Consider the following 576,716-nt stretch of genomic DNA (forward strand, 5'->3'; position numbering starts at 1 on the left):
AGCTGCCTAGCGCCAACACAGACACCCTTGTGCCATAGTGCAATGGTGCCTGCATTGCAGGAATGATTGTTTATTTGCAGAACGGTGTTCCTTCCTGCACATAAACAATCAATATTAGCAATTAGAGAGAGGCAGAAAACAGAAAAGTGGGTAAAAAAGAAAGATAGGCAAACTGAGACAAAGGCAGAAATCAGGGAAGACAGAAAACACGCAAGAATGAATTAAGAGACACAGAAAGTGTAGAATTCTGTAGACATTTGGGATTTTTAAGTTTGACGTCAATGAAGCCCCATCACATTGGAATAAAACTGGATCAAACTGGAGCAGACATGTCTGTAAAGAGTGCTGACATTTTGGTGACTATTGAGAGGATAAGCTATAACTTTTGCTTTATCTATTGCTTCAAAAATTCTGGGAGAAAGTATTCCTCTTCATAAACAAAGCTTTGTGATGCACACTAAAACCAAATTTCTCTACACTCACCACAGCGTTCATAACAACACAACTAGACTCACAACAGGACAGAGACCTAGTGAATCTCCTACTGACAGCCGCAGTAAAAATAGTTCTTACCAAATGGAAGGACACTGCCAAGGCAACTTTCAAGGGATGGCTCAACTGGGTGACGTTGCTCAGAGGTGCGGATAGCCCTACCCTACGGGACTCACCATGGAGACAATCTTCCAGGGGAATGTGGGCATCGTTGTACAAATTCCTGGACCCCTCCGAACCCCCGTGAACAGAGCCTTAAAAAGGAACCAAGGGCACACGCACATCACCCCCACAAGACTGTAACATAAACTTGAAGGATACAAACTTCTGGCACACTAAGCTTTCTTCTCTCTCTCTCTCATTTTCTATCCTTTCCTATTTCTCTCAATTCTATTCTCTCAATGGGGCAGTGGATGGGTGGGGCAGACAATTACACATACTATGCAACTATATTCCTAGGAAAACACAGCCAGTGTGGGCTGCCACCCTGTAACGACGTAACAAGTGATATTATAATATGTATGTAAACAATCAATAAAAATACTTTGAAGTAAAAAAAGTGTTTTCAACATTTTGTATTTGTGATAACGAGCTTGAACTCCATCTTTGACATATAATGAATTTTATTTCGGCCATTTTAAATTGTATTTTAGAGTTTAAGAATAACTGCCTAGTTTTTGGCTCTCATTTTTTTTCTGGCTTTGAGATCAAGCTCAGGTTTTTGCTCTCATTTTATTCTGGCCTTGAGAAAGAAGCTCAGGTTGTTATGCCTTACATTGATATGGTGATTGCGCGACCATGTTCTGCTGAATTCAATGGATATCATGTTGTTATTTTAACATTTATATCACAGGAAAGTGCCTGAACTCCTTTATTAGAAAATGCAGAGTGTTAACTAACGGTCCGATTCACAGAACTAACTTAAGACAATATCCTAAACTTACTACCATTTACTCATTTTGGTATTCACAGAAGGCACTTACTCATCAATAAGTGAGTGCCTTCTGTCAATACCAAAATGAGTAAGGGTTTTCTGTGAATACCAAAATGAGTAAGTGCCTTCTGTGAATACCAAAATGGTAGTAATTTTAGGATTTTGTCTTAAGTTAGTTCTGTGAATCGGGCCCTAAGTTTTTAAAAGTGTATCATGTATCAAACAATTGCAACCAGATTCATAATTCAGAACTACTATAATCCTAATTTGGAGATAAACCCTGTCGTAAGAAATTGAATATTTTTTTAAATAATGTTTTTCACCAAAATATCAGATTTTTCTTTTTAGTTAATTCACTACTTTTGCCCAAAAATATTTGCTTGCTATTTTCAGTACACACATGTTCATCTGCCTTACAAATTCTTACTCACATGCTCATGAATTACAAAGACATGATATGGATTGTGGGAAAAGGCCTTCTCTGAAGTGTCACCCCAAACTTTTCTCCTCTTTTTCGGACCTTCTTTTAGTTGGCTTTAGGACTCTGGGCTCTTTACCACTGCGAACCAGTGCTAAAGTGCATGTGCTCTCTTCTCTAAACATGGTACAATTGAGTTTACACCAGTTTGGCATATTTGATTTAGTTATATGTCCCTTGTAAAGTGGTATGCCATATACCCAGGGCCTGTAAATTAAATGATACTAATGGGCCTGCAGCACTGATTGTACAACTGGTTCACCACCGACCTCCAGGAATCCAAGCGGACTTGCCGAAGACTCGAGAAAAAGTGGTACCAAGAACAGACACTGGACAACCCGCAGCCTACAATAGCGCCAGCCGCAAGCACCACCAACTCATTACAGCCACCAAAAAGACCTCCTTCAAGAAACGCATCAATGGCAACGCACACAACAGCAAAGAGCTATTCAACATTGTGAAGGAACGCTCCAACCCCAGCTCCAACGACATCCCGCCGTCACAAGAACTATGCAACTCCCTAGCCACCTTCTTTCACTGCAAGATCGCAGACATCCATGACAGCTTCAACGCCGAGACCCTCCGACAGCCACCGACACCACAGACTCACCGCCCCCCAGCAACACCATCTTCCTGCTCTCATGGACCCACGTCAACAACGACAATACCATCAAATTCATGAACACTATCCACTCCGGCTCACCATCCCCCTTGCCCTCATCACATCTTCAACAAAGCGAGCTCCATCATTGTACCCCAACTCCCGAAGACCATCAACAGCTCCTTTGAGATCGCCACCTTCCTGGAAATCTGGAAGCACGCAGAGATTAACTCCCTTCTCAAGGAACCCAAGGCGGACCCACAGGACCTCAAGAACGTCCGGCCCATCTCCTGTTCCTGGCTAAAGTCATTGAGAAGATCATCAGCAAGCAAGTGACCCACTTCCTCGAAGAGAACAACACCCTGACCCATCCCAATTCGGGTTCCGCAGCAACCACAGCACTGAAATCGCCCTCATCGCTGCTACCGACACCATCATGACCATGCTGGAAAACGGCAAAACTGCTGCCCTCATCCTGCTGGACCTCTCGGCCGCCTTTGACACCACCACACCCTACGTACATGCCTCCACAATGCAGGAATCAATGACAAAGCCCTGGAATGGACAATCTCTTTCCTCACCATCAGAACCCAGAGGGTCCTCCTTTCTCCATTCCGATCTGAAGCCACAGAGATCATCTGCGGCGTACCGCAAGGATCTTCACTCGTCTCTTACGCCAACGACACACAGCTGATCCTCTCAATTTCAATTCAATTTCAAATGTCTTTATTTCGATTATTTCATCATAAAATACAATGCCATGCTAAAATACATCATTAAAACATATATCAATATATAAAATGGCATTTAAAAACATTTTATGTACAATTTAAAACATACAAACAATCTAAAATAAAGTTTCAAAACCATTATAGTGCAATCAAGTCAAATCACTATAGGGTCACTCCACTGTATCCTGTTTGGCCCTCAAAATCCACACCGATCCCAAAAATGTAGCGACGGCTATGACAATGGATTCGCTCGTGTCCGACCTAAGGATCCTTAAGGCCAGAGACCCTACTCTTATGGACATATTACGGCAGATTGGTTTAAGCCATTTAGCCCGTGGGGCTGCATAGGCTGGGCACTCAAAGAATATATGGGCAATGGACTCTTTGCGGTCTGGGCACCAATGACAGGAATCGGACTCCTGACCCTTCAGCTGATCCTCTCCCTCACCAAGGACCCCGCCACTGCCAAAACTAACCTCCATGAAGAAATGAAGGCCGTCGCCGAATGGATGATGAACAGCCACCTGAAACTGAACTCGGACAAGACAGAGGTCCACCCCCTCAGCCTGGGACGACTCTTGGTGGCTGACCGCACTGAGGGGCGCACCGACACCCACCGACCACGCACGTAACCTGGGGTTCATCCTGGACTCATCACTCTCAATGACCCAGCAAGTCACCGCCGTCTCCTCCTCCTTCTTCAACACCCCCCGCATGTTTTGCAAAATCTACAGATCAATCCGCAATGAAATCAGAAGGACAGTCACCCAGGCCCTCTTCAGCAGCAGACTGGACTTCGGCAACACCCTCTATGCAGGAACCACGGCCTAACTCCAGAAAAGACTACAACGCATACAGAATAACTCCGCACGACTCGTCCTCGTCATCCCCCGCCGCATCCACATCACAGCTCACATGAGAGACCTGCACTGCCTCACAGTCAACAAGAGGATAGCCTTCAAGCTCCTCATCCACGCTCATAAAGCACTCCACGACACCGGACCAGTATACCTCAACAAACAACTCACATCCACAGGACAACCATTAGCAGCAGATCATTCTCATACCTCGCCACCAAGACATGGAACGTGCCCCCACACAGACGTGCGACAGACTCAGGACTTGCTGGCCTTCAGGAGACGACTCAAGACCTGGCTGTTCGCTGTTCGAGTAGTAGCGCCCCCCCCCCCTTCTACCCTCAGCACCTTGATACCCTCACGGGTCATTAGTGCACTCAACAAATGCTTGATTAATTGATTTATTGATTGTTCCACCAGCAGAAGTAACCTTTCAAACCTGTCTCAAGCCTGCCACTGCAGGACCTGTGTGTACAGTTTACTAGCAATTCAACTTGTTAAGCTTGAAACCCCCATTTTGCTACACATAAGTCACCCTAAATGTAGACCCTAGGTAGCTCTAAGTGCAGGGTGCTGTGTAAATAAAAGATAGGACATGTACTGGTATGGTTTGCATGTTCTGATAATGACAAACAGCCTATTTCATTTTAACTACTGTAAGGTCTACTCCTCTCATAGGTTAGCATTGAGAATTTCTTAATGTGCTCATCTGTAAATCCTGATCAGAGAAGAGTAGCTTTTCATGTTTCATATGTTTGGAATGGTGATGACAAATCCCCCTTACTAATAAAGTTGGATTTGGCATTACTATTTTAGAAATGTCACTTTTAGAAAGTAGGCATTTCTCTGTGCTTATAACTCTGTGTGCTTTGCAGCCTGTCTCCTACACATGTCTGGGCTGGGTTACAGCTACACATCATTCATTCCCTCTAGAGAGCCACACACAGGAAGGATAGGTGCGTTTGAGTACCCATCGACACACATCTGCATTCTGATGACCTTGCCTGGGCAGGGAGAGTCTCACACTTCATTTGGACAGGTCGTGTCCTGTCCCCACACAAAGGACTGATTGCACCCCACAGATAGTCTTGCAGACAGACTGGGTTGAAAGGAATACTTTCAATATCAAAGGCACGTTTGAGTATATGTACTGGGTCTCTGAACCCATCAAAACAGACACTTCTGGATCTTGAACTGAGCTTCTGTCAGAAGGACTGCTGTGCAGCTTATAGGACTCATCTTTGGACAGCAGACTTGGTAGGCCCACTTTTTTCTTGTGTTGCCCTGTTGCCTGCTGCTCTCTGACTCTGCTGAAGGAGAACTGGACTCTGCCTTCACACCAAGTGATCTACCCCTGTTCCTGTGCCTGGCTCATTGGAAGTGACACAGATACTTGCAACATCTATTTCAATGTCTATCATGTCTGCCTGTAGTAGAACGGGCACATCGACCCGGTTGCGGGAGTAAAATTGGCACATCGCATTGGAAGCAGTGCTTTACCTCCAGAGATTGACACATGGTACTGCGTGTTGCCTCCGCTGCAGCTTGGTAAGATTGACGCATCGCCTCGACTCCGTAGCAGAATCCAGCACATCACTCAACGCCTCTCGACTTTAGCACCTGCCTTCTGAACTAACGTATCGCATTCACTGCGTTGAGAAAATTGACGCCTCTCGTTTGTGACCAGGAAAGGCACTTTGTTTGCTGGGTGTTGCGTTGGTCCGTGAGTTGACAATGACTGTCTAAATCTGTTGCTCATCCTATCACATGTGAATCTGGGAATATGAAACAGTAAAGAGGAACAGGAATGAAGAAGTTGGGTAGAATATTAATGAATTAAATGCTTTTGAATGAAGATGGATCCTATTGGATGAAAAACACAAGTAGCAGAGGCAAAAAGAATTTTAAAAAAACACTTTCAATGATAGGTCAATTAAGGGAGAACAAATAAGGAGAGATGTAAGAACGTTTCTCCAAGCCTAGTTTATAATGGCCAGCCATACATTTTGAATAATCTGCAAATTATTCAATATGTATTTTTGACAAACCCAGAAAAAGTCATTCAGTGAATGAAGTGAGGCAAAATAAGCAGCTGAACCACGGTTTTCTGGTAAGTGTGTGGTAGACAATGAAGTATTAGTGTAAGAAATTGGGGTATTGGTTGAGGAGTGTAGAAACTCCAAGTAGCCACCACAATCCTTGTCAGTATGAATGTCAGGAACACAAGATATCGAAGAACAAACAGACAATCTGCCAATGTGCTTACAACTGGCATGCACAGAAAATGTAGGAAAACATTTTGGGCTGTTAAGAAGTGTTCTCGATCGACAATCAAAATGGCCGCCAAAAGTTATGCATTGGATAGGAAGGTTGGCAGTCTAGTCTCCAATCCCAATTATCAAGAAGCAGGTGAAGCGCGTGAAGAGTGGCGCACTTCACCTGAGTAACAACAGAAGGAAGACGTATCAAAAGAAGCGCCGCGTAGATGTAGGGAAAATAAAATACGTTGCGCTAACTGATCCAGTGAGGTTATTTTCGAGCTTCGTTTTGAGAGAGAAGATTCAACAGCACCAAGTAAGGCTGTTCCGTTTTATTTGGCCTGCGCACTTAATCCTGAGGAGCAGTTGTTAGATGTGCGCAGGAGTGGTGCGTTAGTGTTTTTCAAGCTGTGCATGCGCAATAGAGCACAGTGCGCCTGGAATGATTTTCTGCGACAGAACTAGTTGAAAAGTAATTGTCGAGTGAATTGTTTACACGAAAGGAGGCATTAAATGAAAATTTGAGTTCCTTTCAAAAAGGCCATAGTTTGAGAGAGAGTTAATCTTACTTTAATTGTTAGTAGTGAAGAAGAGAAAACTCTATGTTTAGTTATTTGAGAGAAGATTAGTATATCATATAAAATAAAGACAAGGAGATTCTTGGCAAACTACAGGTGAAATACAATAAACATACTTACCAAGAGATAGAATCCATTTGAAGCGTGAGCAGAAATATACTAGGTGAGAATCCCTGTAAGAGAATAAAAAGAAGGCAAGGTTAGAGGGAGAGTAGAAAATACAGGAATAATGAATTCAATACATTACAGTTTACGGCACACAGAAAAGAAGAATAAGAATCAAGAACATCATAAGAAGAGAAGCAAAGGTCACACAAAGGGCAGGTAAGTTAGAACACCTGAGTCTAAGAATAAGGATTTATAGGAGGTTCAAAAGAGAAGTAATAATATTTCTTTTTGCAGCAATATTACAAGCAGCTTGAGAAGAAGAGCATTTTTGAAGACAGAAGTCTGAAGAAGGAGAACACTCAGACGTGTGTGTGGCAGTCTCTTCTCTGTCCCATCCACTTTTCCCCGTGGAACTCAATCGGCTTACATGCTACATATCGTATGTGGCTGAGGGAGCTTCAGGGGAGAATTGGGAACTTGCGACGTACTGCTTCTGCGTACAGTGGTTGTAGCACTTAAGAGAATTGAACTCTGACAATGAACAACAAAAAGTTACTAAATTATCCTGTGTTTAAACTGCTGGTAGCTTGGTACAAAGCAGTCAGGATTAACTTAAAGGCAATGCGTAATATATTTATACAGGACACACATAGTAGGAAAGTGAAAACACATCACAAGAAAAATCTAAACCTGATTGCGAAAGGTAGAATACATTTTTATGAATAAAATGTTACCAAAATGACAAAAATCCATTCAGTAGAACCATAGATATTCAGTTGAGTGACAATAGTGCCTATAGCACAAACCACCACTAGCGCCCATCTGGTCACAGTAGACTGGGTGTAAGTCACAGGTTCAGGCTGACCTCATGAAGCACGAGTCGGGAAGAGGGACCAGGGTGCATATTACCAAGCAATAGCGATAATTATCGCTATTGCTTGGTTAGCGAGAAAAAATTATCGCCGAGCTGCGGCGATTTTTATCGCAGATAAACCTTGGTATTACCAAGGTTTATCGCAAATGCGATAAAAATCGGAAATAATGCATGAATATCGCTGAAAAGTCAGAGATATTCAGGCATTACCGAGCTAATGCTCCTAGCCATGTTATCCACCTACCATTGGATAACATGGTTAAGAACTGCTCAGGGGCAGGTGTTAGCTTTTGGAGATATTCGCGCTTAGCGCGAATATCTCCAAAAGTTGGTAATAGGAGATAGCGATGTTAGCGACTGTTTCCAGTTGCTAAGATCTTGGCACGCCCACTTTTCATGTCATTAGTGATAACTATCACTGACATGCAAAGCGGGGCCCAAGATGGTCGCTATCTCCTACTAGCTGTCACTAACTGGTGTTAGCGACAGCTAAGTAATAGGGAGATAATTTTATCTCCGATTTCTTGGCTTTTAAAGCCAAAAAAGCGGAGATAAACCCCCTTGATAATATGCCCCCAGGTTTTTCCTGCTGAAGAGTTGTGTTTTCAAGTCCGACATGAAACTTTCCCTTTCTGTTGGAAGAGGCCGCACAGAAGAGGCTTTTGGCATGAAGAGCAGGTTGAGATTTGTGGATAGCCGTTGCTGTAGCTCGAAGATCCAACCATCAATGGTATTTTGGCGTTGGTGGTCATAGCTGGCTGTCACGTGTTGTAAAGGAAGGTCGCGCAAAGAACAGGTCTCACTGAGCTTCACATTGGTGATTGTCACAGCCAGGGGAGATTCTTCACAAATGGGCCCATTTCTGATCACAAGGAGCCCAGAATTCATGATTATTCCAAGTTGGAGCTTCTACTGATGCCAGACAGGGGTCAAGGACCAGGGACTCTTTGGAATCAGGCCCACTCTAGCAGATACCAGTAGCAAATCTCAGGCAGGTCCAGCTGCACCTTCCTTTGCGTTTCTTCAGGTCCTTTGTTTTTGTGCTCTAAGCAAAGCCCTTTGAGGTGTAAGTGGGACCGGTCACATCACTTCCCAGTCATCCTGTTAGGATTGCCCAAACTTTCTACATGTCCCCCTTTTTCTAACGGTCTAGAAGCAATACACAAACCCCAACAGTAGAAGCATTCACACTCGTGTGACCCTGGACACTGACAGAAAGGCGCAGTTGTTTGCGACAAGAGCATGCCAACTCTCTAAAGTGGCATTTTCTGAATTGTCACTTAAAATCTAACTTTACATTAAAGAGGATTGACAATAACAATTTGTTTGAGCGTAATCTGCATGTCTCTATCTGCTCCCTACCTGAAGCTAGCCCTTATTAAATTTAATGAGATACCATTCTTAGTCAATGGGAGCAATAGGCCATGCAAGAGTTAAAAAGGACTTTAGGAGCTTTTCAGTCAGGACATGTAAATCTTAAACACACATGTCCTGCTTTTTAAATACACTGAACACTGTCTTAGGAGCCTTTAGGGCATACACTATGAGTGACTTATAGGTATTAAAAAGGAAGGTTTAGGGCTAACAAAAGGTTTTTTTTGCCAGGTTGAAATTGCAGTTTAAAACTGCACTAAAGTCTGAAGTGCTAGACTTGAGATGTATTGTACAGTGCTACTTCAATGTGTGCTGCAGCCCACTGGTAGCATTTAATTTACAGTCAAGGGGCACATGTAGTAAAACTTAGGGGGGACTTCTAAGTAAATTAAATATGTCAATAAGATCTAGGCCAATTTTACCATGCTTAGGGAAAGAGCACTAGCACCTTACCATTGGTTAGCAGGGAGAATGTGCACAGAGTAAAAACAAGTTCAGCAACGCACAGTAGTGAAGGCAACACGTTTGGGGGAATACCACGCCTAGTATGTAAAGTCTAACAAATATGTTTAAGATTGTTTAAAGGAAGAAAAAGGGAAAGACCAGTTTAGAACTATGGTTTGGAAAGGAATCAGTCATAGTTTGTGGGGGGGGTAGGATCTGGCGGGAGAAGTGGGGTGAGAACTCTAACATCCATCATTTGAAAATCCACACTTCGTTAGCAAAAAATGCGAATCTCAGTCTTAAAATAGTTAAGGCACAGAGAGTTGATGTTCATCCAACATGCAGTATCCAAAATGCAGGTGTTAATTTGAGATTGAAGAGACAGAATATACCAGTCAAGTCTTATAATAAGTTGAGTATCATCTGCATAATTAAAAAAGCTATCATGAAAAAGGATCAATCAAGGCTAAAGCAACTCTGTATAGATTGTATTATGAGGGGGTTAACGATGAGCCCTGAGAAGTGCTAGTGATAATCTTCAACTTGTTTGAAAAAGAGGTAGTGCGGTGGCCTGAGTATGATCAGGAAGAAATGAGGTAACCATTCTAAGACACAACCACCCAGTCACACCCCCACCAAATGAGCAAGCAAGGTGGGTTGGGAGCCTCTGTCAAAATTAGCAGAGAAAACAACACAATTAAGGCTGCTTCACTGTATGTGAATAATGCTGAGTACAGAGACCAGGGCTGATTCGATGCAATGAGAGGAAAATCAGCATGATGGTAGTCAAGAAGCTGATATGTTCTAGATAGTTAGAGAGTTGGAAATTAACAGAGAACTCGTTGATCTCAGTGGGAGCAGGGACAGAAAGATGGTATTGGTATCCAAGTAAGGTTTCTATAAAAGAGTAACAACTAAAGGCATGTTTCCAGGATTTGGAGACAGAGCCCAAGGCAAGACAATGGTTCCCAACAGTGGTGAGATAAGGAGCTAAAAGAGGGGTTCCGCTGAAGGGTATATTCATACATGAAGGTATAGGAGCATATATAGCATCAAACTCCAAAACTGCAGTAGAAAGTCAATTGTCTTTGGCAGCCAAAGACATGACACCATTCAGTAAATCATATTCCACTGAAGCCTATTTCAGGGTTAAAATATATTCGCAAATCCAACTATACAGGGACCATCTGATGTTTAAAAGCAACCACCGACATACAGTAACAGGTAGGGCAAAGAAAGCCATTATTGCACACCTTTTGAATCAACCATACACCAGTACTCTCACGGCATGAACCAAAGAAAGATACATATTCGCATAGTATGAGCAACTTTATCACACATTGTGCCGAAAGTTAATTATTTTTAAAAGACATTGAAAATATTTCTGTCTTACTAACCAACCCTTCTACTATTGTGTTCCTTTGTGTGATTATGTATAATGTGGTTATGTTTTTTAATGTAACTACAGATAATAGTTGTGCATTGTAAGATAATATTTATGGTAATTCAAGATTGAATGTGTTAGGGAACAGAGTTAAGCTCAGCATGGTGAAAGCCTTAGATTTTTAGAGGCATATTAATTCAAAAGTAGTGCAATGGAATGCACCAAGCAAAGTTTTTGCACGGTATTGTGCTAGGGGGATTGGGCGTCTCAGAGCTATATCTTCCAAGGTTCTGCTGCTCTTTTCGCTAACACTGTTGGGCAAACAGGCTGTCTACCACCAGGCACACACCTTTTCACTATAGTGCAAAGATGTGTATTTGTAATAGCTACATAGGTATTGTACTTGAAGGGTACTCCTCCACTAGAAAATAATATACTCAACCAACTCAAAAAATGCAGCAATTGAATGTAGGCTGTACAGTGCAGCACAAATGTAATTTGTGAAAAGTTAGTAGAAGTCAAAACATTTCTCCTTGGTCTTTGGAAGAAGGCCATGTCTTCCATTTGTAGGAAATACAGCTTTACATATAACAAACTATGGGTGGTAGCATGGGAACACCAATGTACCACCGATGGGATGCCCCCTGTCATAAAGCAAATGCAAACCATAATAAAGTACCTTTGCGTTATTTCTGGGCAATATTCCAGTACAAAAAAGTTTTATACTAGTTGTAATCACTCCATGAATTAGAAAAACTATCCGTACTATTTTCTCTTTACTAAGTAGGAGAAGTGATGGGAAGAGTGTGATCACAGATGTAGAGGGGATCCATCTCAATGTCTATGTCCTTTAATGGGCAAGTAAACAAATCTGCAACAGCCTCAGCCCGAACTTAAAAAGCATGACTATATTTCATATCCACACTTCCCTAGTGGTACTCATGTGACTATCCCACCTACTTTTATTGATTAAGGTCTGTCATCTATGCCTCTTTCAGAGCTACCAATTCTGAAGCTTTTTGATTGTAATCTAGAACATGCTATTTCTATGCAGATAGATATGTACATCTGGTGTGTTCCAGCAGCCCTTGGTTGTATGAGATACTATTGATTACATATCAGTTAAGGAGTGGTAGAAAGCTTTTGTCATTTAACGCTCAGTATGGATGGCACTGTGCTAATCCTATACTTAAAGGGTTTGCAGTAGAAATGGCAAAAGATTTTGGGCCACATGTCCTACCATTCCATTTTGCAGATAGCAAATTGTGATGTTTTGCTACTCTCAATTTGTGACTTGCAAAACGGAATGTACTAATGTGTTGTAAACACATTTAGCAATTCCCATTGGGGTCGCAGATGACCTGCCTTATCAATTTTCATGAGGTAAGTCGCAATTTGTGACCTATTGGTAATGGGAAAGAACACAGGGATGGTGGCTTGCTGAGGACAGCAGACCACCATATCTGTGTTTGCTTTTTAAATAAAGCAACTTTTTTTTAAAATGAAGAACGTTTTCCTTAAAGGAAAATGGGATGCGTTTAAAAGAAAAAAAATTAAGCTTATTTTTTTAAATTTTTAAGCGTAGGCAGTAGTCTGTGGGACCACTGCCTGCTCTTAAAAAATATTTTCACCTACATTTACAAAGGGGAAGGGGTCCCTTGGGGACCCCTTCTGTTTGCGACTGGCTTCCTACCTACTTGAAGTAGGTGGTAACTGTGATTATTTGCGACCGCATTTGTGGGCTCAGGGGCTCATCTGAATGCCGGAGGTCCAGGGGTAACAGATTTAAGTGGGATGCCACACAACAGGTAAAATATCGGTCTCCGGCTCTAACTTTTTTTATCTGTATGGAGCCCGGAATATGGTCCTGCAACATTTTACTGGGATCCAGTAGAAAACTTTTTAAGAAGTTTGAGCAGGCCATAACATTTGCCACGTGTGTTAATGACTTGCTCCTGCATGGTCAAGGACTCATCCATACAAATACCCAGATATGTAGCCACTTTTGTTGGCTTAGGTGCATGTCCCAAAGATGCTGGCCACCAAGATGAGTTCCAAATCATGTGGGCACCTCCAAATAAAAGTTTAGCTTTCCTCGCATTTAGTTTAAACAGTGCACCCCAATCCAGCTGGTAACCTCAGCGAGGCATCTGGAAAGATTCTGTGGAGTGTCATCCTGTTTTACCCCTATAGAGATAACTAATTGCATGTCATCAGCATGTGAGCATATCTGGCATCCCCACGTGCAGACCAGCTCAGCAAGGGGTGTGACACACATGTTAAATAGAGTGGGGCTCAAAGAAGAGCGGTACCCCACATTCGGGCTGTGGGGAAAGGATCTGACTGTGTTCAGATGAATAGACTTGGTTCTTTTATTCAGGAATGACCCATAAAAGCATACAGCAAAGGAGTGAAGCCCTGCCTTGTGGAGTTTATGTATCGATTGACAATGCCAGGCAGTGTCAAATGCCGCAGAAAGATCAAGTGAAATCAGGGCAACGGCTTTGCCCTGATCTACTTCTAATCTTATGTTGGCCAGGAGTAGATTCTGAGCTGTTTGAAGCTCAGAATCCTGTCTGAGAAGGGTCCAAAGATTATTGTTTTCTAGGAAGGCTGTCAACTGACCTCCCCACACACCCCCCACACCGCCCCGAGGACCACTTGCTCCATGGGCTATGCTAAAAAAATGTGTGGGGAACACCACCTCCCAGGGGCTTTAGTATTGTTATGGGGGGGACTTGCAGTCCCCTCCTGGAGCAGTACATGGCCAAGGAAACCGCCACTGCCAGGGCCTGTGCCAGCAATTTCCCAGGGTGCCTACCCCCCGGGACATTGCAGTTTGCTATGGCGCTCCTGCCATGCCATAGCAAACTCTTCCATGAAGCAAAGCAGAATTGATTTTGGGTGGAGGGATGTAACAGCCCAAAAGCAATACCAGCTCCCACAGGAAGCAGGGAGTCTGCAGGGACAGAGGGGGCATTGACGCTCCCCCGCTGTCCCCAACGAGATGCCAAGGCCCAGAGGATGTGGTCCCTGGGGTCAAAAATGGCCCAAGAGGGGGCTACTCGGTACCCTCCCTTCTTTTATTTTTTAAAAAAATGACCAGACCGGGGATGGGGTCCCTGGGGCTGAAATCGGCTAAAGTGGACTTCATCCCGCAAGCAGCAGTGCATCAGGAGGCACGTTTGCCGAGTGGTGGAGAAAGGTGGCATGGCCTTGGACCACCTCCAGGCAAGCCAGCTGTGTGTGACTTACCGGAGGTAACAGGAGGGCTAGTTTGCACCCAGGGACCCTCAAGAGGCAAAGGGGACTTAATTCCCCAGACAGAGTGGTGAAGAAAGGGGGCATGGTCTGCGACCACCTCTCAGTAATCCCACTATGTGGGGCTTATTTTCTAGCCAATCCAACTGTGTGTGTGTGTGTGTATGTGTATTGGCATTTATACAGCGCACTACTTACCCGTAGGGTCCCAAGGCGCTTCGACCGCTGCGAAACCCTTCCTGGCTTCCCTGAGAGATGGTCCCTTAATGGGTATCTCCAGGGTGAGACCAGGCATCCCCGGCAGTCTGGTGGGGCCGTTAGTGAAGATGAGGCAAGCTAATGCCCAGAGTTGCCGAGTGTGATCGCTGATCAGAGTGGGCACCGAGGCGAGAGAATTATCGAGTCCGCTGACCCTGGTCCAGAAACCTGCCGCGCCGGGAATCGAACCCTGGTCCCGGGCCGTCCTCTGCTCTCGGGTCTGCCGCCTCTAACCAGTGAGCCACACTACTTCACTGGAAGGCTTACTGGAGGTAACAGGAGGGCTAGTTGGCACCCAGGGACCCTCAAGAGGCAAGGGGACTTCATTCCCCAGCCAGGAGCATGCCAGGGGCACATTTGCAGGGTGGTGGAGAAAGGAGGCATGGCCTGCCACCACCCTTCAGCAATCCCACTGTGTGGGGCTTATTGGAGGCAACACGTAGGCTAGTTGGCCCCTAAAAACACTTAGCAGTGAAGGGGACTTCATTCCCCAACCAAGAGCATGCCAGGAAGTGCATTTGCAGAGTGATTGATGAAGGGGGTGTGGCCTGCTATCAGAACTCAGTAATCCTGCTGTGTGGGACTTATTGGAGCTAATAGAAGGAGTAGTGGGATCCACTACTCCCACCACCAACTGCTTCACCAGTTACCTCCAGTAAGTCCAAAACAGTGGGAATTCTAAGAGGCCACGCCCCCTTTGTCCTCCACTCCGCAAATGCACCTCCTAAGAAACTACTGGTTAGGGGATGAAGTCCACTTTACTCCAGAGGGACTTTGGGGGCCAAGAAGCCCTTCTGGTACCTCCTGTAAGTGCTATGCAACAGAATATCTGTGAGCTGGTCTGATGTCCAGAACCCTTTCTCCACCACTCTGCAAACATGACAGGTACTTAAAAAACCTTAGAAATTCACTGAAAAAAACACAGGCTTCAGGGAAGTTATAGTTAGAAATTAGCATTTTAAAAACCTTAGAAATTCACTGAAAAGCCCACAGGTTTCAGGGAAGTTATAGTTAGAAATTAGCATTTAAAATTCTTTAGAAATTCACTGAAAAAACTACAGGTTTCATGGATGTTATAATTAGAAATTAACATTTAAAAAACCTTAGCTATTCACAGAAAAAAACACAGGTTACAGGTGTAGTGTAGTTCCTATTTTCCCAATAACATAAACCGCAGTGTAGACATAGGACTGAGGTCATCTAGGTCTCTACTGACTATGTTAAACTTAATTTAGGTTTGCGCCAGCTAGCTCAGTGGTCACTAGAAACTTTCTTGAATGAATAGGGAGGGTTGAACTTCCCTGATTCAGACAAGAAAGGATTCAGTTTCTGACAACCGCATAAAGATGACAACTTTTCTCCCTCAGAATAAGAGTGTATCTCTAGAGTCGTGTGAAAACAATTGGCAGCTATTTCACTCAGTCAACCGTGCATACATAGTTTCACCAGTGCAGAGAAATAGAGAGACGGGCGTTTTCAATAAAAGGTGTTATTTATTGAGCAGTCTTCTTTCTCATGCAAGAGAAATGAATTGCCACAATTGCAATACTTATCATAAAGTAAAGTGCATACAGTAAAAGTAGTATTATGTAATAATGCTGTAAAAGCATTGATATGGTTTCTTAGCCATATGGTACTTTAAAATGGATAAAATATATACATACATAAAAACATTTGACTAACATACTCAACTGGTGATTCTAACTATGCCTACCCCGATGTACCTGACCTAAGCCTAATATTTGGGAACGAGTGAGTAAGTAGCAGTTTAAGTTAAGTTGGTTAAGATTGTTTTGCCAAGGATCTGCATCAAGAATTCTCTTAAGGGTTTAGTCCGCTCCGTACCTTGGTAATAGAATGTTGGAGGTCTGGTATCTCTTTCCTCAAGACTCGATCCCCCAGCAACCCGCAGGGGTAGGCTGGAAACACCGGAGATGGATTTTCTCAGCTGGAGAAAAAGACCGCGTCTCTCTCAGTGCGTCAAACGGGAGGGGCGGCTTCGGTGGGCTCTCGCATCAGCTGGGCTCACGGGCAAGTAGATGGCCGCTCTGCTCCAAACCACAGTGTGTTTGCTTAAGGCAACTGTTGGTATATTCATACCTGAAAGGTGCCGAGTTTGACGTAAGGTTGGACATAAGACATCACTAAGAACTAACAGTTCTTTCTGGACTCCAGGAGTTCTTGTTCAAATCAAAACAAAAGCAGGGGGGATTTCCCGGGCTGCTGGAGACTTGTTTTTTTTAAAGAACGCATGTGCTTTCTAGGAGTCGATGGGAGTAGCCGTGCTGTGCTTTGGACTGCATGGGCTATTACTGAATGTGGATCTGATTCTTATGCCTTTATCAGGATATTATTGATTATAACCACATAAGGGCATGAATCGGGAATATCAAATTAGGGTCCTAGATAGAAACACAACACAGGAACATTATAGTTGGGCTGACATTTCCCTTATACAAAACTGGAGACATTCAGCCGTTATAGTTAGCTGAGCTAACTATAACTCACACCCCTGCAATGAATGAATGAATGAATGTTGGACTTGGGCCTTTTTGGCTAAAGTTCCCTGAACCTTTTGCCTTCTCCCTAGGCCTATTTTTCTGAAATGGTTTTGCCAACTTAGATGCTTTGGGCACTTTGCCACTGCTGATCAGTGTCAAAGTACAAGTCCTCCCTGTGTAAAGTTTATTTGTAATTGGCTGTCCATAATTGGTATGGTACCCCTAGTAAAGTGCACTATGTGTGCCAGGCCTGCTAAAGCAAATGCTATTAGTGGGCCAGCAGCACTAATTGTGCCACCCATATCAGTAGCCTTAAAGAGAGAACTCAGGCCTGCCACTGCGGTGCCTGCACACAGTTTGTTAAACTGCGTTGTTGGCTTGACAAGTGCACCCACTTGCCAGGCCTTGCCTGTCCCTTTTTATGAACATCAGATACCCCTATGGTAGGCCCAGGTTACCCCCTTGGGCAGGGTGCTGTGTGTGTGAAAGGGATGACATGTACTGAGGTGTGTACCATGTCCTGACAGTGAAATACTCTCCATTTTGTTTTTCACTGTTGAAAGGCCATCTTGCCCATAGGACAGAATGGGGAGGCTGTGTAATATGTTTCCAGCCTATCTTCCCATAGGCTTAAGATGGAGAAGTAAAGTTTAGCATGCCTGAACTCACACTTTAATAACACATCTTTCTGTAAAGGTGGTTTTTGCAATGTGTGTTTAGAAACCACACTTTTAGACGTGGCTGTTTTTCTGTGTTCTAACATTTCTGTGTGTCTCTGCCTGGTTGTGGATTGACTGTCTGGATTTAAATGTGAAATGATCTGGGGAATGTCTTGACCCAGGGGAGGATGTGAGACAGCAACAGGTTGACCTGCATCTGGAGTCTTGGGAGGAGGAGTAGCCCTTTGAGGTGAAGAGGCCTGGGCTGCGGCAATAAAACAATGGCTCCATCTCTTGCTGGGTGACTAAGGATCAAGACCCCCCACTATCAAAGGAAGAAGGTGTCACTGGCAGGGATACACCCAGAACTGGTTTGGACAGGGGTCAGTGCCCCCCTGAAAACAAAGACTTCAAAGACATTTAGGGGGATAATTATGAGAGCTGAAGCCCCTGAACATTGAATTGATTACGACTGAAAAGAATTGAAACCTCTTCGTGGTCAAGAGAAATCTCTGCCAAGGAATAAACAGCTGAAGAGACTGAAGAAAAGGACATAAAAGTTTCCAGAGGTGTCTCAGCGATGCTGTGTGTGCTTTTTGTAGCCTGAGACCTTTGTAAGATCTGCCCCATGATCGTGTGCACCCGGAATCCAAGTGAGTCTCAGTAATGCTGTGTGTGTGTGTGCTTCGTGGAGCCTGAGACCTTCGGGAGGATTGCCTTATGATCGTTTGCACCTGGAGTCCAAGAGGTGTCTCAGCGACGCTGTGTGCATGCGCTTTTTGCAGCCTGCGACCTTCACAAGACCTGCCCATGTTCGCGTGTACCTGGAATCGAAGTGAGTCTCAGCGACGCTGTGTGCATGTGCTTCATGCAGCCTGAGACCTTCATGGGGATTGCCCTGTGATTGTGTGCACCCAGAATCCAAGTGAGTCTCAGCGACGCTGTGTGTGTGTGCTTCATGCAGCCTGAGACCTTCATGAGTATTGCTCCGTCACCGTGTGCACCTGGAGTCCAAGTGAATCTCAGTGACGGTGTGTGCATGTGCTCCGTGTAGACTGAGACCTTTGTGTAGATTGTCCTGTGATCTTGTACACCCAAAGGTCAAGTGAGTCTCAGCGCCGCTGTGTGTGTGTGCTTTGTGCAGCCTGCGACCTTCGTGAGATTGCCCTGTGATCTTGTACACCTAAAGTTCAAGTGAGTGTCAGCGACGCTGTGTGCATGTGCTTTGTGCAGTCTGAGACCATCGTGAGGATTGCCCTATGATCGTGGGCACCCCGAGCTTAAGTGATTCTCAGCGACGCTGTGTGCGTGTGCCCTGTTGCAGCCTGAGACCTGCGTCATTGCCATCGGCCTGGACCGGCATCCCCAGAGAAGCGGTGCCGCGGGTTCGAGCCTGTCTTTGCCAAGGAGGGACCTCGTACCAACCCCATCGGGGGGACCCCTGTTCCACTGCCCAAGATCAACGAAATCCCATTGGAGGCTCAAATCGCGAGGAGAGAAGTGTGAGATCGCACCCCCCAGGTAATGCTCAGCGACCGTGGTGCGTGTGTCGCATATGGGAAGGGATGCGGGCTATGAGAGAAACGCTCTTGGCCTTTCCTCCCTTTGCAGCGCATGCCTCCGCTGAAGTCTGTATTGAGCCCGTACTTGCCGAATAGTGACAGTACGGGGGCAGGAGTGTGGAGCTACACTTTGTTTTACACCATACTAATGTTGAGGGGCATATTTTGGCATTCGCTGACCGCGAGTTAGCGGCAGTGGTATAAAGACCACCCAAAGCACCGTGACCGGTGCTGGAGTACATTATTTTGTTATTAAGAACTGCTTGATTGTTGCATTACGCATTATATCATTTTGGTATTACGAACTGCCTGATTGTGCATTACCCATTGCATTATTCCTGCAAAATGAACTACCTGATTTTTGTATTACTCATTGCATTATTTTGCACAACGAACTGCCTGATTGTTGCATTACGCATTGCATTATTTTTGCGTAACGACCTGCCTGATTGTTGCATAACAATCTGCATTATTTTTACATTGCGAAGTGCCTGATATTTTGCTTTATGAACTGCATAGCTTGCATTAGGACTGCAATGGATCATCTAGAATTGCTCATTAATACTGCAAGAACCTACAAGGGCTTGCTGGCCTAATTACCGGCCAGGTGAAATATTATAAATACGCATATGTTGGATTTTTATCATGTTGTATCATCGTATATCTTTTTATATAAACATATACTTGTGTGGAATCCATTTGTGGTGTCATCATTGGGTTACTGAGAGCGGGATTGCAAATACTTTACACATGTGCCTTGGAGATAAGCCTGGCTGCTCATGCCAAGCAACCGTGGGGGTGAGCAGGGGCTATCTGAGAAGGTGTCCTTCCTTTCCCTGACTTAGAAGCAAGGGTCCCCAATGGGCCTAAGGTACCTACCTTAGCCAACTAGAGACCCCCAGTTCTAACAATGAACACTTTATATAGCACGATCATATGCCCTAAGGCGTCAAGGTGCTAAAGCAGTTACAGCTAACTGCCTGGAGCAGAGCATGAAAGATCAAATTTCCAAGGCAACGAGCCAGGTCTTCAAGGCCTTGCAAAAAGGAAGATGTGACTCTAAGCCGGATATAGATAAAGGAAGAGTGTTCCAAAGCTTGGCAGCTGCGGCCGAGAAAGCTCTTTCTCCCCATCATGACTTTCTGTATCTTGGAACAACTAGCTGATTTTTATTGGCTGATCGCAATTGTCTGATGGGGACATACAGGTGGAAGATGTGCCTAATTCATTCTGGTCCTAAATTGTGTAGTGCCTTATGCACAATACACAAGGCTTTAAATAAAATTATTTTTCCTGCTGAGTGCCAATGCAAATGCTTGATGGCAGGCGAGATTGAATGGTATTTTGGAAAGTCTAATACCAGTCTTGCTGTCGCATTCCATGTCTGCTGTCGTTTATTGATGGAAGACTTGTTGGATTCTAAATGAAGGGCATTACAATAATCCATCTTTGATAGAATTAGTGATACAGCAGCCTGCTTCCGTGCGCCAAGGGAAATAAACGGGAATATCTTTCTGAGGATCCTTATGATCCATAAGCAAGAGGACACAGCCCCATTAACCTGGAGGTTGAAAGATAGACTGGTGTCAACTATGACACCAAGATTTCTTGCAGAATTAACCGGAGTGGGACATGATCCCAATGTTTCAGGCCATCATGAGTGGGTCCATTCGGGTGGAAGATTATCAAACATCAAAACCTCAGTTTTGTCACCGATTAACTGAAGGTAGTTGTCTCTCATCCAGAGTGCCACTGATTTCATACAATTATTAAAATTGGCGGCTGAGGCTTTAATGTCTTGTGTGATGGACACAATTAGCTGTGTGTCATCTGCATAGGATATTACCTCCAGCCCGAATGATCTATCCAATTTTGCCAGTGGGGAAACATATATCTTAAACAGTGTGGGGCTCAAGGAGGATCCCTGAGTGGCTCCACTGCAATTTAGAATCTGGTCTGAATAGATTTGATGCATCTTAACTTTTTGTGATCTATCACTCAAGAAGGAAACCAGCAGCTTCCATGCATATCCTGAGACCCCTATTTCTTGCAGCCGGTTGATCAACTTACTGGGGGAGATGGTATCAAATGCAGAGGACAAATCCAATAAGATCAACAACACGGTTTGCCCCGCATCGACCAGAATGCATATATTATTTACTACAGTTATTAAAGCAGTTTCCGCCCCATGGCAGCTTTTGAATCCATACTGGGAAGGATCCAGTCGATGATGTGGCTCCAAATATACATTCAGTTGTGAGTTAAGATGTTTCTCCACAATTTTAGCCGGTAGAAGGAGTAAAGAAATTGGTCTATATTTTCTAAACGTCTGTAGGATCAAGAATGTCTTTTTTTTAATAGAGGCTAAATGACCGCTGTTTCCAAATAACTGGATAACTTCCCAAATTGATGGCTAAGTTCAGAGTCTCTGTTAGATGGGGTAAAACAATCTCCCCGCCTAACCTCATCAACTTTGGGGAATACGCCTCTAGAGGGGAGCCAGATTTAATCTTTCTATAAAATGGTTGGTCTGTTCATTCCAGAGGTGAAGAAAGCCTGTAAGGCAGTGGTCGCCTCCCAAAAACTGGCGGATGCTTATAGTAGAAGGATTAGTATTTTGGTCCTTGTTTGGGCCATGGCATTACTCTTCTCCAGAGAGGAGTACATTTTAACAATTTTAGAGTTAAAATAATCAGCCATATCATAACAAGAAGGCTGTGTGCTCTCATGATGCCATGAGGTGGAGGGTATTGATAAATTATCAATCAGTCTGATGAGATCTCTGGAAGACTTGAGAGATGATGTCATCTGAGTTTAGAAGGTTGTTTTGTCTTCTCTAATGACTAATTTATATTCTGCCAGTTTAACTTTATACTTTCCTTTTTCCGATATGTCATACTGTTTATGCCAGATGCGTTCTTGGCGACGAAAGGATTGCTTAAGTAGCTTGAGTTTTTCTGAGAACCAGGAGGAAGTTGTTTTTTCTACCCACATAACTTTCTTTAACAGGGGCCAGAAATTCAACTGCTGCACCTAACCAGTTGGAATGTCATCAGTGATGTCACTGACCATGTCATGAATGATCTAATATGTGACATAATCAGCAGTGCATTGCGGGTGCGCGAAATATAGTTAGTCCAACTAACTATATAGGAGCAATTTCAATGGTTTTGTATGAGTGAAATGTCCAGCAAACTATAACAACCCTAAAACTTTTTTGAGTGAATTTCAAAGGTTTTTTTTAAAGCTAATTCCTAACTATATAAGGCCTGAAACCTATGGTTTTTTAAGTGAATATATATATATATAGAACATTCATAAACATTTTAGAAACACTCATAGTCATTGGATGATGTCATTTGAGATGTCATCAGTGATGTCACCGACCATGTCATTAGCGATCTAATATGTGACGTCATCAGTAGTGCATTGCAGGGCGCGGGTTATAGTTTGCTCAGCTAACTCTAACAGCAGAATTTCTTTGGTTATGTACAAGTGAAATGTCAGGTTAACTATAACGTTCCTTAACCTGTTTTTTTTCTGTAAAATCCAAAGTTTTTTAAATGCCAATTTCAGTTTTTTCAGTAAAATATATATATATATATATATATATATATATATATATATATATATATATATATATATATAGATAGATATATATATATATATATATATATATATATATATATATATATAATATATATATTCACTGAAAAAACAAAGGTTTTAGGGGTGTTATAGTTAGCTGGCCATTTCACTCGTGCAAAACCATTGAAATTGCTCGTTATAATTAGTTGTACTAACTATAACTCGCGCACCCGCAATCCACTGCTGATGATGTCACATATTACATCATTCATAACATGGTCAGTGACATCACTGATGACATCTCAAATGACATCACTGTTGACATCGCTGATGACATCATCTATGTGAGAATTAGATAGACCTCATCATACACTAGTATAACCTTTCATCACTCACTATAAAATATAAACTGCTATTTTTGAATCCATTGACACACCAACACAAGTTTTTAAAAACCCACTCAGTGATTTGTAAATCTACACACACAGCTAAACACTTACCTATATATTCCTCCTCAATCCTGTGTGTCCCTGGGGGCCAACTATGCCACCAGGCACCTCCAGTATGCACCAGGAGGCTGCGTTGCAGAGAGGTGTTCAGAGGCCATACCCCTTTTCACAACACTCTCAACGCAGCTCCGTCGCTCTTACTGGAGGTACCTGGTGGGCTAGTTAGCCCCCAGGGACCCTTAGTATTCAAGGGGAGTTAATCCCCCAACTTAAAATTCGCCAAACAGGGTGTGTTTGCTCACATATCACCTCAGACCCCACCCCCTCCCTTCGCCACTGTGCAAACGCGTCTGTGGCATGTTTTAAATTGGGGGATTAACTCCCCTTGAATACTGAGGGTCCCTGGGGTGCAACTAGCCTACCAGCTACCTCAAGTAAGCGCCACAGAGCTGCGTTGCAGAGAGGTGTAAAAAGGGGCATGGCCTCAGAATACCTCTCTGCAAGGCAGCCCCCTGGTGCATACTCGAGGGTCCTGGTGGGCTAGTTGGCCCCCAGGGACTCCCAGTATTCAAGGGATGCTGGTAGGGGACGTGGCCTCCGGCGCGATGCCGGTCTTTTTTCTTTTTTGGGTTTAAGAAGGGGGGCTGTGTGGCCCCCTTTCTTTTCAATTATTTTGGCCCTGGGAACCCCATCCCCAGGGCCTGCACCCTAATTTTATTTTTTTAGTTAAAAATTCTGGAAGGGGGACCCCTCCAGAGGCCTTACTCGGCCCTAGGGACCTCATCCCTGGGGCATGGTCATTTAAAAAAAAAAATCATCTAGGAGCGGGCCTGCGTTGCCCTCCACCTTAGGACATTTTTGGCCCTGGGGACCCCATCCCCCAGGGCTGGCCTTTTTTCCATTTTTTAAATTTTTTAAAAATATATTTTGGGGAGGGGAGCGTGTGGCCCCCTTCCCGGGCCACTTGTAGCCCCGGGGACCCCATCCCCCGGGGCTGGCCCGTTTCGTTGGGGACCGTGGGGGGTCCCCAATCCCCCCACGGTCTCAGCCAGCTCACCGCATCCTATGGGAGCCGGCATTGCTTTTCCACACGGGGAGCAGCTAACATGCTGCTCCCCCTGTGGAAAAACTATCTGCTTTGATATTTGGAAGAGAGAGCAGGTTTCCTGCTCTCTCTTCCAAATAGCAAAGCACTTTGCTATGGCGGCTCCTGCCCTGCCATAGCAAACTACAGTGTCCCGGGGTGCAGCCGGCCCTGCGGGATGGCAGTCCCCAAGGCCATCCTTGGCTTCAGGAGGAGGGCCGCACGGCCCCCCACCCACCTTCTTTAAAGCCCCGGGGGTGGTGGTCTGCGGGGCTGGGGGGGTCGTCACGGACCCTCCAATTTAAATATTTATTGCCACGGGGAGGTAGCAGTCCCCGGGGTGTGTGGGGCGGCTTGAGCCCCCCCTTACAGGGTACAAATAATTCAAAAATAAAGCCCCAGGGGTGGCGGTCCACTGGGCTGCGGGGTGGCAGTGTGCCTCCGCACTCAAAATGTAAGCCGAGCCCCGAGGGTGGTGGTCCCCAGTGCTGCGGGGGGGCTGTGTGCCCCCGCAATTATTCAAACGTTGTCCCGGGGTTGGCGGTCCACTGGGAAGTGTGAGGGGGATTTGGCCCGCCCACACTCATTTTTGACAATGCCTCCGGGATTTGGTCCCCCAGGTGCTAATTAGCATTGAAGCGTGGGAGCCTGCGCTTCGTTTTTTTTAATCCGATTTTGCAGATTAAATAAAAATAGAAAATCGCCTCCTCTGAAATGTGTGTATCTAAACACCCCTCATCTCATGTAGGGTGCATATCAGGAGCATATTACAGGTAATTGTGCAAATCTTCGACTATGTTAAGACCCTGGGGGGACTTAGTATCGAGTACGACAATGTATCTCAATTCTAATTGTCTTGGCTTTTTCTCATGATTGCCCTCTCTTTTGTTAACTGGATTGCTATTGATGACAATGTATTGAAGACAATTGAGATTATTGTCATGTTCCAATTTAAAGTGTCAGGCCACTGGGTCAGAATGTACAATGGCATGTAAATGTTGTAGTATATGTACATACACCTGTAGTTTTTTCCTGTCTTTGTAACGCAACTCGATCTAAATGTGTATTTGTTTAAGAGTGTCATCTGTGAGAACAATATGCCATTGTTTGCTGATAATATATTTAATTTCATTGGCCTGCTTACTGACCTTACTGTAGATGGTAATAAGTCTACACTGTGTTGTTTCCAATGTGTTAGACGTAATGTTCGCAGATGATGCGGCTCTTTTCCTACTACCACTAAATAATAACTGTCGGTTTTTGCTAATGGTCTTTCTTATCGCTATATCCAATTTTCTAGGAATATATCCTCTTTCTCTGAACTTTGTTTGGCTGCATTTTGGTGATACTCTAAATCGTCTCCAGAACTATAGGCCCTGTGAATACGTAGAAATTCACTGTATGGAATGCTTGTGATGGTATGTTGTAGGTGAAAACTAGTGGAGTATAAAAGTGTATTGCCTGCGGTTGGTTTCCTGTAAAGACTAGTAATTACTTTGCCTTGGTTGATGCATACCTTAATGTCAAGAAAGTTGGTGGTGGACTTTTCAATGTGTGCTGTAAACTTTAAATTCATATTATTGTTTTTTTTTTAAATTTGTTTAAACAAAAAAAATTGTAAAGAATTTTGGATATAATTATTTTTCTCCGTGTTACAGCACACCATACAGCAGAGTACTTTACAGTGTATACATGGTATCACCTTCTTTTCGCATAATTTACACAAGATTTAAACAAAACATTACAACTTCCTGCCAAGTAAAAACAGAAGAAAATAAAAAGGCCCCAAGGATAGGACGGGAACGTCAAAACAGAAAGAGGAAAGAGCAAAAGCAAACAAAATAGACCATACAGAATATCCACCTGGTAGAGGGGGGGGGGGTAGATAGAAATCCCTACTCCGATATACTGTTCAGGCCCCTTTTCCATTGCTCAATGGGGTTCCAGATTTTTTCCCCAAGTATTCTACCCCTTCGACCTCTCCTTGCATAAATTGCATTTTCTAAATTATAAGCAGCAAGTAACCTTGCTAGCCAGAGATGAAGGGTAGGGGGCGCCTTATCTAGCCAAGACGTGGCTATGCATATGCGCAGGACCGCAATAGCCATGAACAGGAATTCTGCGTGCTGGCCCCCCGCTTCTGAATTAACCCCCAAAAAGATTAAATCAGCTGAAAGGGTAATCTTAATCCCCAATGAGGTATCAATAAATTTCTCAATCGCCCGTAGAAGCGTGTGCAACTGCGGACAGGTAGCGAAGATATGGATTATGTCTGCCTCAGTGGAGTCACAGCATGGGCAGGTAATGCCTGACGTGCCCCCCCACTGGGCTATCCTTGCAGGTGTATAATACAGAGAATACACTGTCTTATAGTGTTGTGCTTGTAGGGAGGCGAAACAAAGTATGGTCCATCCCAAACCCAGGGAAACCTGAAACCTCTCCTGAGTGGTGCATAATTTCTCTGCCCATTTTGCAGCATATTTCTCACGGTCATCCAGTTTAACTGCAATAAGTTCTGCATAGATCCTACGTATCGTGCTGTCTCCACTACCTTCAATGGCGTCTCATATACCATTGTGGCTGAACCCTAGAGGTCCACCGTGCTTACTAGAAATAAAACTCCGAACCTGCAGGTATTTAAAAAAACTCCTACTATCTATACCATACTTAGATTGTAGTTCCGAGAACTGGAACACTCCGCTAGGTCCCAAAAGATCACCCATTTTCTGAATAACGTGCTCCCCCCAGTCCAACATCACTGAGTCCCTAAATATTTCTCCTGGCAGGGAGTATATCTGTTGAACCTTCCAAGGCCAAACTTCTTAAAGAAAGCTACCCAGATCCTATACGCCGCTTGTAATGTCTTACATTTTGTGCGTTTATAATAGCTAAAGTATATGCTGTTTAGAAAGCGATTCCCTGCTTCACTCCCCAGCAGGATATGATATAGATTGGTGTACCTGGGCCTGCCTCCCGCGCTCCCTACTCCTTCCCCTGCTCCTCCTATTAACCCCTGCATGTATTGGAGTGCTGCGACCCAATAGTACATTCTGAAGTCAGGAACCCCTAGCCCCCTCTCTCCTTGGGCAGGGTAATATAACGCTAAGCTCTCCTTGTCTTGCCATGGGCCCAGATAAACCTTGTAAGTATATGTTCTAGTGTAATAAACCATTTGGGCTCAAAGATAAGTGGAATTGCTCTAAACAAATAAAGGAACTTAGGCAGTATGATCATTTTTATGACGTTTGTACGGCCCACTATTGTTAGGTGTAGATTATGTACCCTTTCAAGATCCCCTTTAACTTTATTTATCAGTGGCTCCATATTCTGCTCTACCAAGCTGCTTGGATCCGATGAAATCTTAATCCCTAAATATATAGCTGATGAAACCACTTTGTCATCATCGCAATATGCGAAAGCGTTCTTAATTATCTGTGTTTTAGCCCTGTTGATCGCGTACCCTGAAACTATCCCGAAGCCCCTGGCCTCTATCTCAACCTCCTTAATAGCGTTGGTTGCAGCTGAATGATGATGGCAACGTCGTCTGTATATACAAATGTTTTATACTCCTCTCCCTGCATAACGACTGGCGAGATCTTATTGTTATATTCTAGCCTTCGTAGAAGTGGATCCATATATAGAGCGAATAATAATGCCTAGTCCCACACTTTATCTGCAGAAGGTTGGTGAAACCTCTGTTGATTTTCACTCTAGCCGATGGGTCCTTGTAGAGAGCCTGCACAGCCCCTACATATCCTTCGCCTATTCCACACCACCTCATAACTATCCACAGCTAGTCCCAGGAGACCCTGTCGAAAGCCTTCTCTGCGTCTAATAGCAAGGCCGCTGCAGGGACCTCTGCTGCATCAAACAATGTTGTCATCTGCCTTATGTGCTGTGGAGTTCCCTTTCCCGGGATGAAACCGTGCTGCGTGGAGCTGACCAGGCTCTCAATCACCCTACCTAACCCCATAGCCAGTATTTTAGAAAATATTTTCGCGTCAGCGTTCATGAGTGTAATAGGCCTGTAAGAGTCAGCATCCAGAGGAGGTTTACCCTTTTTCAATATAACTATTATATCGCCACCCACCCCAGGAGTTTAGTATCGATATCCCTTATTGTGCTTAAACCATAATGGTCAGTATATCCTTACTTAGCAACCCACTAAAGACTTTATAAATTCAGCCGGTATCTGATCAGGGCCTGCCGCTTTACCCTAGGGGAGCTTTTCCAATGCAGTGGCTGTCTCCTGTAATGTTATAGAAAGGTCCAGCATTGCTTTTTCCTCTTCAGAGAGAACCGGATGCGGAATACCCTCTAGATATTCCTGAATGCAAGCTGTTTCAGTTGTCTGGTTTTGATCATAGAGAGTCGCATAAAAAAGTCTAAAATCCTCCCTTATTTCTTCTGAATCTATAGCTACACCTCCTTTGCAATCCGAGATCTCCTTAATTTCCCCAGCCGCCAATTTCTGCCTCGTGCGGATCGCAAGGATATTCCATACTCTCTAGCTCAGTTCATAACAACTCTCTCTTTTACTCAAGTAGCTAGCAGACGCCTTAATAGAAATACACTCTGCTTTACTTAGTGTGATCCTAAGGAGGATGTCCTCTAGCGGCACCTTCCTTTCCATAGCTACATTCAGCTCCTCCTATATCTCTGATAACTTCCTTGTAATTCTTTCTATTCTATCCTTATCCTGCTTTTTTTAATGTAATGTGTAACTTAATGTCTCGCCTCTAACGCCGGCTTTAAAGGCGTCTCAGACAACCCCCGGGGGGGGGGCACTACCTCTGTTTATCTCCCAGAACATGCTAATCCATTTGTGCATATGTTTAACGTATTCATCGTCTTTCAACAGAGTCCTCCCAAAGGTCCAGTTATTTTCTTTAATCACAGCTTTCCCCAGTTTAATCGTGAGTACTAAAGGATTATGGTCGAATATAATTTTAGGTTGTTTATCTATACGTGCTCTTGTGACTAATGAATTTGAAATCAAAAAGTAGTCCAATCTAACAGAGATCTTATGGGGTGCTGAGTAAAACCTACTGCCGGAGCCTATAGGGTTAAACCGAGCCCATAAGTCTGCTAATGAGTTATGATATGCCAGATTGACTATTGCTTGGCAAGCCTCTTCTTGCGTCTGTGTAGACCTGCCCGACCTCTGTGTCCAAGCCTGACAGCCCGTTGATATTAAAGTCACCAAAGCAAACAATAGGTTCTGGCCAAAGGGGAAGTTCGGAATCCAAAAACTGATACTAACGTAAATGTCTCGCCCTTAATACTACACTCAAGGAGTGTCCACCTCCCCCACAGATCCTCCTTCTTCCTCTTAACTAAAGTGGCCCCCCTTTTGGCGAGTACGGCCACCCCCGCGTTTTAGTCCCCTGCTTTGTGCATGCCAGTACTGAAAAACCCAATTGTTCCAGGAGATAGCTTTTAGTCCCCTCAATGTGGGTCTCTTGCAGACAAACTATATCTAAACACATTGTTCTTAGGAGCGCTGCCACTCGCTGCCTTTTATTGCCCTCGTTGAGTCCGCAAACATTTATCGAAGCAATTCTAATACACATTAAAGTATGTCGTATTTCTTTCCTGCCGTTCTCATCCCGGTTTTAGCAAAAATATATATACGAGCTCTATAATGCTGTGCTGCAGTGTGCTGTGAGAACCACCAGTGTAAATACCTTACACCACCCCTTAGACCCTCCCCCTTGCCTTCTCCCACCCCACCTGTCCCGCCCAGTGTCTACCCCCCCGTACCATCCCACCCCCTTACAAGCAAATAGGTCACACATGACCTATGTGTGGCCGCTTTTGAATTGCAGCTATCGCATCCCTCTCCCCCCTATTACAATTGAACCCTACTTTGCTTACCCCCTTACACCTCGTCTCCTCTCACCACCACTAGCATAAATGCAAGAGCTGTGTTCTTACAGGGCCCCCGAAGTGGTAAGCTGTATTGCCGTTCGAGCAAAACTAGCCTGCCTAACCAGCCTTCTGTCCCTTTTGCTCCTCCATATATTGCTGTGCTTTGATTACCTTAAGCCTAGCAGGAAACAAAAGGTAGGTCTCTGAGCCTAGGGCCTGGAAGGGCGTAATTTACTGCCTTAACTTCCATCTTCTTTCCACCGTGACGTGACAGAAATCGGGCCTAGCAAAGAAGGTGGTGCCATTAAACGACCGCTTAGAGTCTGGTCTTGCCTTATCAACACTTTCTTGTCTTAGCAGGTAATTGCCTACATAAACCAATATTGCCCTAGGCAAACCCTCCTGTCCACCCCTCCGCTCTTTCTTCATCGTAAAAGGGAACCTGTGCGCACTTTGCACCTCATTCTCCCATTGCCAAGGTGAATCAGGAAAGGCTCCCTTCAATAGATTGATAACAAAGAGCCTGGCATCCTGCACCTCTGCCCCCTCCGCCATACGTAATAACCTGACATTGTTCCGTCTCTGGCGGTTTTCAAAATCCTCTAGCTTCCATTGCATGTCCTCTGTCAACTTTTCCTATGCCGTTTTGAAAGTCTGCCAGCTACCAACATCGTCTTCTAGCCTTCCTGTTCTTTCCTCGACTTGCGTGACTCTGTCCGCTACTTCTTCATAAAGTTAATTCACTTTCTTCAGCGTGTTGCCTGCCTAGCCCTGCGACTCTCTGCTCTTGCTTCCCCCTGCATTTGTTTAAGGGTATTAAACAATACGTTTAATGAGGCAGGCTGGGCTGGGAGGGGGATATTGATGGTAACCTCTCCTTGTGTGGATGGCGAAGTATTACCATCCTGATATACTTGAGAGGAGGCCGAGTAGTCCAAGAGAAGCTTTATATTCACGCCCTCGGGGGACTCAGGGCCATTCATCCTTATTTTGGATCTTCGTTTATTCCACGTGCTCTTCTTTCCAGACGTGCTGGATCCTGTGTCTGAACATTCCCCTGAGATCTCTTCACTGGAGATCAGAGATTCTGAGTCTTCGTTCAGGGAGTAAAAGCAGTCCACTTCTGGCGAGCCCCGCCCCCTCTCTCTGACCCCTCATGTTGCAGTCTGTCACTTGCCTTGACCTTATGCCTTGCCAAACTGGTATCACTCCCCCGGGTACTCACTGTTTGGCTTGGGGGTTTCAGTCTGGCCTCGACCAGCAGCAGGGCGCTCAACATCTCCTTATTACCCACATTTGCCAGATCCAGCACTGCAGCAGTACCCAGGGGCTCTCCCTGATTCGCACCGCAGCCTGCCTCACCACTTGGCTGCCCGACTGCAGGATCTCCCACTGCTGAGACCGAGTGTTGCCTGGCAACCCCTCTCACAGCGTCCTCGAGGACGGCACCGTCCTCGTTCTCTCCCACGTCGGCGTCCGGCTTTTCTATAGGCTTCGCATTGAAAGCTTCAACCATGGTAGGCTGCCTCATTGTTGTATCCTTCTGTTTGATGCTTTCTTTCCCGGGCTTCGACTCGGCATGCTCCGCGCCTCTTCTGTGCTGACTGGATCGCCTGCCTTTCCCCGTTGTTCCGTCTTTTTCTTTGGTGCGAGATTAATCGCCTTCCGAACAGCGCCCGTGGAACGTTGGATCATGCCTGAAGCCAGGGGATCCTTCTTTGTCACTATGTCTGCTCCAGTCCTTGCTACGGTTGCAGATTCCGGCTGTTCCTTCTCTTGCTTGGGGGGGGCATGGGGGCATCGTGATTACCGCTCTTGTGCGGGAGAAGAGGGCAAACAAGTTGTCTAGGCTGATTTTAAAGGGGGCGAGTAAGAAGCTGAGTGGGGTTGCCGGCCGTTTACCAATCCTGTATTCGCGTTGTCTTGCTTGCGCTCAGTTTTCCAAACCTCCGGGGGTGCACAGCTTCCTATTCAATGCTCCAGCCACATTTAGGAAGGAGAGGAATTAGATGCGACTGTGCGCTATGATCCAGCTACGGCCATCTGGCCCCCCATTCCTCACATTATTGTTGTTGATGTTGTTAACAAAATCTTCAGTATGGGATTGTGTTCCATGCCAAATTACAAAAACATCGTCAATGTAGCGCCACCATTGCACTACATGATTTGACCATGTATCACACTGTTCCACCTGTAGGACATGCTCCTCCCACCAGCTGGCTGGCGTAGCTGGGGAGATGCATGCCCCCATACCTACAACTTGCATTTGTTGGAAAATGGTACCGTCAAAAGTAAATATATTACTATATAAGCACCATCTAATCATGTTTAGCATCATTTTGCTATGACTATACATTGAAATAGGTCTATTTTCAAGTAAAACTCTACTGCTTTCATACCATCGTAATGCCTAATGCTGGTGAACAGGGCAGTAATGTCCAAGGTAAGAAACATATAATCATTCGTCCATGATTGTGAGCTTCATTAGTTGAGAAAATCATTAGTATCATGTATGGATAGTGGAAGATTAGTAACATGTTCTTGTAAATAATGGTCAACATATCTTGAAATGCACTAAAATAAACTTATTTTGGCGGAGATGATTGGTCTCCCAGGTACCGGACTGACACTTTTATGCACTTTGGGGATGAAATATATTGTAGGCATAATAGAGAAATCGTTGTTCAGAAAAATGTATTCATTCTTTGAAATCATGCCTTCTCTTTTCCATGATAGTAGTTAATCTTCGTAGTTTTTACTGATCTATTTAACCTCCATTGCATTTATTTTTTATAGCATTCCCGGATGTTAAGGTGCCTGTATGCCTCCGTTTTGTATTCCTCCTTCCCCCATAACACAATATTCCCCCTTTGTCTGATTTGTTGATGACCACAGTGGAATTGTTTTTGTGTTTCACCATGAGCTGAAAATATTGTGTAGTCCGATGACTGGGGGTTTTTGTGAACTTTTTGGAGGTTCTGTAGAGTTTTTTTAGTTAACCCCTTTGCTGCGGCGGCTATTCCGCCGCAGCGCTAAGGGGGCGGGGGGACGCGCGGCGCGCCCATGCTGGTGAAGGAACCGCTCCGTCACCAGCCGCGGTTGCGCTGTGCTCATGACGGAGCGGTTCCGTCACGGCCCGCCCGCTCAATGGAACGCTCAGCGCAGGCGCGGAATCCGCGCCGTGCAGGCGTGCCGAGCGGGTCGTGACGGAACCGCTCCGTCATCAGCACAGTGCAACCGCAGCTGATGACGGAGTGGTTCCATCACCAGCAGGGGAGGGGTTAATCTGTCACTCTATCATGAAAGATATCTACCGCGTCGTGGGCCTTAGTGAGCACGAATGTTGATGGGGTCTTAAAAGGGCTGTGACCTCGGAATTAAATGTGGACTCCTTCAATAAGTACTATGCGGGGGGTGCTGGTGCTTACTTGGTTGTTCTCATTTGGCTCATTACGTAATGTGTGCAATGTTCTCATTAGCAGAATGTCACCAGCTTTTAACCCAATGTTCTTGTTTAGCACACCACATTGCGGTTCTTTGTCCTTTGCTGTTTGCTTTTTGATCGTGAAGTACTTTGTTAGCTTGAGCTTTCTAATGAATTTGAAAACATCAACGTGTGTTTCACAATACTTGAAATTGCTTTCCTGGGCAATAGCTTAAACCAAGTGCGAGCAACAGTTTTCCAGCCTGGTTTAGATCTATGTCTGTCATGTTTATTTTTGTTTTATCCAGTGAGGCTAGCGTTGTTTCCAACGTTTGTTCTGCTGCCCCCTTCCTCTTGTGCTTGAGGCATTTGCGCCTTTTGCACCTTTGGATATTTCTTTTTTGTTTTGCGTAGCGTTTGTATTCCGCGGTTGTAAGGTCTGTTTTCGCTGTTCCCTTATAAAAGCCATCTCCTCAGCCAGAGTTAAATGTCCCATATCTACTCTTGAATTGGACACATTATCTGCACTGCGCTCAGATTCTGTATCACATGGGATTGTACTGACATCAGATGTAGATGCATAGGTGTCATTGTTAGCTATGGGAGTTGTTCTTTGTTGGCTTTGCTCTCTGTTGATAGACAATTGTTTTTTGAGCGAGTCATATTTGCGTGTGAAAGTGAATCACTTGTCCTTGTTCATAATCATTTTTATCGCACGCAAATTTGTACGCTTTTCTATTTTTAATTATGTCCTCTTGTTTTTTAGACGATCCTTCATTTCTTTAACCCCTTCGCCACGGGGTGAATTTCGGCGGGGCAGGCAGCTAGGGGGTGTGCACAGTGCTCATGACGGAACCACGCCGTCATGAGTCACGGACGGCGGGTGCTCATGACGGCGTGGCTCCGTCACGGCCCCACCCACCCATTAATTTGCTCGCCCAGGCAGGGAATAAATGCCGCGTTGGCGGAGCAGCAGTCGCAGGATGGAACCACGCCGTCATGAGCACACGCCGCCTGTGACTCATGATGGCGTGGTTACATCATAAGCACGCAACGGGTTAATGCCTTTTTCAAAAGAATCCTTAATGCTTGGATATTCTATTTTCCTGAGCTCGCTATGAATACGTGTAATCTCTTTCATATTGGTGTCACAATCAATTTTGGAATATTTTATGAGCAGGCAAACTAGGAGCCTTGAGGCATCCCCAGGTTGCTTTCCATCCATTCTTTCAATAAGAGCGGATTCGGGCACTCGAAACTTGGGGCTAACATAATGCAAAGTTCTCTTGGTATTCTACCTGCGTCATGATATTTCTCTAGCGACTTGACTTCCCACCATTTGGTGAGTTCGCTCCCGCTGTTCCTTTCTAGGACTAACAGTAAACTTTTAACATCAGTGTTGTTATCAGTGTCATTTTTACTATTATATGTATATATATATATATATATATATATATATATATATATATATATATATATATATATATATATATATATATATATATATATATATATATATATATATATATATATATATATATAAACCCAATCCTGTGTTCAAAGACTTCCGAAAAATAGGCACCGACTCCGTGGGATTCTGAATCAAGGGCCTTTATTCACAAGACAGACGACCAGACGCGTTTCTGCGGACAAGTCCGCCCTGCTCACTACATACTACATACATACTATATATATATATATATATATATATAGATATATATATATATATATATATAGTGGCTCCCCCAAAGAGCTTATAAATGTATATATTACCAATGGGTGGTCACCAGTACGTAGTTATAGTTAGGATGTAGTTTCCATAGGAAGAGCATTTTTTTATTTGCCAATAACTTTAGCATTGTTTGATGAATCCTCGTGAAAATTCAAAAACTAGATTGACAGTCATTTCAGCTGCTGTCTTGAAAATTTCAGGGTGATCAGTCAAGCAGGGGTTGTGAAAAAGGGGGTCCTAAAATGCTTTTTCCCCATTTTAGTTCATTTAGACACACCTACAGCCCGACTTACTGAACAGAACATATTTGGCAGAAAGGTAGTTGTTTTTCCAGAAAGTGCCCATTTTGTTAAATGGTGTAAATCTGTTCTGTAGTTTTCGAGAAATCTTAAGCTTTTTAAGATATACAACTGCGCACGCGGAGGATCCGCAACCCCACCAGAGATCTCGTACTGACCTCTGATTGACTACCAACACTTCAAACCAAGAATTGTTGGCAGCCATCGTATGACTCAGTTGAACAAGTCCGTGAAAAAGTTTTAAAAAATATCAAAGGAGGCAGGGTAGACAAATCCTGACCCCCTCCGCCTCTTGGGGTGGGGGGTACGACAGGGACCCCACATGGCTGAAATAAACATTTTGAAAAACGAAAAAGTCGGGAGTCACGCCGGATCCATGACTCCCACCACCAACTGCCCCACCTGCTACCTCCAGTAAGCCCCACACAGCAGGATTGCTAAAAGGTCTTCGGAGGCCACAAACGCTTTCGCCACCACTCTGCAAACGTGCCTCCTGAAGCACTGCTGGTGGGGGGATTAAGTACACTTTACTCCTGAGGTACCTTATGGGCCAAGAAGCCCTCCTGGTACCTCCTGTAAGTCCTAACCAGTGGAATTCCTGAGAAATGGTCAGAGGCACACCCCCCTTGCTCCACCACTCTGCAAACACCATTACTACTTTAAAAAAAATAGAAATTCACTGAAAAAAACAAAGATTACAGAGACATTACAGTTAGGAATTAGCATTTTAAAAACCTTAGAAATTCACTGAAATATACAATGGTTACAGGGACTTTATAGTTCGGCTCAGATTTCACTCATACAAAACCATTGAAATTCAACAGTTATAGTTAGCTGAGCTAACCATGCCTCAATCCCCCGCAATGCACTACTTATGACCTCGCATATTACATTACTCATGACATGGTCAGTGACATCATTGATGACATCACTGATGCCATCTCAAATGATATCACTGATTACATCATCTTCTTAGAAGAGTGGTAAGCCACTCACAAATGGGAAGGGGTCCAAAGAGGACCCCTTCCCCTTTGTGAATGGTTGCGCAAATATTTTTTAAGAGAGTGAAGTGGTCCCAGGGACCACTGCCTGCCCTTAAAACATTCAACTGAAAAGTTTCATTTTTCAGTTTTAAATGCATCCCGCTTTCCTTTACAGAAAACTGGCTGAATTTTTTTTTTAAACTGCTTTATGGACAAAGCAGTCCCAGACTGCTTTGTCCATAAAGCAGTTCCCAGCAGGCCACCATCCCTGGGAGAGCTAGCATTCCCAATGGCGTTGCAAATTGCGACAACCTCATTAATATTCATGAGGCGTGCAATTTGCAACTTCATTGGGAATCGCAAACAGTGTCTGAGACACTGTTGTACATTGAATTTTGCAACCCGCAATTTGTTGCAATTTGCGAGTTTCAAAATTGAATGGTTGTACATCTGGCCCAAAGAATCATAAAATGCTGCTAAGAATTGAGCTCTGTACATGAAATTTGTTATCAGGATCGAGCACTTGCACTTTTATCATCTTCTTGCTGCTACACATCATTTCGTAAAATAAGTCCTGTGGTGCTAATTTCATTCTACAAATACTTCTTAAAGATCGTTTTTATTACATCGATTAAGTTGTTAAAGAACTCAATGGTATAACCCGATCTGCACTGACTTAGCTAGCCCTGTACTTTAAAGGACCTATGAATTCGGTTTGACATCCGTAATCTTGCTTATTTTACTTTCTGAATGCAACTATGAATCTTGTATTGTTTTATGAAATCTGCACTCTAGGAGGACTTTTAGGGCCATATGTATGAACACATTTTCCCATAGGCACAGAATGGGTAAAACCCTTTGATACATCTGGCCTAAGCTTCTTATTCAGTTTTGGATGAATTGCCATTATTATTATTATTAAATTTTATAAAGCGCGTAGTCACCCGTGAGTATCCCAGCGCTAAGATCCATACAACTGCAGGTCAGTGGGGGCAAGGGGGAGAGGTCAGAAATTAAGGAAAGAGATGAGTTTTCAGCCGCTTCCTGAATCGGAGATAGTCTGGTTCTGTTCTCATGTCGCGGGGTAACGCGTTCCAAAGGCGTGCAGTGTGGACCGAGAAGCGCCTTCCACCCGTGCGTGCCTTCTTGACTCTAGGGATGATGATGGGATATTCCAGATCGGATCGGAGGGATCTTGGGGCTTTGTATGGTCTGATAAATCTTCTTAAAATAGGGGGGCCTTTGTTTTGAAGCAGTATGTGAGCCAGACAAAGGGCTTTGAACTTCACTCGCTCTCTCATTGGGAGCCAGTGGAGAAGCTTCAAGGCTGGTTTGGCCGAAGCTCTGGCAGGGGTATTGGTAAGGATCCGGGCAGCGGAATTCTGGATCCTTTGTAGCTTGTTCAAGGTTGCCTCATGGGCGCCTAAGTAGATGGTGTTACTGTAATCCAGCCTTGATATTTTCAGGCCTTGGATTAACAGTTTTTGGGAGGTGGGAGGAAGTAGAGGCAGGATCTTTCTGATCGACTTGAGGAGCCCAAAGCACGTGCCGGCTACTTTTTTGGCTTGTGTCGTGAACGACAGATCTTTTTCGAGCCACATACCCAGGCTTTTAATCTCGGGTTTTGGGTCTGGAGGCGCACCCAGACAGGGGGGCCAGATGTTCTGTGAAAGGGACATCCCCTTCTGACCAAGGAGGAGAATGTCAGTCTTTGAACCATTAAGTTTCAAAGATGAGCTGTTCATCCATCCTTGTATCTGCGTCAGACAGTTGTATAAGTCCGCTGGTTCTTGACTTGGGTGAGATAAGGACACCACTAATTGTGTGTCATCAGCATAGCTGACGATACTCACTCCGAACGGGTTGACAACCTCCTCCAATGGGGACATGTAGATATTGAATAATGTAGGGCTCAGGGAAGAAGCCTCTGGCACGCCACATTGGAGGGGTGTTTCGGAGGACCGGGTGTCATTCTCCCAGATCTGAAAAGAGCGATGGCCCAGAAAGGACGAGAGCCAGGTCAGTGCGGTTCCTTCCACACCGACATTCCTGAGTCGGCGAATAAGGAGCTGGTGGTTAACGGTGTTGAAGGCCGCACTGAGGTCCAGGAGGATCACTGCCACTGATCCTCCCGCGTCCAAAAGTGCTCTGGCCTCCTCCACCGCTGCGAGAAGGGCGATGTCGGTACCCTGCCCAGAGAGTTTTTTATTCACAAGCTTTTCGGCAATCTTACTGGTTCCAGGGAGAAGGGAGATTGGCCTATAGTTGGCCAGGTCCGAAGGGTCAAGGGATGTTTTTTTTAATAGAGCCTTGATTACTGCAGCCTTCCAGCTAGAGGGGACGACTCCCTGTTGCAATGAGGCGTTGATAAGAAGGGTAAGGGGGGAATGATGGTAGGTGCTACTTTCTTAAGGATACGTATCGGAGCAGGGTCCCTGGGAGATCCGCTTTTGATGGTATTTAGCGTGCTTTCGACCTCTTCGACAGTCACTGGTCCCCAAGAGGTTAGACGGGGAGAAGTAGGAATATTATTGGTCTCTTTTTCCTCGCTCGAGTTGGTGGATGGAATAGAGTCAAGGATTTTCTGGATCTTCTCCTTGAAGAAGTTAGCTAATTTATGGCATTTTTCCTCATCTGCCTTGGGGTCTGGTGGGGTTCTAGGTCCAGGGTCTGGGACCTTAAGGAGTTCTTTTAAAATAATAAAAGATTCCTTGCTGGAGCAAGAGGAATTTTCTATTCTTTCTTGAAAGAATATACTTTTTGTCTTGCGAAGGGCGGTCTTATAAATTTGTAATGAGGTGTGGTAGGCGTCCTTTACATTAGACTTATCCTTCCTCCAGGAGCGTTCCGTTCTTTTACATTCCTTTCGTAAAAGATTGAGCTCCGGAGTGTACCAAGGGGCAGGGCTCACTCGTTTGGTATGTTTGAAAGTGGTAGTTTTGGGGAGGAGTTTGTCCAATGAGGATGTGACCCAAGAATTGAACTGTTCATCGGCGTTGACTGGATCAGTGGAGAGGGCAGGGATAGAATCCATGAGAATGGTGGTCCATTCGTCTGGTACAAGTTTGTGCCATCGTCGGTCAGAAACCCGAGTTTTGGAGTGTTGATAGGGTGGGTGATACAAAGAAATGCCAGGAGATAGGGATTAAGAAGTGATCTGTCCAGGGGAGAGGAAGGGGGGGGCCAGTGGTGATGTCCGTGATGTTAGTAAGGACAGGATCCAAAAGGTGTCCCTTGTCGTGGGTAGGTCCGTTATTGACTAGCCCAATGTTAAATGACATAAGGTCCAGAAGGAGATCAGACGCTGTTAGGTCTGTGGGGTCTGTAAGGTGGAGATTGAGGTCACCCACAAGGAGGAAGTTAGGGGAGGAGGAAGCTAACTGTGACACGGTGTCAATGAGAGCATTAAGGAATTTCCCTGGTGTTCCCGGAGGACGGTAAATCAACAGTCCTGAGAGGGAGTGTGCCGGGGAAATTTGAAGAGCGAAATGGCAGCTTTCGCAATCTTCAATGTTGGCATTGCTGGTTCTACAGACAAGGTGTTCTTCATGGATTATTGCAAGCCCCCCTCCTCTACCTCGAGGTCTATGAAGAGTTTGAATAAGATAGCCTGGGGGTAGGGCGTTGACAATATCAGAATCTGAGCATACAGAGAGCCAGGTTTCTGTGAGAAACTGTACGTCCAGACCTTGGTCCAGTATCAGCTAGTTGGTTTCATGAGCATGCTTAGGGAGGGATCGGCAGTTAAGGAGGCCCATCTGTAGTCCAGGCTTGCCCGAGATCTGAGCGACTGGGTTACAGCGTTCACAGTTGATATAGGGTTTACCTTCTACGTGGATGTAGCGACACTCCTGATTTTTTTCCGGGTGGAGAGCCCGGAGCATGTCACTTGTGTATACCAAGCGGTCGTGAGGTGAAACCGGCAGAGTCCCTGGGCCTGGGTCCGGCTGGTCCCGGACGGGCCCAGACGGGCTTGCCTTCGGCGCGCCCGCTGCGCCCGTCCGCTGCGCGTACGTGGAGTGCACATGTTTTTGTAGGCGGAGGGGGTGTGGCCTCGAGCGAGTGGGCGTGGCCACAGGACCGGCTCACTCGCTGCTGGCGGTGAAGAACTGGGCGATCCCGCTGCAGCGTTTAGCTCTGCTGCGTGGCGCTGAAAAGGTAGGAGTTAAGCCCCAGTTGTGGTGCAGTCGAGGTAGGAAGGTGGAATTTTAAGTGACAAATTCAAAAACACACAAATTGTAAAATCAAGCGCAACTTTTTGTTAAAAATGCTCCCGGCTGTGCCTCAGGAGTAGAATCTGACCAGAGCTCGCATTCAGCTCGGTTTTTGTAGGCGGAGGGGGCGTGGCCTCGAGCGAGTGGGAGTGGCCACAGGACCGGCTCACTCGCTGCTGGCGGCAAAGAACTGGGCGATCCCGCTGCAGCGTTTAGCTCTGCTGCGTGGCGGTGAAAAGGTAGGAGTTAAGCCCCAGTTGTTGTGCAGTCGAGGTAGGAAGGTGGAATTTTAAGTGACAAATTCAAAAACACACAAATGGTAAAATCAAGCGCAACTTTTTGTTAAAAATGCTCCCGGCTGTGCCTCAGGAGTAGAATCTGACCAGAGCTCGCATTCAGCTCGGTTTTTGTAGGCGGAGGGGGCGTGGCCTCGAGCGAGTGGGCGTGGCTATGAACCTTTTTAAGTGGAACTCTTTTGAGCTCCAAATCATAATAAATAAATATATATATATATTTTTTATAAAGTGAACACTTGTTGGTTTGTGCCATGGAAAAATCCCACACATCAAAGGGGAGACCAGATGACCAGTTTTACGCGCAAAAGGAGAGTCTGTTCATCCGAAGTCATTGAAAAAATTACCAAATAAAATGACAAATGCAAATGGTGAACAGTACACATGTGAACATGCAAAAATAAATCACAAGCATTAGGCCACCATTTTGATATTTGAATTTCAGTAAGTTTAAAGCGTTTCAGGTACATCAGAAATTATTCATATACGGAGCCACTGATGCAGGAGTGATGTCCTCTGCCAATCAACTGTTGAGCATGGCCTAATACCTTGTGCAGAGGGCTTAGATGCCCACATGGGGTTAGGCACAGGTCCTGGCCAAAGATTCTGTGCAGCGGGGGCTGGGAATAGTGTGTATCCTTAAACAAAACAGAAGTTTACTGGATACAACACAGTTAGAAACTGAGTTATGGTGCTGGCTCAAACGTGCAAAAGCCGTAAAATTCACCAGGTTGGGGTTTCAGTGAAGAAAGAGAAAACGAGAAAGAAGGTGAGAGAGGGAAAGTGGGGGAGAAGTGAGAGTGGGAGACTGAGACAAGATTGAGAAATAGAAGAGCTTGATGACAAAGGGGAATATCGAACGATGGGAGTGGTAACATGAAAGGACTAGAAAAGGGGTCTCCATCCTTTTTTGCAATAAGAGCTACTTAAGTTGAATGAATATAGTTCTGAATTATCAGTGGTGTAATAGTGAACACATCAGACAAGGTTATATTAGTGGCTACCCAAGGCAAGATTATCAGCAATGATATTACTAGTGCTTTAATCAGGGATTCCAGCAGTAATGTAAGAAAGGCGTTATCAGTTTGGAATGCATTTGCATGGGTAATACATATTAGCCAGAGCTACAGTACACAAAGAGAATAATACGTTTCCACAATACTACATAACATATCACTCATACATCAGTCTTAAATATAACATAATGTGTATTTGTAAAGTGCTCATTCACCCTGAAGGGTATATGAAATAATGTATGTTTATTGTTACCCAACTAAATGGCTGGAATTGTTAAATTGGAAATTAAACTGAATATTCATACATTTTTGTTCAAAATTCAGTTTATGAGTTTAGAAAATACACACATTTTCATTTCCAATAGCCACTTTTCAATTGTGTAGCTAGGATGAACAAAGGAGAGCAACTTACACCAAGGTGGAGAGCTGTCACTAGCTCACACATTTCTCAGTTGCAGAAGCCTGGAATATAAGGTCTATATAGAGAAGATGGGTTTGAGTCTGGATTAGAGTTTAGTGGACAGATTACTCTATCACAAACATGACAGCTATGGGAGCCCCTATGGGAGGAGACCTTCGTGGGACGTATTTGTTTGCCAGAATTCCGCCACAACTTGCCGCACCCGCTTCGCGGGTGCCGCTGCGAGGACAGGGTGGGTGCCTGGAGCCACTGCCGTGGGACCTGCTGAGCATGTGGGCGGAGAGGCTTGTCATCCAGCACAGGTGTGTAGCGCCGCAGGGACTCGCTCTCCCAAGAGTCCCTGCCTGACCTTTGACAGCTGGTCTGCGCGCACCCTGTCAGCCCCGCCCACTGACCGGCACACTGTTTAAAATCGGCTTCTTCCCCTACAGCAAGTGGGAGCCCTTGGGAGGAGACCTTCGTGGGACGTATTTGTTTGCCAGAATTCCGCCACAACTTGCCGCACCCGCTTCGCGGGTGCCGCTGCGAGGACAGGGTGGGTGCCTGGAGCCACTGTCGTGGGACCTGCTGAGCGTGTGGGCGGAGAGGCTTGTCATCCAGCACAGGTGTGTAGCGCCGCAGGGACTCGCTCTCCCAGGAGTCCCTGCCTGACCTTTGATAGCTGGTCTGCGCGCACCCTGTCAGCCCCGCCCACTGACCGGCACACTGTTTCAAATCGGCTTCTTCCCCTACAGCAAGTGGGAGCCCTTGGGAGGAGACCTTCGTGGGACGTATTTGTTTGCCAGAATTCCGCCACAACTTGCCGCACCCGCTTCGCGGGTGCCACTGCGAGGACAGGGTGGGTGCCTGGAGCCACTGCCGTGGGACCTGCTGAGCGTGTGGGCAGAGAGGCTTTTCATCCAGCACAGGTGTCAGCGCCGCAGGGACTCGCTCTCCCAGGAGTCCCTGCCTGACCTTTGACAGCTGGTCTGCGTGCACCCTGTCAGCCCCGCCCACTGCCCGCCTTTAGATGATACTATAAGTGCGACAGCCACTAGTGCGCGGGAGCACGCGGGAGCGCCCGGGGCGAAGCCCGGGCAAAGGGCGGGCCCTCTGTGGCCATCAGAGGCACGAAGAGGTCGGGTCGGGCCACCCCATTTGGCTGCTACGAACTTGGAGGTACTGTATCTATTCATATCGATCCTGACATTTCACTGTTTTTTAACATCATGTTGTCCATCTGGGAGGAGCTGAATGCCCTGTGTGGGACGAACTACGCCCTGAATGTATCTACCCCCCCTATAGTGGGTAGAGATGCCGATGAGGTAAATGACTTTGACATTGAAATTGAGAATACCTATAAAATCGCACTAGTCCCTCACCACAACCCTCCAATCCACCAATAATATTGCCAACTGAGGCGGTGAACAAAACACCTGACCCAGTTTCAACACCTGACCCAGTTTCAACACCTGACCCAGTTTCAACACCTGACCCAGTTTCACCACTTCAATTGACCCTACTGGCACAAATCGAACAATTGTTAACAACCGCACTATCACCCCTGATTACTAAAATCAATGAGCTGGGAGACAGGTTGACCAGTATTGAAAATAAATTATCAAGGAACCCTATCTCAACTGAGACAACTGCCGCACCCATTCACCCTATTCTCCCCTGCATCAAAGAAAACTTCAAATCCACAACACCTATGAAAGCTCTAATTTCTGAACCCCTCATCTCTCCACCCAATCCAAGAGGCCGGAACATTGTTTCTAACTCCGTACCTGCACCCCATAGACTACCCAGGCTTGCACATGAAAGCAGGAATTGGATCAACCTACCTCCAGAAGCGGCCCCCTTCGTGACTGTTCTTTCTGGGGTCCCTGCACCTATTCAGGGCAAATTTGAATCTCATCAGGACTTTTTAAATAAAACCATCTCCTGGCTAAAACAACACAGACCATTGCCACCTGCTTTAGATGGCGGCATATTGAGGGTCAGGAGGGTGGGGTGGCTTGGTACGTCGCCCAAAGACATCCCGGGCGACCTTATTTTAATTAAATTCAAAACTACGAACATTGTCCCCTATTTGCGATCCTCCCACCCCAAAGAGGGAGATGGTCCCATTCGCATTTGGGACTTGTACGATTTTTATCCCGGCCCCGACCCTACCCGTCCCTAAGGCAAGCTAGAAATAGATACTGAGTCTTGATGGAAATTAGCTTTAAAAAAAAAAAACCCTGTACTGTGATTTTATTTTTAAACATTGTGTAAACATGTATTGTGATTTTATGGTGGATTAATTGCAATGTCTTTTTAAACATTTCTATGTATACTTTTATGATTTCTATATGGAATCGAAATAAAGTTATTTGACTGACTGACTGACTGACTGACAGCTATGCTGTCCACCTTTTTACAAAAATATTATAGACGGTAGTATTTATAGTAAGCCAGGCAGGATTTCTGTCATGTTTGCGATGCAGCCACCCTTGCCAAATTCTAATTCAGCCCCAAAGTATGTTAATAGGTGGGAGGGGAAGAAAGAGGTGAGGGTGAAGAAAGAAGAGATGTGTGAGAAAGACAGAAATAATATTAAAGAGAAAGACAAAAAGTGGAGAAATGGCTGAGTGAGAATAGTGCAAGATGAGCAGGAAAATGGAGTAGCATTGAAACAATGAGAATGGTCAGTGCGTTAGCAGAAGAGTAGAACAACAAAAGAGAGCTAGTTACCATGTTAATCAGGGGTTCATAGTGGCAAAAGAAGAGAGGGGCAGAAGAGTGGTCTGTGTGTGTTTGAGTGTTTATGTGGTAGAGAGAGAGGGACTGGGAGATAAAGGCAATGACAGAGGAAAAAGAAAGGCAAGAAAAGGGGGGTAGGGTGTTGTTAAATGGGCGAGGTAGCATAACAGTTTGTGATTGGTGTTATGGGCGTATCATACTTTTAAATGAAATTACTTGCATTCATTTTAGAACTTTCCCTGTGAGAGTATTCCCAAGTCCCCCAACCTTTTAGTGAAAGGAACTTTAAAATGCACCTTTCTTTTTTAACAACATGCACAAAACATTGAGCATATAGCACACAAAATATAATTGAAACAACTGGGCCTTAACAGCTAATGTCTCTCACTTAAAATTAGAATTAGTTGTCTATATAAAGTATATCTAGTCTGTGCTGATGGGCTTTTTCCATTGTGTTTTTTATTGATGGCTACAACAGTTAATGTTATCTTCATAGCCTGTGAGTACAGTGATATCAATAATCAAAAAGCAACAAAACACAAATGAATGCTTAAAAACCATAGGTATTTTATCGAATAGTCACACATCCTGTAAATGTAAATGTATTTGAGCTTATATAGCGCACAGCTACCCACAAAGGGTTTCCCGGCACTTGCTTAGGGAACCCGTCCTGGGATTCCCCTGTGAGATAACCCCGGCAGGGTATCCACAAGGTGAAAGCCAGGCATCCCGCCGCAAGGGGCCATTGTGGAGATTAAGCAAGCTATTGCCCAGAGTCGCAGAGTGTGAACCCGTGAGTTGAGAAGGCACCGGAGCGAGAATTATCAAGTCTGTGGAATTTTTGAGCCCATGACCCGCCGAGGCGGGGAATTGAACCCTGGTCCAGGGCCGATCTCAGCTTCCGGGTCTGTCGCCTCTAACCCCTGCCCTGAGCCACACTTCTCCACAAGAGAACCCCATCTCTGCAACCCTGTCCTTGTTGATACCATCCTTGGGGGTCAAGTTCCACAAAACATCCACTTGTGGCTGCAGCCCGGGGCAAATATGTTCAAATGTGTTTCAGCTATGCAGACATACGAAGCGGAAATGGCTGTAAAATTATAAATACATTTTGTATGGAGAATTAAAGGGGGTTCAGGAAGCGTTAAGGGGGGCTTTAAGGAAGGGCATTCACCAATCCACAAACGAGTAAGCTCAGTCATATTAATAAACTGCCATTGTAAAGTTACTTTAACCATAAAGGACTCAGAACCAGGAAGGTACATGTTAGAGAATATCCTGACTACTATCTTGTGAGGTACAGTATTTGCCATAACTTTCACATGCAGTTAGTTATGTTGGTAAATTATGTAATGTAACACATGTTTGTGGTGTTGGTGTCTCCTGAGAGTCATTTTCTGATCTGGGTGTCATCAATGTGTGAGATGAAGTTGAGTCCCTGGTTCAGAATGATGACTGACAGACGAGTCATCTAGAAGCACACCTGAGTAGAATTGAGTGAAGAGATTTGCACAACTCTGCATATAAGCATCTTGGGTTCTGAGGAAAAGGACTGTGCATGAACTGTTGCATATTTGAAAGTGTGACGTGGCTTTCCCCTTCAGAGATGATTTTCAGTTTATGCTGTTCAGGACTCTGGAGATGTGCGTGCTAGGAAAATACTGGTTTGATTCCACACATATAAGTAATGTATGCTAAAGACATACCCTTACCCATTCCTGCAGTATAGCAAGTTTTCTTGCTGTGTAGAATTGTGTGGCTGTGTGTCAAATAAGACACCTAGCCCACAGTATTGCACAAATTGCATGCAAAACACCACAGCAAGCCAAATTAGAGTGTTGTACTGTGTGAAATGCACAGTGCATGATTATGTAATAGATGTAATAGATGACAAATTACAATACTTGGTCAATGATGTGGGCCAAATGATGGCAAGAGGGAATGTAGGCACCCTGGTGACATGGTGCAATGTTCTCAGCACTGGTGTCAATAAGTAAATGTAACATCACTGAGGCCACACAAAAAAGAAGCTAATAAATAAGTGAAATTGGGCCCTCACCTGCACTCAGCTTTAAAGGAAGGGCCCGTCAGCAAGTTGGCTAGCTGCATTGTATTGTGTATCATTACACAAATAGGTACCCTTGTTTAACAGTGATTGTGTGAACAATGTGAATGTAGTGCCATGTGAAAGGCAAACAATTGTGAAACATGGCCTCATTTCTTCAAAGTAGCATATGTTCAGCATATCTCTGTTAACTTAAATGTGAATCAAAACAACCGTCAGATTCTCACCTAAATCACTTATGCCTACATCTATCATGGATCATTATTGATAAATTTCAATATCATTGCAGAGGGACAAACAACACCTCCTGTGCAGCAGCTTGTCCTTGATGACCAAACTGTTGGCGATGCTATCCTGCCCCCCTCCCGGAGGGTGATATCTTCCAACAACTCCTGGACTCCATTGAATCTCCCCCAGCCTTGACAAGGGAAGATGGCTTTGCGGGGTCTCTAGAGGAACCATCAACCACAGGGCATGCCCCATCAATCAGTCCAATCCCATCTGTGGGCTCCGAGGTCCCCAAAGATGTATTCTAATGGAGAGTGGTAGGAGTCTTGAAGTGAATGGTTGAAGAGGTGCGGGCAGGGATGGCAATTTGTACCTCCTCACTGAAATACTCCCACTTATCAATGTGTAGGATCTACACTGTTGAGTAAAAGTAACTCTTAAACACTAATTTGTCCAAAACCACAAAGTATATGGAACTGGGTTCAGGGTATTCATTATATGAATCTTTTTCTCTGATATCACTTTTCAACTCAGTTCATCGCCTTTTCAATTTAGCAGATTTCAAGGTTTGCTGAGATGGGTCATCTCTTTGTAACTATAGACTGTTGGAAAGTGGGTTATTAGTAGTGCTAAATATGCATCTACCACCAGCAATAAGGTCACCAGCAAAGTCCAGGGTTAAGTATAGGCCTCAATAAATTATTCCCATGCTCAACCCTTGGAAGGTTGGCTGCAAGCAGGCAGGCTTAACTTAAGAGATAGGTTTGTAAAGCATTTAAAAACACCAATTCAGTGAATAATTAAGACACATTCCACAATAAAAATCCAACACCACTTTATAAACATAGTAAATATTGTTATCTTTAACATGACACCAAAATTACAGAAATCCAATGTAGGGAACCGAAAATGTGAATTATGAAAGATTTAGCACTATGTAGTTCTTAGAAACCTATAGCACCACCTTGGGACATCTGGTCGCGCTTGAGCAGGACAAAATCAAAGTTTCAGGCCAACCGTGATGGAGTCCTGTTCGGATACCCCTCGTGGAAGGCCTCGTCGAGATTTCACCTTCAGACTTTGAAACTTTTCTGGGGCTTTTTCTGTCGGAGTCCCTCATTGCTTACCAGGGAGCTCTCGGTCAAACTCTGGAAGTCGGACCTGTGGAGCTTTTCAGCTGGAAGAACCAGCAAGTCAGGCTGGCTCGCAGTTGAAGGAGGCCGGTGGCTCTTGCGGTTGAGGGGTCCCCTTATTGAGCTTTTTTCCACAGTTGCTCCAAATGTCTCCAACCTTCAGGAACTTCTTACTGAATTTCCTTGTGAGGGTCCAAAGTGCCCAAAACACAATCCAAGGGTCTGTAATCTCCAAGACGTTCCTTGAAAGTTTGAGAACACCAATCACATTGACAAACCCTTACAAATCCACTGGACTCACTTCAGGCAGGGGATTCTATAACTTGCAGGGAGTCCACTCTTCATTCCTTTTGAAGCAAGGACCAAAAGGGTGAAGTTCCAGATAATGCAGCAGGCGCAGTCATTCTGAATGCAGGGTCTGGTGGTGCAAATCAAGTTTCCAGCTTGGCAAGCCTTCTTCTTATCTTAGTTTCAAGCAGCAGATCCGAGAGGCTCTGCTCCTCTCTCATATTCATTCAGTGGTCTCTGGGGTCAATCAGGAGAGCACTCCTGTTGAATGAGGTGAAAGGCAACACCCAAGAGCATAATCACACATGTACGTTCAGAAACGGCTGCTGGCCTTTAAACTGCCATGACCTATTATATGCTAGGGCTTGAAATTTAGTTTTAATCCCCTGCTCGATTATGTACTAAGGACCTATGGGGTAGGTCATACAAATTATAAGTGTACCCTAATATATAGTGTACCCTCATGTTTGTGTCTGTTTTCACTGTGTTATCAACATAGCATTGTCCCTGGGCCTGGTTAGGCAGAACCCAGGGATAGTCAGAGGCAGTTACCCCTTACTTCCCTGAGAGCTGGAAGCACACCAAACTCAGCGCTCTACTCAAGAAACCCACAGCGGACCCCACCGAACTCAAGAATTACCGCCCCATCTCGCTCCTCCCGTTTCCAGCCAAAGTCATCGAGAAGACCGTCAACAAGCAGCTGGCCGCCTTCCTCGAGACGAATGGATCCCTCGACCCCTCACAGTCTGGCTTCCGAGCCAACCACAGCACCGAGACCGCCCTCATCGCCGCCACCGACGACATCCGAGCCCTGATGGACAACAGGGAAACAGCGGCCCTCATCCTCCTAGACCTCTCCGCTGCATTCGACACTGTCTGCCACCGCACCCTAGCACAGCGCCTCAGCAACGTTGGAATCCAGGACAAGGCTCTGGAATGGATCATCTCCTTCCTCGACGGAAGAACACAGAGAGTCCGCCTACCACCGTACAAGTCAGAGGCCACCGAAGTCATCTGCGGCGTCCCTCAAGGATCCTCGCTGAGCCCCACCCTGTTCAACATCTACATGAGCCCCCTCGCGGCCATCGCACGCCAACACAACCTCAGCATAATCTCCTATGCCGACGACACCCAGCTGATCCTCTCCCTGACCAACGACCCCGCCGCCGCCAGAGCCAACCTGCACGAAGGGATGAAAGAGGTAGCCGAGTGGATGACGACCAGCCGCCTGAAACTGAACTCAGACAAGACGGAGGTCCTCATCCTGGGCTCTTCACCCTCCGCCTGGGACGACTCCTGGTGGCCTCCCGCCCTGGGCACCGCACCCAAACCGACAGACCATGCACGCAACCTGGGCTTCATCCTGGACTCCTCCCTCTCCATGACCAGGCAAGTCAACAACGTCTCCTCGGCGTGCTTCAACATCCTACGAATGCTACGGAAGATCTTCTGGTGGATCCCCACCGAGACCAGGAAGACCGTCACCCAGGCCCTCGTCACTAGCCGACTGGACTACGGCAACGCCCTCTACGCCGGTACCACTGCCAAGCTCCAGAAGAGACTCCAGCGGATCCAGAACGCCTCAGCCAGGCTCATCCTCGACATCCCACGAACCAGCCACATCTCCGGACATCTGAGAGACCTACACTGGCTCCCCGTCAACAAAAGAATCACCTTCCACCTCCTCACCCACGCACACAAAGCCCTACACGACCAAGGCCCGAGCTACCTCAACAGCCGAATCAACTTCTACGCTCCCAAACGCCACCTCCAATCAGCCAACCACGCCCTCGCCGCCGTCCCCCGCATCCGAAGAGCGACTACAGGAGGAAGATCCTTCTCCTACCTGGCCGCCAAGACCTGGAACTCCCTCCCGACCGACCTGCGCCTGACCCAAGACCACCTCTCCTTCAGGAAGAAGCTGAAGACCTGGCTGTTCGAGCAGTAGCGGCACCCCCCTACCCCCAGCGCCTTGAGACCCTACGGGTAGGTAGTGCGCTCTATAAATGTCTTTGATTGATTGATTGATTGAGTTACCACCGGTACCAGTCAGCAAAGAAATGGGGGTGCACATGGCACACAGGGTGACCTTGCAACATAAACACATTCAGGTTGCTTGGTTTCCCTCCTTTGAAGACTAGCTATGATTTTTTTTAGAAAACAAAATGGGCTACATTGCAAAAGTCTAGGTGCGTCATCGCTAGCGGTCACATTATCTCTTTCTTATTCATTTTCTACAGGTGGTGACGGATTTTCAATAAGAGAGCTACTCGAAAGCTTGTACTCCTGATGACTAGATTGATGTCAGGGAAGAAGTCAAAGTCAGAATCGAAAATATCCACAGATTTCTGATCTTTTGCTTAAGAGCCAATTACAAAGTGCGTGCCTACTCCGATGATTAAGACTTTAGTCATTGAGTGTAGCATAGATTCTTTCTGTTGTGTGCCTAGGTGGAAATTGGTTTGTATTGTATTTCTTTTCTTCTGTTGGCTGGGAATGGAGTGTCGATGTGAGTACTCATTATTATATTGGGTGCTCATGATGATAGGAAAGACTGAAGCATTGTATACTGATGTTCCATTCCAAGCAACTGTGTCACAATTACACTTTAATTAAAGTCTTAAATACATAATGGTTAACAGTGCAAACATGGTACTCCACGCTTAGAAAATAGCGATCTGCAGTTTTAAAGCAAAGGGGTAAAATCAAGAGAAAAATTATCGTATGATATTGGACATCCTGAATATTTTGATTCAAATAGCTGCTTAGAAAGGCTATCGAGAAAAAACCTGAAAGTAACTTGTTTGAATTATTTAGAGAACAAGCGTTGGCTTTCTGAAAAAGAAAAGAAATCAGTTATGGAAAATCATTTGATGTTGCAATGTCAGGGTATTCAACCCTATTTGTCACAGGTTCAGAGTTGCTACTCCCGCATGCTCCTAACACATTTTCGTGGTGGGTCCATTTTTAGAATGGTCACCTTCCCAGAAGTAAATTCATGGTCTAGAAATTTGTTACCTTGCCCATGTGATGATATTTCCATCCATTCCACGTTACACTGCATGTTTTTCTGTAAATTCAATGATTTACCTAGGAGAAGGTTTTAAATACCTATTTTAAAGAAGTGGGGACTTATACAATGCAGAATAGCATTTTTGAGGCTTAAAATGTTAGAGAATGAATTGATAATGATGGCCACGTCGTCCTTTTTAAAAGCTATATTTAGACATAGGAACACTATGCAGGGCCGTACTGACTACCGGGCAGTTTGGAATGCTGCCGAGCTGGGGGTTGATTTTACTGTGATGGGGGCTGATTTCGTTCATGGAGGCCTGCGTGGACTTCAAAATAATTAAAGCAAAACGAATTTCGTTTAGCACACGCAGGTCTACATGAACGAAATCAGCTCCCAGCTCTGCAGCATTCCAAACTGCCCGGTAGCCAGTCCGGCCCTGACACTATGTATTAATTTGTCTTTTTGTATCTACTGACCGTGTCAAAGAATGTTGTATAAATAATATGAGTTGTTTTTATTAAATTAACATATTTGGTACAACATGTATTATTATTATTATTATTATTATTGCATTTATTGAGCGCACAGCTACCCGGAGGTTTCCCGGCGCTTGCCTTGGGAACCCGTCCTGGCTTTTCCCTGTGAGATAGCCCCTACAGGGCATCCCCAAGGTGAAAGCCAGGCATCCCGCCGCAGGGGGGCCGTTGTGGAGATTAAGCAAGCTTAATGCCCAGAGTTGCAGAGTGAGAACCCATGATTAGAGCAGGCACCGAAGCGAGAATTATCGAGTCCGTGGACATTTGAGCTCAAGACCCTGCCGCGTCGGGAATTGAACCCTGGTCCCGGGTCTGACCTCAGCTTCCGGGTCTGCCTGCTCTACACCGTGAGCCACACTTCTCCACATGTATAATGACGTGCAATATAAATGTAAATGTGCTTGTTATTCTGTACTGTGCTTTTATTGTTTTTAAGATACAAAATCGAATAAAGCAGTATTTGATCTGATTTGATTTGATTTGAAGAGAATTAGTGTTGCACCCAAAGATGAAAGCATCATGGCCAGATCCTGAAAAATTGCCACTGTAGTGATCTATGATGGCATTTGTATACATTTCAAAGTTCAACGTGTTAAACTGTTGACAATTACATAATATTTGCTCACGTTCTTAAGAGATTGACTCAGTTGTGGGTGCAGTTTGTGTCATCAGTAATATTTGGAAAAGAAGGAAAAGCAAAAAAACAGATTGTGATGTTCTCAACTCCCCCACGGTTTCCATAAAGTTAAGAAAACTTTTACAGATGGGATAACAAAATGTTCTAAAAATATTCTAGTGATTTTCAAAATGGAGGTGGTGAAAGTACAGCTGGAAAATCTGTTGTTTCTAGAAATAGCTGCATAAAAAGTGTAAAGCAAACAGTAATCATTTAGTCGCATTATACTGTAGCTCAGATGGTGTAATGTGACCTTCGAAGTTTTCAGCAATGCTAGTTATCTTTCCCTATTCAGCTGATGCAACCTCAGCACCTTTTGATGTGGTGTAAAAACAAGCAGATTGTCTCCCTAAAAATCAGAGGCATATCTTGTTTTATGAGTGATGTTTTTGATACTTTTACCTTCTGGGATATGATTTTCTTTTGACACATTTATAGTACTAGTACTAGTAACAGTTTTGCCACCTTACCTTCTTTCATTACTGCAGCAGCAACAACAATGGAACACCTAAAAAAAAGCTGATTAATTTCTATGGGGTTGATTCAAAGAACTAATTTGAGACAAAATCCTAAACTTACTACTTTTGATATTCACAAAAGGCATTTAGTAGTAGTAAAGTTAGGATTTTGTCTTAAATTAGGATGTGGTCTTAAATTAGGATTTTGTTTAAGATCAAAATTTAAGACAAATTTAAGTTTAACTTAAGAAAAAATCCTAACTTAAGACAAAATACTAACTTAAGACAAAATACAAACTTTACTACTACTAAATGCCTTCTGTGAATACCAAAAGTAGTAAGTTTAGAATTTTGTCTCTGATTAGATCTGTGAATCGTCCCCTTTATGTTTTCAATATACAGAAAAAAGAAATAGAAATGACGAAGTACATCAAAGACTTCTATGACTATTGTTGGGGTTCAATCCTGACTTGAAGCTTTGAACCTTTGAAGGTATTCTTCAATGACTTGACCTCTGTTTTCCTTCTGACCTTGCTCTGCAGAGCAAGGTCATTATCCGTCCTGCCTTTCACTTTGTTCTTTTCTTTCTGTGAAAACATAAGGCAGGAGGGTTTTGCCTGCATTAAGACTTGCATTATGTACATCGCATTACTCAACGACTTACATTACAAAAAATGAAAAGCAAGGTGGTATTCTAACCATATTTATTTTTAAGATTCATGACGAAGTACTATTCAGTAGTAGTAGTATTCAGCATCATATTACAATAATTGAATAACAAAAACTTTTAATGCATGTAATTGAAAATGAACACTGTAAACCGTTTTTATAACAAAACCTTCGCTACTGCTAAATAACATCTGTACTAAATTGTAACTTTTGGGCAGACGTACAAATAAATACTCATACAATGTGAAAACATTTACCTAAAGAAAAAAAGCACAAAAACAGCTGGTGAAGCAGGGCCAGTCATGTTTCCCAGTAGAGCCCACATGCCTGTGAAGGATGATGGGAACTATCCTATCTCGTGGCTACTTTCCCTCACCCACGGTTCAAGGGCGATGCTGGGAATGGCGCTAGGGCGGCGGAATCAGGAATAAATGCATGACATGTGTTGAGGTAAGGGTGGGCGACATATTCAGTTAAGGAGGAGCAAGATCACCGTCAAGCCATGCCGTCCATTGTGGATGAAACGTGGCAGCTCCATGCCATATTATTTCACCATAGGCACACAAGATAAATGTACACGTAATACATTTAATTGATATTTTTTTACATTGTGATTGGTCTTTCTAAAAAAATGGCAGGGATCTGACTCTTCTGGGCCTACATTGAACACCTCCATTTTAGGTGTTCGAATTCACAATCTGGACATGTAGTGTAAAAACCTGGAAATAAGCAATCGGTGGCGGTTTTGGTGCTGGTGCAGCGGATGTAATATTGGGAATATTCACCCAGAAGACAGTGTGATTGTGCATCTCGAACATTCTGCAATGATCTGATCAGTGAACACCTGCCTCAGTGCCACTTTTACCAAGGTTCCAGTCTGAGCCTGTTTACAGCACCTACTTTCATGAAATTGACATAAATAACTCACCTCCAGCTCAGAGAAATTTCTCTTTTGCTTCAGCTGCTTCTTGGTGCTATATATTGTTGCCTGGATTCACTAACCTTTCATGAAACACAACGCAGCAAGACAACTAGCATCTCAGTTGATTAAAAGGGAGAGAAACCAAATGCGCCACATCTACTAAGAAGTGGTGCACCACTTCTCTCTCTAGCGCTGGTGCACTTCAGGTAGCCCAGCACCGATGCAAGCAATGGGGACATGGTGCAAGGGTGTCGGCATTACGGGTGGGATTGTAAATGTGCACCAAGGGATCATTTCTTTCACAAAAAACAATCCTTGGAGCAGTATTCCTCATCCACATGTAATGCAGAACATATGGAAAGAGGAAGTAACGAGGTGAAATGAAGATATTTTTCCTCGTTCCGCCTCTCCTGGGTAGGTGCATTATTTTGGATCAAACCCAGGTTTACTCTCTTTAGTAAATCTGGGTTTGCATAAAATACATTGGTGGGCGCATGGAAACTCCCACGCTGCATCAATGTAACTCGGACCCAATGCAGTGTAACACAATGCAGCGCAAAACATTGCATTGCGTTACTTAAAAAAAAATAAAAAAACGCACAAGGTGACGCAAAGTGGCCCTTGCATGGCTTTCTAGATCGTGATTAGCATTTTGTGTCGTAGCTGGACCACAAAAGTGGTGCCACCACAACCCAAAGTATTGGAAAATCTTGCACCCTTATGCCGTATCCTCTAAGAGAGGCAGACTCTCCAGAACCACTTTTAAATATAAAGAAACGCATCATGCAGACCTGGATTTGCCTTTCTGCCACTTTGGCTTTTTCCTGCTGATTATCTGGCCAGTGGGATGCTTTCTGAGCAGGATGGACTCCCATGACCCACATATATTCTCACGACCCATTCTATTTGCATCCTCCTGCAATGTGGAGTTGATTTCCACTCCTGTCCTGATTTCATCATGCCGTTCAGAGCAGACATAGCTGGGCAGCCGCGGCCCGTGAGGGAGTTCCATGGGGCAGACAGGTGGGGCGGGGGAGGGGCACCGGAATATGGATGATTGCAGGTAAGTAAACAATTAAATTAAATAAACGAATTTCGTTGTGCGCCCTGCATTGCAAAATGAGATACAGGGCACGCTACGAAATTCGTTTTTATTAATTGCAATCATCCATATTCCGGTGTTTACCACCCACACCCTGCCCCTCCCGCGCCCCGCCTGTCTGCCCCACGGAACTCCCTCCACGGGTGGCGGCTGCAGCTGGGGTCTCTCTGAAACGGCCTGTCTACAGAGCATTCACTCCCCAATACAATTGCTGAGTTAGTGCATGAGCTAAAGACACCACAACTTAGAAACGCTTAGAGGCAATTACTAATCTATACTTCTGAGCTGTTTCATCTAAACTCTATTCATTAACTCATAGTTTTTTCAGATAAATGTATGTAATATAGACAAGGCCATTTTGGGAAAAACCATAGCACATATATCATCTGCATCTCTGCTCCTCGCTGAACAGCATCATAATACAGCTCTATCTCTTTTCTGCTATCTTTGCCATTCAGGCATATACATTCACTAAGCAAGATGTGCAAGTGCTTCTAAGGATGCGCAAAAATCCCAATAATGATCCTGGCAGCTAGATAACAAACGCATCACTAGTAATCAACACTTAGCATACCTTCTAATGTGTTCACAGTAAAATGTCAGTTCAATTGCAAATTATGGGCCTAATTCACAAAGGTAAATTTAAATTTTTGTGCAAATGGACTATTTTTTTGCTATTCACAAACTCCGATTTAATAGTGGGTTTATGACTGCGGAGACTGTATTCAGAGTGGAGAACTTTGCACTTAAAAAGATAGACCTGTCCTATCTTTCAAAAGAAAATATGGTCACCAAAGCATGCTTTTCCTACAGAAGACTGCTGACCTAAAAAATGAACTAACTCTAAAACAGACCTCTTCCCTGTGAAGTAATTGCAGATGCTGGCGGGCTGCTCTGCATTGCAAAAACAAAAAATTAGATAAGGAAATAAAAACATTTCAGCAAAAACAATATAAATTAAAAAACAAAAAAAAGTAGAAGGTATTGAGTGGACTCCCCAACACACAGACAAGTCTGTGATGGCAAGACATGTTGAAACCAGAAAGAAAAACAAAGGAGGTAGAAATTCATCCCAGCCCAAAACCTGAATAGAAGTGACCTCTCCCATCTGCCTAATGCCATGCCAAACTCTGATACAATGCATGCCTCTATATGTTCTTATAGTAAGAAACTCCTTCACAACAGAATACTTCAGTTCTGATTTTCCCTGATATGGTGGGCATTCTCCGAAAGTTGGGCCTTCACAAGTTTCTTATTGTAGGTGCAGATTAGAAAAGGGTTATCAAAGAGGAAGGGATGGTCTAAGCGTTTAGGGTTCCCGTGACAAAGGCCTACCAGGGGATATTAAAAGCCTTGTCAAGACTCAAACAGTCCTTGATGATTTTATGATTGAGAGTAGCCTCCGGGTTGGTCCAAGTTGCATCCTCCGGCCCTCTGGGTTGGTCCATATTGAGAGTCACAGTGCTAAGGGAGCCGATTTAATCCAATCTTCTAAATACCAAAAGCCCAGTTCCTCATGTGTTATATAAAAAGAGGAAGTCGACAGGATGGATAAGATTTTCTTTGGAAACAGTTTTCCTTTATTTGTAAGTTACCACATCTGGAAAAACCCTGGAATGCTCCATATTCTTAATAGTGAGTCTAAAGATCTAGAAAACTTAAGCAAAGTGTTAAATATATGGGAGGACCATCGACCGGAGAAATCGAAGCAAGTGACTAAATAGGACAATTGCTTAACAGCTGTAAAACATCTAGATTAATGCGCCATTGAAGGAACTCTCTGACCTTTGGGGCAACAGACCATGATGTGGGACTTGATAGATGTAGTTGTCACATCTAAACTGGACATGAGTTCCACAAAGCATTAACTAGTGAGCCAAAAGCATTAGGTGTATGAGCAAAATAGCACAGTATGGCCTGCGTACAAGAATGCCAGCAATGGCGTTTTATTGATCATATTATTATTGCTCATAGGGACAACAAATAAAGCTCTAACCAAAGATGGAGTTAGGTTTTTAACATATTAGATAAATAAAAGTGGGGCCAGCATATAGCCCTGACACAGGTAAATATGTAGCTAACACTCAGGGACAGATATACTAATTTTACATGCAACATACTAACCAAATTTGCTTTGCTGTTTGGTGCAATGGGGAAAGAATAGCGCAGAGCCAGTGCAAAGCCATATGCACTATGATAGGCCTGCTTCTACTGACATCCCCTGTACTGCTGCTCTAATTAGGTGCTTTGTGCGATGCACATCCACACTTCATGGTGCAGAGGTGAGTGTGCTCTCTAGCATTGAATTTGTACTGGAAGCATACCCATCCTGAACAAATTCCTATGATTCAACACATTTAAGAAAGATCACACTCACTGAATGAGTGCTGTGCACTTCAGCACACATGCAATATGTGTGTGATTGTTTTGGAGAAATTAAAATTTTTCCTTTTGCTAACTCCTGCTTCAAGAAACAGTAGTTTTTTACATAAAGCCCGGTCTGGCTATTTTAGTAGATGGACTTTGCATTAAAACCTATTGCTGTTTCCACTGATCCACACAGATAATTCTCCTGTAATGCCTCTATTTTTTTTTTAGGGTTTAGACCCAAAGATATCAGAGCACTTTACATGAGCACCAGTTGCGTTACAGACGGACACTTTTTATTTTTGTTGGGCACAGTGAGACTAAGGGGCCCATTAGCATGGCGGGCGAATCGCCAAAGCCTGACTGGCGCTGGCGATCCCCCCACCAAAACACCCCGCCGGACAGCCTTTTACCCCCGCCACATTAGCATGGCGGGTCCCTCATTGGACCGGAAGAGGGATTAAGCCCAAGCACGAGGTTAAAAAGTCTCTTACAAACGTAGAGGACTAAAATCCAATCCTGTTGGGCATTTATATCTCTTGGCAGGTACTTCACTTTTGAGGACAAAATCTTGGGCGAAAAATCACTTTGTGTCTCCCTTCAAAGGACGCTCAAGCATCCAATGAGGAAACCTGTAGACCCGGAATATGACCAATAAAAACATCCTTGGTGTTTGGCATGTTGGTTCCCTTACCCTTGTCCTGAGGAGGCCCAGAATAAATTGAGGGCCGAAACACGTCTGAGTCAACAGTTTTGGGGAGAGGAGTGTGTCCAAATATGAAAATTGTGTTTCTAGTTACTAAGCGCAATAGATAGATGCGTTGGAGAGATATTAATCCTCATGTGCATAGAAGACTACCTCATAGTGTATCACTCAGATTAATATTTTGAACACTAATTACGATAGAAATATTTGGGTAGTGGCAACTTAGATTCGTTGCATTTAGGTGTTGGTCTACAAATGTTTGTGATGTATTTATTTGTATATATGTATATTTGTATGTTGTTTTCTTGGTGTTAAAACCTCTATATTGATTGCTATTTTCAAAGACTGTTTTGCATGGTACATGGGCTTTGTGAATTTTTTTTTGATGTATTGCTAACAGAACATTGGACGATTGATTAAATGTTCCCTATGGCTTAATTAAAAAATATATATTATTTCCCTGTGCCATTTTCTTTTGCATATCATGACACTTAAAAAAACAGCAGGACATCTGCTTAATAAAGCCAGTGATTGGCTGACAACTATACATAACATGTCTGCTTACACATCATAGGATGTTTTCACTGACACTAGCATAGCAAGTGTGCCCTGGGACCTAGTGCAAGCAAATACTTTGGGACCCTTCCTTGTGTATTATATTAAAAAACAGCTACCAATGTACTATGGGGCCCTAACTCCCATTGACCCCCATACCACTGCACCTGCTATTTATAGCCACACCCCCGTTCACAGTGGTTGACCTTATTTCTGGTGACTACATTTAGCAAAAAGTCTTCATTATTGCTGAAAACCTTCTGACCTCAAATTGCATTTTGGTGTGGCTTTTCACCTTTCACATAAGCAGTTTTGAAAAAGTGACTGCATACATCTGGAAAGCTCGCACACATTCTGCTGCCAAACTGGCAAACCTTACTCTCTTAGCACAAAGCCTATTTCCGATAAGATAGTGTGAGTGGGCTGAGAGCCAGCTGCAAAGGACTTCTAGCCACAAGTTTAAATACTTGAAGAGCTGAGTCAGCCTCCAATCCTTCAGAGGTTAATGGCAAAAGCTCACATTCCATCATATCTGCTAACAGGAAAAGTTAGCCATTAAGGGGCCTAATCACAAAAACCTTTATGAGTATGGGAAGTAGTACTACAGGAATACATTTTTAAGTTCTCTGAAATGTTGTACTCTCAATTCTTCAATTCATACATGTTCCAAGAGAGCAACTTTTTTTTTCTATTTACACAAACTGTCTATGAATATTCCCTGAATAATCCCTCATTTCCCATTTTAGACGTTTTCGGGCCAATTCACAAATCCACCTAAGCGTATGTAAAAGAATACTACACAGGTTTTGTTTTAAGTACTCGAAAATGCAGTTTTGAATGGGCCTCTAAGCACATATTTGCAACTCAATTCTATTAGTTCCATTTTTATTTATATTAGAGAAGTGATGGGTTCTAGTGGTTGATCTGCCTTTTTCCAACGTGGGTACCTTGGCTCTAATCTTTGCTTCAACACTTGTGTGATTTTTTCCATATCTCTTAATCCCCCTACATCTAAAACTTGGAAATCTGTGAAATATTACATGAATACAATTATATGTGTGAAGTGTGATAAAATGTAAAGCCATCACCAGACATTAATGCACAGCGCTCGGTCACCCCGGCTAAATTTGCGGCATATAAATATTGACACATACATTTTTAATTCAAAATCGTACTGAAAACATTTTTTTGTCTTCTAGACTTAGAATTTTCGATAGGCAAATGAAACAAACAATTAAAATGAATCTCCCATGAGGCATGACCTAAAATGAAAAAGCTATGTGGGTTGCATGCCAGAAAAAGGAGCTAATAAAAATTGATCTTTAAAAATATCGACTGAAGAATATCAACTATCATTATTACAAATATGTAAATATTTCAATATTATATGTTTGTATTCTTATACATTCAAATTAATACAATGAAGTATCGGTATCTGTTCAACTAATATGCATTAATAAAAGAAGGCAATATAGAAATCGATACATTGTAAGGGTTTTGCTAGCAATTGAGATACACATCCACTTTAGGCATCCTGGTAGACAGAAAGAGGAAGGACTGCCGCACATGTTATTTTATTTTCTGTGAATTTGTGCAGAGAGGCTAATCTCCAGTGAGGGTATCCAGGTGCTCAGTATGGCAGGCTTGAGGGGGGAAGAGGAGATCATGAAAGTTTTGTCTGGAAGACCCATGTCTTGGTTCCTTCGGAAGTCCATGAGGTGTTTTGGGAGCTCGTTCCAGATCTTAGCTGCAAGGAGAGAGAGGTAGCGTCCACGGCATCTGGTCTTCTTGATGTGAGTGGGATGTGATCTTGCAAGCGACACAGATCGAAGGGATCTGGTGCCTTGCTAGAAATTGAGGGGGTGGTTGAGTTAAGCGGGACTAGTGTTGTGGTGAGCTTTGCAGGCGAGGGTGAGTAGCTGGAACTTACATCTTTCCTAGACTGACAGCCAGTGAAGATTTTTGAGGTGTGGAGAGATGTGGTTTTTTCATAGGATGTTCAGCATGAGTTTGGGGGCTGTTATTCTCGGTGGTTTAGAGTTGGTGTAGGACATGGGCTGGGATTCTAATGTTGAAGGCATTTCCATAATCAATTCTACTTGTGAGGTTCGTCCGGTGTTCACTGGGATCCACTTGAAAATCTTGTGTAGCATTCCCAGGATTGGGAAGGATGACGAAGAGACAGTGTTGATCTGTCTGCTCATGGAGAAATTGGTGTCCAGGATGCAGGGGTGGGTGAGGGGGCATGTTAAGACGGCCGCCAAGGGGTGTCACAGAGGGTGTGTTTGTTGCTGAAGATAAAGACTTCGGTTTTGTCTGTGGAGAGCAGGAGGAAGTTGTTTGTTATCCAGTCAGTGACATTGCTCATGCAGGTGGCGTAGTTTGCTTTGGCAGTGCTGGCTGAGTCAGTAAGGGAGATAATAAGCTGGGTGTCATTGGTGTATGATTCTATGTTGATGCCGTGGGCTCTGACGATGTCCGCGAGAGGTGTCATATAGATGTTGACAGGTGTTGGGCTAAGCAAAGATCCTTTAGGAACTCAGCAGATTAGTTTCTTGGGTTCTGAGGTGTAAGGGGGAAGTTTAACTCATTGAATTCTGTACATGAGTATGGAGGACATTCACTTATGGGCTGGTAAACAAATACCCACATGCTGAAGCTTTCTAATGAGTGACTGGTGGGAGACCATATTAAAAGATACGGAGAGGTTGAGGAGCATGAGTGCGGCCGTTTCTCCTTGGACGAAGGTGTTTCTAATGTCATCGGTGGTTGCAAAGAGGGCTGTCTCTGCACTATGATTGCTGCAAAAGCCTGATTGAGAGCTGTCTAGGAGCTGATGAGGTTCTAGGTGGGATGCCAGTTGGGCATTGATGGCTTTCTTACAAAATTTAGGTGGAAAAGGTAGGAGCAAGATGGGTCTGTAGCTGCTGAGGGTATTTTGGTCTACTGTTGGTTCTTTCAATAAGGCTTTGAGTTCTGCATTTTTCCAGCAAGACAAGAAGATGGCGGTGGTTACGGAGGTTTTGATGATAGTGGTGGGTATGGGGAAGATGATAGTTCTTCCGAGGTTGTACATGAAGTGGGGGGTATAGATCTGAAGGGGCTCCAGAGTAGATGGTTTTTATCAGGGTAGTGGTTTCTTCATTCAAGAGGGAGTTCCAGTTGCTTAGCTGCTGTTTGGCGATGAAGGTTGTGTCCGGCTGGTCAGGGGAGTTCGTATCGGTATGCTATGTGTCAAATGTTTTGTAGGTCTTGGCAATCTTTTGTTTATGAAGTTGTTGCAGAGTTCTTGGGATGGAATGATGTAGTTGTTGGCAGCTGCGGGATTGGAGAACTCCTTGAGGATGGCGAAGAGTTCTTTGCCGTTGTTGGAGCTGACATCGAGACTGAGAGTTACAGCCTTTTTCTTTGTGTTTCATAATTGTTGATGACAGAGGTTGGGGGCTGCTTTGTATGTGGATGTTTCGGTGGTGATTTTGTCGAGGCACTTGGACCCTCTGAGGTCGTTCATGTACAAGCTGGGTCATTTGCTTCTCTGCACCACCTCCACCATGCAGTCTGCCCCTAGCAATGATACTCCAGCTGGCTATCCAGTCACTCATCAGCCTCCAGAAAAAAAGCCTTCTAGTAAAACTAAAACAAAAACCTACTCATTTTTTAATTGCAATCCAGTACAAAAGATAGATCACAAAGAGGGCAGTGTCATGGCGGGAAGCATCAAACTTTGATGCATCTGAATTATCCACTGGGAAGCAACATACATCCTGCGAACTCTGCCACTGCTACTGCCTGACCTATTATGCCTGTCACATGGAGTGACAACTCCATGCCTCCTCCGCCTTGTTTAACTGCGGAACTGGTAACTGACCCATCAGCTTCGCTTGAACCCCCTCATCAGCCTGTCCTCCCCGATTCTGCCTCTGAGCTTTATCATCTTTACACAGAATATCCTTGCGCAGACCATCAAATGTCCATTGTCGCCCCGCCCATGCTCTTTCTTCCATAAGGATCTCAGTAACTCAGCAGATCAATCGGCCAAGCAACATAGAGACACTAGAAGTGGCAACTCAGAAGATGCCATGTACTCCCAACATTCCAACAAACAAGCTAGAGTTAATCTTGCACTACCTTTCCAGAGGTAAACATGACATTCTGAACAGCAGCACAATTCTGAAACTGCGGGAGGCAGCTGCAAGCACCAGATATATCAACTCTAAACACCTGGAGTCTATTGAGTTCAGCGAAAATCCAGCCCAAAGTGGGAGAGACATTACCTTCAGTAAGTGGCCCTCCTCAAACCTTGTTTGGCAGCTTAAGGACACATTTTCCATGTGGGCGATCAAGCTTTCACCTGTCCTACCACCTCACTACCCCAGCCCACTATCACCAAAACCTAGTACCTGGCAGCGAAATTTTGAAAGGCGCTATCGGCTCTGATTTCTGCAAGTAGTTACTGACTTCTTTGACACTATCATTGTGAATGCAATGATTCAATTTTGATTAATTCCAACAGGCCGTAAGTAACTCTACAAGAATGCACAGCCCAGTTGCCACCTTTTCTATTCTCCCACTTTAACAACCATTTAGAGGGGGAGCTAGTTTTAAGGTGTGGGGATATGCCCCAGACTGGAAAGTGCCCAATAATAGCTCTATTGAAGGCGGATGATGCTGTCATCATGGGCTGTATACCTGTAGCATTGCAGCATCTGTTGGATGGCTTGACATTGTTTATGGAGGGGCTTGACTTGAAGATCATCACCATTGAATACTTTGTACTGTCCTGTGGTTACCAGATTTGCCAGCGATCTGTTTTCAAGCTCATTGCCATCCCTGTTAAACATTTGACTAACTTTACCTATTTAGGGGTAATCTGTACAGGGTCCTGGCAATCTCAGACAGAAAATACAAATAATAATTTGGCAGGAGTATCAATGCCAGTTGGAAAATGGCCCTCTCTAAAGGGTCACCCCAAACCTTTTGCCTTTCTCCTCCACCTATTTGTCTGACCTTGTTTTTTTTTACTTTAGAACTGTGAGCATGCTACCACTGCTAACCAGTGCTGAAATGTATGTGCTCTCTCCTCTAAACATAATATAATTAAGTTACACCTGTTTGGCATATTTAATTTATTTGTAAGTACCTTGTAAAGTGGTATACCACATACCCAGGGTCTGTAGATCAAATGCTACTAGTGGACCTGCAGTACTGATTGTCCCACACACACAAATAGCCTTTTAAACCTGTCTCAGGCTTGCCACTGCAGGGCCTGTGTGTGCAGTTCAGTGCCACTTCAATGTGCTATTTAAAACCCTTTGCCGAACCTTTAACTCCCCTTTTATTACACATCAGTCACCACTAAGGTAGGCCCTAGCTAACCAATAGGGCAGGGTGTTGTGTACTTAAAAGACAGTACATGTAGTTTCAAGTTTTGCATGTCCTGGGAGTGAAAATCACCTAGATTCATTTTTCACTACTATGAGGTCTACTCCTCTCATAGGTTAACATTGGAAATTCCTTAATACACTTTTGAGATTTAATTATTGATTAGAAAGGAGCAGCTGTGGCATGTTGTTGTTGTATTACTTTATGTCAGCAACCAGTGTCATAAAAGTGTACAAGAATATAAAAGACCATAAATTGATAAAAATAATAAAACAATGTAAAAAAACATGTGATCAAATACATTCATATATATTCTTTTTTTAGGCTCAAGATCATAATTGCAATGCCAGTTTTAAAGATGCTTAGGAACAGCACGAATCCCTTAATCACAGGGGTGCAAAGAGAGATTTTAAAATGCAGTATGGACAAGATGCTAACATAATCGTCCTTTTCTATTGTTAGAACCCAGTATGTACAATAGTCCCATGTAGCATCACTCATGGCATTCTCTAATTCACTCAGAATATAGTGATACTAAATATAGGATAGTAGGATCTGCTTTTGTGGTTACCCTCACTTTTTGCCTGGTGCTAAGCTATTTTTGACTAGTCTAACTGGGATCCTGATAATATGGACCTCCGTCTCTCTGCTTTCTCCCCTAAATTGTTATGTACAGTACTTAGGTACATCCCTAATTGGATTCTGAGGTACACTTAGTAGACCCTTGTACATGGTACAAAGGTACTCAGGGCATAGGTACCCCAGCGGTACCCCAGAGTCTGATGAAGCATGTATTATGCCACCCATGGGAGACCATTCAAACTAACTACAGGCCTACCATTGCAGCCTGTGCAAGCTGGTGCTAGCACCACTTACGAAAGATGTAGGTTTCCTAAATCTAGGGTCACTGCACTTAAAACCAATGAGTCACTCCAATAACAGGCCTTTGCAATCCTGAAAGCAGGGTTCTTGGTTCTAAGTGTGAGGGTGCCCCTGCATGAGCAGGACACCCCTACAGCCCATGGAGTCCATTCTCCCAGGTTGTAAGTGAAGCAGCCATATACCATATAGAGGGGCACCAAGTAATTATGCCATGATCATCTCAAAATCCGTTGCGACAAATCCTATCATGTTTGGTATTAAACATGTTGGAATTATACCCCTACACCGTAAACAGTGTGGGAGGTATCATTCCAAGCACCGGAAGAGCCTTCCATTAAAGTCTCAGTGCTCCAGGTCTTCTTGACCTGGTGGACAGCACAACAAGGCTGCTGCCTACCAGAGACACAATTCAGCCCTTCTGCTGTTGAGCCAAGCTCGAGCAGGGGAAGGAGGAACAATAGGTATCCTGTCTCAGGAAGGTGTGACCACCTCCCAGACAGTATTTAGTGTAATGGGGCCGGGTGGGTGCACTTGTCAGTGCCATTCAGTCTGCATGAGGGGCACATTTGGTGCCTCCTTGCATATTCCAGTTCATACCAGGGCTGGGATCCGTTGACACGCACTCTGGTGCAAAACTGGACAAAGGAAATGGCAGTATCCTCCCCCCTGTCCAAACACTCCCCTGGGAGGGTCCCCTGAATCCTCCCAACCCTTTCCTCAAGGTACTTATGGGCTTACCTGGGTGTTGGTCCCTAGATTCATCGTGGGACACGATTCAATTCACCACTTCAACTTCTACTGTCTGGGCACTCTGGACTTCACTGGAGTTTGTTTGGGCTCGACTTCATCTCCCTTCCAGTCTGCTGCATCGTCTGTGCCTGTGCACCATGCAGGAACCTTTCAAGGCTTGTGGGCATCCAAGACACCTGAAGGAATCTCCCTTGGAGTGAAGGAGTCACTTCCCTGCATCTGCAGGAATTGCAACTAAGCTGACTGGTGTGCTGATCCTGATCTCAGCGACACAGGTGGTGAGTTCCCCCATCTCTCGAGGCCTTCCCTGACCTGTCATCAAGTTTGAGGCCAGTATCCCTCTTAGTAGCCGCAAGGACCGAACCCCTCTGCATCATGTGAACTTGCCATTGAAAAGGATTGTTGGCTTCCTTCCACCAAGATCTTCGAGCTCCAAGTAGCCACAACCTTAAGCATCTACAATGACTAGAATTTTCATCCACACCAAATCGCTTGCACTGTGGCCTGCATCTTTTGGTGAGCTGCTCGATTTCCTCTTGTGACTCCAGTGCCTCTGGCCTGTGGGTCCTGTTGAGGGTCACCTTTGTTTCTTTCAGGCTGCCCTGATTTCTTGGGCCTTCCCTGACTCCCTTGCTTGTGGTGAGTCCTCTGGACCTTGCTGAACCCGGCATTGCACCTTCATCCACTTCTACGTTTTTTGAAGTTGCCAAGGCTCGTTGATGCACCCGATGGACACTGACTCCTCATGTCTCGACATTTGACGTGGGACAGCTCATGAATGGCTTCTGGTCTACTTCAGCCTTGCCTGGTCCTCATAGCTGCAGAGTCAAGTTCACTGTTAACTCTTCTGCAACTCTCGACATCAATGGGCATTCGTTTACCAGGTCTCCGGGTCACTCTTGAGTGACATATACTCTGTCCCCTCTGCTTGCAGGAACTCTTCAACTTGAATCCACCTTTGGATTCCACCGGACACTTTCTCCTTCTCCAGGAGCAGCATTTTCCTGAAGTCCTCCATTGGGTTCGACTGTGGTTTCCGAAACCACTTCACACCTATGCACCCGGCTTCCCTGGTGTAGGTAATGTGGGTACTAGGGTATCCATGGGTGGGGTGGCTCTCCAACCTTCTGTCTTCCACTGGGTTTCTTCAGGGTCCACTGGGAAAAGTCCTTAAACTTTCATTCATTCAAATACTTTATTTGGTCGTTGCGACCATAAAAGTGCAAATGCAAAAATAAAAAAACTCACTAGTATCAGTGCAGGAATAGTACAATGTTTAAGCAAGTTTAACTGCCATGTTAAAAGCATCATCTTGGTATAAATAATTAAAACTGTAGTTTACAGAATAAAAGAGAGGAACAATTAAAACAGTCTGGATAATATTGAAATAAGACCCACATGGGGTTACAGAAAAAAAGTGCAAATTAAAATTGTGCAAAAGTACAATACAGCAGACATGGCAATAGTTTATTCACAGCTTAGCGGATAATTTGACAGCAAATTGCTCCGTCTAGCTAAAGAAACTAAGGACATATTGAAAGGGAGATAGAAAGGGTAATAAGGTGTTAATTACAAGATAAAAAAATGACCACTTAGGAATTCTGAGGAGTGTGCTTTATCTCTTCTCTAGGAAATGCCGTCTAATGATCAACATTTTCCCTAGAAATGTCGCCACTGCACGGACCATTAATTGCCTGGAGTCTGTTTTTAAAATTCGAAGCGCTTCTTGGTGGCACAAGGTTCCCATCAATATACAGACAGGGGCTAGACATTTTTTTTTATAATTCTTTTTCTCAAACAATAAAAAATCAACATTACAAGGTGCATTTTCATGTTGTACTAAGTTTCCTTGGCGCAATATCACTGGTTCCAAATACATATGAGTTGTTACATCTTGTTAGTTACTTGTTTTCATGACAATTCTGGATCATCTTGAGCTGGTGGTGTCGGTGGGGTACAGATTTCACCTCTATATACATTTCAAGCATTCCATATGCGAGACCATTATTTTGGGCTTCCCCTTGCTCCATATACAGTTTTTCCCTGAACATGCACCAGCCCATATCCCTCTTCCAGGCTGACACAGTCGAGGCTTGAGTTGCTCCCCACATTTGGGCAATATTGCGTTTCGCCAACATTAGTGTCAGTGTGACCCACGTTATTCTTTTGTTGTTTAAATATGTAAGTTCCCATACCTTAAGGAGACATCGTTTGACCTCCAAGGCGATGGTCTGTTCAAGGAAAAACAACCTTTACAACAAAACTTTTACAACGCACTACCAATACGACGCAACTTTTACAACGCAAACCATTACAACGCATTGAGCTGGGGGGTGCTCTAGGATAGGGAATAGGTTTAATTTACTATCCAACACCTTCCCTACTATCCACGGGGACTGGAGTTGGAATAGTAAATTAAACTATTCACTATCCAGCGCCCCAAAGCACTATGCGTTGTAAAGGCATGCGTTGTAAAAACCGCGTTGTAAAGGCTTGTGTGGTAAAAGCATGCGTTGTAACGTCATACATCCCTGTTCAAGTATCTGACCCACTACCTCGTGTAAATTTCTCAGTATCTCTGTATGTGTGGACACTCCCAAAGTATATGCAGGAATGTTCCCTCCCTTCCACAGTTCCTCCTGCATGTGCCGTCCACCGCCCTCCCCATTCGTACTAGGCATGGCCCTGTTATGTAGATGCGGTGCAGTATTTTGAGTTGTACCAGTCTCAGCCTAGCCGATATCGCTACTTCTCATGGGGAGATAACGGCTATTGCCAAATCTTCGTCATCAATAATAACACCGTCCCTTTCCCATTTTTCTTTTAACTGTTGGAGAGGTTCACCGGAATTGATTACTAGCTTTTTATTTGTGAGGGAGATAGCTTTTGTTGGTACCCATCCAAATGTCTGTCCCCGAGAGGCGAGGATTCCCGAGGGGCATCACCCTTCTGGAGGCATGTCTGTAGTGCATGTCGCACCTGCATGTATCTGAAGTGTTCAGTGTTGGTCAATTTGTGGTCCTGTTGTTAGGAGTAAAATGATCTAACTTCCCCCTTAACCCAAAGGTCACCCATCTTGGATATCCCAATGAGCTCCCATTTGTCAAACCCTCTCGATTTCCACAGGTTGCCCAGCAAGTCGGAGTCCCACAGTGGGGTGGCTAGTGTTATCCTACGTTCCCATCCCAAGCTTCTGGTGGCTGCTTGCCATACCTGAACCGAGTGTTTAGCTGGTCCTGTCAGATATCGTTTCCCTGCTTTTGTGTAGAGTGTCCTGTTATAGTTCCCTCCTGGGAGTAGCCATCTGTCCATTGCATTGCCCGGGTCGTCAGCTCGCCTGTATGTGCCATGGTTAATGGCAGCTGGATATGCAGCTCAGTAAGAAGGCTCCTTTGCAAACTTTCAATCTCCTTAACCCCTTTACTGCTAAGGCAATATTTTTGGGCTCATTTAGTTTCCATTGAAATCAATGAAAAGTCCATGACGAGTTACCCTTGTCATTAGCAGCCAAGAGGTTAAAATAACTTTCTGGGACTAAATCCGAGGAGTTCTGTAACACATAAAGAAACCGGGGCAAGGACATCATTTTAAATAAGGGCACTCTACCCAGCAATGAGAGCGGAAGAGTCCTCCATTGCTCCGTGTCCCTCTTTAGTCTCTGTAGAGGTGGGAGGAGATTAAGGTTGAATTTTCTTGTGGTGTCTGTGGTGACATAAATACAGAGGTATTTGAAGCCCTCTGTGATGATTTGCACTGGACAGCCCCAGGGAAGGTCCGGAGAGGGTCCCTTGAGGACGTACAATATGGATTTTTTCCAGTTGATCGAATAACTGGAATATCTGCCAAATATTGCAAAAATGTCCAGTAGAGCAAGTTGGATTTCTTTGGGGAGACTAAATAGAGGAGGACATTGTCAGCATGTAAGGAGATACGGTCTTCCCATGTGTCTGCTCACTTTAATCCTCGTATTACCGGGCCCTTCCTTATCCAGGATGCCAGGGGCTCTAGGGCTAGAGCAAATAGAAGAGGGGAAAGAGGGCATCTCTGACCAGTGCCCTTACTCAGGATGCAGATTCCTGATTTCTTGTTGTTCTCTACCACTTGGGCTAGGGGTTTCGAATAGAGGCGTTGTACCCATTGGATAAATCAGACCCAAATCTCATTTTGTCAAGGACCGTTAAGAGGTAAGGCCATTCAAGCATGTCAAATCCCATTGTGGCATCTCATGACACAAGTATCGCAGCTTCTTGAATGGTGGCTGCTCTCCACAGTCAGTCACTCAATCTACTTTATTCGATTAATTAAAATCATAAAAGTAAAACCACAAACATAAACAATATTACAGATAATTGTAGCATGATGATTAAAATACACAGACAATATTTCAATTCATTTAAATAAAAACACTATTGCCATATCGTACCCCTTGTCCTAATAAAAATGCAACACACCTTACAATCTTACTTAGGAAGAAAACATCTTCAAGTTTCTCTTATTCTTTAACCTCACCGCCGCTACCAGGAAAGATGCAATGTTAAAAATATACCCAGGGTTACACAAAGGCTGTAGAAAGACTAACGCCGGTCTGACCTAAGTAAAACCCCTTCCTCTCGAAATAGGAACCAGAAATCTCATGCGAATATTGGAATAATGTCACAGAACATCATAAAATGCAAAGTGTCCTGTGTTGAGAAATTATCACATTGGCAGGGTTCAACATCAACAGGATTACACCATTTCTGATAATTCCCCAATGTGAAATGAATCAGATTAAAACGGAGCCTAGTTAGGAGCCAACGATGGTTAGGCTTGTTAACAATTGCTTAATAAGGTTCCAAGTTAATTGATGTTTTTAACAAGTAATGGGCCCTGACTAGAGGTTTCCATAGTTCCTGTTCTTCTAGCCCCATCATCAGAATTTTGTTAAAATTCGATTTTAGCCACAACACATCCTCCTTCCTTATCAGGTTCCTCATAAAGTTCTGGCCGTCCTATGTAGAAAACATACTTTTAACATACGACAGCCATTTGATTTTTGAGGACTTATCTAATTTAGCACAGTCCCGTAAAATCACATGGTTCAAAGTTAAATCAGGGTTCAGCCAAGTTTTGAGCCAGCAAAGCAACAGAGCTGTATTCAAAATATCAGTAACATAGCCTAGCCCTAACTCCTGGTGTATAGCATACGATGGGGTAGATTGTGGTACAGACAAAAGACTCAGTAGGAATTTATTTTCAGCTATCTGTATCCCTGTCTGTTCTTTATAGCCCCAGATAGAGGATCCATAGGCCGCAATGGCCAAACACTTGGCTTTATAAACCTTTAGAATAGCCTCTATCGGTCTAGCCCCCAAACGCTGTGCAAACCCTAAAAGAGATGAGGAAGCAAGTATGACTGCCTTCTTTTTAGCTTTTTGTTGCAGGACCCAGGATGACCTATCATCCAATAGGACTCCCCAATACCCTGTGTACTCTGGGCAAGTTCAGAGCTGTGTTGCGCTGGGGCATAAAGCCTGACTGGTCCGGATGTACCAAATTGCTGATTTCTTTGACCAAACGTGTGGCTTATAACTTAGCCAAAATTTTTGGTTCTGCGTTCAGCAGAGAGATTGGTCTATATGATGTACACCCTATCCGGGTCTTACCCTCCGTATGGATCATCACTAAAGTCGCCATTCTTTGGTCCCGTGGCAATTCCTTTTCTTTGCTCTCTTCGAACATGGCTCGCAAGTGTGGAGCAAGTATATCGGGCCTAGGTTTGTAGAGTTCGATTGGCAAGCCATTGGACCCGAAGCTTTCCCAGAGTTTAGGCCTTTAATTGCCTGTGCTATCTCATCTGTTGTAAGAGCGCCCTCCAGATATTCAAGCTCCACGGCGGAGTGTTTCGTAACATAATGTCTTGTAAGAGACTGTGGGAGTCTTGTCTCGTATATGGTGTATGCGATGAGTATATCTCCGCGAAGTGGGTTACGAATGTGTTGGCAATCTCTTGGGGCCTGTGATTGTGCGTCCCTCCCTGTCAGTCAACTCAGGCACCAGTCTGATAGCTAGTTCTTTTTTGTCTAACCATGCGATTAGTTTCCCTGATTTGTACCCTTGGTCAAAGATTCTACCCTGAGTTGCTCTCCCCATTTCCTTGGCTTTATTTGTCACTAAGGCCTTGTAGTTATCTCGTTTCAGTTGCAGGATATGGGTCCAGTCTGAGGTGGGATTCCCTGCTATTTCTTCCTCCAGGCGGAGGATCTCCTCCTCCAGTGCTACCTCCTCTTTTGCTTTTTCTTTCTTAGCCCCTGCTATGTGAGAAAGTGCCTGTCCTCTTACCACTATTTTAAACGCTTCCCACAATGTTTGGTTGGAACGCACCGATCCTTCATTGTCTTGGAAATATTTCTCTATTGAGGCAAGTAATGCTTTACCTATTCCTGGGTTTCAGAAATACCAGAAGTTGATTGGTGCGACCCTTCCTACCCTGTGTTCACAGATAACGAATTGGGCCCATAACAGGGAGTGGTCAGATATCCACCTTGCCATGTGTCTGACATCCCGAATGTGTGCAAGCTGGTCTGGTGGGGGTCAACAAATAGTCGATTCTCGACTGGATGTTATGAGCGCCCGAGTTCAAAGTGTGTTGTATGGTATCAAGGTGATACGCTCTCCATGTGTCTAGCAATCCCAGTGCTTCCAAAACATCCGGGAGTCCTACACCCATCGGCCCGATGGGCGTAGGACTTGCCATCAGGTCCTCCCATTGATTTGTCTCTGTCTGGGTGTGTGTTGTTTGGCCAAAGACCCCTTCAGGCAAGTGTACTTGTCCAATTTGTTGGTTTGAGTGGACTTGGGGACCCTGGCGTTCAACATAGTGGCCGATCTGGTTCTACCTTAGTTATCTCTCCGGGCGCCACTGGAGGATAGTGGAGCCAAAATGGCATCCACTCCCACCTTTTGAACTGTGCCAATGGGGCCTCATATCTTATCTTATCTTATCTTAAGGGGCTCTTATATAGCGCACTTACACCAAAAGGTTTCCTGGCGCTGGCTGAGTGCTGTGAGATGGGGAGACGGGGGTCTAGCCAGTCTGTGTGAAGATGTGCTTCTCTACCCTTACTGGACCCTTGTTCCTGACCTTTTCCCGCTCTGGGCTCGTCTGCACTCGTAGGGTGCTTTCCAGCTGTTGCACCCCTTGGGCTGGGATCTGCGCACCTCCGAGTTGGGTTCAGCCTGCCGGCTATGTCGCAGTAGGGTTTTTGTTCTTTCCTCAATGTGTTGCTCTGACTGAAGCTGTGGAGATTCCGAGTGTTATTCCTTGGACCTGTTTTGGCCGTTGGATTGGACTTTGGATAATTATTGAGCGTCATACGCCGGCCGCTGTGCCTCCTTGGGCCTCCTCGTCACTCGAGGTCCGGGCTTCTTTAGACTTGTAGGCCTTCACTCGCCGCAGCCGTATCTTTGGATCCCTGGGTTCTAGCGACTCAAGTTTGGGCTCAATCTGCTCCGTTCTGTGTCTGCAAACAGAATCCCAACTTGGGCACGGATTAGTAGGACGGATTTTGCGGGATGGAAGAGTCAGCTGTGGGGCGACTCTAACCTGCAGCCATCTTGGTTCACTGCTTGGCCACGCCCCGCTAGCCATTTTGACCTCTGGAGAATGTATAGCGGACACGCGAAGAGGATGTGTTTAATTGTCTCAACTGTCCCGGGACAGCCTGGGCAATGCTGTGTGACCTTGGAGGATCGTTGCCATGCCGCTGTGAAAGAATTCGCAGGTAAGCAGCCGAATCTGAATTGAATAGAGCTTTGTATCTTGCGGTGTCGAGATTACCTCCTTATACTGCTCTTATACAGCTAGCAACTTAAATTCCATGAACTCAGAAGTTAGATGTCCACCAGGTGATCGAGAAATAGTTGTCTGTGCCACCCAATTCCGATAATGGGTCTTAACTACTTCTCTGCTAGGCAGAAGGATGGGATCTGAAACATCCCACATGGTTCCCAGGCCTAAAACAGAAAGCAGTGTCTGGGCTTTGGTGAACCACCCGATTTCTTTTAAGCGGTCAAGTTTTAAATGTCAGCCAAGGCCACAGCATAGTGATTGAGCTCTGGTGTTCTTTTGAGCTGCAACCAAAAAAGAAGGGTCTGAAGACTTGCTTTCTCCGCTATAGTAGTTCTACTTTAATCTACTTTAATACTTTATTCCTACTTTAATCCTACTTTAAAATTTTAACTGCAACTTACACGTTGATTTGTACAGAGAATGCTGTCGTATTCCCACACTGCACCCAATCTCCGTGGGGTTCCTGGTCACTCACATTGGGTGGTTCCTTGGGTCCCCAACACATCTACGTCCAATGGACATTGTCTTGACACGAGTTGTGATTCTTATGCCATTTTCTTAGTATCTGCATTCTGATGGCTCTTCTTGGACAGGAGGGGAGGGGGGGAAGCTTACACCTACATCTGAATAGGCAGTGTCCTGCTCCCACACAAAGGTCTGATTGCCCCCTACAGATTGTCTGAAGTCTGCCTGGGAAGAAAGGACCTCTGTGCATGTCAAAGACCCTTCTTCGAAGTCACCCTCACTTCAAAGGCACAACTGGGTATACGTACTGGGTCTTCAACCCTACCAAGGCACACACTTCTGGACCTACAACTAGACTCTAACAGAAGAACTGCTGTGCTGCTTGAAAGGACTGACACTCCGCTTGACTGCTGTCCTAGAAAGACTGTTTTACTCTTGTGCTACCATGCTGCTCCCTGACCCTACTGAGGGAGAGCTGGACTCTGCCTTGCAACCCAAAGTGTTCTCCAAGGCTTTGTTGACTTGCCTCCTGTTGCGGAAACTCACGGAAATCAAAGTTTCTACCCCTGCCCTTCTGCCTGGTTCACTGGAAGTGGACTCAGATTCTTACTTCAGGAGAACAGACACATCCACTGACTGCCTGAAGCAGAATCCGCGCTTTGTCCTTGTGGCAGCAGCAGAACCCGGCACATCGGAACTAACAAATCGCCTGCAGAACCTGATGCACTCAACCGCATATAGCCTCCATAGAAGTGTGTAATAGATCAACAAATCTTTCTGCTACATGGAGAAAACCAGTGCATCATACTCAGAACCAATGACACTCGGCTGCAGCGCTTCGCCTGCCGAACCGATGCATCACCCTACTGCATGGAGAAAATCAACGCATCTCGCTGTTGCTACCAGGTAATGTTCTTTGTTCAACGGAACCTGTGTGGTTCCTGTAGCCGGCTGGCACTCCATTGTAGTCTGCCTAAACTTTTAATTTTGCCCCAGTCCAGTGCCAGTCCCATGCCCTAGACCAGATAACCCCCTTCGGCACCTATTGCTTCTAAGCACTACACTTCTTTTTAATCTTTAAACATTCATAACTTCGTTCTACTTATTGGAGTTTTGTTGTTTTGCTCTAGATTTACTCATAAAAGTATTGTCTATTTTTCTGACCCTATCTGGAGCCTTTTTGTGGTGCTTTTATTGTGTTAATGTGTGAGTATGTTTCACAAATACTTTACACATTGCCACTTTAGATACGCCTGCCTGTTCTGTGCCAAGCTACCAGAGGGTGAGCACAGGTTATCTTTTTGTGTGTCTCTAACTTACCCTGACTAGATTGGTGGTTCCTGCTTGGACAGGGTGCATACCTTCGCTAATCAGATACCTAATTTCTAACAATGCAGTATTTTCCTTTGCCATTAATTTGGGCAAAAGGTCGCTCGCCCACATGTTGGCTATCTATTGTGAAAAATGTGTTGATTTGGCTACTTAAGGAACGGGGTCTGGGGATCACAGGCAGTATAGCCCCTACAGATCACTGAAAACAACTTCTCATGTTGGCTACTGGCCCTAACAACGTCCAGCACCTCTTTCCTCAGCCATGGGGAGCTAGGGCTTACCCATCTTGAGGGCGTTTTAAGGACACACCTATGGTGGACATAGTTTTCAAGCAGCTGGGTTCAGGTATTTATTGAGAAGAAGTAATTTTTATTTTTTTCTGAAGTGAAGGTATGATTGATTGTCTCGTAGGGCCAATGGCAGAGCGTTCTAAGTTCTAGGTGTATTCCCGGACTAGGAGCAGGTGAATGATTTTTCCTTCTTGAATTTTGGGGGGTCAGTAGTAGTGTATTTGAACTTTGCAGAGGCGTCTTCCGGTTAGATTTTGAGAGTTTGTTTGCTAGGTAGGTAGGTTGCTCTGTGTAGAAAGCTTTTTGGATTATGCAGGCTGTTTTGAATATGCTTCTTGTTTGATTGAGTTCGATTGAGTTCGGTTGAGTCTCTTGAGTGTGGGAGGGATGTTTATCATATCGAATTCCCCAGCGCTGAGTGTTGATTTCATGGGGGTAAGGTGGCTTTTTAGGGGACCAATGATTATTGCATTCCCGTAGTCCAGTTTCAGGAGGGCTAAGGATTGTTCTACAGCTTTTCGATCTTCAAGAGGGATGAAGGGTTTGCTCTTTTTAGGTGTTTCAACGTGTAGAAGGCACTTTTTGCTGAGGCATTAATATGGTCTTTCATGTTCAAGTTTTGTCAAGTATAATCCCTAATGACTTAACAGAGTTGGAGATAGATAGTTTGTGGTTTAATGCAGTTAGGTTGTCAACCCAGTTGTGAAAAGGATAGGACTTTCATTTTGGTTGGAGGAGGAGGATTTCAGTTTTGTTGGGGTTAAGCTTTAGGAAGTTGTTGGTCAGCGAGGATTGGATCCTGGAGAGAGTGTTGTTTTAGGGGCTGGATGCCTTTAGTTGATGAGATTTTAATATAGAGTTGGGTGTCATCTGCATAGCGATGATAGGCGATTCTGGCTTATTTCAGAATCACTGAAAGGAGCTCCATGTAGAGGTTGATCAAAGCAGGGGATATGATTGACCCTTGAGGTACATCTTGCGAGACTGGTGAGGTGGAGTTGTTTAGTCTGATTAGGTGAGATTGTTGGTTCAGGTATGAGGGAAATCACTTAAGGACATTACTGTTGATGCCTACATGCTGTGAGAGGGTGTTTAGGAGAGTGCTGTGGTTGACTGCACCAAAGGCTGCAGAGAAGTCCAGAAGGGTTAAGAGGTAGGCCTGACCATCGTCTAGAGATCTGTGTAACTCATCAATGATGTTTAGGATTGCAGTATCCATGCTGCAGCCTTTCATAACCCAGATTGGAAGGTATCATGTAAGTGGAATTTTCGATGTGGTTGTTTAGTTGTGAGAGCACGCATTGTTCAATAGTCTTGGCAAGAAGAGGGAGGTCAGTTATAGGTCTGTAAGTGTTAAGGTTGTTCGGGCAAGAGTCTGTTTTTTTATCAAGGGGGGTGACTTGGCCGAGTTTGAGGGTGGACGCCATAGATCTTCTGGATAAGGAGGAGTTAATAATTTTAGTCCATGTTGGGGTGATGGAATGTCTGAGACTTTTGACAAGAGAGGAGGGGAGATAGTGAAAGAGCTGCGATGCTGGCTTCATGCATCCAAGTATTTCATGATTTCTTCTTCAGTGATATTTTCAAACTTGGTCCTGGTCGCATTGTTTTTCAGTTGCATGAGATTGAAGTTGGTGTTATGATTCTCTGAGGGGTCTGTTTGCATGGATCACCATTGGTGTTAAGACAAAATATTGAGTCAGTAATATTGACTGACACAATTATCGAGTTGAAAATATAGTGGCACAGAAAAATCGTGAGCAAGAATATCTTGAGCAACAATATTGTGGACAAGAATATTGATTTTAAGGTAAGTAATATAAATTTGTAAAACAGAGAAGTCGTTAATATCATTTGCAAAATATAGTTGTTTAAAATATCGATGTTTTAATTAGTGTTATGTATTTTAGTATATATTTTAAATATGTGTTTAGGTTTTTTATTATATGTGTTCAATATTTTGTAGTTATTACATTTAATTTAATTTAATTTTGCATTGTTTAATTCCGTTAAGGGTTGTGGGTTTATAGGGGTTTAGAGGGGTAAATAATTTATTCGCAATAAATAATGGTTACTTTGCATGTAATTATATTTATTTAATTGATATTTAATAGTGTTAATTGTGCTTTTAATCCTTTTTTTGGTAAATGTTATGTGTGGGTTTTGGGGTTTAAAGGGGTAAAAGGTGGGAAGCTATTTATTTTTAATTAATTAATAATTAGTTGTTATAGCAATAATAATGAATTAATAGATAATTAATCATGGTAATTATGCAATTATTTTAGGTGCGGGTTGTGGTGCTTAGAGGGGTAAAGGGTGGGAAGTGATTTAATTTGAATTAATTAATTAATAATTAGTTGATAATTATTATTAAATAATTGATAATTAATTATGTTAATTGTTTTGCTACTTTTTTTGGATGTGGGTTTTGGGTTTACAGGGGTAAAGGGTCGAGAGTAAAATAATGTAATTTAATTTATAATTAGTTCATAAATACTATTAGTTAGTTAATTGAAAATTAATTTTTATTGTGTAATTAATGTTTTTAAAGTTCAATTTTAGGTGGGGGTTGTGGGGATTAAATCGGTAAAGAGTGGGAAGTTGATTAATTTTAATGAATTATAATTTGTTTTATAATTAATAATATTTGTTTAACTGATAATTATTATGTTAATTGTGCAATTTTTTCACATTTTTGATGTGGGTTTGGGTTTTGTAGAGGTATGGGGTGGGAAGTAAATCAATTGTAAGAAATACATATATTTTTTTAATTAATAACAATTATTAATAATTGTGTTTTGTGGGGGTATATCGTGGGAAGTACATTCATTATAATTAATTAATAATGAATCTTTAGACGGGGCGAGGCTTGCAGCCGAACGGAACGGTCGCGCTCTGAAGCTTCTCCTCGGCCCTCTCTGCTATTTCCAGCGTTCATCCTGTGCCTGTGCCCCTGTTTTGCCCTGGACTCGAGGGTATTGCTCCGCTGACCACCTAGACTCCCCTGGCCCGTACCCACTGGCCTCCGGACCCTTGAATGCTGGGGTTTGCAACTGAGGCCCGGCTCTCCTTTGGCCCAAAATGGCAGCCGCGGCCGGGGGACGTTTTGCGGTAGACTCCGGAGTCACTAAGAGAGTCTAAATGCCCCTGATCCATCTGTACGGCCCAGTTGGGGCGCTGGGGGGACGATTGTCCATCGCTCCGGCCTGGTCACGGCCTCCTTGGCCACACGAGGGGCGAATAATCTGACCGGAATCGGGCCCTCCCTGGCGCCCGCTGCCATATCTACGCGAGTCCCCGGCTTTGGGCCTACCGCCGGGGACCGCCTACAAGCTGCCCGGGACACCTGATCCTCCCTACACGGATAGCAGCCTACAGACCTGGCAAGCCGCCTGACTCCTTTACCTCTCCCCGCCTGGCCGTGCTACTGGAACCGAGGGGGAAGTTTGCGTGCCTAACTGGGGCAGCACTACGAGCATGGACCCGATGCGAGCTGGGCCCTGGTTCGGAGATGCGAAGGGTAGCGTTCACCCTTCCTCCTCCACAGTGTGGAGTGCATTACCTGTGACCGCCCCAGCTTCTGAAGCCTGCTGGAGCTCGAGTGGCTCTCACTGTGAGGTATCCTGCCCTCCCTGAGTCGGGGGTTCTGTGCCCCGGTGCCGGCTGATTGCTGCCTTGGGCCTGGCTTTGGAAGCAATAGGGGGCTCACCTGACCTCCACTCTGATCGACGTCTCGGCTATTTGACCCCTGCTGCAGATCCTGGCGCTCTATAGAGAGGGCTGGCCCCGGGGTGCCCCCCCTCATTCCTCCTGGTCAGATGAGCTGAGCCCCCCCCTCGGTGGACTGAGAGCCGGGGAGTTTGATCTCCACACTACACAATCGTGAGTAGAGCACCTGCCCCCCCACCACGAGACAGTCGCTTGGCCTCACCTCCCCCAGCCCACAGGACCCTTTATAGAGTTACTATCCCAACGGGTGTGGGGACTGCGTACCTTTCCAAGGCTGCCGGGGGCCCTTCCCTGATTGCGCACTCTTCAACCCTACGCCAGTGGGACATATCGTGTGGACTGGACTTCATGATGGCCTCTAGTAAAGGAAGTAAGCCCTCCAGCCAGAGACAGATAAACAAACTATCGTGGGGTTCTAAAGGAGAGCCTAAAGATGCTAGCCCCGATACCGTATCTAAAACTGCGACTCCTCCTCCTGCAACACGGCCCCCCACTCTGAAGGACGTGATGGAGGCGATCGCTGGGGTCCGGTCCTCGTTGGAGACCCGTATAGACTCTGTGAACATTGAAATGACGCTGCTGCATGCGGACCTTCGCAAAATGGACACTAAAGTGAAAGACATAGAAATCAAAACCACGGTGCTTATTGATGATACGTCCACCCTCCAGCAACAAGTGGCTCAACTCCAAAAACAGCAGTTGCAAATGGGGGTACTCCTTGATGACTATGAAGGGCGCGCGTGGCACAACAACCTCCGCATCCTAGGTGTCCCGGAGCGACTGGAGGAGCCGGCTGCTGATCTATTTGTGGAAAACTTAATATTGCAACATCTCCAACCAAAGCAGCTGTCCAACTATTTCTCCATTGAGCGGGCACATAGAGTCCCCTGGGGCAGGCCGAAGCCGGGCCCCCTCCCCCGCCCTATCATTGCCCGTGTGTTTAACTTCCGTGACCGGGATGTCATCCTTCAGACGGCGTGCGCGGGACCGCCAGTGCGACTAGACAATGCCCAGATCACAATCTTCCCTGACTATACGATGAAGGTTCAGGCTCGTCGGCGCAGGTTTCTTGAAGTAAAAAAGTCACTCCGAGCTCAATCCATCAAATATTCTATGCTTTTTCCCGCTAAACTGGGCGTTGAATCGGATGGCAAGACTTGGTTCTTTGAGTCCCCTGCTGAGGTGTGGAATTGGCTTGAGGGGTGGCGTCAACCTGCGGCCACTCAAAATCGTTGCAGAAGATCGGCGGACCACTCCGGCCCAGAAACGCTACCAGAAAGCCCGGATTTATTCACGGGTACTACTCACGGTGACCAATGAGGTTTTCGTTCGTCTGGACTCACTCCAAGGGTCAACCCTAGAGAAATATCTTTTGCTCCATGACCCGCCACATCATTTAAAGCGCTTTTACCTGAGACCATCTATATATTGACTGCTTGGTACTTACTCCCGCTTTTCATGCACTTTGCCCAATGGTTTTGGTGTTAGGTTCCGTTCACTCTTTGTTTAATGTGACATTGTACTACTGTTGTGGCTGTCCACATCGACTTCAGCTGCACTGGACTACTCCCTCTTGTCCTCTCCAGGCGAGACCGTTTCAGCTGCTCGCTCCTTTGAGCTGTCGCTCCGGGTTGCTGTCCAGGAACCAGCTTTAGGATATTAAGACCTTCCTCTTCTGATTAGACTAAGTTTATTGGCTGATGCCCACCCTGGTCTACCCATATCCTTTTTCCTGGTCCGAATAATATGGAGCGTCCTGCTCATTTCAATGTTTCCTGTATGATGTGAAGGTTATTGTTGATGTAATTTGTTCTAAGATGCACTAGGCTAGACAATCCTGTTCACCTGCAGCGAGGGCAACTTTTGGCTCTCCACACACCCCATCAATGTTCGGGAGGGCGACAGGCACTCTGCCTAGTTGGGGAGTGGATAGTTTTGAGTCCGCGGGCAGGGGGGCAGGGAGGGGGGTCGGGTTGGGTGGGAAGGGGGTTATTGAGGGTTTGGTTCTGATTTCTTCATATTTCCTTTGGTCGTTTGTATTTTTTTTTGTTGTGTGCAGACTTTGCAGAGTCCTCCTTACATATAGGCATAACAGACACAGCCGTCCAGCCTCGTTGGCCATCCTATCCGCTTCAGATCTCTGTCCTTATTCCCGACTAACACAGCTTGGGGCTATAATCCTGCCCCCACATCCGGCACTTTACAACCCACCATGACGCACTCTCCTACTAGTACCCTCACTCTCATGACATGGAATGTTAATGGACTTGGTAATAGAATAAAGAGGGGGGTTACGGTGCAATACCTTAAATGCCACGCTCCCGATGTGGTATTACTCCAAGAGACACACCTGATGGGCAATACCTGTTGAGCACTTCACCAAAGGGGGTTACAGACTACTGATTCATGCTGGTTTTACCTCTGGCTCCCGGGGCACCGGTATACTTGTCAAAAAAAGCCTTCCCCTTACATGTACTAAAACGTGGGCTGACCCCTTGGACCGCTTTGTGGTGGCCGAGACCACATGGGAGGGACGACATCTCAACATTACCTCAGCCTACGTTCCACCAGCGCTGAGCAAAGACCCTAGAACACCTGTTGTTAGACCTCCCTCATGGTACACTGGTGGTGGGTGGGGACTTTAATTTGACAATGGACGACGCTATTGACAGGCACCCCAAGAGAAGCTCCCATAAACAGTGTTCAGACCTTTTGGACTTCACACACGCCATGGACTTAGAAGACCTCTGGCGCACTTCTCACCCCGATACCCCTTATTACACACATTATTCCAACGCCTACAATAGTATGTCCCGCATCGACTATATAATTTGCCACACGGCAGATATCGGCCTCTTTTGCAATCCAAGGGGGCCCCCCCGAGGTATCGCAGATCACTCTCCCCTCACTGTCGAACTCACCTACCACCGACAGGTGACCAGAGGTCCCATAATTATCAACCCTTGGCTCCTAAAAATTCCAGACATCAGAGACAGCCTGCTCCAGCATACTGAATATTATTTTGCCAAAAACCTTGGTTCAGTCCAATCGGCCATTACAATCTGGGAAGCATATAAAGCAGTCCTTAAAGGGAGGGCGATTGCCCTTAAATCTGGTTACCAACTTAAACAGGCCAAACTATTGCTTCAAACCGAGTCGGAGCTGCTTAACTTAGAATCCGACCTTAGCACTACCCCATCTGATGACACAGCAGCCAGTCTCCAACTGAAACAATTAGAATACAGAATGCTGGCTTTTGAAAAAGCTCATGCGAAACTGTTCCAAACCCGCCATCGAATCTATGAGCTGGGAGACAGGGCAGGTAAAATGCTCGCTTGGCTAGAACGCCGCGAATATGGATCTAGATGGGTTCCGCTACTGATTCGTCCTGATACTTCGCGCATCACAGACCCACTGGACATAGCTAAGGCAATTGCAGACAACCTAGAAAAGGTCTATTCCCCGAAAGCATACTACTCAGCGGACGAATCTCGCCTCCTTTTGGAGGAAATGCGCCTACCCACTAGCTCCGACTCGGATAGGGAGGAATTGGACGCTGCTCTCATGACTGAGGAGCTTACAAGCGCCCTCTTTGCCATCAACTCGGGCAAGGCCATGGGGCCTAATGGGGTCCCCGGTGAATTTCTCAAGGGGATGGCTCAAGAAGTAATTCCTCACCTGAAAGCTATGTTCGAGGAAAATCTAGAACGTGGCATACTACCTCTGGACCAATGCCTGGCCTCCATAGCGGTTATCCAAAAGCCCAATAAGCCACCCAATGACTGTGGCTCTTATAGGCCGATATCTTTAATTAACGCTGAGGTTACGTTTCTGGCCAAACTTCTGGCCACCAGACTCCTTACAGTCCTCCCCTCCCTTGTACATGATGATCAATCAGGGTTCCTTCCATGCCGAAACACGGTTTTAAACCTCCGCAAGTTCCATGATGTACTGGGCAGACAACCCTTCATACAGGAGGACGCAGTAATTCTGTCCCTAGATGCCACTCTAGCGTTCGACTCCATAGAATGGTCCTACCTGTTTGAGGTCTCGAAACGTTTTGGCTTTGGCCCGGTTTTTATCCAGTGGGTCCGGCTGCTCTACACCGACTTGCTGGGCCAGGTACGTGTCAACGCCCATACATCCAGACAATTCCAATTACATAGAGGAACCAGACAGGGATGTCCCCTCTCCCCTCTTCTATTTGCACTCACTCTGGAACCTCTGGCTCATTGGATCCGTACGGATGCCTCAATTAAAGGGCTGAAATGGAACGATGATACGATCGACAAAGTATCCTTATATGCTGATGACATCCTTGTATATGTCTCCTCTCCTAAATCCTCTATTAATAGTCTGTTTCATGTCATTGAGAATTTTGGGAAATACTCTGGTTTCTCCATCAACTGGTCCAAATCGGCCCTGTTTTGTCTACACGGCTCTCCACTCATGATTCCAAGAGGGTTCTCCATTGCAGTGGCCAAAGGCGGCTTCAAGTACCTGGGTATTTTCGTTTCTCCTGCCCCCAAGCTCTTCTACAAGCACAACCTAAAGGGCCCACTCCAAAGGCTCCACAATTACATTTCTTATTGGCGTACACTGCCCCTGTCCCTCCTGGGTAGAGCAGCTCTCTTTAAAATGTTGGCACTCCCACGTTTTTTGTATGTCCTTCAAAATTGTCCCAACCCAATTGCTGACTCCTTTTTCCGTACATTGGAGGGTAAGTTGCGACTCCTCCTATGGGATGGTAGGTCACCTCAAATTGCTCTAAATAAAATGACTTAGGGATGGTAGAACGGGGTATCACCTTGCCAAACATGCGCCTTTATTATTGGGCCTCCCAACTGGTAGCCGCCAACTCCTGGATCCACGGGTCACCTTCCAATCCGGCTTTCCATCTGGAGCACTAGACGGGATGGGGGGTTATCTAGGTGCCCTATACCGTAAATTTCCCCGAAATCGAATTGTGGGACCCATGACACAAACTATCGCTATCTGGCACCGTGCCACAAAAAGTATGGGTTGGTCTGACATATTTACCCGAGCCACTCCGCTTTGGGTTTCTCAAAAGCAAGGTTCCCTTTGTCACTTTAAGGGCTATGACAATTGGGACACGATAGGCATCTCCACTCTAGGTGACTTGATTCATAGGGGTCAATTATTGACTTTTGCCAAACTTCAACAGAAGCACGATCTTGCCCAATCTGAGGCATTCCGGTACCTCCAGATCACACATGCTATCACAACCTCTGTACCAAACCTCTCCTCCCTTCCGGAGGCCTCACCCCTAGAAGATAGGCTACTTTCAGAACCGCTTCAGACCAAGGCAATATCGTTTACTTACCGTAAACTGTGCAACAATATGCCCGACTCCTTCCAGGCCCTGCATGATAAGTGGCAAGAACATTTGGGAGACCTGAACAATGAAGATTGGAGATCGGCACTCATGTCCCTAGGGAAACAGTGATAAATCACCGTTTCAGATTGATCCAATTGAAAATTCTACACAGAACTTATATGTCTGCCCCTCTCCTGGCCAAACTGGGGAGACACCCTGATGAGAGGTGTCTCCGCGGCTGTGGCCGACCTCGCACCTTCTACCACGTCTTCTGGGAATGTCCAATTATTCCACAATTTTAGGACAGGGGCGGCTCGTAAAATGGCAGAGGCGGTGGGAAAACCCATTCCTCTTTCCCCTAAGGAAGGACTTCTTCACGTATGGGGTGCAACAGACCTCGCTGAGATGGAGCTTCAGTGGGTGGCCCTGGGTTTTTTGTTTGTGAAGCGAGCAGTGGCGATGCACTGGGGCGCCCCCCCCAGAGGCCCCTCCAGGTGGATTGGGTGGCAGAAATGGATAAATGCATGCTGGCTGAAAAATCTGTATTCAAGGTCAGAGGATGCCCTAAGAAATGGGATAAAAAATGGGGACACTGGAATGTCTATCGAGGTGAGCTCTGTACCTCCCCATCGGTGGAAATGGCAATGGATAAGGCTGGATCGAGATGATTTAATGATCCTTAAAGTGATTTCTCTCTGTATGTGCCCAATGTATTTGATCCTGTATTGCAATGCTTAATTATCGGATACTGACTCTGCTTTTGTTGGCTTTTTATTTTCAATAAAAAAAATGTAAACAAAAAATTATGAATCTTTATTTAATGAAAATGAATTTGTTGATGAATATTTATATTAATAGTGTTAATAGTTTTTTAGGTGAGTTTTGTTGTGTTATAGGGTGGGAAGTAACTAATTTCTAAATAAAAATATTTTTTTGTATAAAAATAATTTTGTATTTTATTTATAATAATATTTGTCAGTATTTGTGAGATGCATTGAACATTATAATATATTTTTATTTGATTTTTTAAAATATTTAATTCATATATATTTATTTTTTAACATATTTATATATTTTGTATTTACTTTGTTTTTAAAATATTTTTCTTTTGTTGAAGATATTTTATTTGTTTTTAATGTTGAACTGACTGGAGTGGGAATAGTGACTTTTACCCCTCCGCTATCCAACACTTTTCCAACTGTTGCATTTAATGGAGTGAGAATAGTAAATGTTATCCCTCCTCAATATATCACTTTCCCAACTGTTGTATTGACTGGAGTGGGAATAGTAATTTTTACCCTTCCACAATCCAACATTGTCCTTACTGTTCTACCAGCTGGGTTGGGAATAGTAAATTGTATCCCTCCGCTATCCAACACTTTCCTCACTGTTGCATTTACTGGAGTGGGAATAGTAATTTTTACCCCCCTGTAATCCAACACTTTCCATACTGTTCTACTTACTGGAGTGGGAATAGTAAATTGTACCCCTCCGTATCCAACTCTTTCCCTACTGTAGCACTGGCTGGAGTGGGAATAGTCAATTTTACCCCTCTGCAATCCAGCGCTTTCCCTACTGCTGCATTGACTGGAGTGGGAATAGTGAATTATACCACTCTGCAATCCAACACTTTCCCTACTATTGCACCGAATGGAGTAGGAATAGTAAATGTTACCCCTCCGCAATGCAACGCTGTCCCAACTGTTGCACTGACTGGAGTGGGAATAGTAAGTTTTACCCCTTCGCAACCCAGCATTTTCCTTCTGTTGCACTGACTGGATGGGAACTGCTTTTATTTTTTGTTAATTATAAATGTGGGAATAGTGTAGTGGGAATAGTAAATTGTAGTATTTTGTAATGTTACATTTTGGGGTCGATTCCGATCCTGGAAAAAAAACGTCCGTACGATTTTCATCCGGAGCCATCGCCGTACGATTCGTACCCGTCCGTCCGATTCGCGAAGTACGATCTGTATTCCGTCAATCCGTCCGAATCGTCGCGATCCGTACATATTGCAAGGCTGAAACAGTGAACCGTACGACTCGTAAACATGCCGTACGACCCGACGAGTATGATCCGGACTGGGGTATGAAGACGCAATGTGTACGGTCCACGTCAGGTAAGGGCGATTCGTACGGAAAAGCACACAATCACTTACACACCGTACGGTGTGTACACCCCATGATCGCAGGGGTACAGTGCGTACACCTGCGATCTTGAGTTGTAAGCACCATACACCGCGATTGCTGGGTGTACGCACCGTACACCCAGCGAACATGGGGTACGGTGCGTACACCCCAAGATTGCGGGGTATGGTGCGTACACCCCAAGATCACAGGGGCACGTACCGTACCCCTGCGATCATGGGATGTACACACCGTACCCGGGGGGGTGTTCCGTACCTGTTTCGGGGCAAACTCTGCATTTACGTCTGTTTTCAGCTCTCGTAGAAAAAGGGTCGTACGGTGCGTACCCGACACAAATCGTACTTGCCGGGTCAGAAAAAGCAGCTGCGAACCGTACAGATATCGCGTACAGCGGGTTCCGAGGGAGATTCGTATGGAGATTTGAGTCGTACGGTCTTTGTATGATTCGTACGGAGTCCTGCTCCTGGTACGAATCGTACTTCGTTGTACGTACGGGGGATGTTGCAGGGTACAATTCGTATGGGAAAAAAGCTCCGAAAGGCTATTCGGAGCGCTTTTTCCCGAATCGGAATCAACCCCCTTTATATAATTTTGTATTTATTGTAGTTAGGGTAGTAAATCTTATTTTTGTGTGGTGCAAAATATTTTGTTACAGTTGTGTTTTGTTATTATAAAAAATATCATTTTAATGTGGTGGGAATTGTATGTGTATTTATGTTATTTGCAATCATTTATTTTATGTTGTAATTTATATAACTATGTTTGATTTATTAACAATAATCCTATTATAGTTTGCAATATGTTTTGTTTGTAACTTATTTTTAATTAAATTGTAAAATATGTCTTTTGTATAATTTTTGTTTTAAATTAAATTGATTACTTTTGTAATATTTCATGTTTTTGGAATATTTCGATATGTTTTTGATAATATTACACTATTTAAGATTTTTTTACTTATATTATGAATTAAAATATTAATTTATATTTTATATATGTGTGTGTGTATATATATATATATATATATATATATATATATATATATATATATATATATATATATATATATATATATATATATATATATATATATATATATATATATATATAAAATCCAAACCTTCACTCGTCCAGATCAGAAAAAAGGTACTGACTCCGTGGGCTTCACGAAAAGGGATTTATTCACCCTGCATGAATGGCTTAATGCGTTTCGACGGACACAAGCCGCCTTGGTCATATATACATATTTGAGCAGATTTAGAGATTGGCTGGTGTTGAGAGTGCTCTATACAGGAGCTGCTTTCCACCTAAACTTGAGAACTACACTGGGTGCACCCTTGCGTGTGGACAAAGCTATACCTCTTTGGAGAGCTCTAATGAGAGCAAAACACATGTCAGGTGTTGCTTTTACTCATTTCAGGTTGGCTTGGATGGTATGTTACCAATCCAAAGATGAAATACTGTGTCTGGAGAGGTCAAAGGCATTGGTCATTTTACAGTTCGGCATGGATAACACTGTGCTAATCCTATGCTTAAAGACTTTGCTGTAGAAATGGTAAAATACTTTGTCCCTTTCTATCTCAGCATGGATCGCACTGTGCTAATCCTACCCTTAAAGGCATTGATAGAAAAGCAGGCATTTGAGGTGAGCAAATTTTGAGTGTCGCATTTGTTGAGAGTGCTCTATACTGGAGCTGATTTCCACCAAAACTTGAGAACTACCCATTGTTTTCTGCTTCTTCTTTTTTTTTGCATGTATATATATTATCTACTGGTGGTCGCCAGTAGGTAGTTATAGTTAAGACATAGTACCCATCGGAAATCCGCAACATTCTATTTGGAATAACTTTGGCGCCCATTGACGAATCTGCACGTAATTTTCCAAACTTTTGGCCAGCTCTGGTCTGCTCCTATCCAGAAAGTTTTACGGTGATTCACCAAGCGGGGGTCGAGAAAAAAGGGGAGTCCCAAAACACGTTACCCGCATGCAATTTCCCATAGGACCTTTAGATGCAGCTGCAGCCCGAACTGCTGAACGGAATTACACCAAATTTGGCAAAGAGGTAGTCCTTTGTTCAGACTCGTGCCTTTTGCTTATTTGGTGTAAATCCGTTCAGTAGTTCCTGAGAAAATGACAGTTAAATTCATTTATATATCCATGGGCTCAGAGGGTCCGCGTACCCTAAGCGCAGCCTGCACGCACCCTGCCGTGCACGAGCTGCTTTTTAATTGCCTGTCAGCACTCTAAATCAGGAAGTGTTGGCAGCCATCTTGTGCCTTGGTAGAACCGAGGCACAAGAAACCAAAGTAAAAACATTGCAAAACGCAAAAAGGGGGGAGCGTAGACACACCCTGACCCCCTAGGCCTGCTCAGGGGGTCCCACAAATACCCCCAGGGCCCCAAAAATGATTATTATTATTTTAAATCATGTGATGCGCGTAGGATCTGCGCATCCTAGCGATAAAAAAAAAGAAACTCGGTCTCCCGCGCAAAATATTTTAATTTGCCCCCGAGGGGGCCAAATCCCAGGGGCATTATTAAAAAAACATGTGGGGGGTCCCATGCCCCCCACACTACCCCAGGGACCACCCCCCAGGGTTCTAAGTTAATATATTCGGGGGTCTCACTGGGCCCCTTGCAGTCCCTGGGGCTTTTTCAAAATGGGTGGGGGGCTCTCAGGCCCCACCAACACCCAGGGCTTTAAAATGTTAGCTGGGGAGCTTTGAGGCCTCCCAGCCCTGGGGATCACCACCCCCTGGGGCTCAATTTTAATGTATGTGGGGGGCTCCTGGGGCCCCCCGCAGCCCCGGGGACCGCCACCCCAGGGCTATTTTGAAATGGGTGGGGGGATTCTCCAGCCCCCCCAGCTCCCCCCAGCCCGAGGACCGCCACCCCCGGGGCTCAAATTTATTGTATGAGGGGGGCTCTGAAGCCCCCCAAACCCGGGGACCGCTGAGAAATGTGGAAGGGGGACACGCGCCCCCCTCCTGGAGCCCTCAATGACCCTGGGGACCGCCACCCCCCAGGGCCAGCTCCTGCAGTGTCCCGGGGTGCCCAGCCCGGGACACTGCCGGGACCTTGTGGCACCCACCATGCCATTGCAAACTGCTTTCCTATTTGGAAGAGAGAGCAAATAGGAAAGCAGATTGCTTTTCCATATTGGGAGCAGCGTGTTAGCTGCTCCCCAGATGGAAAAGCATTGCCGGCTGGGACAGTGGGGGGATGGGGACCCCCCCCTACGGTCCCCAACTGAGTGTGCCAGCCCCGGGGGATGGGGTCCCCAGGGCTATTAGTGGCCCAGGAGGGGGGGCAAGGCAGCCCCCCTCCAAATAAAAAAAAAGTAAAAAAGGCCCATGCCCTGGGGGATGGGGTCCCCGGGGCAGATTATTGCCTTAGGAGGGAGGCCACATGGCCCCCTTCCTAATTTTTAAATAGCTTAAAAAATAATTTGGGGCAGGCCCTGGAGGATGGGGTCGCTAGCACCACTCTGCAAATGTGCCCCCTGGCACGTTTGCAGAGGGGGAACAAATTTCCCTTCAATACTGGGGGTCCCTGGGGGTCAACTAGCCCACCAGGTACCTCCAGTATCTGCAAGGGAGCTGCGTTGAGAGAGAGTTGTTCTGAGGCCACGCCCCTTTTTACACATCTCTGCAACACAGCTCTGTGACGCTTACTGGAGGTAGCTGGTAGGCTAGTTGCACCCCAGGGACCCTCAGTATTAAAGGGGAGTTAATCCCCCAACTTAAAATGCACCACGGGGCGCGTTTGCACAATGGTGAAGGGAGTTGGCGGGGCCTAAGTTCAGATGTGTGCAAACACGCTCTGTGGCGCGGTTTAAGTTGGGGAAATAATTTCTTGTCTATACTGAGGGTCCCTGGGGGCCAACTAGACTACCAGGTACCTCTAATAAGCGCCATGGAGCTGCGTTGCAGAGTGTTGCAAAAAGGTGCGTGGCCTCTGAACACCTCTCTGCAATGCAGCCCCCTGGCACATACTAGAGGTACCTGGTGGGCTAGTTGGCCCCCAGGGGACCTCAGGATTCAAGGGAACTTAATCCTGCAACTTAAAAGACGCTACAGCGCGTATTTGCACACATGTCACCTCAGGCCCCGCCCCCTTCCTTCACCATTGTACAAATATTCCTCTAAAATCAGCCGAACTACGAATTCCTGTTCACTCACCTGTTATCAGGAGAGAACCCAGTGCGGCATCTTTTAGCCCAGCACTGACCCTGAAAATTAATTCTAAGGGTACTTACAGTAACTTGTATTTTCTTCCATCGGAATCCATTGTGTGGTTTTCAGCAGAAAAGTTTCTAAGTGTTGATTTTTGGAACGTAAACTATTCCTGTAAAATCAGCCAAACTTTGAATTCCGATTACCTCACCTGTCAGTAGGAGAGAACCCAGTGCTGCGTCTTTTAGCCAAGCACTGACCCTGAAGAGTAATTCTAAGCTTACTTACAGTAACTTGTATTTTCTTCCATAGGAATCCACTGTGTGGTTTTCAGCAGAAAAGTTTCTAAGGGCCCCATGAGGATGGCAGGCGGATCGCCCCCGCAAAGGCCGGTGGTAGCCACCGCCGGCCTTTCCAGGGCGATCCGCCCGCCATCCATGCCGGAATGACCCCCCCGCCATATTATCATGGCTGGGGGGTCCGCGGCGGAAGGAAAGACCGTCCACGGCATTTCCGCCCTGGTCGCCTTGCGACCGGGCGGAAAAGGGTTCTATAAGGTGGCGGTGCCCATCAGACCCCGCCAGCAATATTAGAATGGGCATTTTCCAATGCCTATGCCACCATGAAAGGCATGCAGAGTCTGCTTTGGGGGCCCGTTGCGGGCCCCCAGGGACTCCAGGGGGTGGGGGACACATGGGGGGTACCTATGGCACCCCCCAGCAGTTCCATGCACAACATGGCAGGCACCGCGCAGTGCCTGCCATGTTGTGCATGGAAGTGCACAGCATGCCTTCCTGGCATTGTGGTGGTCGGTTCTGAGTGCACAGCCCACCACAATGTTCGGAATGCTGGATGCTAAGCTCGTCATCAGCACACAAGGGATTAAATCAATATCCCATATATTTAGTAAGCCACATTAAATTCATCACTTAGACAGTCAATCACATTGTTGCTAAATCCTCCATTCAGACACTGATACATCCACTCCGTCTTCAAGGCAGATTGCTATATATATATAACACTTATTTAAATATCGAACCAAACCACATTCATTGGATGATGTCATCAGTGGTGTCATTTGAGATGTCATCAGTGATGTCAATGACCATGTCATGAATGATGTAATATGTGACAACATCAGCAGTGGATTGTGGGCGCGCAAGTTATAGTTAGTACAACTAACTATAACGGGCGGGTGAGAGGATGTATGGATGTGTTGGATGGATGTGTTGGTTAAAGGTTGGATGCCTCAGTGGTACATGCCCAAGTAACTACATATGTACAAGGCAGTGTATGTGAGAGTTGGAGTATATAAATGACTATATGTGAGAGTCAGTGATTGTGAGAGTGGCTGTATGGATCAGTGTATACTTGTATTAGTGATTATATAAGAGAGTAAGTGTGCGTTAGTATCTGTATGAATAAATGAGGTGGTGTGTGTGTATAACTGTGTAGGTGAGTTTCTTTCCATAACTGACTACGATGAGTGCATGAGTGAGTAGGATGAATGGTGGTGTGTCAGTGTCTGTATAGCTGCCTGAGTGTATATGATAGTGTTGTATTGATCAGTGACTACATGTATGAATGGTTGTATGGGTGAATGAGTGCATGTGTCTGTGAGTGTGGACCTAGGAATTAGTGAGTGTGTTTTGAGTGACTGGTTTTGAAAATGGAACTCTGTATTTTACAGGGGGTGTATCAAAGGTTATATTGGGCTGTTAGGAGCTGCAGTAAATTGTCACGTGGATGATGTCATCAGTGATGTCATCAGGGATGTCATTTGAGATGTCATCAGTGATGTCACTGACCATGTCTTGACCCGATTTTCTCTAATATTAATGATATGACCACCTCCCATGCTCTACCTATTGATTGGTCAGATCATTATCTCATTAAATTCTCATTTCAAATCACACTGCCTAGTAAGGAAAACATACCTGTGCATGATCAATTCATTAGAAATTGGAAGAAATTAGACATTGTCACCTTAAATACTTCCTTGATTCACGTATCCCTTGCACTAAGGCATCGGTTCAAAATCTGTCAGTGACAGTTCAAAAGTGGCTCATGACAGCTATTGACACATGCCTACCTAAAACTAAATTGAAATGCAAAAACCATCGATCTCCTGCTCCATGGTTTAATGAAACACTGAAGCTAGAAAAAACTAGGTGCAAAAACTCTGAACGCATGTGGAGAAAGACCTATTCTCCAGAAGCTAAAAAAGAATACAAAGTCAAATTAGCCAAATACCAAGTGCTTTGTAGCAAAGCTAGAGCGGAATTTGTATGTACTACTATTACAGAGGCCCTAAAGCAATCAAAAATACTCTTTAAAATGGTGAAAGAACTAGCTGGCTCAAAAACAGAACAAACCCCGCCAGATTTAAATAAGCAACAATTGCGATCTATTAGCCTCATTCTTTGTCAATAAAGTTGACAAAATTTATCAAGAAATTGAACTAGCTCAGAACATAGGCCACCCGGCCAACATGATCTCTCCTAATGTATTTTCTACTGTACTGAGCAATCAAACTGATAAGCAGCTCCGCTGTGCCCCGGCTAGTATAATGGAAACTTGGCCCGTGCTTTGCACTGACACTGTCATTGAGCTACTTAGTACCATCAAATCAGGATCAATAAATGACCCAGTACCATGCTCAGTACCAAAACAACTTAATAAAAAGTCTATGGACATAATCACAGACCTTTTAAATGGATCCTTAATGGAAGAATGTGTGCCAAAAGAATGAAAACACGCTATGATCCACCCATTGCTAAAGAAAGCTGGAGCTGACCCTAATCGGCCCTCAAATTTTCGACCAATCTCCTTATTACCCATATTTGCTAAAATACTTGAAAAGCATATTCATCGTTCCCTCACAGAATTTATCACAACCCAAGATTTGCTGCCTCCTCAACAGTCAGGCTTTCGATCTGGTTTCTCTACGGAGACAACCTTACTCGGTGTTACAGAAAACCTTCGCTCCATGTTGGACAGAGGTGAGACAGTGGCATTAGTATTATTAGATCTTAGTGCCGCATTCGATACGGTATCACATGCTGTGTTAATGAGGACACTATACTTAATGGGTATCAGAGGAGCTGCCATAAATTGGATTAAATCTTTTCTGGACAAACGCACTTTTCAAGTTTTAAACATGGAGTACCACAGGGCTCCATATTAACCCCTTTACTATTTAATCTATACATGGGTCCGCTTGCAAAGGTAGCGGAAGAGGCGGGATTACAAATGTTCTCCTACGCTGATGACTCACAACTGCTCTTCTCACTTTCGTCTGCGAAAAATGACAGTCCATCTATTTTAAAACAAGGACTTGTGAAAATTGCAAGTTGGATGCAAGAGAATTTTCTTAAATTAAACGGTGATAAGACCGAAGTAATGATCCTAGGTAAAGATAAAGAACTATGGGGCCCCCAACAATGGCCACAAGAAATGGGCCTTCTTCCGGTTCCGGTAATGCAGGCCCGTAACCTTGGTATCATTGTGGATGACTCCCTTAATATGCACCAACAAGCAGTGAAGACATCTGCTACCTGCTTTGCAATTTTAAAATGGCTTAAAAAGATCTGCTGGATGCTGCCAGAATCCACAAAGAAAACAGTAATCAATGCTGTGATCACATCTAGGCTTGATTACGGCAATGTATTATACTTAGGGGCAAAGAAGGAAACGGTCCGCAGACTGCAGACAGTCCAAAATGCGGCTGCTAGACTGTTATGCAAAATCCCTTATATGACATCTACCTCTAAGTACATTCGCGACCTACACTGGCTTAGAGTAGAAAATCAGATCAAATTTAAATCTCTCTGCTGTATGCATAAAATCTCCACTAAAACTGCCTCAAAATACTTGCAAAGTCTGGTGCATCCTTACCAGCCTTCCCGAGCCCTACGGTCTGCTTCAGCTAAGCATTTTGTAATACCCAGAACCAAACAGTCAAGAGTGGGTGGAAAATCGTTTGCATTTCTTGGACCGACACTGTGGAATACCATGCCAATTTCTGTACGAAATGAGGCTAACCACATGAAGTTCAGGAAAGCCTTAAAGACTTGGCTGTTTAACATCTGAAACATGCCCAGTTAGGAACAAACCATGAATCAGTAGCGCCGGGAAACCCTTTGTTGGGTAGCTGTTGCGCGATACAAATGAAATAAATAAATAAATAAATTAAATTAAATGTCATGAATGATGTAATATGTGACGTTATCAGCAGTGCATTGCGGGGGCGTGAGTTATAGTTAGCTCAACTAACTATAGCAGTAGAATTTCTATGGTTTTGTATGAGTGAAATGTCCAGCTAACAATAACGTCGCCGAAACCTATGTTTATTTCAGTGAATTTCGAAGGTTTTTAAATGCTAATTTGCAACTATAACGTCCCTGAAACCTATGTTGTTTTCAGTGAATTTCAAAGGATTTAAAATGCTTATTTGTAACTATAACGTCCATGAAACCTATGGTTTTTTCAGTGAATTGCGAAGGTTTTTTAAATGCTAATTTCGAATTATTTTCTTCTTTAAACCTATAGTTTTTCAGTGATTTTAAATTATCACTTTATTGTTAACCTAGTGAAAACAGCCAATATCTCCAGTTTTCTAGCAATAGCTTCCACAAAAAAGAATTTGTCACAAATGAGAACAACTGCTAACGGTGATAATATACAGAGTAGACGTCCCCGTACAGTTCTCAATATTTTCAATGAGCAACTATATCTGGGGTGCAATCCAACAACAAGGAACAAGCTACGTTTGCAGTAGTAATCTAACATCTGCATTTTACTGGTGTAAACCAGGGTGACTACCTACAGTGTGAAAGGGGTCGTAGCCCAGAATCGTATTTGAAGCGAAACATATGTCATAGAGTTACTGATCACGCAGCTCAAACACCCATGAAGACCACAACATGCACTGCCACCAGCCTCAGGACGTCCCACCTAGACCACCCCCTTCCCTACTATCACAGAGGCAGCGCAGAACAGGACAGTGGACCTTCCAAAAACTGCATGGTCCCTCAGCCACACAATACTTGAATGTTGCCAGATATGGCAACCAAGTATGTCTGAAGGACACAACCCACCCATCAATAATAATAATGCACACAATACCAAGTGTAGCCGTGATGTGCTGGACAGACCTCACTATACAGATCATAAACCTCTCCATCTATATATATACTGCTGGTGCTTTTAGTGTTGTGCACAATAGACACAACCATGTTACCTCAGGCAGTGGGGAAGGTCTCGGACATTTTGCTGTGTTATCCTCTCCTGGAAGCGGAAGCACAGTGGGCTCGTCCAACATACGCCAGCCCAGCCTAGGAGTATAAATAAATAAGCCGGGGCGCAGGGCGTGGTTCACTTATGAACTGTGAAGGCCAACGTGTCTGCCACAGGGCGGGCCTTACCCTGCAACGTGGCTGCCGCCATGACCTCGGGCCTCCTTGACACAGGCCTGTGTCAACTCAGCAGCACAGCACTGCAGACTTATGTCTGTACCGACTACTGCTTTTAATCTACACTGCGGATAGCAGGCCTCACAATTCAGATGGAGTAGCAATTGCAGATGACGCAGTGCAGTACGCAAGATACATTGCTACCAGTGCAGCCCTCTCGAACCACGCATCATCGCAGGGTGTGCACACGCTAAGTACTTCAGGTGCCACTAACTCACTGCTCCATAAGTCATCGCCACGTGGTCGTATTGAAGCAGAATTCAATAGACAAAACATAACTCTGAGTGCGGCCCGCCAGACCACGCATCATCACAGGATACGTACACACTCAGCGCCAAAGGTACTTCCAACTCAGTGCACCATAACTCATTGCCATGTGGCCTTATTAAGGCAGAGTTCAATAGACAAAAGACATTGGTCGGAGTGCGGCCCCCCCAGACCACGCATCATCGCAGGGTACGTACACGCTGAGCGCCAAAGGTACTACTAACTCAGTGCACCACAAGTCATTGCAAGAAAGAGTGAACAGTTATATGTCAGCAGTGAGGCATACTATCACTCGAAGATGACCCAAAAATACTTATAATATATAAAGAACAGAACAATCGTAGTACATTAATGATTACAATCCGGTGATTTTTATGATGTGGAATGCAAATATGGACATACAATATGTTGCCGATAACTGAATTGCTGTTTCTCACTATGTCACATCATATAATACCAAGTCTGAGGAGACAGAATTGAAAGAAATGTGGAAAGAAACTTCTCAGGAGAAGACACTTAGCAAAAAATTGTACAGCTTCAGCTTGAAGACGCTTTCACGTCGAGAAATTGGATCCTACGAATGTTTGGATCGATAGACATCTGCAAGTTTATATTCAAAGTCAAGAGGAATTATCTGGATAAGTCTAGGTCTTTCTGTGGCACGAAATCGGGTTTTAATATAAATGATATAAAACAAGTTTGTGATGAAATAGAGTTACGTTTCTTTGGTAGTCAAGAGAAGTGTAAAGAAAATAACAGTTTGATAGGTGTTCATGTTGAAGAAGAGATGGAAGATAATAGTGATGTGAAGTTTAAAAAATAAATAACAAAGTTTAAAGTAGTTTCTGGTGAAAATCGCAACTAAGTATAACATCCCTCAAATCTACACAATATCTTTTTAGTATCCTTACTTCAAGAACTTGTTTTATGTCAGTTATAGCTTTGCTATAATGACCAAATTCATCTTGCAAGTCCAAACGAATACTGAATGGCAGTCTACACTGCGGATAGCAGAGCTCAAAATTTGAACTATAACATCCCTGAAACCTACATATTTCGACAGTATGTTTCATAAATGTTACATCTTTTGTTCCATCCACCTAGACTGCGAACAGCAGGGCTCACAATTCACATCGAGTCGCAATAGCAGATGGCGCAGTCCAATAGGCAAGAGACATTGCTCCCAGTATGGCCACCCGGACCACGCATCATCGCTGACTGCGCACATGCTGAATGCTTCTGATGCCCCTACCGCAGTGCAGCAGAACTCATGCACCCTTTCTGATACAATATTTTGTGAATAATTTCACATCTGCTGGCCTACCTCAGTGTATCACAAGTCATAAACCCTTTACAATAGAATCTTTTCTGTATGATTTCATATCCGTTGCCTGTACCTTAGTGCAGCACAAATCATTGACCCTTTATGATTGAATCTCTGTGTCTGATCCAATGATTACTGTTGAACTTGTTGCCTCACCAACCATTCACGGAGGGTTGGCTTACAATCACCCCACATGCATTCACCACAGACGTCACTGGACATGTGACCCTGTTAATAAAAAGGAGTCGAATGCTGCCCCTAGGCCCTACCACATTACATAGTGCTCTGGACAGCGTATGCAACCATCTTACCTTTGACAGTAGGGGAAAACTTTAGTAATGTAACTTTGTCTCCGTCATTGTACAAGTACGTACGTAGAGACTGCATCATTAGAGTACTGCAAGGAGAGTGTATAGTGAATTTATAAGTGTTTGGGGATTGACAAAGTGATTGTATGAGTACATATGTTGGCGCAGCCTAACTCCAACAATGAGCTTGGCTCTAATTGGCTGCCCTCCATGTGCCAAAAACTGAAACTTCAACTTTCCATAGCCCTGCATTGCTAAAGCTACAACACTCCACTGAATGTGCCATAAACATTTGAATGTATGACGTTACAACGCATTTAATATTCTCAAAAACTACTGAACGGATTTACACCATTTGAACAAGACCTTTCTCCTTGCCAAAATTCGCATAATTCCGTTCAGCAGTTTCACCTGTGTCTTTTTTAAAGTTTCTTATGGAAAATCCTTTGAGAAAACATGTTTTCACTCTCCGCTTTTTTCTCAGCCCCCCCTGACCAATCACTCCTAAACTTTCAAGATAAGAGCTGATCAAAAAAGAGAATCTTTTGGGAAAATGTTGTAAAGAATCGTCAAACGGCGGCGAAGGTATCAGCAGATGGAGATCTCCAGGAGGGGGCCGCTCAACCCCCCTCCCAACATGAGTGAACCCCAGAGACTACAAGGACCCAGAGTGCAACCGCAGCCCCAGTGACCCCTGATATAATTTTTTAAGAAATACCCCCCTGGACCTAATCACCCAGGGGTCTCATTAAAATAAAACATGGGAACCAGCGACCCCAGAGCGAATTACGCCGATTTAAAAAAAAACTATTTTTGGGGGCCTGGGGGTCCTTCTAGGACCCCCTGACCAGGCCTAGGGGTCAAGGTGTGCCTACTCTGCTCCCTTCCCTTTTTTTCTACCTCGGTTTCTCTGTTTTCTAACAACTCGCTTCTACCGAGCCACAAGATGGCTGCCAACCCTTCCTGGTTTAGAGTGTTGGCAGCAATCACAGTGAAGCTCATGCACGGGACTTAGGCTCCACCTAGATATCAAAACTTTTATTTTTCTAATTTCTCAGCAACTACTGAACAGATTCACACCATTTGAAAGAAAGGTTGCTTTCTGACCCACGCACTACCTTTGTGCCAAATTTGGGGTAATTCCGTTCAGTAGTTTCGGCTGTAGCCTTGCACAAAGTTTCCTATGGGAAATTGATGTTTGACTCCTATTTTATGAATTTCGCAAAAACTACTGAACAGATTTACACCATTTTAACAAAAGGTCGCTTTCTGAACCAAGCTCTACCTTTCTGCCAAATTTGGGATAATTCTGTTCAGGAGTAAAATTTCCCAATGGAAATTGACATGGGGAAAACACGTTTTGGGACCACACTTTTTTCTCATCCCCCGCTTGACGAATCACACCCAAACTTTCAAGATAGGAGCTGATCTAAAAAGTGCAACTTGTTGGAAAAATTCATAAAGATTCGTTAAACAACGCCAAAGTTATAAGCAAATAAAAAAATGCTTTTCCTACGTAAACTAGGTTGTTAATATTACTACCTACTGGCGACTGCCAGTATATATATATATATATATATATATATATATATATATATATATATATACTGAAAAAACATAGGTTTCAGGCACGTTAAAATTAGAAATTAGCATTTAAAAAACATTTGAAATTCACTGAAAAAAACATAGGTTTCAGGCACGTTATAGTTAGAAATTAGCATTTAAAAAACCTTACAAATTCACTGAAAAAAACATAGGTTTTAGGGAAAGTTATAGTTAGTTGGACATTTCACTCATACAAAACCAGAGAAATTCCCCAGTTATAGTTAGTTCAGCTAACTATAACTCATGCCCTCACAATGCACTGCCGATGACGTCACATATTACATCACTTATGACATGGTCAGTGACACCCCTGATGACATCTGCACTGGGTACATTTGTAAAATAATTTGATTATTAGCACGCTATGCACTTTTATTCTCTTTGCACATTTCCTTCGAAACCAAAAAGTCGTAAGTCTGTTAAAGACTATATGCATTTATGCAGTCATAATGAATTTTTGCACTTTTTATATCGTGTACTTAAAATGGCGAAAAAACATTCACAGCCTTTATGTGAACAAGGGCGCCTAAGCCCGAAACGCGTCATCTGTTGGCTACTGCTGGGTTCTAAATAAACATCTTGCCTGGAAAAAAGAAGTGGTTTGTTCTCTTTCTTCGCTGCCGAGGCTTTGGTAGAAGTGGAAGGAGTGTTGTTTGCGATATATATATATATATATATATACTGAAAAAACATAGGTTTCAGGCACGTTAAAATTAGAAATGAGCATTTAAAAAACATTTGAAATTCACTGAAAAAAACATAGGTTTCAGGCACGTTATAGTTAGAAATTAGCATTTAAAAAACCTTACAAATTCACTGAAAAAAACATAGGTTTTAGGGAAAGTTATAGTTAGTTGGACATTTCACTCATACAAAACCAGAGAAATTCCCCAGTTATAGTTAGTTCAGCTAACTATAACTCATGCCCTCACAATGCACTGCCGATGACGTCACATATTACATCACTTATGACATGGTCAGTGACACCCCTGATGACATCACTGATGACATCTCTAATGACATCACTGATGACATCATCCAGTGACTGTGTGTTTCTGTAAAGTTGAAATATGTTTAATATATATAGGGAAAGGCGTATTCAAGAATGAGTGGGTGTATAAGTGTATGAATGGATGATTTAGTAGGTGCATGACTGACTCTATAATTGAGTAATTAAACGTATCTTACTGAATGCATGTGTTAGTGACTAAACTGTGTTAATGTCTGTATCCGTCTGTCTGTTGGTATGTAAGAGGCTACATGGGTTTGTGAATAGCTAAATGAGTGTCTATATGGGTTATTGATTGGTTGTCTGAGTATCTGTATGGGTGCCTCAGTTTTTTTGTGGGTGGGGTGTGTGTGACTCTGTGCATAGATGTTTGAGTGGGTGAATAACTGTGTGCATGGTTTCTAGAGTGCATCTGTGATGGACTGTATGGGTGGGTGAGTGTGTGTATAGGTGTGTCAGAGGTACATGTGTGAATAACTACATATGTGAAAGGCAGTATATATGTGTGTTGGAGTATATAAATGGCTATAAGTGAGAGTGTGTGATTGTGAGAGTGGCTGTATGGATGAGTGTGTGCTTGTATCAGTGATTGTATAAAAGAGTAAGAATGTGCTAATATTTGTATGAGTGATTGAGCTGGTGTGTGTATAACTGTATAGGTGAGTAAATGGCACTGTGATTCATTATTTGCATGACTGACTAGGTGTGTGAGTACCTCTATGGATGCGTGGTGGTGTGTGAGTATTTATATAGGTGTATGACTGCATATGATACTCCTGTACTGAGTGACCATAAGTATGAGTGACTGTACGGGTGAGTGAGTGAATGTGTGTGTAAACCTAAGAATCAGTGAGTGTGTATGTAGTTATTGCTGTTGTAGTGTCTATGGTTTTGAGAATGGCAGTCTGTAATTTACAGTGGGTGTATCAAAGGTTATATTAGGGTGTGAGAAGATGCATCAATTTATCACATGAATGATGTCATCAGTGATGTGATCAGTGATGTCAATTGAGATGTTATCAGTGATGTCATCAGTGATGTCATTTGAGATGTCATCAGTGATGTCATCAGTGATGTCACTGACCATGTAATGAATGATGTAATATGTGACATCATCAGCAGTGGATTGCGGGTGCGCGAAATATAGTTAGTACAATTGACTATATAGGAGCAATTTCAATGGTTTTTTAAATGCTAATTCCTAACTATATAAGGCCTGAAACCTATGGTTTTTTCTGTGAATTACAAAGGTTTTTCATATGCTAATTCCTAACTATATATGACCTGAATCCTATGGTTTTTTCAATGAATTTGCAAGGTTTTTTAAATGCTAATTCCTAACTATATATGACCTGAAACCTATGGGTTTTTCAGTCAATTTGCAAGGTTTTTTAAATGCTAATACCTAACTATATATGACCTGAAACCTATGGTTTTTTCAATGAATTTGCAAGGTTTTTTAAATGCTAATTCCTAACTATATATGACCTGAAACCTATGTTTTTTTTTGTGAATTTGCAAGGTTTTTTTTATGCTAATACCTAACTATGTAAGGCTTGAAACCTATGGTTTATTCAGTGAATATATATATTTTATATAATATATATATAATTTTTATTTTCAAGTTTTTTTTATATGATTACAGGGTCTGCACACCGTAAACGCTCTGAGCTCTTACCCCGATAAATTTTTTACGTTTCTAAAACATATCTATGTTTTTAATGTAGATTTTAAAGGTAGACAATATCTGTTTTAATGTTGAAAATGTTTTTTTTTACTTTTAACAACAGTATATTACTTTTTAAAGTAGTAACAAATCTCGCGAGGGTAGGTCACACGTGCACGCAACGTAAGAGCTCCGTCCGCGCACCGTGAAAGCTTCAAGCTCCTACCACCAAAAGTTTTATAAACTTTAAATCGTTATATTTACATATTTATTACACAATATAAAGGTACACATTATCTGGGATAATAAAGAACATGTTAGTTTAAAATTTTAAAGACCATATATAACTTTAGGCAATTATAAATCTCGCAAGGGTGCGTAATATGTAAACGCATCGTAAGATGACGTCAGCTCTCCGTAAATAGAGCGTAAACGCAACGTAAGCTTACGTAAGCGCTCCGTAAACGCAACGTAAGCGCTCTGTAAGCTTACGTCCAACCATGTGACCTCAAAAGAAAAGATTTAATTGGTTTATAATACTTCCAAATCCAAATGTTAAAGACCCCTCCCATGTTCATCATTCTTCTTTGGCTTTCAGAGAAGCAACACCTTTTTTCTATAGCTCCTAGCTACAGAATTTTTTTTCCAAATGGCTGAACACCCAGAGTCTGACCATTCTTCTAATGATGATTTTGTTAAAGAGGACCCTCACCCAAGTAAGAAGAAGGAGTCCATAGTCTGGAAATGTTTCAGCATACCAGAACATCAAAAGAAGGTAAATGCACCACTGGTCACCTGCAAGATCTGTGACACAGTGTTATCTAGACGAAATCCTAATAAGAAATATTCATTCAGAACCCTCGGCATGGGACACCATGTAAAAAATATACACCCCAACAATTGGAGTAGAGCTGTGGTGCAAAGATGTCAGGAGCAGGACTCTTCTACTAGTACATCTACAGCAAGAACCAGAGTAACACCAATGCCATCTTCAATGGTGGTGAACATTCAGCCAGAACTGAAAAATGTAATGATGCAATGCATACATTGCAATAAATTGGTAGTCTTCAGACAACAGTCCATTGTAATTTTGCAGAAGAACAGGAACCACAGATGCAACAATTATTTTGTGTAAAAAGTTCATTCTTCTACTTCATCTTCAGAAGAGTTTGTTCCTGAAACCCCTAGAACACAGAGAGAGTCCACAGTATGGAAATTTTAAATAAACCCAGAAAGAGAGAAAAAGGTAAATGCGCCTTTTGTCACATGTAAAATCTGTCAGACAGTTTTTTCAAGAGGGAATCCACAGAAACAGTACAGCTTTGGAACTTATAGCATGGAATGCCATGTCCAGAATATACACCCAAACAATTGGAGTAAAGCTGTAATAAAAATATCCTCAGAGGAGCACGGCTCTACTCCCAGCACTTCTTCTGAAGCAACAGCACCACCAATGCAAGCATCAATGGTTGCAAATATCCCACCTGAACTTAAAAATTTGATGATGTAATGCATTTGTTGCCAGAAACTCATAACCTTTGCACAAGAGTCCATTCAATTTATCCTGAAAAAAACAGGAAGCACAGGTGCATTACCAGGAGCATTTTTTCTTTTCTCTGAAGATTGTCTTCTGGATGAATCTTCTAATTGAGTCCTCTTGATTGATAAAACTTGATTATAAAGTCTTTGTTTGCGGTTCTTGGTAGGCATAATCTATTATGACTCTGTAGATATTTACAATCTGTTGAAAAGAAAACTATGACATATTATAGACCACTACCAACATACCACATAGCAATTACATTAACTATACAATATAAACACTAGTTCACATCTCTCTCTGTGTGTCTCATATCACTCTCGGCCTCCACCATCTCCGTCTTTCCATGCTTCATCTCACTCTCTCCTTCCACCATCTCTCTGTTTGTATGTGTGTGTTATCTCAATCTCTGCCTACATCATCTGTCTGTTTGTGTGTGTGTCTCATCTCACTTTCTGTGTCTAAAACGATTTACCATACTAAATGTTTTTTGTTGAAATGTCTGGCTTTAAGATTTATGACAAGGAACACACTGAGTGTGTATGTGAATTAAGGAATTATATTTTCATCTTTTTCCATGATGTTAGCTATGTGTGCTAACAATTTGTATCTTTTAGCTTACAGGGTAGACTACTTTTTAAAGTGTTTATCATACTTAAATTCAATGCTGGTACAGAGATAGTGCTAATAGTTTAATTTGGCTTGTAAATATGCTCCTTTTTTAAAAGTGCCTTGTGCAAATTTTACATGAGTGGAAGAGGTGAATGTATGGAGAGGGATAGGAATAGCAGATAGAAAACCATATGAAATGGCGTGAGAGATGTGTAAAAGATTTTACGAATGGCATCAATTGAGATACAATATACAAAAAAGAGAGGCATATTTTCAAGCCTCTTGCGCAATCTTTAACATGGATGCAAGCAGAAAATGCATGCAGAGTAATAAAACTGGCACACAGACAAGAATGCACATTATGCAAGGGGTTTGTAAATATGCCAATGAAACCATTACACTTTCTCTATACCAGCATTAATGTCAAACATTGTACAAGGGGCTTGCAAATATGCCAATGAAACCATTACACTATCTCTATACCAGCATTAATGTCAAACATTGCACAAGGGGCTTGTAAATATGCCAATGAAACCATTACACTATCTCTATACCAGCATTAATGCAAACATTGTGCAAGCGGCTTGTAAAGATGCCAATGAAACCATTACACTATCTCTATACCAGCATTAATGTCAAACATTGTGCAAGGGTATTGTAAATATGCCAATGAAACATTAGACTATCTGTATATCAGCATTTATGTCAAACATTGCGCAAGGGGTTTGTAAATATGCCAATGAAACCATTCCACTATATCTATACCAGCAATAATGTCAAACATTGCGCAAGGGGCTTGTAATTATGCCAATGAAACCATTACAGTATCTCTATACCAGCATTAATGTCAAACATTGTGCAAGGGGCTTGTAAATATGCCAATGAAACCATTACACTATCTGTATACCAGCATTAATGTCAAACATTGCGCAAGGGGCTTGTAAATATGCCAATGAAATCTTTACACTATCTCTATACCAGCATTAATGTCAAACATTGCGTAAGGGTATTGTAAATATGCCAATGAAACCATTACACTATCTTTATACCAGCATTAATGTCAAACATTGCGCAAGAGGCTTGTAAATATGCCAATGAAACATTTACACTATCTCTATACCAGCATTAATGTCAAACATTGCACAAGGGGTTTGAAAATATGCCAATGAAACCATTACACTATCTGTACACCAGCATTAATGGAAAACATTGCACAAGGGGCTTGTAAATATGCCAATGAAACCATTACACTATCTGTATACCAGCATTTATGTCAAACATTGCGCAAGGGGCTTGTAAATATGCCAATGAAACCTTTACACTATCCCTATACCAGAATTAATGTCGAACATTGCGCAAGGGGCTTGTAAATATGCCAATGAAACCATTACATTATCTGTATACCAGCATTAATGTCCAACATTGCGCAAGGGGCTTGTAAATATGCCAATGAAACCATTACACTATCTGTATACAAGCATTATTGTCAAACATTGCACAAGGGGCTTGTAAATATGCCAATGAAACCATTACACAATCTGTATACCAGCATTCATTTCAAACATTGCACAAGAGGCTTGTAAATATGCCAATAAAACCATTACACTATCTCTATACCAGCATTAATGTCAAACATTGCGCAAGGGCCTTGTAAATATGCCTCTCTTTTTTTGTATATTCTATCTCAATTCATGCCATTAAGCATCTCTCAAGACATGTCATATTCTTGTCTGTGTGGCAATGTTATTACTCTGCATGCATTTTCTGCTTGCACCCATGTCAAACATTGCGCATGGGGCTTTTAAATATGCCCCTCTTTATCTTATATTCCATCTCAAATGATGCCATTAATGAAATCCTTTATGCATCTCCCACACCATTTCATAAGGTTTTCTATCTGCTATTCCTATCCCTCTCCATACTAAAGGTTGCACAACGCGCTTGTAAAAAAAGAGCATATTTACAAGTCCAATGAAACCATTACACTGTCTCTATACCAGCATTGAATCCAAGCATGATAAACACTTAAAAAAGAAGTCTACCCTGTAAAACTAAAAGATACAAATTGTTAGCACACACAGCTAACATTATGGAAATAGATGAAAATATAATTCCTTCATTCACATACACACACAGTGTGACCCTTGCCAAAAATCTTTAAGCCACACATTTTATCAAAAAACATTTAGCATGGAAAATCATTTTACACACAGAGCACAACCCATTTAAATGAGCACTTCACTACAATGCAGAAACCTGACTCATTTTCAAAATACAATAGTAATGAAGGCCAATATGCTTGTTATGCTTCCAAATACTGCAAACAGCACTCTCTCTATATTACTCACTTTTAAAATCGCTTTTGAAAATGTAGAATAGTGTGAAACACACCAAATTTTCTTAAGCACAATCCCTGAACTGCAGCTCAGACACTGGAAACAGAAATGGCAGTTTCCCACTCATTCTTCTCACTTATTTCTGCTCATAACCAATGAAATGTCTTCCCACACTATTTCAAAACTAAACTAACATTTTATTGGTTCTAGATTTCCACACTTTCAAACTCACATAATATTCACCCATCCCCCTACTGCTCATTCAACCAGTTACCATGGTAACTCCCACCTACGGAAGAACAGAGTTTAAAAGTTCATCATACTATGTTGCAAATGAATCCATCAAGGTTGTTAGAGCTTTCAATATAACAGCTAATCATGTGCAATGTTCCTTTCAATGACCTTTTCTGAACCATTAGATTTGCTTCTTTTAAAAAACAAAACTATGCACCCTAATATGCTCTTTTGCATTTTCAGAAAGCACCAATCATTTCTTAAGCTTCAAGTGCAGTGAATATCCTCCTCTTTTTTTCTAAACTGCAAGCTTTCCAACTGCCACTTCATTTACAGCCGTCATCTGAGTACAACCAGACCTGCCTTGAACATGCTTTCAGTATGGTTTGTAGGACACAGCTTTGTATTCTGGTCTAAAAGGTATGCAATAAACAGAGGAATTTTAAACCTTGATTTACCAAATGTGGATATTTTATGGATTTGCCAGAGAGGATTGAGATGTCACCAATTGATACCATTGGTGAAATCCTTCATGCATCTCCCACATCCTGACCTCCTAATTGTGCACTGTGGTGAAAATGACTTATGCACTTTGACTGGGGTTGGTCTGGAAATGCTATTGAAGGACATCTTTGGACAATTGATGTCACTTTTTCCTCAAACTGCCTTTGTCTATTCCAATATATGCCAAAGGCAAAAATGGAATTGGTCCAATCAATTTTGTCCACAGATTGAGAAAGCAAGGAAACATGTAAATAAATCTGTTTCTGCATACATGAGAGACTATGGAATGGGTTGTATATACCACAACAACTTGCGTTACAACATGCAAGGCATCTATAGGACAGATGGTGTACATATCACCGATTAGGGAAACAAAGTCTTTCTCTGTAACATCAGACTCTGCATTGGTACTTACTTGTAGGTACCAAAAAAAGCACAATGAACACAACAGCTCTTTTTAGAGCCAACTAACATGTAAACACTCAAATATGATTTTTAACTTAATTGTTTTAATTAATTTTTACCGAGGTCCGCGCACCGAGCACTCACTGAGCACTCCCTGTGCGCGGACCTATCGTGTTTTCTGGTATTTTTTAAAAAATAAACAATATTTTTAACCTTAGGAGTCCTTGAAGAACCCCCTAAGGGGTCAGGGACAGTCTACCCTACCCCCTTCCCACGTTTTTAGGTTATATTTTTCACTCTCTTCTGAAACCACAAAATGGCGGCGAAAGGGTTCTCGGACTGTACATGCACCGAGCACTCACGGTGCGCGGACCTATTGGAATTTTTTTTTTTTTTAAATGGACATCGTCTCCTCTGTAGATACCTTGAAGGTTGTAATACAAGGTATTATGGTATATTGAATCTATACAGGAAAGCAGGAACAGATTTGTTCACATGATTCCTTCCTTTCTCAATGTGTGGTCAGAATTGGCGTAGGAGGTCGTGAGTTCCTACTCCGGTGAAATACACTTGCTATTCTATATACTTACTTATGCTGTAAACTTGTGAATCAGAGACAGTCAGTAAAAGAAAGGATGCAGGACATGAAGAACACAAAATTGTATCACTTTACTACGACCTCATAAATTACATTTAAATAAGTATAACAATTAAAACAAATGTTTCATTAATAAATTAAAATTTATTTTTCAGAATTTTCTAAATCTAAAAAACCTTGGAGCATTTCTTCATCAGAAATTTCATCCATCAAAGTGTCTTAAAATGATTCATCCAACTCAACAATGTCTACACACTCAATTAATTCCATGTCAAGTGTTTCATCCAAAAATTCTCCTTCATGTTCTTCATGATTTGGTTCATCTATACAATCAATAAACGTTGCTGTGATTTCGATGTCAAATGACACTTCATTTTCAGCCATTATTGAAGTTAGTGTACTATTAAAAGAATGAGAAAGACAGTGAGATGTTGCAGGGTAAGAGTGAGATAGGGCAGAGAAAAACTATTAAATTCTATAAGAAGAGTTACTACTGTGTAAAACACACACCAGAAATTGAACACCAAAATTTCCACACAAAAGTACCTCAGACACTATAGTCACAAAATGGCCATATTTCCCTGGACAGTGTATAGTATCAAGCAAGAATTAGAAATATAAAGCACTGCATCTGATGTTGCCCTACTCAATCCATACGTATAACAGAAAAAAAAATAACTAACAGAAAACATTTTTCCTATTAACTAAAAGTGAACAACAGAGTTCTCCTTACAAATTAACAACTCACCTTCTGGAAAACTGTTGTACAGTAAAATCTGCCTCAATCTCACACCTCAGAAGTATATCTCAAACACTAAAATCTCAAAATGGCTGTGTTTCCCTCTCATTTTTCATACATATTCAAATACCCAGCCAATCACATATCATCACACACAGAATCAAAACCAAAGTAAATTTTAATTGGTTCAAATTATCAACACATTCAAACTCACATAATCTTCAACCTACCCCCAATGCTCTCTACCAATTACCATACTTATTCTCCACAAAAAACCTACCAAAACCCAAAGGTGAAAGAGTCATCACTCAATGTTGCACTCAATCAACATCTAAACACTGAAACTTGTTATTTTAATGTATTTCTTTTTTGTCTTTTTGAGCCGTGGTCTGCGCACGGTGCGCGGACCCCGCAACTTTTTTAATTCTTTTTTTTTTCAACCTTCGGGGTCCTTTACAGACCCCATGACAAAACCTAGGGGGCTCAGGAATCTCTACCCTGCCTCCTTGTCAACTATTACACTTCTGTTTACAACCACTCTCATCTGCCACAAAAGCAAGATGGCGAACAACACTTCCTCATTTCGACTGACTGGAATGTTGACAGACGTCCAACAGCCAATCAGAATTCCGCGCGTGCACACAAAGGTCCGCGCACATGCAAGGACAGTGCAATTGCGGAGCATGCCCGTGCGCGCACCGTGTCCCGCCCATAGATATATAATTTGAAAAAAGTCGATTTTCTCAACAAATACTGGAGGGATTTTCACCAACTATACAAAAGGCACTTCTGCATACCAGGCTCTACAATTTTGCCAAATTTGCAGTAATTCCGTTCAGCCGTTCGAGCTGTAGCCTTGTCAGAATGTCCCTATGGAAATTAACATGGGGAAAACACGTTTTGGGACCCCCCTTTTTTCTCGGCCCCCGCTTGACGAATCCCCCCAAAACCTTCAGGGAAGGAGTGGAGCTCAGCGAGGCAAATTTGAGGAAAATTACAGGCAGATCCCTCAATCGGCGCCAAAGTTATTCCCAGTAGAATGTTCGGCATTTCCTATGGTAACTAGGTCCTAACTATATATACCTACTGGCTATCGCCAGTAGGATATATATATATATATATATATATATATATATATATATATATATATATATATATATATATATATATATATATATATATATATATATATATATATATATATATATATATATATATATATATATATATATATATATATATATATATATATATATATATATATATATATATATATATATATATATATATATATATATATATATATATATATATATATATATATATATATATATATATATATATATATATATATATATATATATATATATATATATATATATATCTGGAAACCCTCAGACCACTTCCTGAATTCTCCCAGCAGCAATCAGGCGAGGAAAGAGACGCAGACCTCCGAAGTATTTTCAAGTGGGCAGTATTTTATTCAGTAACCCAACACAACGCGTTTCAAGCCCGTAAGCCCTTGATCACGTGTCACGTATATATATATATATATAAAAATATATATATTACCTACTGGCGGTCGCCAGTAGGTAGTTATAGTTAGGGTTTTTTTTCAATGTTAAATCTATTTGGAATAACTTTGGCGCCGGTTGACAAATCTGACAGAAAATTTCCTCAAAATGGCCTCACGGCGTTCGGTCCTTCCCTGCAAGTTTGGGGGGGATTCGTCAAGCTGGGGCCGAGATAAAAGGGGGGTCCCAAAACGCGTTTTCCCCATATTAATTTCCATAGGGCGGTCGATTTCACTTTGGCACTTTGGATTTCAACCAAATTTGGCAAAATTGTAGGGACTGGTAGCCCGATGTGCCTTTGCTATGTCTCAAGATATATGCTCCAGTGGATTTTGAGTAATTTAGGATAAAAAAAATATATATCTGTAAGCGCGCCCCGGTACGCGCTCCGGGGAGCTTTCCGGGCGCGCTACGCAACTTGCGCACGGAAAGCTGATTGGCTGTCGGGTGTCTCTAAACATTCCAAACAGTCTGGAGCGGCGCCATCTTGTGTCTCGGTATGATCGTAACCAATAGTTAATAGTGGTTAGGATACCCTAATATGTATCCATTTAACCACGCCTTGCACTTTTTTTAACAATACCAGCCGGGGATTTAATTAAAATTTTTCTTTTCTCCCACGTGCCAGGTATTTTTTACTATTTCACCTTTTTTCACCTCACCTCACTCACACCTTGGTTAACACACACCCCTTCACATAGTTCACTTCCAAGTGCTCCTGCGTATTCGCGAGTCGTAGCACGCCGCATCCCGTAGAGGGGTGCGAAGGCCCCGATGATGAAGCATGACACCAAGGGGCCTGTTGGTGTGTGAGGGGCATTTAAACAACACTGTGTGTTCCCCATCACTTTAGGGATCACCACCACTTTGAGTGGATTCTACTTTGTTTATTCATCGGTCCAGAAGATCCAGCAGCTTCAGCTAATGTAGCCATTTTCGACAGATGTAAGTAAAGGTCTTCCTCTCTCAAAGAAAAAAGGTAGAATAAGTAAAAAAGGTGTGGGCTTTCATCATTTGGAAAAAAAAATATCCTGAACCAATGACTGTTATGAACCAACTTGCGCGTGCAATGCACTGCTGATGACGTCACATATTACATCACTCATGACATGGTCAGTGACATCACTCATGACATCACTGATGATACCATCCTTGTGACAGAGTGACAGACCCCCTTTCACTGTAATGTAACCCTTGAAACACATATTCAAAAATACAAACTAAAATTTTCAAAACAATGCAGATACCCATACCAGTTACAACAACCAAATCTATAATTCCAGCATTTATATACACATCCACTCATTCACCAACAGTTCTATATAGTCACTCATACATATACTCACTCATCATATGTAGTGATACACCTATACATCCTGTTACACACCAACAGTGATCCAAAAGTTACTTACACATACTAACACATGCAAATATACTATTGAACATCCATTTATTTGCATATACAACTATACACACACTACCACCTTACTTCTAAGGAAACTTACACATACTTACTCTCTTAAACAATCACTTATAGAAACACATACATATTTAAACAGGAACTCTTACAATCTCTCACTCTCACATATACTCATTTATATATCAATACTCACATATACTAGATTAAAACATATGTTGTTACTGATAAATACACTAGTGTCATTCACACCCTAACACACACATATACACACTCATCCACTCATACATTCCTGCACATATGCTGTCTTCAAAACACATACAAACAGAGAGTCAGTCATTGATGCATCTATGTGCTAAGTAATACCCCCACCAAACCATACAGACACTCATACTGTTACTAAAAAAACATCTAATAACCCATATACACACACATGTAGCTACTTACCAACCCATGCAGCCACTTATACACAAAGTGAAACACTGATACATATACTTAAATATTTAAACATTACTCGCTAATATATGTATTCACTAAGATACACTTAATAAGCCAGTTAACCAATACATTTTTATTTAAAAAAACATCCTTTTTGACACTTATTTAAACATTTATTCTTCCATCGACCTTTACATATACATATATAAAACATATTTATTTTTCAGAAAGACACACATTCACTGGATGGTGTCATCAGTGATGTCACTGACCATGTCATGAGTGATGTAATATGTGACGTCATCAGCAGTGCATTGCACGCGCAAGTTATAGTGAGTCCAACTAACTATAACGTGGGAATTTCAATGGTTTTATGTCAGTAACATTTTCAGGTAACTATAACTGGTGGGAAACATATGTTTTTTTCAGTGAATATATATAAATATAAATATATATATATATACATATATATATATATATAATGAAACCATTATTCACAAACATCATCCTTTCCAGAAGAATAACGCAAGTAAGCTCAAGTTTTGTGCAGATTCTTCAGTGGTTTATTGTGCAAGTATAACGCCAGCCATCCGCTATAACGCGTTTCACCTCCCAAACTAGGCTTGATCACATGACGTGTAATGAAACAAAAGAGGGTCTTAAATAATCCCAAATGGGGGCGCGGCATATCAAACTTATTTAAAGGGACCAGTGCATATGTATTTTCTTTCTCTCAAACTTTTTGTCAATTTGAAACAGAATTGAGGGCATAGTGCCCAATAACTTCGATCCCACATACATTGTAAAATCCATTACTTGGAATTTCAATTCATCCTCATTCCATGTACACAATAAATTACATTTGAATATAGATAACTACAAATGTCAAAGTTATCAAAAATATATCTATATACAATCTGTTATCAAAAACACATAAATATATATATATATAAATTTCATAAATATATTGATCTATATATAAAAACATCTTTTTACATTATATAAATATATATATATATATACACACATTAAAATTAGTCATGTGTACATATCCTGTGGGAGATAAATATAAAATCGTTCAAATTGCTAAGTCTGTACATGATAATCTAATGATTATGTAAAATAATTATTTGATAAGCACAAGTAAGCAACCTAACCAAGCTACAGATATGCCTCCATCGCCTGTTTTATCTTCTTTGATACAGAGACCATCAAAAGCAGCTGTGAAATATATCTAAAGTGTGTTAAAGTAAAGTGCCCATGCCACAAAATTGAAAAAAATTCCAATAATAAAGAAATTATTTTAAAAACCATTTCACAGAAAAGATGGAAGTTGGGGATACCGGAACCTTAAAGATTCATACAATTATTTGATGGCTGTGCTAAGATGATTTTAAAGCATCAGCCGGGGTATACTTGGCATCCCTAAACAGAACATGATCAAGGGCAACCACCTGCACCCAACAGGGGGAAAGAAACCAAATAAAGTAAAAAGTGTGTATTAGCTAATCCAATATCAATGAAGCTGGCAAGTAAGCACATTATACTGACAGAATTTCATAGTTCCTTTAGACAGGTGTGTAGGTTTTCCCGGTCATTGAGTCCAGCCGGGCTCTTGCTGTTCATTTCTAAGATGTATCTAGTCTCCAAGAGGCATAACCTGCCCTCTCTATCTCCTCCCCGTTTTAACGGTGGTACCGTATCAACTAGATAATATTGAAGACTACTGGGGTCACTGTTGAGCAATAATTCAAAGTGACGTGCCAACAGGTAGGACTGATCCTTGCCAGTTATCGCTCTGATGTGTTGGAGTATGCGTTTATGCGCTGAGGGCCGCGTGCTGCCTATATAATTTAGGCCGCAAGGACACTGTAAAACATAAATTACAAAGTGATGGGTATAGGTTTCTCCCTGAATGGACTCATATAATGAGTTTTGTTTACCCTATAGCGGCAAGCTTTACAGAAAGCACATTTTCTGAAGCCTTTGTTTAGGGACTCCCATGTGCCGGACAGGGTTGTCTCTAAGTTGTAACTAACCAGGGCGTCCGCCATGGTCGGAGACTTGCGGAAGGTGATTTCTGGTCTTATGGAGACATCACCCCCAATAATTGGATCCCCCTTTACCAGGTTCCAATTTCTGAGGAAAATCTTTTTGATCTCTGAGTGCTGTTGACAAAAGGGGACTATGACTCTAGAATTTATATGCGGGCTGCCAGGGTTAATTGCTAGTTCTTTCGTTTTAGGAATTAAAGCCTCCTCTCTTGTTTTAGCTCTAGTCCTTCTAATTGCTTTATCAAGAACATTTTCTTTATAACCCCTTTCTAGGAAGCGTTGTTTACTCTCCTGTTGTGCAGCTTCACAATCATTATCTGTGCTGCAAATTCTCCTCAATCTGAGCATCTCCCCATAGGGGATGCTATTGATGAGGTGGCGCGGGTGTTGACTTGTGGTGTGAAGTACTGTGTTTCCAGCAGTTATTTTTCTATGTAGTCTAGTCTCTAGTTTCTGGTTCTTGACGAATACCTCTACGTCAAAAAAGTTAACAGAGACATTGTCTATGTGAGAAGTAAATTGCAGATTTAAAGAATTCGTGTTCAACAATTTAACAAACTCCTCAGCCCTGGATTTTGAGCCCTTCCAAACTAAAAAGAGATCATCAATATATCTCAAGTATAGCATGACATTGGTTCTCATGATGTCACCCATGAGGACCCGCTCCTCCCACAGCCCCATGTGCAAGCACGCGAAGCTGGGGGAGAAGCAAGCCCCCATGGCCACACCTCTCAATTGCTGATATATCTGTCCATTAAAAATTAAGTAATTCTATTCCAAACAAAGTTTTAACATGCCTAAAATCATCCGATTATGGCTGGAACAATTCTCTGGACGTTTGGATAGATAGTGCTCAGCAGCTTTTATGCCATCACAATGCTTTATAGACGTATATAAGGAGGTAACGTCTAATGTCATTAAGATATAATTGTCATTCCATTCCAGATTGTTCAGCTTACAGATAAAGTCTGTTGTGTCTCTCACATAAGAAGGTAATATTTTCACCCATTCTTGTAAGAAAAAGTCGATGTATTTCGAAATGTTTTCCGTGGCGCTATTTATTGCCGAAAGAATCGGTCTTCCAGGTGGCATTAATGGATTCTTGTGAACTTTTGGCAATAAGTATAGGGTAGGTATCACCGGACAGTCTTTGTTTAGATACTTGAATTCATCATTAGAAATGAGTCCACCACTCCTCCATGCCATTATTTGGAATTTTGTTCCGACCACGCTGTTTTTATTGCAGTGAGATTGCTTTTTTTGTAACAATCCGGGTCACCCAGTTGTGATTCAGCTTCTTTCACATAATTATCCCGATGCCAAAGGACGATGTTTCCCCCTTTGTCCGCCTGCCTCACAATCAAAATTTTTATCAGCTTTGAGTTTCCCAATCAAATTGTTATAGCTTTGATTCTGTTGGCTTATAATTGTATGTTTTTTATTCGTGGTCACATATCGTTTTTTCAAGTCTTTTATGACAAAGTCCTGATACAAATCTAGACTGTCGTGTGTCATGATGGGCAAGAAGGTGGATTTCTTTTTAAAGGAAGTGAATCCTGGAACACTTTCAGCGCTATTATTTAGTAACAGGGGCTGCGCCACAGTCCGACCCTCCTGTTGCAAGTCCCAGATTTCATTCAGGGTTACGTCTGCTCCGGTTGCGAGCATCCAAATTTCTTTGTTTCCTGTATGGATGCAAACAATGGTATTTGCTTAATTTCAGTTTTCTGATAAACCTGAAAGTGTCCATTCTTAGATTCGCGTAATTCATATTGCACGGGGGACAGTAGGACAACCCCAGACCCAAAATCAGTTTCTCCTTTGTGGTTAGAATAACATCAGTCAGATTTATGATTGTTGTTGGGTTGAGGTTGAATCTTGAGCTTGTGTTGGATTTTGAAATCTGTTCCATTTGCCTCTGTTTCCTCGATTGCCCCTCTTCCCTCCAGCCATATTTCCTCTGGTGGCATTTGCGGCGCTGGAGGCGCTTGTTGCTGGCCCTTTGCCATTTTGTTTGGGGTCTACTTTCGACTTCGATCTCAATGTGTCTCGACGGCTTTCGCAGAGGCAGTTTACCTCTTGCGCCAGAGACAGTTTGGTATTCCCCTCCTGCAAGTTTTTTCCCCTTTGATCGTTATCTGAGTCGCTTTCCGCTGCTGAACTCAGATCAGTGGAAGAAGCGGATGCAGTAGCGCCTTGCCTGATTCTTTGACTGCCTTTGCCCACTTGCGCCTTGATGTTGTCATATCGGTGCGCAAAAGTAAATATTTGGCCATGAAGGTAATCGAGTCTGTCCCGCTCAAACTTAAAAGCTTTTCTCTTTTTGATTATGTCTTCCTCTTACGCAAGTCTTGCCATCATTTCATCTCTTATTTTAGTTGTTTGATCCGTGATGCCTATTGTGGTCAATTCAGCTTCCACAGCTTCAATTTCAATCTGCAATTTCAGCCTGTCACTGTCCACATATTTTGCTAGGATAGCCATTAAACGTGCATAGTACTCCAAATTCGTCTCAGCCCATTCAGCCAACATAGCTGGGTCCGGGTTTTCATAACTCGGAGCCAGGGTACTCCTGAGACCTCGTGGGACACGTTTGACCATTAAATACTGAGTTAGGGATTTATGTTCCCACCACTTCGACTGTTCACATTTCATCAGCTTTTCTAGCTTGCGAAATGTTTCCCTCACGTTGGGGCTGCCAGTGACTCCCGCATCAGTCTCTGAAACGTGTACATGATTCGCCCCCTCCGGATTTTCCACAAACATGTGGTCCGCAACTTCCTCTCTGCGCTTCAACACGTCGGCTGACATATTGGCTATTAATGGCAATAACTTTCAGCACACACCGAAGAAACAAGCAGTTTGCGCACTTTTAAATTGTACGTCACTCGCTGCTAGGCACTCCCTCCTCTGTGACTTGCATTGACTGTCCTACCTGGACTCGGCTGTCGGCAGCTTTCCCACAAATGTCGGGTCGGCTCGGACTCCTTTCGTCGCGAAAGGTACGTGTGTTCACCTCACAGGGGATCGGGCAGCTTCCTCCTACCGGAGTACAGTTTCCGATTCCGGTTACGGGATCCCAGCTTCCTGCTGCACCACGCCCAAGGGTTGGAGAGGGGCTGCTTACTCGTACCACGAACGCTCCTTGGTACATTTAGATAACGAAACCGTTATTCACAAACATCATCCTTTCCAGAAGAATAACGCGAGTAAGCCCAAGTTTTGTACAGATTCTTCAGTGGTTTACTGTGCAAGTATAACGCCAGCCACCCGCCATAACGCGTTTCACCTCCCAAAAGAGGCTTGATTACATGACGTGTAATGAAACAAAAGAGGATCTTAAATAATCCCAAATGGGGGCGCGGCATATCAAACTTATTTAAAGTGACCAGTGCATATGTAATTTTCTTTCTCCCAAACTTTTCGCCAATTTGAAACAGAATTAGAATTTAAAATACCTCAGAAATTCACAGGATGATGTCATCAGTGATGTCGTCAGTGATGTCATTTGAGATGTCATCAGTGATATCATCAGTGATGTCACTAACCATGTCATGAATTATGTAATATGTGACATCATCAGCAGTGGATTGCGTGTGCGTGAGTTACAGTTAGTACAACTAACTATAACGGAGGAATTTCAATGGTTTTGTATGAGTGAAATGTCCAACTAACTATAACACCTCTGAAAGCTATGGTTTTTTCAGTCAATTTGTGGGTTAAAGTTGACTTCGTAACCTTTGTTTCTGTGCGAATCACTTCATCCTGCTGTGTTTCTTTAATTTGCCAAGCGCCACGTGGCCGTTCCCGCAGCAGTGTGCCACCTGCTGTTTAAGTTAATGCGATGTACGTTTTGTCATGTGAGTAGTGTCTCACGTGCCCCATGCATTGCAAAAGTAATGTTTTCGGCAATGCTGTATTTTAGCACGATTTCCAGCTTTTGTGTGTTGAATAACTTGCCTTGGTAGCCTTTGTTTCTGAGCAAATCACTTAATCCTGCCGCCTTTCATTATTTAATAGTGCACCATGTGTTGCTTCTTCCCCATGCACTGCACATGTAATCGATTGGCCAATGTTGTATTTTACCACGCTCTCCATGTTTTTTAATAACGTTAAACTTAATTTGCTATCCTTTGTTTCTATGCAAATCACTTAATCCTGCTGCATTTGTTTAATTTGCCAAGCACCACGTGGCCGTTCCTGCAGCAGTGTGCTACGTGCTGTTCAAGTTAATGCAATGTATTTTTCTTGTCTAAGTAGTGAGTCACGTGCCCCATGCATTGTAAAAATAATGTGTTCGGCAATTGTGAATTTTTGCACGGTTTCAAGCTTTTGTATGTCGAATAACTTGCCTTGGTAGCCGCTGTTTCTTGGGCAAATCATTTAATCCTGCCGCCTTTCATTATTTAAGTAGTGCGCCACGTGCCCCTTCCTCCCCATGCATTGCAAATGTAATTGATTGACTAATGTTGTATTTTAGCACGCTCTCCATGTTTTTTAATAACGTTAAACTTTATTTGCAATCCTTTGTTCTGTGCAAATCACTTAATCCTGCCGCGTTTCTTTTATTTGCCAAGCGCTACGTGGCTGTTCCGGCAGCAGTGTGCCACGTGCTGTTCAAGTTAATGCGATGTAGTTTTTCTTGTGTAAGTAGTGCGTCACGTGCCCTATGCATTGCAAAAGTAATGTTTTCGGCAACAGTGTATTTTAGCACGGTTTCAAGCTTTTGTATGTCAAACAACTTGCCTTGGTAGCCTCTTGACGCCTTTCATCATTTAAGTAGTGTGCCACTTGTTGCTTCCTCCCCATGCACTGCACATGTAATCCCTTGGCCAATGTTGTATTTTAGCACGCTCTCCATGTTTTTTAATAACGTTAAACCTGATTTGCTATCCCTTGTTCTGTGCAAATCACTTAATCCTGCGGCGTTTCTTTAATTTGCCAAGCGTCCCTTCTTTAAACTTTGTGAGCAGAGTGAGGGGTCAGGGGTGGGGGGGCAATTGTTATATTATTGGTGTATTCACTCACATATTTAGTTATTTATGGTATTGTAATGGACTGTGAGCATGTGATGATATACTCTTAACCTTGTTTTTATGTTTGTCCTCATTTTAAATAGAAATGGATGCCACTAAGTACCAAGAGCTTTTTCATTATGTGAGACATAATGTATATCCTGAAGGTTTCACTATAGTCCAGAGGCATGGATTGCATAGACTGTCTAAAAAATTCACCATTTACGGTACTAACATTTTTTAATTCATGTTTTTTCATTGTAATGTTTTAAGGCTGGTTAAGTAAAGACATGGTCTCATTTCATGTAATTCTTTTTCACATGCATAGTTACTGTAACATTTTATTTTCCTTTTTTCAATATATGGTAGCTTGTTCTACACTTGTAAAGAAAAGAACACTAAAGTTGTCGTTGGTGCTGAAGCAGCCCAAAAAGTTTTTTCTCAATTCCATGCATCTCTTATTAGTAGGCATTTTGGTATCAACAAAACGTAAAAAAAAGAATGTCCTCCTGATTTTATTGCCCAAATATGTCAATTGAAATTAAAGAATGTGTGAGTTATATTTTTTCTTGCTTCTATAAATATTTTTTTAATGTAAATCTCAATTGTGAGTGCGTCTGACAAATTGCAAGTGAACATCAAGAAAAGGAGGCATTTTGGACTGTCCAGATATTTTGCTAGGATAGCCATTAAACGTGCAGAGTACTCCAAATTCGTCTCAGCCCATTCAGCCAACATAGCTGGGTCCGGGTTTTCATAACTCGAAGCCAGGGTACTCCTGAGACCTCGTGGGACACGTTTGACCATTAAATACTGAGTTAGGGATTTATGTTCCCACCACTTCGACTGTTCACATTTCATCAGCTTTTCTAGCTTGCGAAATGTTTCCCTCACGTTGGGGCTGCCAGTGACTCCCGCATCAGTCTCTGAAACGTGTACATGATTCGCCCCCTCCGGATTTTCCACAAACATGTGGTCCGCAACTTCCTCTCTGCGCTTCAACACGTCGGCTGACATATTGGCTATTAATGGCAATAACTTTCAGCACACACCGAAGAAACAAGCAGTTTGCGCACTTTTAAATTGTACGTCACTCGCTGCTAGGCACTCCCTCCTCTGTGACTTGCATTGACTGTCCTACCTGGACTCGGCTGTCGGCAGCTTTCCCACAAATGTCGGGTCGGCTCGGACTCCTTTCGTCGCGAAAGGTACGTGTGTTCACCTCACAGGGGATCGGGCAGCTTCCTCCTACCGGAGTACAGTTTCCGATTCCGGTTACGGGATCCCAGCTTCCTGCTGCACCACGCCCAAGGGTTGGAGAGGGGCTGCTTACTCGTACCACGAACGCTCCTTGGTACATTTAGATAACGAAACCGTTATTCACAAACATCATCCTTTCCAGAAGAATAACGCGAGTAAGCCCAAGTTTTGTACAGATTCTTCAGTGGTTTACTGTGCAAGTATAACGCCAGCCACCCGCCATAACGCGTTTCACCTCCCAAAAGAGGCTTGATTACATGACGTGTAATGAAACAAAAGAGGATCTTAAATAATCCCAAATGGGGGCGCGGCATATCAAACTTATTTAAAGTGACCAGTGCATATGTAATTTTCTTTCTCCCAAACTTTTCGCCAATTTGAAACAGAATTAGAATTTAAAAAACCTCAGAAATTCACAGGATGATGTCATCAGTGATGTCATCAGTGATGTCATTTGAGATGTCATCAGTGATATCATCAGTGATGTCACTAACCATGTCATGAATTATGTAATATGTGACATCATCAGCAGTGGATTGCGTGTGCGTGAGTTACAGTTAGTACAACTAACTATAACGGAGGAATTTCAATGGTTTTGTATGAGTGAAATGTCCAACTAACTATAACACCTCTGAAAGCTATGGTTTTTTCAGTCAATTTGTGGGTTAAAGTTGACTTCGTAACCTTTGTTTCTGTGCGAATCACTTAATCCTGCTGTGTTTCTTTAATTTGCCAAGCGCCACGTGGCCGTTCCCGCAGCAGTGTGCCACCTGCTGTTTAAGTTAATGCGATGTACGTTTTGTCATGTGAGTAGTGTCTCACGTGCCCCATGCATTGCAAAAGTAATGTTTTCGGCAATGCTGTATTTTAGCACGATTTCCAGCTTTTGTGTGTTGAATAACTTGCCTTGGTAGCCTTTGTTTCTGAGCAAATCCCTTAATCCTGCCGCCTTTCATTATTTAATAGTGCGCCATGTGTTGCTTCTTCCCCATGCACTGCACATGTAATCGATTGGCCAATGTTGTATTTTACCACGCTCTCCATGTTTTTTAATAACGTTAAACTTAATTTGCTATCCTTTGTTTCTATGCAAATCACTTAATCCTACTGCATTTGTTTAATTTGCCAAGCACCACGTGGCCGTTCCTGCAGCAGTGTGCTACGTGCTGTTCAAGTTAATGCAATGTATTTTTCTTGTCTAAGTAGTGAGTCACGTGCCCCATGCATTGCAAAAATAATGTGTTCGGCAATTGTGAATTTTAGCACGGTTTCAAGCTTTTGTATGTCGAATAACTTGCCTTGGTAGCCGCTGTTTCTTGGGCAAATCATTTAATCCTGCCGCCTTTCATTATTTAAGTAGTGCGCCACGTGCCCCTTCCTCCCCATGCATTGCAAATGTAATTGATTGACTAATGTTGTATTTTAGCACGCTCTCCATGTTTTTTAATAACGTTAAACTTTATTTGCTATCCTTTGTTCTGTGCAAATCACTTAATCCTGCTGCGTTTCTTTTATTTGCCAAGCGCTACGTGGCTGTTCCGGCAGCAGTGTGCCACGTGCTGTTCAAGTTAATGCGATGTAGTTTTTCTTGTGTAAGTAGTGCGTTACGTGCCCTATGCATTGCAAAAGTAATGTTTTCGGCAACAGTGTATTTTAGCACGGTTTCAAGCTTTTGTATGTCAAACAACTTGCCTTGGTAGCCTCTTGACGCCTTTCATCATTTAAGTAGTGTGCCACTTGTTGCTTCCTCCCCATGCACTGCACATGTAATCCATTGGCCAATGTTGTATTTTAGCACGCTCTCCATGTTTTTTAATAACGTTAAACCTGATTTGCTATCCCTTGTTCTGTGCAAATCACTTAATCCTGCGGCGTTTCTTTAATTTGCCAAGCGTCCCTTCTTTAAACTTTGTGAGCAGAGTGAGGGGTCAGGGGTGGGGGGGCAATTGTTATATTATTGGTGTATTCACTCACATATTTAGTTATTTATGGTATTGTAATGGACTGTGAGCATGTGATGATATACTCTTAACCTTGTTTTTATGTTTGTCCTCATTTTAAATAGAAATGGATGCCACTAAGTACCAAGAGCTTTTTCATTATGTGAGACATAATGTATATCCTGAAGGTTTCACTATAGTCCAGAGGCATGGATTGCATAGACTGTCTAAAAAATTCACCATTTACGGTACTAACATTTTTTAATTCATGTTTTTTCATTGTAATGTTTTAAGGCTGGTTAAGTAAAGACATGGTCTCATTTCATGTAATTCTTTTTCACATGCATAGTTACTGTAACATTTTATTTTCCTTTTTTCAATATATGGTAGCTTGTTCTACACTTGTAAAGAAAAGAACACTAAAGTTGTCGTTGGTGCTGAAGCAGCCCAAAAAGTTTTTTCTCAATTCCATGCATCTCTTATTAGTAGGCATTTTGGTATCAACAAAACGTTAAAAAAAGAATGTCCTCCTGATTTTATTGCCCAAATATGTCAATTGAAATTAAAGAATGTGTGAGTTATATTTTTTCTTGCTTCTATAAATATTTTTTTAATGTAAATCTCAATTGTGAGTGCGTCTGACAAATTGCAAGTGAACATCAAGAAAAGGAGGCATTTTGGACCGTACTGCATTGCGGATATGCAAGAAAAGCTTGTAAAATTAGTTAATAATGGTAGCAAGATGCCTTTACATACAACTTATAATCTCGACATGTTGAATCAAAGCAAAATATTTAACATAACTATTCGTATGTCTCTAAAAGATTTTCCTACTGATATTGAAGCGTCCCGAACATGACCAATGCCAGTTAGTGAGAGAATCTAACCAAAAATAACAGGACAGCTTCAATTGTGGTGTTTTTTGCATGCTGGTAATAATACTTCCATTATGGTGTTTTAAAACATTAATTTGTTGAAGATACATTACTTTATGTTTTATGTTAATAATTATTTTCGTTAGAATAGTTGTAAATAGGAAAGAGGGCTTTTAGGGATTACACTTGTGAACGCCTACCGAGCGCGTTCATAAAGCCCATCGGAATCATATTGATATTCGCATATGATTTTCTCTAATCACTAGTATGGTCTTAACGCGGTTGTTTTGAAACCTCTGATTGCTTTTCAACCCCAATCATACTGAGAACAATTGTTTTGATGTACAATAAAATTAAGCGTGGTCATTTGTTCAACATATACATTTTTAACTCTTTTTTCCTTTTGCAGAATGTTACATAAGTTAGCAGCCAATTGCTGAGATTGAGGAAAGTATATTCTTCTGTTTTAACTCATTATACAGATGTCTCAACCATGGGACTAACTGGGCGCCACAAGCTAAATGAATTTTGCAATGGACCTAATGGACTCATCAGGTTTGACTTTAACATTTCATGATAGAAAATGTATAATACCCTAGTGGTGTCATAAACTTCGGATGACTTGGTACTTTGTTTTGTCTTTTAATTTTTGTTTTATAAAAAGGGAAAGCTTAAATTTTAAATATAGTATAGTAAGATATTTCCATTATGTTTGTGAATTAAAAATTATGTTTCTTATCCTGCCATTACAAATTGTTTTGATCAGCTGTGACTGTCCTATGTACTTGATCAGTGAACCCCTGGAAACATGTAGAAAATATTGCAAATTAAGTACTACAATTTTTACCATTGCTGTTATGATGCGCTAATGTACATCTTTTTTACATTTAGAGTCTTTCTCTACTGTATGCAGCCAAAAAGATTCATAAATTTTTATGGATAACGTTTAGGTAAATACTCTCAATCTGACAAAGTTAAAAAGTAACGGATATAAGTACTTGAGGGGTTTTTGGTGGCAGATAATGTCCAATTACCACTTTTGCGGATGGGTCTGATACAGGGTGGATCTCAGTATAACTAATGGATTTGCAAGGGTCTTTTCTAAGTTGCATCTGCCATGTTAGTTCACAGGCTATACACCCTTTCTTGTATTGGACTCATTACCACTGTGCCACTGACTGAGGACAGTGCAATATGTTTAGCATGTAAATATATTTAAGTTAGCAAAACAAAAAACTATTGACCTGTATACAATCAGAACAGAATAACAAATCTATTAACACTTTCTTCCCAACAGGCACTATGTCAAGGTCAAGAATGCAGCTGATGGGTACACTTTAATGCATAGAAACAAATGCAACATCCTACTTACCTTATTTAGATTACAAATGTATGAAATGTATGTATTATTAAAAGTTTATTTACCTGATAAAGATGTGTTCGCATGCTAGTTGTAGACTTACATACTGTGCATACTCCTGCCATCTAGTGTTGTGTCCAGATTATCATAAGTAGTATTTCTTTGAAAAAGTCTTTCAAGTTGGGACTAAAGTCACTCCTCCTGTTTTAATTAGTCTGCTTGGGCATCGACTCCATTGTTACATTCTATTCACACATGAGGTTGATAATGGAGTAAGTAAGTGTAATATAGAGTTGTAAATGCATATGTAAAATAAATAATAACATGAAACAACCATGGTTGTTGGTGGGTAAGTAGAAGGGCACTTGTGAATCAATATTTAACATTCCAAGAATAGAAGCTGACACTGATAATACCCTAAATATTGACTCTGTTTGCAGATTCTTACACAAGTTAACAGCCAATGAGAAACAATGCTTGATTAGCCAATGCTATTAAAACCTTATTTAATATATATTTAATATAAATATGAAGACAATAGATTATCTGAATATTGTTTAACTTTATTTAAAAGTATATCACTTTTTAATGCAATTTCCCAAAATCGCGCTGGGTGCATCCTACGCGCACCCCATGTGACCTCAAAAAAATAGATTTAATTGGTTCATTACACTTCCTATAGATACTTTTGAAGGACCCTACCCATTTAAATCACTCTTCTTCGAACTTTTCTTAGGGAAAGACCTCCTGAGAAGATCTGCTGTTCTTTCTTTTTTGGACAACAGATTTACATTAAAGATACCATGGCTGCTAATCCACTATCATCCTCTGATTCAGAGAACTCATTAGAGCAAGAATTTGTTCCTGAACCTACACCTAAGGAAAAACATACCAGCATTGTCTGGAAATTTTTCACCTTTCCACCTGGCTTAAAAAAAAGGAATGAAACAAAAGTTACTTGCCGTATATGCAAGACTGTGCTTTCAAGAGGAGAGCTCAATAAAAAGTACTTGTGCGGACTGCAAGTATGCAGAAGCACTTGCAGACCAAGCATCAGGTCAACTTTGCAAGGGAGGAGTTAAGGAGATTGAGAGAGGCTCTTCCTGCTTTATCAGAAGGCCCAAGAACCAGTGGAGCAACACCGTTAACTTTTACCACACAGCCTAATATTCGTCCCCAATTTATAAAACTTAGAATGACCTTTATAAAATACGATCGACTGAACGACTGATAGCATATGGACAGCAGTCAGTGGATCTTTTCACCAGGCTTAGAAAAGGTGAATGTAACAAAAGTTATTTGCCGAATATGCAATGAAGTTTGGGAGAGTACTTACAACTACAAGTCCTGGCTTCTTTAAGTTACAAATGACATTTCAGGACGAGTAAATGCTAGAGACAAAGTTGTGTCTCATTACAGTCTCATACATAAATACATACATACATACAGGAGATTATACTTTAATAAAAAAGGGAGCACAGTTTACATTTCCTTTTTACCCTTTTTACCTCACAAGTACTGACCTGCCCATAACACACTGTCACATTCATTCAGTCATTACCAAGTCCTGGTTTGTTTAAGTTACAAATGACATTTCAGGACGAGTAAATGCCAGAGACAAAGTTATGTCCCATTACAGTCTCATACATCAATACATACATACATACATACATACATATATACATACAGGAGAGGGACCGCCACCCCCAGGGGCTTCTTTAAAATGGGTGGGGGACCGCCACCCCCGGGATTCTAAGTTAATATATGTGGGGGGCTCATAAGCCCCCCCCCTGCAGCCCCGGGGACCGCCACCCCCCAGGGCTACTAAAAAATGGGTGGGGGACCGCCACCCCCTGGGGCTCTAAGTTAATTTGTGCGGGGGGCTGACTGGCCCTCCCCATCCCCCGCAGTCCCGGGGACCACCACTCCCTGGGGCTTGTTAAAAAGGGTGAGGAGGCTCTCAGGTCCCCCCAGCCCCATGGACCGCCACCCCCTGGGGCTCTAAGTTAATATATGCGGGGGCTCACTGGCCCTCCCCACCCCCCACAGCCCTGGGGCCCACCACTCCCTGGGGCCTGTTAAAAAGGGTGAGGGGGCTCTCAGGTCCCCCCAGTCCCACGGACCGCCACCACCTGGGGCTTTAAAATGATAACGGGGGGGACTTTGAGGCCTCCCCAGCCCCGGGAACCACCATCTTGATTTTAATGTATGTGGAGGGGCTCACAAGCCCCCCCCCATAGCACCAGGGACCACCACCACCCGGGGCTTCAAACAAATGGGTGGAAGGGCTCTCAGGCCCCCCAGCCCCATGGACCTCCACCTCCCAGAGCTTTTCAAAAATGTGGGGGGGGGCCACGTGGCCCCCCTCCTGGAGCCCTCAATGGCCCTGGGGACCGTCACCCCCCAGGGCTGGTGTTCTATCCATCTGTGGACCCCTGTGTATCTGTATACCTCCCTATATCATGGGGGAGCTGATATAGACAGGTTCTGTCTGTCTGCTCCTGCTCCTAATACAAAGTCTTTAACGGAACCCCATGGAGAACAAGTGGGATGGATGAGATGCTGTTTGTATGACATTCAGTTAGGCAGCTCCCTGCTGCACCCCTCACAATATTGTGGCCCTTGGCTTGGCCCAACTCACCCATGCACAAGGCCCGCACTGTATAGTAAGCAAGTTTCCTTATCGAATTTACTAACATATATATGTACACACATAGGTACAACTATATTATACTCTTAATAACTCCATTCATCGCCATCTGCGTCCAAATATACTAACAATAGAGTCGATTCCCATGCACAATATCATCCAAAGGAAGAGACAGCCTAACCACGTGACTACATAGACTTCTTCAAAGAAAAATAACTTGCAAACATCACAACACAACACAAGATGACAGGACTATGGAAACCATTTGAATCTACAGCGCTACATGTCAAGAACAAATGATTACTGTGTAACTGACATTTATTTTCCATCTGTAAGATGTTTGATCTGTTAGAAGTAAAGAAACATGTTCTCTTTGAAGTGAAATCCGTTATTCTAATACATTGAAACTATTTTCACAACTTGTTTACTGTTCTATCAGTGTTTCTGGTCCTCACGTTTAATATTTTGAGATAAACTGAAACTTCTTTACTGTAATATCGACATTTGTGGTACTCACATAAAATATTTTGTGATACATTGAAACTATTTTAAAAACTTCTTTACTGTAATATCAGTGTTTGAGATGCTTAGGAAAAAAAATTAAGATACATTGAAAATATTTTTATAACCTCTTTACTATAATATCAGCATTTGTGGTGCTTAATATAAGATGTATTTAATATTTATTTTTTAAATCAAGGAACAAAGTTTGTACTTGTGGAAATTATTTTGAAAACATTCACTATTTTGTGATACATTGAAAGTATTTTAAAAACGTATTTACTGTAATATCAGTGTATAACGTGATCAGAAAAAAAAATAAGATACATTGAAAATATTTTTACAACTTACTTACTGTAGTTTCAGTGTGTGTGGTGCTTACTTCGAAATGTATTTTATATTTATTTTATGAATGAAGAAAGAAAGTTTGTACTTGTGGAAATTAATTTGAAAACATTCAATAAATATTTACAATAAATAAATATAGTGTCACTATGCATTGTGTCAAGTGCTTTATTAAAAATATGCAGAAAAATGGTCCCTTTAATTATCGTGATGCAAATAGCCAGACAAGAATGGACAGTGCAACTAAAGTACATTACAGAAAGGTAGTACGCATGTAATTTGATGATTGGGAATGAGGTTGGCATACAGAGCTCACATATAAAGTGGTTTCCCAGCCTTCTTACTTTTTCTCTTGAAGGGTTAATAAGGTGTTTCCAAGAAAATTTGAAAGGAGAAATTAGGAGATGAAGAACATATCTCAAAGTGCAAAAATGGATAAAAAGGGTGGACCAAAGTCTGCTTGTACAATGGCCAGTGGAAGCGTTTTGAGAGCGGGTATGCTCAAGGTGGTGCACAGCGACGGCTCGTGGAGGGAGTTACGGTGGGGCAGGAGGGTGGGGAGGGGGAGGGGCAGGGTGGAGGTTGCTAAAAACCGGCATATGGATAATTGCAGGTAAGTAAACAATTTAATTAATAAAACAAATTTCGTAGTGCGCCTTGCATCGCAAAATGCAATGCAGTGCGAGCTACGAAATTCGTTTTATTAATTAAATTGTTTACTTACCTTCAATTATCCATATGCCGGTTTTTAGCAACCTCCACCCTGCCCCTCCCCCGAAGCCACCCTCCTGCCCCACCGTAACTCCCTCCACGAGCCGTCGCTGGTGGTGCATAATGTGCAATATCTGGTGGCTGTACCACCATGCACCGAGTAGGCAAGGGCACATTATTTTGATGGATTGTATGGGCTTGGACTATGAGGAGAATACACTGGAGGAGGACCAGGTCAAGTGAAGAGATTTGATTGATAAGGCAAAGCAAAGGAGATGGCAACAACGGGGAGGAAGGTCCATGGGTGGTGGAGGCTGGTTTTCTAAATCTGTGACCTACCTACAGTGTTGCAAGCTTAAAATGCAGTAACAACTAGAGCTCCTTACTTTGTGTTGCCCCATTATTTTATCATATAGGGTGGAGGGAGGGAATGGAAAGGAGTAATCTACATGTCTACAAATGTACTGATATGTTCAGAACACTAGATTAAGCACTGAAGAACAAAGGTCACATATAAAAGAAGAAGTTACACAAAGGAAGGCTACACAAGAAGAAAGGCGGATCTTGTACACAAACAGGTAAGTCAGCATAAGAACAACAAGTGAACAAGACTAAGAACACTGGAAAGAATGGACGCTGTGAAACAGATTGCAATAAGACGTAGAAAGATACTGTAAAAAAAGCAGAGTTAAAATAATGAAAAGTTTTAAAAGATATCATACGCGATGACAAAGACACTGGGGTAACACTGTTGTCCAACACTTTTAATAATGCCCCCGGGATTTGGCCCCCCCCCTTGGTCAAAAATAAAACAAAAATACTTATAAAGGACACCTTTTAAGAATTGATGTCACTTTTCCCCCAAACTGCCTTTGTCTATTCTAATATATGCCGAAGGCAGAAATGGAACTGGTCCAATTAATTTTCTCCACAGATTGAGAAAGCTAGGAAACATGTGAATAAATCTGTTTCTGCTTTTTTTCTCCGAGACTATAGAATGGGAAACATTTACCACAACAATCCACGTTTCAATAAGCATGGCATCTATAGGAGAGATGGTATACATTTTACAGATGAGGGGAACAGAGTCTGTCTGCTCTCTCTTCCAAATAGGAAAGCAGTTTGCAATGACAAGGTGTGATCGGCGAGGCTCCCGCCCTGCCATTGCAAACGGCATTGTCCTGGGAGTGGGCACCCCGGGACACTGCAGAAGCCTGCCCTGGGGGGTGCCGGTCCCCAGGGTCATCTTAGGTTCAAGGAGGGGAGCCAGGCGGCCCCCCTCCCACACATTAAAGAAGCCCCGGAGGGTTGCGGTCCCCAGAGCTGGGGGGTCCTAAGACCCCCCCACCCTTTTTAACAAACCCCAGAGAGTGGTGGTCCCCGGGACTGCAGGTGGGGGGGCAGTAAGCCCCCCCACATATATTAACTTAGAGCCCCGGAGGGTGGCGGTCCTTGAGGCCCGTGTGTGGGAGAATGGGACCAACCGCACTATTTTTTTTTAAATGCCCCAGAAATTTGCCCCCCCGGGGGACTAATAACTTCTAAACCGCAGGAGCGCTTTGTTTTTTTTTTTCGACTGCAAAATCCGCGGATCCTACACGCATCCAGTGATTTTTTTAAAGGAAAAACTAATTATTTTTTTGCCCTAGATGTCCTTGTGCGACCCACTGAGCAGACATAGGGGTTCAGGGTTTGTGTACCCTGCCCTCTTTTCACGGTTTGCACACATATTTCACAAACATCTTCACCCTCGCTTCTTCCAAAAAACACAAAATGGCTGCCAACAGTCCTGGTTTCGAATGTTTACAACCGCTTGACAGCCAATTAGCATTGAGCGCATGACCGGACGGTGCGCTTATGGTACGATGCCAATCCTCGCACAATCCGCGGATCCACCGCGCCGATAGATATATTAATGACTTTAACCGTAATTTTCTCAGGAACTACTGAACAGATAAGCAAGAGGCACAAGTCGGAAACTGAGGACTACCTCTCTACAAATTTGGTGTAATTAAGTTCAGCCATTCAGGCTGTAGACGTGGCTAAAGGTCCTATAAGAAATTGCATGGGGAAAACACATTATGGGACCCCCCTTTTTCTCTCCCCCCACTTGACTAATCACCCCCAAACTTTCAGGGAAGGAGCGGAACTGAGCTGGCCAACAGTTTGGAAAATTTCAAGAAGATTCATCAAATCGACACCAAAGTTATTGCCAATAGAATGTTGCGGTTTTCCTATGGATAATAGGTCCTAACTATAACTACCTACTGGCGACCGCGTCTCTCGTGTCTCCGGTTGAGGGTGACCTGATCCATTAAAGAAGACATATTCTTACAGCCGTGTGTCCGTGCCTACTTCAGTGGTTGGATCCGTGGAAGCAGGATTGGTTGTTCATATATATATATATATATATATATATATATATATATATATATATATATATATATATATATATATATATATATATATATATATATATATATTACCTACTGGCGGTCGCCAGTAGGTATATATAGTTAGGATTTTTTCTCTATGGGATTTTTGAAAATTCTATGTCTAATAACTTTGGCGTTTGTGGACGGAATTGGCTGAAATTTTCAGGAAAATGGAACATTTTGTTTCTGAGCAGCCCCTGACAATTTGGGGGGGTTTCATCAAGGGGGGGCCGAGAAAAAAGGGGGGTCCCAAAATGCATTTTTCCCATGTTAATTTCCATAGGGCGGTTGGCCTCACTTTTAGCTCGAACGGCTGAATGGATTTGCACGAAACTTGGCAAAATTGTAGGGACTGTTAGCCCGATGTGCCTTTGCTAGGTCTCAATATATGTGCTCCAGTGGATTTTGAGTAATTTAGGTTCAAAAAAAGATATATATCTGGGCGGAGCCTAACCACACATCTGATCTGATTGGCTGTCAGCACTTCATCCAAGAAGTGTTGGCAGCCATCTTGGGACCAATATACATGATAGCACCTCATTAAAAAGCATTGTAGTTAATAGAGGGTTTTAGGACTTTAGTTACATTATAAATCATTTGTTGATGGTACCATACTCGTTTTAGGAATTGTGGTGGGTTCTAAGGTGATTTTACCATGTGAAAAAACCTTCTGCTGTGATATCATGAATATTGTTTGAAAGAAAACTAATACCTCATGATTTTCCCACAGTGGTTTGGAAGGGGATCTATAAGCTAAACTGAAAGCATATTTTCTGTAAATTCACATTATCTTTCTCAGTCATGTGAAAATGAAGTCTGACATTCTCAGTAAAACATGTACATCCAACAAGGACAGAGACTGTCAGTTGATTCCTTTGTGTTCTACTGCAGCCTCCTAGAGTGTTCTAAAAAACAACTAGAGCGCTAACAGTCCTACTTATTACAAAGGTATGGCACACCTGAAGCCATCTTGATTGGAATAAAGTGGTAACTCTTAAAACATTTAATTTAAAAAGAAACAACATGAGGGGGTATATTTTGCCATAGAAAGTATGATTAGTGCTGCAGAATGAAGAATTAGGGCACATTTTGAGTGACTTCTCAAATCCTTTTCTATTTCATTAAAACATTCTGACATGCAGTCTCCCAAAATGGCCACCAGAGACAAAAGAGCCCAAATGTAGCCCAAATATCACCCAGATGTAGCCCAAGTATAGCCCAATGACAGAATGTCCCAGAGTGTTCTAAAGAACAACTAGAGCGCTAACAGTCCTACTTATTACAAAGGTATGGCACACCTGAAGCCATCTTGATTGGAATAAAGTGGTAACTCTTAAAACATTTCATTTAAAAAGAAACAACATGAGGGGGTATATTTTGCCATAGAAAGTATGATTAGTGCTGCAGAATGAAAAATTAGGGCACATTTTGAGTGACTTCTCAAATCCTTTTCTCTTTCATTAAAACATTCTGACATGCAGTCTCCCAAAATGGCCACCAGAGACAAAAGAGCCCAAATGTAGCCCAAATATCACCCAGATGTAGCCCAAGTATAGCCCAATGACAGAATGTCCCAGAGTGTTCTAAAGAACAACTAGAGCGCTAACAGTCCTACTTATTACAAAGGTATAGCACACCTGGAGCCATCGTGATGGGAATAAAGTGGTAACTCTTAAAACATTTAATTTAAAAAGGAACAAAATGAGGGGGTATATTATGCAATAGAAGGTATTATTAGTGCTGCAGAAAGAAAAATTAGGGCACATTTTGAGTGACTTTTCAAATCCTCTTCTATTTCATTAAAAAATTCTGACATGCAGTCTCCCAAAATGGCCACCAGAGACAAAAGAGCCCAAATGTAGCCCAAATATCACCCAGATGTAGCCCAAGTATAGCCCAATGACAGAATGTCCCAGAGTGTTCTAAAGAACAACTAGAGCGCTAACAGTCCTACTTATTACAAAGGTATGGCACACCTGAAGCCATCTTGATTGGAATAAAGTGGTAACTCTTAAAACATTTAATTTAAAAAGGAACAAAATGAGGGGGTATATTTTGCCATATGAATAATGATTAGTGCTGCAGAAAGAAAAATTAGGGCACATTTTGAGTGACTTCTCAAACCCGCTTCAATTTCATTAATAAATTCTGACATACAGTCTCCCAAGATGGCCACCAGAGACAAAAGAGCCTAAATGTAGCCCAAATATCACCCAGATGTACCCCAAGTATAGCCCAATGACAGAATGTCCCAGAGTGTTCTAAAGAACAACTAGAGCGCTAACAGTCTTACTTATGACAAAAGTATGGCACACCAGAAGCCATCTTGATTGGAATGAAGTGGTACGTCTGAAAACACTCAATTTAAAAAGGAACAACATGAGGGGGTTAATTTTGCCATAGAAAGTATGATTAGTACTTCAGAAAGAAAAATTAGGGATCATTTTGAGTGACTTCTCAAATCCTCTTCTATTTCATTAAAAAAATTCTGACATGCAGACTGAAACATGCACTTTGAATACCAGCAGCAGACGTCCCTGGTGAGCAGTAGCTTTACTACAGTGATCTAATGTGCAACTAGAGTGCTAACATTCAGAATTTATGGCAAATGTGTGACACATCTGAATGCCTTCTTGATGGAACCAAAGTAAACAAGCATTGAAAATGCAATAGATCTCGCCCTCGTTTAAGTTAAAGCCATTCTGTTTGTAATGAGGTGGCTTTTTAGCTTTGCTTTTAATAGTGTTTTTTCAACTTTCATGTAAATAACATGCATCTGTATGCATATAAGTATATGTATGCATGCATTTATGTTTGTATTTATATAGATATACAGATGATATATGTTTATATATGTATGTATATATATATTCACTGAAAAAACCATAGGCTATAGACCATATATAGTTAGGAATTAGCATTTACAAAACCTTGAAAATTCACTGAAAAAACCATAGGTTATAGACCATATATAGTTAGGAATTAGCATTTACAAAACCTTGAAAATTCACTGAAAAAACCATAGGTTATAGACCATATATAGTTAGGAATTCGCATTTACAAAACCTTATTTTACTCACACAAAACCATTGAAATTCCATATATAGTTAGTTGCACTAACTATATATCGCGCACCCGCAATCCACTGCTGATGATGTCACATATTACATCATTCATGACATGGTCAGTGACATCACTGATGACATCACTGATGACATCTCAAATGACATCACTGATGACATCTCAAATGACATCACTGATGACATCTCATTTGACATTACTGATCACATCACTGATTATATCATTCATGTGATAATACGATGAAACTCTTCAGACTCTAATATAACCTTAGATACAATCAGTGTAAACAGACACTCACAGACTGTCACTCATCCATGGAGTTACTCACACACCTAGTCAGTCATGCAAAGAATCAATCACACCTCCATTTCCTCAACTATACAGTTATACAAACTTTACTTATTCAAACATATACTAACACATATTTACTCTCTTATACAATCCCTGATACAAGTTCACAATGATCCATACAGGCACTCACACATTCACTGGCTCTTATGCACAGTTATTTATATATGTCAACTCTCACATGTACTGTGTTTTACATATGTACTTACTTTGACATGTAGCACTGAGATATCCATTCACTCACCAATACACTCATGCACACAGTCAACCGCCCATACAGCTGTTTCCACATGCACTTTTGAAACCATACATCTAGTGAATCAACTGCTCACACATCTATGCACAGAGTCATACACCTCCCAGCCACCCACACACACACTCAGTCTCCCATACAAATACTTGGGCAACCAATCAATAACCCATATAGTTACTCATATAGCTACTTATCAACACATGCAACAGTTTACAGAACAACAGACATAATGATGCACAAATTAAGACAGTTTAGTCACTAACCCATGCACTCAGTGAGACACATTTAATCACTCACTCATACAGTCAGTCATGCACCTACTAAATCCTTCATCCAGACACTTATACATCCACTCATTCTTCAATATGTAAGACCTATTTTAACTTTACAGAAACATACAGTCACTGGATGTTGTCATCAGTGATGTCATCAGTGATGTCATTTGAGATGTCATCAGTGATGTCATCAGTGATGTCACTGACCATGTCATGAATGATGTAATATGTGACATCATCAGCAGTGGATTGCGGGTGCGCGATATATAGTTACTGCAACTAACTATATATGGAATTTCAATGGTTTTGTGTGAGTAAAATAAGGTTTTGTAAATGCGAATTCCTAACTATATATGGTCTATAACCTATGGTTTTTTCAGTGAATATATATATATATATATATATATATGTATATATATATATATATAAAAGTAAGTAAGTAGAAGGAGAGCCGTCTGTTGAGGTAGGCTGGGCCGGTTTTGTGGAGTGCTTTGTGTGCGCGGATGAGTAGGTTGCGAGAATATCCTCTTGGGGTGATGTGGCTGTGTCGTGGTACGTCGAGGATCAGTCGTGTCGAGGCGTTTTGGATGCGTTGTAGTCGTTTGATGATCTTGGTCAGAGCTCCTGCGTAGAGGGCGTTTCTGTAGTCGAGTCTGCTGCTGACAAGGGCCTGGGTGACTGTCTTTCTTGTATATGTCGGGATCCATCTGTAGATCTTGCGGAGCATGGGGAGGGTGTTGAAGCAGGAGGAGGAGATGGTTTTGACTTGCTTGGTCATTGAGAGCGTTGGGTCAAGGATGATTCCCAGGTTGCATGCGTGGTCAGTGGGTGTCAGTGCTGCCCGCAATGCCATCGGCCACCAGGAGTCATCGCAGGCTGAAGGGTTGGAGCCTAGGTTGAGGACCTCCGTCTTGTCCGAGTTCAGCTTCAGATGGCTGATCTTGATTCAGTCGGCGACGGCCTTCATTCCTTCGTGGAGTTTGACTTTGGCGGTGATGGGGTCCTTGGTGAGGGAGAGGATCAGTTGAGTGTCATCGGCGTATGAGATTATGTAGAGGTCCTGCTGTCGGGCGATTTGTGCGAGCGGGCCCATGTAAATGTTGAACAGTGTCGGGCTGAGGGAGGATCCCTGGGGTACGCCGCAGATGATCTCGGAGGCTTTGGAACAGAATGGGGGAGGCAGACGCTCTGGGTTCTGCCGGAGAGGAAGGAGGTGGTTTATTCCAGAGCCTTGTCTCGGATCCCTACGGTGTAGAGGCGTGCGCGTAGAGTTCGTGGCAGACGGTGTTGAAGGCGGCGGAGAGGTCTAGGAGGATGAGTGCTGCGGTCTCACCGTTGTCCAGCAGGGTCCTGATGTCGTTGGTGGCGGCAATGAGGGCAGTCTCAGTGCTGTGGTTGCTGCGGAACCCTATCTGGGAAGGGTCCAGGATTCTGTTTTCTTCGAGGTATCGGGTTAGCTGCCTGTTGACAATTTTCTCGATGACCTCGGCCAACAAGGGGAGCAGAGAGATGGGCGTTGATCTCAGCATGTTTCCAGCTCTCTGTGAAGGTCCCGGTCTTGAGGGAGAGATTGATGACGTTGTGCAGGTGGGGTGCGATGGAGTTGTGGACAATGCCGATTTCTTCTCCGACTCCGTTGGTGCGGTCTCTGCGGGTGATCTTGTAGCCGTCTAGGATGGCTATGGCAATGTCGGGTGCAGGGAAGTCGTTCAACCAGGTTTCTTTCAGGAAGGCCACGTCCGGGGATGTTTTGTCAAGCAGGTCCCAGAGCTTGACGGCGTGTTTGCTTGCGGAGAGGGTGTTCAGTAGTATGCATCGGAGGTGGTTGGGGTCTTTCTTGGTGGGTGGTTCGTCAGCTCTGAAGCTGGTGTAGCTGCAGTTCCGGCAGGTGAAGGGACGGTGTGTGCTTTTCGGGGCGGCCTTGAAACAGGTGTGGGTCCGTTTGAGTTGAGAGCATGCAGGGTGCTGGCGTTGTAGTGGCGGCAGTTGTCGTGGTAGGTGTGGGGAGCAGGGGTTCTGGTGCTGGGTGCAGTCCAACCGTGGTCCGGTGCAGACGGGCTTGCCTTAGGCGCTCCTTAGGGGTGCACCTAAGGCAAGAGAGGCGGGGGCAGCGAGTGGGCAGTCAGGGGGGGCTACAGGGGATGCAGCGGCGGGGGCGGTATGGGACGATGAAGGGAACAGAAGGAAAAAGGGCACAAAAACGAGAGAAAACGAGTGTCACAGAAGGCAAGAGGTCACAGAATTACTGGGAAAAAAACGAGTGGCACAGAAGGCAAAAACGGCACAGAGATACAGGAAAAACGAGTGTCACAGAAGGCAAGAGGGCACAGAAATACAGGGAAAAAACGAGTAGCACAGAAGGCAAAAAGGGCACAAGAATACAGGGGCTGCTGAGAAACAGAAGGCAAAAACGGGCAGAGAGGCACGAGGGCAGCGAGGGGAACAGAAGGGAGAGTGGATAATGGGAACAGAAGGGAAACCGGGCTGAGATACACGGGGGCAGCGAGGGGTACAGAAGGAAAAACCGGGCAGAGACACGGGGGCAGCGAGGGGTACAGAAGGAAAAATCAGGCTGAGAGACACGGGAACAGCGAGGGGAACAGAGGGAGGAAAACGGACCACAAACAGGCAGCGGGGGAATACAGAACAGCAGCAGTCACAGACACAACAATGAAATACAGGTAATACAATAAAACAATAAAGCGAAAGATGAACAAACCTGCAGCCTACCACTGGCCACCAGGGATGAGGCGCAGGTGGTAGCCTGCGGGTGGTGGAGGGCCTCCAACTTCCTCACTAGCGGCAGCTGGGACAGGGACACACAGGCGGTGCTGTGCAGAGGGGGAGCAACCTACCTGGCAGGCCTACATGGGGATGTGGGAGGTAGTAGCACCTGGAAGAAGGGAGGCGGGGTCAGCGAATGGGCAGTCAGGAAGTTGGAGCATGTCGTTATGTCGTTTCGTAGTGAAGTGATTTCTGAGGGGTCTGTTTGAATTTGCTCTTTTCTATCATTCTATGCTATTGTTATTTTTATTTTGCTATTGTGGTCTATATTAATCAGCCGCGGCCCGTGCTGGTAAGATTGGTGGGGCCGGCTGGGGGAGAGGGTTTTGACGGACGATGACAAGGGAAAATTAAATAAATAATTCATTTTCCCTCGTCATCTACCGTCAAAATCCCCCACATCAGGCCCCACCGCTCCTATCTGCATGGGCCGTGGCTGATATTTATATGACCCAAAAAAGTTGATTTGACTTTGACTTTGACTCTGCAGGATCCACAGCCCTGTTAGCATTTACTCAACTGTTATCCATACACTTAGAGAAACCATATCACTATATTTTCAGTTTCCATGTCTCAATTACATGTTCCTGTGAGAAAGTTGCAGCGTAACATTTTTAATTTTTATAACTGCTTCTTGGCTGCATTTCTATTGTGCAAGAGATTGCTTACTGATCCATGACGAAGGAGGAATATCTTTCAGTTCATTTCAAGAAACTTATTCAACCAATGTTCAGCAATGTGCATCACTCACTTCCTTTTTCAGGCCTCGAGAACTTATATACATGAACTAGGAAAGCCAATTGGTTTGGTGCTGGCTCCCAGCCTTTTGGCTTTGTCACTGATTGTTTTCTTCTGTCATGGTTTTTGTAAAACTTTATTTTTGTGGAGCTGCCCGGTCGTCACCAGTAAAAATACAAATAAACATTGGCTAAAAGAAAAAAGAAAAATGTTGCCTCACAAATCTGACTTTTCCACAGCAGTCCCTTCTGACGGGAACTGTAATGTGTGGATGTGCTTTTTGTGTAAGAGCAGAATGCCATTACTCACAGTGAAGTTAACCAATGACTAAAGTGACTTGTCCCTTTGCCACCTTCTGTATGCTTCAGAGGGTGGAACTAAAATGACATAATAGTAGACCAATGATGACAAGGGCTAGTTGAAAGGGCCTATAAGTACATAAGAAATGTTGGTAAACTCGAAAGGGCTTGTCTAAAACCATACCTAAAATGAAGTTGACACTGCATGCCCTGCTCTCTCCTCCCTGGCCTTAGAATTATTTCATATAGGGACACTGTGCTTTGTATTCTACCTCTACCACACACTACTCTGCTGTAGCAAATATACTTGGGTGATTTTGCTGAATTCTCTACCATCAAGGGTGAAGATTGAAACTTCATCAATCTCAGCTAACAAATATGCTAAAACAATACAAAATACGCAAAAACAAAAGTGCTCATACATGCACTTTCGCTCATTTAACACTTCACCAACCTTTTCAAAATGTCAGACCTTTTGACTTTGTTAACGTTGTGTGTTCACTCTTGACTCTGAGCCACTGCATGGAATTCCAGTTCTGTAAAAATCTCAAATCGAGGCTGCAAACAATGGCATATAGTGGCGTTCGCCATGGCAACTCTAGTAACATTGAAGCGTCAACTGCCCTGCAATCACCAGCTCGTTTCTCACACGGGCAATAATTCTCTGCGTGCATTCATATTCCATGTTCTTGTTTTCGTTAAAAAGCTAGGCGATTCTATGTGGAAACAAGAATGGACAATCTGCTCTCTGGAATCATATTTCATTCTTTCTGTACCTTGGCTCGAGTTATCCTTGGCTCTTGATTTATTATTTTTGTCATCTCTGTTGTGTCCTGCTCTACAAATATATGTTTAGCAAATTAAACAGTATTAAAATGTGTTATGTTGACGCTGAGGATTATACCACATAGAGCTTTCAATTGTCTTTCTTTCAGTTCTATTTGTCATGTCATTTTCTGTGGGCCTGAGAATCTCCAGTCAGCTAGCTGTTGTTGAGTGTCAGTGTGTGTCCTTGTGTGTGAGTGCATTCGTTTGTGTATGTGTGCGTGTGAGCATGTATAACCCATGCTGTGGGGACCAGCTTGGTCCTCACAGCGTGGGTTAACCTTGTCAGAACCAGACAAACACTGTGACCGGTTGTAGTGATGCTTATCTTCTTTAGAGCTGTGGGCATGTGCTGTGGAATGTGATATTAGAATGTTAGCATGCCTTGTAGTATGATTCTTAGAGTGTTTGCCGGACCTGTGTTCTACTTTGAGCTGGCAGCACCTTTAATACTTACTGCTTCACCTTTTCTACAATAAACCTTTAAATCAACTCACAGCTGTGTTGGAGTTACTACAGATTTGGCGACGAGGGAAACTCTATATACTATTTGAAAGTCCACGTTTACAACTTGACTGGACTCGACTCAACTCGACTTCTTTTGGACCGAACTATTTCAATTTGTGCTTGGAAATCAAGACTATCAACTTTAACTCCCAACGGAACTTTCTTTTCTCATTGAAAGTCATTTGCGGTGAGAACTTATTTTTTTAATTTTACTAACTTTGTTCGTATCCTGTGCTATCTGTACCTTTTGCATTCTTCAAATCTTGCCGTTTGCCCAACTGCTCCGGCGCTACCGCATCATCGCTGATTTCAAAAGACACGACATCTTCGTGAGGATTACTCTCTGTCATTCGAATCCTTCTTTGTTTGTCCGCGTCACGTCAGCTTTGGGATTTCGAAGTGCATCCTGGTTACGACCCGACGTAAGGTCACGTCGGCGGCCATTTTGGATAACGCTGTTAGTCCAATTTCATCGCGTTTACATCGCGAATCGATGTGGAGATTTGGGACAGTCTCTTACCGTATTTAACAAGACGATTATTTTTTTCTATTATTTACTTATTTGTTTATCCTAATTTTTAGTTATTCCTGGTGATCCTCCTGTGGCATGGCTAGATTGGAAGGAATATTTCCTGAATTACGTGGCCAATCTTGAGGATGTTAGTGGTTCATTTTCACCGGAAAGAAAGAAAATAATTTTATTATTGGGTCTTGGTCCTGAAGGATTAAGAATCTATAATCAACTGGACAAACTTGATAGATCTGCTGGAGATGTGGATGTTTTTAATGCAGCACTTTTGGATATGGATGATTATTTTTCTCCTTGTGTCTGTATTGCTGTCACCAGACATTCTTTCTTCCAGCGCAAGCAAGAAAAAAGTGAATCAGTTGAAGACTATGTTTCCGCATTGAGGAAATTAGCTGTGAAATGCAAATTCGCCCAACTTCATGACGATCTCATTCGTGATCAAATCGTAATGTACACTAAAACTAAAACCATACAAAACAAGTTGTGGGTTGAAGGTGATGGAACTTTAAAAGAGATCATTGCCATGGTTAAAAAGGCAGAACTTTCTGAAGGTTGTGCTAAGGCGTCTCTTTCTAATCACAAAATAGAAGTTGAAGTAGTCAATAAAATTTCTGAGGGTAAAAGTTTTGTTAAAAATAACAAAGACTTCAGGCCAGGAAATATGAAAAAAGAAACCTTTGATTCAAGGAAAACTTCTGATCTGGTTTGTTACAGATGTGGGAGTCAATCTCATGTGGCTCATTATTCTAAGTGCCCAGCTAAAAATACAAAGGGGCAGATTTATTTTAACTGGCGCATCCCCAGGGATGCGCCAGTTAACATGCACCACAGTGCGCCACAGCTCCGCCACACTTGGTGCGCCGCATTTATAATGCGGCGCACCATGGTGCAAAAACGGCACAGATGCGTGACGCATCTGTGCCGGAAATGTGGCGCATTGCTGGAGTTGCGTCGCAAGCGCGACGCAGCTCCAGCAAGGCTCGGGGGTGCCCCATGTGGACAATGCTGCGTCAAGAACTACGCCTGCTTCAAGCAGGCGCAGGGTTTTGACGCAGCATTGCCCTGAAAGGGACTGAGTGAAATCTCATAGATTTCACTCAGCAACTTTCAGGAGGCGTTCCTGCGCAGGAACGCCCCCCCTGCGCAGGAACGCCTCCTTATGACGCAGTGCTTTACAACGTGATGCATCTCCTAGATGCGTCACGTTGTAAATAGGGCACATTGTTTGCGCCGCAGTTGCGTCAAATAAAGTGACGCAATTGCGGCGCAAAGAGGCTCAACGGCCTCATAAATCTGCCCCTATATGTTTAGGTTGTGGTGTTATGGGGCATTTTGCGAAGGTTTGTAGAAAAAAAATGTATAAGAACTACAAAAGCAAAATTGCCTGTATTCAAGAAACAGAACATGATGTTAGTTCGTCATCTGGTGATGAGGTTTTACAAGTACAGAACATAGTTAAAAATAAAGTTTTTTGAATATTTCCGATATTGATTCAAGCAAACCTTTCTGTCAAGTCTCTTTAGGGGAAATTCTAACGCAGCTTGCTGCAGATTCTGGATCACCCTATACCATTGGCGACGTATCTGGGCTTCAGATAAAAACGACATAACAAAAACAATACTGACGGATGCAATGTCTCTGGACTACGTTTTAAAAATTAAATGGCTGGCCTATATCCGGACCTTCCTCTTTGACCTTGGAATAGAAAAATATTATTCAAACCCCGAAAATATTGGAGCACTCTCAAAAAATAACTTAAAAAGACGAGCTTTGGACCATCTGGGTAATCTGAGACTACAAATGGAAGCTGGGAAACAGTCGGTGCAGCACGCAATAATGGTTCAATCTTCTCTTTTAATGCAGCCCTATTTAAACCTCGAGATTGGCACCTTTGACCGATTTCTCCTGATAAGATTCAGACTGAACATATTTCACAAACTGGTAGCCTTTCCAACGCCAAATGTTTGGGACCCAAATCCACTTCCATGTCCATGCGATGGGAAATCAAGACAAACCACCCTTCATACTGTTCTGTTCTGCAAATTCTATCAGGAACACCGCAAACTTGGGTTACTAAGTCTTTTAAAATCTTGGGGTCTTAGACAATGCCGAGTAGCCATGTTGAGCTTGCAGCTTTTGGATACTGAAGCCACATGTTACCATGTTCTTAACTTTCTGAAATGTATATACGGACACAGGAAAAACCTTTAAATGTAATAGTACTGTATAAATTACCGAAACTCCTTTTTGCCGTTTTTAAGTAATCTGTAATCAAATCGCACTGCAGATTTATTTTTACCTGTACTGCTTTTATGGATCTTTGAAAAATCCGAATAAAGTTTATTAATAATATACCATTGTTAATAAGCATGTATGGGTAGAACAATTTATTAGCCAGATTGGAAATTGGTTAGAACCCTCTGATATTTCACCGGAGAGCTACACTGGTAACACAATTGATATTTTAGGTTTTAGAGTTTTAATTTTTAGATTCAAAGGAAGACATGCTACTTGCAAATTATATGTCTCTAAGGATGGACCATCTGTTCTTGGTTGGAGGGATCAGAGGAGTCTAGATATAATTCTTGATCCTAACAGTAAAGAACAGGTTTTGGTTTCCTGTACCAGTGAAGACACTAAGAAATGGGTAATGGATGAATTTCCATCTGTGTTTTAAGGAAGCATTGGTAAATTGAAAGGTTTTACACACCAAATCAGGTTAAAAGACAGTGCAGTCCCCAAAATTCATGAAGCTAGGAATATTTCTATTATCATTAAAGATGAAGTCAAATCAGAATTGGATTAAATTGCTCAACTCCAATATTATTGAAACGGTAGAAGCTGCAGAATGGGTTTCTCCGTTGGTCGTTGCACGAAAGGCCAACGGAAAGGCCCGTCTGTGTGTGGATTTGAGATATTTGAACAGCCAAATTTTGGTTGATCAATATCCACTTCCACGTATAGATGAAATGCTGTCACTCACCAAAGATGCCTAAGTGTTTTCCACCTTAGACCTATCTGCAGCCTATCATCAGGTGGTTCTTGACCCTGATAGTAGACATTTAACTTCATTTTGCACTCCGTTTGCCTGTTTTATGTTTAAACAAATGCCTTTCGGCTTAGCATCAGCCGCGGCAGTTTTTCCAAGGTTAATGTCTAATTTATTTGGACATATCAAAGGAGTGATTTTCTTCCAGGACGATATTTTGATCATGGGGAAGGATAAAGCTCACCATGACAGTCTCCTCAGAAAAGTGTTAAACATTCTAGCAGATAATGGGTTAGTAGGTGAACTTAGCAAGTGTAAATTCTCTGAAATGTCAGTTACGTACCTTGGACATGAAATCTGTGATGGTGGTATTAAAACAAAAGCAAAATTAGTGGTGGCTATTGTTAATTCTCCAGAACCTAAGTCTAAGGATGAGCTCAGATCATTTTTAGAGTTAGCTGAGTTTTACTCAAAATTTGTCAACCAATTTTCACAGAAAACATTTGATATGCGTGTGTTGATGAAGAACAAGTCACCTTTTCTGTGGAATGATAATTGCAAGAATGCATTTAAAGAAATTAAGTCTGCAATAGTCAATGCACCTATGTTACAAGGATTTGATCCCTCTGCAAAAACGTATCTTACCACCGATGCTAGCGGGAATGGTTTGAGTAGTGTGCTGTCACAAGTTTCTGAGCAAGGCAATGAAGTTGTCATAGCGTTCGCTTCTCGTTCTTTATCGACTTGTGAAGAAAAATATTCTGTTATCGAGCGTGAAACATTGGCTTGTGTGTGGTCAAGAAACATTTTCGCAAATTTATATGGGGTAAACAATTCATTTTACGCTCTGATCACAAACCCTTAACCAAACTTCTTACTACTGAAGGTTTGAGCAGAGCTTCAGCCAGGATTGCAAGGCTGTCAATGAGGCTTCAGGATTATATGTATACCATAGAATATGTGCCTGGAGCGAAGAATGTTGTGGCTAATTTTTTAAGTAGGCTGCCCTTACCCATGAAGGAAATTGATCAAAATTCCTGGAATGATTATTGTGTTGCAGGGGTGTTTTCTAGTTCTCAAGATTTATCGAAAGAAGAGTGGGAATGTGAATCTATTGAAGATATAATTCTTGAAGCAATTAAAACCAAAATTAACCAAGGTTGGGTTGCTCAGTCTAAGGCTGATGTCCAATATAAACCATTTTGGGAAGTCAAAGATGAGCTTAGTGTTGATGGTGTTTTTTGTGCTGTGGTGAGAAACTTGTTCCACCTTTAGGAGTGCGTCAGAAGATTATATCTCTAGGACATGAGGGACATCCTGGTATATCCAGAACTAAAAAGAATGTAAAAGCTTTGTATTGGTGGCCTGGGATTGATTTGGAGATTGAAAGGTCGGTCCTCACAATGCACTGGCCCTCACAAAGAGAGGGCCAGTGCGTTGGGAGGACCGGTCACAGTTGTCTGCTTAGGTACTTTCGAGTGAGTGCATCAAAAAACAAAGGGGCTTATTTACAAGCCCCTTGCGCCACTTTTACGTCACTTTTCCCATGGTAAAATGATGCAAAAGTGGCGCAAGGGGCTTGTAAATCTGCCCCTAAAAGCGCAGTTGGATTTCCGTTGGTCTGCTTTATAATCTACCCTGCTATCAAAGCTTGTGTGGAGTTAGAACAGTAATTACACACTTTGTTGTGGTCAGGGCCGTACTGGCCGTAGCGCGCACTGTGCGTTTCCCCAAAGGGCTGCCAGGGTGGGGGCCGGTTGTGGACCCCTGGGGGCCATTTTTTGGTTACCAGGGGCTGCAATATCGGCCCCCTGTTACAAAAACAGCTGTAGTGTTATAAACACGCAGCATCCCCCCCCCCCGCCCCCAAGCCCCAACCCTGCCTGACTTACTTACTAGGAACGGTTTGCGTTTCCAGTCCGGCCCTGATTGTGGTTTATGGCCGGTCCTCATATTAATACGTATGTTACTATTTGCTTGAATTAAAATACCCTGAACACATGCTTTAAAAATGCAAGATGGCTGAAGAGTTTAAAGTAAAAAGAAAACACTGGCAAAGTACTGGCCCATCAGACTGACGTTTTGGGTGAACACAGATGATTATGATGCATGCTGCCACTGACAGTGCAAAAGAGCCAATGACTGCATTTTTAAAGTGGGCTGATCCATTGCACTATGTAGCATGCAGTGGTAGGTGGCAGCAACATGTGAATGCCATCTGAACAGACCAATGGGTTTTATTGGGCTGAGCCATATCCCCTCTAAATATGAATATGTATGTGCGTGCGTGAGGTGTGTATGTGTGTGTGTGTGTGATAGAGAGAGAGAGAGAGAGAGAGAGAGAGAGAGAGAGAGAGAGAGAGAGAGAACGAGAGAGAGAGAGAGAGAGAGAGAGATTGGACCCACAGTAGGTTACCTGATACTTTCTCATAGAGGTAGACGTTTGACTGAATCAGGCAAACACCACCTGATTGAGGACTGAGTGTACTACTGAATGTGGGCTCATAACACTTTTTCATTTTTAAGTTTTTTAAAGCGTGTCTTTCTTTATCAAATGTTTCAATACAAAAACATGTAGTTTTGCCCTGCTCATAACATGCCTCAGTATCAAAGAGGACCATGAGTTGTAAAAGTAAATACACATTTCAGGGAAGGAAGGCAAGAGAATGACAGGGTGGATGATAAGAGACAGAGAATATTACGTTTGCTTTGTTTTTCTTTTATAAGCTCCGAGCTTCACATTGTATGTCCTATTCTCAAAAACAATGCACGAGTCAGAGCCTAAACTCCACTTATTTACCAATGCGCAGGGTTACGTTTTGTGAATTGCAAAAGGGTTCGTTTGTGTCACAAACCTGCTCTCAACATGAATTTGGTGGCCTTGGTCACTTGTTTGTTTTGTTAAAATTCTTTTGCATACCCACATTTTTGGGCGGTGCAGTTTGAGAAGAGCGTGGGTGTTCCAGTAAGTTGGAGTGAATATTATTTTTATGTCCACATATGGTCTACTTCATCTGTGAGTGATAAGTGGTCATCCTGCCTAATTATCATTGTCAAACTATATGAGAATACATTGTATTTAAAACATAAAACACATGCGTTTGCCTAGCGGGCATCGCACTCAGCAATAGTTTTTAAATGAATATAGATGCAAATAAAATAATAATGCCAGCAGCAGCATGAGTCGAATATACCTGAATGTGTTTATCTTTGTGTGACTTTTGTCATGGAAACTGTTAATCATATACCCTTGTACAGCATTATTAACACGTTATGTTACACGGTGCAGTGCAAGAAAGAGTCATTAAAATCCACTAGCATGGCTTTATGTACAAAGGTTATCACAAAAGAACGCAGTGTGTGAATCTTTAGCCCATATCCATAAAACGACTTGCCAATGTGAATTATGGAGTGACACGTGAAGGACGAGGACTGAACGCTCTGAGTGTAGTTTCAGTCCCTTTCTATGTCAGATGATACATGCTATGGGCTTCTCTGATGTTCATTGACTAAATTATAACACGCATTGGTAATGCATAGGTTTCGCTTATGTAATGAATAAAACGCTGTTTTCATCAATCATTGTCCGGGAGTGGGAAGAGCTCCCTGACAGATAACACAGGAGTGGAGAGGGTGGCGCGCAGGGGCCAGAGCTGCTGACCTAGAGCCGTGGATCCCATTTCCAGGCGCCGATCAGAATCCTGTGATTCTATGCAAATCACGTAATCTCCTGTGATTCTATGCAAATCACTTAGTTATGTATCAAGGCAAAATGGGTTCGCAAACGCCGAAATTCGCCGAATTCCAGCGTTTGCGAACCCATTTTCGCTAAATGGTATGTATGAAACATATTTGGTGCAAAATAAGGAATCGCTAAATTTGCCATTCCTTATTTTGCGATTGCATTTAAGGAATTGCAAATTTTGCGATTCCTTAAATGCAATGTATCAAGGAAAAAACATTCCAAAATGCCATTATGGAATCGCAAATTACCACCAACTTCTAGTTGGTGGTAAGTTGCGAATTCTTTCAAAAAAGCATTTTTTTTTAAAACAAGAGGTGCCATGTGACGCTCATACATGCCCTTAGGGCATGAATGTGCGCCACATGCGCACACATGTCATTTTCAGGGGTGCAGCAGGGTCTTCTTAAGACACCCCTGCACCCTTGAAAATATTCACAATTTGCGATTAGCAAATTGCGATTCGCAATTTCCCCTTCATTCCTAAGGGCCTCCTTGCCCATAGAAATGAATGGGAAATTATTCCATAATTGCGATTAGCAATTTGCTAATCGCAGTTGTGGAATTTTAAGGAATCGCTAAAAAGAAGCGATTTTCTACATACATACCATTTTGCGATATCTAAATAGCGATTCCTTAAAAATCTCTATTTAGGAATCGCAAAACGGATTGTTGATATATATGGCCCTTAATCTCTATAGGATATTAACAGCATTTCGGCAGAGAATTAACAAGCAATGTTAAATGCAGGAATATACGCTACAGCCAATAGAAATGGAGGAAAGGTAAGTGTCACGCACAGGAACCAATGAGAAGCCAGGAAAGAGAGGAGGTGGGACGTAAGTTAAAATCCATAGATTTCTCAAGCACAGTGCAAGTGCTGTGTAGGCGAAACCTAAAAAGGTTGTCTGAATGGGAGGTTGATGAATCCCCTATACATATGTTTGCATCCAAAAGTCCTTCTCCATCTAGGCCCTGAGCCAAACCTGACCAATTGCTAAATGTAGCTACCTCTCACTCACTGCTTGCCAATCCATTTATCAAATGAGAGCCCGGGCACAGATAATGAGCATCTACTTATATTTAGGAGTAAATGTACTAAGAAGGGTACTCATTAAACCATCTTCATGGGAGAAAGAGACGCCACCCACAACTCACTCAGCTAGTTCTCTTGGGTCACTTTGGCCATTTGCTTAGTCAGAGTCCATCTGCACAGTTGTGCATCAACCACCCCAAGAAAGGACAGGGAATGTGCCAGTTTTGGTAGCAGTCCTAAAGTTTCCTTTTCTGAAGTCCTCCAGCATTTCCTGATTGAACTTAGCCCCTCAGGTGCGTCCACCCTCTGCTGTAAGTACAAATTTACAAGAGAAGATGGGCACTCAACATTCTTAGCTGTAAAGCTCTTTAATGGGTTCACAACCCAGTTACAAGATAAAGGAGTGAAGGCTGGCTGAGCCATCCAGGGCATCATAACTAGTTTGGGTTAATTTTATTGCTTGTAGTACAGGTAGTTTCATCCATAGGGACTGGGAAAATAATCAGTGAGAATACAAATATTGAGAAGGGAGGCGGGTTTTAAGAAAAGAAGATTTATGGTTATGGTTAGGGGAAAACAAGAGAGAGGCGGAGGGTTAAGCTGAGGGTTGTGTTTAGGTTGAGAGTGAGGGGTAGGGTTAGGCCTATGATTAGGATCATGGATATGGTAGGGGAATAATATGAAAGTGCTAATGGTAGTGTTAAGGTGAGTGTAATGTCTAGGTTCTGGTGAGGGCTAGGATTAGGTTTATAGTTAAACTTTAAGAGAGGTTTCCAAGAGGTGCAATCCGAGTTAATGTATCGTTCAGCTTGTTGAGATGATGAACATGAGGTTAAGGGCTATGATTAAGTTAAGGTGAGCGTGAGGGATTAGGGATAGTGTTAGGTTATGGTGAGCGATATGTTTAAAGTTAGGTTTATGGTCAGGAATAATGCAATGGTAGGGGTAGAATAAGAGAGAGAGTTAAGGATAGAATTCAGGTAACATTAAGGTTGGGGTATGATGAGGGGTATAGTTAAGTGTTAGAATCTGGAGTCTCTAGTTGGCAATGGTTTGCACCTTTCTCTAAGTAGTGACCCTTGGTAGCTTGGCACGAGAAGACAGCCATATCTCAGAGGTAGCGTGTAAAGCTTTTTTGTGCACACATACAGTAATACAGTGAAAACACAACAAATGGACACCACACCAGTTTAGAAAAATACATTATCTTTATCTTATCCAAACAAGACCAAAATGACAAAAATCCAATATACATTTATCAAGATATGACTTTTAAAAGTAAAAACAGACCTGTCCAAAGCAAACTATAGAAGCCACACTTTCAACACAAAGTACCTTGGATGTGTCAAAATCATAAAGAGAAACAGCCGCAAGGAAGGTGGTGTGTCGGTTCATTACGCACAGGAAAGGTGATGCGTCGGTTCCTTGCTCCAAGGGTGGTGAAGCGTCGGTTCCTTACTGCAACGCAGCCAAGGTGATACGTCGGTTCCTTACTGAAGAGGAGGTAATGCGTCGGTTTCTTACTGTACGGGGAGGTGATGTGTCAGGTTCTTACTGAGACCCCGGCATTGCTGTAGACTAGGCGCCCAATTGCGATGCACGAGGGTTCGGGGATGCATCAATTCACGATGCCGCAACGGCACTGCTTTGATCTCTCCAGCCACGGGCCCTCGATGCGTCGGTTCTTGCATTCGCACAGCAGGGCCTGTGTCAGAGTCTGTGGGGTGATCTTGCACTTCGGAGATCAGTGCATGAGACTCGGCATGCAGTCATTTCTCCAGTCGCAGGCAAGTGCTGCGTCGACTTCTTCAGCGGCACACTGGCGATGCGTGGAAATTCTTCCTGCACTGGTGTTGTGTCAAAAACGGGTGCGGATGCGTCACGCTTCTTTAGTTGCTTCTCTTTTCTCAGCTCCCAGCAGCAGGAACAAACTCCAGAGGCCCAACTCAGGAAGAGGCACCTCTTGGTAGGTCAGAAATCCCAGCAAGGAAATTCAGGGGAGCTAGTGGCAAAGACTTTGTGTCCCTGAGACTTCAGAACAGGAGGAAAGCTCTACTTCAAGCCCTTGGAGCTCTTCTTCAAGCAGGAAACACAGCACACAGCAAAGTCGTTGTCCTCTCCTTGGCAGAAACAGTCACTGCAGACCAACCCCAGACAGCACACAGCAAATGGGCAGTACTTCCCCTTCAGCTTTTCCTGCTCTTCTCCTTGGCAGAGGTTCTTCTTGAGTCTAAAAGTATTCTAAAGTTCTGGGTCCCAAGATTTATACTCAATTTCGCTTTGTTTGCTTGCGGCAGAGAGGCTCTGTGCTCAGTCAAAACCAGTTCTGTCCTCCCTGGTCCAGCTTCCCGGCTGGAAGAGGAGACCACATTGAGTAAGGCAGACCAGGCTCATTCAAGTGCACAGAAATCTCCTCCCAATACTCTAAATGCAGTCCAGGTCTATTCAGCCCAGCCCTGACTCATCCAGGAAAGATAGGACACACCTCAACCCCCCCAGTGGCTGTCATCAGTGAATGTACAGCCCCATACCGTCACTCCAAAGTCAGACAGTCAATCCACAAAACAGCAGAGGCACACAGAATGGCTAAGCAAAAAAACATCCACTTTCTAAAAGTGGCATTATCAAACACACAATATAACAATCACCTTCACTAAGAGATGTATTTTTATGTTCTGAGCTCAAGCATACCAAACTCCATCTTTCTATCTTGTCCCAATAGGAAGTTATACTTATAAGATGTTATAAATACATTCTATCATATGGGAAAGATAGCCTTTCAATCTATACTACTACTACTACTATCGGGGCATGTCACACACACCAGGACATGACCTATCTTTCACATACACTGCACCCGGACCACAGGGTTACCTTGGGCCTACCTTAGGAGTGACTCACATGTAATAAAAATGAAAGTTAGGGCCTGGCAAGTGGGTGCTCTTGCCAGGTCGACATGACAGTAAAAACTGCAGTGGCAGGTCTGAGAACCCTTTGAAAGGCTGCATGTGTAGGTGGCAGAATCAGTGGTACGGGCCCACTAGCAGCATTTGATATACAGGCCCTGGGCACACACAGTGCCCTTTACTAGGGTATTTGTAGTAAACCAAATACACCAATCATTGAAACACCAATCCATATGTACAATTTACATAGGGAGCACTTGCACTTTGGCACTGATCAGCAGTGCCAAAGTGCCGAAAGCATTTAGACCAGCAAAAAAAAATTCCAGCACAGCGGAAAACCAATCAATCAATCAATCAAGAACTTTATTTTGATCACTTAAGATCATCAAAGTACATCGTTAAACAAGACAATTACAAGCAACACAATACAAATAAGACATGTCATTATAGATAAACATTCGGGGGCGTGGCCGAGAGCCAGCTATGGCGGACGTGTAGCTGAGGAGCTCCGTCCTGAGCCCTAAACACAAGCGGATTATCCTGTCATCCTGCACTGTTACCCACACCGTCTTCACGCCCGAAGTTTCAGGGAGTGAGCGGCATACACTTGCAGCGCACCACCCCTCTTGGACGCCGCCGAAACTTTGATGACCTGCGGCGATCCCGGGGGCCTGTTTCCTCGTGGTAAGCCGCGGACTCGATTTGCCTGGGGGCCGAGCTGCAACTAGGCTCCGACGGACTGCTGGCGTGCCCCGGAGGGGAGCGAGTCCACGGAGCTTGAGCGCGCTACCCAGACCGGCGGCGGACGCGGCCCCTTCTGCCGCCGCATTGTCTACCTCCCCACCAACGAGCCTGAGGGACCATTCCTGGCCGGTCTGCCCGGATCGCGGCACTAAGACACCGGAGCCGCCCCGGCGCCCGCCCGAGCACAGAGGAGACGCCCGCGCTCGCCTGGACACCGATGACACCGGTGAGGAGTAGGGGCCTGGGATTGACGCACAGAGGACACTATTGCCTAGTGGGGTAGGACGGCAGCTTGGTGCACACGGAGACCACTCGCGACGGCCTCCCGCCGCTGCGGGATCATAGCCGCTATTTTGCCTCCACCCTGAACCCCGGGCCATCCCAGCATCTGGCGCGGAGCCCTGCGTTGCCCAAGGCGCATTGCAACAGCGAGTTAGTCGCGGCCTGACAACTCCTCATACCACCGGCATGGCCCCCTGCACGCACAGTGAGGAGGGGGTACCTGAGCACTGCTGCGGGGCCCAGCTACCCGAGGCTTCCACGGAGGGCTCCTGGCTGCAAAACACCTTCGACTGGACTGCAATAACACGCTCTCTTCCCTTCTGACCTCCAACGGATCCCCCAATAGTGGCCCAGCACCCCTACACGTCGCCCCGTGGTGGCCGGAACCGCGGCTGGGAGGAGGACCATCCACTGAGCGCTACTACACTGACGAGGATTCTGTGCTGTGGGCTTGGCATCGCTCTAGGGTGTGACCCTTTATTCATATCCTCGTGGTATCGCCGGTGGCTGCACGGACACCTCTGCTCATTGCCCGGAGTGCCATCAGGCAGTGCAAGCCGGACACGGAGAGTGCGCCTACTACTCCGCCACCCTGCATACCAGATCGATGGGGAAACACAGGGGCAGGACCCAGGACCACGGCGCATCAGCGGACATGCAGTCCACCGGCTCGGAGGACCCTCTAGCTTCATCTACCGCGGACATTATCCCTCTGACTGGAAAAGGTTTGCAGGACGCCAAGCTGGATCTCATACTAAATGAAATACGGGCCACACGGAAAGCGCTAGAATCAAGCATTGACAGCATGGCGACCGGCCTCTTGTTACTCCGAGCAGACCATAACAAACTTGCGGAGAAAGTGTCGGAACAGAAACTTGCGCTGAATGATCTCATACCTCAGCAGACGGAACACTCAGCGAAGCTGGAAGGTATGGAGAAACAACTCAAGCAGCTATGGGACAAGGTGGATGATGCGGAAGGGAGGGCCCGCCGCAACAACATCCGCATCCTAGGCATTCCGGAGCGCAGCGAGGGGAGGAACCCCACCCAATTCGTGGAGGACTGGATCAGGAAGATGGTGGGCCCGGAAGATCTCACGGTGCTATACAGCATAGAGCGAGCGCGTAGACTGTCGTCAAGACCTCCGCAACCAGGGGCACCCCCACGCCCCTCGATCGCGCGACTCCTTCACTACAAGGACCGCGACACTGTGCTGAGAGTGGACCGGGAGAAAGCGCCGATCCGCTATGAAGACAAGAACATCTCCATATATCCTGACTTCACGCCCACAGTACAGCGAGCTAGGTCCACCTTCGTGGGGGTGAAGCGCAAACTGCGGGAAAGAGACTTGAAATATGCCCTCCTGTTCCCCGCTCGCCTCAAGATACTTTATGAGAACAAATCCCACTTCTTTGACTCGCCGGAGGAGGCGGAGGAGTGGATGGAGGTTACGCTGACGCCGCCGACCTCACAGGACCCATTTGCGGACTCTGGGAATGCAAGGCACCAGGATCCGTTGGGCCAGAGTCGCCCGGCTTCCGATAAGGGGCGAGCCCCCTCGCAAAAATCGTCCTCAAGGGGACGGTCCGCAGCGGACCGCCTGACAGGCAGATCATCGGTGGTGCAACTAACGGAGGAGGCCCTCGCCGCTCACGATGCGGACACTAACAGAGGTCAGGCCAGCGTCTCCGGCACACACACTGAAGTGTCAGGGTCGGCGGACAGCCTACAATTATTTCCCAAGATCACGGCGCAGACAGCGGAGGACTTCTAACGCCGGCAGCTTGCACCCTGAACGAAGTCCGGGTGGTAATGTATGAACAGTGTATCTCCTTACATGACGGGGGGTAACTAGCAGGTTTGTTTTCATGGAGTGCTGCCGCACCACTGCAGGCCAGTACACGTTAGGCACGAGAGGTCCACTCTCCCCCACCGTATGCACTTGGAACTGTTTACTTCCTGCCCATGTTGGGCACCCTGGTTTGGATCGCGCGCCCGTTGGCCCGGGCACCTTAATGTTGAGGGGCTAACTGTTTACACAACACTCTTATCATACGACATGAAGTACTTGGCATGGTCACCCACGGTCCCACCATGGCCGCATTGCAGGTTTCGTCATGGGACCGCTTAATGTTTATGACTTGTGCACCTGGAATGTGCGGGGCATGGGCTCGATCCACAAGAGACACAGGATACTGGCCCAGCTAAATCGCCGGGGAATCATGATAGCTTGCCTGCAGGAGACACACTTGAACTGCGCTGAAGGCTTGAAACTCAGAAAGAAGTGGAGGGGTCAACTCTTTGCCACATCCTACTCAGCGTTCTCTAGGGGGGCTGCTATTTGGCTCCGCAACTCTGTTCCTTTTAAGCCGATTGAACAGTGAATTGATAATGAGGGCAGATATGTGTTTGTAAAGGGCTTGTTGGATGGGGAAACAATTGTGTTTGGCTGTGTGTATTCGCCAAACTCTGGCCAATCAGATTTCTGGTAAATGTCAATAGGATCCTTGCGGATTGGGCAGATCACCAGTGGGTGATTGGAGGAGATTTTAATGCTGTCTTAGATGTTACACTAGATAGGTCTCACCCCCATTACACGCCACAGAAAGCAGGAGGCAGGCAGATGCGCTGGCACAATGGGCGGTGGGATGGGAATTGGCAGACGCATGGTGCAGTGCGCACCCCCTGGACAGGGAATACACCTTTTTCTCCCCCCCTCACCAGCTACATACCAGTATAGACCATATATTCTGTTCCCGCTCCCTACTGGGGTCGGTCGTCCAAGCCCAGCATATGGGGAAGACCCTCTCGGATCATAATCCTGTGGAGCTCACCTGGCAATGGGGCCAGATGCTGGCCCCTATCCCGACCTGGAGGTTACCCACAGAACTGCTTGAAGACTCGGTCTTCAGGTCATCCATGGCGGACGCTGTTGAGACCTACTTTGCCACCAACGCAAACACTGCCAGCTCCAGACAAGTAGAGTGGGACACTTTCAAGGTCTTCATCAGGGGAGAGGCGATGGCCTCCCGAGTGGGCAGGAGGAGGGAGGTGATAGGTGCCCTAAAAGAGGTGGAAGGTACACTGGCAATGCTGGAGAGCGAAGCTGCGGGCACAAACACACACTTCACTCCACTGCAAGAGGCGCACATTAAACACGCCGAACTACTGGAAGACTTGAGGCTCATAGATTACAAAGAATACACTATCAGACAACATACACAGGCGGATAGTTCAGGCCCACTACTGGCCCGTATTATAAGAGACTCTCCGGTGAACCATCCGATCTTGGAAATATTGGACCAGGACGGTTTACTGGCCTCGTCCCAAGTGGGCATCAATACCGCATTCCGGGACTATTATGCCACACTTTATGGTCCTCACCAATGCCTCTCCGAGGCTGCATTAGAGGACTTCGTGAGGGACCTTGAATTACCCCAACTCACAGCCAGGCAAGCCAAAGACCTGAAACGTGCTATTACTATTGCGGAAATTAGACAGGCAATACACGCTCTCCCGAAGAGCAAAACCCCTGGAACCGATGGCCTACCGACTGAGTTCTACGCTACGTACATAGACCTCCTAGCCCCGCGCCTCCACACTGTTTATCTGGAAGCGTTGCGCACTTCCTCATTGCCCCAGTCCTCCCTCCAAGCTTTAATAACCTCCCTCTTAAAGCCGGGTAAAGATGGCATGCACCTAGCTAATTACAGGCCCTTATCCCTCCTTAACACCGACTGCAAGATATTGAGCAAGATATTAGCGATGCGATTGGTGCAATACATCCCGCACCTGATACACCCCGACCAATGCGGGTTTGTGCCGGGAAGGAGCACAGCCATGAACCTTAGAAGGCTTGCTCAGCTGATGCTGCGGGACCCGGAGGAATTGGGTTCGGAAGGCTGCATCTCGTTGGACCTGAAACAGGCCTTTGAATCCCTTAGATGGGATTTCATGTTTACTGCGCTCGCGAAATTTGGGATTCCACCTGAGTATATTGCATGGGTCAAACTGCTCTATACCCGCCCTACGGCCCGAGTGCGCACGTCCAGATACATCTCTGGTCCCGTGGACATAGCAAGGGGCACCAGACAGGGCTGCCCGCTCTCCCCACTCCTGTTCATCCTGGCCCTTGAACCACTGCTCTGTAAACTCAGAACGGCAGCTCCCCACAATGGCATCCGGAGGGGCACGACCACCCACGTGGTCTCTGCATACGCAGATGACATTATCCTATACCTCCGTGATTTGAGGGGAGACCTTGCTTCTATGTCTAAAATATTCGAGGACTTCAGATTATTATCTGGCCTCTCCATAAGCGAGTCCAAGTCCTACGGGTTCATGTTTGCAGCCCCTGGCCAACCCACACCCTTACCCTTCGCGCCACACACATTTCAAATGGCGGACTCCACCTTCCGCTATCTCGGGGTACAAATCTACAGGGATGCAGATATGATGATCGATGGCAACCTCGGCCGGGCTATGAGAGCGCTCAAATCCCAAATACAATTTTGGTTGTCATTACCCTTATCGGTAGCCGGAAGGGTGGCCATCTCTAAGATGGTGATGCTTCCCCGCCTCATTTACTATTTTACCAACTTGCCATTTCTGATTCCCGCCTCGACATTTAAAACACTGGATACTCTCCTCACGGAACTCATATGGGGCCGAGGGCAGAGACGCATAGGCCTTCCCAAACTACAGCTCCCTACTGGAGCCGGGGGTATGGGAGTACCAGACTTCCGGGCCTCCAACTTTGCATGCCAGCTGCAATGGCTAGCCTACTGGCTAGCGGGTCGGAACCTGCATAAGGTTGATATAACAGAGGAGGACCACTCTAGGGGGAAGATCCATGTCTTGATATTGCCCCGCTCAGACCTACCAGGAAGCACCCCGCCACTGCTCCGGCTTGCTATCCAATACTGGCGGAAGGCCCTGAAATACACCACCCCGGCGACATCCTATGCCCCCACAATCCCACTACTGGGTATCCCGCTGGAGGCGGACCCACTTACAGCACGCATACTCACGCCTTGGCATGACACTGGAGTGGTGACTATAGGGGACCTCTTTGCTGAGAGGCGAATACTGTCCTTCGAAGACTTTAGGGCTGCACACGGTGTCCCCGGGGGATCGTTCCTCCTGCATGCTGGCCTTCGCCATTACGTGGCTAATAGGTGGGCGCACGAGGGAATAGAACCTCCCACAAACCCCTTACCAACGATGCTTTATCTTATGGGGACGGGAAGCCACCTAACTAAATGGTTAACCGCTAGCATCAGGACAGGGAGGGCAACCCCACTGTCGCTTCTCAGGGCGAAATGGGAGGGTGATGTGGGAAGACCGCTAAGGGACAAGGAATGGGAGCGTATCCTCCAGTTCCCAAAAAAGGTGGCCAGAAACCCCAAATTCAAGTTCATTCAGCTCATGCTCCTCCATAGGGCTTACTTAACACCTCACCGCATACAGGCCATGTTCCCTACTGCAGTTGACACATGCCCCTGATGCTCTGCGGATGACGCATCATTGGTACACATGCTGTGGGACTGCCCCAAGCTGGGCTACTACTGGTCCACGGTCGCCGGATCACTCACCTGTGCAGGCGCCCTGTCACACACACCCACACTGGAATACGCATTACTGGTGTTGGGTCCTGCAGCGCGCACTAGAAGTGTAGCAACACGCTTTGCTGACTTGGCCATACTCTTGGCGAAGCGGGCAATTACGATGAGGTGGAAGTCACCCAAACCACCTGATCCCGAGCTATGGAAAACGGAAGTGACAAGGTGGGGCAAGGCGGAAGGTGAAGCGCTGCAACGCGAAGAACGCAGGGGCCTTAGAAAAACGCCGATCTCACTGGATTGGTTTGCCATATTGGGGATGTTCGAAGCGGAGGGAGATGAGGAATCTGTTGATTCGATGCCTTAGCGCTGAACTGTGTCCTACGAACTTAGAAACCCATGTGACGCATCTGACTGTGGTGCACTAGACAATGGCACGGGATATCCCGTACTCTTCATGCTGTTGCTCATGACTATCTGTATTAATCAGTACTACTGGGTGAAATGGACTCACGGGTGCAACCAAGTACGATCTGGCTTACACATGCATGTACTACGAGTGTCGGGAGGGGGGGGGTTTCATGTGGGTGGAGGGTGGGTTTTTTCCGGTTTGTTCAGGGGAATGTTACCTTATTAAGTATGCCACAAAATACAAAATGTACGATGTAATTGCTGATATTATGCTTGCGAGAGCACGCCTTATCCTAGTGCAGACATTTAATGTTAACTCTGTAATGTTGCTCGAATCACTATGCTAATAAACAGATTTCCAAAAAAATTATAGATAAACATTCAAGTCAAGTCAAGTTATTTATATAGCGCACTACATACCCAGAGTGTCTCAAGGCGCTTGAGGAAGGGCGGAGAATTACCCATCGAATATCCAGGTTTTAAGCTGTTTTCTGAAGGCTAGGTGGTTATGAGTAAGGCGGAGGTGGATGGGAAGGGAGTTCCAGGTTTTTGCCGCTAAGTAGGAGAAGGATCTTCCCGCCATGGTGGTTTTGTGGATGCGCGGAACAGCTGCGAGGGCTTGGTTGGATGAACGCAGCTGGCGGGAGGGGGAGTAGAAGGAAAGTCGCGTGTTGAGGCATTCGGGACCAAGTTCGTAGAGGGCTTTGTGTGCGTGGGTGAGGCGGCGGAACGTTATCCTCTTATTGACGGGGAGCCTGTGGAGGTCTTTCAGGTGACCAGAAATGTGGTCTTTGCGAGGGATGTCTAGTATGAGTTTGGCTGAAGCGTTTTGGATGTGTTGGAGTTTTTTCTGAAGTTTTGCGGTGGTACCGGCGTACAGGGTGTTTCCGTAATCCATTCGGCTTGTGATCAGTGCATGGGTAACCGTTTTTCTAGTTTCGGTGGGGATTCAGCGAAATGTTTTTTTGAGCATGCGTAGGATGTTGAAGCATGATGATGAAACGGCGTTGACTTGTCTGGTCATCGAGAGTGAGGAGTCCAGGATGATGCCCAGGTTCCGCGCGTGGTCCGTCGGGATGGGTGCTTTTCCTAGGGCTGCTGGCCACCAAGAGTCGTCCCAGTCGCAGTGCAGAACGGTCAATGTGCATCAGTATTTTGGCGCAATGAAAAATCATTTCAACAGCAGCATAATTAAAGACTAGAAAATTGCATTAATTATTTGAGTTTAAAAACAACATCATAACATGTTTAAAAGGGGAATAAAATTAATTAATAAGTATGTTCATTTAAAATACGGCATGGCCCACAGTAGAACCTAGGGGGCGCCACAAAATGTGGTACACCCTGGAAACTACACCCTAAAAAATATCAAGAGAGTGCTTTGCGCACCTGATCCACATGGCTATTAAAAACCTAGCGGTACAAAATACAGAGAGACGCGTAATGTTTGACTGTAGTATTTTATAAGCCTCCTTATACCTCCTTACTCCCAGTTTTCTACAAAGGGGGGCAATCCATTTAATTTGAGATTGGTGGTACAAGAGACAAAAGAATAGGACACGTTCAGGTGACTCAGGTAACCCTTGACAACAGGGGCAGTGTTCTTCAGCACTCTCTCCTGCTTTGTACCAGTTTTTTTTTAAAACAATTTAGAGGTAGGCAACTATGCCTGAACTGTAGGCATAATTTCCTCGCTAACAGAGGTTCAGTTTTTTCCAGTGTGGGCTCTAATGACGCTGTCCGTTTAAAATTCTTAAAAGCAATCGAAAGTGATCCCTTGCAATTCGATATCAAGTCAGTTTCAACTAAACCCAAATATTCTGCTTTAAGATAGGCTTTGGTAATCTGGCCAAGGGTTTCCGGTTCATTCCAATACGTAACTAATCCTAGATTGAGTAGCAGATTCTTAACTGTGAGCAACCAGGGAATGTTGTCCACACAAGATGTTCTCATTAGTTCACGGACACCCACCCTATAGGAAGCAAGTGCTACAGTGGATCATAACCGGTGCCAAAACATGAGTATGTGCAGGGCGATCTTATGTACAATTCTCTTCTGGCCAAGATCTAAGTAGAGTGGAGTCAGCGGGGTAGACACTGGTAGATTCACTAGTGATCTAAAAAATGTTTGTTCAGGGGGCGTGGCCAAGATGGAGAGCGGGTAAGACGTGTTTCATATTGTCTACCAGCTTCCATTCGCCTCGCCCGATGTTTCCCTGCACATAGCGACACCCAACAGGTGCCAAAACGACAAAGAAAACTTCCAGCCCGATAGAGCACCTGAAATAGGGGTACATACGGGGTTGGAGGCTTACTTGCCGGTGATCCCTTCCTCGGCCCAGCAGTAGCCCGGAATGCGGAAAATGACAGCTGGCTTCCATTAACTGTGACGGGACCGGGGCAAACTTCAACGCCCGGCATGGCAGTACCCTTGGAACCTAGCAACGCAGTTGATGATCATCGCTGGTCCTACCTCGAGGTGTGGGGTTCGACGGCCTGCCCTGCGTGAATTTTGCCACTTGCTGACGGTGTCCTACGGTCCGATACAGAGGAGTTGAGGAGGGGCCTGGTGTACCTCGGTGACGCTCCGGGACTGTACGGCCTCGACTGAGCCGATTGTGCTAGAAAACACTCGAGCCTTTGCTGATGTGGAGAGCGGCCCATTCCCACCGGCATAAGATTGGATGGTCCACGATGACTACCACCTGACTGTGCACATTGCTGAAAGTGAACCCTGGTGGAAAAGGTGAGGAGGGGCCTAGATGGCTGAGTGGCATCCCTGGGCTCTTCATAGACTACCGGGCTGGGGAAGTGCAGGAGGCACCAAACTGACAGCATCATCCAGGGTGTCGACTGGCACCCTGGGTTTTACCCGCCCCCCAGTGTTAATTGGTGGCTCCCTTGTTTAATATTGATCTCGAAGGAACAGACCAACATCATACAACGAGGACAGTGATCCCGGGCAGACGGGGTGCAGAGAGGCCCAGTGGGCCGGGTGGTATCCTCAGGCCCCACGTTGACTGCCAGGCTGAGAGAGATGGATGAGTCAAGGCTAATTTCTTTGTGTGAGGGCATCGGCCGGGGTGTCGCTTGGTGCCTGGGGTATTGCTCAGTCATCAGTGGCAACTTGTAACTCCCTCGCTCTGTCTCAGTATTAGAGTGGGGACGCCAGTTCCTAGCGAGGTCTACAAAGACATTTGGAAAGGCAGGTGCGGGGGACGTGATAGCTTGGTACTGTAACTTTTGGCCATCAACATTAATTGAGGTGCCTGGGCCCCACTTAATACCACGAGCCACATTTCCATCATAGGGCATACATAGAGGCTGGGTCGTGCTGCTGCGGGGCAGCACTGCGGGCGGGAATATCATCCGGCGCCTGTGAAGTTGCACAATTCTAAGCGGCGGCCGTTAGCTTCTCCGCCCTGGCCTGCTATCGGGGGTGTCAGGCAGCCATATTCTGGTGAAGCCTAGTGGATAACTGATGACAAAATGCGCACATCGGGCACATAGCCAACTCTCACTTCGGCCACTAGAGCCCAATACGCACAAGGAGTAATAAGGGACACAGCAGATTGAGCCCATATAAGCAGTGGTGCCTGTGGGTGGTCTGATTATGCTCCTAAAGAGCTATACTGCATCATAAACCAACATAGAGGCCTGAGACTTGCGGGGATTACTTCGCTTCACTCGCCACTGGCATGGTAAGGGCCCCATCTGGCACTTGATTATATGATCACACCTTGACCCACCCTAGGAGATCGCCTCAAATCTATTCTGCACGAGAGCAGGGAAACACAGTTGAGAGCTCACTAAGGGGGGGTCTCCCCCTGGCTTACACACGACCACACACTGACTTGTATCAATAAATATTGGGCATGGTTATATGAGTGGCATATAGGATTCAGCGCGACCATCAATTTACTGCATAAAACAATAAGCTGCACAAAGTAGCCTGCACCCCCAGTGGACCGCGTGGCCCTACTAGTCTGAGAAACGGCTACAGACACGGACCTCACTGGGACCTCGGGTGGGGCCCGATGATAAAGCATGCCACCAATTAGGTTGGTGGGTGAAGGCCTTCATACTAAACCAAATGGTTTTCCATGAAGACACATAGCACACAGACATAGCTAGTTCTCTTTGATTAACCACTATATCCCAGGGGAAACAAACTAGCTACTGTAGTTCCTCTCTCTCTCCTTGATAAGAGAACCTCTTGCAGCATAACATGACGGCGAGCCGACACCAATTTGAAAGGAAATGGCTTTCATCGCATAGAGTCCTGCGTGAGTGGCCGGACATCACCAAATTCAAGACAGGTGAGGGATGCTCCCTCAACGAGACTAACAAGAGAGCTTATCTTTGGAAACTGGGCCCCCCGCCAGACCTGGCTAGATAGCTCTCTCACTTACGACACTGAGCCTCAACCATGTGCACTTGGCTGACATACTCTCATACTGGTTATGTCCTCTACGCGGGCGAAGAAGGAAAGAAACGTTAAAGAAAGAAACATTAAGGACTTGTTCTCTAAGATGCTCTAAGATGTTGGGGCGAGCGGAGGGGAAGACCATGCCCCACCTTTGGCTACAGGAGGTCAGCACCCAGGAAACCCAGAGGAAACCGTTACACATGCTTTCCTGGCGCAGCTCTTTTTGACCCTGCGAGAAGATATACAGACACTCAAAAAAGATATCTTTGATGAGATCAAAAGAATTGCGACGAGACCTGGACGCGGTAGGGTAGAGAGTGGCTACAGTGGAGGAGCATGAACTATCCCGGGATGAGGAAGTGGAGCACAAGAAGTAATCGCCCTCAAGCACAACAAATCGACCTCGAATCACACGCGGAAGATTCACGAGAAACAACATGCGCGTCAAGGATGTTCCCTCTAATGAGGAAGGTTCACACATCTCTCAATACCTTCAAAGCCTCTTTCGCAACATTTTGCATGAACCACCAGAATTCAATTTTAAAATAGATTAGGCCCACCGGGTGGGTCTTCAGAGAAGAGCGCCTGCACCCCCGCCTGATATCTTGGCGTTTCTACCAGACTTTCAACTTAACGAACTCATTCTGAAACGTGCAAGAGATACACAACCTCTGACATACAAAGGGCATAATATCACCTTATACCAGGACTTGGCACTGAAAATACTACAAAAGCGAAGAGACTTCAGTCCAGTTACAACGTACCTTCGTGGCCAGAATGTCTCCTACTCCTGGGGACATCCCTTTCTCATTATCTTTAAATGGAATGGTAAATTGTGTCAAATTCGGTCCCTACAAGAAGCTTGCAAAGTGCTTGGTCTCGACTATCCTCAACCAACAGAGCCTGATCGAGGGGGCAAGAGACCACAGAGAGAGAGAGAGAGAGAGATGGCACTTAGTCGGGGGTCGGACGAGACAAAAGATCACTCCTCAACCGCCCCCGGAAGTCATAGCGCACGAACGTCAAGCAGTGTTGAACTCTCTATCTGCTGCAACTGGAGCCAGAGAAGACGATTGACTTGGTCTGGGTCACAGATAAGCTTGTGCTGAGGAGGTAAGCGGGGGTTGGGGGGGACACTTTGGTGGCCACAACATACACCCAAGCAAAATACAAATAATAGTGGAGGGTCAAAGGTTTGAATTTTCTGAAAAAACGACTATGTGTGAGAGTCAGTGGCAATAGTCCACTAATCTGGGTACATCATTCGTGGTTATTGAAAAATACCCATCAGTAGCTCTTCCTTGGCGCCCTTTTCATCATATGGGTTCCTTCTAACCATGAAGGATAGTATTTTGATATGGTCAATTGGGACAGCATAAGGACCAGTGCTGATATAACCGGGTCACAGGGAGCTTCTGAAAAGCAGTGCGGGGGGGTGTGTGTGTTAGCGTGCAAATAGTGCAGGATAGTGACATTAAAATTAGATAACCATGAGGAAAAATTATTTATTAGAGACCTCAGTGTTTCTAAAATTTTAAAACGTGCGAAATTGGTAGTTTCACCTAATAGCTACCAACAGGTTGGTCGACATGACATGTTTCAGCAGATTTTTGGATCACAAAGGTATCCACTGCATTCATCAGGACCTGTATCGCTACTGCTAGTAGTGTATTATGAAATAATATATAAAAAAAGGAAATCTTTCACCTGGGTACTAATGAAGGATCATTCTCCCAGCATATTGTGCAGGAGAGTACTGCCTCACCTCACCTGGCTCACTGCTCAGGTAATTGAAGCACCGCTCTGACCGTCGGTACTTCCAGCGTTCCTCTGGCTGTAAGGGGAGGTCGCACCTCCCCTTCATTAGTACCCAGGTGAAAGATTTCCTTTTTTTATATATTATTTCATAATACACTACTAGCAGTAGCGATACAGGTCCTGATGAATGCAGTGGATACCTTTGTGATCCAAAAATCTGCTGAAACATGTCATGTCGACCAACCTGTTGGTAGCTATTAGGTGAAACTACCAATTTCGCACGTTTTAAAATTTTAGAAACACTGAGGTCTCTAATAAATAATTTTTCCTCATGGTTATCTAATTTTAATGTCACTATCCTGCACTATTTGCACGCTAACACACACACCCCCCCGCACTGCTTTTCAGAAGCTCCCTGTGACCCGGTTATATCAGCACTGGTCCTTATGCTGTCCCAATTGACCATATCAAAATACTATCCTTCATGGTTAGAAGGAACCCATATGATGAAAAGGGCGCCAAGGAAGAGCTACTGATGGGTATTTTTCAATAACCACGAATGATGTACCCAGATTAGTGGACTATTGCCACTGACTCTCACACATAGTCTTTTTTTCAGAAAATTCAAACCTTTGACCCTCCACTATTATTTGTATTTTGCTTAGTTACTTTCGGGGAATATAGTGTTGAGTGGTCATAAAAATTATCCCTGGGACCCAAACTACCTCTGTTCTATTAACACAACATACACCCTACAAACTGTTTCTCCAAGGAGACGCGGTGGAGCACTGCCTCTCCCGGACTATGTTCTGGGGTAATTTTTGTTCTGGTTGTTGGGGTTAGGGTGGGGGGGAAGGATCCAGACAGGTAAATGGATTTTTGTCACACAACTCTTGAGATATTTATAGTATGAACATGGAAATATACACTGAGACATGTACAGTCCCGACGATGAGATGAGAAGAAATACATGGTACCAGGATACAAAGAGGCCCTGGAGCGGGGACAGACTTGATATCACTTAACTGCTAGGGCTGACAGGGATGTGAAAGTCCTAACTCTTAACGTTAAGGGGCCCAACAATCCAGTAAAACGACGAGCTCTCCTCTTGTACCTGGAACATGCGGAGGTGGATATTTGTCTCCTACAGGAGACGCATCTTCTCACTATAGACAATCATTGCATGCGCTCAAGGGCATTTTCACATCAATACTTTTCATCCACGGGGGAGAAGAGGGCGGGGTGGCTATACTCCTCTTGGCCTGTTGCAGCGGGACAGTGAAAGAGAAAGTGGCAGAAATAAAAGGGAGATTATTGGCCTACACTATGCAATTTGGCTCTCGAAGCTTAGTAATCGGTTCTATCTACACTCCTAACTACGGACAGGAGCGATTGCTTAAAAATGCTCTAGCTGAAGTTATAGCCTCGCAACAACGACTGACCCTAATAGGGGGGAATTTAAATATGGTTATGGATTCTACCAGAGATAGGTCACAAACATCTTATGTTCACAAGGGTGAAATGTCACGGGAGGGGCAGCAATGGCTGAGGGAAATGGGACTGGTGGACATTTGGAGAGAAGCACACACCACATCGACACAATACACATTCTTCTCCCATGCTCATAGATCTTACGCCCGCTTTCATTATTTTTTAGGGAAGGGGAGATTAATCAAACGGTCCAATTAGCAAATATTGAACCTGCAGCACTGTCGGACCATGACGCTTTAATTGTGCATCTCCGCTTACCAGTAACATCTCGCCCGACTGGTTGCTGGAGACTTAAAGAACACATGCTCCATAAACAAAAGGTAGCACAGCAACTCACTAAAAGTATGCAGGATTACCTCCTTTTTAATGACAATACAGATACAGCAGGTACAACTGTAAAAGGGTGCAAAGACAACCAATGACCAAAGACCCTTTAGTGTTGCCCGGCGGTGTCGCCTCAATGACCCACCAATATTAATCAATGAAGAAGCAGGCGCTGGAGCCTGAAAGGCAGGAAACGAGGGTTTATTCTCTCCGGAGGAGAACACATCAATTCGGACAGCAAGTATCATCACGAGGTGCTCTAACCGCATCTCTGAGGCCTGGCCTCTTATACACAGGTTTATGATCTTTATTGCACGTAACACATTCTTGCAACACTTTGATATGTGAAAGAACATCCTCGGAATCTCCCCTTCAGGCCCGTTCCCACACACATTTACAGTTGAATTCCCCACCCCGGTCACAACAGGTGATGATTATCGCGCAGCTGGACATTCCGCCGATTCACGGAATGTGTGGAGTTTGATCGGATCTCATAGAGTGGGGGGCTTTTGATCGGCTCGTGGGTCTTTTGATGGGGAGGGGAGGTTTCCTACTGTACGGGGTAATAAACAGTATCCGCAGGGCCAGGTGGTGGCTTGGGAACAAGGAAGACAGACGGGCACACAGGAAAAGGGGGGTTTGCATCAAAGGGCCTGAGACTATGAAAGGAATGAAGGGAGGTGTCGCGCTGGGAACAGGATGGGATTCTGAGGCAGATCTGCGCTGAAGAGGGGTTTATGACCCAAGGCATGTGAGAGCGAGGGGGTTTGTCAGCGTGCGGGGGATGCCTGTGAGGTTAGGAGAGAGTGAGACGCGCTGGCTATCAGCGAGGGACAGGGAGGCCATGGTGCTTAAAATGGCTGCCGCTTATGCGCAAGGTATGTGAGGGCGGGGTGACTAGTACATGGGGGCGCTGGCGAGGGTGAAGAACCGGGTTGGGGGTCAGGGAAATGCAGAGAGCGGTTCTGATCAAAAACAGCTAAAATGGTGGGAACGTATGACAAAAATGGTGGCATCGGGAAAAAAGGCAAGATGGCGCAGGCGATGTTCACCAAACCGTAACGATTTTCCACAGTCCTCCCTTTAACATTTCCAAGACATCTTGCTGGCCTATTTCCTATCTATCTCTACTGCGGTGGTCATAAGTAAGGGGATGGAGACCTAGGCAAAGGAACTGTACATAAATATCACATTATAAACATCACATTTGAAAATCTTGTCATCTAGTAGGCGGGTTCATCGTTGAGCTTGTTGCAGAAAAAGTCATAGTAATGCAATATCAGACTAGAATTATGTAGCGAGGGCGTTGGGTACAGATCATAGATGCTTATAGTCATTCGGAATAGGAACTGGTAAGTTATCATATAAGTAAGCCCTTTTTGTACACGGTGGGAGCATAGTCAAATTCAATGGTGGTTGGGAGAGAAATGAGATATAATAAAAATAATAATCAGAGTTCTCAGTGTCTTATGGTCATGGACCAGCATTAGTGAGTTCTCAGCATTCTTTGTCGTCTTCTGTTGGCACTGTTAAGCACCTGTATTACAATTCGTTCTGTCAACAGGAATGTTCATGTGGATTGAGTCGTTGGAGGTCTGCGGGCGGGAGTACATTTTTGTTTCGCCAGACCTCATGGGAGAAATGCGTTATGGTTTTGGAGCACGTACATTTTCTTCCATAACTCAGAGCATAGTTATTAGGAGGCAGAAAAGGATTGCGATGGAAAGTGCAATTGTCTTTGAGTTGTGGAGTCTGTTTGTTTCTTGGGTCTCTGTGGTGGGTATTTCCTGTTGCTTCCATCATCGTCGAGGCGCTCAGCAGCGGGTAGAACCACATACTTCGTTCATCTTCTCTTTGGAGCGACCCTTGGTGGAGTTTAGGTCACCGTTCTGAGATTAACATAGTTCGTGGTCTACTTAGTCGGAGCTCCCTCCCTTTAGTCGCAGGAAATACCCTTCTCTGGATGGTTCAGTAGGATTTAGAGGATTTTGAAAGTTCAGGTGGAAGGGGGGGTGTGTGTGAGTAGTCCTTATGGTAGGTCGGAGGAGGCGGGGATGGAGCAGGGCCAAGTCGGGAACAGATCAGGGGGACGGAAAATTTTGACAGGCGGGTCCATAACCAGGTTCAGAGAGCGGGGACTTTTCGGCACACGTCGATCATAGAGCAGGGGCCTCAGGTCAGCCCTTTCCTTTAGTTTTGTCGGAAACAGTGCCTCGTCCTGCGACTCCTTACTGTTGTGGTCTCGCCTTGGCCTCCGTCGCTGAGGTTCCACGATCTGCAGTCAGGCCGCGTGCTCCCACATCCGGTCTCTTTCTCCTCCGACAGTGGTACCCTTAAATGAGTTTGAAAAGACAGTCTTTAGAGATTTTGCAGAGGAAGGTAATTACGTAAATCTATTTCTCTCCCAACACCAAGCAACTGGGGTAAACATCCGCTACATTGAGGTTTGCAGCCAACGTATAACCAATTGATGATGGGTTTGCTGGATTCCCAACAACTTCCCTTTGTGGCTATTTCTTTGGCGTTTTGTTGGTTATTACATTCATTTGTCGTGGTACGAGGTCTGATACCCATTCATTGCATTCGTTTATTACAGTCATGTCAGTTCTCCTGGTAGAGACCCATTTCCCTAGTACGAGTCTTTGCAAGGCTAGACCGGTCTTCAGGGCTTTGTATTTTAAGGAAAAGTGCAACGTGTTATTCACCATAGTCTGATAGGCATCCTTCTGAGGAATGAACATAGGCTAAACGATTCTCCATTACATCAATGCGTCCTATCTTTTAGCTAAACATCTTATTTTCAACAAGGTTTACTGCAACAAGTTCTTTCATTTTTTCGATCTAATTTTAACTTTGTAAACATCATTCTAATTTCTACATCGTTTCTTACAACCTGGCTACTTCATTAAAAACTCGGGGGGCTTGCGATAACCATTAAACTCATCTTTGGGGTGAGTGGGGTCTTATGGAAAACAACTAGGAACACAGTGAATTGGAGCAAGGGGAATTTTTCAAATTCTCGTCTGGGGCAGCCGATACAAAACTGATGGTGTCCTGGGAAGGCGGGTATGTCTCGATCGCTTTTACTGATTGGGGCATTGAGACAATTTGGGACGGGGAAGGTCGCGTTACCAGAGACATTTTATCATAGAAGCCACTGACAAGTAGTCCCTCGTTACGGGTCAGATTAGGGAACCGTAGTCGTCTTACCTATCCCTTTCTTTTCGGCCAATCTAGTTGTCATCAATATTTAGCAGAAAAGGAGAGGTATTAACATGGCATCAATGCAATTTTATTAAAAACGAATTTTGTGCAAATACTTGTGGTATTTGGAGCCAATTGGGTGGCACACCAGGTTCGCCAATTAGGTGCCAGTCGTTAGGGAGAGACAGAGAGAGAGTGAGAGAGAGAAAGATAGAGAGATAGAGAGAGAGAGAGAGAGAGAGAGAGAGAGAGAGAGAGAGAGAGAGAGAGATGTGCAACGATAGGCTAAATGATACACATGTGTCCTGGAGAGTGACTGTGTACTATTTAGGCTATTCAGTGCATTACCCAATATGAGACGTTTCGGGTCTGTGTTAGGATGTAGAAAGCATGCAGTTTTGGGACGGAAGAGCATTAGGTCAGGTACGAGAAGGACGTGCATTGAGTTGGGCGCCTTTTGGTGTCATCTTGCAGCGTTAGTCCGTTTCATGTATCGGACGTGACGTCGCTCCAGATCTGTTACGATACCCTAATCGTGATTCCATTGTAACCTGCAGAGGGAGAAAAAGAGGGAAAGGGAGGGGGTACAACATTCGAGCATATCAAATGTACGGGCACGAAAGTCCTTTACTTACCACATACTCGTCTTATCCCCTCAGGATATAATCCCTGGGGTCTCGGTTTCCGAAGTCAAAGGGGTGGGCAGTGTGGTAAGGGTGGCGAGCGATAGGTTGTTTATGGGGGAGACGGTCCGAGCGTGGTATTTTAGATCGTGTGTAGGGAAACGCTAAGAAGAAACCAGGGGCGCCTGGCGCAAGGTATTTGGTTTTTGGAGGTGTATCTAGCTATCGGGACCCTTAAATTATCCTCAATGCTGTGATGTTTTAAGGCATATTAGTTCTTCGGCCGACCCTGTTCCTTAGCACCTTCGAGTATCATACCTTTATAACATTCTGTCATTCGTACCGCTTCACTTTACCCGTTCTCAGAAGTCGTGGTCCCTCTTCCTGTGTTAGTTCCTGAGCCTAGTCGCACATTTGGAGGCAGCGTATCATACCTTAGATTCAATCATCCATCCGGGGCCGACCAACCATTTTCTAATAACCTTAAATAGAGAACAAAACGGTTGTGCACAGAAAAGTCCTCCCACCAATTCCCACATTTACAAAAGTATGTGATACCCATTCATTAGTTTGGAAAACCTTTATTTGCATAATCGTTCATTACGTAAAATGTGAGAGTGCAATCATATTTTGGCCGGACATGGCGACGGTGGAAGCACATACAGTAGGGGGGTTATTTTGCAGCATAAGAACATGTTAAAAAGGCCTAATTAATTATTTGCAAGTAACTAAAAACGTCTCATTAAGTGATGAGGGATCAGGGGCATTTTAGTTCATAAATGGAAACACAGTCAAGCTCATTGTAATCACATTTCCTAGATGTATACCGTGGGTGTGCATCATAAGCGACGTTATGTACCAGTTACAATAAATATCAAAATAAATCGTTCATTGAAATCAACATTTTGACGGGACCCCTTTCAAATGTTCGCCAAGGGTACCCTCCTCCCTTTTTCGTCAAGTGTGCAAAGGTTCACATATATATCTTAGTACATCAAGTCTCATTAGCTAAAGAACACCACGAGGTGTCCGTCAGTTCCTATTGATACCGGTGCCATTTTGGGCGAGGCCGGTTTAGTCCGGAAGTAGCATCAGGGGCAAAATGTCTCCGACGATTGGCGGTTGGACCAGAGTCCCTTTCGGCAGTTCAAAAACCTGTGCTAACAGAGGGGCTGGTGGTGTGGACCGTCAATCAAAAAGGGGGAGGGAGGTAGAATCTTTCTTACCGGGTCACGTTGATGTTCAGCCGGAACTTACTCGAGTTCGTTAGCCCATAATGTTCCTGGGTGGTTCAGACTGAAGCTGGCGCTGTCACGAGAGCACCACCATCTTGTGGCTGTGTAGTGGTTATTTCATTAGTGATTAATGCAGCTGCTCCCCTCCGGAAACCTGTAGGGGCCGAGGGCTCCCGGGACTTTGGTAGAATCTTCAAAGCTGTGGGGATGTTGTCGAAGGTGGGGGCTTGTGCCCAGGTGGGCAAGTGCCCGAGTTGCAATTCCGGACAAAGTTACTCCAGCGGCCTCGACCCGCCTTCCAGAGGGCCCAGACGCCATTTTGAGACCCTGCAGCCGCCGCCCTTCGTCGTGTCTTTCAGGAGTGGAAGAAACTTCTTGTGGCGACAAAGACAGAACACCATGCTGTTGGAGCAGGACATTTGGTTCGGGGCGCCAGGGTGCAGCTGTGGAGCCTCCACCTGGGGAGGTGAGGGAGGCTCGTTCGCGCCGCCTCCCTCTCCCAGCGCATCCCACGCCGTCCCTTCGAATCAGGGGTGCACATGATGACCACCCTACACCCCTGACTCCGCGAGTACTCTGGAGGACCATTGTATGTCCGGTGCTGCACAAGTATGCCCGTCGGACATTGTATGTTCTGTGCTGCGAAAATAGGTCCGTCGGACATTGTATGTTCTGTGCTACGCAAGTATATCCGTGGCCCGGCTGGAGGATTTCGGCGCCGGGCCAGGACTGGGAGACCTCCTACCTGTGGAGGTGGGAGAGGCTCGTCCGCGTCGCCTCTCCCTCCCAGCCCACCCTGCATCAGTTCGATGGAGGAATTCGTGATGGCCGGACCAGGAGATACGAGGGAGGGGGTCACCTGCATCCGCCCCCTCCCTACTCGTGGCCCGGGGGACGTCACCCTAGGAAGGAGAGTATGGGAAGACCATTTCGTGTTGGCCCATGGAGCCTCCTGTACCTTCTCGTCGGCGATTTCTTCTGGTCTATGGCCGATGGCTGGCCCCGCCCCACACGTGCTGTGTGTTTCACCTTCCGGATGGGCGGGACCGTTGACTTGTTACATTTTGAGAACTTCCGGAGTGAGCGTAATATGTTTTGTATTGTTCCTATTAGTACAGTTTACTTTAAAGAATGTTTTACTAGTTTTTCTATTTATCGTTGGTTGTGTGTTATCTTTATCGTAATTAAATCCTAAATTATATAACAGATGCTTGGCTTCCTTGAGTCCTTTTTCTAACGGGGGGTTGTCTACGCAGGCCTGTAATTGCTTTTGTTTTTCAGAGTGGGGGGGGAGGCAACAGGGAGCAATCAGTCCCAGAACTCAAACATGTCGTTGAAATTGGTCTGACGAAATCTGTGCCATCGAGCATAATCAAACGTGGTGGTTCTATCCGTCCTGTCCGTGTTAGCCTGATTTGTTTTTATCTCGCGCCTTTTCCCTTTCTGCCGGCCTGTTATTTCTGTCGACCCTCCGCTCTTACCTATGTTCTGTAGAGTTGGGCATTGGGCTTTCCAGTGCCCGAGACATTTACAAAAAGCACATTGGTTTTGCCTTAAATCTGTTCGTCCTGTGCATAGTGTCGGGGGATTACTTTTGGGTCGTTGTGTCTCGGGGTTGTCCTGTCGGCACATCCCTTTACACCGTTCTCCTTTTGTGTCTAATCCTCGGAACTGTGTCGTCGCTGGCCCTTCCTTTTGCCTACCAGGCGTTTGGAGGGTTGTCTGCCGCGTTTCTTTACCTACTCTGGCTTCGTCTCTTTCCTTTCGTTGCGTAGCTTCTTTGCGCCACATACCGAGACTATCGAGCATAATAGGCGTTGTCTTATTATTACGAAGGGCTATTTCCACCGTTTCTATTTTGTCTAAATCGAAGGATCCTATCAGTGGCCACTGTTTCTCTTGGTTTGCTTTGGTATACTTGTGCCATAGCTTACTATAGGCTATGGTAATTAATCCATACTTTGTGAACATGTCTTTATTAGGGGTGCCTTCCAGCGGGGCTAGATGGTCCACCGCTAATAAACGGTCCGGGCTGAACCAGCTATCCATCAGTGGGGAGAAGACAGGCATGACGGATCACAATGGGGATAATAGTCAGCACTACCTATCTTATCACTGCGTGCAAAGACTAGACAGAATATTTCTATTCTACATTGTTTGCAGGCAGTGAATACCTCAAGAACCAATATCGAGCAATAAGTGTTTGGTCAATAAATAAAAAATACAAAATGGTCAATGGGGAGAATAAGTAGGCCCGCAAAGGTCTGCGTCACCTACCCTTTCACTATCTGCAAAGAGGGGGACCTATTCTTTCCTTTTTGCAGACAGAGAATCTCCAGAAAAATGATCCGTAACAGTTAATCAATGGGGAGGGGCAATTGATCAGTGGGGGAGAAAGATAGGCACGACGGGTGCGTTACCTATCCTTCACTGCTTGCAAAGAGAGAGCCGGTTGTTTCTCCGTTTGCCGACAGCGAAACTCCAAATAAATTAACAAAGAATAATACTAGTATTTTTCCATCAATCATCAATCATTCCGCAATTCGTCGTGTTTACACGACCTTACCCGGACCGTATGGACAGTTTCCTGTCTTCCGAATCCAGCGCCCGATCGTCCTCTTCTCTTCGTACTCCTCGTGGCACTCCTGATGGTTCCCAGTCAGGCCCGTAGATCACTCGAGAGAGGTCCGTTCGGAACCAGTGAAGTTCGGATGATCGGCTGTCAGACGAGGGTCTATCGGACAGGGTACCTTCCGATCGTTGCAGTCGTTCACTCCGTCGTCAGGACCTCTCCCACTGGATCCACGAGTCGCTGATGGGCCCCACGCTTGGGACGCCAATTGTAAAAGGGTGCAAAGACAACCAGTGACCAAAGACCCTTTAGTGTTGCCCGGCGGTGTCGCCTCAATGACCCACCAATATTAATCAATGAAGAAGCAGGCGCTGGAGACTGAAAGGCAGGAAACGAGGGTTTATTCTCTCCGGAGGAGAACACATCAATTTGGACAGCAAGTATCGTCACGAGGTGCTCTAACCGCATCTCTGAGGCCTGGCCTCTTATACACAGGTTTATGATCTTTATTGCATGTAACACATTCTTGCAACACTTTGATATGTGAAAGAACATCCTCGGAATCTCCCCTTCAGGCCCGTTCCCACACACATTTACAGTTGAATTCCCCACCCCGGTCACAACAGGTGATGATTATCGCGCAGCTGGACATTCCGCCGATTCACGGAATGTGTGGAGTTTGATCGGATCTCATAGAGTGGGGGGCTTTTGATCGGCTCGTGGGTCTTTTGATGGGGAGGGGAGGTTTCCTACTGTACGGGGTAATAAACAGTATCCGCAGGGCCAGGTGGTGGCTTGGGAACAAGGAAGACAGACGGGCACACAGGAAAAGGGGGGTTTGCATCAAAGGGCCTGAGACTATGAAAGGAATGAAGGGAGGTGTCGCGCTGGGAACAGGATGGGATTCTGAGACAGATCTGCGCTGAAGAGGGGTTTATGACCCAAGGCATGTGAGAGCGAGGGGGTTTGTCAGCGTGCGGGGGATGCCTGTGAGGTTAGGAGAGAGTGAGACGCGCTGGCTATCAGCGAGGGACAGGGAGGCCATGGTGCTTAAAATGGCTGCCGCTTATGCGCAAGGTATGTGAGGGCGGGGGTGACTAGTACATGGGGCGCTGGCGAGGGTGAAGAACCGGGTTGGGGGTCAGGGACGTGCAGAGAGCGGTTCTGATCAAAAACAGCTAAAATGGTGGGAACATATGACAAAAAGTGTGGCATCGGGAAAAAAGGCAAGATGGCGCAGGCGATGTTCACCAAACCGTAACGATTTTCCACACAACACTCTGGGAAGCCATGACAGCTGTAGTGCGGGGGGAACTTATAATAATTTCAGCGGCAGAAAATAGAGAACGTAAGGAGCTTCGATTGACTCTTCCGGCTCAGGTACAGGAACTAGAACAAGTACACAGCCGAACAGGGGTGTTACGGGTGTGGAGGCAGTTGAAAGAAGCGAGGGCCCAGCTTGCTGGATTAGATCTAGATAGGGCAGAATAAGCGGCAGCCCAATTGAAACATTCCTATTATATTGGGGGTGACGGGACGGATGCTAGCAAACAGGCTTTGGGCTCAAAGACAACGGACAAGGGTTCTCTCGCTACTAGAAGGTGGTTTGGGAGAGATCACTGATGATCAGGAAATAGTGCACACCTTTAGAGAATATTATGAGAAACTATCCTCAGCAGACAATAAACCAACACAAGACATCACAAATGATCTTCAATCAGTCACCATGTCTACACTGACTATAGATCAAACTGATGCATTAGATGCCCCCATTTGCCTCGAGGAAGTAATCACAGCATTCCCACGCCTTAATATACTTAAGTCCCCCGGTCCAGACGGGTTCCCAGCTCTCTTTTATAAATCATTCCCACCTGTTTAATTCGTTTCGGAGCTCCTCACCTATCCCATCATCAATGTTGGCGGCGGCGATAGTAGTTTTGCCTAAACCAAGTAAGGATAAGCAACACTGTAGCTCATACCGCTCAATCTCACTACTCAACATTGACTTTAAAATATTTACCGGAATCCTAGCTACTCGTCTAGCGCCTTGCATGCTCCATTTGATAGAACTGGACCAGGTTGGGTTTATTCAAACATGCTAATGTGGTGAAAATACAAAAAGGATACTCCACCTTATCGATAAAGCACAACAAATGCCAATGGACACATTGCTGCTAATGGGCGACGCCGAAAAAGCATTCGACTGGGTGGACTGGGGCTTTCTCAGTCATGCAATGTCCAAATTTGGGTTAGGTGAGAGATTCGGAGAGTGGGTGGTCAGCTGCTATAGTCACCCTCAGGCCTCCATCAGAGTAAACAGCATTACTTTGAGACCGTTCCTCATCCAAAGGGGGAGTAGGCAGGGATGGCCACTGTCCCCATTGCTGTTCGCCATGTACATTGAGCCCTTTGCTCAAAGGGTCAGAGACAACCCTAATATAAATGAAATCCCTTTTGGGGGTGAAACACACCCGATAAGCTAAAATGCTGATGATGTCATAGCAGCATTGACAAATACGAGAACCTCACTCCCCGCTTTTTTATTGGGATTAGAGTCATTTGACTCTGTCTCTGGCTTCCGTGTTATTATAGGCAAATCTTTGATTTTAAATTTAAATCCATCACCCTGCACAACATCCTGGTTATAATTTCCTGTCTGGAATACGAATGGTAGAATCCGTTCCTTACTTTGGGCTGGAACTGGCGGCAACTCTCCGTCAAACAGTTCAGCTGAATTATTACAAATTGATCAGTCAAGCGAAAAAAGACCTAGGCGCCTGGAGCAAATACCATCTCTCGCTACTGGGGCGAATAGCTGTGGTTCAAATGTCCCTTTTGCCAAAGGCCCTGTTTCTGTTCCCAAACTCTCCCAGCATTGCCTCCCACCGGAGTAATTACCAACCTCCTGTGAGACATCTACCGCTTTATTTGGGCCGGGGCTCGGCCCCCGGATGAGTAAAACATTAGGCTATATGCACCCCGAACACAGAGGCTTGGGGATCCCAGATCTTTTGACCTACTACAAGGCAGCCCAGTTGAGATTTTTGGTGGAGTGGGCAAGGCCAGAGTCAGCGAAACAATGGCTTTTTCAAGATAGAGCTCTAGCAGGCGTCCCATTTACTAAATTGGTGCTGTCAATTTAGGAAAGTGTAGCAACCACTAAAGGCACTTACCACTTTTCCATCCCCTTTGACCCCCTTGTTTGGGAATAGTGATTTTACGCCTGGTATGTCAGACAAAGCATTTACGGCTTGGCTCGACACCTCCCTTAGTTCGGTGGGCCACCTGTTTGACCTTACTGGTATTATTCCATTTTCACAAATGAAGACCGACTATGGGCTACTGGAGTCCGAAAGGTTTAGATATTTACAATTGAGACATTGGGTGCTTCACGCAGACATGAGGGAACAGAGAGGCCGAAGCCTAACCAAATACGAAAAATGGGTACTCCTCCTGCACACCACGCCAGGTCAGAGAAGGTGGGGCAGAGAGCTAGGTGGTGACCTTACACAAAAGGACTGGGAGGGGATCTATTATAGGGCAAAGCATACGGCGTGCAACGCAGCCAGCATAGAAACAGCCACAAAGATAGCTACCTATTGGTATCTCACCCCAGCGCGATTGCATAGGGGTCCCCCAAATAGAAGCCCTACATGCTGGTGGGGTTGTGACCAGGAGGGAATGCTCCTACACGTACTATGGGAATGCCCTACATTGAAAATCTATTGCTCCACTCTCCTCAACGAAATAGACAAACTATTAGATACACAGATACCGAGACTCCCTGTTTACGTAATCCTGGGACTCCCCAACCTGATTACTTATCTGCATAAAAGTAAGAGGGGAAGACAGATGGGTTTGGCACTGGGAGCTGCACTCCAAAACATATTGACACATTGGGGGTCTTCCACCACTACCACATACACAGGATGGCTCCGTCGGATCTGGTATATATTAGGGATGGAGCGAATTTCGTCCACTTTGCTTAATACTACTGATTCCTTCCAGAAAATGTGGAGCCCATTCATACAGTTGCTCTCCACAGAATTTAACGGGCTCACGCAACCCAAATACCTCAGGGTGTTACGTTTATCGTAATTATGGATAGAGCCTCAAACATCTCCTACTGATTGACTATAACCATGATCTACACTACTGGATCTTGCTTTACAGATTCTAGAACCTGTCGGGTGGGGGCAGGGGGAAAAGATGAAGTTCTTGATATTTAGTATGGGCAGCATTTTCTCGATATACTCTCCACTTATGACCATGAAGATTATTTTCTTTGCATCAATAAGCAAAGAACAATTGTTTACTTCTGAAACAGACTTATGTATGGACTGTAATATTTTATACATTGTATAATTTGTGCCCTGGTATTGCTTCTTGTTATTCTACCAATAATAATAAAAACATATCTAAACTTAAAATTTTAAAAATGTTTGTTCAGTGACTGAAGGATTATTACAGTTTTAACAGCCCCAGAGCTCTGCACCATATAGAGTCGGACCTAGAGCTTTAACACTATAAATCTCTAGTGCTGGTGTCATTTTTCTAGATATAGTTTTCAGATAAGCAAGGTCCCATTGTTCTCCTATTTTCAGAGCATCACAGCCATCCCTGCTCAGAAAGCTAACAACATTGTTGATTAACAGAGTGAACTGAGTTGGTGCTAAAACACACCCCAGCCTTACTCCTTTATCAATATGGATCACCTTTGTTAGAGCCCCATTTTCACCCCACCTCACTTGTGCCAATTTATTAACATGTAGTCTTATTAGAATATTGAGAAGGGGGGCTGGCACTCCCATGTTTTCTAGGACTTCCCACAGTTTCACTCTCGGTACCATGTCAAAAGAGGCACGCAAATCCACAAAGGCAACATATAATTTGACCTTGCGGATTGTCACTTCCCTCCAAAACGTACACATAAAGAAGAAGATTTGATCTACGGAGCTCACTTGTGCCCTAAAACCAGCCTGGCACTCTGAGATAATATTACCCTCTCTAATCCAATCTTGGAGGTGGGCAAGGACCTGTTTGCAAAAGATTTTTTGTAGTGAACCAATAAGGCTAATAGGCCTATAGTTCCCGGGAAGTGCGCGGTCCCCCGTCTTATAGATAGTAACTATCTCTGCCAGCTTCCACGAGTGGGGTATTTCCATGCCTGAAAGGATACTGTTAGAGAGTAAGTTGATATACGGTCCCCACTTTTTAGATCTTCTTTGTATAGATCATTAGGTATCCTGTCAGGTCCCGCGGCCCAAAACACAGGAGCTAATTGCTATTTCTGTCTCGCTGAATGAAAATTGCAGATCATTAGGCACAAAATGATCCCTACTCACAACTAAGGTGTCTCTGTCATTTTCCAACCTATGATTGTCTGAGTACAGCTGGGTGAAGTGTGCAACCCACTCCTCTGGCTGAATAAAAAAGTCAAGTACAGATTTGACCCCCCTGGAGACAAGAGCTGCACTTTTCCAGAAGTCTCTGTTTCCCAAGGCATCGTGCAGATTCGACCATAATGAGTCTTCCCACGCCCTTTTTGAATTAATAATTGCAGCCCTATGATGTGCTTTATATTTGGAAATCTAGCCCTGTGATTTAGAGTTAATGGCCTCCAGAAGCTCACCTTCCACAGGCATTATTGTACCAGGACTCAATTCTAGGACAGGTTTTCTTCCTATTTCTTTGCTTACCCAGAACATCCCTTATTATCACTCCTAGTTTCTCATGTGTAAATAACATTTTTTAATTTCTCACTGAAGTGGGGAGTGTGACAAGTGATCAAAATCAGCCTTAGCAATTTCCTTGATAGTAGTTAACGCTGCAGTATTTTTAGCTACCCGTTCCCATTTGATGGATCTCTGGCTGTTCCTAGGCTGGAGTTCTCCAATATCACAGTGACACCTGCTACCAAGGTGTGGTATTTCCTTGATATTCAATGACAAGCTAAGGATGCTGTGATCACTATCTAGTTGGTCAATCACTTCCATGTCCATTAAGGCAGGCCATAACTCGACCTGGACTAGGAAGTAGTCAATTCTACTGCAATGACCCTGTCTGTTCAAGGTAGCTTTGCCCTGCCGGTCTGAGGTGCACCTGCCATTAGTGGCTCTAAGATCGTACTCAAGGGTTAATGCCATCAGCTGTCCAGCTTTTGGTGTCAATCTTAATTTGGGCAATTCTGAATGGGGTATTCCCCATTGATTGTCCAAGTCAGACAATAGATTGGGAGAGGCAGCCGCAATTGGCTCAAAAGTTGTAATAAAGTCTCGCGCTACCAGTATAGATTCTATTGCCCAGTACTAAATAGCTGTTGCTCGAGTTGGTAAATAGTGGTTGTTTCATTATTTTTACCCTCTGCTCAATTATAGATATTTATTAATTTTAAAGAGAAATGAGAGGGTAACAGAAGTCTAAGGGCCAGAATATCCTTGAGCTGCAGGGCAAAGTGCTAATGGTACATCTTAATGCAGTCTCGATCCAGCTACCCAACCCCCTGAGGGCCTACCCTTTGTGCTCTTAGTGGCTTCAATACAAAAGGATGTATATCAATTTCTACAAAAAGGTATGAGACACCAAGTTTCCTGGAAAAGACATATATCATAGGCATCTATTAATTCTCCCCACTCAAACATCTGGCAAGACTTTGGCCAATCCTGTCACATTTCATGAGGCTATCATGTGCTCCAATGTAAGTTCTGCCTCGTGTGAGATAGGGCTAACTTCCAGAGTACTGACATTTAACATATTATTAAATTCTGGCAATATTGTCCCTTCCTGGCTAAGCAGGCAGTTGCAAGGCTGCTCAGAACCATACTCCTAATTACTGGAAAGTTCCCCTTCCAGTGGAGTTGTCCACAGCCGATTTTCGACCCCCATATTTTCACATACATCCACAATATAAGGAGTCATGTGAATCAGTCACTGCAGCTTTCTACTAACTGCTCTAAATTCTACACCCAGTCCCCTGTCTGTCAGCACACACTGAGGTCTCAAAAAGTTGTCAGGAGTACAATATTTAAGCTAAACAACAGTGTGTGCATTTGAGATAGTGCATGCTTTTGCCTCCAAAAGCCCCTCCTCTATGTCATAGCTCACAAAAGAGACACAAATTAGATCTTGTGTTCCCTCTAAAGTTGAAAACCTTTCCATATTTGAGATGTCACTCCTAAATATTGAATAACAATGTCTAGTTTTGCGAAACTAGTAGATAACTCTCTTTAACAGAGACTCTTCCCTTGAACCAGCCGGTAGGTTTGGAACAAGGGTTAGGTATACAGCTCCCCCATCACAACCTTCGAGTTGCCCTCCATTGGTTAGCGGCCATTGCCAAGCCGAGGGGGGTGCGTGGGTCCCCTGACCCCCCCTCTTCTGCTCCTTCCAACCCTACATTCTCCAGGAAATTTCTCCCCATACAACTTACTCATGGGTAGCTGTTTATCAATCTTTTCCCTACCATGTGATCTCATGGGTGGGACTGAATGGTACAAGGCACCTGTGTCCAAAGGGGGACAATGCTTGCCTAGGGAGTCAAAAAAAGGATTAACCATAACACTTTTCACACCCACCCCATCACCCTACAATGTCACATATAATTGTTAGTATACCTCTCAACCCGGTTTCCAACAATGTCAGGAAGGATTTTAACTTGTTCTTTTAACTCTTTTATGGTTTCCACCGAACTCTGCATCATTGTCATGGTCTCAGTGTTAGTACAGTCTCACCCTGGCAGAGCACGATTCTCCGTACGGGTTCAATGTTTGCGAGGACAAAGAACCTGTTGCTACATTCTACCATTAAAGGCTCGTCCGATGTGGGTGAACTAGTGCAATTAGCATAGTTTGGCAAACCATCATTCCCCTCTTGCGCTGGCACATGAGATATCAGAAGTGGCTTTTCAAATATTTTGTGAATTTGCTTTGGTGGAGAGATAAATTGGGCCATTGTATTTGGTTTGGGTAGACCAGGGTTAGAGATAATATCAGTACATTCAGTCAAAAGGGATTCAATTTGGGAGCGAACATCGTCCTTGATCAATCCACTTGGCATTTTTTCCCCCTTTGGAGCCCTCGGAGCCCCGACCATGGCCTTATGCTTGCCCATGTTACAGATAAGGTTGTAGAGTAAGATGACAATATGTCACGGTTGCCAGGAGATATTCTTGGAAGGATACAAAACATGCATGCAAGAAACAACCTGGTCAAAGCCGAAGCGTTGTTAAAGGAGAGGTCTCTCATTGTCAGACCAAGAGAATAGGCCCAGCCCAGCCTCTTCCAGGCTCTGATGGGCGCAGAGGGGCCCTCTTGCACGCGCCCTGCACTGCGGGAGCCCGCAACTGTTTTTAAAGCGCCTCCTGGAGCGGTGAAGTTGCATGGGCAGCTGCTAGCCGCTAAGAAGACTGGGACTTGTAGTCCCCTAGTCACTGACCCAGCATGGACCTAGCAACAAAAAGGCAGGCAAGTTGAAGCTGGCGTCCCTTGGTGTGGGTGCCTGCGGCTGTTTTTAAAACACCTCTGGGCGCGTTGAAGTTGCGCAGGTGGCTGCTAGCCACTAAAAAGACTGGGACTCGTAGTCCCCCGGTCACGGACCCAGTAGCAAAAAGGCAGGCAAGTTGGAGCGGGCATCCCGCGCTGCGGGAGCCTGTTGCTGTTTTAAAAGTGCCACCTGACGCGGTGATCTTGTATGGGTGGCTGCTAGCCGCTAAGAAGATTGGGACTCGTAGTCCCCCGGTCACGGACCCAGCACCTACCCAGCAGCAAGAAGGCAGGCAAGTTGGAGCGGGCTTATCAAACATAAAGATCACCTTCACTAAGAGCTGTAGCCTTATATTCTGAGCTCAGGCATGCTAAACTCCAACTTTCTATCTTGTCCCAATGGGAAGTTATACTTATAAGATGTTACCTCTAAAATCCCATTCTATCCTATCTGAAAGATAGCCTCTCAATAGTGAAAAGGAAATACACTGTATTCCACTATCGGGGCATGCCACACACACCAGGACATTACCTACCTTTTATTTCAAAATGCAGAGGGGCGATCCGACAGAGAGGCTAGCAGTGTGCTCCCATCGTTGATTCCTGTTATAGGGCTCCCGTGAGCCCCCAAGCGGACGAGCTTTTGGAGACGCACCTGCGCACCTGAGAGGCAGCGAGGCCTGTGACGGTTGTTTGGCGTCCTTCTCTGCCACCCCAGAACTTTTCTCTACTGATGAGGGATACTATCCCGAAACACGAGCCATGTCTCGTGTCTAGAGAGACTGGAAATATCGAGTACTTACTTGAACCAACCTTGATGAAACACCCACAAACTTTTTCCCAGCTCTTCGAGTCACACGCACTGCATATACCAGAATGCAGAGGGGCAATCCGGCAGAGAGGCTAGCAGTGTGGTCCCATCGTTGATTCCTGTTATAGGGCTCTTGTGAGCCCTCAAGCTGACGAGCTTTTGGAGACGCACCTGCGCGCCTGAGAGGCAGTGAGGCCTGTGGCGGTTGTTTGGCGGCCTTCTCTGCCACCCCAGAACTTTTCTCTACTGATGAGGGACACTATCCCCAAACACGAGCCATGTCTCGTGTCTAGAGATACTGGAAATATCGTGTACTTACTTGCACCAAGCTTTGTGAAACACCCACAAACTTTTTTCCCAGCTCTTCGAGTCACACACACTGCATATACCAGAATGCAGAGGGGCGATCCGGCAGAGAGGCTAGCAGTGTGCTCCCATCGTTGATTCCTGTTATAGGGCTCCCGTGAGCCCCCAAGCTGACGAGCATTTGGAGACGCACCTGCACGCCTGAGAGGCAGCGAGGACGCCTGAGAGGCAGCGAGGCCTGTGACGGTTGTTTGGCAGTCTTCTCTGCCACCCCAGAACTTTTCTCTACTGATGAGGGATACTATCCCAAAACACGAGCCATGTCTCATGTCTAGAGATACTGGAAATATCGAGTACTTACTTGCACCAACCTTGGTGAAACACCCACAAACTTTTTCCCAGCTCTTCGAGTCACACGCACTGCATATGCCAGAATGCAGAGGGGCGATCCGGCAGAGAGGCTAGTAGTGTGCTCCCATCGTTGATTCCTGACCTACCTTTCACATGCACTGCACCCTGACCACAGGGGTACCTTGGGCCTACCTTAGGAGTGACTCACATCTAATAAAAGGAAAGGTTAGGGCTTGACAAGTGAGTGGACTTGCCAGGTCGACCTGGCAGTAAAAGCTGTGGTGGCAGGTTTGAGAACCCCTTGCAGGGGCGGCCTTAAGCATGTGCAAGCTGGGCACCTGCACAGGGCCACCAAACCCCAGGGGCCACCACGCCAATATATATATACTTAATATAATAATCCTATGAGGATGGACACATATTTGCGTGGCGGCCCCTGGCAGGGATTTGGCGGCCTCCAGCTCTGTTTCACTTCCAAACACCCTGACCCCCCTCTTCACTGACCTCCGCGCCTGCGTTCCTTTGGGGGCCCCCTACCTACGCTCCGGGGGCCCCCAAAGGCAGAGGCAAAAAGACAAGGAAAAACCACACCAAGGGTCCCAGGTCTAACATCAAGGTTAGGTTTATGGCTAGGATTATGGTTAGGAGAATATTAACAGATAGAGATAGGGTAAGGATGTGGGCTACAGTTAGGCTAGGGTGATGAGAAAGATTAATGTTAGGGTTTGGTTTATGGTTGGGATTAAGATTATGGGGAGAATGGTTAGGATTATATATATATATATATGTTAGGAGAGGAATAACAGAGCTGGTTAGGGGTGAGGTTTAGGGAAAGGTGAAGGTTAAGGTGAAGGTTAGGGTTAGGTTTTTGGTTAAGGTATAGGAGAGGTTTGGAAAAGATGCAGACAGAGCTAGGGTTATCGTACAGCTCATAAAGAGGATGACCGTGAGTATAAGGGTTACGGTTAGGTTAGGATGAGGGGGAGAGTTACAGTTATGCTAGGGTGACCAATATGGTTGAAACTAGGTTCATGGTTAGGATTATGTTTATGATTTGGGCAAGAATGAGAGAGAGGGTGAGGGGTACGGTGAAGGTGATGGTTATGGTTAGGTTTGGGTGCATGTTATAGTTAGGGTTATGGTTATGGTTACGATAATGGGTAGGGCAAGAGTAAGAGTTAGGATTAGAAATAAGGTTAAAGTGAGGGTTCTGGTTAGGTCAAGGTCAGAAGCAGTGTTAGGATTAGGATTATGGTTAGGGGTCGAAAGGAAAAAGTGTTAGGGTTAAGGTTACGGTTAGGTTCAGTAAGAGTTAGATGGAGTATTAGGGTGAGGGTTAGGTTTATGGTTAGGATTATGGCTATAGTTATGGTTAAATGAAGAATAAGAGGGGGGTTAGCATGAATGTTGAGATGAGGGTTACAGTTAAATTAGGTAAAGGATTTATGTAAGGACCAGGGTTTCTTTATGGTTAGGAACAGTGTTACAGAGAAAGACGGGGCAATCGGTGAAGACATTGTTAAGTTTACTGTTCAACTCCTAGCAAAGTTGAAGGTGAGGATAGAGTGCAAATTCTGGTTAGAGTAAGAGTAAGCCTAAAGGTTAGGGATGAGAAATGAAGAACCAAATGTAGAGAGAAGCCAAATGATTTGAATCATTGTCCATTTCAAGGTTAGTGGTTATTTTCAAACGATTTCCATTTATATCATGTGAATCAACCCAAGTATTCCTCAAATGGCATATTTTGATCTAATCACACAATATTATAAATTGCACATAAAAGAAAGTATATAGCATACCTGAATATGACTAGTGTACATACGTTACCTTATAGACTCAGGTCCTATTACTTATTATCACTACCAAGTGCCCAGATCTATCCAGTGCAATGTTCCCTATTTACATCTCCTCAGCATGCTGGCCACTACCTGGTTTCTCCCAACATAAGAGCTTGGTAAGGTAGAGACTGTAAGCACATGCATTTTTACAAGCTGTGAATAAAGCACTTCAGTGGAACCTCAGCGTTCAGGGATTTGCATTTCCAATTATGTCTACTGAATAGTTTAGGCTTGCACTGGGATCAAACGTAGTCCAATGGGCCTACTCTACTGCTCCATTTCCACCTCTCAAACAATGACCTGTTTCAGATTTTGTGAAATAAATTTGAGTTCCCAGGGGTGGTCTCTCATAACTTGAGGCTTGGACATAAAGACGTGTAAGAGGTTCCACTTTGCTCTTGGGAAAACTGCAATACTTCTATCGGGAATAGGAGAACTGGGCAGTCGGTCTCTCAAAGGGCCGACAATTGAGGGAGGAGTATTGCTTGCTAGGTGAGAATTTTTAGTGTCAGCTAGTTTTGCAGACAGGTGGAAGCCAGTCTGCTGTGTTGCATAACAACAGGACTGCCTTTTGATGCACAGGTGCAAAGCTTGTCAGTCGGGGTGAGACTGTTAACTGGGAACAATTAAGGCCAAGTAGGAGGCCATTATGATGAGGCGGGTACATTGTTTCCTATATTGTATGCAGTGGTATGGGAAATATGCGGCATTGGTGGGGGGAGGGGGTCAAATCATGCCATAAGTTTGACTAAATATGGTGACAAGGAAAGACAAGTTTCGCTGCTGGAAAATTGTAAATTATTCTATACACTCTGTGCATTAAAGACAAATCACGGAGCATACACTTTTTCCGTGCCATATAGTTTTTAATAACATGCTGTGATACAAAAAGGATCTCACTGTCAGACAAATAAATGTTTTTCTTGAAAATGAAAACATACACATTTAGCAGATCGTATTGAAAATGTCACCTAACTACAGGAAATGATTTTGTCCTAAATAGAAGCGTAGATATATGTTATTAAACCCCTTTTTATTACCGTCAAAGTAAAATAATTTGTGTAACACAAATTCAGTGTTGCACTCAGCAGTAGACAAGCCCATGTATAAACACTTATTGCAAAATAATGTGCCCCACCTATTCTGCAATTTTCAATTATAATTTTAAACTTGTCTTCTGTTCAGACTTTCCCTTTATTCGCCCTATAGGGTCTAAGAATCTCTTTCCAGTAAGAAATAGCCCTTAAGAACAGTGTAAAAGTTTTAAAATGTATTAATTACGCAGGTCTCTAGGATAAACTTTAGAATGCAAACCATAAGACAGAGAAGCAACACATTTGGGAGTCTGCAACGCCTTGAGCGTGCGCCATCTTGAAAGAACTAATGCTTTGAGAACAGTCTGTTATATAAACATGATTTGCATCAATAGAGAGAAGCAATCATGATAAAGAAGGGATTGTTCTTTCCACCCTTTTTCAATTACTTTAAAGTATGTAAAGTGTGTGTGCCCTACTGCAGGCAAATGGTCTTCCAACACTCTGTCAGCTTGGGATGTTTACACTATTTGGCAAAGGTGTCACCTCTGAAAGATGGCCAGATAATGTTTGAAAAGTTAGACATGGAATTACGCCCTGCGTGCGGGAATTTTGATCATCCTTGATCTGTTTGAGTTAGAAACCATTTTTGTTAAAACCTGCAAAGAATACCTCAGATGACGTTTGTGTAACAAGTACCAAAAATTAATATTTTCATGAAAAAAAAGCCATAGTTCAGATTCCCATAATTCTGGTGGGCCTAATTGTGTGCAAGAAGATGCTATCCAACTCTTGGTCAAATTTATCAAAGAGTTGTGTTGCCCTTGAACCACACAATGGGTGCAAAAGCAACATAATTCTTAAGTTAGATTTATGAAACAATGCAAAGCCACCTTCCATGGCACTAAGTCGCTTGCTAAATCTAGAGTAACGCAAATCACTTTGTTGTGTTACTCTGCCCCAAGGAGGCATTATATGGGTGGGCTGTGGGTATTCCCCCGGATACACACATGTATTTACCAGGTTCCCAGATTTACCATTACTGGTAGTCCTGAGAATGCATCAAGATGAGATGCTTCCCCAGGGGAGGTGAAACAAATTTAAATATGTTTATTTCTCCTTGCAGAATGCAGCACACATAGAAAGAGGAAAATGCCTCAGGGGATTGTTTTTGTGCAGGAAGATGTCCCTTCCTGTTTAGAAACAATCCTGTTTACATGGTGCAAGGGTGTCTAAACTGGTGCTAGGCAGCATATTGTGCACTAGTACAGGAAAAAAGACAGGATAGTGCTGTATAATGTTGAATAGGGTGCATTCCGTCCCTTCCCCTATCAAGCAGTGCAGAAAAGTGACTAGCTGCACTGTGTGATTTTTCTATAAATATGCCCCTAAATGTCTGCATTAAAGACAAATCACGGAGCATACACTTTTTCCGTGCCATATAGTTTTTATTAACATGCTGTGATACAAAAAGGATCTCACTGTCAGACAAATAAATACTTTTCTTGAAAATTAAAACATACACATTTAGCAGATCGTATTGAAAATCTTACCTAACTACAGGAAATGATTTTGTCCTAAATAGAAGCGTAGATATATAATGTTATTAAACCCCTTTTTATTACCGGCAAAGTAAAATAATTTGTGTAACACAAATTCAGGGTTGCACTCAGCAGTAGACAAGCCCATGTATAAACACTTATTGCAAACTAATGTGCCCCACTTATTCTGCAATTTTCAATTATAATTTTAAACTTGTCTTCTGTTCAGACTTTCCCTTTATGAAGGGTCTAAGAATCTCTTTCCATTAAGAAATAGCCCTTAAGAACAGTGTAAAGGTTTTAAAACGTATTAATTACGCAGGTCTCTAGGATAAACTTTAGAATGCAACCCATAAGACAGAGAAGCAACACATTTGGGAGTTTGCAACGCCCTGAGCGTGCGGCCTCTTGAAAGAACTGATGCTTTGAGAACAGTCTGTTATATAAACATGATTTGCATTAATAGAGAGAAGCAATCATGATAAAGAAGGGATTGTTCTTTCCACCCTTTTTCAATTACTTTAAAGTATGTAAAGTGTGTGTGCCCTTCTGCAGGCAAATGGTCTTCCAACACTCTGTCAGCTTGGGATGTTTACACTATTTGGCAAAGGTGTCACCTCTGAAAGATGGGCAGATAATGTTTGAAAAGTTAGACATGGAATTACGCCCTGAGTGCGGGAATTTTGATCATCCTTGATCTGTTTGAGTTAGAAACCATTTTTGTTAAAACCTGCAAAGAATACCTCAGATGACGTTTGTGTAACAAGTACCAAAAAATAATATTTTCATGAAAAAAAAGCCATAGTTCAGATTCCCATAGTTCTGGTGGGCCTAATTGTGTGCAAGAAGATGCTATCGAACTCTTGGTCAAATTTATCAAAGAGTTCCGTTGCCCTTGAACCACACAATGGGTGCAAAAGCAACATAACTCTTAAGTTAGATTTATGAAACAATGCAAGGCCACCTTCCATGGCACTAAGAGGCTTGCTAAATCTAGAGTAACACAAATCACTTTGTTGTGTTACTCTGCCCCAGGGAGGCATTATATGGGTGGGCTGTGGGTATTACCCCGGATACACACATGTATTTACCAGGTTCCCAGATTTACCATTACTGGTAGTCCTGAGAATGCATCAAGATGAGATGCTTCCCCAGGGGAGGTGAAACAAATTGAAATATGTTTATTTCTCCTTGCAGAATGCAGCACACATAGAAAGAGGAAAATGCCTCAGGGGATTGTTTTTCTGCAGGAAGATGTCCCTTCCTGTTTAGAAACAATCCTGTTTACATGGTGCAAGGGTGTCTAAACTGGTGCTAGGCAGCATATTGTGCACTAGTACAGGAAAAAAGACAGGATAGTGCTGTATAATGTTGAATAGGGTGCATTCCTGCCCTTCCCCTATCAACCAGTGCAGAAAAGTGACTAGCTGCACTGTGTGATTTTTCTATAAATATGCCCCTAAATGTCTGCCATGATTGTGTTGCAGTTGGATTTTATTGCAGATGTTTTTGAGACCTCCCAAAAGAAAACTACTTAACTGTAACATTACTGTATTTTATTTGCTTCGAAGGTATCTGCCCTGTCTCACCAAGCAGGCACCAACTGCCTGCCTACATGCATGAAGGAAGCCATGCTGATCGGTGTCAGTGGGGCTGTTGGTTTAGTTATGTTACCAGAAATGCTTTTGTTCCATGGATATTCACTTGATGCCACAAAGTGGTGAATACAGACTCTCCATATTTGAAGTATACTTCTCCCTCTGCCAATCTATTGGCTTGAGAGTGCAGACCAGATGTGTCAGACCTGGCTTTTCCACTGGTTTTATCTCCAGAGTCTTTGCTTTTTGGCCTCCTGTTGTTGACTCTTTTTTGTTGGTTGTAGGACTCCGGGAACTTTACTACTGCTGTTCAGTGCTAAAGTGCATATGGTCTCTATGTAAATTATTTTTATGGATTGGTTTTTCCCAGGTTTGGCTTATTTGATTTACTGCTAAGTTCCTAGTTTAGTGTGCTGTGGGTGCCCAGGGCCTGTAAATCAAATGCTGCTAGTGGGACTGCAACACTGATTGTGTCCCCACACAAGCAGCCTTTCAAAGGGTTCACAAATCTGCCACTTTAGTGTCTGCGCACAGATTTACTGCCTTGTCAATCCGGCAAGTACATCCACTTGCCAAGCTTCATCCTTCCTTTTTATTATATGTGAGTCACCCCTAAGGTAGGCCCAAAGTACTCCTGTGGGCAGGGTGCAGGGTATGTATAAGGTGGGACATGTCCTGTGACATATCCTGGTAGTGAAATACTCTGTAATTTATGTTTCACCATGGAAAGGCTATCTGTCCCTTAGGATAGAATGGGAGTTTATTTATAACATCTTATAAGTAACACTTCCCATTGGGACAATGAATGAAGATGGAGTTTAGTATGGCTGAACTTAGAAAATAAAAGTGCATCTTTGAGTAAAAATGGTTTTTATATTTTGTGTTTGAAAATACTACTTTTAGAAAGTGGGTTTGTTCTTGCTTAGCCATCTGCTGGTTTTTTGATTGTCTGTCTGGCTTAGAGTGACAAGGACTGGGGATGTGCATTCTCTTCAGACAGCCACTGGAGAAGTTGACTTGTGTCCTGCTTTCCTGGATGAGTCAGGGCTGGGCTGAACAGGCCTGGGCTGCATTGTGCTCTACTCCTCCCCCTGAGCCAGTTTGAGCCAGTTTCCCCAGACGCTTCTAGAAGCTTCTGGCACTGTCTGGTAGGTGGGGTGAAGGGCATATAAATAGTGGGGTAGTGCCACCCTGTGCTCAGTCAGAGCGTGGACGTGAATGTGAGGGGACCTGCTGCCAGGGGATACCGCCGCATAGGCCTGTGTGCTGGCCCCTGATCCCATCTGTACCCCTCCCCAGTCCACAGGGCCAGTGAGAGCCTACTGCTGGAGTACAGGCTGCTGTACCAGGAGGAGTGCCACGTTACAGGGGATGATGGTTCCTAGGAGCTGCTGTCCTGTACTGATGAGTACCCATTGACTGCAAACCTGGCCCAGTACTGCCTGCCTGCTCTCCTGTCCTAGCGCCTCATGAGTGCTACAACTGTGCTCTGCTCCCTAGCTCTTGGAAAGGAAGAGCACTGTATCTGTGCTGCCCAGGAGAAGAAAGGAGCACCAAACTGGACTGGTCAGCTCTTCCCTGTCTGCCATCTAGCGCTTGGTGTGGGTTGCCCCAAAGAAGAAGAAGGAGGTGAGGATGGTGAGCGCTGTACTTGGTAGGCGCTATACTTTAAGTGACTGACTCCTGCCTGCGCCCCTGCACAAGGAGGGCTCTTTAGGGGTATTGCCCATGAGAAGAGGGGAGCTGGTGGCTTCAGCGCTGGGCTGAGAAAGCGCTATATTTCTACTCCCTCATTGTGGGCAGTGGAAGCGGAGCGGGAGCCTACCCCGCGCGATTGCCGCGTCTGTGCTGTTATCGGAAACGCGGGTGCCCACCCCGCGTGGTGGTGGTGCTTTGCATGCCTTTAAAGTAAACGGATGCCCACCCTGGGTATTGCCGCCCTTTTGTGCCTATTTAAAACTGACAGGAGCCTACCCCGCGTATGTGCACTCTGCCGCGGGTGCCCACCCCATGTTTGCCTTCATCAGTGAGCGAGTGCCCACTTCGCGTGGTGTTTCCACATCGAAGGGAGCCTACCCCTCATTGCTGTGTAAAGGATCTCCGTTGACTGCCCAGGAGTCCTGGAGTGCCGTGCGGGCTTCCCTGCTGACATCAGGGGAGCCGCGCTGGTATTGGTGCTGGCTGGAGCACCTTGCGGAAGTCCCTCCCCGCAAGCAGGGAGGCGGGCCCTGACGGGGAGAAGATCGGGCATCCCAGACGCCATCCGGAGCATCGCGGGCTCACCCTCGAGGTCCCAGGTCCCAGGTCCCAGGACCCAGGACCCAGGACCCAGGTCCCAGGTCCCAGGAGTGGGGCCCGGGTGAAGTAGGCAGAGGCCGTGGGCTGCCGTGCCCCAGGAGAGAGCCTGAGACCTGCTGTGGGAGACAGGAGGCAGCCAAGGATACCGCCGGTAAGTGGGGGCTGGGGATTTTAGACCGTCAGGGGCCGGCCGAGGTACGTGGTGGCTACCTGAGGCCCCCGACGGGGTGCGAGTGCTGGTACCAGTCCCTGCCTTCCCAGCTGCCCCGTGACGGCGGGCAGCTGCAGCGGAGAGGGGCCCCTTTGCCCGTAGGAGTCCCAGAGTGGGGATCCACCCGGCAGAGTGCTGGTGCTACCGTTTTGGGGGTATTGCGGATTTGGGGGAGTCCCAGAAGAGGGGCTCCCACGTCCCCCATACTGTACTGGCTGTGCCTTGCGCAACCGCCCCACCGGACAGCGGGCAGTTGCGACGTGGGTGTTCTTGGGCTGATGAGTTGGCGCAGGACACGTCTCTAAGTTGGGGTACTTAGTTTGACAAATGTGTTTTAATCCCCAGATTGGCTACCTAGTGGGGTTCTGGCCATTTAGCCTCCTGACAGGCATATGTCAAGGCCCACTGAGAGCACACACTATGATTATGCCCAAGGTGCCTTCTGATAATATGATGTACTGCAAATGTGTTGCTTTCCCTACCGGGCTCATTGGTGAGTTCATGCCTATGGCCTTATTGCCTGATGAGATACCCCCGGTTCTTATGTTGAGGTTTCCATTTACACTTGGAATGGAATGCCCCTACACTTATGGGTTTATTGTGGATAATATGCTTTTGCGCCTAGGTTTAGGCCTAATGCTCTTATGGCCACAGGTTGATGCTTATGTTCCTGTTTCAGGCTAATGTGGTTTATCCCAATGCGTTATGCTAATATTGTTTAGGCCCTCAGGCTCATATCAGATATGTCTATGCCTAACGGACCTATGCTATCTGTATAATGCCCTAAGGTTCTTGCTGCTGTTCTTAGGCCTCAGGGGCTTACGCTGTTGGAGTTCTGCCTCATGTTGCATCAAGGCTGATGATTTATACCAATGCTAATGTGCTGATGTGCATTCTTAATGTGATGTCCACAGGCCTATGCCTAGTACCAATGTTCAGGCCTAAGGTCATACCAGGACGAACCCAATGTGGTTATGCCATTTTTTATGCCACTGTGTTTCCGGCCTCCTGAGCTCTGCCTAATGCATCTATGCTGATAAGGAGTGTGGAGTGCCTAATGTTATGCAGGATATGCTAAACCTGTTCCTGCCTGATGCTCAAGGTTTCTTTCCCCCTAAGGCTACAGCATTGGTCCACATGATTGATGCCAATACAGATATGCATAATGTGCTAGAGTGTTAATGCCTGCTGTTACATGCCTAATGTTTTCCTTCCAGGCTGGCGCATCGGGTGGTGATAGACAGTAACTTTGTCCTTCACCCTTTCCTTCATCCGAACTGTACCAGCGATGATTCTGGCAAATAGTCCCCCCTGTATCTGGCTACCTGGTGCCAGTTGGCACAGTGTTACAACTGTGAATCCCTTCTGACATGTTTATTTTAAAATACACATAGTGTTTTTCACCTAACCTGGTGTGGAGTCTCTTTTTGTAGTGTGCCTTGTTTGTCGCCGTGTGTGCTGCGTGGATGCTTTACACATTTCCTCTGGAGTTTGGCCCGCCCGCTCTGTACCATTCTACCAGTTTCTAATACTGTAGAGGAGAGGTGCAGGGAGAGGGTGACCCCATGGTAGAAGTCCTTGTATGCGAGTGTGGAGACCATGCAGAAGAGTGTTGGTTGAGTGACAGAGACAGTCAGACACTGTCTTACGAGCCCAGGAGAGTGATTTGGGTACTTTTGTGAGGCACTGAATGGTGAGGTAAAGAGTAGCCTGGTTGGCACCTGTGTGGGACTGTGTGATTCAATTGTTGGAGATCATATCCTATGTCCTTGTTTTCCAGAGCTATGCCAACACCTGGTGGAGTGTGAGTTATCTGACTCCAGGGAGCTCTCACCGGAGGCAGACCTTTTGGTGCATTCCAGAGAGTCTGACAAAATAGCTGAGGGGGATCCTTAAGGAGGTGACTCAGGTTTTCCCTAACCAAGTGAGGTATGGGAGTGTTGTTGGAACCCAGATAGTCCCAGACGATAAATAACTGTTACACCGCATGTGTTACACTGGATGCTTTCCCCCCGCATGCCATTGCAATGAAAATGGCTTGCTGTAGGGGGTAGAAGGTGCTGGATTTAACTCCAACACCATCCCTACTGTTGCACAGACTGGAGTTGGAATAGTAAATTATACTATCCCAACATCCAGCGCACCCCGACAGTCAGTCAGGGAAAAAAATTTGTTGCAACGGTATGCGAGGTAAAAGCATGCGTTGTAACATCATACAACTGTCCCAGAGTAGTGGGAGTAGGCTGTGTCCTGAGGTGCCCAACAACCCAGTCTCAAGGCCTGGTTGGTTCTGTGAGGGAACACCAGGAGAGGAGCCTGGTCTGTAATGGGAGGTCATCCCCTGAGCGGGATCCCGAGGTGTCAAGTGAGCTATGGGGCTGCTGTAACAGGTGTCCCACCAGTTCTGGTGTCTGGTAGCACCTCTCCATTTGCGAAGGTGCATGAGTCCAGAGAGAGGGATGAGGGGGATGCAGTCCCCAGTGGAAGGACCAGTATGTCAGGGGTTGCCAGCTCTGAGGTCAGAGCACCCCAGGACTGACCTGGTGAGGCGACTTCTGGCCTGGAGGGTCTTCATGCTCTGTCAGGTGGACAGGAGGCTGGCGACCTGTGCCAGGCAGACTCGTGCACAACTTCTGAGGAGTGTGTTTCCCTTGGGGAGGTTGGTATACTGCTCCGGAAGTCCTGGGTTGCCAGGCACAGGTCCAGTCTAAGGGTTCAGACCCTGGGATGGGGGGCCAGGTTCAGGGTGTCCCTCCTGACCTGGAGGAAGGGGAGACTGCTAACAGTGCCCCTGCTAGTTTGTCTTCTGGGGGCACCGCTTCAGGTGGGAGGGTGCAGAGCCCCAGGAGGGAGGACAGGGTGTGGGAGAGCCCACCCCAGTCCCTTGTCCAGCCTCAGGGTACTGTCCATCAAGAGATTGATTAGTCTACCCCGGCTTTAGGCTAGAAGAGGGTTGTGTTAGGCCTGGCTTTTCCAGCAGGTTTATCCCCAGACTTGCTTTTTAGCTTCCAGTTGTTGACCCTGTTTTTGTTGGTTTTAGGACTCCAGGCACTTACCATGACTGTTCAGTGCTAAAATACATATGCTCTCCATGTAAAATATGTTTATGGATTGGTGTTTTCATGTGTGGCTTATTTGATGTACTACTAAGTCCCTAGTATAGTGCACTGTGGGTGCCCAGGGCCTGTAAATCAAATGCTGCTAGTGGGCCTGCAGCACATATTGTGCCAACCACAGAAGTAGCCTTGTAAAGGTATCTCAGATCTGCCTCTGCAGTGTCTGCGCACAGTTTTTACTGCCATGTTGACTTGGTAAGTGCACCCACTTGCTGAGCCCTACCCTTCCCTTTTATTACATGTGAGTCACCCCTAAGGTAGGCCCAAGGTACCCCTGTGGGCAGGGTGTAGTGTATGTGAAAGGTAGGACATGTACTTGTGTGTATGACAGGTCCTGATAGTGAAATACAGTGTATTTCATTTTTCACTATGGAAAGGCTATCTGTCCCATAGGATAGAATGGGAGTTTATTTATAACATTATATAAGTATAACTTTCTTGGCACAAGGTGAGGAGATGGAGTTTAGTTTATATTGTTTTTTTGAAAAGACCACTTTTAGAAAGTGGGTATGTTCTTCCTTAGCCATCCTGTATGCCTCTGCTGCTTTGTGGATTGACTGTCTGGCTTTTGAGTGATAGTGGCTGAGGATGTGCATTCTCTTCAGACAGCCACTGGGGGGATTTAGGTGTGTCATGCCTTTCCTGGATGAGTCAGGGCTGGGCTGAATGGGCCTGGGCTGCATTTATAGTAGAGGGAGGTGATTTCCTTGTACCTGAATGGGCCTGGTTTTCCTTTCACAATGCTGTCTGCGCCTCCTGCCGGGAAGCTGGACCGGAGAGGACAGAAATGGTTTGGACTGAGCACAGAGTCTCTCTACCACAAGAGAACAAAGATAAATTGTGTATAAATATTGGGGCCAAGACCCCAAAACTTTAGAATACTTCTGAACTCAAGAGGAACCTCTGTCAAGGAGCAGAGTTGGGAAAGCTGAAGGAGGTGTACTGGCCCTTTTCTCTGTGCAGTCTGACGTTGGCCTGCAGTGGCTATTTCTGCCAAGGAGAGGATAAAAGCTTTGCTGTGTGCTGCGTATCCTTGCTTGAAGAAGTTCTCCAAGATCTTGAAGTAGAGCTTGGCTCCTGTTCTGAAGTCTCAGGCACACAAAGACTTCCCCTCCAGATCCCCGGAAGTTCCTTGCTGGGAGATCTGACCCACCAAGAGGTGACTGTTTCTGTGATGGGCCTCTGGAGGTTTTTCCTGCTGCTGGGAGCTGGAAAAAGAGAATCACCTACTAAGCGTAATGCATCCACACCCGTTTCCGAAGCAACACCACCATACCATTGAAGAAATCGATGCAGCTCCTGCACGCAACTGAAAAATTAGCTGCATGCCGAATCTCGTCCAAGATCACTGCACCGATTCCGATGCAGGGCCTGCTCTGCGACTGTAAGAACTGACGCATCGTGGGACTGTGGCTGGAGAGATCAACGCAGCTCCGATGCCACTGCATCAAGAACTGATGCATCCCAGAATCCCCACCAATCACACTGGGCTGCAAAGTCTACAGCAACGGCGGGCGGAGTAAGAAACTGATGCATCACCTCCCTGCACAGTAAGAAACCGATGCATCACCTCCTCTTTAGTAAGAAACCGATGCATCACCTCTCCTGTGTGGCAGTAAGGAACTGATGCATCACTTCTCCTCAAGCAAGGAGCGGAGGCATCCTCTTCCCTGTGTATAAGGAACCAATTCATCACCTTCCCTGCAGCTGTTTCTCATCCAAGGTAGTTTGTTTTGAAAGTTTCACATTTAATGTTTGCTATGCTCAAAACTGTTTTTACCTTTTAAAAGTCATATCTTGATAACTGTTTGTTAGATTTTTGTCATTTTGTTCTTGTTTAGTTTAGATAAAGATTACTTATTTTTCTAAACCGGTGTGGTGTCCATTTGTAGTGTTTTCACTGTGTTACTGTATGTGTAATCAAATGCTTTACACGCTGCCTCTGAGATAGCCGGTCTGCTTGTGCCAAGCTACTAAGGGGGTGAGCAGGGGTTATTTTAGAAGTGTATCCCCCTTGCCTTGACTATGAAGGAGGGTCCCTACTTGGACATATATGCAACCATTGCCAACGAGAGACCCCCATTTTTAACAGGAAGCATCCGTGTCAACCAGCAAGGTACAAATGAAGTGAATTAATGTCTAAATATGGTGAACTCATAGTTCAAACTGTTTTAGCTGTTTTGGGCCTTTATCCATTAGCTCCCTGCTATCACATGACAGAGCACCTACTGGACTACTGGACAAAAAAAGAGTGTGTGTGTGTGTGTGTGTGTGTGTGCTTTCATGTGTGTGTGTGTAAGAGAGATAGTGATAGAGAATGAGAGAGATAGAGAAAGAGAGAGCAGAGAGAATGACAACTGGAGAGAAAGATAATAAGAAAGAGACCTTGGAAATAAGATGATACGATGGAGAGAGAGACAGAACAAGAGAGAGCGAGAAAGAGAGAGAGAGATAGAGGGAGTAGGAGAGTAAGGAAGAGAGGAGAGGCAGAAAGAAAGAGGCAAAATAAAAGATGGTCTCTGGGTAGATGGTTTTATCACATTATCTATAAAGAGCACGCTGTGCCAGAAGTGGAATCAAGAACTTGTGTTCCTTTCACATGGCCATGTACAGACCTCACCATGAAACTCATAAAAGAAAATATTTCTGTAACACTTGGAATCAATGGAGGACAGGGCACCCCAGGCCCCTCCTTGTCAGCTCTAGCTCTCTGGTTCCATTGATATGATTGGGATGAATGTAATTGATGGGAAGCTATAGATCCTCCCTTGGTGTCTGCGCCCCCTAACCTCACCCGCCAATTAACTCTTACATCTTAGGGCTGTCCAGTCCTTATTCTACTCCCAACCTTCCTCGTCAACATTATCTGCTTCACTCTACCATTCAGGCATCTCTTTCTAGACCTGGGCCCTTATTTATGAGGCCTTGCGCCAGTTTTGCGCCGCCGGTGTGTCACTTTTTGTGACGCACCAGCGGCATACAAAATGCGCCTTGTTGCGCCATATTTATAAAGTGACGCATCTAGGTAGATGCGTCACTTTTTAAACCCCTGCGCCACATTATACCTTCGTCAGGTATAAAGTATGCAGAGGGGGCGTTCCCCAGCAAAAAGCCTCGTAATAGTGACGCAGTGAAATCTATGCGATTTCACTGCGTCACTTTTAGGATGCTGTTGCGTCAAAATCTTGCGCCTGCCTCACAGCAGGCGTAAGACTGACGCAAGCCCTTTCACATTTTTATTTATGCATTTTTATATAGCGCGGACTTTACCCGAAGGCGTCAGAGCGCTTCACATTAGGAACAGAAATGAAACATAATGAGAAACATTACAAAAGAGCAGATTACAAAAGCAAACGTTACTTACATAAGGTAATAGTGACAATTGTGAGCAAACAAAATAAATGAGGTAGTAAAAATTGTGAGCCACCAAAATTACATGAGGTAGTAAAGGTAAAAGTGACAATTGTGAGCAAACAAAATACTTGAGGTAGTAGTAAAAATTGTGAGCAACCAAAAATACATGAGGTAGTAAAGGTAATAGTGATAATTGTGAGCAAACAAAATACTTAAGGTAGTAAAAATTGTGAGCAACCAAAAATACATGAGGTAGTCAAAAGTGCACAAGAGGAAAGTGACAAGTGTGTAGTTATAAGAGAAAACAGAGTATAATTTGAGGTATAATACTGCAATAAATGCTAGGCACACGAACAAGCGTTACGTAGGCAAGGTGGCACTTGTGCAAGTATTCAAAGGTAAAAACATGTGAGAGGTAGCAGCCGTGTGTTACAAGGGCAAAGTGGTGTGTGCATGTTACAAAAGGGCACCGAACACAAGAACATGGAGAATACTGCGAAAAGGCAGACACTCCAACCACAGGACAAACACTGGGAAGACACTTCCATGGTCATGGAAAGTAGAAAATATCAGTAGTGGGAAGTCTTCCTCCAAGTAGCAAGAGGACGTGAATTACTTTTGGAGGTGTCTCTGGAGGAGGAGAGCTTTGAGGTCCCTTTTGAAGGCCTGGGAGGAGGCGGTGGTCCGGAGCTGAGGCGGAAACGAGTTCCAGATTCTCACTGCATTGCCTGAAAAGGATTGGGCCATTGTTCTTTCCTTCTTGAAAGTGGGAGGTTCAAGCAGTAGATTCTCCGCATTGCGTGAAGGTCTAGAGCCTCCAGAGAGTTTCAGTTTATTTGCCAGGTAGCGGGGAGAGGAGGAGTGCAAGGCTTTGTGGGTGATACAAGCGGTCTTGTAGATAGCTCTAGCTTCGAAGGGAAGCCAGCGGAGGGTGGATAACATCGGTGTGATGTGATCGCTTCTTTTGGCCCCATAAATGAAACGAGCTGCTGAATGGAAGACAGACTTAAGTGGGGACAGGTGAGATTTGGGGAGGCCAGTAAGAAGAGAATTGCAATAGTCTAGTCTGGAGAGGACCAGCGATTGCACCAGGGTTATAAGGTCATGCTCCGGGAAGAAGCGACGTATTCCCCAAAGAAGGCGCAGTTGGTAGCGAGCAGATTTTGCAATAGAATTGATGTGGGGAGTTAGATTGAGATTTTTGTCTAGAATGACACCAAGGGATTTTGCGCTGTCGACAATGATGGGTTTATTGTTAAGTAGATTCATCTGATCCATCCATGATTGAACCGGGGGAGGAGAGAGTGAGGAGGAGAAGAGGAGGAATTCAGTTTTGGAGGGATTCAGAATCAGTTGATGAGATGACATCCAATTTTGAATGGAGTCGAGAGTGGAGCTTAGGATGGAGAGGTCATGAGTGGAGGCAACCTTGAGGTAGAGTTGAGTGTCATCTGCATAGAGATGATAGTGAATCCCGGATTTGCTTAGGAGGTTTCCCAGTGGTTCTAAGTAGAGATTGAACAATGTGGGTGCAAGTATAGAGCCTTGGGGAACACCTTGACCCACCGCCACAGGAGAAGAAAGACTGTTCGCTATTTTGATCATTTGAGATCTGTCAGAGAGGAAGGATGCAAACCATTTAAGCACAGTGCCCTCCAAGCCCATTCTCTGTTGAAGAATATTGAGGAGGGTGTTGTGATTAACAGTGTCGAAGGCTGCGGAAAGGTCAAGGAGAATTAGCAGACAGGACCCCCCTGAGTCGAGTATCCTCAGCGCATCATCAACCACTTGCAGTAGGGCTGTTTCAGTGCTGCAGTTTTGGATGAAGCCGGACTGACAATTGTCAAGAAGATCATTGTCCTTGATATGACGAGAGAGTTGTTTGGCTACACATCTTTCCGTGATCTTCGCAAGAAAGGGAAGGTTGGTGATGGGGCGGAAGTTGTTGAGGTCACTCGCATCAGCAGTGGGCTTTTTCAGCAGAGGGGTGACCTGCCCAGTTTTGAAGGAGACAGGAAGGGATCCTTGCCAGAGGGAGATATTGATCAGAGTGGACCAATAGGAGAGGGAATGGGTATAGAAGTCAAAGGCAATGGCACTGGGAATAGGGTCAAGAGAATGGTTGGAGGGCTTTGTTTCGCGTATGCACTTAAGAAGGGCATCTTCAGATATGGGGTCAAAGCTCTGCCAAATGGTTAAGGGTTTGCGCTCCTCTGGAGGTGTAGGATGAGCAACCTGATCCACAAGTGATTTCACCTTTTCATCAAAGAAAACAGCGAACTCCGCTGCTCTCTTTGTAGAATCCTCCACCTTGGAGGTTGGGGGAGAGCAGCTTGGAGTCTTGATGAGATCGAATAGTTTTTTGGGTCTATTTTTGGCGGAATCAAGGAGGGTTTTGAAGTGCGTCGCTTTCTCAAGGAAGATGTGCTTGTGGTATTTGGATCTTGCTGTGCGAAGCAAGGCTAAATTGTCAGTGGAAGGCAATTGCCTCCATTGCTTCTCCAGGACTCTTAGCTGCTTCCTTTCCTCATAAAGGGATTTGTTGAACCAAGGTGCTGAGGGAGTGGGCCTTATCCTTTTGCTTTTAAGTGGAGCGACGTTATTAATTTCAGCTGCAAGAACTGTGAGGCATTGGGAGGTGAGATCGTCAACAGCTATGTTCGGGTCTAGCCTTGGAAGTGAAAGCAAAGCTGATTCACAGAGGGGACCGACATCAATGTTTTTGGCGTCACGGAACCAGGAGATGGCCCTTTTGGGTTGGCCAAGAGTTATAGAGTGTGAAAGTTGAAGAGAGAATGGGATGAGGTGGTGGTCAGACCAATCTACATGAATAGGGGTAGAAGTAGAAAGCATGCCTGCTTTAGAAATAACAAGGTCCAGGATTGCGCCCTTAGAGTGGGTTGGTTCAGTGCAGTGTTGGATAAGATCATTTGCCGAGAAGAAGGTGGCCAGTGAGTTTGCAGAGGAGTCTTGCGGTGCGCCCCAGTGGAGATTGAAGTCACCCACGATGGTCTGATTGTCACTTTGAGAGTATTGGTCGCTGATGAAGTCTTTGAGATCTTCTATAAACGAAGAGCTACTACTACGAGGCGGGCGGTAAATGATATGGAATCTGAGCGGTGAACGGTGTTGCAATTGAAGGTCAAGAGAAAGGCATTCAAAGGTGTGGGAGGAGCTGCTAGGAGACGCCTTAAGTTGGAGGGCGTTTCTGAAGATGACTGCAACACCTCCCCCGTGTTTTCAGTTCTGTCATTCCTAAATATGGAATAACCTGTGGGTACTAGGAGATCAAATATAGAGTGAGAGGTATCTTTGAACCAGGTCTCTGTGAGGAAGAGCATGTCAAGTTTGTGAAGGGAGATGGTGTCGGATATTTCAAGTTTGTGTTTAACTGCAGATCTGCAGTTGTGAAGCATACAGCGCAGCTCTGTCAAGACTGTTTTGGTGACGGGGGCACTTGGGCTCTGAAGGGTGATCGGGATATTATACATTTGCGGGGGTGCTCGGGAGGGTTTAGGTGGACGCTTTGTTCTGACAGAGGTGATGGTCGGAATAGTGTAGACAGTGGGGTTGTTAGGGTATGCCTGTTGAAGAAGGGTGGCGTTCAGGGGCTTGTGTAAGTTAACGACGTTTGCAGACGAAAGGTTGAGCTTGGCTGTATTGGGGTGAGGGGGCGAGGTGTATCTCTGTGGAAGTTGGAAGGGAGTAGAGGTGCATGGAGGGGTGGAGATCTTAGAGCATAAAAGTGAAATGGCAGCTGTAAGCTGAGAGATGGAGGTGATCAGAGAGCCAAGCGTATTTTCCAGTGAGAAAGAGGCAGAGCGCGGAAGGTTGGGTGGCTCGATTGAAATAAGGGGGGGTGGAATTGGTGGTGGACGGCAGGGAGAAGTGGGGGGACAGGAGGTGTGTTGGGGGTGAAAGGACGCATTGCTGAAGTTGCGTCACTTTTGTGACACACTCCAGCAATGCGTCACTTTTGCGCTTACAGATGCTTCAGAAATACTGACGTAAGTGTAAGTCCTTGCGACATGATGCGTCATACATTAAATATGACGCATCATTGGTGTCGCAAGGAGTGCGCAGTGAAAAGTGACGCATCGCTGTTTTCAAGCAGCGATGCGTCACTTTTCATAAATGAGGCCCCTGGTATTTCCCCTTCAATCATGGTTGGCCTACTCCAAATCCATTCTTTTGTACCTGATACACAGGGTTAATTTCACATTTAGTCACACTGGGCTCATTCCACCGACGGTTTGCGCGCCCTGATAACATTATTGATCCCACTATGGCATATGCTGATTCCCCTGACATACAGTCCAAGCTACTCCTTGTTTGACTTACCTGGCCCGTGACAGCCGACACTCATAGTCCACATAAGCCATGGCAAGAAAGCTCTTTGCATCACTACCCTGGCTTCAATGACCCACTTTTGACTCACTTTTGATACAAGAGCCACAAAGTAAAGGGGAGATCAAGAAGTGCAGTGACGTCAGTTGGTCTACCACTGCCGCAAAAATACATAGTGAAAGACAAGAATATCCTGCTTGGGAAAGTAAAAAAATTATATGTAACGAAAATGCACATATTGCACTACCTAACCTCTCCTGCAGACACTTTCTTTTTCAAGCATTAACGGCAGTTGACGAGATGCAATGAAGGCTCACTTGAGCATATGCTACCAAGAAAGTCAAAATAAGGGAAATGGAAGTAGATTTTTATTGATGAATCTTGAAGACGTTTAAATAGGAAATTATAAGTCAACATGTGATCAACATCTTCCCTTGTGAAGAATCACTTTCTATTAAAATGCCCTGGGTGTCACAATGCCTTCCCCAGTCTGGAAAGGAGGGTACTTCACATTTTTGCCCAAAATTTTTTTGTGAATGTCCGTAAACTTTTGAGGGTGCTCGCCTAATTTTGCACTGCAAGGCTACCCATTCAGACGCCCTTTCCAGCCACAACTCAACCCTAAATTTAAAACCAATTGATATCACCTTTATAGAGAGATTACAGAATCAAGGATTGGCATTTGCTATACAGAATAGTTTTTTATGCAGACTTGAGCCAAACGTTAGTGTGCAAACAAGTATTTTTTTATGCAGATGTGAGCCAAATGTTAGTGCAAACAATTTTGCAAATCAAACCCAGAAAGTGCAATGACGCATGTCAGGGCATATTAACAAGGGCTTTATCTCCGCTTTTTTGGCTTAAAAAGCCAAAAATGTGAAAATAAAACTATCGCCCTGTTTACAAGAGGGTGCTAACATGCATAATCGCATATTGGCACCCTTTTTCCCGATGCCTCCCTTTGCATCTCTAATGAGATGCAAAGTGGGTATCACTGGGCGTACCCCAATGGACTACCTTGTAAAATAACGCTGATGTTCACATTGCGATATTTACAAGGCAGCCCATAGGATTTCAGCAGATGTTAGATTTTGGCGAATACTGCGTTTTTCGCGTAAATCTAACGTCTGCTAAATTCCTGACTTAGCTATCCCTAACATAGGGGGTGAATTATGCTGATACGACTACAGGGTCGTATCAGCAAGGTTATTGCCGTTTTGCAGGGAGTATCGCTGGAAAACTAGCGATGTTCCCTGCAAAACGGCGATTTCTCCGCTATCGCAGGAATTTTTATCGCCTTGGAGATACGCGTTGCTAATAACGCAATATCTCCGCAATAAAAACCTACGATAGCCGGCGTTTAAAAAATTAGCGCTAAGCGCGCTTTGCGATAGTTATCGCAAAACGTTGCTAATATGCCCCTGGGGGTTTTTAAGCCCTTTAAGGCATGCTGGGTTGCCATCTCACAGCTTCTTTAGAATAGTGTCACTTGAAACCATATTACAGAATACTTTTTTTTCGTTTGAAATTTTCCCAATAGAAAACACCGAATCACACACTGGTTTTGCAAAAAAAGTATGATGAACATCTCATGCTCTAAGAGCATTGGAGCCATTTTAATCTGTGTGGCCAGTGCCAAATACACAGCGAGACACTTTACTGGTACTTCCTTTTCCTAAGCTTTTGATCATTTTATTTGAAAATAAGACCATCGTGTGCATAAACTGAGATATGTTTGACTAAAGCTCATAATCTCAGCGTCTTACATGGCATGAGGCAGGATATCCCATCAATTATAACTTGGCGCTGCTGAGTACCGAATACCAGAGCTGCTTAATGCATTGCAACCCTTGGTTTCTCTGTGTTCCGCTCATAAAATCATCCACATGCCGGACTGAGTTATGATGACAAGTGGGGAAGAGGAGATTTTTCGTCCCTCGAATTATATTTTTGAGTGCTTTCTGCACTGCTCTCCAGTTTTTATTCCAAAGATCTTTGGATGTTTTTCTCCTTGTTCCAAACTGAGGTTTGTATTGTGAATATGGCCATATTATCAAGGAACTGCAATAACATTATCGCCTCTTGAGCGGCAGGAAACTGCCACAAAAGCGGCGATAATGGGTTAGAAAATATGCCCTTGTGAATGCTTCTATTGAAATTCTCTATGGCATATTATCAAGCCAATTTTTCGACGCTTTAGCAGCAGTTTCCTAATCTTAACTCAGTTCTTGATAACATGCCCCAATATTCTTTAGACCAGGTTTTTTCCGAGTTGAACATTGACGTTCTTCTCTGGGCTCTTTCCCTTTTAAGTGACAGTCAAACATTAGTACGTTATAGAAATAGAGAAACATTGAGAGTTGAAAAGAACATGAGAGAGAGGGAGACAAAGAGAGAGAAGAAGAAGAGAGATACAGACTGAGATAAATATAGAGACAGGGACAACGAGACAGACTGAGTGGGAAGAAATAGAGAAGAGGAAAGGGAGAGGATCGACAGAGGCAGAGAGGGGAGAGGAGGGATTGAGAAAGATAGAGATAAAGAGTGAGGGACAGTGAGGGAAAGAGACAGGAAAGCAGAGAAAGGCAGATAAATAGTAGAAAAATATAAGTAAATATAGAAGGAATGGTAGTGGGGGATGGTAAACAAAAAGAGAAACAAATTGACAGAGTAGGAAGTAAGGCAGAGACAAGTGTAAGAGAGTAGCAAATCGAATGAAAAAGTCAGAAGAGAACAACCGAAATAGACAATAAAAGAGAAAGAGGATACAACTGTAAAGAGAGAAGCAAAAGAGACAGAGAGAGTGGGCGACAGAAAGAAAGAGAGGGGAATGAGTTTTTTTTACCTGTTTTATAAGGGGCTAATAGCAAGTCTATTTTGCCCAAATCCGTTAATTAACAAGAAATGGCAAAGCCAGTAGGTCTGTGAGAGTGCTGTCAGTAGTGTCAAAGTGCTGCTCTGATGGGTGCGGGAGAGCTCTTGTTAGTGCAAAGACTGCTCAAATGCGAGGAGGGTAAGAAATCTTCCTCTATTCTGTGTCTGGATGCGTCCCTTGAAGGAGTATTTTCCCTAAACAAGCTGACCAGAGATAGCGGGCATAACTAACCAAAGCAGTCCATATGGAAACTGTCAAGGATGTTTGCTCAGTGACTGTTGGTAGGCTGTCCCATCCACCAATGACTCACATGTTTCACTGCCCCCACGTTACTGACACCAAATAAGGATCTGTTATTTCAACGCCAAGAGGCCCACAAGTCTTATGTTATGTTATGCTGTGAGCAACAAGTCCACCTCTTTAGCACTTGACCCTCATGTTAGCACTGCAAGCAGTCCAATGCATACTCAGGGAGCTGATGTGGGTCAGAACTCCACAAAGCACACAGTAACTATCAACTAAACACTAACTATACATTTACTAGACCTCTCTAGCCCTTTCTGAACAGGAAATCTGTGCAGGGAGCTGTCTGAATTTTAAACAATGTTAATAGAATTCCTATTCCATCTACCACACAGTTCACGATGTAAAACCCCTTCCTACTGTGCTTGTCAGCGTTAACCATGAAGGAACCAGGCCTGTACATTCTAGAGGTGCTCTAGAACCTCAAGTCAATGGTACTTTTTCTCAGCATGAGAACGTGGAGGGAAGAGTAATCATTAAGAATGTCAAAAAAATCAATTTCAGTTCTCTAGAATCATAATAAACACACTCTACAAGATAAGGTTAGTTGATTTATTGCAAAGCCAAGAATAACTGGACTTAGAGACATCTCAAGATGAGGGTGTAGAAATACATTGGAACCAACATGAAGGCAAATCTGTGGATAAGGTTGAGGCTGTCAACATGCATAAGACAATTAATTCAAGAATTAGAATGGAAAAGATCAACAAACAGTCTAATTTCCCCTGCATTGAGGGTTTCTGAAAATAAAGCATTAATCTATCCCTGCACTAACACTAACATGGCATCCCTATTTAGGCATTCTTCAGGCTGGGATAAGTTAGGGTGTCAGCGTGTGGCGTCTTACTTATAAATCTCTCCACTTCAATGGGTCTAGTAGGATCAGTGGCGGCTGGTGACATTTGAAAGTGGGAGGGCGTAAACGGTCTGGTCTGGATCAATGCCCAGTGGCGGGCAAGCGTAGAGAGCAAGCCAGACCATCATAAGTGCGGTTCGTGGGTTCCCCCCTCGATAACATTTTGAAAAAAGAGGGAGCAAATGGAGCATTTTCAACTACATTTTAGAGATTAAGAATGTTAATAAACCGATTATGAAAGTGTAGTTATGTAGTGCTGTCAACTTATGAATGTGACATGAACTACTGCCCGATCCAGTCCACCCTTGCAAACTAATTATTTTATTCATGCAAATTTACTTTTTTCAGTACACACTTCCATCTGGACATTTCAGTACAGACTTCCATCGGTTGCCAATGTAATATAAAAAATCCTCTTACTGCCAGATTCATGAAGCTACCATTTTGTGATTAGCAAATAGCAAAAAATTGTGTATCGCTATTTGAGAATCGCAAAATGGCATTCATGATAGAAAGCGCGGAAAAATAGCGATTCGCATTCGATCGCAATTGGCGATTGCGATCTAGCCGCAATCGCTAAATAATCGCAGTTTCGGCAATTTCCCTTGCCGAAATAGCGATATGGCAAATAGCCATATCGCAATTAGCGATCTCGCTAACAGCAAGATCGCAAAAACGGGAAGGCGCATTTCGAGCCGACTGATGACATCACAACCAGGAAGTAGGCTCACCACACCCACAAACCGAACACAGAGCCAGGGAGTGGCAGCAGTAAAGTTTGGAGCTCCTAAAGCAAGACCCTGCAGCACCCCAGCCTGAAGGAAAGAGCAGAAAGATGTCCCAGGATGCAGCAGCAGGGAGCAGTGGGCAGGAGAGGAAAAGAAAAATGAAATTTTCCGAGGCTGAATTGGAGTATGTCATTGAGGGGGTGTGCAATGACTATGGGAAGCTGTTTGGCAAAGATTCTCGGAGGGTGCCAGAGCCCGAGAAGCGCAGGATTTGGCAGCGCATCCGCACCCAGGTAAATTCCGTCGGTGTCACCCAGCGCTCCATCGACAACATAAAGAAGCGCTGGTATGACCTGCGAGGACGTTCGAAGGAGCAGATTGCTTTGCGTCTTGGGGACCAACTGGGCACCGGTGGAGGGGATGAATTAGCCACACCTAACACCCCCTTGGAGAACATGATTGAGGAGACCATAGCGCCAGCAGCCTGCGTGGGGGTCATTCAGCTGGACTCCTCTCGACCCGGCCAACAACAAAGTCAAGGTAAGTGCCATGCGACTGCGACCCACTCCCCTAACAATGCCCATACATCCTGAACTAGCACCATGACATCCCCAAATATGCAGACCAAGCACACCAAAAAAGCCCCATTGCATTGTGGTACTTGTAGTGTAATCATGAGCCCGCAGTCAGCCCAACAGTGCCAGAGCACTCATTGCTAAGTCTAAAAAAAACCCAGTCAGGGAAAGCAAGGCTGCGTGCATGTGTCAAATTTTCCTGTGGAATAAACATAACATTAATCATCCACCCATTCACATTACAGGTGCAGGGGATCAAGCAAGCACCGATAGTGATGCGCTACACATTGCTGAGAGCCCGGAGGACACTGAGGGTGAGGGACAGTCCTCCCAACAACCTGGCACATCACATCAAGCAGCATTGCAGCCAGCACCACTCACAGCACCAACACCCCGTGCCGACAGGGCCACCCCTGCATCCACTGCAGTGCAGCCAGCACCAGCCACAGCACCAACTCCCCGTGCCGACAGGGCCACCCCTGCATCCACTGCAGTGCAGCCAGCACCAGCGACAGCACCAACACCCCGTGCCGCAACAGCAGTGGTACAGCCTCCACCACCAGCGCCTGGGAGGCAGACGAGGCACACAACAGCTGGCAGGGCACAGACCATCGCACAGAGGCGCCAGCAGCGCCAGGGCCCAGCAGGCACCGGCAGGGCACTAGCAACACCAGACCCAGGCCTGGTAATTGAACGCCGCATGCTGGCGGTGCATCGCACGCAGGCACGCCACATGGCAGCAATGCTTGCCCAGATGCAGGCAAATGGGCAACATATTGCCCAGATGACAGCAGCTGTGAGACAGAACAACCAGCTGCTTGTCTCACAGCAGGACATGACCCGTAGACGCCACCGACAACTACTGGCCCGCCTATCGGCCTACACTAGGTCTAACCATGTTGTTGGTTACGCCACATCTCAGCTGGCACGTCGGTCACTCGCTATGCAGGCACAAATGGTGCAGTGTTGCCAGGATGTGGCCAGGTCACTCGACCTACTCACTGCAGCTGTGCTTGGCAGACAGGCCACTGTCCGGGATGAAGCAGAGGGTGGTGACGACGCAAGTGAGGCTGTGTCGACCAATAGCAGTGCCTCCTTACCACCGTTGCCTCCACCTCGCCGCAGCAGCTGGCCAACATCAGGGAGTAGGGCCAACAACGTCCCTGACAATGCGGAGAGACGACTTGGGGCGTCTCATTGGCAACATCGTTGAAGACTGTAAAAACATGAGGGAGGCCATGCAGTCCAGTCCTGCAAACCCCCTACCCCAGCATGGGGAGGTATGGAGTAATACACTCCCCATCAGACAATTATTTCTTTTGAAGGCCAATTTATTGTGATGTAACAGTAAAGATGAAAGGTCATACTTCATACACACTCATGTCATTATTTCATCCGTCATGCATGGGTGTAGTGTTGTGATAGTGGTATGTGTGCACTAGAAACAGTTTGTAGTGATGTGGTTGCGGCGCCTGTGTCCTTCCGCAGGATCTTCTCCGCGGGCATGACGTACATGTGGAGGTGGACGGTCGTCCCCTTCTGATTCACTGCCAGAGATGTCGACAGGTATCCGGCGCTTGGTTGCCATGTTATGTAGTATTGCACAGACAGCCACAATGCGGCAGCACACTGCTGGACTGTAATACATGGCCCCACCTGTCTTGTGCAGTATGCGGAACCTGCTCTTGAGCAGGCCAAATGTCCTTTCTATGCAATTCCTTGTCCGTATGTGTGCAGCGTTGTAACGCCGTTGCTGGGGTGTGGCAGGGTTGAAGTAAGGGGTGAGGAGGTATTCACGGAGGGCGTAGCCACTGTCACCTGAATGAGAGAAGCAGATGGTGATTGCCTGTGCTGCGCAGTTACTTCATAGCAATGTGACATTGTTGACAAAGTGCACTTACCAAGTAGGTGTCCTTCACCGAACTCTCCCCTGACCAGTCGTGAGTGGAGGCCGCAGTGCCGGAATATGAAGGAGTCATGGGTACTCCCTGGGTACTGGGCCACAATGTCAGTGATGTATGACTTAGCATTGCACACCATCTGTATGTTCAGGGAGTGGTAAGACTTTCTATTGCGGAACATATACTCTGTGGCAGCTGGTGGGCAGATGGCGACGTGGGTACAATCTATACATCCAAGTACATGGGGAAAATGGGCAACATTGTAGAATTGTAGCTTGGTCAAGTCCAATTCCTGTTGGCTCGTGGTAAATTTGATGTGACACTGTAGCTGGGTGAGCATGGCGTCAACGAAAGTGTGGAGGCAGCGTGACATGGTGGGCTGAGATATCCTACCAGCAGCCGCTACTATCCCCTGGAAACTCCCGGAGGCCAGGAGGTGCAGGCTACACAATACCTGCACATGTGTAGGCACCGCATTGGTACGGCTTGTTGGGTGCTGCATCAGGGGGTCAAGGTCCTGTATTAGCTGCATTATCATTTCCCCATTCAGCCTATATTTTGCATATATCTGCTCTCTGGTTTGGCCCAGCAAGGTGACCCGCTGGAGGAAAATTCTGTCCTGGATCCTGCGTCTCCTCTGTGCTGCTCGCTGTAGCCTTCGACGCCTCACCACCATGTACATTCCTGGCATTGTGGCACTCCAAATGCTGTTGCTGAATGTCCTAATGTGTGATTGGTCAGGCCTGAACCTGTTGCTGATTGGCCAACGGTTTTTTCATGGCTTTTATGGTTACCACCTGGTTTGAATTCTCCTTAATTTGCGCCGCGCAAACAGCGATTTTTGGGTTTTTCGCTATTAGCGATTTTTATTGAATGCCGATAGCGATTATTTCGCGAATTCGCAATTTATTTCGCAGAATCCGTGGTTTGTCGCATTTTCCGATTCGCTAATGATCGGCTACCGGTATTCTGCGATTTTTATAGCGAATTCGCTATTATGTGTTAGCGAATTCGCAATTTTGATGTTGAATGCCGATTACGTCAATTGCGCCAGCAATTGCTTTCTCGCAGTGATTGCGGGCGCAATTTCACTTCATGAATATGGCTGTTAGTTTCCAAAAACAAATCTGTGGCTTCATCTTTAACCTGCACCACGGTTTACACGCCGCTAATTTCCCTTCATCCACACTACACAAGAAGTGATAAATAATTAATGTGCCCGGCTCTTTGTTGTGTGTTCCTGGACTGCTGAGAGCAGGGTGGCTGACAGCTGCGTCAGGACAAGCACCGAAGTGACTAACAAGTTTCTTTCAGCCTGCAGAGAAAGACGACAATGACACAGAGTGCAAAAAAGCGAAATCCAGAAAGAAACAAAATGAAACGGACTGTTTCTTTCTCTTTGCCTAAGTGTTGTCTATGAGCTTATTTCCGACCCGTGACCCCCTGTTCATTTCATAGGGCTGACCAGCCCCCATTATTCCTCACACTTGACTTGCCTGCCCATCTACGCCTGTCCGCGGATCAATAAGATGTCTCCATGGCAACCAAGCCATACATTCTCAGTGGAAGGCAGTGAGATCTGAAGCGAAACCAGAGGTTCTCAGACTTTAAGGCACGGGTTTTAAAACGCAGCTATGGGCATGCGGCACAAGCAGCGAAATTCATTGTTTACAGCAGAGGTATCGGTAACAGGCACAGGCATTGCTTTGAGCGGCAATTCCGGTAAAACACATTCACAGCGTTTTTTTACCAATGACTTCACTTAGGACATCATTTCTTGCACCCTACCTTCCCTAATAGAGCGATACTGTGGAAAACTGGAAATCCAAGCTTCTTTTCATCATGTGCTCGAGTGAAAACCATATTAATTTCGCTTCCAAACCCGCCGTCCTGGTTCAAGGCTGCAGCAACACGTCATCAGCGTTCTTGATTGGTGCGGCCGGCTGCCTCACATACGTCATTTTCTCTCGAACAGGGATAGTTACTCGAGGGCAGGGGGGAGTGGCTTGGGGGAGTGGCTTGCCCACAGTTGTTAATACTGTCTGTTTGGACGGCCTCAGGCTGCCCAAACAGTCAGTATTAACAACAGTGGGCAAGCCACTCCCCCAAGCCACTCCCCCCTGATCTCGCCCACTCTAAAGCCGGAAGTTCTGCTTTCTCGCCGTGCGAGAAGGTAGAAACAAATGGTAGTTATTACGGCAATAACTACCATTTATTTCTGCCTTCTCCCACGGCGAGAAAGCAGGGGGGCGGCGCCCAAACGCCCACATGGAGGAACCGCCTCTGGGTAGGATGAAGCTACTGAGACAAAGCTCGTTCTAAGATGCTCTCTCTCCAAAGGCAGAGACGAAGAGGGCAATTTCCCTACTTACAATACTCCAATATCACAGGTGTCTTCCCATGATTCCTTTTGGGCCACGCCAACCAATCAGACCAAATTCTCATGGGTATTTTTCCACAGGATGGCGAGGCTCCTGATCAGTAACAAGATGATCTTGATTCCCAGGCCTTCTCCGTTGAGAAAATACAACAGTTCTCCTTCACAACATTAACTTCCAATGTATCCTCTTCTCTCCTTACCTAACTCCTAGAACAAAGACATTATCTAACTAACAAGGTCACTTCTTTCACCTACAACACAAACGTGAGAAAGAGCAGAATCCAACATGCACATGAAGTTCAAACCACTAATTCTAATGCAAGAGCTTCCAGGGAAAATGCATTTGAGGCCTACAAATTTCAGCTAACATAAGAGAAATGGAACATGAGCTTTATGAAATCGTATAGAAGTTCAGGCATATTGGGTTAATATTTTCATCTACATATAAAACGACACAATGAATAAGCACATTCAATAATAAAATAAGCCGCGCAACAAAATAGTTTTTAGTTAATGTTCTTTGATTTTCCACATTAATTCTTTACGTATTCTACATCTTGGCCTAAACACATCACATTCTTGTTATTATGTTACAAAATCATAAAACTTAGGTCAACACAACAAATGATTATATGTGGATGCAGTCTACACATGTGATTATAATGCACCCCTTCAATGAAAATGGATTTTGCGCTACATCAACCATATAAGCACTTTCCTTAACCATTTGCCAGAGTTCCCAAAAGAAAATCAATCAGTACAGTGCTTGTAGCAGGGATACATCATGTAAAACTCCATGCTACTGTATTTCACCAGGAGTCTGTGTTAACAATGTTTCTATTGGTTATGTGTAATGCAACTACCTCATAGACTGCTAACAACTGCAGCTGAATCAAATGGTACAGAAAAAGAGCAGACTCAAAGCCCCTCTCACTGCACTGCCCTCCCTAACTCATTTTGTGGTGACTATGTGAGCTCTCGTACAGCTATTGTTATAAATCCTGTAGAGGCTAGTGATGAGGGATTACCTCGTATGGTACCAATAGAATGAACCAAGTCAATATGGGTGGTAGAACTGAACTATTCTGTTAATGTTCCGATTCTATGAACCATTCCAAGCTCAGGTGAAAATTCTCTAATACCTCCATTAATAGAAGCTTATTGCACAGTGTAGGTGCACAGGATGGTCACAGTGACGCATCGCTGTGTTGTGGCAGCGATGCATCAAAAATTGTTACGATGTGCAGAAATATGTTATGATGCCATGGATGTATCATATTTACAATACAGGGCACCATGGTGCAAGGACCCAAGGTGCGTCTGAAATTCTGACGCATCTGTGTGAACTTTGCCTTAACAAATCTTTCTCAAATGTGGCGCATCACTGCAGTTGGCCTTCCAACTGACGCAAATTCAGTGATGCATCTAAATCCAGAGACGTTGCGCCCAGAGGTGCTACGTCACATTAGGCTTTAGTTTTTACTGATGCAAATAGCCTAATGTGTTTCGACCAATGTTTGAGACTGGAAAATGGTGGAATAGCACCATTAACAATCTCACATTGGTACTGGATGTAGTGTATGCACTATGGCTATGTATCACTTTACTGGTTGCATAGTCTAAATGTGTATGTGGAGACCTGAGTATGTGTAACATAGTGAGTAACAGTGTAATGTGAGTGAATACAAGTATATGGTGTAATGTAATATGGAAATACATGCATTACCTGCCTAATGCGTGTACCTACCCATTGTCCTTTGGAGTACTTAGACCTGGACTTGGGGACCCCCTTCTTCCATGCAGAAGTGACAATCTTGGCCTATTCCTTATACACAACGTCACATAGCCTTGCTGCAGAGGATGATGACATCATTGGTGCCATGGTCCCAGGTTGGTCAAGGGGTCCTACAACATGATTGGCACATCTGTAGACCAACTACAACAAGCATTTACAATGCAATGGTCTCTGCATTATTAAAGGTAGAGCTATTGGCATTGCTCATGACATTTTTTTTCTTTTTTTTTAAAACCTAAATAAATGGTATTGTCATTTACAATGGCAATAGGTGAGCATTAGAGAGTAGTAGAGAGTATTCGCAGACACAGAGGAACACACCACACAGTGGATGCTTACATCAGTAAACCCACACTGTCCAACTCCATACTGCCAAGATGCTCTTAATTCGTATCTTTTTCCAGTCAGGAGACCCAAGGCCCAAACAATTCTGACTCATATCGACTTGTTGAGTGGGGATGAGCTAATGCTATATTATAAACATATAGACTTGGCATGCTGCGCGTGGGTGGCACACCTGGGGCCCCGTATGTATCACCAGGGAGTGCCAGGCACCCCTGTCGGAATCAGCTTGGGGCCGTGGCCTTAGGGACCTGGGCTCAGCTCCTGTGAAGCTCTTCATCTGCACTGAATGTGGTGGGCAGCGTCTGCCCGTCCTGTGCCACGTACTCAATGCCTTGCATGGACACTACTGCAAAAGGAGCCAGTACATCAGCAACCTGCCGCCACCAGTCTTTCCAAATTTGACATTCCTTCATGCTAAAGATGCCACGTGCACAAGGTCAAACCTGTTGTACCCGCTCACCACAGAGGTCAACGGCTCGGCATTCCGGTGGGAATTCACTTTACTGGAAATTGTTCATATTCATCCCTCTCTAGTGCAATTTATCTTTTGTCAAATAATTGCAATCCAACACTTTAGGCAAGTTGTGGAGAAGCAGGACTACATCTCCCAGAGTGTGTTGTGTTGTTAAATGAATGGTAAACTCTGGTAAACACACTTAAGGTTGCTCCCGCCTGGAGTTTTGCTCCAGGTAGCATTGTGGAAGTAAGCAGATCACTTGGGCTACTGAGGCATTCACTACTCAAAGCTATTTTCATAATGTCTCTCTGGTTTATTCACCCCCCCCCCTCCAATGCTTGGACCCTTTTGTTAAATGGTCCTTCCCCGGGTCAACTCTGTTGGCCTCAATCTCTGTGCCCCCATTGTGTCACATTGGATTGGCCCAGAGCAGCTTGACACCAATTGGTCAACAAAATCTTTCATGGATTTCGTGGTCGTTTGAGGAGGAGACTTTTCAAGTCTGAGCTCTGGGGAGGGCCAGCGCTTCTAACATGGCAGGTACGGAACCAGTCGTACCGCGCCACATAATGGGGGTGATCAATAATTACATGTGACTTATAAATGTGACTTTTTAGGTGTTTGAGGCGCGCTCTGGAGATAAAATAATCTTTTAGTTGGAGCACAGAAAGTCCCCACACCATTCCTGACTCAGGTTTTCACCCATCCAGTCCAAAGTCACCCCGGAGTTGCTGGTTTCTGCGACACTATCTCCTGCAGTGTCACTCGTGGAGGCTTCGCTTTTTGTTGCCTCAACAGGATTAGTTGCACCTCGAGGAAATGGAGGTGTGAGGACTGAGGAGGAGGGGCTGGGGATAGAGGGGGGACTAATGAAAAGAATTGAAGGGAGAAGAAGAGTGCAGATCAAACACGGAGCAGCAAGAGAGACGAGGTAAGGAGAGAAACAGGCATGAAAGGGGGAAATGGAGGAGTGAGGGGCACGGGATAGGGGAGGGCTGATTAAAATAAGTGGAGGGAGAAGAAGAGTGCAGATCACACCTGGAGATGCAAGAGAGACGACAATCGGATCTGGAGACTCAGCGGCTTTACCGCATCCATGTTGGTAAAAAGTCTGTTAGTATGTGTTCTTATATCATTTATAATGATTCCGGTGAGTGCCGCTTGCCCGGGTGGTGCAGGGGACGCCCCTATTCTTGCGCAAGCACGAGCTCTCGTGGAACACCCGGGCGTGTGCTCGTGCGTGCCTGACTGAACACGGCATGATTTAAAGCATCGACCCCGCAGGGGCAGCAGCCTCTGGCCGGTTTTGGTTTATTTATTTATTTTATTTATGCGTTTTTATATAGCGCGGACTTTACCCGAAGATGTCGGAGCGTGAAGCACGGTGCCACCAAGTGTCTGCTTCACGCGATGCCGTAGGGTGGATCAAAGGGTGTCTGGAGACCCTCTGCAGAGCGGGAGGCAGCTCTGCAGCCCGCGTCTATTAACTAGTGTGAATACAGCCCAGGGCGCCGGCGGCGGGCTCACAAGTGTGGGGGCGGACGTGGCCCCACCTCTCTCGCTACCAGCCTGGCACCTAGTATCCTTCAGCCACAGGCTCGGGTGCGTGGGCAGTGCACCCGTCCAGACGCAGTGGGATGGTGGAGGGGAGGGCGGGCCAGGACATCAGTCCTGAGTGAAAAGTTGGGGGGGGGGGACGGAGGTGGCGGGGTGCCAGAAGATGTGGCTGCTGAGATGGCAGGAAGGCCTAATGCCGGTTCTGCAGGGAGAGGGCACCTGGATAGGGCGGTGCCAGGAGGCGCCTGTTGTGGTGGACCGAGTCCATTTACTAGAAGGCAGAGAGAGAGAGGGCGGAGAGCTGGGAGCGAGTGGAGAGCTGCAGGTTGGACAGCAATGGGTAGATCTGAGAGAGACTGCTAGGGACGGGAGGGTAGAGGGAGGAGGGAGACTGGATGGAGGCGAGCTGGGAGTGAGAGTGCAGGGAGGTGGGAGGTTACAGGGCAGAGGAGCGTGCAGGACGAGAAGCGCCGAGAGGGAGCCTGCCTGTCACAAGAAAAACGTATATCTTTTATTCCAGCTTACGAAACGTGATTGAATGATTTCGCGTGAAGTAGCGATAGATGTTGGCCAGACGTGCCCCGTAAGTTTGCTTCCCATGTAAAGAGTGTGTAGTGTAAACCTAACACTCGTCTGTTTTGAAACCATCATTATGTTCCTTATCGATTGCTTTTCCACTTCTGTGCTGCCTTTTGTCAGACCACTGTCCCTTTAAATCATCATTTGTTGCAAAGAGGCAGACAAATTAAACATTCAGAAATCACGTTGGCACTTCCAGATGCCTACCTATTAGAACACAACGGTCAACGTGCGGATTTACGACAAAAATGTAGTTTGTTTTCGTCTTTATTCTGTTTCGAATTCCGACCATCGGCCATAAATTTCCAATTATTATTTCTGAGGTCTGTGTCTAAATGCGGGGCACTGAAGGGGGCTCCTGTCCGGGGTCTGTAGTGCAGTCCAGTGCTGGCTGTACAACGGCGGTACTCCTGTCCCAATCAAGTACTTGCTTTTGCTTTCGAAAGCTCCTCAGGCGACTTCTACGCGCTAGAGAGAACGCTCGAACCAGCCTGTGACAACGTAATACCCAAGAAGTATGCAGTTAATAAAGAGGAAAATACTAGGTTTGCATCAGACAATAAACAATAAATGCCAGAAGTCTGCTGAAAGGGGGCGCCACTGATTGAAGGGCAGATGGTGGGGTTTTGTAATATCGGTCCCTCCTTTGCCCGGGCGTGATTACGTGTGAAGTAAAAAGAAAAAAGGACGAAAATAAGCCAAGAAGAAAGAAAGGCGGCAAGAAAGTAATAAACGAAAGGAAAAACAGTAAAGTCAGGAGGAAAAGAAGAACGGTTTCACGGTTTAATGTACGAAAATATGAAAGAAATATACATGGCTTTGTGAGAGCGCACGCTTTATTTGGCATGGATGCAAACCGCTCGGCTAGATGTCAGGTGAACGTTACTGTCATTACTGCCCGCACGGTGCTTCACCAGATCACACGGCTTGTGCAACGCGCAGCGGGGACCCGGACCTGCGAAAGATAAGAGCGGCAGGGCGGCTTTGCAGAGTGCGCTCCGCGGCTCCCTGTGGTGCCCCCAATGCCTGTCTGCCCACAGAAAACGAGACGGCCCGATGTGTACACACAGAGACTGCCAGGTGGAGGAGGCTGCGACTTCTTGGGGCAGCTGTTGTTGAGAAATGGCCTAAAGAAAAGCGCCACCATTTTCAGATTCGGGGGCGTGTTTTTTGCACCCTGAGTGACAGACGACGTCACAGGGCTAAAGAATGCAAAAAATCACGCCCCCGAATCCGAAAAAGACGGAGCTTCTTTGGAGGGACGGCTCTCTCCTCCAAGGGCTGGCCTCCTTTTAGGAAGCCAGCCAATGGTGGTGAGACAGAGCAGGGAGGCGGGTTCTGAAGCCCCACTAGAGGACATTAATTCTCCGGACCGGAAGCTGCTTTGCAGCTTAACGGTCCCGAGACCTAAAAAGTGGGCATGTGATTAACAGACATCCTTCAGGGTGTGAAGTGACATCAAACGGTAAGTTTCCTGTTTTAAAGCCAATGAGTCAGTCCCTACACCTGGGTGTAGGAGACGTAGGAATTTTGAGGCATTGCAGGCTTTGCAACATGCATCTGGCAGATGTGTCTATTGTGGAAAATCATGTAAATCTCACTGCCTCAGTTTCAGGTGAGTTGTTCCGATGGAGCGCCCACTCTGGATACATTAATTTCTTTGTGACGCAGCTGGATTCCAGACAGGTTTTTATGCAGGCCCCGAACAACTGATGCATTTCACCAAACGTGTTGCATTGTAAATATTAAGCAAACAGAGCAATGCCATTGCGCGAAAAAATAATGCAGCGTAAGCTCCTTGCAAATATCCACATGCTTGTGTCTTGCTGATCATGTTTCTCCACCGTTCACCTACATCCTACTTTCTTTCAAAAGTGGTAATACTAGGAGAAGGGCTATTGGTTGTTTATTTAAGGTGGTGAAAACCTGTAAGTTTCTTGGTACTCACAAAACTTTCTAATAATTTTCACATCTAAATATGGTGTACAATCACGCAGTAGTAAATGACTTTATTGCTGCGAGGTTACCCTTAGTGAATGCCTGGTAACACTGGGGGGCATATTTACAACATTTTGGCGTAGGGCAGCACCACAAGCCTTTCTGCTGAGCCACCCCGCATCAAAAGAAAATGGCAGGAATGTGCCATATCTATGAGATATAGTGCCTTCCTGTCCTCTTCTACTGCACTGGCGCACACTTGGCTGCCATGTTGCAATGCACGCACCCTGCACAAGGGTGTCAGCATTGAAATCAGGTTGCTTTTGTGGAGGAAGGGACACATTCCCACACAGAAACAACCCTTGCGCCAACCTTGGGAGGCATAGGCTTTTGACGCTATCTCAGGTTTACAGATTCTTGTAAATCTGGGAATGCGTCAAAACCCACAGGTGTTGCGCGGGAACACCCACCACAATGCCCATGGTATGCCTCACTGATGCAGTGTAAGGCGATGCAGCGACTTTCACTGCATTGCCTCACGCCATATCTGCAAGGCCATGAAAAGCTACGCAAAGGGGCTTTGTGTAGCCTTGTAGATATGGGCCTGCACAATGTGCCACCGGTGTGTCACTCCTGAACGTGATTTACTCTTGCAAATGACTTTGTGACTAGGCCCCCATAAATTAAACAGGCCGCTAGGCATATCAGTGTCGAAGTTTACGAATCTCCAAAACTCCAAATTGTATTACATATAGATTGTGGCCTATTTATGAGTTCCGTGACTGGGGATCATAATGAGCTGCTAGGAAAATAATGTCAGTCCTCCTGTGCATTAATGACATTTGCTCCTCGAATGAAACTGTAGGCAAACATTCAATATATTTGCCCCTTTTCAGTCTGTTTTGCTCAAGGCTGTGAGTCACCAGCCAGTCATCTGCGCACATTTCTTCACAGAAAAAATCCTCAAAAACCGAGGAAAAAAGAGTCACTTTCACTTTGGACCTTTCTATACTTCTTTTCTCTATCGAGAAGATCCAGAGCTCATAAGGTGCGTGTGGCTGAGGAGGAAAATAAAGCGTGCACAGCTGTTCACTGTCATTTAGAAAACCAAAAATGGCGGGCAGACTCTTTGTGATTAGCAATGGCTTGTAATTTGTGTGTGCTGCAGTCAGCTCAATGACGGTATTTTGGGACAAACAGCCGTTCTGTTCTACATATAGCTCGGAATGTGTGGCTTTTCTGTAACTCTTCATTCTATGGTTTGAGGGGAAGTTAAAGAAGAGTGCGAAATAAAGTGAAACAGAGAGAAAAAAACCTACACTGCTAAAACCCCCACAATTTGGCACCACGAAAGTTGCTCACATTGAATTGTTTAAAACGATGTATAAATAATTCGGTCTTGATTGACTTTTTAGAGGAAATAAAAACACGATTAAAAATGGCAGGTGAATTGTTTTATTCAATACTTTATTTTTAGTGGAAGCTTTAAATTAAATCAGTTTTATTATAATGAATATTACAACAACTGGTCCAAGTACTTTGTCAGCCCAGGGCTGTAGCCCTTATTATGGCAGAGCCTTACTTCGGATTAATGCAAAATTTCCACGAGGGCAACATGGAGCAAACATGTTTTGCACCCTTTTTCTTGCATGCTAATAGGAAATTAATTAGCTGCCAGTGCACTTCTCATTAAAAAACATTCCCGTGGGGCAAAAGTGGAGCAACGTGATCTTGAATTACTCTTGCCAGTCACCCACTAGAGAGCAAGGACCCGATTGTTGAAGGGTCCCAGAGCGCTACCAACGGTTCACATGTTGATTTGCCCTAATAGGAGGGGGCCATCTCATGCTCATGATAGAACGCCGTTGCCCCTGAGCCTGAATTCCATTGCCATTTAGTTTGCAGGACTGTAGAAAGGGGTAAACATTGTTTATAACGCATGCCATTACAAGGCGGTCATTACAACGACCGCGTTGTTACATTGCATACCATTACAATGCGGTCATTACAACGATCGCATTGTTACATCGCATGCCATTACAATGCGGTCATTACAACGACCGTGTTGTTACATCGCATACCATTACAATGCAAGTCGTTACAACTTGCTGAAGGTTCCAGAAGGTGTTGGATTTTAAATCCAACACCTTTCCTACTGTTGCACAGACTGGAGTTGGAATAGTAAATTATACTATTCCAAAATCCAGCGGATGCGTTGACTTAGCCAGGTGGAGGCCTTTCGGCGATACAAGTTCGCCTGTCCGGCAACCGGACAGGCAAAGCCGCCCGCCCGCATCCAGACATCTCCTAAACCTCTGCGGATCCGTGATTGAACCGACTGCTCTCCAACGACGGCCATCGAGCCCACGTTGTTCCCCTGACAGCAAATCCAACTAACCCATGCACTAGCAAATCCTGCGCGACAAGACTTGATCTACTATCCATAACGGACACTGCAACAGATGTCCTGACACCCGAACTTGTATCGCCGAAAGGCCTCCATCTGGCTAAGCCAAGGTATCTGCGCCCTGAAGTCAGCCCTAAAAGGAAACCATACATCCTCCCCCACAGCACTCGCAAATCCTGCGCGCCAAGACTTGATCTACTATCCATAACGGACACCCAAACAGATGTCCTGATACCCGAACTTGTCTCGCCGGAAGGCCCCCACCTGGCCAAGCCTACGGCGTATATAATTCTGGGATCAGGCAAAATAATTTGTAAAAAGTCCTGATGATGATCCCTATTTAACCTGAGCACGGGATCGAAACGTCGACTCCTTTGAGTAGACATAACCAATGTACCAATGTACATTACTTTATGTATGTGTTACTCCAGGAAACACTGGCAATTTTGATTTAAAAACAGTGCCCTGATTGCTCACTTCGTGTGCCTGAAACACTTTTCTTCCACTACTTTCTTTCCTATTCTTTTGTATGGTACAGGACTGTGCCTTACTGTAATGAAATGCTTTGTTGCTAAATGTATCTTAAATCTCTAACAATTTACTTGACAAATAAAATCCCTGTCCGGCTGGACAAGGGACAGAATTATATAGTAGCATATTGTGGTCTATATAAAATGATTGCAAGATTTTCTTTATGCTGAAGACTTCTGTTTTTCTTAAACAATGCCAAATTTGGCATCATCACGCACCTACATTTTTTAAATTCAGGAATGCACTGTATTTACAAAGCTACAGTGCACCCCTGCATTTGCCCTAGTGCTGGAGCTAAAAATGCTCCCTAGCACTGGTGCAGGCTCCCCTGGGCCATGTTGGAAGGGTGCCTGCGCTGCAGGAGTGATTGTTTATGTGCAGGAAGGAACACCTTTCTGCACATACACAATCACTAATGGCAATTTGCTCTTTCTATGTGCACTGTACACATAGAAAGAGCAAAAACGAGGAGAAATTAATAATTTCTCCTCGTATTGCCATCCTAAAACCAGGTAATACCTGGCCTTAGTTTTTGGAGCTGCCCCAGCCTCGTAAATCTGGGGCAGCGTAAAAAAGCAATGGGTGATGCAGTGGACTGCCCACATCAACAGCCATTGCCAACCCCTTTGCCGCAGTGCACTGCGGTGGTAAGAGGCATATTTACAAGGTGGCGTTAAACCAGGTTAAGTGGTTTAGCACCACCTTGTAAACATGTGAAATGGCGCAACGCCACTGGAGCGTCAGAAAAAGTGACGCTCTCGTGACGTTAGGGGCTTGTAAATATGCCCCCCCTCCACTCCTTGTCACTTCAGCATATGTCCCTGTACTCCTGCCTTCATTGCCTCATATGTTTATCCTTTCTCATTAAACGGTACCTTGTCAGATGAAACACTTTTGCAGGAGAGGGACAGCTTCTTGACTGAGGGAACTTCACTCTTTTAACCGCTGGCTTGTGGAAGCATACATGTCTTCTCCGACCTCTGTGCTCAGCTTCTATCTGCCTTTCAACAACTGTATGCATGATGACATTTCTCTCTCTTTGAGAATCTCCCACTGATCATGCACGGTGCGTGGGAGAGAAATCTGGCACTAGCTTTGACTCAGAAGTAATCTTATCGTTGATATTTGAGGAGCAGAACACACTGAGGTTGCTCCTCTAATTATTATGTAAATAGCACATAATTCACTGTTTGTTTGCCCTTATCCAATGAAGAAGTAGCAGATCATGTTGGCCACATTCTCAGTTTCAGATTAAGACAAATGGTGAAAAATGGATTTACTCTATTTTTGCTCTAGCGCCCAATTTACATTGCATAATTCCTCTCTTTTTTTTACTGTTTCTCCCACCTACTTCTCGTCACTTTTCATAGTTATGCCCTCAAGCTCATAGAAAATGACCTTTCTTGTGAATGTAATGAACACATGTTGATTCAAGGAATGAAACTCACCACCAGCACCTCTAATACAAGCATAATCCTGTAAATTATTATAGCAATGAAGATAGATTCCCATGTTTTTGTATGTTTTGATGGAACGATCAGAGAATATAACGAATAAAATCTTTATTATTAAAGTAGCAGTGGGCGATTATAAGAATGGCCTCTATCATGATGTTATGATGTAAATCCCCATAGTTACACCTGTGGTGTACATTGGATCCGAACTCCAATGAAAAGTTAGGCCCAGCTTTTTTACTGCAACTATCAAAGGGATTGACCATCATGCATATACAATGAACACTGAAAAAACAAGTATGGTCAGAAAGGCTGTCAAGGAATCCCACAGAGGGAGTAAGATGACCTTGCTTTGGAGCTCACTGCTCACCTTCAGCTTTGCAATCAGACCAACACAATCATCACTGAGACCCCTAACTGTATTTACTATCAAGACACTCTCTGTCGTGAAGTTGAAGCACTCTAAAAGCTCCCAAGTTTTAGAGTAGTGTACCTTTATTTGCATGGTAAAAACGCTCAGCTCCATCTGACTGTGTGCATGGTAGTGGGTATACATACTTTGTCCTAGTTCCAATCTTAGCATTTTGTAGGTCAGCCATGACAGTGCACCTATCACCAGACCATAGGAGATCAACAGAGAAATAACTTTAGAAAGCACTACTGAGAGAGGGCTTTGTCCCCAATCACATATTGATTCCCTTGAGTACAGCATTTAATTGGTCAGAAATTGAGTGGTGCTTCCAATAACAAATAGTGATATATTGGACTTTTATGCTTTGTGAAAACATTATGCTCAGTAAAGCAGTAGTGAGTTGGCTCTGATGACAAGAACAATGAAGGCTATAGGCTAGATCTGTGTATAATGAAAATGTATGACAAATGCTAGGAGACCAGACTTATTTATTGCACAAAACATATGTTAAAACCAATAGAAATGTTACTACACTATGTTATAACCTCTAGGCAGGTATTTTTTTTACATTGAATCTCAATACGTACGGTAATGAGCAAAGTTTTGGTGTTGATTGCCACCTTTAACAAACCCTGGGGGTAGGTGATTTGCACTGTGATACACCCTGTGTGCCCCTTTAGGAGGACTTGTGTATTGTTTTGCCCATGGTAATTATGCAGATATTTGAATTGCATGATTAAAGGCCTTGTGTGAAAACCTACGCTTAATACAGTTGGCCGGACTTGATTATGGCGATAAGCCAATTTTAACACTGGTATATGCCTAGTGGGGTATCTGATGGCATAATCACAATAAAGTTGTCATAGTTTTGTCACCACCAGTGTGAAGAGCAGGGGTGACAGTGGGCAGCCTGCCTAGTGCCTCGTTCAATAGAAAAAGGGGTCGAGCAGGTCCCGCTAATTTGTATTTTGGCAACGATCTGGGAGTACAGGAGAGCAATCCAGGTCAAGAAAGTGGAAGAGAAACCCATGTGCTGCAGTACGATCTAGCTGCTTTGTGATCGAGCGTCGGTCCGGTGGGCGTAGGTGTAGATTCTTGATCTCCACGCCGCACAGATTGTGAGTTGATAGCACAGGTCCCACCAAAGCAGACTATGGGGACCTTTAACAGCTCCTGAGGGCGGATTGTACTACAGGAACTCTTCCTGGTCCAGTCTCCGACCCTCCAGGTAGTATCTGGTACACCTTAGTAGCCCAACCTGGGCTCTGTTTCGAGTTTATGAGCAACCTTTAGGTCCTGACGAATTGCCACCCAGGCATGAAACATGTTGACCTTAGCACTAATGAGGGTTGAACGAGTCTCCCACCCATAGTTTGGCCGAGCCCCCGTACCCCTCTCAATTTTAATTAAGGTAGATAGCTACATGAATAAAGGGACTTGAGTAGACTATACTAACCTTTTTTAATACACCTCACTTCACGCTCACTAACTCACAACTCGGGCCCCTCACACCCACTCATCTAAACGGCTTGGAACAAAAGATCTCCGCAAAAGTGTAGCACTCAGTGCTACCCGTCAGGCATTGCAGCGCCGGCTTGACGTAGGAGCAGGAAGCCGATGATGACACGAGGCATTGGGCTGGTGATATGACAGCAGCCGTTGAACCACCCTATTGTGTGAGGCATCCCTAGTTCCAACAAGGGACACCTGCCCTTGCTCCCCCTCAAAAACAACTATTCCTGGAGAGACGAAGTAATCTCACTCTTTCATACTAATATGATTCCCTAGGGGAACTGTGTGCACCTTCTTTGAATACTGCAGTACGATCATCAAGTAATCCTATTCCAAAGAACTGAAGGCCTTGGCGGCATCAAGGAACACCACAACCCCAGCAAGGTCTCAATGTCTTGTAAAAGCGCAAACATTGTGCGCAAATTGTGTGAGGTAGCGCACCCGGGTATGAAACCTGTCTCGTCAAGTCTCACCAAAAAAGTCATGAGGAGGCTAAGGGGATTTGCAAGAATCTTTGTGATACTTTTGGCATCACAATTCATAAGGGATAAGGGCCTGTAAGATTCACAATACTCCACTGCATTATAAGCTTTGAGGAAGGTAATTATCATTGCCTCTCCCATGGTAGGTGGTGGAAGGCCGACATCTTTTGCCTCTTGATAGCCCGATTTCAAGATTTGGACTAGTGTACCAGTGTATGCCTTATAAAAATTAGCTGGTAACTCGGCAGGGCTGGGGGCTTTACCAGATGGTAGGTGCATGATGGTCTCTCTTATTTCGTCTTCCTCAATGTCTGGGGAAAGAAATGCACTCTGCAACAATCAACCACCCAAGCACCACATCTCCCAGATGTGAATCTGTGTCAACTCTTTGCATCCTGCAAGAGTGCAAAGGTGTGTGTAGAAGTTGGAAAATAACTTTAATATTTCCGATGTGTCTCGGACCATCCTCATTTCTTATTTCAAAAACAGCATTGGTGTATCGGAGTTTGTGCGTCATTGTCGCAAGTGCATGTCCCGGTCTTTCTCCCTCACCGTACTCCCTTGCCTTAAAGTATTTGCCTCGGAACAGAATCTCCCGCTCAACTGTTTCCTAATAATAAAAATATGTGAGAGCCTCCCTGATTTTACCATTCACCACATAGTCCGGTGGGTCCCCTAGACTTCCCTCAAAAGTTTTAATATCCTTCTCTATTCTCCAAAGATGATCTCTCATAGAGAGCAGGACCCCTCCACTTTTGGCCAGAAAAATTCCCTGAGCAATAACTTTAAAGGCTTCCCATACTGTGCTAATCTGCGGGATTGATTCCCAGTTCCTTTCAAAGAACTCCATTGCCTCATTCAGCAGTAATGTGGGAGAAAGTCTCCAGGATGAGAATGAGGAGGGGACAGCTGGGGGGAACAGCTCCAACAGCACTGGGGAGTGGTCTGAGCAGGCACATGCCAAGTGAGTCACCCTGTACAGCTAGGTTCCCAGCCCTCTAGTTATGAGCCCATAATCTATTCTGGGACCAGCTTTTATGAACCCCAGAGTGGAAGGTGCCTTCCTTTGCCAATGTGTGGAGTGTTCTCTACTTATCAAGTAAATAATGTTCCTCCATAATGGACTGGAATTGTTTGCTTCTTGCAGCATGACAATGGGATTGTGTGTGAAGTCTGTCAAACAATCAATCAATAAATACTTTATTTGGTTAAATTAAAACCACAAAAGTACATCAAATGCGTAAAAAAAGATACAAAGGACATTACATTATAAATACATATCTTCAATATTTAAGTACTGTAGGAAAGTAGAATCTGCTATTATGTTTACCCCCACTTTTTGCCGGGTGCTAAGCTGTTATTGACTAGTCTGACTGGGAACCTGCTAATCCGAACACAAGTCTATCTGCTTCCTCCCCTAAATTGTTATGTTCAGTACTTAGGTACATCCCAGATTGGATACTGGGGTACCCTTATCAGTCCCTAGTATATTGTAAAAAGATACCCAGGGCATAGGTACCCCAGCGGTCCCCCATGGGCTGAAACATGTATTATGCCACCCTTGAGAGCCCATTCAAACTGTAACTACAGGTCTGCCATTGCAGCTTGTGTAAGCTGGTGATAGCACCACTCACGAAAGTTATAGGTTTCCTATATCTAAGGTACCTGCACTTAAAACCTATAGGTCACCCCTATAGCATATCTTTGCAATCTTGAAGGCAGGGTGCTTGGTTCTAACTGTGAGGGTACCACCCCTATAGCCTACAGAGTTCATTCTCCCGGGTTGTAAGTGAAGCAGCCGTGTACCATATAGAGGGGCATCGTGTAATTATGCAATGACCATCTTGAAATTGGCGGAAACGAATCGTATCATTTTTGGTTTCAAACATGTTGTATCAAACCCCCACACCATAAACAGTGTGGGAGGTATGATTCCAAGTACTGGATTGGTCCTCCATTAGACTCTCAGTGCTCCTAGTGCCAGACTTCTGGAGCCCGGACAGGACAATAGGGCTGCTGCGGACCGGAGACACAGTTTGCCCTCCTGCTGCTGAGCCAAGCGCAAGCAGGGGAAGGCAGAACAATAGGTATCCTGTCACAGGGAGGTCTGTCCATCTCCCAAACAGGATTTAGTGTATTGGGGATGGGTGGGTGCGCTTCCCAGCGCCACTCAGTCTGCATGAGGGGCACATTTGGTGCCTCCTTGCGTAGTCCAGTTCAAACCAGCTCTGGGAGCCGTTGACTCCCAATCTGGCGTAAAACAGTGCAAAGGACATGGGAGTAACCTCCCCTCTGTCTAAACCCTACCCTGGGAGGATCCCCAGATTCATCCCAACCCTTTCTTTAAGGTACTTAAGGGCTTACCTGGCTGTAGGTCCCTAGATTCGTCGTGGGACACAATTCAATTTAGACACTTTTGGACTTGGCCTTGTTGGCTAAAGTTCACTTAAACTTTTTGCTTTTCCCCATAGACCGTTTTTCTGACAGAGAGCTGCGAAGTTAGATGCTGTGTGTACAGATGTTCCCTGTTTAAAGTGTAAAGTTGGTTTGGTTGTCTCTGATTGGTATGTTTGCCGTACTAGCAAGATCCCTAAGTGATGGGCACTGTGTGTGCCCGAGCTAGTACTAAGGAAATGCGCACAGAGGGAACACAGGTCTTGAGCTTAGGGCCTGCACACATTATGCTAAATTAACATGTTGTCCGGATAAGTGCTACCGCTTGTCAGGCCTTACTTTCCCTTTTGCATACACATTGGGGCACCCCTTTAGGACGTCCTGAGTAACCCCTAGGCAGGGTGTGGTGCAGGTAAAAGGCAGGACCTGTGCCAGTGTGGGCGCTAGGCCTTGACAGTTGAAAATGTTCCAATTCATTTTTCCTGGTGAAAGGCCATCCTGCCCATAGGACAGAATGGGGGACGCTGGTTGTAGTATTGTTAGCCTAGTTTCCCAAGATTTGGAGATGGAATAATGAAGTTTGGTATGTCTGAACTCTCAGCGTCATAACACATCTCTTTGGGTAGATGGTTTTGTCGCTGTGTGTCCAGAAAGTGCTATTTGAGAAAAGGGGCGAGTTTGTGCTTTAGACCTATTTGTGTGTCTCAGTAGAATGTGAATTGCCTGCCTGGATCTGGGAGAGGTGAGAAAGGCTGAGGGAGGTCATGCCCCAGGGGAGGGGTGGAGATGGCGCCAGGCTGCCCTGCACCTGGAGCGGAGCGAAGGAGAGGGTCTGCGAGGTGAAGAGGCCTGGTTCAGAGCCATTAAACAATAAACCCAACTCCCTCTGAGTGATTACAGATCCAGGCCCCCAGTATCAAAGAGAGGATGGTGACACTGGGGGGGGGAGATGCGCAAGATTGATTTAGGGAAGGTGTCGGGACCCCTGAGCACAAGGAAACTTCAAAGACACTGAGGGGTATAACTAGAAACTGAAACCGCAAGACTTTGGTGATGTTTTGTCATGTGGACAATGTTGTTGAGTACGGTCTCAGTATCGTTCAGAGAAGTGCTGTTAGTGCTTTGAAGATGCTGTGGACTGTTCGGGCCTCTGGCAGATTTGACCTGTCCACGATTGGGAAGAAAACCTCAGCCTCAGGAAGAGTTGCTGAATAGGCTGCGGGAGTCGCTTGACCCTTGCTTCGTGATCTGGGGCTTCTTGACCGAGGAGAGACTGAAGGGGCGCTGCAGTGGGTCATGTCCCATCTTCTTTCTGAGCAGGACTTTGCTATGCACTATGTCCTGTACCCCAAGGGCCTGAGGTGAGCTGGCTCCCAGTTTGGAAACACAGGAACATAAACGTTTCCAGGAAGACTCAAGTGGAGCAGTGGTGGGACCGTGTTTTGACAGCCTGAGACTTCCAAGGGGTGCCTAAAGTGACCCGGGGCACCCGGAACGAATCAAGACTCTCACACGCAGGGTGCGTGTCTTCGTGCGGCTCAAAACAAAGAGAGAGGGACCCAACATCCAAAGAGGAAGGGTGCCAACAAAGACCAAGTATTAAAAGAAGTACCCTTCAGGTAAGTATCATACACTCAATGCACAAATTTACCTCATATATCCTTTGCACACTAGTTGTATGAAGAATGAACAAAGAGAAAATGTAATCAAACAAAAGAATAAGATAAGTAAAAATGCTAATTTATTCAGAAATTCATTAAAACCAATAGGAGCCCACCATACAAAATGTTCTATCTAATTTGTATACTCCTTATCTAATAGATGCAAACATATTAAAAACAATAACAATTATATTAAGCAAAAATTCACATTCCATATACTTCAAGGACAACACAATTAGAAACAAATGAAAAGAAATTGGGAATAGAACAAGGAAACAATGATTCCTATTTGTAAAGAGGCACTAAATTAGTCAGACATAGAGCACTTCAAAGCATGGAGGTTGTAATTCCAACTTTTCCATTCAGTGTCATTGTCTCCTCAGACTTAACGCAATTTCCTTTTATAAAAGCATTGACGCGTTTCGGTGGGCAATAAATGTGCAGCCAACACCTTCTTCAGGAAAACACAATATTATTCCCAATAACAATATTAAAATCTGAAAATCCAGAGCAGAAAAGACCTCCAGAAATCTGTGGACTGATATTAGGATGACCAAAATCTCTGCTAAAGTCAATACCACATTTAGAACATTAGACTGCCATCAGCTCGGCGTATCAATTCCCTTGAGGAGAGATAAGAATCTTCAAAAAGTTATATGGGCATAAACCTCCGCAGTTATTTGTAGTCCTGCATACGTTTTGTCAGCACAGGAATACACAGTAAGTTAAAATGTCCCGCGTAGGAATAGATACACGCCCAGCAGGAATCTGTTGCTCGCTGCCAGGAATCATTGGGCCACCACCTCCGGAAATAGGTAGAACTGATGGTGGTCTAATGTTCTAAATGTGGTATTGCCTTTATCAGGACGGGGCAGTACAGGGGCCAGGGCCCGGAGTGGAACCTGGGTGACATTGTTTATCCGTGTTGGGGGCAACCAGTCGCACACTTCTAAAAACAGTTGTATAGCACTTTGCATATTTGCTGCTAATCAACTATCGAACTATTGAAATGTCTGACACCATAGGTGCTTAATGAACTCAGGGGGTTAGTGCTCTACGCACTACGATATGTTGCTCTTGCAGGATACAGGATCATAGCGTAGTGCACTGCATCGATTGTTTACTGCACTGTACTGAATTGCACTGTAGCGTATTACCTTATTCCTTCCTTGCATAGGGCATGCTGGTGGTGATACGCATTGCATTGTTTTCCTATCGCACTGTACGTAATTGCAGCATGATGCATTGCTGTATTCCTTCCTTGAACAGGGCATGCTGGTAGCGATCCGAGTTGCAATATCTTGCGTGAACTCAGTACAGGATCTTGACGCTACGCATTGCATTGTTTCACTGTGGCACGTTACAGAAACCCATTGTTAAGTAGGGCAGTATTCCTTGTATTTTGCAATGTGTTTGAATCTAGTGATAAGACGTACCAACCCTGTTGAGAATGATTAAAACTCAGCATAACTGTTGGTTAAAAGCAGTGGTTGGGAATTAGAACCCCATTGTATATGTATGGAAGGTGTATTGTGTGGTCATTTTGTATATCTTTTTATATAAAGTATACTCGTTTTATACAAACCGTGTGGAGTCCACTTGAGGTGACATCATTGGGGTTGCTGTGGGCGTGGCTGCACATGCTGAATACTCGTGCCTTGAGGTAAGCCTGGCTGCTCGTGTCAAGCTACTAAGGGGGTGAGCAGGGCTGTCTCGGACAGTGTCCTATCTTGGCTTAACGTGGGAACAGGTGAGGTTGGGTGCACGTGGGAACTTCAGCTTCTAATAGAGACCACTTCAACTTCGACCGTCTGGGTACTCTGGACTTCGTTTGGGCTCAACTTCATCTCCCTTCCAGTCTGCTGCATTGTCTGTGTCTGTGCATCATTCAGGAACCTTCCAAGGCCTGTGGGCATCCAAGACACCTGAAAGTGTCTCCCTTGATGTGAAGTAGTCACTTCCCTACATCTGCAGGCACAGCAACTAAGCTGACCGTCTGCTGATCCTAAGCTTCTACAGACAGCAAAAAACTCAGCAACAGAGGTGGTGGTTCTCCACAGCTCTCAAGGCCTGCCCTCTCACTAAGTATAAGGCCAGTATCCCTCGTGGGTGCTGCAGGATTCAAACCCCTGTGCATCGCACTGACTTGCAGTTGCAAATGTTTGTTGGCTTCCTTCCACCAAGATCTTTGGGTTACAAGTAGCCCCAAACTCAAGCATTTCTAGTGACTAATCTCTGTCCACATCATATATTTTGCACCGTGGCCTTGATATTTTGGTAAGCTTCTTGAGGTCCTCTTCCAACTCTAGTGCCTCCGGCCTGTTGGTCCTGTTAAGGGTCATCTTTGTTTTCTTTGGGTTTTCCTGAATGCTTGGGGCCTTGCCCAGACTCCCCTGCTTGTGGTGAGTTCCCTGAACCTTGTTGGTCCTGACATTGTACCTTCTTCGACTTCTACATTGTATGCTTTGACCATACCCATAGGAATCGAGAGCAGGAATCCACTGCAACCAAGATATATTGTAAGCCCCATTTGATGACAAAGGGTCACAATAGTCCAGAAAAACACAAGCCAGAGGCTTGTTTAAAATCATGAGAGGTGTCTGTAGTGGACGTGACATATTAGAACCCTTCATCTGCTGGCAAATGTCACATTTGAGGACAAAGTCCTTTGCCTGTTTATAGAGACCTGGCCACCAAAAGCACTGCTGCAACATTTAACTTTTAGCAGCCACCCCTGCTTGTGCAGATGCAATACCCTCATGTGTAGCTAGAATCAAACCTAACCTCCAGTCGGAGGTATTTCTCCAGTTTGGTATTATTCTATCCCCCACTCTAGGAATGTGAGCAAATGGCACATTTTGCGAATCTAAATTGTAGGAGTACTTGAGTGGAATGGCTTTTCGCCGGAGGGTGTCATAGCATGCAGCGTTGACAGATGTCATTATGTCTCTGTCTGTTCCCATACTTGAACGAGTAACTGCAGCGACAGTAGCAGTTTGCACTGCTGCGGCTTCATCAGCCATGGAATTCTCTTGAACGTGTGCGCCATTATGTTGGTGACTCAAGATTTGTATTACATGAGTCTGTGGCAAGCACCCTTTCAGCTTAGCCACCTGTTCCCACAGCATCTTGTGCTTTATTGTGCACCCTTTTGAATCTCTGAATCCATTCTGTCTCCAGTAATGTAGATGCTCATTATAATCTAGACACAATAAATCAATCAAAAAATCAGGGAATTGTGAAGCATGCTTCTCACCCGTGAGGGTCTCAAGGCGCTGGAGGGGGGTGAGCAGCTCCGGTCAGTTAAAGAGCCAGGTCTTGAGGGTCCTTCTGAACAGTAGGGGCGCATCTGATGTTGATCAAGTCTTTTCTACGATGTAGGAGAAGACTCTTTCACCAGTCCTGACTCTGCAGATGTGCTGGGTTTCGGCGAGGTCGGTAGATTGGAGGTTTCTCTCGGGGAAGTGGAAGGAGATTCTTTCATTGAGATATTGGGGTCCGGTTTTGTGGAGGCATTTGTAGGCGTGGGTGAGTATCTTGAAAGTTACTCTTTTCCCGACAGGGAGCCAGTGAAGGTTTCGTAGGTGTTGGGTGATGTGTACATGTCGAGGGATGCCGAGTATGAGTCTGGCTGCGGTGTTCTTTATGGTCTGGAGCTTGCGGAGTTGAGATTTGTTGATCACGACGTAGAGGGTGTTTTCAAAGTCCAGTCTGATGATTGGGTGGGGATCCATTTGAAGATCTTGCAAAGGATGTGGAGGGTGTTGAAGCAGGTGAAGGTGACGGCTTGATCTGTCGGGTCATGGTGAGGGACGAGTCAAGTATGATGCTGAGGTTCTGGGCGAGGTCTGTGGGGGTTGCGGCTGCAGAGGGCGGTGGGCGACCAGGTGTTGTTCCATGCTGAGGGGGAGGGTCCGAGGATGAGGACTTCTGTCTTCTCCGAGTTGATTTTCAGGCAGCTGCTGCTCATTAAGGATGCAGCGTCCTTCATTCCTTCCTGGAAGATGAGATGGTGGTGAGGGGGTCCTTATTTTGAGATAGGATAAGCTGGGTGTCGTCGGCTTGGATTCTATGTGGAGTCAATGCTGTCTGACAATGGCGGCGAGGGGGGCCATGTAGATGTTGAATAGTGTGGGGCTAAACGACGATCCTTGAGGTACTCCAAAGTTGATCTCTGTGTGTTCGGAGAGGAAGGGGGAAAGACTGACTCTTTGGATTCTGCTGGTGAGGAAGGAGTGGATCCAGTCAAGGGTGGTCCCCTGTATGCCCGTGTCATAGAGTCTGGTGGGGAGAGTACGGTGGGAGGCGGTGTCGAAGGCTACAGGGAGGTCAGGTAGGATCATAGCGTGTTGTGGCCTTGGTCGAGGAGGGTGCGGATGTCGTCTGTAGGGGCGAGTAGGGTGGTCTTGATGCAGTAGTTGCTGCAGAATCATATTGGGGGGTCGAGGATGGAATTCCCTTGAATGAATTTCGTTAGTTGAACATTGACAATCTTCTCTGTGGCTTTGGCCTTGAAAGGGAGGAGAGAGATGGGTCAGTAGTACTTGAAGTCCGTCAGATCTTCTGAGGGCTTCTTCAGGAGGCGCTTGACTTCTGCACGTTTCCAATCATCGGGGAATGTGCCGGCTTCAAAGGTTGCTTTGATGGTGAGTCGTAGCTCAGGTGCAATGGCAGATGTGAGGGGGGTAGGGGTACGTGGGGGCTCCTGAGTGAATGCCCTTCATGGCCGTTGCTGTGTCTTTGGTGGTGACTGGGGTTCAGGAGGAGACGGTGGCTGGCTGTTGTTGCTGGGGAGAGGGTTGGTTCAGTGTCCGTAGTCTGTTTGTTGAAGTTGTCATAGAGGGTTCTTACTTTCAGGTGGAAATAGGAGCCAAGTTTGTTGTAGAGGTCTTGGGAGGGTGTGATGTCGTTGGCTTCTCTGGGGGCTTGGTGAATTCCTGGATGATGCTGAAGAGTTCTTTAGAGTTGCTGGCATTGGCGTGGATTTTGTTTTGGATGAAGGTCCTTTTGTTGGATCTGATAAGTTGGTGGTATTCTGTCATGGCGTTCTTGTATGTGGTGCTGTCCTCCAGAGTTTTGCTGTCTCTCCAATTCTTCTCAAACCGTCTTCAGGTGGGTCTGGATTCTTGGAGGTCAGCAGTAAATCAGGAGGCCTTCCTGGGGCATTGTCTGTCGGAGTTGCGTAGGGGGGCAAGCTGGCATGCTCAGTTGATGATCCATCTGTGAAGTTCTTTGGCTGCGGAGTTGACGTCGGTTGATTATAATACGAATCACACACTATCAATGTGGGGAATCAGGGATCCATATTCTCCAGTGCCAGAATTAGAGCACTGAGTTCAGCCAGCTGTGCCCTGCAGTCACTGAGTGACTGTGTGTAGGTCTTTTCAGGATGGAATTCTCCATTCTGCATGTGTCCCTTTATGGCAGCGGATGCTGTTGAATATTGGTGCGTTCGCCATATGGCAGGCTGGGTGGAGCAATCAGTATATATGATGTAATCATACTGATCTACAGTCATTATTTCAATGTACAGAGGATTTCTGTGTTTGTATTGCAGAAAGGTTTGTGTTTGAAGTGTAGAAACAAATCTGTAGTATACATCTGTTGGGGTGAGTGAGTTAGGCCATTGTATCCAATGTGGTTGTAATGCTTTTGCATTTGGAACGCTGGCCTTCATGACAGCCTCTTAGGTCGGCACTGGGGTCACAAGAGCTATTTGTTTCTCCTGAGCCAGTGCTCCCTCCCTCACAACAGCTATACCACTGTCAGTATTTTATCTGTTGGTGCAAAATGCATTTCGGTATTGATGTATGAATACGATTTATATCCAATTGGTACAGTTGCACTTTCATTAAATGTAACATAGGTGTACCCTGTTGCCCCGGCAATCATGTGGATCATCAGGTTTGTTGTGTTTACATATGTGTGTAAGTGTTTGGAAGTTAACATTCTAGTTTGTATCGAACATAGTATGGTTGCATGTTCAGTTGCCCTCGTGTGTGTTGAGAAATCTGGATAAATTAGGTCATAGAATGATTTAATCTGTTCTGTGTAATATGGAGTGTAAGTTCTTCCAAAACTTAAGAATACCAATATGGGATATAACCTCTTCAGTGTAGTTGGAGGTTGTAAGAGCTCCTACTTCTCCAAGAAATGTGTTTCAAGGAATTTGCCGTACTTGACAGCTTGTATCCCAAAAACAGGACAGGAGGTGGGCAACCTTTGATTTTTTAAAGTTAAATTTGTAGCCCATGTGAGCGAATCTCAGAACTGTGTGATCTACTCTATGAAGTGTACTGAAAGATTTCTCCCTTTGGGCAGTCCTTGATGAATTCTGGTGGCTAATCCTTTTTGGCGAAGAGAATGTCATAGCCAAATGGGTCTTTGTATGCCCCCCTCCATCTGTAGTTGGATCTCCCATTGGCGATGCAGAACACTTACCAGTGTATATGGTGCTTCCACCTGAATATAGCTACTCGGTGCTATCGCAGTCAGGCAATCAATCAGGTTCCGGCAAACTATCATGACCTCTGCTGCCTGTCCTGTGTGTCCTGTTCAGAAGCAATGTTCTCAAGATCCACTGCATGCTTGACATTAAGTCCAGCTACCTTCTTGTTTTTAAATTGAGGTTTGGATGTTTTAGGTTTGTCTTCCTGTTTAATTACGTAGTCAGATGAGCAATGTGAGTCCTTCTTCACTTTCCCACACTCCTCAGAACTGCGCTCTGACCGTCTACCCCTCTCCGAACGTTTTTCGGATGACTCCTGAAAGGAACGAGAGAAACACATACTGATACCTGTCAGGTCTAATATTATCATAGTCAAACAGGTTGTTGTGCTTCTCTGTGGCTTCCTGTTGAGGAGCCCCACCTTTGTGATTTAATGTTGTCTTTATTTTTCTTAATATCCAACATCTTCTTCGTAGAAGACTTGGGTGCTTGCTTAGAATTAACCTGTTCAGAACTACTCCTCACTTGTGGTTTACCAGTTTTGGCTCCCAAATGATCTCTACCTAATTTTAGGTAATTCGCACTCCTGTTGTTCCAGAGCCAAATCCCTTAGATGATAGTGTATAGCCAATGCTTCTGCGTCCCTTTCTATGTTACTTAACATAATGGCGGATACTGCCGCAACATTTCGGATCAGCTTCCTCCCCCAAACCCATGGAAGGTGCTGCCCTGGATCTTTTCAAGCCCTTCTAGAAAACAGCTAACAAATTGTACCATGAGTTGTTATATACACTGGAGCCATCCCCATTGGCAAGCATATAGCTACAATCCTGTGGTTTTCCTGTGGTCCCTTATGGGGAAGCACCACTTCAAGCTGACTTGTTTTTTGTGCAACCCAGAATGGAAGTTCCTCCCATCTGATGATTACCTTACACATGACTGTATTTAGTGTTTGTTGGCTGATGCCCTGTGTAGATAATTGTGGTTGTGCTGCTTGAGCAGTCCTTGCAGGATTTAATGTCAATGTTCACATAATGAACTGTGTCAAACATCTGTAAATTGTTACTACATTTTTATATAATCTACACACTTGTAATGTTGCTAAATTATTGACATCAGGATATGGTGTGTATCCGGCTAAGAGTGGCCATGTTGCTACCTCATTGCTAAGGGGACCTAGCAATAGATCTGTTGCGTGCTGTAATGCACCATCAAACCATTTTCTGTGCTCTTGGTATGTTGAAGTTATTTCTATAACTTCATATGGTGTGTAGTTATATGGAACTTCAGCTTGTTTATAGTTGTGAAACAGCCTTGTTATGTCATCTGCTGCTGGGAATGTAACCCACAGAGGTCGGCCTAAAGGAGGGAGGGACTGTCTTACCCATATGGTAAGCATATGGGTAAGACAGTCCATCCAATTTAGGCTGGAGGAGATCCATATAGAGTCAAGGGATATCCTCATTATTAAGATGTTCAAGGGGTGTCTCCCAGGCAAGCTATTAATTAAAGTGTATTCCAGAGGAAATCAGGGGGGCAAAGCCTCCGAAACAGTTGCCAATCTTGACTCCTATTTGAATACGAACCAGGGGATTGTTCCAGTCCTCATAGCGGGAGATTTTAATTGCACGTCTGAACCCCTTGATATCCATGACATGAATTCTTGCACAGAAGAGGATGATATGTGGTCTATTCTCTCACTTGATCTACCTCCTATAAAAAAAAATGGTCCAGCGCGGCGTTAAAATGTAATATCTTTTGTATGTAACATGGGGTGAGAGCAGCTAATGGGCGCACTACCTCCGATAAAACAGGGATGGCAACCTTTGTTAGTGGCCAACGCGCAAGTAGGATCGATTTTTTTCAGCTCACCAAAGAAGTTTGGCCATGTTTAATGGATATGGAGGTAATAGTCCGTGTTGAAAGCGATCACAATCCGTTGCTCCTTTCATTATACCGCAATGACACATTGCCTGTAGGGGGTTTGGTAGGTAGCTCAGTCCATGTAGAGGCGCACGTAATGATACACGTCGCCTCAAATGGTCGAAGGTGGCATTCGATGCAAAGATCGTGTCCCAGATGAATACGTTGGCTTCTAGTGCTATAATAATCCTTAAGGCAGAGGCAGCTCAAGATGTACAAAGTGATAGAGCAGTGGACGTCCACGAGCACCTTTTTAATGATCTTAAAATGTTTTTCATTGCGAAAAATAAATTATCGAACAAGCTGTCACGACCTAAAGCGGCAGAGTGGTACAATTCATCTTGTCGGACAGCATATAGATTGTTAGCTGAAGATCAAAAGATAGGGCTTTAATAAATTAAAGTAGGGCTTCATACAAGGCAGCGCAAATAGCACCTAAAAGGGAATGGGACGAGGAGCATTGGGCAGCATTGTTGGAGGCAAATTCATGACTACATTCTGGCACCTGGTGAAGTGGGGCAATGGCGCTTCGACCAATGTACCATCTAATCATGTGGAGCCGCAGCAGTGGGTATCCTACTTTGAAGGTCAATTTACCTGTGGCTCCGCTATTAGTCCCAATATAAGTATCCTTCCAGACAGCCCAGTTCTAGAGATAACCAACCTGGAAGTGGAAAATGTCCTGTGCAAGGTCCCCAAGGGCAGGGCGCCGGGGCTCGACTGCATACCCGCAGATTTGTTTCTTCAAAACACAGGATTATGGGATGAATACATCCAGCTCCTAGTTAATGCCATTGTCAAAAGGAGCTCGTATACCATGCACCTGGCCGGGGGCAGTGATCTTGCCCATCTATAAAAAAGGTGATAGATCCCTACCTGCCAACTACAGGCCCATCAGTCTTATTGATTGCATCCAAAAAGTAGCTGCTAGGGTTGTGCTGTGTAGAATCCAGGCCTGGCTGGATGATTCTGCCATGCTCTCGAATTTGCAGGCTGGATTCCGGCAATGTACTAGCACAGTGGACCAGGTTATGAGGTTCATTTTGCTATGCTGGCACACTGTGACTCTAGGGAAGGGTACTATTGACGCAGCTTTCGTGGACCTCAAGTGTGCATTCGACTTGGTCCCTCGCAACAAGATGTGAAGCACTTTACAACATTTGAGCATGCCACCTGACCTGTTGGCTTTTGTGGTGAAACTATATTCCAACAATTTTGCACAGGTTAGATGGGACGAGAGGGGTCACAACACGCAAACATTCCCGGTTGATAGAGGGGTGAGACAAGGGTATGTCCTTGCTCCCATCCTCTTTTCGATCTATATAAACAGGGTGCTTAATTATTTTAAGGATTTCCCCACCGATGCACCCACATTAGCAGGGAACAAGATTCCATTATTAATGTTTGTGGACAACACCCTCATACTTTCTAAGACTAGACAGGGTCTCCAACAAACCCTGGCTATATTTGAGGAGTTCTGTCAGGAACATGAACTTGTTGTCAATCTTAACAAGACCAAGTATATGGTACTGACAAACTCCCCAAAAGCTGTTGGTGCTGTCCGCATGAATGAGGGTATCCTTGAACAAACCCAGACCTCCTACCTTGGCATCATAGTGGATAGGAAGGTCACCTGGAAACCACAGGTCATCCAATAAGCGGTTAGACATGCTCAACTTGCGGGAGCCCTATTGCAGGAACATAGGCAGTCCCACACGAAACCCATAGTGGTAGCTTTGCACTTGTGGGGCGATGTGCTCGCAAACAGGCGTATTGTATTCTGGTCGGACAGCATGTCAATAGTCATGGTGATTAATAATCAGAGAGCTACATGCCCTTGGGTGCTCAGGCTATTGAACGAGTTAGTATTGCAGTGCCTGAGCCACAATGTCCAATTCACTGCTAGACATGTTCCAGGTGTGGAGAACAAAGCAGCTGATGCATTGTCTCGTTTTAAGTTAACAGAATTCCGGGAACATTGGCCGCAAGCGGAGACGACATTGACAGCCTTCCCAGCGGAGCTATGGAAGTTTGGTGCCCCACAGCTGCCGAGTTGATATCTGCATCCTTGGCCCCCAAGACTAAGAGTATGTATCAAAAGTCCTGGGAGGGTTATGCGGCCTACCTGAGGGGAGCGGGCCTAATGGACGCCTTTGTGCCTCAGAACGTGTTAGGTTTCATAGTACAACAAAAAGGGGAGGGGAAATCAGTGGCATTCATGAAAAGACAGTTGTCGGCATTGGCATTCTATGCAGGGCTACAGGGAGTTTCTGACCCGACAAAGAATCAGAGGGTAAGAAGAGCAATGAGAGGTTGGGAACGCTTGACGCCAGGAGAAAAAGATACCAGGAGACCCATAGACGTAGGGAAGTTGGTAAAGATCTTGGAGGCACTGCCTTTTGTTTGTTATTCCCCCTATGAGACGCAGTTATTCCGGGTAGCCTATGCTTTAGCCTTTTGTGGAGCATTGCGGATCTCTGAATTACTCCCAGTGTCCAAGACAGATAGGGAGGGGGGCCTAAGGTGCTCGGACATAATTGAGTCCGAAGGTGTACTGAGACTTAGAGTGCGTAGATCGAAGACTGATCCTTTGAGTAAAGGGACTTGGTTACAATTGGGTAGAGTAGAGGGGGAGCCCTTCTGCCCTGTTAACCTACTGAGGGGATTCATCCAGGTCAGACCCCAGGTATCAGAAGATAGACTGTTAATTCACGAGAGTGGTCTTCCTCTTACCAGGTTTCAGTTTACGCGAGTAGTAAAAATGACCCTGGCAAGGATCGGAGTTGATCCTTCCGACTTTACATCCCATTCTTTCCGAATAGGAGCAGCGACAACGGCTGCTGGCTTAGGCCTGCCCGAACAAGTAATCAAGAGATTAGGTCGCTGGAAATCAGCATGCTATGAACGTTATGTCCGCCCGCAATTAGTCTAGCAAAAGCTGTTTCACAAAATTTACGTCCCTTTCTGTTTGGATTCATGCTCACCGTATCTCTTACTGTTTACTATAGGTACCTCCCCTAAGAGAATCCAAATATGCTGGTGTGGCCACTCCTTCATTCGCAGGGCGGGGGCGCACTTCGAAAAGACGCTCAAAGACAGGGCGACCATGATGCACGGTTCAGATCATCATTGGGTAGGCATAGGCGGACAGCGCCTAGCCGACGTCCCGAGAGATGTTAAGGCGGCTTTGGCCAGAGGCATGCCTTATCCAGATATATTCGTGTTACACTGCGGAGGTAACGATATGATTCCGGGCGGTAGGAGAGGAGTGAAGGAGTCCCTGTTCTCTACTTTAGCAGCGGTCAAAAGCATTTTTTCGGAAGCCATAGTACTGTGGTCAGAAGTCATCCCGAGGCTCGTTTGGGCACGGGGCGCTCCTATGAAAGCGGTGAACAAATCTATTAAAAGGTTGAACCACTCGGTGGCGGAGATTCTCCAAAAATCTAGTATTAGAACTGTTCGTCACAAGTTGATACAAACGACCAGGCCGGAGTTATACGCGGAGGATGGAGTGCACCTTTCAGAGGCGGGCACTGAGATATTTATTGAAACAGTCCTAGGGGCCATCTCCGAAGCTCTTGAGCGCGGGGGGGGGAGGTCGAGTCCGCCAGTAAGCGCCTCGCCCTGTGGCGGGGTTCCGGACAAGAATACCACGGGAACTTCTTGTCTAGTGACAGTTACCTCTGAACAGGTTTGCTATATCATTCTGGACTCTGGGCTGGCGGGAGAGTTGGGGCTGACCTGCTGGTGGCCTTGGCTCTTCAGCCCTACCCCGGAGGCCGCTGGTTGCCCAAGTGGGGGCACATTCCTCACCTGCGGCTCTGTTGACCGGAAGGGGGTTAACGTAAAGAGAGCAGGTGATCTGGGTTGCGGCCTGCTGGCGCAACCCTGAAGTCAAATCAAAGGCCCATTGGAGAATGGGCGGTAAATGAGTGTATATTGTATATAAGTGCAAGTTTATTCTTAAATACTGTGATGGAATATTTTACTAATAAATAAAGAAATGGATGGGTCAATGAAGTAATTGACCTGTGAACTTAATTTTAATAAACAAGCACACTGCAGAAAATCAAGCATGACTCCCGAGTTTGATGTTGAATTGAATTGGGGCCTCGTAATGTATGCAGTGGGGAGGGGGAGAATGCACTTTGTATGCCATCTATGCAAGGTGCCACCCCCCTTCGGGGAATGGCATCGTTAGTGGCAGCCAAAGGGCCGACCCAGAGTAGGTTCACTTCCGAGTCGGCCGACCCGGAAGTGGTTATGGTGCAAGGACCAATAGGAACGGGGGACGGCGGAGCGCCCCGGAAGTAGTCGTATGGCGCGAGGTATAAATGCCCGCGACCATCTTAGAGGCCCCCTCTTTGTCCGCTGACCGCCCAGGAGTCGGACGTCGCCTGGAGAAGACACCCACCCACCCATCCCTATAATAAGGTTTTTTCGGTAAGGACAGTGGCGGGGTTCCGGACAAGAATACCACGGGAACTTCTTGTCTAGTGACAGTTACCTCTGAACAGGTTTGCTATATCATTCTGGACTCTGGGCTGGCGGGAGAGTTGGGGCTGACCTGCTGGTGGCCTTGGCTCTTCAGCCCTACCCCGGAGGCCGCTGGTTGCCCAAGTGGGGGCACATTCCTCACCTCTGTTGACCGGAAGGGGGTTAACGTAAAGAGAGCAGGTGATCTGGGTTGCGGCCTGATGGCGCAACCCTGAAGTCAAATCAAAGGCTCATTGGAGAATGGGCGGTAAATGAGTGTATATTGTATATAAGTGCAAGTTTATTCTTAAATACTGTGATGGAATATTTTACTAATAAATAAAGAAATGGATGGGTCAATGAAGTAATTGACCTGTGAACTTAATTTTAATAAACAAGCACACTGCAGAAAATCAAGCATGACTCCCGAGTTTGATGTTGAATTGAATTGGGGCCTCGTAATGTATGCAGTGGGGAGGGGGAGAATGCACTTTGTATGCCATCTATGGGAAGGCGTGCCATATGATAATAGTTGCTGGTGAATAATCGTAATATCAACAATATATTGGATTAAACACTGAAATATTATAACAACCTATGACATATGATGATAGCAATTACCCAATTGAAGGCACCTGTAATGGGGCATGTGAAGCAGAACCTCCTTGTATGAAGTTGTTACTAGTAAATGACAATGGTTCCGAAGAATTAGAGGCCACTAATGAGGGTATAACTTTTAATTATGTCTGTAAGGCTGGTTGTAGACATACAGAGATGTTCCTGGGATATGCTGGCTCTAAATAGACATGTGAGATGATACCTGAGCACATGATCACTCAAACTGGGTTTATTAATACTATACCTTGGCACATGAGATGGCACATTGGCATGGAGGCTGAATATGGCCTGAGGGGGCTGTGTCTGCCGCATGAGTTTCGGAAAGTGGCATAGAATGCTGTCAATGTGAATGCTGGCCAGTGCCAGTTCATTTGAAGATTTATTATATCAGACTCCCGGCTCTAAAAATACGAAAGGACCTATACTAGCTAAAAACTAACTTGCTCAGCCGTGTCTATTGTGACCTGAAATGACTATTGACAAGACTAATTGTGATACACTATAAAATTCAATTTTTCTTTTTAAATTGATGAAGCACATTTAATTTGCCCATTTGCAAATGCTTTGAAACATAAACCCAGAATAAGAAGTCTAATCACTACAGGAATACTCCTATATTGAGAAATCCTGAATTTCCCATGCAGCTATTAGAAAATGTTATTAACACTGGTTTCACCTAGAACTGAAAATGATCATGAAGCTTTATTTCTTGTACTTATACGTTGCTTAAAGATATTTCTGGCCCTATACGTTCAATGGTAGATTTTACCATGGTCACCAATAATCGTAAAAATGTTGAATGGGGGATCATAATTTCCTTTTAGGATTTTCTCTCTTGTATGTATGAGCCATTGGTACTAGCCCTGTCTTCACTGATTGCTCTAGATGGTAAGAATAAATTGATCATAGACATTCACTAGGAATTCTGGGCCTCTCCAGATTTTTTTTACACAAGAAGCAAAGTTTTCCATCTATTATTCAAATCTCATTGATAATTTGACTCAAAATGTAGGGCAGCTTAGTATCAAGTTACTATTGCAATTTATACGAGTTAAAGAATAGATGCTAGGGCTATATATAAAAAGAGCTTCAACATCAGCACGGTCAACTGGAAAAACAAAGTATGAAAAGATTTATTAGAAGCTGCCACATCGAAAAACGCTAACTCTTTTGGGCATATTGCATCAAAAAGAAGGGTGCAGGTAAATAAGAAACCAGAAATCAGTACACATATCAACAAGTGTGTTCAACATTCCACTGAGATGTATTCAATCTCAGTATCTGACAACCATAACCTTTACCCCATTTTGAAGCTGTGACAGGTTCTTATCAAGGATACTTTCCATCCAATGAACTTCACTGTCAATGATACCATCAAGCCAATCTAAGGGGAAACACTAGGAAAAGAATCAGGTCCGGATAAAATTCCATGCGACTTCTATTTTGCTAAACCATTATTTTGGGAACTAGGGGCCTGCCCGCCATCCCGTCGTGTAAATTGACCGCCTGCCATATGGGTGGGGGACCCGTGGGTGCTATTAGGATGCGCCCGCCATAGTGGGGGGCGCATCCTACATCCTTAACATTGTGGCAAGCGGTGCACTCAGCACCGCCTGCCACAATGTTAGGGAGGCATGTTGTGCACTTCCATGCACAACATGGCAGGCACTGAGTGGTGCCTGCCATGTTGTGCATGGAACTGCTGGGGGGTACCATAGGTACCCCCCATGTGAACCCAGCACCCCCCGGAGTCCCTGGGGGCCCGCAACGGGCCCCCCTAGCAGACTCCGCATGCCTTTCCATGGTGGCAATGCCGCCACGGAAAGGCATTCCTCAAAGCACATTGCAATATGGATGGCAGTGTCAAACATACACTGCCACCATATTGCAGCCTTTTCCGCCCGGTCGCAAGTCGACCGGGGCAGAAATGCGGTGGACGGTCTTTCTGTCCACCACAGACCCCCCAGCCATAATATTTGGGGGGGTCTTTCCTACAGGGATGGCGGGCGGATTTCCCCCGCCGGGCCGGCGGTGACCACTGCCGGCCCAGCGGGGTAATCCTCCCGCCATCCTAATGGGCCCCTATATATCAATACATTATTTCACATTATTGCAGCTGATGCCCCAAATCTGAATTCTAGAAGGGTGCAGAAATAAGTTCCAGTTACAAAAAGGACAGCCAATTAGCCTCATTTGTTATATTCAATATAGGTACCCTACATAGGCGCAGGTAAAATTGCAACCTTTCACCTAAATTCTTCCCTACATTACGTACATAACGGTTCTTAGGGACTGACCTTTTACCTAGATGCAACACTGCATTCAGAACGCAGGTTTTTCCCTAGTTCGAATCTCATACATTATGCATGAGATTTCTTGGAAGCATAGCAAGACGACCATCTCCTGTATAATATCTCTGTATAAAGTTCAGGCCCAACGTCATCCTTTAGGCCGACACAGTAACACAGCAAGGTAGGCCCCATGGGGAGACCTATTGGTATTTATACATCACATCTTGCTTAGAAGGACAGAGGAGACTGAGACTTCCCGGCTGGCACACCGACCAGAGTAGCTGAGGTTCCTGCATGCAGACAATCCAGCTTGCACTGGTCTAACATCCCTCATGGGGTGTCCAACTCAAGACCAGGACGGGGTCCCATATTCTCTCATTCTCAGGTAATGGGGTTGACAAGATCCTAGAGGGATTCTTGGCATAACACCTACACAGATGCTAGGTACATTTAGGTACATCGTGGGACTACGCACCATTTATCATGTATTCTATGTACTTGTATATATTCATGATTACTGCAAAATGGTAGAACTGTACCATCCTTTGACTTACATAGCTCTTCTTATCATATATCTCTGCTATTGTCTAATGGTTGTTACAGCTCATCTATTCTACACTAGAGTAACAACTGTTCAATACATTCTTATTGACAAACGGTCAGGTTGTTTAGTCTGTGTATCTCTGAGACAAACTAAGTGAGCACGAGTGACGGAGCGAAATGCAGTATATTTTTTTCCACAATTCTGGAGGATCAGGGTCGCCATGTTCTGAGGTTGCCAAGAACTATTTTCTCCCCGATAAGAGGGCATTCTAGTGGCACTGTGAGCTAGCTGATACTGACAGGCTAACATATCCAGTGGAAGTGCACAGAATCAGTCTGCCACCAATCCCACAGTTTATGGTATCCAAACGCGCAGATGCTGTATAGGTTATATAGGAACTACACGACACATTGACATTATTCAAAAAAACTAAACACAATTTAGACAAGCTGAATTTATGGCTTGAGGATGATCAGATAATAACCGATCTTCATGTTTACTTTGTTGTTATATTATTATTAGGCAGTCTCAGCCAGGCTCAGACTGCTATGACTTAGTAATGTTCGGAGACAGGTTTATATTCTGTTGTTAAGCTGTTGGTGTTTTCATTGTAACTACGCCTGGCTGTGACAATAAGGTGGTTCCTATCTCTTATCAATAAAGCTCAGTAGAAAAAAGGGAAGCTTTCAGCTGTTATTCATTACAACATTTTTGGCGATGATTTATGGAGCCAGATTCTGGGGTTGAGGCAGCAAACCACTGTGAAGAACCTACGAAGTAAAGATGTCGCATGTAGATGGACTCAGCTGCGAAGAGAGTTGGTTGGAGGCTGATTAAGTGCGAGGCCAAGGAAGCACATTACCTATGAGGTATTGCTGAATTAACTTGTTGTTTATGCTAAGGTACGACACTTTAAATTCACTTAAGCGCAGCAGGGATATGTGCTTGGAACTGACAGAGAGGCAAAACATAGTATTTGAGAATGAATCGGAAGCACCCTTTTATGAGGTACTGACTTTGTGTTATCAAGCGCTTTGGCTGTGTACTCCTTGACTTGAAAATAGCATGGAAAGCAGCTTCCAAGTGCGGCCTCCCAATGGTGTGACAGAGTGCATCAGGCACAAGGTCAAACCAATGCATGTCAAAACAATGTGTTGTCTTTTCTGTGTGAAGGCATGAGCCCTGCTCCTACCTTGTGCGCAAGGGCTGCATTTCACTGTGGTCTTCAGCATGCCCTCAGGAAGTGTGTGACTCAGCGCATGTCTCCTGTAGGGTCGTGTAAGGCAGAGCTTCATGCCGGAGGATGTGCACAACAGACAGATGTGCTCATCTTCTTTCTTAAAGGAACAGTGTGTCTAAAGTAGCAGTGACACACACACCAATTAATTTTAAAAAGAGAAAGTCAGTGCACATGAGCATGTGTCTTTGGGAGCTAGTAAAGGAATTTATTGGTGATTAGAGGCTGCATATTCACCGCTAGCGCCCCTACTGGTCAAAGCTGGAATATGTGTGATTAGCACAGTTGTGTACTGGTGATCCAGTAAACATCTACCCAGTGATTAGCACAATGTCTGTGCTGATTTGTCACGTTAAGCAGTGATTTGAACACTTTATCTGAATCTTTGGTGTAATCCTGCTCTTCAGTGATTTGCACACTTTGAAGTTGCAGAGCCGATTCTTCAGTCGTTAACTCAGTGGGACATTTCTGAGTACTGTTCTGTGCTGTTTGGTTCAGCCTTTGTCCTTTGTAATTGTTTATAGGGTTGCTTACAGCAATTAATGTCTCTAATAAAATCACATCCCACCTCCCTTCCTAATGTCAGCAGGGGAACTGCCTATAGAATGGGAGAATTGAAATGACTGCTTTGCAAATTATTTGGTAGTGCTAGATGGCACCAGATTCCCAACTCTCGGAGAAATCCTACTTTAAAGTAAGCTACTGTCATAGTAACAGCGGTTGAGGAATTAGAGAAATGCATTAGAGAGATGGCGAGTCTTCAACAAGAGAAAGGTTTGGAAGGGGCAACTATGCAGTGTGACCTAGAGGATGTTAATGTAGTACAAAGCAAGACAAATGCAGGTGAGTCCAATTCCAATAAAACAAAAATGAATAAGGGTGTGTTTACATCTGTGAAGGGTTCCACACGGGTGTGGAAGTACTTTTCTCCAAGCAGACTCAAAAAACTATTTTGTACAGGAGGAGTGCCATAAGTGTGGGAAGAAGGAGCACTATGCACATATGTGCAAAGCAGTTACTAAGATGGTGGCTGTAGCTGAAGAGAAGGATACAGAAAATAGGGTGCTCATGCTAAAGGAGGGCGAATCTTTGGAATATGTGGTGAAGAATAGGATTCGGCCAAGGGCAGACTTCGATATTAATGGGAAAATCTGGTTTTTAATGGTGGGCACAGGATCATTGTACACTATCATCCCTTAGGCAATATTTGATACAGTGTGGAAAGGGGTGGTTTTAATTTCCTCCAATGTTGTTCTGAAGGGTACTCATGGGGCAAACGTTTGTGTGATGGGTTATCTGGAGGCTTCCATAAGATTCAAAGGTAGGAAGACGACTCACAAGGTATATATTAAAGAAAAATGCTGGGCCAGTCAAACATGTAGCAAGAAGAATACCAATGACAGCCAGAGCACAATTCAAAAACATAATCGAACAAATGTTTGATGATAAGGTCATAGAAACAGTGCAGGTGGCAGAGTGGTTTACCCCAATTGTGATCACTAAGAAACTGAATGGGTCACTGCAGTTCTGTGTGAACTTGAGAAGTGTAAATGAAAGTGTAAATATGGACAACTTTCCACTACCAAACATAAGTGAAATCATGTTACGGCTGTCGGTGGGAGACTCTTTTCAAAACTTGATTTACATAGTGCCGATCACCAGATTAAGCTTTATCCAGACTTTGTCCTTCATAACAATGGAGGGGATATTTCAATTCAACAGACTTCCATGTGGGTTCTGTTCAGCAGCCTTTGCGTTCCAATGGCTCATCACAGAAATATTACAGGGAATCAACATATTTACGGAAATGATGAGGAAGAGCGCATCAGAACACTGGAGGAAGTATTATCCCGGTTGTGTGGGGCTGGGTTAACATTTCAGAAGGAAAAGTGTGTGTTTGCGGTAGAAGAAGAAGACTATTTGGGGCACCACATTACAATGGAAGGAATACAACCTAAACAGAATCTAGCTAGTGCCATATCAAATGTGAAGGTACCTGATGATAGGCAGAACTGAAGATCGTTCATGGGCATGGTGGGGTATTACTCCAAGTTTGTACAGGACTTTGCATGCAAGTCAGAGTCTTTGAAGGAGTTGCTATGAAAGGAGAGACAGTTCACTTGAGGTGAAAAACCGCAGAATGCTTTCACTCTGGGTTCTGTGTAGGGTTTTAGCGTGTACAAGAAGAATGGCGCCTGGGCTTGTGGCGGTAAGTGTGAACAAATTAGCAAGATAAGAACGGTGCAACACGGTCAGAAGAGACCCCAAACCTCTGTAAAAGGTGGCAAGGGCCCACTCGAAAGCTACAACACAAGTCCTGTGCACACGTTAGGATCAGTACTTATTAAGGTTATTCAAAAGTAAAGATCAAAATCATAGTCAACTGGTGTCTCACTTCTGTGTGGGAGAACGGTTCTCCAACACAGAAGTGAGACACCACTGGTCCTTTAACTTCGGCATACACACAGTTCACCTAGACAACGGTTGCACCATCCCGTCCTCTACTTTCCCTACATACCAGCGATAGATACTCCAATCTTGACCCGTATACGCTGGGTTGGAATTATCACCGGCTACACAAACAGCTAAAACTTTGTACTTTGAACAGCCCTCAAGAGTCTCTGGTCTCATCCCCGTTTGACAAAACACGTGTTGGCTGGTTGTTTTTTGCTTTGATGTCACCCTTCCAGAAAGGAAGGCTCAATACATCGCATTTAAAAGAAACCATTTCCATGAGTCTACCTTGTTTCATTGACTACGATTTTGCTCTTTACTTTTGAATAACCTTAATAATTACTGATCGTAACGTGTGCATAGGACTTGTGTTATGCTTTCACTCTGATTAAGGAGAATATTGAACAGGCTGGAGTCTTTTTATCGTTCAGAACAGATTTATGCACCATACTTGCTGTGGATGCAGGTGCGGTGGGCATTGGTGTTTTCTTAGCCCCAAAGATGGCAAGGAGGAGAAAACTGTGGCTATTGCCTCATGCTGTTTAAGTGATGCTGAGAGGAACTATTTGGTTTTAGAGCATGAGGCACTGGCAGCTGGGTGGACCACTAGGCATTTCTGGGTATTTGTATGGGGTTGTGTTTTTACGTTGAGAACAGACCATAAACCTCTTTTCGGGGAAATTGGCACAGTTGGCTGTGAGGCTACAGGATTTTTCGTGTTGTGCAGCAAATGTCCTTTGGTGGAGGAATACGGTGGCTGACAAAAGTGTGTAGATTTGCAAGTAGAGGAAGTTGTGGCAACTTTGTATGATATTAGTCAGGGATTTGGCAATTCTATCTCTAGTGCAAAATGGGTTATGAGCATGCAGAATAAGGAAGCACTTAAGGGTGTTGTGAAGATAATGAGAGAAGGGGTGACGAGAAAGAGTACCATACCTTAAGGATTCAGACCATTTTACAAAGTGTAAACTGAATTGTCCGCACAAGATGAGTGGGTAGTTTGGAGGAGTGCGAGGTTTGTGCCACCAGAGTCCATCAGTGATTAGTTGATTGGGTTGGCACATGAAGGTCATCTGGGTCAGATATTAACTGGGAGAAGAGTAAAGGAAAGGTTTTGGTGGCTAAGTATAGACTGGCAAATAAAGGAACGGGTGGACAAATGTGATTATTGCAGAGAATTAGAGAAAAGGTTATGTCTTGGCTAAGGCAAAGTGGATCGAACAGCATGTTGTGGAGGCTATTGCTGCTTTGGAGAAAGTTTGTATGGATTTTATTGGCCCATTCAATGGTCTGCAAGAAGAAGAGAGATTTCCAGCAGTGTTGGTGGATGCCTGGTCAAGATAGGCAGAGGTTGTTTTTATGAGGTCCATTTCTATAGAGTCCACGACTAATGTCTTGAGTGAGGTTTTCAGAAAGGAAGTAATTCCCTCTGTGGCTCTCACAGACAATGGAACCCAACTAACATCGAAGGAGATGGGACATTTTTTCAGAAAAATGGGTTTAAGGAAAACTTATATCTCACAGTATAATCCACAAGGAAATGGGTTGTGTGAGAGGGTCAATAAAATGGTAAAGGGGACGATGCAGTTAGCTTGGTCCGCAGGTATACCAGTACAGAGAGCTATCAAAGAAATGATGTGGGCCTATTGTACAACAGTACATGCTGGAATAGGTAAAAGCCTATTTGAATTGATACGTGGCAGACAATCAGGCACTAAATTGGACCCAACGTGGTTGCAGGAGAAGCATAGTAGGAAAGTGCATAAGGATCAAGGAGGAGGTGCAAGATTTATCCAGGAGAATGATTGGGTGAAAGTCAAACCAAGTTGGGTGAGCAAAGGTTTATCCAAGTTCAAAGGTCCTTACAAAGTCAAGGTAGTTGGTTGACGTTAGGTCAAGTCGGACAATGGTCAAACTTCGAACTTAAGAGGGTTGCACTGTATCATAAACAAGGGATAATTCAGGAAGGATCAAGGGACGTGGAGATGTCAATTCCCCATGTTTGTCCATGAGTGAGGATGGTGAGTTTAAGGGGAACTCATTGCAATAACAAGATTTCCTTAGGGGAGGAAGAGTGCAAAACAAGGGGTCTTGTGCAAAGTGAAAGGGATATGAGACAAAAAAGAACTATTTTTTGCGGTATTACATGTATGAGTAATGCTTTGTCAATGCTTTGTCAACAGTGTTGCTCAAATAAATGAGTAGAGTTGCATAGTTTGTTAGTTTGACAGCTGTAATTTGTTTTTCCCTGTATCATTTGTATTATTCATTGGAAGGGGAGGCTTGTACATAGTGTGTGTTGGTTTTTGGTGTTGCATCATGCCCTGCGTATGTTTCCCAGCCTATCCATGCTTACTTTCCATTTGTGTGTTGTCTGGTTGTTTGGTCCTACACTTTATCCAGTATGGGTTTTGCTAACATTTTTTTTCTCTTGTTTTATTTTTCAGTTTCAGAGTTTACCCTTATTGTGTTGTTAAGGAAAGAAAGGAAATGTGTTTTAATATTATTAGGCAATCTCAGCCAGGTTGAGACTGCTGTGACATAGTAATGTTGTAATGATATGGTTAACATTCACAGCGGTTGGTGTAACTGCACCAAGCTGTGACAGTTAGGTGGTTCCTGTCTCTTATCAATGAAGCTCAATGAAAGTAAGAGAAGTGTGTGGCTACTATTCATTACAACACTTATGTTTTAACCACATCGCTGCTGCACATTTTCCCCTCCGGTGCTGAAGACTTCAGATTTACATTGTTTTATGACGAGCTCAGCTCGTCATCAGCACAGCTCCACTGTGCCTCATGACGAGCTGAGCTCGTCATGAGCATGGAAAGGGTTAAAAACGATTCACTGCAACTTGATGGTCAAAAACCTTGACTCTGCTGTTTCGCCAACGCTACTTTCCTAATTTCGAAGACACCTATGGTCTTCAGGGTTGTACTGGACAGATTTAGATCCTTTTGATCTGCGTACAGCCTTGAAATGAATTAACCCCACTTAAACAAAATTTATGACCTTTAATCCTCAAAATCTTTAGTATAAATATTGATGGAATCGACTTGGGAAAAGTTTCAGAATTTAACTATCTAGGTATCAGACTATCAGATACATCAGAGCCATCTCTACTAATCACTTAAGGCCAATATGTTTTAAATTGCAGAGCTTCAGCAGTTCTTACATTTGTAAAGTATTCAACTATACACTCAATATCTCTTGCTTCTGAAATGTGCAGGACACCTGCTGCGAGCACTGCTTTATATGTCAAGTCATAGTTTATTGTTTGATTAATTAAAATTATTACAAATCCCCCCCAAGTATGAATAAAAACATATAAAAAGAATACAATTAAAACACACATGGCGTTAACTCAATCCCAACACTTATTTGACAAAGATACAAGTTCTTGTTTTTTTAATCAAACGTTAAAACGTATTTGTGGGGATTCCTGATTACACAATTACTTTCTTCAATAAAACCCCGATGGCGGTTTAACTTGTTTGGTTTAATCTCTCCCACTCTACTGAGTAGAAAGCACAAAAGACAGACTATAAATTAAGTGGCATGATGCAAAGCAGGATCTCTCTATCATCTTACATTCTGTCCATTTGTTAAAGTGATGGATCAACTGTGGTCTTGCAGCATGAATCATGCTTATTTAGTTTACTCCCTGTCGGCTTGCCGTAAGAGTCTTCTGACCTTTGTCATGTATTTGACCCCCCGGCAGGCCAAGATTATGTAAGTGCCCTCCAACCAGCATATCACCACTTGCCTGCTTTATATGGTTCAGAGTTCAGGGATAATTCTAAGCTGGATCACTTACAAAAAGTTAAATATATTTTTGAAATCTCTGCTGAAATTTACCCAGGCTGCTCCAACAATACCCTTGTGGAAAGATCTTGGTTTAAACCCCACCAGTCTGATTGCAAACCTGAAATAACTTTTATATTGATCACACATTTGGTTAATGCATGAGCTGGACTCATATATGAATATAAAGTGAGGTGGATGTGTGGAGCACTGCTTGTCATCCATGAGAGTATCTAGGCTCTGAGCAGGTAAGTGTACGCATGTGGTGAGGCTGGGCCTGAGTACAGGCAGTCATCATCATCATTAAGCATTGGCGAATTTTGCGAATTGGCAATTTGCGAATTTGCGAATTGGCAATCCGCAAAATTCGCGAATTTGCGGATTTTTTTATTTTTGCGTGTTCGCGGGTGTTCGCGAGGCGCTTTGTGTGTTCGCGGGTGTTTGCGAGGTGCTTTGCAATTTCGCGGGGTTTATTTTTTTTGCCTGCTTAATCACTGCCACCCTCTTGTTTTTTATGCCCATCTGCCCTCTGTACCAGTTGTTTCTGTGCCCTTCTGCCCTCTGCCCCACTCATTTTTTGTCCCCTTCTGCCCTCTGTCCCACTTTTGTGCCCTTCTGCCCTCAGCCCCACTTAGATTGGCGCCGGCAAGCTGCCAGCGCCATTCTAAAATAGCTAGAAATAGCTTCAACAGGAAGCACTAATAGATAAAGTAAAGCAGGTGCTCCAGTTGAAGGTCAAATTAAGTTACACAATCATTAATCACCCCATATTTGGGGGTGATTAATGATTGTTTAACTGAATTTGAGCAGCACCTGCTTTACTTTATCTATTAGAGCTTCCTGTTGAAGCTGACTTTTGTAACTATTTTAGAATGGCTCTGGCAGCTTGCTGGCGCCATTCTAAAAGAGTTACAAAAGTCAGCTTTACCTTTTGACCCAATCCCCGTTCGCGGATTTTCTTTCGCGGATTTTGCGGGAAATTCACAAATCTCGCGGATTGCGAATTTACCGAAAATCCGCGAAATCCGCGCGCGGAACGGATTTTTCGCCCATGCTTAATCATCATCATCATAACTTTATTCGGTCATTTGTAGAAAAACCATCAAAGTATACAAGGAATAAAATATAAATATATCTACAATTGAAATAGCATCAACCCATTGCAATCGCAAGTACAACTGACATTTCAAATCAATTTAAGAACATAAGTACATATACCATCAATCTAATCATGCTTAGGAAAGGGCAGGATGCAATCACCAAGCATATGAGAAGTAACCCATGTGAAACAACTAAGGATATAAAATGCATATATATCATGAGAGAAAAAAATAGGAGGAGTTAAAAATGGTGTCATAACTAACAAAGAAATCTTTTACGAATCAACTAAAAGGATAAAAGAAAGTGACTAAGAAAAAAACGATTGGTCCAGAGGTGTCTGTTTTTAAAATTCTGAACTCGATCTGGTACTTCCTAACACCCATGTTACGGCAAATAGGTCTAATCAATCTTCTGCGTAATTGCCTGTACTTAGGGCAGACAAACAATATATGTTCTTCGGTTTCGTCAGCTACACAGCATGCCGGACAGGTGTCTATAACTAGGCCCCTCACCTCTTTCCCAGGAAATTTCAAAAACAGGTTACCATACCTAAACCTAATATACAGGCTTTTAGCAAGAGAGGGCGAGATCAGGTCAAGGAACGGTGTGAATAGGGAACAGGATTTTATGATTAAAAATTTACTGTTAGCTGACCACTAGATGGATTATTCATGTAGTGCTCCCCCACCATCTTCCAGTAAATAGCTTTAAGGGACAGAATGTCACGTCTAGTGGCCTTTTCTGGGTACTCCCATAAGCCCATAAGGTTCAATCGCTTCCACCATTTAGCGATATGCTTGAACCAAGGAAGTTGTGTTGCCCCGATTAGCACCAGGACCTCCCGTAAGGAGTTATGATATTCAATTAATTGGGGAGCAGTCCATAGGCACAACCAATAAGTTAGGGGTTTAGATCTCCAACTCTTTTTAGCCCAAGGTCAGAAAAAAGTGGAATGAGTGGTGTTGTGACAGGTAGTGCGATCAAAGCCCTTGCAAAGTTATTCTCACAAATCGTTAGCTGATTTACAGGAGTGACTCTCCAGATCTCCGCTCCGTACAGAGGTCTGTTTTGGGCTTTTGTGTGGTATATTTCAAGAGCCAGGGAGAGGGGTTTGGTATAGGGTTGTTTAAAAAATCTTAGAACAGATTTAGATCTCTGGAATAAGGTTAGGAGGCTCTTCCTCGAATGATATTTCCAACTAAGCGACTCATTTAGGCCTATGCCCAGGTAGTCGAAATCCTTTACTCGTTACAAGGGTTCATGTTTATTTTTTATTTTTATTTTTATTTAAAGAGTTTTTTATAGAGCGAACATGACCCTTGGGTATCAGAGCGCTTCACATTTACATGAGGTAGTATAGAGTTACATCTTGTATAGCACAACGATTCACAATTATATGAGGTAGGTTCATTATATAGCCATAGAATATTAACATAAGAATATACATTGACCTGAGGTAACTTTAGGACACAACTTGATATCAAGGTGTGCTGGGGCTTACAGTACACCATAGTTCTGAAATGTCTTTTTCCCGTGCATTCTACAAAAGTCAGGAGTAGTATAGTGCTGACAGAGGTTTATCCACGTATAACTGATGACTTTCTTTTTACTACATAGTTGTCCTGTTTAGGAAACATCTATGTCACGATGCTAGTGATGAACGGTCTTGCCTATGGAAGGAACTTACTCATAAGGAAGATCATAGCTTGCCTCTTAAATGTTGCTGTGTTTGAAATTTTTCTAATGATTGGCGGGAGTGTGTTCCATATTCTTGGAGCTGCTCCTGAGAAAGCTCTATCATATGTTTTCTTCTTCCTGAAGATGAGTGGACTCAGCAGCAGCTCCTTGGCACTCCTGACCTGTCGAATACTACCCCTTGATTTACCGAGCACCATAAGTTATGTTTTTGTGGTGTTGAGTTCCAATCTTCTCTCCCTACAAAAGCTCAGAAATGTGTTCAATAAAACTTGTAGGCCCATAGGGGTAGTGGATATTACCAACGAATCATCGGCAAAGAGCAAAATGAGTACTTTTGCATTATTCAACTAAGGGGTGTCATTTTTGCAATCCATTAGATAACTCACCACATCATTAATATACAGAGAGAACAATGTGGGGACGAGGACACACCCTTGGCACACCCTGCGTTCACTTGGAATCCTGTCAATTCCCCATTTACCCCAACCTAACCTGGGCATAATTTTCCTTATGCAATCTGGCGATCACAGTCACCAAGTCAACCGGAGCACCTTGGTCAGGCATAGTCTTCCACAGTAGATTATGCGGTACCAAATCGAATGCAGCTCGCACGTACTTCCAAGCTAACAGGGAGGGCCAGATTCACAGAACTAACTTAAGACAAAATCCTAAACTTACTACCATATTGGTATTCACAGAAGGCACTTACTCATTGTGGCATTCACAGAAGGCACATACAGCTAGATTCATCAAAGGCCCGTTTTGCGAGTCAGTAATAGCGATTATTAAGGAATCGCTATTACAGACTCGCAAAACGGGATTCATGTACAAATCACAATTTATTTTGCGATTCCTACAGCTTCCTTATTTGTGATTAGCTAATTGCTAATCGCAAATAAGGAATGAATGGGAAGACATATCAATGTGCGAATCGCTATTAGCGATTCGCATTTAGAAATTGCGATTTCAAGGGTGCAGGGGTGTCCAAAGGACACCCTGTTGCACCCCTGAAATTACATTGGACGCTGGTGTTAAGCACACACATGTCCCAAGGACATGTGTGTGTGTAACATACAACTTAGAAAAATGCACTTAAGTGCATTTTTCTAAGTTTCCGCTATTTACCACGGGGTTTGACTTCGCGGTAAATAGCGGCCCAAAATTGCGAATTCGCATTTTTTAAATGTATCATGAATTGCATTTAAGTAATCTCAAATAGAGATTCCTAAAAATGCAATTGCTCGCAAATTTGCGAATTCTATAATAGTGATTTTTGCATTTGGGATGATGAATCCCAAATGCAAAAATTGCACTCGCAAAGGGCCAGATTCTCAGAATCTGGCCCTTTGCGAGCCGATTTTTGTTTCATGAATCTGGCCGTTACTCATTTCGGTATTCATAGAAGTTAGGAGTCCTAACTTTAGGACTCTTAAATGCCTTCTGTGAATACCGAAAGTCTTAAAATTAGGATTTTTCTCAGTTTAGTAGTAGTAAAGTTAGGACTCCTAAATGCCTTCTGTGAATACCTAAAGTCGTAAAGTTAGGAATGTTCTCAGTTTAGTAGTAGTAAAGGTAGGAGTCCTAACTTTACCACTCCTAAACTGAGAAAAATCCTAATTTTAAGACTTTCGGTATTCACAGACGGCATTTAGGAGACCTAAAGTTAGGGCTCCTAACTTCTGTGAATACCGAAATGAGTAAGTGCCTTCTGTGAATACCAAAATGAGTAAGTGCCTTCTGTGAATACCAAAATGGTAATAAGTTTAGGATTTTGTCTTAAGTTAGTTCTGTGAATCGGGCCCGGAGAATCTAAAAGCTTGGTCGAACGTGCTAATTTTAGCACGAAAACCAGCTTGGGCTGGGGACAAAATCATGTTTTCATCCATCGATTCTTGAAGTTTATCTAAGACTTGTATAGCAAAAACCTTCTGTAGGTTGTCTTTTAGACTAATGGGTAATTGGAGGGGATAGCAGGATTGCCCTTTTTGAAGATGGTTATTACTTCTGCCCCCCTCCAAGTTTCAGGAATATCCCCACCAGCTAATGTACAGTTAGACAAAAGGCTTATGTATGGTGCCCAAATCGCGGGTCCTGGGGCTTTACCTGTTTTTAGTTTCTGGATTGCTGACAAGGTATCCTCAAGGCTAAAAACTTGTAGAGGGTTATGTATGGGCACATCAAAATCAGTATTATCTAGAAACGGCACTGGCTGGTCAGTGTAGGGATCTATGATAACCCTATCATCAGAGTATAAACCAGAAAAATGATCCACCCAAACCTCTGGCTGGATATGATGGCTATTGGAGGTGGAAGATTCCGCAGTACCCTTAGACGCAATCAACCAAAACTTACGGGAATCTCTTGCTTTTGCTTCTAAAACTAGATCATTCCATTTGGTGTCAGCGTATTCACGTTTGGCTTTGCTAAGTACGGCTTTATAAAAAATTGTGGGCACAGATTAGGCCTGGTCTGGAACGCCCCCTAACTGCTAATTGTAGTGCATTTTTGACATTCTTACAATCGTCATTGAACCAGTTGTGAGCCCTTACGCTAACAGTTTCCCCAGGTCGACTGGGTTTTAAAAAAGACTAGCTGCAATTCTTCAAAAAGTACTAGATGTGCCGCAGTGAGGTACGAAGTGTTAGACAAAACAGTGCTATCCTTATAGCTAGACATATAGGTTAGAGTGGCCGCTACTGACTTATATATTTTAGCATAAAGATCTTGATCAGCTTGAATTTTGGGCCATCTAACTCTTCTACGATTATTAGTTGGACTTGGCTCTATTAGTTTGGAAATATAACAATGAGCACCCCTAAACAGATCTTTGCCCTGTAATTTTAAAAGCAGAGAGTTATGATCGCTGTCCATCCTTGGTTCAATTAACATATCCTCCACTAGAGACCATATTCTAACATCAACGAAGATGTAGTCTATAATACTTGTATAGACACCCCTCTTAAAAGTAGCCTTTCCTCCTAGATCTGAAGGAGTTCTCCCATTGCATGCCCTCAGTTAGTCTTGTTGGTCCCGTAAGAAGACTAATTCTGTTTTTTGCAAAATTCAAGAGAAGAGGAGGCTCTGATGTTTTGGGGGAGGTCAATCCAGGATTTGTTGGATGGGAAGGCGAATGACCGACCCCTCATTTCTCTTCTGTGGATGTGAGGTGTGTGTGTGAGTGAGTGAGAGTGATGCTGAGCTAAGTTGTCTGGTGGGTTGGTGGAAGTAAAGCCAATGAGTGAGGTATGCGGGTACTGTGTTGAGTAGTGACTTGAATGCATGTTTGAAAAGTTTGAACTGGCAGCGCTTCTAGATGGTGAGTCAGTGGAATTATCTGAGGGTTGGTGTGTTGGGGGTTCCATGTGGGAGATTAAGGAAACATCTGGGGTTTGGAATTATGGATGGTTTGAAGTCTGCGAAGAAGATGGGTTCGGATGCCAGGCGTAGAGTGCTTTGCCCTAGTCCAATCTGCTTGTAATTAGGGCATTCATGATGGTATGTCTGGTGCCCAATGGAGCCACTTCAAGATTTTATGTAACATCATTATATTCTATCAGAGCAATGACAAAGGGTCTAATGCCACAGCCACTAAATAATATTTGATGGTTTTACATTGATGAACTCATATAAAATTTTCCTACTGCATTAAGTGAAATTCTGTGCCTCTTGTTTCCAAAATGTGTGAATAGCGATCTGGTTTGTTTAAAAAATCTGTTAGTGTGGTCAAACCCCAGAGATTGTATGCTGAAGGTAATGCCGAAAGGATGATCATTTTCACATGGTTAATGCATCCAACAATAAAACACCAGGAGATCTACAATCCTAGTGAATTCTGCCTGAATTTCTGAAATTTTCTCTTCAGCATTGCATTGTTCATGTCTTAACGATTATGTGGGACACAAATGCCTTGGTATCTGGATTCTGATTTTAACAGCATGGATTTCCCTTGCCAGATCAATGAGCACAGCTTTCACTTGACTATACATACATCCAAATTACACCTTTTCTCTTCTACAATTTAACAACACAATTATTAGCTCTGTAACCTACTATTTTGTATGCTTTCTATACAAAAATTAAAGTTTATTGTTTTTACTTATTACAATATTATGACATCATACCGAATAGATACATATAGTGGCACATATGTGTGCTAGCAAGGGTGAACCTACGGATTCGATTGCCATTGACTGCAAAATAGAAAATTGATAATTTGAAATTCACATGGCTAGTGAGAACTAGTGTTTATTTCCTCACACCAACATTGGAGCCTAAGCACACCTATCAAAAAGATGCTCCATCGAAGTCCCAATTCCATCCAGACCAAGTATATTTTGAAGAGGCCAAAACCTACACGTTACTGTGTACATATGAACACTAATTATTTAAAATAACAAGGAGCTAAAGTAGAAGTAAGCAGGTTGGAAGTAATTAACAACAATTAGCACGTGACACAATATAGATGTCTGTTGCTTTGTAAGAAGTTCATATTAATAGATTGTGTTTATTATGATAAATGCTGAACATATAGTTTCCCTTAATAAAACTAGAATTTGAACATTACATTTAAGTCAACTTTTAGCTTCAAATAATCCACGTTTCCTTTGACTCATTATGTAAGCAAGTATTCATGCAACTTTGGTGAAAAGGGTCTGGGTCAGTTGAATCTGAACCTAGGGGCAAATCTATAAAGTATTGGACTGCCCTTGACTCATGCATGGTGTCACAAGGGCACCTCAATACTTAGTTAGATATACCATGAAATTCACGGCCACCTTGAGGCTTTGCAATATTTGGTAAATCTGTCGTAAAGCAAGGCAGCGTAAGACAATACTTTTCATTACTCTGCCCTGGGGCGGCGTTCCATTGATGGAGTGTAGATCTTCCCACACATCCACCGATGGATTTTGGTGCATTCCAAGATTTACCAATACTGGTGAACCTAGAAATGGGCCGAAATTCTACGCCTTCTCAGGGGAAGCGCAACTAGGAGAAATATCTTTATTTCTCCCAGTTGCTTCCTTTTTCTAAGTGTGCTGCATTTTGCAGCACACTTAGTAAAATGAAAAAGCCTCAGAGGACTATTTTTATGCGGGAAGTTGTCCCTTCCAGCACAAAAGCAATCCTGCGTACAACGCAGGCAACCTTGCACCATGGTGCAAGGGTGCCTGCATTGGCGCTGGGCAGCAGATTGTGTGCCAGGCCAGGCAGAGAACAGAAACGCAGCATGCCTTTTAATCTTGCTGCCCTCTCCGTCTCCAACGAAACCCAGGGTGTGCAGGGTTTATAGAAGTGCTTGTAAATGCCTATCAACTCACAAGTTTTTCAGTGTTCACAAATTACGCCGTCAAAACACTAGGGGCCCGATTCACAGAATGAACTTGAGACTCAATCCTAAACTTACTACTGTTTTGGTATTCACAGAATGCACTTACTACTTTTGGTATTCACAGAATGAATTTACTCATTTCCGTATTCACAGAAGTTAGGACTCCTAACTTTAGGACTCCTAAATGCCTTCTGTGAATACTGAAAGTCCTAAAATCACGATTTTTCTCAATTTAGTAGTAGTAAAGTTAGGAGTCCTAACTTTACTACTACTAAATTGAGAAAAATCCTAATGTTAAGACTTTCGGTATTCACAGAAGGCATTTAGGAGTCCTAAAGTTAGTAGTCCTAACTTTACTACTACTAAATTGAGAAAAATCCAAATTTTGAGACCTTCTGTATTCACAGAAGGCATTTAGGAGTTCTAACTTCTGTGAATACCGAAATGAGGGGCATATTATCAAGGGGGTTTATCTCCGCTTTTTTGGCTTTAAAAGCCAAGAAAGGCGAGATAAAATTATCTCCCTATTACCAAGCTGTCGCTAACACCAGTTAGTGACAGCTAATAGGAGATAGCGACCATCTTGGGCCCCGCTTTGCATGTCAGTGATATTTATCACTAATGACATGCAAAGTGGGCGTGCCAAGATGTTAGCTACTGGAAACAGTCCCTAACATCGCTATCTCCTATTACCAACTTTTGGAGATATTCGCGCTAAGCGCGAATATCTCCAAAAGCTAACACCTGCCCTGAGCAGTTCTTAGCCATGTTATCCAATGGGAGGTGGATAACATGGCTAAGAGCATTTGCTCGATAATGCATGAATATCGCTGACTTTTCAGCGATATTCATGCATTGCGTCCGTTTTTTATCGCATTTGCGATAAACCTTGCTAATAGCAAGGTTTATCTGCGATAAAAATCGCCGATGTGCGGCGATAATTTTTGTCTCTAAACAAGTTAGAGACAAAAATTATCGCTAGTTGTTGGTAATATGCCCCTGAGTAAGTTCATTCTGTGAATACCAAAAGTAGTAAGTGCATTCTGTGAATGCCAAAAGTAGTAAGTTCATTCTGTGAATACCAAAAGTAGTAAATGCAATCTGTGAATACCAAAACAGTAGTAAGTTTAGGATTGAGTCTTAAGTTCATTCTGTGAATCGGGCCCTTAGAATCATGTTGTGCATATCTGGGGCTGTATAATATATACAGAGCACTTTCCCTGTTTGAGGTACAGAGCACCTTTCAAAAGCTGTTCCAAGCGCAAACAAGGGGAAGTGTTCCCTATTATGAAGAATGCGCTGCCCCCAGGGCAGTCGCAAACTTTGTTGTGAAATACGAAGCAGGTGCTTTTAAGCCACTCCTTGTTTCTCTCCCCAGAAGGCTGCCTTTAGGAGGCACCCTTAAAGTGCACCACGTTTTGTGGCCTCTACGCCCATGTCAGAAATATGGTGCAGGAACAGAGGCAAAGTGATGACCACATTTGCATGGGGTCACCCCACCAAGGAAATGAGGGAAGGCTCCTATGATAGCTTTAGCCTTATATGTGTGCCAGTGCTATCAGTATTACAGAAGTGTATGCATAAGGATCTGTGGTCCTTTTCTGTAATACCATTGAGCCCGGGGAGGGGTTGGGGGGGGGGCTGCACAAAGCAGACAAACATACCTGCCACACCCCTGGGGCACAAAGTATGATACGGCCCATGGAAGCTGTGGATGGAGCCATTTTCAGGTATACATGTATGCTTATGGCCAGAAATGGCCTTGTGAAGCATGCCCCACGATTTTCAAGGTTCGGAGTAGGGAAAAATTGCAATTATTGTAACATTACAACATTGTTCCCATTCCTAGTTGTAGAATTCAGAATGTGACGGTAATGCTGCCTCCTCAAGACTGCACATGCTGGTTTTCCTAATAACCAGATTTTCAAGGTAATCAGGTGTTTAAGGCTATATAAAAGTCAAAGAATCATATCATAATGGCGGTTCATGCTTTGCAGTACATGGTGTGAGAGTGGGGAAAGCACGTTCATGCTGGTCGCCCACTTCACCAATGTTTACATGTGACAGGCATTAAATAACTCACTGAGTTATTTGTCTCTTATGTAGTTGACAAATCAATTTGGGTGGAAGTGAGTCGCGAAGGGATGACAGGTGGTCAGATAGGATTATGCAGACTGACTGAGGGACACAAGTCAAAGCAATGTTATATTGTTGGGTAAAGGGGGACAGAACCAGCCAGGCAGTGTGGCCGTGATCCATAGAGAAAATGAGAGGTGTTGGGGAAAAAAGAGACAAGGTACAGACCTGCAGGAAGGGCATTGTTGCTAGGCAGTGGGCAAGGTCAAGATGGAGAAAGGGTGGTAAATAAGGTGGTAACAAACGATAGAGGCGCACAGAGAAGAGATGGTCGAAGAGCTTGGTGGAGGGTCACTCCTTGCATGTCGAAGGAGGGGCAGAATAACTGGAGGAGGAATCAAGGGTTCCTCTGTCAGTGGAGAGGGGGGCGCGCGTCAGGTGGCAAAAGTGAGATGTTCAATCGGAAGGGGAATGAGGAATAGGACCCGAATCATCCATGTGTTCCCCACTTGGAAAACTCTCCTATTCTTGGATTCTGCAAAGCCCCGCATTACACGGCAACCGTAATATTGATGGTAAGGATTACATCTGCAGAGCTGTTTATGTTTTCTGATAGTAAAATGCAGTTGGAGGGAACTTGACCATAATCCTTGCAATCTAAATATTAATGTCACTATTTTAAACATTTAAACATTTCAGTTATGTATCTAGTAAAATATCATTCATATTGTTGTCTGCCCCTGAATGTGACTGTAAACAGTAGATCTGTATCCCACACTAATTACAAAAAAGTGCCATAATGTAAACATGCTCTCATCAAAGTAAACACTTTCTGCCTCCAAGAGAACACTCATCATGCTTTTGAGGAATGTGTTGTCCAAACTGCGTGAAGTGCACCCGTCTCACATGAGTTTTGCAACATGGACCACATGTCCCATTCTCTAACATGGAGGCTAGTTGAACCCAGGCCTCAGTGAGCAGTAGCATCTTTGTGGACAGATTTCTGACTTGGACTTGGCATTAATTACTCAATTTAGAGATGGCTCACAGCTGCCTTTGCATAGCTCATAATGGAACATGCACCTGTGGCAGCTGTCCTTCGTCGGCGACTTTGACCCACCAATCTCAGACCAATTATCAACCTCACACTTTTTCCTAAGATATTTCAGTAGTCAAAGTTTATTTATTTATTTATTTATTTATTTTTAAGATTTGTAAAGCGTGACTTTTACCCGTGGGTGTCTTGGCGCTGTAACTCAGCTTATTATCTCAGTGAGAACATTATCAAACTTCAGAAGTGGTACAGTGAACAGAGAGGTTATTGGTCAAACAACCAAGTTTTCAGCAGCTTTCTAAACTGAAACAATGAAGGGGTAGATCTTATCACCATCGGAAGAGAATTCCAGAGTCTGGCAGCGGTGTTTGTGAAACATCCGTCCCCCCAAGTGACAGTCCTGGTCCGTGGCACTGTCAGTTGGTGCAGATGTTCAGATCTAAGTGATCTATTGGGTTGATAAGATAAGCTTCTGTTTGAGAAACACCGGGCCGAGACCATGAAATGCTTTAAAGGTGAGGCATAAAGTTTTAAATCTGATCCTATTTCTTACAGTTAGCCAGTGGTAGTTCCTGATTACTTGCTTAATGGGTTTAAATTTGGGGGTGCCAGATAGTAGCCTTGCTGCTGCGTTTTGAATAAGTTGTAATTTGGCCACCACCCGAGATTGAGCATTCGCAAATAATCCATTGCAGTAATCCAAGGATGAAAGTACGAAGGAACTCACCACCGTTTTCCTTGCATTATCTGGAAGAAATGGTAAGATTTTTCTTAGGAGTCTGAGTTTGTGGAAGGCTGAAGATGCTATCTGATTGGCATGGTTAACAAAATTCAGCTTTTTTTCGAAAATTATCCCTAGATTCCTAACCTTATGTACAGGGGTTGGTAGGGCTCCAAGTGATGGGGGCCACCAGACTGAAGACCACAGAGGAGATAAATTTCCGAACATAATTACCTCAGTCTTCTCTGAATGGAGTCTTAAGCAGTTTCCAGCCATCCACTCCTTGATTGCCAACATGCCTTCCCGAAACCGAGCCGCCACCTCTTCTCCATCGTTCTTGATGGCAAGCACCAGCTGGGTGTCGTCGGCATATGTGGTAAGGCTCATCCGGTAATTTTTAATAACCCTAGCTAAGTCCGACACGTAGATATTAAAAAGTGTTGGACTTAGGGATGAGCCTTGAGAACACCACATGGTAGGGCAAGATCAGCAGATTTAAAAGATCCCAGTGTTACTGCCTGCGTTCTACCCGACAAAAAAGAGGCAAGCAGGGCCCTAGCCATAGAATGGATGCCCAATTCTTCGACACGGTCAATCAAGATGAAATGATTGACCATGTCGAAGGCCGCAGATAAATCCAACAGGACCAATACCGCTGTACCCCCTTGGTCCCTGATGGTCCTGATGTCCCAATGTCCAGGCTCTCTTGGTGACAATGCTTGCAATGGCTCCTAGTGGGAACAGTTTTAGGTCTAGACATGTGACTGAGATGTCACTCACAGCACTCCAGGAAGACATTTGTCAGCTGGTGGATGAGGGTCATGGATATTTGTAGGTCCTTCTGCATTACTTTGCCACCGATGTGACCAAGGAAGCCATCAAGTCCTTCTAGAAAATAGTTTTCAGTCACACAAGTGACACGTCATCTGTGGTGGCAGAAAGACGTCCTTTAGAATCACTGCTATACTCACTGATGCAAATTTCTTTCACCAGCCTTGGAAATCACTAGTAGAGTCCCAAATGTCTAAGCTTTTTAAATATTTGTATGGCACCCTCTTTTTCCGCATTTGAACTTTCCCACTTTGCTCACATTCAGGGTGACACTTAAAGGGGCTAGCTGGTGAATTATGTCCCAATGCATCCAAGAAGTGCAGTAGACATTATTAAAAGAATCCAAAATCTAGAATGCCTGTTGTTGATGATTGTTAGCATGCAGGACTTGATAAAGGAGAAAGGTTTCTTTTGTCCGCACTAGGTAGCTCATTTAAATACCCTCCATTCCCATGATGGGCAACAAGCAGCTTTTGAACTTATTAGGAATATTACTAAAATAACGTTTTGCACAGATGCTTTGTATATAATTAGTTTTGAGAATGTATTTATAAAATGAAAGTTTAGAAGCCTCCTCTCCCTGGATTGAAAACATGTCTGTGATGAAAGAAGGCGTAAAACCTGGGTTTGACAATTGCTGTTCTGACTATGAGGCACTAATGAGCTCGCTGATGTGACACATTCATCTGACCCAAAATGCAGATGGTGCAGCCTAAGATTGCACGTTTGTTTTCAATCGTCACAAATGCAGCGGTGCAGTCTAAGGGTGGCATGCGTGTTTTTAAATGTCACAAGTGCAGCGCTTCGGTCTAATACTGCATGATTGTTTTCTTTTCTTTTTTTTTTTTAAATTTTATTTCCACAGTTCAGAAACATCAATTGTCAATACGAAACCCATCCAATCCAATGCACAAATTAATCCTAGAATACATGAGTTACAAAGAAAGAAACAGGGGTAACACAACCAGTATTGTTAAAAGTCCGAAAATCAAGCGAAATAGAACTTCAATATTAAACATAAATCAAATATCAATATCAGACGTTCATAAAATCAGGAATTCATATGAGCCAAAAAAAGATCCCAGATCTTCAACCCTAATTTACGTTTCCTCGCCCCCTTTATTGAATATAAACTAAACTCCAGGCTGGCTAGTCGATACATTTTCGCCCTCCAATCCCCCACAATGCATAAACGGGCGACAGTCATTGCAACAAATAAAAACAGCCGATGTTTGTACAAGATGCTACCTCTTTTGACTGAATGCCCCATCCCTAGGAGCATAGGTACTGCTTAGATGTGTCCAATGTCAATGTGTAACCTGACTGGTGGTGTATGGCGTCTAGAGATATTCGACTTTGTTCTTTAAATGTCTCCGGCTTAAATAACATTAATAAAAGAAGGAGAGTGGCTGCTGAGCTGCGCTATATTCATCCGGACATTGTCTGAATTCAAGAGACACACTTGCCTTGGAACAAGCACCATGTGTTAGTAGAGCTGGGTTTTTCTGTTCTTGTCTCTCCACAACAAGCAGGAATGACTCCGGGGTGGCTATCTTAGCTAAAAAAAACATGTTCACAGCGCGGCAGAAATTAACAGATAAACTAGGTCGATGGGCTATAGTGGAATGTGTAGGGAGGCTCAGGACAGTCTTGCTATGTAATATTTATGGGTCTAATATAGATGAGCCAGCAATTTTGGATGAATTGCATATGGAGCTTGCAACATGGTCCACCCCGTAAATTATCTGCGGTGACATGAATATTAACTTAACCGGCCATGACTTCATGGGAGGGATAAAAAGCTAAAAAGGCTGAAAACCACAGGTATTTAAAGCCCTGTCTAATATATTAAAGGATTATGGCCTGGTAGATGTATGGAGTACACTATTTAGAATAGACCCCGGATATACTTTTTAGTCCTATCACCATAAAAAGAAAGTGAAGTTGGACTATTTTTTTGTGGGTGTTGGCTACTTGGCTACTGTTAAAATGCAGATTTACCCCAAAATTACATCCGATCATTCTCCTATTGTGTTAACACTGTCTGGGTGGGGGGAAATTGGCACTTTAAAAAAATTCTCCTTTCACTGGAAGTTGTGTGTAAATGATAACTTCATAGAGCATATGTCAGGGTGGTTAAAGGATTTTTTTTTATAACAATAGAGATTCAGCTAGCATTAGTATAATGTGGGATACCTTTAAAGCTTGCTTCAGGGGGGAGGTGTTAAGTTTTGGGCTATTTCAACAAAAAAAATGAAAAACAGAGATGGAGGGGTACTATCATGAGCTGCAATTGGCCGAGGAGAAACTGACGCAGGGTATCGCTGTTCAGGGCAACATAGTCAACTTAGAGGATGAGGTTTCTAGAAAACGGGCTAAAATTTTGGGGGCCTGGGATAAGGAGATCGCAAGAAAGTATTTGACACAGAGGAAAATATGTCATGAATTTGGCGAATCAGTTGGAAAATCCTTAGCTCTTAAATTACGTATGAATGAAGCCAGTAGAAACATAGCTGCATTAAAAGATAATGCAGGGGTCGTAAGGTCTGATCCAAAAGAGATTTTGGCTATATTTCAAATTTTTTATACCAACCTTTATACTACTCAGCAAGGGGGCCCAGTGGAATCAATGCCGACTCTGTTCGGTGAGATCCTTAAATTAGACTCAGCAGCAGCAGACATGTTAGATGCCCCTGAAACGTTAGAGGAGGTAACAAACGCAGTCAAAATGCTGGCGATGGGGAAGGCCGCGGGCCCTGACCAACTACCGGGAGAGATTTATAAAGTTTTTTTTGACCACCTAAAAGAGATGATGTTGGCTACGTTTAGGGCGGCTTAAAAGGGGTCAGCACCAAAGACATGGGATGAAGCTACAATTGTAGTTTTTAGTAAAAAAGGGAAAGACAAAGAGCTACCTGGCTCTTACCGCCCTATATCTCTTTTAAATTGTTATGGAAAGATATATTCAAAAATTTTAGCCAACCGTCTCTTCAGAGTTATATCCTCCTTGGTATCTGAAGAACAACATGGCTTTATCCCTGGCCGGGGGACAGTGGCACATATTAATAAAGTAATTACCTTGTTTGATATAGCGGAGGTAGAGAGGCGTAAATTGGGGTTGATTCTGTTAGACGCAGGAAAAGCGATCGACCGTGTGGAATGGCAGTATTTATGGTCACTAATGGAAACTATGGGTTTTCGGGAAAATTTTATGAGAGCATTGCAAGCTTTATATGTATCTCCTAGAGCTAGAATAGCACTAATGGGATCAACCTCAGAAATAGTGCAGATTACTAGAGGTACGAGACAGGGTTGCCCCTGTTCTCCTCTTCTTTTCGCGTTATATACTAACCCCTTTATTGTAATGCTTTTTAGAAGCCAGTTAAATAAGCCTTTTGTGGTTCGTAGTATCCCTTTTACAGTTTTCGCACATGCGGATGACATTGCGATAACATCAGAGGACCCGGCTACCGCAATCTTAGAGATTGAAAGGCTAGCTGGGAAATTTGGGCACATATCGGAATACAAGCTGAATGTCACGAAGACACAACTGGTATGTACTGACACTGTGGTATTAAATGATCCAAGAGTCGTACCGGAAGCCACATACTTAGGGGTGAAGATTAGGGCCTTAATGACCGCAGTCGTGGATGCAAATTGGTGATCATTATGCAGTAATATTGCAGACTCTCTGGAGAGGTGCGGGAGGCTGCATTTTACTTTGATTGGGCGAGTGAATATTCTAAAAATGAATATTTTACAGCGGGTATTATACCTATTTAGAGCAATGCCACTAGAAATTTTGTCAGCCCAATTGCAGAAGCTACAGGCACTTTGTTCTAAATTTTTATAAGCTCCCGGCAAAACCAGGAGAGCCATGAGATTTATGTCTTTACCAACTGCAAGTGGCGGCCTAGCAGTACTTGATTGTTCCCTGTATTACTATGTCTGTTTCTTACAAAAAATGGCTGGATTATTGTGCGGCCTGGATGATGGTATTACAACATTGACACCAAGTTGTCCTCTCTTTTACTTAGTTTTAGGTATCGAATCTAATCGCAGTTTATTTCGGGATATTGAAGGAAGCTATTTCAAAAGGACCAGGTTCAAGATTTTGGATGCAGAGATAAAAACATGGAGGAAAGTACACAAATTAATAGATTTAGGTGCGCTCTCTTACTATACCCCTATGAACGCTAATAAACTGCTTCCATCTATATTCTGTGACAGGGCTGCGAGGGGTTGGCAAGATAGAGGAATTTGCCTGTTAGGAGATTTATACGACCAGAGGGGAAATATTAATCAGTTTGGAGATCTGGTAAAGGCATATAATTTACCACAGTTACATTTTTTTAAGTTTTTACAAATACGTGATTTTTTGTTAAAAAGGAAATTAAAATTGATTTCTAATCCTTTGATTGAGGCTATTAAGTCACAGAGTAAAATTGGAGTAATGTATATTATCTTAATTTCATTTAAAAAGGATGATATGGAGAAACAAACCTTACAATGGTCAGCGATATTGGGGGAAGGCGAAGCTGACATATTATTTGAAGACGCACTCATAAGATCAAAGGAAGTTCTTATGTCAGCAAATTTAAAAGTTCAATTTTTTAAAACTTTATTTAGACTGTATTATACACCAGCACGGATGCAAAAATGGGGTAATCGCTACGATGGTAAATGTTTTCGTTGTGGCGGGGACAACGCCGATATAGAACATATTTTCTTTAGCTGTACCAAACTGAATTTGTTTCTACGTGACATAGAAAATTTCCTATCTATTATTTTAGGGGTCCCCTTTCATATCACTCCAGCTTAAATGCTCCTACATGATTGTTTTCAGATGTCACAAGTGCAGCGCTGTGGTCTAATATTGCATGCTTGATTTCAAATGTCACAAGTGCATTGAGTAGTCTAAGACTGCATGCTCACTTTCAAATGTCACGAGTGCAGTCAAAGGGTGGCATGCTTGCTTTTAAAGGTCACAAGTGCAGCTCTGTGGTCTTATACTGCATGCTTGATTTCAAATGTCACAATTGCATTGAGTAGTCTAAGACTGCATGCTCACTTTCAAATGTCACGAGTGCAGTCAAAGGGTGGCATGCTTGCTTTTAAATGTCACAAGTGCAGCGCTGCTGTCTAATATTGCATGATTGTTTTCAGATGTCACAAGTGCAGCGATGTGGTCTAATACTGCAAGCTTGATTTCAAATGTCACAAGTGAAGTGGTGTAGTCTAACATTGCATGCTCACTTTCAAATGTCACAAGTGCAGTCAAAGGGTAGCATGCTTGCTTTTAAATGTCACAAGTGCAGTGCTGTGGTCTAATATTGCATGATTGTTTTCAGATGTCACATGTGCAGAGCTGCCTTCTAATATTGCATGCTTTTGTTTTATTTTAATTATTTTTATTTGCTTTTTTCATAACGTGTACAACAATAACATACATTAATATTGCATGCTTGATTTCAAATGTCACAAGTGCAGTGGCATAGTCTAAGATTGCATGCTTGCTTTCAAATGTCACAGGTGCAGTGGTGCAGTCTAATATTGCATGATTATTTTCAAATGTCACAAGTGCAGTGCGGCGGTCTAATATTGCATACTTGCAGTGGTTTATTGCATGATTGTTTTCAGATGTCACAAGTGAAGCGCTGCGGTCTGATATTGCATGCTTGATTTGAAATGTCACAAGTGCAGCCGAGCAGTCTAAGATTGCATGCTCACTTTCACATGTCTCAAGTGCAGTGGTGCAGTCTAAGTTTGGAATTCATGCTTTCAAATGTCACAAATGCAACAGTGCGGTCCAATATTGCATGCTTGCTTTCCAGTGTCGCATTTGCAAAAGTGCAGTCTAAGGACAGCATACTTGTTTTCAAATATCACAACGTGCAGTGGTGCAGTCTAAGGATGGCATGCTTGCTTTCAAATCTCACAAGTGCAGCACTGCACTCTAATATTGCATGATTGTTTTCAAATGTCACAGGTGCAGTGGTGCAGTCTAATATTGCATGCTTGCTTTCTAATGTCACAGTTGCAACGGTGCATTCTAAGAACAGCATACTTGTTTTAAAATATCACAACGTACATTGGTGCCGTCTAAGGATGGCATGCTGGCTTTCAAATCTCACAGGCACAGCGCTGCACTCTAATATTGCATGATTGTTTTCAAATGTCACAAGTGCAGCATGGTGGTCTAATATTGCATACTTGCTTTTAAATCTAACAAGTGCAACGGTGCAGTCTAAGGACAGCATACTTGCGTTCATGTTTCACAAGTGCAGCAGTGCAGTCTCAGATGGCATGCTTGCTTTCAAATGTCACAAATGAAACATTGCGGTCTAATATTGTGTGATTGTTTTCAAACTTCACAAGTGATGTGCTGCAGTCTAATATTGCATGCTTGCTTTTGAATGTCACAAATGCAGTGGAGCAGTCTAAGGATGGCATGCATGCTTTCAAATGTCACAAAGGCAGCAGTGCAGTTTAATATTGCATGCTTGCTTTCGAATGTCACAAGTGCAGTCGAGCAGTCTAAGTATGGCATGCATGCTTTAAAATGTCACAAGTGCAGCAGTGCAGTCTAATATTGCGTGCTTGCTTTCAAATGTCACAAAGGCAGCATTGCAGTTTAATATGGCATGCATGCTTTCAAATGTCACAAAGGCAGCAGTGCAGTCTAATATTGCGTGCTTGCTTTCAAATGTCACAAAGGCAGCAGTGCAGTCTAATATTGCGTGCTTGCTTTCAAATGTCACAAATGCAGTGGAGCAGTCTAAGTATGGCATTCATGCTTTCAAATGTCACAAAGGCAGCATTGCAGTTTAATATGGCATGCATGCTTTCAAATGTCAACACAACAGGTGATGGACCGAATGTGGATCAATGTCACACACTCACCCCAGTCCAAAGATCTGGGCCCAAATCCATCGTTTTTTTGCACTCCACACCACCCTGGGTTAGACAATGGCGATCCGGTCCGGTCCTCGGATGCTTGATTCCGTTCTGGGAAGGACATGGCTTTTGTAGTTCGGACTGGACTGTTCCCATGGGGCACAGGGTCAGAGCTGATTTGCATATCGCCATTGTCTAACCCAGGGTGGTGTGGAGTGCAAAAAAACGATGGATTTGGGCCCAGATCTTTGGACTGTGTTGAGTGTGTGACATTGATCCACATTCGGTCCATCACCTGTTGTGTTTGCATATTCCGCCCTAAGTGCGCTGGGGATGCCCAGACGTGGGTCCCAGGCACTCCACACCACTGGAGTCAAGCTAGCCGGGCTGATGAGAGGTGTTACCTCGAAACCGGTCCGGTCCTCGGATGCTTGATTCCGTTCTGGGAAGGACATGGCTTTTGTAGTTCGGACTGGACTGTTCCCATGGGGCACAGGGTCAGAGCTGATTTGCATATCGCCATTGTCTAACCCAGGGTGGTGTGGAGTGCAAAAAAACGATGGATTTGGGCCCAGATCTTTGGACTGGGTTGAGTGTGTGACATTGATCCACATTCGGTCCATCACCTGTTGTGTTTGCATATTCAAATGTCACAAAGGCAGCAGTGCAGTCTAATATTGCAAGCTTGCTTTCAAATGTCACAAATGCAGTCGAGCAGTCTAAGTATGGCATGCATGCTTTCAAATGTCGCAAGTGCAGCAGTGCAGTCTAATATTGCAAGCTTTCTTTAAAATGTCGCAAGTGCAGTGGGGAAGTCTTAGGATGGCATGCATGTTTTGAAATGGTACAAGTTCAGCAGTGCAATCTAGTATTGCATGCTTGCTTTCAAATGTCACAAGTGCAGCCGTGCAGTCTAAAACAGCAGACTTCGATTGCAAAAGTGTGGCGATGCTGGTCTATCTGCCGCAGCTCCCGTTCGTCCCCAATATGTGTATAGCGTGTATAGTAATAAGGATGGGATGATAGACCCGACATTTCCCTGTCTCTCAAGAAAGTAGTAGGCAGGTGTATTGCAGAGCACAGAAAACAGCACACTACACACTTCCCAAAACAAATCTGTAAATATCTTTAGTGCATCTCATCCAAGGGTCGATACATAACGACTTCAACAAAGTCTAGTGTGAACAATGGGGACATTTGTATTAAAAAATGTGTTCATGCTTCCAAAAGTATCACAGTAGTACACACATTGCTAACTTTCAATCATATGATATGTCTGTGTAAGTAAATAAATAAATCATGAAAAGCAAGGCTTCGGGCCATTGAAATCCCATAAATGGAGCCTCACGGAAATGGCTCCCATATCAAAACAATCCTTGGATCCGAATAAAGTTCAAAGTTCTCTTCAGATAACCTAAGAAATCCACAATCAGGTTAGCACTGAAGACAAGATAAGTTCCACCAGCATTTTTTAAGCAATATCCATTATTGGATTCAGATGAAGACATATAGTAATTGTTACAGAAACACTGTGAAGTATCCAGTGATGTTTTTTAGCTAACAGGTTAATGGATTCTGAGTTGACCAAGAAAATAAAGAAAGGCGAAAACTGCTAAAAAGGGAACTTTTTCAAGGCTTCAATGCAAATGTAAAATCTGTAAATCACATAGGCCCAGATGTAGGTAAATCTTATTTACCGACTCTAAAATAACGAATTTTACCGATTCGGTATTTTAGATTCAGTAAATAAGATGTAGGTAATTATTCGGTAATTTTATCGAATCAGAATGATTCCTATGGGCCGAATCGGTAAATACCGATTCGGTAAAATTACCGAATTGACAAGGGGGACAGGGTGTCAATTTGACACCCTGTTGCACCCCTGATTCAGGCTTGTGTGCCATGTGACACACATACATGCCCTTAGGGCATGTCTGTGTGCCACATGGCACAGGTGTACATGCACAGATGTGCATGTAAACAGGAATTCGTTATTTACCATGCAATAGTATTACATGGTAAATAACGAATTCTTAGGGGCCTGTGGCACTGTTTGCAGTGCCACCTATATATAGATTTACCGATTCGGTAAAGTTACCGAATCAGTATTTTACAGAATCGGTAAATTTACAAATTCAGTAAATTTACTGATTCTGTAAAATTTAGGCCCCCTACATCTCAATCACAAAATACTGGTCGGTAACGGCCGAAATCGTCGTTACCGACCGGTATTTGGTGACCTACATCGGGCCTTTAGTCCTCTGTGCAGCTGTGCTCTAGGCCATATGTTGTGCGTCCAAACATTCCAGCTGGATATAGAACTCTGTCAAAGAAGAGAATGCAGTATCGCTGATAGGTATAAAATCACAGGCCCTTATTATGAGCCTGGCGGCCTACCGCCCGCCCTATTACAACGTGCGCGGTTTGCCCGCCCGGTGACCGTTGCAACTCTTGCAACCGCCAGGGAACCCCCACACTTTTCATGGCAGTTTTTACATGCACCCCAATGTTCCTGCACAGAACAAAATGCACAACATTGTGCATTTCGGTCCATGCAGAAACATGCTTTCGCGTTTCCATTGCGGTGCCTATTTTAAAGGCACGGCCGTTCGAACGCCAAAGAACTGCCAGCCAGCGACTAAAAAGTTGTTGTCTGGCAGGCGGTCTGTTTTTGCTTTGGTGGTGTGGGAGCGAGGCTGCAGCATTGCAGCCCCGCTCCCACTCTGCAAAAGACATCTTAAGGTCCAAATTCTTTTGTGCTTCTTCTGTTATACATGAAAAGCAGATACAACATTTAATTTATCAAGGTTTCCTGAAGGTGCACATGACATCAGTTATTAGTCCTGAGAAGGTTGGTGTGATTTAGCACACTGACATTGTTGACCTTGAGAACACCAAGGTCCATATTTGCAAAATGATCACACAGCGCAGTGCAGCAGCTGCTAATACCCTCTCTCCCTAGCACAGGTGAAGGAATGCGCTGACATGTGCCACGCACACACCTTTGCACCATAGTGCAAGGGTGTCTGCGAAAGTCTAGCATATGTTTAGTACTGGAAGTATGGATGCTTCCAGTGCAAAAGACAGGCTTAGACTAACTTTAAAACGTTTCCCACCAAGTATGTGTGCGGTACAGGGCATCAAACATGCAAAGTCGGAAACAAAAGAAGAAATAAAAGCATTTCTCCGTGATATCGCCTGGTTGAAATGGGATTATTTTTTTATTTTTGATTGTCTGTCTACTCTTTTTTTAGCGAATAGGGTTTTGCATTGGAAACCTTTGCTGGTTGCATGGGAACACACATGCACCACCCATGGAACTCCCCTGTGGCGCTACGTAATGCAAAGTAGCACTGCTTGTACTACTTCAAAGTGATTTTCCAGTGCAAAACAAATTGTGCGCTGGAAAGTGGATAGGTAAAAACAATTTTGCATCGATTTGCGTCACTTTTGTGAAGCAAACACAGCGCTAAATCTTGGTAAATATCAGCCGCGGTCCGTGGAGGGAGTTCCGGTGGGGCAGGCAGGCGAGGCAGGGGAGGGGCAGGGTGGGGGGTGATAAACACCGGAATATGGATGATTGCAGGTAAGTAACCAATTAAATTAATAAAACTAATTTCGTTCCGTGCCCTGCATTGCATTTTGCGATGCAGGGCACAGAACGAAATTCGTTTTTATTAATTTAGTTGGTTACTTACCGTGCCCTGCATCGCATTTTGCGATGCAGGGCACATAACGAAATTCGTTTTATTAATTTAATTGGTTACTTACCTGCAATCATCCATATTCCGGTGTTTATCACCCCCCACCCTGCCCCTTTCCCGCCCCGCCTGCCTGCCCCACTGGAACTCCCTCCACGGACCGCGGCTGGTAAATATGCCCCTATGTGGCAGAATTGTCAAGGCTTTGTGCTTGTGCAAAGTCATAAATAGTGACACTCATTACTGGAGCCATGGTATATTTTTTCTTTCTATTACAAAACTGTTTACCTGCTTGAACGTTTTATAAGAGTAGCGCAAGTAGTGCTTTGTGCTTCTTTTCGTTATTTGAGTCAAGTGGGTGTCACATGTGTGTTCCCATGCAAACAAAACTGGATTCTGTCACAAATCCATAACTGCAGACAAAATATTAAGCCTCATTCATGAAAAACACACAGATTGTTGACTTTCCTTGTTGTTATAAGCATACTTTATATCATAAACGTTTAACACCATGCGCGCTAGCGGAATTCCGCTCGCACGCTGGGATTTGTGAAAACGCACTTTACGTGACGAGCTGGGCTCGTCATCAGCGTGCGAGGAGGCTATGCCATGACGAGCCCAGCTCGTCATCAGCGTGGAAGGGGTTAATACATTGCATGTTTGCTGCAATGTACAGCAAACATACAAAGTTGGAAAAGTATTACACTATGTCTGAGCAGAAAGTTTTATACTTGAAAAGTACTATCCTGCTCAAAATATAACTTAGATATCATGCACACAAACTTTTCTCTCTCTCTCTCTCCATCTCACAGAACACAGCGCTGGAACTTTGGCTGCTGTGCTGTGTTATGACTCTGAGAAAAATTAACTAAAATTGACCCTACTGTAGGCCTGCTGCAACTCATGACTTTATAACATAATTGCAATTTAAAACAAATAAAAAGACAACACATTGTTCATATTTACTATATTACCATATGGAACATTATATTTTATGTTTCATATTTATTTAGTTTACATACAGTAGGGTTTAATAGCCGGTAGATCTTTGATTGTAACACAAAAGATGAGTAAGAGCTGAGCCAAGGGAATGGCTTGGCTTTAAAGGTGCACTCATGAGCTGAGCCCACTAATGTATTTTCATGTTCTGACAGGCAGAGGGATTGGCAAGCATATGGAGCAGTTAGATTGTTAATGTAAACAGTCACAGTTAGTCATATGTCACACTACTGTATTTTTCACAATCCTAGCTGCAGCTCACATCATCCCGTTGCAGTCTGACACATTTTCCCTGGGGAGTCTCTTTCTTTACTTATCCATTTAATTTAAGCAAACATTCTGATCCTTTCTCGCTCTAGTGTTTTCCTCACCAGGGTGTTACCTGTCTTCCCCTCTTTGTGTCAGCTTATTTATAACCATTCTTCATTTATCTGCCACCGTGGCAGCACCACTTGCTTGTCGGTGCACTGTGTACCATGCCCTGTTTGGTGCCCCTTTCTCTGCCTTTCCGCTGACCTTTTCATGGCAGGGACTCTGCCATGAAAAGCTCATCGGAAAGGCAGGTCATAATCTGCACAGCAGTGCAGGCATCGGCACCTCCGCTGTAGACCACAACTGCTCCATTAGGATTCAGGATCCTGGTGCTGGCATGGGCTTGTGTTGGGCTGGTGGCTGCCTGGCTGCCGCAATCATAATTGGGCAGTTGGACTGCCGAGATTGCGGAGGTCGGCCCGCCACCGTGGGTACTGCACTCCTGGGACCCCTGTACTCATACTAATGCCCATAGTATAACTTTCACCTTCTCCATGAAATGTTTATATCCTTTTATATTATAACTGTTATAACATCAAGAATAATGTTATTACACTAATAGTTATGACATTGCAAATCATATCTTTTGGCAGAACACAGTGAATGGTAGAGTGGCAGATTATAGTTAATGTAGTGTGTGTCTTTATTTTTATTTCCTCTTTTAATTTTTCCTGTTTGGTACTCAATTTGACCATTTACTCAACAAAATCTTGTTTATTCATTGTTTTTAACAATTCTGTAGTTACTAATTATATTTGTAGAAGAACTTGTCTCTAGCCTTCCATTTGTATTTTATTAGAATGAAAAGCATGAATAGTGAGCATGAGTTTGAATTTGCTGCCCATTCTTCGAGCATTGTTGGATCCGGATCTTGATATCTAGGTACACTAAATATCCTCAAGCCACAGATATTCTCTCATTGTCGATGTATTTCTGTAGTGAAATGACTTCCCACCATTTTGATTGTTCTCTAGTGTATATTTTTTCAAGTTTATCCCATAGGTGCTTTTAAGAGGGACTTTCTATTGTCACATTAATCACTGCCTTCTCACTTTGTGCTAGGTCGAAATGGAACTTGGAAAATAATTTCAAATGAGGTTCAAATGGTTGTAAATGGTTACAATGTTCTACATTCTGAGGGGCATATTATCAAGAACAACGTTAAAATTATCGCTGGTTAAGCGTCAGAAAACTGCTGCTAAAGCGGCGATAATGGGCTTGATAATATGCCCTGGAGAATTCCAATAGAAGCCAAGGTTCACACCAGAACATGGACTTCTATTGGAATTCTCAAGGGCATATCATCAAGCACATTATCGTCGCTTTAGCTGCAGTTTTCTGCCGCTAAACCGTTGATATTTGTTAATGGTGTTCTTGATAATATGCCCCTAAATCCTCAAATACCTGTGCACTATTGAGTTTAATGCCTTTATTAGTCTCCGCATGCCCCAATCAACCAGAGTCAACGCTTCGGAAATAGGTGTTCTCAAAGCTGAATGCTTTGTGCTTGTAGTCGTAAAAATGCCGGGGTGGGCCAGGAGATATTTTAGTATTGTAAGAAACCCACAAAGTTCAGAAACCTCCCGGCCTCATTGATCTGTGGTTCGTGCTCGGGTTTGAAGCCCGAATGTAAATTTTACAAAAAGGTTGTGTGAGTAAAACCCTAGGCAATCAATAACAATGGCAAAACAAGTAACATCAAATAACAGTAAACAATAAAGGTGAACAAGAAAAATTAAAATAGTCAAGATTTTAATATAACCAATTAAAAATCATACAAATATTTAACATTTTCATAAACATATATAGTGGACATGGTAATAAAAAACAAACATTTCATTCCTAATAATACATCTGAAAATACAACTCATTTAATTAATAAAAAATCACACTGTGGCGAGTGTAATTCGACGCGCGTTTCGGCATAAGGACGCCTTCTTCAGGAGCCACCCAAACGTGTTGATATCTAAAATATACATTAAAAAATAATATCAAAAACCATATATTACATATCACGTTACCTCATAAGCAATCCATAAAAAAACAGTCTAACATTTAATCAAAAAAGACAAGAATTTAAACACCTAAGTGATCACTGTCAAGAGAAGAAATAAAATATCAAGTTGCCACAACCATTTGATGTAGTTATAAGAGAACATTGTGCCATACTCAAAGAAAAACAAATATCCATTATCTAATTTTCAAAAGGATATATAGACTGACCCAGCAAGTTGTAATTACACAATCATGATAGAGAAATCAAAGTACTTGCTAAACATAAACTTATACATATGTACAGACAATTATCTCCAATGTATACATATTCATACTTATACCATGGCTGTTGTCATCTGGATAGATCGTGTCACACTCGACCGTTGATATTAATATAAAAAAATAGCCAAGTGGTAAACAGTCTATGTTACTCACTGTTATCAGAAGAATCTCATAAACCCTATATGTTAGGGGGACGATCAAATTATTGGATGCTTCGCAAATATCAGGATCATCACGACACAGACATTCCTAGAACATATAAATTATCAAATGATCAAAAGAAGTATCGTTTCTGGGCCCCATGAGCACTAGACATTCTTTTAAAAGAAAATTAATGATTAATCTCACATAGGATGACATTGACATGTGGAGACAGAGGATCAAATTCAGGGATCAATTTCGAGACAATAGGTAAAGGCACTAGTTAAATGATGAAATTAATTTATGGGGAAGGAAGCATGTGACAGGACAAGGCGCACAATGATATTCCCTATTCACACACACCGATAAGGAGACAACGAGACACAGGATATTAATGTTCAAGGTTCTAAGACCAGCTAAGAAAACCCAAAACTCAAAATGAGAAAAGCAAGTATCAAAAGATAGCATTTTCCCACGAGATTTCACTGTTTAGCCCATTTTTAAAGGTACCCAGACTAAAGATCCAAAAGACCTCTCTTTTCTTACAGACCTTACATCCGCCTTTACTGTCTGGGAGTCTAATCTTTTCAATAATGCGCCATCTGAAGTCATCAGGGGCATGTTGATACTCAAGGAAGTGTTTGACTAATGGAGCTACAGTTTTTTTGGTGCGTATCGCTGAGCGATGCTCAGTTAGTCTGGTCTGGATGGGTCTGGAAGTTTCACCGACATAGCCCAAATTGCATGGGCACAGAATAAAGTAAACACAATTAGGAGTTTTGCAGTTCCACATGTCAAGTGCATCCATGCGACATCCGTTGTGCTCGAAAGTTTCACCTCCCAGAATCGTACTGCAAGATTTACAAGTTGAACATTTTACAGTACCTTTAACGGGAAAATTACTGACCAGTGATCTTTGTACAAATTCAGATTGGACATTTTTGCTGGTAAAACGGGAATGCACTATCAAATCCTTTAAGTTTCTATTTCTTTTGTGCGCATATAAGGGTTTAGGGAGCTTATCCTTGGACGTGGGATTGGAATTAATGATCTGTTTCACACTATTGTCCAGTGTGGAGTGCTTGGTGATACAAACTAGCTGGTTATTTTCTTTAGGCATTTCTGCTCTCAAAAGATGGTCACGGTCGTAGAATCTTGCTCTTTTGTAAGAATCTCTTACTAGTCTATGTGGATAGCCACGGTTTAGAAATTTTTGCCTCATTATCATGGCTTGTCAATCAAAATCCACTAGGTTGGAACAGTTCCTTCTCACTCTTAAGAATTGAGAGAAAGGTATACTCTGACACTGACTCCTGGGATGAAAGCTGTTAAAGTGGAGTAATGTATTACGTGCAGAAGGTTTCATGCAAGGTCAACAATAAGTTTGTTGCCCTGATGTTTAATTAGCAAATCTAGAAACTCAACACTATTAACATCAAAATGTGCCATAAATTTGAGGTTGGTATCTGTTAGGTTTATCCATTTCAGAAAATCTTCAAGAGCATCCTTCCCACTGGTCCAGATAAAAAAAGATGTCATCAATGTATCTGGACCAGTGGGATATAGACTCAAAAAACGGGGCAATCTCATTATAGATGAATTTGGCTTCAAAGGCAGCCATGTAGATATTAGCGATGGACGGTGCTACAGAGGCCCCCATGCTGACTCTTTTAACCTGGCGAAAGATGGTATCACCAAGATATTTTCCTTCAGGACTATTTTCAAAAGTTCAAGAATAAACATCTTGGAACACGGAATAGCATATGTATCAATAAACCAACTGGTTGCATTTACAGCTTCTAGTTGTGGAATGTTGCTGTAAAGCGCTTCAATGTCCATAGTTACTAGAATGTCTCTCCTAGGATTAAATGGGAGGTTCTCTACTTTTTGTATCATGGATCCTGTGTCCTTAATGTAGGAGGTAATTTTGGATATGTAAGGACGTAGATGGAAATCGATGAATTTGGATAAAGGTTCTGTGTTAGTGCCAATTGTAGATACAATAGGTCTGTAGGGGGGGTCTATCTGGTCTTTATGAATTTTCGGCAATCCATAAATACAGGCTGTCTTTCCTTGGTTCGTATTCAGATACTGTGTTTTTTGCAATTTGCACCCCGAGTGGCCTGGGTATGCTCAGACGTGAGTCCCAGGCTCTCCACATCACTAAAGTCAAGCTATCCAGGCTGAAGAAGGCTGATAGCCACAAATCGGTCCTTGGATGCTTGATTCCAGTCTAGGAAAGATATGGCTTGGTAGTTCAGGCTGGACTGTTCCCATGAGGCACAGGGTCAAGGCTGATTTGCATATAGCCATTGTCTGACCTAGGGTGGTGTGGAGTGCAAAAAAACGATGGATTTAGGCCCAGATCTTTGTACTGGGGTGAATGTAAGACATTGTTCTGCATTCTGTCCATCAACTGTGTTTTTTGCAATTTTCACCCCGAGTGGGCTGGGTATGCTCAGACATGAGTCCCAGGCTCTCCACATCACTGGAGTCAAGCTATCCAGGCTGAAGAAGGCTGATAGCCAGAAACCGGTCCTTGGATGCTTGATTCCGGTCTAAGAAAGACATGGCTTGGTAGTTCGGGATGGACTGTTCCCATGAGGGACAGGGTCAAGGCTGATTTGCATATAGCCATTGTCTGACCTAGGGTGGTGTGGAGTGCAAAAAAACGATGGATTTAGGCCCAGATCTTTGTACTAGGGTGAATGTAAGACATTGTTCTGCATTCTGTCCATCAACTGTGTTTTTTGCAATTTTCACCCCGAGTGGGCTGGGTATGCTCAGACGTGAGTCCCAGGCTCTCCACATCACTGGAGTCAAGCTATCCAGGCTGAAGAAGGCTGATAGCCAGAAACCGGTCCTTGGATGCTTGATTCCGGTCTAGGAAAGACATGACTTGGTAGTTCGGGCTGGACTGTTCCCATGAGGCACTAGGTCAAGGCTGATTTGCATATAGCCATTGTCTAACCTAGGGTGTTGTGGAGTGCAAAAAAACGATGGATTTAGGCCCAGATCTTTGTACTGGGGTGAATGTAAGACATTGTACTGCATTCTGTCCATCAACTGTGTTTTTTGCAATTTTCACCCCGAGTGGGCTGGGTATGCTCAGACGTGAGTCCCAGGCTCTCCACATCACTGGAGTCAAGCTATCCAGGCTGAAGAAGTCTGATAGCCAGAAACTGGTCCTTAGATGCTTGATTCCGGTCTAGGAAAGACATGGCTTGGTAGTTCGGGCTAGACTGTTCCCATGAGGCACAGGGTCAAGGCTGATTTGCATATAGCCATTGTCTGACCTATGGTGGTGTGGAGTGCAAAAAACAATGGATTTAGGCCCAGATCTTTGTACTGGGGTGAATGTAAGACATTGTTCTGCATTCTGTCCATCAACTGTGTTTTTTACAATTATTCCATAGCATTATTCCTCTTCATTTGCCATTGTCCAAGCCATTTCTCCACCTGCGGCTTTTCTACCCAATCCAGCTTCTCCAGAAATAGATTGGGAAAAATGGAAGGAAGGATTTGAAGCATATCTGTAAGCTCTTGATGGAGAGTCCTTCACATGTAAAAATAGATAAGCTGTTCTCAGACATTGCTTTGGTACTGAAGGCTGCAACATTTGAAAACTCATTCCTAAAGATATTGACATCGCTCGCCCGAATAAGCTACTGCCATGAAAGCCTTAAACAATCGTTTCAAAGCTTGTAAAATGTAACCTTGAAAAGACACAAGTTTTACAAGAGAGTCCAATTGCAAGGTGTATCTGCCCCAACCGACGTTGGCGCTTTGAGCACCCTTGCTTGTTTTTGCGAATACAAAGAATTCGAAGAGGAAATGATTAAAGACCAGCCAGTCGAAAAGACCAACAACAAAAAGGTTCAAGAGGCACTTCTATCTCAGCCTGATCTGATTCTACAAAAGGCATTAGACATTGCTACAAGGATTGAAAGCACTTGTTCGTACATGAAGCAAATGTCTTTAACCGACAGCAAAAGTCAGAAATTGTGTGCAATTAAATCAAAATATAAGAGATCTAATGACTTTAAGGAAAAACCAGATAAAAAACAATAATACTACAATAGGGAAAGTTCTGGTGTGTTACAGATGCGGCAGTACTAATCACCTTGCTCATGCCAAATTGTACCCAGCCGTTGACAAAATATGTGCTAAGTGCTCCTAGAAAGGGTACTTTGCCATGCTTTGCAGGTCCAAAAGAAATGGACAATTTAAGAAGGTGCAGAATGTCGAATTTTTAACGGAGGAAACCTTTTTATCCAGCGAAGAAGATGAAATCCTCACTATTGTGGACATGGATTGTTCCAATGGAATTTGGGGTCTCAATTCTGAAGGACTGAAGAGACCTCTATGTACTATTATTGTGAACGGTGTTAATGTCCAAATGTTGGCCGATTCTGGGTCTCCTTTCATTCTAATAAGTGAATAGCTCTGGAGAGAATCTTTTCCAAAGCAAATTTTGAATCAGACTTGTGTACATCCCATTGGTTATGGTGGGAAAATCATTAATGTTGTCGGTGAATTCAATGCTGATTTAGAATTCAAGGACAGCAAATCTAAGGGCATCATATATGTAGCAAGGGATGAGGCATGTCTCCTCGGATGGGGAGACCAAGGTAATCTTGGTATCATCCTTGATCCTAATAATATTCAACAAGTGATGTTTAAGAAAGATTTCTTCCAAGTACAAGCTGTACAAGCAAGCTCATGGAAATTGTTTTTATCCAGAAGTGTTCAAAAAAGAGTTGGGTCTCTTCAAGGATTTCAAGCACATGAATAAATTAACAAATGGGGCTCAGCCTGTGGTGCACAAGGGCAGGAGGGTGGCCCTAGCGCTGCAATCAGACTCAAAGAATTAGACAGATTGTGCTCAAGTGATGTAAATAAACCTATTGAGTCTTCTGATTGGGTGTCCCCTGTGGTCTGGCCAAAATTGCTAATGGTAATCTGTGCATGTGTATAGATTTACGTGATCTGAATAAGAACATATGGATAGATCAGCATCCCCTTCCCAACATTACTCAAATGACATCCACTCTCAAAGGAGCCAAGTTGTTCAGTTTGTTAGATATGTCATCTGCGTATCATCAAATTGAATTACACACTGAATAAAGGCATCTAACTGCATTCATCACTCCTGAGGGCCTTTTCCAATTTAAACGTATGCCCTTTGCTCTGGCCTCTGCGTCTGCTGTCTTTCAGATTGTGATTGAAATTATGTTTAAAGGTATCCCTTGGGTTATGGCCTTTCAAGATGATGTTTTAGTGTACGGTGAGTATCAAAGTCAACACAATGATAGGTTGTGCCAAGTGTTGTCTTTGTTAAAACAAAAAGGTGTTACTCTTGGTATTGACAAATGTAAACATAATATCGTTACTGTGGACTACTTGGGGTACATGTTATCTTCTGATGGAGTGCAACCTAAACACAGCCTGGTTAAAACCATTGAAGATTTCGGCAATCTTAACAACAAGGATCAGTTGAGATCATTTATGGGCCTCATTGAGTTTTATTCCCGTTTGTTTTATTCCCAATTGTGCATCTAAAAGTTACAACATTAGATGTCTTCTCAAGAAAAACGTCAGTTTTTGTTGGAATGATGCATGCACTAAGGATTTTAATTTAATCAAACATAAAATTGCTCATGCCATTCCCCTTAAAGCATTTCATACTAATGACAAAACCATAATCATAACTGATGCCAGCCAAAAAGGTTTAGGCGCCGTCCTTTTGCCGGATAGGGATGGCAAAGATGAGGTCATTGCATTTGCCTCAAGGAGTTTGCATGGAGCTGAGCCTTCTTACTCTGTGAATAATCATGAAGCTCTTGCATATTGGTGGGGCATCACTCATTTCAAACATTACTTGTATGGTTCAAACTTTGTGGTACGTGTTGACCATAAACCCTTTGCTGACCTATTCACCACAAAAGGTGGGGGGAAAGCTACACCTAGAATTGCGAGTGGCAATTTAGACTCATGGAACACAAATTTAGCGTTGAGTATTTACCAGGCAAAATAAATATCCTTGCTGATTGTCTGTCTCGTTTACTTTCAGTCATCAATAAGATTGTGGAAGTGAAGAATGCTCGTGATGATCTTGAATTGGTGTGTTGTATTATAGGTCAATCTGAGGATGTCAGTACACAGAGTGGAGAGAAGCTGCTGAGTATGACCACGAATTTAGGGAAATTTTGAAGATATTAAGCCAAGTATGGTCACACAACATAAATGAACACAATTGTGTCAACAAGTACAAGCATGTTTTCGATGAGTTGTCTGTGGTGAACAGTCTGCTGTATAGATCTTCACTGTTAGTTGTTCCTGATGCCATGTGGAACAAAGGTTTTACTTTAACTCAAGAAGGCCACATAGGTATGCATGCCATGAAAAGGAGGGTAAGAGAACATTTTTGGTGGCCAGCCTTCGACAGACTGGTGGAGCATTTTGTTACGGATTGTATGGAATGCGCCGTCAGTGACAATTTGCAAGTAACCACTCCCTCTCCTATTGAAGCCATTGTGGTTCCTGACAAACATTGATTTAAGGTTGCCATTGACATAATTGGCCCTTTGTATTTGCCTGCCACTACCTGAGTATGGTATTGTTCTCATGGATTTTCATAATCATTGGCCAGAAATTAAGTGGGTAAGAAATTCTGATTCTACCTCTGTTATTAAGTTTCTCAAATCACTTTATGCAAGAGACGGCATTCCCGAGGACCTTCTTAGTGACAATGGCCCCCAGTTTGTTTCAGTTCAGTTTGAAGATTTTCTACGTTCTTTTGGCATCAAACATGTTAAAACTTCTCTTTACCATCTGAGAAGCAATGTCCTTGTAGGACATTTTAACAGGGTTATTAAACAGATTGTGCAGTTGGCGAATGCAAGTGGTCTGAATTGTAAAGCAGAATTGAAAAACTTTTATGGGCTGTTCGCACTACTGCCAATTCTGACACTGGTGTGTCTCCTTTTGTTTTGTTAAGAGGTCGAGTGCCTACCTCTAACTCTTGAGAAGATAGATGGGTGACAAGGGTTTCATTTTGCCTCAGGATAAGATTGATGATGTTGGCAAAAAGCGTGTTGAGGCATAAAATAGCTGATCAGACGCAGGTTGAACAAGGCCCCAGACAGTCAAATGTCTGTGTGGGGGACATGATGAGAGTGTAAAACTTAACAAAGGCGCTGTGAAATTTGATGACGGTAGGTGGTGGAACAAGAGGAAGATTGCTGTATCTAAAATGGGTTTACATGTTCAACCCAATAATTCTGTTTGAGCTGAAGTTAATAATGACACTAATTCTACTTTGCATTCCTCATCTTCCTGGACTATCAAATTGCCTTTCAAATGTCAGGATTATATTTTGCAATTACTTTTATGCTCCTCTGTTGTTGTAATTTTTCAACTTTGCTCTATGTTTTTGTTTGTTCTCTGTTTTCAAGTTTTGTTTTTGATCTCATTGTTTAAAGGGGAAAGATGTGTTGGGTTCTCTATCATTCTCTTGAGGCGTTTTACCACGCGCCTGGAGAATAAGGAGAATCGCCGGGAAAGGGGATTCGAGAGCGGGTGGCAAAGGTCTTCTGTGGTTGCGGGGTAAAGTCGCACCTTACCTGTGTTCCTCTGACAGAATAAACTTTATTCTAATTTATCCGAAGTCTCCTGCTTCTTTACAGGGCCCAAATCTTAGAGTACCTTGACTTACCTCTCAGTGTTGCCATCAATAGGCTTTCCATGCCCAATAAAGCCCATAGTTGATGGAGCCACTGCAGGTGGTCGGGATTTCTGTCCGAGTTCCAGCAAGACAATAGAACTCAGTGAGCAGCATTAAGAGATAGGACATCTGCCTTCCTTTGATTGAGCGTAGTGGGAATGTTAGTGCGTTAAGCAGACCAAGATAATGTACATGCAGAGAACCTAGTATTGGTGGTGTTAAAGGCCATATTAACCTCATCCAGAATCTGCTCTCAGTACCTAGTAAGTTTTGGGCAATGCCATAGCAGATGGAGTAAAGTGCCAGGGTTGCCTCAGCTGTGCCGGCACAGGCCTTCACACTGGGGGTTCCATTTCTGCATGCAGGATGGCGTATAATACGAGTAGTAAATGATTTTATATGATGTCTCAGTATGTCCTGCGGAGTGTGCTGTATGGTGGGTTCTATAAATAATATAATTCCATTCTTTGTCTGACAGTGTTACACCCAACTCCTCTTCCCATCTCCTCTGGCCAACGGACTTGCCCTTGGATGGGGTCGTAGATGAATATAAGTAAATGTCCGAGATAAGTTTCCCATCGTCTTTTTTAAGGAACAGCCATTTTTCAAACGGGGACATAGGTCTGTCAACATGAGGACGAGTAGACGCGCCTGACAGCCAGTGCAACATTTGCGAGTAGAGGAAGTGGTCTGGTTCAAACAGGCCATAGTCTACCATGAGTTGATTGAACATTATCAGACGGTTGTGATCAAAGAGGCATCCCACCCATTTACATCCCCCCTCCGCCAATCGTTTAGCTGCCCCTTTGGTCATGCCACGGGGAAATGCCAGATTCGAGAACAAGGGGAACATGGGCGAGGGGAATGTGGTGAGACTGGCGGAGGCATCCTCCTTATCCCAAACCTGGAATGACGGTCGTGTCACATGGGAAGAGTATAGCCCCCAAGCCCTGTGGGCTCAAAGTAACTATAATTCCCTCCATATGTGTCAGCATGCAACCGTCTGGTCCATGAAGACCCAGTGTTTCTCAGTAAGCAGTCAATTCTATTCCACTGAATAACGCAGCCTTGACGCCTTATAATAGCACGTCATGTTGGGTATTGCGAGACCACCCTCCCGTTTCGGGCATTGGAAAAGTTGCTTTTGCAGCCTGGGTTTCACAGACCCCCATATAAAGCGATCAACATCCTGTTGTAGTCTAATCAGTAGACCTCTAGGTGGCTGTAAAGGGAGCGTCTGGAAGATATATAAGGCTCTGGGAAGGATATTCATCTTTACCACAGCCAGTCGGCCAAACCATGACAACGGGAGCTGCTGCCAATGTGTCAGTTCTTTGTGTATAAGTGCAAGAAGCCTGGTATAATTGACTTCCATGGTCTTCACCAAACTCCTATTGATCACTAAGCCAAGATAGGAAAGTTTCTCCTGAACCCAATCAAAGTTGTACAGCGCACATAAGAAACTTTCTGTGCGTGGAGAGGAGGTCAAATTCAATATTTGTTATTTTTGCATATTGACCCGGAATGCCGCGATCTGCCCAAAGGTAGAAAGATCAGCCATAATAGCCGGTAGAGAGGCCATAGGGCGAGTAATAGAGAAGATAACATCATCAACATAAACACTGATCAGGTGCTGCACTACCCCAAAAGGGGTGCCCCTGGTGTTGGGGTTCTCACATTATCTTTAAGCAAAGGGCTCCATATAAAGGGCAAAAAGAAGCGGTGAGAGAGGGCAGCCTGGTCGTGTACCCCATTCGATGGAAAAACCACTAGAAGTGACCCCGTTCATCCTCACCAACATGCTAGGAGAGCTGTAAATGCTTGCAACCCAGTTGTGATTTCGGGAGCCCACTCCAATCCACTCCACAGTGTTAAACAGGTAAGGCCAGTGCACCCTGTTGAAGGCCTTCTCTGCATCCACGCCAACAGCAAGGCCTCTTCATGGGAACGCTGTACTTTATTGATCAGATGGCAAAGGCGTTTGGTATTATCTCCACACTGTCGGCTAGGTATAAACCCTGCCTGGTCTGGGTCTACAAGCCCAGACATTAGAGGGTTAAGGCATTGAGCTAATGTGCTAGCAAACAGTTTTGCATCAAGATTTATCAACAAAATCGGTCAGTATGAGCTGCAGAGTTCGGGGTCTTTGCCAGGTTTTGGAATCACTGTGATCCAGGCTAGGAGCATTGTGTCAGTAAGAGGGCCTGAGTCGGTAAAGGAAATAAATAAGTGTGTGAGTATGGGAGCTAGTTCCGGGCAGAAGGTCTTGTAGAAAGCAGCGCTGAACCCATCTGGGCCGGTGCCTTCAAAGACTTCAGTCCGTATAGGTTTGTCAAGGGTAGCAGCTTCGGTTTCGGAATGGAAGTGATTGCAGTGGCACTGAGATAGATGTCTGGATCCGATGAGATCGAGGAGTCGGCGGTATAGAGCTCTGAATAAAAATCCCAGAAAGTGTCTGCGATGCTGACGTCTGCCGAGACGTCCACCCCACGGGCATCCTGGACCACATTCACCGCTTGAGCAGGTTGCTAACTGCGCAGGCAGCGCGCAAGCATACATCCCCTTTTTTTCATGCCTACAAAATAGGTGGGCAACAGCATGTCCTACCCTATTGAGGTCAAGGCTGTGAAGGTGACGTCGTTCCCGTTCAAGTTGCCTCCATATCCAAGGGTCACCAGATCGTTTTGAATTGCCTCCAGTTCCCTCACCCGTAGCTTGAGTTCCTCCCTCTTCTACTTCCGTACTTTATTCTAATGGGCACCCCGGACCAATAGTCTAAGAGCCTCCCAGACTGAGGACAGGGCAGTGGAGCCATTGTCATTAAGAGCTAAATAGTTCTGTATTGACTTCTGGAGCGCAGTCACTGTTGCTGGGGACCACAGCATATATTCACAGAGTAATGTGTGCATGATCCGACAGAGAACAGGCCTCGATAGTGGCTGCTCGGACATGACCCCAGGCAGTGGGGGAGACTAGGAATTGGTCCAGTCTGGCGTAAGTTCTATGGGCCGCGGAATAGAAGGTAAAGTCCTGTTCCCCCAGATGATCTATCATCCCACACTCCTCCAGTCATTCCCGGCACCATGCCAACAGAACTCCCACACCACCCTACTACAGGCCAAAGCGATCTAGCCCTGCATGCATCACCACATTCAAATCTCCACCCACGACCACTGCCGCATCCGGGGAGTGGAGTACTTTGGCTAAGGCTTCCAGCAAGAAGGCCTCCTGCTGTTCATTGGGAGAGTAAATGGAGGCCAGAGTGAAAGGGAGTGATTTGATCCGTACTCGGAGGGCCAACAAACGGTCCTTGATTTCAGCCACCGGGCCCAGGACTGTACTGGGGAAATGCTTGGAGAACTAGATGGCTACGGCTCCACTCTTGCCCTTCCCTGCTGACCAGTATTGTTGTGGGAACCTACTAGTTTGCATTCTGTGTGTGTCTTTGGAGAGTAAGTGTGTCTCCTGAAGCAGACAAATGTCGCCCATAGACAGGGATAGTACAGCTTTTCGCTTACTGGGGTTATTAAGGCCTCGGACAATGAGGCTATATATCTTAGTCTCCCAAGGCATAGTGATAATAGTGAAGCAAGGGAGGCGAGGATTGTTCATTGCAAATCAACAATATATAAGGAAGGGGTATGAAATACCCTCAGGGTTACCATAGGAAAGCATAAGTGAAAAACGTATCCAGATTGGCTCGTCAGAGGGGGACCCAAAACAACCCCAGCACACCCCCAACATTACATTAAAAGAAATAACATAAGTGGAAAACAGGAAATAATCAGAGTCCAACCTCAATGGGGGCAAGAATAGTTTGGGGAACCAAGGAGGCAAGAGACATTCACTAAGGACATAAGCAGCCACCCCCATCCCCGCCAGTGCCAATCAGCATCCCGGTCTAGGCAACCAAAGTTATTTCAGCTGGAAGGGTCCGAGGCCTCTCACTGGGAACCAGAAAGTGACCGTTTCACCGCAGACCACTCCTTATTGATTTTAGCCGGATCAGGGCACAAACGTTCAAGTCTATCTCAGACCCCCGAGCCTCAGCGGGTGCCCCAGGAGGCCCGCTCCCCACGGGTGCACTCTGCTTTGCCAGATCATCAAGGCCCAACTTAAGGAGGGGAGCTGGAAAATTCGGCCCTCATAGCATAATATCAAGTGAAAGGAGTGACCCTAGGAGTAGGCTATTCCGGAGGAGCACAGATGGTTAGTCACCGGACAGAAATTCTTCCGTTTCTTCAAAGTGCTCGCTTCCAGGTCCTGAAAAAGCTGCGGGGAGTGATCCCTAAACTGTAGTGGTTGACTAGAGTGGGCCGCTTTAAGAATAGCATCTTTCACCTTGAAGTCCTGCACACAAACCAGGATATCTACGGGTGGTCGATTAACTTGCCGGGGGAGGCCCCACACGATGGCAGGGGTCCACATTGATTATGCTCTACGCTGGGGTGCCCAAAACAGAGTTGAACAGGGCTTGGAAGTAATCCTCTAAGCTCGCTCCTTAAGCGTCAGTAGGCATAGCCCAGATACGAATATTGTTCCACCTCGATCTGTTTTCTAGGTCCTCTGTATGAGACTGGAGGTCACAATGTCGGTCCTGCAATCGGATAACCTCCTGCTGGAGCATGGAGATTTACTCATCTCTGGTCACCGTACCCTCCTCGAGAGCCACAACCCACTCACCAACAGCCTCAACACCCCAACATACTTCTCTAAGATGAGACTGTAGGTCGGTCTTTACCACCAGTATCTCTTCTCGGAGCAAGGCGAATAGGGACTATAGGAAGCTGCGCGTCATCGCACTCTCAGCCCCGTCTCTGTACCGGTCTGCCCCGAGCTGAGCGAATCTGCCGCATTTTTTAAAAAGCATATTGCGTACGGATCAGTCCTTCTTTGTCTTTGCAGTCACCATGGTTCAAACTGAGATGCCTCTGCTGTGCCCGCAGCATTCAGGACCAAGAGAGCGGATACAGCTATAACTGCAGGTTAGTGAGGGCAAGGCGCCAGTAAGGTTGTGGAGAAGCACTGAAGGCCCTCGTGGGAAGAAGCATGTAGTAACAGTCCATGGCTTTAATTTGGCCCTCTACCACCAGGTCGCAATGTCCCTGATCTCCCAGGGGACTGTCCCGAGGAGCACAGGCGGCTGTCCCTACCTGACGAAGAGCTGGAATGGTGGGTACTCCCATGCAGGGATCAGTGGCAAGGTCCATGGGACGATAGAGTCAGGAAGCCTCCAGCAGCGCTCCTGTGTGGTATAGGCCTCAGCATGAGAGGGCTGGCAGCAGCTGGGCGAGGAGGGCCTTAGTCTGAGGATGTAGTGACCACGGGGCTGCACAGTCTGTCCAAGGGCACCACGGGGTGCTCCAGCAGGTATCACCAGATATGACTCAGGGCGGGCTCCACTGTCCGCTTCCATCTGTACTTCACCTTGGAAGGTGAAGTGCTTCACCTAGAGGGTCGCCAACGAGTGCAGGCAGGCATCACACTCCCAAGTCTACCACTGAAGGCTGGGCCCTCCAGAGCCCACAACCAGAAACAGGACCCAAGTGAGGGCAGGACCAGCAGCTGGGTAAGCGCTGGGCTTCGCACACACCAGGTCTTCCAAAGTCTGCAGCACTCCCCGTGTCATCAGGACCGTATTTTCAGGCAGCCCCTCTCCTAGGGGTGGTCATCCCTAGCTATCTCTGGGGAGCGCTGTGGAGGCCTGCGGCATGTAACCAGCCTGATCGGAAGTTGGATCAGCCACTGATGGGACCACCCACTCTGCTCCTCCATCTACTCTTCACCGGGTATAATGCTGCAGACAGGAAAGCGCCCCTGTGCTCCCAGGCCAGCCTGGTCGATGGTCAGCTGCAAGCCATAGCCATGCATGGGCTGAACATTAGCCCCGCCATCCCCTAGGCCGCCCATGCTGCTTCCCCATCGAGGCTCTCGAGGGCTCCTGAGCCGAATCAGGTTTGCGTCGGGTGTTCTCGACACCGGGACAGCACCGGCCTGGCACGGCCCCATTCGGCCGCACCTGAATCTTCGACTACGCAGCACGGTACGCAGGCAAATAAACTTTCAAACATCCATTTGCTTGCATATATAGCTATACACACACCACTACACATATTTGTACAGAAATGTACACATACTTACTCTCTTAAAGAATCACTTATGGAAACACATACTTAGTTATACAGGAACTCTTCCAATCTCTCACTCTCATATATACTCACTTATATACACCAATGCCGCTCACAAACAGGATCTGATTCCACTGGAGAGTTTGACTCTTTTTTGCTTGCCGCCTAAAGACTCTGACGCCTCCCCACATTGCCTGCTTCTGCTGGTGTGAGTTCGTTCTGCAATCGGCAGAACTCGACATCGCTCCCAGCTGGAAGCTGTGTGGGTAGAAGGCTCTGTGTTCACTGAAGATAAGGCTCACTACCGAGGGACTGCGAGGACCAGCATTCCTCAGGTGACGCAGCTGGTGCCTCTTGCCCCGGCGGCCACGCCCACCGCCCACGGTCTCCAAAACCTTTCGCCACACCCGCTTTGCAGGTGCCGCTCACAAACAGGATCTGATTCCACTGGAGAGTTTGACTCTTTTTCGCTTGCCGCCTAAAGACTCTGACGCCTCCCCACATTGCCTGCTTCTGCTGGTGTGAGCGCGTTCTGCAATCGGCAGAACTCGACATCGCTCCCAGCTGGAAGCTGTGCGGGTAGAAGGCTCTGCGTCCACTGAAGATAAGGCTCACTACCGGGGGACTGCGAGGACCAGCATTCCTCAGGTGACGCAGCTGGTGCCTCTTCCCCCGGCGGCCACACCCACCGCCCACGGTCTCCAAAACCTTTCGCGACACCCGCTTCGCGGGTGCCGCTCACAAACAGGATCTGATTCCACTGGAGAGTTTGACTCTTTTTCGCTTGCCGCCTAAAGACTCTGACGCCTCCCCACATTGCCTGCTTCTGCTGGTGTGAGCGCGTTCTGCAATCAGCAGAACTCGACATCGCTCCTAGCTGGAAGCTGTGTGGGTAGAAGGCTCTGCGTCCACTGAAGATAAGGCTCACTACCGGGGGACTGCGAGGACCAGCATTCCTCAGGTGACGCAGCTGGTGCCTCTTCCCCCGGCAGCCACGCCCACCGCCCAGGGTCTCTAAAACCTTTCGCGACACCAGCTTCGCGGGTGCCGCTCACATACAGTGTCCTACTCCGCTTGCTGCTGGCTACTGGATGAGCTGGCGAATTAATTTTGGAAACGATAGAGCGTTGCTGAAAATTAGCGCTTTTTAAACATCACTTTTAAAAATATCTTGTGCACGATTTTAGCGTGTGTGCCACAACCAATTTGTTTAATACTATTTTAAAACTTACACGGAGTGTTGGTCTCGATTTCTGTGCCTGCCCGCCTCGGTCCGACTCGGTAATTAATTACCGTTGTGCGGAGGGCGGACAGGTGAGGGCCACACTTCCGGCGAGCGGTCAGCGCTCTAGTGCTCTACTGAGGACTATTTAGCCATCGCCTCACAGGAAGCGCGCAGCGATTGCGCGCAGCCTCATTGCAGCCGAAGACCAGCCAAAGAGCTGCCCGTCTGCGCCCGTCCGCGACAGGACGAGGCGACGGGGCGGGATTCCTACATCATGCCGTCTCTTCGTGCTGACATACACATCAGGTATGACTCTACATTCCTGACCTCATTGAGGTATCTCTCTGCCCCATGTTATGCTGAGGATAATAGACCCTGTTTCAATGGCCCGTTCTCGTGCTACAAATGTCATTATTCTTCTTTGGTACTAAACAACCCTACTGAACCTTGCAAATCTCATAATGACCTACAATGCATTCTCTTGAATGTCCGTTCTATGCCTAAACACCAGACGGAGATCTGGGACTTATTACACTCTCTATCCCCAGATCTATGCTTTATTACCGAGACTTGGCTAAAACCCCATACGGTGGCTGCCATTACTTTAGGAGTACCTATGGGTTATAAACTTCACCACTCTGACCGCCCTGACAAAATTGGCGGCGGCATTGCTATAATTTATAAAGAATCAATGAAATTGGACATTTTAGATAGACAATGCTGCAGAGATATGGAAACAATGGTTTTCAGAATTATCCTCCCTAATAGAAAGACCATCAAAGGTGCACTTGTTTACCGCCCTCCTCTTCCATGCCCCAGCTTTTCCACATCTCTTTTAGAGATACTAGGCCCTTATATGCGGGCCAATGAGGATTTTCTTCTCCTTGGAGATTTTAATGTTCACACTGACCAATGTGATTCTATAGGGACTAAAACTTTGTCGACTGACATGACTACTATCGGTCTAATACAAAAGAATCAGGATCCCACCCACGAAGGCGGTCACTGTATCGATTTGATACTTACCAACTTCGATAACATTCGGTGCCATAAACCCATCCAAGTCCACTGGTCAGACCACTTTCTAATACAGTTTAGCATTTTTAAAGTTAATAAGGCTCCCCCACAGAAACCCCTCCCATCCACTACACGCAGACAGTGGCACAAACTTACACTGAATGCGCTAGAAAAGGCGTGGAAAAAACCCGAGATCAGAGATACTGACGAAGTAGAGCAAAAGCTAGCCGTACTTCAGCAAACTCTGACGGTAGCCATTGACAAAATTGCCCCTATGAAAACTTTCAGACAGTTTCCGGTGGCCAAACAGGAAAAATGGTACACCGAGGCCTTAAGAAAAGAGAAGCAAGAATGTAGAAGGATAGAGAAAAGATGGAGGAAATCACATTCTGAGGATAATAAAAAAGCACACCGTGCAGCCCAAGCTAATTACTACAAACACATCAAGGCTGCCCGCAAAAACAACATCGCTCAACAGCTTATGGAAGCCGATAACTCTCCTAGAGAATTGTATAGGATTCTCGACACTTTTGTAAAACCCACGGCATGTATATGCCCAGACGACTTTTCTTTAACTCTATGTGAAGAAGTGTCATCTTACTTTGAAAATAAAATAGAATCCATTTATGGCAAAATCCTAGGATCCCAACCCAATAGCGACTCCCATAAGGCCTCCTCCCTCAATATGAACACAAACTTTACCCTAACTACATTCCCTCCTATAAATATCGAAGAGCTTGACACAATAATGACTCAAGTCAAATCTGGATCTCCGGACGATCTCATTCCCGCTAAAATCCTAAACCCTCTTCGTATCCTGTTAGCCCCTTACATTCTGGATATTATCAACCAGTCCCTTAAAGAGGTAAAAGTACCAACTGAATGGAAGAGAGCAGTGGTGAACCCAATCCGCAAGAATGCGGCCCTTCCTTGGACGGAGCTTTCCAACCTCCGTCCTATCTCGCTCCTACCCTATTACAGCAAGATGGCCGAGAAGCATGTTAATGCACACCTGTCCAACTACATCGAGGCAGCGGGCGGCCTAGACCACTCGCAATCTGGTTTTAGGCCCAACCATAGCACCGAATCAGCCCTTCTGTCAGTGACAGATAACATCAGAATGTCACTTGACAGAGGGAGCTCAGTGATTCTGGTGCTATTGGATTTGTCCGCTGCCTTCGACACGGTGTCGCATGAAGTTCTTCTCGGCCGTCTGAAGGGAGTTGGAGTAGAAGGGACCGCCCTTGCGTGGTTGGAGAGCTTCCTCGGAGACAGACAACAAGGTGTCAAATTAGGCTCCTATAAATCTGTCTGCAGGAAGCTCACCAAGGGGGTGCCACAGGGCTCATGTCTAAGCCCCACGTTATTCAACGTATATGTGGCCCCCTTGGCAGAGATTATTAGATCTCACGGGTTTTCACCAATCTCTTATGCTGACGATACCCAGCTGCTTTTCCCCTTTCAAACCGTTACACCCGCAGTCATGCAGTCGTTCCAAGACGGTATGAGAGCGGTGGCAGGTTGGATGGCCCAGAATTTCCTCCAATGCAACGTGACCAAAACCGAGGTCATGTTGTTTGGAGGGGCCTCCCTGCTCTGGTCCCCGGAATGGTGGCCAATGGAGCTCGGTCCTGTCCCAGCGCCCAAGCAAACCATCAAGAACCTGGGGGTACGCCTGGACCAATCCCTGATCATGAAAGATCACGTTAGTCAGGTTGCGGGAACATGTTTCCGCACAATTGGTCTCTTGCGGCGCATTTTCCCCCTCCTACCAAACACCCATAGGAAGACGCTGGTTCAGGCACTAGTTCTTGGACGAGTGGACTACTGCAATAGTCTACTCATATCTGCTAACCAGGAACAACTTCGCAGACTGCAGGTAGTACAGAACACCGCGGCAAGACTTGTCCTGAATGCTCCTCCCCGCACCCCCTCCCGTCCCCTCCTCTCCCAGCTTCACTGGCTCCCGGTGCAACAGCGGATTCATTTTAAGCTGTGCTGTATTATGCACAAATGTATCTACGGTTCTGGTCCTAAATATCTGAAAGATGTCTTTCTTCCTTACTCTCCTGGACGTACCCTACGCTCCAGCAACACGATGTTGTTATACGTTCCCAAAGTAAACAGAGCAAGACAGGGTGGCCGTGCCCCCTCCCTTAAAGGTCCAATGCTGTGGAACTCCCTTCCCCCCCAGCTAAGGCAAATTCCTCACCTTCTTAATTTTAGGAAGAAATTAAAAACTTACCTATTTACACAGGACTAACTTAGTTTCCCCTCTGTCCTTTCCGACTATAGTTTTGCATTACTCATTCAGAAGCCACGCGCGGAGATACCCCTTCGGGGCTGATTCAAGCGCGATACAAGACTATAAATAAATAAATAAATACAGGATCTGATTCCACTGGAGAGTTTGACTCTTTTTCGCTTTCCGCCTAAAGACTCTGACGCCTCCCCACATTGCCTGCTTTTGCTGGTGTGAGCGCGTTCTGCAATCGGCAGAACTCGACATCACTCCCAGCTGGAAGCTGTGTGGGTAGAAGGCTCTGCGTCCACTGAAGATAAGGCTCACTACCGGGGGACTGCGAGGACCAGCATTCCTCAGGTGACGCAGCTGGTGCCTCTTCCCCCAGCGGCCACGCCCATCGCCCATACATACACAAGTGACGTGAGCTCCACCGCGATGCGGGACGCGTGCGGGACGGAGCACGGGCAAAGAGCGGGCCGTTTTAGGCCGTTAGAGGCCGATTAGGGCCGGGCCGGGCCACACCTCTAACTTTTGGTGTAATCTAGGCTTATTAATATTTTCTAATTTATTAGCATGTCTCCTAGAGGAAGCAGAAGCAAGACTGCGGCTAAAAAAGGGCAACTTACTGGCCCTATATATAGCTTTATAACGAGGGCAAACTCCTTTATAGACCAGAGCATCTCACTTATCCAACGTAGGGTATCCCAAGACCTCCTAGAGGCTAGAAGATCCTCTATGGGACACCTGGCTAATGTAAGAACACCGGTCTCTTATAAGGATCAAAGACAGAGCGAGGGCGGGAATAAAAGGCAGAGCCTTCCAAATATAGTTGACCTATCGGTCTCGCAACTCTCGCAACTTTCGGAATCTCAACTGACTTCAGACTTAGAAAAAACCCCAGATTTAGTCCCGCATCCCACCCCGGAAGAGGTAAGACAGGCAAGAGGGAGGAGGGAGGGAGCCATAAAGAAGAAGAAACACGTAGCGACAAGTAACACATTAACAGGTAAACTAATGCCACCTCTAACAGAGACAATAGAGATTACACCTAGCTCCCCTCTGTTGGAAAACCAGAACAGGCATACGGCGGTGATACATCATATACACGATGTTTCACCTCCTACAAACCTAGAAATAGTATCTAACGCTCCACTAATAAATGAAGTAGATCACAACTACAACACAGATCTACTAACCAAAATCGGAGATCTCTTACAACAAACCTTTACACCCATACAAGCCAGACTAACAAAGTTAGAAATAGCGATAGCTGAACCTTCAGCTCTGACAAAATCAAAACAAAACCCTAACCGTACTCAAGAGGCACAAAAAGCACAAAAACCAGTGACGGCCAAGCCGTCTAGCTTAACCTCCATGGCCCAAGTTAAAAATTCGACCACTGCTCTGACTGTAGCACCTAAGCCTACAAATACGACAGTGGCTAAGAAAAAAATAACAGAAAATCCACCTGTAAATACCTCAACTGCAAAAAATTAATACCCTTTGTGACCCCATTAGTACAGGTACGAAAACAAAACAACCTCAAATAAGTAGAGAGGGAGAGAGACAACAACTGGGCGAAACACGTCCAGTTACCCTTCCGCCAGAAGCGAGTCCATTTGTTGTCATTTTGACTTGCGTTCCAGAACTGGTGGACCAAAAATCTGAACCAAACTGGTTGCTAAAAAATAAGATTCAACATTGGCTTAGCATAAACCGCCCACCCCCCCTTACTGTTCAACTAGAATCCTGAAGGTCAGAAGAGCCCCCTGGGTTGGTCAGGGAAGAAAAACAATACAGGGCGACTGCATCTTAATTACTTTTGAAGACCCTAGAATAGTGGAGTACATCTGCTCAGGGGAGGATCTTAGCTCTAATGGAGGGATTGGCACAAAGCGCCTCTCCTTTTTTTATCCACCAAGATTTCCGGACGGTCCCTCTCATATTGATGGACCTTGGTACACAGTGGGCCCTCGCTATCGGGGAAGAGAAAGGGAAGAATGGAGGGGGCAAGATCAGAGAAGAAATGATAGAGATCCACCTCGATGGGAGGGTTGGAATGGAATACCATTAATGAACATGTATAGTGGCCTAGAGTCAGTGGACTGACCATCACAGCCAGAAGACCCTGACTGCCCAACTCCAGATAACCCCGACATCCTTCATAATTCCCAAACCGACAACACCTCTAGGAGTGACTCTCCACTTTTGGCTATAGTCTCCTGGAATTCCGCGGGATTACGGCCAAAAATTGAAGACAGGAGTATCATGCACCTTGTGGGTAGACACCAAATAGTCTGCCTCCAGGAGACATGGTCGCCAATAGAACTTCACCTACAGGGTTTTAAGACATATTTTTCTCCTGCGCTGGTGGGCCCAAAGGGCAGGCCAAAGGGAGGACTAAACATCTATATAGCCAACACCATCCAGCAAATAAAAATAACTACTATCGAATTGGATCATAACCTCCAGATTCTCTGTCTCTCTCTACCCAAAAATGAGTCCGTTGTCCTCGTTAATTTTTATAACAACCTTGAGGAACAACAGCTCCAGAGAGTGCTAGTAAATTTATATGAGATATTATCCACCCTAAGGCAGAAAAGAGGAGCAAAGGGCCCTGTATTCCTTATATGGGCAGGGGATTTCAACTTACATCATTGCAATTACCCGGAGAAAAAATGCGCAGGGATGGTGACTGAGGAGGGCAATCCCCTCACTCACTTTTGCCATACTAAAATGGGTGCAATAATGAATGATCTTCTATCAGATCTGGATCTCCAAATAGCAAACACCCCAGATGGTAGTACCAAGCGCCTAGAACCAACCTATGTGGGAAGGGGGTTTAATTCAACGGTCGATTATATTCTAATATCGGCTGGCCTCCAAACTAGAGTTAATCATTTTGAAGTTATACCAAACACCCTAAGTGATCACTCAGCCCTCAAACTGGAATTGAATTTAATCCAGCAACAATCCTTACCCCTAACAATAGCTAAAGCACTGAGTCAGAATAACATAAATCTGGGTCAATTAAATGGATACACAATAAAGTGGGGGAAGATAAACCCCGGGGAACTCACCGAAGAGCTGATAAAATCAACATATCCCCAGATTAAGAAATGTCTAGACTTAATGACAGAAGATGACGAACTCCTTAGCAACTTCTCTATAATTATGGAAAAAATTAAATCCTTACTCACAGCAAAACCAATAACTCGACCCCGCAGTAACCAAGGCTGGTTTAATCATGATTGCACCCAGGCTCATTCCAAGCTCAAGATAGCATTAAATAAAGATGAAAGAGATCCCCATCTAATAGCCACATTAAGAAAGGAATACCTTGCAACACGGAAAAAGAGAAAGGCGGAATTAAAGCAGGCTCTGTGGGACGAACTTCACTCTAGTGCCCAAGCAAAAAACAGTGAAGCTTTCTGGAGAGTAGTGAGCGCTCCATTTTTGGTAGACGAAAAAACTCCAAAAATTGAAGTCGCCATAGAAGAGACAGTATGGGTATCGCACTTCTCCAAAATATTCCAAAAGCAAGAAATAGATCAAGAAACTGAAGGAGAAAATTTATTAGCTCTGACTTATCCCATCCAAATAGACTTTGAAATCTCGGAGGTCCTTCTGGCCCTGAAATCAAGTAAAAATGGAAAAGCTCCAGGGCCGGATGGTGTCCCGGTAGATTTTTTAAGTATAATACAGACCTCTGGGCCCCTATTATTACAAGGGTATGCACGGCAGCCACAAAGAAAGGACTTCTGGAGTCTTGGACGAGGTCCGTGATGGTTCAGATTTTTAAAAAGGGCAATCGCCAGGACCCTGCCTGCTACCGTCCAATATCCTTGTTGGATTCGTTGGGAAAGATAGCAGGTAGGGTGATCCTGGAGCGACTCCAGCAGTGGGTGGAGGAGAGAGGCATTTTGTCCGAGTTGCAATTTGGCTTCCGGGAGGGATTTGGAACAGTGGAACAGGCCCTAAATCTTTCTATCATTATGGGGAAGTACATACACGCAAAGCAAGACAGACTCTACATGGTTTACGTGGATCTGTCTGCCGCGTTCGATTGCGTCTCCCATACCACATTATGGTCCGTGCTGTCACAAATGGGGGTAGATTTACCACTTTTAAACTTTCTGAGGGAATTGTACTCTAAACCCTCCGCCAGAGTCCGTTTTGGTACAAAGGGCGAGCTGTCAACGTCATTTAGAGTGGAGCGTGGAGTCAGACAAGGATGTGTCCTGGCACCTTTCTTATTCTCCCTCTACACTAACAACTTGGAGGTTGAGCTTTTGAAGGGTGCCCAGGACCTCCCACAGGCAAAACAATGCCCGATTCCCGCTCTACTCTATGCGGACGATGCCGTCCTGCTGGCACGGACTCCTCGCGAACTCCAGAAGGTACTTAGCAGATATTCTTCGTTTATGGGCAGCCTCAATCTCCATATAAATGTGACAAAGACTTTTGTAATGACGGCAGGCACAGGGAGGAAACACCCCAAAGACTTAATCCTTAAAAATCAAAAAATAGAGTTTACATCCGATTATTGTTATCTGGGCATTATGATAGATGACAAATTGTCCTGGAAAGTGGCAGTCGAAGCAAGGAAACATTGCTTTAAGAGAGCTATAGCAGCCCTGGTGTCCTTTTCGCAAAAACTGGGAAAACGACCACCCCTGGAACTACTAGCAATTTATAGAGCCAAATGTCAGTCAACAGCTCTATATGGGGCTGGCGTATGGGGTCACACAGATGTTTCTGCCCTACAAGTTGCAGAAAATGCTTTTTTGAGGTTCCTCCTGATGGCCCCAAAGCGATCCTCAACGTACGCATGCCATGCTGAACTAGGCGTCCCATACGTTGAGGATCTGGCAAGAATACAACCTGTGCTCTTATGGCGCCGCATCTGGACCTCGGAAAAAAATGCTTTTACCAAGACGATAGTGGCAGATGCTATGACATTAGATCACTCTCTAAAAATAAAATGGCTAGCTTACATTAAGAACTTTTTCATCGACCTAGGGTTGGAGAAATACTACTCCACTCCTGAAAAGATCTGTGAAATTTCTAAAAAGGAGTTAAAAGATCTGGCCCTGGGACACTTGGACAACCTAAGGCTTCTTTCTGAAGCAGGCAAACCCTCTGTCCACCATGCCATAATGGTTCAATCCACTTTTTCCATTCAGCCGTATCTAAATCTTGAAATGAGTATGTTTGGTCGTTTCCTTCTGACAAGATTCAGATTAAACCTATTTCACAGACTAGTAGCATTCCCAGTAATGAATGCATGGGATTCAACCCTACCCCCCTGTCCTTGTGACGAAAAGTCAGTACAATCCACCCTACACGCAGTCATGTTCTGTAAATTTTATAATGAACACCGTAAATTGTGGTTACTGTCCCTGCTAAAATCTTGGGGTTTTAGACAGTGCCGTCCTGCCATGCTGTGTCTACAGTCCCTAGACACAGAAATTACCTGCTATCACGTTCTTAACTTTTTGAAATGTATATTTAGACACAGGAAAAACCTGTAAAGTAATTTCCATTAATCAGTGTACTCTAAATGAACTGTGAAAATAATTCTTGTATGTGAAATTGTACTGTACTGTAAAATTTTATGCTCACAATTTTTAAAGGAAAAAAATATTATGTATTAATATTGCTTTTATGGATTTCTAATTTTGAAACTCCAAATAAAGAAATTTATATATATACACCAATACTCACATATAGTAGTTTAAAACATATGTACTTAGTCATAAAGACAGCATTGAGAAAGTCAGTCACTCACTAACACACCTATACACACACTCATCCACCCATACAGTCCTGCACACATGCTGTCTTCAAAACACATACAAACAGTGAGTCACTCATTCATGGATCTATGCGCTAAGTAATATCCCCCACCAAACCATATAGACTCTCAGACACTCATACTGATACTCAAAAAAACAACTAATAACCTATATAGACACTCATGTAGCTAGTCACCAAGCCATGCAGCAGCTCATTCAAAAAATGTGTGAGACTGATACAGATTTTTACATATTTAAACATTACTCACTAACCCATGTATTCACTAAGATACAATTAATCAGTCAGTTATACAATTCATTTTACAAAAAAATCATCCATTTAGACACTTATATACCCATTTATTCTTGCATCGACCTCGAGATATACATATATAAAACATATTTAAATTTCAGAAAAACACACATTCACTGGATGATGTCATCAGTGATGTCATCAGTGATGTCATGAGTGATGTCACTGACCATGTCATGAGTGATGTAGTATGTGACGTCATCAGCAGTGCATTGCGGGAGAGCGAGTTATAGTTAGCTGATCTAAGTAGAACAGGGGAATTTCAATGGTTTTGTAAGAGTGAAATGTCCAGCTAACTATATTATGTGTGAAACCTATGGTTTTTTCAGTGAATATATAGGGACTGTCTTGTACTTTATGAAGTCATTCAGTATATGTTTTATGTTGTTTATGGGAATAACATATATTTACCTCTGGTAGAAGTGTGCTATCCAAAGATGTATAAATAGTATGTTTCCTATATCCATTATCACGTGGTGTCCACCAAAGCATTTAAAAAAAGGGCATTTACATGCAGATCTATCTGTGATCAAGGGCTTCCGCCCGAAACGTGTCAGACCGTGTTGCGCTGAATATTCTGGTCTAATAAAAAACATCTTGCCTTATACTTTGGGATTTGGTGTGATCTCTGTTCGCCAGGTGGCAGCTGGAGGTGCAGGACGATCGTCTTTTTGGATGCATATATATATATATATATATATATATATATATATATATATATATATATATATATATATATATATATATATATATATATATATATATATATATATATATATATATATATATATTACCTACTGGCGATCGCCAGAAGCTAGTTATAGTTAGGATTGTTTTCTATAGGAAATCTGCAACATTCTATTGGGAATAACTTTGGCGCCGGTTGAGGAATCTGCCTGTAAATTTCCGCTCCTTCCCTGAGAGTTTGCGGGGGATTCATCAATCGGGGGCCGAGATAAAAGGGGGGTCCAAAAACGTGTTTTCCCCATGTTAATTTCCATAGGGCGGTTGGACTCACTTTTAGCCCGAACGGTTGAATGGATTTCTACAAAACTTGGCAAAATTGTAGGGACTGGTAGCCCGATGTGCCTTTGCTATGTCTCAAGATATTTTCTCCAGTGGATTTTGAGTAATTTAGGTTAAAAAAAATATATATATCTGGGCGGAGCCTAACCACACATCTGATCTGATTGGTTGTCAGCACTTCATCCAAGAAGTGTTGGCAGCCATCTTGGGACCAATATACATGATAGCACCTCATTAAAAAGCATTGTAGTTAATAGAGGGTTTTAGGACTTTATTTACATTATAAATCATTTGTTGATGGTACCATACTCATTTTAGGAATTGTGGTGTGTTCTAAGGTGATTTTACCATGTGAAAAAGCCTTCTGCTGTGATATCATGAATCATGTTTGAAAGAAAACTAATATCTCATGATTTTCTCACAGTGGTTTTGAAGGGGATCTATAAGCTAAACTGAAAGCATATTTTCTGTAAATTCACATTATCTTTCTCAGTCATGTGAGAATGAAGTCTGACATTCTCAGTAAAACATGTACATCCAACAAGGACAGAGACTGTCAGTTGATTCCTTTGTGTTCTACATCAGCCTCCTAGAGTGTTCTAAAGAACAACTAGAGAGATAACAGTCCTACTTATTACAAAGGTATAGCATACCTGAAGCCATTGTGATGGGAATAAAGTGGTAACTCTTAAAACATTTAATTTAAAAAAGGAACAAAATGAGGGGGTATATTATGCCATAGAAAGTTTTATTAGTGCTGCAGAAAGAAAAATTAGGGTACATTTTGAGTGACTTCTCAAATCCTCTTCTATTTCATTAAAGAATTCTGACATGCAGTCTCCCAAGTTGGCCACCAGAGGCAAAAGAGCCCAAATGTAGCCCAAATATCACCCAGATGTAGCCCAAGTATAGCCCATTGACAGAATGTCCCAGAGCGTTCTAAAAACAACTAGAGCGCTAACAGTCCTACTTATTACAAAGGTATGGCACACCTGAAGCCATCTTGATTGGAATAAAGTGGTAACTCTTAAAACATTTAATTTAAAAAGGAACAAAATGAGGGGGTATATTTTGCCATAGAAAGTATGATTAGTATTGCAGAAAGAAAATTAGGGCACATTTTGAGTGACTTCTCAAATCCTCTTCAATTTCATTTAAAAATTCTGACATACAGTCTCCCAAGATGGCAACCAGAGACAAAAGAGCCTAAATGCAGCCTAAATATCACCCAGATGTAGCCCAAGTATAGCCCAATGACAGAATGTCCGAGAGTGTTCTAAAGAACAACTAGAGGGCTAACAGTCTTACTTATGACAAAAGTATGGCACACGAGAAGCCATCTTGATTGGAATGAAGTGGTAAGTCTAAAAACATTTAATTTAAAAAGGAACAAAATTAGGGGGTTCATTTTGCCATAGAAAGTATGATTAGTGCTTCAGAAAGAAAAATTAGGGATCATTTTGAGTGACTTCTCAAATCCTCTTCTATTTCATTAAAAAAATTCTGACATGCAGACTGAAACATGCACTTTGAATACCAGCAGCAGACTTTCCTGGTGAGCAGTAGCTTTACTACAGTGATCTAATGAGCAACTAGAGCGCTAACATTCAGAATTTATGGCACATATGTGACACATCCGAATGCCTTCTTGATGGAACCAAAGTAAACAAGTATTGAAAATGCAATAGATCTCGCCCTCGTTTAAGTTAAAGGCATTCTGTTTGTAATGAGGTGGCTTTTTATCTTTGCTTTTATTAGTGTTTTTTAAACTTTCATGTAAATAACATGCATCTGTATGCATATATGTATATGTATGCATTCATTTATATTTGTATTTATATAGATATACAGATTATATATGTTTATATATGTATGTATATATATATATACACATACACATACATGGAGGGCACACGGGACCTGCATTGCACACCGTGCTGAACACGGCAATTTTCCTTTGACCATCACCGCCATGGGACTCAGAACCGGATTGCTGCATTCTGGGTCCCGTAGTTAGAGTACCCACTGTACTAACTACACGAGGCGGAGCCCCACCTGGGGGAGGAACAGCCGCTACCAATCTCTGAGCGGCAAGACATTTTTAATGTGGACTGCTTCCTGGCCCAATATTACTCCACGGCACTGACGAAGGCCACAGACGCCAAAATGCATTCGCCCTGGTGGAGTTGTTAAATAAAGGCTTCCTTTCCCGTTCCCGTGCTGGTCTCGCCTTTTCTTTGGGGAAGGACTTTGGTGCATTACTTCACACGTTTGCCAGTAACGTGTAAGGAGATCCCCGCATTACAAGAGGCCTGATCTGCAGCTGGCAACGCTTCGGCAATTTCTCTCCGTCATGTTAGTGACACAGTCAGGCACGCCACAGAACCCGGGTGAAAGAGACACGGTGACGAGGATATTATGCCTCGCGTTAGGTTAGCAGCTTTGCCGCAGATCGCCGTGAACATGACACCTGGCAATGTGGTTTATGCGGTGGGAATGGAAGGAGGCTTTGACAGGCAACTAATAGAGGGCACACGGGACCTGCATTGCACACCGTGCTGAACACGGCAATTTTCCTTTGACCATCACCGCCTTGGGACTCGGAACCGGACTGCTGCATTCTGGGTCCCGTATTTAGAGTACCCACTGTACTAACTACACGAGGCGGAGCCCCACCTGGATGAAGAACAGCTGCTACCAATCTCTAAGCGGCAAGACATTTTTAGTGTGGACTGCTTCCTGGCCCAATATTACTCCACGGCGCTGACGAAGGCCACAGACGCCGAAATGCATTCGCCCTGGTGGAGTTGTTAAATAAAGGCTTCCTTTCCCGTTCCCGTGCTGGTCTCCGCCTTTTCTTTGGGGAAGGACTTTGGTGCATTACTTCACACGTTTGCCAGTAACGTGTAAGGAGATCCCCGCATTACAAGAGGCCTGATCTGCAGCTGGCAACGCTTCGGCAATTTCTCTCCGTCATGTTAGTGACACAGTCAGGCACGCCACAGAACCCGGGTGAAAGAGACACGGTGACGAGGATATTATGCCTCGCGTTGGGTTAGCAGCTTTGCCGCAGATCCCCATGAACATGACACCTGGCAATGTGGTTTATGCGGTGGGAATGGAAGGAGGCTTTGACAGGCAACTAATAGAGGGCACACGGGACCTGCATTGCACACCGTGCTGAACACTGCAATTTTCCTTTGACCATCACCGCCTTGGGACTCGGAACCGGACTGCTGCATTCTGGGTCCCGTAGTTAGAGTACCCACTGTACTAACTACACGAGGCGGAGCCCCACCAGGGGGAGGAACAGCCGCTACCAATCTCTGAGCGTCAAGACATTTTTCGTGTGGGCTGCTTCCTGGCCCAATATTACTCCACGGCGCTGACGAAGGCCACAGGCGCCGAAATGCATTCGCCCTGGTGGAGTTGTTAAATAAAGGCTTCCTTTCCCGTTCCCGTGCTGGTCTCAGCCTTTTCTTTGGGGAAGGACTTTGGTGCATTACTTCACATGTTTGCCAGTAAAGTGTAAGGAGATCCCCGTATTACAAGAGGCCTGATCTGCAGCTGGCAACGCTTTGGCAATTTCGCTCCGTCATGTTAGTGATACAGTCAGGCACGCCACAGAATCCGGGTGAAAGAGACACCGTGAGGAGGATATTATGCCTCGCATTGGGTTAGCAGCTTTGCCGCAGATCCCCGTGAACATGACACCTGGCAATGTGGTTTATGCGGTGGGAATGGAAGGAGGCTTTGACAGGCAACTAATAGAGGGCACACGGGACCTGCATTGCACACCGTGCTGAACACGGCAATTTTCCTTTGACCATCACCGCCTTGGGACTCGGAACCGGACTGCTGCATTCTGGGTCCCGTAGTTAGAGTACCCACTGTACTAACTACACTAGGCGGAGCCCCACCTGGGGGAGGAACAGCCTCTACTAATCTCTGAGCGGCAAGACATTTTTAGTGTGGACTGCTTCCTGGCCCAATATTACTCCACAGCTCTGACGAAGGCCACAGATGCCGAAATGCATTCGACCTGGTGGAGTTGTTAAATAAAGGCTTCCTTTCCCGTTCCCGTGCTTGTCTCTGCCTTTTCTTTGGGGAAGGATTTTGGTGCATTACTTCACACGTTTGACAGTAACGTGTAAGGAGATCCCCGCATTACAAGAGGCCTGATCTGCAGCTGGCAACGCTTCAGCAATTGCTCTCTGTCATGTTAGTGACACAGTCAGGCACACCACAGAACCCGGGTGAAAGAGACACGGTGACGAGGATATTATGCCTTGCGTTGGGTTAGCAGCTTTGCCGCAGATCCCCGTGAACATGACACCTGGCAATGTGGTTTATGCAGTGGGAATGGAAGGAGGCTTTGACAGGCAACTAATAGAGGGCACACAGGACCTGCATTGCACACCGTCCTGAACACAGCAATTTTCCTTTGACCATCACCGCCTGGGGGCTCGGAACCGGACTGCTGCATTCTGGGTCCCGTAGTTGGAGTACCCACTGTACTAACTACACAAGGCGGAGCCCCACCTGGGGGAGGAACAGCCTCTACCAATCTCTGAGCGGCAAGACATTTTTAGTGTGGACTGCTTCCTGGCCCAATATTTCTCCACGGCGCTGACGAAGGCCACAGACGCCGAAATGCATTCGCCCTGGTGGAGTTGTTAAATAAAGGCTTCCTTTCCCGTTCCCGTGCTGGTCTCCGCCTTTTCTTTGGGGAAGGACTTTGGTGCATTACTTCACACGTTTGCCAGTAACGTGTAAGGAGATCCCCGCATTACAAGAGGCCTGATCTGCAGCTGGCAACGCTTCGGCAATTTCTCTCCGTCATGTTAGTGACACAGTCAGGCACGCCACAGAACCCGGGTGAAAGAGACACGGTGACGAGGATATTATGCCTCGCATTGGGTTAGCAGCTTTGCCGCAGATCCCCGTGAACATGACACCTGGCAATGTGGTTTATGCGGTGGGAATGGAAGGAGGCTTTGCAGGCAACTAATAGAGGGCACACAGGACCTGCATTGCACACCGTGCTGAACACAGCAATTTTCCTTTGACCATCTCCGCCTTGGGACTCGGAACCGGACTGCTGCATTCTGGGTCCCGTAGTTAGAGTACCCACTGTACTAACTACACGAGGCGGAGCCCCACCTGGGGGAAGAACAGCCGCTACCAATCTCTGAGCAGCAAGACATTTTTAGTGTGGACTGCTTCCTGGCCCAATATTACTCCACTGCGCTGACGAAGGCCACAGACGCCGAAATGCATTCGCCCTGGTGGAGTTGTTAAATAAAGGCTTCCTTTCCCGTTCCCGTGCTGGTCTCCGCCTTTTCTTTGGGGAAGGACTTTGGTACATACACATACATATATATAAATGCATATGCATATATATGTATATATATATGTGTGCGTGTAGAGAGAGGTAGAGAGGTAGAGGTGTAGAGGTAGAGAGGTAGAGGTAGAGAGGGAGCGGTAGAGAGGTAGAGACTAGTAGAGAGAGAAGTAGAGAGAGGTAGAGAGGTAGAGAGTAGAGAGTGAGTAATAGAGAGTAGAGAGTGAGTAGTAGAGAGTAGTAGAGAGCAGTAGAGAGAGTAGCAGAGAGTAGTAGAGTGAATAGTAGAGTGAGTAGTAGAGAGTAGTAGAGAGTGAGTAGTAGAGAGTGAGTAGTAGAGAGTAGTAGAGAGTAAGTAGTAGAGTGAGTAGTAGAGGGCAGTAGAGAGTGAGTAGTAGAGAGTAGTAGAGAGTGAGTAGTAGAGTGAGTAGTAGAGAGTGAGTAGTAGAGAGAGAGTAGTAGAGAGTGAGTAGTAGAGAGTAGTAGAGAGTGAGAAGTAGAGTGAGTAGTAGAGAGTAGTAGAGAGTGAGTAGGAAAGAGTGAGTAGTAGAGAGAGAGTAGTAGTGAGTGAGTAGTAGAGAGTAGTAGATAGTGAGTAGTAGGGAGTGAGTTGTAGAGAGAGAGTAGTAGAAAGTAGTATAGTAGTAGAGAATGAGTAGTCGAGAGTGAGTATTTGAGAGTAGTGGAGTAGGAGAGAGTAAGTAGTAGAGAGTAGTGGAGAATATTCCAAAGTTTGGCACAGCACCACTTGCACAATAAGTCCAATCAAATCATATCACTTAGAGTCCTTATTGAAGCGCTGAATCTTGGTGTATATTCAAATGCTTTTATTTTCCTTAAGTTTATGTACCACAGCCAGCCGAAACGTTTTGTTCTGTACAACAGAACTTCTTCAGGGCGTTCTTATTTCCTTCAAGTTATGTCCGTATCCTGTTGTCATATAACTAGATATTTCTTCCAAATGTTAGACGAGACGTAAGCACATTCTTATTCAAAGTGACTAGGTATCAATTTTACCCACACAATTCGGGCAGACTTGAGAAATTTATAGCATCCTCAAAGTCAGTCTTTCGAAAATTCCCAAAAATAGGACATGATAATCCAAATCCAAATGTTTCTCAAGAAAAGTCATTTTCAATCGTTCGGAATATCGGTGTTTGGGCAGATATGACCCAGGGACCCCCAGTAAGCAAGGGGAATTAGTCCCCCCTCTGCAAACGCGCCAGTGGCCTGCGTTGCAGAGAGGTGTAAAAAGGGGCATAGCCTCATTACACCTCTGTGCAATGAATTAGTTCCCCCCTCTTCAAACATGCACGGGGGCTGCGTTGCCTAGAGGTGTAAAAAAGGGTGTGGCCTCATTACACCTCTCTGCAATGCAGCCCCCTGGTGCATACTGGAGGCTCCAGGTGGGCTAGTTGGCCCCCAGGGACCCCCAGTATGCAAGGGGAATTAGTTCCCCCTCTGCAAACGCGGCAGGGGGCTGCGTTGCAGAGAAGTGTAACAAGGGGCATTGCCTCATTACACCTCTGCAATGCAGCCCCCTGGCGCATACTGGAGGTTCCAGGTGGGCTAGTCGGCCCCCAGGGGCCCCCAGTATGCAAGGGGAATTAGTTCCCCCTCTTTAAACATGCACGGGGGCTGCGTTGCAGAGAAGTGTAAAAAGGGGGGTGGCTTCATTATACCTCTCTGCAATGCAGTCCCCTGGCGCATACTGGAGATTCCTGGTGGGCTTTCAGGTCTTATATAGTTAGGAATTAGCATTAGAAAAAAACCTTTAGAATTCACTGAAAAAAACATAGGTTTCAGGCCTTATATAGTTAGGAATTAGCATTTAAAAAAACTATTAAATTCACTGAAAAAACCATAGGTTTGACACCAGTTATAGTTAGCTGGAAATTTTACTGACATAAAACCATTGAAATTCCCACGTTATAGTTAGTTGGACTCACTATAACTTGCGCGCCTGCAATGCACTGCTGATGACGTCACATATTACATCACTCATGACAAACTTGTATTGGTGTGTCAACGGTTTCAAATATGGTACTCCATATTTTATAATGAGTGTTGAAAGGTTATACTAGTGTATGATGAGATGTATCAGATTGTCACGTGGATGATGTCATCAGTGATGTCATCAGAGATGTAATATGAGATGTCATCAGTGGTGTCACTGACCATGTCATGAATGATGTTATATGTGACATCATCAGCAGTGGATTGCGGGCGTCCGAGTTATAGTTAGTACAACTAACTATAACGGAGGAATTTCAATGGTTTTGTACGAGTGAAATGTCCAGCTAACTATAACACCCCTAAAACCTATGTTTTTTTAAGTATATTTCTAAGGTTTTTTAAATGCTAATTCCTAATGATAACATGTCTGAAACCTACGGTGTTTTCAGTGAATTTCAAAGGTCTGAAACCTATGGGTTTTTCTAGGGGTGGGCAGAATTTGCAAAATTCACTTTCGCAAGCTATTGCAAAAATGTTAAAAATGGCAGCAATCACGCGGAAATAACGCGAAGACGCAGACGTTTTTTTCCCACCCGTTCGTGGTATTTTCTGTGTGATCGCGTTAAAAATATCTTGCTAACTTACCCATGCGGTCGCTCATGGGTGCGGCCATCTTGTTTTCACTTGTCCGGCCCGCTGGCGCTGCTTACTTCCTGTTCCGGGTTGCGCAATGCATGCTCGCGCTCGTTCGTGTTACGTATTTCCTGTTCAGGAATGCTTTTACGTGTTTGCGCCGCTTTTTGCGTGCTCGGGGAGAAAATATTGCGCGAACTTGCGCACCTGGTCGCAATGGGCGGGGCCATCTTGTTTTTCACTCTAGAATATGGTTCTGGGGCCTGCTTTTGAATCCTCCCTTTATATTTTCAATCCTTAGTTTCTAGAAACTTTTTTTTAATCTTTTTTACTGTTATTATTCAGACTATTTTCCTGCTTCTATATTTGGGGTTTTTATCTACGTTTTAATGTTTGTTAGCTACTTTTGCACTTTTTTTCTGTGGCCTGCAATTTTCATTTCTTTTAAAAAATAATTTTAAAAACCTTTATTGACAAACATGGATATACAATAGCAAGCATGCAGCCACTCCGAGTCGGCTGTCATCATTTTCAATAAGCATATCGGATGAGTGAATTGCACAGCACTTTAGCCGACAACCCGAGGGCCCTGCGGCAATTAAACAAACATGTTGTAGCCATACATTGAATCACAGGAGAAATAAGGTCTTTTTCTTTTAGGTTTTTTGAAAACCAAACAAACCAAGAAACTAGAAAAGAAATTACTGTGGAGGCAAGACACAAAGCTTATACACAAGTGATCCTTTTGGGGAGGGAGTGCCGCATCCAAGGCTGTTACTCAGTAACAATTGAAGTTAAAAAGCTATAGGGAAAGCAGGCGGGAAGGGGAAAGGGGTAAGAGAGCAAGCAAGCAATATATGAACAAAAATCAAGACCAGAAGGAACATCATGCTAAGGGGAGTGCAACACCTCCGGTGGAGGCACAAAAGGGGGAGTACAGATCTCACCACGGTACTGGTTCCACTGATTCCATACCCTCCCCCACTTCTTGGGCCTGCCCCGAGCGACGTAGACTGTTTTTTCATGAAACATGCACCAGTCCATGTTTCTGGACCAGGCCGACAGACTGGGTGCCCTTGACGATCCCCACAGTTGCGCAATGTCACGCTTGGCGACCATATTACCCAAGGTGGCCCACTGTGTCTGAGCCACGCTGTAGTCATTGGGCTCCCACACATTCAGAAGACACCTTCGGGCCTCAGGCAAGATCGAAACACCCGTCACTTCTTCCATTCTTCCATAACACCATGCACACGGTTCCAAAAGGACACCACCGCCGGACATTCCCACAAAATATGTAGGAAAGTACCCACCATTCCACACCCACGCTTACACAAGCCATCCGAAGCATACCCCATACGTAACAAACGAGGGCACGTCATATACACTGTGTGTAGGATTTTCAATTGCACCAGTCGCAGACGGGCCGGGATCGCCACCTCCTTCGGGGAGGATATCGCCGCCTGCCAATCCTCATCGTCAAGGTCCAGTCCATCGCTGGTCCAGGCCGCACGGACCTGTAAAAGAAGGTCTGCTTGGTCATTTATCAGTTTTTTATATATAAGAGAGATCGTACTATCCGGGACATGGCCGTCGAGCACTCTGTCCTCCAGGGGTGAGGATTCCGGAACAAGAGTGCCGGTCGGAAAGACAGAGCAGATGGCATGTCAGACCTGCAGGTACCGAAAGTACTCTCGATTGCCATGTTTATATTCAAGTTGCAACTCATCAAAAGTCTTTATCCTGTCCTTCCGCCAAAGATCCCCCACCTTACTAATACCAATGAGGTCCCATTTCTAAAAGCCCTTGGTAGTCCACAAATTGCCTAACCTCTCGGAAGCGTAGAGTGGAGTCGCTCGAATGATAATGTCCGACCAGCCCATAGCAGCATTAGCGTTGTACCAGACCCGCACCGCGATCTTGGTGGGCCCCGTTTACGCCGCATCTGACCGTTTAGAGTAAAGTGCCCTGTAGTAGTCCCCGCCCGGCAGCAGCCATTTATCCATAGCAAAAGCCGGGTTAGAAGCTGGGCCATACACTGCATGATTAACTGAGCTTAATTGTGAGGCCCACTAATAGCGCATGATATCAGGCAACGCTATACCGCCATCGTACCAAGGCAGCGTGAGCTTGGCCAAGGCAATCCGGGGACGTCCAGTCCACAGCAATTTTCTTTGGAGGCTCTCGATCTCATGGAAGTAGCTGGTAGGCACAAGATCCAGGGTGTTTTGAAGCGCATATAAAAATCTAGGGAGGAACATCATTTTAAAGAGAGCTGCTCTGCCCACCAGGGACAGCGGCAGCCTGCCCCAGGCTTTCACATCTGCCTTTAAGCGAAGAAGCGGGGGGAGCAAGTTGCGCTGATACCTGACTGCAGGATCACGCGAGACATATATACCTAAATACTTGAACCCGGAAGGCGAAATTTGTATTTGGCAGTTGTGCTGTACGAGTGGTGTATCGTCCGTGAGCGAGTAAACACAGGACTTACCCCAGTTGATCACTAGACCAGAGTTCCTCCCAAAGGAACTAAGGACGTCGAACAGCACCCCCAGAGATTTCCAAGGGGAAGTGAGGTAAAGAAGAATGTCGTCTGCATACAGTGAGATGCGGTCTTCAAAGCAGGGAGTCCACCTGATACCCCTGAGTGATGGCTCCCACCGCAACCAAGCGGCCAGGGGCTCCAAAGCCAAGGCAAAAAGCAGTGGAGACAGAGGGCACGCTTGTCGCGTACCCCTTCCTAGGACAAAGGGAGCCGACACTCTACCATTAACGACCACCTGGGCTAGGGGCTCTTCATATAGTAGCCGGATCCAATCAATGAATACCGGTCCGAAGCTGAACTTCGCCAAAGCCGCCCATAGGTACGGCCATTCCACTGTGTCAAACGCCATAGTGGCATCTAGAGAAACTAAAATGGCCGGCTCACGTAGCGTCCCTGCCCTCGCCAGCACGCCGTGGACACGGCGTAAATTCAACGCAGTGTTGCGGGTTGGAATAAAGCCAGACTGATCTGGGTGCACCAAGTCTCCAATCACTTTAATCAAACGATTAGCTAACATTTTTGCCAGGATCTTAGGTTCCGCATTAAGAAGTGAAATGGGTTTATAGGAGGTACACAACTCAAGGGGTTTTCCTTCTCTATGTATCACCACGATAGACGCCAATCTCTGATCACGGGGGAGCAAACCCCTCTCCCTGGACTCCAAGAACACGGAGCGAAGATACAACGCCATTTTGTTCGGACACAACTTGTACAGCTCGATGGGTATGCCGTTCGGGCCCGTGGCTTTTCCAGAGCGAATGGAGCGAATAGAGAGCGCCACTTAATCGGTGGAGAAGTCCGCCTCCATTAGATCTCTGTCAGATTCGGACAAGCAAGGCAAAGTGATATCCCTGAGCAAAAGATGCGAGTCCTCCTCCGGCCGGTCTGAGACCGGCGCATACACCGTTCGGAAGTGGCAAGCGAACTCCTCCACGATCTCCAGCGGATCCGTCACACGTACACCATCCACTCGCTCAGCAACCAGCACCACTCGATTCAGTCTCTCTTTCTTGTCCAGCCAAGCTATCAACTTCCCCGCCTTGTCGCCCACATCATACAAAATGCCCTGTTGCTCTCGACTCATGGCTTTCGCGGCATTCGTAACCAAGGCTTTATAGTCAGACTGTTTCAGTTGCAAAACATGTACCTTATCACGTGTGACCCCAGACTCAAGATCTGCCGCCAAAGCTAGAATATCAGACTCCAGCTGCTCAACCTCTTCATTGTGGCGCTTCTTAGAACTGGTGATCAGCGATAGGGTCTGACCCCGTATAACAGTTTTAAAGGCTTCCCACAGGGACAGAGACGAAGACACCGATCCCACATTTTCGGCAAAGTAGTGATCAATGGCCTTAACCAACCCAGCCCTGGTCTCCAGAACATGGAGATGCCAGGGATTGATCGGGGCGACCCGGCCCCCTGTGTCCAGATGGAGATCTATATGGATCCATAGCGGGGAGTGATCCGAGATACCTCTAAGCAAATGTCGGACCTCTCTTACCGTTGTTGCCTGGGCTGCGGGCAGAAGGATATAATCAAGTCTAGCCAAGCTCCCATGGGCCCCGGAATGGAAAGTGTATTGAGCCTGCCCGGGGTGAAGCATCCGCCAACAATCAACCATACCAAACGTTTCCAAGAAGCCACCCAGGCAGGACTGCGACGGTGTGAGAGCCCTGGGAGGATGGCGATCCTCCAGGCCGCTAACAACAGAGTTGAAGTCTCCTCGAACCACCAGAATCCCCTCAGGAAGCCCCAACACCAGTTTCCCCAGGTCGACAAACGTGGTGGTCTGTAAACCCGGGGGGACGTATATTGAAAGGATGGCGATCGCCTTCCCCTCCCACCTACCAACAATGGCCGCATATCGTCCCCTATCATCCAATATCGTATCATAAATCTCCAAGGGAAGGGAACTCCGGACCATAACACCGGCCCCTCTGGAGCCCGAAGTGAATCCCGAGTGTGCAACCAACCGGTAGCCCCGCCGGTTCATGGCATGGAATGTGTTCCCCACCAAGTGCGTTTCTTGTAGTAATACAACTTCGGGGGAATGGCGTTTTAAATATTGAAGTACAATCCCCCATTTTATCTTGTCCCCTAAGCCGTTGACATTCCAACTCAAGACTCTCAACCCCCTAACCCCATCCCATAAGCAGTGGCAGGGTCCCCCAAACCCCATGAAGGAAACACAGATCAAACTTTGCAACAATACGTAGCCTCGGAAACAATTCAAACAGAAAGAAAGAACCCCCCTTCCCCCAAAATGCCCCGTACAAACAACCCCCCACCTGCACCCCTGCGATAAAACAAAAAACCACCCCAAGTTGCAGTGTGCCTGTTGCCCTACCCAAGAAAACTAATCTACAGGGAGAAAAGGAAACACCCCAGGAGGAGGAAAATCCCGAACTCCCTGCCGCCCTAGGGTTTGTCTGTAAGAGTGTCATTGACCCAAAAAAGGATAATGATCCACCGCAACACAGTAGGGTGGTGACACACGCCGGTGTCCTTACTCCTCCTGGTCCCGTTGGCTTCCCTCTGCGCCTTTGGAGTGTTCTTCATTGTCCCGTTGCGTCGATAAGGTGTCCAACCAGTCACTGACCACCTCTGGCATATCAAAAAACAGCCCACGCTCATTATGTTCGATGCGCAATCGGGCGGGGAAGAGCATAGCTTACTTCATGCCCAGGTCTCTCAGTCTACGCTTCACCCCAGTAAATCCCAGTCTCTGTTTCTGCACCGATTGAGTAAAGTCGGGGTAGAAGCTGATTGACCCATTCTCAAATTTGGTGGGGCCGCTAGTCCTCGAGGCCTGTAAAATGGCGTCCCTGTCCCTGTAATTGAAGATCCTTGCAATGATGGGTCGTGGCGTAGCCCCCTGTTTGCGTCTTCCGCCCGGAACTCTATGGGCACGCTCCACCGCAAAGAAGTTACTTAGGCCCTTAGGGGCGAGATGGTTTAGGATCAGATCTTCAACGAGTAGGCCCGTCGATTGATCGGCTGAGGACTCTGGAACTCTGACGATGTGGACATTATTGCGCCTAGAGCGACTTTCGAAATCCTCAAGCCGGCGGGCAAAGTGGTCACTCGAGGTCCGAAGGGTACAGACCTCGGTCTGGAGATCGGAGACGTCGGTGGTGAGACTGGCAGTTTTGATATCTAGCGACTTGACTCTCTCGTTAGTCTTGGCCAAGTCCTCCCTAATCAAGCTAAAATCTCAGCCACAGTGTCGATCTTGGTGGCCAAAGTTTCATATTGTTGGCCCATCGATGACTTCATACTCGCAATGGCGCCCATCACGTCTCGAAGAGTCAGCTCCTCCGGCTCGGGGGGGCCACCACCAAGGTCTTAAGGGGTTTTGCCAGTCCCGCTAGGCGAGCCCTTGTTGCACGCAAATCGGTCCATAATGGTGGTCTGAGTAATGCCACCACGAGTCGTGTTCTTGATTGACCGCTTGTCGCTGTCGGACTTGCCCGCCATGGTGGGATGCGCGCCCCTTGGGGCTTTTGGGGCCTGGTGAAAATGGCTCCCCACGGGGAAAAACAGCGAGAAATCAAAGTGCTGGGCGCCGGTGAAGAGCAGTCAAACGAGTGTGCATACGGGCCAGCTAGATCAAGAGGCAGCCGTCTCCCAGCCCTCTTAGACAGGAAAAGCAAAACCGAAAGTAGACCCCGGGTAGTTGTCCCCTTCCATACGCCATTGTTGTTCAACTACTTTCGGGGTGCTTCGGATGCCCAAGTCCCGGGATGACTCACGTTGTAGGCCTTCAGGCGTCAGGAGGAGTATTTCAGGTGTCCGGCGTTTTGAAAAAGGCCATTCAGATCATGAGAGTCTCAGCTACAATAACCCGTAGTCAGAAACAGGATACGTGCCAGGATAGACGTTGGAGGCGGCGAGGGTTTCGGGAGCTCACAGCTCACGCGACCATCTTGGATGCGCGCTAAGCTCCTCCTCCTACTTTTTAAATTTTATTACCTTCTTTCCCGTGCCGTCTCACTCTCCCCAGAACCATGTCGAAGGGTAGGGCTCGCCGCAGCCAGAGCCGCGACCGCCTTCCCTGCGGAAGGCGGTGCCCACAAGGGGTGCAGGCACAGGCCTTATTTGGGGAGGTGGAGTTGGCTGCACTCATTTTCTTTGTGCAGTGAGGTTCCGTGAATTCTGAACCTGTATTATAATGGTCATGGTTTCGTTACGATTTCGATAGTAGCGAACCGCAAATAGTGAGTGCGGCATGTACAAGTGTTTTTGTCATGATCGATCGTTGGATTCACTATGTATTTAGGGATTTCGTTCTGAACCTTCGGGTTCCATTTTGTGTACGGCAGCCATTTTATGGTTGCCCTCACATGGGCTGATGACTGTGGCCGAACGAGTCTTTAGGACACGTACATCTTCAGCTGACTTCTAGGTGACCTGAGCGAACGGACCCTGTCGCCCGAAGCTAACCTTGCTGAGCCAGTTCCTTGTGCGGTAGTTGGTCGAGATAGAGATCAAAGAGCAGGACATTGTTGAGTTTACGATACACGCACACACCCTTCTATCTTGTTTCACATCTGTTTCTGTTCCTTCTTTTATGTCCTATTTATGGTTTGGGTTGTGGTCCTTTATTGTGGGTTTGTCCGGCCTGTCCAAGCAAGAATGTTGGGCTTTCCTGTATAATTTATTATGAGCTGGGCAAATGAAATGTGGGTTTGTCATTGCGCAATGCTTTTGTCGCGTACACATGGGATTGGTCAACTGAAAATAAGGAAAGTTTGCCTGAAGCATAATTTTTGGCATAACAGGGACAACCTGTTTTGTAAAATTGAGCAGTCTCTGACGAACCTACTTGTGTCGTACTTCGTAGATTTGATCCTTGACGTCACCCAGAAGTATCCAGTGTCTCTGTAAGCTAAGACAGGGGAACTCGAAGACATCAGGTGTGTCCCTGACGCCGCTGGGTTCTGAAACCCGGTTCTTCAGTTGGCGCCCAATGTGGGGCGACTTCAGTGGTACAGGTCCAAGCCTGAAGATCGTGAGGAGCTTCGTGAGAAAATTCTGGAGGAAGGCCGCCACTTCATCGACCCCTGCATGTCGACGTGGTCCGAAGGTTTTTGCTGCGAGGTTCCCCGCTTTCCAACGGCTACGAAGGACTGCTGCCCTGACTGTCGCCCTGTCTTGGACCCTTTGACAATTTGTAGAGCGAGACAATAGGCGGGTCTTCTGGTGACGTGAATCGATACTTCAGTTAAGTATAAGTGGGTCGCTCCCAGTCCTTAGTTTTGGTCCTTAGTTTTGGGTATCCTTCGGGATCTTTGATTTGGAACTTGCAAGTACCAAAGCCAAGGGACTTGTATATTTGCGAGACTATCGAGTTTGGTAATCCCTTGAAGTTTGAAGCTAGACAAGTGAGTGAAAATGCCTGGTCTTAGCAAACTTGGTAAGATATTTTGTTGTATTAGTTACAGGGATTCCCGATTGGAGGATTTGTGTCCTATACCTCCGGTTGGAACTCCGACTTATGAGCTCTACTCTAAACATGACATGGGTCTCATTATGTTTAATAACATATGGATCCGATACACTAAGAAAGACGGTGTTTTAAGATGGCCCCACCATGGTAGTTATGACACAGAAATTCTCGATAATTTAGAGGTTAAACTATTCAAGAAGAAAGCCCGGCCGGCAATGTTTGACTCTTTCCGCCTTTGGCGAAAGGAAGCCAAACAGAGAGAAATTAAACAAACTAAAAGAGATAAAAGAGAGTAGGGTATATCGATAATGCAATCTGCTTGGCAGTTTAAAGACAATGAAGAAGAACAAGTGAGTGAAGAGTTGCATAGGCAACGTAAAATGGCTAACAATAAATGTTATCCAGCTTTACCGCCTTCCCTTTCTAAAGTGAATGACGACCTCGAAAAAGATTCTTTAATGTCGCAATTACTGAGGTTACCATCTCCTTATGTACGGAGTGCTACGGCACCTCTACAACCTCTAGTTGCGCAACCTCCAGTTGTTGTGCCTCCTGTTATTGCGCAGCCGCCAGCTCCCCTTCAGCTGGTCCCTTCTCCTGTGGTGCAGCCTTCTACAGGGCCGCCGACTTTGCTATCAGTTCCGTCACCTTCTACGACTTTTTCTCCTGTACTTGCTACTTCTTCTGTTGCTACTCCTACGTTGGTTTCATCTCAGTCTGCTTTGTCTCCTATTCTCTTAACTACTTCTCCTTCTATTCGCCAGAGAATGACTGATACTGTTACCGGTCTTTTTTCTCCCTTGTTTGGGTCATCGAATATGACCCCTGTTTCGGAGCGTAAACAGTTGCGTAGTCAGTTGCCAGGTCCCGAAGAACGGAGAGTATTGGATAATGTGGCTCGTAGATGGGTCACTAATTCTTCGAGATATGATTTTGAGTCGGTTATGGATGTCTTCCGTCAATGGGAAGAACCAAAGCAGAGATATGTTTTCGATATCATGTGTACTTTCCTCCATGAGGAATGGGACGATGGTGAGTTGGGTCAGACTCCTGCAGAGTTGTTAAATGTACAGACCGAATTTGCCAGATAGTGGGTTCCAAAGTTGAGAAAGCAGTTGCGATGCTGCTTGCGTTTCGGAGTGGGTTTCCTTCTCAGTCGTTGTTTGAGTCTGATCCTTCTGTTAGAAGGAAAGTGAAGCAGTATCCAATGAGGGAGGTTCCGCCAGTTTGGAGAGAAGAAGACGCAAACGCCGTTCCTCCTGTTCCAGGTCATTTTCAGCGTGTATGGGTACGTATCCCTTGGAAAAGAGCAGAGGTTTTGGCTCTTAAGCAAACTCTACCTGATCCCCGAAAGAATCCTGCTGGTTACTATAAGGAGTTGTCACAGACAGCTGATGCGTGCATTATGAATTTAGCTGACATAGATATGTTGTTTGGTAATGTAGTTCCTCAACCCTTGTGGGCGAAGATTCGCCATGAGAATCATGCGCCGGAATTAGGAGATACATGGGCTAATATTGTAGCCGCAGATGCTCAACAGGTAGGTGGTGCCAAACCTGAACGCTTAATTGCAGAACTACCTTGTAAAAATATTGATTTGATGAAGACAATGATGCCTGCTTTACGAGTAAATTGGGATAAGTTGTAGGCATGTAAGCAGAAGAAAGATGAAAGTGTGTCTGATTTCTTCACTAGATTTGAAGAGACTTTTATCGATCATAGTGGCCAAGATATGAGTACGGAAGGTGGCCAACGGTTGTTCGTAGATAAGTTTGTTCATAACTTGCTTCCCGAGTTGTGTAATAAGTTGAAGGATTCTGAGAGTTCATGGGCTATTTCCTCGTCGGCCCAGATATTGGCTACTGCACAATATTATGAGAATAGGGATAAGGATGAGAAGGAAAGAGCAGATCGTAAGACTAAAGATCTAAAGACGAAGATTCTTTTGCGACAGGCGTATCCGCTGCGTTATAATCAGCGTGAGTTTCAGCAGGTTTAGCAGTTTCAGGGAGGATCTCAAAGGTCTGAGACTTTTCAGCAGCGTGTTCCAGTGGGCCCCAATCAGTGTGTGTATTGTAAAGAAGAGGGACACTTCAAGAATAGTTGTCCGGTCCTATTGCAACGTACGAATGGTGTGTCTTGTATGAGAGGTCAAGGTGTTCAGCAAGTTCCTAGAGGTAGAGGTCGTGGTGCGTTTCCTCAGAATGCACGTTCCTTTCCTCCACAGAATACGATGAATTGCTTTGATCAGCAGAATGTTGCGTCTGGTAGATCGACTCAGTACTATACCGACGACTATGTTGAGAGTGAGAATGCCAATGGTAATGATTGCTAGGACCACCATAGACAAAGAGAGGGAGTTGTTTTGGTTCCAATAGATCAGAGTGGACCCTATGTTGAAGTGATTACATCAGGTGTGTTAGAGCCTTTTCTGTTGGATACTGGTGCTGCGAAGAGTTCTATCATGCACTCTAAACTCCCTGGCGCACCTTTGTCTGGCTTGACGAATGTATTAGTAGGTTTTTCTGGCGCCCCAGTTTGTAATCCAGTTTCTAGTCCTTTATCTCTTTCTATTGGACCTTGTGAATTGGAAGCACCTCTTATTCTGACGACAGGTTGTGGTGAAAATTTGCTGGGATTGGATTTGTTAAAAAGATTGTATGCAACACTGTATTGTTCTCCTTCAGGAGTGCAGCTTACATTAGGTAAGAGAGTGATCTCTCCGATGTATTTGTCTAAAGATCAGCTTCCATTGGAATTGCGCTCTCTCCCTAGTACTCTTTGGGCTACTGGTCCTAATGATGTGGGTCTCTTGGAGATTCCACCTTATGTTGTGACGTTGAAAGCGAATGCTAGACTGCCACGTATTCCTCAATATCGAATTTCGAGTGATGGAGAAAGGGCGCTTTTAGCGATCATCTATGATTTGATTGAGAAAGATGTGATTGAAGAAACGAGAGGTAATGTGTGCAACAGTCCAGTTTTGCCTGTTCTGAAACATACTGATTCTTCTCAGCCGCCTGTGTACAGGTTTGTCATCGATCTCCGTGAGGTGAATAAGATTGTCGTGCCACAGTTTCCTGTTGTTCTGGATATTACTGATTTGTTGACTATGATTCCTGCTTCTGCTGCATGGTTTTCGGTGGCTGATTTGAAGAATGCTTTCTTCAGCATCCCGATTGCCGAGGAGAGTAGAGATATTTTTTGCTTCTCTTTAGGAGGCGGAAGTTTCCGGTTCAAGCGCGCTCCTCAAGGCTATTGTGAAAGTCCGTCCATTTATAGTCAGGCTTTGAAAACACAGCTTGATATGATTGTCTTGCCTGATGGTGCTGCTCTTATTCAGTATGTCAACGATTTGTTGGTTGCTGCTGATGGTGAGGAAATTTGTAAAGCAGCTACTCTTTCTTTGTTACAACATTTGTCTGACCTTCATCATAAAGTGTCACTTTCGAAGCTGCAGTATTGTCGACAAGAAGTGACCTACTTAGGTCATCGCTTATCGAAGGAGGGAAGAAGGTTGACCCCAGAACGAATTCAAGCGATTGCGAAAATGAATGTGCCAACTACACAGAGAGAAGTACGTGCTTTCTTGGGTATTGCTTCGTATTGTAGACAGTGGATTCCGAATTTTTCGTTGCTTGCAAAGCCTTTGTTAGCACTTACTGTTAAGGATACTCCAAATCCTCTTCCTTGGACTGACGAATGTCAGAAACGTTTTTCTGAATTGCGTGACGCATTGTGTTCGGCTCCTGTGTTGAGTACTCCCGACTACAGTAAGCCTTTTACACTCTATGTCCAGGAGAGAGAGGGTTGTGCATTGTCAGTTTTGACTCAACAGTTTGGTGATAAACAGCGTCCATGTGCATATTTTTCGTCGATTTTAGATCCGGTAGCTAAAGCGTTGCCGAGTTGTTTGAGAGCTACAGCGGCAGCGGCTGTTTCTATTCGACAGTCTGCTGGATTAGTGATGGATAATACGTTGGTTGTGATGGTTCCACATGCAGTAGATACTTTGTTAAACAGGACTAAGACACATAACTGAACTAATGCTCGATTGCCAGGTTACGAGTTGACGCTTTTGGCTAGTCATGTACATATAAAGAGATGCAACACGTTGAATCCAGCTACGTTGTTGCCAATTTCTGGTGAGACAAATGTTGAGGAACAGCATGATTACTTCCTTAGGACAGAGGAAGAAACGAAGGGTAGAATAGACCTTAAGGACACTCCTCTTGCGAAGTGTGATGGTACCCTAAGGGTGGATGGGTTGTGTTTCAAGCTTCCGAATGGTGATGAGACTGCGGCATATGCTGTTACAACATTTGTCTGACCTTCATCATAAAGTGTCACTTTCGAAGCTGCAGTATTGTCGACAAGAAGTGACCTACTTAGGTCATCGCTTATCGAAGGAGGGAAGAAGGTTGACCCCAGAACGAATTCAAGCGATTGCGAAAATGAATGTGCCAACTACACAGAGAGAAGTACGTGCTTTCTTGGGTATTACTTCGTATTGTAGACAGTGGATTCCGAATTTTTCGTTGCTTGCAAAGCCTTTGTTAGCACTTACTGTTAAGGATACTCCAAATCCTCTTCCTTGGACTGACGAATGTCAGAAACGTTTTTCTGAATTGCGTGACGCATTGTGTTCGGCTCCTGTGTTGGGTACTCCCGACTACAGTAAGCCTTTTACACTCTATGTCCACGAGAGAGAGGGTTGTGCATTGTCAGTTTTGACTCAACAGTTTGGTGATAAACAGCGTCCATGTGCATATTTTTCGTCGATTTTAGATCCGGTAGCTAAAGCGTTGCCGAGTTGTTTGAGAGCTACAGCGGCAGCGGCTGTTTCTATTCGACAGTCTGCTGGATTAGTGATGGATAATACGTTGGTTGTGATGGTTCCACATGCAGTGGATACTTTGTTAAACAGGACTAAGACACATAACTGAACTAATGCTCGATTGCCAGGTAACGAGTTGACGCTTTTGGCTAGTCATATACATATAAAGAGATGCAACACGTTGAATCCAGCTACGTTGTTGCCGATTTCTGGTGAGACAAATGTTCAGGAACAGCATGATTGCTTCCTTAGGACAGAGGAAGAAACGAAGGGTAGAATAGACCTTAAGGACACTCCTCTTGCGAAGTGTGATGGTACCCTATGGGTGGATGGGTTGTGTTTCAAGCTTCCGAATGGTGATAAGACTGCGGCATATGCTGTTACGACTTTGCATACGATCGTTGAAGCTGCATGTATCCCACAAGGTTCAGCTCAAGCAGCAGAGTTGATTGCACTAACGAGAACGTGTGTGTTGTCAAAAGACAAGAGAGTGACTGTGTATACCGATAGTCAGTATGCGTTTGGTGTTGCTCATAGTTTTGGGCGCTTGTGGAAGGAACGTGGGTTCCTCACGTCTCATGGAACCAAGATACAGCATGGTCAGTTGGTGAATGAGCTTCTTGAGTCACTTAAGTTACCGATGCAAGTTGCGATAGTGAAATGCAGTGCACATAAGAAAGTTACTGATGACGTTGGTCGTGGTAATGCTTTTGCGGCTGAAGTTGCGAAATAGACGGCGAGAAATGGGATGAGTCGAATGAGTGTTGCGGGACCAGCAAGATGGGTTCTGGATAGAGGAATGTGTGAAGACACGTTAGAGAGTGTGAAGTCAATTCAGGCTGAAGCTACGGAGAAAGAATTGAATGTATGGAAAGAGTACGGGAAAATTGGATTTGAATGGTTGTTGGATTGAGCTGTCAGAACATCAGCGATGGTTGTTACCTGATGCTTATGTGCTTGCAGTGGTTACTATGGCGCATGGAATGGCTCACATTAGTGCAAAAGGGATTTGTAAGTTGTTGACTCCAGTATGGCAGAATGTTGGAATTCCTAAGTGTGCAGAGAATCTGGTCAAGAATTGTATGGTTTATTTGATGTATAATCCTGGTAAGGGAACTCCAACTCCAGCAGGTCACTTTGCGCCTCCCACGTACCCGTTCGAGGTTTTGCAATTGGATTTCATCCACATGGAGAGGTGTAACAACTTGAAATATGTCCTTGTGGTTGTTTGTGCCTTTTCAAGATGGGTAGAAGCATATCTCCTGAAAGATAATACTGCCCTGTCCACAGCCAAAATCTTACTTAAAGAATTCTTCCAGAGGTTTGGTTTGCCAAGAATGGTGTGAAGTGATAATGGAAGTGAATTTGTGGGTCAAGTCATGAAGAGACTATGCGAGGGTTTAGGAATTCGTCAGAAGTTTCACGCTGCAAATCACCCCCAGTCAGCTGGATTAGTCGAGTGCTATAATGGCACCTTGAAATTAAAACTAGCCAAGATTCAGGCGAGCTCTGGTCTCCAATGGCCTGATGCGTTGCCATTGGCACTTTTTTCAACTAGAACTACAGTACATTCTCGAGTGGGCCTTAGCCCCTACGAGATTGTTTTTGGTCGCCCGGCAAACATATGGGGAGTGCCGAGGCCGACCAAATTCAGTGAAATCGAACATCCTGTACTGATTGACTATCTGTATGATTTGACGGCTAAATTGCGTGTTTTACACCAGCACATTGCCACAAGCATCTGAAGATCCAGGACACGCTATTGACCCTGGTTCGTGGGTTCTAGTCCGGAACTTCCAGCGGACAATGAATGATCAGCCCCGCTGGACCGGACCAAACCAAGTCTTATTGGCGACGCGTACTGCAGTGAGAGTCCACGGGAAGAAGAACTGGATCCACGGCGTTCATTATAAGAGGGTTTCTCTGCCTCTGCCGTACGACCAGTGGGTCCAGGAGGGTGTTGGTCATTCAGAGACTGAGACTGTGCCACGCTTTATCCCATTCAGTGATGGCATTTAGTTGGGACAAGCTCTGAGCCCGAGAACGACAATATCCTGCAAGAAGCCGTGCCTCCATCAGTTCGACTAGACATGACTGAGCCTGAGTTGGTGTTTTGTGAACAGACATTGCCTGGTAAAGGCCATTATAATTTGCGACCAAGAATTAATGGACTAATAAAGAGATGATTTCTTGTTATTTGAAACTACACTCTCTCATCTGAAAAACTGTTTTGATCTATTTTTGTTTTTCGAACCGCCATCCGCGTTTAGCTGTAGGGTCGTGGTGTAAAGACTTGAGTGTGCAGCCGGTAGACACAAGGTCGACGGGTCTGGTTTGTTCTAGGGCGTTCCCTGGGACATTCAGAAGCACTCTTGAGCAAAAGGAACCAACCGCCGCGAACAGCACGTTAGAGGATGGAGTTTTTCGAGATGGAGAGAGCTGTTGAAGAAATGAACTTTAAGAGAAAACTGTGTAAAGTGATGCATAGGAAATGTTTTTTTGATAATGTGCCTTTTAATGCTACTTCGTACGATGATGTTTTTAATGGGATAATTGGTTTCCTCTTTCAAGGTGACAATTGCACCCACCACACAACCTATGTCCTTTCCTCCTACTATTTCTTCGCATTCTTTTCATCCTTTGCCTGAACATGAGTCCAGTAGAAGATTGGAATTTGTTAATAGCTCTTTGTTCAACTCCTGCATCAACATCAGTTAGTAGTGAACACCACTAATTGCTGGGTGTGTGGTCTTATGCCTCATACTACTAATAAAAGTATTCCTTAACTGGTCCTGCCATTCAGCTACAATGGTTCTGTGTGGGCGTACAGAACGATGTTCATCTATGCCCGTGAATTTTACCACCTGCGTTCTGTGAAAGATAATCCAAAGAATAGTGCTTTAGTTAAGGGAATAGTCGATATGATTAGAGGAATTAGTTCTTATGAGACTATTCCCGAAGATGTGACACTAGCATATATTGGATGGAACGTGACTGGATATGGTGTTGGTCTGAGTGGAAACCAGCGAGCAAAAAGATTTTCTCCGATTTGGACCGTACCCTATCGTGGTCATTTCTGTCTGCAAGGTAATGGCAAGAATCAGAGAGCTCAGTTAGTGAAGAGTGTTTGCACTGAGACGTATGTTTTTGCGTCTCAGACTTCCCCACCGTTTGTAGCAGCTAAGGGTACGTATTTTGTCTGCTTTGATAGAGCATATACATGGTTGCCCCCTGATTTTTCAGGAACATGTTATGTCTCGTTCTTGTTGCCCCCTACGTATACTGCTGCGGCAGATTACCATAAAACGAGAGTTGCTAGTGGTGTCTTCAGTAAGGAAGATACTGCTGAACAAGAATTTGGAGGTTTTATGAAGGGTTTTCTGCCGTTTTGGGGACCTATGGTCAATAGCAGGAACATACGGCAATTGACGAGAGTGGTTGAGTCCACCATAGTTGAGACTGCTGGTGCCCTTACTAATTTGACTGCCGAGCTCCAGTCGGATCACCTTATGACGCTGCAAAATAGAGTTGCGTTAGATGTCATACTTGCTGATAGAGGAGGGGTATGTAAATTGATTCAATCAAGCTGCTGCGTTTTCATTCCAGACAACGCTCCTACAGTGTCCCAGGCCATTTCCAAGTTACATAAGATCTCTGAGTATGTACATATGGATGAAGGAGATTGGTCGTTGATAGGATGGTTTTAGGAATTGTTATCCACTTGGGGATGGAAGATTCTGATGATGATTGTGATGGTTTTAGCTATCCTTTTCCTGTTCTGTCTTTGTGTACAGTGTGCCCCTGCCATATGTGGCCTTTGTGCTTCTACATGTACCGAGAGAGGTACTAAGTACTAGGATTATGCTCCAGCGACATCTTGATGATCTGATGAATATAGACCTGGATTCAGATTGACGTGAGTTTAGGTTATTGCCTATGTAAGGGCAAAATGAGGGTCTGAGGTTCCGTGAATTCTGAACCTGTATTATAATGGTCATGTTTTCGTTACGATTTTGATAGCAGCGAACCGTGAATAGTGAGTGCGGCATGTACAAGTGTTTTTGTCATGATCGATCGATGGATTCACTATGTATTTAGTGATTTCGTTCTGAACCTTCGGGTTCCATTTTGTGTACGGCAGCCATTTTATGATTGCCCTCACATAGGCCGATGACTGCGGCCGAACCAGTCTTTAGGACACGAACATCTTTAGCTGACTTCTAGGTGACCTGAGCGAACGGACCCTGTCGCCCGAAGCTAACCTTGCTGAGCCAGTTCCTTGTCCGGTAGCTGGTCGAGATAGAGATCAAAGAGCAGGACATTGTTGAGTTTCCGATACACGCACACACCCTTCTATCTTGTTTCACATCTGTTTCTGTTCCTTCTTTTATGGCCTATTTATGGTTTGGGTTGTGGTCCTTTATTGTGGGTTTGTCCGGCCTGTTCGAGCAAGAATGTTGGGCTTTCCTGTATCATTTATTATGAGCTGGACAAATGAAATGTGGGTTTGTCATTGCGCAATGCTTTTGTCGCGTACACATGGGATTGATCAACTGAAAATAAGGAATGTTTGCCTGAAGCATAATTTTTGGCATAAAAAGGGACAACCTGTTTTGTAAAATTGAGCAGTCTCTGACGAACCTACTTGTGTCGTACTTCGTAGATTTCTGTTCCTGGTTGCAGCCAATAAATTTGATCCTTGACGTCACCCAGAAGTATCCCGTGTCTCTGTAAGCTAAAACAGGGAAACTTGAAGACATCGGGCGTGTCCGTGACGCCGCTGGGTTCTAAAACCCCGTTCTTCAGCAGCGCCACCTCCCCTCAACCCTTGCAGCAGGTGGCAGGCCTGGATCCGGGTACGGGCTCTGGGAGCAGTGGCAGCGGTGGGGGAAGGTGCGCCGGGCAGAATTACGCTGCTCTGGGATTCGGCGCACCCAGGCCCAGCTGACGCACCGGTGGTCCGAGATCCTGGACCGGGAGCAGAACCTGCTGGACCTGCTAGGAGTGGAGGTCCCGGGTCTTGGTGAGTAAATATTTAATTATTACTACTTTGTGTCTGTTCTTCTGCTCTGTGTTATATATTGCGAATATCTTTTTTTTCCAACCAGCTAGAATGCTGCTGCTTACATTACAGATAAATTACGTTTAAAAGTCTTCTGTGATTGTTATGACACAGGTGCTCTTCTGCGCTACTAATCTTACTCGTTTGCAACTTTGCGTTTGCGTTTGCTTATCGTGATTATGTAAGAGTTTATTTTAGAGAATTTAAGTAACGTAATGCTATAGTGACTCTAGTCCTTACTTTGTCCTGTCACTAACAGATAGGGGCGGATTGAAACTTAGGTTTAGAGACTTTGTATGAGTTTGTAATTTTTAAGTGGTATGCGTGATGCCCCCTATGTTACGTCATGTGCTGCTAGTACCCCTGTCTTTATTAGAACCTTTTTTAGTTTGTTCAATGAGTGGTAATAGGCTTAGCAGCACTAGCAGAACATCAGCATCAATCAATCAACCAAAAATTTGGTGTATACAAAAATGTAGTCATGTGTCCTCATTAGACCATATGCATTGTTGAGGACTAAAAGAAGTGGAAATACATACTTTAATGTACAATTGCATGCCTGGAATAGGTGGGCTAGTTCAGGTGGTACGTCTTACTTAGGCTTAGTTAGTATTCTGGAATCAGAATGGAAGAGTGGGTTAGTGTTGATAAATAGCAAGTAGTCGATCCGCGAATCTCCCTATACTACTTGTTGACCAGATGAGATCGGTCAATTTAGTTATTGCAATTGTTGATTACATAAGTTTCAACCGTTCTTTAAAAATATTTTATTTGTTTGACACCATTCATGAATGTTTGTCTCTTTCGTATATCTTTCCTGTTCAGCACCCAGGGGAAGCAGACAGTGGCGCAGTTGGCGGGAGAACACCATCAACAGGAGGAGGACACCAACGTGGGCTCTTATGCTGGCCCTAGTAAGTCTTCTTGTTTTTAGTAATATTTCTTATTCCATAACTTTTACTGCACCATATTTTTCCCGAACTATTGTTTCCGTTTTCTAATGCTATTTTTTACCAACAATTATCCTTCGATCAGTACTGTTTCGAAAATCTTGTTATCCCTGCCTCTGCTATAATGGCTCTCTGTACTACTACTACTATTAGTCTGTTTGTACTGTAGTAGCTAAGCTTTCCCAGTAGGCCACTCTTTATTTAAAAGGTTTTAAATAAAACTCAGATTCACCAGTAGCTCTAGCCATTGAGCCCAGTCCTTTGGGTCATCCTCTTGTACTACTTCTAATCTTATTGATCTTGAGTCTTTGTTAATCTTGAGGCTTTGACAATTCACACCAACAAATGCCCAACCAGATTTATCACTATTTTGATATGATAGGGCATACTACTACTGTTGTAGGGATTTTGCACATACAGAACTTTGCACACGAAAATAGGATGTTGGTGATGGGAGGTTGGACCTTCCTCACACACCTCAATCAGAAAGTTCAGAACCCACCACAATCCCCTGCCCAACTAGTTATAGTAGTGTCTTGTCATAACTATTAGCTCTCCGAACCCTCCCCCCAAGATACCCAACAAGTAGACAACCCAGAACAGAACACACCCAGCCTCTCAGTCGTGGAAGCAATGCACATGCACACCCTTCCTTTCGCTCGCTCACTTGTGTAAGTCCACACCAAATACCACCAGTCTATGTAAGTTCAACATTTTTATTTTGAATTGACAAGCTCTGTACATTGTTGTATAATGTTACACCAACAGGAAAATCAATAACATTAGAACAATAAACATTGTTACACTTACTTACAGTTGGGAAATAAATCATGATAACTGAACAGTGGTGGAAGCACCACCATCCCCTAGGTAGGAATTTAGTTTATATACATTTATAAATGAAGATCTTTGAGTCATTTCTGTGGACCCCTCACCTTAGAAGAACCTAGTACTGGTAGTTGTTGCATCATAAGCTCTGTAAAGCTCTAGTTCGTAGAAGGGGAGTTTTCTGTCTGTAACGCGAAAAATGAAATGGTGCCGTTAGTATATTGCAAGCATTTCTCAGCTGTGCCAAAAAGTGTAGCATTTATAGATAAGAAATATGGACTAACAGTACACCAGACCGTCATAAAAAAGTGGCTTGTTAATGTTTTGGTTGACTGCTTGTACGCAGCGCTTAGACAGTAGCAGTATGAGGTCATGTGGGCTCAAAGGTGTCTTATACAACAAGCTACAAGGTAATGTCACATGTGAAAAAATAAAAGACACAAAGGTAAAATGGCTGCATGGCTCCGGCTAACTAAGCAAAGGCTAGAATGACCCTATGGAACATTTATAACTACTAGTCTCTACTCTACTACTACCTGATTTTTACTAGTGGTGTATGTTGTATACTATTAACTCATTTTTCAATCTTACTACTGACCAATAGGGGGAGGTGTATATGACGCCTACAAAATCTGTAATGTTTTCTAGGTGCACTACCGACCACCATTGCTGGGGCCAGCGGTGGTGAAGGCAACGCGGAGGGGGAGGATGCGGCAGTTGACGATACCGATGGAGCGGTAGGGGGAGTGCCAGCACCAGTGGCGGCCGGCGTTAAGTTAGATTCATAATCCTTAACTATTGACATTACACTCACTGCAAGGGTGTACTGTATGTATGTATACTGTACTGTTGAGACTTAGGGCCCCATTAGGATGGAGGACGGATTGCCCCGCCGGGCCGGCGGTAGTCACCGCCGGCCTGACAGGGGCAAACCTCCCGCCATCCCTGTAGAAAAGACCCCCCCCGCCTTAATACAATGGCTGGGGGGTCCACGGCGGATAGAAACCGTCTGCCAATTTTCCGCACTCTTGACATGTCCACCGGGCGGAAAAGGGTTCAATATGGTGGCGGTGTCTGAAACACACCACCAGCCATATAATCTGCATTTTGGAATTCCTTTCTGTGGTGGCGCTGCCGCCTTGGAAAGGCATGCGGAATATGCTTGGGGTGCCTGTTGCTGGCCTCCATGGAGGCTACCTACTACCTATGGTATCCCCCTGCCATTCAAAGCACAACGTGGCAGGCTCTGTGCGGGGCCTGTCACGTTGTGCTTGGAAAAGCACAACTTGTATTTTTAGCATTGCAGCGGGCGTTGCTTTCAGCACCGCCCACACAATGTTAAAAATACAGGATGCGCCCACCACTGTGGCAGGCGCATCCTAATTGCCCCCACCGGACCCCCGCCCTTATGGCGGGCGGTCTCTTTTAGCGTGAGGATGGCAGGCGGACTAAGTCCGCCCGCCATCCTAATGATGCCCTAAGTAAGTAAGAGTTGTTGTGGACGTTTGAAGAGTGAAGACACCCTTTTATTGGCATTAGTAAAGGCATTAGGGGCGGGAGTATTGAGTAACCAATGGCCTCATCTATCTGTGATTTCAACTCCGCTTTGAAAGTTTTATGGAGAAAACTGAAAGTCAGATTTCATCACCTGGTGTTGATCTAAAAAAAAGTGAAAGACGGGTGGAAGGAAGAAGGACGGGCGAGATTTAATATTTATGACTGACAGAGAGAAGGATACGTGCGATGCAAGCATGCAAATTGCAAAGGTGGCTGATAGTAAAGAATCTGATGCATGGTTGGTTGAATGCCTGAAAAAAATCCTGCAAATGTTTAAGCCCAAGCAAGTGGGAGGAGAGATACATACCACATATGTTATGTACTGTGCTTTATAGTGCTACCATGCCACACTATGTGTATAATTAATTTGTCTTACTGTTTTCCAAGAGTATATTTTACAATTGTCTTTTTTTTTCTTTTTGTTATACAGCTACTCCTTCCAGTTCCAAACCTGATCGGAAGGAGTTGGCTGCCAAGGAACGGCGCCGCACGCTGGAGGCAATCCAGCGTGAATATCAGCGGCCGGTGGTCTTGGAAGAGGAGGAGGAGGGGACTGTAGCTCTTAAAGCCTCCTCCAGTGCCCCGGGCCCCAGCCACCACTCTCCAGTGGTACGGCGCCACCGTCTGGCGGCCGCCGCCTTACCATCTCTGGTGCCCCCCCCCCCACTGTGGCTGCAACTAACAGCGCTGCATCGCCAAACTAGATGAGCAAATGCGACGTGTCCTCCAGAGACAATCCCGCCACACATAGACCCTGTCTATTGCCCCTTTTTAGGTCTCGGACTCGAAGGCTACGCTTGCGCAGTGTGGCTCCAAGACTTTATGTCTACAGTATGGGAGCTTGAACCCGCCCCTCTTCTCCATTGGCTGGCTTTCTAAACGGAGGCCAGCCATTGGAGGAGAGGGGCGTCACTCCGTTGAAGACGGGATTCGGGGTGTGTTTTTTACTTTCTTTCTGTTTTCTTTCTCTCCTCTTCCCATTGGCTGGAATTTTACCTTCCAGCCAATGGGAAGAGCAAAAACCAGGCAATGATATCCTAAGGAAGGAAATTCAAGTTACTGGTAAGTACGGTTAGAATTACTTTTCAGGATCTGTACTGCGCTCAAAGATGCAGCACTGAGGTCTCTCCTGATAACAGGTGAGTAAATCGGAATTCGTAGTTCAGCTGATTTTATTTCGGTACAGTACATATAGAGCCCTTTCCTACACCATCTACTCCCTTCACCACTGTGCAAACACGCCCTGTGGCGTGTTTTAAGTTGGGGAAAAAATTCCTCTTCAATCCTGAGCGTCCCTAGAATCCCACTAGGTACATCTAGTAAGCACCACAGCTAACATGCTGCTCCCCATGTGGAAAAGCAATCTGCTTTGCTTCATTGAAGTGAGAGCAGGTTTCCCTGCTCTTGCTTCAATGAATCAAAGAAGTTTGCAATGACAGAGTGGGAGCCGCGTGGCTCCGGCCTTGTCATTGCAAACAGCAGTGTCCCGAGGTGGGCACCCTTGGACACTGCAGGAGCTGGCCCTGGGGTGTGACAGGCCCCAGGGCCATGACAAGGCTCCAGGAGGGGGGCCATGCAGCCCCCATCCCAACATCTTTAAAGCCCTGGGGAGGTGGTGGTCCTCAGGGTTTGGGGGTCTGTCACGGACCCCCACATTTTAATATTTAGAGCCCTGGGGAGGTGGCGGTCCCTGGGGTCTGTGTGGGGTTCAAGCCCCCCCACACAGGGTTTTTTATGAAAAAGAAGCCCTGGGGGGTGGCGGTACCCGGGGCTGCAGGCGGGGGTAGGGTGCCCCCCACAATCTCAATGACATTGAGCCCCCGGGGTGGCGGTCCCTGGGGCTCGGGGGCCTTAGAGGCCCCCCAACATTATAGTATTAAGGTGGCGGTCCCTGGGGGTGCGGGGGGGCCGTGTGAGCCCCCACAATTATACACACTTTTGCCCCAGGGGTGGCAGTCCCAGGGGCAGTGTGGGGGTTATTGGCCCCCCCACACTTTATTTTTAACATGTCCCCAGGATTTGGCACCCCGGGGTCTAATTAGCATCAAAGCACGGCCCTGGGGTGCTTGTGGGACTTTCTGAGCAGGCCTAGGGGGTCAGGTTGTTTCTACCCTGCCTCCTTTTTGCATTTTCACGTTTTTTTCTTAGGTTTCTTATGCCTCGGTTCTACCGAGGCCCAAGATGGCTGCCAACACTTCCTGATTTGGAGTGTTGAAAGCCAAATAGAATACAGCTCGGCAGGGTGCGCTTGGGTGCGCGGATCCTCCACGGCCATATATATATGTGATTTTACTTTTGATTTTCTCAGGAACTGCTGAACGGATTTACACCATTTAAGCAAAAGGCATGACTATGAACCAAGGTCTATCTCTCTGCCATATTTAGTGTAATTCCGTTCAGCATTTCGGGCTGTAGATGCGACTAAATGTTCCTGTGGGAAATTGCATGGACCCCCTTTTTTCTCTGCTCCTGCTTGACGAACCCCCAAGACTTTCAGGATAAAAGCGGACCCGAGCGGGCCATAGGTTTTGAAAATTTCATGAAGATTCGTCAACCGACACCAAAGTTATTCCAAATAGAATGTTGTGGATTTCCTATGGAAAATAGTTCCTAACTATAACTACCTACTGGCCAGTAGGTAAAAACATTTTTTTTAAATATATACATATATATATATGGCACAATCACATACAAAAAGCAACGAAAATTTTAAAATTTTAAAATGACTGACAGCGTGAACAAGGGCTCGTGTAGCCTGAAACACGTAGCTGTTTTTCTGTGCTAATAAAATCTTGCACCTGATCCTGTGGTCCGTCTCCTCTCTCGCTGGTGTGGCTGAGCAAGCTTGCCGGAGGTGCTGCAGAGCTATTTGTGAATATATATATGTTACCTTAAACAAGGCAGAAGAACAACTACTATCAATGGGCTTGAACTATTCACCTGTACAGAGTTTCAATTATGCCATGACCAGGGTAGATTTATTTTGTTTCATAAGGAAGCTAATATTAAAAAAAACATTCTGCCTTGAAATCCGCCAAAGATCTCAACAAAACGGACAATTTAGGTGAAGAAAATGTGCTTAGCGACATCAACCAACTATGTGCTGCTGAGACACACACCTTTTTGGACGCAAACAACTTGATTGACTCTTCCAACAATTCGGAAATGGATCCTGATGAGGCCACGCAAAGTTGTTTAAGAAAAATATCCATTTCCCAAAAGGGTGCTGGTCTGAGTCCATTTCGGAGCAAATCCAAATACATCCCTCTACTGCCTAAAGATGCAATAGACATTTTCCACGACTGCGTTACCAACTACATCAAAAAACTTTATTCAAAAGTGAACAACAAACACAGAAAAAAGAAGATACATATCAAACGCGCTTATGACAAGTTGATTAAAAAATTGGGGGATAATCATGAAATCGTGATCAAGAAATCGGACAAAGCGGGTAATCTAGTAATTTGGCCCAAACAGGATTACAGCAGTGAGGCCAAACGTCAACTTGACGACCCCCTGTGTTATGTTAAAGCCTCACACAAAGAATATGAGAACGGCAAGTGTAAATTACACAAGGTGTTAGGCCAATGGAAAAGAGAGGGCTTAATTTCATCAGAGGAATACAAATTTATGTGTATCAACTTTCCTGTTTTACCATCTCTTTACCTCATCCCAAAGGTACACAAAGCTGTGCAACCGGTACCTGGCAGGTCAATTGTGTCTGCTATTGGTAGTGTTGGTAGTGTGGGTGAAAAAGTTGGGGAATATATTGATTTTTTTCTCCAAGACTTTGCAAAACAACTACCTAGCTTCACACGTGACACTAGTGATTTTATAAGCAAAATTGCTACTATTGAATGGGATAATGATATGTGGCTCATCTCACTAGATGTAGAGGTGCTTTATACAAGCATTGACCACGAACAAGGACTTTCAGCAGTAAAGCATTACCTTTCCAAGCGATCGATCATATATTACGAACACAATACGGTCATCTTGTGTCTCATGGAATGGTGCCTCCACAATAATTTTTTCTCTTTTGGTAAAGAGATTTTCAGACAGCTTAGAGGGGTGGCGATGGGGGCCTGCTTCTCTCCCAGCTATGCATGCTTGCACGTTGGCTGGTGGGAGGAGCAGGTCCTCAATGTGCACCACAAAGCCTGGATGGATGGCCATGTGAGCTGTTTCTTGAGGTACATAGATGATATTTTTATAGCTTGGAGAGGTACTAAAGAGGAAGTCCTTTCATTTATTCAAGAGATAAATAATAACTCCCTTAATCTCAACTTTACTGCGCATATTGACAAGAACAGAATAACATTTTTAGATGTTGAGGTGTACGTTACCAACCGCACACTTAATACTACTCTTCACAGAAAACCCACTGCGGGCAATGCCACACTGCACGCAACTAGCATGCACCCTAGACACACCATCTCAGGAATTCCCTATGGCGAGATTTTAAGGCTGAAGAGGATCTGCAGTTCTCCTTCTGATTATGACACATGCTTAGGAGAACTTATGATACGGTTAAAGGCGAGGGGTTATTCTGATACCATCCTGAAGACAGCCATTGAAAAATCTTTATCTCGGTCCAGGGAGAGTCTCTTTCCGATGATAACTCCTGTGGCTGAAACCCCCATCGTAACAGAGCCTCAAGTTGAATGCCCACGCCTGATCACTACATACAGTAGAGAGGATAGGAAAATTAAGTCTATAATTAACAAGAACTGGCCCATCGTCCTTAGTGACCACATACTTAATACCAGATTGCCTGCTTCCCCTACTGTTACCTTCAGACGCGCCAAAACTATGGGTAATTCCCTGGATAGAGCAGCCCCTGAGCTCAAAACTAAAATACCTTGGTTACGACCTGCTCGAGGTTTTTTCAGATGCTCAAACTGCCGTGCTTGTAAATTTGGTACCACTACCTCGCATTACTCCACTCCCTTTAGCACTATTGCCAAACCGATTTTGGGTAACTTCTCTTGTAAGACAGACCATGCTGTCTACGTCCTGACATGCACCTGTGGGCTTAGATGTGTTGGCAGCACTAAGCTCCAGGTGCATGTCCGGATATTGCAGCATTTACGGGCAATATTACATAGTGACCCGGCCTATCCGGTCGCCCGTCACTTTAAAAGGGTCCACAATAATGACCTGATGTGCCTGAGTTACTTTGTTATTGGAGCAGTCCCATTTCTCAAAAGAGGGGGTGATCGTGAACTTCAGCTCAGAAAATTGGAGACCAAATTCATTTTAGAGCTCGATTGCCGTTGGCCGAACGGGCTCAATAATATCGAAGAAATGCATCACTTCTTGTAGTATATGACTCTATACCTCTTAATACTGCAGAGTTTGTTTATTGGTCGATCAGTTTTCTCCACTTTTGGTGCTTTTTCTCCTAGTTAGGTTCCCTATTAGGAGAAATCAAATCTAGGCACCAGTGGAGCTGTTAGCATAATTAGTGAGCCTTTGATGGTAAAAACATATGATTATATTAGATAAAGATCTTACTGTGAAATTTTCTCTGTAACGTACAATTCTAATTCTTTGTATTTATATTATAGTTTTGTATATATCATTGTATTTAAGTTTTTAACTTATTTCCCTTGATGTTTACATATGAACTGTTTATACTGGAATATTTATGACATCTTTTTCACTTTTTCTATAGTATTTTAGATTAGTTTATAGTGTGTCATGACATGTACTTGTTTATGGGGTATGGTACTATTTTTACATATACCCATTTTTAACTTTTTGATACTTTTTTACCATTTGTAATTTTAGAGAACCAATAATTCAGTCATACAGTCATTTATGAACTCAGGTATTTGAGAAATTATATATGTATGAAATTCGATGGTATCTCCGCTCTGATGGTAATGCGGCTCATTCTTGCACTTTGCACTTTTGACTCTTACATTTTGCACTTTTTTACACTTTTTGCACTTTACCTTTCGCTGCTAATGTATAGATTTGCACATGTTAGAAGAAATGCAACAAATAACCTGATGGGGCAATTATTCAACTATTAATTGCTCAGAGGATTATGACTATTGTATTTAGACTGTTAATATATATTTTGCTAGTTTAAAGAAATTCAGATCTTTGTTGACTGGCAAACATTAGCCTCTGAACATATTTTACTATTGAATGGAATTTGTGGCTGCTTTTAATTACATGGATTTAACCAGTAATAATTTTTTCATAATCAATGTTAAAGAAAAGACTTGCAGCAATAGTATGTTTACACTGTTTGTTGCACATATGACACTGGAGGTCCCCACTAGGGGGTGGTGATAGTCTTCATCAAAAGTATATAAAAAAGCATTCAAATTTTGACTATGTTGCAGCGTGAACAAGGGCACCTTTGCCCGAAACGCGTCGCTGGTTCTGTGGATAAATAAATAACATCTTGCTGACTTTGCTGGTCCGTTCCTCATTTTGCTGGCGTGGTAGTGGTGTCTGCGAGCGCAGAGCGTGCTGAGGAGGAGCTTTGTTTCAATATATATATATATATATATATATATATATAGAGAGAGAGAGAGAGCGAGAGAGAGAGAGAGAGAGAGAGAGTGTTAAGGTAAGTATAGATATATCTAGAGAGAGACAAAAGTTTAGGGGGAAATTATAGTTTTTAAACTTAACTTACATTTAAGTAAAAAAAACATATAAATTCACTGAAAAAAACAAAGGTTAGAGGGACATTATAGTTAGGGTATACAATTTTTTTTCAACTTACAAATTCACTGAAAAACTTAATATTACAGATATGTTAAAGCTGGTCTCAGATTTCACACTTACACAACCATAACAATTCAGCAGTTATAGTTACCTGAGGTAATTATGACTTAAAACCCACAATGCACTGCTTATGACCTCACATAATACATCACTCATGACATGGTCAGTGACATCACTGATGATATCTACAATAACATCACCAATGACATCACTGATGACATCATCCACAAAACCACTCACACACCCATACAACCTCTCATACACCCACTCACGTACCCAAAAACCACTCACACACTGACTCACTCACCCTTACAGCCACTCACACACCAATACAGGTACCCATACTCCCACACTCACCCATACAGCTACTCACACACCCACGTATTTACCCATATAGCCACTCACTCACCCATACAACCACTCACACACCCCCTCTCACACCCACAAAGCCACTTACATACCCATTCACACATCCATGGAACCACTGAGATGCCAACTCACTCACCCCAGGAGCTCACACAGACACTCACTCTCCAATACAGTCACTCACACAGCCACTCCCTCACCCATACAGCCACTCACACACCCAGTCACTCACTCACTCAGACAGCCACTCAAATAGCCACTCACTCACTCACTCACTCACTCAAAGAGCTACTCACATACCCACTCACTTATCAATACACACAAAGAGATTCTCACTACCCTACATCCTCTAACACGCTCACTCCTTCACCCATACAGCCACACACACAATCACCTGACGTGCCTGAGTTACTTTGTTATTGGAGTAGTCCCATTTCTCAAAAGAGGGGGTGATCGTGAACTTCAGCTCAGAAAATTGGAGACCAAATTCATTTTAGAGCTTGATTGCCGTTGGCCGAACGGGCTCAATAATATCGAAGAAATGCATCACTTCTTGTAGTATATGACTCTATACATCTTAATACTGCCGAGTTTGTTTATTGGTCGATCAGTTTTCTCCCCTTTTGGTGCTTTTTCTCCTAGTTAGGTTCCCTATTAGGAGAAATCAAATCTAGGCACCAGTGGAGCTGTTAGCATAATTAGTGAGCCTTTGATGGTAAAAACATATGATTATATTAGATAAAGATCTTACTGTGAAATTTTCTCTGTAACGTACACTTCTAATTCTTTGTATTTATATTATAGTTTTGTATATATCATTGTATTTACGTTTTTAACTTCTTTCCCTTGATGTTTACATATGAACTGTTTATACTGGAATATTTATGACATCTTTTTCACTTTTTCTATAGTATTTTAGATTAGTTTATAGTGTGTCATGACATGTACTTGTTTATGGAGTATGGTACTATTTTTACATATACCCATTTTTACCTTTTTGATACTTTTTTACCATTTGTAATTTTAGAGAACCAATAATTCAGTCATACAGTCATTTATGAACTCAGGTATTTGAGAAATTATATATGTATGAAATTCGATGGTATCTCAGCTCTGATGGTAATGCGGCTCATTCTTGCACTTTGCACTTTTGACTCTTACATTTTGCACGTTTTTACACTTTTTGCACTTTACCTTTCGCTGCTAATGTATAGATTTGCACATGTTAGAAGAAATGCAACAAATAACCTGATGGGGAAATTATTCAACTATTATTTGCTCAGAGGATTATGACTATTGTATTTAGACTGTTAATATATATTTTGCTAGTTTAAAGAAATTCAGATCTTTGTTGACTGGCAAACATTAGCCTCTGAACATATTTTACTATTGAATGGAATTTGTGGCTGCTTTTAATTACATGGATTTAACCAGTAATAATTTTTTCATAATCAATGTTAAAGAAAAGACTTGCAGCGATAGTATGTTTACACTGTTTGTTGCACATGTGACACTGGAGGTCCCCACTAGGGGGTGGTGATAGTCTTCATCAAAAGTATATAAAAAAGCATTCAAATTTTGACTATGTTGCAGCGTGAACAAGGGCACCTTTGCCCGAAACGCGTCACTGGTTCTGTGGATAAATAAATAACATCTTGCTGACTTTGCTGGTCCATTCCTCATTTTGCTGGCGTGGTAGTGGTGTCTGCGAGCGCAGAGCGTGCTGAGGAGGAGCTTTGTTTCAATAAATATATATATATATATATAGAGAGAGAGAGAGCGAGAGAGAGAGAGAGAGAGAGAGAGAGTGTTAAGGTAAGTATAGATATATCTAGAGAGAGACAAAAGTTTAGGGGGAAATTATAGTTTTTAAACTTAACTTACATTTAAGTAAAAAAAACATATAAATTCACTGAAAAAAACAAAGGTTAGAGGGACATTATAGTTAGGGTATACAATTTTTTTTTAACTTACAAATTCACTGAATAACTTAATATTACAGATATGTTAAAGCTGGTCTCAGATTTCACACTTACAAAACCATAACAATTCAGCAGTTATAGTTATCTGAGGTAATTATGACTTAAAACCCACAATGCACTGCTTATGACCTCACATAATACATCACTCATGACATGGTCAGTGACATCACTGATGATATCTCCAATAACATCACCAATGACATCACTGATGACATCATCCACAAAACCACTCACACACCCATACAACCTCTCATACACCCACTCACGTACCCAAAAACCAATCACACACTGACTCACTCACCCTTACAGCCACTCACACACCAATACAGGTACCCATACTCCCACACTCACCCATACAGCTACTCACACACCCACGTATTTACCCATATAGCCACTCACTCACCCATACAACCACTCACACACCCCCTCTCACACCCACAAAGCCACTTACATACCCATTCACACATCCATGGAACCACTGAGATGCCCACTCACTCACCCCAGGAGCTCACACAGACACTCACTCTCCAATACAGTCACTCACACAGCCACTCCCTCACCCATACAGCCACTCACACACCCAGTCACTCACTCACTCAGACAGCCACTCAAATAGCCACTCACTCACTCACTCACTCACTCACTCAAAGAGCTACTCACATACCCACTCACTTATCTATACACACAAAGAGATTCTCACTACCCTACATCCTCTAACACGCCCACTCCCTCACCCATACAGCCACACACACAATCACTCAGTGAACCATACAGCCACTCACACATCTATACAGTCACTCGCACAGCCACGAACACATGCACACAGCCACTCACACACCCACTCACTCAACCATATAGCCACTCACAAACCCACACAAACACTAACACACCCACGCATACCCTGATAGACACAGCCACACAGCCACTCAGATGAAACATATTGGAAATAGTATAACTAATTACTAGTACGGATACAATAGCAATTTAATGTATGCAGTAGCTTAAGATATATCTTTAAAACTTTTATGAAACATTAGCATTCACTGGATGATATAATCACTGATGTCATCAGTGATGTTATTTGAGATGTCATCAGTGATGTCATCAGTAATGTCACTGACCATGACATGAGGGATGTAATATGTGAGAGGATAAGCATGCATTGCAAAGGTGTGAGTTATATTTAGCTCAGGTAACTATAACTGCTGAATTTCTATTGTTTTGTACATGTGAAATCTGAGCCTAACTATAACTTTGATAGATAGATCGATAGATAGATAGATAGATAGATAGATAGATAGATAGATAGATAGATAGATAGATAGATAGATAGATAGATAGATAGTATGCATAAGGCTCTTCTTGATTAGGTGTCTAGGCAGGGTCTTCACGTTGCATAACGCTAAAGTCTGCCCTTTAGTCTACCTTTTGTTTGTTGTAAAATATATCAAAGAGGTTAGGTAGATAGTGTCAGCTAAAAGACTAGACCTGATTAAATTCTAGATTTTGCCCTACTTCTGCACCATAATGATGTAAGACTTATGGACTGTATCTCTGAAAAAGACGATTTGTATTCAGATAGCACGGCCAACCTTACTAAATAAGGTGCTATAGGTTGGTCACATCAGAAAAGGTTCAATGTACTGATGACACATGAAAACGCTACTGATGACCAATGCTTTAAATGCAAATGTAAAAGTGCTGGTGCTGCCTGTTTTGAGTTTGGATTGCGGGCGGATATCCCCCCTGGATATCCCCCTGCCAGGCTGGCGGCAGCCACCACCGGCCTGGCGGGGATATCTGCCCGCCATACTCACTGAAATGACCCCCGCCACATTCGGATGGCTGCGGGGTCCGCGGCGGACTGAAAGACCATCCGCCGCTTTTCCCCCCTGGTCGCCTTGCGACCTGGGTGGAAAAGGATTAATATGGTGGCGGTGTCTGTTTGACACTGCCAGCCGTATTAGTATGGGCTCAATCTGATGCCTTTCCGTGGCGGCAATGCTGCCATGGAAAGGCAGGCGGTTTTCACTTCGGGGGCCCCCTACGGGCCTCTGGAGTGAGGGCGAAGTGGGGGATGCACACGGGGGTACCTGTGGTACCCCCCAACATTTGCATACACAAAACGACAGGCACCGCGCGGTGCCTGCCGCTTTGTATATGCAAATGCATACATGCATTTTTAGCATTGTGGTGGGGTGTGCTGAGAGCACCGCCCGCCTGCTGAGAGCACCGCCCGCCACAATGTTAAAAATGCATGATGCGCCCACCACTGTGGCGGGCGCATCCTAATACCTCCCACGGGACCCCCACCCTTATGGCGGGCGGTCCCAATCCCCGGGAGGATGGCAGGCGAGCAAAATCCACCCGCCATCCTAATGAGGGCCTTAGCTTCGAATTAAAGTACCTGCTCATTGAAAGCACCTCTGATGGCTGTTCCTACCCAACAATGGCACAACTATATTAATGTGATATATGCAATACCGCCAACAGATGAAATATCAACAAAAACAATTGTTTTCGTGACATGCCCAAAGTTTTTAATATGAAGAAAGTCAATGCATGGTATTCCATTTGCAGAATATTAGGACCAATGAAGGGAAGAACATAACATTTCTGTTGCTGTGCCTTATAGCATAAGATATCGCTTATGAACAATAAATCTGTGAACATTTATCTAAGAAACCCTGCTGCAATTCTCAAATGACGACTTTTGGAGACAGTTCCTTTGAAGCTGATCCTTCACAGTGGAAAGTTAGACCATACTTCCATATTTCTAGAGGTTTTATTAATGTTTCCAACATTCAGTGTAGATAGCTGCGTCAAAACTTGCAGTTTCCATTCAATATTGTGAGCATCTGTTGAATATAAAATTGAATAAAAGGGACAATAAAATTCAATATCCATCATGGGCAAAGAGCGGATTTGAGTTATTTCCATGCTTTAATCTAAAAATAGCACTATAAAATAGGCTGGTCTTTATTTACTTTCTGTAGCAGCAGGCCTTGGGGTTTGAGAGTGCTGTCAAAGCATTTCTCTCTGACCTAAGCCATGAAGCAACTCTCAAGGCACAGGAGATTCAAGCGCCTAATATTGGCCCAGGCACCAGTTCATAATTAGTGCTGGTGACAGACAGCAGCACTCCTATTTTGGGTCCCGGGCTTCTATTTTTTCATCATCAGACTTTCACCCAGAGTGAGAGGGAAAGGCAGAAAAGAGAGAATTGAGGAGGATGAAAAAGCATGAAAGCGAAATCTAGGAAAACAGAAACCAAGGGAGAAAACAGAGATTAAAAAGAACCTGTAAAGAGTTAGATGGAGAAAAAGAAATTTTTGGTGATGGGTGAGGTGGAATTAAGACTGGGCAACCTTGTTGTTTGGCAACCTCGACGTTCACCAGTGTGACAGCAAGAAACAAATAAAACCGTTGGGCCCCTACACTTATCTTCATTATTTTATTTAATTGTTTTTCTTCTTTTTACAAATTAAGCACTGCTCCCCTGCTATGCATGGAGATCCACACCTATCAGGAGACCTTTGGATATATTTATGGAAGTCTGCCTAAGCTACATTGTAGCAGCCTCTTACCACATTACAGAGAAATGCAGCATGGAGGTGACCTTAACAGGTATTCCTGAAAGCACATTACTTTTGGCAGACAAACCATGATCCTATGATAGAGCTTCCATGCTAGGGTTTCTGTAGCTACAACCAACTTAAACCAGCAGGACACGTGACATAGTTGGGACACGTTGTCTGACAGCATTATGTTTCCTAAATATTCCTGGTACAGTTCTCAAACGCAATGTTTACTAGCTCAGCCTCATTTGTTGCACTGACATCCACTGCCACCCTTGCCTGAGGCTGACTTAACGGGGTCACTTTGAGCCAGCGTGGGCGCATTTGCTCATGAGGTGCTAACAAATACATTGTTATGATCCATGGGACTGCTAAATTGCCTTCATGTTTGGACCTGCCTGCTAGGATGACTGTACTTTTCATGGCCATGAGAGACTAACCTGCATCACAGGTCTTGCTCCTATTCAGTCAATAATTCTAGGAAATAGGATTTAGAAGAAAGTGAGGCTTTTTTATCACTAAAACTGCAGGAACACAAATGTCTCAAGGAAGTGGGCGTATGCAATTTCTACACCATGTGTGCCCTTGTTTATGGAAGTTAAGCCACAACATGCCAGAGATAAACAAGCATTGGCAAAGCCAATTGGTCTCACTTTATGCGCAATAAGAACACACAATGAGATGATGAGCACGGTAGCAATGTGGGCTGGAGCACGAAAAAACAGTGCCTCAGAAAGAGGAAGGCATGGAAAGATGTTACACCCAGTTTGAGGAGGGAGGTACACAGAGCATCTAAAGACTACTGGGCCCTAATTGTGGTGGTAGACGTCGTTTGCCAATGGTGCCCTGGAGTCTGTTCTGCTATGGCTCTGCAAATTGGGCACTTTCCAGACTTGACTTTCAGGGTATTGCGGGAGAGAAGTCACAGGTTTTTCAAGGAGGTGGTGGGGGGGGGGGGGGGCAAGAACTCAGAACTCAATAATCAACCGACATATTACTAACTTAATGTCCAGCCCACTGCTTAATGTCCAACCCAGTGTTTATCTTTAAGTAAAAGCAAGTACTTTAATCACACAACAGAATTAAAAGCTACACAATTAGATTGTAGTATTGAAATACAGGGTTGTATCCCTAGTTGCATTCTTCAGAAGGCACTACACCCTCCTGCTCCAGTATTTTTCCCCACTCAGGTAATACTAAGAAGTACAGTACCTAGTATCTGGTGGCAGAGGTCTGAATTAGGCACATATGGAGATTACATCACTGTTACCTGGTGGGGCTTACCAGTGCAACTCAGTCACTCGCTCTTAAACCTGGTTTTGTTTAGGCAGAAAGTCTCAGCTCCTGGTGCTTTACTTCCTTGCAGTATATTTCTGTCTTTTTGGGCTATTCGCAAGAAGAACCTTGAGACGCCTGCATGCCAATTCTTGCAAGTAGGATAAAAAAATAACTAAAGCCTGCACTTTTTATCTATGCGGCAGTCTCCTTTGGTGCTGACAAGGTCTTGCTGAGTGCAACACCATAGGTCCAGATATCACAGCACAGCCTCTCCAGCAGTTGCCACCTAACAACCTGATTAGGTTCAGAGGTGTGATTTACTGGGATTGCCTCCCAGGACAATCAGGCTCACATCAACAACATCCATTTGCAGTCTCCCAGACAAACCAGGTTAACATAGACGTTGCACAGTTGCGGTCTTCCAGGACAATACATCTAATTAAGGCAAAGTCCAGTTGTGGCATCCTAGACTGAGCAGGATTACAGCAGAAACATGCTGACACAGACTCCCAGGCAGATCAAACTCATACATTGGCAATGCATAATCTTGCTTTTCTGGCAGCACTAGCACTAGTTCACAGCTGCAGTGGCTGACAGTGGGCATGATCACAACTGAATTTGGTCAGTCTTTGAGGCAGTTTTCTGGGGTGAGCAGCCTTTACAACGCGGGCATTACCACGCACTGCCATTACGACCCTCCTTTTACAACGCAAGTCGTTACAAAGTCTTGCGCTGGAGGGCGCTGTTGGATAGGGAATAGTTTAATTTTCTATTCTAACACCTTCCCTACTGTAACGAGGGCAGGAGTTGGAATTGAAAATTAAACTATTCCACTATCCAGTGCTTACAGCGCAAGTCATTGTAACAACTTGCGTTTTAAAAACAGTGTTGTAATGGCATGCGTGGTAATAGCCCACGTTGTAGTGTCATACAACCGTTTTCAGGTGCGGTACCTTTCTTCACATTCCAATACCATCCACATCCTCTGGAGCTCAATACACAGGGACGACACTGGGTTCCTACTCCTTGATATTCTCTCCTTCTGCTGAGCCAGGCACACTCTGTTCCTCTCCGAACAGGTATCTAGGCACCAGACAGACCCTCACCTTCTCCAGCAAAAAGTGCATATTCCAGATGATCGCCCTTCACTTGTGGCAGACTGGCTGTCTGGCCGACACCAGTCCTGTATGGCACTCCCTTCTATGTTTAGGAATAACTCGAACCCTTAGCAAAGTGTGGTGTTTTAGATCCCACTTTAATACACATTTTCCAGGCTGAGGATGTGGCTCCACTGACTGTCTCAAACCTCAGAACAAGTTCTCTTTTCAAGCTTCCTTTTCAGGCTGCTTTTTAAACACAGGTTATGTGTAAAGTGATGCTTCACACTGCAGGTAGCACTAGGCTGTCTCCAAGCAGAAACACCCAACATATGGCCCCATTAAAATTTGAGGTTTCTGGACTTGCTCTCAATAGCCTTTTAAAAAAAATACTGAAGGACAAAGAACTCGTCAGGCCTGACCTAGAAATCCCCACACCTTGAGCAATAGAAATTGCAGTCCAACCCCTCACCTCTACCATCTACTAAATGGCAGTACTCCTGTAGAACTAATCAGCACCCACTCGCCAGCAAATCCTTCATCGAATTGGTTAAGGGAGCCCTGTGTCCATCCTCTTAACTTCACTGTCTGGATTTCCAGCCTCCTGCCACTTAAATGCAGGCAAGTCACTTTCACAGTATGAGGAAGCAGTCCTCAGTATATATATTGTGTTGTTCTACACCAGGGACATTCTACATGTATCCCGTTGGGTTATTTACACAGACTCACACACACAGACCTAGAGTCCCAATACCACATGTAGTGATATACATACTCCACTTTCACAAGCACTTGACATACAAATAGGACGTCAGTACAAGGTTCTGGAATACACATAACATTGTAACTTTACCAAGAAAGAGTCAGTAGGCCACATCATCCCTGACATTGATAAATAGGTCTGGTCATACTTTAAAGCAAAATATGCTACTACCACTACTTTATGTTCCACACCCAGGACAGAGACAGCAATCCTCTGTCCAACATGAGAGCATACTTGGAGTGCATATCCAGGTTATATTACAGTAGCTGATCCTCATATTGTCAGGGACATGAAGATGCCTACGTGCACAAGCTATATTAGTGTGACTTTAGAGTCAAATTAACAGTCAGGATGCCAAATTCACTTGCAGGCAGGCACTCGGGGTAGGAGCAGATGCGCATTGATTGTGCAAGAGTCTCCCGATCCCAACAGAAGGTGCAGCAGGGGACAGGAAGGAGACAGGTAGGTGAGGAATGAGGTGTGGCCAGGAGCTGAAAAGACAGAAGTGTCTTCTGATCTATCTATCTATCTATCTATCTATCTATCTATCTATCTATCTATCTATCTATCTATCTATCTATCTATCTATCTATCTATCTATCTATCTATCTATCTATCTATCTATCTATCTATCTATCTATCTATATAGATACATGTATACATACATGCATATACCTATATACATATATATACCAGTGAGGTACATAACATCGCCAAAATTGTCAAACACAATTGGCATATTTTGCAAACTGACCCAGTGATAGGACAAGATTTATCCAATTACCCTAAGATAACCTATAGGAGGTTTAGATCATTAAAAGACAGTCTAACCCAAAGTCACTTGAAACAAACAAAAAAAAAACCCACGAGTCAGCAATCTAATAGGATTTTTTCCTTGCACCAAATGTAAGGCGTGTAAACATAGCAACAAGAGATTAACGTATCCATTGCCAGGTTCAAAAATAGAAAGGAACATCACCAAATTCCATACCTGTAACACGCCATTTTGTGTATAGGCGCTGATTTGCCATATAACTTAAGGTATACAGGTAGCACGATCAATCCCACCAAAAAAAAGTATTCTCGAACATGCCAGAGCAATTGAAAAGAAAGATCCAACATATCCTATTGCAAGGCATTTTGCCGAACATCACTCTAGCAATAGGAATTTGTTAAAATTATTTTGCATCGATCATATACCACGCAGAGAGAGAGGAGGGAATCGAGAACTTCGGTTAAGAAAGCTTGAATCAAGGTACATATTTGATCTCCAAACAAAAAATCCGGGGGGTTTGAACACAGAAGAAGAGCTAGTGATCCATTTATTGTAAATATAGAATATATAATATTGTCCCTGTCTCACACGATGTGATGTTCAAACATATTAATTTGTGGTTAATACCAGGTTTGAATATTTTCTTATTTACTTTCAATATATGAAGGAAGCGATTAGAAGAGAGATATATATATATATATATATATATAAAACTGTTTGCTTATCAAAAAAATCATTTCACCTAAGTTTGCCCATCCAGGCTTAATATTTTCTCTCATTATCTCTCTTCCTTTCCCTTTGCCTTTATATCATTTAAATTGTGTAAAACAATGTTTTGAAGTTGACAAGGCTATATAACGGTCATGATGAAATTTAACTTGATTATAAAAGCAATAATATATTGATGTGCTATTAATTAATTTGCCCATCTAGGGCATAATAACTGTTTTTTCAACAAAACTTCGTGAAAACTGTAAATTGTGTAAATATTTCGACATTTTGCACTGCACTTTAATAATGGCGCTGACACTTGATTTGAGGAGAACTTACTGTCCTATGTTTGTTTTGATGGATTGTCATGACGCGCGGCTCAACATTAGATTAAAATGGCGAAGCCTCACTTTAATCTTTATAGCGGTCGAAGAAGGCTCACGCCGAAACGCGTCTCGATTTCTGTTAATAAACCAACAAACGATAATTTCACCCGTGAGTGTGGCGTCTTTCTTGGGTACGAGGAAGTTTTGTAGCCGATATATATATATATTCACTGAAAAAACCATAGGTTATAGACCATATATAGTTAGGAATTAGCATTTACAAAACCTTGAAAATTCACTGAAAAAACCATGGGTTATAGACCATATATAGTTAGGAATTAGCATTTACAAAACCTTATTTTACTCACACAAAACCATTGAAATTTCATGTCATCAGTGATGTCATCAGTGATGTCACTGATCATGTCATGAATGATGTAATATGTGACATGATCAGCAGTGGATTGCGGGTGCGCGACATATAGTTAGTGCAACTAACTATATATGAAATTTCAATGGTTTTGTGTGAGTAAAATAAGGTTTTGTAAATGCTAATTCCTAACTATATATGGTCTATAACCCATGTTTTTTTCAGTGAATTTTCAAGGTTTTGTAAATGCTAATTCCTAACTATATATGGTCTATAACCTATGGTTTTTTCAGTGAATTTTAATGGTTTTTTAATAGCAAATATCAAAAGCTTTAAAATGTCAAGTACGTGGTAGGTAAAAACATTTTCGTGTTTATGCACGCTGATGTGCTTTGAACGCCACCCCCCCTCCTCTTTTCTTTTAGGAGTATTCTCTCTTTGCAGACAGTGAAGGGTAGGTAACGCAGGCCTTTGCCCCCTTTGTAATCCGTTGTGCCTGCTTCCCTCTCCATTTGATTGATTGTTATCCTAGCATTTATTGTTTTGGGATTGGTTCTCTTTGGTTCATTCTCTATTTACAAGCCTTTGTATTTGGGGCTCAAAATCAACAAGTAACAGGGTAAAACGTTTTATTAAAAATCTATTTACATGGCAGCCTGCTGCAACATCGATCCAAACAAGCCTTTGTGTTTGTGGCTCAAAATCAACCATCAATAGTAAGATTTTCAATAAGTGAGTGTAGGTTCATGGTTTTCCATCCACAGACTAAAAGCCTGGAGTGGGAGTGAAAGAACAATAACTAGGTAAGAAGGAAGGCAGAGGTTGTGGGAAGGACTCTGGATATAGTATGTTGCTTGGTCCCTGAGATGCTTCGATGTCACTGCCTTGCACAAATGGCGTAAGTCCTGGATGTTGGGTGCCATAGTTGAGGGTTCCGAGCAGCGCTTGTAACACTGTCTGAAGCTTATTTGCACCTGCTGCAGCTTCACTACTCTCAAAGTAAGTGGGGGCTCTTTGTGGACCTGACTGCATTGGAAAACAATGTGATGCGGTGCCTCCCTGAACCGCTTGACGGAGGCCCCCAAGATAATTGCGCCTGCTCCACACCTTGTCCCACAATCCGTTTGACCGGAAGACACGTCCTGCGGTGCCCTGGTCCGACCATCACATATACCTGCGCCAGGAGACGGCGTGGGGTGCACTAGAAGGGAGAGGCGGCGCGAACGAGCCTCCCCCACCTCCCCAGGTGGAGGTTTCTCAGCTACACCCCAGCGCTTCACTCGACCAGCTGACTTGCGCCCGCTCTTGCGACACAGTGCCTCACTCGGCCAGCTGAATTGTGCCTGCTCTTGCTATTACAATGTCTCACCCGCCATCCAACGGAATTGCACCCAATCTTGCGGTACAGCAACAGGCGGCTGCTACGGAGCTCACAAAATGGCGGTCGGCTCCACAGACTTGGGCCTGGCCTGCAAAGATGGCTCTGGGCAACCGTGGAACTCGGACGCTTGACTGCTAGGGCATGGGCCCCATTCCCAAAAGAGTCCCCTCAGCCTTGAAGATTCTACAACAGTCACCGGGACCCCCGACTGCCGTAGGCTTCCGGTGGGGAGCGACTGCCATGATTGCTCGCGGAATGGCCACAACGTAGCCACGAGAGGGTGGTGCTCTCATGCTGACGCCAGCTTCAGTCTGAAACATCCAGAAACACTGTAGACTACCAATTCGATCAGTTCCGGTGGAGCCCCAACGTGACCCAGTAGAGAAGAACTTGCCCTCCCCTCTTTGACTGATGGTTCTTGTTGCCTGTCCCTTCTGTTGTCATTTAACAGAACTTTTTGGACTGCTGAAAGGGGTTGTGTTCCGACCTCTGGTTGGTGGAGACATTTTGACTATATTCTGGACCTGCGTTGTCGCGTAATGCGTCATATGACGCGCCGCGTTAGCGCACCCGGAAGTGCTCCGGTGCGCGAGGCGCAGCTTCCCGGAAGCGATCCAGGGCGTGGCGCGCAGCGCGTAACGTAAGCATAACAGGTCATGTGACTTGTTAATAAAACTTTTCATTGGTTCATTTTACTTTTGTTTTTCTAATGATGGAAGGCTAGGTCATATGACCTAAAAATAACACTTTTCATTGCTTTCAAACATTTTTTTTTCCCAAATGATGAAAGCCCCACCTTTTTTTTCTCACTCTGACTTGTAAAGCAAAGGACCCAGATGCATTTACAGTTTATCACTAACAATGTTCCAGGCTAATGTATTTTCCCGGGAAATGTACAACTGTCCTGCAAGTAAAATATTCCTATTTCGAGAAAAAGGGCGTTTCTTCGTCCCATGAGGGAGCCGTAGAACAAAAGAGGCTCGACCTGCTGTCTTAGTCGCTGATAGGCATGAATATCGGATTCTTATCGATCACTTTATGTTGCAGGAGTGGAAAACACAACAGCCCTTGACCATTTATCTTTACTGCGTTCCTGCGTATTATACCTTTTAACCGTCATGTAATCGGGCTGCTTTATTTCACTTGCCTTTTACTGATTCGAAAACAGTGGCTATTATTCAAAACTTTACCAATCTAGGTACTACTACCATGTTTTGTTTTAAAAACCTTTATTGTGAAAATGTCAGTATACAAATACGGGCCTATAACCACGTGGGCCGGCCACGGAGCAAACTGTAATCGTATATGATGAGGGGACATTTACACTGTAGAAGAACGTAACGGGCGGGCCATTAGGTTGCAAGAACTAAGGTGTCTAACAGTTGCGGAATCGGTGGACGTACATTTTATAATTCAAGTACGACAGGGCCAGTTACAATAAAATTATCTAGATATACATTTGTGGGCAAGTACCATGGGTGAGGTTAATTCGAACTTTCAATAGTACAGTAATCAATAACACATCAGAACTTAATATCAATAGGGATGTCCAAATGTTCAATCAGTACTCGTCCCCGCCCGCCATATGCTTCAAAACTGCATACGTATCTCGTGATATCAAGGTTGGGCAACCAGTACACAACAAGGAGTTACGAGTCCCAATTATACCGGCGCCATTTTGGGCGAGGCCGGGCAGGTCCAGGATATAGTCAAAATGTCTCCACCAACCAGCGGTCGGACCAGAACCCATTTCGGCAGTCCAAAAAGGTTCCGTTAAATGACAACAGAAGAGATAGGCAACAAGAACAATCAGTCAAAAGAGGGGACGCTTTCGGGAATAGGGCCCATGCCCTAGCAGGCAAGCGTCCGAGTTCCAAGGTGTCCCAGGGCCATTTTAGTGGACCAGGCCCAAATCCAAAGAGCCGCCCGCCATTTTGAGAGTCCTTGCCTATCGCTGCACAGCAAGAGTGGGCCCAATTCAGCTGGATGGTGGGCGAGACGCTGTAGCCGCAAGAGCGGGCGCAACTCAGCTGGATGGCGGGTGAGGCACTGTGCCGCAAGAGCGGGCGGAACTCAGCTGGATGGCAGGTGAGGCACTGTGCCGCAAGAGCGGGCGGAACTCAACTGGATAGCGAGTGAAACGCCAAGGGGCGCCCCACTGCAGCTGAGGAGCCTCCACCTGGGGAGGTGGGAGAAGCCCGTTCGCGCCGCCTCCCCCCCCCCCCCCCGGGGCACCCCACACCGTCTTTCGGCGCAGCATTGTAGGATGGCCACACCAGTGCGGGAACTTGCTGGACACCATGGACACCACCTCGGTGCCATCCGGATCTCGGCGCGTTGTGCTGCCTTCGGCCTACTGTAGCAGCAAGTGCGGGCGCAACTCAGCTGGTCGGCGACTGAATCGCTAAGAGGCGCCCCACTGCAGATGAGGTGCCTCCACCTGGGGAGGCGGGAGAGGCCCGTTTGCGCCGCCTCCCCCCCCCCGGGCACCCCACGCCGTCTTTCGGCACAGCATTGTAGGATGGCCACACCAGTGCGGCAACTTGCTGGACACCACCTCGGTGCCATCCGGATCTCGGCGCGTTGTGCTGCCTTCGCCCTATTCGCACATCGGTCCGCTACTAACGCCGCCTCACAGGCCAACGGATTTTGTAGGCTTTTTATAGCCCAAAGCCGCATAACAGGTCATGTGACTTGTTTATAAAACTTTTCATTGGTTCATTTTACTTTTGGTTTCCTAATGATGGAAGGCTTGATCATATGACCTAAAAATAACACTTTTCATTGGATTGAAACATTTTTTTTTCCCAAATGATGAAAGCCCCACCTTTTTTTTTCTCACTCGGCAGTCCAAAAAGGTTCCGTTAGATGACAACAGAGGGGACAGGCAACAAGAACCATCAGTCAAAAGAGGGGAGGGCAAGTTCTTCCCTACCGGGTCGCGTTGGGGCTCCACCGGAAGTCATCGAATTGGTAGTCTACAGTGTTTCTGGATGTTTCAGACTGAAGCTGGCGTCAGCATGAGAGCACCACCATCTCATAGCTCCGTCGTGGCCATTCCGCAAGCAATCATGGCATCCGCTCCCCACCGGAAGCCTGCGGGAGTCGGGGGCCCCGATGACTTTTGTAGAATCTACAAGGCTGAGGGGACGCTTTCGGGAATGGGGCCCAAGCCCTAGCAGGCAAATATCCGAGTTCAAATGTGTCCCAGGGCCATTTTAGTGGACCAGGCCCAAATCCGAAGAGCCGGCCGCCATTTTAAGAGTCCTGTGGCAGCCGCCTATCGCTGCACCGCAAGAGTGGGTGCAATTCAACTAAATGGTGGGCGAGACACTGTAGCGCAACTCAGCTGAATGGCGGATGAGGCACAGTGCCGCAAAAGCGGGCGCTAAACAGCTGAATGGCGACTGAAACGCTAAAGGGTGCCCCACTGCAGCAGAGGAGCCTCCACCTGGGGAGGCGCGGGAGGCCCGTTCGCGCCGCCTTCCCCCCCCCCCGGGGCGCTCCACGCCGTTTTTCGGCGCAGCATTGTAGAATGGCCAGACCAGTGTGGCAACTTACTGGACACCATCTGGGTGCCGTCCGGATCTCGGCGCGTTGTGCTGCCTTCGGCCTATTCGCACAACAGACCGCTACTGACGCCACCTCACAGGTCGACGGATTTTGCAGACTAAAAGACAGACCAAAGCAGCCCATTGTTGCTTTGAGATGGATGTTGCAGCAGGCTGCCATGTAAATAGTTGTTTAAAATTTTTTTTTTAACGTGTTTACTTTGTTGGAGCGTTGTATATATTTATAAGTTATTAAAGTGGCTCGGTCCCACACACCCTTACAGTGAGAATCCCCTCCCCAATCACAATACAGGATCGTAGGAACGCGTGTGGTGTGACGGATCTCATGGGGTGGGGGCCTTGATCTACTGTAACTCCTTTGAAGAGGGGTAATTCTTTACAGTTGGGGCCATAAACTACATCCGGAGGGCTAGGTGATAGCCTGGGACCGGCCTGGACAATCAGACACAGAGGAAGAGGAGTGTCAGAGGGTGCGGTAGTGAATAGGGTGAAAGGGAGGTGTCGGGCGGGCACAGGGTGTGATTCTCTGGGAAGAGCAGCGCAGATGGGGGGAGGTTTATGGCCCATGCATGAGAGAGAGAGCAGGGGTGACCAGTGCGTGGGGGAGATGCTTGCGAGGGTGGGGAGCCATGCTGAGGATCGGCGGCGTGCAGAGAGTGGGTCTGGTCAAGGCATATAAAATGGCTGCTGTGCAAGACAAAAGTGTGGCATTGGAAAAAAGGCAAGATGGCGCAGACAATGTTTATCAATACGGATTAATTTATAACAATCATTTTTAACAATATATTTACTCGCAGTGACAAAATGGCGGTCAACACTTCCTGCTTTCCTTCTAATCGAACGTTAACAGACATCACGCAGCAAAAAGCAAAAAAAAAATCCGCTCACGCGCAGCCGCTGGAAGACATGTATCAACATATATGAGCATCCTCAGCCACCCTCAGAAAACATAGGGGGTCAGGATACGTCTCTCGTACCCCCTTATACCCATTTCTCACATTGTTTTTCCTCCATCTTGTAATTTAATTAAAACGAAACACAAAATGTCGAATTCCCGTTTCGCGACCCGGTTTGCGAAGCGGGAAGCGCTTCTACCGCGAAAAATCGAATTTTTTTTATTTGCCCCACGGGACCCTTTAATAACCCCAACATCATTCCTAGGGGGTCAAGAGGGGTCTACCTTGCCCCCTTTCATTAAATTCCCCCTTCGTTTTTCTCCTCCTCTTGTCTCTCGATCCTACCGAGAGACAAGATGGCGGCCGTTCCGGACTGTTTAGAATGTTGACAGACACCGGAGAGCCAATCAGCTTCGCTTCGCAAAGTTCCGTTACGCGAAAAGTACGCGTACTGGGGCTCTGACCGGGACGCTGTCACAGATATATCTGTTTTTTAAAACGTTAATTTTTCAAAATCCACTGGAGCACATATATTGAGACCTAGCAAAGGCACATCGAGCTAACAGTCCCTACAATTTTGCCAAGTTTCGTGCAAATCCATTCAGCCGTTCGAGCTAAAAGTGAGGCCAAACGCCCTATGGAAAAATGAATGGGAAAAATGCGTTTTGGGACCCCCCTTTTTTCTCGGCCCCCCTTGACGAACCCCCCCAAATTTTCAGGGGCTGCTCAGAAACAAAATGTGCCATTTTCCTGAAAATTTCAGCCGATTCCGTCCACAAACGCCAAAGTTATTAGACATAGAATTTTCAAAAGTCCCATAGAGAAAAAATCCTAACTATATATACCTACTGGCGACCGCCAGTAGGTAATTACCTACTGGCGGTCGCCAGTAGGTATATATAGTTAGGATTTTTTCTCTATGGAACTTTTGAAAATTCTATGTGGGGTGTTTCGTCAAGGGGGGACCGAGAAAAACGGGGGGTCCCAAAACGCGTTTTTCCCATTCATTTTTCCATAGGGCGTTTGGCCTCACTTTTAGCTCGAACGGCTGAATGGATTTGCACGAAACTTGGCAAAATTGTAGGGACTGTTAGCCCGATGTGCCTTTGCTAGGTCTCAATATATGTGCTCCAGTGGATTTTGAGAAATTAACATTTTAAAAAACAGATATATCTGTGACAGCGTCCCGGTTAGCGCCCCGGTCAATATATGTGCTCCAGTGGATTTTGAGAAATTAACGTTTTAAAAAACAGATATATCTGTGACAGCGTCCCGGGTAGCGCTCCGGTTCGCGAACTTTTCGCGAAACAGAGCTTTGCGATGCGAAGCTGATTGGCTCTCCGGTGTCTGTCAACATTCTAAACAGTCCGGAGCGGCCGCCATCTTGTCTCTCGGTAGGATTGAGAGACAAGAAGAGGAGAAAAACGAAGGGGGAATGTAATGAAAGGGGGCAAGGTAGACCCTTCTTGACCCCCTAGGAATGATGTTGGGGTTATTAAAGGGTCCCGTGGGGCAAATAAAAAAAATTGATTTTTGCGGTAGAAGCGCTTTCCGGTTCGCGAACCGGGTAGCGAATCGGGAGGCGAAACGGGAATTCGCCATTTTGTGTTTCGTTTTAATTAAATTACAAGATGGAGAAATGGGTATAAGGGGGTATGGGAGACATATCCTGATCCCCTATGTTTTCTGAGGGTGGCTGAGGATGCTCATATATGTTGATACTTGTCTTCCAGCGGCTGCGCGTGAGCGTTTTTTTTTTTTTTTTTTTTGCTGCGTGACGTCTGTTAACGTTCGATTCGAAGGAAATCAGGAAGTGTTGACCGCCATTTTGACACTGCGAGTAAATATATTGTTAAAAATAATTGTTATAAATTAATCCGTATTGATAAACATTGTCTGCGCCATCTTGCTTTTTTTCCAATGCCACACTTTTGTCGTGCACGGCAGCCATTTTAGATGCCTTGACCAGACCCACTCTCTGCACGCCGCCGATCGTGACGTCTGTTAACGTTCGATTCGAAGGAAATCAGGAAGTGTTGACCGCCATTTTGTCACTGCGAGTAAATATATTGTTAAAAATAATTGTTATAAATTAATTCGTATTGATAAACATTGTCTGCGCCACCTTGCTTTTTTTCCAATGCCACACTTTTGTCGTGCACGGCAGCCATTTTAGATGCCTTGACCAGACCCACTCTCTGCACGCCGCCGAACCTCAGCATGGCTCCCCACCCTCGCAAGCATCTCCCCCACGCACTGGTCACCCCCGCTCTCTGTCTTATGCATGGGCCATAAACCTCCCCCCATCTGCGCTGCTCTTCCCTGAGAATCACACCCTGTGCCCGCCCGACACCACCCTTTCACCCTATTCACTACCGCACCCTCTGACATTCGTCTTCCTTTGTGTTTGATAGTCCAGGCCGGTCCCAGGCTATCACCTAGCCCTTCAGATGTAGTTAATGGCCTCAACTGTAAAGAATCACCCCTCTTCAAAGGAGTTACAGTAGATCAAGGCCCCCACCCGATGAGATCTGTCACACCACACGCGTTCCTACTATCTGATAACCATCCTGTATTGTGATTGGGGAGGGGATTCTCACTGTGAGGGTGTGTGGGACCGAGCCTGAAGCGGAAGATTTCAGGGATGCCTTTTTGTACATCAAAGTCTTCACAATTATGTGTCACATTAAAAATATATAGCACTCCAACAAAGTAGTAGGATTATAACACTTTAATAACTTTTAAATATATACATCGCAACAAAAACAGTAAACACCTTAACATTTTTTTTATTAAAACAGAAGCAACAATGGTCAGTAGCGGTCTGTTGTGCGAATAGTCCCAAGGCAGCACAACGTGCTGAGTTCTGGACAGCACCCAGGTGATGTCACCTGGGTGCCGCACTGGTTTTGGTATCCTACAATGCTGCTCCGAAAAACGGCGTGGGGCGCCCCGGGGGGGTGGGGGGAGGCGGCGTGAATGGGCCTCCCCAGGTGGAGGCTTGTCTGTTGTAGTGGGGCGCCCCTTTAGCGCTTCACTTGCCGTTCAGCTGTTTTCCGCCCGCTTTTGCTGCACTGTGCCTCGTGAGTAGCGGTCTGTTGTGCGAATAGTCCCAAGGCAGCACAACCTGCTGAGTTCTGGACGGCACCCAGGTGATGTCACCTGGGTGCCGCACTGGTTTTGGTATCCTACAATGCTGCTCCGAAAAACGGCGTGGGCCACCCCGGGGGGGGGGGTGGGGGGGGATTAGGCGTGAACGGGCCTCCCCAGGTGGAGGCTCGTTTGTTGTAGTGGGGCGCCCCTTTAGCGTTTCAGTTGCCATTCCGCCCGCTTTTGCTACACTGTGCCTCATCCGCCATTCAGCTGTTTACCGCCCGCTCTTGCTGCTACAGCGTCTCGCTCACCATGTAGTTGAGTTGCTCCCACTCTTGCGGTGCAGCGATAGGCGGCTGCCACAGGACTCTTAAAATGGCGGCCGGCTCTTCGGATTTGGGCCTGGTCCACTAAAATGGCCCTGGGACACCTTGGAACTCGGACGCTTGTCTGGTAGGGCTTGGGCTCCATTCTTGAAAGCGTCCCCTCAGCCTTGAAGATTCTACAAAAGTCTTGGGGGCCCCCGACTCCCGCAGGCTTCCGGTGGGGAGCGGCTGCCATGATTGCTTGCGGAATGGCCACGACGGAGCTATGAGATGGTGGTGCTCTCATGCTGACGCTAGCTTCAGTCTGAAACATCCAGAAACACTGTAGACTATCAATTCGATGAGTTCCGGTGGAGCCCCAACGTGACCCGGTAGGGAAGAACTTGCCCTCCCCTTTTTTGAGTGATGGTTCTTGTTGCCTGTCCCCTCTGTTGTCATCTAACGGAACCTTTTTTGATTGCCGAGTGAGAAAAAAAAAGGTGGGTCTTTCATCGTTTGGGAAAAAAAAATGTTTTAATCCAATGAAAATTGTTATTTTTAGGTCATATGATCAAGCCTTCCATCATTAGGAATTCAAAAGTAAAATGAACCAATGAAAAGTTTTATAAACAAGTCACATGACCTGTTATGCGGCTTTGGGTTATAAAAAGCATACAAAACCCGTTGGCCCATGAGGCGGCGTCAGTAGCGGACCGATGTGCGAATAGGCCGAAGGCAGCACAACGCGCCGAGATCCGGATGGCACCAAGGTGGTGTCCAGCAAGTTGCACTGGTGTGGCCATCCTACAATGCTGCACCGAAAGACGGCGTGGGGTGCCCGGGGGGAGGCGGCGTGAACGGCCTTCTTCCGCCTCCCCAGGTGGAGGCACCTCATGTGCAGTGCGGCGCCCCTTATCGTTTCACTCGCCGTCCTGCCGAGTTGCGCCCGCACTTGCTGCTACAGTAGGCCAAAGGCAGCACAACTCGCTTGCCCGCAAATGTATATCTAGATAATTTTATTGTAACTGGCCCTGTCGTACTTTAATTATAAAATGTACGTCCACCGATTCCGCAAATGTTAGACACCTTAGTTCTTGCAACCTAATGGGTTGCCCGTTACGTTGTTCTTCAGTGTAAATGTCCCCATATCATATACGATTCCAGTTTGCTCCGTGGCCGGCCCACGTGGTTATAGGCCCGTATTTGTATACTGACATTTTCACAATAAAGGTTTTTAAAACAAAACATGGTAGTAGTACTTACATTGGAAAAGTTTTGAATAATAGCCACTGTTTTCGAATCAGTAAAAGACAAGTGAAGTAAAGCAATCCAATTACATGACGGTTAAAAGGTATAATACGCAGGAACGCAGTAAAGATAAATGGTCAAGGGCTGTTGTGTTTTGTACTCCTGCAACATAAAGTGATCGATAAGAATCTGATATTCAGGCCTATCGGCGACTAAAACAGCAGGCCAAGCCTCTTTTGCTCAACAGCTCCCTCATGGGACGAAGAAACGCCCTTTTTCTCGAAATAGGAATATTTTACTTGCAGGACAATTGTAAATTTCCCGGGAAAATACATTAGCCTGGAACATTATAACATATATGTTTAAGAAAAAAAAATGTTCGAAAGCAATGAAAAGCGTTATTATGACCAAGCCTTTCATCATTAGAATAACAAAAGTAAAATGAACCAATGAAAAGTTTTATTAACAAGTCACATGACCTGTTATGCTTATGTTACGCGCTGCGCGCCGTGCTCTGGATCGCTTCCGGGAAGCTGCGCCTTGCGCACCGGAGTACTTCCGGGTGCGCTAACGCGGTGCATCATATGACGCATTATGCGACAACGCATGTCCAGAATATAGTCAAAATGTCTCCACCAACCAGCGGTCGGAACACAACCCCTTTCAGTAGTTCAAAAAGTTCTGTTAAATGAAAACAGAAGGGACAGGCTACAAGAACCTTCAGTCAAAGAGGGGAGGGCAAGTTCTTCTCTACCTGTTCATGTTGGGGCTCCACCGGAACTTATAGAATTTGGGCGGGGTGGGTGGCGGAGCCGAGCTGTCTTGCAGTCATCATGGCGTCGAGCTCAGTTCATCTCACTAGTTTCGTATTTCTCATGAGGGGTTGTTCCTAATTTTTCTATTTTAGCGAGGTCAAAAAGAGATCCCATTAGTGGCCTACTGATTTTGCTCAATTCCTTTTGTTTTTAAAACGATTTTTCACTATCTGCAAAGACTAAACTGAGTATTGCGACTCTGTGCTTGTTTGTTATTAGAGAATGAAGCAAAGAGATCCAATTCTAAAACAGTAAATGCTTGGATAACAATCAATCAAATGGAGAGAGAAGCAGGCACGACGGATTACAACGGGGGCAAAGGCCTGCGTTACCTACCCTTCACTATCTGCAAAGAGAGAATACTCCTAAAAGAAAAAAAGGGGGGGGGGGCAGCGTTCAAAGCACATCAGCGTGCATAGACACGAAAAGGTTTTTATCTACCACGTACTTGACATTTTAAAGCTTTTCGTATTTGCTATTAAAAAACCATTGAAATTCACTGAAAAAACCATAGGTTATAGACCATATATAGATAGGGATTAGCATTTACAAAACCTTATTTTACTCGCACAAAACCATTGAAATTCGCATATATAGTTAGTTGCAATAACTATATATCGCGCACCTGCAATCCACTGCTGATGGTGTCACATATTACATCATTCATGACATGGTCAGTGACATCACTGATGACATCACTGATGACATCTCAAATGACATCACTGATGACATCACTGATGACAACATCCAGTGACTGCATGTTTCTGTAAAGTTAAAATATGTCTTACATATTGAGGAATGAGTGGATGTATAAGTATATGGATGAAGGATTTAGTAGGTGCATGACTGACTGTATGAGTGAGTGATATATATATATATATATATATATATATACACATATATATATATATATATATATATATATATATATATATATATATTTCAACAATTCTGGTTCACAGTCCCCTTCCGTATGACGCTACTTGTAGGTGCGTAGCTTTTTGCGATTGAACCTCACCGCTCTTTATTCCAACATCGTATTCCACAGAAGACAGAGTATTCCACAGAAGACAAAAAAGCCGCCAATCCAGCCACTCGAGTTTGTTGAGACACACTTAATTTATTCTTTAATCCATTGACAGCCGATTCACAGCACAAACCAACGCGTTTCGGTAGTTCCCTACTACCTTTATCACGGTTGCTCAAACACTGTTTGCTGATTGTGATTTAAAACCGGGAGTTCCCGCCCACACTCGACACATGATCACATCAAAGTGTTACTACACTTTTGGAATTCTGGGATATGTAGTTCAATTACAATTCATGCAACTATTCCCCATTTTTATGTGTAGTTTGCCCGTCCTTCCCATTTTCCTCCCAATAATTAATTTATTAGTCTTTGATACCCGTAATTTTTGATTCCCTTGGGTATTTCAACCATGATATCGTGATGCAATAAATCACATTTTGCCTATTTATAACATTAAGGCAAACTTAAATAGTACTATTGTAATTCAATATACATTTCAGTCATGAGAATATTGATTACTTGTAACAGTTTCAATAATTTACTGTTCGAGTGATTTAGAATGCGTCCAGTTTTGGGGGGGAAAGGGGTAAATTATACAAGTTTTGTTTAGGTTCCTTTTGGAGATTTGGGGAGAAGTTCATATTTGGGTCTTTTATATGTGTACATGAAAATGTATATTGAATTACAATAGTACTATTTAAGTTTGCTATAATGTTATAAATAGGCAAAATGTGGTTTATTGCACCACGATACCATGGTTGAAATACCCAAGGGAATCAAAAATTACGGGTATCAAAGACTAATAAATTAATTATTGGGAGGAAAATGGGAAGGACGGGCAAACTACACATAAAAATGGGGAGTAGTTACATGAATTGTAATGGAAATACATATCCCAGAATTCCAAAAGTGTAGTAACACTTTGATGTGATCATGTGTTGAGTGTGGGCGGGAACTCCCGGTTTTAAATCACAATCAGCAAACAGTGTTTGTGCAACCGTGATCAAGGTAGTAGGGAGCTACCGAAACGCGTTGGTTTGTGCTGGGAATCGGCTGTCAATGGATTAAAGAATAAATTAGGGGTGTCTCAACAAACTCGAGGGGCTGGAGTGGCGGCTTTTTGTCTTCTGTGGAATACGATGTTGGAATATATATATATATATATATATATATATATATATATATATATATATATATATATATATATATATATATATATATATATATATATATTCAGATTTTCTCCTTAATGGGGAAGTTTGTTCCTCATGCACTCCCGTGTGACAATTAAAGTTCAAAACCACACCGGGTTTAGGTCGATTGTAAGTTTGTTTATTCAGCAACCAGCAACACCTTACGCGTTTCGGTCTCTATGGAGACCTTGCTCACAGGTTAACTGAGTCGATAAACCTTGGTCCAGAAAGACAGCTTTTTGTGGTTTGATGTAAAATCCATTCATTCGTTTTTGAGCAATTAATGCTCACACTGCAGAGGTTCGGAGAGCCAACAGATTTCATGGTGAGACTTTATTGGCTGCAACCATATCAACAAGGATGTGGCCGCAACCATCTTAGGGCTTAGGACTCAGGCCCGAGTCCTAACAAAGAGATTAAAAAAAGATATAAGGAGCAGGGTAGGGAAACCCTGACCCCCTAGGCATGATGGTATGGTCCTAGAGGGACCAGACGTGGGGCCAATTTTTTTTTTTTTTTTTTGCCACAAATTTGCTGAGTGTCCGTGGTGAATCTGCAGCAACCATTTTTTTTAAAAAAGCACGGGCTTCCATGCTTTTAACAAATAACCCTCTGGGGTAGGCCCAGAGACACTGCAAAAGATTACTTTAGTGAAGAGGGGCACTTGGACCCCCTCCTCGAGCCTTGAGAGGGCTCAGGGACCCCATGCCCCATGTTGTCATTGAAAATGAGCGGAGGAAGCACATGCACACTCCTCCCTGAGGCTTGATGGGCCCTGGGAGCCACTTCCCACGAGGCTGAATGCCAGTAATAAGGGATGGGGGCACAGCCTGTGTTGGGTGGCTGCCTGTGGGAGGTTGTACAAAGGGTGTGGCTGCAGAACAGGCACTGAAGCAAAACCCACATTGTGAATGGCAAAAGGATGTGGGTGGCGTGGCATGGTGGTGGCTGCCTGCGGGGGTTAACCACAGTTCCTGGCTGCAGGCCCTGTGGCCAACTCCCGACACACATTGCTGAAGGTTGCCGTTTAACATCTAATTGCAAGAGGTGCTAACAAATACATTGTTATGATCCATAGAACTACAAAATTGCTTTCATGTTTGGACCTGCCAGCTTGGATGACTGTACTTGAGATACTAACCTGCATCACACCTCTTACTCCTATTCTGTCAATAATTCTAGGAAATATGATTTGGAAGAAAACAAGAGGCTGTTTATCATTGAAACTGCAGGAAGACAATTGCCTCAAGGGAGTGGAGATATGCAATTTCTACAGAATGTGTGCCCTTGTGTGTGAAATTGCGGCCACACCATACCTATGATAAACAAGCATTGGCAAATCCAATTGGTCCCATTTTATGTGCAATTAGTACAAACATTGAGATGATTAGCGAAGTAGCAATTTGCATCTGGAGCATGAAAAAAGCAGGCCCTCGGAAAGAGGAAGAGGTGGAAAGATGTCATATCCAGTATGGGGGCACAGATCATATAAAGACTACTGGCCCTAATCGTAGTGGTAGAGGTCATTTACCAATGGTGCCCTGGAGTCTGTTCTGCTACGGCTCTGCAAATTGGGCAATTTCCATACTTGACTTCAATCTGGGAAGTATTACAATGAGTATCAGAACTCTTGCACATTTCGGGCCAAAAGAAGTGGATGACAAGCCTTTCAAAAGGTCTGCCCTATTATCCTGCCAAAGTCACATCATGGACTATCCCCAGTAGGAAGGCTCTGAATGCTGGATTCCCACCAGCAAATGGGCTACCATAGGTCAGCAAACGTAGGCTCACTGTATAGGAGACCATTCTCCCAGTAAATCCAGTGTGATCCAGACTCATTGACAACTGCCTGATCTGCAGCCATCTGCCACAGATACTCAAGGGAAGGGCATCGTTTCTGCTCCCTGGAGAATTCCTCCCTGGTAGGATCTCCTTCCTGCCAATGGGTCAAATTAGGCCAGTCTCCCAGTTCAGACACTTGCTCCCCAGTAGGTTGCGGGGCATTGCCCTCAGGGTCAGCCTCCTCCCAGACCATGGGAATGACTGGGATGGGTTTCATGTGCTCCCTGTCCCTCCTCTTCTTTGCAGGGACCTGGGCCACTCTACCAGGCTTCAGGCCCTCCTGTTAACATCTCTTGGCTGCCATAGACCGAGTGGTCATGCATGCCCGCTCAGGCAACCCTACCATCTACAAGAGTGACCAGTGTTCCACCTCACCACAAGGGGAATCCTCCAGGTCATTAACCAGCAGCTAATCAACAGGCATTTATGGGCTCACAACTACCCTCAGCAAACCTGAGAACCCCCCCCCCCCCCCCCACTCAAAGGGAACCTGCACAACCTTGTACTGGCACTCAGAGTTGTCCATTGCAACTAATTGGTGGCACACATTGGGGATTACCTGCTCCTCAAACACCAGGTGACACCTTACGGTAGTCACACTGGCTCCAGTGTCTCTCAGAGCCCCCCTCCATTGTCCATTGATGGTCACCCACTGCCTGTACTTTTTAGTGTTTTCAGGCATGAGGGTCCTCTTGACCATCCCACTGTCCACTAGTGAGAAAGGGTCATCTTAGCTGGCTTCCACCCTTCACCTGGGACCAACTCATCCCCAAATACTACACTGGCTATCCCCTGTGACTACCCACCAATGGGTGGCAGTGCTGACCTGGGACAATCGGGGTCCCCCTTCATGAGACCCTCCTGATGAAGTTGAAGTTGAAAGGTTTTATAGAGCGCTTTAACACCAGGCGGTTTCTTGGCGCTAAGGCTTGACAGCACTGAGGGGATGCCAGGGGATTACTGCAGAGGGTAAGCTTGGGAAAAAAGATGAGTTTTTAAAGCCTTACGAAAGTCCAGATAGGCAGAGATGGACCTGATGGCAAAGGGAAAAGCATTCCAAAAGCGGGGAGCAAGGGTGGAAAGCCTCATGCCACCAAATTTGTTCCTCCGGAAGCGAGGGACGTTCAGGAGAACCTGAGTAGAGGAACGGAGGCTTCTGCTGGGGACTTAAGGACAGATCTTAGAATTGATGAAAACTGGGGCAGTGTCAGCCAGAGCCATAAAGATCAGGCAGCCCATTTTGAATAAAGATCGCTGTAAGATGGGCAGCCAGTGAAGAGACTTCAGCAGAGGGGTGATGCAGTGAAATTTTGGGAGCCTGTAAATAAGGTGCGCTGCTTGGTTTTGGATTGATTGTAGGCGCCGAAGTTCGTACACAGGAATGCCTACATACAGCCCATTGCCATAATCGAGGCGGGATATGATCATGGCCAGAATGATAAGTTTAAGAGCTTCAGTGGAAAAGAAACGGGAAATCTTACATATAATCCTGAGGGACAAAAAGTAGGCGGAAACAGCAATGCTAATCTGAGTACACATGGTGAGGTCTAGGATGATTTTGATGCCCAGGGTCTTCACTAAGCATGGGCGGAAAATCTGTTCCGCTCTCGGATTTTGCGGATTTTCGGTAAATTCGCAATCCGCGATATTCGCGAATTTCCCGCAAAATCCGCGAGCGGAACTGATTGGGTCAAAAGTTCAAGCTGACTTTTGTAACTCTTTAAGGTGCCAGAGCCATTCTAAAATAGTTACAAAAGTCAGCTTCAACAGGAAGCTCTAATAGATAAAGTAAAGCAGGTGCTGCTTAAATTCATTTACACAATCATTAATCACCCCAAACTTGGGGTGATTAATGATTGTGTAACTTAATTTGACCTTCAGCTCCAGCACCTGCTTTACTTTATCTATTAGTGCTTCCTGTTGAAGCTATTTGCAGCTATTTTAGAATGGCGCTGGCAGCTTGCCAGCGCCATTCTAAGTGGGGCTGAGGGCAGAAGGGCACAAAAGTGGGACAGAGGGCAGAAGGGGACAAAAAATGAGTGGGGCAGAGGGCAGAGGGCAGAAGGGCACAGAAACGAGTGGTACAGAGGGCAGATGGGCATAAAAAACGAGAGGGTGGCAGTGATTAACCAGCACAAAACCCCCCCCGCGAAAACGCAAAGCGCCTCGCGAACACCCGCGAACACGTAAAGTGCCCCGCGAACACCCGCAAACTCTCAAAAATAAAAAAAATCTGCAAATTTGCGAATTTTGCGGATTGCGAATTCGGAAATCCGCAAATTCACGGATTGTGAATTCGCAAAATTCGCCCATGCTTAGTCTTCACAGAAAAGCAGAGGGCAGGGGAGAGGGGCCGAGGGCAGAGGGCCAAAAGGCAGGGGTCCAGGGGCTAAAAGAGCCACCAGTAAGGACCAGCTCCGTCTTATTGAGTTTTAGATGATTGTGGTTCATCCAGTCATAGATGAAGATCAGTGTTTGGAGCTTGAGAATAGAGTCAGGGGAGGAGGAGAGATTGAAGATGAGCTGAAGGTCATCGGCATAGTTGAATACCGAGACCTCCATGTCTTGCAGAGCAGCTATGAGAGGTTGAATATAGAGGTTGAAAAGAAGGGGAGAGAGAGAAGAGCCCTGGGGAACCCCACAGGGGACAGAGCGGGTGGGGCAGAAACGCCCTCCAACTGGACGGCTTGGGTCCGACCCTGTAAAAAGGAAGCGAGCCAGGCCAGAGCGGTCCCCCGAATGCTGGCACCCCCGACACGGTCGATCATTCGATCCTTCTCGACCGTGTAATGCCTTTCCCTGTGCAGACAAATCGAGGAGGATCAGGGCCTGGGGAGCGTTGATATCAGCACTTCTCCTGAGCTCGTCTAGGACAGAGATGACAACAGATTCTGTCGAGTGAGCTGGGCGAAAGCCGGCCTGGTGAGAGGCCAGAAAGCGGTTCTCCTCGATGAAGGCCGAGAGAGACAACCAGTGATGTAACTCTCCAGGATCTTTCCCAGGAATGGGAGCAGGGAGATGGGTCGAAAATTAGAAAGAGAGGTAGGGTCGGCCCCAGGTTTTTTTAGGATGGGGATAACTGTAGCTGATTTAAGAGAAACTGGGACAATTCCCTGAGTGATAGAAGTATTGAGGAGGGTTAATGGGGTGGGGCAGATGGCAAGGGAATGTTACAATTAATACTGGCGATCTTCTCAATAAACACTTGTTGAGGGAATTGCAGAGGGATTGAGAGGGAGCGGGTTTGGGGTTGACTCTGTCGGCAGCTGCTAGGCTGTGGACAATGGTGAAGATCTCCTTGGGTTTATTTGCCGCAAGGAGAATCTTCAAGGAAAAGTATTCCGTTTTTGCTAAAAGAATGGCTTTTTTGTAACCACGGAAAAGAGCCGAGTATTGTGTCTTTAGGATGGGGCAGTACCCACGCCTCCAGAGGCGTTCGGCCTGTCTAGTGCCAGTTTGAGAGCTTTAAGATCGTTGGTGAAACATCTATTGGCCTCATGAGAGCGGCACGTCCTAACCAGCTTGAGTGGAGCGACTGAGTCACAGGAGGCAGAGAGCCAGCTATTAATGACAGCTGCCTTGGAATCAGAAGAAAGATCAGCCAAGCAGGGAGGGGAGGCCGCAAGGGAGGAGCAGAGTGCAGCAGAATCCACACGGTTCCAGTTGCGGGCCCAGACGTTCTTGGGGAGGAGGGCTTATTGACGGCCCCAAGATCAATGGAAAAGGAGATCAGGGAGTGATCAGACCAAGTGCAAGGAAGGACTGTGGGGGAAAGAATGGGCAGGTTGGCTGTCCAGATCTGGTCCAGGGTGTGACCGTGAGTATGAGTAGGAAGGTGAATTTGGGAGGTGAAATTGAGACATTGAAGAGTTTCAGTGAAATCTTTAGATGTATGGTCATCCAGGAGGTCGCTAGGCCAGTAGTTGAAATCGTCCAATATCAAAACAGAGGAATCACATGCATAACACCGGTGGGACCCCTCTCTGCAGGTTTCCCTGTAGAGATCCATGGCTTCCTTTCACCTGGGGTGTGGGAATCGATACCCTAGAAACTAGATTGGGGCCCTTTAGAGAACTCCCTCTGTTTACCCTTGCCCCCGCCTTATTATTCTGCTAGAGACCCTGCCCACCCTTGGCAGAGTCTACCACATTACCCCTTGTGGTCTCTGGTTCTCTCAGGGAGAGTGAGACAGTGAGAGTCTGTCAGTGATAGTCTGTCAGTGAGAGTGAGTGAGTCCGTCAGTCAGTTAGAGAGAGTAGGAGCATCAGTCAGAGAGAGAGTGAGAGAGTCTGTCAGTGAGAGTGAGTCAGAGAGAGTGAGTCAGTGAGAGAGAGTGAGTCAGTCAGTGAGAGAGTGAGTGAGTGAGAGAGTCTGTCAGTGAGAGTGAGTCAGTAAAAGTGAGTCAGTGAGAGTCTGTCAGTCGGAGTATGTCAGTGAGAGTCTGTCAGGGAGAGTGAGTGAGTCAGTCAGTCAGTGAGAGAGAGGGAGAGTCAGTCAGTGAGAGTGAGTTAGTCAGTCAGTAAGACAGAGTGGGAGAGATAGTCAGTCAGTGAGAGAGATTGAGTGAGTTAGTGAGAGTGAGAGAGTCTGTCAGTGAAAGTCTGTCAGTAAGAGTCTGTCAGTGAGAGTGAGTGAGTCAGTCAGTCAGTCAGTGAGAGAGAGTGGGAAAGTCAGTCAGTGAGATGGAGTGAGTCAGTCACTGAGAGAGAGTGGGAGAGTCAGTCAGTGAGAGAGAGTGGGAAAGTCAGTCAGTGAGAGTGAGTCAGTGAGAGTCTGTCAGTGATAGTCTGTCAGTGAGAGTGAGTGAGTCCATCAATCAGTGAGAGAGAGTGGGAGAGTCAGTCAGTGAGACAGAGTGGAGGAGTCAGTCTGTGAGAGAGAGTGGGAGGGTTATTCAGTCAGTGAGAGAGTCTGTCAGTGAGAGTCTGTCAATGAGAGTGAGTCAGTCAGTGAGAGAGAGTGTGAGCATTAGTCAGTGAGAGAGTATGAGAGTCTGTCAGTGAGAGTGTGTCAGTCAGTCAGTGAGAGTGAGTGCGTTAGTCAGTGAGAGAGAGTGAGAGGGTCAGTCAGTCAGTGAGAGAGAGTGAGTGAGTCAGTCAGGGAGAGTCTATAAGTGAGAGTCTGTTGATGAGAGTCTGTCAGTGAGAGTGAGTCAGCGAGAGTGAGTCGGTGAGAGAGAGTGGAAGAGTTAGTCAGTCAGTGAGAGAGAGTGGGAGAGTCCATCAGTAAAAGAGAGTGGAAGAGTCAGTCAGTCAGTGAGAGAGAGTGAGTGAGTCAGTCATTGACAGTGAGAGTCTATCAGTGAGAGTCTGTCGAGGAGAGTCTGTCAGTGAGAGTGAGTCAGAGAGAGTGTGTCAGTGAGAGTGAGTCAGTGAGTCTGTCAGTGAGAGTGAGTCAGTCAGTCAGTGAGAGAGAGTGAGAGTAGGTCAGTGAGAGAGAGTGGGAGAGTCAGACTGTGAGAGTGTGTCAGTGAGAGTGAGTCAGTGATAGTGAGTCAGAGAGAGTAAGTCAGGGAGAGTGAGTCAGTTAGAGTGTAGTGAGAGCCTGCCAGTGAGAGTCTGTCAGAGTGAGTGAGTCAGTTAGTGAGAGAGAATGAGTCAGTCAGTCAGTAAGAGTGAGTCAGTGAGTCAGTGAGAGTGAGTCAGTCAGTCTGTGACCGTGAGCCAGTCAGTCAGTGAGTCTGAGTGAGAGAGAGTGGCAGAGTCAGTCAGTGAAAGTGAGTCAGGGAGAGTGAGTCAGTGAGAGTGAGTCAGAGAGAGTAAGTCAGGGAGAGTGAGTCAGTGAGAGTGTAGTGAGAGCCTGCCAGTGAGACTCTGACAGCTAGAGTGAGTGAGTCAGGTAGTGAGAGAGAACAAGTCAGTCAGTCAGTAAGAGTGAGTTAGTCAGTCAGTGAGAGTGAGTGAATCAGTCTGTTAGCGTGAGCCAGTCAGTCAGTGAGTGTGAGTGGGAGAGTCTGTCATGGAGTCTATCAGTCAGTGAGAGTGAGTGAGTCTGTCAATGAGAGTTTCTGTCAGTGAGAGTGAATCTGTCAGTGAGAGTGAGTCTGGCCGTCAGTGAGAGTGAATGAGTCAGTCAGCAAGAGTGAGTCAGTCAGTCAATGAGAGTGAGTGTGTCAGTTAGTGAGAGAGAAAGAGTCAGTCAGTCAGTGAGAGTGAGCCTGTCAGTTAGTCAGTGGGAAAGAGTGGGAGAGTCTGTCAATAAGAATTTGTCAGTCAGTGATAGTGAGACTGTCAGTCAGTGAAAGTGAGTGAATGAGTCAGTCAGCGAGAGTGAGTGAGTCAGTCAGTGAGAGTGACTGAGTCAGTTAGTGAGAGAGAGTGAGTGAGTCAGTCAGTGAGAGTGAGTCTGTCAGTTAGTCAGTGGGAAAGAGTGGGAGAGTTTGTCAATGAGAGTCTGTCAATCAGTGAGAGTGAGCCTGTCAGTCAGTGAGAGTGAGTGAGCCAGTCAGTGAGAGTGAGTAAGTCAGTGAGAGTGAGTCAGTCAGTGAGCATGAGTGAGTCAGTCAGTGAGATTGAGTCAGTGAGAGTGAGTGAGTCAGTGAGAGAGTCAGTGAGAAAGTGGGATATTCTGTCTGAGAGAGTGAGTCTGTCAGTGAGAGAGTGTGAGAGAGAGTGGGAGAGTTTGTCAGGGAAAGTGAGTCTGTCATCAGTGAGAGTGAGTGAGTCAGTGAGAGAGAGTCTGTCAGTCTGTGAGAGAGAGTCTGTCGGTCAGTGAGAGACAGTGAGTCAGTCAGTGAGAGAGAATGGGAGAGTCTGTCAGTGAGAGTGAGACTGTCAGTCAGTGAGAGAGAGTGAGGGAGAGAGTCTGTCAGTGAGATTCTATCAGTGAGAGGATGTGAGTCTGTCAGTGAGAGTGAGTCAGTCACTGAGTAAATGTAAATGTAAATGTGTTTCGATTTATATAGCGCGCTTTAACCCAGGGGCCTCAAGGCGCTTGCTTAGGGAACCCGTCCTGGTATTCCCCTGTGAGATACCACGGCCAGGTATCCACAAGGTGAAAGCCAGGCATCCCGCCGCGAGGGGCCGTAGTGGAGATTAAGCAAGCTATTGCCCAGAGTCGCAGAGTGTGACCCCGTGAGTCGAGTAGGCACCAGAGCGAGAATTTTCGACTCCGTGGAATTTTTTGAGCCCGAGACCCGCCGTGGCGAGAATCGAACCCTGGTCCACGGCCGATCTCAGCTTCTGGGTCTGCCGCCTCTAACCACTGAGCCACACTTCTCCACTGAGTGCGAGAGTCTGTCAGTGAGAGTCTGACAGTAAGAATCTGTCAATGAGAGTGAGTCAGTCAGCCAGTCAATGAGAGAGAGTGGGAAAGTAAGTCAGTAAGATGGAGTGAGTCAGTCACTGAGCGAGAGTGGGAGAGTCAGTCAGTCAGTGAGAGTGAGTCTGTGAGAGTCTGTCAGTGAGAGTCTGTCAATGAGAGTGAGTCGGTCAGTGAGAGAGAGTGGGAGCATCAGTCAGTGAGAGAGTGAGAGAGTCTGTCAGTGAGAGTCTGCCAGTGAGAGTGAGTCAGTCAGTCAGTGAGAGTGAGTGAATTAGTCAATGAGACAGAGTGAGATGGTCAGTCAGTCAGTGAGAAAGATGGAGTATGTCAGTGAGAGTCTCTTAGTGAGATTCTCTCAGTGAGAGTCTCTCAGTGAGAGTGAGTGAGTCAGTTAGTCAGTGAGAGAGAGCGGGAGAGTAAGTCAGTGAGAGTGAGTTAGTCAGTCAGTGAGAAAGAGTGGCAGAGTCAGTCAGTGAGAGATAGTGGAAGAGTCAGTCAGTCAGTGAGAGATAGTGAGTGAGTCAGTCAGTGATAGTGAGAGTCTATCAGTGAGAGTCTGTTGATGAGAGTCTGTCAGTAAGAGTGAGTCAGAGAGAGTGAGTCAGTGAGAGAGAGTGGGAGAGTCAGTCAGTGAAAGAGAGTGGAATAGTCAGTCAGTCAGTGAGAGAGAGCGAGTGAGCCATTCAGTGAGAGTGAGAGTTTATCAGTGAGAGTCTGTCGATGAGAGTCTGTCAGTGAGAGTGAGTCAGAGAGAGTGAGTCAGTGATAGTGAGTCAGTGAGTCTGTCAGTGAGAGTGAGTCTGTCATTGAGAGAGAGAGAAAGTCAGTCAGTGAGAGAGAGTGGGAGAGTCAGACAGTGAGAGTCTGTTAGTGCTAGTCTGTCAGTGAGAGTCTGTCACTGAGAGTGAGTCAGTGAATGTGAGTCAGTGAGAGTGAGTCAGTGAGAGTGAGTCAGAGAGAGTGTAGTGGGGGCCTGTCAATGAGAGTCTGCCAGTGAGAGTCTGTCAGTGAGAGTGAGTCAGTCAGTGAGAGTGAGTGAGTCAGTTAGTGAGAGAGAATGAGTCAGTCAGTCAGTTAGAGTGAGTGAGTCAGTCAGTGAGAGTGAGTCAGACAGTCTGTGAGCATTAGCCAGTCAGTCAGTGGGAGTGAGTGGGAGAGTCCGTCAGTGAGTCTATCAGTCAGTGAGAGTGAGTGAGTCTGTCAGTGAGAGTTTCTGTCAGTGAGAGTGTGAGAGTGAATCTGTCAGTGAGAGTGAGACTGGCAGTCAGTGAGAGTGAATGAGTCAGTCAGCAAGAGTGAGTCAGTCAGTCAATGAGAGTGAGTCAGTCAGTTAGTTAGAGAGAATGAGTCAGTCAGTCAGTGAGAGTGAGTGGTAGAGTCTGTCAATGAGAATTTGTCAGTCAGTGAGAGTGAGTCTGTCAGTCAGTGAGAGTGAGTGAATGAGTCAGTCAGCAAGAGTTTGTCAGTCAGTCAGTGAGAGTGAGTCTGTCAGTTAGTCAGTGAGAAATAGTGGGAGGGTCTGTCAATGAGAGTCTGTCAGTCGGTCAGAGTGAGCCTGTCAGTCAGTGAGAGTGAGTCAGTGAGTCAGTGAGAGTGAGTCAGTCAGTGAGTGTGAGTGAGTCAGTTAGTGAGAGTGAGTCAGTGAATGTGAGTGGGTCAGTGAGAGAGAGTTAGTCAGTGAGAAAGTGGGATATTCTGTCAGAGAGAGTGAGTCTGTCAGTCAGTGAGAGGATGTGAGAGAGACTGGGAGAGTTTGTCAGTGAGAGTGAGTCTGTCAGTCAGTGAGAGTGAGTCAGTCAGTGAGAGAGAGTCTGTCAGTCTGTGAGAGAGAGTCTGTCAGTCAGTGAGAGACAGTGATCATGTCAGTGGGAGAGAATGGGAGAGTCTGTCAGTGAGAGTGAGTCTATCAGTCAGTGAGAGAGAGTGAGGGAGATAGTCTGTCAGTGAGAGTCTGTCAGTGAGAATGAGTCAGTCATTGAGTAAGAGAGAGTGTGAGAGTCTGTCAGTGAGAGTCTGCCAGTCAGTGAGAGTCTGTCAGTGAGAGTGAGTCAGTCAGTGAGTCTGTCAGTGAGAGTGAGCGAGTCAGTCAGTGAGAGAGTGGGAGAGTCTGTTCAGTGAGAGTGAGTCAGTCAGTGAGAGTCTGTCAGTGAGAGTGAGTCAGTCAGTCAGTGAGAATGAGTCAGTCAGTCAGTCAGTGAGAGAGTGGGAGAATCAATGATTGAGAGAGAATCTTTCAGTGAGAGCCTGTCAGTGAGAGTGAGCCAGTGAGAGTGAGTCAGTGAGTGGGAGCCAGTGAGAGTGAGTGAGTCAGTCAGTCAGTGAGACTGAGTCAGTCAGTCAGTCAGTGACAGTGAGTGAGTCAGTCATTGATTGAGAGTGAGTGAGTGGGAGAGTCAGTCAGTGAGTGAAAGTGAGTGAGAGGGTCAGTCAGTGAGTGAGAGTGGGAGAGTCTGTCAGTGAGAGTGACTGAGTCAATCAGTGAGTCTGTCAGTGAGAGTGAGTCAGTCAGTCAATGAGAGAGTGGGAGGGTCAGTCAGTGAGAGAGTCTGTCAGTGAGAGTGAGTCAGTCAGTGAGAGTCTGTCAGTGAGAGTGAGTGAGTCAGTCAGTGAGAGTGAGTGAGTCAGTCAGTCAGTCAGTGAGAGAGTGGGAGAGTCAGTGAATGAGAGAGAGTCTGTCAGTGAGAGTCTGTCAGTGAGAATGAGTCAGCAAGAGTGAGTCAGTGAGAGTGAGTCAGAGAGAGTAAGTCAGTGAGACTGAGTGAGTCAGTCAGTCAGTGAGAGAGCGTGGGAGAGTCTGTCAGTGAGAGTCTGTCAGTCACTGAGAGTGAGTCAGTGAGAGTGAGTCAGTCAGTGAGAGAGATTCTGTCAGTTAGTGAGAGAGAGTCTGTCAGTCAGTGAGAGTGATTGAGTCAGTCAGTCAGTGAGAGAGAGCGGGAGAGTCTGTCAATCAGTGAGAGTCTGTCAGTCAGTGAGAGTGAGTCAGTCAGTGAGAGTCTGCCAGTGAGAGTGAATGAGTCAGTCAGTGAGAGAGTCTGTTAGTGAGAGTGAGGCAGGCAGTGGGAGTCTGTCAGTGAGAGTGAGTGTCAGTCAGTGAGAGTGAGTCAGTCACTCAGTGAGAGAGTCAGTCAGTGAGAGAGTGAGAGAGTGTCAGTGAGAGTCTGTCAGTGAGTCTATCAGTGAGAGTGAGTCAGTGAGAGTGAGTCAGTGTGAGTCTGTCAGTGAGAGCGAGTGAGTCAGTTAGTCAGTGAGACTGAGCAAGCCAGTCAGTGAGTGAGAGTGAGGGAGTCAGTCAATGAGTGAGAGTGAGTGGGAGAGTCAGTGAGTGAGTGAGAGTGAGTGGGAGAGTCAGTCAGTGAGTGAGTGAGAGAGAATGGGAGAGTCAGTCAGTGAGAGAGTGGGAGAGTCAGTCAGTGAGAGGGGGAGAGTCAATGAGAGTCTGTCAGTAAGTCAGTCAGTGAGAGTGAGTCAGTCAGTCAGTGAGAGTGAGTGAGTGAGTCAGTCAGTGAGACTGAGTGAGTCAGTCAGTCAGTGAGATTGAGTGAGTCAGTCATGAAGTGAGAGTGAGTGAGTGGGAGAGTCAGTCAGTGAGTGAAAGTGAGTGAGAGAGTCAGTCAGTCAGTGAGAGTGGGAGAGTCTGTCAGTGAGAGTGAGTGAGTGAGTCAGTCAGTGAGAGAGTGGGAGAGTCAGTGAGAGTGAGTCAGTGAGAGTGAGTCAGTCAGTGAGTGAGAGAGAGTCTGTCAGGTAGTGAGAGTGAGTGAGTGAGTGAGTGAGTGAGTGAGTCAGTGAAAGAGAGTAGGAGAGTTTGTCAGTCAGTGAAAGTGTCAGTCAGTGAGAGTCTGTCAGTCAGTTAGAGTCTGTCAGTGAGAGTGAGTCAGTCAGTGAGATTCTGCCAGTGAGAGTGAGTCAGTCAGGCAGTGAGAGAGTCTGTTAGTAAGAGTGATTCAGGCAGTGAGAGTCTGTCAGTGAGAGTGAGTGTGTCTGTCAGTGAGAGTGAGTCAGTCACTCAGTGAGAGAGTCAGTCAGTGAGAGAGTGTCAGTGAGAGTCTGTCAGTGAGTCTATTAGTGAGAGTGAGTCAGTGCGAGTGAGTCATTTAGTCAGTGAGACTGAGTGAGTCAGTCAGTCAGTGAGAGTGAGGGAGTCAGTCAATGAGGAAGAGTGAGTGGGAGAGTTAGTCAGTGAGTGAGAGTGAGTGGGAGAGTCAGTCAGTGAGTGAGTGAGAGAGAGTAGGAAAGTCATTCAGTGAGAGAGAGTGGGAGAGTCAGTCAGTGTGAGTGAGTGAGTTAGTCAATGAGTGTGAGTGAGTCAGTCAGTCAGTCAGTGAGAGAGATTGGGAGAGTCAGTCAGTAACTACTAAATAAACTGATGAGAACACAGTTCCTAGAAAATTCATCGTCCAAACAGGTAGAAATTAATAAATTGAAGAACCAACACAGGAGAGAAAAAGAAAAACACATGAGAATAACCCAAGATAAAAACTGGGTGGACCTGCAGATGGCAGCGAAACAAAACAATCAACGCGCATATTGGAGTATAATTGCCAAAGAATCTGGCACGAAAAAACCTTTACAAAATACTCCGGTGCCCCCAAAAGAATGGGAAGTCTACCTTGCTAATTTACATAAAATAAATACCAACTCAAAAATGGACCATAATTTCGATAGGAACTCAGAAATATAATCCTCAAACAACGTAACAACTAGCCCCTTTTCTATTGAGACACATATAAGAAAGGCGAGAACAACAGGAGAAACTGGTCCTGACCAAATTCCAATCAAGGTCCTCCAGTCCAACCCCAAAGAATGGAGCAAGATGCTATCCCCCCTCTTTAACTACATATTTAAAACTGGGGAAATCCCTAAATCTTGGAAAGGGAGTTCATTATACCTATATATAAAAAGGGATCAAGGCTGCAACCTGGTAATTACAGACAGATAGCCCTTCTGGACGCTACAGGAAAGATCTTTACGGCAGCGGTTTTAAATCATCTTAAAAACTGGGTCTTTTCATCTGGACTAATTCCTCTATACCAGGCCGGATTTAGACCAAAGCATTCGGTCACTGATAATATTGCAGTGCTGCAAACCATACTAGACAAATACGTGACAATAAAATCCCAGCCAGTATATGCTGCTTTCATCGACTTTTCCACCACGTTCGATAGAGTGGATAGAGGAACACTCTGGAAACACTTAGCAAAATGGGCATCCCGGATCAGCTATTACGTATATTAATCTCACTCCCTACAGATACCTGGTGCCAGTCAGTGTGAGTGAGTGAGTTAGTCAATGAGTGTGAGTGAGTCAGCCAGTCAGTCAGTGAGAGAGATTGGGAGAGTCAGTCAGTAAGTGAGAGAGAGTGTGGGGGAGTCTGTCAGTGAGAGTTTATTAGTGTGAGTCTGTCAGTGAGAGTGAGTGAGTCAGTTAGTCAGTGAGAGAGAAGGGGAGAGTCAGTAAGTGAGAGAGTGGGAGAGTCAGTCAGTGAGAGTGAGTGAGTGAGAGTCCATCAGTAAGTCTGTCAGTGAGAGGGTGGGAAAGTCAGTCAGCGAGAGAGTGAGAGTGGGAGAGTCAGTCAGTGAGAGAATGAGAGTAGGAGAGTCTTTCAGTGAGAGTGAGTCAGTGTGAGTGACAGTCAGTGAGAGTGAGTCAGTGTGAGTGAGAGTCAGTGTGAGTGAGAGAGACAGTGTGAGTGAAAGTGTGAGTAAGAGTGTCAGTGTCAGTGAGATTGTGAGAGAGTGAAGATAAGAAGATTTAAGAAGAAGAAGGCTAACAAAATTAAATTTCAGAACAATACTCCTCAACTAAGTAGTTTACCAGGTAATGAAGGAAGAGTAGATCTGCCCCAGATCCCGTAGATAAAGGATCAGTAGTCGCCGGCAAAAACCCTAATCAACAGAGTATACTAAATCCAATGGCAACAAATTTTATACACGGCCATGCAAGTCCGGCACTAAGTGGGATCCCCAAAAGATTTTTAAATACCCAGAAAAAAGAACTACGAGCAGACGATATTAGATCTAATTTTCTACAATTCCCAGAATTATTCCCTACCCATGAATTTCCACTCAACCGCGACCGAATAATCAGTCTACTCCAAAAGATTCAGCCGCTACAATCACTAGCGCGAAATGAAATGAAATTAGTTATGTTCCCGGACATAGCAAAAATAAAGACTGCCATTGTAGAATTCTGGTCTCCAGTTTTACCAGGAATTATACTGATGGAGAGTGAGACTCTCCACAAACATGGCTATGATTTGATCCCAGTATTACACCACGAAGTTCAAGACGTGAGATATACAACAAAAGGATCTAAAAAAATGCACCACCTGACAAACACAAAGATGCATTCCTTAGACCGTGCTACAGATAATATATTTATCTCCATAAAGAACGGTGAAAGAGAAATTTGGAGTAAAAACACCCTCAACAAGGAAATAACAAAGAGAGACCAGTCATGGAATTGGATTTCTGAGACTTTGAATAGTAACAAACAAATTAAGGATTCCAAACCTCCTGTTTAGCACAGGTTTAATGATCTCCTCCTGGAATATAGCAGGAAAAACTAAAGAAAAAATGGAGGAACTAGTAAAAGAATCTCCAGCTATAGTGGCCCTACAGGAAACATGGACTACTCAAAATTTTAACCAAGATAATTATTTTGTATATGATATTTCTGCAGCACGGGTCAAATGGGGTCATGCGAAAGGTGGGATAGCGATTTTATTAAATGAAGAATTCAACTGTGCCCAAAAAATAATACCAACTAAATCTAATAACTATCAATGTATTAAGATCAAGTGTGGGACACATTTTTCAGAATCCTTAGAAAATCTACTAATTTTTAATGTTTATATCCCACCTGGAGTGAAAATGGATGCACTTGCAATAGAAATACTAGAGGACATCGAACAAATAATTGAAAATGAAGGCTATCCATCGTTTCTCATTATGGGTGACTTTAATGGGAAATTATCTAACGAGGAATTACAAAAATGGGCAAATTGGTATAAAGAAGAGGTGCTGGATATTCCTGTACCACTATTTCCTAAAGGAAATAAGGTGGGTAAAAGAGGAAAATCCTAATAGCTCCCGATGTTAAATTAAATCATATTAAATGTCAATGTGGAAGGAGACATTCCTGCCTCAAACATGAGACAGGGAAATAGTAGTTCCTCATTGCTGGACTATATGATTTGCAGCCTTGACTTGTTTGGGTCCATCTCACAACTTAAAATTAACTTTGTCCATGGTAGCGATCATGCTATTCTACAACTACATATTGAATAGAAAACACAACTATGTCCGTATACTCAGATTATGTACAGGTATAGCACGGTTATGGTAAACCCAAAACAAAGGCGGATCCATTGGAATTCAGCTACGCTTAATAAGATAACTACCATAATCGACTCAACACAACTTCTTCAAGTAACGCACTCCACAAACCCAATAATAAATTTTGAATTGGTTATAAGAAAATTAACACAAAATTCCCAGGGAAAATTGATGCAAACAAGATCATCAAAGATCAAAAACAAAGAGCCAAAGATAGCTTTCAATACAAAACTACTAAATAAACTGATGAGAACACAGTTCCTAGAAAATTCATCGTCCAAACAGGTAGAAATTAATAAATTGAAGAACCAACGCAGGAGAGAAAAAGAAAAACACAAGAGAATAACCCAAGATAAAAACTGGGTGGACCTGCAGATGGCAGCGAAACAAAACAATCAACACGCATATTGGAGTATAATTGCCATAGAATCTGGCACGAAAAAACCTTTACAAAATACTCTGGTGCCCCCAAAAGAATGGGAAGTCTACCTTGCTAATTTACATAAAATATATACCAACTCAAAAATGGACCATAATTTCGATAGGAACTCAGAAATATAATCCTCAAACAACGTAACAACTAGCCCCTTTTCTATTGAGACACATATAAGAAAGGCGAGAACAACAGGAGAAACTGGTCCTGACCAAATTCCAATCAAGGTCCTCCAGTCCAACCCCAAAGAATGGAGCAAGATGCTATCCCCCCTCTTTAACTACATCTTTAAAACGGGGGAAAACCCTAAATCTTGGAAAGGGAGTTCATTATACCTATATATAAAAAGGATCAAGGCTGCAACCTGGTAATTACAGACAGATAGCCCTTCTGGACGCTACAGGAAAGATCTTTACGGCAGCGGTTTTAAATCATCTTAAAAACTGGGTCTTTTCCTCTGGACTAATTCCTCTATACCAGGCCGGATTTAGACCAAAGCATTCGGTCACTGATAATATTGCAGTGCTGCAAACCATACTAGACAAATACGTGACAATTAAATCCCAGCCAGTATATGCTGTTTTCATCGACTTTTCCACCACGTTCGATAGAGTGGACAGAGGAACACTCTGGAAACACTTAGCAAAATGGGCATCCCGGATCAGCTATTACGTATAATAATCTCACTCCATACAGATACCTGGTGCCAGGTCCAAATGGGAAGAGAAAAGTAATTAACTAGTCCCATCCTGACCACAAATGGCCTTAGACAAGGATGCCTTCTTGCTCCCCTATTGTTTTCCCATTACCTCAGTGATATGCCTCAATGTCTTCAGCAAGTATCCAATTTTCCACCAAAAATAGCCTTCCACAATATACATACTATGTTATATGCAGATGATATAATTATATTAGATCTAACTCCATTCGGTCTACAAAGAAGCCTTCATGCACTGCATAACTACACGGAGGAAAATTACCTAATGCCTAACATCACAAAAACAAAAATAATTTCACTTTCAGGAAGGAAAAAGAGCACAAAATTCAGCTGGACTCTAGGGGGAAAAAAGGTGAAAGAGGTAAACGAATATACCTATCTAGGCAGAATTTCTACTAAGTCTCTTCAAAATCGGTCACACACTTTGAATCTGACCTGGAAATCTGATGTACATGCGGGAGCTCTTTCAAGGTTATATGCAGCATCAGGACAAAGGCATTTCTCTTCTTTGCTCACGGTATATAGCGTCAAGATCCCGCCAGTACTGTCATATGCTCTGGAATATATTCAATAAACCAATGGAGCTTCTGGGATTTAAAAGAAGGAAAAATCCTACGTAAGTTAACGAAGGTGTCTCTGGCTGTACCAGTACAAGCTCTCCGCCTTGAATATTCACTAATCAGTTCGTATTCCAGAGGAATTGCCAATATCATCAGGTGGGTGTATAATCTCCTTCACGCGGAAGAAGGAACGCTTCGATCTTTGCTCAAAAAAGAAACATTTGGAAAGGGGCGACCACTCGGTCCCCCCGAACGTATGGTCGGGTGCCCCGATCCCCCCGGGAAACCATTTTGGGCGGGAGGCGTGTCACGGCTGGTATGCCCGAAGCGGCGTAGCCGGGGCGGGCCTTTTCCCGCCCAAGAGGGGTTGTCCTAGACACCTACACCGTCGGCCACGCCCTGTAGGCGGTCGGAGGAGAGTCCACGCCCTCCCAAAGAAGAATAAAAGGAGCTACAATCCAAGGAAGCATCCTCTTGTTCCTGTGCTTGGAAGCTGCACCTCTTCGTTGCACGTGAGCCCGAGACGGAACAAAGAGCCAATTTTGAGAACTTGTAATTTTGTGTTTCTTCTTTCAGTGATTTCGAAGCTTTGATCCAGGACCTCGAGTCGAATATCCGTGAACGATGCCTGGCAAGAAGGTCGGAAAGAAGGTTGGGACCGAACAGATGCTTCGCATGCTGGTGAAGGACATGGCGAACATGAAGAAGCAGATGGCGGCAATGAATGCTACGGGTAGACCGAAAAAAGTCATCGGACCAGCATTGCCGGGAGTAGTCCCTGCCGGGAGAGGTAAAAGGGCCAGGAATAGGGCGGCAGGAGGGGAGGCTCCGGTTCCCGATTCACCTCCAGTGAGCCCGGTCAGTCCGGTCGAGGCCCCAGTTCCGGTCCCGAATGCGGGACAACCGATTCCCGTAGTAGTCACACCTGTTAACGAGGGGGATATGCCTCCTGAGCTGGCCGCCCAGTTGGCGGCATGGTTGGGCAGGGACAACGAGGGTGCCACGGCCGAGGAGGCCAGGTCGATAATGAAGCGGTTGCGGCAATCGAAAGATGCTGTGAAGGCACCTTGTCCACTTGTTTCCCCGCAGGTTCCCTAGGAACAACCGGTATCGAGCGTTGGAACAGCAGCGACAACAGTCCCAGCTACTTGTTCAGGTAAGCAGCCGTTGCCAATGGCGGGGGAGGGATCGTTACCCTCAAGGAGGGAAAAGGTGGTTCAACATATCCCAATGGATGTGAAAGAAAGGATTTGGGCAGATAAATATGTGAACATGTTTTCATTGTTGACCGACCACTATGAGATAGAGCACGTTAAAAATCAGAAGGAGTTGTTGCATCCGAGTGTATGGCGTGCAAAGATGGCGGGTTTCAGAGTAGACGAAACGATCGCTAATTGGGCCAGGGCGTTTGGAATGTTCACTGCAATTATGGGGGAACGTAGGCCTGAAGTATTGTCGGAATTAGCTTGTTACCAGACACGTATTATGGAATTCTATGAATCGTACGAAGGCAATCAATGGTTTGGTTATGATAACAAATTTCGTAAGGCCAAGGAGCACGACCCATCCCTGACGTGGGATTGTTTCGACTCCATTTCCTGGCAGAAACAGGTTATGCCGAACACAGCGAAGTCGCCTTCTTTGGGCGGGAATGGGGCTGAGCCTTCCCGCCATTCTTTGGTGGCGCCCTTTCGGGCGGGCGCCAACAGTGATCAGAACGCAAAGAGTAATGGGAACTCAGGTAAAAAAGGGGTCTGTTGGAGCTTTAACAGAGGCAAGTGCACTAGGCCACATGGGACATGCAAATTCAGGCATGAGTGTGCAGGGTGCGGACAGTCCTCACACCCCGAGAGTTCGTGCAGAGCCAAGAATGGTGATACAGGAGGTAGAGGAGGGGCCAAACAGGTCTAAAATCGACCGAGGGGCACCGTTACCTACTCCCGTTGACATCATGGCAATGATCCCTTGGCTGAACGAATACCCTGATCATGTCTCCGCCGGGGTGTTGCGAGGCGGTTTCTCATATGGTTTCCGCATCCCGGCGGGGGATTTTCGGGGGAAGCACAGTGTAAGAACCAACTATCGGTTCAACAAAATACGGCGGTGGTACAGGCAAAGATTGCAAAGGAGGTGGCCCGAGGTCGGGTTGCGGGACCATATGGCAACCCGCCAGTTGTCAACTTTGTTTGTTCACCGTTGGGAGTAGTCCCCAAGAAGGACCCAGGTGAGTTTAGGTTAATCCACAACTTGTCCGCTCCTAGGGGTCTTTCGGTGAACGATGCGATTGACCCGGGAGTTTGTTTGGTGCGATATGCATCCTTTGATGAGGCCGTCTCCATTTTGAATCGCCTGGGGCCCGGAGCGCTGATGGCTAAATCAGATATCGAGTCAGCGTTCCGGTTGCTACCGGTACACCCTCAGGATCAGCGTCTCTTGGGTTTTGTGTTTCAAGGACGCTACTACATGGATAAATGTATGCCGATGGGTTGCTCCATCTCTTGTGCGTATTTTGAGAAGTTCAGTACTTTTTTGCAATGGGCTTTCACCAGAGCCACGGGTTTTACACTGGTCATGCATTACCTTGATGATTTTCTGTTTCTGGGGGCAGCCGGGGACACGGAATGTGCACAGGCTTTGAGGGAATTCTGTAATCTCATGAAACAATTTGGCGTGCCACTGGCACCAGGCAAGACAGCGGGGCCATCCACTACACTCGAGCTTCTGGGAATTGAGCTCGATTCTGTAGAGGGGTGCTTCCGCTTGCCCAAAGAGAAGGTAATGAAATTTAAGGCCTCGCTCGAAATGTGCCTCGGCGAGAGAAAAGTAACTCTCCATCAGTTGCAACAAGCTGTGGGTCAGCTTAACTTTGCCCTTAGAGTGATACCGATGGCTCGCCCCTTTTCCCGCTCTATTGCACAAGCCATGGTTGGCCTCAAGGAAGGGCACCACCGCACAAGACTGTCAGCAGAGGTTCGCCAGGATATGCGCATATGGCTGGCATTTCTGGCGGATTTCAACGGTCGCGTCGTGTGGAACAAACCGCCAGTTTCCTCCGAGGAGCTGGGGCTGTGGACCGACTCGGCAGGGAGTGTAGGTTTTGGCGCCATATTTGGTAATCAATGGTCGGCACGAACCTGGCCGGTGTGGTGGCACGATGATGGGCTCACAGGTAAAATTGGGTTTCTTGAGCTGTTCCCCATTCTGGTGGCCTTGAAAACATGGCCAGAGGGGTTTCGTGATCGCTCTGTGGTGTTCTGGTCTGATAATATGACTGTTGTTGAATGTATCAATAATCAGGCAGCACGCTGCAAATGGATTTTGAGATTGCTGAAGGAAATTGTCCTGTTATGTATGAGACTAAACGTCCACTTTAGGGCAAGACACGTGCCAGGGGTACTGAACCAGGCAGCTGATGCACTCTCTCGTTCCCATATGCAGGCCTTCCGGGATTTCTGCCCTCAGCGGACTTGGTGGCGGCACCATTTCCCGAAGCTCTCTGGTCTCTCGGTGCCCCGGATTACAAAACCTCGTGGGAGAGAGTCTAGCACCCAGGACAAGGAAGGCATATGAAGGAGCGTTCCGTTCCTATTGGTCATTTTTGGGTTCAGCTAGGGGGGAGCATTGGGGGCAGGAGGAGTATGTCCTGAAATTTCTGGTATCATTACATCAGGCAGGCAGATCAGTGGCTACAGCCAATAGGCACCGGGCCTCCATTTCCTTCATGGCGCGGGCTCATGGCATCCAGGACCCCACATCGTCCTTCCTCGTACAGAAGGCACTGCGTGGGTGGCAACGCCTTGAGGGTCGGAGAGTGGATGAGAGGCACCCGATAGGTCTAGCAAGGTTGTCCCTGTTAATGTCCGTACTCCCTGCGACATGTGCATCTCAATCAGAGACGGTGCTGTTCCGGGCCGCTTTTGCATTAGCATTCCATGGGGCTATGCGGGTAAGCGAACTGGTAGCAAGGAGCAAGCAGGATACGGGGGGAGGTCTGTGTCGAGAACACATTCAAATTAAGGGGGAGACAATGGTAGTCTCGCTAGCCAAGTCCAAGACCGATCAGGGAGCTATCGGGGACAGTGTGGTAGTCCATCGGATTCCGGGATCTCCCATGTGCCCGGTAAAATGCGTGGAGGAGTATTTAGTGCAGAGGGCGGTATCATGGGGGGGGAGCTTGCTGAGGCACACCGACGCCACCCCACTGACTAGGTTTCAGTTTCAGCGGGTGTTAACAATGGCAATCGCGGCAGCGGGCTTGAACCCGAGCGATTTTGGGACCCATTCCTTCCGGATAGGGGCTGCTACAGAGGCTACAGCCAGGGGTCTGAGTGTTGATAAGGTGAAACAGTTGGGGCGTTGGTCCTCGAACTGTTATAAAAGGTATGTGCGGTTGCACATGTTGTGAAGCTATTGTCATGCACTCACGCTTCTTGTTTTCTGTTTGGTTTACAGTTTCGCGAGCACGCTTTGCGGGGCGGACTGTGCAGTTGACCCGACACCTGGGGACCAGCGGTCAAAGATCACCGGCTGAGGAAAGAGTGGTGTGGGTCGTTGGCCACTCATACGCGAGGCGCGCCGCAGACGTATTCAAAGCAGGTGACATGATTCACATGGCTGGGGAATACGGGTACAGGGTGACCTTCCACGGAGTGAAGTAGTGTGGCTCACTGGTTAGAGGCAGCAGACCCGAGAGCAGAGGATGGCCCGGGACCAGGGTTCGATTCCCGGCGCGGCAGGTTTCTGGACCAGGGTCAGCGGACTCGATAATTCTCTCGCCTCGGTGCCCACTCTGATCAGCGATCACACTCGGCAACTCTGGGCATTAGCTTGCCTCATCTTCACTAACGGCCCCACCAGACCGCCGGGGATGCCTGGTCTCACCCTGGAGATACCCATTAAGGGACCATCTCTCAGGGAAGCCAGGAAGGGTTTCGCAGCGGTCGAAGCGCCTTGGGACCCTACGGGTAAGTAGTGCGCTATATAAATGCCAATACATTTACATTTACAAGGGGCGGGCTCTGTATTGACCAGTTTCAAAGTTTCATGGAGGGACTGTTAGGGCGGACGAGGTCACCGCCATCTGTAATCATAGTGCATCTTGGGGGCAATGATTTGGTGACCATTGGTCGACGAGTACTTCTCGAGTTAATTTTATCCGCAGTAAGTTGGTTGGCGAGAAGGGTTCCGGGGTGCACAATTGCATGGTCACACATGATTCCTCGGAAGGTGTGGCGGGGGGCCCTCTCTGTGTCAGCTTTGAACCAGTCGGTAAAGAAGGTTAATAACAAAATGAGTAGGTTGTTTCGTACAGGTAAATTGCATTGTATTCCACACGGATGTATCCGGGGGGACCATATGTATTTGGAGGATGGGGTCCATTTGTCCCGGGAGGGAAATGTCTTACTCATAGGAGACTTCATAGCTTGGTTAAAGAGTTTATGTAGCCATGACCTTTAGTAGAAGCTTTGTGGGGGGTCCGGATAGCCGGTCAACTATCCGGCCTGTGGCGGTAAGGTCATGATCGGTGAGCAGTAATTGGAAGATCCCTAGAGGTGGGGCGCCACCCATTATGGATGGGAGCGCCGGGGGGAGGCGGCCATTGGCCCCTCACACGGGGAGGCGGTACCCTTCTAAGGATGGGACCGCCGAAAGGGAAGGCGGTCATAGGCCCCTCCCTGGGGAGGAGGGGCTACGGGCCCCTCCTTGGAATTTCCCGGGGCCAGGACATCCGCGACGGCGGATGTGGTAAGCAGTGTGGGGTGGGAGGGGGGTCTACGCTACCTTCTAGACACCTCACACGAGTCCTCGGACGACCACCAAGATGGCGTCGAGTAAATATGGGGCCCCCGTTAAGACAAGGGAAATTGGAAGTTGGCACAGAGGTACAGTCCTCTGTGCGCCCGCCCCTCACAAGTAAGGGGGGGAGTTCTGGTATTAGGGATCTGACACCGGTTACGACCTTGCCGTTGGCCCGTAATGTTAGGATGTACAATTTGAATTTTGAGAAATGCATTTACAGGATGTTTTAGAATCGGCTAGGAGAACCTTTGTATTAGAGATATGTTAAGGTTAGCCAATAAACATCGTAATGTATAAATGAAATTGTACATGATATGAAACTGTTATTTTAATGTTTTCATTTTGTTTCATATTTTAATAAATACGGCCGGGAGGGTAACTCCCTCCCGCCTTCCAAAAGTTCAAGAACCGTTTCCGTCTTCCCATTCTTGGGGATTGTGTTGGGAGGGGGTGACGGGTATCCCGGCCATATGACTGCGACTCCTCCAAATATGTACTCTCAAAAAATGCGTTAGCTGCTTTTAAGTTATCAGAGACTAGCATCAACTTGTTACTAGCTTGGACACCAGCCCAGTTGAAACTCTTTTCAAAGCACTTCACTCCAAGACTTAGTTTTGACCTTGACTCTTTGTATAGCTCTAGTCTTTATATAGGAATTTCACTGAAATTATAGTTTTCTACAAACCTCAGCAACATATCACTTTTAATCTAAATCATGGGGTCAGGAGATCGATTGTTCTGCTTCGATTAGGGATACTACCTGTAAAAACCGTAACATCTAAATGGCACTTAAAAGAAAGCTCTATGAGTAATTTGTGTGAAGGCGGGGAGCAGGATTTGAAGCACTTGATATTTATTTGCACAAATGCGAAAGTGGTAATAGCAAGAAAGAGGTTTTTACAACCAGTTTATTCCAAATGTGGAATTAACTCAGCAAAGGAACTGAATATTTTATGTAAATCTCTGCCTAACGAATTTGTTTGTTACAATTTTTATCAATTTTTAATATCATTTTTAACTTTGTATTAGAATGATAATTTTAACAAAATGGTGTAAATAATGGATTATTATGCTTGAAATATTTGTGGTTCTCAGTGGAGTACCAAATCAAATAAATAAACTGTAGTGTAGTTCCTATGTTCCCAATAGGTTCTGCGCATTGGAATAACATAAACAGCAGTGTAGACGTAGGACTGAGGTCTCTAGGTCTCTACTGACTATGTTAGACTTAATTAGTTTTGCCAGCTAGCTCAGAGGTCACTAGAAACTTTCTCGAATGAAAAGGGAGGGGTTAGCTTCCCTGATTTAGACAAGAAGGGATTAGCTTCTGACAACCATATAACATGACAACTTTGCTCCACCAGAATAAGGAGTGAATCTCCAGAGTCGTATGAAAATAGACAGCTATTTCACTCAGTCAATCGTGCATGCTTAGTTCCACCAGAGTGCAGAGAAATAGAGAGATGGGCGTTTTCAATAAAAAGGTGTTATTTTATGGAGCAGTCTTCTTTCTCGTGCAAGAGAAGTGAATTGCTATAATTGCAATACTTATCATGAAGTAAAGTGCGTACAGTAAAAGGAGTATTATAAAATAATACTGTAAAAGCATGGATATGGTTTCTTAGCCATATGTCACTTTAAAATGTATAAAATATTTACATACATAAAAACATTGACTAAACAAACTCAACTGGTGCTTCTAAGATACGCCTACCCCGGTGTACCTGACCTAAGCTTAATACGTGGGAAGGAGTAAGTAAGTTGCAGTTTTAAGTTAAGTTGGGTTTTTTGCCAAGAATCTGAATCAAGAATTCTCTCTAAGGTTTGAGTCAGCTCTGTACCTTGGTTATAGAATGAAGGAGGTATTGTATCTCGTTTCTCAGGACTCGATCTTCCAGCACCTAGCAAGGGCAACTGGAAACACCGGAGCTGGATTTCTCGGCGTGAAAAAAGGCAGCTTCTCCAGCGTGTCAAAGGGGAGGGGCGGCTTCCTTCGGCTCTGGCTTCAGCTGGGCTTCGGATAAGTAGATAGCCGCTCTGCTCCACACCACTGTGTGTTTGCTTAAGGCAAGTGTTGGTATATTTATACCTGGAAGGTGCCGTGTTTGACGTAAGGTTGGACATAAGATGTCAATAAAGATGTCACTAAGAACTTACTGTTCCTTTAGTGCTCACAGGAGTTCAATGACAAATCAAAACAAAGTCATGGGGAATCCCCAGGTTACTGAAGGTTTGGTGTGTCGAAAGAATTCGTTGTGCTCTCTAGGAATCTAAGGAAGTAGCCTTGCCGTATTTGGGCTGCGTGGGCCATTGCTGAATATGGGTAAGATTCGTATGTCTTCATTAGGACATGATTTATCATAACCGCATAAGGACATGAATCAGGGATAATTAATTAGGGTCCAAGATACATTCACAACAAAACTTGAAACTAGAAAAAATAAAAAAAAACTTGTGAGAGAGTGAGAGCCTGTAAGAGTGTCAGTGAGAGTGTGAGAGGCTGAGAGTCTGTGTCAGTGTCAATGAGAGTGTGATAGTCAGTGAGAGTGAGTCAGCCATTAATGAAAGGCATTTGCTGTTAGGGTGAGTACTCTAAAAATCAAATTTCATTGTGACAATGGTTCGAATATAAAACCCGTACATGTTTGTAGAGTTTAATCATTTGTGGCTTTTTTTAAAATGCTCTGAGGATACTACATTATTATATGCAAATAAATACATGCAGAACAAATAAAAGAAACAATTATAGTGAAGACTTGAATCTGCATGTTCTGAAAACCTGTAATTTCCATTATTTCAAAAGAGCACAAGCAGCAGCGTACTCGTGCTTGTGCTGGCATCCGCCTTTCGTGAGCGAGCAGTGGCGGCACAAGAGCCATATGTTTTTAATTAGCATGTGCGCCGCTGCTCGCTCCCGTAAGGTGGATGCCAGTTCAAGCACGAGTGTGATTGAAAAGGAGCAGACCAGTTTCAAAAGGTCATCTCTTAGAGGAGCGAATGCGCGATGCCTAGGCGAGACCTAAAAATGAGCAGAAACAGGCAGAATAAAGGTCAGCAACGAGCAAGAGGCAGAATAAAGGTGTGAAACGAGCAGAAAGAGGCAGAATAAAGATCAGAAATAGGCAGAAAGAGGCAAAATAAAGTTCAGAAACAAGCAGAGAGAGGCAGAGTAAAGGTCAGCAACGCGCAGAAAGAGGCAAAATAAAAGTGAGGCACGAGCAGAAAGAGGCAGGATAAAGGTAAAAAAAGATCAGAAAGAGACAGAGTAAAGGTCAGCGATGAGCAGAAAGAGGCAAAATAATGGTGTGAAATGAGCCGAAAGAGACAGACTAAAGGTCAGAAATAAGCAGAAAGAGGCGAAATACAGGTCAGCAGTGAGCAGAAAGAGCCAAAATAGAGGTCAGAAACAAGCAGTAAGAGGCAAAAATAGAGGTCAGTAATGAGCAGCAAGAGGCAGAATAAAGGTGAGAAATGAGCTGATAGAGGCAGAATAAAGGTCAGCAACAAGCAGAAAGAGGCAAGATAAAGGTGAGAAACAAGCAGAAAAGGTATAAAAAAAGGTCAGATGTGAGCAGAAAGACGCAGAATAAGGTTCAGTAATGAAGGAGCAAGCAGGATACGGGGGGAGGTCTGTGTCGAGAACACATTCAAATTAAGGGGGAGACAATGGTAGTCTCAATAGCCAAGTCCAAGACCGATCAGGGAGCGATCGGGGACAGTGTGGTAGTCCAGCGGATTCCGGGATCTCCCATGTGCCCGGTAAAATGCGTGGAGGAGTATTTAGCGCAGAGGGCGGCATCATGGGGGGGGAGCTTGCTGAGGCACACCGACGCCACCCCACTGACTAGGTTTCAGTTTCAGCGGGTGTTAACAATGGCAATTGCGGCAGCGGGCTTGAACCCGAGCGATTTTGGGACCCATTCCTTCCGGATAGGGGCTGCTACAGAGGCTACAGCCAGGGGTCTGAGTGTTGATAAGGTGAAACAGTTGGGGCGTTGGTCCTCGAACCGTTATAAAAGGTATGTGCGGTTGCACATGTTTTGAAGCTATTGTCATGCACTCACGCTTCTTGTTTTCTGTTTGGTTTACAGTTTCGCGAGCACGCTTTGCGGGGTGGACTGTGCAGTTGACCCGACACCTGGGGACCAGCGGTCAAAGATCACCGGCTGAGGAAAGAGTGGTGTGGGTCGTTGGCCACTCATACGTGAGGCGCGCCGCAGACGTATTCAAAGCAGGTGACATGATTCACATGGCTGGGGAATACGGGTACATGGTGACCTTCCACGGAAGGGGCGGGCTCTGTATTGACCAGTCAGTTTCAAAGTTTCATGGAGGGACTGTTAGGGCGGACGAGGTCACCGCCATCTGTAATCATAGTGCATCTTGGGGGCAATGATTTGGTGACCATTGGTCGACGAGTACTTCTCGAGTTAATTTTATCCGCAGTAAGTTGGTTGGCGAGAAGGGTTCCGGGGTGCACAATTGCATGGTCACACATGATTCCTCGGAAGGTGTGGCGGGGGGCCCTCTCTGTGTCAGCTTTGAACCAGTCGGTAAAGAAGGTTAATAACAAAATGAGTAGGTTGTTTCGTACAGGTAAATTGCATTGTATTCCACACGGATGTATCCGGGGGACCATATGTATTTGGAGGATGGGGTCCATTTGTCCCGGGAGGGAAATGTCTTACTCATAGGAGACTTCATAGCTTGGTTAAAGAGTTTATGTAGCCATGACCTTTAGTAGGAGCTTTGTGGGGGGTCCGGATAGCCGGTCAACTATCCGGCCTGTATCGGTAAGGTCATGATCGGTGAGCAGTAATTGGAAGATCCCTAGAGGTGGGGCGCCACCCATTATGGATGGGAGCGCCCGGGGGGAGGCGGCCATTGGCCCCTCACACGGGGAGGCGGTACCCTTCTAAGGATGGGACCGCCGAAAGGGAAGGCGGTCATAGGCCCCTCCCTGGGGAGGAGGGGCTACGGGCCCCTCCTTGGAATTTCCCGGGGCCAGGACATCCGCGACGGCGGATGTGGTAAGCAGTGTGGGGTGGGAGGGGGGTCTACGCTACCTTCTAGACACCTCACACGAGTCCTCGGACGACCACCAAGATGGCGTCGAGTAAATATGGGGCCCCCGTTAAGACAAGGGAAATTGGAAGTTGGCACAGAGGTACAGTCCTCTGTGCGCCCGCCCCTCACAAGTAAGGGGGGGAGTTCTGGTATTAGGGATCTGACACCGGTTACGACCTTGCCGTTGGCCCGTAATGTTAGGATGTACAATTTGAATTTTGAGAAATGCATTTACAGGATGTTTTAGAATCGGCTAGGAGAACCTTTGTATTAGAGATATGTTAAGGTTAGCCAATAAACATCGTAATGTATAAATGAAATTGCACATGATATGAAACTGTTATTTTAATGTTTCATTTTGTTTCATATTTTAATAAATACGGCCGGGAGGGTAACTCCCTCCCGCCTTCCAAAAGTTCAAGAACCGTTTCCGTCTTCCCATTCTTGGGGATTGTGTTGGGAGGGGGTGACGGGTATCCCAGCCATATGACTGCGACTCCTCCAAATATGTACTCTCAAAAAATGCGTTAGCTGCTTTTAAGTTATCAGAGACTAGCATCAACTTGTTACTAGCTTGGACACCAGCCCAGTTGAAACTCTTTTCAAAGCACTTCACTCCAAGACTTAGTTTTGACCTTGACTCTTTGTATAGCTCTAGTCTTTATACAGGAATTTCACTGAAACTATAGTTTTCTACAAACCTCAGCAACATATCACTTTTAATCTAAATCATGGGGTCAGGAGATCGATTGTTCTGCTTCGATTAGGGATACTACCTGTAAAAACCGTAACATCTAAATGGCACTTAAAAGAAAGCTCTATGAGTAATTTGTGTGAAGGCGGGGAGCAGGATTTGAAGCACTTGATATTTATTTGCCCAAATGCGAAAGTGGTAATAGCAAGAAAGAGGTTTTTACAACCAGTTTATTCCAAATGTGGAATTAACTCAGCAAAGGAACTGAATATTTTATGTAAATCTCTGCCTAACAAATTTGTTTGTTACAATTTTTATCAATTTTTAATATCATTTTTAACTTTGTATTAGAATGATAATTTTAACAAAATGGTGTAAATAATGGATTATTATGCTTGAAATATTTGTGGTTCTCAGTGGAGTACCAAATCAAATAAATAAACTGTAGTGTAGTTCCTATGTTCCCAATGGGCTCCGCGCATTGGAATAACATAAACAGCAGTGTAGACGTAGGACTGAGGTCTCGAGGTCTCTACTGACTATGTTAGACTTAATTAGTTTTGCCAGCTAGCTCAGAGGTTACTAGAAACTTTCTCGAATGAAAAGGGAGGGGTTAGCTTCCCTGATTTAGACAAGAAGGGATTAGCTTCTGACAACCATATAACATGACAACTTTGCTCCACCAGAATAAGGAGTGAATCTCCAGAGTCGTATGAAAATAGACAGCTATTTCACTCAGTCAATCGTGCATGCTTAGTTCCACCAGAGTGCAGAGAAATAGAGAGATGGGCGTTTTCAATAAAAAGGTGTTATTTTATGGAGCAGTCTTTTTTCTCGTGCAAGAGAAGTGAATTGCTATAATTGCAATACTTATCATGAAGTAAAGTGCGTACAGTAAAAGGAGTATTATAAAATAATACTGTAAAAGCATGGATATGGTTTCTTAGCCATATGTCACTTTAAAATGTATAAAATATTTACATACATAAAAACATTGACTAAACAAACTCAACTGGTGCTTCTAAGATACGCCTACCCCGGTGTACCTGACCTAAGCTTAATACGTGGGAAGGAGTAAGTAAGTTGCAGTTTTAAGTTAAGTTGGGTTTTTTGCCAAGAATCTGAATCAAGAATTCTCTCTAAGGTTTGAGTCAGCTCTGTACCTTGGTTATAGAATGAAGGAGGTATTGTATCTCGTTTCTCAGGACTCTATCTTCCAGCACCCAGCAAGGGCAACTGGAAACACCGGAGCTGGATTTCTCGGCGTGAAAAAAGGCAGCTTCTCCAGCGTGTCAAAGGGGAGGGGCGGCTTCCTTCGGCTCTGGCTTCAGCTGGGCTTCGGATAAGTAGATAGCCGCTCTGCTCCACACCACTGTGTGTTTGCTTAAGGCAAGTGTTGGTATATTTATACCTGGAAGGTGCCGTGTTTGACGTAAGGTTGGACATAAGACGTCAATAAAGATGTCACTAAGAACTTACTGTTCCTTTAGTGCTCACAGGAGTTCAATGACAAATCAAAACAAAGTCATGGGGAATCCCCAGGTTACTGAAGGTTTGGTGTGTCGAAAGAATTCGTTGTGCTCTCTAGGAATCTAAGGAAGTAGCCTTGCCGTATTTGGGCTGCGTGGGCTATTGCTGAATATGGGTAAGATTCGTATGTCTTCATTAGGACATGATTTATCATAACCGCATAAGGACATGAATCAGGGATAATTAATTAGGGTCCAAGATACATTCACAACAAAACTTGAAACTAGAAAAAATAAAAAAAAACTTGTGAGAGAGTGAGAGCCTGTAAGAGTGTCAGTGAGAGTGTGAGAGGCTGAGAGTCTGTGTCAGTGTCAATGAGAGTGTGATAGTCAGTGAGAGTGAGTCAGCCATTAATGAAAGGCATTTGCTATTAGGGTGAGTACTCTAAAAATCAAATTTCATTGTGACAATGGTTCGAATATAAAACCTGTACATGTTTGTAGAGTTTAATCATTTGTGGCTTTTTTTTAAATGCTCTGAGGATACTACATTATTATATGCAAATAAATACATGCAGAACAAATAAAAGAATCAATTATAGTGAAGACTTGAATCTGCATGTTCTGAAAACCTGTAATTTCCATTATTTCAAAAGAGCACAAGCAGCAGCGTACTCGTGCTTGTGCTGGCATCCGCCTTTCGTGAGCGAGCAGTGGCGGCACAAGAGCCATATGTTTTTAATTAGCATGTGCGCCGCTGCTCGCTCCCGTAAGGTGGATGCCAGTTCAAGCACGAGTGTGATTGAAAAGGAGCAGACCAGTTTCAAAAGGTCATCTCTTAGAGGAGCGAATGCGCGATGCCTAGGCGAGACCTAAAAATGAGCAGAAACAGGCAGAATAACGGTGAGCAACGAGCAAGAGGCAGAATAAAGGTATGAAACGAGCAGAAAGAGGCAGAATAAAGATCAGAAATAAGCAGAAAGAGGCAAAATAAAGTTCAGAAACAAGCAGAGAGAGGCAGAGTAAAGGTCAGCAACGCGCAGAAAGAGGCAAAATAAAAGTGAGGCACGAGCAGAAAGAGGCAGGATAAAGGTAAAAAAAGATCAGAAAGAGACAGAGTAAAGGTCAGCGATGAGCAGAAAGAGGCAAAATAATGGTGAGAAATGAGCCGAAAGAGACAGACTAAAGGTCAGAAATAAGCAGAAAGAGGCGAAATACAGGTCAGCAGTGAGCAGAAAGAGCCAAAATAGAGGTCAGAAACAAGCAGTAAGAGGCAAAAATAGAGGTCAGTAATGAGCAGCAAGAGGCAGAATAAAGGTGAGAAATGAGCTGAAAGAGGCAGAATAAAGGTCAGCAACAAGCAGAAAGAGGCAAGATAAAGGTGAGAAACAAGCAGAAAAGGCATAAAAAAGGTCAGATGTGAGCAGAAAGACGCAGAATAAGGTTCAGTAATGAACAAAAAGAATCAAGATAATTGTGAGAAATAAGCCGAAAGAGGCAGCATAAAAGTAAAAAAACTAGCTGAAACAGGTAGAATAAAGGTCAGCAACGAGCAGACAGATGCAAAATAAAAGTGAAAAACGAGCAATAAGATGCAATATAAAGGTCAGAAACAAGCAGAAAGAGGCAAAAAAAAGGTCAGCAGTGGCCAGAAAGAAGTAAAATACAGGTCAGAAATAAGCAGAAAGAGGCAAAATAAAGTTCAGAAACAAGTAGACAGAGACAGAATAAAGGTCAGCAACAAGCAGAAAGAGGCAAAATAAAAGTGAGGCACTAGCAGAAAGAGGCAGAATAAAAGTAAAAAACGAGCAGAAAGAGACAGAATAAAGGTTAGCAATGAGCAGAAAGAGGCAAAATAAAGGTGATAAACGAGCAGAAAGAGACAGAATAAAGGTCGGAAATAAGCAAAAAGAGCTAAAGTAAAGGTCAGAAACAAGCAGAAAGAGGCAGAATAAAGGTCACAACAAGCAGAAAGAGGCAAAATAAGAGTGAGACACGAGCATAAAGAGGCAGAATAAAGGTCAGAAACAAGCAGAAAGAGGCAAAATAAAGGTCGGCAATGAGCAGAAAGAGGCAAAAAAGAGGTGAGAACCGAAAAGAAAAAGGGTGAATAAAGGTTAGAAACAAGCAAAAAGAGGCAAAATAGAGGTTAGAAATGACCAGCAAGAGGCAGAAGAAAGGTCAGAAACAAGCAGAAAAAGGCAGAATAAAGGTCAGAAATTACTAGAAGGAGGTAGATTAAAGTTAAGCATCGAGCAGAAGGAGGCAACATAAGGGTTTGTATCAAGCAGGTATGCAGAATAAAGGGCGGCAGCAAGTAGAATGAGGCAAAATGAAGGTGAGAAACAAGCAGAAAAATAGCCGGAATAGAGGTCAGAATGGAGCAGAAAGAGGCAGAATAAAGGTATGCAATGAGCAGAATGAGGCAAACTAAAGGTCAGCAGTGAGCAGAAAGAGGTAAAATAAAGGTCAAAAATGAGCAGAAAGAGGCAAAACAGAGAATAGAAATGAGCAGAAAGAGGCCAAATAAAAGTCAGAAATGAGCACAAAGAGGCAAAATAGAGGTCAGAAATTAGCAGAAAGAGGCAAAATAGAGATAGAAATGAGCAGAAAGAGGCCTAATAAAGGTCAGAATGAGCAGAAAGAGGCAAAATAGATGTCAGAAATGAGCTGAAGCAGAACCCACTCAGGCACTCATGCACCTAATCACAGAAAAACTCAGACAATCTCACAGCCAGCCACAGAACTATTCAGACACGCATGCACCTACTCTCAGATAAACGTAGACATGTACACCAACTCAGAGACCCAGTCAGACACTCTTGCAAAACCACTCACAGAATCACTCATACTTTCTCTCACCCACTCAGAGACTCATGCACCGACTCAGAGACCCACACAGGCTCACACACCCACTCTCGGACCCATTCCGAGACTCATGCACCCACTCACAGACCTACTCAGACACTCCTGCACTCACTCACAGACTGACTGATACATTGATGGACCTACTTGCAAACCCACATAGATACTCTCACACCCACTCACATATCCACTCAGACACTCTCTCAGACACTCATGCACCCACTCAGATACTCACACACCCACTCACAGACCCACTCAGACACTCACACAACCACTCACGCACTCACTCAGACACTCATGCACTCGCTCACACACTCACTCTAAAAGGTTACAGGTTACAGTTAGGAAATAATATTTAAAAAACATAGACATGAATTGAAAGAAAGAAAGGTTACAGGGATGTTATAGTTAGGAAATTTAAAAAACCTTAGAAAGTCACTCAAAATACCAAAGGTTACAGGGTCCTGATCATTAGGAAATAAAATGTTTTAAAAACCTGTCTTTTTTCAGTGAATATCTCTCTCTCTCTTTCTCTATAATTATATATATTTTTTTTTCACCAAAAAGCACAGATTTCACGGATGTTATAATTAGGAATTAGCATTTAAAAAAACTTAGACATTAACTGAAAAAAAAAACAGATTACAGGAACGTTATAGTTAGATTGACATTTCACTTATAGAAAACCTGTGAAATTCAGCAGTTATAATTAGATGAGCTAATTATAACTTGCATCCCCGCAATGCACTGCTGATGGAGTCTCATATTACATCACTCATGACATGGTCAGTGACATCACTGATGACATCTCAAATAACATCACTGATGACATCACTGATGACATCATCCAGTGACTGTAGGTGTTTCTAAAAAGTTTAAGAATGTTTTATATATATATATATATATATATATATAAAAATAATAAAAATAAATAAATAAATAAAAAAATTATATTACAAAAATATAAAATATATTTTTGAATTAGAATAAGAATACATGTTACAGCTTTTGATATTTGCTATTAAAAAAACATTGAAATTCACTGAAAAAACGATAGGGTGTAGACCATATATAGTTAGGAATTAGCATTTACAAAACCTTAAAAATTCACTGAAAAAACCATAGGTCATAGACCATATATAGTTAGGAATTAGCATTTACAAAACCTTAAAAATTCACTGAAAAAACCATAGGTTATAGACCATATATAGTTAGGGATTAGAATTTACAAAACCTTATTTTACTCGCACAAAACCATTGAAATTTGCATATATAGTTAGTTGCACTAACTATATATCGTGCACCCGCAATCCACTGCTGATGATGTCACATATTACATCATTCATGACATGGTCAGCTTCCCGTTAGCTCAATTTGGTTCCGCGACCCGGTCCGCGAACCGGTAAACGTTCCGTTAGCGCAACCACCGCGTTAGAAAACAACGTGACGCGTCGCGTAAGCGCGACGTATCGCGTAGCCGCGTAATGCCTCTTATGACGCGCTGCGTTAGCGCACCCGGAAGCGTTCTGGAACGCGAACCGGAACGCGAAGCGCAGCACCCCGGAAGCGCTCCGGGGCGCGTAGCGGGACGCGTAACGTAAGCGTAACAGGTCATGTGACTTGAAAATGACACTTTTTATTGGTTGATTTCACTTTTGGTTTCTGAATGATGTAAGGCTAGGTCATGTGACCTAAAAATAACACTTTTCATTTGGTTTAGAACATTTTTTTTCCCAATGATGAAAGCCCCCTCCTATTTTTCTCACTCTGACTTTCAACTTTGTGAGAGGAAGAACTATTTTGATTATTAGAAGATGGCTTCAATTGTAGCTGCAGCTGGTGGACCCCCACCTTCACCACAACCTCCTAGGAAGGATGGACCACCTCCCCAGTTTATTCCCAACCCTGAAGAAGAGGAGGAAGAAGAAGAACAGGATGTACATCAAATAGAATTTTTGCCTGAAGAGCCCCGGAAATCACACCGCAAGGACAATTTTATTTGGCAGTTTTTTTCATTTCCTGCAGGCCAAAAAAAGGTGAATGCCTGTTATGTTACATGCCTGATATGTAAAGAACCTCTGTCCCGAGGCACGGATAAAAAGTATAGCTTTGGTAACTATACTATGCATCGCCACATGCAAAGGTGGCATCCAATAAATTACAGTTTGGCGGAGGTGCGTAACCTACGTGAAAATCCACCAACTCCTGTGGCCACCACCTCAACCCATGAAAGTCTTTCGGGACCAGAGGCGAGGGAGACGGTCCCCACTATTCAAACTAATTTTCAACACATCAAGCTGGTGTGCATTTATTGTGGGGGTTTGCTTTGTTACGGCGAGATGAGCGTAACCTTAATGAACAGAGCATATGAAAATCACAAGTGCTCAAAACGCCCCAGAAAGTGATTTTTTTTTTGCTCCTGTTAAGCCGTTTCTAATGCCTGTTTTTCATTCTTCCCCCTGAAAAAAACAAAAAAAATATAAAACCGTTCAAAAAATACAAAAACACTATAAAAATGTTCAGAAAAATAATAAAAAAATATATAAAACAACAAAAATAATAATAAAAAAAGTTCTTTTCAGAACTACCTCCCCTTTATAAGAAATTGCTAGAATCTTTAGCACTCTGGCAACCTCTATTTCTTTTGATTCGCTTCCCGGTTCGCGCGCCGGTACGCGAACCGGAAGCGAACCAAAAAAAACATTTTTTTTTAAAAAGAAGAGTAAGTAAACAGAGAGTAATGTTAAAAGAAAGACAAATAGAGGGAGTAACACACAGATACTGTTGAAAGAGGAACTGAGAAAAGGAGTGGAAAGAGTAGTATAAGTAAGTAATAGAAAAAGAAATAAGGGAAGTAGCAAAGGCAAAAAACTGAGGGTTAAAGAAATGAAGCAGTGGAACTAATAAAAGTTAAATGTGATAGAGATGTAACGTAAAGAGTACTAAACACTTACCTTATAATTGTCGTTAACTTAGTCACTTGTTATTTTTATACTTTTAATCTGTGTAAGAAAGAACAAAAATGTTTAAATTAATAGAAGGTAGTAAAAGATGAGTGAGCATGAGACAAGATGAATACATATTAAAAATCACAATTCAAAGTACAAAATTTATTATACATATTTAATGGTTTATTTTTGCTGTTTTCAGAATATATCAAATTTCACTGAAAACAGTGAGTTGAAGGTATTCATCATATAACAGCGGGGGAAAAAAGACACAATCAAAATGATTGTGTTTAATAAATCCATAAAATATAATCAATCAGAAATCAGAACTCCTCAAAAGTAACTTACTTTCTATGACGTCAAAGGATGTTCTATGAACAGCTTATACTCTGTTGTGCTGTTACTATTTTCTGCCCGCCACTTTCTGAAAGATAAGCTCCATCGTTTTAAGAAAAATGAGACATACAAAGCAATTTAAAACAGCACACTAAATTACAGCAACACCTAGAATCATTATAATCCAGTTACCTACCCTAAATTCTCACTTCTGAAAACAAGTCAAAAGGCAACATTGCTTCATACTAAAATGGTAATCATTGACGAAAGACTAGCCTTTTTTATATTTCAAATAAGCTGTGTAATATCCTGATGTTGTCAAAGGACCATCATAACATATAATATCTGCAGTTACAAATGTTCTTTCTGAAATCGATGACTATGTAGCCAAAACATTTTTAATTAGACTTGACAACTTATTTTCATCCAGTTTATGTAGTTGAAATTGTAAAATGACATTTCACCCATAAGTTTCTATAAATAATGTGGACAGCATTGCAGACTTACATTTCCTCTACTCCTTGTTTTGATCTACTGCTTGAATTAGCTTATAAACACAAACAGTTTTCGCTCTGTACTACACTTATCCACAAGGCCATATAGAGTAGGAGCCATTAGAACCTCTTAGAAGATTCCTTCCCTAAAATTTTGGTTGTAAAAACACCAGGTAAGAATTTTGAAGGTGGAAAGGCAATCTTTTTTTGAAAATTAAAACAGAATCATTGCAGAATGACCAGCCGTTTCCAGATTTTAAATAAGCTGTGTAATGTCCTGAAGTTGTTGAAGGACTGTCATGATATATAATTGCTGTAGTTACAAAAGTCCTTCCTGATATTGACAACTGCAAAGCCACAAAATTATTAATTAAAGTTGTCAATTTAGTTCCATCAGACCTACATCGTTGGAACATTAAAATGACATACTGGCCATAACTTTGTATAATTAACGTGGACAGCATTGCAGACTCACATTGGCTACACTCCATGTTTTGATCAGCTGCTTTTACTAGCTTATTGAAGGATACTGATTTACTGTCAGGCAAAGTTAAATATATAAATCTTTCTGAGTCTACACTAGTAGTATTTGATAGCCTACAGTTCTCGCAATCATTCTGCCATTGATAAGAAAGGCCAAACAGATAATCTACATCTACACCTTCATCTTGCAATACATCAAGCATATACATTAAAAACTCCTGACAATCCTGCTGAATATTTTGAGAGAATTGCGTTTGACCTGAACATTTGTCTAACAGATTACGAATTTCAGGCACACTTTCTACTCTTCTTCTATCAGCGCTACATTTCTCTAACACAGAATTCAACAAACAGCATAAACTTTGTTCCGAATTGATCACAATCTGTTCTTTTAAAGTCTCTAGTGAAAAGACAACATTAACCACTACAGTAGCATAGCAGTTGACACCAGAACTATTTTCAAATTAAAAACCAACAACATCTTCAACAGAATTCATTTTCTTTCTGCTTACAATTTTCGGTTCATCGACTTTTGGTCTTTTTGCTACAACCTCCCTACTATTACTGATATTTCTTCGTTTCCGGCCTACCACACATTTCTCAAACAAAGGATATTGAGGCAAATGTGGCGCATACTCTCTTCTTAACCTATTGTATTCCTTAACACAATCTAGATCCGCACAAATGTTTGTGACATCACAGTCAATCAAGTACAATCCCGATAAAGTTCTGACTCGTGACAATGCTACATAAGCCATACCCTCTTTGAACACAGAACTGCCAATATTCACTAAAGCAGTGTCTACACTTAAACCTTGCGATTTATGGATTGTCACCGCATATGCCAAGCAAACAGGAAACTGCTTACGGCGAACATATAAGTCTTTTACAAGCAAAAACCTAGCTGTGCAACGACCAATTAGCTTTACTTCCTCAATGCCATCAAATTTAATTTTTAAAAATTCAATTCCATCTCTATTTCTGTATTTCTCAAAATCAACAACATTACCCATTGATCCATTTACCAGACCTCTTTCAACATGTAAATTCCTTCTCAAAATGATACAGCAAATTAAGCACACATTCAGAGCCTTTTCAAAACCAGCAGTTTTAGATATAGTCTTCTCTAATGAATCCAATTTAGATTTCAAATTCTCAGACAAAATAATTGTTGCTCCCATATGCTCTATTCTGTCAATAGCTTCCAGTTTCACAATCTCTTGGTTTTCTAAATTCAACATTTTGTTGTTGAAGATGGAACATTCTGCAAGAGTTGGCATCAAACATATTCCACATTTCTTCTCAGTAATTTTCTGAAAAATATCCTCTGGCAGAACGTCTTCTTCTGGATACAAATTTGACAGTAATCGTGCATGTAAAGCTTCTTTCCCACGCTCGGTCACTTTCCCAATTCTAACATCTTGTAGAATATTCTTGTAATCTTCATCCTTCGCCTGACACATATTTTCACGCAGCTCAGCATAATTGAAGTTTAACCATATGTTAACGTTGCCAATGCTCCCTAGGCACTTCCTGGTATCTTCATGCGTAAGCAGTTTAAACACTGGTTGTCCTTTCACTGGTGTCAGCTGCAGAAGATCACCGAAAACAATGATGTGTTTGCCACCAAATAACACATCATACTCTGTTTTAAGAACTTCCTGCATTCTCAAATGCACAAAGGCAAGCATGACATTGGAAACCATGCTTACTTCGTCAATAATAAAAAGTTTCATCTTCTTCAGGACTCTAGATACTTCACAACAAGCATCTCCAGATAACTTGTGGTATTGTAATTTGTTATCATGCTCCACTGGCAGCATCAGTAGCCGATGCAAAGTAATACCTTTAATGTTATGTGCTGCCAGTCCAGTTGGAGCGGTGACAACACAAGACAGCGATGACTCAGTCCTTTTCTGCAGATAACATGAAATTGTTTTAATGAGGAAACTTTTTCCAGTTCCTGCTTCTCCACTCACGTACAGTCTGACAGGCTTCAACGACGTACATGAGCACTCATGACTTAATCCATGCTCAATTTGTTTGGTAACTTTGTCATATATTTTCCTCTGCTCAACGTTGAGTTGTCTTTCCAAACCTTCTAAGTTAACCGCATCCTCCAGAGCATGTGCCATGGCTCTTTCCACTTCAACCATGGCAGTGGCAGCTTCATTTTTGATAACTGGTTCTCCTGGTGGATCCTGACTCAATGAAACAGAACTCTGACTGTCCTGAGAACTGTCTCTAGCAATCTCAGCTGCAATTGTTGCTTCCTGCTCGATTTCTGCATTCAACATTTCTAGTTATTTTGGAAAAACAGGACATTCTATGGACTCCTTGGCTGCATTGAAAGAGTCTTCGTAACAGAGGAAATCTCCAAGCAGTTCCTCTTCTGCACGCCAAGGCTTGAAAAGTTGCAAAAGAGCTAAATAGAAAAACTCTTTTCTTTCTGGAGATTCGCAATTCAATTTTCGATGATTTACTAATTGACATTTTCTTTGCTTGACCAGACATCCCTCACTTCCAATTACAGCATACACTCCTTTATCAATATCTTCTTTGATGTTCCTCTTGAAAATGTAATTTTGTAGAACCTCATACAGACAAACATTCTCCAGGTGACTACTTCTATTTGGATAATATGTATCCAACATGTTGGTCTTCAAAATATCTGTACTGCTTGGCTCCTTCTCCGCCAAATACTCAATTTCCCATACAGGTTTCAGAACTCGATTACGCATTGTAGCAAGACCAAGACTCGCCCAAATGATACTCCTAGATTTGGCATAGAGACTTGCTGAAGATAACCGGTCAGAACATTCGTAAGCTCCGATTTCTCGATGCGACAACATCTTCAGACTGAAACTGTACAACTTCTTACTGAGGCTCTTTTCATGGAAAATATCCTCCCACATATCCTTCAGTTCTGTCTTTTCTTTTTTTGTGATGTAAGACGTCACATACCGAGCCACAGCCATACAGTTGTCAGCCACAAACTGTGTATCCATGTTAGCATTCCACATGGACAAAATCACTGGGTTGTAGTCGTTAATGTACTTGGACTCTTCGTTTCTTTTCAAATTGTATGTGTTTTTGGGTGATTTCCTCGTCACATTATGTTGCAGCGAAGACATCAAATTGTTCACTCTTCCTTTAGATATCATCGATCGTGGAAATGCAAAACGACATTTGGTGTAGTACTTGTCCTTGTTTCTGAATTTACGACGACAGTACTTTCCACAACGATTGCTTTGAAACCGTAAAACTTGTTCTCTTAGACTTTTATCTTCCTTTGTCTTTGGAACAGCACATGTAGAATACTGTTCTATGAAACTCATCACTAAGTCATCCGGATCTGTTCCAAATTTGGGTGCATCCTTGATCCACAACAACATATGTATATGAGGAGCACCTCTTGCTTGATACTCCTTTCTCCAGAAGAAATCCAACACCTCTCCAAGAGGTGGATTTTTCTTGTTCGTGATGAAAGACATCATAGCTTCAAATCTATGATTGAAGTACCTGCATACATTCACTGGATCCAAAGAGCACAGTTCTCCGGGTGTCTTAAATTCAATTTTTTCAATGTTTCCATTTGCCTCTCGTAGAAATTCAAGTAAGTCTTCCCAGCCATACTCAGCACAGCTCAGAGTGAGGAACCAAGTAGGAGTTCCTAAGTTCCTCAGCATACATTTTAAGTCACCATGACGACGGTACCAATACTCATTAGTACCACGCTGACATGCCATGAGATTAATCAGGTGAGAATCCAAAATACTGTCTTGCACATTGACTTTATCCATAGTCCCTTGCCGAGATATTTCGCAGTTGTACACCCCTTTTCAAGATGTGGTTCACTGCATAAGACAGTCCAGACAGATCACTTTCAAACAGTAGATGAAATAAATAGGGAATGCATTGACGAAACCTAGGCTCTTCTGCATACAATCGTAAAGTCCGGTATTCTGAAGCAGGAATTTGATCAGGTCGCTCATCATATCGTCCTCCTCGACCTGTGGGAAATAACTGTGGGAAACACCGAGCTTCCAAACTTTCCTCCCAAACACTAATGGGACTCCCTTTGGCTTGTTTCATTTGAAACAACTCAAAAGCATTCCCCATGACTTCCTTGGAATGCAAAGGATGAACACTATAATGTTCATATATTTCTTAATTTTTAGAGGCTTCTACTTTCTCAATTTGCCCAGCACACAAATCGCTGTCCTCTTCTTCACTTACTTCCTCTTCTGCAGCACATACATTCTTGTAGTACTCATTATTTTTTATCAAATACAATGTTGCCTTTTTGACTTTCCTAACATCCACTAAATCTTGCCAGATTTTCTTACTCTTTGTCGGTACCCCATTAACTAGGATAACTAGAGGTTCGTCTTCCACTTTCTCTACTCCAATTGTATTAATGTTTTTCTTCAAATTTAAAGGCAAATAAACAACTCTTCCCTTTAATCCTCTCTGTAAATCTGATGGAGGCAATTTCCCTGTCTTTGGCTCCATTCGTACAATACCCTGAAAGGGATGGACTTTTTAATCAAAATAGATTCATAAGTATTTAAATCCTTCAATTCAGAAGGAATGTCAACCAATTCCAGATTATTATGAACCGCTCTAACAGGCATCCGGTTTTGGTTTAATTTGTTAAAACAATAAGTACACATACGTTGTTCCGATCCCAAATCAAAACAATTTTCTTCCATCAAGTATGTGGCAAAATCCTTCCATTCACTATTGTTTTCCATTTCACTATTTGCATATAAATCCACTAAATTAGTCTGATTCTTATAATAAGTTCGTCGACAACACACACAAGTGAAATTAGGCCTCTCACTTGATTTCACCTGAAAGTTGAAAATTTCCTTGTGAAACTTATCTATATTAGAAATCAGTACACTCTCTTCCACATTACCTTCTTCTACTGGGTCAATTTCAACATTGTTCTCTTCACCAGCAAAGTAACAGAACTCAATTTCTTCACAAATATTCTTCACATCTACTTCAGAACCATGCAAAAGAGCAGTGCTTAATTGTTTAAGCATAATTGCTGGGCTCTTAGCATAATACAACATTCTAACTAATTTCCTCACTTTATTATGATGCACTGCTAGCATCCTGAAATGATGAAAAACACTCTGGCATACTCTGCTGGAAAGACAAGCCAGTGAATGACCACACAAACCTGTCACTTCTCTCACTCTGCAAGGATCTAATTCTTGCAACAACTTTATTTTTTGTTTTAAACTTTTCTTATTAAATGTCCGTATAAAATCACAAAGCAAATTGATGGAATCATGACGTACACTGCAAATAGAACTACACTTCCATGTGTACACTGGTCCCTTAGGACGTCTCCCTAAAACCTCATCACTTAACACCTCTTCTGCATCTGCAGACACAGGTTTTTCTTTTTCAACCGGACAACCATCTTTTACCTCATATGCTCGACCACTGGTGTCAACTGCATGCACCAAATCATTGTCCTGGAAGTAACTCTCCTCATTGAAAAATGCCTCACAACTTGAACTATGCATCCATTCTCCTGAGAAAACTTCACAAAAATCACTACGATTAACTACTCTCTTCCATCTACTATTTGATTTGAAATCATAAATTACCTTGTTTAGTTTCCTAATTCTATTGATTGCCAAAATAAATAACTTTCGCTTAATTTCGAAAGCCTGATCAATAATTTTCTCTACATTTTTCTTTCTCTTATAAAAAGCCACTTTCTGTTGACCTTTCTTAAAATTTTTTATCAAATTGCCAATTATCCTGTTGCGGAACATTAGTCTACGAATGTCTCTAAACAGATTTTTCCTTTTACTACCATGCACAGAGTTATCTCCTGCTCTAGCAGTTACATTTTTGAGGGGCCTTTCCTTCCCGTTTAAATTGGCTCTCTTCTTCTGAACTAAAACATGTTCTCTAGTGCTACTTTTTCATCTGCAAATGTTTCTTAAAAAAGATTTTGTTGTCTTACCCGAAATTATTTTGGTGACTTCACAACTTTTAATTCTAGAGGACTGCTGCAAAGGTACATTATCTCCACTTTTACCAAGGTGGGGTGTAAGTCGCTTTGCTGCTTTTTTTTTTCTTTGCCTCGAGGGCATGTTTGAATTTTTAAGAATATCTTGAGTTGAATCTGTGGAAAATTTATTAAAAAAAATTTATTAAATACTATTACCAAACAGTAAATCAATAACAGTAAGCAAACAATTGAATGGAAGGATTTTGCAACATACTTGATTGTAGAAAATAGCAATGGAATGGAATGCTTCTACATATGACCTGTGTTCTGTTATATGTTAATCTCAACTAATTTAGAGACTCTATTTCTATTTAGAAATTGTTCCAGAACAGACATTGTTGATGTTATTGTTATTGACTTAAAATTGCCAAGCACACATGAAGGCATATTTACTAGACCCTTGCACCAGGGGGAAGTGACTTAAAATTGCCAAGCACACATGAGGGCGTATTTACAAGGCCCTTGCACCAGGGGGAAGTGACTTGAAATGGCCAAGCACACATGTGGGCGTATTTACAGGGCCCTTGCACCAGGGGGAAGTGACTTGAAATGGCCAAGCACACATGGGGGCGTATTTACAAGGCCCTTGCACCAGGGAAAAGTGACTTGAAATGGCCAAGCACACATGGGGGCGTATTTACAAGGCCCTTGCACCAGGGAAAAGTGACTTGAAATGGTCAAGCACACATGACGGCGTATTTACAAGGAACTTGCACCAGGGGGAAGTGATTTGAAATGTGCAAGCACACATGACGGCGTATTTACAAAGAACTTGCACCAGGGATTAGTGATTTAAAAATGCCAAGCACACATAAGGGCATATTTAGAAGTCCCTTGCACCAGGGGTAAGTGACTTAAAATGGCCATGCACACACAGGGGTGTTTTTACAAGGCCCTTGCACCACTTATGCATCGCTTTTAACATTTACGATGTGGAGCACCATGGGGCAAAAACAGCACAGATGCATCATACATCTATTCATTCCTTTTCCTTAAAAATGATTTTCTGATCATAATTTGAAAACACAGCACAGCTCCTATGTAGAAGCACACCTTGTCAGTACTAATACTTCACATTATCTGCAATTACAATTTGTAAAAGAATGCAAAATCTTCTTGGAAAACATAATGCAAACACTTGACACAAAACATCATTTTAAATGCACAGCTGGCTTCCTTATTTTCTCCAAAAAGCATACTAGTCTCTTTCTAAAATAAAGGAACCATATCTCACCTTACCAAATGCATTTTGAATTTCAAAACAGTCTCAGAGGCACTTGCACCAGGGGGAAGTGACTTGAAATGGCCAAGCACACATGGGGGCGTATTTACAAGGCCCTTGCACCAGGGGGAAGTGATTTGAAATGTGCAAGCACACATGACGGCGTATTTACAAGGAACTTGCACCAGGGGTAAGTGATTTAAAATTGCCAAGCACACATGAGGGCATATTTAGAAGGCCCTTGCACCAGGGGTAAGTGACTTAAAATGGCCATGCACACACAGGGGTGTATTTACAAGGCCCTTGCACCACTTATGCATCGCTTTTAAAATTTACAATGTGGAGCACCATGGGGCAAAAACAGCACAGATGCATCATGCATCTATTCAACAAAAGCGACGCATTGCAGGAGTCACATCGCAAGTAAATAAATTCTTATAAATTTAAAAAGTATTCCTTTTCCTTAAAAACGATTTTCTGATCATAATTTGAAAACACAGCACAGCTCCTATGTACAACCACACCTTGTCAGTACTAATACTTCACATTATCTGCAATTACAATTTGTAAAAGAATGCAAAATCTTCTTGGAAAACATAATGCAAACACTTGACACAAAACATCATTTTAAATGCACAGCTGGCTTCCTTATTTTCTCCAAAAAGCATATTAGTCTCTTTCTAAAATAAAGGAACCATATCTCACCTTAGCAAATGCTTTTTGAATTTCAAAACAGTCTCAGAAACACACCAATTTTTCTTTAGCAGAGCAAAAGGTATGCACTCAAAAGGCTGCAACCAAGAAAGGCACAGAAATGCTGATATTCATCACACATATCTCTCATGTCACCCAATCAAAACTCTTCCCTCACTTTTTTCAAATCAACACCCTTCCCCCTCTGCCCTTTCTGTCCTTTTTCCATAGCAACTACCTCCTGCCAGACCTCTCATGTTTACAATTTCTCACAACAATGTTTCAAATGAACTCTGAACTCTCAGTACACCTGCTAATCCACTGCAATCTTTCTTAAAATCATTTTTTTTAACCATTCAAATTACATCTTTCAAAGAACACATCCATGCACCCTAACTTTCTGTTTTCAGCAATAGAAATCCACCAATCACTGCTAATGAACCATTAGCACTGAAACTCCACAGTTTTTTTCTTTACAAACTCCTACTGTTTCAACTGCCATTTCATTCCCACACTTCATCTGACTGCAGCAGAACCTCCTCTCACCATGTTTTCTGTCTGGATTCTTGGACATAGCTACATCTACTGGGCTCACAGGTATGCTGATAACAGAAATTTACACAACCTCAATTTACAAAATGTGGAAATCAAATGGATTGGGCAAAGAGGATTGAGATGTCACCAATTGATACCATTGGTGAAAACCTTTTTGCATTTGCCAAACCCTGACCTCATAATAGTGCACTGTGGAGGAAATTATTTGGGCACTTTCACTGGGGTAGGTCTGGAAATGCTCTTAAAGGACACCTTTGACCAATTAATGGCACTTTGTCCTCAAACTGCCTTGGTATATTCCAATATATGCCAAAGACAAAAATGGAGGTAGTCCAATCAATTTTGTCCACAAATTGAGAAAGCGAGGAAGCATGTAAATAAGTCTGTTTCAGCTTATATGAGAGACCATGGAATGGGCGCCATCTACAATAACTTGCGTTACTACATGCAAGATATCTACAGAGGAGATGGTGTGCACTTCTCAGATGAGGGAAACAGAGTTTTCATACAAAATTTAAGACTGTGTATTGGTACCTACTTATAAGTACCTAGAACTTACACAGAACACAAAAGCTCTTTTCAGAGCTACCTTAACTATAATTACTCTTTCCAAATTACGAATGTACCTTTTTTCACTAATTTTCACTTATGTTTGCTTCCCGGTTCGCTACCCGGTTCGCGTACCGGCAGCTAACCGCGTGAAAAATTCAAATTCTTTTTTTTTTATTCCAACATATATGAGCCTCCTCAGCCACCCTCAGAAAACCTAGGGGGTCAGGATACGTCTCCTGTGCCCCCTTATACCCATTTCCCACATTGTTTTTCCTCCATCTTTTGATTAAATTCCACCGAAACACAAAATGGCGAACTCCCGTTACGCTACCGGTGAGCGACCCGGTTCGCGTACCGGGAAATGCTTCTACCGCGAAAAATTTAAATTTTATTTTTGCCCCACGGGACCCTTTAATAACCCCAACATCATTCCTAGGTGGTCAAGAGGGGTCTACCTTGTCCCCTTTCATTAAATTCCCCCTTCGTTTTTCTCCTCCTCTTGTCTCTCGATCCTACCGAGAGACAAGATGGCGGCCGGTCCGGACTGTTTAGAATGTTGACAGACACTGGAGAGCCAATCAGCTTCACTTCGCGAAGTTCCGTTACGCGTTAGGTACGCGAACCGGGGTGCTAACCGGAGCGCTGTCACAGATATATCTGTTTTTTAAAACGTTAATTTCTCAAAATCCACTGGAGCACATATATTGAGACATAGCAAAGGCATGTCGGGCAAACCATATCTACATGGAAAACTCAATGTTAAAAACACGTTTTGGGACCCCCCTTTTTTCTCGGCCCCCACTTCACGAAACCCCCCCAAACTTTCAGGGGACACTCAGAAACAAAATGTGCCATTTTCCTGAAAATTTCAGCCAATTCCGTCCACAAACGCCAAAGTTATTCCACATAGAATTTTCAAAAATCCCATATGAAAAAAATCCTAACTATATATACCTACTGGCGACTGCCAGTAGGTAATATATATATATATATATGTATATATATATATATATATATATATATATATATATATATATATATATATATATATATATATATATATATATATATATATATATATGTCAAACAAAGTGCCCGAAAGCTTTTGAAAGCGCACACTCAGCAAACTGAACCTTTCGGTCATTTTCACAAGGCATAGGCTGGCGCTGATGTTGTTGGATTATTTAATAGACCTGACGCGTTTCATGGCTACTGCCAATCATCAGAGGTCGCTTAGTGAAAGACTCGTGCAGGCAGTTCCGGTTGTCTTTAATTGGTTATTTTCATGCCACGCCCTCAGAGGGCTGTTCGATGTTTCAAATTGCATGCTGGTTTTGGTAGTTCCAACCAGAGACATAGTCACACCTGTAGTAGGTCCTGCTCTCGTGTCTTGATTTTTAAGCAATTTTTCACCCATAGTGGGCCCAGGATTTCAGAGCGAGCAATTTTCGCCGCAGTTCGCCAAACCGTATTCAAGTCCGGACCCAGTTCCGAACACGGCCTCCTCAAAGGTACAAGGACGGTGCTGCTTTCCGCGACAGGGCTGCCGCGTGAATAATTGTCAAACAAAGTGCCCGAAAGCTTTTGAAAGCGCACACTCAGCAAACTGAACCTTTCGGTCATTTTCACAAGGCATAGGCTGGCGCTGATGTTGTTGGATTATTTAATAGACCTGACGCGTTTCATGGCTACTGCCAATCATCAGAGGTCGCTTAGTGAAAGACTCGTGCAGGCAGTTCCGGTTGTCTTTAATTGGTTATTTTCATGCCACGCCCTCAGAGGGCTGTTCGATGTTTCAAATTGCATGCTGGTTTTGGTAGTTCCAACCAGAGACATAGTCACACCTGTAGTAGGTCCTGCTCTCGTGTCTTGATTTTTAAGCAATTTTTCACCCATAGTGGGCCCAGGATTTCAGAGCGAGCAATTTTCGCCGCAGTTCGCCAAACCGTCAGTTTGCTGAGTGTGCGCTTTCAAAAGCTTTCGGGCACTTTGTTTGACAATTATTCACGCGGCAGCCCTGTCGCGGAAAGCAGCACCGTCCTTGTACCTTTGAGGAGGCCGTGTTCGGAACTGGGTCCGGACTTGAATACGGTTTGGCGAACTGCGGCGAAAATTGCTCGCTCTGAAATCCTGGGCCCACTATGGGTGAAAAATTGCTTAAAAATCAAGTAGTCACACCTGTTAACGAGGGGGATATGCCTCCTGAGCTGGCCGCCCAGTTGGCGGCATGGTTGGGCAGGGACAACGAGGGTGCCACGGCCGAGGAGGCCAGGTCGATAATGAAGCGGTTGCGGCAATCGAAAGATGCTGTGAAGGCACCTTGTCCACTTGTTTCCCCGCAGGTTCCCTAGGAACAACCGGTATCGAGCGTTGGAACAGCAGCGACAACAGTCCCAGCTACTTGTTCAGGTAAGCAGCCGTTGCCAATGGCGGGGGAGGGATCGTTACCCTCAAGGAGGGAAAAGGTGGTTCAACATATCCCGATGGATGTGAAAGAAAGGATTTGGGCAGATAAATATGTGAACATGTTTTCATTGTTGACCGACCACTATGAGATAGAGCACGTTAAAAATCAGAAGGAGTTGTTGCATCCGAGTGTATGGCGTGCAAAGATGGCGGGTTTCAGAGTAGACGAAACGATCGCTAATTGGGCCAGGGCGTTTGGAATGTTCACTGCAATTATGGGGGAACGTAGGCCTGAAGTATTGTCGGAATTAGCTTGTTACCAGACACGTATTATGGAATTCTATGAATCGTACGAAGGCAATCAATGGTTTGGTTATGATAACAAATTTCGTAAGGCCAAGGAGCACGACCCATCCCTGACGTGGGATTGTTTCGACTCCATTTCCTGGCAGAAACAGGTTATGCCGAACACAGCGAAGTCGCCTTCTTTGGGCGGGAATGGGGCTGAGCCTTCCCGCCATTCTTTGGTGGCGCCCTTTCGGGCGGGCGCCAACAGTGATCAGAACGCAAAGAGTAATGGGAACTCAGGTAGAAAAGGGGTCTGTTGGAGCTTTAACAGAGGCAAGTGCACTAGGCCACATGGGACATGCAAATTCAGGCATGAGTGTGCAGGGTGCGGACAGTCCTCACACCCCGAGAGTTCGTGCAGAGCCAAGAATGGTGATACAGGAGGTAGAGGAGGGGCCAAACAGGTCTAAAATCGACCGAGGGGCACCGTTACCTACTCCCGTTGACATCATGGCAATGATCCCTTGGCTGAACGAATACCCTGATCATGTCTCCGCCGGGGTGTTGCGAGGCGGTTTCTCATATGGTTTCCGCATCCCGGCGGGGGATTTTCGGGGGAAGCACAGTGTAAGAACCAACTATCGGTTCAACAAAATACGGCGGTGGTACAGGCAAAGATTGCAAAGGAGGTGGCCCGAGGTCGGGTTGCGGGACCATATGGCAACCCGCCAGTTGTCAACTTTGTTTGTTCACCGTTGGGAGTAGTCCCCAAGAAGGACCCAGGTGAGTTTAGGTTAATCCACAACTTGTCCGCTCCTAGGGGTCTTTCGGTGAACGATGCGATTGACCCGGGAGTTTGTTTGGTGCGATATGCATCCTTTGATGAGGCCGTCTCCATTTTGAATCGCCTGGGGCCCGGAGCGCTGATGGCTAAATCAGATATCGAGTCAGCGTTCCGGTTGCTACCGGTACACCCTCAGGATCAGCGTCTCTTGGGTTTTGTGTTTCAAGGACGCTACTACATGGATAAATGTATGCCGATGGGTTGCTCCATCTCTTGTGCGTATTTTGAGAAGTTCAGTACTTTTTTGCAATGGGCTTTCACCAGAGCCACGGGTTTTACACTGGTCATGCATTACCTTGATGATTTTCTGTTTCTGGGGGCAGCCGGGGACACGGAATGTGCACAGGCTTTGAGGGAATTCTGTAATCTCATGAAACAATTTGGCGTGCCACTGGCACCAGGCAAGACAGCGGGGCCATCCACTACACTCGAGCTTCTGGGAATTGAGCTCGATTCTGTAGAGGGGTGCTTCCGCTTGCCCAAAGAGAAGGTAATGAAATTTAAGGCCTCGCTCGAAATGTGCCTCGGCGAGAGAAAAGTAACTCTCCATCAGTTGCAACAAGCTGTGGGTCAGCTTAACTTTGCCCTTAGAGTGATACCGATGGCTCGCCCCTTTTCCCGCTCTATCGCACAAGCCATGGTTGGCCTCAAGGAAGGGCACCACCGCACAAGACTGTCAGCAGAGGTTCGCCAGGATATGCGCATATGGCTGGCATTTCTGTCGGATTTCAACGGTCGCGTCGTGTGGAACAAACCGCCAGTTTCCTCCGAGGAGCTGGGGCTGTGGACCGACTCGGCAGGGAGTGTAGGTTTTGGCGCCATATTTGGTAATCAATGGTCGGCACGAACCTGGCCGGTGTGGTGGCACGATGATGGGCTCACAGGTAAAATTGGGTTTCTTGAGCTGTTCCCCATTCTGGTGGCCTTGAAAACATGGCCAGAGGGGTTTCGTGATCGCTCTGTGGTGTTCTGGTCTGATAATATGACTGTTGTTGAATGTATCAATAATCAGGCAGCACGCTGCAAATGGATTTTGAGATTGCTGAAGGAAATTGTCCTGTTATGTATGAGACTAAACGTCCACTTTAGGGCAAGACACGTGCCAGGGGTACTGAACCAGGCAGCTGATGCACTCTCTCGTTCCCATATGCAGGCCTTCCGGGATTTCTGCCCTCAGCGGACTTGGTGGCGGCACCATTTCCCGAAGCTCTCTGGTCTCTCGGTGCCCCGGATTACAAAACCTCGTGGGAGAGAGTCTAGCACCCAGGACAAGGAAGGCATATGAAGGAGCGTTCCGTTCCTATTGGTCATTTTTGGGTTCAGCTAGGGGGGAGCATTGGGGGCAGGAGGAGTATGTCCTGAAATTTCTGGTATCATTACATCAGGCAGGCAGATCAATGGCTACAGCCAATAGGCACCGGGCCTCCATTTCCTTCATGGCGCGGGCTCATGGCATCCAGGACCCCACATCGTCCTTCCTCGTACAGAAGGCACTGCGTGGGTGGCAACGCCTTGAGGGTCGGAGAGTGGATGAGAGGCACCCGATAGGTCTAGCAAGGTTGTCCCTGTTAATGTCCGTACTCCCTGCGACATGTGCATCTCAATCAGAGACGGTGCTGTTCCGGGCCGCTTTTGCATTAGCATTCCATGGGGCTATGCGGGTAAGCGAACTGGTAGCAAGGAGCAAGCAGGATACGGGGGGAGGTCTGTGTCGAGAACACATTCAAATTAAGGGGGAGACAATGGTAGTCTCAATAGCCAAGTCCAAGACCGATCAGGGAGCTATCGGGGACAGTGTGGTAGTCCAGCGGATTCCGGGATCTCCCATGTGCCCGGTAAAATGCGTGGAGGAGTATTTAGTGCAGAGGGCGGTATCATGGGGGGGGAGCTTGCTGAGGCACACCGACGCCACCCCACTGACTAGGTTTCAGTTTCAGCGGGTGTTAACAATGGCAATCGCGGCAGCGGGCTTGAACCCGAGCGATTTTGGGACCCATTCCTTCCGGATAGGGGCTGCTACAGAGGCTACAGCCAGGGGTCTGAGTGTTGATAAGGTGAAACAGTTGGGGCGTTGGTCCTCGAACTGTTATAAAAGGTATGTGCGGTTGCACATGTTGTGAAGCTATTGTCATGCACTCACGCTTCTTGTTTTCTGTTTGGTTTACAGTTTCGCGAGCACGCTTTGCGGGGCGGACTGTGCTGTTGACCCGACACCTGGGGACCAGCGGTCAAAGATCACCGGCTGAGGAAAGAGTGGTGTGGGTCGTTGGCCACTCATACGCGAGGCGCGCCGCAGACGTATTCAAAGCAGGTGACATGATTCACATGGCTGGGGAATACGGGTACAGGGTGACCTTCCACGGAGTGAAGTAGTGTGGCTCACTGGTTAGAGGCAGCAGACCCGAGAGCAGAGGATGGCCCGGGACCAGGGTTCGATTCCCGGCGCGGCAGGTTTCTGGACCAGGGTCAGCGGACTCGATAATTCTCTCGCCTCGGTGCCCACTCTGATCAGCGATCACACTCGGCAACTCTGGGCATTAGCTTGCCTCATCTTCACTAACGGCCCCACCAGACCGCCGGGGATGCCTGGTCTCACCCTGGAGATACCCATTAAGGGACCATCTCTCAGGGAAGCCAGGAAGGGTTTCGCAGCGGTCGAAGCGCCTTGGGACCCTACGGGTAAGTAGTGCGCTATATAAATGCCAATACATTTACATTTACAAGGGGCGGGCTCTGTATTGACCAGTTTCAAAGTTTCATGGAGGGACTTTTAGGGCGGACGAGGTCACCGCCATCTGTAATCATAGTGCATCTTGGGGGCAATGATTTGGTGACCATTGGTCGACGAGTACTTCTCGAGTTAATTTTATCCGCAGTAAGTTGGTTGGCGAGAAGGGTTCCGGGGTGCACAATTGCATGGTCACACATGATTCCTCGGAAGGTGTGGCGGGGGGCCCTCTCTGTGTCAGCTTTGAACCAGTCGGTAAAGAAGGTTAATAACAAAATGAGTAGGTTGTTTCGTACAGGTAAATTGCATTGTATTCCACACGGATGTATCCGGGGGGACCATATGTATTTGGAGGATGGGGTCCATTTGTCCCGGGAGGGAAATGTCTTACTCATAGGAGACTTCATAGCTTGGTTAAAGAGTTTATGTAGCCATGACCTTTAGTAGAAGCTTTGTGGGGGGTCCGGATAGCCGGTCAACTATCCGGCCTGTGGCGGTAAGGTCATGATCGGTGAGCAGTAATTGGAAGATCCCTAGAGGTGGGGCGCCACCCATTATGGATGGGAGCGCCGGGGGGAGGCGGCCATTGGCCCCTCACACGGGGAGGCGGTACCCTTCTAAGGATGGGACCGCCGAAAGGGAAGGCGGTCATAGGCCCCTCCCTGGGGAGGAGGGGCTACGGGCCCCTCCTTGGAATTTCCCGGGGCCAGGACATCCGCGACGGCGGATGTGGTAAGCAGTGTGGGATGGGAGGGGGGTCTACGCTACCTTCTAGACACCTCACACGAGTCCTCGGACGACCACCAAGATGGCGTCGAGTAAATATGGGGCCCCCGTTAAGACAAGGGAAATTGGAAGTTGGCACAGAGGTACAGTCCTCTGTGCGCCCGCCCCTCACAAGTAAGGGGGGGAGTTCTGGTATTAGGGATCTGACACCGGTTACGACCTTGCCGTTGGCCCGTAATGTTAGGATGTACAATTTGAATTTTGAGAAATGCATTTACAGGATGTTTTAGAATCGGCTAGGAGAACCTTTGTATTAGAGATATGTTAAGGTTAGCCAATAAACATCGTAATGTATAAATGAAATTGTACATGATATGAAACTGTTATTTTAATGTTTTCATTTTGTTTCATATTTTAATAAATACGGCCGGGAGGGTAACTCCCTCCCGCCTTCCAAAAGTTCAAGAACCGTTTCCGTCTTCCCATTCTTGGGGATTGTGTTGGGAGGGGGTGATGGGTATCCCGGCCATATGACTGCGACTCCTCCAAATATGTACTCTCAAAAAATGCGTTAGCTGCTTTTAAGTTATCAGAGACTAGCATCAACTTGTTACTAGCTTGGACACCAGCCCAGTTGAAACTCTTTTCAAAGCACTTCACTCCAAGACTTAGTTTTGACCTTGACTCTTTGTATAGCTCTAGTCTTTATATAGGAATTTCACTGAAATTATAGTTTTCTACAAACCTCAGCAACATATCACTTTTAATCTAAATCATGGGGTCAGGAGATCGATTGTTCTGCTTCGATTAGGGATACTACCTGTAAAAACCGTAACATCTAAATGGCACTTAAAAGAAAGCTCTATGAGTAATTTGTGTGAAGGCGGGGAGCAGGATTTGAAGCACTTGATATTTATTTGCACAAATGCGAAAGTGGTAATAGCAAGAAAGAGGTTTTTACAACCAGTTTATTCCAAATGTGGAATTAACTCAGCAAAGGAACTGAATATTTTATGTAAATCTCTGCCTAACGAATTTGTTTGTTACAATTTTTATCAATTTTTAATATCATTTTTAACTTTGTATTAGAATGATAATTTTAACAAAATGGTGTAAATAATGGATTATTATGCTTGAAATATTTGTGGTTCTCAGTGGAGTACCAAATCAAATAAATAAACTGTAGTGTAGTTCCTATGTTCCCAATAGGTTCTGCGCATTGGAATAACATAAACAGCAGTGTAGACGTAGGACTGAGGTCTCTAGGTCTCTACTGACTATGTTAGACTTAATTAGTTTTGCCAGCTAGCTCAGAGGTCACTAGAAACTTTCTCGAATGAAAAGGGAGGGGTTAGCTTCCCTGATTTAGACAAGAAGGGATTAGCTTCTGACAACCATATAACATGACAACTTTGCTCCACCAGAATAAGGAGTGAATCTCCAGAGTCGTATGAAAATAGACAGCTATTTCACTCAGTCAATCGTGCATGCTTAGTTCCACCAGAGTGCAGAGAAATAGAGAGATGGGCGTTTTCAATAAAAAGGTGTTATTTTATGGAGCAGTCTTCTTTCTCGTGCAAGAGAAGTGAATTGCTATAATTGCAATACTTATCATGAAGTAAAGTGCGTACAGTAAAAGGAGTATTATAAAATAATACTGTAAAAGCATGGATATGGTTTCTTAGCCATATGTCACTTTAAAATGTATAAAATATTTACATACATAAAAACATTGACTAAACAAACTCAACTGGTGCTTCTAAGATACGCCTACCCCGGTGTACCTGACCTAAGCTTAATACGTGGGAAGGAGTAAGTAAGTTGCAGTTTTAAGTTAAGTTGGGTTTTTTGCCAAGAATCTGAATCAAGAATTCTCTCTAAGGTTTGAGTCAGCTCTGTACCTTGGTTATAGAATGAAGGAGGTATTGTATCTCGTTTCTCAGGACTCGATCTTCCAGCACCTAGCAAGGGCAACTGGAAACACCGGAGCTGGATTTCTCGGCGTGAAAAAAGGCAGCTTCTCCAGCGTGTCAAAGGGGAGGGGCGGCTTCCTTCGGCTCTGGCTTCAGCTGGGCTTCGGATAAGTAGATAGCCGCTCTGCTCCACACCACTGTGTGTTTGCTTAAGGCAAGTGTTGGTATATTTATACCTGGAAGGTGCCGTGTTTGACGTAAGGTTGGACATAAGACGTCAATAAAGATGTCACTAAGAACTTACTGTTCCTTTAGTGCTCACAGGAGTTCAATGACAAATCAAAACAAAGTCATGGGGAATCCCCAGGTTACTGAAGGTTTGGTGTGTCGAAAGAATTCGTTGTGCTCTCTAGGAATCTAAGGAAGTAGCCTTGCCGTATTTGGGCTGCGTGGGCCATTGCTGAATATGGGTAAGATTCGTATGTCTTCATTAGGACATGATTTATCATAACCGCATAAGGACATGAATCAGGGATAATTAATTAGGGCCCAAGATACATTCACAACAAAACTTGAAACTAGAAAAAATAAAAAAAAACTTGTGAGAGAGTGAGAGCCTGTAAGAGTGTCAGTGAGAGTGTGAGAGGCTGAGAGTCTGTGTCAGTGTCAATGAGAGTGTGATAGTCAGTGAGAGTGAGTCAGCCATTAATGAAAGGCATTTGCTGTTAGGGTGAGTACTCTAAAAATCAAATTTCATTGTGACAATGGTTCGAATATAAAACCCGTACATGTTTGTAGAGTTTAATCATTTGTGGCTTTTTTTAAAATGCTCTGAGGATACTACATTATTATATGCAAATAAATACATGCAGAACAAATAAAAGAAACAATTATAGTGAAGACTTGAATCTGCATGTTCTGAAAACCTGTAATTTCCATTATTTCAAAAGAGCACAAGCAGCAGCGTACTCGTGCTTGTGCTGGCATCCGCCTTTCGTGAGCGAGCAGTGGCGGCACAAGAGCCATATGTTTTTAATTAGCATGTGCGCCGCTGCTCGCTCCCGTAAGGTGGATGCCAGTTCAAGCACGAGTGTGATTGAAAAGGAGCAGACCAGTTTCAAAAGGTCATCTCTTAGAGGAGCGAATGCGCGATGCCTAGGCGAGACCTAAAAATGAGCAGAAACAGGCAGAATAAAGGTCAGCAACGAGGAAGAGGCAGAATAAAGGTGTGAAACGAGCAGAAAGAGGCAGAATAAAGATCAGAAATAGGCAGAAAGAGGCAAAATAAAGTTCAGAAACAAGCAGAGAGAGGCAGAGTAAAGGTCAGCAACGCGCAGAAAGAGGCAAAATAAAAGTGAGGCACGAGCAGAAAGAGGCAGGATAAAGGTAAAAAAAGATCAGAAAGAGACAGAGTAAAGGTCAGCGATGAGCAGAAAGAGGCAAAATAATGGTGAGAAATGAGCCGAAAGAGACAGACTAAAGGTCAGAAATAAGCAGAAAGAGGCGAAATACAGGTCAGCAGTGAGCAGAAAGAGCCAAAATAGAGGTCAGAAACAAGCAGTAAGAGGCAAAAATAGAGGTCAGTAATGAGCAGCAAGAGGCAGAATAAAGGTGAGAAATGAGCTGAAAGAGGCAGAATAAAGGTCAGCAACAAGCAGAAAGAGGCAAGATAAAGGTGAGAAACAAGCAGAAAAGGTATAAAAAAAGGTCAGATGTGAGCAGAAAGACGCAGAATAAGGTTCAGTAATGAAGGAGCAAGCAGGATACGGGGGGAGGTCTGTGTCGAGAACACATTCAAATTAAGGGGGAGACAATGGTAGTCTCAATAGCCAAGTCCAAGACCGATCAGGGAGCGATCGGGGACAGTGTGGTAGTCCAGCGGATTCCGGGATCTCCCATGTGCCCGGTAAAATGCGTGGAGGAGTATTTAGCGCAGAGGGCGGCATCATGGGGGGGGAGCTTGCTGAGGCACACCGACGCCACCCCACTGACTAGGTTTCAGTTTCAGCGGGTGTTAACAATGGCAATTGCGGCAGCGGGCTTGAACCCGAGCGATTTTGGGACCCATTCCTTCCGGATAGGGGCTGCTACAGAGGCTACAGCCAGGGGTCTGAGTGTTGATAAGGTGAAACAGTTGGGGCGTTGGTCCTCGAACTGTTATAAAAGGTATGTGCGGTTGCACATGTTGTGAAGCTATTGTCATGCACTCACGCTTCTTGTTTTCTGTTTGGTTTACAGTTTCGCGAGCACGCTTTGCGGGGTGGACTGTGCAGTTGACCCGACACCTGGGGACCAGCGGTCAAAGATCACCGGCTGAGGAAAGAGTGGTGTGGGTCGTTGGCCACTCATACGTGAGGCGCGCCGCAGACGTATTCAAAGCAGGTGACATGATTCACACGGCTGGGGAATACGGGTACATGGTGACCTTCCACGGAAGGGGCGGGCTCTGTATTGACCAGTCAGTTTCAAAGTTTCATGGAGGGACTGTTAGGGCGGACGAGGTCACCGCCATCTGTAATCATAGTGCATCTTGGGGGCAATGATTTGGTGACCATTGGTCGACGAGTACTTCTCGAGTTAATTTTATCCGCAGTAAGTTGGTTGGCGAGAAGGGTTCCGGGGTGCACAATTGCATGGTCACACATGATTCCTCGGAAGGTGTGGCGGGGGGCCCTCTCTGTGTCAGCTTTGAACCAGTCGGTAAAGAAGGTTAATAACAAAATGAGTAGGTTGTTTCGTACAGGTAAATTGCATTGTATTCCACACGGATGTATCCGGGGGACCATATGTATTTGGAGGATGGGGTCCATTTGTCCCGGGAGGGAAATGTCTTACTCATAGGAGACTTCATAGCTTGGTTAAAGAGTTTATGTAGCCATGACCTTTAGTAGGAGCTTTGTGGGGGGTCCGGATAGCCGGTCAACTATCCGGCCTGTATCGGTAAGGTCATGATCGGTGAGCAGTAATTGGAAGATCCCTAGAGGTGGGGCGCCACCCATTATGGATGGGAGCGCCCGGGGGGAGGCGGCCATTGGCCCCTCACACGGGGAGGCGGTACCCTTCTAAGGATGGGACCGCCGAAAGGGAAGGCGGTCATAGGCCCCTCCCTGGGGAGGAGGGGCTACGGGCCCCTCCTTGGAATTTCCCGGGGCCAGGACATCTGCGACGGCGGATGTGGTAAGCAGTGTGGGGTGGGAGGGGGGTCTACGCTACCTTCTAGACACCTCACACGAGTCCTCGGACGACCACCAAGATGGCGTCGAGTAAATATGGGGCCCCCGTTAAGACAAGGGAAATTGGAAGTTGGCACAGGGGTACAGTCCTCGGTGCGCCCGCCCCTCACAAGTAAGGGGGGGAGTTCTGGTATTAGGGATCTGACACCGGTTACGACCTTGCCGTTGGCCCGTAATGTTAGGATGTACAATTTGAATTTTGAGAAATGCATTTACAGGATGTTTTAGAATCGGCTAGGAGAACCTTTGTATTAGAGATATGTTAAGGTTAGCCAATAAACATCGTAATGTATAAATGAAATTGCACATGATATGAAACTGTTATTTTAATGTTTTCATTTTGTTTCATATTTTAATAAATACGGCCGGGAGGGTAACTCCCTCCCGCCTTCCAAAAGTTCAAGAACCGTTTCCGTCTTCCCATTCTTGGGGATTGTGTTGGGAGGGGGTGACGGGTATCCCGGCCATATGACTGCGACTCCTCCAAATATGTACTCTCAAAAAATGCGTTAGCTGCTTTTAAGTTATCAGAGACTAGCATCAACTTGTTACTAGCTTGGACACCAGCCCAGTTGAAACTCTTTTAAAGCACTTCACTCCAAGACTTAGTTTTGACCTTGACTCTTTGTATAGCTCTAGTCTTTATACAGGAATTTCACTGAAACTATAGTTTTCTACAAACCTCAGCAACATATCACTTTTAATCTAAATCATGGGGTCAGGAGATCGATTGTTCTGCTTCGATTAGGGATACTACCTGTAAAAACCGTAACATCTAAATGGCACTTAAAAGAAAGCTCTATGAGTAATTTGTGTGAAGGCGGGGAGCAGGATTTGAAGCACTTGATATTTATTTGCCCAAATGCGAAAGTGGTAATAGCAAGAAAGAGGTTTTTACAACCAGTTTATTCCAAATGTGGAATTAACTCAGCAAAGGAACTGAATATTTTATGTACATCTCTGCCTAACAAATTTGTTTGTTACAATTTTTATCAATTTTTAATATCATTTTTAACTTTGTATTAGAATGATAATTTTAACAAAATGGTGTAAATAATGGATTATTATGCTTGAAATATTTGTGGTTCTCAGTGGAGTACCAAATCAAATAAATAAACTGTAGTGTAGTTCCTATGTTCCCAATGGGCTCCGCGCATTGGAATAACATAAACAGCAGTGTAGACGTAGGACTGAGGTCTCGAGGTCTCTACTGACTATGTTAGACTTAATTAGTTTTGCCAGCTAGCTCAGAGGTTACTAGAAACTTTCTCGAATGAAAAGGGAGGGGTTAGCTTCCCTGATTTAGACAAGAAGGGATTAGCTTCTGACAACCATATAACATGACAACTTTGCTCCACCAGAATAAGGAGTGAATCTCCAGAGTCGTATGAAAATAGACAGCTATTTCACTCAGTCAATCGTGCATGCTTAGTTCCACCAGAGTGCAGAGAAATAGAGAGATGGGCGTTTTCAATAAAAAGGTGTTATTTTATGGAGCAGTCTTTTTTCTCGTGCAAGAGAAGTGAATTGCTATAATTGCAATACTTATCATGAAGTAAAGTGCGTACAGTAAAAGGAGTATTATAAAATAATACTGTAAAAGCATGGATATGGTTTCTTAGCCATATGTCACTTTAAAATGTATAAAATATTTACATACATAAAAACATTGACTAAACAAACTCAACTGGTGCTTCTAAGATACGCCTACCCCGGTGTACCTGACCTAAGCTTAATACGTGGGAAGGAGTAAGTAAGTTGCAGTTTTAAGTTAAGTTGGGTTTTTTGCCAAGAATCTGAATCAAGAATTCTCTCTAAGGTTTGAGTCAGCTCTGTACCTTGGTTATAGAATGAAGGAGGTATTGTATCTCGTTTCTCAGGACTCTATCTTCCAGCACCCAGCAAGGGCAACTGGAAACACCGGAGCTGGATTTCTCGGCGTGAAAAAAGGCAGCTTCTCCAGCGCGTCAAAGGGGAGGGGCGGCTTCCTTCGGCTCTGGCTTCAGCTGGGCTTCGGATAAGTAGATAGCCGCTCTGCTCCACACCACTGTGTGTTTGCTTAAGGCAAGTGTTGGTATATTTATACCTGGAAGGTGCCGTGTTTGACGTAAGGTTGGACATAAGACGTCAATAAAGATGTCACTAAGAACTTACTGTTCCTTTAGTGCTCACAGGAGTTCAATGACAAATCAAAACAAAGTCATGGGGAATCCCCAGGTTACTGAAGGTTTGGTGTGTCGAAAGAATTCGTTGTGCTCTCTAGGAATCTAAGGAAGTAGCCTTGCCGTATTTGGGCTGCGTGGGCTATTGCTGAATATGGGTAAGATTCGTATGTCTTCATTAGGACATGATTTATCATAACCGCATAAGGACATGAATCAGGGATAATTAATTAGGGTCCAAGATACATTCACAACAAAACTTGAAACTAGAAAAAATAAAAAAAAACTTGTGAGAGAGTGAGAGCCTGTAAGAGTGTCAGTGAGAGTGTGAGAGGCTGAGAGTCTGTGTCAGTGTCAATGAGAGTGTGATAGTCAGTGAGAGTGAGTCAGCCATTAATGAAAGGCATTTGCTGTTAGGGTGAGTACTCTAAAAATCAAATTTCATTGTGACAATGGTTCGAATATAAAACCTGTACATGTTTGTAGAGTTTAATCATTTGTGGCTTTTTTTTAAATGCTCTGAGGATACTACATTATTATATGCAAATAAATACATGCAGAACAAATAAAAGAATCAATTATAGTGAAGACTTGAATCTGCATGTTCTGAAAACCTGTAATTTCCATTATTTCAAAAGAGCACAAGCAGCAGCGTACTCGTGCTTGTGCTGGCATCCGCCTTTCGTGAGCGAGCAGTGGCGGCACAAGAGCCATATGTTTTTAATTAGCATGTGCGCCGCTGCTCGCTCCCGTAAGGTGGATGCCAGTTCAAGCACGAGTGTGATTGAAAAGGAGCAGACCAGTTTCAAAAGGTCATCTCTTAGAGGAGCGAATGCGCGATGCCTAGGCGAGACCTAAAAATGAGCAGAAACAGGCAGAATAACGGTGAGCAACGAGCAAGAGGCAGAATAAAGGTATGAAACGAGCAGAAAGAGGCAGAATAAAGATCAGAAATAAGCAGAAAGAGGCAAAATAAAGTTCAGAAACAAGCAGAGAGAGGCAGAGTAAAGGTCAGCAACGCGCAGAAAGAGGCAAAATAAAAGTGAGGCACGAGCAGAAAGAGGCAGGATAAAGGTAAAAAAAGATCAGAAAGAGACAGAGTAAAGGTCAGCGATGAGCAGAAAGAGGCAAAATAATGGTGAGAAATGAGCCGAAAGAGACAGACTAAAGGTCAGAAATAAGCAGAAAGAGGCGAAATACAGGTCAGCAGTGAGCAGAAAGAGCCAAAATAGAGGTCAGAAACAAGCAGTAAGAGGCAAAAATAGAGGTCAGTAATGAGCAGCAAGAGGCAGAATAAAGGTGAGAAATGAGCTGAAAGAGGCAGAATAAAGGTCAGCAACAAGCAGAAAGAGGCAAGATAAAGGTGAGAAACAAGCAGAAAAGGCATAAAAAAGGTCAGATGTGAGCAGAAAGACGCAGAATAAGGTTCAGTAATGAACAAAAAGAATCAAGATAATTGTGAGAAATAAGCCGAAAGAGGCAGCATAAAAGTAAAAAAACTAGCTGAAACAGGTAGAATAAAGGTCAGCAACGAGCAGACAGATGCAAAATAAAAGTGAAAAACGAGCAATAAGATGCAATATAAAGGTCAGAAACAAGCAGAAAGAGGCAAAAAAAAGGTCAGCAGTGGCCAGAAAGAAGTAAAATACAGGTCAGAAATAAGCAGAAAGAGGCAAAATAAAGTTCAGAAACAAGTAGACAGAGACAGAATAAAGGTCAGCAACAAGCAGAAAGAGGCAAAATAAAAGTGAGGCACTAGCAGAAAGAGGCAGAATAAAAGTAAAAAACGAGCAGAAAGAGACAGAATAAAGGTTAGCAATGAGCAGAAAGAGGCAAAATAAAGGTGATAAACGAGCAGAAAGAGACAGAATAAAGGTCGGAAATAAGCAAAAAGAGCTAAAGTAAAGGTCAGAAACAAGCAGAAAGAGGCAGAATAAAGGTCACAACAAGCAGAAAGAGGCAAAATAAGAGTGAGACACGAGCATAAAGAGGCAGAATAAAGGTCAGAAACAAGCAGAAAGAGGCAAAATAAAGGTCGGCAATGAGCAGAAAGAGGCAAAAAAGAGGTGAGAACCGAAAAGAAAAAGGGTGAATAAAGGTTAGAAACAAGCAAAAAGAGGCAAAATAGAGGTTAGAAATGACCAGCAAGAGGCAGAAGAAAGGTCAGAAACAAGCAGAAAAAGGCAGAATAAAGGTCAGAAATTACTAGAAGGAGGTAGATTAAAGTTAAGCATCGAGCAGAAGGAGGCAACATAAGGGTTTGTATCAAGCAGGTATGCAGAATAAAGGGCGGCAGCAAGTAGAATGAGGCAAAATGAAGGTGAGAAACAAGCAGAAAAATAGCCGGAATAGAGGTCAGAATGGAGCAGAAAGAGGCAGAATAAAGGTATGCAATGAGCAGAATGAGGCAAACTAAAGGTCAGCAGTGAGCAGAAAGAGGTAAAATAAAGGTCAAAAATGAGCAGAAAGAGGCAAAACAGAGAATAGAAATGAGCAGAAAGAGGCCAAATAAAAGTCAGAAATGAGCACAAAGAGGCAAAATAGAGGTCAGAAATTAGCAGAAAGAGGCAAAATAGAGATAGAAATGAGCAGAAAGAGGCCTAATAAAGGTCAGAATGAGCAGAAAGAGGCAAAATAGATGTCAGAAATGAGCTGAAGCAGAACCCACTCAGGCACTCATGCACCTAATCACAGAAAAACTCAGACAATCTCACAGCCAGCCACAGAACTATTCAGACACGCATGCACCTACTCTCAGATAAACGTAGACATGTACACCAACTCAGAGACCCAGTCAGACACTCATGCAAAACCACTCACAGAATCACTCATACTTTCTCTCACCCACTCAGAGACTCATGCACCGACTCAGAGACCCACACAGGCTCACACACCCACTCTCGGACCCATTCCGAGACTCATGCACCCACTCACAGACCTACTCAGACACTCCTGCACTCACTCACAGACTGACTGATACATTGATGGACCTACTTGCAAACCCACATAGATACTCTCACACCCACTCACATATCCACTCAGACACTCTCTCAGACACTCATGCACCCACTCAGATACTCACACACCCACTCACAGACCCACTCAGACACTCACACAACCACTCACGCACTCACTCAGACACTCATGCACTCGCTCACACACTCACTCTAAAAGGTTACAGGTTACAGTTAGGAAATAATATTTAAAAAACATAGACATGAATTGAAAGAAAGAAAGGTTACAGGGATGTTATAGCTAGGAAATTTAAAAAACCTTAGAAAGTCACTCAAAATACCAAAGGTTACAGGGTCCTGATCATTAGGAAATAAAATGTTTTAAAAACCTGTCTTTTTTCAGTGAATATCTCTCTCTCTCTTTCTCTATAATTATATACATATATATATTTTTTTTTCACCAAAAAGCACAGATTTCACGGATGTTATAATTAGGAATTAGCATTTAAAAAAACTTAGACATTAACTGAAAAAAAAAACAGATTACAGGAACGTTATAGTTAGATTGACATTTCACTTATAGAAAACCTGTGAAATTCAGCAGTTATAATTAGATGAGCTAACTATAACTTGCATCCCCGCAATGCACTGCTGATGGAGTCTCATATTACATCACTCATGACATGGTCAGTGACATCACTGATGACATCTCAAATAACATCACTGATGACATCACTGATGACATCATCCAGTGACTGTAGGTGTTTCTAAAAAGTTTAAGAATGTTTTATATATATATATATATATAAAAAAATAATAAAAATAAATAAATAAATAAAAAAATTATATTACAAAAATATAAAATATATTTTTGAATTAGAATAAGAATACATGTTACAGCTTTTGATATTTGCTATTAAAAAACCATTGAAATTCACTGAAAAAACGATAGGGTGTAGACCATATATAGTTAGGAATTAGCATTTACAAAACCTTAAAAATTCACTGAAAAAACCATAGGTCATAGACCATATATAGTTAGGAATTAGCATTTACAAAACCTTAAAAATTCACTGAAAAAACCATAGGTTATAGACCATATATAGTTAGGGATTAGAATTTACAAAACCTTATTTTACTCGCACAAAACCATTGAAATTTGCATATATAGTTAGTTGCACTAACTATATATCGTGCACCCGCAATCCACTGCTGATGATGTCACATATTACATCATTCATGACATGGTCAGCTTCCCGTTAGCTCAATTTGGTTCCGCGACCCGGTCCGCGAACCGGTAAACGTTCCGTTAGCGCAACCACCGCGTTAGAAAACAACGTGACGCGTCGCGTAAGCGCGACGTATCGCGTAGCCGCGTAATGCCTCTTATGACGCGCTGCGTTAGCGCACCCGGAAGCGTTCTGGAACGCGAACCGGAACGCGAAGCGCAGCACCCCGGAAGCGCTCCGGGGCGCGTAGCGGGACGCGTAACGTAAGCGTAACAGGTCATGTGACTTGAAAATGACACTTTTTATTGGTTGATTTCACTTTTGGTTTCTGAATGATGTAAGGCTAGGTCATGTGACCTAAAAATAACACTTTTCATTGGTTTAGAACATTTTTTTTCCCAATGATGAAAGCCCCCTCCTATTTTTCTCACTCTGACTTTCAACTTTGTGAGAGGAAGAACTATTTTGATTATTAGAAGATGGCTTCAATTGTAGCTGCAGCTGGTGGACCCCCACCTTCACCACAACCTCCTAGGAAGGATGGACCACCTCCCCAGTTTATTCCCAACCCTGAAGAAGAGGAGGAAGAAGAAGAACAGGATGTACATCAAATAGAATTTTTGCCTGAAGAGCCCCGGAAATCACACCGCAAGGACAATTTTATTTGGCAGTTTTTTTCATTTCCTGCAGGCCAAAAAAAGGTGAATGCCTGTTATGTTACATGCCTGATATGTAAAGAACCTCTGTCCCGAGGCACGGATAAAAAGTATAGCTTTGGTAACTATACTATGCATCGCCACATGCAAAGGTGGCATCCAATAAATTACAGTTTGGCGGAGGTGCGTAACCTACGTGAAAATCCACCAACTCCTGTGGCCACCACCTCAACCCATGAAAGTCTTTCGGGACCAGAGGCGAGGGAGACGGTCCCCACTATTCAAACTAATTTTCAACACATCAAGCTGGTGTGCATTTATTGTGGGGGTTTGCTTTGTTACGGCGAGATGAGCGTAACCTTAATGAACAGAGCATATGAAAATCACAAGTGCTCAAAACGCCCCAGAAAGTGATTTTTTTTTTGCTCCTGTTAAGCCGTTTCTAATGCCTGTTTTTCATTCTTCCCCCTGAAAAAAACAAAAAAAATATAAAACCGTTCAAAAAATACAAAAACACTATAAAAATGTTCAGAAAAATAATAAAAAAATATATAAAACAACAAAAATAATAATAAAAAAAGTTCTTTTCAGAACTACCTCCCCTTTATAAGAAATTGCTAGAATCTTTAGCACTCTGGCAACCTCTATTTCTTTTGATTCGCTTCCCGGTTCGCGCGCCGGTACGCGAACCGGAAGCGAACCAAAAAAAACAATTTTTTTAAAAAAGAAGAGTAAGTAAACAGAGAGTAATGTTAAAAGAAAGACAAATAGAGGGAGTAACACACAGATACTGTTCAAAGAGGAACTGAGAAAAGGAGTGGAAAGAGTAGTATAAGTAAGTAATAGAAAAAGAAATAAGGGAAGTAGCAAAGGCAAAAAACTGAGGGTTAAAGAAATGAAGCAGTGGAACTAATAAAAGTTAAATGTGATAGAGATGTAACGTAAAGAGTACTAAACACTTACCTTATAATTGTCGTTAACTTAGTCACTTGTTATTTTTATACTTTTAATCTGTGTAAGAAAGAACAAAAATGTTTAAATTAATAGAAGGTAGTAAAAGATGAGTGAGCATGAGACAAGATGAATACATATTAAAAATCACAATTCAAAGTACAAAATTTATTATACATATTTAATGGTTTATTTTTGCTGTTTTCAGAATATATCAAATTTCACTGAAAACAGTGAGTTGAAGGTATTCATCATATAACAGCGGGGGAAAAAAAACACAATCAAAATGATTGTGTTTAATAAATCCATAAAATATAATCAATCAGAAATCAGAACTCCTCAAAAGTAACTTACTTTCTATGACGTCAAAGGATGTTCTATGAACAGCTTATACTCTGTTGTGCTGTTACTATTTTCTGCCCGCCACTTTCTGAAAGATAAGCTCCATCGTTTTAAGAAAAATGAGACATACAAAGCAATTTAAAACAGCACACTAAATTACAGCAACACCTAGAATCATTATAATCCAGTTACCTACCCTAAATTCTCACTTCTGAAAACAAGTCAAAAGGCAACATTGCTTCATACTAAAATGGTAATCATTGACGAAAGACTAGCCTTTTTTATATTTCAAATAAGCTGTGTAATATCCTGATGTTGTCAAAGGACCATCATAACATATAATATCTGCAGTTACAAATGTTCTTTCTGAAATCGATGACTATGTAGCCAAAACATTTTTAATTAGACTTGACAACTTATTTTCATCCAGTTTATGTAGTTGAAATTGTAAAATGACATTTCACCCATAAGTTTTTATAAATAATGTGGACAGCATTGCAGACTTACATTTCCTCTACTCCTTGTTTTGATCTACTGCTTGAATTAGCTTATAAACACAAACAGTTTTCGCTCTGTACTACACTTATCCACAAGGCCATATAGAGTAGGAGCCATTAGAACCTCTTAGAAGATTCCTTCCCTAAAATTTTGGTTGTAAAAACACCAGGTAAGAATTTTGAAGGTGGAAAGGCAATCTTTTTTTGAAAATTAAAACAGAATCATTGCAGAATGACCAGCCGTTTCCAGATTTTAAATAAGCTGTGTAATGTCCTGAAGTTGTTGAAGGACTGTCATGATATATAATTGCTGTAGTTACAAAAGTCCTTCCTGATATTGACAACTGCGAAGCCACAAAATTATTAATTAAAGTTGTCAATTTAGTTCCATCAGACCTACATCGTTGGAACATTAAAATGACATACTGGCCATAACTTTGTATAATTAACGTGGACAGCATTGCAGACTCACATTGGCTACACTCCATGTTTTGATCAGCTGCTTTTACTAGCTTATTGAAGGATACTGATTTACTGTCAGGCAAAGTTAAATATATAAATCTTTCTGAGTCTACACTAGTAGTATTTGATAGCCTACAGTTCTCGCAATCATTCTGCCATTGATAAGAAAGGCCAAACAGATAATCTACATCTACACCTTCATCTTGCAATACATCAAGCATATACATTAAAAACTCCTGACAATCCTGCTGAATATTTTGAGAGAATTGCGTTTGACCTGAACATTTGTCTAACAGATTACGAATTTCAGGCACACTTTCTACTCTTCTTCTATCAGCGCTACATTTCTCTAACACAGAATTCAACAAACAGCATAAACTTTGTTCCGAATTGATCACAATCTGTTCTTTTAAAGTCTCTAGTGAAAAGACAACATTAACCACTACAGTAGCATAGCAGTTGACACCAGAACTATTTTCAAATTAAAAACCAACAACATCTTCAACAGAATTCATTTTCTTTCTGCTTACAATTTTCGGTTCATCGACTTTTGGTCTTTTTGCTACAACCTCCCTACTATTACTGATATTTCTTCGTTTCCGGCCTACCACACATTTCTCAAACAAAGGATATTGAGGCAAATGTGGCGCATACTCTCTTCTTAACCTATTTTATTCCTTAACACAATCTAGATCCGCACAAATGTTTGTGACATCACAGTCAATCAAGTACAATCCCGATAAAGTTCTGACTCGTGACAATGCTACATAAGCCATACCCTCTTTGAACACAGAACTGCCAATATTCACTAAAGCAGTGTCTACACTTAAACCTTGCGATTTATGGATTGTCACCGCATATGCCAAGCAAACAGGAAACTGCTTACGGCGAACATATAAGTCTTTTACAAGCAAAAACCTAGCTGTGCAACGACCAATTAGCTTTACTTCCTCAATGCCATCAAATTTAATTTTTAAAAATTCAATTCCATCTCTATTTCTGTATTTCTCAAAATCAACAACATTACCCATTGATCCATTTACCAGACCTCTTTCAACATGTAAATTCCTTCTCAAAATGATACAGCAAATTAAGCACACATTCAGAGCCTTTTCAAAACCAGCAGTTTTAGATATAGTCTTCTCTAATGAATCCAATTTAGATTTCAAATTCTCAGACAAAATAATTGTTGCTCCCATATGCTCTATTCTGTCAATAGCTTCCAGTTTCACAATCTCTTGGTTTTCTAAATTCAACATTTTGTTGTTGAAGATGGAACATTCTGCAAGAGTTGGCATCAAACATATTCCACATTTCTTCTCAGTAATTTTCTGAAAAATATCCTCTGGCAGAACGTCTTCTTCTGGATACAAATTTGACAGTAATCGTGCATGTAAAGCTTCTTTCCCACGCTCGGTCACTTTCCCAATTCTAACATCTTGTAGAATATTCTTGTAATCTTCATCCTTCGCCTGACACATATTTTCACGCAGCTCAGCATAATTGAAGTTTAACCATATGTTAACGTTGCCAATGCTCCCTAGGCACTTCCTGGTATCTTCATGCGTAAGCAGTTTAAACACTGGTTGTCCTTTCACTGGTGTCAGCTGCAGAAGATCACCGAAAACAATGATGTGTTTGCCACCAAATAACACATCATACTCTGTTTTAAGAACTTCCTGCATTCTCAAATGCACAAAGGCAAGCATGACATTGGAAACCATGCTTACTTCGTCAATAATAAAAAGTTTCATCTTCTTCAGGACTCTAGATACTTCACAACAAGCATCTCCAGATAACTTGTGGTATTGTAATTTGTTATCATGCTCCACTGGCAGCATCAGTAGCCGATGCAAAGTAATACCTTTAATGTTATGTGCTGCCAGTCCAGTTGGAGCGGTGACAACACAAGACAGCGATGACTCAGTCCTTTTCTGCAGATAACATGAAATTGTTTTAATGAGGAAACTTTTTCCAGTTCCTGCTTCTCCACTCACGTACAGTCTGACAGGCTTCAACGACGTACATGAGCACTCATGACTTAATCCATGCTCAATTTGTTTGGTAACTTTGTCATATATTTTCCTCTGCTCAACGATGAGTTGTCTTTACAAACCTTCTAAGTTAACCGCATCCTCCAGAGCATGTGCCATGGCTCTTTCCACTTCAACCATGGCAGTGGCAGCTTCATTTTTGATAACTGGTTCTCCTAGTGGATCCTGACTCAATGAAACAGAACTCTGACTGTCCTGAGAACTGTCTCTAGCAATCTCAGCTGCAATTGTTGCTTCCTGCTCGATTTCTGCATTCAACATTTCTAGTTATTTTGGAAAAACAGGACATTCTATGGACTCCTTGGCTGCATTGAAAGAGTCTTCGTAACAGAGGAAATCTCCAAGCAGTTCCTCTTCTGCACGCCAAGGCTTGAAAAGTTGCAAAAGAGCTAAATAGAAAAACTCTTTTCTTTCTGGAGATTCGCAATTCAATTTTCGATGATTTACTAATTGACATTTTCTTTGCTTGACCAGACATCCCTCACTTCCAATTACAGCATACACTCCTTTATCAATATCTTCTTTGATGTTCCTCTTGAAAATGTAATTTTGTAGAACCTCATACAGACAAACATTCTCCAGGTGACTACTTCTATTTGGATAATATGTATCCAACATGTTGGTCTTCAAAATATCTGTACTGCTTGGCTCCTTCTCCGCCAAATACTCAATTTCCCATACAGGTTTCAGAACTCGATTACGCATTGTAGCAAGACCAAGACTCGCCCAAATGATACTCCTAGATTTGGCATAGAGACTTGCTGAAGATAACCGGTCAGAACATTCGTAAGCTCCGATTTCTCGATGCGACAACATCTTCAGACTGAAACTGTACAACTTCTTACTGAGGCTCTTTTCATGGAAAATATCCTCCCACATATCCTTCAGTTCTGTCTTTTCTTTTTTTGTGATGTAAGACGTCACATACCGAGCCACAGCCATACAGTTGTCAGCCACAAACTGTATATCCATGTTAGCATTCCACATGGACAAAATCACTGGGTTGTAGTCGTTAATGTACTTGGACTCTTCGTTTCTTTTCAAATTGTATGTGTTTTTGGGTGATTTCCTCGTCACATTATGTTGCAGCGAAGACATCAAATTGTTCACTCTTCCTTTAGATATCACCGATCGTGGAAATGCAAAACGACATTTGGTGTAGTACTTGTCCTTGTTTCTGAATTTACGACGACAGTACTTTCCACAACGATTGCTTTGAAACCGTAAAACTTGTTCTCTTAGACTTTTATCTTCCTTTGTCTTTGGAACAGCACATGTAGAATACTGTTCTATGAAACTCATCACTAAGTCATCCGGATCTGTTCCAAATTTGGGTGCATCTTTGATCCATAGCAGCATATGTATATGAGGAGCACCTCTTGCTTGATACTCCTTTCTCCAGAAGAAATCCAACACCTCTCCAAGAGGTGGATTTTTCTTGTTCGTGATGAAAGACATCATAGCTTCAAATCTATGATTGAAGTACCTGCATACATTCACTGGATCCAAAGAGCACAGTTCTCCGGGTGTCTTAAATTCAATTTTTTCAATGTTTCCATTTGCCTCTCGTAGAAATTCAAGTAAGTCTTCCCAGCCATACTCAGCACAGCTCAGAGTGAGGAACCAAGTAGGAGTTCCTAAGTTCCTCAGCATACATTTTAAGTCACCATGACGACGGTACCAATACTCATTAGTACCACGCTGACATGCCATGAGATTAATCAGGTGAGAATCCAAAATACTGTCTTGCACATTGACTTTATCCATAAAGTCCCTTGCCGAGATATTTCGCAGTTGTACACCCCTTTTCAAGATGTGGTTCACTGCATAAGACAGTCCAGACAGATCACTTTCAAACAGTAGATGAAATAAATAGGGAATGCATTGACGAAACCTAGGCTCTTCTGCATACAATCGTAAAGTCCGGTATTCTGAAGCAGGAATTTGATCAGGTCGCTCATCATATCGTCCTCCTCGACCTGTGGGAAATAACTGTGGGAAACACCGAGCTTCCAAACTTTCCTCCCAAACACTAATGGGACTCCCTTTGGCTTGTTTCATTTGAAACAACTCAAAAGCATTCCCCATGACTTCCTTGGAATGCAAAGGATGAACACTATAATGTTCATATATTTCTTAATTTTTAGAGGCTTCTACTTTCTCAATTTGCCCAGCACACAAATCGCTGTCCTCTTCTTCACTTACTTCCTCTTCTGCAGCACATACATTCTTGTAGTACTCATTATTTTTTATCAAATACAATGTTGCCTTTTTGACTTTCCTAACATCCACTAAATCTTGCCAGATTTTCTTACTCTTTGTCGGTACCCCATTAACTAGGATAACTAGAGGTTCGTCTTCCACTTTCTCTACTCCAATTGTATTAATGTTTTTCTTCAAATTTAAAGGCAAATAAACAACTCTTCCCTTTAATCCTCTCTGTAAATCTGATGGAGGCAATTTCCCTGTCTTTGGCTCCATTCGTACAATACCCTGAAAGGGATGGACTTTTTAATCAAAATAGATTCATAAGTATTTAAATCCTTCAATTCAGAAGGAATGTCAACCAATTCCAGATTATTATGAACCGCTCTAACAGGCATCCGGTTTTGGTTTAATTTGTTAAAACAATAAGTACACATACGTTGTTCCGATCCCAAATCAAAACAATTTTCTTCCATCAAGTATGTGGCAAAATCCTTCCATTCACTATTGTTTTCCATTTCACTATTTGCATATAAATCCACTAAATTAGTCTGATTCTTATAATAAGTTCGTCGACAACACACACAAGTGAAATTAGGCCTCTCACTTGATTTCACCTGAAAGTTGAAAATTTCCTTGTGAAACTTATCTATATTAGAAATCAGTACACTCTCTTCCACATTACCTTCTTCTACTGGGTCAATTTCAACATTGTTCTCTTCACCAGCAAAGTAACAGAACTCAATTTCTTCACAAATATTCTTCACATCTACTTCAGAACCATGCAAAAGAGCAGTGCTTAATTGTTTAAGCATAATTGCTGGGCTCTTAGCATAATACAACATTCTAACTAATTTCCTCACTTTATTATGATGCACTGCTAGCATCCTGAAATGATGAAAAACACTCTGGCATACTCTCCTGGAAAGACAAGCCAGTGAATGACCACACAAACCTGTCACTTCTCTCACTCTGCAAGGATCTAATTCTTGCAACAACTTTATTTTTTGTTTTAAACTTTTCTTATTAAATGTCCGTACAAAATCACAAAGCAAATTGATGGAATCCTGTTGCACACTGCAAATAGAACTACACTTCCATGTGTACACTGGTCCCTTAGGACGTCTCCCTAAAACCTCATCACTTAACACCTCTTCTGCATCTGCAGACACAGGTTTTTCTTTTTCAACCGGACAACCATCTTTTACCTCATATGCTCGACCACTGGTGTCAACTGCATGCACCAAATCATTGTCCTGGAAGTAACTCTCCTCATTGAAAAATGCCTCACAACTTGAACTATGCATCCATTCTCCTGAGAAAACTTCACAAAAATCACTACGATTAACTACTCTCTTCCATCTACTATTTGATTTGAAATCATAAATTACCTTGTTTAGTTTCCTAATTCTATTGATTGCCAAAATAAATAACTTTCGCTTAATTTCGAAAGCCTGATCAATAATTTTCTCTACATTTTTCTTTCTCTTATAAAAAGCCACTTTCTGTTGACCTTTCTTAAAATTTTTTATCAAATTGCCAATTATCCTGTTGCGGAACATTAGTCTACGAATGTCTCTAAACAGATTTTTCCTTTTACTACCATGCACAGAGTTATCTCCTGCTCTAGCAGTTACATTTTTGAGGGGCCTTTCCTTCCCGTTTAAATTGGCTCTCTTCTTCTGAACTAAAACATGTTCTCTAGTGCTGCTTTTTCATATGCAAATGTTTCTTAAAAAAGATTTTGTTGTCTTACCCGAAATTATTTTGGTGATTTCACAACTTTTAATTCTAGAGGACTGCTGCAAAGGTACATTATCTCCACTTTTACCAAGGTGGGGTGTAAGTCGCTTTGCTGCTTTTTTTTTTCTTTGCCTCGAGGGCATGTTTGAATTTTTAAGAATATCTTGAGTTGAATCTGTGGAAAATTTATTAAAAAAATGTTATTAAATACTATTACCAAACAGTAAATCAATAACAGTAAGCAAACAATTGAATGGAAGGATTTTGCAACATACTTGATTGTAGAAAATAGCAATGGAATGGAATGCTTCTACATATGACCTGTGTTCTGTTATATGTTAATCTCAACTAATTTCGAGACTCTATTTCTATTTAGAAATTGTTCCAGAACAGACATTGTTGATGTTATTGTTATTGACTTAAAATTGCCAAGCACACATGAAGGCATATTTACTAGACCCTTGCACCAGGGGGAAGTGACTTAAAATTGCCAAGCACACATGAGGGCGTATTTACAAGGCCCTTGCACCAGGGGGAAGTGACTTGAAATGGCCAAGCACACATGTGGGCGTATTTACAGGGCCCTTGCACCAGGGGGAAGTGACTTGAAATGGCCAAGCACACATGGGGGCGTATTTACAAGGCCCTTGCACCAGGGAAAAGTGACTTGAAATGGCCAAGCACACATGGGGGCGTATTTACAAGGCCCTTGCACCAGGGAAAAGTGACTTGAAATGGTCAAGCACACATGACGGCGTATTTACAAGGAACTTGCACCAGGGGGAAGTGATTTGAAATGTGCAAGCACACATGACGGCGTATTTACAAAGAACTTGCACCAGGGATTAGTGATTTAAAAATGCCAAGCACACATAAGGGCATATTTAGAAGTCCCTTGCACCAGGGGTAAGTGACTTAAAATGGCCATGCACACACAGGGGTGTTTTTACAAGGCCCTTGCACCACTTATGCATCGCTTTTAACATTTACGATGTGGAGCACCATGGGGCAAAAACAGCACAGATGCATCATACATCTATTCATTCCTTTTCCTTAAAAATGATTTTCTGATCATAATTTGAAAACACAGCACAGCTCCTATGTAGAAGCACACCTTGTCAGTACTAATACTTCACATTATCTGCAATTACAATTTGTAAAAGAATGCAAAATCTTCTTGGAAAACATAATGCAAACACTTGACACAAAACATCATTTTAAATGCACAGCTGGCTTCCTTATTTTCTCCAAAAAGCATACTAGTCTCTTTCTAAAATAAAGGAACCATATCTCACCTTACCAAATGCATTTTGAATTTCAAAACAGTCTCAGAGGCACTTGCACCAGGGGGAAGTGACTTGAAATGGCCAAGCACACATGGGGGCGTATTTACAAGGCCCTTGCACCAGGGGGAAGTGATTTGAAATGTGCAAGCACACATGACGGCGTATTTACAAGGAACTTGCACCAGGGGTAAGTGATTTAAAATTGCCAAGCACACATGAGGGCATATTTAGAAGGCCCTTGCACCAGGGGTAAGTGACTTAAAATGGCCATGCACACACAGGGGTGTATTTACAAGGCCCTTGCACCACTTATGCATCGCTTTTAAAATTTACAATGTGGAGCACCATGGGGCAAAAACAGCACAGATGCATCATGCATCTATTCAACAAAAGCGACGCATTGCAGGAGTCACATCGCAAGTAAATAAATTCTTATAAATTTAAAAAGTATTCCTTTTCCTTAAAAACGATTTTCTGATCATAATTTGAAAACACAGCACAGCTCCTATGTACAACCACACCTTGTCAGTACTAATACTTCACATTATCTGCAATTACAATTTGTAAAAGAATGCAAAATCTTCTTGGAAAACATAATGCAAACACTTGACACAAAACATCATTTTAAATGCACAGCTGGCTTCCTTATTTTCTCCAAAAAGCATATTAGTCTCTTTCTAAAATAAAGGAACCATATCTCACCTTAGCAAATGCTTTTTGAATTTCAAAACAGTCTCAGAAACACACCAATTTTTCTTTAGCAGAGCAAAAGGTATGCACTCAAAAGGCTGCAACCAAGAAAGGCACAGAAATGCTGATATTCATCACACATATCTCTCATGTCACCCAATCAAAACTCTTCCCTCACTTTTTTCAAATCAACACCCTTCCCCCTCTGCCCTTTCTGTCCTTTTTCCATAGCAACTACCTCCTGCCAGACCTCTCATGTTTACAATTTCTCACAACAATGTTTCAAATGAACTCTGAACTCTCAGTACACCTGCTAATCCACTGCAATCTTTCTTAAAATCATTTTTTTTAACCATTCAAATTACATCTTTCAAAGAACACACCCATGCACCCTAACTTTCTGTTTTCAGCAATAGAAATCCACCAATCACTGCTAATGAACCATTAGCACTGAAACTCCACAGTTTTTTTCTTTACAAACTCCTACTGTTTCAACTGCCATTTCATTCCCACACTTCATCTGACTGCAGCAGAACCTCCTCTCACCATGTTTTCTGTCTGGATTCTTGGACATAGCTACATCTACTGGGCTCACAGGTATGCTGATAACAGAAATTTACACAACCTCAATTTACAAAATGTGGAAATCAAATGGATTGGGCAAAGAGGATTGAGATGTCACCAATTGATACCATTGGTGAAAACCTTTTTGCATTTGCCAAACCCTGACCTCATAATAGTGCACTGTGGAGGAAATTATTTGGGCACTTTCACTGGGGTAGGTCTGGAAATGCTCTTAAAGGACACCTTTGACCAATTAATGGCACTTTGTCCTCAAACTGCCTTGGTATATTCCAATATATGCCAAAGACAAAAATGGAGGTGGTCCAATCAATTTTGTCCACAAATTGAGAAAGCGAGGAAGCATGTAAATAAGTCTGTTTCAGCTTATATGAGAGACCATGGAATGGGCGCCATCTACAATAACTTGCGTTACTACATGCAAGATATCTACAGAGGAGATGGTGTGCACTTCTCAGATGAGGGAAACAGAGTTTTCATACAAAATTTAAGACTGTGTATTGGTACCTACTTATAAGTACCTAGAACTTACACAGAACACAAAAGCTCTTTTCAGAGCTACCTTAACTATAATTACTCTTTCCAAATTACGAATGTACCTTTTTTCACTAATTTTCACTTATGTTTGCTTCCCGGTTCGCTACCCGGTTCGCGTACCGGCAGCTAACCGCGTGAAAAATTCAAATTCTTTTTTTTTTATTCCAACATATATGAGCCTCCTCAGCCACCCTCAGAAAACCTAGGGGGTCAGGATACGTCTCCTGTGCCCCCTTATACCCATTTCCCACATTGTTTTTCCTCCATCTTTTGATTAAATTCCACCGAAACACAAAATGGCGAACTCCCGTTACGCTACCGGTGAGCGACCCGGTTCGCGTACCGGGAAATGCTTCTACCGCGAAAAATTTAAATTTTATTTTTGCCCCACGGGACCCTTTAATAACCCCAACATCATTCCTAGGTGGTCAAGAGGGGTCTACCTTGCCCCCTTTCATTAAATTCCCCCTTCGTTTTTCTCCTCCTCTTGTCTCTCGATCCTACCGAGAGACAAGATGGCGGCCGGTCCGGACTGTTTAGAATGTTGACAGACACTGGAGAGCCAATCAGCTTCACTTCGCGAAGTTCCGTTACGCGTTAGGTACGCGAACCGGGGTGCTAACCGGAGCGCTGTCACAGATATATCTGTTTTTTAAAACGTTAATTTCTCAAAATCCACTGGAGCACATATATTGAGACATAGCAAAGGCATGTCGGGCAAACCATCGGGCACTTTCTTTGACAATTATTCACGCGGCAGCCCTGTCGCGGAAAGCAGCACCGTCCTTGTACCTTTGAGGAGGCCGTGTTCGGAACTGGGTCCGGACTTGAATACGGTTTGGCGAACTGCGGCGAAAATTGCTCGCTCTGAAATCCTGGGCCCACTATGGGTGAAAAATTGCTTAAAAATCAAGACACGAGAGCAGGACCTACTACAGGTGTGACTATGTCTCTGGTTGGAACTACCAAAACCAGCATGCAATTTGAAACATCGAACAGCCCTCTGAGGGCGTGGCATGAAAATAACCAATTAAAGACAACCGGAACTGCCTGCACGAGTCTTTCACTAAGCGACCTCTGATGATTGGCAGTAGCCATGAAACGCGTCAGGTCTATTAAATAATCCAACAACATCAGCGCCAGCCTATGCCTTGTGAAAATGACCGAAAGGTTCAGTTTGCTGAGTGTGCGCTTTCAAAAGCTTTCGGGCACTTTGTTTGACAATTATTCACGCGGCAGCCCTGTCGCGGAAAGCAGCACCGTCCTTGTACCTTTGAGGAGGCCGTGTTCGGAACTGGGTCCGGACTTGAATACGGTTTGGCGAACTGCGGCGAAAATTGCTCGCTCTGAAATCCTGGGCCCACTATGGGTGAAAAATTGCTTAAAAATCAAGACACGAGAGCAGGACCTACTACAGGTGTGACTATGTCTCTGGTTGGAACGACCAAAACCAGCATGCAATTTGAAACATCGAACAGCCCTCTGAGGGCGTGGCATGAAAATAACCAATTAAAGACAACCGGAACTGCCTGCACGAGTCTTTCACTAAGCGACCTCTGATGATTGGCAGTAGCCATGAAACGCGTCAGGTCTATTAAATAATCCAACAACATCAGCGCCAGCCTATGCCTTGTGAAAATGACCGAAAGGTTCAGTTTGCTGAGTGTGCGCTTTCAAAAGCTTTCGGGCACTTTGTTTGACAATTATTCACGCGGCAGCCCTGTCGCGGAAAGCAGCACCGTCCTTGTACCTTTGAGGAGGCCGTGTTCGGAACTGGGTCCGGACTTGAATACGGTTTGGCGAACTGCGGCGAAAATTGCTCGCTCTGAAATCCTGGGCCCACTATGGGTGAAAAATTGCTTAAAAATCAAGACACGAGAGCAGGACCTACTACAGGTGTGACTATGTCTCTGGTTGGAACTACCAAAACCAGCATGCAATTTGAAACATCGAACAGCCCTCTGAGGGCGTGGCATGAAAATAATCAATTAAAGACAACCGGAACTGCCTGCACGAGTCTTTCACTAAGCGACCTCTGATGATTGGCAGTAGCCATGAAACGCGTCAGGTCTATTAAATAATCCAACAACATCAGCGCCAGCCTATGCCTTGTGAAAATGACCGAAAGGTTCAGTTTGCTGAGTGTGCGCTTTCAAAAGCTTTCGGGCACTTTGTTTGACAATTATTCACGCGGCAGCCCTGTCGCGGAAAGCAGCACCGTCCTTGTACCTTTGAGGAGGCCGTGTTCGGAACTGGGTCCGGACTTGAATACGGTTTGGCGAACTGCGGCGAAAATTGCTCGCTCTGAAATCCTGGGCCCACTATGGGTGAAAAATTGCTTAAAAATCAAGACACGAGAGCAGGACCTACTACAGGTGTGACTATGTCTCTGGTTGGAACTACCAAAACCAGCATGCAATTTGAAACATCGAACAGCCCTCTGAGGGCGTGGCATGAAAATAACCAATTAAAGACAACCGGAACTGCCTGCACGAGTCTTTCACTAAGCGACCTCTGATGATTGGCAGTAGCCATGAAACGCGTCAGGTCTATTAAATAATCCAACAACATCAGCGCCAGCCTATGCCTTGTGAAAATGACCGAAAGGTTCAGTTTGCTGAGTGTGCGCTTTCAAAAGCTTTCGGGCACTTTGTTTGACAATTATTCACGCGGCAGCCCTGTCGCGGAAAGCAGCACCGTCCTTGTACCTTTGAGGAGGCCGTGTTCGGAACTGGGTCCGGACTTGAATACGGTTTGGCGAACTGCGGCGAAAATTGCTCGCTCTGAAATCCTGGGCCCACTATGGGTGAAAAATTGCTTAAAAATCAAGACACGAGAGCAGGACCTACTACAGGTGTGACTATGTCTCTGGTTGGAACTACCAAAACCAGCATGCAATTTGAAACATCGAACAGCCCTCTGAGGGCGTGGCATGAAAATAACCAATTAAAGACAACCGGAACTGCCTGCACGAGTCTTTCACTAAGCGACCTCTGATGATTGGCAGTAGCCATGAAACGCGTCAGGTCTATTAAATAATCCAACAACATCAGCGCCAGCCTATGCCTTGTGAAAATGACCGAAAGGTTCAGTTTGCTGAGTGTGCGCTTTCAAAAGCTTTCGGGCACTTTGTTTGACAATATATATATATATATATACATACACCAAGGTTTATTGAAGAATGAATGGGTGTTTGAGTGTCTGTATGGATGATTCAGTGAGTGCGTGACTAACTGTATGAGTGAGTGATTATACATTTCTCAGTGAATGAATGAATTAGTGAATAATCTGTGTCAATGTCTGGACTAGTCTGTCAGTTGGTGTGTAAGTGGATGTATGGGTTGGTGAGTAGCTACATGAGTGTCTATATGGGTTATTGATTGGCTGTCTAAGTACCTGTATGGGTGCCTGACTGTCTGTGTGGGTGAGTGAGGGTGTGTGTGACTCCCTACATGGATGTGTGAGTGGGTGATTCACTGGGTGTATGGGTTCATGAGTGCATCTTTGAGGGGCTGTATGGGTGAGTGAGTGTGCGTATGGTTGTTTCAATGAGTGAATGGATGTCTCAGTTGTATATAGGTGAGTAACTGCATGCATATGTGAAAGGCAGTAAATGTGAGTGTTGAAGCATATAAGTGACTGTATTTGTTAGTGAGTGATTGTAAGAGTGACTGCATGGATGAGTATGTGCTTGTGTCAGTGATTGTATAAGAGAATAAGTATGTGTTAGTATCTGTATGAATAAGTGTGGTGGTGTGTGTGTAACTGTACAGTGTGTAAGTGGCAGTGTGAGTGGCTGTATGGGTGAGTGAGTGGATGTGTGTGTTGGCCTGTGAATCAGTGAGTGGGTTTGTATTTACTGGTATTGATGTGTCCATGGTAGTCTGAAATTTGGAGTGGGTGTATGAAAGGTAATATTCGGGTGTGAGTAGGTGCATCGGAGATTATGTGGATGATATCATCATTGATGTCATTTGGGATGTCATCAGTGATGTCACTGACCATGTCATGGTTGATGTAATATATAAAGTCACCAGCAGTGCATTGCGGGGGTGGACGTTATGGTTAGCTCAGCTAAAATGGTACATTACACTGGTTTTGTACAATTGAAATGTCAGCATAACTATACCGTTCCACAAAGCTGTGGTTTTCCCCATGAATTTCTAAGGTTTTTTAAATGCTAATACCTAACTATAACAACTCAAAAACCTGTGTTTTTTTCAGCGAATTTTTAAGGTGTTTTAAATTCTAGTTTCTAACTATAACGTCCCTGTGACCTTTTTTCCCAGTGAATATTTAAGGTTTTTTTTTAACTAGCAGTCACGTTTGCAGAGTGGTGGAGAAAAGGGGCTGGGCCTTCAACCAGCTCTCAGGAATTCCACTGTGAAGGACTTACAGGAGCTACCAGGAGGGTTTCTTGCCCCCCTAGGCCCATCTGGAGTAAAGTGGACTTAATCCCCCAACCAGTAGTGGTCCAGGAGGTTTGTTTGCAGGGTGGTGGAGAAAGGGGGTCATGGCTTCCAAAGACCTCTTAGCAATCCCACTGTGTGAGACTTGCTGGAGGTAACAAAAGGGTAAGTAGGCCCCAATGAAGTCCTTGTGGGCTAACTACCCCTCCTGTTACCTCCAGTAAGTCCCAACCAGCAGGATTGCTGAGTTCTGATAGCAGGCCACGCCTGCTTTCTCCACCAGTCTGCAAACGCACCTCCTGATCTGCTCTTGTTTGGGGGTTGATGTCCCCTTTGCTTCTGGGGGTCCTTAGGGGCCAACTAGACTACCTGTTACCTCCAATAATCCCCACACACGCATATTTCCGAGAGGTGGCCACAGACTACGCCCTCTTTTGCCACCACTCTGCAAACACGCCCACTGGCCACTCTTGGTTGGGGGACCCCATCCTGGGGCTATGCCTTTCTTTTTCTTTGAAAAGGTAGAATGGGGCTGATTTCAGCCCTGGGGACCCCATCCCCGGGGCATGGCAATTTTGGGGGGATTTTCAAGGGAGGAGGACTGAGAGGCCCCTCTCCCAGGCCATTTTTGGTCCCAGGGACCCCATCCCCTGGGGCATGGCCAGCTGGTTGGAGACCGTGGGGTCCCTGCCAACTCCGACTCCTCCGGGACCTGGTACGGCTTTTTACACCCAGGGAGCTGCTAATATGCAGCTCCCTGGGGGTAAAAAGCAAAGTGTGCTCACTTTGAACAAGCAAGAGCATAGTGCTCTCGCTTGTTCAAAGTGAGTACACTGTTTGCTCCCACCGTCGCATAGCAAACGGCAATGTTCCAGGGATGGGCACTCCGGGACTTTGCTGGAGCTGGCCCTGGGGTGTGGCGGTCCCTAGTGCCCCGTCCCAATTGGAAAGTAGCCCCGGGGAGGTGTTTGTCCCCGGGGCTGTGTGGAGAGGCTAAAGTCCCCCCACACATTATTTTAAGCATAGCCCCAGGGAGGTGGAAGTCCACGGGCTGTGTGGGGGGTGCAGGATCCCTCAGGCATAATTATCTACATAGCCCCGTAAAAGTGGCAGTCCACGGGGCTGCAGGGGGCTGATTGCCCCCCATTTCACATACATAGCCCTGGGGAGGAGGTGGTCCACGGGGCTGCGTGGGGATTAGGAGTCCCCCCCACGCATTTGTTTGTTAATTTTGCCCTAGGGAGGTGGCAGTCGAAGGGGCTGCACGGGCCCATGCGGGTACCCATTTCTTTTTATCATTGCCCCAAGATCTGACCCACCCAGGTGCTTAATGGAAAAAGTGTGGGAGCCTGTGCTTCATTTGTTAAAACATTTTCGGCCGGATTCGCAGTTCTACTGTGAATCCTGCCAAAATAAATTTGTTTTAACTGCTTTATTGGCCTTAGGGGTCCTGGTTTGAAGTGCTGGCAGCCAATCAGATCTCATGCACAAGATCGGGAGGGTCAGATGATCCTCTGCAACCACAGTTGTATATCTGAGACATCTTTAAATTTCTCAGGAACTACTGAACAGATTTGCATCATTTAAAAAAAAGATTGCTTTATGAACCAAGAGCTACCTTTTTGCCAAATTTGAAGTAATTCCGTTCAGCAGGCCTGGCTGTAGCAGTGTCTAAAACCTATTAAAATCAATAAGGAGAAAACATGTTTTGCCCCCCCCCTTTTTCTCAGTACCCGCTTGACGGATCACCCCGACAATTTCAACACAACAACTGACCTTACCGCCCTATTAGCTTTGAAAAATTTGCAAAGATATTGGAAAAAGAAAAAAAACTTTCATATGGAAACTAGGCCCTAACTATAACTACCTACTGGCAACTGCCAGTAGGTAATATATATATATTATATATATATATATATATTACCTACTGGTGGTCGCCAGTAGGTATATATAGTTAGGACCTAGTTTTGCAACATTCTATTGGGAATAACTTTGGCGCTGGTTAATGAATGTACGTGATTTTCTCAAAGAAGATAGCCCGTTACGCTCCTCTCCTTCCCTGAAGGCTTCGGGGGGATTCATCAAGCGGGGGCCGAGAAAAAAGGGGGTTCCCAAAACGTGTTTTACCCCATGCAATTTTCCTTAGGACGATTAGACACGGCTACAGCCTGAACGGCTGAACGGAATTACACCAAATTTGGCAGAGAGGTAGAGTTCGGTTCGCAGATCGCCATTTTGCTTAAATGGTGTAAATACCTCCAGTAGTTCCTGAAAAAATCAAAAGGAAAAAAATGTATGTATCTATAAGCGCGCCCCGTACGCGTACACTATGCCTACCATGCGCACACCGTACGCGTATGTGCGCGGACCTTCGCATGTGCAAGCTGCATGCTGATTGCCTGCCAATGTCTGTCAACACTCCAAAACAAAAATTGTTGGCAGCCATCTTGTGCCTCGGTAGACTGAGGCACAGGAAAGCAGACAAATCAAACGTGTAGAACTCAAAAAGCGGGCAGGGTAGAAGCACCATGACATCCTAGGTCTGCTCAGGGGGTCCCAAAAGGACCCCCAAGGCCCAAATTTTTTTTTTTAAAACCTGGTATGTTTATTTAAAAATTACCCCCCAGGGGGACCAAATCGTGGGGGCATAGTGATAAAGAAGTGTGGGGGGTGCCCAATCCCCTCCACACTGCCCCGGCGACCACCGCCCTCCGGGGCAAAGCAAATCAGCCCCGTGGTGCATACTGGAGGCTCCTGGTGGGCTAGTTGCCCCCAGGGGCCCCCAGTATGCATGGGGATTTAGTTCCCCCTCAGCAAACATGCCCTGGGTCTGCGTTGCAGAGAGGTGTAAAAAAGGGTGTGGCCTCATTACACCTCTCTGCAATGCAGCCCACTGGCTTATACTGGAGGTTCCAGGTGGGCTAGTTGGCCCACAAGGACCCCCAGTATGCAAGGGGAATTAGTTCCTCCTCTGCAAATGCGCCAGGGGTTGCGTTGTAGAGAGGTGTAAAAAAGGGTGTGGCCTCATTACACCTCTCTGCAATGCAGCCACCTGGCGCATACTGCAGGTTCCAGGTGGGCTAGTTGGCCCCGAGGGACCCCCAGTATGCAAGGGGAATTAGTTCCCCCTCTGCAAACACGCCCGGGGGCTGTGTTGCAGAGAGGTGTAAAAAAGGGTGTGGCCTCATTACAACTCTCTGCAACGAAGCCCCCTGGTGCATACTGGAGGTTCCAGGTGGGCTAGTTGGCCCACAGGGACCCCCAGTATGCAAGGGGAATTAGTTCCTCCTCTGCAAACGCGCCAGGGGTTGCGTTGCAGAGAGGTGTAAAAAAGGGTGTGGCCTCATTACACCTCTCTGCAATGCAGCCACCTGGCGCATACTGCAGGTTCCAGGTGGGCTAGTTGGCCCCCAGGGACCCCCAGTATGCAAGGGGAATTAGTTCCCCCTCTGCAAACACGCCCGGGAGCTGCGTTGCAGAGAGGTGTAAAAAAGGGTGTTGCTTCATTACACTTCCCTGTGGCGTGTTTTAAGTGAGGAAATTAATTCTTTTTCAATCCAGAGGTCCCCTAGAGGGCAACTAGTCCAACAGGCATCTCCAGTAAGCGCCATGGAGCTGCGCTGCAGAGTGTTGTAAAAAGGGGGCGTGCCCTCTGAACACCTGCCTGCAAAAATGTAGTAAATCAGTATAAAAAAATAACAATTAATACATTTAAAAATTGTCATTTAAAAAACCTTCAAAAATAAATGAAAAAACCATAGGTTTCAGGCCTGATATAGTTAGGAATTAGCATTTAAAAAAACCCATTTACATTTACTAAAAAAAATAGGTTTCAGGCCTTATATAGTGAGGAATTAGCATTAAAAACACCTTTGAAATTCACTGAAAAAACCATAGGTTTCAGGCCTTATATAGTTAGGAATTAGCATTTAAAGAACCTTGCAAATTCACTTAAAAAAACATAGGTTTCATGCCTTATATAGTTAGGAATTAGCATTTAAAAAACCTTTGAAATTCACTGAAAAAAACATAGGTTTCAGGCCTTACATAGTTAGGAATTAGCATTTAAAAAACCTTTGAAATTCACTCACAAAACTATAAGTTTTAGGGGTGTTATAGTTAGCTGCACATTTCACTCATACAAAACCATTGAAATTGCTCCTATATAGTTAGTTGTACTAACTATATTTCGCGCACCCGCAATCCACTGCTGATGATGTCACACATTACATCATTCATGACATGGTAAGTGACATCACTGATGACATCTCAAATGACATCACTGATGGCATCATCCACGTGACAATCACATACACCTTTTCATACACTAGTAAAATCTTTCATCACTCTTTGTAAAATACATAGTATCATATTTGAATCCATTGTCACAGCAATACAAGCATCTAAAAACCCACTCAGTGATTCATAGATGTATACAGACATCTAATCACTTACCTGTAGATTAATTCACACATGCTGTCAATGAACAATACAACACTATCAAAAATACTTATACACCTATATCGACATTACACACCAGCACACAACCTATTCACATATGAAGTCATCCTATTCACTTATGCAGACAATGGATCATACTTACATATTTACTTAGCTACACACTTATACAAACACCACTTCATCTATTCATTTGGATTGTAAGTCATACTTAGTGAATTATAAAATCATTATTACAAGTATACAGTATACAGTTATCCATACAGTCACTCACACAATCATTAAATAAAATGAATTAAGTAGCGCACTCTGCATCGCATTTTGCAATGCAGGGCGTGCTACGAAATTGATTTTATTAATTAAATTGTTTACTTACCTTCAATTATCCATACTCCAGTTTTTAGCATCCCCGCCCCGCCTCTCCGCCCCACCGAAACTCCCTTCACGGTCCGTGGCTGTGGATGGGATATCCATCACCATCACGACTGAGTAACCCATCCGCCAAGATATAAATCCCCTAAGTCAGAGTAGCAAGTGGATGATAGACGGTACATTTAAATCGTGCATTCCACTATTTACATAAACCTACACAACATGGAGAATACCACAACACATACATACCGTTAGTCTATGCACTTTTACTAAACAAAGTATAACATATCACAAACTACTAACCGAAATAAAATGTCAAATTAACAAAAAATATCCCCAAAAGATGAACATTGGCTTTGAGCAAGCAATGATTTATACCATTTTAAACACATACCCACTTACAGCTATACAAGGGTGTTACTCAACAAATGCCAAAATCGTCTAATAAATAAAGAATATATTTCAATGAACAATGCAAAGTCCAACAATTTGCTAACAATCAAGGCCTACCATAAATCAACTACAAAACAGAAACACCACTCAAAAAAAACCAACATTGCAAATTAAAAGTAAACTTATCTATGGACTGCAAACACATATTTAAATAATGATTTTATGTATAAATATTATTAAACAGGTTTTACTAATCACCCAGAAATATATATTTAATTTTAAACAAACTCCATTGAGACTGAAAAAGTAATAAATATTAAAATAACTGTAAATAAATAAATACATAAATAAATAATTAAAAATAATAATAGGAAAACACATAAATAACACCTTTTAAAATCACAACACCTGATGCAAAGAAGCAAAAAATAAATAGAATTCATAACACATTATAAACCACTATAACAAAAAGAAACAAAGAAAGCTTTCCCACCTATAAAATAAAATGTAACTTCGTTTTTGAAGCTGAAGTGCAGAAACTCAAAGTAATCCCTAAAAATAAAAACCACAGTAATAGATAACAAGCATTGGCATGCAGGTGCAATGGTTATTTAATTTTAGTTTTTGTAAGCATATGCCACAAAAATAGAACAAAGAAAACATGCAGTCACCGAATCATGGCTGCCTAATGCTTACAATAAAAAATGTAAAATTAGACATTCACTGCTGCGGCGGTTTTGAAGGTGTCAAATGTATTGTAATAATTAAATGATAATAAAAATAATAACCCCAATAACAATTATTATTATTGGTATTAATGCTATTATAATAATACTTAGTATTATTGTTATTATTATTTGCAAAGTAGGCAAGAATAAATCACCACTTGATTAACCACCCAAATTACAGATTGCAATAAAGTTACGGTGTCCCTTATACACATTATAACAGCATTTTTAAAAGGAGATGGAAAATACCTTCTAATTTAACTGGGCACCCTAAGTACAGGCAAAGTAAATAGTGGCTATTTAGAGTTTATTTAAAAAAATAACTAAAGGAAAACACACTGTGAACCACATGTGTGAAAGAAACAGACTATTTTACAGCGCATGTAGGAAATCTGCACAGGCTTTGTGCGGTCACTCAAAGTGTGGGGAGTCAATGGACAAAGCAGGCTGTACCACTGTCTCGTGCTGTATTCTGTGATGGGCAGAAGCAAAATATGTGTGACAGTCTAAGAGACTAATGGATGAAGCTGGCTGATCAAAAGCCACTTTGTTTGTATAGTTTGTTATGAATATTCAGGAACAAAAAATTCTGGCACAACAGTTAATGCTTGCTGAGAAGACCAGACTTAATATAGTACAATAACATAAGTTATTTACAGCAACCGTACTAAAGCTCATTCGTATATTGATTTCTAGAATGAGTCAAAGTTATTACCATAGCACAGCAAAACTGACATGAGAAAAGAACTGTTTGTCTCCCAATGCATTTTGGAATTACTTTTCACAGGAAAAATCTAAGTTAACAGTTGTGATTTTTAACTTACTGTACCCCATTGCATTCTGGGTAAATAGACAGGAAACAAGTATTTGCAAAGACAATAACCTTGGCCTTACAAGCGGGATCAATTTATTTTTTTAATGCAAGGCTATGTTGCTAAAATGAAAACAAAATGCAAAACATTGTGCTGCCTAATCATTGTGACCATATGCATGCAAAAATACATTTACATTTATAAACAACTAGCAGCCCGCCCCGGCGTTGCCCGGGGCAGAAGGGGGCTGGGGGCAGCATTTTTAGCCTCTGTGCACTCCCGCCCGACATTGCCCAGACCGCATCCCTCCCGCCTCTCGCCTCGCCGCCGCCGCCCGCCCCGACATTGCCCATACCGCCTCCCGCCTCCCGCCTCCCGCCTCGAGCCTCCCGCCTCAATCAATCAATCAATCAATCAAAGACATTTATAGAGCGCACTACCTACCCGTAGGGTCTCGAGGCGCTTTGGGGGGGGGGGGGTGCCGCTACTGCTCGAACAGCCAGGTCTTGAGCTTCTTCCTGAAGGAGAGGTGGTCTTGGGTCAGGCGCAGGTCGGCCAGGAGGGAGTTCCAGGTCCTGGCGGCCAGGTAGGAGAAGGACCTTCCTCCTGTAGTGGCTCTGCGGATGCGTGGGACGGCGGCGAGGGCGTGGCTGGCGGATCGGAGGTGGCGTTTGGGAGCGTAGAAGTTGATTCGGTTGTTGAGGTAGCTCGGGCCTTGGTCGTGGAGAGCTTTGTGTGCGTGGGTAAGGAGGCGGAAGGTGATTCTCTTCTTGACCGGGAGCCAGTGCAGGTCTCTTAGGTGCCCGGAGATGTGGCTGTGTCGTGGGATGTCGAGGATGAGTCTGGCTGAGGCGTTCTGGATGCGCTGGAGTCTCTTCTGGATCTTGGCGGTGGTTCCGGCGTAGAGTGCGTTGCCGTAGTCCAGTCGGCTGGTGACGAGGGCCTGGGTGACGGTCTTCCTGGTCTCTGTGGGGATCCACCAGAAGATCTTCCGAAGCATGCGCAGGATGTTGAAGCATGACGAGGAGACGGCGTTGACTTGCCTGGTCATGGAGAGGGAGGAGTCCAAGATGAAACCCAGGTTGCATGCGTGGTCCGTCGGTCTGGGTGAGGTGCCCAGGGCGGGGGGCCACCAGGAGTCGTCCCAGGCGGAGGGCGAGGAGCCCAGGATGAGGACCTCCGTCTTATCTGTGTTCAGCTTCAGGCAGCTCGTCGTCATCCACTCGGCTACCTCTCTTATCCCTTCATGCAGGTTGGCTCTGGCGGCGGCGGGGTCGTTGGTCAGGGAGAGGATCAGCTGGGTGTCGTCAGCGTAGGAGATTATGTTGAGGTTGTGTTGGCGTGCGATGGCCGCGAGGGGGCTCATGTAGACGTTGAAGAGAGTCGGGCCCAGTGCGGATCCTTGAGGGACGCCGCAGATGACTTTGGTGGCCTCTGACTTGTACGGTGGTAGGCGGACTCTTTGTGTTCTTCCGTCGAGAAAGGAGACGATCCATTCCAGCGCCTTCTCCTGGATTCCGACGTTGCTGAGGCGCTGCACTAGGGTGCGGTGGCAGACCGTGTCGAAAGCTGCGGAGAGGTCTAGGAGGATGAGGGCCGCTGTTTCCCCGTTGTCCATCAGGGCTCGGATGTCGTCGGTGGTGGCGATGAGGGCGGTCTCGGTGCTGTGGTTGGCACGGAATCCGGACTGCGATGGGTCGAGGGATCCATTCGTCTCGAGGAAGGTGGCCAGCTGTTTGTTGACGGTCTTCTCGATGACTTTGGCTGGAAACGGGAGTAGCGAGATGGGGCGGTAATTCTTGAGTTTGGTGGGGTCTGCTGTAGGTTTCTTCAGTAGAGCGCTGAGTTCGGCGTGCTTCCAGCTCTCGGGGAAGGTGGCGGTGTCGAATGAGGTGTTGATGATGTCCCGCAGGTGGGGTGCGATGACAGCGTCAGCTTTGTTGAAGACGTGGTGAGGGCAGGGGTCGGTTGGAGATCTGGAGTGGACGGAGTTCATCGTGTGGACGGTGTCTTCGGTGTTGACCGGGGTCCAGGCGCGGAGGGTGGTGGTGGGTGGAGGTCCTGCGGTCGTGGCGTGCGTCGGTTGAGTGCTGAAGCTGTCGTGTATGTCCGCGATCTTGTTGTGGAAGTAGGAAGCGAGGGAGTTGCAGAGGTCTTGCGAAGGGGTGATGTCGTTGTTTCCGGCGTTGGGGTTGGAGAGCTCTTTCACGATGTTGAAGAGTTCCTTGCAGTTGTGTGCGTTGTTGTCCAGTTGGTTTTTGAAAGCCGTTTTCTTGGCGATGCGGATCAGTTGGTGGTCTTTCCGGGTGGCGAGCTTGAGGGTGGTCCTGTTGTCCGGCGTGGGTTCCCTTCTCCAGGCTTTCTCGAGGGCTCGGCAGTTCTTCTTGGAGCTCTTGAGTTCGTCGGTGAACCATGGGGCTCTCTTACTGCCGGGTCTGCTGGGCGGGGTCCTCAGTGGGGCGAGTTCGTCCGCGCAGTTGCTGATCCACTTCGTGAGGTTGTCGGCGGCCTGGGTGGGGTTCGCTGAGCTGGCCGGAGGGTGCTGGCTCAGGGAGGCGGCGAGCTGGTCGGCTGTGATCTTGTTCCAGCTTCTTCGGGCAACCTGTTGCTGGTGGTGGTGGGTCGTCGTTCTTCTGAAGGTGAAGTGGATGCATCTGTGATCTGTCCAGTGGAGTTCTGTGGCGTGGCTGAAGGCGATGTCTCTGCTGGATGAGAAGATGGCGTCGAGTGTGTGTCCGGCGAGGTGGGTGGGGGTGGGCACCAGCTGCTTGAGTCCAAGGTTGGCGAGGTTGTCGAGCAGGGTGCTGGTGTTGCAGTCGTTGTTGTTCTCCAGGTGGAAGTTGAAGTCCCCCAGGAGGATGTAGTCAGCGGAGGGGAGGGCGTGCGGGCTGACGAAGTCGGCGATGTCCTCGCTGAATTGAGTGCGTGGTCCCGGAGGTCGGTAGATATGGGTGCCTCTGAGGGTGGTCTTCGGGTCGGTGTGGATCTGGAAGTGCAGGTGTTTGGCAGAGGGTGGGGTGTTGTCGGCGCTGGTCGTGATGCGGATGGTGTTCTTGTGGATGATGGCGATGCCTCCTCCCACCTGGTTGGTGTTGCGGTCCTTCCGGGTGATCTTGTATCCTTCTGGGATGGCGATGGCGATGTCGGGCGCTGAGGAGGCGTTCATCCAGGTCTCCGTGATGAAGGCAACGTCAGGGGCTGTGGTGTCGAGGAGGTTCCAGAGTTCGATGGTGTGTCTGTGGACGGAGCGGGTGTTGAGCAGGATGCACTTGAGGTGGTTGCTGCTGGTGTTCGGTTTGGCAGGTGCTGGTGTCGGGCGGGTCCGGATGCAGGTGAACTTGCAGGTGTTGCAGCTGAAGGGTCCGTGGATGCGTCGTGGGGTGGCTCTGCAGCATCCCGGGACTCGGCCGGTGTTGAGTGCGGTGAGGGTGGCGGCGGTGTACGTCAGGCGGGTCGGTCAGGGTCCTCGAGGGCCAGGGGTCCTGGCACTGGGCGCGGTCCAGGCGCGGACGGGCATAGACGGGCTTACCTTTGGCGCGTCTTCAGCGCACAATCGGCGCGCCCGCTTCGCGTGACCGCTGCGCGTTCGCGCGGTCGCCATATAAGGCGAAGTGCGCGGGTGGGCGGTGCAGCTGGGAGGCGGGAGCGGGGAGGGAACAGAAGGAAAAAAGGGGCGGGGTCAGCGGTGGTGGCGGGAAGCGGGGAGCGGGGAGGGAAGACGGAGGGCGGCGAGGTAGGCGGGCAAACAGGAAGGAGAACGCTAACACGGGCACAAAATGACAATAATACAGGCACAAATGGAGATCAAAAACGCTAACACGGGCAAAAAATAATAATAAAACAGGCACAAATGGAGAACAAAACAAAACCAAAACAAACAACAGCAGAGTCAACCGGCAGCGAGGCAGGCAGCGAGGCAGAGGGCAAGGCAATGGGGCACACGCAGCAGCTGGTGGCCGTGCGGCGTGGGGGTGTCCCACAAGTGGGTCACACTCACCTGCGTCGCACGGTCGCCATATAAGGCCAAGTGCGCGGGTGGGCGGAGCAGCTGGGAGGCGGGAGCGGGGAGGGAACAGAAGGAAAAAAGGGGCGGGGTCAGCGGTGGTGTCGGGAAGCGGGGAGCGGGGAGGGAAGACGGAGGGCGGCGAGGTAGGCGGGCAAACAGGAAGGAGAACGCTAACACGGGCACAAAATGACAATAATACAGGCACAAATGGAGATCAAAAACGCTAACACGGGCAACAAATAATAATAAAACAGGCACAAATGGAGAACAAAACAAAACAAAACAAACAACAGCAGAGTCAACCGGCAGCGAGGCAGGCAGCGAGGCAGAGGGCAAGGCAATGGGGCACACGCAGCAGCTGGTGGCCGTGCGGCGCGGGGGTGTCCCACAAGTGGGTCACACTCACCTGCGTCGCACGGTCGCCATATAAGGCCAAGTGCGCGGGTGGGCGGAGCAGCTGGGAGGCGGGAGCGGGGAGGGAACAGAAGGAAAAAAGGGGTGGGGTCAGCAGTGGTGGCGGGAAGCGGGGAGCGGGGAGGGAAGACGGAGGGCGGCGAGGTAGGCGGGCAAACAGGAAGGAGAACGCTAACACGGGCACAAAATGACAATAATACAGGCACAAATGGAGATCAAAAACGCTAACACGGGCAAAAAATAATAATAAAACAGGCACAAATGGAGAACAAAACAAAACCAAAACAAACAACAGCAGAGTCAACCGGCAGCGAGGCAGGCAGCGAGGCAGAGGGCAAGGCAATGGGGCACACGCAGCAGCTGGTGGCCGTGCGGCGCGGGGGCCTCCCGCCTGCCTTTGCCTTACCTGAGCTGCCCGCTACGACTTCACCGCCATTCCTCGCCGCATGTCACTGCTCCTCCCCGCATGTCGTCATTACGTCTAGGTCGCGGTCAGCGCTACGTCGTGGCCGGCGCTAGTTTTAGGGGACTACTTTGTTTAGAAATTTACATTTTTTAATTTACGTTTTATTTTTATTTTATGTCGCCTATGTCCATCTACACACCCTAAGGATTCCAACAATGTATTGGGTGTGTGGATTGGCGCTGTGGTTCCTTTGTTTACCTTGCCAAAAGGTTTCTGTTCTCTCTTTATACTAGTAGTATAGATTAACATCTGCATACAGTTCTGATAGAACACTACAGGTTTTTTCAAATGGACTTGTGTACTTAGAACAGGTGTAGCACATCTTTTTAGTTGTAATGCACATTACTGGAAAATATGATTCCTATTGATACAAAGAAAAGTTACTATTTGCTTTGAATTAAAATACCCTGAACACATGATTTATAAATGAAAGATGACTTAAGAGTTTGAAGTAAAAAAAAAAAACACTGACAAAGTACTGGCCCATCAGCCCCGAATTTCTGGGCGGACATAAACAAATGATAATGATGAATGCTGTCACTGACAGTGCGAGACAGCCAACGATTGAAGGATTGAAGTGGGCTGACCCATTACACTATGTATCATGCAGTGGTAGGTGGCAGCAACATGTGAATGCCAGCTGAAAAGACCAATGGATTTTAATGGGCTGAGACAAATCCCCTCTAAATATGTGTGTGTTTGTGCGTGCATGCGTGTGTACATGCATATGTGTAGGAGTGTATACAGGGAGAGAGTGCGAGTGCAAGACTTAAGGTGCGTCCTCAATTTACCTTGCTGTATTTCATTAAATGAAAACCAAGGTGAAAGAGTCAGAGAACTTCATTACTGTCCATATTAAGAAGAAGAATGGATTTACAACCTGAGAGTTATATGTAGAACTCGTTAAAAGACGTGCATATTGATGCTGCATGACTGAGCTTGAGCAGTAACACTTCCATGTATTACCAAATCATATTTTTGTAATTATGATTGCTTCAGTGAGCCTTCATGCATGCAGAGTATTATTTTGTTATCACAGGAGTTGACGAGACCCAGATAATAAAAGAGGATTTTAATTTAAAAAGACTACTTGTTTCCCTTAAACTGGATAGACCCCTTGAGTGCTGGTTGGGCAGTAGAATATAGAAATTAGGGGCCTGTGGGGCTCTCGGCTTTGGGCCCTGGTGTCATTGCACCTGCTGCTCTATTGATAGCTGAGAAGAAACAAAACTACTGCCAATACTGTTAAGTCACTTACTTTTAAATTTACATCAGCATATTGGATTTCAACACATTATGGGGCAAAGACTTATGATTCTGTCTGGATAAATCTTTCTATTTTATTTTTGATTTTTCACCACATCATACAAGTTTAATTTTTACAATTTTTCATACTATACATCACAATCCAAAAATAAAAATAACATACATTTACTAAAATGATTAGCCTAAACAATCCATACATTCGATCATTCACTCTAATCAAGCATCCAGGCTCTCACAAACATCAAACCTATATTTATTTACAAGTACAAGTTAGAATTATCACAAAAACCATAGAAACAATGTTGATAAATTGCACTCTCTGTTTAACTGATATCAAACAATATGTGTTGTGTTTCACATAGTTCTCATCAGGACCCAAAGCTTTTATATTAAGACCACAACGTTATCAGCGACGATGTACATTCAACATACACCCATGTACGTTCTTCAATACTATTTGTGATGATTTAGATAACTTGTTATGCTTCGTGAGTCTCCTGTCACTATTCACTTGGCGCTCGCATTCAGGGCCAACCTCAGAATGCTGCTTTTTTCGCCGAGTCTTTCAGACTTGTAAAAATTAAACTGATATAATGTGTTAAAAAATCCAAAATGAAATAGAAATATTTATTTATACAGAATCATAAGTCTTTGACCCATGTTGTTTTGAAATTTAATATGCTGATGTAAATTTAAATGTAAGTGACGTAACAGTATTGGCAGTAGTTTTCTTTCTTGTTGGTCAGGGGCTTGGCCTTACTGTTGGGAGCCCAAAACCAGTGTTGTTTTCTCTATTGATAGCTGGGCCCGAGCCTTTACTTCTGGTAAAACATATGTATCTGTACTTAACCTAAGGCTTTTCTCAATTGTCTATCCAGAGAGGCAATCCATTTTGACAACTGTAACAAAAAAGTATGTTTCCGAATACGTTTGGTTAGGACCCGTACCCTCCAGATATGCCCCCACCGCCCAAATACCCTAGACATGCAAGATCCCCACATTTGAAATCACCAGAGATTCAGGTGGGGTTAAAAAGGCCATGTTTATTACCACATTGTATAAACATGACAAGCAATAACATGCATATCAAAATCACAAGTTATAACATAACTACATTTATGAGCATATCAGCTCCATGAGCATATCAGCTCCATCACCTTCCCAACCCTAAGGGAGGAACACCATCTGGTTCGCATCTCGCAACTGGTTATCCTACGCCAAGTGCCGTGCACCTGCCCCTTAGAGTGGTGGGTCCCGCCCTTCTATCCTTGTCAGCCATTACCGGGGCCCACCTCTCGACCACCAGGCTGCCCAGGGTCGCCCGGGAGGCTCGAAATCTGTCGCCCTAGCCTCCCCAGCCGGTGGTCACTTCCTCCCAGTGGAGAGCTTGCCATATCATCCCTCAGAGCTGGCCTATGGAGCCCGGCAAGCGGGCTCCCATCCATCTTGTTTAGCCACTATTTACTGATCGCAGGTCTCTTCTCCGCATAACGCCCCTCAAACCATTAATCTAAGGGACGGGTGGGTGGGAATTTTGGAAAGCCGGCTTGGATCTCGAGAATGGCCAGGAGCCGGCGTGAGCAGTCAGGTATCCAGGAGTGATAGCGGGAACAGAGACCCCAGTCACAGGGAGTTGACCCTAAATAGGCCCAGAGGCTCCACCCCCTGACCCTCGGGTCACGCGATATCGCCAGAGCGGAAATGGGTCGGCCGGACGCCGATTGGGCCGTCCGCCCGACCAACCACCAGAGACCAGGAGCGGGCGGGGTCCGGAGAGGCCGGGTCCTAAGTGCGCGCGTCGTGATTCTCCACGCTTGTCATAGGACCCGTACCCTCCAGATATGCCCCTGCCGCCCAAATACCCTAGCATGCAAGATCCCCACATTTGAAATCACCAGAGATTCAGGTGGGGTTAAAAAGGCCATGTTTATTCACACATTGTATAAACATGACAAGCAATAACATGCATATCAAAATCACAAGTTATTACATAACTACATTTATGAGCATATCAGCTCCATGAGCATATCAGCTCCATCACCTTCCCAACCCTAAGGGAGGAACACCATCTGGTTCGCATCTCGCAACTGGGTATCCTACGCCAAGTGCCGTGCACCTGCCCCTTAGAGTGGTGGGTCCCGCCCTTCTATCCTTGTCCCCCATTACCAGGGCCCACCTCTCGACCACCAGGCTGCCCAGGGTCGCCGGGGAGGCTCGAAATCTGTCGCCCTAGACTCCCCAGCCGGTGGTCACTTCCTCCCAGTGGAGAGCTTGCCATATCCCCCCTCAGAGCTGGCCTATGGAGCCCGGCAAGCGGGCTCCCATCCATCTTGTTTAGTCACTATTTACTGATCGCAGGCCTCTTCTCCGCCACAAGGGTGGCCAAGGCCCACAGGTCTGACACCCTCCCCACCTGCGCTCAGAATAAATGACCAGAGTTCCTGTATAAACGTATCAGTTCCATAGTCCGACAAATGCACCCCATCCTGGTGGTACATTGCTTCTCCGGAAATCATCCGGTGCTGGAGGTAACGCAAGCGGCCCTTCACTGAGCACAACCTTGCTAGTTCGCCGTTCAACCGCCTCACCGAGACGTTCAAAGATCTAGGACGCACTCCTGGGCCTCACGCCCTGCCCGATATCATGCCAGACCAGACAAGTTTCGTTGATGGGAACACATGTCCCAGCCAGGCAAAATCTGCCAGTAGGGCTTCCTTGACAGCCAAGCGCCCCCTGTCGACCATGTCGTTGCCTCCCAAATGCAAAATAATCCAATCCGGTGATTTGTGCTCTCGTGCCCTGAGCTCCTCGACGATCCGCCTCAAGTGTCGGATCCGCATCCCTCCAACGCCATGCCATACGAATTCGGTCTCGCCCAATGCGGCCGGTTTCACCACCTCTCTTCGCTGCAAGCGCACCGCCGCGCGACGCACGAAAGAGTGCCCGATTACCCATACCACGGAAGCGGGCATACTAATCAAAAGGAGAGAGATGGAACCGTTAGACACTGCACACATATGCATTACCATAATTCAGGCCTTACATATCGTTTGTAGCAATCAGAGGTCCAGCGACCTACACCTTTCACCATGATGGGGGGCAGACCCGCCCCTGCCGCTAATGTTGCGGCGCCAATCCTAAAGGAATGAGAAGAATAGCCCGCTGCTCCCAGTCCCAGGTTCCACAGGGCCAACCCAAAGACTGCCTTAAACTGGTATTGAGACAAGCAATCCCCGTTTTTGTGGACGAAAAGAGCCAACTCCCCCCTGCTGGGCGTCGGGCTAGGTACGCCTGCATACGGGATACGGGGCAGGCAGCTATCCCTGGGGAAGGCCGCAACTGGATGTTGACCCCCTTTCCCGTTTGGTCTGTTTTGGACCGTCTCAACCGCACCACTAGGCCCCCCGGGAAAATGGAGATATCCTTGAGCTGCAGGCCCCCCCCGTGGTCTACTCTGGAGGCCCCCACAATTTCACCCAGGCGGAAGGCCCCGTAAAAGGCCAGGCAGAAGGCCGCCCCCAGCATTATTCCCTCGAATGGTGACTGGCAAATAACAGGCAGTACCCCCAAAATATCAATCAAGGTCGGGAGATCCAAAGGCCTACGACAGTCCCGCCGTGTCCCGTCTAATCGGGCCCATCCAGCTAAGGCCTTCGTGATCAAGAATGAAGCCCCAGGATCCCGCTCCCCCGCCAGTTTAACAAAGAAGCCTATCGCCGCCAGGGAAGCCCTAGCATAGGACACTGTTTTGCCCTGGTCCCGCAGAACCTGTAAAAAGGCGTACATCGTTTCAGTTGAGAAGACCCTGCCCCCACCCAACTGTTCAACAAATGATTTGTAAACATTAAACTGCGACTGATAGGCGCGTTTGGTGCGATCACTCAGAGCGGCACATACCAGCCCCGCTAAAGCGGGTCTCCAATTTTCCACAGTGACGTAGGGAACGTCGTCATGTGTTCTTCCGCCTGCGGGTGGAACCTCCGGAAGTCCTGTAACTTTGAACGAGACAAAGCGTCAGCAGCATGGTTATCAACACCAGGTATATGCGCAGCTTTAAAAGTCAAATTCAATTTTATGCATGCCAACACCAACAACTTCAGCAACCTCAGCACGTGTGGGCAAGTCGCCCCTTGCCGATTGATAACCTGAACAACTGCCATGTTACCGACCAGAAGGTCACAACCCTGTCCCTGAAGCGCTCTGCCCCCACCGTAACTGCAACCCAGATGGGAAAGAGCTCTAAAAAGGCTAAATTCTTAGTCAAGCCTGCCAAGTGCCACTCCGCTGGCCAGACTGCCCCACACCAGGCAGGACCCAAGATTGCCCCAAAACCAACACTACCAGCTGAATCGGTGTATAATCCTAATTCCTTACTGTACACCGGTGGCGCGGGCCACACTACCTGCCCGTTGAAATCTGCCAGGAAGTCCCGCCACACCTTGAGGTCCTCCTTCACCCCTGCTTTTAACCTCACCTGGTGATGCTTCTGGGTAAGACCCACCATCGCTCTGGCTATAGACCTCGAGAAAGGGCGTCCCATGGGAATGATCCGCAAAGCAAAGTTTAGCTGCCCCACAAGCACTTGTAACTGGTGCAACGTCACCTTTGGACACGCCAATGCTACCTCGATGGCTAGGGAAAAGGCCTTTACTTTATCCATTGGCAATCTACATTCCCCCGCTACTGTGTCAATTTCAATGCCCAGGAAGGACATGCAAGTGTCAGGGCCGACTGTCTTGCTCGGTGCCAGCGGCACCCCGAATTCCTTTAACATCGCCACCAGCTGGCTTAGGGCCAACGCGCAAGCATCCGACGATGCAGGACCCATTACCATGAAATCATCTAAGCAATGCACAACATCCGTACATCCTGACTTTTGCGAAAACACCCATTGCAGCATGGAGCTAAAGGTCTCAAAATACTTGCATGAGACCGCACAACCCATAGGCATACATCTGTCGTAATAAAATTGCTGTTGGACCTGAAAGCCTAACAAATGGTAATCCTCCGGGTGTACCGGTAACAAGCGGAATGCTGACTCAATGTCGGTTTTTGCCAGTAACGCCCCTCGGCCTAGCTCCCTCACTTTCTGAAACGCGGCATCAAAGGACGAGTACGTCACTGAGCACACCGCCGGGTCGATGGCGTCGTTTACCGATGCACCTTTCGGTACGGATAAGTTATGGATCATTCTGAACTGTCCCGGCTCCATTTTGGGCACCACTCCTAAAGGGGAGCAGACAAAGTTCTCCCAGGGAGGAGCCGGGAACGGGCCTGCTACTCGGCCTAAGGCCCGCTCTTTCTCGACCTTTGTGGCCACTACTGAGGGATGAGTTCTTGCTGAAACTTGGTTCCTACACTGAGTAATAGGGGGGATATGCGATGCTGGTATACGAAAACCGCTGGAAAAACCTTCAAACAACATCCTGGCAGCTGCCCTATCCGGATACCTGCCCAACCAAAAGATCAGTTTCTCAATGTCAACAGGAGTAGGCAGATTAGACCTGGGGAGGCTTGATATCCTTAGGGGCGTTGCCCCCCCCGTTCTTTGGATTTCTTATTGCACTTTGACTCAGGATGGGACTGGTGACCGCAGTAGGCGCATGCGTACCTGAACTTGCACTGCCCAGGGAGCCATGTGCACCCTTTACCATTGAATGCCCAGCAAGTACCTTTCTTCTCGCCCGGCCCTCCCTGGGAAGTCCGAAAGGGCTGCCTCGCCGGGTGTTCCCTATTGCTTACGCTCTCTAACCAAGCATTGACCTCAACCTGGTCCCAACAAATGGAGGGGTTTTCTTCCTTCGCCCAGCGAAACTCCCTATTGTATGTCAGCCAGGCAGACCCGCCATGAGAGGCGTGCGCCTTTACAATCTTATTAGTATAAAACACCAGCGGAATCGCCAACTCTGGCCTTTTTTCCAACAACACCGTAACGTAGACGTGAAAGCCGAACAACCAATTGGTTATAGTCTCCTCTATCCTAGGTCTCCGATCTCGGAAGGAGTGATCTTTCCCCTCCCTGTCCTTGTATCCTCCTCTCGCCTCTTCGGCCTGATAAGGGAGAATATATCTACGTAGGCACCTCTCCAAATCTTCTCTCGCATTTCCATACTCACATGCGTAGCTAACATCCCTGACTGGGACAACACGTTCCCCTGACTAGTTCCCACCTCGCTGCTCCTTAGCGTAGTGTCACCAGGCTTACCTCCTGTAGGTGGCACCGCTAACGCTGTCGCGGGGGGCTGTGCTCCAATCGCTACGCTGGGCAACACCTTGCGCAACTCCACTAAAAGCGCCAACTGCCTCTGAATATCCTGCAATGCGCCCTGTTCTGTGACCTGCGGGGGCACCCACGGTGCTGCCGCCCCAGCGCTCCCTCTCTCTAATACCCTATCCGGGGCTGATAATTGGCCCACTAGGGTGGAAACTGATGCCAGCAAGCTGTCCAATGGATCGCTAGCGGCTACCACTGCGGCCACCGGCTGCGGTGGGAGTGGTGCCGGAGGGACCGTGACTAATGGTACTGCGCCTCCTGGCGCCAACGCCTTAAGCGCCTCCCTAATCTCAGACAAAACTGACCCCACTGGGTCTGCTGGTGTGGCCACACCCGGCTCAGGATCCGAAGGAAAGACCCGTTCTGCATCTAGAGGAGGAGTGGGGACGGGATCTACTGATCCCTCGTCCTGTTTCCCCCCGGCAGGGCTAGGCCTATTCTTCGTCCCTTTCCCTTTTGGCTGCGCCTTGGCCTTCTTATTCAATGGTGGACAAGCAGCCTTCGGTCGTCCCCCCTGCGCGGCCGCTCTACTACTTTGGGCTGCTCCCCCTGGGAAGAATCACTCTCGTCCCCGCTATCGGGGGTCTCCTTGCTCAACTTTTTTAGCATCAATTTCATAATCTGCGCTAATTCAGGTTCAGAGTCCTTTCTCTTTTGTCCACCCTTTTTTGGCTCCATGCCAACTATCGCGTGCTTCTTCCTACCTCGCTATAGCACCTAACGCACCCTGAGTTCCCTGTTCCCACACCCCTAAGCACCGTTCACGCCGCCCGGCAGGAGCCCGCACCACGAAGAACCCCGCACACAGCCGTAAGCCCCATTAGGCAGCAACACTCCAATCCCTACCCTGCACCCACCGTGACTCACGGCTGCCCATGAGGCCCACGAGGCACTTGACCCCTTATCTGGCTACACGAACGATGCTCAGTCCTTCTGCTTCTAGAATTTCGGAAAGCCGGCCTGGATCTCGAGAATGGCCAGGAGCCGGCGTGAGTAGTCAGGTATCCAGGAGTGATAGCGGGAACAGAGACCCCAGTCACAGGTAGTTGACGCTAAATAGGCCCAGAGGCTCCACCCCCTGACCCTCGGGTCACGCGATATCGCCAGAGCGGAAATGGGTCGGCCGGACGCCGATTGGGCTGTCAGCCCGACCAACCACCAGAGACCAGGAGCGGGCGGGGTCCGGAGAGGCCGGGTCCTAAGTGCGCGCGTCGTGATTCTCCACGCTGGTCATACTTTGCCCTAGAAACCTTTCATTAAATTTTAAATGACTAAATTTGCTGGATTAGCTCTTATCTAGGGCCGACTACTGCCTCTGAGGTGGTTCCTGAAGCAGGCAACAAAGACATTGAAGATTTACACAAGTTGTGAATATTAGCTACATTTACTACCAGGATTGGATGACTAACAGTGCAGACGTAAAACCTAAAGACACAACAGACAAACAGACGTACTAGGGGGCATTGCATTCTGTCCAGGAAAGAGACTGACGAAAGGAATGAAAAGGAAAAGAGTAAAGAGAAACATGAAGTAAGTGTCCATTTTCATGTCTTTAAAGTAAAATGTGAACAGCCTTATCCAATGCATATTAGACAGAGCGCATCTGGGTCACAGGCAATTTCACAGTACTGCAGAAACGATTTGTGTTCGTATGAAAGCATGTTAAAAAAAACAGAGTGGCCCACTCACCAAGGCATATCAGGCCTTGCAAAAAAGTAACTCCTTTCTACTCAGTCGTGCACAAGTGATCTGACAAAATGCAGTTACTCAGGAGCTTGCTTACAAACTCATTGTGCCACGGGTGAATCACTGTTTGTGACGTACCAGTGGTGCAATGTGCCTACCCGTATTTTCAAGGCCACGTAAAGTCAGCATGCAAAGCTTTTCATGGCCTTGTAAATATGGCCTCCTTTCACGTATTACTCTGCGTGAAAGGGGCATTCCCCACACAAAAATCTAAGGAATCTGTTGCATTCCTGGATTTGTAACGTTTTGTAAACCTGGGAATGCTTCAGATACTTACGCCTCCCCAGAGGAGGTGTTAGGCAGGCGCAACGAGGAGAAATACATTTATTTATCCTTGTTTTTCCATTTTCTATGGTGCTGCATTCTGCAGCACACATAGAAAGAGAAGAGTAGCTCTCCTGATTGTTTTTGTGCAGGAATGTGTCCCTTCCTGCACAAAAACAGTCAACCCTACAACGCAGACAACCTTGCAACATGGCGCAAGGGTACCTGCATTGGCGATTGGCAGACCATTGTGTGCTAGTGCAAGGGTAAAGGACAGGAATGCGCCGTATGTTGTTGATACCATGCATTCCTGCCCTTTTCTTTTGACACACTGCAGTGCAGTAGGAAGGTTTGCTGCGCTGCCATACATCAAATGTAAATGAGGCCCTTAGAGTGCAAGGGAGTCAATGCATGCAGTAGGCTGACTCCTTTCCCCATGCTGTATACTGTGGTTGGAGTTATCAAGATGTGAAAGGCACTTGTAAAGATGTATTCCTTTTTTGAAAACATAAGTCTGATCTAGGCCAGACCTAAAAATGAATCCCCCAAAAATATAAAAAAGCACACAATAAAAAAAAAAAAAAGATCAATGCGAAAAATAATAATCCAGGTAATCATGCATGCGAATGCTGTAAACCAAGAGTGGAGTAAATAATAATTTATAGGTTCTTCATGAGTATTAAGTTTATCTATACTACTATTATAAAGAGAGAACTTGCACCTTTTGGCAAGGTAAAATCGGGAACCACAGCGCCAATCTACACACCCGGTACATCTATGAAAATGTCAGGGTGTGTAGATGGACATAGGCGACATTAAATTTTAAAAAAAAACGTAAATTAAAATTTGTAAACTAAGTAGTCCCCTAAAACAAGCGCCGGCCGCGACGTATCACTGATCGCGACCTACACGTAACGTAATGATGATATGCGGGGCGGAGCGGTGACTTGCGGCGAGGAGTGGACTTGCGGCGAGGAGTGGGGGCTCAGGTATGACGATATGGGGGGGAGCGGTGACTTGCGGCGAGGAGTGGACTTGCTGCGAGGAGTGGCGGCTCAGGTAAGGAACAGGCAACCGAGAGGCAGGAGGCGGGCGGCGGGCAGGAGGCTCAAGGCGCAAGGCGCATGCCGGGAGGCGGTAGGCGGTATGTGGTATGGCCAATTTCGGGGTGGGCGGCGGGTGGTGGGTGGCGGGCGGGAGGCTGAAGGCTCAAGGCGGGAGGCGGGAGGCAGTATGGCCAATGTCGCCAATGTCGGGCGGGAGGCGGGAGGGGGGAGGGATGCGGTCTGGGCAATGTCGGGGGGGATGCACAGAGGTTAAAAATGCTGCCCCCAGCCCCCTTCTGCCCCGGGCAAAGCCGGGGCGGGCTGCTAGTAAAGGACATAAAGAGCATGTAAAACTGAGATTCTAAAATATATTATATGGATCATCCATATCCGAGATTCTAGCCATTTGTAAATGCGCCGTTTAAAATTAGGGTATGGTGAATGGATCAACTATTAAGCTCTTCAACATTGCAGTGATTTTTAAATCCTGCTACTCCTGTCTCTTCATTAATGAAGTAGTTGAGGGTTGTGAATGTGCTCGTTTTAGTATCACCGTGGATATCCATCTGTAGTGTATCGGCCACCAGGGTCGGCCGCTAAGTTTAAAAATGCACTTTTGGACGCAGTGGGCATGCTTGCTGTGGGCACTGCTAATTATAGCATTTTTGGCACTTTGATCTCGTGCAAGACAATGCGATCTGTAGCTTGCTTGCAGATCTGGCTGCGTTTCAGCTAAATCAATTGGTCCCCAGCCACAGCCGGCAGTGGCGGTGATGTGGGGAGGGGCAGGGTGGGGGGTAGTAATGTATGGATTACAGAGTTTTACAGGTAAGTAAACATTCAAATAAATAAAACGATCTTCGTTGTGTGCACTACATGGCATTTGGGGATGCAGTGCACTCAATGAAATTCGTTTTATTCATTTAAATGTTTACTTACCTGGGAAGCTCAGTACGCCATACATCACTACCCCCACCCTGCCCCAGCCCCTCCCCATGTCACCGCCCTGCAGGTACTCCCACTGCCGGCCGCGGCTGTTGGTCCCCGGTCCCACGCATGTAGGCGACCATCTGTTAAATCCTATTTTTTCTAACATTGATTCTGCTATGGTGGTGGTGCCTACTCCTATGGGCTGGGTACCATCTGTTGGTAGAAATGTCCTTTCCAGTCTTAGAGCCTCTTAACAAGGCCATTCAGCGACCTGTCTTTAAACGCCATTGGTGTAAATTGAGACTAGAGGATTTCCATGCACTTCTTCGTGCTGATCCTCTGGGTCCTCTTAATAGTGCAGAGTCAGGCTATGATGTATTTTGTGATTGGATTACCAGGGCACTAGACTCCCTCATCCCGGCGAGTTGGTTTAAGGGACGTACTCATGACACCAGTCCCTGATATAACGACTCTTTGACCCCATTAAGGAAGGCCTGTAAAACAACAGAGCGTGAGTGGAGAAAAGACTATGACTCCCGGAAAAAAGTCTGTTATATGGCCTAGATTACATCTTACCATAGAGTTGTTTGTAAGGTTCAGGCGGCCTATTATGCTAACGAGATCAAAGCTATTCCCAACCCTGCCAAATGTATTTTTAAGATCTTAAAAGATCTTAGAGCTAGGAAAAACCTGGTGTCCGCTATCTCATCCGAACAGCAATGTGAAGATTTGGCCTCCTTCTTTGTGGAGAAATTTCGTGCTATCTATAGGTCCTTCCCTCCAACGACCTCCACCCCTATTTTTATTTCTCCAAGACCTTTGCCATGTTCCGGTCTTACTGCTATCGCTGAGATTTCACAAGATGAGCTTACTCGGCTGAGCAGGAACATTAAATCTGGCTTTCCAGCTGACCCTTTAAAGCCAGCTCAGTTTAAGGAGTCTTTTTTGTTCTTTCTGGCTCCTCTCTGCCAGATATTTAACTCCTCCTCCTCAGCAACGGTGCTCGTGCGGTAGAAACAGGCATGGGTGTCCCCCATTCTTAAGAAACCATTGCTTGACTCGGCTAAACCTGAGAATTTCAGGCCTATATCTCTCCTTCGCTGGGAGGCTAAGATAGCCGAGGTGCATGTTAACATCACATTAACCAATTTTTTGCATTCCAATAACAACTTGGCTTTATCGCAAAATGGCTTCTGCTCCGGCCAAAGTACAGAGACTGCTCTCCTTGCCATGACTAAACATCTGTGGACCATCCTTGATTCTGGTCAGATGGCGGCACTGATCCTGCTGGATCTTAGTGCCGCCTTTGACACGGTCTTGCATGGTGTTCTGCTACAGCGGCTGGAGGAGGCAGGTGTAACGGGCTCGTCTCTGGAATGGTTCGGATTCTTTCTGTCCGGAAGATCTTTCTGAGTCTCTGCCCCCGTTTCTATCTCAGGTCCATTCCATCGATCAGGGGGTGCCTCAGGGCTCGGCACTGAGTCCCACATTATTTAACCTGTACGTTCAGCCGCTGGCAGCGGTCGCCACGCAGTGGGACCTTACTATGGTCTCATATGCGGATGATACGCAGCTAGTGGTGGCTCTGGCTGAAGGTTCTACTTTGATTGCCTCCAGGTTTAGAGGTGGCCTGACAGTGGTGGCTAAATGGATGACTGCCAACTATTTGCAGCTAAATGCTAATAAAACTGAGGTTTTGTTAGTAGGAAAGAACACAAGCTTGTGGGGTGAGCATTGGTGGCCGAGTGCCCTGGGTAACATTCCTGAACAAAAGGAGGTGGTTAAGAACCTAGGGGTTTGGATGGATTACTCTCTCTCTCATCATCCAAATCCAAACAAAAAAAGTTGCTGGTACGTGCTTTGGATTCTTGCGAGGTCTTAAGCCCCTCTTGAGGTTTTTGAACCACCGACATGCCAGTTGATTGTCCAGTCGACTAATCTATCTCGACTAGCATATGCCAGTTCTCTACTGTTTGGGGCCAATCAGGCTGAAATTATTCGGATGCAGCGTGTTCAAAACGCTGCTGCCAGACCTTTGTTGGGGCTCCCTCGGTTCTGTCCTATTGCTGACAACATCCGGAAATTTCATTGGCTTCCCATGGCGGAGCGGATTCAATTTAAGACGTTGTGTCTTTCTTTCAAGATACTGAAGCTCGCTACGCCTAGCATGTTCGGTAACTTACTTACCCCTTATAATCCCCCGCCCGTTGCGTTCCTTAGGGCAGCAGCTGGTCATTGTTCCCCGTGTAAAACGCTGTTGAGTGGGGGGACGGTCCTTCCGTTGCTTGGTGGTCAAGTTATGGAACTCCCTGCCGGTTCAAATACATGGTTTGGAGGGTCTGTTGGACTTTAGAAAAGCCATTAAAACCTCCTTTTTTCCCTTAGTTTAGCTCTCTGGTCTTTCGTTCTGTTGGAGCTATCCTTTTGTAGTGGTTAGGCCCGTGTGCGCTATATAAGCTCTGATAACATTAACATTAACATCTGACCTTAAGACATAGGGTTGCCATCATCCTATTCATCCGATATGAGGAGCCGAGGGTTGACACCAATATGGCGCTTTTATCACAACTACATCAGGTCCCAAAATAAATATTTCACGAGATGATGAGATGCCTACAGCTATTTGTCCCATTGCTTGTATGACTAAAACTCTAGTAGGTCATCACTCTAGAACTCTTCCACCTTACAAAAAAGTAAACATTTGGAGTGCTCTGCTAATATTATGAAAATGGCAGAAAATTCTCAACACAGCTGCCAGATAGGCTGCTAGATAGCTTGTCAACCCATCAAAGGGTGTTCACATCACACCAGGTGTTCTAACTCTACCATGGATGCTAGACAATTTACCTGATTCATCCAGAAATTCATGAGTTTGACCACTTTTCCTCTAACAGAACTTCACACATCACCAAACAAGACCTTTCTGTTCCAGGTTGGCCTCCCTTTGACTGTCTCACTCTGCCAAAAGTCTCTTACTGGCAGAAGCTCTTTTTCTGTCCAGATGGTCAAGCACTGGAACTCAACACCTGCATACAAAAGAATAAAATAGCAATGAGTGGGAGTTCAGGAAAGCACGAGGAAACAAGCTTTAATCTACTGTATAATGTTTCTCAATTAATGTGAAAAGTATCTGAACAAATGACACCAAACTGCACTCAATGTACTTATTTATTTCCGAGTTTCTTAAAAGTTTAGAAAGCAGGGGAACAGAAATATATGTCTCTGGGCACCATGCTACACACTTTCCCTCTGAGCGCAGCAGACATTTGCACACTTTCATAGCCCTTGGTCCCTTCAGTACTAAAGAAGGGCTCACAAATGCGTCTGTGGACCCTTCTTAAAAATCTAATCTCAAATTTTGTGAACTTTACATCAGCACTCTCGTAATAGAGGGTTTCGTCATTTGTACTTGAATTAACATATTTGCCCCCACTCCCACATCACATCGCTGCCAAGGGTGCAGGGGAAAACAGGCTATTGGGTGGCACAACTGACTGAGTACTAAACTGAATGATGAACTGGTGATTCCAACCTTACAGTCTTTCAGTGCTGCGATGGCCCCAGGACCAGTAAAATGTCACACCTGCAATGACGACAGCACAATGTTTGCAATATATTATCAGGTGCTAGCTGGTCCCAGGCTTAGTTTACATGGCTGCACACAGAACAGACCAGAACGTGTGCTATGTTACAGCATATGTCTTCTTTGTGCCAGTTGCAGCTACGGCAGGTGCAGGTAAGAGCGGTGGGGCAGTGGGCCAGGTGTGAGGGAATTTCAAGAGACGACGATGAGGAAAAAATAATTGTTTATTTAATTTTCCCTCATGGTCTTCTATCGGATCCCCCCCAACCCGGCCCCACCGCCATACCGCCATTACCTCTACGGGCCTCGGCTGGCCAGCCACTCTGCTCCCTGACAGACGTCTATTGTCAGCCTCTAGGTTTTGAAGCTAGAGTTTCTGCACCTACACACTCCTTAGTTCAGCACCCACTTTGTCTGTTTGTGCCGGTAAGAGTACCCATAGTGGCATTCTTTCCACATCCACTCTTTAAGAGGTGATACATGAGCTCCCACTGGGTGAATATGAGACTTGGACTTGGTGAACATTCCAGAAAACACTTCCTGCTCCTGAACATTAGTAGTATATTCTATTGTGTGTGAATGAAATCATCATACACTAATTACAAAATATTGAAATTATATGTTTGTTTGTTTATATTTGGCCAGTAGAGGTTCAATTCGCATTAAACATAGGGCAAGATTTATCAAGGGTTTGCATTGCCCTTGCGACATGCAAGGTGATGCTCTGGTAACTTATCGATAATCCTCATTACTCCTAGTCCTACTTTTCCTCGACCCAGTCATAACAAAGGAGGCACATTCCGCTGATAGGAAAATAAACAGGAACGCTTTTAAGCTCCAACCACATTCCTGCCAAGGGCTATGAGAACATAGCCAGCAAAAATCCCTTTGTGACATACCAAGCACAAAGGCCTGAACCAGGAAGGGTGAGTGGAAAGTATGACTGGGACGAGGATGAGTAGGACCAGGAGTTATGAGGATTACTGGTAAGTGATCAGAGCATAACCTCCACGTCCCTCGTCCCCGACCCAGTCATAACAAAGGAGGCATACCAAAGCAACAACACATGAAGGACTTTGGCACCCCAGCAGGAACAAAAGAGACTGCACACAGGTGTGAAGTGCACCAAATTGAAATGTTTAATAACACACAAGAATCAAGTTGGAGCAACAGGACCCACAGCACGCAAAACACCACAACCGAAATTCATACAGTCATCCAAGGCACAATTCAAATGGTAATGCTAGACAAGAGTAGAATCTGAAGCCCAAGTCCCAGCCCAACAAATCTCATCCAGAGGCACACCATGAAAAGTAGCCCAAGAAGCAGAGACACCGCACGTAGATCGGGCCTGAACCCCAGAAGGACAAGGCAAACCATAACCCTGATAAGCCAAGGAAATGACAGATGTGATCCAATGACCCAATGTAAGCCGGGAAGCAGCCTTCCTCCGACCAGCCTGCCAAATGTCACAAACAGGGAATCAGAAGAGCGGAAAGCCACCAGCTGGTCCACATACGCAGTCAAAGCACGGGTAACCTCAAGTGTATGTAAAAATCGATCAGCAGGAGAAGAAGGAGAAAGATAGAAAGCAGTAAGGATCAACTCCTGAGAAGAATGAGATTTAAAAAGGATCTTAGGGAGAAAAACAGGATCCAAACAAAGGACCACACCGTCATCCATAAAACGCAAAAAGGGAGGACAACGCAACACAGTAAGTGCACCCAACCTGTGAGCAGAAGTAATGGCAATCAGAAACGCCACCTTAAAGGAGAGGAACTTGATATCAACAGACTCCAGAGGTTCAGAAGAAGAGTCCTGGAGAAGTGTGGCTCAATGGTTAGAGCGGTAGACCCTGATGCAGAGGTCTGGCCTGGGACCAGGGTTCAATTCCCGCCTCGGCCGGTCTTGGGCTCAATTTCCTCAGACCTGATACTTCTCGCCTCGGTGTCTATTCTAATCATGGGTCCCACTCTGCAACTCTGGGCAACAGCTTGCTTAATCTCCACAATGGCCCCAACGGCGCTGGGATGCCTGGCTTCACCCTGGGAGTGCCCAGGAGTGGGCATTTCACAGGGAAAAGCCAGGAAGGGTTCCACAACGGTATGCGTACAACGCCAAGACGCCTGAGGGTATAATTACGCTATACAAGTACGTTTCATTCATTTCATTTAATTCATTCATTCATGCAGGACCAGAGAAAGATCCCACTGCGGCACAGAAGAACAAACAGCAGGAGAGGAAAGAGAGAAACTCTGAAACAACTGAGGCACCAAAAACCCATCAGAGGAAGGTAGGGAGACCGGGTCCCGGAAAAGCCCCAACGACAGCCCATTGGCCCTTCAGTGTAGACAAAGCATAACCTTTCTGGAATCCATCCAGATAAAAATGAAGAACATCAGCGACAGACCACACTCAAAGAGGTGAAAGAAGCCCAATGTTTGGTATAAGAAGACAAAGTCGACTTCCACAGGGAGACCTGAATTACAGAAATAATGTGGTCAGGCAAACCTTTGTACCCTAGAGACAGCTGTTCAACCTCCAGACCGCCAAGGTGAGAGGGGCCAGGAGAGAGGAAGAGAGGCAGACTGCAGGGGAGACACGCAGCGAGTCAAGATCCAAGGAGGGTGCGCTGCCAGACTCAGCAACGGCGGAAAGCAAGACCACTGAGGCCAGTGAGGCAAAACCGCCACCACCTGAGCCCCCGCCCTCTGAACTTTCAGAAGAAATGCAGGGATGAGAGGAAAAGGAGCAAAGGCAAGGGGTCCACTGGAGAGACAAGGTATCCACCCCCAAGCACCATGCTCTGGAGTCCTGGGACAAAAGATGGGAAGCAGAGCATTGTTCCTGGAAGTGAACAAATCCAGCACGGGAGTCCCGAACTTCCGGCAGAGCAACCGGAACATCATGGGATCCAGGCACAGAGTAAGACAGGATGGAAACCTGTGATCCAGGAGATCCGCCCTAACATAGTCCAGGCCCCTGATGTGCTGAGCAGAAATGGCCAGGAGATGAAGTTCCACCCAACCCGAAATGGCACAGGCCACCAGGTTCAAGGAAGGACTGCGAGTACTGCCCTGGTGATTGATGTAGGCCACAGTCACGGTGTTCTCAGATCTAACCAGAACATTGCAACCCAGGAGATGACCTTGAAAGTAGCGGAGAGCATGCTCCACTGCTGACAACTCCTTCCACTTGGAGAACCGGCGAGACTCTGAGCCCCTCCAATGAGCCTGCACAGTCCACTGTCCCAGAGTAGCACCCCAACCCGAGACGCTCACTTCTGTCGTCATTACCTACGGCGGAGGAGGGTGCAGCCACATTCCCTTGGAGAGATTCGCTGAAACCAACCCTCTCTGCAGATCGGACACAATCTACCGACAAACAGGAATGGGGATGGAGAAGTCCTCAACAGGGAAAAACAACCATTGATGCAGATGCCACAGCAATGTCGGGAGATGGAGCCCATGGAAAGGTAACGACAGTTGCCACCATGTGACCTTGCAAAACCATCCTTTGAAGCAGTGGCAACAGTCTCGGCAACAGATTGGAGACACAGAATCCTGGAAGGAGGCAGGAACACCTTGCCCAGAACAGTATTGAAGTCCGCACTAATGAAGGTCCTCCGGGTGTCAAGAAGAAGATGGCATATCGGGAAGTTCTAAAGAAAACCATGACTTTCTAGCATATGAATGATCACAGAAAGATGCTTAGACATAACTAAGGTGGAAGGGGCCTGGAGAAGCCAATTGTCAAGGTAGGGAAACACAGTCCCTCCTAGGTAGGGAAACACAGTCACTCCTGGGAGGGGCCACCACCTTGGTGAAGACTCAGGGAGATGACCAAAGACCAAATGGAAGGACACAGAACTGCCAATGCTTGATGTTCAAGTAAAACCTCAGAAACCGCTGTCACTCCAGCAACACTGGTACATGAAGGTATGCATCCTGAAGATCCAGGGTAGACAACACCCACCCGGCCTGAATCAGCGGGATCACGCACTGCAGGGTTTCCATCTTGAATGGAATCTTCTGGAGAAACTTGTTCAAAGGGCGGATATTGATCACAACCCGAAAGTCCCCTGTGGCCTTCGGAACAAGAAAGATGACAGAATAAGTCCTCTGACCCACTCGGATCTCGACAGAGGAACAATCACCCTCTTCAGAATCAGAGATTGCACACCGTCCAAAAGAGCCTGACAACGAGACACATCCTTAGGAATGGAAGTCCAGATCCGACCTGATGCAGGCAGAGGGGAAATGAAATCGATCCGGTAACCCCATTCCAGGACATCCAGGACCCACTGGTCAGACGTTGAGAGATGCCAAGCTGGCAGAAAAAGACATAATCTCCCACCAACCTCTGGCAGCACCCCAGACGGAACACACCAGGAATTGGCATAGTCAGAAACGCTGATTTCCAGGTCCCGCCTCAGGAGGGGGTTTCTTCTGAAACCGCTGTTGGAACCCTTTCCCAGTGTTCTTCTTTTTTCGGAACAGAGTCTTTTGCAGATGAGAAGGCTGATGGAAAAACTTTGCATTGGAATAGAAAGAATCCTTTTGACAAGGCTGTTGCCGGAAGTTCAAGGAATGTTTCTGCTCCTTAAACACCTTGTGCAGCTTCTCCTCAAGGACTTTCCCAAAAATAATTTGGCCTGCCTCACAGGTGTGCCGGAATCCACACTGTCCCCTGGAGAGGAGGGAGAAGACACAGGAGATACATGTCTGCGCTTCTGATTATATTTCCCCATGGTGACCAGCAGATACCTGGCAACAGGTACAAAGAGAGCAAGTGTTACCCCCCTTCATGTGAAGAAACAACAAAAGCAGTCTACACCAGTTTCAGCAGGCGTATGAAGCAAGCAAACCAGCCAGCCAACAGCTGACCAGAAGCACGGAAGGAATGAGTGGGCATGGCTTACCGCTGAGTCAAATTCCCCAAATTTCTGGCCACTGTAGGCAAAAGAAGAGGAAAGCAAGTGCAGCGTGTCTAAGAAGCAGGAGCATCCAGAATCTCCATTCGAGAACGAGCCACCGAGGGGCGGGACCTGCCATGGGCCACGGACAGCCTGCACCGGGCAATACTGTTGGATCTGATTCTGAAAGCAGAAAGACAACACAGACCCCAGCAAACACTGACCACCTCCCTGCTTCCCACATGGAGAGTATCAACAGGGGGGGGGGGGGCGAATGATGACCCCGCCGCACAAGGGAAGCCGTCTACTCTATGCCAACCCCCTACGAGCATATCAGCAGCAACGTGGCTCTAGCAGACGAAATGCGCAGCAGGAGCCAAACACGTCACCATACAGAAATGCAGGCAACAATCCCCCCACACCCAACCACCACGGCATGGCAGGGGAACATGACCAAGCCCTCATCGCTGCACGCCCAGCGTGGGAGTGTAGAGCACCCATACCGCGCCAAACAGTGGTCCTACACCAGAGGCCCCGGGTGTGAAAGGCTAACTATAACACCCCTAAAACTTATAGTTTTTTGAGTGAATTTTAAAGGTTTTTTACATGCTAATTCCTAACTATTTAAGGCCTGAAACCTATGGTTTTTTCCGTGAATTTCAAAGGTTTTTTAAATGTTAAATCCTAACTACATAAGGCCTGAAACCTATGTTTTTTTCAGTGAATTTGCAAGTTTTTTTAAATGCTAATTCCTAACTATATAAGGCCTGAAACCTATGGTTTTTTCAGTGAATTTCAAACTTTTTTTTAATGCTAATTCCTCACTATATAAGACCTCAAAGCCCACTAGGAATCTCCAGTATGCGCCAGGAGACTGCATTGCAGAGAGGTGTAATGAAGCCACGCCCCTTTTTACACCTCTCTGCAACGCAGCCCCCAGGCATGTTTGCAGAGGGGGAACTAATTCCCCTTGCATACTGGGGGTCCCTGGGGGCCAACTAGCCCACCTTGAACCTGCAGTATGCCCCAGGGGGCTGCATTGCAGAGAGGTGTAATGAGGCCACACCCTTTTTTACACTTCTCTGCAATGCAGCCCCCGTGAATGTTTGAAGAGGGGGAACTAATTCACCTTGCATACTTGGGCCCCCTGGGGGCCTACTATCTCACCTGGAACCTCCAGTATGCGCCAGGGGGCTGCATTGAACAGAGGTGTAATGAGGCTATGCCCCTTGTTACACCTCTCTGCAACGCAGCCCCCTGGCGCATTTCCAGAGGGGGAACTAATTCCCTTGCGTACTGGGGGTCCCTGGGGGCCAACTAGCCCACCAGGAGCCTCCAGTATGCGCCAGAGGGCTGCATTGCAGAGAGGTGTAATGAGGCCACACCCTTTTTACACCTCTCTGCAACGCAGCCCCTGTGCATGTTTGAAGAGGGGAAACTAATTCCCCTTGCATACTGGGGGTCCCTGGGGGCCAGCTAGCCCACCAGGAGCCTCCAGCATGCGCCAGGGGGCTGTGTTGCTTTGCCCTGGAGGGCGGCGGTCCCCGGGGCAGTGTGGGGGGGGATTGGGCACCCCCCACACTTCTTTATCACTATGCCCCCGCAATTTGTCAATTAGTCATAAACAATGTCCATGATTGAAAATGACTTTTCTTGAGAAACATTTGGATTTAGATTATCATGTCCTATACTTTGGAATTTTTTAAAGACTGACTTTGAGGATGCTATAAATTACTCAAGTCTGCCCAAATTGTGTGGGTAAAATTGATACCTAGTCACTTTGAATAAGAATGTACTTACGTCTCGTCTAACATTTGGATGAAATATCTAGTTATATGACAACAGGATACCAACATAACTTGAAGGAAATAAGAACACCCTGAAGACGTTCTGTTGTACAGAACGAAGCGCGTCGGCTGGCTGTGGTACATAAACTTAAGGAAAATAAAAGCATTTGAATATACACCAAGATTCAGGGCTTCAATAAAGAATCTAAGTGATATGATTTGATTGGACTTGTTGTGCAAGTGGTGCTGTGCCAAACTTTGGAATATTCACCACTACTCTCTACTACTAACTCTCTACTACTCCACTACTCTCTAAAACTCACTCTCTACTACTCTCCCTCTACTAGTCACTCCCTACTACTCACTATCTACTACTCTCTACTACTCACTCTCTACTCTCTACTACTCACTCTCTACTACTCTCTCTCTACTACTCACTTTTTACTACTCACTCTCTACTACTCACTCTCTACTACTCACTCTATTACTCACTCTCTACTACTCTCTACTACTCTCTCTCTACTACTCACTCTACTACTCACTCTCTACTACGCTCTACTATTCTCTCTCTCTGCTACTCACTCTCTACTACTCACTCTCTACTACTCACTCACTACTACTCACTCGCTACTACTCTCTACTACTCACTCTTTACTACTCTCCACTACTCACTCCTTACTACTCTCTACTACTCACTCTCTACTGCTCTCTACTACTCACTCTACTACTTACTCTCTACTACTCTCTACTACTCACTCTCTACTACTCACTCTCTTCTACTTTCTACTACTCACTCTACTACTCTCTACTACTCACTCTCTGCTACTCTCTCTACTGCTCTCTACTACTCACTCTAATCTCTATTACTCCCCCTCTACCTCTCTACCTCTGTCTACTAGTCTCTACCTCTCTACCTCTACCTCTACCTCTCTACCTCTACCTCTCTACCTCTCTCTACACGCACACATATACACATATATATATATGCATATATATGCATATGCATTTATATATATATGTATGTGTATATATATATATATATATACATACATATACAAACATATATAATCTGCATATCTATATAAATACAAATATAAATGCATGCATACATATACATATATGCATACGTATGCATGTTATTTACATGAAAGTTTGAAAAACCCTAAGAAAAGCAAAGCTAAAAAGCCACCTCATTACAAACAGAATGTCTTTAACTTAAACGAGGGCGAGATCTATTGCATTTTCAATGCTTGTTTACTTTCGTTCCATCAAGAAGGTATTCAGATGTGTCACACATTTGCCATAAATTCTGAATGTTAGCACTCTAGTTGCTCATTAGATCACTGTAGTAAAGCTACTGCTCACCAGGGAAGTCTGCTGCTGGTATTCAAAGTGCATGTTTCAGTCTGCATGTCAGAATTTTTTTAATGAAATAGAAGAGGATTTGAGAAGTCACTCAAAATGTGCCCTAATTTGTCTTTCTGAAGCACTAATCATACTTTCTATGGCAAAATGAACCCCCTCGTTTTGTTCCTTTTTAAATTAAATGTTTTTAGACTTACCACTTCATTCCAATCAAGATGGCTTCTGGTGTGCCATACTTCTGTCATAAGTAAGACTGTTAGCGCTCTAGTTGTTCTTTAGAACACTCTGGGACATTCTGTCATTGGGCTATACTTGGGCTACATCTGGGTGATATTTGGGCTACATTTGGGCTCTTTTGTCTCTGGTGGCCATATTGGGAGACTGCATGTCAGAATTTTTTATTGAAATAGAAGAGGATTTGAGAAGTCACTCAAAATGTGCCCTCATTTTTCTTTCTGCAGCACTAATCATACTTTCTATGGCTAAATGAACCCCCTCATTTTCTTCCTTTTCAAATTAAATGTTTTCAGGCTTACCACTTCATTCCAATCAAGATGGCTTTGGGTGTGCCATACTTTTGTCATAAGTAAGACTGTTAGCGCTCTAGTTGTTCTTTAGAACACTCTGGGACATTCTGTCATTGTGCTATACTTGGGCTACATCTGGGTGATATTTGGGCTACATTTGGGCTCTTTTGTCTCTGGTGGCCATCTTGGGAGACTGCATGTCAGAATTTTTAAATGAAATAGAAGAGGATTTGAGAAGTCACTCACAATGTGCCCTAATTTTTCTTTCTGCAGCACTAATCATACTTTCTATGGCAAAATATACCCCCTCATTTTGTTCCTTTTTAAATTAAATGTTTTAGGAGTTACCACTTTATTCCAATCAAGATGGCTTCAGGTGTGCCATACCTTTGTAATAAGTAGGACTGTTAGCGCTCTAGTTTTCTTTAGAACACTCTAAGAGGCTGCAGTAGAACACAAAGGAATCAATTGACAGTCTCTGTCCTTGTTGGATGTACATGTTTTACTGAGAATGTCAGACTTCATTCTCACATGACTGAGAAAGATAATGTGAATTTACAGAAAATATGCTTTCAGTTTAGCTTATAGATCCCCTTCCAAACCACTGTGGGAAAAGCATGAGATGCCTACAGTGCAATTTGGGCAAGACGGAGGTCATGCTTTTCGGAGACGCTCTGCTCCTTTGGTCACCTGAGTGGTGGCCGCCCGATTTAGGCTCTGCTCCCTGCCCAAAGGAGACAGTGAAAAACTTGGGGGTCAAGCTTGATCGATCCTTGATACTCAAGGACCATGCTACCCAGGTAACAGGATCCTGTATGAGGGTCATTGGACTATTGAGGAGAGTGTTCCCATATTTAGCAGATAGTCACAGGAAAACTCTAGTGCAGGCATTAGTAATCAGCAGGTTAGATTATTGTAATGGGCTGCTTATTTCTGCTAATGAAGAACAGTTAGGCAGGCTACAAGTAGCCCAGAACACAGCCGCCAGATTAATTCTAAATGTACCAGCCAGGTCTTCATCTCGCCCCCTATTAAACAAGTTACACTGGCTGCCTGTTCATCAGAGGGTGAAATTCAAGATCTGTTGTATTATTCATAAATGCCTGTTTGGTGTTGGTCCTAAATACCTTTTGAAATATTCAGACCTTATGAACCAGGTCGCTCCCTACGCTCTAAGAATCAAGCTCTACTTCAGATACCTAGGATCAAAAAAGAGAGACAGGGAAGCTGAGCTTTATCGTATAAAGGCCCCACCCTCCGGAACTCCCTGCTCCTCACCCTCAGGCTAAACCCCAATCTGACTGCATTTAGGAAATGCCTAAAGACCCATCTGTTTCTGACCTGGTAATTTCCCACCATTCCGGCCTGTTTGTCTTTATGCTAATCAGCTTGTGGTAAGAACGCAAGCGCGGAGATACCCCTTCGGGGGTCGAATTCCTGAGCTATACAAGAAACAAATAATAGTTTTCTTTCAAACATGATTCATGATATCCCAGCAGAAGGATTTTCACATGGTAAAATCACCTTAGAACACACCACAATTCCTAAAATGAGTATGATACCCTCAACAAATGATTTATAATGTAACTAAAGTCCTAAAACCTTCTAATAACTGCACTGCTTTTTAATGAGGTGCTATCATGTATATTGGTCCCAAGATGGCTGCCAACACATCTTGGATGAAGTGCTGACAGCCAATCAGATCTCACGATGAGATGTGTGGTTAGGCTCCGCCCAGATATATATTTTTTCTCTTTTGATTTTCTCAGGAACTACTGGAGGGATTTTCACCAAATATAGACAAGGCACTTCTGCATACCAGTCCCTACCATTTTGCCAAGTTTGGTGTAATTCCGTTCAGCCGTTCGGGCTGTAGCCGTGTCTAATCAGCTTATGGAAATTAACATGGGGAAAACACGTTTTGGGACCCCCTTTTTTCTCGCCCCGCTTGACAAATCCCCCCAAAACTTTCAGGGAAGGAGCAGAACTGAGCTGGCCAAAATTTCACTATCCCAGGAGTCCCTGCTTGACCACGTGTCATCTGGTCAGCGCCCCCCTGAGTGCCCCGCCCAGCACCGGCAGACCGGTAAAAGGAAGTTACAGCACTTGCCTTGTGTGTCCCTTTTGCTGAGCCCAGGAAACGTTGTGGGAGATTGTCGTCCCTTCTGCTGTGCCCAGGAACGCTGTGGGAGATTGCCGTCCCTCAGATTGAGTATCCAGCTGAGGGAGCCGCTTCGCCTTGTGGGTGGACCCACCAACTTTAGAACGCTGAGTGCCCCTGCCTGTTTGCCGTGACCGTCGAGTGGGAGGAACATCTGAGGAGGCTGCAGGGGTAGCGCGGCAGGGACTCACTATCTCAGGAGTCCCTGCTTGACCACGTGTCATCTGGTCAGTGCCCCCCTGAGTGCCCCGCCCAGCATCGCCTTGCCTTTAACATCAAGAGGGAGCCCGTCTTGCGGGACGCAAGCGGGACGCCGAGCGAAGCCCGGGCAAAGGGCGGGCCGTCTGAGGCCGGTCGGGGCCAGCCGGGGCCGGGACGGGCCACCCCTCTAACACTACAGGTACAACTGAGAACTGTGTTTTTGTGCCCTATCATTAGTACTCTATTTTAATTTTTATTATTTATTCTTTTTGTGATAAAGACTTCCATGCCTGGATATTCCCCAATGGCTACCCGTTCAGGTAGAAGTTCAAGGAGAGGGGGAAACAGTACGCTAGGGACTATGGATAATTTTATAACACGCGCCGTCTCTGTCGTAGAGAAGGAAATCATCCTGGCAGAACGCAGGCTATCACGAGAATATTTGGCTCACAAGCATTCTTCCTTGGGGTCACTGGCGCAGGCTAAATCCCCAACGAACACTACCCCATTGGGAAACCAAGCTAATACAATCCCCCGTAATCTGCAACCTTGTGTAATTGACCAGAGACTAGATAGTGATAGCTCTGAGGTCATCTCGGACCCAGTACCCGTAAATAAAACAGCAGACATTGCCTTCAAGCCACAGTGCCCGCTCCTCTGGCTTTGCCCTTAATAATGATACACGATACCCCATCAGCAGATGCCATACAATCCCCACCTCCAAAATCTAGTAGGGTTGCTGTAAAAAGGAAAAGGATAGTAACACCACGAAAAGCCTATAGATAAAAGGCCTTAAAGAGAATTCGAAAAAATTACATGAATGGAGGAATGCATTATAAATCCCAAGTTATCAATCCCGTGAACACTGGGACTGAATCAAGAGTGCAACGAGAGGGCGACCTATTACTTTCACCTCCGGATAGCTCCGCCCCAGTCATTGATCTAGTAAACAGTCCCAAAGATCAATCAGCAGTTAATCCGTTGACTGAACAGATCCAACATCTTATGACTACCTTATTACAACCGGTAGTCGAAAAACTGGAAGTGCTCACGAAGCGCCTGGACAAATATGAGCAAACTTCGTTAGACAACTTTTTCGCTCTAAAATCACTGGTCAAACTCCACTCTAAAATTGGAACAGACACCATAACAATGGAACCAAGCAGAATGACCTCTAAACCAGTGCAACAGACTCGTCCACCTAGGAAAGATAAAACAATAGACCAAAGTAGGCCTAATGCTGTATTGGGAGGACCACGCCCAATACAGCGCAATTAAACTGTGGAGGAAATCAACTGGCTGCTCCTCCAAAGCCTGCACCTCGAAAAATTAACCAGGTAACCAATATTACCACCCCCCAAAATGCAGTACCCCCAAAACCCACGGATGGAACAAGAACCTTAGCTGCTACTTCTACCAGTGGCAATAACAACATCACCCAATCATCTGACCACATCATAGCCAATCCTGTGCCGAAGAAGGCCCCCAACGCTCATCTTCCACCAGGGTGCCAACCGTATGTGGTAGTGCTCACCGGCGTTCCCCCTCTAAAACCTAACAGAAGAGAATCGTACGATTAACTAAAGAATAAGACCTTATACTGGTTGAGTGAAAACAGACCCTTACCATATACTGTCAACTGTCAGGTCATACAAGTGCGAAGAGTCAGTTGGTTGGGTACTAGGCCAAAAGACATTGAAGGGGATTGTATCCTAGTGAATTTCAAATACCCCACAGTTGCACAGCTTGTATACAGCCAACAACCAAGAAGAGGTAATTTAAGAATCGGGACTTGCGATCTAAGTTATTTCTATCCAATGCAACGGATACAAGATAACAGAGTACCACCAAAGCTAGGGTTCACGAATGATAACAGATTTTCATTCTTTGATCCCCCAACTCCTGCTGACTTAACAATTCCACATAACATGCACATGGACAAAAACTGGTCATGGTGGGGCCATTGACAAAAAAACGACTATGGACTAAGTGGAACCCTTTCCCCTACATCCAGAGTGCACCCACTGGAATCATATGCAACATCGAACGTATGGACCTGTGTAACGCCCTTGGTAACTAAGACAACAGAATCAACACGGGCTGAGGAACCAGCAAACAACACCTTGGTCGATTACCAAGGGAGAGACCTAGCTGTTCCTTGTACCATCCAGGACCAAGATATGTTGCTAACACTAAATAATGAGGCCATAGATTTGGCAAGTGGGAATGAGCCTTTGGAAGCCCCCAATGAAGGGGTAACCCCAAATTTATGTATTAATGAATCTGTTAATCGAGTACAATGTAACCTTAAACGAGATACTAAAATCCTGTCATGGAACATTGCGGGGTTGTCAAGGAATCTCCGAGATAGGAACTGGAGTTCTTTCTTGGAGGAGCATGATATCATCCTCCTTCAAGAAACTTGGGCAATCAAAATGGTACATAGGCTTGGTTATAAGGTGTTTCACTGTGGGGCAATAGCATCAGTAAGGGGTCGACCTTCAGGCGGTCTATTAATTTGGACAAGGATATCCCTGAACGTTGTGGTTTCACCCTTGTATTTTGCTTCTAATGATTTGCTTGGGGTAAAGATATCCACGAAAGACATGGGAGATGTTTACCTGATAAATATCTATAATAGACCAAATCCTCGAAATAAGGAGTCAATGGTTGTAGAGCAGCTTAGCTCACACCTGTGTAACTTAGAGCCTGATTCTAAAATAATCATAGGTGGGGACTTCAACTGTCAATTCGAGCCCGTATGTGGGCTGGAAAATTTGTTAGAAAACGAAGATAGGGCTAATGGCATCCCTCCCTTGGACAGCGTAAAATCAGTAAAGAGTACAGTGGCAGCCATGCAGATTTACGAACTAACTGTATCTAATAATCTAAGGGCATGTAATGGGCGATTGGCTTCTGACAAGCCAGCAAATTTTACATATAGTAAGGGGTCATCTAAATCATTGATCGACTTCATGTTGATTTCAATCAACCTATGGTATCAGTTGTCAGATTTTAAGGTTGTGATCAGACCAGAGAGCGATCACTTTCCCTTGCAATTGGAGATGTCATCAGAACTATATTTTATACCAAGTGATGAGCCCGAATTTAGCAGGGAGGTGGCCGATGTTGCCGTCTCCAACAATAGGAAAGCAATAAAGTGGCCATATATCCTAGGAAAAGAAGATACGCTTCTGGGTATTTACAACACCTTCTCAGATATCATCCCCTTATATGATAACGCGAGGCTGGGATCGCATGATGTCCTTAAAATGCATTATCACTTAGTAGAGTCACTAACCCCCCTTCTGAGTAAAACTTGTAGCAAAAAGAAAAAAGATAATGTAAAACGACAGCTGGAACTAGAGACACCTTGGTTTAACAAACAGTGTCGCTTAGCTAAAAATAATTTAATCATTGCTGTGAAAACCAAGGATCAGATAAGGGTTAGAGAGTGTAGACATGTATATAAAAGACTCTTGTATAACGCAAAAAGGGAATGGGAGGATTCAATCTGGGAGGACCTTCTAAATGCTGCCAGGAAACATGATCAATGTACCTTCTGGAGCCTGATAGCAAAAAACAACAAAGCAGGTAGCTCGAATAGGGATTTTTTCCTAGATGAAAAAACTTGGTTTGACCATTTTGTAAAACTATATGATTCGGTCGAGACGATCCCAGAGTGTAATTATCTTGGAATGATTCCCCAGTGTACTAATCCACTTAAATTCAGCAAGGAGGAAACCTTGTGTGCTATAAAGGCTATCAAAGCGGGCAAAGCACCGGGCCCGGACAAATTACCCGGGGATTTATTTACCCACAATATCGATGTATGGTGCCCTTATATAAATTTCTTGTGTAATTCTATTTTGTTGGGAACCCCGATCCCCGAATCATGGAAGGGGGCAGAAATAGTAACCATTTACAAAAAAGGGGATCGCTATAACCCAGGAAATTACAGACCAATAAGTTTAATAGATATTTTACAAAAAATCTTTGCCAGACATATTTTAAATCGACTTTTAACCTGGATAGAGGAATCCAAAATCCTCTCAAAATATCAAGCAGGATTCAGAGTCAAGACAAGCACTGTGGACCAGGTGTATAGGTTTATGTGTATCTGCTGGAAATATATCCAACTAAAAACGTGCAGCATATACGTGGCATTCGTAGATTTACGCTCAGCGTTTAATCTTGTTCCTCGCTCCCTACTATGGGATACCTTAACGAAGATGGGCGTCCCTGACGAATTACTAGTTAACCTCATAAAGCTTCATACTGATAACTTTGCTAAAGTAAGGTGGGGAAGAAATGGCTAACTTACTCAAGCCAGACCAGTGAAACGGGGTGTAAGACAGGGGTGCGTGTTGGCCCCGACCCTTTTCTCACTCTTTGTAAATGATATCCCCCCATACTTTGCTCAATGTAATCACGACTCCCCCAAATTGGGAAATGAGGCTATTACAGCATTGTTATTTGCGGATGACACCATTTTAATATCTCAAACACCGAAAGGCTTGCAAAATTTAATACACCAATTTCACAGTTACTGCGAGTTAAAGGGGTTAGAAATCAACTCAACAAAAACCAAGTATATGGCCATTAACCCCCCTAAAACTTTTAAAAAGAATCTGGCCTTAAATAATACCAAGTTGGAGTATGTGGAATTTTTTGATTATCTGGGCATCAGACTAGACAGTAAAATGTCTTGGATACACCAAATAGAAAAAAGTAGGCTAACACTCAAGCATAATTCTATCCCTATCTTAAAAACTCATGGAGGGAGTAGTTCAAAAGCCATAACTCCTGCGATTGATGTGTATAAAGCTAAAGCGCAATCTGCAGCCCTATACGGGGCAGAGATTTGGGGGCCCTATTCAAATCAAAAATTCTCCATTGAGGAGAACGCGTTCTTTAGACGCCTACTAAAACTATCAGTAAGAACGCCTCTTGTCCCTGTCTATATAGACATTAATTTAAAACACACAGACTGCTTGTGTTGGTTAAGGCCATTGATTTATTGGGCAAGAATATGGTCTACCCCTGAACTAGCTGACTATAGAGCAGGCCTGCTGGAAATTAGGGAATTAGACACTTTTAACTCAACCAAGTGGTTGAAGCATATATCTACTTGGTTCACAAAAATAGGCCTATCAAACTTCTGGAACACCCCGACTATGTCAATTACCTCGTTAGCTACCTGCAAAGAATTAGTAAAATCTGCATATTGGAACTATGTGAATATTAATGTATACGAACGTGCTACTGGGTCTTTAACCCACAAGTTTTTGCAATTTAAGGATACCCCTCTATTTCAACAATTTATGGATGATGTCGAACCACCCTTGGCTAAAACCGTATACTTACACTACAGATATGGGGTTTTACAGATAAACGCAAATACTTGTCGATGGGGAAATTCTGGAAGTACTGACCCTTTCTGTAAATTGTGTGACCTAAATCAAAAAGAAGACGAGGCTCATATCCTTTTTTTTTGCCCGTTGTATAAAATACAGCGCATGAAATGGATTAGACCCCTTTGCAATAACTTGGGTACACGCTCGTACAAAGAGGCAGAAAGGATACTTAGATCCTCGACCACTAGGCTTATAACATTCGGAGTGAGCAGGTACCTTCTTAGCGTCTGCTTGATAAGAAAGAAATTAGGAATAAAAACCTAGAATTTTAGAGTTTTTATAAAACTGGCTTTTTTAATTCTTGATTATTTATAATTGTATTAACTTGTTTTTAACAATTGGTCTTGTATCATATGGGAGAAAAGTTGATTGCATTTGAACAAGTGATGTACTGCCCCAAAAACTGTAATTGATCTGTGATGATGCTCCGGGTCCTGCACATATTGCACTTTTTTTGCACCTATCTGTATTGTGAATGTTTTGTTTAGATTTTTAATATGTGACTATGAATGTATTTTTTATGTGATGGCTTAATGACAAATTGTCGAATAAAAAGCTTTACTACTATTAATGTTGGGAGGGTGAGCTTGATAATACGTCCTTGTTAATTCCCATAGAAGCCCATGTTGCTGTGTTAAAATGGGTTTCTATGGGAAATAACAAGGCCGTATTATCAAGGTCATTATTGCAGTTTTATCCGCAGTTTCCTGCCAATAAAACAACGATAATTTTACACCGGTCTTTGATAATATGCACCTAAGTTTACTGGTCAAAAAAAGAGCAATGGTGCCATATTATCAACAAAAGGCGATACATTATCGCCGCTTTTATCGGCAGGAGACTGCCGATAAAGTGGCGATAATGGTCTTTATAATATGCCTTTGTGAATTGCCATAGCAGCCCATGTTAATACCATAACCTGGGCTGCTATAGGAATTTACAAGGGCCTATTATCAAGCCCATTATCGCCGCTTTATCGGCAGCTACTGGCGATAAAAGCGGTGGTAATGTATCACCTTTTGTTGATAATATGCCCCTTCATTTCTATGATAGTATGTAAAACTTTCCTTGTTTTTGTGTAGCAGTTGTGCTCTGTACGTATGCACAGCCTCGTTACGAAGCCCACGTTTTTACTTTTTCTTTAAGTTCAACAAACAAACCTTTCTTTATTTCAGGTATTAAATTTGGCGCTTTGTTTTCCGGGTCATGTGTGTCATCCGCTGCTGTACTTTTGTAATATATCAATAATCGTATTTTATCTAGATTTATTTGGAACGTAGTGCCGACGCGCCAAACGTTGATCACGTACTCCGTCCAGCGCCATTTTAGTAGTTTTTCCCCATTGTTTTTATTATATCTGTTACTTTCATTTTATCGTCCTCGTATTTTCTTTGTGATCGACGAGATTTTGAGGCACGGACACCACGGTGTTTGTCCTTAAACTCTGATGTTATCAGACTTGGTCACACGTATACCTAAAAACTAATTTGAAGGACGTACGTCACAGGCATTACAACCCATGTTCATCAACACAAAGACATTTTTAAGATTATGCGTGGTAAAAGGATAGTACTTGTATAAGCATGCGTGGTAAAACTATAGGGCATATTAGATTATCGCCGCTTTTATCGGCAGGAAAACTGCAGATAAAGCGGCGATAAAGGGCTTGATAATTGGCCCTTGTGAATTCCCATAACAGCCCAAGTTAACACCAGAACCCGGGCTGCTATGGGAATTTCCAAGGCCCTATTATCAAGCCCATTATCGCTGCTTTATCGGCAGCTTCCTGAATGAATTCGTCGACAACAAATACAAGAAAAATGTGGCCTTTCACCTGAAATCACCTTAAAATGTATAATTTCTTGCTCAAAATGTTCTACACTGCACTGGCCTACATTCTCTTCCACATTTTTTTTATTAATCTCTCACTTTCTCCACTGTCTTCCTGATTACCAAAGTAACTAATCTGAATTACATTACAAACATTTGTTACATCTGATACAGATCCATGCAAAAGAGCACTGTTCAACATTTTTAACATTAGTGTTGGACTTTTCGCGTAATACAATGTTCTGACATTTCCTCATCTGAGTATGATGAACTGCTAACATCCTGAAATGGTGGAAAACACTTCGACATACTTTTTTAGAAAGACAAGCCAGAAAATGACCTTGCAAACCAGTATTTTCTCTCATGCTGCAAGGGTCTAGTCCTTGCAACATCTTAATCTTTTGTTTAACACTTTTCTTAGTATAATTACGTAAGAAACTGCGTAAAAAATCAATAGATTCTTGCCGCACACTGCAAATACTACTACAATTCTAATTGTACACTGGAGCTTTAGGACGTCTCCCTAAAACTTCACCAGCTAACACCTCTTCTGCATTTTTAGAAACAATTTTCTCTTTCTCAATAGGACAACCATTTCTAACCTCATATGCATGACCACTGGTGTCAACTGCATGCAACAAATCATTACTCTGAAGATAATTTTCTTCATTAAAAAAAGGCTCAGAACTTTAACTATGTTTCCATTCACCCAAAAAAACCTCAAAAAAATTACTTCTGTTAATTAATCTTCTCCACTTACTTTTGGACTCCATTAAATGAATTCGCTTATCTAGTGATCTAACTCTATTGATAAAATAAACAATTTTCATTTCAATTCCAAAGCTTTCTCAACTACATTTTCTATAGCTTTCTTCTTCTTATAAAATACTGTTTTTTTCTTACATACCTTAATTTCTTTAATTACATTTGTTACAAATCTATTATAAAACATTTGTTTACTAATTTCTATCAATTGATTTTTTCTCCTTTTACTATACACTGTTTTGCCTGCACTTGATTTTCCATTATTCTTCTCTTTATTAGCGGTTTTTTTCGTTGCTGATACACTAAAACATTTTTCTCTTTCTGAACACTACTCATAGGCCCACATGCATCATTGTAACATTTTGTGATTTCTTAATTGCGAAAATTAAGGAATCGCAATTAAGAAATCGCAAAATGCTATGCATTAAAAAATCGCAATATTTTTTGCTATTCGGTATTTTTCCTTAATTGCGATTCACAATTTGCGAATCGAAATTAAGGAAAACCCTTCCCATTGATTCCTATGGGCCAAAAGGCCCATAGGAATGAATGGGAAGGCATTCACTTTTTCCGAATTTCAAATGGCGATTCGCAAAATGTGAATGCAATTTCAAGGGTGCCGGGGGGTCCAAAAAACCCCTCCCTGCACCCCTGAAATGTAACTTTAAGTGCAATTTACACACACACATGAACCAAGGACATGTGTGTGTGTAAATTTAAACTTTCAAATATGCAACTAGTGCATGTTTGAAAGTTTTCGGTAAATTAGCATGAAGTTCAACTTCATGCTAATTTACCCCTTCCAAAGTGTGAATTCCCAATTTAAAAATAATCCTGCATTGCATTTAAGAAATCTGAAATTGCGATTTCTTAAATGCAATCGCAATTTTAGAAATCGCAACATGGTTGCGATTCCTAAAATTGCGAAATGCATGATGCATTCCAAATTATTCAATTGCTTTCGCAAACGGCCGAAAATTGCGATTCGCACCGTTTGCGAATGCAATTGACTTTGATGCATGTGGGCATTAGTCTTTAATATTTTCCTCAAAAAAGTGCTCCTGGTCTTACCAGGACTTTCTTTCTCTTTGTTAAGACATGTCTCTTCATGTTAATCTTCTTGATGACTTCTCTTCAAATACACACTTTTCTTTCATTGCTTGCTCTTTTGCAACTTCGCTGGCATCATACAGTATTTTCAGTATCGATAAACACAACCTATAATAAAAAAATATATATAACATTACAAAAAAATATATCAAATATTCTATTATATTGCTTACAAGAACAGAGGGAGGATTATGAGGACAAACCTCAGATTATAAAAATAAAAGGACTTACAACAAAAGAACAAGGAGTATAAAACAAGGAAAATATAATAAAGCATGAGAGTATAAATAGACACTGCAATATAATGGAATAAAGAAACAGCCGCTGCCCGTGTAGGGAGTTGCAATGGGGCAGGCAGGCGGGGCGGGGGAGGGGTAGGGTGAGGAGTGCTAAACAACGAATGTGGATCATTGCAGTTAAGAAACAATTAAATTAATAAAATGAATTTTGGGACATATTATCAACAAAAGGCTATAGATTATCGCCGCTTTTATCAGCAGGAAAATGCAGATAAAGCGATGATAAAGAGCTTGATAATATGCTCTTGAGAATTCTCATACCAGCCCAGGTTAACACCAGAACCTGGGCTCCTATAGCAATTTACAAGAACCCAGGGGTATATTACCAAGGGGGCATTAGGCAATTATCGCCAATTTAGCAGCCGTTTTCGGCCGCTAAGCAGCGATAATTCTATCGCCCTATTAGCAAGCTGTCGCTAACTGATGTTAGCGGCAGATTTTAGGCGATAGCGAGCGGTTTGGGGCCCGCTTTGCATGTCAGCGATGTTTATCGCTAATGACATGCAAAGTGCTCTTGAGAATTCTCATACCAGCCCAGGTTAACACCAGAACCTGGGCTCCTATAGCAATTTACAAGAACCCAGGGGTATATTACCAAGGGGGCATTAGGCAATTATCGCCAATTTAGCAGCCGTTTTCGGCCGCTAAGCAGCGATAATTCTATCGCCCTATTAGCAAGCTGTCGCTAACTGATGTTAGCGGCAGATTTTAGGCGATAGCGAGCGGTTTGGGGCCCGCTTTGCATGTCAGCGATGTTTATCGCTAATGACATGCAAAGTGGGGGTACCCAACCAGTTTGCGACTGAAAGCAGTCGCTAATGTCGCTATCGCCTATTAGCAAGGCAGGCGTAGTGTTGGAAATATTCGTGCTAAGCGTGAATATCTCCAAATACTAACACCTGCCCAGACCAGTTCTTAGCCATGTTATCCAATGGGAGGTGGATAACATGGCTAAGAACATTTAGTCGCTAATGCGTGAATATCGCTGTATTCTCAGCGATATTCACGCATTTCGCCGCTATCGCTGGATATTTTAGCACAATGGAAAAAAACATTGCTAATAGCATGTTTTCTCCGCTAACATATCCAGCGATAGGCAGCAATAAAATAATCGTCGCTAAGCCTATTTAGTGATAAATATCGCTACTTGTTGGTAATATGCCTCTTAAAACGTCAATAATTTTAACACCAGTCCTTAATAATATGCCCGTCAGTGCCATATTATCAGTAAAGGGCGATACATTATCGCTGCTTTTACCGGCAGGAAACTGTCACTAAAACCGCGATAATGGTCTCGATAATATATCCTTGTGAATTTCCATAGAAGCCCAGGTTAAGACCATAACCTGGGCTTCTATGAGAATTCATAAGGATATATTATTGAGACCATTATCGCCACTTCATCTGCAGTTTCCTGCCGATAAAAGTGGCAATAATGTATCGCCCTTTCTTGATAATGTGGCCCATAATCCCTTAATGTACAGAGACGCACAAAATTATATTAAACAAAAAAACATAACAGCATGCATTATAGCAAAACACATTTACTACTAAAAAAGGTTTAACAACGGATGAATATAGGGGCATATTATCAAGACAGGCGATAACGTTATCGCCGCTTTATCTGCAGTTTGCCATTAATCGGCAATAATATTATCGCCTGTCTTGATATACCCCATAATTCCTTAATGTAAAAAGATGCACCGCACATACTCCCATATAACTTATCAACTCACCTTTCAAATTGATTTGTAGATTAAGAAGAATACCACTCACACAGTGGATATTCTTGTATAGAATTTCTCTAGTTCCGTGTTTCCAGCAGAACCGTCAAATGTAACATTTTCCTTCTCATTTCACACATACATACATATAAATAACCAATTAAAATCCCGTACACATTAATTCAAAATAAAACACACATTTCTATTGGTTTAACATTCCAAACATTTCCAAGTAACAAAACTTTCAACCCTTCCCCCATTCCACAATCTGCCAGTTACCATAGAAAAACTTCAGGGAACACCTAACTCAGCACACAGGTGAAAGGTTCATCATACATTGTTGCAAATTGAAACAGCAAGTATGCTTGACTGGAGAATATACCAGCTTATTTTATGTAATGTTCTTTTCTATCACTTTTTCTTAACAAATAAAAATAAGGCTTTTAAAAAACAGAAATATGCAACCTAGTTTTCTGTAAAATGTTGTCAAACAACCAATCATTTCTTTTCTTTTTTAAAACTGCATGTTGTCCACCATTTTAGAAAAATCTTACTTTTCAAACTACCATTTCATTTACAGACGCCATCAGAGTGCAGCCAGACCTCTCTTCAAAATGCTTACAATGTAGATTGTGGGACACAGCTATATTTTCTGGAGCCAAAGGTACGCACAACAGAAAAGAATTCACAAGGACCTAGGTTTACCAAATGTGGGCATTAAATGGATTGGACAGAGAGGATTAAAGTGTCACCAATTGATGCCATTGGTTTATGCATCTCCAACACCCTGACCTCATAATTGTGCAATGTGGTGGGAATGACCAAGGCACTTTGACGGGGGTAGCTCTGGAAATGCTTATGAAGGACACCTTTGCACAATTGATGACACTGTTCCCCAAAACTGCCATTGTATATTCTAATATATGCCAAAGGCAGAAATGGAAGTGGTCCAACCACTATTGTAGACAGTTTGAAAAAGCTAGGAAACATGTGAATAAATCTGTTTCTGCCTTTCTCCGAGACTACCTAATGGGGTCCATTTAAAACAACAATCTGCATCTATAGGAGAGATGGTGTACATTTTACAGATGAGGGGAACAGAGTCTTCCTCATAAACCTATGACTTTGCATCGGTACTTACTTGTAGGTACTAAAATCTCCCAATAAACACAACGGCTCTTTTTAGAGCAACACAACACATAAACAAATACACTTCATAAATATCTAAAATAATTTTTATTTTTTTTGCTTACGTACGCTTACGTGACGACTTTCAACATTCCAGCTGTACATCGTCCATACGTGCTTGGTACGCGTAAATAAATCTACCACCCCCTGAGCAACAGTATATGTTCAGAATGTTTCTACCCTACCCCCTTTCCGTATTTCTTAACTTTGTTTTACTGTTTCCTTGTGACTCGGCTGTCGTGACAAATAAGATGGCTGCCAACACTTCCTGGTTTGGAGTATTGACAGCTAATCAGCATTCAGCTCCTGCTCGTAATTGTATGAATTTCTATATGCGTACGGCGTGATTTTCTTTTTAAAAAAAAGAGAGTAAACATCCATATACGACCCCCTGAGCAACCGTAAAGGATCAGAATGTTTCTACCCTGCCCCCTTCCCTTATTTCTCAACTTTGTTTTACTGTTTTCTTGTGACTCTGTGCTACTAAGGCACAAGATGGTCGCCAACACTTCCTGGTTTCGAGTGTTGATATTATCAAACCCATTATCGCCACGTTAGCAGCACTTTCTTGCCAATAAAGTGGCGATAATTTTGTCGCACAGGCTTGATAATATGGACCAGAGTGCGTAGTGTACAGCAGCTTCTCTGTAAAATCTATAATTACCTTCGAGCAGTGACAACAGATACCTTACAACAGTCTTTTTTTTTTTCCACAAATTTTTTTATTGAGAGATGTACAGAGAGCATTACAGTCAAGAGCATATATCATGCATGCTTTAAAGGTTAATGAAATCATAGCATAAAGGTAACATAAGGGGGATAAAGTAAATATAAACAATAAGGAAATTAGACATTGCATCAGAACACATTGCAGGTGTCACAACAACAATAGGTGCGAGACAATCGTACATTCTGGTAAAATCAGTATCTCCATCAGGAGAAGGCCTGACAACAGTCTGACAAACAGATCCACAACCTTATTACGCCACTTTTGAGTCACTTTTAACATGGGTAAAATGACGCAAGGAGCTTGTAAATCTACGTCTCACTCTTCAAGAAAAAATCTCAACTCCAGACTCTGAGAGACAGTTTTAATGTTGTTTTCGCTCTCTTTCTCTCTCTCACTCTCTGTTACATCATTTCTCTTTCTCTCTTAAACTTATAGACACTGCTGTCCACTTGCACTTGTAGAAGAACAGCCCAACTGAAGTTGTGAATTTCACTGGCTAAAGTATTTGGCTGCAGTGTTTATACAACGGTAAGCACAGAGGCCTAGATCTACAAAGCCTTCATAGCATTGCATTAGAAATAAGTCGACATATTTACAATCCCGTTATGTTACTTTTGTGTCAGTAACGCAGTAGGCACTTCCATATAGACACCACTTGAACGCAGCATTATAACAAGTGAAATGTACGAGGCACAGAGCAAACGTAAAACCATAGAATTACCTTGACTTGTAATGGTTCAGCTCATTTACTCACATCTACATAATTCTAAACTCTGATTTTCTTTTGTTTTCCAGATTACCAATCAGACATCTTATGAAGTCCATTTAACAATTAGCTTATAATATTGTTTGTTAATAAACTTATTTTTCTACTTGTTTACAATATAGTTATAATTAAGTTTTGTTTAGTTATTGTTTTAATAAAAGTTAATTAAAAAAGTACATACTTCTTTTATTTTTTTGGGGGGAGGGGTGTATGACGGTCCACAATAGAAATAATGTTGAAATAGTATAGTAAGATATTCAAGACTAGGATTGAAAACTAATGACTTCTATTTCCTGTGAATACACTACGAATCAAAATAATACGAAACAATGTGTACCACATTTACAAACCTCTTGCAACATTTTCCCATGCAAATTTACCCCCCAACAAAATTAAATGTTTAGGCCTCAATCATACCCCTCAAACCATGGAAACAATCACCCCACAAAGATGTCTATATTGTATGAGGAGCTGCGTGGCCCTCCGCCTACTGCCCTGGAGTCCACGACGCCCAGACCAGGTTACTGCAATGTTCTGGGGGGAAACAGCCATTACAAGGCGGTCATAACCACGCGTGATCGTCATCACGAAGCCATTAGCATGCATTTTGGGCCATATTATCAACAAAACGAGATAGATTATCGCCGCTTTATCGCCACTTTTCTGCTGATAAAAGCGGGGATAATGTATCCCCTTTTGTTGATATCGCGTTTTGTTGATAATATGGCTTGAAATTCGTTTTATTGATGTAATAGTTTACTTACCTGCAATCATCCATATTCCGTTGTTTAACACCCCTCACCCTGCCCCTTCCCGGCCCCCCCTGCCTACCCCATTGCAAGTCTCTCCACAGGCTGCGGCTGAAAGACGCGGTTGCGATCTAGTCATTTACCACAGAGTTGTGGGGAATCCTTGGTGAGGCGCTCCCTGACTAACGACTGCGCACTTCACCGAAGACGTTCCGGAGTTCAGACCCATTTTCAATAGCTCTTTAGACATTCGTGAAGAGAAAGTGGAAATATTTCTGTGAGAGTTAAAGAATGTTGTTTGACAAGTTAGTGAGTAAGTAAACTTACCTGACATTATAGACAATATTGAATGTACTCAGTCGATGTATTTTCTCTAACTTAAAACAAGAAACGATAAAATTCGTGTTAAGGAAGGTCTTAAGGGAAAAGAACACATTGAGTTAGGAACAGTAGGAAGACTTTTGAATTAGGAAGGAACATTAATGAAAAACATAAGATATTAAAGGATTGAGAGGATAGATAACGAGCATCTGCATAAAGAAAAGTTAGTGGAAGAACACAAGGAAATTAATAACATAAAAATTAGACAATAAACTGGGAGGCCTAGGTTAATGAATGTTACGTAATTATAGTTGTATAATTTTGCAAAGGGCAAAATTTCTACTAATAGAATGCTATTAGATAATAGTATTTATACAGTATTTTTTGTAGGCCAAAATAGGTGAAAACTGTAGTTTTGTATTATATATTAGGAAAAGTGATAACATTAACTGTTTATATTTTTATACAAGGAGCAAGGACATAAAGGAAAAATTATGGAAAGAGAACAGCCTCATACTCAGGAGATTTTTGATATTACTTTGAGTATAATTGAATAACTAATCGTATCTGTCACAGGCAATGGGAGTGAAGAGGGAGAAATTAGTGCTGCAGACATGAATTGTGATTTTGAAGATGAAAGCTTTGATGGAGATTTTCTGGAAGTTTTAAATTATGTTGAAATTTTAGTACAAATTAAATCAGAAACTGCTGACGAGGAAATTGATCTGAATGACATATCTGATGAAGTTGCATTGGAAGGTCTGTTAAATTATGAGATGTTACAAGAATACATTTATTGTTGAAAAATAATAAAGGTTTGAACACTATCTACTAATGAATTTGTTGTACTAAAATTGAAGCAGTTATAGATTGAGTTATATATTCTTTAAATAGTAGTAGTGGTAGTAGTAGTACAAAGCTTTATTTCGATATGAAATATCTTAAAAAGCGCATTTACAATTAAAATTACAATTCATAAAACATACATTAAAAAAACTCTCTGGTCAAAGTACAAGTATAATAAAAATGCATTAAACCAATTGCAGCTTTGGAAAATGTTGAATAGTGATCACCTTATAAAATCAACGTACCTCTTTCAGTCTAATCACCCACGCCCAACTAAGAAATTTAGCCACCCCACAAGCTAGGGTGGTGTTAGGATCTGTCTGTAAAATTCTGAGGGCAGAAGAGTAATACTTGGTCTCAAGCAGACGGCAGACAGGTTTTAACCATTTCGAACTAGGTTTACTATAAGCATGACTTACAAAGAAAAAATGCGGAATAGTTTCAGGTACAAAATGGACAGTCAACAGGTCTTTGATTGGGTGGTTTCCACTTGCATGTCCGATCACGAACGGGAAGAGTTCCCATTCTGAACTGAATATAAAGTGCCCTATCTCTGGGTTTCGTAATGAAGTCCAGATAGAGTTCAAGATGATGTACTGTCTTGTGCAAGCGGAACTCATCTGTCAATCTCCCCAATTCAGTATCTCTGAGATCTTGAGCATCTACCCATGCCCAATAGGCTCTCTTAATTTCCACTTTTGTCACCAAGACTCCTGGCTCCTATGCAATATTAAAACAAATAGCCAGTAAAAGTTTTTTATCCTAGCAAGCCAGACAATTTTGTGCGAACCCTCCAAATTCATGACTTCTTTTAGGCCATCTGCATAGGAGGATAGCTCAGGTGTATGCCACAAACGGGCCCAATAGAGAAGCGGGCGCAAAACAATTAGATCTTTGATTGAACGGCGGCCCAAATCGCTCCGGAGTGGCTTGCTTGGAGTACCCCTAGGAAGCAAAATGAGATCTCTAAAGAACTTGTTTTCTGCCGTAATAGTGTATCCAAAAAACAACTAGGGGTTGGCTCTAATCAGTATGGCTGAGCCGTAATCATAAATAACAGAAAGGGATTACCAGTACTGATATCAATGGGTAATTTACATGTGTTACAGCACAGCACCTGAAACACCATTCAAGACTGGGAGCTCGTTAGTAGCTTTTATTATTCTTTATAACTTTTGTCAGCAAAGAAAAATTGTTTCCTAAAATGCTTATTCAAAAAACACAAACAGCTAATACATGCTAGGTACAGACTATAATTTGGAAATCATTCATCATATCAAACATATCACAGGCATACAACAATCAACCATTCATGGGGAATAAGGGGTATAATGACTGCAAAGACTAAAAAAGTGCAAAACGTACAATATTTACAGTGTAATGACAAGCACAAAACACGGTGAGATGAGAGAGAAAAGCCAAAGTCTGCAAAACAATTGAAGAATGATGTCACTTGGAAGTTATTCAAACAAGGAGTACATTCCTATGTCAAGTTAGAATGTTCATAATATTTTGTTAATTGTAAAATAAAAGGTAATGTACCCAAAATAGTGATAAGCAACAAAGGAACTTTTTAATGAGCTTATCACTCTTGCAGACAGCGGTATGGCTGGGGCCTACACGTTTCGAATCCCGCTGGTCTCTGGGGATTCTCTTCAGGGCCTTGGTCGTCTCTTATTAGTCAACAAGAAAGCTTTACTTGAGGTTGAGCCAGAGCGCGTAATATAACGGACATTTTACCTAATGTAATTAGACCAGGATTTCAGTGTACGCCGCCGTGGAATTATAGATAATGGCACAAGGTCGGAAACACTAAGAATCCAGTGGAATATTCAATATTCAGGGGAATTCAGGGGACCGGCATATCGGCGGAGCACGCTATAAACGTGTTGGGAGATGACGCTCCACACACGGGAGGACCCCCGTGGTAACCTGAAGGAGGACTGGGCAGTGTTTTTGTATCTTTAGTATTATTATTTTTATCCAAGGCACTTTTTGATCCGGGTCGAAAGTGATAAGAACTGCTCTTCTCACCCTTGAGCCAGTGTGTAGCGCCTACTCAAATGCCGTCGTTCCAAGGTCTTGTCCAGCTAATTCGCTTAATCATCTCCCAACACGTTTATAGCGTGCTCCGCCGATATGCCGGTCCCCTGAATTCCATTGTACTAGCGAGCCGCTCCTTGCGGACTACGCCCTTCACGAACTATCACGACCAAAAAGTATCTACTAACAGAGATAGCCGATCGTCTTATTGAATATTCCACTGGATTCTTAGTGTTTCCGACCTTGTGCCATTATCTATAAATCCACGGCGGCGTACACTGAAATCCTGGTCTAATTACATTAGGTAAAACGTCCGTTATATTACGCGCTCTGGCTCAACCTCAAGTAAAGCTTTCTTGTTGACTAATAAGAGACGACCAAGGCCCTGAAGAGAATCCCCAGAGACCAGCGGGATTCGAAACGCGTAGGCCCCAGCCATACCGCTGTCTGCAAGAGTGATAATCTCATTAAAAAGTTCCTTTGTTGCTTATCACTATTTTGTGTACATTACCTTTTATTTTATAATTAACAAAATATTATGAACATTCTAACTTGACATAGGAATGTACTCCTTGTTTGAATAACTTCCAAGTGACATCATTCTTCAATTGTTTTGCAGACTTTGGCTTTTCTCTCTCATCTCACCGTGTTTTGTGCTTGTCATTACACTGTAAATATTGTACGTTTTGCACTTTTTTAGTCTTTGCAGTCATTATACCCCTTATTACCCATGAATGGTTGATTGTTGTATGCCTGTGATATGTTTGATATGATGAATGATTTCCAAATTATAGTCTGTACCTAGCATGTATTAGCTGTTTGTGTTTTTTGAATAAGCATTTTATGAAACAATTTTTCTTTGCTGACAAAAGTTATAAAGAATAATAAAAGCTACTAACGAGCTCCCGGTCTTGAATGGTGTTTCAGGTGCTGTGCTGTAACACATGTAAATTACCCATTGATATCAGTACTGGCAATCCCTTTCAGTAATAGTGTATCAACATTGTTAAAACCCCAAAGCTCAGCTCCATACAACGCACAACCTACAGCTTTTGCAGCATAAACCTCCAGTGCAGGGGCTATGGGTCTGGATATTGAGGCTCGGTGCTCCCTCCCAATGACTCCCAGAACACGCTTGTGGCTTAAGGCCATTTTCTCAATGTGTGGCTGCCATTTCAATTGATCTGATAATCTAATCCCTAGGTAGTCAAAGACTTTGACACGCTCTAGGGGCACCTTGTCGAGTGTAAGCGTGGATTTAGCATTCCTACTGGGGTTAAAATAAAGGAGCTTGGTTTTGGTAGTGTTGATTACCAGGCCCCTTAGATTGCATAAAAGACAAAAACGATCTAAAAGCTTCTGGAGACTCGCTGGTGTTTTTGATACCAATAACGTATCAATCGCAAAAAGGACTTTAACACCAGTCAGGGTGGGGGCATCAGCGTTAATTTCAGACAGAAATGAATGAGACAACCCCATTCACATACAACGTAAAGAGGGTCGGCGCCAGGACGAATCCTTGGCGGACACCTTTATTTACCGGAATTTTGTCTGTTTTCTGGTCCTGGGTACCCCAGCGGATGCATGTATAATGTCCATTGTGCATACGGGCCAACAAATTCAGGATAGGCAAGGAAAACCCAATCTCCCGCAGGACTGTCCACAGGCACTCTCGGGGAACCAAGTCAAATGCGGTCTTCAAATCGATAAATGCTAAGTAAAGACCGCCCTTGCCAATGGTTACTGTCTTCCAATACAATAAAAACAGCCTAAAAGCCTGGTCAACAGTACCTGTAGCAGCCCTGAAGCCTGCCTGGAATTGTGAGATAATATTATTCTCTTCCGCCCACGAAAGAATCCTCTCCAGAAGTACCCTATCAACCACCGTCTGGCCAGCATCAATGAGGCTGATAGGGCGATACTTGGCAGGGTCACCCCTAGGCCCCTTCTTGTAAATAGGGATCACTTCGGCCCCTTTCCAAGAACTTGGAACCAAAGAGCCCCGGAGAAGGGCATTGATCAAGAGGGAAAAGTATTTGACCCATTGCTCAGTATTGGCACGGAATAAATCACCTTGTATGCCATTCTGACCCGGTGCCTTACCAGATACAAATTTGTTAATAGCAACCTCAACCTCTTTTTGCCCTACAGGATCAAAAGAGGGCAGAATAGTTGACCGAGACAATGGAACATATTCGGGAAACCCTCTATTATCTATCACCTCAGCCCCTTCATACAGACTCCTGAAATGGTCAAACCATTCCCTATCCGTGATATGGTTGGGTATTAGATCAGTATCACCACCATTTGACCTTCTGACCAGAGACCAAAACAGCTCACCATTCTTGGACTGACAAGCTGAATTCAACTCATCCCAATACTGGTCCTCCCATTCCCTTTTTGCCACCGATAATGCTCGCCTATACTGAAGTCGCGCTAAGCGAACCTCGGCAGCATTACAGGTTTTAATGGCAGATATTAATTTTGATTTTGCCCCCCTACAATCCTGATTATACCATTTGGCTACAGGTTTCTTACTCCTGGACTGATTTATAGCCCGAGTATTCAGGAGGAGAGCGCCCATCATATCGATTGTTTCAGAATAAATTACATCCGCCTGACAGGGTCCCAGCGCATTGGTACAAGTTGCTGAAAGCTTCGCAGTCTGATCTCTTGCGATCTCTTCGAGGGCACTAGTTTTTTGTTCATCCAAGATGATTTTTTGCCATTTAATAAACCTTCTACAATTGGAAGGAGTAATTTCCCTGGTCAACATCCTCGGTCTACTACTAATTTGGGATTCCTCAATTGGAAACGGATTCCGCATGCAGAGGGACAGGCGGTTATGGTTGCTATTTACAGATGGAATGACAGACATGTCACTCACAAATTTCCACAGCCTCTTGTCAACTAAAATACAATCTATTCTACTTGGGCAAGAAACCATGTTATATGTATGAGCTCCCAAGTAGTTGGACGACGTACGCCCATTGACTGCTACTAGTACATGCTCCATTGTTAAAGCTTTCATTTGTGTGACAATCGGCGACCATTTCTTAACTGGTTCGATCATCAGTTGCGGTATGCCCCATCTAGCGTCCTCATCATGAAAGCCACCAACACCATCGTCAGCCAACGGTTTGAAAGTACAATTAAAATCACCGGCAATCAAGGCTAGGGAGTCAATAGGGCAACATGAAAGTAGTTCAGACAGTGCAGAGATAGTTGGAGATTCAGCCCCCCCTTGCAGGCCTCTGGCATAAATATTAAACAGTTCCAGGGTCACACTAGCCTTTGAAATCTTAAAAGTTAGCCTTATCAAGTCCTTTAAAGCACTATGATGGTGGGTAATTTTACAATTGAGCGCAACTTTAACCCAGATTAACAAACCTCCTGACGGGCGACCCCGCCCAGAGGGGATAGCTGGCACGTGGAAAGAAGAAAAGCCAGACTTACACATTGGCTCGAGACACCATGTTTCCTGGAAAAGACACAGGTCATATTTATCTATAAAATTATTCCAGTCCGGGAGAGGTAGCTTTTTACGCAAGCCCGCTACATTCCATGAAATAATTTTAAGGTTACTATTGCAGCCATTAATAAAAGCAACCCCATCGTATAGCGAAGCCATCCCCTCACTATTGCAACCATTCATAGAGGCAACACCATCATATAGAGAAGCCAACCCCTCACCTGATCTTTTAACACCTTCCAGGGTGGGTATCAATGGACTTGCCAGTGTAGGCACTGTAGTCTCCATGAGCCCAACAACGCCAGTTTCAACAGAGGCAGTAGTATCCAGGGGGGTGGCCATACCTAAAAGGTGATCAAAACTTGGGAAATTATCCTTTTTACTCCCATGTTTTAGTATACCATCGGTTGAGCATGCGATGCCATCATGCTGTGATAACCTAAGAGGACTATTACCAATAGTTCTCAGTGGGACAGTCGTAGAAGGAAAAACCCCTGTTCTTTAAATGTTTGTATTGATCTAAAATATGCAAAGTGGGTTTGAGGGTATTGTTTGCTTAAAATCCGTATGGAGTATACATGCAGTCTTGTATGCAGCTGCAAACTTGTGTTTCATGCCTTCAATTGTCCAGTCTGTATCCTTAGACTTCCTGCAAACACTGTGACACTGCTGTTTTAGTATTATAGTGAGCCAGTCAGCAGTATGTTCTTTTTCATTGTACTGTGGTAAAACTGAAGCTGTAATAAATTTAGTGAGGAACTTTTTTTGCAGAAGTGTAATCCAGTCAGTATTTAGATACTCATTGATTAAAAGAGGCCTTAGAGCATAGGCTGTTTCAAACCTTTATGGACTGTGCATGCACTGTTCTATGCACCAGCAAACTTATGTTTTATACGTTCAATTCCTCAATGTGTATCCTAATACTTCTAGCAAACATTCTCACACTACTGTTTCAATATTGTAGTGAGAGTGAGTCATTCAGCAGTATGTGTTTATCTGTATACTGTGGTACAACTGAGGCTGTTATAAATTCATTCAGGTTCTTTCCTTGCAGTCTTGTGATCATCCACTCACTATCTAAGTACTCATGCATTAAAATAGGCTTTAGGGCATAGACTGCTTCAAAAACCCTTATAGACGATGTATGAAGTCTTCTATGTACTTGCAAATTTGTGTTTTATATGTTCAATTTACTAGTTTGTATCGTTACACTTCCAGCAAACACTCTGTCACTGTTGTTTTAGTTTTGTAGTGACTCATTCATCCATAAGTAGTAATCCTATCACTACATTAAAACACTAATGGGCACATATACAATAACTGGCATATCCCCATGTCAGTTATTTTGCTCCGTGACACCACCACCATGGATGCGCTGTATTTACAATGTGGTGTACCATGGGATAAAAATGGCACATATATGTGATGTATCTGTGCTGTAAAGGTGGTGCATTGTTTGAGTTATGTTGCAAGTGCAACACATCTCCAGCAATGCTCTGGGGGCCCTTTTCTCAGACTGCTGTGTCAATCCTTACACCTGCTTCAAGGTAGTGCAGGGTTTTGACACAGCATGAGCCCAAAAGTGACAAAGTGAAATCTTGTAGATTTCAGTCAGCCACTTTTAGGAGGTGTTCCTGTGCCAGAACGCCCCTCCCCCCCCCCCATGTAGGAATGTCTCCTTCTGGTTCAGGGATTTACAATGTGACACTCCTTCCAGATACGTCACATTCTAAATACCACTTACCATGGCCCATCTTTTGCACCACTGCTTGATCAGAAAAGTGATGCAACGGCGGTGTAAAAGAGGCACAAGGGTGTTGTAAATCTTTCTCTAACAAACTCTTACAAATTTACCCAGGCAGTTTCACTAGCAGTGTATTCTTTTTGAATTTACGTTTGTTATTATTTTACAATAAAAATATGAAACGTAACTTTAAAAATAAAATAAATATAAGTATTTATAATAAAAATATAGGAAATTACTATTAAAAGAAAGAAATATAATAATTAGTACATTTTAAAACTATCATTTATAAAACCTTAGAAATTCACTGAAAAAACCATAGGTATCAGGCACGTTATAGTTAGGAATTAGCATTTCAAAAACCTTAGAAATTCACTGAAAAAAAGATAGGTTTCAGGCACGTTATAGTTAGGAATTAGCATTTAAAAACCTTAGAAATTCACTGAAAAAACCATAGGTTTCAGCCACGTTATAGTTAGGAATTAGCATTTAAAAAACCTTAGAAATTCACTGAAAAAAACATAGGTTTCACCCATGTTATAGTTAGCTGGACATTTCTCTTATACAAAACCATTGAAATTCCTCCGTTATACTTAGTTCAGCTAACTATAACTTGCGCGTCCGCAATGCACTACTGATGATGTCACATATTACATCACTCATGACATGGTCAGTGACTTCACTCATGACATCACTGATGACATCTCAAATTACATCACTGATGACATCATCCAGTGAATGTGTGTCTTTCAGAAAAATAAATATTTTTTATATATGTACATCTAAAGGTCGATGGAAGAATAAATGGGTAAATAAGTGTCTAACAGCCTGATTCATCAATCTCCCGTTTTGCGAGCCCCTAATAGCGATTCATAAGGAATCGCTATTAAGGACTTGCAAAACGGGATTCATGTAGGAATTGCTAAATAAATAGCGATTCCTACACAATCCTTATTTGCGAGTAGCAAATTGCTAATCGCAAATAAGGAATAACTTCCCATTCATTCCTATGGGCCAAAAGGCCCATAGGAATGAATGGGGAGTATTCCTTATTTGCGATTAGCAATTTGCTACTCGCAAATAAGATAGCGATTTAAAGGGTGCCAGGGGTGTCCAAAGGACACCCTGTAGCACCCCTTAAATGCAAATTGAAACAGGTGTTGCGCACACACATGTCCAAAGGACATGTGTGTGTGCAACATGCAACTTAGAAAAATGCTTTTAAAAGCATTTTTCTAAGTTTTTGTTATTTACCGAGAGGTCTGACCTCTCGGTAAATAGCGGCCCGAAATTGCGATTTAACAATTTAAAAATGGTTGATGAATTGCATTTAAGGAATCTCAAATAGAGATTCCTTAAATGTAATTCCTCACAATTTAGCGAATTAGCAATTACCGATTTTTGCATTTGGGATGATGAATCCCAAATGCAAAAATAGCGCTCGCAAAGGGCCAGATTCTCAGAATCTGACCCTTTGCAAGCCGATTTCGGCTTGATGAATCAGGCTGTAAATGATTGTTTTTTTGTAAAATTGATTGTATAACTGACTTATTAAGTGTATCTTACTGAGTACATGTATTAGCGAGTAATGTTTAAATATATAAATGCTAATTCCTAACTATAAAGTGGTTGAAACCTATGGTTTTTTCAGTGAATATATATATACAAGTATACAAGAACACCTTGATATTTCCCGCTGACATGTCCGTGACTACCTGGGCCAACGTTTGAGAAAGTTCACTGTGAAGGTAAACGAAACGCGTCAGGACTAAAAGAACTGCCCATCTGTACTAATAAAGTGCTTCAAGCAAGGTGTTGCATGTGCGGCTCACTTCTCCACCCCAGGAGAAGTAATTAATGTATATAGAGCGGCGTGGTCCGGCCGCAAAGCTTCGCACTACCTGAAAGAGCGCCGAATATCACCCGACTGGGAACAGAATCTACTGACTCGGCAACGAACTTCAGGGTGATCGGCTGCCACCAAGCACCAGAGTTTGGCAAGGTTCCCGGCAGTCCCAAACATGGCCTGCCACTGGAGCAACACCGCAAGAAATCCAGGTTTCCCGTTGTAACAGAAAAATATCAGCACACCGAGCAAAACCATCACGGACTCAGCGGAACTTCAGCAACCATCATGATGGGCAATCATCACCAACGATGTCCACTAGAGGGCCAACAAGTATACAAGAACACCTTGATATTTCCAGCTGACATGTCCGCGACTACCTGGACAAACCTTTGAGAAAGTTCACAGTGAAGGTGAACGAAACACGTCAGGACTAAAAGAACTGCCCATCTGTACTAATAAAGTGCTTCTACCAAGGTGTTGCATGTGTGGCTCACTTCCCCACCCCAGGAGAAGTAATTGATGTATATAGAGAGGCGTGGTCCGACCGCAGAGCTTCGCACTACCTGAAAGAGCGCCGAATATCACCCGACTGGGACCAAAATCTACTGACTCTGCAACAAACTTAAGGGTGATCGGCTGCCACCAAGCACCAGAGTTTGGCAAGGTTCCTGGCAGTCCCAAACACGGACTGCCACTGGAGCAACACCGCAGGAAATCCAGGTTTCCGTTGTAACAGAAAAATATCGGCACACCAAGGAAAATCATCACGGACTCAGAGGGACTTCAACAACCATCATGCCGGGCAATCATCACCAACGATGTCCACTAGAGGGCCGACAAGTATACAAGAACACCTTGATATTTCCCGCTGACATGTCCGCGACTACCTGGGCCAACCTTTGAGAAAGTTCACAGTGAAGGTGAACGAAACGCGTCAGGACTAAATTAACTGCCCATCTGTACTAATAAAGTGCTTCAAGCAAGATGTTGCATGTGCGGCTCACTTCCCCACCCCAGGAGAAGTAATTGATGTATATATATATATATATATATATATATATATATATATATATATATATATATATATATATATATATATATTCTGGTTTTAATGGTTTTTATCCGGTATTGGTGTAGTATTAAAATCATAAAGTGGCGTTTTTGCACACTATTTATGAATATATCAATTTATTAACTTCCACATTACTATCATTAATTTGCTTTCAGCATCTGTGTGTATTTTTGAATATACTGAATGTATCATTCTTTATATACATATATATATATATAAATATATATATATATATATATATATATATATATATATATATATATATATATATATATATATATATATATATATATATATATACATATATATATACACAAACCTTTTTTGCATCTTTCTGTAATGTGAAGTTTGTTCTGCATCTATCAAACCCTGAAAATAAATGTTTTAATTTTTGGGTATTTGCTGGGTTTGCCTAGCAGTACGATACACTTTTTGCACTTTGGTGAAATGCTCTAGTCTCTACTGCCCCCATGGAAATAGATGATTTTATGACTGATTATGTGGGTTTGAGTTTGGGCACTTGCCCTTTATTGTACATGTTTGTATAATTTGCGCCTTGTTTTTTAAACATAACATTATTGTTTATAATTAGAGTGGCGAATATTTTTACCCTCATAGTCTGTCTTCTAATTCAATGTTGGTATTGGGAGGGACTACATTGGAGAAATTGAGTATTTAAATCACGCAGGATCCTTTGCATGTCATGTGATCAAGACCGGGGTGACCTGGTCGAAACGCGTCATGTTGGGAGAATGGAGGAATAAATTGCGCACTATATTCAACTGAACCTGAGTTGTGGTCCGTTTCCTGTTTGAAAACTTTGCTGGTACTGTGCTGCAGCATTTTGATTTTCGACAGGATTCTGGTGGTTCATATATATATATATATTACCTACTGGCGGTCGCCAGTAGGTATATATAGTTAGGATTTTTTCTCTATGGAACTTTTGAAAATTCTATGTCTAATAACTTTGGCGTTTGTGGACGGAATCGGCTGAAAGTTTCAGGAAAATGGCACATTTTGTTTCTGAGCAGCCCCTAAAAATTTGGGGGGGGTTCCGTCAAGGAGGGGCCGAGAAAAAAGGGGGGTCCCAAAACACATTTTTCCCATTCATTTTTCCATAGGGCCTTTGGCCTCACTTTTAGCTCGAACGACTGAATGGATTTACACGAAACTTGGCAAAATTGTAGGGACTGTTAGCCCGATGTGCCTTTGCTGGGTCTCAATATATGTGCTCCAGTGGATTTTGAGAAATTAACGTTTAAAAAAACAGATATATCTGTGACAGCGTCCCAGATAGCGCTCCAGATCGCGTACTTTTCGCATAACGGAGCTTTGCAAAGCGAAGCTGATTGGCTCTCCGGTGTCTGTCAACATTCTAAACAGTCCGGTGCGGCCGCCATCTTGTCTCTCGGTAGGATCGAGAGACAAGAGGAGGAGAAAAACGAAGGGGGAATTTAATGAAAGGGGGCAAGGTAGACCCCTCTTGACCCCCTAGGAATGATGTTGGGGTTATTAAAGGGTCCCGTGGGGCAAATAAAAAAAAATTAATTTTTCGCGGTAGAAGCGCTTCCCGGTTCGCGAACCGGGTCGCAAACTGGTAGCGAAACGGGAATTCGCCATCTTGCTTTTTTTCCAATGCCACACTTTTGTCGTGCACGGCAGCCATTTTAGATGCCTTGACCAGACCCACTCTCTGTACGCCGCAGATCCTCAGCATGGCTCCCCACCCTCGCAAGCATCTCCCCCACGCACTGGTCACCCCTGCTCTCTCTCTCATGCATGGGCCATAAACTTCCCCCCATCTGCGCTGCTCTTCCCTGAGTATCACACCCTGTGCCCGCCCAACACCTCCCTTTCACCCTATTCACTACCGCACCCTCTGACACTCCTCTTCCTCTGTGACTGATTGTCCAGGCCGGTCCCAGGCTATCACCAAGCCCTGCGGATGTAGTTTATGGCCCCAACTGTAAAGAATCACCCCTGTTCAAAGGAGTTACAGTAGATCAAGGTCGCCACCTCATGAGATCCGTCACACCACACGCGTTCCTACTATCTGATAACGATCCTGTATTGTGATTGGGGTGGGGATTCTCACTGTAAAGGTTTGTGGGACCTAGCCTGAAGCGGAAGATTCCAGGGATGCCTTTTTGTACATCAAAGTCTTCACAATTATGTGTCACATTAAAAATATATAGCACTCCAACAAAGTAGTAGGATTATAACACTTTAATAACTTATAAATATATACAACGCTCCAACAAAGTAAACACTTAAAAAAAACTTTTTAAACAACTATTTATATGACATTGCTTTAACCAGGATAGACAAAGAAATGACACAGTGATGTAAAAGTTTCTGAAAGAAATGCCAAGAACGTCCCATGTGAAAGTGAATTTTATCTGGCAATTTTTTTCTTTTCTTTCTCATGAAAAGAAAGTTAATGCCAGGTTCGTTACCTGCCTCATCTGCAAAAAAAAAACTCTCGAGAGGGACCGAAAATAAATATAGCTATGGTAATCATACCATGCATCGGCACATGGAGAGGTGGCACCCTCTTAATTATTCTAAAGCACAACTTCGAGATTTGGTGGATAATCCCCTTTCGGCAAAAACATCCATCAATGACTTAGCAATAAGTGAGTCAGAGGCAAGGGAAACGGTCCTAAATCTGCAAAAGAACTTTGGGCAGATGAGATTGACTTGTGTAGCATGTTGAAAATTAATTTCATGCGGAGAGATGAGTATTACTTTAATAAATAGATCATATGAAAATCATCAATGTCCAAAACGTCCTAGAAAGTAATTTTTGTCATTTTTGAGGAAGAGAGATAACCTTTAGTGGTACAGGGTCGTTTTCGTTCGAACTAGGGGGGCCAGGTGACATTCCTTCGGGGTGGCTTAGGGGCATTTAAAACAACTTCCCTGATACAGGTAGCATATAAAGTAGAGGGTAAATACCAGGATCTTTATCGATTGCTTTATGCTGTACAAAAATGAAAAACACATACAACAAACCTGGACCATTCATATTTTCAATGTTTCTGCGTACTATACTTTTTAACCCTTAACTAATTGAGCTGCATGATTTCACCTGCTTTTAAAAAAAAAAAAAAAAAATCGGAAACAGTGGCCATTTCTTCGAAACTTACCAATCTACGCGTTACAACTACTTTTGCTTTTTCAAAAACCTTTAATAAAAATGTTGGTGCCCAAATACGGGCCTACAACCCCGTGGGCCGGCCACGGAGCAGGCTGGAACTGTAAATGGGGGGGGGGGTATTTATTTGTGGAAAACATAACAGAGTCAGTGGTCGTTGATTTCATAGTAAAAAGTGCGACAAGTGCAACAAAATCATATCGATAATTCATTGTGAGCAAGTACCATTAGTGTCGACAATTCCAACCTTCAATAATAAATACAGTAATCAATGATGCACTAGAACTTAATATCAATTCATTGTTCGAACGTGTAATCAGTCTTATCCCATATCAATTCATGTGCTAAAAACTGCATACATATCTCATGATATCAAGGCTGAGCAATCGGGGCACAACAAGGAGTTGAGAGTTTCATTTGTACCGGCGCCATTTTGGGTGAGGTCAGGAAGGCCCAAGTATAGTCAAAATGTCTCCACCAACTCGTGGTTGGACCGGGACCTCTTTCGGCAGTCCAAAAGTTTTCGTTGAAGGGTAGCAGAGGGGACTGCCGACATGAACCATCAGTCAAAGTGGGGTGGGAGGCAACAATCTCTCCTACCGGGTCATACTGGTGTCCCACCGGAACTGATCAAGTTGGTAGTCTTGCAGGATTTTGGTGATTTCAAGACTGAGGCCGGCGCCGGCATGAGCGCGCCGACGTCCCGCGGCTACGTCGTGGTCGTTCCGTGGGTGATCATGGCAGTCATTCCCCATCGGGGGTCGGGGGCTCCCGTGGCTCTTATAGAATCTTCAAAGTTGAGGAGAACGTTTCTGGATGCAGGAAACTAGAAGCGTCGTTGCACCGCAACAGTGGACGAGACCCCCGCTGGGTGCGCGGAGCATCATTGCCTCGCAATAGTGGACGAGACCTTTTGTCGGGTGAGTGCAGCGCCGCTGCATCGCAAGAGTGGAGGAACCCTTTTGTTGGGTGAGTGGAGCGTTGGGGGTGCAGCTGAGGGGCCCCCACCTGGGGGGTGGGAGAGGCTCGTTCGCGCCGCCTCTCCCTCCCAGCGCACCCCACGCCGACACCTGGCGTTGATATCCGTGATGTCTGGACCAGGCGATAAGAGGGGGGGGGTCGGAGGCAGAGGAAAGACATCCCCCCCCAGTGGCCTGCAGGGCGCCGCTTCAAGACTAAGTGTGAGCGGGAAATCCGTTACGCTCGCGGATTTTGCGGATTTTTGGGAAGATTTTGAAGATTTCCCGCAAAATCGGCAAAAAAAAATCCGCGAGCATAACGGGTTCAAAAGTTGAACCCCCACTCATGCAACTATTTTACAATGGCGCCAGCAAGCTGCCAGTGCCGTTGTAAAATAGTTACAAAGTTAGCTTGCACAGGAACCACTAGATAAAACGAAGCAGGTGCTGCTTTATTTTATCTAAGTGCTTCCTGTGCAAGCTAACTTTGTAACTATTTTACAACGGCGCTGGCAGCTTGCTGGCGCCATTGTAAAATAGTTACAGCTCACAGCTCACTCAAGGGACCCCTGCGCCCTTCGGGACGATTGCATAGTAACACACACATGGACGCTCGAACTAGTTGATGCTCAAATTCAGTGACTCATTCATTAGCCCAAAAACAATTGTGAGCGTTGTCGAGGCTGGACAGGTGTGCCTTCTTCCCAAATCTACCGTGGAAAATCAGCTGTGATGCTGGATAGGCTTTGCATCCTTGACTTTCACGAGCGCAATACCCGTGCTGTTCCTGTGACCAGGAGCTTCTTTCTCTTCATCTGCTGAACTGATCTTTCTCTGACCTTTTATTCACACAAGACGAGGCACATACCCTACTGGGCACATTGTGTTCGCACGGGTTTCTGCAAGTTCGCACGCGTTTTGTACAATTTCGCAATTTGCGAAATTGTACAAAACCCTCGCGAACTTGCAGAAACCCGTGCGAACATAAAAAAAAATCCGCAAATTCGCTGGAATTCGCGGATTTTGCGGATTGCGAGTTCGCAAATCCGCAAAATTCGCGAACGTGAGATTCGCAAAATTCGCCCATACCTATTCAGGACCGAACGGGGAGCTCATATCAAGCTGGGGCCAGACCAGGAGATACGAGGGGAGGGGGGGGTCGGTGGCATGTTCAAGACATCCCCCCCCAGTGTTGTCGCAGCCATTATTGAAAAAAGAAGAAGATACCGTCGGCCTCGGCTCCTCTCCTGGTGCACCTTACGCGACGACTCCTTTGATGGGTGAGTGGAGCATTGGGGGTGCAGCTGAGGGGCCCCCACCTGGGGGGGTGGGAGAGGCTCGTTCGCGCCGCCTCTCCCTCCCAGCACACCCCACGCCGACACCTGGCGTTGATATCCGTGATGTCCGGACTAGGCGATAAGAGGGGGGGGTCGGAGGCAGAGGCAAGACATCCCCCCCGTGGCCTGCAGGGCGCCGCTTCAGGACCGAACGGGGAGCTCATACCAAGCCGGGGCCAGACCAGGAGATACGAGGGGAGGGTCGGTGGCATGTGCAAGACATCCCTCTCCAGTGTTGTCGCAGCTAGAGTTCCCGTCGGCCTGCTAGGCGGAAGAAGAAGGGAATCGGGAGACCAGTACATTTCGGCCCATCCACGCCACGGCTGATGGCGGTTAGCTGGGCCCCGCCCTGCACGTGTCGAGGCCTCATCTTCCGGATGGGCGTAACCGTGGCCCTGTTGCACTTCGGGAGTTTCCGGAATGGGGGTAGGTATCTGCTGATTTGTATCTATTTCATGTTACCGTTAATGGGCGTGGTGGGCGGTGGGACAGACATGCTTGGAGCAGTGGGGGGGGTGGCGGAGCCTAGCTACCTCGTGGCTGCCGTAACGTCAAGCTTGGCTTTTTCACTACTTTCATGTTTCTTATTTCTAGCGAAGTCAAAAACTCATCAGTGGCCTACTGATTTTGTTTGATTTCTTTCCCTTTCTTTTCAAGTGTATTTCATGCTAAAGTTTCTGTTTAACAGGATACAGTGTTTACTTCGTTTTTTACATATTTCTTCTTTATTAGGGGTACTCTTCGGTTGAGCCAGATGATGTACCTCTAATAAATGGCCCAGGTGGAACTAGTTTCTCAATCAGTGGGGAGTAGATGGGTATGACAGATTACAACGGGGGACAAATGTCCGCATTACCCACCCTTCACTACTTGCAAAGACTAGACAGAATATTTCTATTCCACGTTATTTACAAACAAAGAATACCTCGAGAGAACTATTCCTTGAACAATAAATGTCCAGCCAATCAATCAATCAGTGGCGAGAAAAACAGGTATGACGGATTACAACGGGGGACAAAAGTCCGCATTACCTATCCTTCACTATCTGCAAAGGGAGACAGAATATTCCTATTCTTCTCTGTTTGTAGACAGGGAATATCTCAAAGAGCAATAATCAATAAAAAATTAACAACTTTAAGGTAAATACTCACAATATGACTCCTCAACGAAGTTAAAAAGTAACGGATATAGGTACTTGAAAGGTTTTCGGTGGCAGATAATCTACAATATACACTTGTACATATGAGTCTGATACAGGGCGGATCTCTGTATAACTATGGAAAATTAGATATTAGGATGGCATACAAAGCTCCCAACCTTCTTACTTTTTCTCTTAAAGGGTTTCAAATTGGGGACAAATATTAGGCTGTGCTCTAGAGGTTGACGGTGTTGCTCCACTGGTACTCGGGCCTTCTCATGAAGCAGAAGGAGCCGCTCTCAATCTCCTTAACTCTTCCCTTGCAAAGTTGACCGGATTCTTAGTCTGCAACTGCTTCAGCATACTTGCAGTTCCACACAAGTCCTTTTTATTGGGGTTTCCTCTTGAAAGCAGTCTTGCATATGCGGCAAGTAACTTTTCTTGCATTCACCTTTTTTAAGACTTGTGAAAATTAATTTCAAAACATTCAATAAATACGGTGTTACTATGCATTGTGCCAAATGCTTTATTAAAAATATGCAGAAAATGTTCCCTTTATTTGTTGTTAAGGTCTTTACAAGAGAATTTGAAAGGAGAAAGTAGGAGATGAATAACACATGTAGGACGTTATATCTCAAACTGCAAAAAATGATAAAGAGGATGGACCAAAGTCTGCATGTACAATGCCAGTGGAAGCATTTCAGGCACACTGCGAAGATTTAAAAAAATAAAAATATTGTCAAGTTTTACTTTGACTTGTGATGTTTGATCTCATTTAAGTCACTTCAATCTAAATTTAAACACTAATTTTCTTTTTGTTTTGCAGATTAACTACAATACTTATTTTGGACTCCATATTATATGTTGTTTATTATATTGTTTTGTTACTTATAGTTCTAGTTATTTATTGTAGTGTTATATTTTAGTTATAGTTCCAGTTATTGTTTTAATAAAAGTTAATTAAAAAAGTACATACGTCTGTTTTTTTGTGGGGGTAGCAGTCATCAATAGAAATTATATTTATAATTTGAAGTATAATGCTGAAGCTCACTCATTAGCAACATATTGTGGTGAAATTTTTAACCTATGTGCTGACGTAAGTGTTCCATAAACTACTACTATGGTAACAGGCAAAATACTGTTTGGGGGTAGGTTATAATACGCAGGAATGCTGTAAAAATAAATGGGCAAGGGCTGTTTTGTTTTCCACTGTTGCAACATAAAGTGATCGATAAAAATCCGATAATCAGGCCTATCAGCGACTAAGACAGCAGGTAAAGTCTCTTTTGCTCAACGGCTCACTCATGGGACGAAGAAATATTTTACTTGCAGGACAGTTGTTAATTTCCCGTGAAAATACATTAGCCTGGAACATTGTTAGTGATAAACTGTAAATGCATCTGGGTCCTTTGCTTAAAAAAAAATATATAAAATATATTTGTGAATTAGAATAAGAATATATGTTACAGCTATAGATATTTGCTATTAAAAAACCATTGAAATTCACTGAAAAAACCATAGGTTTTAGGCCATATATAGTTAGGATTAGCATTTACAAAACCTTAATTTACTCGCACAAAACCATTGAAATTCGCATATATAGTTAGATGCAATAACTATATATCGCGCACCCGCAATCCACTGCTGATGATGTCACATATTACATCATTCATGACATGGTCAGTGACATCACTGATATTTATGTATTTACATAAATATCATGATATTTGATTGCTTCGTGTCTGTGACTGCTTTTTAAATAAGGCAGTTTTTTTTTAATGCAGGCCGTTTTCCCTGAAAGAAAACGGGATGCATTTTAAAAAAAAACGTTTTTTAAGAGTAGGCAGTGGTCTGTGGTACCACTGCCTGCTCTTAAAAAATATTTTCGCCACCCAACACAAAGGAAAAAGGTTCTCTTGGGGACCCTTTCCCGTTTGCGTCTGGCCTACTTCCTACTTGAAGTAGGTAGTAACTGTGATTGTTTTGTGGTTGCAAAACAATCGCACATACTAGTGCGACTCGCTATTGGGAAGGGAAGCCCTTGGCACACCCCTTTCTATTGGCGACTCGCAAACCTTATTTTGAGAGTCGGTGATAGGTTACCGACTCGCAAAATAGGGTTTGTACAAACTACAACCCTTTTTAGCATTCACAAATGGCCAAATTTTCCATTTGTGACTGCTAAAAATGGCTGTACATCTGGCCCTAAGTTTAATAACATTTTAAATATAGTATTTTATACTCTGTGTTCAGTTAAGAAACAATAGTCTTATCTTTAACAATACTCCCTTCGATAATATTCTTAGCACAGTATTTTTGTTCTAAGTATAGGTCAATGATATTAAAGTAAATTTTATATCGACACAATATTTATGTGCCTCGGTATTTTTGCACAAGATATTTTGCCATATAATGCTAATGCAACACTTATATAGTCCTCACTATCCCTCGGTGGGGTGGTGAAACACTTGCGTACATGAGTAGCAAGCTATATAGAGTGTTTGGTTAGAATTAGTTGTTGTCGTTGTTTTGATTCTTGTCGGATGGAGGGGAGGGCTTCCATACAAATTCATTGTTAAACTCCAATGATTCAAACTGGAGTAGCCTGTTTCATTTTGATCTAAAACTATCAATCAATATAAATGTTAATCAGCAAAAACATTAAAACATGCCATTTACACCTTCACCCAACAAAGTCATCTTTATTCATTAGAAAGTAAGATTAAAACAATCTAGCAATTGAAACATCCGATCTTAACTATTTATAAAAAATATTTAAACTTTGAGCGTCCATATTGATTCGTTATCATAAATTAGGGAAATGCAGGGGCATATTACCAAGCAATAGCGATAATTATCGCTATTGCTTGGTTAGAGACAAAAATTTACCGCTGAGCTGCGGCGATTTTTACCGCAAATAAACCTTGGTAGTACCAAGGTTTATCGCAAATGCGATAAAAATCGCTGCAATGCATGAATATCGCAGAAAAGTCAGCGATATTCATGCATTACCGAGCTAATGCTCTTAGCCATGTTATCCACCTCCCATTGGATAACATGACTAAGTACGGCTCAGGGCAGATGTTAGCTTTTGGTGATATTCGCGCTTAGCGCGAATATCTCCAAAAGTTGGTAATAGTAGATAGCGATGTTAGCGACTGTTTTCAGTCGCTAACATCTTGGCACGCCCACTTTGCATGTCATTAGTGATAAATATCACTGACATGCAAAGTGGGGCCCAAGATGGTCGCTATCTCCTACTAGCTGTCGCTAACTGGTGTTAGCGATAGCTAGGTAATAGGAGATAATTTTATCTCCGCTTTCTTGGCTTTTAAAGCCAAAAAAGGAGAGATAAACCCCCTTGATAATATGCCCCCTGGTTCTTATTTATATGTTAATCATGACTGAACTTACAGCTGTGTCTGCTGGTCGAGAATTTCATTCAAAGCATTATGAATGCGACTAAAGTTCTGAAAACGGTGGAGCGAACTATTTAGCAACACCAATGCCCCATATGTAACCCAGTCAGGCACCCAATGTCCGCATTCTAAAAAAAAAAAAAAAGATGTCCTTGCAGCCACTGCGATACAATGATTTTTGGGGTAGATTTCTTAAGGCTCGAGGCTTTTTCTGCATATAATTCTCTACGGTGGATCATATCTCAGGTTTTTCTTCTAAAGGTACTCTAAAGGCCAGAAAATGCATCTGCTCCTTCCAACATTTTAATAGTTGTTCAGATCACTTGTCACCGCCGCAACATTCTCTGGCAGAGCTTGGAAGCCACCAATAAAAATTGATTTCAGCGCTATACGAAGTAATAAAATACATCTGTTAACTAAGCACTTGCTGTGGTTCGCTGTTGCAATCAAACTGTCTAGGAGGAATTATACATTATAACCTTCTTATTCTATAGTGTGATGAAATGCAAATAACAACTGACAGCGGCTGTTTTTTCATGCCCCTAATGATAACTTCCTGCCACAAACTAGCATACGGAAGATTCAATTAAATGTTGACACGCTTGCACTCCTCCCTGAGAAGGATGTCCGCACCCAACATCAAGAAGCATTTGAATAACCAGGTCAGTACAAATACACAATGTATCCAGGTTTATTTTTGTGTACGCCACACCAGGAGGTACAGAATTTTAATGAGGCGTCTGAGTTTTTGTCACGGTCCTTCATAGTTTCAGTGTGCTGCAGAGGAAGTTTCCCATGTATCCAGTTCGCAAAACGTTTTGTACATCTAAATTCAAGATATATGGGCAAGGGAGGCACCAGCAGGCGCAAAAACAGGCCCCAGTAATGAAAGACTGCAGATGGAATTTAAGAGTGGAAAATCTGCAATCATGGCATACTTTTCAGAGGTTGCTGGGCGAGTGGGTGGCTGTTGGCAGAGAGGAACACTCATAAACACTTAGCGTTAATTTTTTCTGTACCCGCAAATTTTGCCAAGGCAATGGGCCTTCGCAGCCAATTTGTGCACTTTCACTGAGTGCCAACACAGTTGCTGTAAGTGCGCGGCACGTACAAATTGGGTGTGAAAAACAAAAAAACATGCTCATGTTTACTGTGGTTGTCGGAAAAGGGATTTTCCAATTCGAAAGTATTTCCCAATTAATGACATAAAATGGCTTACCCTGCTGAATTAAGAATGGTACAGCAGCAGCACACATGCTAATCTGTGAATGTGACCCTTTTTGTATAGTCACCCCCACTTTATGCCCCAAATGCGGATGCTTATGACTCTGCTACCCAGACCCCAGTGCCTGTGCTCTTGCCTAAAACTGGTATTTTCAACTTGGTACACCCAAATTGACAAAAAACTTTGCCCCCTTATAAGTCCCTAGTATATGGTATAAACAGTACCCAGGGAATTGGTGGTAAAGGGTTTCCCAGGGATGCAATACAAGTTTGTGCCACCCTGAGCGACCCATGGAACATACTGACCGCAGGCCTGCCACTGCAGACTGCAGGAGCAGAGCAAACTGCTCGACCTTGATTGTACCCTCACCAGGTGTGGCACAGTCACATACACACGCCTATAATGTATGTAAGACATCCCAAAGGAAGGCCTCCTCAGCCCAAGAGGCAGGGTGCATTATATTTAATGTGTGGGCATGCACGTGCAAGCCTATATGCCCCTATAGTGGTGTTCCCCATTGGAAACCACTATATGTGTTAGCAGTCCATAGGATAACCAGGGCTGACAACCAGGTACCCTTGAGATTGGCAGCTGTGTGATGGTACCACTACAATGTCATATCTGGTATAAAAAAGGTGCCTTCTCGCCACTGACATGATTCTCATGACCTAGCTTGCACCCAGAGGGCACCTTAGAAGCTTTTAATGTGTTCTGGTTGACCAGACCTCACTATCCCGTGTCCGATGAAGCCAATACAAGATTCTGACCTCCTCCCAGGCAGAGGGATCACTCCCCGGAGTCAGAGACAAAGGCCGAACAGGAAAGAGGTAACACCTCTCTCCTCCCAAGGTGGCTAGTGAATTGGCACATCAGGAGTGTGAGCTTCAAATGGTGCACAGCCCCTGATATGCATTTGGGCTGTCCCTCTGAAGAGGAAACAGCCCTCCCTTTGCCCCAGGCATGCTTGCACCCAGGCATGCTTGGAAATTAGCTTTGTTGGAGGTGTACACCCCGAGTTTGGCTGGGCACACCTCTAGGGTGGGCAGCCTGGTCTGTACACCTAAAATTGAATTCTGCCATCTGTAGGAGGGCAGGAATTGTGTGTTCTGGGACAAAATGTGACCTACACCACCAGATGTGGTCACCTTAGGGGTGAACTATCTGCAGGGACTAGCTGCTCGTTTGCTACTAGCTTCCACACCCTTAACTCCCCATCATCTATTATTTTAGGGACCCCCCTGGCACCAGAACGTCAGATCTGAAAAACATTTTAAAGGAAGGACCAAGAGGAGACCCGTGATGCCGACAACAGGACTTTGCCCACCAGCACAAAGCAAAAGAGGGATACGTTGTACCTGAGGCAACAGACTTGGAATTGAGTGAACGGCCCTTGCCCTTGGCCAAACTTGACACTCCCAAAGAAAGGGAACCTTGTGGAAGCCAGAAGCACCCTCAGTCTCTCCTGGGCTAATGGCACTAGTTCCCTGCAAACTGCAGGTAAAGCACTCATCAAATCAAAAGAATCTCTGACCATCAGGCCCTAGCAGGATCGCCTAAATCCAGGAGGTCCTATGCATTGTTGGATTTGTAGTATTCCCTGCCTTGAAGTCTCAGGCCCCTATGTTGCTCCCCGGTATACACCTGTTACAACGCAACTTTTACAACTACCTACTATTACAACGCAACTTTTACAACGCATACCATTACAACGCATTGCGCTGGGGGGCGCTCTAGGATAGGGAATAAGTTTAATTTACTATCCAACACCTTCCCTAGTGTCCACGGGGACTGGAGTTGGAATAGTAAATTATACTTACCACTATCCAGCACCTCTAAGCGCTATGCGTTGTAATGGTATGCGTTGTAATGGTCGCGTTGTAATGGTAGGTAGTTGTAATGGTATGCGTTGTAACGTCATACATCCTGCTCCCCAGGACCCAATGAAGTTCCCAAAGGTTTTTGCTGTGCTTATCGCTGCCAAGGTTTGGTGGTTACCAGTCTGGTAGCGGACCCAAACAATTGAAGCTACAGCAATAAAGAACTATGTGCAAATATCATCCAATGTCAGCAGCTGTGTACCCGTTGTGTTTTGCTTTTTGTTTCTTGCAGCACTGCGTAAGCAGTAAAACACCACCACCCGCGCCTCCCGTTCAGAACCAAGGACAGCCAGAACATCTGACTGTTGTGGCCTGGTCCTGGGTCCTGCATGACATTACCCCTGTAAGGAATCCAAGTAACTCGACCTGCAAGGTACCGGTTGCCACTAGTGGAATTTGCCATTGATCACAATGTTATTTTGTCTATGTATGTTACTGTACTGATTCAATATAGATTCAAAGATCTATAAGGTTATATGTATGATATCCTGTTCACTTAGGTGTTTAACATAAGATAAAATACACTATATTTTTATACATTTGTGCCGACTTCCCTCGAGTCATGTCAATTACTTATTGTCCATGTTGGTACTTTGAAATGGTTAACACGTGTTCCTCTAGTAAAGCCTAACTGCTCATTGCTACACTTACAGAAATGAGGTAAGGATTTATTAGTATGAATCCAAGGACCATCTTTGGGGTATTGTGATAATATTAGAAGGCAAGACCACCCAGCCAGACCACACAATATTCCTCCTTCCTACAGTGATTTGTACACACACTCCTGGGGATTCTTGTAAAGATAATGTGCCATTACACAAACACAACCACGTAATTAAAAGAGCAAATAGTATTAACTGCTTCATGTGTACGTTTCCAGTTCGCTGTCCACAGAGAAGTGAACATAAAAACCTTTCCAGTCTAAAATTCAATGAGCGTATGATAGACCCCCATAGGCACGCACCAAAGCAGTGGATGCTGAGTGTTCTGACATGGAATGTGAATGAGCTGGGGAGTGAGATCCAGCAGGGGGTGGCTATGGATTATCTTAGAAGATACTGTCCAGACATGATGCCTCTCCGGGAGATGCACCTTAAGGGGAATTGCTGCACAATGTTTAATAGAAGTGGATATATGATTTTGTCACATGCAGGATTAGCAGCAGACTCCAGGACTATGGCCATTCTGGTGAACAAGTCAGTCTCCTTCCAATTTGGGGAGACATGGGCAGACACACAAGGATATTATGTAGTGGTGTCTGGGAGCTGGGGCAATTAACAGATTGAGCTGGTATTGGTCTGTCTTTCCCTAAGACTACAGACGGCAGCACTGGCCAAGGTGGGCATTGCTGCTTGCTTGTATTGGTGGAGAATTTCAATTTAACCCTCTTGGCAGAACTGGCTGGATCACAGGAGAGAGATAGGGGAGGCACCAGTAACCTGGAAAAGTTCCTGACTGCCATGGAACTGGTGGAAATTTGGAAGACGCTCCACCCCCAGGGCAGGCAGAACTTCTTCTCCTCAGAGCACTTCGCAGCTTCTCCAGCATAGATCTCTGTATTACCCATATTTTTTCCAGTGGGAGATTTCAAAATTCCAAATACATGGCGAGGGGGATATTGGACCACTCCCATCTATGGGTGGAGCTTTTGAGTGGCCGCATGAATGCTGATGACTCCTGGAGGTTGGACCCCTGGATCCTGAAGGACAGAAAGATGTCAGAGAACCTAAAGTAAGAGACTGTCCTGTTCTTCCCAGTTAATAGGGGGATGGTCCAGTTCCATCTGGCTTTGTGGGAAGCCAACAAAACTGTGATCAAGGAGTAGGTGATATCTCTTGCTACAGCCAAGAAATGTCCCACATGGCGGCAGCCGCATAGGCTGAGGCTGACAATACTCGTCTAGAAGGGCTATAAGTGGAAACTCAGGATGAGCCGATTATACATGCTCTCTTTGTTAGGCAATGGGACTATCAGGCACTGGCACAGTATGGGGCAAGGTCAAGGTACACAGCTAGACAAAAGTGACCCTATGGCATCGGGGATAAAGCAGGTAAATTATTAGAATGGCTGGCGAAACGAGACCAGGGCCTCAACTGGCATCAGGCTAGTGAGAATGAGGTCAAGGATAATGTTGATAAAGCAGTGATATTTGCAGACTTCTAAAAGGATCCTCTACTAGCCAGAGTTGAACAAGGGAGAGGAGGTGCGTGCACTTCAGTAGGATGGGGTCTGGAAGGACTGTATGTCATTATATGAAGACGATGTCCTGGTATGGTTGGAATACCCTGAGCTCACTCTGGATTGCCTACTACAGGTACTGGAGCTACTCAAGCCCCTTGAGACCCAACGGGTAAGTAGTGCGCTCTATAAATGTCATTGATTGATTGATTGATTGATTGACTCAGAGGTTACTCGGATCTCCTCGTTTGCTGGGGTGAATCCATCTTATAACCTCTCTCGGGTAATCCAGTGCTTGGGACCATAAAATACCGGATTCATACAGATTGTGATAGGTTTATATAACTAGGCATCTGTGTCACTAGGGACAGGGAATAATTCTTCTGGAGAAATCTGTACACCATTTTAGGGAGATTAACAAGATGCTCAACATTGGTGCGCCCTCCTACTGTTGCTTCTGGGGAGAGCTGCAATGCTAAAAATGATCTCCTGTCCAAAATTCACATCTTCCAGAGCGCTCCATACTAGTTCCCTGCAGTGTTTTTCAGGCAGAGATGTCCACATATGCAAAGATATTCTGTAGGGAGGGTCTCATGGTGTAATGTGTTCTGAGGATCAGGCCCGCCCCATCGGCCAGAGTAGATATAGTGTACAAGGGATATGGACTAGGGTTCATTAATAGAGAAACACATTTACCATTGTAGAGGTGCCCAGAAATCTGTGAGCAGATCTGGCAGCTGTGGACTAACACGTGCGATGTGGTCTGACTGTACAATGGGGAAGTAACATACAAAGATAATTGGAAAGACGGAGCATTCGGGGGAAGTAACTCCACAAGTAAGGTCATATGGGAGACGTCAGGGGGAGTTCTTGAATTTTGCAAAGTTTGCAGACATTGTGTGCAAGCAGTGTTAACTATGTTTTCTGCAAATAAAGATAAAACATATATTTTTTTAAAGTCTATAATTCAAAGACATGGGTTATTGAAGTTACATGGAAACTGGTTATGTAGTTATAATTTGTGCCATTGTTATAACATCATTTTGTAAAATCAGTTACATCTGAAGTATACGCTATCTGGTTTCTCTTTTAAAAAAACTTAATTTTAATCAGATCAGACCAGCCCTTATGTACCTACAACTTCTGCATAAGGACAGCATTCTTCAAGTTACTGAATTTTTAAAGCTATGTATAAGGTTGAGAAACTGTTTGGATCAGTGATGGTCCTCTTTGTTGATTTATTTCTCTCATGAATTTACTTATTGTATGTAAATAACTGACCCTTGTATTTTCTGCACTTTACCGTTTATTTTTATATTTATTGAATTTTTAAACTGCTTTGTTGCATATGTGCTTTTATGGTTTGAATCAAAACCGAAATAAAGTCTCTATTGAATTGAATTGAATGCTGAATACACAAATGGAATCACTGTGTGTACGGTACTTAATTATACAACTTCTCACTCCAAAGGGGTGTTAACTTTAAAGCTTTTTGAGCAATTCACACATATGAGCTTTTTCCGAGTCCCATGTATAATCTAACGTGAAGCTCAAATAGCATTTGCACCTGAATTAGGATTAGAAATTAAACAAAATCTGTGGTATTTCCTAGATGAATTTAAAAATTATTTCTCAATCTGACCACTAAAATAGAGTGCAAAATTGCAGCAGACGAGCAAGGCAATTATATGTTTTGTCTCTGGGAGCTTTTTTTGCCCACAGGACGTAATGCAACTCTAAAATTAGTCTGTTATAATATTTCTCAGCGTGACCCAGGGCTTTCAGGGCCAAGTCACAAGATTGTCTGAGCACAAGGGTAACTTAAGTGAACAAAAAATGTAACATGGTTACACAATGATAACAGGATCAAGATAATGGAATTTTCTGACGATATATTCAATTTACAAGTAAGAAAAATTCTAAATGCGATGGAGTTTCCACCATACTAAATTTAGATGTGAGTGCAGGACAGCGGGGTGGCGACGGGGGGATTAGAGGCAGGGAAGGGTGTCTGGGAGAAGTGGACATACGAAATGCTTGGAACACTCACTGTTTATACACAGATTTAAATGAAAATGTCCACCCCGAGAACGCGCTTAAATCCGGAGGCTTTCCTTCACTGGAAAATATGCATGAAGTGGAAAAAAAGAAAAATATTATTTGTGTTAATGTTAAATCTGTGGATAATGTAAATTTAAATATAGGAAGAAATCCTTGATGCATAACTCTCAACACGGTTTTTTAATTAATTAAATTCACATTAAAACGTGGCCCCGCTGTTTTATTAGCAAGGGATGCGTGAATATAAATGGGCATAGATCATATAACACACTACCTAAATGAACCTTAAAAAAAGAAAATGGTTTTATACTAGAGAACTCAATGTTATATAGAAAGTAATCAGATTAAACGAATTGCTTCAACTGTACATTTTTATATACATTCAACTAGCAGAAAAGCGAAACCCTATGAACCTAAAGAAAATCCTATTATGTCTTCTGTGTAAAATGTGCAAAGCAAGCAAATGAACTGAAGGGGTGTGTAGTCTTCAGACTGGGGATTTTCTTTTGCCTTCCTTAGTAGGTGCCACTTCTGGGTAACGTGCCCATCCAGTGCAAGGCAGAAGCTTACGCATGGTATTAGGGTCTTGTTAGACTTGGCTGTCTCTAGTTGGCAGAGGTATACACTTCTGACAAATAGGGACTCACCTCCTCTAGTCAGGGCAAGGGGATAACACACTTAGATAACCCCTGCTCACCCCCTTGATAGCTTGGCAAAGCAGACAGGCGTATCTCAGAGGCAGTGCGTTAACCACTTGGATGCTAATGACATAGTGAAGTAGTGTGGCTCACTGGTTAGAGGCGGCAGACCCGAGAGCAGAGGACGGCCCGGGACCAGGGTTCGATTCCCGGCGCGGCAGGTTTCTGGACCAGGGTCAGCGGACTCGATAATTCTGTCGCCTCGGTGCCCACTCTGATCAGCGATCACACTCGGCAACTCTGGGCATTAGCTTGCCTCATCTTCACTAACGGCCCCACTAGACCGCCGGGGATGCCTGGTCTCACCCTGGAGATACCCATTAAGGGACCATCTCTCAGGGAAGCCAGGAAGGGTTTCGCAGCGGTCGAAGCGCCTTGGGACCCTCCGGGTAAGTAGTGCGCTATATAAATGCCTATACATTTACATTTACATTTACAAGGTGAACTCGTCATGAGGCACACTGGAGCTGTGCTCATGACAAGGTCAACTCGTCATGTATAATGGGAAAATGAAAAAGTCAGCATACGAGGAGAATTCCCTGAGCATCCAAGTGGTTAAGCATTTATGACCACATACAGTAATAAAGTGAATACACTACAAATGGACACGACACAGTAGTATTATAAAAATAAGGATTTTTATATAAGGCTTAGCACAAGACCAAATAACGACAAAAATATACCACAGTCTTAATAAATACTCTTGGAAGGAAAAATAATAGTTCAAGTGTAGTTTCTTCTTAGCACAAAGTCTTTACTAAAAAAAGCAACTCTTCTTCTTTAAGTCACAGTTCTTGGCAACAATGTAACCCACACAGGAGTCACACGACGTCGAGGCAAAGTTAATCCAAAGGTTCGGCGTTGACCGCGAGGAGCGCTACGTCGAGCCCAGAGTTACACGGACCCCCACAACACAGTACCTTGGAAAAGCGAAGCACACGATGATCAGTGGCGTCGAGATGTTCGGCATCGCGTCTTCGGCGTCGATCCGGCCTCGGAGTCGGGGCGGCCTGCAGCGGCGTCAACAGATGTCAGGCAGGAGCAGCGCTCATGAGGTGAAGCAGGATAAGGCGTCGTCGTCGATGTCGATGATGATGTTGCAAGAGTGAGCAGCGCTCACGGCGTCAAAAGGGCTCGAAGTCGATGCGATCAGCAGCGGTGCAGACACGGGGTCACTTGGAGCTGGAGCCAAACTCGCTACTCACTGGCGTTGTTGCTGGCGTCGATCGGGCCCGGCGGCCGGCGTCGAGGAAGCGGGACACTCGAGCCGTTACTCACGATGTCGAGCTGGATTCGGCAGCGTCCGTCGGCGTCGAGATTGCTGGATTCTTTCAGAGGTGCTGGATTCTCAAGTTCCAGCAACAAGCACTTTTAGCAGATGAAGTCCTTTAACCCTGTGACTTCAACAGGAGGCTGGCACTCTTCCAGCCCTTGAAGATTTTCTTTAGCAAAGCTTGAGAGTACACACTCAGTTCCTCTCTCCTGGTTCCTTGGCAAAAATAAAGAAGAAACTGCAGGATTCCCCCCAGCAAACAGCACACTGGCAGAAGGGGTAGGCTAGTCCTTGGATCAGCAGGCTTCGTGTCCTTGGTTCAAGGTTCCTTGTCAGAAGTGATCTAAATTCTTGGTTCAGGGGTCCTTCTCTTATACCCCTTTTTGTCTCTGATCCCTTTGTCCATGCAGGGGAGTTTCCCCACATCCTGGGTTTGTTGTGGGTGTAGCCAGGCAGAGGCACCTGGCCTATTCACTGTGCAGGGCTAGGTCCTCAGACGCCCAGCAGGAGGTGGAGCCAGCATTGTCACTGGCAGGAGCAGAGCTATCGGCCTCCTGGTAGGAGGTGGGGCCAGGATCGTACCTGGCAGGCACAGAGCCATCAGTCGCCTGGCAGGAGGTGGAGCCAGCATTGTGTCAGGCAGGGCAGGCTATCAGGAACTACTCTCCCCCTACTCTCAATGCAAATGTCCCACTCATCCCACACTGACTCACTCAGACCTCTGGAGCCACCCAGCTCCTGTCACACACACACCAAACCAGCAGAAACCAGAAATAGTTAGACAAGAAAATAGCCACTTTCTAAAAGTGCTATTTTCAAACCCAGAGTCCAAAAACCATCCACACAAACGGATGCGTTATTAAACCCCGAGTTCAGGGATACCAAACTCGACATTGCACCATGCTCCCCGAACCAGCTAGGATTATAGAATTAATAATCCTGGCAGCCCATTCTAACTAATGGAGAGCAGGTAACCTCGCAATAGTGAAAAACGAATATGGCTGTAATTCACTATTAGGACATGCCAACTTGGTCAGGCTTGTCCTACCTTATAATTACAATGCACCCTGCCCGTGGGCCTACCATAGGGGTGACTAACATGAAGTTAAGGGAAGGTTTAGGGACTGGCAAGTAGGTGTACTTGTGCAGTCAGCGTGACAGTACCAGACTGCACGTAGGTCTAGCAATGGCAGAGCTTTAGACATACTTTTGCTAGGCCGCTCTCGTGGGTGGCACAACACATGCTGCAAGCCCACGAGCAGCATTTGTATTTACAAGCCCTGGCACTCCTGGTGCACTAGACTAGGGACTGACAGTAAACCAAATAAGCCAGACATGGAATTCAATCAATACAGTAATTTTACATAGGGAGCAATTGCACTGTGGCACTGATCAGCAGTGGCACAGTGCCCAAAGCAGTATACCAGCAAAAACATCGTAAACAGAGGAGGCAAACTGAAAAAAAAGGAGGACAGACTCAAGCCAATGATGTCAGGTCTAACAGGTCTGATTTAGAGTTTTCTGGTAACTGGGAATTCTGCAGTTTGTCTAAGCAATGGAAAAATCCACAGCCTGAATTTGCACCATGATAGGGATATTACAGAGTGGGAAATTAAACAGGTGGATTCTACTAAATTTAAGCTTTATTTGTTAAGCAGTGCAAACTTTGCATGTGATGTTGTATCTTAAATGCATCAGTTACAATGGATGACCTGTGAAAGTGGTGCTGCATAGTACTTGCCACTGGTTCATCTCATTTTTTTCCAAATTTGCCTTGAGTGCCCCCTACAATATAAGAATTCTCCCCAGTGTTCCAAGGAAAATATATTGTATGAGAACGCCCTTGTGCCCCTGATGCCAAGAATTACAGTTTACATATGTCAGTAACAGAATTTTCCCATCGATAATCCCCATATACCATGTATGATCATATATAAAAAAAATATCTCTAGTTTGTCACAGCCATTATTTTCTTATGGTTTACTTATCTCAACCTGACCTTCACCCTCAGTGCCGTTGGTGTCCACCGTATGGTACAAATTACTTTCAGTATGTCAGGGCTGCATTTTGGCACAGATTCCCAAACATTACCGCTAATATGCCAGCAACAATTAGTTACCCTAAATACCCCCATAAGCCAGGAAACATTCTGAGTATGGCATAGTCATCAGTAGATTTACAAACATAAAACATGCTAACACACCATTACTCGCAATCTCTCACTGACTCTCCTTCCTTTTCACTCCCTGTCTCATTCACCCTCTCTACCTTTCACTCATTCTAACGCACTAAAACTTTCCCCTACTCATTGTGACTTATACTCACTCTCACACACTATCACTCACACACAAACAAAGCCACCTAATCACTCTCACTGATTCTCACACAACACACTTACAAACACACACTCACCGACCCTCACTAACAACTACGATTGTTCAGAGAGCTCGATTTGAGCTCCTGGTGTACAGGCACTCTGCTTGAATAAATGGTATTCAGTAGGCCTCTCAGGCCTATGAGCAATGGTGCAACTACACCTGCTACACCACTGATAGTTACACCCCTGACTCTCTCAAAACCCCTCACTATCTACCCCTTAATCACCGATTCTACCTCACTCAGACTCCTTCACTCCCTCAAACTCATTTTTACTTATTCATACTCATTCTCACACTCACTCATTGATTCTCATTCACCATCACTCTTTATGACGCTTTCAAATACGCCAACCTAACACACACACCATCACTCAATCTCATTTACTCTTTCACTCACAAACACACACATACTCACACATGCACAGATCAACAACAATGTTTTTTTTTGTTTTACTTAACTTATTTCCTTTGCCTGAAATTCTGAGGCTTTAGGGCATCAGCATGACAGGAATCCATTGTTGGACATTAGAGCCAGCAACGCATTATTTCCAACAAGAAGCCAGGCTGAACAGCAATGTCAGGATTACACAGGAGAAGATCCACCTCGACCTCCCTTCCAGCTTCTTGATAGAACTAAAAGCACAGATCTATCAGAAGTGGTTGGGATACTGCCCGGCTACTTAGTGTGACTTCTCATTGGCCTCATACATGCAATGATGTGCACCCTGACAGCCCCATTTTAGTATCTATACTGTGCTACCCGTGGCTTGCACATTATATCTGCTTAATAAAATGGAATGCTGTGTTGGGAGATCGTAGTTGAAGTACGCTTGTCACCAGGGCCGGATTGATAACACAAACCAGCCCTTCCAAGGATGCTGGATCAGCTTGGGGGGGGGGAGGGTTGTGAGCGAGAAGCACTGCTTCCATCTTAGCACTGCTGCCGGGTTTGTTATAGGCGGACGATATTGCAGCACTGCTGCTAAACCGGCTCCCAGTAACAAAACTGTCCCCCACTGCTTGAAAACCATCCCCCACCCTTCCGGCCCACCGGGGAAATGGTCAGTGCCCACTACAGCCAGTCCAGCCCTACTTGTCTCTTGTGCAATCCAAGCATCCACTTAAAGAGTGTTATATTTTTAAACAGCACTCTTTATATGAATCATGCCTGAGCCCCCTCCCTCTCCTGTCACTAGGAGCCTGTTGAGGCCGAGAGGGCTGATCTGCACACTGAAAACTTTTACTAAGGCAGGAAAGTTGTGTTTTAACCACATGGCTGCTGCGGGGATTTTTGCTGTGTGCTGCAGATCCTTTTTTACCATTATTCATGACGAGCTCAGCTCGTCATCACCACACGACACCCGTGGGTGATGACGAGCTGAGCTCGTCATCAGCAGGGAAAGGGTTAAAGAGATCTGCTTCATTTAAGAATTATCAGTGTGGGCAAAGGTCTGCAGTAGTGGAGTGCCACAAAGGTAACAGGGGTGTGTCGTGAAGCCCCGGTTTAGAAGTCACCACTGAAATGTATATTTCTGGTAAGGGTAACAAGAACCTAATAAAGGTTGCATTTTCACAGTGAGGCATCTATTGACTGAAATTGTATTTTGAGTTTTGCATCTTACAAGTCTATAAACTGAATGTGAGAACTTAATTTCTGTCTAAATCAAAAGACCAATATCCTGGTCAGTGTTTTCAAGTATACAAGTTGATTTCTGAATACCAATAAAGTATAAAAGCATCCCAGGGAAAACAAAAAATATTCAAGCATACTCACATCTAAATCTCTTCTACCAGAACCTACATTATGTATGTATTTATGTTTTACAAGAGTGTAGGTACTGAAGTCTAGATACTTAATGAGTGAATTTAATATGCATTGTATTTTCTCTTTTTTGGTAAAGAACTTTTTCTCTGATGAGTAAAGTTCTTTAATTCTGAATAGCAGCACTGCAGAATCTATTGCAAAACAATGAGTCTAAATAGAAATGGATGTGAAGGAAAAGGGAATGACAGTAGTTAGATGAATAGAATAGTATGGAAGGCTAGTTTTAATAAAGATAAATGTGGAAAAATGCTACTTAGTGAGGGTAACCTAGCTGAGTTTGTGTGGTGAAAGACAATAGGTATATAGGAAATGTTGTGTTAGTTCTGTCAGCTTTAGGCTGATCTTCCAGCAAACTGTTTGCCTTAAGTCTCCATTTTTTACTGATCTTGTTTTTGTTGGCCTTAGGACTTTACCTCTGCTAACCAGTGCTATAGTGTGTGTGCTTTCTCCACTAAACATGGTGAAATTGGCTTACAACCAATTGGCACAATTCATGTACTAGTAAGCTAATGGTGAAGTATCCAATATGTACCCAAGGTCTGTAAATTAAATGCTACTAGTGGTCCTGCAGCGCTCATTGTGTCTACCACTTAAGAAACCCTTTAAATATGTCTCAGACCTGCCATTGCAGCCTGTGTATGCAGTTTAAACTGCCATTTTGACATGGCTACATATATATGTTGCCAGGCCTTAACCCTCCTTTTCGATAAATCTAAGTCAACCCCAGGGTAGGCTCTAAATAGCCCAGCAGGCAGGGCCTAGTGTATTAAAAAAGTTATACATGTATTTTTAAGTTTTCCGTGTCCTGGTAGTGAAAACCCCTTTAAATGTTAAAATGTGTTTCTCACTGCTGCAAGGCCAACCTCTCCCATAGGATAACATTGGGTTACCTAACTACATTTGTTATGTGATATCTTTCAATTGGGAGTGGATAAGAAGGCTGAGTTTGGTGTCTAAAGAATTGCAGTTAAAACCCTCTTTAATAGTGAAGTTGAATATTGAGTCACACTCTGAGAATGCCATTTTTAGAAAGTTGGGGTTAAATACAAAGGTGGTTCTGTTGGGTGAAATCAATCACTTTGAAAAAGGCTTGGTGCGCTCAATACATATTGAAAACAAACTCTCTGAAACAAGGACATATAGAGAAATAGGAATTGATTTCCAGCAATGCTTTATATTAATAAAAAACAAACATGTTACATCTGAATTAATTCATTCAATGATGCCAATGGTTTCAATAAATGATGATCGGACCATTAAACAACACACAAGTGTGGGAAAAGTGACTGGTGGTGAACATAGTGCTCAGTGCATCAAATACAGTGACACATATATACAAAATATATACAAGGAATAGGGGTGACCAGAGTATTAATTCTTCTCCAAGGAGACAAAAAGGTTCATGTACATGTTCTTGGAGTATCTGGACCAGTGGTAAAGCGTCGACGTTTCGACCCTCATGTACATGTTCCTGGAGTATCTGGACCAGTGGTAAAGCGTCGACGTTTCGACCCTGGTGCGCCCCAGTTGGTGGTCGCGGCGGGTCGAAATGTCGACGCTTTACCACTGGTCCAGATACTCCATGAGCATGTACCTGAACCTTTTTGTCTCCTTGGAGAAGAATTAGTACTCTGGCCACTCCTATTCCTTGTATATATTTAAGCGCGCGTTCCACATGTTAACTAGACTGCGCTTACCGCAATAAGGGTAAATAACGACGGCCACAACGGCGGCCATCTCAGGATGGGTCCTACCTATCCTACAGTGTACCAATGGTTAATCAGTCTAGATTTGACGATCACTCGTCTCCTCTTCTGTAATGTATGTGTCCCAGTGTGTACTAGGGAGGCAATGGCATGATTCCTGACATGAAGCTCCTCTTTGCTACACTTGGGAACCTCAAATTGAAGCCCACACACTCCTCATTGTCATGCCTGCACAAAACATCCTTGACACAGGCCTTCGCATCACATACCCCATGTCGATGGCACCTTCGACGATGATGCAGGACTTTACATCACAGCCTCATAGTTTCTTCAAAACTGCCAGTGTGCAATGCATCTTAGATGCAGTACTTTGCTTTGCAAGCCCTTCGTCGATGCCATCCTCAACAACAATTTACGTTTCCACATCTTAGCCCCGCAGCCCCCCTAGACGGGCCTCTGCGCAACACATCCATGATGCACGGTCTTGCAATGCTCTGCAAGCCAGGAATTAATGTTCTTTGTTCAGTGGACCTAACTGGATCTCCCTAGTAAGCCTGCACTCCATTGTGATCGGCCTGAACGTTTGACTGTGTCCTGGTCCGGCGCAACCAGATAACCACATTTGGTACTTTTACTTCTAGGCACTACTTTTACTTGAAACTTAGAAATTGCATATCTCAAGTTCTACTGATTGGATATTTGTCATTTTGGTCTCAAATAATGCATTAGATGTTACCCTACTTTTCTAAATTGGTAAATTGTGCCAAGCTACAAAAGGGTTAAGCATAGGTTAATTTGGTAATTGCTTTTGACTTCACTATGACAGAAATTGTTGTTGATGCTTGAGTAGGGGTTTATCCTCTCAACCAGTAACCCGATTTCCAAACAGTTAGCATATTGGAAGGGATGTACGTTGTTACAACACATGCTTTTACCACGTAAGCTGTTACATTGCAAGTTTTATAACGCAAGCCATTACAACGCATTGCTTTGGGGGGTGCTGGATAGTGAATAGTTTAATTTACTATTCCAACTCCAGTCCCTGTGGATAGTAGGGAAGGTGTTGGATAGTAAATTAAACTATTACTTATCCTAGAGCGCCCCCCAGTGCAATGCATTGTAATGGTTTTCGTTGTAAAACCTGCGTTGTAAAAGCACTGCGTGGTAAAAGTTGCGTGGTAAAGGATGTTTCCCTATTGCAGGATATCACTGCTAAGTGTATTCAAAGAGACTCGGGCTCTTATGTAGGTCTTTCAAGAGGTAGGGGTGGTCATATGGGATCAGTGATCAGAAATTGAATTGTTTTTAGTCCTTCAGAGATGATAATTTTATTTGCCAGATATTTAATGGGTGTTCAGTCTTGGGGCCAATGTACCTTATATATGATGTTTAGAATGTTTAGCAGACTTCCAGTGGTGGCTGTATGAGACATCTTAGTACAGGTGTCATGTGTGAATATTCCTTTCTGTCAGAGTTTTGCCTTACAACAGCATGTAGCAGTGCCTATAGGGAAGTTAACTGAATGACTGAGAGAGCAATGTGGACGAACTTTCCATGCTCGACTTGGAAAATGGCAAGAGGAGAAAAGGTTTGCTGGTTCTGAGTAGTTTCAACTGATGGCATTAATTTTTCATCATGGTTTTTATGTGTGCGTTCATATTTAGTTTTACGTCCAGTGTCATTCCTAATTATTTTATATTATTGATACACTCAGATAAAATGTGTGTTTTTTGTAGGGTGCCTAGACATTTCTTGGATACAATCTATAGGGTCTGAGGTGATGAGTAGGAAACTCCAGCTTCTGACAATCTAGTTTCTGAGTCTTATGAATCAATTGCATTTAAGTTGTGTCTGGACATTCAAGGTCATATATGAGGTCTGTGATTAACTCAATGGAGTTTAAGTGTGGTAGAGTTGGCTAATATTGACCTACTGACGATTCATGATAACGAAAGCGTTCATAAGGTTTCCAAATGCTTGTAACTAGAGGTTGACTGGCATGGGTCCATAAGACCCCCAAACAGATTGTGAAAAGGAAGGGAGGGAGTGTTCTACATTTTAACCATTTGATATGTTCTACTAAGTATGAAATCAGTCATTCTCTGACCTCAGCTCTTAAGCTCCACATAGGCATTAGCTATCACACTGGATGATGTAGTGTACATTACCAAAGTCTACAGGCAGATCTAACAGGATGCGTAGACAAACACTAACTGTGTCCCTGATCAGTAGTGCATTACCCACTACTTTTAGCTTTGTAGTTGAACTGAATTGATGTCAGTAAAGTAGTCAGTTTTTGTTAATGTGCTGGTTTAGTTGTTCCTCAACACATTTTGATGTGAGTTTCGCTATAAAATGGAACCTGGAGATGGGATGGTATGAGCTGTTTACATTCAAGTTGGCTTTTAGGAATTATAACAGTAGGTCAAATAATCTCTCTATTTAGAGTTGTTAATACAGTTTTTTGTGACAGCAATGAATTTAAGATCTTTGGTCAGCACAGTGGGAGGATGAAACATTTGTTTTGCAAGAGGGGGATTCTAGGGAGTAACGAGGGTTTAATGATGCCTAATATTTTCTTAAGAACTATGGGGCATATTACCAAGCAATTGCGATAATTATCGCTATTGCTTGGTTAGCGGGAAAGATTTACCGCTGAGCTGCGGCGATTTTTACCGCAAATAAAACTTGGTATTACCAAGGTTTATCGCAAATGCGATAAAAATCGCTGCAATGCATGAATATCGCTGAAAAGTCAGCGATATTCATGCATTACCAAGCTAAAGCTCTTAGCCATGTTATCCACCTTCCATTGGATAACATGGCTAAGAACTGCTCAGGGCAGGTGTTAGTTTTTGGAGATATTCGCGCTTAGCGCGAATATCTCCAAAAGTTGGTAATAGGAGATAGCGATGTTAGCGACTGTTTTCAGTCGCTAACATCTTGGCACGCCCACTTTGCATGTCATTAGTGATAAATATCACTGACATGGAAAGTGGGGCCCAAGATGGTCGCTATTTCCTACTAGCTGTCGCTAACTGGTGTTGGCTTTTAAAGCCAAAAAAGCGGAGATAAACCCCCTTGATAATATGCCCCTGTATTATCAATATGAGATCAAGTAAGTAATCAAGGGTTAACTTCCACATTTTTATAATTAATGTATAATAGGAATGATGCCACCCCTAATGATGGCTTTATTGCAATGCAGGCATGATTGGATCATATGTACCCAATTTCTGGCCAGTTTAGTCACTATACCAGACTACAGTAACAGTTTTCTATCTGAATCCATTTGAGACAAAATGTGGACTTGGCAGTATAGTAAACATCTAAATACCAGTTCATGCTCTGATAAACAATAACATGTATTGCAATAGCAAAGCTTCAGAAATGAAGTTGGCCAAATAAACAAATAATCAATCTTCAAGTGAGGTTTGCATTTATGTGAGTACAAAGTAACCCCATATCACACAGGATGTAGCACTCTATATCACTTTGGCAGCACAACACATCCTTGGCGGGGGACCTTGCAACACTCTACAGCTAGGATTTAAGTTGCTCTTGTTCAGCTGGCTTAACTTGGTCCCTGCAGCTGGCCCGTGCTCCATCGCTGTCGGACTGAACTTGATATTTTGTTCCGATGTGACCAAATAACTACAGTTGCCACTTTGTGCTTTTGGTGCTATTTTCTCATAACGTTTAAAATTGCATATCTCCAGTTTTACTTATTGGATTTTTGTCACAGGGTTTTGTTTTATTTATTAAAATGTATTCTATGTTTCTAATCTGGTGTCGGATCATTTTTGCATTGTTTGTTACTGTTTGAAGTGTTGAACAAATAGTTTACATATTGCCTCTAAAGAAGCGTAACTACTTTTTGCCAAGCTACCAGAGGGTTGAGCACAGAATATGATTGTGACTTCACTCTGACAATATTTTTTGTTTCTGCTTGAGTAGGGTTTCACTCCCCTCAACAAGTAACCCAAGTTCTTATAGTGTGATACATTGTGACTACATTTTACAGATAGGGGAATCATCTGCCATTGCATGCCACAAAATACTTTGAGCTTAGATTCTTTGTTGCACAGAAAGACAGCAGAGAGACCTCAGTGCAGTGACTACGTGGACCCGCTTCTTCAGACTTCAGTACAATCTAGTAGCCTACTTCTGGATCTTTTGTAGTTAATGCATTTTTGTTTTTAGGCCAGTATTGAATCAGTTCATTAGCCTAGCCTGGTAAGTACTAATAGTCTTTTGAGTGTCCAAATTGCACATAATTTGTTTTTGTGTAATTAAATGAAATTTCCATAAAAATTATGCAAAATAGTCAATTAGCGATATTTTTTAGCATACTATGTAACCTCACACTCGTTTGGATGCAAAGATGCATTTCACATAAAAGTATGGTGCAAAAACATAAGTACTGCGGTCAAAGTCACTCATGTTCTGATTGTTTGCATTTCTCTGGTGCTCCTGCAATAATATTTTATTATGGGAGCTATGTGGCATAAGGGCCGAATTTTGCATAGCAAGCCTAAGGTGAAATTAATTATGTTACGCTAGATTACGTTGGTATAACAAACATTTGTCCTACGCATACTTCTGAGTTTGGTGAAATCATTGGACTGGAGGAGAAGGTAGACTTTCTTTTATTGTTGACCACATTGGTAATTTGAGAGACACATTATTAAACGTGATAGTTACAATGTTGAATTTTCTGATGGAGTTAGTTGGTGGCCAAGTAAGTTTCTGGGTTGTGTTGAGCTTGGCCCTCACAATTAGAATCTCAGTTTTGTCCACGTTCAGACAAGAAGCTTTTTTCCATCCATGAGAAAATGTGTTTCAAAGGAACCCGGGTTGCTTTTTTTCATCATATTTCTTTCCTGATTGGAAATGTATGTGGGTGTCATTGGAATTTAGCTAGAATTGAAGCTGATAGATGTTGCTGAACTTGGTGAGGGCACATACAAACATTGAGGAGGAGTATGGAAACTGAAGAACTCATGCTGTACCCCCACGCATTAATAGTCGCCTGATAAGACTCAGATGAACAGAAACTAACATGGTGACATCTGTTGGACAGGAACGAATCAATCCACGTCTGTGTTAGATGACGTGAAAGGATCTGGTGACCTATGGTGTCATAGGCAGTGGATAAGTCAAGTAAGTTTAAAGCTGCATGTTGATTAGCATCTTAAGCTAAAACGAGGTCTTCTTGGATATCTGTTAACCACAGTCTCTGTCCCTCTTCCTGGTCTGAACCCTAAATGTCGGTTATGCAGGAGCATATTGTTTCCAAGTTCTCTTGTAATTGCTTAATGACTTCAATTTCAAAGACTTTGATATGAATTGTAGATTTGGGTCTGTAATTGACTAAAATCATGGAGTCTACATAGGGCCTCATGAGCTGCACAGCGATCACTACATGTTTCAGTTAGTCAGGTACCGGGGATGTGCCATTGACGATTTAATAAATTGAGTAACTTCTGGCACCAAATGGGCTAAAAAATGCTTGATCCAATGAAGCTAAGAAAGGAAAGGCCAGCCTCTTGGATGCTTCCATCTTATCTGCTACCTGTAGCACTTGGTGTAAGTTCATTGATTGAAAACTGCTGAATTTTATCAGTAAACTGGGTAAGGAAAGGAACAGAATGGGAGTTAGGAGTTAGTTCTTAAACCAATATGCTTTTAGATAGGTATGGTGAGGGAAGGGAGTGTTATTTAGGCTTTCGCCTTGGAGACTTTATTGAAAAGCTTGATGAACATCTTGGTAGAATTTGGAGCTGTGGAAATGAATTGAGCACGATTGGTTTCCTTGTCAATTTGATTTCTTTCATGATTCACTATGCATAATTTCACCAACAGGTGTTACCGGGCAATCGTCCCTTATGTAAAATGTTCAGGTGCAAGAGAATCTGGATGAGAAATGCTAATTTTGTCAAAAAAGCTGTCATAAAAATAGTCTGAGGTATGAAAGTGTCACTAAATGTGGCAGAGTGGTCGTAAAATGGCACACAATAGCACACAGAAAGCTCTACTAAAAGAAAATACCTAGTCTGTGGTTTCCACATTTGACTCTCACACAAAATATGCAAAATCACCAGGAAGAACTGGAAAATCTTTAACACCAAACCTAATAGTATAATATAAATCTGCTAATCACACATCAGATTAATTCATTTGGGCAATCCTTGATCAACGTAGCCTAGGCATGCCCACACATGAAACAGCCAGTATACTCCTGCAAAAGAACAACGTGTTATGTTTTATGGGAAAACATGGTTTATATTCCTGATAGGCTCTACAGAATGGAATGCCTCAGTGACTTAAGACTCTCTCCTAAACCGTGGTTTCTTGTACCAGAAATAGGTGGGTTTACATTGAATGAATGAATGAATGAATGAATGAATGAATGAATGAATGAAGCAGTACTTGTATAGCGCTATCTACCCGGAGGCCTCGTAGCGCTAGTGACAGAAATTCAATTAGCAAGGGCTCAGGGCAGGTCAACAGAATGTAGTATACAAGTGTGTTTTTAAAGTTTTCCTAAAGGAGAGATGGTTTAAAGTTTCCCGCAGAGGCAGAGGGAGGGTGTTCCATAGCCTTGCCGCAGTGTGTGAGAAGGAGCGGCCACCCCATCGAGCCTTCTTGACTCTGATGGGAGTAGCCAACTGAGAGGAGCTGGACCGAAGAGAACGAGATGGAGCATAGGGAGTGACCAGGGACTGAAGAATTGCAGGGCCGGTGCGATGGAAGGCCTTGTGTAAAATACACATGGCCTTAAATTGTATTCTTCCAGCTATAGGAAGCCAGTGAAGTTCCCTCAAGGCATTCCTCGCTGACTGCCAACGGGGAAGGTTGTAGAGTAGACGGGCTGCACTGTTTTGGGCGACTTGGAGCCTGTGGATGGTATAGGCAGGAGCTCCCATATAGAGGACATTCCCGTAATCCAGGCGAGATAGTATAAGGGCCTGGATCAGGATCCTCCTTGCCTGAAATGGGAGCAGAGGGAGCACCCTCCGTTGCATCCTCATCAACCCAAAACAGGTAGCCGCAGTCTTCGTAGCTTGTACCGAAAAGTTCAGGTCGGTATCAAGCCAAATCCCTAGGCTTTTTATTTGAGGTTTGGGCGTGGGGGGTGGGCCTAAACATGGAGGCCAGGAGGATGCAACATTCACATTGAACACGCAGATTGAAGTCTCCTGTGCCTCCTGTGTTCCCTTTCAATATGATGTCATCATACAGCCATTGTATTAGACTTGACCAGCTTTTTAATATAAGTGAGACCACTGTTTTTCAATTTGAGAGGAAGACTGTGGGGTCAACTTACAAAGGCAATTATGAGTACTTGAAGTAATAACTTTGTGAGTCAGCCCCAAAATGTCCATATTCCCATTAGAAAAACAATTGCAACAAGCATTTACAATGCAATTGGTCATGCCTTTGAGACATTATAAGTATGTATCAATGCAGGAAATTATCCTGGGTGCTGCAACCCAGGCAGGGGGGGTTGGATTTCACAAGTTTTAAAATGCTGCAGCGGTGTAAACAGTTTCTGTGAGCTCCCACCTGTCACACCAGCTGCTTCTTACACATTGAAATGTGTTGGCGACTGGTCGCGATAGTCAGTCACATGATGGTGGCGTCTGAGAGGCCCATAGGGCATGTCAGGCATAGCTGTGAAAGTCTGCTAGAGCTGGGGAAGAGTCAGTTGAGATATTGCTGTATCAGATATTGCCATGGGTCCATCATATTTTAAAAGTAAGGTTGGGTGAGAGAGACAAATAAAAAACCGAAAATAGTCACTTACGTGTCAAACAGCATCAAAGTTGAGACATGCCTCTCACACTCAACTCTTGCATTTTTATCTGTAATCCCTTCAAATCAAATTTCAAATTCAAAAGCTTTATTCAAAATGTGTAAACAATTCATAAAAGCATACAGAATAGGATCTCAATTTGAAATTCATATCATTTACACTCGTAATTAAAACACTAATTATACTGTACAATTAAAAGTTCTTCAAAACATTTAAGAATACAAAGAATACATTCAAGCTATTTAAGAGGTTAAAAAATAATATATTGGTACAAACTAGGGCTAATCAATTATAATGGACCTTCTCAGTCTAAGTATTGCTCTCAGAGACAGGGTTACAGTATTTATAGTATAGTGATCATCCAATGTCCTTTACTTATTATATGCTTCTCTTGATTTTCTTAGACCCCAAGACAAAAAAAGAGGTCTCAAGATTTGCCGCCTCGGATATTTATAGAGGGGGCAAAAAAGGGTGCAATAAATATTCGATTGAAATGACACCTCATCACAGGGACAAATTCTTTTTTCTCTCGTCCAATCATTACATCGAGGCATGGTTACTAATCTATAAAAAGTTTCCAAACGGAAACGTGTTAAAAGCCTACGGATATAAAAAGGTTGGTCTAATACGAGACACAACTGAATGTCCCTGTGCAATGTGACGTCATCGTGGCTGATGATGGTTATCTTGGTCCTTTCTTCATTCCATCTTTTCATTTCCAGGTGTTCTAATAGAGATTTTTTTAACACAAATCTTGAAACGAGCTCCATAGTAGTTGGGTTAGAGAAGTATTCAGGATGGCCTATTTCAGATGCAAGATTTTTGATGTAGGTGAACCATTTAATATTATTAGCCCCATCACAGGCCAAGCAGAACTCTCTATAATAGTTCTATTTAATGCTGTGGCAGGGTTAGTCCAGACATTGTGCCAGAGTAGGATCGACACCAGTTTTAAAATATCCGAGATGTGGTGTAGGGCAACTTCAGCATGCAGCACATATGTGGATGTGCTCATGGGAACGGCCAGTAAGTAGCGTAGGAACCTATTCTCGATAGGTTGGATGGCCTCAACGGACTGTGATCCCCATAAACCCGCCCCATAGGTTCCAGTTGAGACACATTTGGCTTTGAATATTTGCAGAAGCTCCCTTGCTGGCCTAGACCCTAGCTTTTAGGCAAAATTTGAGAGTGCACTCGTTGCTCTGTTAAAATCTAAAGCATTCGCATTTACAGCGGGCTTCCAAGTACCCTGTCTATCAAAGTGCACTCCCAGGTAGCAAAATATATCCGCTAACTCCACACGCCTATCATCCAGGGTAATCGGACAAGGTGCTCTACATTTATTCGGTTCACATGACATGGTGAATGTCTTAGAAACATTTACATGTAGCCCCCTACCCCTCATGTAATATGAAAAAGTCTGTACTGCCTTTTGTAGTCCCATCCTCGTCTGTGACAAAATAGCCGCATCATCGGCATAGAGGAGAATAGGGATGGGTTTTCCATTTACTACTGGGTAATCATAATATTGTTGTGTGCGAAAGGAACCAGCATCGTTAATATATAAGTTAAAAAGCAGGGGAGCGAGAATGCATAACCTGCCTTACTCCTCTATGAATAGGAAAAAAGTCTGAGCATTCCCCTCTTCTGCCATATCTTACGCGTGCACCAGCCCCGGAGTAAAGTTCTCTAATAAAGGTAAGTATCCTATTATCCAACCCAATGTCCATTAGAGTTTGCCACAAGGTATCATGGCTTACGCAATCAAACGCAGAACTAAGGTCTACGAATGTTACATATAAATTGTTTTTTTTGGCATGTATATATTTAGAAGTTATTAGGGAAAGATTTAGGCCTTGCTCTATTGTCCCTCCCCCTCTCCTGAACCCGTATTGTAGGGTGGATAAAACATCATGCTCCTCTAACCAATCCTGTATACGGGCAAGAATGATCCTGCTCGCTATCTTCATGAGGCCATCTAGAAGTGAGATGGGCCGATAGCAGACAGGATCATTCCTGTCCCCCTTTTTATATACAGGAACCAAGACTGCCTCCTGCCAGGTCCTAATAAAGCCAACTTTATTTGAGCAATTTAGTACTGTATTAAGTATTGGCGCCCAGAGATCCGGGAGATTTTTAAAAACATCAATGGGAACACAATCTGGTCCAGGGGCTTTAGCCGCAGGACTTTCCCTTAGTGCTTTATAGACCTCCTCAATCTCAAACTGTATATCTAATGGAAAGGAAATACATGTTTTTTCTGACGCAGTTCTTGAATGAGAGGAGTCTTCTAGGGGTGGTGAAATGCTATAAAGGGCCTGGAAATGATTCACCCATTCCTGTGCCGATATGGCATTGTCTATGCGAGGGCCCTGGCGATCTTGATAGAAAGGTACATTTACAGCCTTCCAGAAGGCAACATTATCCTTTAGCTCAGACGCTGCATGGAGAGCAAACCAAGCTTGGGATTTCAGCTCTTTCTTTCTATTAGCCAAGGCAGTACGATACCTACGCCTTGCAGATTGAATCTGTAGTCTAGTTGATGGAATAGAATGCAGGGCTTTTTTGAGTGCAGAGAGTGCCCTAGTGCAATTTGCATCAAACCAATCCGGGGGAGCCCTTAACTGCATTCCGAGGGGTTCTCACCAGGAGTTGTTTAATGCATGAGCAGATTTTATTAAAAGATTCTAGCACAGAAGTTGGATCTTCTTCTGATGACAGACACATATTAATTTCCTGTTGGGAGCTAGTAATCAAAAGTTTTTTAATGTTTTCTGGGATTACCTTCTCCCACTTAATACAAAACTCGTTATGTTGCCCAAGAATAGGATTCAAATCGTACTTTGAGGAGTTGTTTTGAGGTGGATTATCCAGATCAAAGTTAAAAGTTACCGAAATAGGGTAATGGTCACTCACACCGTAAGGACGGTCTCCCAGTTAGTAACCAGGGCAGCATAACAGGAAGAAAGGAGTGTAAAATCAATAATTGATTTTGCCCTTCTACCATTAAAAGTGGGACTAAATATTTTCGGAGGGGTACAAATCTCGTTAATGAAAGCTAAGGAGTAATCTCCCAATATATTATTCAACAGATCCCCTAATTTAGTATGAGAAAAATGATTCAGCACTCCTTGATTTTCATCCTCCAGACCACACACACCCTGTAGACTCCTCGGACATAAGGAGCAATCAAAATCTCCTACCCATATAAGAGCCATGTCTCCTAATAAGCTTTCTTCGATGCTACTAAGCATAGCTGCAAATTTTTTGATAGCATTCTCTACTTGTGTTATGGGGATATGGTTATAGAAATTTACTATAAGTAGGTTTTTTTGAGAGCCCCAAGTTGTAATTAAGATTTGATAATAATTACTATCTGTGAAACTTTTAAGAACGGTTCTACCAGTGGTGATTGATAAATACAGGGACAAACCTCCCTTGTGTCTTCCTCTTCTGCTAGGTACAGCTGGGGTAAAAATAGTTTTATATCCCAGTAAATGAGATTTTTCAATTGCCCATGGTTCCTGGAGGGCTATAATAGCATAAGTCATTGTTATCCATTGCCAACTAATATCATTAATTTTTTCCAGCAAGACCCGCTACATCCCAGGTGATTATGGTACCAAGATTTTCACTGATGGATGGAGATGATGGATCACTTAGCGGCATTGACATAAAGTCAGTGCTAATTCTTTGAGGAGAAATGTCATTTATATCCCTCGTATTACTAGTAAATTGGGTAACAGCTGTTGATTGTTCACCAGTCAAATGTGTTTGGAGCAGAACATTTTCCTCACGGGGTTCACCCTGGGTGCGTCAGTCTAAGCCATCTAGACCTGAAAGAGCATGGTATCTATTTACTACTGAAAATGGGTAGTAATAAGCCTCTTGCTGTCCCTGGCATTGGAATTTAACTTGGTGTTGGGGTAGTATCAACGACCTGGGATAAAAATAATTTAATTGCCGGAGCTGTATGCCCAGATTTGCATTTTCTTGGTACCAGTCATTTAGGCAGTTCATAACCCTGTGATCTTTGAAATTAATTATTATTACGTCTCCACTGGTGTCCTTTGGTCTCACGCCCAACCATTTTGTCCTTCTCACGTGTAGTATCTCTCAATTAATGTTTGGTGGAAGGGGTGTATTTATTTTTAACCAATAGATGACCTTATTTTTAATGCTCCTGAAGTCCTCATATTGGCCTGCCAGCAGTTCAGGAACCCCCGTCAGCACAGCAACGTAAGGAGCTGATTCAGGGGGAAGAGTAATTTGAACGTTTGGGTGAGTTCTGTTTTCTGCCCCCGTTTGGGAACTTAAATTGCTATTTCTGGGTATGGGAATTTCCTTATTTTTAGTCAAAATACCCTCTGTCCTATTATTATTTCTACTATTGGGTACACTAATTTCAGGAACAGCCGTCGTACTTTTACCCCCAGTATTTTTTTAGCCCAATTGGGTTTGAGATGAAGATGGCAGATTATTAGTGACCACCTTGGGCTGTGATTGTTGCGAAGTATTTTTATTTTTGGAAATACTATTAGGATTTGTTTGTCCTTTGGATATTTTAGTATCGATCTTATGATTATTTTCATAGGGGAGCGGTGGTATGGTTACTTTCTTACATACTGTATTTTTGTTGGCCTGTTTTATGAGCTCCCTGGTCAGTTCTAAATTGGTTTGTGTTGTAGTTTCCAGGTATCCCAACTTATCTGTAATCATTTTTAACCTGTGTACTATGGGTAATATCAGTGATTAAATCAGATGCTCAAAATTCCCAACCAGTTCTTTAATTAGGGGGAATTGTAGTATTTCATTATCCAGCCCAATTGTCGTATTTGATGTCCGATCTTTCCCTGAGCTTTTATCGTTCCCTAATATAGTATACGTTCTTTTCCTGGATTTAGCACTTCTACCTTGGAGGATATCCCCCGCGTTTCCTCTTTCTATGTGTACCCTGACTTTTATGAGTTGTGGGTGGGACTCTAGATATTTGAGGATCCACCAAGGAGGTCTCCTCCGAGGAGATCTCTAGTGGTGTTTCCCTTTGTGGGGAATCTTTTGTGGATTCAAGTAAGATATCCTGCTCCCGCAATTGAAGGGGGATACTAATATCACCTTCGTTATCTCGTCCATCCGCTCGTTCTGAAGGAGACCTATCCTCACTGACTACCCCCAGGGAGGCACAGTTATCATTGACCAGAGGAGGAGGAGCTGCGGTGATAGGCAGGTAAGATGGTTCCATGGTACTAACGTCCATTTGGGGTTGACTATGACGTACATTTGTTACATAGGGCATACCTGGGAGGGATATAAACGACGGTAGTAAGTACGAATCCTGAGTGTTGTTGGTTGTCCCAGATATATTCGTCAGAAGGAGAGGGGGCAGTAATCCTACAGGTAGCGAGAGGCGTCTCTCAGTGTGCCCAATGGCAATCGTCACTGCTCCAATGGTCTTTTGGAGCATACGGTCGATTGCTGTTAGGGAATGCGAGGTGGGCTTGGCTTGTTTTTTAGCTTTTGAAGCGGGCATTTTAGTAGCTAATAGAATAAATAGAATACAATTAGGTAGTAAGTCCCAATGTTCACAAATATCAAGTTCTTACTATATACTGCAGAGTAGTCCCACGGTGGCCTCTGGTGCAGTCATGGGCCAAGGGTGGTGGCCCTGCTCGGCCTCCTTCGGCCCCCGAACGGCCTCAAAATGGCCCGCCTTTGTCCCGCTCGCGTCCCGCGACATGGGCAGCGCAGGACTTTGTAGCGCCTCCTGTGGGCGGGAGATGTCGGTGGCGGCTCCTGCCGCAAAGCCCGAAGGGAATTGTAGTCCCCTGCTCTGCGGCTGCTGATGACAAGAGCGGTGGCGGGGGACTACAGTAGAGGAGTTGATGTCAGGGTTGTTGGCAAATCCGCTACAGGGGGCACAGTTGTTGCAGTTCTCCAGCGTTCCTGCTACGGGTACAAAAAAGGATTACACTGCTCCACCAGCAGCGCGGGCCTTTGTAGCGCCTCCTGTGGGCAGGAGATGTCGGTGGCGGCTCCTGTCGCAAAGCCCGAAGGGAATTGTAGTCCCCCGCTCTGCGGCCGCTGATGACAAGAGCGGCGGCGGGGGGACTACAGTAGAGGAGTTGATGTCCGGGGTTGTTGGCAAAACCGCTACAGGGGGCACAGTCGTTGAGGTTCTCCGGCGTTCCTGCTACGGGTACAAAAAAGGATTACACTGCTCCACCAGCAGCGCGGGTCTTTGTAGCGCCACCTGTGGGCGGGAGATGTCGGTGGCGTATCCTGCCGCAAAGCCCGAAGGGAATTGTAGTCCCCCTCTCTGCAGTCGCTGATGACAAGAGGGGCGGCGGGGGGACTACAGTAGAGGAGTTGATGTCCGGGTTTGTTGGCAAAACCGCTACAGGGGGCACAGTCGTTGCAGTTCTCAGGCGTTCCTGCTAAGGGTACAAAAAAGGATTACCATACATGTCTGTCTGATCACATGAAGGCAGAGCCACTGGAATTATGGACCGGGGGAGGGCCAAATTATGCAGCAGGGTTGACTAAGTTATGCAGCAAGAAAAGGCAAATTTTCCTGGGTATGCAGTATACTTGAAAAGCCTATTACTTCACAGTTCTGCACTTTTTAAGATTAACTATTGCATAAGCAAAAGATTTGCATCAATAATATTAGTTTAACAGTTAAATACAGCAAATTCATAAATATGCAAACAACACCGCTGCTGTGGAATGGCATCAATACCCTACACATGATTATGTGTCTCCTGCTGCTGATGGTAATGTTTCCTCTTCTAGACATTATCAACATGCTATGGTGGATGGCTGCACACTGTTGTGCACCCTTGGTGAAGCAGTCCTCCTCCTGACTTCATAGAGCCAATGCAAACCACAGGGGTGTGAACCGGCTCAGGTTTGCCTCACAATAAACAGTGCTTTATAGAATGTTAAGGCCAAGGGTTCAAAGATTTGCTCAGAAGTCTGTGGCTGACACTGCAAAGATTGGGCTGGCAATCCCAAGTCTGCCTAGTCTTGATTCCATCACCGGACACTTCCTCACACTTTTATCATGCGCCTGTATGTTGTTGGTCATCTCTGCTTCCACCCTTTGTAATTGTTTTCACCTTTTTCTTGCTCTTTCCTTCCTCCTATGTTTCTCGCTCTGGGTGAAAAAGTCTGTACAGTCAAAATTAGTCCAGGGCCACAAAAATCAGTGCCCCACCTGCAACAACCCACTCAAATGAAGCACTGCAGTGAGGGATATGGCATCATTGCCGTATGTAAGGACTCAGGTAGGTGTTTTCGACTACCGCGGCTGCCTCCCACAGTAGATTGCAAAAGGCCACATTTCTAGGCGTTGTGAAATAAAGTATTTGCCTACAAACGCGGAATTTGGGCAAGCAAAGAAGCCGGGCCGATCCCAGATTTTCCTGTCCAATTCACCCACTAGATGTGTCTCTCTTCCTGATATTAAAGGTTAATTTGTTGTCTTTATTAAAGCGGGGGAGACAGGCAGAACAATTTTATTTTTTTACGTTTTATAACAGAAGGGTTTAGTTGGTTACACTGTTTATTTCACCAGAGAGAGATTTCAAATTCAAATTCAAGTTTATTGTTTGATTACTTAAAATCATGACAAAAATGTTAAGACCATGTAACTCACCTATAATATGTTAATTTAAAAAGGAGTAAAGAGGGATATTTGCATCATTCTCAGGATGCTGAAGTGAGGTCGAGATCCCAATTGGCTTCTGGTGTTACACAGATGGACAGGCAGCTGTAGCTACAAAGACACATCGGAGCACATACAAACTCTGCATGTTGTGGGCTTGAGGTTCCAAGATGACCTCGGGCTGAGGCAGAGCCAGGCATGTGGTGAAATGTAACATCATAGTGTACTTGGCATGCAAGGTAGATGTGTGGTATGAAGTGCAGTGCAAACACTTTATCAAAGAGCACACTACACCTCACCAGACCTGCAACTCCTGATAGAGAACTGGGAGTCCTCAAGGTTCATGCAGGAGCAGAACTGCAGGCCTGTGTTTTTTTTCTTTGCAGTCTGTGTCTTATAGACCTGATTTTATAACGGAATTAATAGGAATACAGATCACAGAAAAATACGGACTGTGTGCACAACTCATGAATGGATCTAGGAAAGCAGAGAGTTCTGGACAAGGGCCAGTTGGGTGTAAGACATTTATACAACTGATAAACACGTGCAACTTACCTAATCACTGGCAGAGTGCTTGCTCCTTGGCTCTTGTTGATGTCATGCGCTCTTCTCGCAGAGGCTGCTCCCGAAGGGGGCTCGAGAGCCAGCACCATAACCAGCGCCATGCCCCCCTCCGACCAACTAGTGGGGCGGCTTTTGGAGGGAAAAGGACAAAGAGGCCAAATGAAGCCCCTCTCCCCTTCCCCACGCAGCAGCTGTCTGAGCAGCGCCGACACCCCCGACCAACGGATGGACAGGGTGGGGATACAAATCCCCAATGGAAAGGGGGCCTCCCTGGAGGCGAAGGCGAGTTGGGGGGTACTTAACCACTGCTCCCTCAGGCAAGCTCCTATCTTCGTGGAGCGGGGGAGCAGCAACAACGGTGGAGCCCAATCTTGTAACTCCAGGACAGAAGCAATCTTGTACCTGGGACGATCCGGCCATGAAGAATACAGGAGGCAAGGCTCTGTCAATGCTGCATCAAGGAAGAAAACATCCAGGTAGCCCGGTGCTTCCCAAGGGAGGCGGATTCGGACGCCGGAACCCAGCGCAGAGTAATCCCGGAGCGGGGGAGCACAAGCAAGCACAAGTGGCGTGGAACCGGGACCAGGCCCCCAAAAGAGCACATGCATGTCCAGCGCCTACAGCCTAAACTGCGGTGCCATGGAAGCGGGCCAGGCCAGAGTCGGCTGTATGTCACAATTGAAGGAACCAGGGCAGGGAAGCTGAGGACTGTCGACCATCGACCAGATGAGGGCGGAGGACCTTAAGCGAGGAGTGGCGGGACTTTTGCCTCCCAAAGGAGCACACGGATGTCCGGCGCCTGCAGCCGGAACGGCGGTGCCATGGACGAAGGATTAGAGGGAAGCTGCCCTGCCATCACGCAGGACAAATCCAACTGGGCAGGTCTCGCACCACGCAGGGGTCGGGGAGGATGCCCTCGAATCCTCGTGTCACTATCTTCGGGCGTCTGCCCTATTGGTTTTTTGTAGGCCGGCACATTTAAAGAAAAGTCATTTCGGTCCTGCAGCAAGAAGAACAGTTGGTACTGGTCAATTAAGTAGCTGAGCAGTTGTAGGGAAGGTCTTTGTAAGTTTATAGTGTCACTGTAGCTCAAACAGTAAGTTAGTCCACCAACCCTTAGAGTAACCTATGGGGTCCGGGGTTCAAGGCAAGAAGGTCCTGTCTTTTTTCTTCAGACAGCAGAGAATTTTGAACAGGTCCAGGGGTGTTATGATGAGCGGCTCTAAAGATGACACTTTTATATCCAGTGCCAGCCTGAGTGTGGGGTCAATACCATGCCTTCTCCCAAACTAGTTAAGATTAGTTCTTCCCTCGGTTTGGCGCCAAACTGACTTGGGGGACAAAGGCAAGTGCAGGTCTGGTGTCAGATTCCTTTGTGTGTGCTGTGTAAGTGCTATAAGGAGTTTCCTTTCAAGTGTAATTAGGGCAGGGCACAATTCCTCCCCAGCCATCCTGCCGGGAGTGCCCTCTCCTGCTACACCCAGAACCCTTTGTTCCCTGTCTGGAAGGAATACCCATCACACCACAGGAGGGCCAATAACAGTGATGTGATGCTGTACTGTTAGAAAAGCACATTTGGTTTAGGCAGAAAAATGATTCTAGGGCCACATTTATCAAAGACCTGTGTTGTCCTTTAGCAAAGCAATTGAGAGCAGGATCAACACTAATCTTAGTTTAGATTTATCAAGCCACGCAAGGCCACCTTGCATGGCCTTGCGTGACTTGATCAATCTTGAGTAAATCAAAGCAATGCAAATTGCTGCGTTTCATTACCCTGCCCTAGGGAGGCATTTCCTGGGTGGAGCGTGGGTGTTCCCATGCATTTACCTATGGATTTTGAAGCGACCCCATATTTACTATTGCTGGTGGACCTGGCAATGTGTCAAAATGCTACGCCTCCTCAGGTGGGGCATATGATGAGAAATATCTTCATTTCTCCTCATTACTTCCACTTTGTCTGTGTGCTACATTATGAGCAGGGTGCCATGTGCAGTTTATGCACCTGTATCATGTTGTATCTTATTGTACTGCATATGGATTGATGTGATATAATTGTGGCGAAAACTAAGGGTACCATTACGATGGTGGGAGGACTTTGTAACGGTATGCGGGACCGTCCACCAGGGGTGCGGCGGTCCCGCACCTGTAATTAGGATGCCACCGTGGTGGTGGCATCCCCCATTTTCAACATTGTGGAGGGTGGTGCTCACAGCAACACCTGCAACAATGCTGGCAATGCACGTTGTGCATTGGCATGCCAAAGCAGGGCGGTACCACACATATCCCCCAAGTGCACCCCTCAACACTCAGGAAGACCGCAACGGGCCCCCAACACCAGACACCACATTCTCTTCTTCCCTTTTCCCCCATTTTGTTATTTCTTTCTTTGTTCTGGGTCAAAGTCTAATGGCTAAAAATAAGTGGTGGTTCCTGAAAATGAGTGCCAAAGGCAGGGGCGTAGCTTATTCAGTGATATTCAAAGGGTGACAATCTCAAATTTCTCAAATAAAAAAGCATTGGTCCTCAGTGAGAGTGGGCGAGATGGCCAAGGTTTGTGATGGACTTTGCATGAGGAGCAGGGTCAATATTGATTTGCATTTGGTGGGCTTCTGGATCTGATTTAAAGTTTGGTAGACAGGGTACCCTGTTGCAATGATGACAAAGTACCCTTTCAGTCAAACGCAAAGTACACACGCCCAATTTTGAGTCAGGAGGACCACACGTTTTAAGCAGATGGAGTAAAATTTACTCCATTGGTGTAACACGTCCTCCAATGGCTGTATGGTAGGGAACGGTAGGAGGCAAACCAACTAATGGTCTACACTATTAAAAGTGGTTAGTCAGACAGCTATTGTTAACTGTCTGATACCATGAAATATATACAGTAAAACATAGAAAAATGACCCCCACACCATGGGAGATTGCTCCCTTGGTGTGGGAATCATTAGTTTTCTATTTTTCACAAACAAACCCCTGTTAAATTTGCTTCAAGAAAATAAAAAGTTTGGAGAAGTTTGACAGTTGCCCATTATGTTTGACGGAAACATCTGTCAAACTTTTCCTATGTTGACAGGAACCACCATGACGGCAGTCCTTGCCAGTGTATAGAGATATCAGTGGGGCTGGCGAACAGCTCGAATTTTCCAGGTGGAGCAAAGGCAGGGTGGCTGACATAAAGTATTCCTCCACCCTGCCCACCTTTACTCTGTCCACCAAGCCTTGAATCAAGCGATCTGTCTGGAGTTGCACAGTGAGTTAAAACGATTATTTGGAATGCTAGCCAGAGCGATTATCAATGTTTAGACTATTTGCCAGCATTTGTCCCATCATCTTTGAGGTGTTTCATTGCCAGAGAATGCCTGCAAATATGAGACTGACACAGCTTTCCAAAACCTACTACTGCCAATGTTTGGGAATTACAGAAAGTAGTAAATTTGCATTTATTGAAGGAATACTTATATGGGTGAAGATTAACAACTTTTTTGGTAAACCGGTCACTATATATGTTTAAGTTACTGGTTCAAAAAATGAACCTCTTAGGACAATGAGAAAAGAACAACACAGACATAGCGGACTTGACTCAGGGCCTGGAGATCCAACTGCCAAGACAAGAATGCATTTATTTGGAGATTGTCACAAATCAAACACCCTCACTGAAACTACACTACTGCTGGTGGACTCCACCTGCAACCACCAGCTCAAATTAAGCTCTGCCTTCAACACTCACCCATGCCAGGCAAATAGAGAAATGGCAAGAGGATGCATTATTGATGCAGTCACTAAAAATAAATAAAAGTGGAATGTGTAACATTAACTTAAACACACAAAAAAGCAGTTATTAAATTCTTGCAAAAAGATAGTTAATTTAATTCATATTTACAAAAAGAGTTGTAGCTCAGAATGAGAAGCAACATGCTGAGAGAATATTTATCCTGTAATAAACTATGTGCAAAAAATAAACATATTGCCACATATCTCTCTTTTCTGCTGATTGCTGTTTATTTTAGAAAAAACAGATCAGAAGAAGGAAAAGCCTTTTCTCATTTTCTTTGTTTAATCTACAACTATAATCATGTTCTGTGACCTGCTTCAAACCTGTGCTCCTGGTTCTGACAGCAGGCATCATGACAAACCTCAACTGCTGTGAGTTATTACAGTTGAACAACTATGTCTTTTTCTTCTTACAGGTGACTAGTGGCAGCTCAACTCAACTATAATACCGAATGTACAGACAGGCATTTACCAAGGGATTTTCGCTTCATAATAACTAATCTAAGAAATGTGCTTATTAGCTGAGATGTGTGAGAGACCCATTCAAGTCATAACCACAAATGTCAATAAATAAACCTGTGTTTAACTCTCTGGCACCTTGGCACAAAGCAGTAAGGAGGGCAATGTGTAAAATATTTATGCATCACTCAAAGAGTAAAAAAGTGCAAACACAACCCATGAAAAATACCAAAACAATTTAGAAGAAAAGAGTATATTTTTATAAATCGAATGACAACAAAATAACAAAAATCCAATAAGTAGAACCGGAAAGAGTAGTGCCAACAAGCACAAATCAATAATCACAATGATCTGGTCACACTGGGCTAGATCAAAGTCGAAAGTTAAGGCTTGCTGCGACGGAGCACAGGTCGGATACAGGGACCACTTTCGACAGTTTACCTTCTAACTTACTCCAGTATCAAGCTAGAAGTACTCATTGATGAGGTCATGAGCAGTCAGGCTGCAGGCTGGATCTGGAGAGGGGCATGTTGATGATAGATTGCTTAAGTTCTAGACCATAGTCAGAATCTCACATTGGTGGTATGGTCATAGTCTGTGCCGAAAGCTGGACCTCCCTCGAAACTTCATGATAGTGGGAAATGCAGGGCAGTTGTTGCCGAAGCGAAGAGCTGCAGGTAGCATTCAAGAAAGATTTGAGTTTGGAGGAGTACGGTTTAACACTAAGCAAGGTTCCAGGATATGCGGGGCAACTCTTGGGGGCTAGGACTCACTCCAACAGACGACAGCTCAGGGTTCCGTTAGGTCCAGTTGGTACTGGTCAATTAAGTAGCTGAGCAGTTGTAGGGAAGGCCTTTGTAAGTTTGTGTCCCTGTAGCTCAAACAGTAAGTGAGTCCACCAACATTTAGAGTAACCTATAGGGTCTGGGGTTCAAGGCAAGAAGGTCCTGTCTTTTTTCTTCAGACAGCAGAGAATTTTGAACAGGTCCAGGGGTGTTATGATGAGCGGCTCTAAAGATGACACTTTTATATCCAGTGCCAGCCTGAGTGTGGGGTCAATACCATGCCTTCTCCCAAACTAGTTAAGATTAGTTCTTCCCTCGGTTTGGCTGCCAACTGACTTGGGGGACAAAGGCAAGTGCAGGTCTGGTGTCAGATTCCTTTGTGTGTGCTGTGTAAGTGCTATAAGGAGTTTCCTTTCAAGTGTAATTAGGGCAGGGCACAATTCCTCCCCAGCCATCCTGCCGGGAGTGCCCTCTCCTGCTACACCCAGAACCCTTTGTTCCTTGTCTGGAAGGAATACTCATCACACCACAGGAGGGCCAATAACAGTGATGTGATGCTGTACTGTTAGAAAAGCACATTTGGTTTAGGCAGAAAAATGATTCTAGGGACACATTTATCAAAGACCTGTGTCGTCCTTTAGCAAAGCAATTGAGAGCAAGATCAACACTAATCTTAGTTTAGATTTATCAAGCCACGCAAGGCCACCTTGCATGGCCTTGCGTGACTTGATCAATCTTGAGTAAATCAAAGCAGTGCAAATTGCTGCGTTTCATTACCCTGCCCTAGGGAGGCGTTCACTGGGTGGAGCGTGGGAGTTCCCATGCATTTACCTATGGATTTTGATGCGACCCCATATTTACTATTGCTGGTGGACCTGGCAATGTGTCAAAATGCTACGCCTCCTCAGGTGGGGCATATGATGAGAAATATCTTCATTTCTCCTCATTACTTCCTCTTTCTACGTGTGATACATTATGAGCAGGGTGCCATCTGCAGTTTATGCACCTGTAATATGTTGTATCTTATTGTACTGCATATGGATTGATGTGATACAATTGTGGCAGAAACAAAGGGTACCAGTACGATGGTGGGGGACTTTGTAACGGTATGCGGGACCGTCCGCCAGGGGTGGTACCGCACCTGTAATTAGGATGCCACCGTGGTGGTGGCATCCCCCATTTCCAGCATTGTGGTGGGTGGTGCTCACAGCACCACTTGCAACAATGCTGGGAATGCACGTTTTGCATTGGCATGCCAAAGCAGGGAGGTACCACACATATCCCCCAAGTCTACCCCTCAACACTCAGGAAGACCGCAACGGGCCCCCAACACCAGACACCGCATTCTCTTCTTCCCTTTTTCACCATTTTGTTATTTCTTTCTTTGTTCTGGGTCAAAGTCTAATAGCTAAAAATAATTGTTGGTTCCTGAAAATGAGTGCCAAAGGCAGGGGCGTAGCTTATTCAGTAATATTCAAAGCGTGACAATCTCATATTTCTCAACTAAAAAGCATTGGTCCTCAGTGAGAGTGGGCGAGATGGCCAAGGTTTGTGATGGACTTTTTTCTTTAGGAGCAGGTTCAATATTGATTTGCATTTGGTGGGCTTCTTAGTTTAGTTTAGTTTAAAGGAGTTTGTAGAGCGCAGGTAACACCTCCCGGCGTGTCCCCGCGCTATAGAGAAAGAAAGCAGCAGCAGAGGAAAAAAAAGAACGAACCAGTTCACACAGAAAAGAGGCAAGTTTTCAGCTTCTTCCTGAATACGATTTCATTACTCTCCAGCCTGATATCTAGAGGCAGGAGGTTCCATTGCCTGGCAGCTAAGTTGCGGAATGATCTGCCACCCATTTTAGCTTTTTTGGGGCAGGTAGTTTTAAGTAGACCCATTCCTTTGGATCTAAGAGATCTGTTAGGTTCATACACAGACACCAAATCAGACATATATGCCGGAGCTCTGTGATGAATTATTTTATGGCACCAGAGCATGGCTTTAAAAACAATCCTCTTACTGATCGGTAACCAGTGGAGGGCTGCTAGAGAGGGACGTGAGGGAGCTCGGCGGGGAAGCCTTAGCACCAGGCGAGCTGCCGAGTTTTGTAGAACCTGTAGCTTTTTTATGTTTTTCACTGAAGTCCCCATGAGTAGTACGTTGCCGTAATCAATACGGGACGTTATTAGTGCCTGCATCATGGTACGCCTGGAGTTAATGGGTAACAGGTCGAGGGTGCGGTTGAGGGTTTTCATCACCCCAAAACATTTGCCAACAGTCTTCTTTACGTGGCTGTCAAAGGACAGTTTATTGTCCACCCATACACCTAAGTTCTTCGCCTCTTGTGCAGGCGAGGGCAGAGGTCCCAGACAGCTGGGCCACCACTCTGTCGTCCATTTGACCTCATTGCCTCCCATAATGAGGACCTCTGTTTTTGTCCCATTTAGTTTCAAACAGTGTTCATTCATCCACATAGCTAGTTTGGACATGCAGGCGTTGAAGTTATCAGCTTCCTTAGAAGGGGCGTGGGTCAGCGATATGAGGAGTTGCGTGTCGTCGGCGTAAGAGACAAGCTCTACGCCGAACGATTGCACCACTTCTGCCAGAGGGGCCATGTAGAGATTGAACAGGGTGGGACTCAGGGCAGAGCCCTGAGGAACCCCCTGTTCCAGCATCACCCTGTCAGAGAGGAAAGTCCCTCTTTGAACCTGGAAGGTCCTGTTAATCAGGAAAGATTTCAGCCAACCCAGTGCCTTGTTGGTAACTCCCGCTTTATTTAGACACTGTAGCAGGATGGAGTGTGCTACAGTGTCAAAAGCGGCACTGAGATCAAGCATGATGAGGGCCATTGTCTTTCCCTTATCTGCTCCTTCACGTAAGGTTTCAGTGGCCCTCAGGAGAGCTGTCTCCGTAGAGAAGCCAGTTCTAAAACCCGACTGAGATTTATGGAAAACATTATGGTTCTCAAGATGTTCCATAAGTTGACTGTTAGCGATTTTCTCTGCTAACTTGGCCACGCAAGGTAGCAGGGATATGGGTCGTAGGTTGTCCATTATGTCCATGCTGATGTTTGATTTTTTCTTAATGGGTAATACTATTGCCTGTTTCCATTCCTCCGGAAGGCAGGAGGTAGTAAAGGAGGCGTGTAATAAGTGCCTGAAATGAGGCTCTAATACGGGAAAGGCTTCAGCTTCTGGGTCTGATTTAAAGTTTGGTAGACAGGGTACCCTGTTGCAATGATGACAAAGGACCCTTTCAGTCAAACGCAAAGTACACACGCCCAATTTTGAGTCAGGAGGACCACACGTTTTAACCCCTTTACTGTGGCGGCTATTCCGCTGCAGTGCTAAGGGGGCGGGGCGGAAATACAGCGGGCGCATGCTGGTGACGGAACCGCTCCGTCACCAGCTTCGGTTGCACTGTGCTTATGACGGAGCAGTTCCGTCATGGCCCCGCCCGCTCAATAGAACGCTCAGTGCAGGCGCGGAATTCGCGCCACACATGAGCGTCGGGCGGGCCATGACGGAACCGCTCCATCATCAGCACAGCGCCACCAGAGCTGATGACGGAGCGGTTCCGTCATCAGCAGGGGAGGGGTTAAACAGATGGAGTAAAATGTACTCCATTGGTGTAACACGTCCTCCAACAGCTGTATGGTAGGGAGCGGTAGGATGCAAGCCAACTAATGGTCTACACTATTAAAAGTGGTTGGTCAGACAGCTATTGTTAACTGTCTGATACCATGAAATATATACAGTAAAACGTAGAAAAATGACCCCCACACCAAGGGAGATTGCTCCCTTGGTGTGGGAATCATTAGTTTTTTATTTTTCACAAACACACCCCTGCAATGTTTGCTTTAAAAAAAATAAAAAGTTTGGAGAAGTTTGACACTTGCCCATTATGTTTGACAGAAACATCTGTCAAACTTTTCCTATGTTGACAGGAACCACCATGACAGCAGTTCTTGTCAGTGTATAGAGATATCAGTGGGGCTGGCGAACAGCTCGAATTTTCCAGGTGGAGCAAAGGCAGGGTGGCTGACTAAAAGTATTACACCACCCTGCCCACCTTTACTCTGTCCACCAAGGCTTGCATCAAGTCATCTGTCTAGGGTTGCACAGTGAGTTAAAAAACGATTATTTGGAATGCTAGCCAGAGCGATTATCAGTGTTTAGACTATTTGCCAGCATTTGTCCCATCATCTTTGAGGTGTTTCATTGCCAGAGAAGGCCTGCAAATCTGAGAGTGACACAGCTTTCCAAAACCTACTACTGCCAATGTTTGGGAATTACAGAAAGTAGTAAATTTGCATTTATTGAAGGAATACTTATATGGGTGAAGATTAACAACATTTTTGGTAAACCGGTCACTATATATGTTTAAGTTCCTGGTTACAAAAATAATGAACCTCTTAGGACAATGAGAAATGAACAACACAGACATAGCGGACTTGACTCAGGGCCTGGAGATCCAACTGCCAAGACAAGAATGCATTTATTTGGAGATTGTCACAAATCAAACACCCTCACTAAAACTACACTACTGCTGGTGGGCTCCACCTGCAACCACCAGCTCAAATTAAGCTCTGCCTTCAACACTCACCCATGCCAGGCAAATATAGAAATGGCAAGAGGATGCAGTAATGATGCAGTCACTAAAAATAAATAAAAGTGGCATGTGTAACATTAACTTAAACACACAAAAAAGCAGTTATTAAATTGTAGCAAAAAGATAGTTAATTTAATTCATATTTACAAAAAGAGTTGTTGCTCAGAATGAGAAGCAACATGCTGAGAGAATATTTTTCCTGTAATAAACTATGAGCAAAAAATAAACATACCTTTTCTCCTTTTCTTTGCTTAATCTACAACTATACTCATGTTCTGTGACATGCTTCAAACCTGTGCTTCTGGTTCTGGCAGCAGGCACCATGACAAACCTCAACTGCTGTGAGTTATTACAGTTGAACAACTATATCATTTTCTTCTTACAGGTGACTAGAGGCAGCTCAACTCAACTATAATACCAAATGTACAGACAGGCATTTACCAAGGGATTTTGGTTTCATATTAACTAATCTTGAAATGTGTTTATTAGCTGAGATGTGTGAGAGACCCACTCAAGTCATAACCACAAATGTCAATAAATAAACCTGTGTTTAACTCTCTGGCACCTTGGCACAAAGCAGTAAGGAGGGCAATGTGTAAAATATTTATGTATCACTCAAACAGTAAGAAAGTGCAAACACAACCCATGAAAAATACCAAAACAATTTAGAAGAAAAGAGTATATTTTAATAGATCGAATGACAACAAAATGACAAAAATCCAATAAAGTAGAACCGGAAAGAGTAGTGCCAACAAGCACAAAACACTAATCACAATGATCTGGTCACACTGGGCTAGATCAAAGTCGAAAGTTAAGGCTTGCTGCGATGGAGCACAGGTCGGATACAGGGACCACTATCGACAGTTTACCTTCTAACTTAGTCCAATATCAAGCTAGATGTACTCATTGATGAGGCCGTGAGCAGTCAGGCTGCTGGCTGGATCTGGAGAGGGGCATGGTGATGATAGATTGCTTAAGTTCTAGACCATAGTTAGAATCTCACATTGGTGGTATGGTCATAGTCTGTGCCGAAAGCTGGACCTCCCTCGAAACTTCATGATAGTGGGAAATGCAGGGCAGTTGTTGTCGAAGCGAAGAGCTGCAGGTAGCCTTCAAGAAAGATTTGAGTTTAAAGGAGTACCCTTTAACACCAAGCAAGGTTCCAGGATGTGCGGGGCAACTCTTGGGGGCTAGGACCCACACCAACAGACAACAGCTCAGGGTTCAGTTAGATTCAGTTAGGACTAGTTGGTACTGGGCAGTAAAGTAGCTGAGCAGTTGTAGGGAAGGCCTTTGTAAGTTTACTTAACGAACATCGCCAAGGCGGGTGAAGGCATCCCGACCACGCGGTTCGAGACTCCGGGTCTTCCAGTGAGAGGGGACACCCACGAGAGAGGGGTATCAGTGAGAGTGATATAGTGTAACTGCCGATCCTGTCAGAGACAGCCACCAGTTGGAGAAAACACCTCAACCAGGAGTATACAGTGGACAGCAGAAAAACCAATGACCCACCATCATTCCATCTGCACTTTTCACCGACTGCAGTGTCGGAAGAAAGGAACTGGAAAGCACACTTCCACTGCGTAAGTACACAAAGGAGCACATCCACAGAGCACCAGAACATTGTGCCAAGGATAACTAATGGTTCCGGCTGCAAGGACACCCTCGCCGGCAGACGACCAGCAGTGAAGAGACTATGTGGAAGTCGTCCACATTGAGTCATGTTTTGGTTTGCAATGTTGTATTCTCTCCCACAGGTTCGGACTTCATTTTGTTTGGACCTTCATTAAAGTTTGGGAGGGATGTAGTATCGTGGGATACGTTCTAGTGTTCCAGTATGTTGTATCACACACTGAACGCCCACCCACCACAGGCGACATCAGTCAAATGACCCTGCAAATAAAAGGGGCTCAGTGCACGTGCTCAGGGCCAGTAAACTAACTACTATACCGGTATCTGTGTCACCTGATTTTAGCAGCAATTGTCTGAACCCACCGGCAACTCAAGACCTGAACTTCGCACTACAGCCCACAACAACCAGCAACTCTTCGCGCTACAGTGACTACTATCGGTGATGCTCACCCTAATCTTCGCACAGAAACCCTCCTCCTCAGGTTCTCCTCCAACGCAAACAGAACTGTTCACGCTTAATTTGAGAAGCAAATAACCTAATCCTTGTATCCGACCCGCACTTCATCATGGTCAGCCTGAACTTCTGACTTTCCCCCTGTCTAGCCCGGGCAGATGATTGCAGGTAGCGCTTTGTGCTTTTAGGTGCTATTTTCCATACATTCTTTTGAATATCTCCATTACCCCCAGGTCCCTTATGTCCTCGGCCCATTCATAACTTATGGAGATTACTATCTCCTGACAGAAAATAAAAACAAGAGGAATGCTGGGATATACCTACTGCCCCTCCCCCCGGGAGTATAAAGGTAGGACCTACCCAGCAGACCTCCTGTTCTTTTTTTCTGTCTTCGACAGAATGGCTGATGGATGCTGTTGGTGTGGGAGACTGCACCTGCTCCTGCTGGGCTTGAGTGGCGTTCGGTCCTCCTGTGGCTCCTCCTGTCCGGCTGCCTGGCTTCTCGGGCAGGGGTGAGGTTCCTGTTGTGTCTCCCCCCCGGCCTGCCGGGCTTGCTGGGGGGGTTTGACTTCTTCACGGCCAATGTTCCGGTTTGCCGGCCCTTTGCGGCTGGTGCGCCGCCTCCCGGTTGCTTCCGGGTCGCTGGGAGCATCTCCCCGAGCCTGGCCGGGTGGGAGACGCTCTGCGCTGCACTTCGATTCCCGGATCCGGCTGTGGGTGTGTGGGGGCCTTGCTGGTGCTGCTCCGGCCCCCGCTCCGGGTGAGTCCCGCTTTGCGGTGTTTTTCATCTGGTTTGGTGTTTCGTGGGGGTCGTTGCAGTTGGGTTCTGACCCCCAGCTGCACGAGAGTCCTCTGCTTTCCGCATGTTGGCAGGCTATCCTTCTGGGCATTGCCGTGTTGCAGTGCGGAGTCTCCTGGAGATGCCGGGGATAGTCCCCGAGGCTTCATTCCTGCTTGTGCTTACACGCTTGCCTGGAGCGCTTCTGTTCCTTTCTGCCTCGGATGTCTCGAGGCTGCCGCTGCTGCTGAGGCCTGCCTGGGTGCGTGGTGCTCGGTCTCCGGCTGCAGTTCCCTGGCTTCCCCCGGAGGGTGCTCGGGGGCGGCGATTTCTTGTTCCAGTGTTCCAGCACTTGCTGCCACCTTTGGTGCTGGCTAGTGGCAGGGGTTCTGCTTCCTGTGAATTGCCTCTGTCACGCATTTTGGCATTTCTCGGGCGTTTTTCTTGGGGTGCCTGTGCCGCTTGCCTCGGATGTCTCCTGCCTGCCGATGCTGTCTCCTGCCTGGTGATGCAGCGTTTTTCTCGGCTGTTTTCTTGTGGTGCCTGTGCCTGTGGCGTTCCTACACGTGCTGCCGGCTTTTCCACTTTTGCTTCCAGGGCCGTTGTGTGTTTGGTGTGGAAGTGCGGGGCTGCCGCTGTGGCCTGCCGGGGTGCGTGGTGCTCGGTCTCCGGCTGCTGTACCCTGCCATTGGAGGTTGTCAGGACCGTGGGTGTTCGAGCCCAAGACCTGCCGAGGCGGGGATTCGACCCTGGACCCTCATCCTGTGCTTTACTGTTGTCCTTGTGCTGGTATTGCTCATCCTCTTGAGTTTGTCGTGTTGGCGGGGTTTCCTGTGTGTTGCCTCTCTCTGCCCACGACGTCGGTGTGATGTTGGCCTGTGGCTTTCTGTCCAGGGTGCACACTGTCTAGTTGTTTGCTTTGTGCTGCCTACCTTTTGTGGTTATGCACTGTTGGGAGCGCGTTTGCTGCGTCAGTTGCGTGGCTGATGGGCCGATGCTGTCCCTAGCTCTCAGCGGGGGGGGTGGGGCTGCCTCTGTGGTGGGGCTGCTCTGTCCCTGCCGCCCTGCCCTTCGACTCGCCGCGCTTCTTGGTGGGGCGCTGGGCTTTGGGTCTCGGTTTCTGGGGTGTGTGCGCTGCTGCCTGCCGTGGCCTGTTCTTCGGCCCCTGTTTTGTTGTGGGTCTGGTGACTCTGTGATCCTCTTCCCTTCTGGGTGTGGGGTTTCCTTGCCCTTCCTGTGCGCTGGTTGTGCGGGGGTCTGTGTGGAGGGCTGTGTGGGGTGCTTTCCTGGTTATCCCTGCTGCCTGTTCCGCTGCAGCTGGGTGTGGATGCCTTTCTCCTTGTCGTGGGCTCCTCGCTGCCGTGTTGCTGCTCGTCCGCCTCCTGGGTTGCCTTGGCTGGCGCTTCCTTTCGCTGTGTTGGTTGGCGCTTTGCCCTCTGTAGGTCCTCCGGTCCCCTGGGCGGCGTTTGGTTGGCCTCCGCTCTGGCGGTTTGGTGTCGGGGCTTGGTTGTGGGCTCTGTGCTGCCTTCCCTTTTGGGATTTCCTGCTGCTGCTGTTTCAGGGGTCCGCGCTCCCTTCGGATGTCCCCGGTTCTCCAGTGATGGCCGTTCCGTGGGTCTGTTCTCTTGGGTCTCTTCTTCGGGGGTTCCCATGCTCTTGGCGCTCTGGGGGTGTTTGCCCTTTCTGTTTCTGGCTTGGGTTCCCGTCGCCTCTGTGGTGGCTGGTTCTTTTTGCTGCTCCTGCCTTGGCTTGCTCGTGGGTTCCCTGTGTGGTTGGGGTTCCCTGCCTGCTGGTTTGCGCCTTGCCCTCTGGTGCTCTGGTGCCGGTGTCTCTTCTTTTCGGCGGCCTGTTTGGGTTGCCTTCGGTTCCGGCTCTCTGCCCCGTCTGGTGCTGGGTCGTTGTTTCTGCTTCTCGGTGCTGCACGGTGGGTCCTGTGGGCTCCCCTCGTTCAGGTTGGCCGCCGTTCTGTTCTTCCTCGGTGGTCTTGCCTCCTCTGCAGCCTGGCTGTTGTGGCCTCTGCCCTTCCGGGTTCCTGGTCCTGTCCCTCCTTTGCCTTGGCTGCGCCTGGTTCCTCTCGTAGGTGCCGTTGGTTCTTTGGGGTGCTCTCTCCCCTATGCCTCTGCTTGGGTGGCTTTTTGGCTGCCTTGGGTGCGGCGATTCTGCTCCTCCCGGCCTGCTCCTGTTGTCGGGCGTGGTGCGTTGTTGGGGCCTGCTTGGTCCTTCTGGTGCTGTGGCCTGCCCTTTGCTGGCTGTTTCCTGGCTTCCCCTCCTGTATCGGCTGTGTGGGCTGCCTGGGGTCTCCTGGCGGCTGCGGGGTCCTGTCATCCCTCCTTGGCTCGGGGTTGGTGTGTGGTCTCCACGCTCCGCTGTCTGCTCGGGCTGGATGTCTGCGGGGTCTGCCTCCCGGCCTGCCGGGCTTGCTGGGTGGCATGGCTTCCTCCTGGCCGGTGTTCCGGGTTCTCGGCCCTTTTGGGGCGGGGGCTCCGCCTCACCGTTTCTTCGGGGTCGCTCTGCGCGTCTCCCCGTTGCTTGGCCGTGTGGGAGGCGCGCTGCGCTGGTTGCGGTGGCCTGCGTTTGCTTCTGCTTGGCTTTCGGCCGTGGCTTTCTGTGGTGGCCTGTTGCCTTGGGCTTCCTCCCTGTTGGCTCCTGTTCTGGGCTGGTCTGCCTTCTGTTTGTGCGTCCTGCTCTGGGTGCCTGGTTGTGCTCTTTCTGCGGTCCTGGACTGCCTGGTGGAGTGTCTTCGGGGTGTTTCATGGGTGGCTTGGCGCTTCTTTGCGGGTGCCCTGTCTGCCTGTGGGGTATCTGGTCCCTGCGTCGTGGGGTTCCGGTTACTTTTGGTTGTGGTGTGTTCCGGTCTGGTTCTTGTTTCTGGCCGTCTCACTGTTGCCTTCTTGTTTGCCCTTCTTGCCTCTTCTGGGGTTCGTTGGGGCTTCGACGGGGCTGTTGGCTCTCGGGCCTGTGCTCTGTTGGGGTCTTGCCCTGTTTTTCCTTCCCTTGTTTTGGGTTGGTTCTGCGGGTTGCTTTGGCTTCGGCTTGGGCTTCCTGCCTGTGTCCCTGGTTGCGGCTTCGCCGTTCGGGGTTGGTCCCCTGTGCTGGCCCTGCCTTGGGTCTTACCGGGCTGTGGGTTGTGGTTTGCTTGTGCTTTCCTCCCTGGCTGCGGTTGCTTCTGTGAGGTCCTCTGGGGTGGTTTTGCCTCTGTCTCTCTGGCCTCTGGGTTTCTGCCCCGGCCCTTTGCTTGGGCTGTTTGGGGTCTTTGTGCCTGGCCTTTTCTGCTTTGGCTTGGCTTGGCTGTGGTTGTTGTGTCCTTCGTGGTTCCCTTGCTGTTGTCTTGGGTCCCCCGGGTCCTTGGCCCGTCAGGTTGCTCTCCTGCTTTGGTGTTCAGGTTTGCCTTCTTCGGGCTGTTGATTCCTGCTCCCGTTTCCTCCGCTTTGACTGGTGTTCTGGTTGGGGTTCCTGGGGTTCCTTCGGTTACCTTTCCTCTTTTTCCGGGTCTCTTGTCCCTGTTGGTTGCCCTTGTTGGTTGTTCCTGCTCGGGTTTCCTGAAGGTGCGGGTTCCCTTTGCCTTGTGTCCTCGTCTTGCGGGGCCTGGTGGCTGAGCTTCCTCTGGTTTGCTCTTCGTTCCCTGGTGTCTGGGGTTTCTCACTTTCCCTGGCCTTGGGCTCGGTCTTGCCTTTCGGGTCGGGTTCTGGTGGGCTTCCGCTGTTTTTCTTGTTTGGGCCGTTTGTGCCTCTGGTCCGCTTGTCTCCGGCCGGCTCTGGCGTGGGTTGTCTTCTCCTTCCCGTTTCTGGCTTTTTGGCCTGGTGGTCCTTGGCCTTTCTCTTCGTTTGGCCTCTCTTCTGCTGTTGTCCCCTTGCCTGTGGTGGCTTGGGTGTCTGTGTGCGCCCTTCCGCTGGTTGGCTGTCGGGTGTTCCGGTGGTGGGCTGGTTGGCCTCACTGGTGGCCGGTCTGGTCTTCTGGCTGTGCGCCCTTGCTCTTGTTGGGTGTCTGCTGGTCGTGTTGGGGTCCCTCTTGTCGGGGGCTCTGCCTGGGGTTTCCCCGGTTCTTCCTTTTTCCTTCTGCGGTTGCTGCCTGGGTGTGGTTTCCTGGGTTGGCTTCTGTTTGGGTTGGGAAGGCCGGCTTTTTCTGCTTTGGTATTTCTCCATAAGTTATGAATGGGCCGAGGACATAAGGGACCTGGGGGTAATGCTACATTACTTACCGGTAATCCTCATTACTCCTGGTCCCGTTGTCCTCGGCCCATTCATACGCCCCTCCCACCCTCCCGGGCGGCCGGCCTTCCTGTCTGGGCTTGTTGGTACAGGAGGTCTGCTGGGTAGGTCCTACCTTTATACTCCCGGGGGGAGGGGCAGTAGGTATATCCCAGCATTCCTCTTGTTTTTATTTTCTGTCAGGAGATAGTAATCTCCATAAGTTATGAATGGGCCGAGGACAACGGGACCAGGAGTAATGAGGATTACCGGTAAGTAATGTAGCATTCTACTGATTGGGTTTTTGTCATTCTGGTATCAATTTATTAATTAAAATGTACTTTATTTTTCTAAATTGGTTTGGAATTTTTCTTGTGCTGTGCTTTCACTTTATTACTATTTGTGTGCTGCATACATACATTACATATTGATTCTAAGTTAAGCCTAATTGCTTTATTATATAGCTATCAAATGGTTGAGGACAGGTTCATTTACTGCCTTTTAGTGGTCCACCCTGACAAGCATTGTGGTTGTTTCCTGTGTGGGGCTTACACGCCCCTCAAAGAGTAACCCAGTTTTTTGCAGCTACAAGTACGCATAGACTGACTGGATGATGTTGATGAGGTAACTAGTTTTCCCAGTAAATAACAATCCTCGAGAGAGTGGTGTTTACCGTGTGCATTATAAACCACTAGTTATGGATTTTCCTCCTTAAAATGAGTAATCACATGCTGAATCAGTGCTTTCTACATTCTACATAGCTAAGTATTTATCATGCATTTTCCCCAGTAAATTTTGGTATGGTTGATATTCTAAATTGTAACTGGGGAAAATTGCAGAAGATGCGATACTGACTACACATCTCGAACTTTTAATTCATTCACAAATTAATATTTGTGCAGGGATCAGAATGTTATGGCCCTTGGAAGATCGAACCATAGAAATCACGTTATGTGTAGCTGCATGATATGTAAGCAGAACTAAGGAAATACAAGTCAGGTAATATTTTTTAACAGCATCTGATAATGTTTATGACATTTTTAAGTCACATACATGTTATAAATTTCAACTTTAGCCACCTCAGCATTTTTCGGATTGGTTCCTGCTTTAAATCAGACGTCTGGTCCAGCCTATTAGCTCAAAGATGATAGTGAAACCTGGACAAATGCTGCAAGCCAAACAGCTGGAACCAGCAAGCACATTCTTTACGAAAAATGTCTCCATTATAACTCCTCAATAAAGTTAGTAAGTAAACACAGGCATTTGCACAGATGGACTGAGCACATGACCTACAGATCCAAGGGGAAATGAAGTTCCATGTGTAAACAAGAACAGAACACTCTCTGCCCCCTTTTTGCATGATTTACCAGACATGATGCCTTTAAGTAGTGTTTATGACCCTTGACTTGTGTCTTATTCATTGTGGATGAGCGTTTCCAGGATTCTGAATGTTTTTTCATAGAATGTGTTTAATTGATTGCATGCTCTTTTGTTTTTTTTGCATAAAAAAGATAGCAGGAAATATGACAAGTATAACCTGTGCACCAGTGCAATTAAAATAAGGCAAATACAATCTGCACCCATTTCGTTGCAGGCTAACCTTTTGCCCTATGGCAATAAAACGAATACACTTATTTTACATTACTATTGCTATGATTGCCAAAGAAAAAATTGGAGGGATTTCTGAAATGCAAAATGGGACAAAGTTTGGGACAGAATCAGTTTGTTGAATTTCGGTTGGCCCATTTGTTCACAGCTATTATTGTTCCTGGACCAGTATTTCATTGATAAAATACTCTTTTACCTATCCAAGGAAGCAGGAAAATAAAGACAGGGAAAGAGAGAAAAAAGGAAAGGAAGAAATAAAAGCAATTACATTCCAATGTATTGCTTTTCAGATATTTTCATATTTGTTCTTCCCATTTTAAAATCACTTTTTCATTTTTATAAGCAAATAAAGAGGCAAAACATAAAAATAACATAAGGGCTTTGTGTGCACCTCCAACCATGTAAGCGTCTTAAAAAAGAATAATTAGATATATCAAAACAAGTGAAATAATGACCCTAGAGGGGGGCCGTTTGTAAAGAGAACAGAAGGAACATAAGCATTTGATCAAAAGTAGATTCAAGTATGATTTAAAAAAAGGGCCCATGTAATGTATGTAGTCTCTTCTTCTTGATATTCATCATTAGAAAACTTTAAATTGCTCCCGGAAAACAACTAGTTTTTCAAGTCTGGCCCAAGCAATTTAAGCCTGTGCTACTTTTGGGTCTTCAATGCATAGCAACACAATTATGGCCAGTACAATAACTCAATCTAGATATTTGTTTGTCAGTTAACTTTTTTCATTAACAGCCAATAACCTCGGCTATCAGAATATCAATGAAAGCTTCAGAACCCACCCAAACGTTTCATATATATATTCAGTAAACTGGTGGGTTACAGGATTCATCTGCCCAGAGCTTCAAACTCAGATCCCTGGTTTACTTGGATCACTGAGAATTTCATTACCTACTGGCGGTCGCCAGTAGGTAGCTATAGTTAGAACCTAGTTTCCATAGGAAAAGTATTTTTTCATTTGCCAATAAGTTTGGCCCCGTTGAACAAATCATCACGAAAGTTTCCAAACAAATGGCTCGCCCCCGTCAGCTCCTGTCTTAAAAGTTTCGGGGTGATTCGTTAAGTGGGGGCAGAGATAGAT

This window comes from Lissotriton vulgaris, chromosome 3_1, assembly GCF_964263255.1.
Source record: "Lissotriton vulgaris chromosome 3_1, aLisVul1.2, whole genome shotgun sequence".
Lineage (NCBI taxonomy): Eukaryota > Metazoa > Chordata > Amphibia > Caudata > Salamandridae > Lissotriton > Lissotriton vulgaris.